This window comes from Lonchura striata, chromosome 8, assembly GCF_050655825.1.
Source record: "Lonchura striata isolate lonStrDom1 chromosome 8, ASM5065582v1, whole genome shotgun sequence".
Lineage (NCBI taxonomy): Eukaryota > Metazoa > Chordata > Aves > Passeriformes > Estrildidae > Lonchura > Lonchura striata.
In genome coordinates this window covers 31,397,886-31,890,233 of record NC_140710.1, presented here as the reverse complement: position 1 = coordinate 31,890,233, position 492,348 = coordinate 31,397,886, and the positions used below count along the sequence as shown (strand labels likewise).

Here is a 492,348-nt window from a genome sequence, read left to right as displayed (position 1 = left end):
CAAAAGGGGCTGGATGGCTCTCCCCCCACTCCCCTTCCATCACCTCCGGATTTGCACACGGCTAATCCCATTACCAGACAGACAGGAAAACAACGGCACGAAGGCGGCTGTCGGGGCAAATTACACCCGAAGGAAAACCTCTGGGATACATCTTCATAAGGCTGACAGGAGACTGCTGGCTGATGTAATTGTGAGCAAGACAGCAGCAGGAAAGGCCTTGCGGGGTGGGGGGCTTGGGGAAGGGGCTTGGAAAGGGGCACTCTGTGGGTTTGTGGCACACCCACCAGCACACTGCCACTGGTGCTGTAATACCCCAAATGGTTTGAGCCTGTCAAATATGCTCGCTGCCACGCCAAAATCTGTGCTCAGTGCCCTTGGGGACACAGGGCAGAGCTGTCCTGCCTCGGGCACGGGCAGTCACATGTCTGCTTCCAGCTGAAACTGTAAAAACGCTTCCAGGCCAGTTCAGGCGGCTGGCTGCCCCCACAGCCCCTTGTCAGGTCAGCTTTCACCCTCAGAGGCAGGGTGTGAGTTATCATCACAGGTTAATGTTACACTGCCCGAGCAATAACAAACACGGAGCCACGGGCCAGCTCCCCGCTCAGTGCGGATGGAGCACACACGGCTGCCCATGTGGGGACAACAGGGACATGGTGTGGCTTCCATCTGTGGGACAAGAGGGTGTGGCAAGCCTTGTCCACCTTTCCAACCCTGCCAAGATGTGGAAAATCTCCTCTAATTCCACCCAGGCTCCCCCAGTCTCCCTCAGTACAATCTGGCCAAAGTCTCCGCTGCCATCTGTTCTTTTCTGCAAGTTTCCATTAGTGGCAGCCCAAGGAAACCTCCTGGCTAAATCCTGCTGGGGGAGGATTTGGTACATTTTCCTGGCATGGCCTGGCTGTTTCTATTGTGGTTATCAAATGGGGCCAGGATTGTCAAGGAAGCAAAGTCTGTTGCTTTGGAAAGCTGCCCAGTGTCCAGGAGGGGTTGCCTCTGCCTGCACATGGGTGCTGGGGCTGGCAGGGACTGTGGACACTACTCAGGGGCTACTTGCAGGGGATCTGTGCCAGGGATCACCTCCCCAGCCTCCTTGGCAGCACTGTTTGCCCTGGGCTGGCTCCAGGCTGTTGATGCCACACCTTTTATTCCTGGTTAAAAATTCACTGGAGGTGAGGCAAAGGGGTGCAGAAAAGTTTGCTCTCTCTGTGAGCACACAGCTCAGCGTGGTCATGCCATGGCAGTGGAGCAGGAAAGTGAAAAGGATGTGACTACTGTGCTCTGACATCCCCAGGTAGGACAGAGGGCCAGGGCAGAGCAGGAGAGAGGAGGAGTCACAGGTTTGCACGGCCATTAGCAGCCTGCACTCCTCCATCCCTCAGCACAGCTATTCCTCCCACAGCAGTCTGCCCCAGGCCAATCCAGGAGCCCTTTGAGCTCCTGGGGATGGTTCCCAGCTGCTCACCCTTACCTGAAAACCTAAAGGCTGATGCAGAGCTCCTCCTGCATCCCAGCGTGTTCCCCACTGGTGAGGGGGAGCCAGCGCCATCCTCACCAGGGTCACAGCCAGAGCCTGCACCAGCAGCTCTCCCTGAGTGACACTTCAGGACACTGCACTGGCAGGGAGATTTACAGCCCAAGTGCTTCTCCTCTGCTTGGTTTTGTGCCATTCCTTCTTCTTCATCCCTGCCTGCCCTCCTACACCCTCTCCAGTATTTACACCCAGTTCTTTAACCTCCCACTGGGACCCGGCCAAAGCTCAGCCAGGCCAGGAGAGCCCCTCTGCTGACTCCAGGGAGCAGCTGAGCTGACTCTTGGCCCGTGTGGAAACCAGCTGTGCTTACTGGGTCACGTTCAATATCCCATCTTAAATCACATCTTCCAGCACTTCATCTCTTTTGGCTCCTGTTTATTGACTTCCCAGCAAATGCTTTAAATCTGTCTGGCTTCCCTGCCCAGCTGGCCCCCAGTGTCCCAGAGCCATCCTGTCCTGCCATCTCCCTGCATTTCAGGGCCCCTCCACACTGTGATGGGTGCAACCCCCTTCCCTGCATGGACTGGCTCAGATGTACCCAGGGCTGCCCTCATCATTCCTACCCCTACCAGCTCCTTTCCTGGTGTTTCCCATGTGGGCAGCGTGCTGTGCCTCTCTAGGAGCAGCCTTTGTGCACTCTCCATGCCTTTTCTGGGCCATGAAGGATGGCACAAGCTGTGCAGCCCCGTTTCTGCTGGCACAGGCACCCTCAGCCTTGTGCTGACAAGCACCACTAGGTGACAATCCTGGTCCTCCCACAGCCTGGGGACACTCAGGCTGGCACCCATCACCCAGACTGCACTTAGAATAGTTTGACCAGCTGGTGAGTTCTCTGCTGAGCTCTGTTGGCTCCCAGGAAACCTGGGAGCCAGCAAGTGAAATGTCCCAGGACAAATTTACAGGGCTTGGGGGATTTCCAAGCAAAGCTGCATCCACTTTGTTCTCTATTTTCATCTGTACCCTGGAGAGCTTGTCTGTAATCACCAGGGCCTTCCAACTTTTTTATCCCAACAGCAAGTCCAAGCTGAAAAAAAATTAAAATATTTGACATCCCTGAGGGGAAGGATGTTTTCCAAGCCTCAAGTAGAGGAGCACTTTCAGCTCACATAGGCCTCCCAAAAATAAATACAAAAATGCACCAAGGATTAGAGGCCAGAGCTGCTTTCCCTGCTTGAGCAAAGTGCCACTCTGCTGTGTCTGTGCCCTGGTCCCCACACTGGGCCATGAGCACAGGGACAGCCCCGGCCCCTCAGCACACACAGATAATCCCATATAAGACCCCAAAGCCCTGCTAGAGCCTTCAGGTTCCTGCTCTTAACACCGATCCTGTACGTGGGGACCTGGTCCCCAGCCTGCTGTACCTGGAGACACTTTGTGTGACAAGAGGCACCCAGTCCCTCCACCTACCTGGGGGTGGGGGGACATTGTCCCCCCAGAGCCTGAGCAGCCAGGTTGTGCCCCTTGGCGTAGCAGGACGCTGTGATATTTGCAGGCTTCCCAGCACTCCCTTGTGCAGCAGAGCTGAATTTTGCCTATTTTTGATTTCATTGCATTCCTTCGTCAAGACTCTCATGGGAAAATGAAAATGTAAGGATTAAAAAAAAAAAAAAGAGAAAGGAATCGGGGGGAAAGGCAGCCCATGGTGGGATCCTGCTGGCATGCTGAGCCTGGCTGGTAGGTGCTGGGGAGGAGAATCAGCCTGTGCAGGCCATCGGGGGAGCTCCCTGCTGCAGGGATTGCCACAGGCTAGCAGAGAGGCTGTACGAAGCTCATTAATTAATGATGGGAAATAAGAGCTGCAAGGGGAGATGGATTCGTGCCGAGGGCATTGCTGGCAGCTCTACTGGGCCCCGGGTGAGCAATGGGCACCCCCACCTCAGCACCGCTGCTGCCACATGGGGCAAACGTGGCAAATTCTGGCTGAGAGGGCCCAGCTGTGGGTCAGGGGAGGAGCTGCAGAGCAACACCGCTCTGATTTACACCGCAGCTCTGTCCCTAAAGCATCCGCGGGGTCAAGTCTCTATGGAAACCCCACCCAAACATAACACACTGAGCCTGTTCCCGAGCCGGGACTTGCGCTGCCGGGCCCTCTGTGCCTGGGAAAAGGCTTGGTGCCGCTGGGATGGCTGCCAGGAGGGAAAAGCCGCTGCTCCCTGCTCGCCCCTTCCCGCAGCTGTGCCCGCTGCATTTCCCAGCTGTGCCCGGGCTGTGGCTGGCAACCAACCCCATCTGCATGGCAATGGAGCAGCTCCGGGGCTGGGGCTGGGTTCGACCATCGCGGGGCCACCGGGGCTGTCTTCCCCAGCAGACAGGGCCACTGGGATGCCTGGATCCCGAGGGGGGCACAGCCAGCCGGCAGCCCAACGGGGTTCTCGCAAGAACGTGACAGAAGGGACGAGCCCGAGCAGCAGTTCCCAGAACCGGTGTTTGGCTTGGCAGCCCGAAGCTCCGTGCCTCACCCTCCAGACGCCCGGCTCCAAGGGCGAATAGCTGGATGTCTAAAAGCAGGCCTGGCAGCAGGGCTGCGATCTGCCTGGGCACAGGGCAGCCCCCAGGGGCCAGCCAATGCCCCCACACTGCATTCCTGCCCTGCTGCTGCCAGGCTGAGCTTTCCCAATGGCCGCCTCACTCGGGCACCCTGCTGCTCAAAGCCCGGGCTGGGGGGAACAATGGCAGCTGCTCTTTAACTTCTTTCCCCTGGTTTCCCACTCCCCAAAGCTGGGAAGGACCCATCCCACCCCACCCCATCCCATCTGCAGGGCCAGCACAGCTTCTACAAGCCTCTTGTGCTCACAGCGCAGGGAACAGCTCCTCAGGAGCTCGGGCTCTGCTGGAGCCGCTCAGGCCAGCCCCAGGAGGAGCCAGGTGGGACAGGGCGGCCGCAGCAGCAGGGTCCCACCTTGTCATGGGACCCGAGGGATGCTGTGTGGTGTGCACAGCTTCCCCCACCTCCACCCGGAGCTGAGCTGCACAGCACGTCTCTCAAAACCTTTATTGTCAGCAAATAACAAAAGTCAGCCCTGCCGCAGCGCAGGGAGCCTGGCGAGAGCGGGGTGCTGGCACCCACTGCCCCAGCCCCCTCCCTGCTCTCCTGGGCAGCAGCAGGGCTGAGTGTGCACGGGGGGACAGGTGAGAGGGGGGCACGTGTCATTCTCCAAAGCGAGGAGCACATTTACAACTGATTATAAATAAACAACAACAATGAGAAACCTCCAGCTCTGGGAAGCAGGGGTGGTCCTGCTGCCCAGACCACCAGCCCAATGCGCTCTGTCCTCCAAAGGTGGGGAGAGGAGAGCCCCCTCCACCAGGGCTGCAGCTGCCAGGTGCCCCCTGGCACAGGCTGTGCCTCCAGGGGGATCAGGCTGGGGGGCACCAACCTAAACCAGCCCGCAGAGCAGGCTGGGGCACCTGCCTGGGTGCACCTACAGGGATTCAAAGACAGGAATGTAGGGAGCTGCCAGACCTAACAGTGGACAGGGTCAGCTGTGGGACCCAGGGACAGTGAGAGCCAAGGCACAGAACCTGGGAAGGGCCAGGAGAAGGGCAGTGCTGCCAGGTGTCACACATCTCCAGCAGCTGGTGAGGAAGAGGGCTGGGCACTCTCACCCCAACCCCAAGCACTGAGGGACAGCCTGGAGCACCCTCCCACGGTGGGATTCCTGCCTCCATCCTCAGCCCTTTGGGTGCCACCTGCCATCCCTTGCCCACAGGGACATCCCCACGCCTGCTCTGCTGCCTCCCACACCCGGGGGGCTGGTGGGAGGGCTGGGGAGGGCAGAGCGCATTGGGAACCACCAGAGATACCTTCTACCTTAGCCTTAAAACACTGAAGCTTATATTAGAGACCATGATAATAACCCAGGGGCAGAGCTGTCCTGCCCGGAGTAGAGAAAGCAGAGAGGGCACAGCTCTGTGGCCAGCCTGGTGAGGGTCTGCTCGGGCTGGAGCAGGAGGTTAGTACAGGAGGGGCACAGAGCGGGCGGGCGGGCAGGAACGCTGCCTAGGGCTGGTTCTTCGCCTCAGGGTCTTTGTCGTAGATGTAGCTTCCCACAGCTCCGGTGTTGACACCTGCACAGGGTAAGAAACGGGAGGGTGAGGACACAGGCGGGAAGGTGGCATGCTCCAGGGAGGTGTCCCTCTGAGCATCGACAGTGGCAGCCCAGGCAGGGCACATGCCCTGCTCTGGGTCCCTCCCTTGTGCTCCCAGGCTCTCACTCACCCTTTGGGCCGAAGAGGATCCCGTAGCAGGGCTTGTGGCAGTACGGCTGTCCATCGTGCTGTGCGGAGCAGAGAGAAAAACCTGTCACCAGGCCTGGGGGCCAGGGAAAATCCAGTCCCCAGGGCGTGTCCACCTGGCTGGACACCTCTCTTGCTCTTCCCCTGCAGACACCTCAACAACCCCAGCACTTCCTCAGGCTGAGGGGCTGCTCCTCCCAGGCCTGCCCTCCAGCAAAGGCAGTGGGTGCCATCGGGATGGCCTGGGTCATCTCAGCCATGCCCCGCTGGCATCCCCAGGCAGGCCAGGGTTCTGAGGCTGGCGCCCCCTTACCTCGGCGTGTCCCCCCGGGGTCAGCGTCTTGCTGCAGCGCTCACAGCGTAGGCAGGGACGGTGCCAGTCCTTCCCCAGTGAAGTCACCTTCTCAGCTGGAGGACAAGGAGGAAGGGTCACACCAGCCCCCTTCAATACGCTGAGGGGAAGCATTCCCCATGGGGGTATCACAAAATCCCAGCAGAGCCCTCAGGATCTCCAGCCTCCCACATCCCTCCCACCCCTCTGGTGCCTCGAGGGTGACAGGGGATGGCTGAGGACAGCTATCACCACAAGGGAGGTGACACAGCAGGGGATACAATGCAGATAAAGCCCTTCGCCCAGGAGTATATCCAAGAGGACCCATCCCTGAAGGCCCTCTGTACCTACAATCCCTTCTCTGATCCAAACCCCACTCCCAGCCTCTCTGCATGCCCCAGGGTTCCTGCACAGAGCCCAGCCCCATGGGCTCATGCCACCCTGCAGGGCCATGCCTCCCTGAGGTAAGCACGCACTGCCCACTTGCCACCTTACCAAAGTAGACCCTCTTGCCACAGCGCGGGCACATGTTGGGCTCCCCGGTGAAGGTGGTGACACTGGAGGCTGGAAGAGAAGAGGACACATGCTGGGCAAGTGGGGGGACATCTCAGCCAGGACACACCGGGGTGGGGGGGACCCCACACACAAACCCTGCAGCCCACACCGTCACCAAACACAGTGGCTCTGCACTGGCTGCCCAGCATGGCAAAGGGCCAAGCTGCCTGTCCTGCCCTGCCCCTCACCTTTGCTGGGTCCCTTGGGAGGTGCAGCATTCACCTTCCTCTCCTCCACCTTCACTGGGTGCTCGATGGGTCCTGGAGCAGTCTGCCCCTCGATCTGTGGCTTGTCGTAGATGTAAGAGCCGGCCCCGCCGATGTTCACACCTGCAGAGGGGCACAGAGAGGCCTGGGAGCCCTTGGGGTCTCCATCGTCCCCCCAGCCCCCTGTCCCTCCTCCCCCAGCCCTGCTGAGTCAGGGGCCACTGCTGCACTCCAGCCCTGGCTTGCTTTATCCTGACCCAAGCTTTCTCCAGCCACATCTGGGATAGGAGACTAACTCCACCTTCTGTTTGAATGGGAATTTGTTTTTTTAAATGTTAAAAAAAAAAAAAGGGCAGCTGTCAGAATAGATTCCTTCCTCCCTCCTTCCTTCCCTCCAGCAGCTCTTCTCTCCCTCTGCATAAGCAGACAGCAGGCCTAGGACTGCAATTTCCTGGCTTGATGCTCAGCTCATGCTAGCCTGGCTTCTGGGATGTTGGGGGGCCACCAGTGAGGGGAGCCGGCCCCTCCTGCAGCCCCAAGCACAGCACCACAGGCAGCGGGGACACGGACATACCTTTGGGGCCGAACAGTGTGGCATAACAGGGCTTGTGGCAGAAGGGCTTCCCATCGTGCTGGGGAGAGAGGGCAGTGTTAGGATGCTGAGCGGTGGCCATGGTTCCCTCAGCAGCACCTTCATCCTCTGGCATTCAGAGACCACCGTGGCCGTGCCGGCACCCTAAAATGCACCCAGTTTTGGGTCTGCAGCACCAGCCTAACCCAGCCTGAGCACTCACTCGGGGGTTACGCCTGCATCAAGCACTCGGGCTGCTGGGCACAGGTCGTGCCCCGGGGCTGGAGCACCAGTGGCCACGGCCAGCAAGGCATGGCCTCAGCCCTCAGCACGCTGTGCACAGCCGGGCCACTCGCAGTGCTCAGAGCACCGTGGGAGCTCAGCTTCGCCTTTCCCTCACCTTGGCCCAAGATCAGAGGCCCTGCACGGGCTCTGGTCCAGCCCAGCTGCTATCGACCCCACTATCGTCTGGGGTGATTATCACAGGAAGGCAGGAGACAGGCGATAAGCCCCAGAACTCCCCGTTTCTCATGGGCCAGCTGGAACCCAGTCCAAGAGAAAAGAAAGAGTGTTTGTGGCTGGAGCAGGGGCCCAGCAGGGCTGCCAAACACACTGCCCTGGGTAGAAAACCCACTGGGAGCCCGTGCTCAGGCAGGATCCCACCCACCCCATTGTCTGCTCGGCCCCTCTCTGCACCTCAGCCCTGCTCCTGCCCTCCATCCCTCTGCTGCAAGGCAAGGACTCCTTGCCCACGAAGGGCAGGCAGGGTGGCAGATGAGCAGAGGTGCCGTGCCAAAAGCGAGGGCCAGCACAGCCGGAGGTAAGGCTGAGGGAGGGAGGGAGAAGATTCTGGGCTGGCCAAAGGCAGCTGCAAAATATTGCAAGGCATAATTATGAGCGTGCTCACAGTGTTGCCATGCCAGAGGGGAGAGTAAACATTTAACTGGTCTCCCCGCGACACCTTTCCAACCTAGCCTCCTCAAAAGGAGGGAGAAAAAGCAGGGAAGGGCCAAATCTGCTGTCGGCAGAGTCCGTGGGGCTTGGCTGCCATCCCCTATGGGAACAGAATCCAACCTTATATGGAGAAGCAGCAAATCTTCTGGGCTTAACCCGGTCTGTAGCACAGATCCACCTCACTGGCAGGACAGGCCCCACTTCCCCACGGGCTGGGGGCCACCAGCACGGCTGTCCCTGCTGGTGCCCAGCTGTGCTGCCTGCTAGAGCCAAGCTAAGGAGCTGGTGACACTGTGGAATGACAGGTGCTGTGCAACCCCCGGCGCCGCGTGTCATGCAGGGACACTGCACAGGAGAAATGCAGTTGCTCCTAAGCCTGAGCAGCTGCAACCAGCAGCACGGCGCCTTCACACTCCCAAGTGCAGGGAGGGGCAGTGGCACCACGCTCCAGCAAAAGCTCTGAGGCACGGAGAGCATCGGCGAGCTCTCGCTGCCGTGGCAAGCCCGGCATTCCCTGTTTGGGATGGTTTCAGCCACAGGTCAGTGCAGGCTCTCAGCACACACAAAGCCTGGGCATTGCCCAAACAAGTCTGCCCCGTGCATGGAGCTTCAAGTGCTTACCGGGGCATGCCAAGCCCCACCACAGCTGCCTGGGAGCCCAGGGTGACAGAGCAGGGTTACCACATGTGGTGCCAGCACCACTCTGTGGCTTGCCCAGGGCTGTGCACCAGAGCAGCCTGAGTTGCAGCAGCAGCGTTGGAAGCCACAGTGTGTTCTCCTGGGCTCAGCAGGGACAGCGCCTCCACATGGCGTCAGATATCTGCCCCAGCCCTGGCTTTGGGATTTTATCCCACCAGGCCCCCCCGAGTGCCAGCACAGCTCCCGCCCTGCCCGCCCTGGCAGCTCTTACCTCGGCATGCCCACCCGGGGTCAGGGTCTTGTTGCAGCGCTCACACTTCAGGCAGAACTTGTGCCAGTCCTTGCCCAGGGAAGACACCTTCTCAGCTGCAGGGGACACGAGAGAGGGGTGAGCCACTGCCCAGCACCCGCTGAAGCCCCGGGGGAAGCCAGGCTGTGGGAACCGGGGGGGGCTGTGCCGGAGAGGGGCTGCACTCACTCAAGAGGGGCTGCTCACACTGTGCACGTCAGCCACGCTGCAGGAAACAGGAGCCACTGTGCTGCAGGCCCCAGGACCCTGCAGCCCCGTGGGACGTGGGCACAACCCCCCCAGTCTCTGTATGAAGAAGATTAACCCTGTCCCAGCTGGAAGCAGGACACCACCCAGCTGCCGTCCCACAGCCGCGCTTTCCCACGCGCCAGTCCAGCAACAGTAGCTTTTTCTTTCCTACTCCCCGTGTCTATTTTTACCCACCACATTACCCGGGATGACTTCACTCCCATTCAAATATTTGGCGTTTCCATGCCCACCCCGCCCTTGCAGTCACAGTCCCCCCACGCACACTCAGCCTCTCCCCGGGGAGCCTCAGCCGCAGCTCCAGAGATGCTCCCAGGAGGAGAGGATGGCAGACGGCCTCCACTGCCACGCAGGATGGACTTGTGGCCTGGAAAACACCTGTCCCCATGCCCCCAGCCCGGGAACAGGCACCACATGCGGATGGGTGCACGGCCACCGTCCTTGCATGGCCACGAACCTGCCGAGCAACTCGCTGCCAGCGCTGAAAACAGTGTCAAAACACCAGCGGACAAATTCAGGGAAGGCAAATGCTTTGAGATTGGTTGTATGAATACAAATACAATCCTTCCATCTGGCCCTGAGCTGTAGATCTCCAGGAGCACCCTGGGAGGCAGCACAGGCTGCCAGCGCTCCTCTTGCATCCCCAGCCTTGCACCACCCCTTCTCCCTCCCAGCTCCTGGGCGGTCGCGGGCTGCCTTGTGCCCCCCACGGATTCCTGCTGGCCCTCCCTCTGCCCTGCACATGTGCAGAGACAGCTGGAAAACAATGTGAGCCCGTTAAAGCCACCGTAAAACTAAATCAGGAGAGCCAAATAAAATATTTAACAAGCAAATAAAGTGCAACCAGAGCTGGCTGCACTCCATGAGAAGAGCTCCTCCGCGATGTCGGGTTTCCCCCTGAGGACCTCAACAAATGTCACCTGTTTCCATCCAGTCGAGATGGGGGTCCAGAGCTCCCCAAAGGGCAGGTCCTGGCTTCTAGAGCCACCCTCCTCCCAAGGCAAACAGCTGCATCCGGGGCACGTCACAAGGCCAAGATAAGCTGAAACAATGCCATCATCACCCAGAAATTCCATCCCAGTGCAAAGCCGGTGGTGGGAGGGAGGGGCAGTGTGATGGGGCAGAGCCAGAGCCATTGTACCACAGGGAACTCCCAAAAGCACCCCTAAGCAAGCACACGGGAGATGGACTCTGGGGACTTGCATCAGTTGGAAGAAACTCCAAATCCACCTTCTGCTGATGACACGCAGGCTGTTGAACCAAACCCAGGCAGGAGCAGAGTGCATAGTGAAGGAATGGCCCACCAGAGCCTGGGATCCGGCCTGCCTGCCCAAAGTTGCCAGGGCTAATCCCTGCTGGCTCCAAGCCCAGGGGCTCAAGAGGGCCCGAGCCTCCCCAGCCCCACACAGAAGGTAGGACATGAGGAAGAGGCCAGAGCTGCCCTCCTTTTCCTCTGTAGCCTTCATCTGCCTCTGGGAGCGGAGAATCAGCTGCAGGGTGAATAGCCCCCAGGCCCCCCAGACCCAGGGATTCTCCAAAACTAAGGGAATACGGAGGTCCCAGCATCCCGCTGCCCTGGGGCCATTGCAGGAGCTCGGCATCCTCCCAGCCCTCCCTCCAGGAAGGTTCCTCCCCGGGGTGACCAGGGAGGGAAACCGAGCGTGATGGGCTGAAAGCCGAGCCAGGGGCTCGGGGCCAAAGAACCACTCGGCTTTGTCACAGTGGATGCACACACGGCCAGCCCGAGCTCCCCCCCTGCCCCGGCCCAGCGCCGCCACGGCCACGGCTACAAAGAAGGAGGAAGCTCCCGGCGGATGTTTTCCAGAGGCCATGGCAATTATAGCTGGCCACAGCCCCCACCAGCTCCTTCCTGCTCCCGCGATACAAAACGCTCCCCCAGTGAGTGACCCCACCCCAAAAATAATATTTCAGCAGATGGAATATTTCAGCCAGACCCTGGCTCCTCCCTGCCAGATGTACCCCCCCGCCGATGCATCCCTGAGCCACGCAGAGCAAGAGGGATCTCCGGGCACGCACAGCCCGTGGCAGGGGACGGGGCGGGAGGGAGCACTCGGAGCACCGGGACAGCCCGGGAACCACGGGAGCTCCCTCGCCTCCAGATGGAAATGCCGCCCAGAAGGCGGCCGGGCATCCTCTGCCTGCAAACAAGGATTCCCGGGGGATGCACCCGGGACCGGCACAGCCGGGATGGCTTTGCAGAAGGCATTGTTTGCAGCGAGCAGAGGAAGCCGCTTGGAGCCACCCCGGCCCATTTCCAGGGCAGCAGCCTGCGGCCACACCATCCCATAAATCAGTGCGGAGGGAAGGGACCAGCGCCCAGATTTCCTGTCACTCGGCCACAGCTGCTCTGCTGTTGCATCAGCTCCAGAGGAAAAGGCTCTGGCCACATCCTCCTGCCGCCGGGGGAGCCCCGGGGGTCACCCAGCATCGGCGTGCGGGAGCAGCCGGGGCCGGCAGCGCGGGCTCGCAGCGCGGCTCGGCACAGAGCAGACGTGTCACTGCCGCCAGCCCTGCCACCAAAGCCGAGCCCCGTGCAGACGTGTCACTGCCGCCAGCCCTGCCACCAAAGCCGAGCCCCGTGCAGACGTGTCACTGCCGCCAGCCCTGCCACCAAAGCCGAGCCCCGTGCAGACGTGTCACTGCCGCCAGCCCTGCCACCAAAGCCGAGCCCCGTGCCCTCCCGGCGGACATCGCCCGCACACATCCTGCTCTGGCCCCCGAATTCCTCCTCACACACTCGGCCCTGCAGCCAGCCCAACTTAAACCAGCTGGGCAGCACCCCCTGGAAGGGCAGGGTTAAGGGTGCTTCACTGCAGGAATTTGGGCTCTACCACATGTGTGTGGCTCAGGGGTTTCTCATCCCTGGGGTGCCCACGGATGAGAAACCTCTCCCCAGAGGAAACAGCCCCGAGGAAAGGTTGAGGCACAGCCGCAGGACATAGCTGTGGGGTGGGTTTGCTCCGTGCAGGGGATGCAGCCCACATTGCCGAGGGACGCCAGAGGCCAGGAGCAGGCAGGCAGCTGAGGCGGTGCCAAGGCAGATTGATCCCATGGCTCCACAGCAGCCCCGCCCCAGAGACAACGCAGCTCAGCCCTTAATTACCCGCCGTGCCCAGACAGAGCAGCTGGCACAGGCCAGAGGTGGGCGCATCTTCTCGGGATGGGAAGAGAGCATCCCTCCTCCCAGTTTCTGTGCTGCCGGCCGCACCGAGCCAGCCCCAGGCCCTCGTACAGGTATTTCCACCGCCTGACGTCAGTGCTGCTCCCAGGCGGAGGCTTATTCAGCAAAGGAGCCATAACTGCAGCTGCGTCTCTGCAAAGGGCTGTGCCCCATCCGTGCTACCAGAGCCCTGGCAGGGTACGGGGAAGGGCTGACAAAGCCCAGTCTGGCAGTAAGGATGCCAAATCCCCACAGGGATCCAGAGACAGGCATCCCTGGCAGAGAGGGATGCTGTCAGACTGATTGTAGATTCACTTCAGAGCAGTTGCAGACACAAAGGAATGAAGAAAGAAAAGTGCAAGGAGAAGGAGCCTGGTAAACGGCTGGAAACAAAGCCAAGAGCCATGAGCCAGCAGCCTCATCTCCTCCCCAGTTCCTCACAAAGTGGCCAAGAGATGGAAAAGGTGGAAGGACAGGTTGAGGATTTCCTGCCCTTGCCATGCCGGGCCATATCCCAGCACACTGCCCTGCCCAGTGTCTGCACTGCCTTCCCGTGCCCCTCAGCCCATCCCCAGCCCTGCCCTCCTCAGGCACAGCTCCTCTCCCCCATCCCACAGCCGCTGCTGATGCTTACACCGCACCCTGATTTGTGGCCAAACATATATTTAGCTCTCCTGCAGCAAGGCAAGGGAAGGCAGCCCTCCAGCTTGCTGGGCTCCCTCCAAGTGTGCAACAAAGCCAGCTCAGTACAGCCTTGCTGCAGAGTGCAGCCAGGGGGAAGAGGGAATATCCTGGGGGGGCTCCCACTTCCAGCCAAGGGGAGGAACAAGGTCTTCCCTGGGGTCCAAGCACCCAGGTGCAAGAGAAGGTTGTTCAGCTTCCAGCCACAGCACTGGAAATGCTCGAACCAAATGTTCAATTTGGTGCACAGCACTGCTCCCATCCAGCCTGCTGCTCCCTGCCTCTCCTCTGACAGAGCCTCACCTACTGCAGGCACTTCCCTGGCCAGGAGCATCCAGTCTCCCGCTCTGGTTGGCAGGGCAGCCTCCAGCAAGTCCCTCGCTGTTTTCCACAGAGCTTCATCAAGCAGCATGTGAATGGGACGCGTTTGAGGTTGGACAGCTTGGCTGTGTCTGTGCTGGGAGAGGATCAGCGGTGTTTCCAGCCAGGCACTGGGTCCAGCTAGGGCTGAGCCCAAGGAATCTGCTGCTTTCCATACAGCCCTGCATGTGAGGCATGGCAGGCAGGACCCCAGGGTGGGCAGGGGATGCAGCCCACACTGCCAAGGACATCACCATAAAAATTGGAGGCCCACCTGCAGCCCTCCCTTCGCTCACCACACAGCCAGGAGCAGAGCGGCCACTGAGAGCCAGGCACAGGCAAACACACACCAAACCATTCCCTGGTTGGTTCAGAGCACAGTGTTCCTTCCCTCTGCACATTGAGATGTCATTTCTGGCAGGCAGGGAGAATAAGACAGTTTCCTGGCCCGTTTCAGCAAGATCAGGATTCTGGGACATGCTGGAGCAGCCAAGCTTGTCAAAGCACCCTTCCTGTCTCATGGCTCCTCACCTCCCCACCCTGCTGGCCCTCCATAGCTCCAGGCAGGGCTTGGCCCAGGGCTGAGGATGCTCAGGGGCTGCAGCACTGGGGTACCCCATGGTGGGACAGCTCTCCCCATCCTCATTCCAGGACCCATCTCCCACCATCACCTCCCTGGTAGCATCAGGGCCCTTGGCAATGTGTACCACCAAACCAGAAGTGGCACCACAGCTCATGCTCCAGGCTCTGTGTTTGATTGCAACACTGCTGTGACAGATTTTCCATTATTCCATTACTTCTTGCTTGGGTGTTCCTGCTCCGCCTTTCCCTCCCTTTCTTTTCCAGTCCCATCACCTCACTTCTCCCCATCCCTGTGCTCTTGGCAGGGACCAGAGGGAGGATGGGAACATGAGGATCTCTGTCTGCCAAGAAGGTGGGACACGAGTGCCGGACTCTATAATCCAGACACCAAACTGAGTCAACCAGGACCGGCCCTGGGTTTGCAGAGGGCTGTCTGCCAGCTCCAAGCCTCCAGCACCCACGGCCCCAGGAGCAGCACTGCTCCCCACTGCTGGCAATGCCAGCACCACACTGCCAGGAGACCCAGCAAAGCCCAGGACACAAGAGCAAGGGGACCCAGCCCTCAAACCGCCCTGTTCTGCACTCCCACAAACTATTTTCTGCAGCCCGTGCTTTTTTCCTGAGGTAAAAACTGATGCTCATCAGCCCATTATTCTTCAGCTTCCCACAGAGGCGTCCCTCCCATCGGCAGGGCTCTGCGTGGGGAGCGGGGAAGTGGAGCATCCTTAGTTACCATTCTGCAAGGTCCACTCACCCTCCCAGACCGGGGAGGAGGCACTTCCCAAGGAGCCCAGCCCACCCCGTGCCGGAGGGCCACGGCTGTGCCACCACGGCTGTGCTGCCACTGCACCGGCTGCGCCTGAAGAGCCGCTTCCTTTGTTAGGGAGGGCTGTAATGGAAATCCAGCCCTCCTGCCCCACCGTCTCTGCCTGGAGCCCAGCACACCAGTTACTTATTAATTGCAGAGTGCCTTCTGCAGCTTGAATTTCGCCGGGCGGCCCCGGCGGTGCCGTGCCCTGCAGGGAGAGCACCCCACACCTGGCTGCACCCCGTGTCCCCCTGCGCCCCAGCCTCCTCACGGAGGAGGTCTTCTCATGCCCGTGGCTCAGGCATCTGCTGCAGGCCCCTGGCAGCAGCTGGGCTTGGGCCTTCCTCGCTTCCCAGCTGGATGTGTCCGTGTCCTCAGTCCCCCTCTGGAATTCCACCGGCAAACCAACGCTGAAGAGCAGCTTTAAGCCTGGGGGGTACTGAGTGACTCGCACCTGCTTTCGTGACACCCCTTTCCAAACAAAGAGAGCAGCAGCCTCTCGCCAGCCCTCACACTCCCCAGCACGTGCAACCAGCTCCCCAAAACCACGCGTGCTTGCTGCATCCCTGGGGCTTGTGCCTGCCTCGTGCTTGGGATGGGAAAACAGGAAATCCCCTGCTGCCGCAATCCCCCGCTGTTCTGGGAAGAAAGGATGGGAGGCGGAAAGGCTTGGCCAGGGCTCCCGGTGACCCTGCAAAACTCATTTAAGGCTTAGCAATGTGCAAGGGAGGTGGGGAAGTGCGTGACTCTTTGGCTGCGGGAGACTTTGGTCCCTCCGGAGCTTCCTGCCCGAAGTGATAGCCTAAAGCCAGCCCCGAGCCCAGCCCGCTGCCACCTGCCAGCGCGGGACGGGAGCTGGGCCCCCACCCGCCGGCTGCTCCTCCAGTCAAACATTTACTTCATCCAGCCAACCTCCCAAAGCAGGAAAGTTAGTCCCAACCGTTCCTGGAAACAATGTCACAGACTTCAACCACCTTTCAAAAAAAAAAAAAAAAAAAAAAAAAAAAGGAAAAAAGCCAAAAAACTATTTTTATATTTCCCTGTGCTTTTTAAAGGAAAAAAGCTCATTCTGTAGCTCAGGAAACGCCCACATCCTCCTGACTGCGCAGGGAGGAGCCCATTGGATTTTTCCAGGGAGCATGAAGCAACAGGCATGCTGGAAATGAGTTTTCCATCGGTGCCCAGGAGTGCCGGCGCTGGGCAGCCGCTCCTGGTTGCGCGGGGCCGGGAACGGGAGCCGGCGGCATTTCTCACACATGACCCGCGGCTGCAATCCCAGGCATTCGGGCAGCCCGAGCTGCCAGCGCTCATTCAGCACAGCCACGGAGGCTCCCGAACAAGCGGGGCTTTATGAATCACCTCCCCGCTAAGATTCGGACCGGCCCAGGAATTCAGGGGCGACACCAAACCCCGGACGTGGAGCTCCCATCGCCTTCCCACCGAACCACGCGGCCCACCGGGAGGAAAGCCCGGGATCCGCATCCCGGAAAGACGGCTCAGAATTTGCATGGAGCTGTTACGCATTGAATAAACGGACTCAGGTTTATTCTTCCAGAGCCTGGGCGGTTCCCCAAGGAAAAGCTCAAGGCATCAACAGGGACATGCTGCAGCCTATCTCAGCTCTAAGCACAGAGAAGTTTTTTGCTCCTGTTTCAGCTCACCACCACCTCCTCTCCCCAAGTCTCTCTCAGGGGCAGCAGTGGCAGTATTCCCTGCGGGAAGGTGCGGGAAGGGGGCTGGCACTGCCAGGCACCTGCCTCCAGGGCAGGGAGGGGGAGCCGCAGAGCAGCAGGGACCGGGACAGGGACCACTGCCCCTACAGAAAACCTCCCAGAGAGAGAGCAGCTGGGGCAGGGAGTACAGTCCTGTTCTCCCCCAGACCACATCCTCAGGAGACTCACAAGTCCCACAGGACATGGGGAGGAAAAAGAGCACGGAGACTGCTGTGTGTTGGTGCTTCTTCTCCTGGCACAGCCTGGCCTCCTCCGGCAAGGCAGGGGTCTCTGAGCCCAGCCCAGCCCGGACCCCCCACACAGGGCGGGCTCATCCCTGGAGCGAGAGGAACTCTGCCCCCGGGTCAGTGCCCAGCTGGCTGGGGAGGCACTATTTTCTGCTTAAAAAGGAAAAGATTCATACAAAGAAAGACGTCCAAGGGGCCAAGCCCTTCCCACCCACGCACAAATAGGTTTGTTTAAAGGAGGAAGACAGCAAATTTCTATTTTCCCGTGTTTACTTGGAGATGGCCGGAAAAGAATGAAAGCACCAATGCCTCCAATGTTCAAACATCATCAGGACCCTTTGGTATTTCTCCACCAAACAAACACGCTGAGGCAGCAGGGGCTGGACCCTGGAGCAGCGGGGGGAGATGGGCAGGGAGGGCTGTAGGGAGGCAGCACCAGGCCAGCTGGACCCTGTGGTCAGCAGGGCCCCGGGGGCCGCTCGGACTGAAGTTCTGGATCCATCCCTGAGCCATCCTGAGCTCGCAGTGCAGGCCCAAGGGTGCTCACCCAGGGGGTCAGGTCAGTGCCAGGAAGGCTGCGGGCTGGGCAGCTCCTCCGGGAGCATCACGGGGGCACCAAGGCCGAGGATCAGCCGCTGCTCCCAGCTCCCTGCGAGCCGGGCGGCGGCGCTCAGCCCGCGCTGCCTGACAGGAGACACGCCAGCGCCGCTTCCCAGAGATCCTGACCAGCCACAACCCCAAGCAGGGCCCTGGGAGACCTGCAGGGACTCGCCGCTGCCCTAACCCAGCCCAGGCGTGCTGAGTTCTGGATCTCCGAGCCCAGGAGCTGCCTTTGAAGAAGTCCCGTAGAAACCCCAAACCCTTAGTTAGCTCGCCCAGCTGGGAACAGCCCTCACGGGGCTGGCTGAGAGGCGAGACAGGGAGGGGTGAATGGCACACCTGAGGCCAGGTTTGCAGGGAATCAAAGAAACCGGCTTCGAGAAGGTTTTGTTTGCACCTGCCACTGCCAACTTCCCCACCCCAAGAGCTCCTCTGAATCACGGGAGCCCCATCCCAGTACCGGCCGTGTCGAGTGGGCTGCGTTCCCCTGACCCAAGCCAGCAGTACCGGGGACAGGAGCCACCCCACTTTCAGTACCCCAGGTGCGGGCACACACCCCAGCCAGGGCTCCCCACCGCCTGCTTCCCCCCTCAGCCCAGCAAGCCCGGGATCGCCCCCACCCTCTGTGCCGCCTGCCCCAGGGCCAGCCGGCAGCAGCCCTCAGCACAGCCCGGGGATGCAGAGCGGAGGGGCCGCGGGGAGAAGGAGCCGCTGCCGGGCGGGTCTCCGGGTGACCCCGCGGGAGCTGCGGCGGAGCGGACACCGGGGCGATGCATCCCGGCGGGACAAAAGGGGATGCGCCGGGGCTCGGGGAAGGGGAAGGCAGGGATGAGCGCCAGTTGTGGGCTGGGGGACCGGTTTGAGGTCCCGGGGATGCGTCTCGGCGCGGGAAGGGGATGCGGGGCCGGGCCCCGGGGATGCGCTCACCGAAGTACACGGTCTTGTCGCACTTGGGGCACTTGGATGCCATGGCGGGAGAGCGGAGCCGAGCCGAGCCGTGCAGTGTCGAGCCGTGCTGTGATGTGCCGCGCCGTGCGCCCCGCTCCGCCCGGCCCCCGCCCACCGCCGCCCGGGGGGAGCCGGGGCGGGGCTGCCGCCGAGCGGCGGCCGGCTCGGTACGGCCCGGTACGGCCCGGCTCCAGCCCGGCGCAGCAGGTGCCCGGTCCCTGCGGCGGAGAGAACGCTCCCTGCCCTGTCTCCCATCCCCAAACACCAAAGTCGGGACGCGAGCGCTCCCGACTTCCCTTGCCTGGGAAAAAACCTCTATAATAAACAGGTTGTAGTTGAGCGACGCGACTTGTGGGTTTTTACCCAAAGAACCCCCGGCCGGGAGCCTCCCCGGCTGAGTCCGTCCAGCAGGCGCCCCCGGGACATGAGTGGGGGGTGGCGGTCCCGGCCAGACGCCGCAGAGGGGCTCGGGCATCTCCCATCCCCCGCGGGAGCGCGCAGCCCGTCCCCGCCCCAGCCCCGCTCGCTGCCCCGCTCCAGCGCCCGCATCCCGCGGCTCCCGGCGCCATTCCGCTCCGTTGCCATGGAAACTCCCATCTCAAAAACCCCTCCGGCTGCAAAGGGATGCTCAGGGAGCCGTGAAGCCGCGGCGAGGATACCCGAGGAGCCAGGATGCCATGGCGGGGCAGGGGAGCCCCTCTGTGCCCCGCGGCCGGGCTGTGGTGGGCGCAGGGCGGGGGGTGGCAGGGGTGGTGACAGGGGCGCAGGGCCCGTGGCCGGGGAGCTGCCGTGTTGGTAAACAGGACATCTGCCGCGCCGCCAGCGCAGCCCTGCATTATTCATCAGCCGGCAGCCTGGCTCTGCTCCGCCGCCATTGTCACAGAATTCCTTTCTCTGCCGGCAGCTGGTGCAGCTGCCAAGGGCCCGCCCGGCCCCGGCGCACGGGCAGCCTTGGGAAGGGAACCCGGGGCTCCGGGATGGGACAGGGTGACCCTGCCGGCGAGTACGAGGGGCCGGGGATGCCCCACTGCGGGTTTCTCCGCAGCCCGTGCACCCTGCTGGGTTGGAAGGCCCAGGCATCCCCGTCACTCCTCGGCCAGCTGCTGTCACAACAATGTGTGGCTTTGTGGCCGGCGGGGTCCCTGCGCGGGGGCAGGTGGCAGCGCTGCCTCCGGGGCGCCCCGGCCCCGCACGGCCCCGGGAGGGGCTCAGCCCTGCGTGTCCCACCGTGGAGCCAGTGTGTCCCAGCCAGGCCTGCAGGCACCGGGGCAGGGCAGGAGCTGGGGCTCTGTGGAGCTTTTGATTCCCAGAAGAGCAGCTGCCCGCTCCAGCATAGTCCCACGGCACTCCCGTGGGTCCCTCTGTGGTACCTGGTGTGTCTGCAGCCCTAAAGCACCCCACGGCAGCAGGCAGGTTGCCAGCACAGCATCCCTGTGCCTGCAGCATTCTCACGCACTGAGGGGACAGTGTGAAAAAGGTCTCCTGTCTAAATCCTCCATATTTCACATTCTGAGGCAGCCTCAGCTGGTGTCCCAGCCCTGGGGGAGGAAGAAGGCTGCATTCACCCTGTGGCCTGTTTGGGGAGGCCACAGGAGAAAGCCTGAGCTCTGCCACGCTGCAGAACCAGCACCCAGAAGGTGCCGGCCAAAGGATTTTCACACATAGAGGCTGGGGGGAATTAAGACAAATCACCTAAAGGTGTGAATCCCTGCCTGCAAATGCGCTAAATCCCAAGCGGATATGCTGGTTCGGGAGCAAAGTGGCTTTAGCTGGTCGTCTCTTAATCTTCCCCGATTTAGGCTCGGCACGCTCCTGCACGGAGGGCAGGGATGCCCCGGCGCCTCGGGGACAGGTGACTCGGGCTGCACAGGCTGAGCGAGCAGGGCTGGCCGAGCTGCTGTGGGGACAGCAGGGCCAGCGCTGGGCAGGCGACAGCGTGCTGCAGGGGGACACAGGAGGCGGGCAGGGGGCTGGTGGCACGTGAGGGACACCCCTGACCCCGCTGTGCCTCTCCCCAGACCGCACACGAACAATTTTCACCGAAGGATAGATTTTCCGTCAGAAATTGGAGGGCCCCATCCCTGCCCGAGGGCTGAACTGGAGTTTCCCCGGCAGCGGCTGACAAAGCCGCCTTTCAGCGGCCAGGGGAGGTCTCTGGCACGGGCCGTGCCCCCTGCAGCAGTGCCCGGAGATGTCCCAGCCGAGGGATGTCCCAGCGCTGGCACCGGTGGCGGGCAGTGACCCATTTTCCCCCGGTGGCGCCGGCCCCGCAGGATCTCTGGGCTGCTGAGGGCAGCAGCTCCCCGGCGGGCACAGCCCCTGGGGCACTGCCCGTGCATCCGCGCTGCTCGGCCGTGCCCGCAATTCCCGTGCCCGCAATTCCCCGCTCCGGGGCTGTGAGGGGCCTTTCCTCCCCAGTTTCCTCCGCGATAAAGCAGGACTTTAACCCAGCCACTTCCCTCGGGGAGCTGCGGGGAGTGCAGCAGGAGCCGCATGCCTGCAGCACCCGCTGTGCGGCTGGAGCTGCCCCCGAGGCTGAGAGCGGAGCTGGTGCCTGCAGCCCTTCCCCTGCCCCGGCAGGGCTGCGGGCCGGGGGTGCGAGCCGGGCTGGCCCTGGCCCTGGCCCGGGGATCTTCCACCGGGAGCCTGCAAAAGGCGCGAGGCTGGGACCTCTGCCCAGCGCAGGACAACCAGAGAGCTGTGCGCGGAGATGAAGGGAAAGTGAGGAATAAATAAGGAATAACTCCCTCCAGGCTGCCTCTCCTTTGGCTCACCTCTCTCCCCATCCCCGTGCTGACTCCCCTCAGCTCTTTATTCTTCATTCAGATAAAAAATACCACAAAAACTCATGGACCCAGACAGAGGTGTTCCTAAGGGGAGCTGGGGCTGGAAAGCCTTCCTCTGCTCTCATGTTTTCTGGCACCTAGGACTCCTTGGATTTGTTACAGGGCAAGAAGAGGTTGCGGGGGAAAAGAATAAAAGAGGTTATGGGAAAAACCCCTGCTGCTGGCTTGGTGTGCCCAAAGATCAGTGATCCCTGTGTGGCCTGCAGACCCTTGGCTGGTGCACCATGTGCAGCCACATGCCCAGGGCCCTCTGTCCCTCATGACAAGGTCACCCCAGGGTGACACGCTGCAGCTTTCTCTTTTTTCCACCCCTGAAACTCCCATGTCCCAGACAGCCCACAACCAGGGGCTGGTGGTTAAGAGTGGCTGCTGCCCATGGCAAGTAACAGCCACTGCCCAAGGGCCACCCCAGCTATAACCAGTTTTGCCTCAGATCCTTGGGGTAGGCAGGAGTTTCATGGAAAAAAATAATTTGGCTCTTCTTCATGGGCTGGGAGCAGTTCCCTGTGATGGGATGCGACAGAAAGAGCCTTTCACAAAACCTGGCAAAACACTTCTTATTTCACTTATTCTCCACAGCCCTTCTGGATATGCAATGCTTGCCAGCGTGGATCTGGCTGCCCTACACAGTGAGCTGGGGCGGCATGGGAGGGCGAGCAGGGCAGCACCCTGCTGGAACAGGAGAAATCTGCCCCCAAAACGAGGAGCTTGGGGCTGGCTGGGGTGGGGGACAGCCCACACACCCAGCCTTGCTGCCGAAGGGTGGCCGCAGGGTCAGTGCACAGTTCGGGAAGGGAGCACGGGGACTTAGGAAGGATTAGCAAGAGATGGGGAAGCTGGAGGATCAGAGGACGGGCATGCCGAGGGCTGGCAGGGGCTGGGGCTCATCAGGCAGCACATGCCACCGACCAGGGCTCATCAGGCAGCACATGCCACCGACCAGGGCTCGGCACGTCAGCGCCCGGCCCCGGCGCCCCAGCCCCGCAGCTCCAGCCATCCACTTGTCGCTCCTCTCCTTTAAAAGGCATCCGAGCCCCTGCCGGTATCGGGCAGGGCTGATAGCGCTGTCACGCCGGCGATAAGCAGGTTTACAGGTTTTGTCCTTGCCATCTGGAATGGATGTCCCCATTGTCCCCGTGCCTGCTTCCCGAGGGGACCCCAGCAGGCTGCACGCAGATGCCGAGGATGCAGACGCTCGGTGTGAACCCCCGTGGGGCAGGCGTGATCCTTCCGTGCAGTGGGATCAAGCAAAGGCAGGAAAGCAGCTGGAGAGACCTGAGCACAGCTCTCAAACCCCGTCAGAGCCATGGTGGGACTGCAGAGAGCGGCCGGGGTGGGGATGGCTGGCACCGGTGGCTCTCCTTCAGGTTTTCCAGGGAAACAAAGGGTGTCCCAAGGAACGGGCTGTACTCAGACCCAGGCTGCAGTGGCAAAGTTCAGCTCAGGGCAATTGGTCATTAAGCCCTCCCAGTGCCACGGGGCCCCCCTGGACGTGCTATGGCCAAAGGTCGGGCTGGCCATGGCGCAATGTGGCTCTGAGGGCCAGCACAGCAGCAGGAGGAGTGTGCCCAGTGGCTGCTCAGGTTTCATGTGTCTGTGCCCCACATGCACACCACCTCCAGGACACTCTCAGCCCCTGGGGTAGGGAAGGGACTGGACACACATAATCCAGCACCTCATGAGTGCTGCAATGTCCCCACGGCACCATCTTCTCTTTCTCCATCAGCATCACCCACCCACTAGGATGCATTTGGCCTCGGTTCCCACCAGACATGGGCATCTTCCTGGCATCAAGGGAAACCCAGCTTGGCTCCTCACCCACAAGCTCCACACGTTCACCTCCCTCCTGTCCTGTTTGGGGGCAGCCAGAGCACAGGCAGGGGGAACAAACTAACTCCTGCTCAGATGGAAAATCTCTGAAGGAGCACAACTTGGCTAAAACCCTCCAGCCAGAACCTGTAAATCTGCTCCTTGTGACGCTGCCAGCATCCCACGAAGCACTGGATCCAGGTGGAGAGTCCCCTTGCAGGAGGGAAGGGAGGAAACTGTCTGCAGAAAGATGCTGAATTTATGTTATTCATTCTCATCCCAGGAATGCGGTGAATGAACTTGCAAAGCTCAGGGCAGGAATCAAGTGTGCTTCAACCCTGACCTGCCCTGACTTTCTTCCAGGTTGAAGAAGAGGTGGAGACAAGCCCCAGCCCCATAACCCATCTGAATTTACTGTGTGTCTTTTCTTGAGGCTGCTTTCCTCTCCTGCACGGGTGAAATGTAATTGCCAGAGACCAAGTCTTCCACCAGGTTTTGAAGTTGCTCAAGCAGAGCAAAACCCTTCTGTCAGTTCCCAGGGAGGGAAGCGAGGGCAGGGGGGACAGGGGGGCGTGGGACACCCCAGCCTCCTCCCTTGGGAAGGGCCATAAACATCACCCACACTCCAGACATGTTCATATTCTGAAGACAGGGATCACGGCAGATCCCATCACTGTTGGCTGTTGCAGGCTCACCTTGAAAGACACTGACTACATTAACAGGAAAAACCCCAAACAAACCCTCTCTCACCAGCTAGAGAGGGCTGTCATGCCTCAACTTGCTTTTCTGCAGTGATCTTTCCTTTCTCCCTCTAATGCTGCTGCCAAAGCTTATTTGGGTTAATGGTGTTTTCAAGTCTGTGCCCTCCTGATGGATTAAGGAAAATAGAAAAGATTCAAGGTCCAGTTTCTGTAAATGAGTCAAATTCTTTCCTTCTCCTCACAGTCAAAATCTGCCAGTTTTTATCTGTGCTCTTCCCACAAATCCCCCAGCATGCTGGCCACACCTCCTGTGCCACTACTCATCCCATGCCCCCTCCTCACGTGGCAGTGGACAGCAGCTCCACCACGATGCAATCCCACCATCCCAAAGAGCCTCTCCAGCTTCCCAAGGTCTGGCTTGTGTAACACTTGCACAGAGAACCAGAGCCCGCAGCAGAGCTGGCACCGGCTCCAAATTTCCATTTCAAAAGAAAATTTCAGCGTGTATTTTGTTTTATAACTCTCCAATAGTGTCCCAGTTACAGCCCTCCTCCCACAGCAGGAATGCCAGGTTCAGAATTGTTAGTTTTGGTCATACTTTGCCTTTTTTCATTTTGTTTCATCAGTGCTGTTATAGTCAGGACGCTACCTTCATGTTCCAGCAGCAAAAGCATACGTCACAGAGAGCTGCTACTGACAAGCTGGTAAAATGCAACGTAAAAAAGTGCCCCCAAAATACCAAAGTTAACTTTAAAAAAAAATTAAATCTGTAACAAAAGCATTCTGGCATAAAATATTGTAGGAATGTTTGGATTTCTGTTTTGTTTTTTAAATACTTTTCTGAGCAGCTTCCTGGTTCTTTTTAAGCCTGCAAAATTGCAAGCATGGCACTGAGTCTGGAGGTCAGCATGCTCCATCCATGTGAGCACAGCCCTCTCCCAGGGATCACAGCTGAGCCTGTGACATCTCTGCTCCCACGTCTGCATGGCAGAGAGGGGAGTGAAGGATTGGGATGTGAGGGACACACAGCTAAGGGAAAGTACCCAAATGCATGTGGCAAAACTTATTACATCCCAACAAACCTGGCCTGCTTTGGGTGGGCAAGCACTTCCCAGCTCCAGGCTCTCCTCCCCCTACAATCTCAGGGGCTCTTTAGGAGGTGGGAAGCAAGAGGAAGAAGAGACCTGGAAAATGGGGCATTGTCCCAGCTGTAGGAACATTGCTCTATTTTGACAAGGCTCTAGAACAGGAGGGCAAATAACCAAAGGCAATTCCAGCACAGGAATGTGAATACAAAGGAGAAGTCAGCACAGGAGACTGTGATGGCAGCAGCTTAAGGGAGTGACACCTGGGCTTGGACAGGTCAGTACCTGGACCAGCATTTTCCTTCAGTGGCTGAAGGGATATTCCAGCTTCTCCTCCCAAACTGCTACAAACATAAGCCAGTGAAACAAACACATGGCAGTGGAGACTGCTACTGCACGCCAGAAAACAGCATCTCTATTGGAGGACACGCAAGGGTCCTTCAAAGTTAGGGCAGCACAGGACGTGCTCTCTCTCCTTGCCTGGACTCGTTCCCGGAGCAATCTCTGGAGCCGCTCCAAGAAAGCTTTTAAGTTGTTGGAAACCGCAGGGCTGGCACCCCCAAGCGGTTCTCGTAGTCCCGGTGCAGCCGGAGCCGCCTCGAGAGCTCATCCCCATCGCTGGGATCCTCAGCACAGCAGCAGCCCCGGCACCCCCCAGCCCCAGGCACAGCAGGGACCAACTCACACACGGAGTTTTCCAACGCGACGTGTTCAGATTTCCTTTTGCTACAGGAAGGAATCCCCATGAGTCCTTGCCCCCAGAGAGACAGAAGTGTTACAAAACCCTCCTGCAGCCCGTCACGTAGAGAGGGTTAATCCTAAGGATTGATGGTGACAAAGTGAAACTGGCAATGGTCACCGGTGCTGCTCGAAGCCTGAAGGCTTTTGTACCCTTCCTGAGTAGCACATTCTTCAGGAATGGCTGTCCTGTCTCCTTTTTAAGTTGTGGACAGGAAACCCTGACCTGTAGCACAGGATACACTTAGACCTGCCAGGGTGCACAGCCCCTCACAGCCACAGAACAAATCTCACCACTCCTGAGCAGCAAATGAGAGCGAACACACAGCCCAGGCTGCTCATCTCGGAGGACAGAGCAACACAGAGCTCACAGCTGCCCACAGGTTGTGCTGCTGACCACCAGGGATGTCCCTCTGCCACATGCCACAGGCAGGCCCAGAGCAGCTGTGGACAAAGGGTTCATTCAGAAGCCCAGCCCCGCATCCGCTGCCAGTTGGAGGAGAAGGAGGAGGGAGGGAGACGCCTCTGAAACGTAAGGAAATACTTAAACTGCACAGGAGAGGAATCAAACCACGAGTGACTCGGACTCCTGCCCTGCATTGCTGGCACAGGGACCCTGGAGAGCAGAGCACAGCTCAGGGATGGGACGGAAGGCACAGAGCTGTGTGCCCCAGGCATGTGGAACCCGAGCGAGGGTGGCTGTTTCAGAAGAGACAAAAAGCAGATGTTTCACAAAAGCTCACTTTCCAGGTTTATTAAGTAAAGTTAACTGAATTGTTTTCATTTTGTGGGGATTCCTTTCCGTCTAACCCGGCGGGTTAAGAGAGTTGCACAGAATCACGGTTGGACTGTGATAACCCAAATACAACTTTGGCTCATCTCACCGCTGACACATATGGAATGACTTGGGGGTTATTACATGCTGTGTCTGCTTGAGGCAGGTACATGTACAGATCAGCACAAGTTGCAAATGATAGTTTACATCCTTTCAAAACCAAGCAGGGCATCCAGCAAATGCACTGCCGTGAGAAGACATATGAAAAAGAAATGATACAGACTTGCAAATACGTAAGAAGTTGAAGAGATTCAAGAAACCTCAAACACAAGAAATGCCAAGGGGGGGAAAAAACCACTTAAATTCAGACACAATGTGTTCAAATGAAAACTCAGCTGTAATTTAAAGTCCCTTCAAAATGGGAAACATACAGTAATGCAATTAAAGAGAAACCAGGTCTCATCCTGGGAAACGTGTCCAAAAGCACTGATGCACAAAACAGGTTCAGAGTTCTAAGCAAAATGTCCCTGGGCATTGGTGTACTTGACTCTTGGAGCCAGAGCAAAGCAATTCATTACACTTGCTGGGCCTACTGCTGGCTCTTGGTGGCCTAACAGCACATAGGATCCCAGATGTCACAGAGAAGGCAGCAAACTGCTGGTTACTGGGAGAAATGCAACGGGCCACATCTCCCAGAGAGCAACTAGAGTAAGGACACCTAATTCTGGCAGCCTGGCTCCACTGCACACAACATCAGTGTAATGTTCTGCAAGGTTCTTCAGTTCTTAGCTCACTCCTTTCTCAGCCTGAGTTGGTCTGTCTTGTGCATGAGCACAACTGGCTGTGCAAAATTATCCAAAAAACAGAAGGGACAGGACCAAAGAAAACTGGCTGAACCTGGGGCTGGCCTTCAGCTCCTATTCTCAAATATCAGTTAAAGATCGGAAATTTATCTACAAAAGAAATAATATAAATGAAATAAAAAAATGGCACCGTCCACAAAATTAAAAAAAAAGAGAAAAAAAAAGAAAAATCTTACAACACAGCCTCATAAAAATGGCTTTGCAACGAGAGCTCAGTCACAAAATGAAGGGTTCTAGCTCTTCGTACATCAGAAGAGGAAACAAAGCTAAAAAGTACTAGACCACATTCTCTTAATAAGTTAAACTTACTTTCCCTCCCCCTTCTACAAAAGGGGTAGAAGCCAAGGGAAAGGAGGCTACTACAAAAAAAAAAAAAAAGAAAAAAAAAGAAATAAAAATAAAAATAAAAATAAAAATAAAAATAAAAAAAGATAGGAGAGAAGGAGAGAGTGTGAGAGAGAGAGGGAGAGAGACAGAGAGAGAGGGAGAGAGCAGACTGTGGTCAGAGGCTCAGAGCAGGGCTGAGTTCCTTTTAAGGGTTTAAAAGATGCAAAACAGTTCCTCAAAAGTTCCCTCTCTTCAACAGTTAGCTCAATGCTGTAGCCATGGAAACTCAAGTAGATACTGGAGGAGAGATTGCAGGCAGATCCGCGGCGGGCGTTAATCCTCGATGATTATGGGCTCGTCATTCATGGGCTGGCGGAGCTGCACTGCCTGCATGGGCCGCAGGATAATCGGCTTGTAAGGGCGTCTGGCGGCTCGCTTGGCTTCCGAGGAGGAAAGCAGCTTGCGGATTTTCCTGCAGACAGCAAGGAAGAAAGGCACGGATTACAGAGGCACCACGGGCTGCTCTGCTTCTCCAAGGGAGAAGGGGCCCGCACACGCCTGGTGGGGTGGCTGACAATGCTTGCTTCTGCAATGTCTGCCCTGGAAAACTCAGATTTTCTGAAGAGGAAACTGCATTCTCTGCTCCAGAATCCTTCCCCTGCAGGGCAGAAGGCATTCTGGCCCAGCCTGGTAGGACCAGGGCCTCTTGCTGTGAATAGAACATGTGAAATAGTCAGGACAGCCGGTTTCCACACCACTCATTTATTCTGAATTAATTTTCATCAGTTGGATGTGCTGCAGGTAGCTCTGGGGAAGTTTACAAAGCCAAGTCAACACCAACAGGGTGTTTCCCCTTCTTGCTTCACCCACACTGTGTGTGCCCAACCCAGAGATAGGCAATATTCACATCTTGTATTTGGTTAACCTTGTATTTTGGGTTCACATCTTGTATTTGACTTCCCTATATGCACAAAACTGGCAACAAGTCCTATCAGATGCAGGAAGCTGTTTTCCATATGGAGAGAAAAACACACCAAAGCTTTAAAACTACCAAAATAAGAGACAAATACTGAATGATTGCTTGGTTCTTTTTGCTAATACTAGGCTCAGAGATAAAAAAAGGTATCACTATAAAACCCCATCCAAACCCAAAAATGCAGCAACAATGGAAAGTGTACTGTGTAATTAAAATGAGGAATTCTTTTATACAGAGGATGTTGTGGTAGTCAAAGGCACATAGAGATTAGAAAGAAAAGTAATAAATATTCACAAGAGCAGTCCACCAGTATCCACTATGAGTCTTCAGCTCAGGAACTGGGGAAACAGAAGGGTCTGATAAGGCAGCATCGCCTTCCCTCACAAGCTGCTGACAGAACAAGGTTTTGGCTGACCACAAGACAAGAAAGGAAGGGCTCTACAGCCCACATTTCAGCCACATATCCCCCAATTTCATTTAGAGAACATTGCTGGGGTCAAAACCCCCTTTTGTTGGTTGTGGTTCTGGTTGGTTTGGTTTATTTGTCAGTGGAAGAGAGCCCTTCTCACTGAGCTGATGCCTATCACTGTGCTATGATTTCTGCCTTTAAGATGTGATGGCTGCTGAAGAAAGTGGTCAAAATACCTCTCCTATCCTCAAACCCTTACCCTTAGCACCACCAGAACTGACAAACCATCAACTTCAGCTGCAGATTTTGAATCACTTCTTGTCAGATTTAGTCATCTCTTCATTTGTTTTTGTTCTCTTTTTTTTTTGCCCACCAAGCAGGACAAGCTGCTGCACTTACACAGACATGTTTTTTGTTTGCCCACTGTCCCCATTTCTCCAGCACCTTCTAAAACTAAAAGGCCACAGGGTGAGGAGAGGTGAAAACAAGCTGGCAAAGTGGTGGTGGGGGAGAGAAAAGAAAAATCTTGATATAATGACTTTTCCAAGATGTTTGACTGCAGTTGATCCACCTTCAGCCAGCAGAGCTCCTTGCAGCCAGCACCCGTGTGTGTTCCATTAGCCATGCTGCCAGCAGACACATCCTCCAGCACGCTAGATTCTGATCAGGTCACCCGCTGCCTCTGCTTGCATGAGTTCTAAATGCCAAGTTCCTTACTGGGAGCCTTCAATTCAAAAACTCCTTCCTTTCATTTGACCAACTTTTCAAACTGTACAGTTTTCCAGCACTGTTCTCAACAGAGCTACACAAAAAGGGGAGAGGGGGAGCGTGTAAAACTTCAGGGAAACCTACTTGCTGTGACTGCAAACACAGCCTGACCCTCAGCTGGAGGACGATATGCAGATATTGCAGCTAGATTGATTGCTACGGAGCCAACACAAAGCTCAAATTGTTTCAGAGCTCACAAACAAGTCTTACATTCCTGACACTGGAATGCAGCAGATGGTTCAGGGAAAAGTTAGAGGTGAAATGCCCGACAGAAAACCCGTGCCACTGACAATGCTCCATCGCTCAGGATTCCCTGCTCTTCACAGCCTGCCAAAAATCTCCTTTCACCACTCATCAGTCAGCTAAGCAGCATGGCTGTCAGACAAAGAAGCCTGGGTTGGTTTATTTTCCTTTTTTTTTCTCTCTCTAATTTTAAATGCAAGTGATAAGCTCTTACTGAGGTGATGTCTGTCACAGAATCACGATTTTCATTAGTTGTGCTGGCTGCTGCAGGACTAATCCTTCCTGCCTCTGTCAGTAGTTCTGTATGAGCAGAAGATTCTGTGTCTACAGTAAATTGTGGTCACAACCAACACCACACTGGATGAACATTGTTGTAGCTCTGTCCAGGTCAAAGGGCAAGACCTTGTACTGACACGCTGCCACCATACACCTGCTATATTTCATGTGCCTTGGATGGTGAAGATGTCAAGAAGAGCTCCCTAGATGAAGGATTATGAAGCAAGCCTTGAGCATCTAAGGAGTGCACATCCTGTATCTAAGGACTATATACTCTGAGTCCACAATGGCACATTAATCTGAGAGCTGCAACAGGATCCCAGTACCTCTTTACCAGAGTGACAAAAGTAAAAAGAAAACTGCTTCCCCTGAAAATTAAATCATTCTCTCACTTTATTTTCAATTTCATATGGAATTTCATATATAACTGCTTTCTTTCACAGCATCTTGCAGGCACAGAAAGGAGAAGGGAAAGACATAGTAAATACATGAGCTGGTGTGAAATGCACACAGTTGCATTAAAGGTATAATAGGAACAAGTCTGACCAGGAAATTCAGTTCACGTGTCTTCTGAGTTTCAACTAGGTGTTTCCTGCACTGAAAACTGATCATCCAATAGATCAGTAGTTACTAAGTTGAATGTTACTAGTATCACCTACTTTATAAAGCCTATCTTTGATACTAGGCCCACAGAATAGTTCCTTGACACTTGAAATGTTTTGCAGGTTAAGGAGAAGTTTGGAGATGCCAGGACTCTTGACTGTGACCTTTGTGCTGTACAAATGAAGACTCAGAGCAGTGCCAAATTTAGTAGTACAGAAAAGACCAAGCACTAAAACTCTCAACCTCCTCAGTTATTTGAACAGTTCAGACACCCAGTAATTCCCAGGTCCATCTCTGCAAGGGGAGGGAAAGGTAAGTGCTTCTCTGCTGTTGGGGCAGTGATAGTGCAAGTGTTGATAACGCCAGGCTTCAGACCAAGACAGAAGCCAGACAGCACCTCTGCTGTCAGAGGGCTGGAAAGCAGGGCTGCAGCTTTGCTCTGACCTTCCTCAAGGTTACCCAGGAGGGAGGCATCAAGTTCCTGGGAGGAAACCACACAAGCCAATTTCTCTGCCTTCTCATCACACCCAGAAGCAACACTCCCATCCAAGGAATACCAGTACTGGGAACTTTGCCTTAGGGATGGGATCACATAGCTTCTACCACTCTGTCAGCCGTTTGTAAACAGGCTGAAGTGAAACTCATACAAGGAAAGTTTCTTCTACTATTTTTATCCTGTGGGCAGACCAACAAGAAGAATTAGGACTAGCAGAAGCAGTATCACCAAAGGAGGAAGATGTACCACCAAAGGAGGACACTGTGGGGCTAAATCTCACTGCTACTGACGGCAAATTAAACCACTGAAAAATGAGTCAGCTCAGCCCATGGAAACCCTCTGTCACTCGCAGGTTTCAGGACCCAGACTCACGTGGAGATGTCTTGACGGGCAATGTGAGAGTTCAGCATGCAAGAGGACATGCAGAGCTCTCTGTGTAGGAGGCTCTGCTCCTCAGTGTCACCCATGAGCCAGGAGGGCCCTATCCTATCCCCGAGATGGGACCTCCGAGGGCAGTGATGGGTCTGAACCAGGTGAATTCCCACCTCAGTTTTCCTTCCCTTTACATCCTCTGGAGTAAGAACAAGCATCTGCTTTCTCTGGAATGTAAGTCCATTATTATTTCCCACCCTTTACCCACCTCAGCACTGGCTGTGGTCTCTGCACTCAGTTTGAAGCATCAGACCTGCTGACAAGATCCCCCTCTAGCCACACCACCAGCTGCAGCACCCACAAAACAACAGATATCCCCTTAAATCCTCCAAAACACCACGTTTCCTACCTGGTTTCTTCAGTGGCCATGTAAAAAACATCATCTGGTGCATCAATCCAGTTCATCCTCCTCCTTTTCACTGGAGGCATGGATCCACCACGAATTAATCGGACTTTTGTTGGGTATGATTTCCCATTGAGCAGCAAGTTTCGGCTTGGTCCCTAACGTGATACATAAAACAGCACAGTTATGGACTGCAACAAACCTGCAGCAACGTGTGCTAAGCACTCAAAGGAAAAGAGAATTAAAGTTTTTGTATGGCTTGCTGAGAGTTTAAGGTAAATACCTCCCCCTCTGGCCCAAGACTGAACACAGAATTCACACATAAGCAATTGTTCACAAGCAGTACAAGTCAGGCGCCTTCAATATGCAATAGGACAGCAATACCTCAGCGACAGGACAAATAATAAATGGAAGGCATTACCAATAATTTGTGGCTCATGTCTGAAAGATGACGTCAAGTTCAAAAGATTGAGCATCAAACTTAAGATTTCAGCCACTACCATAAATCTAGAGCAACTCTATTGATTTCAGAGAAGAAAGTCTAGCTACAGAGCAAATTGAATACAAAAATCAGAATTTACAGTTATTTTGGAGTACCAAACTTACCCGTATTCCTTTTGTTCTAGTGAGGTCAATATTTAACAAGGATAGTATAGAATTATATACATTGTTGAAAACAAATGTAGGACTACAAAGCTTAACAGCTTTCAGGATAAAACCCTTCTAGTATTGAACACCACAGATTTCCCGTAACAACACATTTGCTTTGCGAATCAACACAGGCATCATTTTCCAGACTCACAGTAAGCCCCTTACACTCAGCTGGAAAAATATGAGCTGTTATTAAGAGAGGTGCAGATGAAAGGGAGCAAAGTGTTAAGCTTCTCAAATGCAGCTGTCCTTGATCACTGAAGTCCAGTGCTGCTGCCCCTCTTCCTGCTGATCAGCACATTGAGAAATCCCACTGAAATCAGTAACACTGAACAGCTGGGAAAGATGCAAAATGAAGGCCCAGAAAATTTGATATGCATAAATTAAAGCTGGTCAGAAAACACCTTGGTATAGATTCAATTGTGGTATTTCACAGGCCATTGTCCAAGGCCAGACCAACTCCCCAGATGCACCAAGGCTTCCCCTTGTGCCCAAGGAATGGGAAACTGAGCATTTGTGTGAGAGATGTCTGCCCTGGGAGATGCACCTCAGAAAGAATGGTGGGGACATGGGGACTTCAAATCCTTTAGGGTCAGGTCATTGCAATAACTAACTGAATTTTAACATCTTGACTTAGGAAAGGAAGAATTCAGTCTAAAAACCAAGGGAAAAAACCCAACAAACCCCTGCATCTATCTCATTTTCCATCTGAGCAGAAAACAGAAAATGATAATTACTTATTTTTTGACCAGCCTTAATCAACTGCTCTAGCAAGATCTGCTTCCTGTAGAACATCAGGGCTTTAGAGCTAAGCAAACAAACCCCCACCTTCTAAAACCCTAAGGTTTTTAAAACTGCTGCATACAAGTGCAATAATTTCATTTCTTAGTTGCCCAGCTCTATGTTATACAAGACAGCTTCAGTACCACAGCAGACCACTGAAATACTTCAACAATTGCTTTCAGATTTGACATTTGTTAAGCAAAAGGTTTTCTGATGGCTTTTGTTTTTTTACCCCCTTCAGGTTTCTCCAAGAAAGTCCACTCATTAAGGTTACAGAGCATATTTTCTCCACATGATTCAAGATACACAGGAGAACAACTCCAGAAAAAGTTCTTGGAAATACCTAGAAAGGGCACTCTTGTGCTCCCAGGTTGCCTTTTCTCTACCTACATGGTGAAATCTATTTCAAATGATCCATCCTGAAATGAGAACCTTTAATTTTTCATTCACACGTGATTAGACAACCAGAAATCAATGCAGTTCTGGGAGTTTTACCCTAAAACACCTAAAAAGTAGTAAATCAGAGATTTCACCCTCTGCTCTGAGTTGGTTTATTCAGCAGACACAAACAAGTAGCCAGTCTTCTCAGTGACAGAGGATGACGCTGAATTCATGGAGGAATACAATTTACCACTTTGGATTGAGGAATAAACCAAAGGAATGATCTGTCATTCCAAGCAGCCTGGTACACCCAAGTTCTGGCCTCCCCTGAGGCCACTGCTCACTTCCCCAAACACTGTCAGGCTCAATAAAACCTGTGATCACTGTGCAGTGACCATCAGTCACACCTGCTGCTGGCTGACCTGTGTCACAGGGACCCTGCTGACACTAATGCATTGTGGCACTTAGCTAACAAAGCAAGCTCCACTTGATCAACATCAGAAGATCATTTTTTTGAGGGGGTGGGGAGGGGAATGCATGCTTGAAGTTGTTTCCCTTAAGCCATGTGCAAGGGGGAAAAGGGATGCACAGCCTTTGCACTGGCCCCTTCACAATTTAGTGAGAAAGCATTCTGCCAGAGACACATCCATCAGACTGGCTATTTGCTTCTGTCCTTTGATTAAACTCAGCACAATAGATGAAAGGCTACAAATAATTTTTACTCAAAAAAAAAAAAAAAAAAAAAAAAAGAATGTAAAATACAAGCATTCTCAGCAGGTAACTTGCACACCAACTTACTAAAAGAAAAAAAAAAAAAAGAAACTGTTTTCCAAAAAAACCCCTTCCATCATTTAAACCTTTCTCCTTCAGGGAAACACATTGCACCTAGAAACACATCCCAGAACTTTGCTGTAAGCAGCCACTCCGTTTCTGCATGAGCAGAAACAAAATGCTCTGTTCTCTGTTCAAAACAGGATCTCATTTACAGATATAAAGGTAGATAGATTTGAGGTTTAAATTGTATTTAACCACTAAGATGATTCAGATACCCCAAAATAATTTTTTTCCCTTTTCAATGATTTGGGAATTATGACCAGCTGCAAACAGCAAAGGTGGAAGTGAAGCACTATGGTTTAATGGGGTGTTCTATCTAGCGTGGGTTAATAATTCTTCTTTTCCCTGTTTTGGTTAAATGAACATTCTCTTACCATTTGTCTGGTTTGTCCGTGGTTAGGCAGACCTAACAAACAGGAAAGAGAATAGAGCTGGTAAGACCATTGCTTTTCCAAGACAGAAAAAAGTACAAAATCAAAACACACGCAGCTATGATTACAACTGTGTTGTTTTGCTAAGCCTGGAGTTGCCTACTGAACTGACTTCTGCCCTCCTAGAAAGGTGACTGAGAAAAGCTTCCTCGACAATGTGCTTTGGAGAGCAGAGGCCCCAAGTCACAAACACGTTCCACTCGCCCAGTCTCTTCTCCATTTACTCAAACCTTGCTTCACACTAGCACTAGAAGCACACCTCCTCTTTCATATCCCAGGCTTGCTGTGCATCTGGGAAAAATCTGACATTCTCTTTTTGTCTGAGGAATTTACTGACGTCAAGAAGGAGAAAGTGGAAGGCATTATTCACTGTCAAGGCAGCAACAAACAATCTTCCTTATCCTCCGTGGGTCCCCTGAGAACTCCTCAGCAGACATCAGCTACAAGCTGTTAGCAAACAGAGTGTATCTGCTGAACCTGCCACAAGTAAACACCTCTTCAGGCACAGAGCTCAGCCACAGCAGCCCTTTCCCAGGCACACACAGCACCAGGCACCACGGCTCGCTGCGACCAGGTGCTTTGCTGTGCTAGCAGGTACCCCCTCACACTGCCCTCAACTGTACTATGCACACACAGGAGCCTGCAGGACTCCCAAAGCTCCTGGGATCTGAGGGAAAAGAGTGTTGCTGCAAGGCAGCACGGCCTGGCACAGAATGGACTGGGACACCCAATAAAGCTGTTTGCTAGCACCGTTTGGTTTTACAAGATGCATGTTCACAGAAAACACCACTTCATTAGCATCTGTACACCAAACCAGCTTCCTCAGCCCCTTCTGGCTGAGAACCAAAATGTCAGTGCAGCAAATCAATGGGTTCTACAGGACAGGCATCAGCAAATGCTGTTGCTGTCTGCAAAAGGTCTCAGCATGAATTCTGCTTTCACAGTCATGGGATCTTTGAACATTCCTAGTGCTAGTGAGTTAGCTGGGATGAAAAGCTTTTTCAAGAAAGCAGCAAGAATGAACTTTCACAGCTCATGGTCTGTACACTCCAGCAGGTTCCTGGAGGTTCTCATTGGTAAAACCAAACACACTGTCCTTGCATCGAGTATAACGGGAAACACAGGGCACAATAGTGTCAGGAGTGAGGAGGGTGAAATGGGACATCTTCTGAGCATTGAGTATATCATGATATACCACATTAGAATCATCAGTTCATATCAAGGCTATTTTCCACCCTGTATAGATGTTAAGCTGTTAGCTACTTCAAATGGGAAGACACATGGCTTCAGTTCTTGCTGCATTTTTATGCCTAAGTATCCACAGAGATGAAGAAACAGCAGCCAAAAATATTTCCACCAAGACTGTAGGACAGATGTACCAAGCACCAGTAAAAAGGCCAGTAACAACCTCTGGATGTTGACAAACGCAGTGCAGACAACAGATAATAATTTGTTTTTACATGGGAGCTACCATGGCATCCAAAACACAGCTGTCAGCAGCTGTTTGGTATGGATGGACAAAGGGCTCCAAGGATGCTGGGAAACAGCACAGCCAGCAGGATGCAACCAGAATCTGTCAGCTTCAGAGCAAAGCTCCAGCACTTGTTACTTTCTTTTCCCTTCCATAACTGAAAGATTACGTTTTCTCCATTCACAGATACTCTGAGATGTAAATCAACTGATGCTAGTCCCTGGATTGAAGCCACATATTTTCTTTTAGCCACACTCCAGATCAGTTCTTTTCTTGTAGTAAGAACACCCTTGATGCCAGAAAAGACTGTCCTGATATGTGGCTGCTGCTGCAATGACTATTGCTGGATGTACAACAGAGAGTAAACAGTGCTATTTCCAAAAAACAGGATTAAACCAGAGTATTCCATGGTGAGAAGCTGAGGGATGCAGACTGAACAAAGGCTGAGCAGAACTGCTGCTTGCTCTGACCCCCAAAGCTTCTGAGCCCTCAAGCAGCACAGAAGCAGTGCTAACAACAGGAACACACCTCCCTCCCAAACTGCCAATTCTAGGATAAAGCTGCCCATGACAACTTTTTACTCCAGTAAAATAGGACACAAAACAAAGCTACAGCTTCAATGGAATTTATACCCTTGCTTTCACAGCAATAAGGTATCAATTAGCATATTAATATTGGTGAATTAATCCATGAATTTTCACTTTAGTCACACTTCAATAACTGAAGTCTGAAAGAATGAAACAGGCACTAAAATGACTTTATTCAGTTTGCAATTAAAAAAATATCACAATAAGAACATATGCAGCCAAAGCACTGATATTAAATGAGCAACCTCTATGCACCATCATCAGCAAAAAGTGGCAGAGAGTGGCAGCACATCTGTAACCCACTGAGGAACTGCTGACAAGTCAACAGGATCCATCTGGACAGGAGGAGACAATGGACTCTCACCCAAAAGGCTCTGTGTGAGAAAGGAAGCCTGTGAGACAGCACCTCTAAAAACTAAACCAATCCTGTGTCTGTGGGTGAGTGGTAGCACAGGCAGAGAACTCACCATGCCAGACTCACACCTGCTCCACGTGCCTGCTCCACTTCCACAGATGAAGATTTAAGAGATGTCTCCCCATGCACCCACAAGCAGGTTAAAAATAAGATAGCATAAGAATTTAAATAAGGAGCAAAATGCAACAGTTCTGGCAGCTCCTCTCCAGAGGGAAAAAAAAAAGCTCTGACTATATTTTATGGAGGAATATCTTGAGAAGACACAGGGTAGAAAATGTGATTATTCTTTCTGATGATATCTAAGGTCCAACTGCTTGAATTTGCACAGCTCCACATCAGCACCAACACTGACCTCCTCCAAATGACACAAAAATACACAATAAAAGCAAGTGTTTTCAGGACTGACCAAACTTTTAAAACCAGAAAGTGTAAAGGTGTACAGTGACAAATCTAAGCAGGTCTTCCACTCTTTTTCAGCCAAAGAAATTGAAATATACTCTGAAAACTCCTGACTAAATGTCAGGGTTTTTTTCCCCATAGCATTGAAAAGAACCCAAAGCTGTAGAAAACCTCTTGCCATCCAACTCCTCCTGCCAATCTCCTCTATACACTGAAATAAAGAGGAAGCCCCAGAGGATAAAATGAAGACAAAGTCAATTGAAGGTATAGCTGCAGAGAATCATAAATGTCCTTTGCCACAGACAATTCTACACCTTACTGAAATGGCAATAAAAAGCTGATCACTGCACAGAGATTAACTGGCACCCTCAGGGCATGTCTGCTCCCTACAGCTCAGTGCCAAGGACCTTGGAACTGCTCCTCAAGCTAAGCACAATCACAGAGATTTTGGATGAAAACCAGTGCAGCAGGTTACTATGCCCTAATGATCCCTGCATTCCTGAAGTACCAAAGCTGCAGGTGAGTATACTTTCTCCCAGAGAAATACAGGCGAGGAAGGACTGCAATCAAACAGCAACACAAGCCTGCTACTGCTGCTACTTTGCACCTTTGTGTTATCTTTCGAGAACGGGGAAGCCACCTCTCAGTCAAACAACCTTTTCCAACAATCTCATAATTTGTATCTCATGCTTTTGGATTTGTTAAAAAAAAAATAATTTGAACAAGAGAATGCCTAAACTTCCAGCAGCAACTACAGCACCACCCCAAGAGCACGCTGTGGGGGTAGGGGACAGCTGGCACCCAAAAACAGAGAGAAAGGGAGAATCTAATTTCCCAATGGAAAGCAAACCAGCACATCTGGTCCCACTGGATGCCTGACTCTAGATATGCTCTTTGCTGCTCCAGTCCCATCCCCTGCAACTCAGCACCTTGATGGCAGAATTCCAAAACTACTCCCACTGCTCACATTCTGCCTGCTGTTTTGCCAACACCACACAACAAACAGCTGTCACATGGAGAAGCAGGAGAGCCTAAACCCTCAGCAGTGAGCCCAGTGCAGGCTGGAGCATAGGGATATTCCCATGAAGTTACTACAGTAAGCTTCAAGAAGCAGCTGAAGCATGGAGAACTTTCTGCTTGGTCAGAAGCCACCCAGTGCTTTCCCACACCTGAACATACACCCTGCTGCTGTGCATTTACAGCCCATTTCACAGTCTACACAAGTCTGTACAGAACTGACCCTCATACCAAGGAGGAAGAGTATCCCAACTTCCAGCCTGGACACAACTCAGGGTTGGTAAACTTGTGTTTACTCAAAGTTACTAACTCCAATCTTCTGCCACCACACACAAAAATTGCTTCATCAAGCAATTAGTCACAGATGGCATTTGGTTTTACTTTGTTTACCCACAAGAAGTATCATGCAGAACATGTAATATGCACTAAGACTCAGAAGCACATCTTCAATCACAACAAATGCCGAGAATTTCACATACTTTTTCACAACAGTGACTTCACTATTCCTTTCTAAAATCCATATACTCTTCATGTGTGTTTTCCTGTTCCAAAAGTAATCCTCCTCCTGGGACTCCATCCTTCCCAACAGTAACAAAAACATCAACAGTACCACATTTGTGAGTAAGCTAAAAAAATATAAAAATCTATGCACGAATAAGGCTTGATGAACAAGGATTTCATTTCCAAGTTACTGGTTCACTCGAGGCAGTCTCAGTGTGTTGACATACACACACACACACTTTTTTGCCAGCTTGCAAGAACACTTTAGCACCCTTGCCTTTCTTATAACTACCTAGAGTGTTTTACCACTGTTTGTGTCCACCTTCAGAGGCTACAAACTTTCAGAAATGTAAGTGCAACAAGCGGAACAGAGCATAAATTTTGCCAAACACCACCTAGACGTAACATTTTCTTAAAATTCTCTTGTACATAAAAACAATGTTAAAATTGCAATTTACTTACCTAAGTAAGTTCCTACCAAGATTGGCAAAGGAAAAGGAAAGAAAAGATTTAAGGTTAAAAAAGGGAAAGATTCACATAGTTTAGAATACTGTAGCTCAGCCCCATGCAACAAATAGAGATACACAGACTGGTTTGGCTGTAATGAAACACAGAAGTGATCACAGCTCTCTGTTGGACAGATAAAACCAAGACAACATTAAACACACAGTAGCTCTGAATGAGAGATTTTGCAAAGAGCAGCTTTAATTTTGGCTGGGTAAGCCTGTACCCAGCTCCTTCCACCAAGCCCTGCATATTAACATCACTGGATTTCAACAGCACTTCCTAAAATGCTTGGTCCAGTAGGTCACCCTCACTTGCTGTAAAAGCAGCCCCTCCCAGATGATGTGTCTGTTCATGCTAGGCTGTACCTCCTGCTACAAGCACTTCAAGAACCTTGCTAATACTTTCTGAACAGTGACATCCACCACAGAGAGCCAGCAGCTCTCCTTGGATAAGCACATTGAGAAGGGAAAGCTGCTTTCTGTCTCGGGGCTGAGTCAATCAGTACTGTCCACTCATATTCCAAAAAGAGCATCATGGTGGATTCTGCCTGGCTGTAACACACCAAGTGGTCAAAAGAAAAGAGGAGACAAAACTATGCACCTCACTGCTTTAGGATATGCTGGTCCAAGCTATCTAAACTAGAAAGCACTGAATTACTCACTGTTCTTAGCATAAGCAGTATTACACATCATATCTATATATATATGTGTGTGTGTATGCAATAGATAAACAGATTAGATAGATAGATTATATGTGTCACACATTCCACTCAATTACAATTCAGCCTTTGTACTATCCAGGGCACTTGCAATTCTGCCTTTGCTCTGTTATACATTAATTTCCTCTCACATTAATTACACCTGCTCTCTTACCATTGCCTTGGGATATGCACTCTCCTTTCAATCAACATTTGCATCTTGCCATCACTCCTAAATGAAATAGTTTTCACTAGCTGATCCACAGAGCATGATGCCCATCTGCTGATTTTATTTTCAGATCTTTCTTCACAACACCAAAAGAACCTAATCAGAGTATCAAGGCTAAACTGAAGGCAAGTGGAAATTGTTTCACTTAGCATCTGAATACAAAATCCCGTATGAAATTCTCAAAAATAATCATTACTTTAGGCAAATAATCTTAAAGTGAGAAAGTTGCACAGGCACACGGTTCTTGGGGTCTCCAAAAAGCAGTTCAAGCAACTTGACATTCTTCCCAGCTGTGCTGCAGCTCAACATTTGCTCTCTTGCCACTGGTCAGCATTACTGGGGTCTGGATTTCAACACTTGAAAGCCAGGCCTTCTCCCCAGCACCCCACCATTTATTAAAGGACCAGCACTCCCTGCTGTTTCAAGTAAGTTCTGGATGAGCACATTTCCACTGGCTGGTTATCCCACAGTTTTTAGAAAGACAGCTGGGGTCACTGACGATAAAGGCAGAATTTTAATGCAATTTATGCATACAGGTAAGTCCACATTTTCTGCAAGTCTAAGTCAGCCAGAAAAAAACACATATATATATACACACACGTGTATGTGTGTGTGCATGCATGATTATACAAAATATTGAGATAATTTCGGTCCCCTACATAGCTGATGTTAGAGAACTTCCCTATCTTTCCACCTTGACAGCTGCTTTTGTTCAAGAACATTACTTCCACTGCCATGCTCATCTCTTGATAACTGAACTAAGGCCATGCCAGGCTGATGAATGCTTCCACTTTTGGATCATTCACGTTTCCCAAAAAGGATATGAGAAACAATGAACCAGAACATGTTAAATTAGATTGACATTCTATTTGGGTTTAGAAATCCTCAGCAGCAGAAGCAAGGTATTCCAACAGTTAATTAACCTCACTCAAAAATCTGTAGCTTGTTTCCAGCCAAAGTCCCCAACTGTACCTTCTGGCTACTGCAGCTTGTTATTCCACTCCCAGCTAGACTGAAAGTCCCCTATTATTAGACTTCTGCTGTTCCTGTCAGCAGAGACAAGCATCTACAACTCCACTTTGTCAGATGCATTTTCTATTATACAGTGTGTTTTCCAGTCCCTTCCCTGTTTTCATGGCTCTTCTATAAACCCTCTCCAATTTTCAGCATTCGCTCCACAACCATGTTATCAATGCAAGTTTGTTGCTGGGAAAAGCCTTCCCTTTATTGCAGCTACTCATTCACGCTCTCCCTCTTTCTGCCTATTTTAGGAGTGCATGTGATCACCCTGAAAAACAATTTTGATTAGATGAAAGCGAGCATGGTGTAAAAGAGAGGGGAGAAAAATAAAAATTTAACAATGCTCTTTCCCTTCCCCCAGCAGGAACTGGCATAGCCAAGTATCACACTGCATGGCTGGAAGGAATCAAGTAAACAGGTTCCTGCACAGAAAACATTCTCGCTCTCTCTCTCCATAGGAAAGATTGTTCATGGCAAAGATTGTCGGTCAGGCTCCAGAACACTACTGAAAAAGCAATAAACTACTAATTTTTTAACATCTCACTCTATTTGACAGCTTATGAGACTCTATGTACTTTTCATGTTCCAAAAATAGGTTTCTGCAGCAATTTGTCCATGATAAGTTAATGTTGAAGAAGAGCTGGGAAGTGTACTGTATGCCTAACAATGCCTCCAACATGATTTAAAGAGGAGGAAAACAAAACAGATGACAGAACTAAATTCTTTTTGTAAAATAAAGTGGAGGCAGTGAGAACATGAGATTAAAACTGTCTTCCTGTTCTTGGAATTTAGGCACTGGTCAAAACTCAAAATGCCTGGCCAGATAAATCATATTCAGAGCTTGAAAAGGTTCAGGTTTCAAGGGCTAAGCACAGATGAGTCAGAAAAACAAAAGTTAAAATTACTTAGTTGGAACTACAGTAGCAAGAAAAAAAAAAAAAAAACCCAACCAGAAACAAACAATTAGACAGAATTCCAAAGGAAAAATGTGCACTACTTCTTGAAGTTCAGCAACCATCATGTATAAAGATGTACCTTAATGTTTTACACCATACAGATATAAGCTGCTACCTGGCTCTTTCTTGCAAATAAACCTCTTGATTATATTCTGCTTTACAACCTGGCCTTGAGGAAAGCCTTACAAAACCATCACATGCCATAATTTCCAGTGTTCAGACTTTTCCCCTGTGTTTGGAGGTGATGGCCCAGCACCACAAGGCTTTTAGCACCAGCAGAGACTTCAGCTAAAACCCACCATAACAGTGTCCACTGTCCCGTCACAGACTTTGGCACAGTGACCTGTCCAAACCCTAAGATGTCTTCCAGGTGCCAACAACGCAGCACATCAGCAGGAAACAGAAAAACTCTTGGGTAACAGATACAATTTTGCACTAGGTTAACAGCTCTTTGGAAACTGTTTAAACTTAGGAGGACAAAGTGTCTTCCTGCACCTAAAGTTGTGCAGAAAGAATATTTTCAGCCTCTCTGTGCAGACATTTTCTTAACACCATCCTTTTTTTTTTGCACTACACTCCCCAACAGTGACCTAAACTAGTCAGTATGTCAAGAGGAGACGAGAAACGAAAATAACAAAGGAACACCCCCAGTTTCCAATTGTATCTATGTAAATGCAGAATCTAACCAATTGACAAGTCAGGCTTACTCTCAATCTTTTTTTACTAATTTAGGTCAACTATAATCCAAAAATCAGTTATTCTGGATAGACAGGTTTATTTCAATCCTTTTATACTCACTCACTGGCTCCTAAATTCTGGCCAAAAGCCTTCATCACTCTCACTGCCATTCACCTCTTCTTCACAGCAGTTCCAACTTGTGCCCTTCCTGCCAGCAGCCCCCCCAGACTACTAAGGCTGGATGACTCCATTCAAAACCAAGAAGACTTAGTGCTACAATCCCAGTCCTTTCATGGCACAAGAAACCAGTTGTATGCATGCCTATAGCCAGCAAGGTTTACCAGTTCACACACAAGGCAGCTGGGAACCTGTGCTAAGAGGCACCAACACACAAACTGGCACAAGGACAGAAAGAGATCCACCAAACTTCCACTATCTGCTTCCCTGTGCCCAGCAGATCTCAATCTAAATTCTTTAAATGTTGTTTCTTTGCAGGTGGTTGCCTTCCCCCTCAGTCCTGGCAAAGCTTCCAGCAACCCAGGCTCAGGAAATATTACAGATGCAAAATTGCAGCGTGGCAAACATTTTCCATTCACAAATCTCAACCAACAGGTTTAAGCTGAACTGCTCACAAGAATATCCAGTTAACACTCACTACCCCGGCAGGTAAACAGATTCTGGGAGTTAACTGGAGTCTGTTACCTAGCAGTTACAGGTACAAGTACTCCAGCAAGTATTTCAGTGGCTGGCTGAGAACAGACCAAACAGGTACAGCAGCAGGTGTTTGGGAAGATCCAGACCCTGCACAGCTACACACACCTGCTTCAGAGAAACACAAACTCTGAGGAATAGGTACTTTCCAAAATCATTTTTGCAGATAGCTCCAGCAACAGTTATAACCGAATGGAACACTAAAACAGGGATCCTCCATTTCCAGAAACTTGTGTCAGGTTATCAGTTCCAGTGCTCTACGCAGAGAGAGCCTTTCAGAGGGAAGGATCCATTCTTCTCCCCTCCTTTGGGCCACAGCATCTCTGAGCTTTCCAAGTGTATCATCTGCTGAGGAGGGCATTCACCAGGGAGCAGCAGGTCTGCCCATAAGCAGGTAGTCACCAGGAGCTGTGGAAATTCAGTGAACTACTCTGCACCTGCATCTTTCATTATTGGACAAAGCCAAACTGACCAATGTAGCAGGGTTTTGTTATTCTTCCCAAAAGACAAAGCACATACAAACTCAGCAACAGGGTATCAGGGAATAAATTCCCAAGGAGAGCAAGACAGTAGAACAACCACTGTCCTCACTGCTGTATTCTCCACATGCACTCATATTTGCATGCATGTAATTATGGGTAACAGGCATCCACTTTCTCAGCCATGAAACACAAAAATTATCATCAGGGCATGCAGTGCTGGCCAGTTCATGGCAACATGTAAGCTTTTGTGTTTGCCTGTTCACAGTGACATTTTGTGGTTGTCTGTCTCCTAAATATTCAAAATTGGTCCGTCCTACTAAATTTGGTGAAGTGACATCATATATAATTTTCCTCCATTATCATAAATGAAAGATTCTGACATCTCTTCAGTACTCAGAACAGATTAATTTTTAACCAGTGTAAATTCTGAAAATAATTTTCTACTGCCTGCAGAGAATGTGCAGACAGTCTCTCACCAGTGAGAACTGTCCTCTCTCACTGGAAAATACAGTTGGAACTTGGGACTTGATGTAAATATTGTCTTCCATTTCTTTCGGTCCAAGTGAATTCAGAGCAGTGCAAGACATGTGAAACTTTGCTTTCTTAGAAGTCAGTGAAACAATCCCTATTTACAAACCAACCATCACAGCTTCCTGCAGTTTCATGGAACTGCTGGAAGACTGTTCTGTCAACTTGAGGAATTAGGAATCAACACTCAACACAGGACTTCGTGTCTTCAGTACAGTTGCACAACTTACTGCCTGCATGTGAAAAGCCTGAAAAGTGAGCAGCAAAACCACGGGTGGAAGTGGTTACCCAAGGAACACTTAGACATCAACACAGAAGGTGCACACAGACTCATTAGCCACAAAGCACAGACAAGCCAGCAGATGAAACTAAAAATCACTCTCCTAGCATAAGCTGAGCGCAGCTTCAAGGTCTTACCCCTGCTAGGCATCAACAGGCGCTTCTTCATGTTGCCTGATAGAGCACAAGTGAACAGAAAAGAGAAAAACATCACATCAGCAACCTGAACAGCAGCAGTTTTAAAAGTTCTTAATGTTAAAACACAATCAGATACAATCAAATGTTTGTAATTATATTTCAGATAAGCTATTTTTAAAGTTAAAATTAAAGGTAAAAAATGAGAAAGACTCTCTGGATCTGGAACTCCTGGCTGGAGTCACCATTTCACCAACTGTTCCTTTCCCCTGTTAAAGAGCTACCCCTCTGTGTTCTCACTCCCATTACGACCATTTCAACAGACCCTTTTCTCCTCATCTGACATAGAGACTGCACTTTCTCTTCCCTGACACTCTTAAGCAAGAGCAATTCTTCAGAACAGAGACCTGGAGTCCACGCCAGGAACATCCTGCTTCTATCTCCCACTTCAAACACCTGTCCCTTGCCTCCTCTTCTTGAGGAGGTGAAGCCCAAGCACAGAGGTGGTCAGTAACAGGGCCAACAAGGGAAACATCACTCAAAAAGTCTAGTAGGGTGTTCTTCACACTACTAATTTAAAAACTGAAGGGAAGTTTCTGCTTCACTGTTCCATTTGCAAGGTTGGCCAGGCCAGGCAGAGTTCTACTAACACAGTGACTTTGAGTGCATACACTTCCTGGGCAGTACAGACCACATGCCTCACCCAAGAAGAGAAATGGGACAGGTGGCTTTTACAAAAGCTAAAAATAACCTCCCTCAAGAATAAGAAACTTGGAATTTACATAAAGGACTATGAGTTTAGGTAATCTCCTTGTGTACCGAAAGGATAGAAGAAAAAGCCTATAGACACAACATAAATTTTGTGGAAAAATATTTACCATCCATTCCATTGTGTTGTTCATAGCTTCTTTTTCCCAAGATAGTTGGGGACCCATTATTAATGACAGGTGTAAACTTAGCAGGAGTCAGATTGTTGAGAGAACTGGACAAGCTTTTTGCAGGATCTGGTTTTGGAGGACACGGATGAGACTCTGGTGGAAAACAGCAAAGTAGAATTTTTTTATTAGCAAAAATACTGGAATTATAAGTCTGAAAACAAAATGCAAACTTCCTAGGTGACCAAATACCCCTCCTCTTATATAGAAATTACCTCAGTCAATAGTTTTAAGTTTGCTATTGATATAAAGCATTTCCATATATTTAGCAATTCACCACTACTAAAGACATTAAAATCATTATCATAGTATTATCCTAAAATAAGATTTGATAGCAAAAGCACCTTGTATCTACTTCTGTAACACTGTTCTCCAATAATTTGGGTGATTTTTGGGGTGCTGTATGCTAAAACCCAACTTTGACCATGTTGGTCATGCAACACACCCCTAAACTCTGGGGAAATCACAACTCTGCCAGTTTGCCAGAAACATTTATAAAAAATACAATTTCTCCAACAGCAAAAAAAGTGAAGATTCAAAGATCCACTATAAAGAATGTAACATCTGAATTCAAGCTTTGAGCCAAGGCAGACATCAAGCCCACACTCTTCAACTGAAAAGAATTTGAGATAGTTACAAGAAACAGCAAATGGGAACGTCAACTGAGTCTTCCCTTGCAGGCCCAACAGCAGAGTAAGAGATCTATTCAATCCCACTAACACCACCAAAAAAACCTCCTTGCCAGTCCTCCTTCCACTTCCATCACTCTTATCTCGCAGCTCAGTAATCCAGTGGTGACCCTGACACAGTGCAAGGAAGACTCAAAATCTGATGCTACTTTCTGTACAATTATTAAAATAAAGATATTATCCAACTTCAAGAAAATTGTAATTAAAAAAACACAAAAACAAAACAAAACACCAAAAAAACCCCCCATCAATACCCAAGAGGAAAGTGAAAAACAGAAGTATGATCCCCTTGTCTAGATTCAGCACAGAACAGCCATCAACTGATTCACAAGTTGAGGGACACAGTGCTGTCCTAAACCCAAGATATTTCTTGGATGACCCAATTGTATTATTCCTTCCATACAACCCAAAACCAGAAGAAGCAAATAATCAAATGTTCCCAAAACATTATGTCAGTGCCTCCATTAGCAGATAGTAACTTGTATCCATATGCATCAGAAGCCACAGCAAACACATCCCTCCCCTCACTTGAAAAAGTTTCTAATACAGCTTTATGACCCCAGAGTGGATTGCAGAGACACTGGGTCTGTCAGATAAAGTAGGAAAAGTAAAAAGGACAAGTTAATGAAATGGGTTTCATGTTTTCTTTTGTTTGTGGGGTGGGGTTTTTTGTGCCTTGTTTCTTGTTTGTTTGTTTTGAATGCAGAATGAGCATCTAAATCTAGACCCAAGCGGAAAACCCAAATGGTCAGCAGAGTAGCTAGGAGGGTGTTTCCTGTGTTTGGGGACTTTGCATGTGATGATTTAGTTTTTTTAATACCTAAATACCGGAGTACTGCTTCTAAAGGCTTTCGAACCACTTGCTTTAATAGCAATGGGTTTTCTGATGCCTCAGGTAAACGTGCTGTGCCTGTAAAACATAGAAAAATAATTAGAGGGTGAAGACATTTAGCTATTATAGCAAAACCAAGTGAATAACTCCAGTGTCCTGAAAGAGCTTTGCCGTTAAAAAGGAATTTTACAGGTGGCAAGCAGATCCTGGCAACAGGACACAAACACAGAGAATGCCCCATGTAATAGGAAATGCAAATGTTTTAAAACAAACAACTCGTGAACTTTCTAAGTTATTTTGCCCAGCCTACTATCAGTTAGAAGGCTCTGCAAGTACAGCCAGGTTTTGTGAAAGCACTAGCTATGTGCAAGAGAGCATCTCAGCAAGCTGCAGCTCAAAACTTTACAGGACAGGAGTCTCAAAGGACTCCTTGGCAAGTAGGTCCCAGCTGCAGCATGCTCACATTCTGCTTTGATTGCTGCACTGTTGATAGGCAGATAGGGGTGTCTTGCAGCATGCCAAGGGCGCAAGATATCGCGACATAAACGTCTGGCAATTCTGGTCAGTTTTGTTGTGTGCAGATAGAAAGCTTGTCGTGTCTTCATAGCAAACTTGGGACTCCCACTGTTTCGTACTGGCACACCATGAGGACTCTAAAGGGAAAGGAAAATAAAAATGGTTTCTGAAAAAAGTAATTATTAGAAAGTACAGTTGTTAAGAAGAGAAAGCATTATGTAAAATCACTTTCAACTACCGATTCTCAGACACAAGAACAGAAATGGTATTACAGATGAAAATATTTTTAGCCCAGCTATTCCCCATTTCCCAAGGTCTTATCCCTAATATCTCGAAGGATAAAATGAAGGTAAACCTTTTCACTTTGCATGGAAACATTTATTTCTATGCTGTCACAAGCTTTAAGGTAGGGATCCAAAACCCAGACATGAAGAAGTTACCTGGAGCTATCACACGATTTAGAGCTTTATAAGCTCAACAGAAAGACTCTCCAGTTTTGGGTGCTCAGGTTTGCTTTGGAGGTACAATGCAAAGTCCTTATAACAAAACATTTATCAGAAGGAGGGGAAAATCAGGAAGAGCTGCATGACAAAAATATACACCAAAAACTCATTTTCCAAAGCAAATGTATGGCATGCAGAATGGTTTTGGCTCAAAGCAGCAAGAATTTCTTTTAATTTTTACTCTTAACTTGGCAAATGTACTGACAGATAGATTTCATATTCATTGCATATAATAAAGAATACTACTGGAAGACATTTATCAGCTACTGAGAACCAAAGTAGTTATTCTCTTCATGAAAAGCAAATAAATCAACCAATGAAATAATGCTAGTATCTTGTTATCTCAGACCCACCCACAGCTGGAAAACAGGAAGAAATTTCAGTTTGGGGAGAACAAGGCTTTCCCTTCTCTGACTATTTACATACTTTTAATTAACAAACAAGAGGCATAAAGCAGTTATCTCAGCAATTAGGAGGCTTCAGAGGGCAAAGAGAAGCCTGGATAGGATAAAGGTTAAACAAAAGAAATGTAAAGGGAATGACAGCAAAGAATAGGAGAGATGAAATAAATTATCCCAAGATAAAAGTTCAGTGTGTGCTATCCTTCTACCCATGTGATATAGTTACCTTTTCAATCAGCTTAATATCTAATGCTTCCAGATTAAACTCTCACCAAATTCAGAAAAAAAATCAGAGAATTTTGGTTTCCAAATAAGAGAGGAAAAATGAAACAGAAACAGCTCATACAATGCTTGCTCAAACCTATCCAAAAAAAAGGAGGATTATTTAAAAAAAAGGGATTAGGTAGAAAAACAAGATAAAGGATCTCTAAAAAGCCACTAGCTATTTGGGGCATATCTAATTTTGAATATGCCTTGGGAGAGTAAATAGGTTTCAGGAAATAATTAATTCTTTTGAAGAGAAACAAACAGTGCTGTTCCCCCTACAGCAAAAATCATGGAAACCAAATACCAGAAACACTGGCTGGCATTTCAGTTTCTCCCATCTCCACTGAGTAATTTCATGCATTTGAAGGCTGCTTTGCTAAACAAATGATGGGGGTTTTTTTTCTCAGGGCAGTACTTGGCAACAAATTACTTCTAGCTGAGGTTAATGCGCCAACTTCTGCTTGACATGAAATACCAAACCCAAGGACAACAATGAGGGCTGCAGGCATTCTTTTGGTGGTTAAATATTTAAGAACAGTTACAGGCAGTTAGGTAGCACGACACTCAGCTTGCCAGGCAGAGGCAGCAGTCTGCCTGGTGGATACCCACCAAATTATTGCGGTTTGGTCCGGGCCTCTCCCCATCTAACCGTGTTGGCATTTTCAAGCCACCGTATTTCTTCCAGTAGGTCCAACAGGATGCACAGAGGCGACACTGCATGTTAGGGGGACCCCAAGAATACCACTGGTAAGACTGGGTGGCTAGAGATAACAAAGGTGGAAATTATATATATCCTTACACAGGATCACTTTTCAGATCTTATTCTGTTTAGAAGCAGCACAAAAGAAAACACCCCCCACACACAGAGCAAAGCTCTAACAGACCTCCAAAACTGATGATGGCTTCACTGTCATCACCACTGTTAAACATACTTGTGATTTCAGCAGAATTGATTACATTATTTAATCTACATACCTTCTAAAATGCTAACAGAAAGAAACAATTACTAAGATGGGAAGATTTCCTGCCAATGGGTAAGATGGTTCTCTTTTTGCAAGAGAATTTCTGGAGAACATTAGAAAAAGTAAAGACTTCCTTCAGGAACTTCCCATATATTAATTTTACAACTCAAAAATGTACAGAGCCTGTGATTTGACTTCTCATACGCTCCTACATTCCACCATCTCTACAGGCTACCCATAAAGGAGCACAGTCATAAGAACCCGGTGTATTAATATCAGACAGCAGATCACAGTGGTGTCACATATTTTGAAATATAGTAAAAATGATGAAAAAATGTGTCAAATTCACATGTTGGTGATTTAAATATTCACTCAATAGTTACCTGCAATTATGTAGAACATTTACTAACTGCCCCTTTAGTATGTCATAATTCTATTTACAAATGTAATACTAGTAGTTAAAAAACAAAACAAAACAAACACTAAACAAAAACAACCTCAAAAAACCTCAAACTTTTAAATGCTGCTATATCCATTTCTGCCCCCCATCCCAGCACAAGACAGCTTTTACTTTAACATTTCCATCTCAGCTGCCATTCTGGCACTTACTGTAACAGCTCTCACAGGCCCGTCCTGCTCCCGCATTCTGTGCCTGGACTCCAGTACCATTTACCACTCCTGGTTTGACATTATTTACATTGATCTGGTTGGGGTTTGGCTTGTTGCTTAAGACACAAAGCAAAAAGAACAACAGTGTTAATTGAGGCATGCAATTTTTTTATTTGACTTTTGAAGGTATGGCCCAAAATGGTTTGAAGACTCAAATTTCATTCAGCATGTGGCTTCCAGAACTAGCAATCTGACTTTTATGAACACACCATCTCCAATACTATTTTAAAAATATTGATAATGAAAATAACTATAATGATAGTTGGAAACAATTTACAAGACTTCAAAACCTTTTAAGAAACAATAAACCAGTAAAGTAAGTATCTTATTCACTATCCCAAACATGTGAATTCCGGAAAAACAGATCTTACTCATAAGTCCTCAACAGGAGAGATATTTTACTTAAATCTCCAAAAAGAAGGCTGAGGGCAGGAGCAGCAGGCAATGAGAGGCAACATCTGCTTTATTGAGGGAAATACAACCCTAGACTGCAGTCACAAATATCTCCATGTTGTCTCACAGTAAGGGTTTGCATCATGTGGCCACAATTCCCACAAATACACCCAACATGCAAAAACATCTGGGTCACCTCAGCTCATCCCTATACTCTCTTTAAAATGATGATTCAGGAAAAGCCAAGAAATAAGAGCTAAAACAAAAGCTACTGGTGGGAGCTGAGAATGGAAGGGCACCAAAACCTTGGCATGGAGAACAGTATGGAACAGCACACAATCTCTGCAGAGGAAGAGGTGTCAGAGGGGGAAAATGAGGCCTTCAAAATCTGGCATGGGAGGGAAAAAGGAGGAGAGAGGATTGCTACTTGCAGGGACAGGACTTCTGAGGAATGGAGGAAGGTGGAAGAAGTCATACATGAAGTTTCACACAAGAGCACACAAGGAGTTTATCAAACATGCAAGGTCTCTGGAGTTCTGTTAGGAGTTCACATTCTAGAAGCAGCGAAGAGCAGGGAGGCTTTAGAGCCAACTGCTGAACATGAGCCTGAATTGCAACGCTGGTTACATTTCTATCGTATTCTCTTACCTGAAGACTCAAGGGAGTGGGCATATTCCTTTTATTTCCTACTAACAAACCCATGATTTGGAAGCAGAAATATCTTAAAATGGCTTTCTGCAACCCCCTCTTCCTACACATCAGCTGCACACCAATACAGGAGTAATAGTGATTTCAGTAACCCAGAATACTTGCTGTGTTTCACCCAGGCTAGTGCTACAGAAACAGCATTGTGGGAATAGAGTAAAATTAATTTCTTTCTAATGGGCACCAGCATCAGGTTTCATGTACTCAGCAATGAAAACAAAGAGGTTCCAACTGACATAATTCTGAAGACAACTGAAAAGCTGATGCTGCCCTAGAAGCCAGAAAACATCCTTTTTATCTGAAAATGTCCAAGCAGATCCTGAGATACAGAGCTCAGTAAAGCTCCATTTTGACAGAGACAAAATAGGTTCTGCCATAAATGAACTACAGGAACCACACACAGGTTGCATAAGGAGGCAAGAGTGTGTTTGTCCAGTCCAGGAAAAACTTCTGATAGTGTTCTCACTGTAAAATTCAGAGCCTTTTTGCAGCAGAGAAAGCTCAGGAGGCCAAGTGGCACAGGAGCACTGTAAGTAGTTTGCTCCTATAGTGCACTGAGCAGCATATACACAGCTCACAAGCAGCAGAGATAAAAAAAATATATACATTTAGAGGAATTCACAAGCCTGAATATGTTTTCATCTCCTTCTGCTTATTACTTTGCCCAGCTCCTACAAAGATTAAAGTGTTTTGGGGTGCTTATCAGAAAGGCACAAAGTGGTGACCCTGCAGATGGCAGGAGATCTGAGGGCAGTTTAACAAAGGGCAGTTGAAAGAGGGAACATTCACGCTCCTCTGCTCCGGGATGTCACTATAGTAACCTGCTGCAAAAGAACTTCTGCCAATGATTCACGAGCAAACCCCATATGCAAACATTGCCCCGATGCTGCAAAACAAACAGCCCTCCCAGATGCACTCTGCTACAGGCAGCATTGCTCCACAGAGGAAGAGACTGAAGTAAAAGAAAACTAAGGCCTTGTGCTTCAACATCAGGCCTGTTGCTTCCCTTCTATACCTTGGATTTATTCCTCAAAAATACAGCAAAATAGTCTGACATCCATCAGTAAAGCCCAACAAAGCATGTCCAAAGAACTAGGACCAGAAAGGAGGATGATGGACTGACTCCATTATTTTCTCCAAAACCATGATCAAGCTTGGATTAAAACATGAGTGGAAAGCATGCACTGGTGAAAGCTGGTCACCAAACCATGCTGATCAGAAGGACTAACATACTATAGTTGTAGGATTCTGCAGCACTACAATTAATGAAGCTGCAGCAAGCACTAGAGAGTATCCTGCTCCAAAGCTACAGTCAAGTTTATGAGTGGTAGTAACAATAAAATTCAGGCAGATAATGTTTTCATCATATGAGAAGCAAAAAGCTCTTAATTGTTGATGATATGTTAATTAAACTTGTTTGATATCACCAAGGCCTGCCACAGCTATTAACAAGAGAATCAGATGAGTAACTGGATGAATCATTAAGCAATTAACGAAGCTGAAGCTAAAGATGCAAATAAGGTAGTGAGAATACTGATGGTGTGGCAAACTGTCATTTCCAGTTCTTGTATCAGGAATTAAAGGGGTTTCAGTTGTGAAGGAGCAGTCAGTTATGCTAGAACAGGGACCATGAAGTGCAGATTTCTGGGCTGTATCCTTCAGCTCTGTCCCAAGGGAAGAGATAGAGGCAATAAAGCACATGCAGAGAGAAGCCTGTCAACAGGTACTGAGACCCCTGCACAAAAAATACCCAACCTGCAGATAATCTTGATCCCCAGAGAAAACTGATACCCCTCCAGCAGATGAGTAGAAAGCATTTGACCCACAGCATGGGGATAAAATTTTTGTTGTTAGAAATAATTATAAACTTAATACTGTCCTGTGAATATTTCCTGTTATTGAAGAATGTATGTGTGCTGGATGCAACCAAACAAGTAAGAAATAAAGCCTCAGAAACAAAAACAACTTTAAATCCCTTTTAAAGCACATTTGTGCCATTTGCCTCTAGGCATCTAACTGAAGTGTCTAGATCCAGGCAACACAGGTGAGTTTTCCTCACAGTTCTCCAACCTCCTGTAAATACCCACTTCTAAGAGCAGGTCTAAAGACCATTAAACAATGCTTTCCGAATAGGAACAACTTTCTCCAACAAAATTGGGGATTGCCACTTTAACTAGCACAGCTATAGAGGGAAGAGCAGCATTACACCTTTTAAGTTTTCCATGTTGTCATGGACCTTTGCACAATGAAACAGGGAAGAAAAATGATCTTGCTCCTCAAGCAGAGGACAACCAAGAAACAGACAAAGGAATTATCTTCAGCTTGTTAAGCAGTTGCCCCTTGTAGTGAACCAAAGCTTTGACCTATTCCTCCAGTTTCCCTATTGGATTCACAAAAGGGGCACAGTAGGGAGAACAGCATTTCCCTGCTTCACAGCCTTTGAGAGACCACATTTGCAGCTTGTCAGAGTGCTTTGAGATTCTCAGATAAAATACTGTAAATAGAATGTATTCATTAACACATACAGATGTAGAGTTAAAAATTACATTTTTCAACAGTACATTTTGGAGACTGGAAATCGTGTGGAGCAGTTAATTCTTCTCTTTTTGTTCTCACCCCTTCTGGTATCACCTAGATGAAAGCAAATGAGAGAAAAGCCACACAAAACTGGATGTCTCAGCCTTCACAACTGCAGATGTCCTAATCCCAAGAAGCACAAGCTACACAACCAGATCTTCATCAAAAAGAAGATGGTATATATGATGCCTGTAAGACTAGTAAAACCAGAGTACAGCTTCCACAACAACCTAAGGAGTATGTCTGGGTACACCCTAGAAGGAGAAAGTCTGAGATGACATCTGCATGAAGGTCTTCCAAGCACTGCACTCACTTTGGAGGATGGCAGGACAAGGATGTGAGAATGTGGAATCTTTGTGCGTTCAGGCTTCTGTTGCTGCTTCAACACCATTCACACTGACACAGACAGTTCTACAGAAAATAACTGAAACATTTGTTTTTCAGTATTTCCTGAGTTTAACTGATTTTACACTTTTTCCTTTCACCAGGAAAGCACATCAGTGCTTTTCAGCCAAAGGACTTCATTGCAAAGCCATATCGACAGACATTAAGTTCTGTAAAGTCAACTACAAATGTCTGCCCCAAACCCAGGCTTATTCTTGGAAGAGGTAGAGAAATGCTTATACAGTCTGAGTCAGAGGTGTTTTTCTAAGACATTGGTATAGGACTTGATAACCTCACATCAATTACCTGTATAACCCTACATGTTTCAGTTACTTGCATTAAAAAATTGGGGCACAGTTTCAAGTTAAAAAATATAAACTCTAAAGCTTTACACAGAGCTTTTATTTTTCATTGTGTAACATGCATGTGACCTTTGAAGACAGCTTATATTATTTTTCTTATTATCTTCCTCCTCTCTGCTAGATTTTCCTATTTACCATCAGAGGAACAAACAAGAGCCATATCAATGGAAGACAGCCAGCAGGGAAAAAAAAGATGAAATTGTTTGCGCTTGATATCCCCCAGGGTCTCTCACTGACAACAATTTTACAGCAGTTACTGTTAAAATGGGTTTCAGTCAATCAGGTATTACACTTCTGCATAGGTCTTGTGACAGCCTACATCAAGTAATTTACTTCTGAGGTGACAAGTGGATCATTATGGCTTAAGCCTAGAAACAGGAATGGGCTCAATAACATGATAAGGACAAATCAATAACATTGATATTTAGATCCCTATACCGTGCATTGCTATTACAAGCCAAGAATATAATCTTCTTCTAGGTCACAAGATAATGCAAATGCCATAAAATCTTTATATGCCAGACCTTATACTCAAGCTTGTTAGTAGTAATGCAAAAAGCCTAGAAATATTTAATTGTTTCCACCTTTAGAGGTATTAATAACAAGAAAACAGAAGAACCATTTGATTAAGTAAGTCATGAAATTGCTAGTTTCCCTGATACACATGAAAGGATATTGAAGGAGAAGGAAAATGTATCCCACATTTTATCAATTAAATAATATGTAAGTTAAGGTACAACACTCATAAAATGAACTGTGACTGGAAATCAAAGCCAGAGACAGAAGAGCAGCCACGTGGGCAGAGCCAGGTCTTTTCCTGAAGCAGGGAAGTAAGTTGCTGATCTGATTATGTGTTCTGTAGGTAGGAAAAATAATTGCCTTGCTGAGGGACAAGATGCCACTCCAGGCAGCCATTATCAAGTGAGCACCACAACCTTCCAAACACAAAGCCCTCCCTCCACACATTATAATCCAAGAGAACAGCAGGACTGCCAGGCTCTCTCGTCTGCAATATCCTTTTGCATCTTCAGTCTAAATTACACTGCCTTTTGCTTTATGAGCTTATCACATTGTGAATTCATGTTTAATTTGATGCTCAGTGTCCCCCTGCAGAGTAACACCGTCCACAAAAAGCAATACTATTGAACAATTGTGTGACAAGAAATCTATTTGGCTTCACTCTGAATATTACACCTCATTTTTAGTAAATTCACCTGAGAGGTACTGACATATAATCATGGATCCTCTATTTTCAGAAGAAATAAGGGGCTGTCTTGCAAGCTAAATATAGAAAAATTAGTTTTATCTAAAATATCAGAACAGTTGGTAAAAGTTCATAAATATTTAAAAGGAGACAGCACAAAAGAGCAAAGAAGTTATTGGGGATAATACACAGGGGAATATATCTGGGAGTGAAAGTTGAAAAGTGAAAGGAAAGGGTAGACTAGAAGTTCTGCATTATAACAGCTATTGACTAGGCTGTGCAGAGGAAATGAAATATAAAACACATTTTACTAAAAATGTTGTTTTTAAATATATGTACACATATAAATAATTATATATTATTTTTAATATATAATGATATATAGCAAACAAACATGCATTGGTGATCCACTGCTGAGAAAAATTAAGAAAAACAGATAGATTATTGAACAGTTAATTAGCTACCCTTTGGTTCACAACCATGCTGACCTGCCAGCAAGTCCCCAACTTCCACTCAAGACAAAATTAAAAATTAGAAGATAAGTAACAGTCACTTCAGGATGGGAATATTACAGAGGATGCACGAAATGAGCAACATTTAGTACAACATCCTAACCAGGAAATAATAATATTGGTAGGACATGGAAACTGCTACACCAGTCCCCCTACAAAATAGATAGAAAACAAAACAAGAGATACTTACTAGTTGGGTATATACACTTGTTTTAGCTTGCTTTCTGCTTCTGCTGCTTTCAATCGTTTCTTTGAAAATAAAAAAGAAAATGGTTAAAATAAAAATAAGATAAGAGCCATCTTACCCAAGTCAAGTAGTAAACCTATAAGGACTTCAGCGGTTATTTACTGAGCAGCTACCAGTAAATCTTCTTCCAACAAGAAAATATTCACTGAAGACAACTGTGGGCATCACATAACTGTAGCTTTTCAAAAAAGTCAAAGAGATGCAAAGCTAATATAAATGAGGACAAAATTTTAATTCCCATTCACTTCAAATCAAATTCCTTTTCAAAAAAGTTTTTATTTCCCCTGCAGAAGAAAATCTGACATGTCACTTTCAATTCTCCATAACATTCAACAGTTAGACACTAAGAGATAAGCGCAATGCAACCTATCCATCATAGTTCCTCAACAGCTGCACCAATTCAAAGTTTCAAGGAAGACTTCTGTGTGGATACCCCTAAATTTCTGAAGGCTCAGTGACACAGGATATTTTATCTTTCTTTCTTTTCTTTTAAGAAGATCAATAACTCCTTTTATAACTAATACCTTCACCATTTAAACAGTAAGAGACACTCTGAGATTCAAGTTTTCTCTTTATTACATTTGCCAAATAAATTTAGGGTGAACCTCTGTAAATCTCTAGTTGAACCTCTGCTCAAAGCTGATACCAGCTGTCTGAATAAAGCTGTGCCCTGTTTTCCAGACAAACCATCAGCATGGGGATATTCCAGACAAACAGGTTAGCTTAACATTTTCTATGCACCAGCCTCAAGGTACAGTGTAGGAAAATAATTGTAAAGCTGAAGTCAATATCTTCATAGAAGCAGGAAGCACCAGAAAACATAATAAAATTGAAGAGTGTGTCACTCAGAAGCCGGACAAACATAAAAATTGTTTTTACAGAGACACCACAGACACACAGAGAAACAACAAAGTAAATGTTTCCTGTAAGCATAAAGCTTTTACCAGCACAGTTTTAAACAATGATTTTCCATAGGACGCTCTTGACAGTTCCTCACCAAAGCTCTCTGGACTACTGAAGAATTTCCCTCTTCCCTTTTCCTGCAAATAACAGTCACCCTATCTAAGAAATCAAAGAATGAAGTTGTCAGACAAGAGAGCAAGGAATGAGAAAACAGAACCTCTGAAAGTTATCCCAAGACAATAGCTACAGCTACAGAGAGCTGCACTCCTGGCTGACTCCTTTCTGCTGGCATTGGCCAGTTTCCCAGATTGCCTCTGTTAAAATTAACCTAGGACAAGAACTCCTGCCTGAAAACTGGCCTCAAGAGAGCCCAACCAAAGGCATGCAGGAGACAATCCTTATCAATCCTACAGATGTGCAGCAATCAATAACACACATCTTGCTGCCAATCAGAGATGGAACTTAAAAGGTTCTCCTGAATATGAACTGCATGTTCAACTGAATATTTTCAAGAGACCATAACTGAGAACCTTGATGTTAGAAACAAAAGCATCCAAAGAGGAGCCCCAAGAAGTGCTGTCACCATGATTCTCCAAACAGCATCAGAAATCCTCCTCTACCTTCCAGAGACACTACACAAAAAAATCATCCTTTTAACAAAATGCATGCTCAGACACACTCCAGCTCAGGAACTGGAGCCTGTTCCACACACAACCTCAGCTGAAAAAGAGGACTTCATGCTCCAGGCACAGACTGCCATGGGCACTTATATCAGCAGATTAACAGCTCCAGAGCTCATAGTGCCCCCAGGAAATACATGGAAATCCAACACCAAGACACTGCCAAACAGCTTAAAATACCGCTTGATGACCAGTACCAGAATCCAATTTCCTTGAGACTGGAAATTCAGGAAACTTACACTGATAGAGGACTGTAGTGTTTTTTAAGTTTCTAGATTGTGAGAGGAAAAAGCTGCAGTCTTCTTAACACCTCCCAAGGGGACTGTCTGGCATCATTATGTTATGACAGTTTTGGAAATGTATGAATGCAAGAGCTTCATCCAAGCACAAAATATTACCAGTAACTACAACAACCCTTCTGTACACAACATAAAGCCATTTGCCTTGGGTTTGTGGCTAATTTAGGGTATTAAGCAGTATTTTAGTAAACAGGTGATGAATGTTAACATCATCCCACAGATTTCCTTTGTGACTGATGACTGTGGAGCAAGCCCTGAGCTAAGAACTGCCCTAAGTCACCTGGACCTCACAATACCCTCCTTTCCTACAGTTACCTGGGGAGCAGCACAGCACACAGCTAAAGGCACACACCCCTATGACAAACAGCATACCAGGAAAATTGAGGGTTTCCAGAAGGTACCACAACGTCCTGGGTAAGAAGAGGCTTTGCACCAAGTACCTGTGGCTGTGGGCAATCAATAGACCAGATATGATGTGTTTCCTATTTCCTGACAGTGACTGATCCCAGAAGGTACAAAAGAAAGGTGCCTGAAATGCAGTTGTGCACAATTTCAGAATAATCCCTTCCCTGAGAGAGTGCTTTGCTAGGTCCTTTGTCAGTTATTAATTGATCTGTGCCTGAAGCATATTTATGCTATAAATTCTTAATGCTATCTTATGTAATTATGAATGTCCTCCCTCCCAAGAAAAACCCAGAACATCTGTAACTTTTCCTAGTAGTTTGGCCTTAAAAAATCTTTTTCTGAGTTATTTATATACACAGATCTTAAGTATATCCTCTTATTTACATCATATTTTCCTCATCTATAAAAGGAAGATACTACCAACTTATCTATCCCACAGGACCAATGGATTAAAATACTAAGCACTGTACATTCAAGTTGGTGCAAACATCTGTCTTTTATATATCCTCTGTCAGATTTGATATCCTACCCATTGAGCTTGAAAGAGTTTGATAATAGGTGACATATCAGAGCAAATGTTTGTGGTCATTTTCTAACGAGTGAACACTTATAAAGAGGAAATAACAGAAGTAATCCAGGAACACTAGATATTTCAACATCCACAACACTAGAGTTAGGTTGGTGGATCGCATGGGGATGCCTAAGACATCCTCAAATATTAAGCTTTTATTAGTTTATGATAGGAAACACAAATTACACCTTCTGCGTTCAGAGGAGAACTTTCACATTGTTTATTCTTTTTTCAAACCTCGGAGCATACAAGTGTTGAGCACACAACAGAGGTCAGGGAGGTGGGACAGAATAGGGAATTAGTCTGTGATGCATTTGGGAGAAATGCTCCCAACTGCTTGTGCTCCAGCAACACAACTCAGAGTGGACGGGTTCTACCTATGGTCTCTGGCAGTTCTGGCAAGGAAGTGACTGAGTTCCATATTACCATACATTTAACAGGAGGTGTTTGGGGATAATACATCCCATAAACATGGAAAAATCTATCACTTATGTTATTTCTACACTTCAGCACACAGGACTTTATGAAGGCTGGTATATTAAGACATCACTCACAGCTCTGGACTATGTACAAAGCAGGCTTACCCCCGTTCAGAAAGATGTTTTCTAGCTGAACCCAGAGATCCCAACTTCATGGAGTCAAATGTAAGGGCATTTCCACTTTCCCCAGCATGTTCTCACCATAAAGACCTTAAAACCAACTTTCAGTGTTTATTCCTCCTATACTTCTCTAATGCCACTTCCATATAAAAAATAAAACAGTAGAAATTGATAGTATTTGATCTTCCCCTTGAAGTTACCTGCTCCTCAGAAACAAATAAAAATGTGAAAAGTACATTAAAGCCTTTAACTCTCAGAAGGAATGTGACTAATTTAAACAGTCATCTGCCACTGCCATGTCTCAAGCATGTCTAAACCTATGGAAAGTTTAATGTTTTAAAGTTTTCAGGACTTCCCCTAATGATAAGCACAACAGTAGAAGCATTTAGTCTTTAAAAAAAAATCACCCTGGAATTCACAACTATGTAAGAACTCAACCTCTAACCAGATGAAAATGTAGGTATAGCCAAACACCACATCAACCCTCAGAGCTCTCAAATCACTGAGAGAAGCCAACAAACAGCTGTCAATCAGTCAAAGCCATTTCAAACCTTCCTTAATCAGAAACAGACACTCTTGTGTACTGACACAGGAAATCTGTCCCAGGAAAAGAACATGTTCAAAGGAGACCCAGGATACTGAATTTGGAATGCATCACCCTCATTTTGTTCAGGAAGTTCTGAAAGGTTGTTATTGACAGGACAGATCCTGGAATCACTATGGACAGGATCCTGTACTAAAACACCAGTTCTGTGTTGTAGAATTAGTCCTTCTAGCAGTTCTGTTCTTGGAGGGTCAGTCCTTCTCCAGATGACTGAATTCCTACTTATGCTGGTAATCTTCAAAAGCATGGTTTAGCTAAAGCCAAATAAAAATTACTGGATAAGTGATCCAAGTGCATGCTGCAAAAGAAGCCAATTTGAAGACATCTCCATCTCAGTGTCCTACTCACAAGACAAGTCAGTGCTGCACTGAGACTTCTGATCTCAGGTACACCAAGCATGAGTACAAGCTACTGTTCAGTCCTCAGAACAGGCCTTCTGTCAAAGGCAACTCAAAATGTCCCTTCCTCAATGGCAAGAAACAGAGAGATTCTGATTCAGTATTATGGCAGTATTCCCTCATGCCAAGAAAACGTCAAGGGAAATACAGAAATCCAGAAGGATGCAAACAGCTCCCAACTAACTCTTGCTTCTTCATCCAAGCAGGCAATTGGTTGGTGACACAAATCTTCATTCCTATGTTTTGTCACTCACAGAAATAGACAATTTAAATGAACTTTTAATGTTCATTCAACCAAAGATTTTACAAAAATAAGCAAGTTATTAATACTTTTATTAAATCCTGTAAAATACAGACTTGGAATATAATTTAATCATGTTCTTGGAAAGAGGGAAGTGGAAGTGCAAAAACTCAAGGTACACGCTTTGCATATCCTTACTTGGTATACTTGCAATACCTTATGTACAAAAATGCTGTCAGCCCCAGAATAATTTTGTGGTATTAGACCAAGGGAAGAGTCTGCACAGAACAAACACTATGAAGAAACAGATGGAAAAATGGCAACAGATGTACTTTGTCAAAGACACCGCACTCATCAAGTAAAATATAAATGTAATACACCATTATTTGAACTACAATTTCCTATGCTTTCTCTTTGTGGTTACATATAGATAGCTCTCTCAAGCTTTTTATAAATATTTCATGGTATTATTTGCTTGTACAAGCTGGGAATTTGAAATGAGGTCTTCAGCTCAGTTCAGACCTAATTGATGTAGTATCTCTGCACTGCAACTTCTCCCTGTTCAGCTTACACTGTCCTCTAATTGCAGAATCTCCAAGTGAAAGTTTTCCTAAAATCCTACACCCTGGTAAAGTCCTGGGCAGCACATATAAGGTACAGCATAACCATGAGGAAAAAACCCAATGCACAGAACAGAACAAACCAGTGTAAGAAGCTTTAGGCTTAGTGTGTTTTTTAACTGCCGCAAGGACAAATAATTTAAGTCTTCACATAATTATCTCCTCTGCAATTCTGCCTATGCAAAAACAAACTTTAGGAAAATGGAGAAAGCAATGGGGAAGGAAAAATCATAAGCATTATTCTTCCCCACCACGCCAGCTTCCATTGCCATCACACATGTCTACCACCCACTTCCTAACTGGAATTAAAAGTTTCAGTCAAAGAATGAACTTGGGGAAATAGTAGAATGAGGATGCCACTAATACTTTTATTAAAAGTAAAATATAATTGATGCAAAAAAGAGTTCTCATTTGTCATGAGGGTGCCTCTATAATTTCAACAGAGCACCAACCAGAAAGAAAATGGTAAAAATAACATTACAGTACATGGCAAACATTGGTCAATGCTTCAGGCACCTAGTCTTTACCCCAGGCTGAATTTCCAAGGAAACAAGTTGAGGCAGGACATTGCCACAACTCCACTTTTTCTAATACTTCAGCTAGATGTCACATCTTAGGACTGATAATTATAATGAAAAACACATTTAAATTTCTCCCTTCTTTTACTCGGTTTTCCTGTTAAATATTGTGAGTAGTTTTCCGCAACTGATACTTTGCAAGAATTTGCATGCTGCTTGCATTGTGCTTGCTTTATTTCAGGGAACAGTCAGCCCTTGTATTTAAACAAGCAGAGATAAAAATTATTGTAAACACTACTCAAAAGTTGATTCTCAAGTATAACAAGTCTGGGAATTTGAGCCAGTGACACTTCCCAGGTAAACACTTCACTCACAGAGCTTACATGGTGCAGCCTTCTGCATCTGCCATCCAAGTCATGGGCAGCAGTGCTGGGGAATTAGGTGAGGCCTCCTGCACAGCAACTGTCCCCCCAAAAAGTCACTGAAGGGAACACTGACCTTGAACTCCATAGTCAAAAAGCAACTGCCCTGCCATCCTTCCTCTGCTGAACTCCAAACCAGACATTAGAAAGCTCTGAGCAAACAGGGTAGCAGCAAACATGAAAAGAATGCGCTCTTGCCAATGCTGTTTGTATCTACAGAAGGGCTGATGAGTTTAGGGACAAGAGATTGTTCTGATCACAACAGAACTCACCTACTGGCAAGGCTGAACCCCAAGAGGGAGAACAGAGACACAAAGCTTGGTTTCACAGGCAAGAAAAACAACTTCTGTTAAAATGAAGGAGATGATTCTGACTCTCTTACCTGCTGAACGTATCTGTCTGTAGTTTTCCACATATAGTAATATTCTATAATGCTTGTTAAGGACTTCCATGGGAGCTGGGGACACAAAGGAAAAGCAGCATTTATTGAAGGGAGCTGGCACACAGTCTCACTGAAATTCACAGGATTCTTCTGACTGATGGTTGCAGCAGTCTTGCAACTACTAGCCCTCCTCAAAAAAAAAGACAGTCTGAATCTACAAAGAGGATTAGATGCACATGGGACCTACATTAAATTAAACGTCCTTTCAAAATACTCTGAGCTTTCAATGTAAAAGTGGAACAGGCTGCAGGTAAATCTTCATGCTGCACTGGCTCACAGGAAAATATTCCAGAGAGGCACAATGTGGAAGGAAGCCCACAGGCTCAGACTCTGCTTCAGCAGCAGTAGAAGCAAGAGTCACAACTACAGTATCACACTTCTGATATGCCTGGCTTCAATGGAGCTGGCCCATTAAAATAAAAAAACAAACCAAAACAAACTACTAACACAATCGTGCCCTGTCAGCTCTGTTCTCTGTGTGAAAAGCATGAGGATTTCAGCAGGACCACAGAGAATTGTTGCTGTTTCCAAGTCCCTCTAAGAGATTAGAGTACAGGACAAACAACACTGAAACTACTTGTTTTGTTCCAGAGGATTTGAACAACAACACAGTGAAATTTGGCTCTCCTTACAGTGCTCCATTCAATCTGCATGCTCAGCACCTAGGGCAGTGCTTTGGCCAAACTACAGGACAATTCCCTTGGATGCCCAGGATTCCTTTTGAAAACTACCAAAAGGCCCTTTCTGAAACCACACTGTAAAGGTGACTACATTTTCATGCTTCAGAAGGCCAAATACTCATTCTCCTTCAAATACAAATTACTCTAGAGCAGCTTGGCTATCCCAACAGTTTCCTACATCCTCCCCCAGCTGTAGGGGAACAGATGATCCTAAATTAATGTTTCTACAGGAAAAACTATTGTCTGTGATTTGAAATTCTGACTGTACACCAGGTTGTCACCAGTATGAGGTCTGCCTTTCCCCACTTTACAGCAAGAAACACACTCCAGTTCAAAGTCTCCTTGCTCAACACAATGAAAAACACAGTTTAGACAAGCTGCAAGCCAGCTCTGTCACCAGAGCCCGTCATCACGGAGGCCCATTTTTATATACTTACAAAATCTTGCTGAATGTCAGTGAAATCTTTTCCATATTTTTCTAGTGCTTCCTCGAAGAGGTTTGCCTCTGAAGCAGACCACTCCTCCATCTCATCTCTGCACAAGACTGGCCCACCTTGTGGCACAAGTGCAGAGATTGCCTTGGAAATGTCATAGACATTTTTGTGCAAAGTGTCCATAGCATGGAACTAGAGGGTTGGAAAGGAGAAAGAAATGTAAGGACAAGTATCTGGGGGGAAAAATGTTCAATGGTGAAACAGCAATGACAAATTCTGCACTGAGATGGGAAGGTGTGGCATTCTTTACCTAAGGAAAAGTCAGTAAAAGCTGGTTCCAACCTCACCCTGACTGTAGCTGTCAGTGTACAAACCTAACATTCACTAATAGTGAGGTTTGTGGAACACAAGCTCTTGTGTGTCAATTATTCCTATCAGCTCCTCACCAGCACCACCCCTGCAGCACTGGTGGTAAAAAGATGCAGAGGATAGATCCACTTCCCCCAGGACTGAGCTACCATCCCCAGATGGGGCATGGAGATAAGAGGTCCAAGGGCGTTTCCTCACAGACATAGCCATGCATTTTCTTTGTCAAATAACCCACAAAAATTTAATATATGAAAAACAAGAGCAGCAACACATGTATACATTCCCCCTCAAAGGGCAGAAACCTCAACAAAGATTCAAGTTAAGTCACACATCACAGCTGAAAAGGAAAAAAGAATGACTCTCAGGGGCAAATACTCCTCAGAAAGCCAAGCTACAGCTGTCTGCAACTTGTGATTTATAAGGACTGAGGACATGCTGCGAGGGAGGAATTGCTATTAGTAAATGAAAGCTTGGCTTTATTACCCTGTTTCTGCAGTTTTAATCAGGATGTTATTTGCCTTTCATCATACCAGTTTTGTGCATGTGCATAATTAACCTACACTGTTCTAGACCAGAATTTGCTCTACATATAAGTTTACATTACTCCAGGAATGAGGTGAGTTTGATAACAGTTCTCTGGACACTTCATATATTTTACTCAAATTTTCATTAAACTTTCTGTAACATAGAAGTTCAAGGTTTTTCCCTTTCCTCGATTGACTCAGCAACATTTATGATTATGAAATGTTAACTCCTCAGGTAATCTAAACTGAAGTAATCAAAGAGAACAGCATCAACTGACATTTCTTATCTGACCAGAAGCTTTTCCCCCAGACATCCTTGGTCAATCTCGCCCAAGGATGCCTGGGACAGTCTGGTGTCGGGGAAGTGATGAAGAATGGCATTCTGGCATTGTAACATTACAGACAGGCAGACAGTAATTTGCCTTCTTCTCAAGACAGCTACTGAGCCCATGCAAGGGATGAGCTGTCAAGCATGTCATCAGAATATTTTAATAAAACTAAGGAGAAAAAAAAAAAAAAAAAAAAAAAAAAAAAAAAAAAAAAGCCTCATAGTATTATCCATGATGGATCATAAGAGGCACAAGGCCAGAAAAAGTTACTTCATCTGTAACTAAAGGATTCCTTTACAAAGGCAGGGTCTGCTTCACAGCAAGCCACAACTACAACCCATCTGTCTCTCTCTCTTTGCCAACTATTAATGCTGAGGTGAATATTTTGCATCTCTCACAAACTTAAGGTCTTCTAAAGATAAGGTCCTCTAAAGAAAATCTTACCAGTGTGATGTCCCTGGAGGCTGCTGCAGCACTCATGTGCAAACTTGGCTGTCTGACAGAACTACTGCAATCCAGGGCTCGGGCAAACGTACCAACAGACCTGAAAGAAATTAAACGCAGCGTTAACTTCGCATGCAAACCAGCATAAATATAAACACCCAGCCAACACTTTCTGAGATGAGCAGGCTCCATTTCCCAGTTACAGGATTACATGGTTTGGTGCTCATTCTGAGCCAGACACCATTCTCTTCAAATGTGGTTTGTCATTGTGAACAGTTTACTTAATTCATATGACTGAAGAGGTTTAGGCATAGCAGAAGATACAGAGAAAGACTCAGGTCACCAACAGGGAGTTTTGAGCTTTTCTCTTATCCCTTATCTCCCAACAGACTTGAGCTGCAACAGGAGCAGAGCACAAGTAAGCTTTATGAATGACAAAAGTCTCCACAATGGCAAAGAGCAGTGCAGAGGCAGATGCAAGATCAGGCACAAAAAATGCAGCAATGGAAGTATTTTTCTAAAAGTTTCAGAAAATTAGAAACTATTATTTTACAAATTAATGTACTACATATATACCATAAAGCCTCCACAACACAGTAATTGTCAAATACTTCACAACTCAATCTCTGCATCTGAGACCAGAAGCCCCGTGCTCTTCATCTTATTCCTACAGAAATTAGTTGGAGAAACCTATAACAAACATTGGATCTCAAATTTCCTCCTCCCCTGCCTGCCTGCTACACGACATGGGTGAAACACTTGTGCTCCTGCACATTGAACTGGAACTGAGCAACATCCTCTGAGCAACTACAACAACAAAATAGGCGGGTTGGGGTTTTTCCTCCTCCACTGAGGTCTCTTCCCCAAACTAGCTGAGAGCACAAAGGAACACACTAGTGCCAAGCAGTGCAGGACCAAGAAAAGTAGATGTTTGAGAAGTTGTCACCAAATATCTAATTTTGGCCAAAAACCGGCCTCTCCCATCAGAGTGTCTGTGGCAACTCACACCTCACCCTCTTCCCAGCCTCCCAGTCACTATGCCCATCCCTGCCCCACAACTCCCCTGTGCCCAGCTTTAGCTGAACTCATACTGTGTATGTGTGAACTAATTATAAATGCTGTGCTGATTCTGAACAGAAGCAATTCTTGCACTCATCTTTGCAGTGATTCTCATTACAGCCTGCACCTTGCAGCAGCAAACCCAGTGGGCAGCACTGAACTGCCAGAAAGAACCCCTAAAACCAGCTCTGCCACCAGAAGGTGGAAACTCCCAACACAAAGCAGCTCCATGGTCATTACAAACCAAACCACGTGAAAACCTAAGAGGGGAAAGGAAAAAAAAAAGGCAGACAGAGCCAGGATTCATCTATAAAAGTACTACCTAAAACACAGAGAATTTGGAGAGTGTTACTGTGTATTTTTTCCCCCTAAATTATTCAGTCATCCATTGCTATGAGAGTCTAAAATTCAATACAGGCTTCTGTTTATAGAAATGGATACCAACAAATTAGTTCAAGAACCTTTTATAAAGGAAGAGCTGATCAACAAAGATTGCTTTGGGCTTAAATAAAAACAACATCATTAGAGACCTGCAGGGTTTTTTTTTATTGTGCCTACCTCTTGGAATCTAGGCATTAGAAAGTATCCTCAGCCCATCATAAGCATTTACCAGAATTCTTAGCAAACCATTAATGGATGTTAAAGTGTCACTGGTTTTGAAAAAAACAGTAAATGGACAGAGCAAAGAACTGCCAAGTCTTCTGCATGTTGACCAAAGTATTCAAAAAACCCTATCAACTACAGGATCATTTTCACATGCAACTTGCTTTGCTTTTATGAAACCAAGTTGTAAATCTGAGGAGCTATTCCTGAAGTCATGCTATTCCCACAAAGGCATATAACATGTACGTCATCTTAAAATGGAGCAAGTAAATCAAGCAACCAGAATCAAGCAACTCCCATTAATAAAACAAAAAAGAATATGAGAAAGTGCTTGGAAGAGTTACAAACATTTACTTCTTCAAAGGAGAGGTGCTCTTACCTTGCTACCACAAGGAACTGGTCTATCTGCTTGTCTACTAGTGGGTTAAAGGCTTCCCAAACTTTTGTTTCAAGTTTTGACTGATCTCTTCCATCATCCTCACCTGGTTGAAAAAAAAAATCAGAAGTATTTAGTACAGATCTTTCAAAATATGAGTACTTTCTGGATTATTTTTTTTATCTCACAATAATGTTACTGTTAGCCCATCTCACTCACTCTGCCTAACAGGCCACTGTAGAAATTTCACTCACTTACTTGTATGTGACTATTTTAGCTTGACAGACACAGCAACACAGCTCATCCAAACTGGACAATCAGATTTTCACAAACTGATATCATAGGATATGTCATGGGAAACAGAGTGCATCTTTCTCCAAACTAGAAAGTTTCTTTTCAGCTTCTTTCCCCAGCTCATCGCTTTCATTCCTTATCTTGCAGCAGTTCCAGAAAACAGACACACTCCAAGCTGCTCTGAGCAGGCAAACAGTAGCTGGTTCAACCTATCCTCAGCTGCTTTCTAGTGGGGGGAACCATGGCATCAGACACTCTTCTTTTCTTGAATCTAGATAAGCCAGAATACCCTGGCAAAATACAGGAGCTACTGAGACTTCTTTTTTCTTTCAGCTTCCTTTAAAACATCTGGCAATTATCCTTCTCTGAAGCCCCATATTGGCCCACTGAGGGAACAGGATGCCTTTCAGATTAGTTCATCCTCACTTAGGAGACTTGCCTAGCTGTTGAATAAATACTGGTTTCACAGACAAATTAAACAAGAAATCTGACCCTTTCTTTTGCCTATTTTAACATGAAACTAACAGTGTCAGCAGAGCTTCTAAGCAAAGGCAGAAGCATCTCATTGCTTCCACATCTTGGCCCATCCAGACTGGATGTGGTCTTCCCAACACAGGTCACAACCCTCTCTCTCTTAGGGAAAGCTTATGGATAGGCCTTTCCCTCTGCATTATACAGGGCTCAGGAAAGAAGAATTAGATGCCAACAATCCTCATCTCTCTGTTTTTCCACCCGCTTTTGGATCTGCAGGGTAGTGCAGAGACAAATCTAAAGTTAGTTACTATCTGATAAACATTCCTGGCTCCTGCTACTTCTCCCTCGTCCTCAGGCCAGTGTCCTCATGGTCCCACTGCTCCATGACATGGTGGGGGCAGGCTGAAGTCTCAGCACACGCTCCAGCCAGCAAATTCTTCCTCCTGCCTTTCTGCAGGTGAGAAGTCTAGGCTGGCAGCCAACACTGGGATGGGGAGAGGGCTCCAAGGAAAAGGCACCCAGCAGTAATGGGCAAATTGATGAGGGCAGACAGCATTTAATTGGCAGTAATTTGGGAGGGGCTCTTATAGGGAAGTGAGACTTGATTAAAAACACAAAAGGCTTTACAGATGTGATGGAAATTTGTCTTTCCCATGGAAATTCTAAAATCTCTTAATAAAAAGAGTGCAAGCTCCAAGAGAGCCCATTAATTCAATTTATTTAAACAACTTTTATGGTTTGGACAAACACCCATTTAAAGACCCGTTTGCAAGAGAACTAATTGCCTTCAGTGGGCAAGAGCCTCAACAAACCCAGCCACTGCTGCACACATGGCCTGGCAGTGGACACCATCTCCCACACCTAGGCAGGCCTCACACAGAAAAGTGGCCACATTCATCATGAACTCTTGACAATTTAAATAAATTACAGAAATTACCCTCTTTTAGCAAGTCTGTTATATCTGCCTGGTATCTGTTTCCAACTCGAATCTCTCCTTTATCAGCAAGCAGAGTCTTTTGTTGAGGATCATACACTAATGAATAAAAGAAGAAATCCTAAAAATAAAACAAGAGCAAAAAGGTAAACAGTGTTACTAGCTTTTACTTTCATCTTTGTTGCCATACTACCAAGTTTTTACAGTTTAAGTGTGGTTTCATTACTTATATATAGATTTTAAATTTGGGTGAAAAAAAGAACCACCCATTTAAAAACTGCATTTAAGTGCTGCCACTTTCTTCTATTTTGCAAGTGTAAGCTCTCAACAGCAGCCTCTCTCAACATACAGCCTCTCAAACTGAAGCAAACAAAGCTCCTCTTGCACAGGCAAGGCTCAGAAGGACCAGGAGATAAGTTTTAGTCACATCAGCTGTTTTAGAACACAAAATTGCCACATCCCATGCAATTCCCATATTCCAAACCAGGAGGATTAGACATCAGTGACCCATCCACACAGAAATACCAGCACAAATTAAAGCATAACAGAGTGATACAGCCAGACCAATGCAACCCCACAGAGGTGTGAAGCCCTAGACAAAGCCTGCAGCCTCTGCTGGGCTTGCTCCAACCTGTCAATGTCTCTCATGCTGCAAGTCCCAAAGCTGGACAAAAACCTACACAAGTGGTCTCTCAAGGGATGAAGTGAGGGGATGAACCCCTTCCCTCCATCTGCTGCTTACACTCCTGCTAATACAGACCAGGATGCACACTGCTTTCCTTGTCACAGGGATGTGTTGCTGACCAATTTCTTGCCTGCTATCATCTAAGCTTAAACCACCACATTTCTTTCTGCTTGTTATTAGGAGAGGGGCAGCAGATTTGGCAGCAGCAGTAATTAGCTGCAGGTGGCAATCCATTAATTTGTTGCTTTTATTCAAGTAGATGTGGAAAAGGCTAAAATAGCTGCTTGGCTTCTGCTACCTTGGTGTGTAAAATTAAAGCAAGAAGGCATTCCAGAATGAGAATGTTCTGCCAGGGCAGAGAAAGGAAACAGCCAACATTTTTAACTACCTAAAACTTTAAGTAATTAAACTTTTCTGCATGGATAAGTACTTAGCTATAGCTATGGACCAGGTATGCTCCATCAAAGTATAGTGTGCAGTTCTGGGCAGGATTAACGCTCTGGAAGGACAGGGAACAACAGACCTTTTGTAACCTCTGTCCACAGCAACATGGTCACCAGAAGAATTGTCTGAACAGAAACAGGATGTACAGCATGCCATTTTCCACATCTCAGGTTTCTGGCTTGTTTTTTCACTCCCCTTATTTTTGTGGCATTAGCAGGCACCCTGTTTAAATACATCTCATTTCATGCTCACCTCATTTTTCCCTTTCCCTATATTTGTACATGTCAACAGCATGCAACAAAAATTAGGACAAAACCACCATGAGTTTCAAGCCCTGATCAGCTTTATGAAGAGGTGGCAAAGGAAAAGAGAGTAACCCAATCTGTCATGCAAAGCCCCAGAAAAAGAAGAATTACAGTAAGTTTCCACAGTAACATAGCAAAAATTCTGGAAGACAACTGAACTTCAACTGGAAGGGTTGCCTGTAGTTGGTTTTGGGGTCAGAGGATTTGACTGCATCCTAAGCAAATGATACTTTTGAAAAAATTCCTACTGCCACAGACACCAGGGTCAAGTTATATCAACTTACGGGCAGAAGGCAGCTTCAGAGCACATGAAAACTCATTTATATCACATCTATGTAAAGAAATCTGGGTCTCCTGCTTCCTGACACACTCAAAGCTCAAGATATTGCAATATTTTGAGAATGTATCACTGTGGAAATAAAACGTAGGGAAAGCTTTTGTCTCACAGGCTTCCAGGTTATAAATACAATGTTTAATTTGTTCCAGCTCCTAAATAGCTGAGTGCAGGACAATGTATATGCAGTGCAACATTAATGCTTTGCAGGCATGTTGCCCAGCAAATATGCAACACACTGCAGTGTAACAACACAGTGGGCCCCAAAGAAGACCAATTCCACAGACAATTTCTTTGGTCTTTTTTGGCCAGGGGAAGTCATACATTAAGGAGGAGGTTTCTCCCATGATATCTGACTGTTAGATGCCCTATTGCTTTTCTTTTATTGGTTATCATTATGAATTTTCTCTACAAAATCTCTATTAGTGTCAGGTCAATTTAAGTCTTGTCCAGGTTTGTCTCAAATCAATCAGGTTGAACAGAAGGATGAAAATCCTCTGGTCTCTTCTCCCCATCCAGAGCCTCCTCAACACAGGAGAGATGAAGTCTGGGGGACCAAGTGTGAATCCAACAGAGATTGCAACCCCTAGAGGTAATTCAATACCACTGCCATCTTCCCTCAAAGACATGAGATTCATTCTTGCAGACTGAGTGGGTCTGCTGAAAACATTAACACACGTCAGCTTAGTGCCAATGCAAACTAAGAAACAAACCAGATCCTTGTGTACTCTAAAGCACGTGTGAACTCCTGACCACCACTATGTGATGAGAACAATTTTTCACAAAGGTTTCACAAGAGTGATGCTCACAACAAAATAACACTGCTCTTCAGAATCCTCCACACTAATTTGTGCTGTCAAACTGTGTATGCTGGGTTTGCAGCAGTCAAAAAAGAGAAGGGTTTTCTCTTTTCATTTCAGATCCCAGAAGACACCCAACATATTCAGAAAAAATTAACATGACCTGCCAAGAGTTAAAATTGAATCATGACTTTCTGCTTCTCTCAACTGTTAGAGACATATCTGCTCAGAGCTCCCCTACTCAAGCCCCTAAACCACCCATAGCTATAGCCAAGAACCAAAGTCACCAAGAAACTGGAGAAAGAAAAATGAAATTACACTACATGTTACTCCACCAATGGTTATTTCGTTGCATCTTGCAAACCTACTTTCATGTATTTGATATATTTTAACTAGAGAACATTTTATTTTTAGGGGGCTACCAAAAGGAACAGATATTCCAGACATCTGCTCAGCAGGCAAATTCACACAAACCTCTGGATATAGCCAGGCAGAGCAGTAAAACAGACCTACATTCAAAACAGTTTCCTGCAGAATAGGGAAATCTAGTGCTTTTGCCATAATTGGCTATGATCTCCATGGGAATTAGGTGTCTATAGAAAATTCAGGTTTTCCAGTTGCTTTTTTCCCCCCTCTCTTTCCTGCTATTCCTCCCTCCTGCTACAAACCCAATTTTACAGGCACAGTTAAAGAGTCAGTGCTGGTCCCCTTCAGCCTGCTTTCCAAACATGCAAGGCAATCTTCCCGAGGAAGATGACAGAGAGAGGGTGGAGGAGAACAGAGATAGCAAAAATGTAATTTTGCTATGCTTACTATCTCCCTAAAAAATTCTGTCTGATGTTTAAACTGCTTCAAGGCAGACAGCCTTGAGCTGAAAGCTGACTTTTACTGGTCACAACATTTATGAAATCAAATACTAGGTTTCCTAGAACTGCTTAGGCTTTATTGACAGAAGTAATTTTAGAAAAAAAGGAACTACCCTGAAACATTTTGAAAGTAAAGGATGGATTAAGAACAGGAGGCATGGGAAAGAAGAAACAATTCAAAACAATACCAGCCAGTGTTAGGAAACCATGGGGCAAAAACTATCTCCTTTTCTTAATCTCTTTACCCTCCACCCAAGCATATTTGTGTTCCTGAGCTTTTAATTTCTTTACCATCTGTCCAAGTTAGTTTGCACCACAGCAAAATGCCATGCTAAGTGACAGGACACATTCAGGGAACTCTCTCATTCTGTGAAATCTCTAAGTGCCTGCTCAGTTCTAAAAATAACCCACATCACTCATCTTGCATTTTGAAAGTTCAAAAGGATGGGAAAAAAATCCTCTTTCTGTGCCTACATCTGCAACTGAGCATTGCATGATCAGAGGAAAGCATCTCCCTTCAGTCTCAGCACATCTACCTGTAACACCAATGATAATAAAAATATGTTGGGAGCAACTGAGAAAAAACACTACCTGAGAGCTGGGTACTAGAAAATCTGAAGTCATTTCAGTTTAACTGGTGCTTTTAAATTGGCATATCCTGGGCTGCTAGCTGGCTACAAGCACTGCTGAATACTACGTCCCTTGTTTAATGCTTTGCCATTTGGCAGCCTTCAGCAGAGCCGACATTTTTTGGTTTCACATTCCAAAGAAATTCTCAACTATTTAATCCCCATGCTTTGTTTAAAATTCTCTTAAACTAAAGTATCAGATGAAAACTAATCTTATGCTTAAATAAATACTGAAGAAAGCTACAAAAACATTTAAAAAGAAAGCCCAGCTATGAGAGAGACTGCAATATGCTCCTTGCAAAAATGGCCTGTTTTCTCATTTCTTAAGGGCCAGTAATGCCCATCATCCTACTGTTTTTAATTACAAGTTTTCCTCTCTTGTATAACATTTCAATGTCTTCAAATGCAAATTATTTGCTTGCAGATGTGTTAATATAATAATATCCTGAAGTTCTTTGCTGATCTCCACAGTAAATCTCTCAGATTGTCAGACTTCAAGACTGTCTAACCTAGATGGCAGCCAGAGGTCTAGCCACAATTAAAGGTATAGAAATACAACTTTAAAAAAATACAATAGCAATTTTTTTAAAATCACAAAATACCTGAAAAAGTAAAGCCCAATATTTTTATTCTGAATGGTGCTTAACTGTGCAAGACAATTCAGTTTCAAGTGTTTGGTCTGAGATACCTTTAAAGAGAGACACTGGGTAAATTTCTGTCACATGTCACCTGACAAGCAGTTTTTCAAGGATTTAAGTGTCAGTGGTGGCACATGAAGGACTCCAGATAAGTATTTTGACCAGTGAACTCAAAGAACAGGGAACTAAGCTCCTCGAAAATCTGAGGCAAGATCAAGCTTAAACCATATTAAGATAAAACTGTACGATTTCAGGATAAAGCAAATATAGAGAATCACAGCTTGCTGGCTTGCTGTCTCCTCTACAGTTACTGCATCTCCAAGGGCATCAGCCTCCAGGCTGGAACTCTCAGCCCTGCCACACTGATGAGGAAGCTGGGTTCCCTTTACAGAAGGAGAGGCAGCTCACTATGACACAGGAACATAAACACAAGGTGTGGCCCCAGACCCATAGTTTTATGCACAATGAAGATTGTACAGAGCCTAAAGCTTCCCACTGTCAATGCCCAGTACATGCAGAAATGAAAGAACTCTTAGAAAACTTGCAAATAGGCACCAAACCTAAATTGTGCCAGAATAAACTGTTCAAACTTTACAATGGACAAAATGGTTCCTACCTCCCGTTCCAGATACGATTTAAGGGATTCTGTCTCATTTAACAGAGTAACGCTGCATTTCCCTCTAAAAAAAGAGAAACATGTTTCATGAAAAAAAAAATCTTAAATACTCATGTGATTCACAAGATGGTATTACTAAAGTTTTACACAGAAGTTGATCTTAACACTGAAGTGTACTTGAAAAATAAGTGTTGTGTGATGTTTTAATAAAATGGAAGAAAACAGTCATTACCTGATGTGCGTGGCTGGCAGAGACTCCAGCTGTCGTGAGAGAAACAACTCACGATGTCGCAGCTGATGCTTCTGTTTCTCTGGTAAATCAACCATTTCTGGATTTTCCATCTCTTCTTCCATTTCTCCTAGTCATAAAGAGACAAAATTGATCAACAACAAGATTGACTTTAAGCCAGTCAGAATGACCTGCTCCAAAACCTTTGCTAAATTACAAACTTTAATCAGATTCAATGTAACATTTCAGCCAACTGAACAGTTAAATAATCGGTACAGACCCTTGAAGTTATGCCTGTGAAGAATTTTATTTATCCACCACCACCATCAAATCACCTCAGGCACACACAGGTCACACCAAGCTGAAAGTCACACAAATCTGCTACCAACAGAGAAGTTCTGGAGAGAAAGAGAGAGAGAGAGAGGGAGGGAGAGCTGCTTTTGGAGACCAGCAGTGCATCAGATTCATTTGAAAGAAGCTGACACATGATGAGTGAGGCAAAGTGAAGTCTTTCCTCTTTTTCCAGGTACCAGTTATCATAAGCCCTATTCCTCTTTCAGGACATCACACTGTCCCATGCCAGTTTTTAACAGGTTCTGCAGGAAATGCCCACTGGAAAGGGCAGTTTATTTACTTAGTGTAATTTTGTACTCTCCTCACCCCAACCACAGCCACAAGATGAACTGGAATGTAACCAAGTGCCTGAGGCCACTCCTGCTACCCTCATTACCCAACCCACACCACACACACCCAACTGCAGCAGCCAAGATTCCCCACCTCTGCCTTGGAGCTATCCAATCTCCATCCAACCAGATCCCAAACATACACCAAAGTAAATACATAAATCCCACCCACACTGACATGCAACTGATCCGAAACATCTACAAGCATCTTTCTTTTAGAAATAAATTGTATGTTTTGTGTTTGTTGGGAAGTATCCTGCCACTTACGCCAGCTAAATCTGTAAAAGGCAAAATACTCAAAGGAAATAACTCCAAAGATCCTCCATGACAAATGACTGAGAAAAAAGAGATCACACTTTTCCCTTCTCTGAGAAATTAATGCCGTTACTTGTGTTTTGCAAAACCACAGGCAAAGTTTCCCAGACTGTAGTAGAATGAGCTGTAAAGCCTCATGCATGAATTGTAAAATTCTTAATTTTACAGCAGCATTACTTTCAAACAGCAGACTTATGCCTCCAGCTTAATTCAACAGTTGTTGCCAAAAAACATTTCTAGTGAGAAACACATACAGGCACAGTTATGATTTATATACCCTTAAGATTAGTTAACTAAAATCCCCATAGTTATCCCAAAAATAAAGCAGAAAAAAAATCTCCATTTTATAAAACACTAAAATTCCATCTAGTTTTAAATAGGCCACCATTACACCAAAGGCAATTACAAAAAATTATGTACCCTTCAGGTTGCCCACAATTTATCACCATTTTACTGCCCTGAAAAAAAGACCTGCAGCTTATTTGCCCATCAGGTACTCAGCTCCAGCAAGGAAGGAAAAAAAAAGCAGCATAATTAAACCAGACTTCAACATACAATAGCTGCTACACCACATGAGCTGGTAACCATACAGCAGCATGCACTTAGGTTTTAGTATTTTCCTGGGAACTAGAACACCAAATTTACATTTGTTGCACACTCTCAAGGGTCTGCAATTTATTTACTAAAGTGGGTTCTGTTTTAGTTGAAAATTAATATTGTGACTGCTATCCTACACTGTAAATATACCAGCAGCAATACACGAACAATCCAGCAAGTTCTAAACTCATTTGCCTGAAAACTGAAGTATGCACAAAGGAAAAGGGAATTGATGCCTGCACTTACAGCCGCTTTTAGAAATTACTGTAGTGCACTGTGTAATGCAGGAAAAATACTACAAGGAGCAACCTAAAATAGTTTGTATCTTCAGTATATTTGATAGCCTACAGCTTTTAGAAATTACATTTTTCTAAAAAGTATGTCAACCCCTTTGTGCCAATGAAATCTACAGACAAAATGAAAGCACAACCAAACTAATCCCAGGGACTGCACTCCTTCAGGTAGGCTCACCTTCCAAGTAGTATTTTATTTATGTGTCTTGCTTTTGTAGTAAAATACAGAAGGTGGAGAGCACACGTGTTCTTATGGCAGCTCTGCTATGAACAGCCTCTCAAAACAAAAAAGCACAACACATTTCTTCTAAAAACCAGACATTTCTATTGGTTTTAAAAAGATAGAAACATGTATTTATAAAATATCCAAGAAATCTTTTCAGAAAGACTTGCCTGCACTTTTTACAGTACTGTGGAATAAGTGGTATGGGAATACAGGAGGTGCAGTACATTGGGTCTTCAGTGCTCTCATAAAGCCTTACTTCAAAATTAATCTTTCTGCTTGATAGATGTGCCTGTGCAGATTTGAAACTAAACATTTAACCTTAATACAAACAGTAATATATCAGCTATGCAGCAGTAGCCAGTGGAATGCTGCAAGAAGTGTATTAGATTAAGTATTTGATATTTAATGGCAGAATCATTAATAGCACATTAACAAAGCTTGAAGATTACTTATATTGGGAACAAGAGATAGGCAGATTAGGCACAAACAGCAAGATTTGTGTGAAAGATAACATGTATGGGGAAAATAATTAGAAAGAGTAAACTTTGAGTTGGCAGGAGAAACCCAAGAGGCAGTAATTGTAATTTAAAATGACTAGGTGTGTGAGATGTGAAATTAAACATCAATATTTGCTAGATACAAGAAAGAATAGCAATTTGCTATAGATCAGATCGGGCTCTCCAGAGCATCAAAAGCAGAAAGCAGCAGCCCTTCCTCTGCATTATGGGTGTCATACAAGTAGTTACATGACAGATTTCAGAAATGCACAAAGGTAAACAAGACACGGAAATCAGGTATAGAGAGCAGCCAAGGTTTACCAGCTTGAGAAACAGTTTGCAGTAACAGAAGAATTAGTTAGTATGGTTATAGCTAACAAAATAATGTAAGGAAAAAAGAAAAAGTGAGGTCAGATCATTGGGAAACACAGTAAAACCAGTGCTACTGACCTGCACAACAGCTCCTTCAGCAGCAAAGGAAGCTGCAACTCTGGCTGCTTTAACAGCTTAACTAAGGACCTTGGAGGAACATTCTAGAAATGTTGCATTTGAATAAATTAAAGAAAAATACAACACCAGGTTCCTTCCAGGTTGAGTTTCAAGTGGTTTTTATTAAGTGGTAGCCTTATTCCCGTTTTCTCTACCAAAAACCAGACATTGACTCATAACTGTAGAAAACACGGAGAATGTTTTAACAGGCAGGAATCCTTACACCTTGACACTTAAGAAGGAGTTTGCCACATTATCAGTGTGGATCCCCTGCCACAAAGTTCTGGTGGTCATCTCTTGCAGCCATGGCCACAGTTTCAGGTAGTAAACAGACACTATTTTGGACACCTATATCTTCCCTCTCTGCACCACTCCCAAAGGGAAAAAACACAGTTCCCTCCTCTCAGCCACAACTGAGCCAAGGTGTCATTAGTAGATATATGAATTGGACTCCTCTTAAATCTGCATGTGTGGGGCTAGGAGAAAAATAGAGAACGAGAATAAAATTGAAGAAATAAAAAGAGTTAATTCATTAAGCTATTGTCAAACTTCATTTAGATTGGTATTATTTAAAATGTAAAAAGAATTCTCAACAAATTTCCTACCTGTTTAGGCACAGAGGTATCATGCAAACATTTATTTTCAGAAGCTTTGGCACTTACAAAACCAAGCTGTCATGTGTGCCAGAGAGCACCTGCTGGAAACCAACCATAAATCTGCCAATCCAGACAGCACTATGTCAGTTCTCCAACCACTACCCACTGGTAGACATGCAGTCATGGCTGCAAATATTTAAATAATTATAAAAAAATGTGTTAAAACATTATATAAAGAAAATATATAGTGACAACACCCAGCAATAGAATGAGGAGTGAAGTATCTTTCACATTCTTCTTCCATCGAGTCCTGTCTGCAATCTTGTTTTCTAAGTCTCTCAGCAAGAACTTAAAATGGTGTCTTACTAGAAAAGCAAGTTCATTTCAGAAACAGTTGGAGAAATTCCCTAGAATTATCTGTGATGTGATTAAAGAGGCTTATGAATAAAAAGCACTAGCAATGCATGGAAGACATCATAAGGCTGAAAGGTTTATAGGACGGCCTAGACAAGCTTTACATCATATGATAAAAATAAGATGATCACAGATTAAATCCAAGAATCAGGTTACATACATCAGGTACCAATTTATAGTCCCCAACTACAGAATAAGGCACTTCCAACACATTTTCTGTATACAGACTTATGAGAACAGACAATATTTCAGACTTGTCTGTTTCAGGTATCTGATGGATCATCCAAGCTAAAGTGGATTTTTATTTATTTTTTTAAAAACTTCAAAACATTAATTTCACAATTACATCTTTTTCCTTCCTTTACAGGAAGAGTAAAAAAATAACAAAATATCCATACAATTTTTCCATTCATGCCCTGGCTGTATCTCCCCATTGCTTAGCTCTCTCACTGCACTGATCTCAACAGTAGGTCTAAAATAAAGGCATCTTAAACAGAAGACTGTGTGAATCCAGAAATGTCTGCAGTCAGAAAGCTCCATTAATCAGCTGAACAAAGGCAGTTAAAAGATCAGCGATGCAGACACGTACATCTACTGCAAATGCATCAAAATGAGGCAACAGGAGACTTTATGGAAATGAACTCAAAGTCAGTGACAGTATGCAATATCTGTACTACAGTCTTAACATCTACAAAATTTAATTTCATTATATCATGCAGGATGTTGATTTTTTTTTCAGAGTGAAGAACTAATGGCTGTCCAAAAAGCTTAATTTTGCTCTCTTCTCCCTTCATATGAAGAACAGAAACCACAGAGCAGCACATCTATCTAAATAAATAGAAGTCATTCAGTAGCAATTTTATTCTGCACCAGAAAATAGATACTGGAGAAAATACTAGTTACTAATGAAATTTACTCTAAGAGGCAGACTCAGTTGTCTCTGGTTGCTCTATTAATAGGATTTTGCTATAGAAGAATTTTCCCATCTTTCAAACAACACATATGAACAATGAATTATTTGTTTGTATTAAAAAACCAAACACTTAGATTTCTTATCACAAAGAGAAATCAGCATTTGCAGGTTCAAAGAGCATTTATGTAGGCTCAAATTATTTTTCGTTTTCAGTCTCGGATATGCGTTTCTGTGAATCCTTCCCACCTGCTTCCTTTACTAAACCTAGTGAAGTGAGACACAGATGAAGGAATCAATAGCCACGTTGTTTATGGTGAAACTCCTATTGAGCTTCAGGATCTTCAGATAAAATGAACACTGCTGCATTGAAGAGATTTCAAAAAGGCTTTGCCTGCCATCACAGTTCTATGACACAGCAAACTCTCCTGCAACACCACAACCTCCTTCCATGGTATGGCTGCAATGGAAGGATTATTTGGACACACTACAACAGAAAATACTCAAATTTATCAGTAAGGGACCCATTTTGCTGCATCTTTTCCCCAATGGCATTAAAGCAGTGAGAACACAGCAAGCCATTATACTTGTTGCTAAAACTGAGTATCTGATTTAATCAATCCCCAGATCACTCTATTGATACACACATCAAGAAGCACACTAAAAGATAGTGATGCTTGCCAGCTAAATCACAGTTCTGACATGCCCATATCTGATTGCTTCTCTCTCATTTATAGATGTGCCCTGAATTGCAAGGATTCATAAGGCTGTCCATATTTTTTGCTAAGTTTTAAGCAATCTGAACAGCTACACCTCACATAGTCTGTTGTTTACAAAAGAAAAAGTTTAGTTACTCCACTTGCTTCCCAACAAAAGGGCTTTAAGTACTCAAAATAGTGATAGGAGAGTCTCTGCTTTCAAAGTGTATTTATTGAGCATGTTCAGACAAAAGCTGTGTCACTGCAAGAAATATTATTAATATTGAAATTTAAAAGAAATCCTGTTAGTCAAGTTTCAAGCTGGTCATGTTTCAAGTTGCTTTCCCATAATCAGTCTACTTGATTCACTCAAATAATGTTTGAGGGTTTTTTTAATATACAAACCAAACCAAATAATTCATGAGAAGTTATATTAACAGAGAAAATACTTTCTCTCACCCTAAAAATTAAAAAATTAATTTCTGTGGAGCAAATAAGACATCTTTACTCAGCCCTAACTGAAAACTTCTGTCTTGTCCCCACCAAAATTCAGCCATACACAAATAAGGTATTAAAAGGTTTAAGGAAAGGGAAAACAAAACAAAACCCCCTACATTTAAGATACTGATACTTGAAGTATCAAAGTTGTCCCCAAGTCTGACAATTTTGTGCAGATACAATGTCGTTTGAACACAAAGCAACTTACTTGCATGTTTGTCTGCCAGCACAATGAGTGTGCTTGAGATGTCTCTCCTCCTGTAGAAACACACCACCTTTGCTTCCACATTTCCATTGGCAGTCTGAAACAGGGAACAGAAGAAAAAACTGACCCCTGTCCAAGAGCAGAACTGCACACTCTGAACTAGGAACTTGATAAATTACCAGGAATTTTGCACAAGAGCTACACAGCATCTGCTTTTAGCACTTCCAGCTGCACACATGATCTCACACAAACTCCAGCATGATCCATTCCAGGATCATGGCATGTTTGGCAGTTTGGCCCTGCCCTCCTAATGGTTTTCCCAAGGAATAGCCACTTTTAAGTTACAGATGTTTCAAGTGGAGAAAAACACACATGCCATTGCAACCTATAAACAAGCTACTTTGCTACTTTTGAGGTGATGCCTATATTAAATAGCACTCAAATTGATCTCTAAAAACCTAATAAAAAAAACCTGTGAAAAATAACAGAATTCAGATCTAGGGTGTTCCCCAAATGTTGCAGGGCAGTAGAAAGGCAAGAAAGAACACAGCAATTAATTACTTTTGCAAAAGACATTACATGAGATTCTCTGACAGCACTGGTGAGCTAAATAATGACCAACACACAAAAAAATCATTTCAGAAGGAGAACCAAAGAAGCTGCACCAGACAAACTCTATTTCAGTGATAACATACAAAAAGAGTCACAATTTTTGAAAGATTTACTTAAACTTCTTAAAATGAGATAGGTGATCAAATGTAAGATGGCACCTGTCAAACAGTGCAAGTGGCTTTTTACAAACTCTAGGGGAAATAAACCTACTGGTTGGAAACAGCCTCAGCCAATTTACTATCTCTAAAATAAATCAAATAATGCAAAAGTAGCCCAAGAGCTGTATCCTACTATTGAAGACTTTGAAAACCATAATGAAGGCACAGTTCCCAAAAGCAGACGATACAAATTTTCTGGGAGGGAGGCTCCAAAAAAGGGTAGTGAGCCAGCAAGGCGTCCACAAGGAAACAAAATAAAAACTAATGTACATGCTCATTTCTAAGATGTGAATGAAGGGAAAGTTTCAACTTTGATAATACCAGTTTTCCTAACATAAATTTAAAAAAAAAAGCACTAGACACCACATACATATACAGGTATTTCCCTTACAGACCAAAAGTTTTTGGTAGTGTCTCAGAACTTCTACCCTCTTCTGGTAAATAATTGAGAACTTTTAAATTTTGAGAAACTAAAATACAAAGGCAGGAACCATCTTGTTCAAACACAGATAGCTTCTATGTAAATTTATCTGATTTATTTAATTGCCAAAATTTCATCTACACTCAGAAAATAAAAGAGCTAGGATTCATTTCAACGTGAAAGGCCCATTTTTAAAGTGCAGGTTAGAGAAATCACAGCTCAAACAAGAGTTGCACCAAGATGGGGAATTCAGGTTGAAAGTTTATCTTTTTTTAAAGGTGAGGAGAAGAATGAAAATGAAGAGTAAGAGGTGAAAACAATTTCCAAGAAAGCAATCAACAAACCTGCATCCTGGAATGGAATACAGACAGTGATAGCTCATGGATAGGGAACCACTTAGGAACACTTTAAGAATTCACTCATGTTTCTTTAAGGCAAAAGAGACTTAAAGGTATTTCTGCAAAAGACCTTCATGGGGCTACTAAAGGTGCCCCAGCATTCAGATTTTTATTGGCCATGAAATTGATACATTTTCTCTTCCAAGTAAATGTTTGAGAACTACATGCTTTCCGATGACTGGTGGCTGAAGAATACCTGATACCAGTCAGTTAATGTATACCCAAATCCAAACCAGCAATGTGACATTCCTTCTGTATGAACATGTGGTATGTTTAGGATACAACCAGTGGCTTCAGAACCCTCTTCCCTCCTCAGCTGGGTCGAACTTCATTGCTGAGAATTTCAGCTGCCTTCCACACAGAAGCCATCATGCTTCCCTGTACCATCCACTGAAAGGAAATTTGGCAGATCAAGTTCACTGGCCCAAAAGAACAACCAGCAAAGACAAAGTCTGAGCCAGCAGATCACTGCTGCAAACCTTTCTCCTGAGCAAGAGACTCCCTTAAGAAAAACCAAATTAAAGCTCTCCATCCTCTAGGCAAATTCTTGTATTTTCTTCATATCCTGTGATCCTGGCATGGAAGTGAAGAACTGCAGAAACCTCCTTCCCTATAGGTGGGCATAATCACCTTGAGAATTACATGCCATTGATACTCAGTCCTTTCATACCAAAGGAGAACAAAAGGTCTTAAAGCATTCCAGAAAATTATCAGAGAACAAATGTGTTTTTAAGCTTCTAATTACCAGAGAACTGCTAAAGAATTGTTTTGATTTTAATCAAATCAAGCAGATCATAAATTCAATTAACTTCAAAGACTTGATGGAAAAAATGTTTACCTTATTGAGCTCTTCTATTCTTCGTATCAAATAGGGGTTACTTGAAGAATTTTCGAAGTAGACATAATCTGACAAAAAGAAAAAAAGACTCTTTAAAATATGAACTGCTAAAAATCGAATCAAAACCTTTATCAGCCTGGAAAGCAAAGCACATGATTTTCCTTCTCTCTCTGATCAGATTACTTCCACTTAGACCACACCTTTGTCTTTACTTGCTTCCTGTTCTTATCAAAATCCAGCCACTTCTCACCAGCAGTATGTGATCTCTCTCTTCCCCTCCAGTTTACAAGAATGGCTCATTTACTTAGAATACAAATAGTTTCTCTCTCTCATCTTTTTCTCTACTTTTTGATCGCTTACACTTATGTAATCCATAGCGCTGTCCAGACTTATCAGTAATACTTGTATTTTGAAGCAGGATAAACATCTGAAGTTATAGGAAAAAAACAAGTTCTTACCAAAGGCAGTGCCTTCAAAAAAAAAAAAAAAATCAAAAAAACAAGATAATCACAGAAACATGCATATAATTTATTTGGTATTAGGGAACTCCAAGCTTCAGCACTCCGTAAGAAAACAGATGCTCATGAGTTCAGAATGGACTGGCCTTTCTTTCCCAGTACTCCAGAAGCCAAACCCCAAGTCTGAACCGAGATAAAGAGGGAGCTGAATCCACTTCTCCGCTGACAAGGTGCTGACCTTGCACACAGATCTGACAACAATTCCTTCCAGGACTATCTAAGACGATTTCCCTCCAGACTTCCCAGCTCATTTGTGTTTGGAGGAAAACACCCGTAGCCCCCGGGCACACCTCAGGTGATCTTTCTGCAATGCCTACATTAGCATGGTGCTCCAGGATGAGCGGGTGCTCAGGATCTCGGTAAACAGGGACAGCTGCTGAGGGTTACACCCTCAATCTCCCTGAAATCCTTGTTAAAAGGGCTGTGGGAAGCACAGATAGTGTTCCCTCCTCCCCAGCCCAAAGGAAGGAAGACATCCCCCAAAGGTGTCTGCTCCTGGAAAAACTGCAGCAGGAGGGTTATCTCAGGGCTGACCAGAGACACACCAGGGCATTTACCCGGCAGCCCTTCCACCTGCCCCCTGTAACACCACTCGAGCTGCAGACACGTCTTTTTTCAGATTGCTGCTTACAGCCCATTATCCATAGGTCTCCCTGGATTTACAGACCCACCTACCTGCTGCATGGGACAGAAGAGCACAGTGCAGCACTGACCACTGTGCAAATGACCCCAAGGAAGCTGCTCTTGCACCACCTGCAAAAAACCCAAGTGCCCACTTGCCCCTTTAGTGGGGCTGGCTGCCTTAGGAGAGATTCACTAACCAGGAATCCGAGTGGTTACAATCCCAAAACTGACAATTCTTAACAAACCTATTTTCCAAGCTCTTGTCTTGTCAAAAAGTGTGTTGTTGTCAAGACACCTTGATAGTGAAGTCCCAACCTGGTCTTGGTTGGAGTGACAAGTGAAGAGTTTCAATGGTAATGCTCAGCACGAGTCTTGGGTTACCCAGCCAAAGAGTGTAACCAGGGCTAAAAGCACTGAAATAGCACACTCAATTTTTGATGTTTTTGTGCTCCAGGATTCTCAGACTGATCATGAGCCATCTTCATACACACCAAAAAGCACCTGAGTGACTCCAAAACTTTACTCCTAACTGCAAGAGTCAGTTCCTCTTAAATATCACATCCCTGCAGCCTTTAAACTGGTGGAAGATCTCAAGTGAGGAATAGTTTGTGGGTTCATACCCACAAAGAAATGGTTAAAACACCCAAGTAACGAGACCCCAAATTTCCATTCCCAAACACTGGCTCTGTGCAGCCATCAAACAGGGAACAAAAGGCTCAACATTGTTATGACCAACTCTACCAGAAGTCACAAAACCAAATAGATATATGGCAGCTTCAGCAATAACAACTGCTGACTGAAATAACAATGGTGGGCATTAAGCAATTTACTGATCAGCAGAGCAAAGAGAAATTATTTTTCCCATGACAGAACCACCCACAACCTGCAAGGGCACTGCAGCAGAGAATGCTGAAGCTTCAAGGTGCTCTCTGAGCTCACTGACCACTTCTCACTGGAAGGCTCCAACAAGTGAAGAAAGAATGAGTTCTTTCCCTCCAACCCTCCAATAATTCCTAAGACAACCAGCTCCAGGTACTTTGACTGAGGCAGATGCAAAAAATATTACTTTTGTAAGCACTGTGCCTGAAAATTATAAATTAAAACTAAAAATGTCAATTTATGTCTTGAAAATATAACCTTGTCTTTAACCCCATGGGTTTCAGTGGCTGTTACAAATGCTCATAGTTCACATCATTTTTAATCAGCTTTTTTGTGTACATGTACATGCATACATTCTTAGAGACACATTTTATACCTCAAGCGAACATTAACTTGATTTTTCACATAACTACAGTTCATTGATTGTAAAATCTAGCATGGATTTAAAGAAAGCTTATCACAGATGGTTTACCAAAGAACAGCTGACAGTGGTATCCAACAGTACTGAATAATAAACCCCCCCCACCACTGTCTTGGTCAGCAGCAGGAGCATCCCCAGACCCACACTACAAACCAAACTCACAGGAACCACCACGTGCTGCACACTGCTGGTACAAAGGCAGAAGAATCAAACCAGTCCCCCGGGATGCTCCAAGAGCTGACACATGACAGTGCAGAGGTGCATTCCTAGGCCAGTGCTGGATGACTTCACCATGTCAAATCCACAGCCCAGCACATCTCATCCATGTTTTAGACTAATTCCTCAACTATGCTAAGCATTTCATCAGTAGCTATGCAACTAATGGAGACCTATTTCCCATTGCTCAAATTACCTGGAAAAGGGCTTCTTCCTCTCTGCAAGTAATGCAGAGCACACTGCAAACCACATTACACAAAATAACACGTATCAGAGGAAAGTGTCTGCATTTTCATAGAGATTTTAAATACTAAAATTAAAATGCAATCCTGCACAGAAAATGGTCTGAATTCCTAGTCCACATGTACAACTTGGAAATTTTAAGTTCAACAAACCACTCTCCAAACTGATGCTTGGGCTGATGAGAACACTTCTGAAACTCCACAAGCAGCCAAGCCAAGCCAAGAAGACTACAAGACCTGCACAGGAGGTTCAAAGGAGGCACACCACTGGGCCCTACACTCCAAAACACTGCCTTTTTCCTTGAGCAGTTCTTCCACTTCACCTCCAACTTCCTCCCATGCCATGGAAGTGCACCCTTTCTCATACTGCCTACCCAATTAATATTCCAGTTTGCTTTCAGGGCAGTGCCTACAATTGCAGATGCCTGTGCATACACACACACAATAAACAGAAACCTTCCATGGACTCCCAACAATCCAGCTGTCCATAGGAGACATCCTGTATGTGCACAGCTGCCAGGGTCCTTACCCTGGGCTGAAAGAGGGGATGGGGAAGGAGACAAAATTAGCAAATCTCTAAACAACAGGAAGATACACATCTCAACTCCTACTAAGAACAGGATGAAACAAAAAATAAGGTCTAGGGACAGAAAGGTAGAGCCTGATAGCAAACAAAACAAGTCAGGCCCTTCAACACAAGTGACTATTTATCCTTGATGATTTATTTGCTTTCCTACTTACAAAATTGAAGACGAGGACTAGTGTAAAACTGCTCTGCATCCCACAAGCATGACATGCCCCCTAACCACCACAAAAAGCACATGAAGGCTGTCCCTCACCATCCAGCCACATGAAGAGAGTTTCAACCCCATACTTTCACAACATCTGTTGGCTTCAGCTCACCATCCCCAAATAATCAGCCGTGCCTCCATACCACGACCTTAATTAATGGCATCACTCATGCATGTTACAGTTATCTGTGATCAAGCTACAGCAATGACTGAGGAGTGTGAAATACCAAACGGCAGTAAGGACCATCACACAGATCATCACCTTCTGACAAACTAAAAATGTAGCTCTTCACCTGCCTGTGCTGTTATAGAGCAGAAGTACCCACATACAGAAATCTATCCAAAAAAAAGTCTTTATATCCAAAGACACTTTTTCTGAATCTGCACAACACAACTTGCCAGAAAGCAATGCTGTATTACACAGGTAATGACTTAACTGCTAGAACACACAGACACAAGTACAGCAGTTAAAACTAGAATGACATCCTACAGGGTACAGAAGATGAAAATTTTCCATAAAGGCAGTAAAATAACAGTTCTTAATTCACAATTAACGTAACAGAATTTCTTTTTGCTCTCATATGCTTTTAAGATATTATTGCAAAACAGCTTCCCCCTCTATCTTCTTCATGTCAGCTGTTGCTTATGTCTACATCAGTCCATGGAAAAGAAAATCAGGAGGGGGTACAGCAAAATAACACACACTGTCTAGAGGTCATATATTTATAAGATTAGACATGTCTGAGCTATCTAATAACCTTATAGGCTTTTAGGCGATCAAGTTGCAAAAATGCCCAAAAGTATTTTTATCCTTCCCAACACACACTTGCCTTTCAAGATACAAGCGCTTTCTGAGGACTGACTTTCTGAGGGCTGAGTATTCCCTACCTCACCCCCCAGAAGTCTTACACAGTGAGTACTGCACCAGCCTAGAGATGTACCCAAGACATGAGGGAGGCTGGAGCCTCCCACTTCCCACACTCACTGCCACTGCTGGGTACAATGTGCAATTCCAGACATCCAGAGATAAAGAAGTAACTCCACAGTAGTAACTATTTCCCCTCCCCAACCCACAAAGCTGCTGCCCTGAATTAGAGATGAACATTAAGAGAGTGTATAAACTTATGATGACTTGCTGATTTTATGACTTTTTACAGGAAATATCTGCCTTCTCATACTCTGGGCTCTCCAACTCAACTTTGGGCCAGTTTCCTTCAGTAAGTTCCAGTTTTCAAGTTATTCACCAGCTTTATCCCTAAACAGCCAATCGTTTTACATTCTGGATAACACAATCCCTCTTGGTGTGAGAGAGGAGGCTGGAGAGGTAACCCTACAAGTCCTGCAATCTCACCTGGCAGAGCCCAAGTCGACTACCTTCTGGCTCTTCACAAAGCAGCAACACTCCCAGCAGCAGTCACCCAATGAAATTTTTAGTTACAGACAAGACAGATTTTCAATAGAGAAAGCCTTACCAGCACAGTATTTTCATTACCACAAAGGCAAAACTGAAACAGTTTTTTCTATTGCTAAAGGAATTATGGGGTCTAATACATGTGGCAATACACACAAAGCAGGTATTTGCAAATTAATGTATTTCATGGATCAGCAAAGGTATTAAAGATATACTGTCAGCACGGTCTCAATTTGTATTTACAGGACAGCAGTATGTGGCTACTGCATGCACTGGATACATCAAGCTGAGGATGAGGCAGCACACGTTATAGGAAACACCACCACTACCACCTATCTCCTTGAAAGAGATGTGTAAACACCTATAACCAGCTAGTGAGGACATGGCAAAAGTAAAAACATCTCCCCTCCACACAGTTAAAAGCAAACCATCACTAAATTTAGCAAGGATAAGTTGAAGTACTCAGTTAAATCAAGCCAGCTTTGCACTGTTCCTTGAGCAAGGATTATCTACACATTCACATGGTAAACAAGATGTTCATGTTATATTTTCTTTCAAATGTGCAGAATGAGCCAAAGATACTTGGCTGTTTTGAGATGTAACCTATGGATCACGTTTTCTGACAGGTCTCCAAAAATGCAGATTCAGTATTACCCAAAACATAAGTCAAAGGAGAAGTAATTCATGGCAAGATCCATGTAAAATGACTACACATTATGCACAGGCCTATAAAAAAGTTGATACAGTTGCTTACCCATGCTTGGTCTTATATCAAGAGTTATTGCAACAACAAAAACAAAACCCCAAACAACAACCAAAAAAAAACCCACCAAAACATGAAACACTGAAGGACCTGTAATTAACAAACACTAAAGTACAAGCCATACAGAAATCTACCCCAGGTAAAATATCACCCGTCTTTTTGAAGTAAAAAGAAAAATAAATCAAAGTTAATGACATGCAACTTGCTTGGACAAACTGTTGATTGCTTGATCCATTTTAAACTCTGAAACATTATGATATTTGGAATTTGCCAGATGTCTTCTGTTCTTTGTTTTCTATCATGTTAAGGGAGGAGGCAAGAAAAAATTCTGTCCAGCCATCTTGTATCATTTTTTGCCTGATTCTTAGTGAAACAAGGTTTATGCAACTCCATTATCCAAGCATTCGTTCTTCCCTATTAACTCCTGAACCCTGTGTTCAGACATTGCACAGATGGACAGAAGTCTCAAAGATAATTAAGTTCTCATCATTGCTTCTTATATAAAAGACAAAAACTACAAGGAAAGTGAGAAAGGTAAGACAGAGATAAGAAATGGTTCCTGTTTCAGAAACATTTAATAGACTAGGTTTTAAAGCAAATCACTGGAGATTCCACAGTGTTTGGAGGAATTATTAGAAATCCTTACTTTCTGATGGACTTCTCAACTCCCCTATTGTCAGTGCTGCTCAAGGCAGGTCCTGGGCTCAATTAACTTCTAACCTGAGTCCCAATGGCCAGGTGTGCTCCCAAATGTTTCCCCTCTCTGCCAAGAAGAAGGCAGGTATTCTACCTCACAGCAATCACCTAGGGACTGAAGATCTCACTCTGCATGAGGCCCAAAGCTTATATAGACGGTACCTTTCCCAGTAAAAGTGTAAAATTCCCAAGCAGGGGGAACAGAAGAAAGGGAAGAACACCTCATGGAAGAAAATCCACAACTTCTAGATTGTCAATACCCTTATTTCTGTTCCTCAGAACACTGTTGGCTGTTTTCACTTGCAGACATCTATGGAAAAAAACCAAAGGACAGGAGTGTGCTGGTGCTTTTGACAAAGAGATTATAGGTGTCATCTGTACTTTAAGGGTCACTCATAGGTAAGAACAGTGCCATACTGGAGTAACTGCTATTACAGATGCCACCCCGAAGGAGACAAGAAGTCTATACAAAAAGACTAGAAAAGAAACTGTGCAAGAATCCTAAAAATAAAATTAAGCTTCCAAAGCACTACCCTGAGGACAAAGAAGCAATTTTACTGTTAGAAATCAATTATATGGCAGTTCAAGAAAACCAGTCTCAATTAATCCACTCCCAATATTCCAGCTATAACTAAGGCACATTTGCATGTGGCACTGACACTTCAGGTTCACTGAGTCAACTCCCTCCAGCTTCCTGCAGGACAAGCCTATGCTAAACATTCCTGGAGAACTGCTTCATTTATTCTGTGCTTTACAGGATATCAAAGCATGATTTGAAGGCCTCTGGACACAAAGCCTCTTCTGCACTGCCTCTTCTGCCACTTCAGTTCCCAAGAATGCAGCCATACAAACATTTTCTGCACTAGCAAAGTTGTGAGCCTATGTAATTTCAGCTGCATCCAGTGCCTTTCTTTGTGCATCAATACCATGGAAATAGTGCAGGCTTAAAAAAAGAAAAACCCTTCCCCAAAGGCATGTTGTAAGGGAAGACCAGGATGGTCTAATATACAGAAAAGTCACTTGAGCAGATACAGAAACTAGTGAGAGAGTTACTTAAATCATGGAGGAGTATTTGGAGGGGTTAGGGTGAATGGAAGAGGAGTATGCTCAAGCTACACCCTAACAACAATCACCATCTGTAGCAGCCAAGAAAACAGCCTGTTCCGTTGTAATTCTCATTGCTAAGGACAGATAAGAAAAGCATTATTTTCCAAAAGATATTTAGGCAGCAAAGATGACTAGAAACTAGCATCGTGTTCCCTACAAGAATCTCAAGAGTTGCAAAACAAGAACCCCTGTGGTACTCAAGACACCAAGTTTGGCATCACCCTCAAGAGGAAAGAAAAAAACAAACTAAAAAAAGTTGTGTTTCTTGTTGAGGTTTGCTTGCTTCTTTAAGGGCAGCATTGAACCTCAGTTTGTCAGTGTGAATTGACTGCTTAGGCCATGATATGACAATATATTAAGTCCAAAGGTAGGGGTTTCAGTGCCAGATCAGAAACATCACAGCTTCACAATGCAAATCATGGACAAAGTATAAACTCCTGCCAGCGTTTCTGCAGATGTTTCTACAAACAAGAGTGCCAGTGAAGCTGATTCATCCCCCGCCCTCTCATACCACCCCCTCAAGTTGTGACAGCCTCTCCTCAGATGGCAGGAGGCCTGAACATGGTGAACACAGTTAGGCACTCACTTGGGTCAAACACCTGTCTCCAACCAAACCAACCCCTGCCAGCTCCACCGCACAGGCAGGCCAAGCTGTGTTAAACCCAGCAGCGGAAGGAGAGGACAGCTACAATTGCTTCAATGGACACCCTACCAAAAGAAGTATCTTAAATCAAAACTATCGAAAGAAACATCCACAGAAACTGTCTCACTTGGCTGGTTCAAATTTGCTCAGATGTTGACAACTTAACTCTGTAAGGACAAGCCCTGTGCTAAATCAGGAATCATCTGCTCACGCCACACTAACTTTATGCTTGGTCAAGTGTCATCTGTCCTCTTACATCTTGCATGAAAGCATAAAATCCCCAAATTATCCAGAGCACATTGTGTGCAATTTAACAGAAACATTACCATGGGCCACATCTGACACATGATCTGGCAATGCACAGAAACACAACCAGAACCAGCAAGTAACACACGTGTAAAGGACTGGAAAAGCCCAAGTCTTTCCTCCACTTGCTTTAAAAACTCACTTTAAAACCACCAACTAACTTCTTTGCTCTACTTCACTGATCAATGCTAAGTAAAAATTATCTCACAAACACCTCTCCTTTCTAAAGGTGGTCTGGCCAAAGAGCTGGAAGAGAAGAACATGTGAATGGTTTCTTTGGGGCTGGGCTACAGCCCAAAAGCTTGACCAGTACTTTGCAGGTCCTTCCAGACTTGGTTTTACAAGTAAAGAGGGGACAAGGAACCATTCCAGACCTTCAAAGGCACTCTGAAGCAGGGCCTCTTTGTGTACTGGATTTATGGTGGTGAGCTCCAAAGACCTAGAACCACAGTATCTTACAAGAACACCTCTCCCAACAGTTCCAGTTACCCAAACGTGGAAAACTAAGGCAAAGCAGCTGCAGGGCTTGGTCACTTACCAGCCTGGGGATTAAAAAAAAAAATAATGTGCTTGGAAAGCAGCAAGATAGAGTGTAAAAAGCACCTTACTTGGTGCAGAACTAACACTGATTTCATAGGTTACTGTTTTTATTTTGATTTATAAACCACTCCTGAGCAGTTTGGGATCACTTGAAAGCAAATTATGAACTGTTGGAGGCTCGCTTCTGGTAGTTCTGGGCATCTGCTTGTAAAAAGTAACAGCAAGCACATCATTCTCTTCTCATCCTACTGGGGAGACTACACACCCTATTTCTTTAAAGAAGTCAGGATGCTTAAACATCAAAAGTTGCTTGAAAAACAACTAGATGCAAGTGAAAGGAACATTTTGACATTCTCCAAAATCTTACTAGTTCAACAAAACAAGTTTTAGGAGTCCTTTTTCCACAATTTTTATTGAGTGTCTTTTACTCATCACCACTGAAAGGCAAAACACCAAGGAGCACCTCAGCCACTCCCCAGAGCTCCAGCAGTGCCCCCAGCCCAGCCCCCCCAGAATGCTGCCCTGGCACAGCCTCCCACCCACCAGCCCAGGAACAGCCCCAACTCACCAACACAGCAGAAACAAGCTTAGTCTTTTCATTCCATTGTGCCAGCTGCAAATTGCTTGCAGCTATTACAAATCCAGAGATGTCACAGCTCTAGCCCCCAAACACACCTAAGCTGGCTGACAACACTCTCCCTCATGCAGCATTTCCCAATAGAAGGCTGATGAATGCCGAAGCAGTCTGATACAGGGGAGAGGGGAAAGAGCAGGGAAGGAAAGGAAGACTGCAAAACATGCAAGATAAACTTTCATAATTAGAAACAGTGGACAAAAAAGATGAAGAAATGCACTGCCTAGCTGAAAGGTGCTAAGCTAGAAGCTGTCCTAAATTTATTAGGGCCAGTGACCGCCGAAGCCTATTAGTAATTTTCAATAATAAACTCTCATTTTTTATCTTTACAGGTTATTTAATACCTCTTCACTAAACCCATTCTCAGCTCAGGTTACCTGCAAAGCTAGAAAACAAAAACCCAGCAAACATGACCAACACAAGGATATTGCACAGTAAGCCCTCCTGTCACCCAAAACACACACACACTGACAGCAAAGCAAGAAGACAGGAGGTTTACAAGTGATCCTGCAGTTAAATTATCTGAATTTGCCTGAGATTCAGACTCCAGCAACATGTTCTATGCAAGCTTCCTCAATAGCTCTCAGTTCTTTACCAGGAAAGCTCAAACGATTATTATTGGCATGATTGTCATGTCAAGAGGACTGATGCACCATCCCTGTGCTCACAGCTCTCCAGCAGCACTATGGAAGCCAAGAGCTGTAGGCTGCCACAAGAGCCTGGGTGCCAAGTGGGAGTGTGGAATGGGATAGGGGCAGGTCAAACCACAGTCCCCAGCCACGCATTAATAGCACCCTGTGGTAGCAGAAGGATGATGTCATATTGCCATTCTTAAGAACTGTGGGGCCTACACTGAAATAAGATGTGTGACTGCAGCACAGGCAGACAGACATACCACCACCAACTATAAAGTAATAGTCAGTAAGTTCTAGAGCTTCAACCTCCAGCACATTGCAATAAAGCTGCTGTGAACCTTGGGTGCCCACGTCAGGCACTGTGGGTCCTCACTTCCCTCACTTCAAAGGCGTTAGATGCAGCAAGTACTTTCTATGCTCAACTGACTTGTGATCAGATCTCCTAATGCCATTTAAACATACCTTAAATGTACCACAGACTCAAAACCAGATAAATTTGTAACTAAGTATGCTGCATGATCTCAAACAAGAAGGTAACCCATAAAAGTCAAAAACACATAAAAGACACCATGTGAAAGCATAAATTGACATTTATCTCAGCAAAAGTGTTGTCTTCAGTAGTTTTGCCTCCATCCTTCCTATCTGTTCTTTCCCCATCCCCTTGTTCCCTGCCCTCCCACTGAGCCCATTCAGCTGTTCACACAGTCCCACAGTGAACCAGATTGGGTAGCTGATGCAAGATTAAAAATAATCCAGGAAAAAACAAAAAGTGAGGAGGAGGGAGGTGAAAAAAATTAAGTTCCTCAAATCAGTGCAAGATGAAAATGCAAAAAATCATTGTTTCACTGCATCAAGGGAATGCCATAGGGGCATAAACCTGCAGAGGGGCTCAGCCAACTGCTACCACTAAAGGAATACTTGTCACACCAGAATTAAGCTCTTGTGGAGAAGATGGAGACGGAATACCTGCTGGAAAGGCTCCTGATACCAAGATGACCTGTTCCCTTCCAGGCAGCTGACACAGCACTCTCCTGAAAGCAGAGCCTGGCACTAGTAAGAATGAACATATCTCTCCCACGTGCATTTTTTCATCAGAGGCCCCAAATTCCAGCTCAGAGGTCCCAAGCTTCTCCGATCTGGTGTTTATCCAACATTCCCATACGGTCTGTGATTGTGCAGGCTGTCAGTCCTCTCCGTGAAGAGGCAAACCAGCCCACCATGACTCCTTCCAAGTGAAAGTAGTCCACTTTCTTCGTGCTGCCATTTGTTTCATGGCTGTACAGCAGCTGTTAAGAAAATCTTCGATTCTGCTTCACCAGAGGCAGGCGATTCCAGGGTTTCCTACTGGCCAACAACTAAGATCCCCCATTTCAATTTGGAGTTTGATACCCTGGCATTCTGCCCCACACATTTCCAAAGTTTTACATCCCCCCTGAACTATGCTAGTTTGTGACAGTCCCATTTGTATTGGAAACCAATTCCCTTCCCATCAGAAAACTACCAGGAGAAACTTGGCAGGATTCAGCAGATCCAGCTGCTCTGTCCAAACAACTGGATGCCACCAGCCAACAGAGCCTGACAACCATTCAAGGGGCAGCTCCTAAGCCCCCAGCACGGTCAGTCTGCTTCTCAACACAAAGGGGAAGACTCCAGCCCCCACAGTGCAGGCTTCTCAGTTCCTCTACACAGGAACACACGAAGAGGACAACACACTTCGTGCCCACTTGTTGCCAACCCACCACTGGCTTCTGAAAACAACAATCCATGGTGTTTCATGCCCAGGCCTAAAGCAGTGACCATCCCTTCAGAGTGAACATAGACTTCCAGGAGCAGTATTGAGCTGTAGCAAGCAAGCTGCTTTTGGCAGCTGTTAGGTCTGGAGTTCATGCAGCACATCCGGTAGTCACAAGTGTAATAAGAGATTATCTGCTGAGTGTTTGTCTTCCAGTGGGAAGTGTATGAAATGACTGTGCACAAATCTCATCCCAGATTTAATCCTGCCCTGGAGTTCACACACAACTTCAGTGCACAAAACCATTAGTGGGAGATAGCAGCACCAGAGGTCAGAAACAATTCGATAACACACACTCCTGGGCTCAGGCTGAACAGAGCTCTCACACAGAAACAGCTGCACCCATCCATATGTTGATCTTGCTAATACATCAAGACTTCATCCATATGGACCATAACGGAGCACTGCAACCTTGGCTACCAGCCAGCTGCCTTGCCCACGGCCCAGAAAGGCTAGGGAGCAAATCCTGGGCAACATTTCCAAGTGCAGGAAGGACAAAAAGGTAACTGAGACCAGCCAAAATGGATATTCCAAAGGCAAATCACAGCTGACCAACATGACTCCCCCATGTGGGACAAAGAGACTGGCTCTGTGGCTGAGGGGAGAGCAGGGGGTGTTGGACACCTTGACTTCATGTCAAAGGCCCTGCTAAGCCACCCACAGCATTCTTCAAACAAAAATGCTTAAAAAACTGGACAACAAAGGTAGGGGGAAAACTGTAACATCAGGTTTAAAGGATCACAGTCAGCAGTTACAACCTCCACTGGGCTGCTGGTTACTAATGGCGTCCCATTCTAATGGCAGCCAGCCCTGCTCAGAAGCAGGGATAGGATGAGGGATAATGGGAAAAGGGACCCCAGCTGGAACAAGAGAAAAGCCATCTAGGCACAGGGAAACAAATATTTTCTATAAGCACGGTCAAACACTGGACAGGGCCCAAAGTAAGGGTGACATCAACCATTCTTAGAGCTTGGGATGGATACAGCCCTGAGCACTCTGATCTACCAGGGCATTTTCTAGCAGGAGGTCAATCTAGGGACCTCCAGACCACAGTACAGATTAAGGCAAACAAAATGCCTAGAGATGACACTCCCCATAAGACTTGGCCATACAATGCTGAGCAAAAATTTCCAGGAAACTATTCCCTTCACAAGTCACACTAAGGTGAATTTCCACAACTCATCTTGCCTATCATCCTACTCTCAGCATCTCCAAACCAACATAATGCTACAGGCACACTATCAGCCTGGGGCAACCCAAGACACAAAGCTAGGACAGCCAAGAGTCAGCTCGTACACCTCTGTGAAACCAGGTGCAACCAGAAAAAAGTACAAGCATGACAAAAGCAGCTGCGTTTTTCAAAAAGTAAGGGTAGGCCAGAAGAGCAGAAAGAACAGAAAGTAGTTGTTGATGGAGAGCAGCCAGACAGGATGGCTTGGCCACCTTCGCTATATTTTTTCTCTTGTTTACTTTACTTTGGTTTTGCAGAACTCCACAAGAAACAGGGCATTTTGAAAAAGAAGGAATTCCACAAAAACACCCTCCTATACAGCCTATAGTCCTGGGGAGAAGGAAGCTCCAAGAACAGCTTTTAAGAAGGAAAATGGCTGAGCACAAATTCACGCCAGACCACCCTCAGTTTATGTTCCATAAAACACAGTCCCAAATCCCGTTGCCTCTCCTTTCTCTTCACGTGAGCCAAAACAAAGGACAATCAGACAGGAGCACAACCCTGAACAGAAGACTAATGGGAAAGCACTCAACAGAACAGCAAGAGTGAAAGGGGAGGCCAAGATCTGCAGGACGTGCCTCCTACCAGCCCCCCGGTCCACCAGCAGCCTCTGCCCATCTTTGTGCTCCTTATCGCAGCAACTCCTCCTGGGTCCCCACCCCAGCAACCTCGCGTGACCCCCATCCGAGCAGCCTCTCCCCTCGGGCCCCGTCCCGGGCCTGCCCCACGGCGGCTCCGCTCCAGCCCCGCTCACGGATCCACCGTGCCCCAGCCCCGAGCCCCCACCTCGAGCCCCACACGCCTCGTGTCCCGCACCCTCGTGCTCCGCGCGGCCCCGCGCGGCCGCTGCCCCGCACCTCGGCCAGCCCGCGGCGCCCACCGCCCCGGGCCCCTCACGCCGCGTAACCCCGCGGCCGGCTCCCTTCGCCGGGCGGCGCCGGGCCCTGCCCCGCGCCCGCGGCCCCGCCGGCCCGCGCCCGCCCGGCCTGCCCCGCCGGGCCCGGGAGGCCGCGCGGGGCGGCGGCGCTCGTACCTCCGACCCGGTACATGTTGGCGGCCATGCCCGCGACCGGGCCGGGTGCGGGGCGCGGGCCGCTCCCGCCGCCTCCCGGTGCCGGATCCGCTGGAAAATGGAGGCTGGAGCGGGCGGCGGGGGAGGGGAGCGGGGGAATTAAAGGGGCCGCGCCGGCCGACGGGGAGGGAGCGAGGCGGAGGGCGGGGCGGCGGCCCGGGCCCGGCGGCGGCGGGAGGGGAGGAAGGAAGGAAGGAGGGAAGGAGGGGAACGAGCGAGAGCCGCCCGCCCGCGGCGTGTGGGGGCGGCGCTCCGGCCGTGAGGGGAGGGACGGGACGGGAGCAGCGAGCGCGGCCGGGGCGGCGCGGCCTGCTCGCACACACACACACACACACACACACAGACAGACACAGTGACTGTACACAAACACAGAGAGCACCTCTGCTCACACACACACACCACCTACACACACACAGCTTCTCCTTGCACGCGCGCGCGGCCTGTCCTCACACACAGTCACACACTGACCGCCTGTGCACACCCGTGGCACACACACTGCCTGTGCACACCAGTGGCACACACACACTGACCGCCTGTGCACACCAGTGGCACACACACACTGACTGTGCACACCAGTGGCACACACACTGACCGCCTGTGCACATCAGTGTCACACACACACTGACTGCCTGTGCACACCAGTGTCACACACACACTGACCGCCTGTGCACATCAGTGTCACACACACACTGACTGCCTGTGCACATCAAAGTGTCACACACACACTGACCACCTGTGCACACCCGTGGCACACACACTGCCTGTGCACACCAGTGGCACGCACACACAGACTGCCTGTGCACATCACAGTGTCACACACACACTGACTGCCTGTACATGCACATGACACCCCTACCCTCACATAACCCTCCTCATGCAGCTCTCTGGGTCCCACAGAGGCTCTGCTCTCATGCACCAGCCCTGACGTGGCATGGGCAGCCCTACACACACAGAGCACACTGTCCTCAGGTGCAGACTGACACACACACACTACCTGTGCTCACATGTGTGCCTGTACTCACAGTCCTTATCACATGCCTGTTTTCACACACAGCCTCCATCATGTACAGGCACCACCGGTGGTTTTGGACAGCCCTCATGCTGCCTTGTCCTCACACACACACAGAGTCTTCCTCACACAGACCCAACTGCCACAGGCCATGCACACCCAGGGCAGGAAAAGCAGGTCCCTGCACGGACACAGCCCTCCTGGTGCACACCAACAGCCCACTCACACCTACACCCATCTGCTTCCCACACACATCCCTCCAGCCCTACACACACCTCCAGCTCACACTCCCCACTCCTGCACTGTCCCACTTGGGTCCCCTCTGCACTTGTGTCCCCCACTGCCACACTGGGGCTTTCCCCCCTCCTCAGGTGTCAGCCTGAGAGGTGAAATGATGGTTAGCTTTCCCTTGCCCACTGACCTGAGGGTGTCACTGGTCCTGGGCTGCACCATGCAGGTACACCCCTTCTTCAGCCCTGCACAGCTCCTGTCCAGGTGTCTCCTCAGCAGCCCTGCAGTTGAATAGCTGTCAGCTCCAGATCACTGCAAAACTTGCATGTTGCCACTGCCACTTCCTTTCCTACAGGAACTGGATGATGCCAAAAAACACCCTAAGAAACCACCATTCTGTGGTACATAACACCTTTACAGCAGGTCCCTCAGCAAGAGCTGACAAAGTGCAGCAGTGAAGGTGAAGGACCATGCCCCCGAGGACTTCTCCATGCATGTGGCCAAGGCTGGATGGTGAAGCTCAGTGAAACGCTACCCCTCTGAGGGTCAGCAGAAGCAGACCTGGAGCACTGCTGGCCTCTCAGGCAGGGCAGGATGACTACACTTGGCTCCAGCACAGAGCTGGAGAGTCACCTGGTGTTGCCAAGTGACACCCTAGGACTTCTCCACACAGTCACACAGGTCAGGATGGCCAAAAAATATCTGTCACGAAACTCTTTGCTGGAGTAAGTGGTTAACACTGCAGTCATACCCTTTACTGGGTATGGGCTGAGCAGAGCTGCTGCCTGCACTCCAAACACGCTTCTCAAAAAGAACTGAAACACCTACATAAGACTGCCCAAAATACTGACATCTGCTAAAATACATATATTTTTCAGAAAGAACAGGGGTCTTGTTAAAGTTTGCTTTGTGTGTTAGGAAAACAACCCTATAACACAAAATCTCTGACAGTCCTCAGATCCCAGGAGGGTACAGGGCTCTGCTTTTATGTTCCCAATATGTGCAAGGAGCATGGTTGAGTGAGGAAAACACTTCTGGGGGTGAAAATCGGTCAGCCAAAAAAGGTCAGTGCGCCAGGGAGCACCGCCGTGATATTTCCTCCTTCCTGAGCCATCCAGGGAAGCGTGTGCTGGCCCAGGCGCCGGGCACACCGCAGGACACAAGGGCTGGCCTCCCCAGGCTGCTGCTGCAGCCGCTCTGCTGAGCTGAAAATAATCCAGTAGGACACAGATAAATTAGCCAGAACAAATATTTACAAATCACATCCCAGCGCACTCGGTAGTTGCACATGGAGAAGTGGACAGTCGCATGGCGTTGATGATTTTTTCCAAATGCTAAATTGTGTTTTAAACGATAGCGAGAAAAACGTGTTGGATCTTCCCTGCTGCTCCTCTTCCAGGTTAAGCAACAGCTGTGGTGAGAGCCAGGGTGTTGTGCAGTTGGAGGGAGGCGAGCTGGAGCTGCTGGACTCAGCCTGGGAAGAAGTGAGTTCCTGCAATGCCCCATCTCCCACCACCAAACCCCCCTCCCATGGGCACCACCGACTCCCACCACGCAAAACCAGACCTCCCAGAGAGCTTTGGGTGCATCCTGGCAGGACAGCACTTGTGTTTGACACCTCTCCCATGACAGTGAGCGTCTGAGCACATGGTCTAAGAAAGGCCCAGACCTGCAAAAGAAAGATGCCAGTGCTTTGAGAGCCCAGTCCTAGGCTGCCTGGCAGAAATTCATCTGTCCCAGTGCATGTGAATGAGGGAGGCTCTCCAGGCCCATTGCATACAACCTGGTACACTCCAACCCAAAGTAGTTTTTGTTCCACCCAACCCTCGTTTCCTCCTCCTCTCTTCCAGACAACAGGAGAGTGTGCCAAGGGCACTTGGCTTGCTGCTCTCCCTGCTGCTGTGCTTCCCACACGAGCTTTCCCACCACCCCAGTCCTCTCCACTCACACCCTTATTCACTTGCTGAGACAAATTCCTCCATGGGCTCTAAAAGGTGATGCTCAGGATGTGCCTCTTGCATTCAGCCAGGCCATCAGTGCAAGTTTACAGCTGAACCTGTGCAGAAAATACACAGCCAGAACACAGCCTTGACATGTTTGTTTCCTCCGGCGCTCCCATGGTGCCCCCGTGCCCCCCTCCACTCCATCACCAGCCAGACAGACACCCTCTGTGGCTTTAGGTGCTGTTTGTGCACTCCTGAGTACTGAGCTTGCCCTGAGTTACCCCCATTCCTCCTGCCTGGAATGATCCAATGCCTGCTCTGTGCCACCAGGTGTGGGTTTTGTGTCCCTTCTTCCATCATAGGGCTTGGGCCATAAATGCATCCAGGCCACACAGAGCATCTGAGCTATCCACTGAGACCTGTGTCCTTTGAGAGCAGCCTGGTCTGCTCTGAGGGGCTCCCTTCACCCCAGCTCCTTGCCCCAGCTGTCACCCCTCCATTCCTCACCCTTGCGTCAGGACAGCATGAGGAAACAGGCTGCTCCAGCAGAGCATTCCCATTTCTGCCTCCAACATCCTGCATCCTAAGGACCGTGGCCATGGGTCCATTTCTCAAAATTTCTTCTTCACCTTCCTTCTTCAAAACAACAGCTTAGCTCTCCTCTTTCCTTTACCTCTTCACCATCTGACTCCCTAGCGCCAAGCCCAGGTTCTTGAAAACCCACACATCCCTGTTTCTGTCCTACAGTCCTCTCAGAAGCACACACAACTTCAGGTTCCCACAGCCTGTCTTCCTCCCTGAGATGCCCCTCTTGGTACCCCAACACTGCATCCACCCAACGCAGCCTCCAGATCAGAAACTGGCACCAGCCTGGTCCTTTCTTGCTGTGCAGAGGTGAGGACGGAGTGCTGGAGGTGAGCAGATCCTTCTGGGAGAAAGGGCTGCAAAAACTACAGGAAGGCTCGGTGCTGGGAAGGATGCACCAATCCACCAGCTCTGCCCTGGAAGTGGCAGCTGGATAAATAACACAAGAGAACCACCACGGCAGAAAGCCATGCTGCTGCTTCCTCCTGCAAACAACTGCCCCTCACATGCCAGGGCAACCCCTGCTGAGAGACGACTCGGGGGACGGGTGTGTGCTTTCATGTCCAGTTTTATTAGTGTTGCATTAGTACCATAAAATAGTTGACGAGGTCAAGCATGTTGCAGTTTGTTCCAAAAAAAAGGCTATTTACATTTAATCTGTCTTCATAAAAAACAACCCTAGAACCCAAACAATACAACAATGAAACAGATGGACAGCTCGGGAATCTACAAAGTGGTAACGTCCCCTCTCACACCGCGCTGCGGACAAGCCTGGTGGCACACAGCCCCAGAATTCAGGTGCTTCCCATGGCTGGGGCACGTCCGCAGCCAGGCAGGCCACGCTCCGGCCACTGTCCCGCCAAGGCTCCAACCAGCAGCTGACTGGATGTGGCCCCAAAACACTGTTCTTCCTTAAGGAAACCAGCGACCTGCTGCTTTACAAGTTGGCACATCCCCTTCTGCCCCAGTCTGTCCCAAAGCACCAGAGTGATCCTTCTTGCAGGAGCCAGCCTGCCAGGAACATCTCCCATGAGAATACCATTGAAGAGGCTCCAGGAAACCTCTGGGAGGTGCTGCTGCTCATTTCTGGCCTTCTCCTGCCAGGTTAAACCCAGAGGGACTGTCACAATAAAATGCCACCGCTCAAATATCTGCTGAGATCAAGACCTCCCAGATGATAGGGACAGACACTGCACCCAACCTAACTTCCAGAAAGCTCCAGGGCTCCAAGCCCTGCATGGCACAACTGTCCTAATCCCAGTTTCCCAATCCCTTAGCATGCCAAGCAGCAGAAAAAGACCACTGGTTCTGCCGACTCTTGACATGACTTTCCTCTTAACTTTGGAGATTCCAGGTGCATCATCCTCTGCCCTGGCTCTCCAGTGCTCCTGCCAGCACACGCTGCTGGTGAGAAACATGACAGGGCCTTTGCTGCAATCACAGGTTAAGCACAGGGCAGTGTGGTTCCTGGCTGAGTGTGATGATTGAAAGCAAACAGGCACATCTTCTCAGCCCCAAAAACCTGCCAGCCACCTGCCCCTGCCCTCTCTGCAGGATAAAGCCAGAAGCTTTATCTTTTGTTCTAACTAAAGCAGCAAAACATAGCCAGAGACCACGGTTCTCCCCAAACTCATGTGTAATTCAAGAGGACTCTGCAGTTACCACTGCGATGTGATGTGACAATGAACCGGATGGGATCTGCAGCACGGAGCTGCAACAGCCACACGAGATGTCCCCGGCACCGCCAGCGTCACAGCAGAGCCAGCCCTGACTGAGTGCTGGCAGGGCTGAAGCCCAGCCTTTGTCTCCAGGAAACTCAAGCCAGAGGACCAGGAAGCACTCAGGGTGCAACACGATGCCACAAACCCCTTCCATCTTTCAGCTGCTCTCCAGAGCTGCTAAACTAGGTCAGCGTGGTGCAGCTCAACGTGGAGCCAGCCGCTCCCAGAGCTCACCCCCGAGCCAGCCGGGAGCCTTGCCCACAGCAGCTGGAAAAGAAACCAGAGCTCTGAGAAGCCACGGCCAGAGGGGCAGGAAAGACTGGCCCAGTGGGGGGCTGGGGTGAGCTCTGGGACCCAGAGAAAGAGACACCACCTTCAAAGCACCTCCTGGCCAGAGATCCACCCAGGTGCTGCCCACCCCAGGCCCTACCTTTGCCGTCAGACCACACAGCTCCAAAGCAAGCCTGACTTGGAGATAGCTCCCCTGCGTTTCGTCATTTGAGATGTTCCTTCCTTGCCCAAGCTCTCCAGAGCTGAACACAGAGAGGTGCTGTCTCTGCTCTAAGCCATCCTTCTGCACTCGCTGACATGGCCACAACCACCCAAGCCCACAGGCTGGCACAGCTCTGCAGGCACGGGCCTTCTGCTGGCCCAGGAACTTTTCCTCATCCCACAGTGGTGATCCTTCAAGTCAGTGGAGCTCACTCCCGGCAAGAAACTTCCCCAGAAACTGTGGGTAAGTGGGGAAACCTGAGATCAGTCATTCGTTCATGGGACCAGATCTAAAGCTCCTTCCCAAAGTAGTCTGAGCCATGTACTTTGACACTCATTTTTCTTAAGAGACAGAAACCTGTTTCTACTCCACACAGGGAAAGAAACAGCTGCACAAAGTGGCTCCACAGGAGAAACAACAGAGGCACAACAACCTGATCAGAGCTGTGCCACCAAATTTGCATGTCAGCCCTTGCCTCCTGGGCCAGGAAACACCACAGCCACCCCTGGGCGCACAGCTGCCCACAGGCAGGCCCAGCCTGCCACTGCTGGACTCCCTTTGGGATAACAAGGCTGAGGAGTCAGGATGTTTTCTTGCATGGAAGACGCAGTTCAGAGCAACAACAGCTTTCCACATGGGGGAAATCAAGCCTCAGGTGTACAGTCTCCTGATGAATTCACTTGTATAAAGTTAGAACAAAATACAAACCAACATGAAATGCAATGAGCAGAAGTGTTTCTCACACACGTACACACATACACACAGAGTACAGCAGGGCAACACACATTTGAAAGGCAGGACTCTGGAAACCCTGTCCTAGCTACCAGATTTTTTTCTTTACAGTAGGTTGAAATACAAAGAGGAGCACAGTGAAGGTTCTCCCCTCACTCCCCAGTAAACAAAGTTATTGCAGTCGGTCAGTCCAACCCACCTCTGCAGCAGCACCACCAGAGCTGCCCAGGCTGCACACAGCTGGAACCCAGCCCAATCATCCCTGTCACACCAGTGTGAGATTCGAGGGAGAAATCACACACTGACGAAACTCCTTTACAAAGCTTTTTTTTTTTTTTTTGATACAACAGCCTCAATAAAGATGTGATGTGCTTATACACCCTCTGCCATGCTGCCCGCTGCTAGGCAACGCTGTACAGCCCCAGAGCATCAGCTCAGGTCACCCAAAAATGTCAGCTGAGGGACACGACAACATCCCCACTACAGCCCAGCTTCTTCCACAGCCAGGAGCCAGCCTACAGCAGGCAGTAAGAACTAAGTATTGCAGCTAGACAGCGTGTCCTGCCCAGCAGCATGCCACCAGGCTGGGGACAGCGTCCTCCTCCCCACATGGTTTGAAGGGAATACTCAATCCCTGGCCACAGAGGTTGCCCTTGTGCTGGGAAAGGTTTCACAACGTCAGCTGGTGAAGCAGCCCAAGCTGCAACAGGCACAAGATGCAGCTCTCACCTCAGAACCTCCCCACCAGCAGAGCACACCACCAGTACCTGCCCTGGGGACCCGGGTGGTCCCCACACAGCGCAGGACCTGCTGTGCAGCACAAAGCCCGTTCCCTAAGCCTTTGGAAACCCAAGGGTAAGGGATCAGGGGAAAAAAAATAAGAAAACAGTTGAAAATAATCACTGCCTTAAGAGAGTGCCTTCTGAAAATGTTCACAGAGTCTAGCCTGCCCACAAGGGGGGGGGAACCCAAAAGGGCCCAACAGAAATTCTGTCCCTTACCCTGAAATGCCAGAGATGTCTGTTCTTCCACATGGCAACAACACCCTGCTCCCCATATTCCACCCACCACCTGACAGAGAAGCCCATGCCACCTCAGGTGTGCAGTGTGACACACGGGCAGGAAGGCAGCTGGACATGCAGAGTGCCTGGCTAGCTCCCAGTCCAGCCACTAGTGGTGCACCACTCCACAGAAAACAGCTCATCTTCCTGGGTTTGTGGGTTTTTTTTTGGCAAATTATTTTTTTTCCTGTTATTTTTCGTTTTTATTTTATTTTATATTTTTTTAGAAAGCATTAAAAAAAATCTGCAGCTGTTGAAAAAAATCCTTTCCCTTTCGAGGCTGGACCAAGTTTTATTGAAGGTAAATAATCAGTGTGAGTATGTCAATAGCAGCGACCCCACTGATATGGTGCCCCTCAGCAGCACAGCCAGCTGGGGAACACAGAGACTGGCCTGGTTTGGTCATTGTGAAAGACCTGGGACATGGGAGTTTCCTTACACTTAGTGTTTCCCTAATTCCTGTTCCTGCCCAACCCTCCTCAGGCACCGCTTCAGCACTAACACCTGCCTGTCCCTGTGGCAGGCTCCATGCTCCAAAGAGGATCTCCTCTCCAGACCTCCCTAACTCTGCAAGTGGATTTTTTTTCCACACCAGACAGTTGAACTCCCTCCAGACTCTCTGTTCTCTCATCCTTTGGCAGCAGGAAGAAAGACTGGCGATACTTTGCTCCTAGAAATACAGAGCAGGGGCCGAACGCACCTTAACACACACAATCTCCTGCAAAATCTGTTTGAGCTGATCCACGGCTCCCCCAGCCCACTCACACCAATGAGGTCTCAGGTTAATAAGCAGTGCAGTTAACTCAGCTATCTGCTCGTAAGTGGTAGGTGTTCTTGGGCAGGTTGCCTGCTCCTGCCAACTCCCCCACGACTTCACGTTGTCAGCACATCTATATTTAAGACTGGTTTGTTGGTTGGGTTTTTTTGCCTTTGTTTAAAGGGGTTTCCTTCCTTTGTAGTAAACTTAAGAGTTAATAGAAAAAAGTAATTCAAAAGTAATCCAAGCACATCTGTAATTAATTCTGCAGGAGAGGGCAGAGCGACGCGAGTCAGAGTTGGCACGCAGTTCCTGGCTCCTGGTGTGCAGTCCTTGGGATGGGCAAAGGTCCCTGCGCCGAGCACAGCTAGAAGTTGGATTTGGAGTGTCCAAATATGCAGATGGGAAAGTGCTTGACATGAGAGGACCACTGTGCTGCCAGCTGAAAGAACTTGACGTCGTTCCACTCCACCCCATCAATCAGGACTGCAGGGGAGGGTAAAAAGAGAGGAGAGTTAGAAAATGCTGAGGGGAAGTGGCCAGCCTGAGGCAGCTTTGCCAGAAGTCCCCCTGCAGTCGGCAGAGGGAGGCCTGGCCACGCTCAGCTGCTCTACCCCACTCAGCTGCACACACAGGAAGAAAGGCTGAGGAGCACACCAGGTTTGGGGAGAACAGTTCAGGTTGTTCCAGCATCACTCACTGACACCAGAGCTCCCCACACTGCTGATTTCAGCATCACCTGATCCGGCTTCTCAGATTTCCTAAGCACACCTCATTTTCTTTTCTGGGCAAATGTGCTCTTACAGAGATGGACATCAGTCTCCTCACTGGCACTCTCACCAGGACATCCACGTCTCCCAAAGAGGTGACACGTCCTGTGAGCACCCCTCATGCCTGCCAGTCTCACAGGAACCAGGCCAGGATGAAGGAGGTGACCCAAGCAGGTCCCTCTGTTGGGGATTACTAACTGAACAGGATACAAGGGTATTTTTGCTCCTGGATGCCCAGCTCCACTGACAGACACTCCAGGTCTGTTACAAGATGCATATACAGCTCCTGCTGTTACACGAGCATGTGCCAGCGTCCTGCCCAGAGGAGCAGCCACAATGTCACCACCTGCCACCAACCAACACTTGCACCAGATGTGCAAAAGAAGCAGGGGATGACAGAGAGGGGAATGGAGCCCTGTCCAACCCTTGTCCTCATCCAGAGCATTGACTCAGAGTTAGCTAAAGGTGGATTTTCCCACATCCCAGACCTATTAAAGCCTTCCCTCATGCTGGACACGCCAAAGCCAATTCCCCAGGAATATCCCACCATGCTGGCTCCAAGGCACAGGACAGGACACCAGCTCAGCCCTTTGCCTGGAGGACAATCACAGCACATGAGCCTTGCCCCAGCACCCAAAGGGATGCACTCACCACGCAGCATGTTCTGCTGATGTTTCGCTGTGCAAATCAACCTGCTGATTCCTTCAATACACTGGCTCTTTGACTCAACCTCCTTGTCCTTTGTTTTCTTGGGCAAAAACATCACTGAAAGAAACACAAACCAGCATAAAGTCAATCTGTGCCACTCATCTGTGCTGCACCGATTCTTGTTTGAGCTTTTGCATTTTAACATTCGTGTCTGAAAATTCTTACTCCTAAGATCCTCCCTTTTTGGTTGGAGTCTGTCAGTGCTGAGCACCATCACTGATGCCTGTGAGTATCTTATTCCTAAATGTCTTTATGTGAAGCCTTCCCAGCTCATAATCCTGACCACAAAGGGTACCTTCAGTAATTCCTGCTCTGTTGGGACACCATGCAGGGAAAACATCTGCATCTGCAGTGCCAGGCCTGCTGCACTGACTATGGCCCAACACAGCCTGGGCTGCACAAACACCTGGAGAGCAGAAAGGATTACAAAATGGGGCAGCTGGTGGGCAGGGAAGGCATAAGGAGAACTAAAAAGGGGTCCAGAAACTGTCCAAATGCATGAGCAAAGATGTACAAACTGTTTTCACAAAAGCTGGTGGTGTTGAACACCTCTGCTGCAGGCTGAGCCACCCCCAGGAAGGTTTGGAGTGTCTCAGGACTGCCTCTCCCAACAGCACAACACTTACTAAGGGTGTCACCAGGGCTGGCAGCTCCAGCACCAGCAGGGCTACAGCTGTGCTGGCCTGGCAGTGACCTGCAGGGTTGTGCAGCCATGTCCTGCAGCCCAGGAGGCCCTGCCAGCCTTCTCTAAGAGTCTGCTAGGAGTGACTCCCAGGTCCACAGGCAGAGGATGTTGTGAAGGACAAAATGTTAGCAGGCAAAATGTAAATGCAGAAGTGCCTTGCTACTTCCTTGAAAATAATTTGTTGCAGAGTTGTTCTCAATCTCTAAAATGTTTCACATAACCAAGGCTAGGAACAAATGCAAAATCACCGACAATATTCAAAATGCCATTTGTTAGCTTGTTTTGAGAAAATAAAGTCACAAGTTTAAGAGCAGGAGAGTATTTATCTTCTATTTCCTTCTGACCCACAAAGCATTCTGTGCAAAAGCATAAGAATTATAAAATCATAGAATTGCTGAGGTTGGAAAATATCTCCAGGGTCATTGAACTAAACTGCTAATCTAACATGTCAACTGCATCATTAAACCATGTCCCCAAGTGCCACATCTATACATCTTTTAAATACCTCCAAGCATGTAGGGATGGTGACTTCGCCACTGCCCTGAGCAGCCCCTTTTAGGGCTTCACAACCCTCTTGGTGAAGAAATTTTTCCTAATAGCTAATCTAAATCTCCCCTGCCAACCTTGAGGCTACTTCCTCATGCCTTGTCTCTCATTACCTGGGAGAAGAGACTGACTCCCACCTTGCTCCAAACTCCTTTCAGGTAGTGGTAGAGAATGATAAGGTCACCTCCAGCTTCCTTTCCTCTGGGCTGAACACCCCCAGTTCAGCTGCTCCTCCCAGGACTTTGCTCCAGGTTCTGAATCACCCCACTGGCTCCTGGTGCAGGAGGAGAGTGGGAGGCCCTAGACTCCAGTTCAGGGGGTACTCCTGCTGTGTCACCTCACAGGGCTCTGTGATGTTTGCTGAACTTTTGTTTTCCCTTACGCGCCTTTTTCATTCTCTGTGTCTCCTCTGAGCTAAAGGCTCATAGGATGGGGATATCATCCCAGAAAGTAAAGCTATCCCAAATTTCCAGCACACTGTCAGAAAGGAGGGGCTCATTTACCCTCACTGGTGGTTGGGGCACAAGATGCCTTTTATCTAATCCAATATCCCAAAACAGTACCAGCAGGCTCCCAAGGAACACAGGGAAACTGTCCATGCATGGCCTTCTGCATGTCTTTGCTCTGCTCCCACCTTTGCTCTTTTGGGCTATACCATCTTAGCTTCAGCCATCAGGGCGAACACATCCCCTTTCTATCTCATGCACAGGAACCACCCTTTCAAACCCTATCACTTTAAGCAGTCACTTCTCATCAACTGATTAGGATTTTGGGGATAAAAATAGGACTGAGGTGCTGTAATCCAAGTCAGGCAGCTCTAGAGCAGCAGGACAGGGACAGAAGGACACCTTACCTTTCTTGTTCTTTTCTTTTGTCACAACAGTCATGGACATGGTTGGCGTGGTGGCAATCTCGCCGCTGGCAGGTAACCTGCTGACCTGCAGGGACCGGAAAGTGCATTTCAGTGTGTTTTTGGTAGTAGAGGGGTCCTTCTTCTCCGGGTCTCTCTTCCTGTCCACGGGTGGAGCTGCAATCCAGTAATCCACCTGCAGGCCCATCAACTCAGCACCGAGGCCCTGGCTGGGAAACAAGAGGAGGTGGTGATTTCTGTGTGCCTCTCAGCAGAGTTTTGTCAGAGTGGCTGCATTGCTGGTCAGAGGATAAACAGCTGGCTCTTTGGGCAATCAGGCAGTGACATTTCATAGTGAGACTCAGCAATTACAGAAGCCCAAGAAGTCACCCCTGAGAGATGCAGCCTGGGTTCCACTGCACAGAACCTCAGTGAGCTGACACAAGCTGACCTGCTGCAGTCACAAGGGTGAGCAGTGGGAAAAGGGAGCCCACAAGCATTTTCCTTAGACAATGCTGAGTTCTGTGACACAGCAGCAAAGGCAGCTCCTGAGGTGACCCAGACTACTTCATCTTTCAGTGGGGAAAAGAGGTTGGAAGCACCTTGCTGCTGCCTCCCAAGCACTGGTGAGTGACTCTGTCCAGGCACAGTACTGCCAAAACCAACTCTCAGCTAGGGTGAACAAAGATTTGGCAGGTCTCTGAACATCAGGCACTCAGTTCCCAGTCTCCCTGACTTGCTTTTTGCCACTTGCTGGGGAATTCTACTGTTGGAAAAAAAATGTTCTGCCAGCCTCGTGACTTTTGCGAAACAACAGCAGATTTCAGGATATGCTCTGTTGTTGAAAAATCCTGTGCATCATGTGGTAGCAGCTGTGCATCACCAAAACATGCTTCCAGCCCTTTCTTGAGCTAGCAAAGGTAAGATGAGCTCCAGCTTTCCTGCCCCTGCCTCTCACTGATAACCCTGAGGAGAGCAGGGCTTCACCATTCAGCAGACCTACAAGTGACAGCCTATACTTCTTCCTACAAAGTGACAATCAGCTTTGAATAATACACAAGTACTAGACAAAAACCTAAATTTATCTACCAGTCTGTGTCCCCAGTTTGAGTAATGGCAGTTGTTAAGGAAGATAAATCTGTGATCCTGAATATGCATCCCTCTACACCACCCATCTAATAAGGAACTCAAGGTAAAACAAGGACTCTCCATCCTTACAGTCCTCTCAACAAATAATTTCCTTTTCTTTGCCATTTATTCAGCTAAAAGTCAGACTGCAAAGCAGAGTTCATCTCTGATCACTAAAAACAGGTTTTTGGCTCTCAGGGCAATATTCAGAAGTGAGACTCTTTAAGGATGATGCTTTGGAGATGCTGCTTTGAGTTGTAAGGCTCCTTTGCATCACATTTCTCAACTCAGTCATAAAGACACAGCATCCCAATGTTCACCAGGCCCAGGCAAGATTTTGTGTTCCTTTCCCTGTTAAATACATAGCTTAATCATTCAGTTTGGGTCACCCTCCAGCCCCTTCGTCATTTCTTGATGATTTTACCACACAGTATGAAACCAAAAAATACCAGATTCCTAGAGCTGGGGTGTCAGTTTCAGATTTATCACATCCATGGCTCACAGCTTTAATACCTTTTACTCTCGGGGGCACCAGTTTCCAAACCACTTCCACCTTTGGAAAATCCACACACAAAGCTCACACACAAGAATTCAGCTCTGCTCTCCAGAGCCTGCCCAGCCCCCAGCTCTTTGCACTGCCAGCCAGCAGCTGCTGGGGCACACAGGGCTCTGCTGCCATCAACCCACAGGGACACACCAGGAGGAGCCTGGGGAAATGAACCCCTGGCACAGGTGAATGGGCACTAACACCTTCCAGTGCTGAGCACCTAAACTGTCACTTTCCCACCTCCATTGCCTCGTGTTAAAAGGGAACTCTTAAGCCACTTTAAGAAGTCAGAGGTTAAAGGTTGCTGCAGGGAACCCTGGGGTGGAAAGAAAGGTCCTCATTCTGTCTCCAACAGGGACAGCAGGAGATGCTACTTAGAGAGCACATAAGCCCAGCCTCAGAGCATGGCCTGGCACTTCCACAGCCTGACAATCACAGGACTGGGGATGCTCGAGGGGAGGTCCCTGAAACATCCTTTAGTAGCCATTAATGGATCTGCTGGCTGTGAATTTGCCTGACCCCTCTTTGATCTGCTGATGCTGCTGCCACAGAAGCAGCAGAGGCAGACGTGGTCCCTTCCTCTCTCCTTTTTAATAACTGAGCTCTTGCAGTGTCTCTGTGTGCCCCCAGCTCTCGTGCCACAGCTTCAGAGCACTCCAGAATGGCTGGGCTTGGAAGAGACCTCTAGAGGTGATCCAGTCCAACCTCCCTGCCAAGGCAGGGTCACCTGGAGCAGGTGATGCAGGGATGCATCTAGGTGGGTTTGGGATGTCTCCACAGAGGGAGACTCCACAACCTCCCTGGGCACCTGTCCCAGTGCTCTGCCACCCTCTGCAAACCCAAACTCCCCTGACTTTGCACACCTTGAGTGGCTTATTGCCTTCCTATCCTCTCCTCTCCTAAACTGCAGAGTCCAAATGCTTCTAGTTTCCCCTTCTCACAAGACTTCCATGTTCCATTACAGGCTCAGGGGAGTTAACAAAATCAAGGGGAACTTCACCAAGTACCTCTGAGTATTAGAGCTGCACACACAAAGGGTTAGACAGCTACACCAACATTGTACACCAACATTTGTTGTGCAGCAACAAAATGAAGAGTCCGGGCCAGGGCAAGTCTTACTGGCAGCTTTCTAGGGGTTTCCTCCCTTCACCCCTAAAAATTTCAGCTAAACCAGAACTTAGTATTACCTATAGGTACAGTCCCCTTGCTGCTCAGATGTATTTCAGGCAGATGCATAGGAGCTGCAGTTCCACCTTACAACTGCCAGCATTACCCTCACAGAGAAAGTCATCAGCTCCTTCAAAAGTCACTCTGACCTTCCACTCACTTGGCCATTACAAACATAAGAATCATGAAGGATTAGCCTGGCACCCATGTGTACTTAGAGTCAGTAAATTTTTTGAATACATATCTTCCCAAGAGAATCCTGCCCTTGAGACATGCAGCCTTCCTACTCAGTGCAAAATCCCCCTGCCCTCCCCAGCCAGGACACAGTCACTCCAGAGCAAAAGAGGTGACAACTCCAAACGTCTGCTAGGGATGAAGAAAGAACTACAGGTTTTCCTCTGGAGCTCTCTGCCACATGTATGCCAGACAATGGAGATATGAGACAAAACATGGTTTACCTTGGGGAGGAGAAGCTGCCTGTAACAGATGGTGAGGAAGGGGGTGTGGGGGAGGCTTCTTTCACAGCAGGAGACACGGAAGGCGGGGTGGAAGAAAGGACAACGGAACTTGAGGGAGCTGCGTCATCAGAGTCACCTTAAAAAAAAGGAAGTCAAACTGTTTGTCTGGGTTTGTCTCACAGCACAGAACACTGGGATAAAACTCAATTTCCTTGTCCATGCTCCTGCTGCACAGGTTTTGTTCAGATTCAACCCAGAGGACAGCTGGCCCATCAGTTCTGACTGGCTGCACACTTCTGAGGGGCTCTGTCTGGGTCCAAGGCAGGCACAGATATTGCCATTCCTCACCCTCCTCCTTAGGCATCTGCTCTCCTAAGGTTTGCTCCCAGCTGACTTGGAGCCTCCTGCACAGCCCCAGCCCAGCCCACTGATCTCCTTCCTACAGGGAATCTCCCCCTGCAACCACTGCAGGGCAGCACCACTCTTGGAATCCAGCACCTCTGGGGGACCACAGGGATCTCCCCATTCCAGCTGCCTCCACCCTCCACAACCAAGGTTGCATCCCCTTCCTGTTGGCCCTTTAGGATGGTGGGAGCACTGTGGCAGCAAGGAGTGACCCACAGAAGGGCTGCCACCATGCACAAACCTATGTGTCACCCAGGCCACAAGAATCTGGGTTTGACAGTGAAGCAATACAAGAAACAATCCCAATACAAGGAAAACAATATTCCTGTGCATATAAAGGGGAAAAAATAAGTTCACATTGACAAAACAGAACCACTCCATGTCTGTGCATGTAAGCAGACAGTATCCTCCTGTATATCAGCTTTGCACTCCCTCAATAAAAAATAAATGGGTCTAAATAAATGGGTCTAAAATAAACGGGTCTAAAATCTAAAACTTCGGGCCTACCCTGAAGTTCCCAGGCACTGAGATCAATTTCATTCAGCAATTGAGCCTGCTCCAGGGAGACAAGCATGAACTTCTGATGAACTGCCTCCTCAGGCTGAAGCAGGAACCTCAAACAACTCTAACAGTGAATCCACCCCACTGACAACATTAGAGAAATGGTGTTTGCACAAACGTGAACGGAGAGCTTCCCTGGATGTAGGTGTGGGAATTTCAGCTGGCCTGAAGCTCCATGCAAAGTAATGAAGGAAAAAGCACCTCTCCCAAGAGAGAGGGCTCTCTTTCTGCAGACAAAGCACTGGGAGCTAATAAAATCCGATTCCGCCTCCCAGCCTCCAAGGCATCAGTGCTGGACGAGTCTGCTCAGCCTGTGAGGGCAGGATCCCACTGCTGCAGGACACAGAACACACACAACAAGATGCTCCTTACCCGATGTTGCAGAAGATTGTTCCACTATTCCAACCTTCACCACCTGAAGGGAGCAAAACAGAAGAATTCTATCAAAGAAGAGCCCCTGAACTTCAGGAACCCAAACCCCAGCACTGAGCTCATCTCTGCACTCTCCATGGCACTACCCCTGCAGTCAGAGTAGTTAAGGAGTCCTCTAAGAGCCAGGCAGGTCCTGGCAATGTCCAGCCAAGCAGTGCCAGCTCACAGCCCTTACCTAACTCACACAAAGAACAGCACAGACCCTGCAGAGCTGTCACAGACCTGCCCAGCTCTGCACAGCCCATCAGCTCCAAGCTATGCCAGCTACAGGGAGGAGAAGGGTCAGAATTATCCCATCAGCACTGCTTTGATATATCTGCTAATTACAGACATGCTGCTTCCATTGCTCAGGAGCAGCCACTTCCAGGGTGCAGCGTAGCTGGGGTTTGTTAGGAAACCACAGAAGCAACAAAGTGAAGTTTCTGATCAGAGTTATCTATTTTCTAAACAAGGGAAGCATCCAACAAAGAAGATAAAGCCCCTACCAAAGCCTCTGGAGGCAGACAGGGACAAACCACCACATGGACAGGTCAGAACGATCCAGACCACACTGTAATAAGGGCAAAATGTGTGTGGCCAATCACCACCCGGTACATCAAGATTAATGATAAATGTCACTGGCAATAGCTTGTGGAACAGAACATGCTGCAAACAAACTCCCAAGAACACACTGCCTAGAAAGATAAACTGGCCCTTGGTGATGTAAAAGCAGAGACCTTCTGCAGTGATAATCTGCTGTGGTACACAGGGATCATCACTCTTAAAACTGCAGAGAAGAGAGCCTTTTTAAGGTCCTTAAGAAACTTGTCTCCAGAGCTAATGTCTACCCTACACAAATGCTGACAAATGGAAAAGAGCTGCCAAGGGAGCTCAGTTCAATAAAAACTGCTTTAAAATGAGCAGTGATGTCACACAGGCTGTGTGGTTTGAAAATAGAAGGTCATTAAGTTCAGACACGACTATGAATGGACCACATCTCTAGGGAACACAATTCTGTAATATGGGGTCCAAACAAAGGAAAAAAAAAAGTTAACTCTTAGAAGCAAAACACTTTGCAGAGTTGTTTGGAGGGCAGGGAGACATATGCTCAACAGTAGATCTTGCAGAGTTGTCAGATTCTCTGGTGGATTCTCATTTAGCTCCAGTCTTGAAAAAGTCATCATGAATTCAGCAGTGTGTACATAGGCTCCCTGAGGGCTCACTGGCTTGGGAGAAGAAGGCTGCAGCTCAGTTTGGCTAGTCTCCACCCAAAGGGCAACAAATCAGGCTCTGGAGTGCAGCACCGATTTGTGTTAAATGCCAAGAGGATGTTCCACAAAGTGTCACTGGCTGTGAACAAGAGGAGCAGAGTTAAGGGAGGGACAAGCAACACAGAAAGCCACCTGCAGCCACCTTGATCTGCAAGCCAGGCAGGAAATCTCTTCTGGCCTTTTCCTCCTTGTTGGCCGACTGAAGAGGCTCAAGTTCAGACACATGGGAGGAACACAAGGTTAAACACTTTCCCTTCCCTCACTTGAGGAGGTGCATGAGAACACTGCAGTTCCAACAGGCCTGCATCCAGGAAAGCTGCAGCAGCCAGCCCCCTGTCCCTCCAGGAAGAGGCACAGCCTGTTAACTCTCCTGGCAACTGGCTGTCAGCCCAAGGCAGCCTGAGCCTGGCGTTTGTGCCTGTCTGGCCCCTTGTAAGGCTCCACTCCCACCACTTTGACCCAGTGGGCAGCATGGTACTGCCCTGCCCATTTCTGGGTCAGAGACTGCACAGTCCACCTCCAAGACACCAAGTTTTGCACCCCAAAAGCCAAGAGTGCAGCCAATATCAGGAGCTGCAAACCCAGGAGTCATTGGCTGCCTCTCTTTGTCCAACAGCTCTGAGCAGGCTGCAGGCCAAGCAAAGAGCCTCAGTGCTCATGTCCAGCCTCAGACTTTGTGAGACACCTGCAATTGGCCTTTCACTCTCTCCAGATGTGTTCCACAGGGCATGACTGTGTCAGGAATGCTTCAGAATCAGGAGCAAGCAGCAATGATTTGACCCTCTTCACCAGTGACACAGGAAGTCAGTCTGTGCTTTCAAGGCAAGTTTTCTGGGGAGGTTGGCAGTGGTATGTACACAACAAAGCAATTCCACCACTTTCAGATCATCAAATCCAGACTGGAAAAGCAGTACTAATGTCAAGATGACAATCATTTTAGAGAAACTGGATAAACACTCTGGGCTCTATTTGCTTGCACAAAATACAGGACTAAGTCCTGAAAAAAGCTTGCAGAGCTCACCAACAGTCTGGGATGTTCCAAGTCGTCTCAGCTTTCCATGTTACTGAGAAAGGTGAAACAGCTGTTTTGTAAGAACAGTCCATCACTAGAAATTGCGGTTCCTGGGAGATACAAGTTCTCTGCAAAGCTCCTCAGCAGGGAACAAATTGGGGAGATGTGTCTCTCCACCTTTGAGGAAGGCATCTCTCCATCAACAAACAAAAGCAGACTGCCATCTCAGGAATACTGCAGAGAGACACTCTCACTATGAGGAGACACCAGAGTGAAAGCAGGGTCAGCCTGAGGGCAAGAAAGACTAAGCTCTTTAAATGCCTTGGGATTTCAGAGGAGCTCTGAGGCACCGTGGGGACAAGAGGGGACGTGCATGTGTCAGTGTCACGCAAGGCCAGCGGGCAAGACAGCAGCAGGAATGGGAAGAGGACATTCCAAGAGCTGAAGAGCAGCCAAGGGATTTCTTCTGGTTGCAGGCCAATGATTTTACACCTAAAACTAAGTGAATTGAAGAGCATGATCAAATAAGGGGAGGGAAGCTAGAAAAGGCAAATAGCACACAGTGCACAAAATTCAGTGACAGAAGAACAAACATGGCCCTGTCCAGGCACTCTGCACTTGGCACCTCAGATGGGAACACTTAAGGACAGGGGGGAGAACAAAGGACTACCCCAAATAAATAACAGTAATATAAATCACCTCCCTGCCAGGATGTGCTCTCTACTTCCCAGGAACAGATGGATGCTAACAGAGATGCTAAGGGAGACCATTAGTGACAAGCATGCAGGGATATGACACTGGAAGAGCAAATTTGGCCAAAACAATCAACCAGAGCAATGCTAGGTACAGCATCCCTATGGTCAGGTTTCCAGGGACACATCACATTCCTGTCTGAGAAGTAAAATACACCCTGTTTTTTGTTGAAGTGTCTTAGAGGTTTGCTTAAATATCAGGCAGCTGCATCCAACCATCAGAGAGATTGTCATGCTGATCATGCCTTAGAGCACCCAATGGCTTCTGCTCAACTCCAGAAACCTGGTAAGTTTAGCTTACACCTGAGAACGTATTCCAGCTTGCTTGAGACAGCAGCACCACGACAACACTCACCCCAACAAAGGGAATGAACTTCTGTGAAGATTCTTCGTCGGGGCTAAAGGCAAAGAGAAGAAAGATGTTAGCAGCTTGCCTCCATGCCGGGCACCATACTCACTCCATACATTCCAGCATGCAGCAGGGACGGACAGGATGCAAGCGCCAGTCCAACGCTCCTCTCGAGGCCCCTGGCCAGCACCAGGAGCCTGCAGGGCTGAGGAGGAGCACGCAGCCTACGGCAGTCTCTGGGGGGAAAGGCTCTTCCTCCCTCCCTCACGCTCCACAGAGAAACATGCTTGGATGGCATGGCAGTCACCACAGACACACGGCCTCCTACTGCGAGGAAATGGATCTGTGCCACCACAACACAGAGCACTGGGTGTTACTTACTAGGCCCCGAGGCGCTCTGCACGCGCGGCCTCCCGGCGTCCCCCCTTGGAGCCGTGTGCCACAGCTTGCACATCCCCAAAGCAGTGGCCCTGCCGCGGGTTACAAGCCGTGACACGCGGTTACTGGTGAAGCACCGGCAAGAACGCGCCCGCACGCCCTCCCTGCTGCTGGCAGCTTCCACGGGCACACCGGGGAGCTTGGGGCACACACCCACAGCTGAACCCAGCCCAGCAAAAGGCACACCAGTCCCAGAAACAGCTGCAGACAACACCACACGCATCTGGAAAGCTCCTCCGCTCTGGGCTCTGCCAGGAAGCAGAGGGTGGAGAAAGGCCAGCAATGAAGGCCACAGTCAAACCTAGCAGGAATTAGAGGGAGATTCAGCAAAGACAAGAGGAGAAAGAGATAAATGAAGAGGAAGGCAGGCCAGAATGGCCTGCAGAGCCATTGCTCCCTTCAGTGGCAACAGAGATCAGAGACAGACCCACAGGGTTAGAAGACCACAGGAACACATCCACATGTTTGGAGAAACTACAGTTCAGCAGAGGGAAGTCATTGCACAGGCAAGACACGCATTTCTCAGTGACTGAGCACAGGAAACAGGTAGGAAGCAGACGAACACTGAGACTTCTCATGTTTCTCTTCCTCTGCATCCCCCAGTGCTCAGAAAAATCCATCCAGCATTGGTTTCATCCAGAATTTAGCTGGGAGTAGCATAAATACTGCAGGTATTCCTGTGCTGTTTCCAGCACAGATCAGAAACGCACCAAATGCACAAAGGTTGTTAACCTGTGTGATCAGCATAGGTTGGACACTTTCCTCTAAGCCTCAAGGAAAGGATGCCATAAAACTGCAGTGAACATAACTCAGCCAGAGCTCCCTCTGGTCCAAAGCAGAACACCATTTTGCAAACAGCCTCTCTCTTCAGCTCAGCTCTGCTGATCCATCCTTAAGGCAAAGCCAGGGCCTTTGCTCCCTTCCTACCTCACACCCACAGGCACTGCACTCTTGTTGTTCTCCTAAAGCACAGGACAAACTGACCAAGTCCCTGATTCCATGCTGGAAGGCAGAAAGGTCCCATCTTTGCAAACACAACTGCAGGGCCCGGCAAACACATCTCCTACAAACATCACGTTTCCAGCTCCAGGTTTGCAAAGGGAAATGAGAAAACCACAGAGATGTTGGGAGAGGCACAGAACAGGGGCTCAGCTCTCTTTTCTTTCCTTCAGCTCCATGGGCTTGGAGGCCAGCAGAAAGTGAGTCCCACTCACCAAGCAAGGGAAGCACCACAGCCACCCAGTCATCTCTCAGCTACTGGATGGCTTTGCTCCGAGCTCTGAACAAACAAACCAATCCAGTTCCAGCAGAAAAGTCCTTCTCATTCCCCTGGGAGCTCTGATTCCCACTGCAGAGAGCTCAGGGACAATTCTGAAATAAATGGTGCTGAAGTAAATGATGTATCACGGCCCACACGATGCACAGGATGCTCCCGAAGCAATCCAGCTGGATTTCAGCTCAGCTAATCTAGTCCTGTCACATATCCTCCTGGGAACTCTGGTCTTGCACATGTGTCTCTGGAAATGCAACTTATCAAAACAGCTGCTCTTCTTGTGGATGAAAGCAAAGATGAGATGACCATGCTTGTTCTTCATTTCCTCTTTCATGCTCTTCCCAATTTTTGTTCTTCAGGATCTCAAGATCCCAAAACATGAATTCAGAATACTTTCACCTTGGTAACAGCTGCTTTGATTCCTCCTCCTACCACAGCCCAGCAACTAAAGTATCACCCATCTCTGGAAAGGCAGCTTCCCCTCATTACCTCAGCTGTGCAGATTCCCAGGCTGCAGAGGGTTAACCCCACGTGTCCAAGGCTTTTTTTTTTACCCACAGGGTTTCTGAAGGCCCTGGTACCTCAGCTGTAATTTAAAGCCAGACCTGGCCCAAGCTTGTGACTTTTAGCAGTTATCTCTCTAACCAGGAGGGTCTCAGGTACCACCTCTATTCCAGTCAAGTCCTGAAGGAGGCAACAGAAAAGAGAGGACTTTTATCACTGAAGGACTTTCAGGACTCTGGGCCATTTCAGGCCAGGCACCACCACCACCAGCTCTTCACTCACCTGTGACATGAGATCTGGCTGCCCACTGGGCAATTCCAGCTGTCTGCTGGCTAACACTGTCCTGCTTCCACCAGGGTCAAACCACATAAGGGACAAAGCAACACCAGGTCCTCATGACACATCAGATGAGTCTCCTCTCAGTCTTCCCAAATCCCTTCTTTCCAGCACTCTTCACTTTCCTGTGGTGGGCTGGACATAGCCAACAGGACATCCATAGTTTCTTGCGCCTTGACTCTCCTCTGCTGCACTCCTGTTGCATTTCCAGCAGCTGTCCAAGGAGTTTCCTGCAGTCACCTGCCAGATCAGATCTGCTGAGCCAGAGGAGGGCTCCCTCTTGGCTAGCTGTTTTCATGTCCAGCAGCTGCTGCAGGGTGTGTTTGAGGAGAAGCACTCAGAGCAATGACCTGGACTCTGCTCAGCCACTGCCCTGCAGGGCCTCTGAGACACACAGCAGGCAGGCAGGATGTAATCTGTGCCTCCTACTGCCCAGGAGTCCTCCAATCCAAGGGAACTGGGAGCAAGAGCTGGGAAGTGCTCCCAAAAGCTTTTGGTAAACACGTAACCAGGCAGGCAGTGATCCAGCCCTTGCCCTGACAAGTGAACAATGCTTCCATTTCCAACAGCCAGGCTGCTCCCCACATTCATGCAAGGGCTATCCAGAAGCCACATGGCATGAGCTGTGCTGGGCACTGAATTACAGTGGGTGACACCAGCCCAGCAATTCAGCTGCACTGGGAACATGTGAGCTCTGACTCTCAGACCTCAAATGCCACAGGGTTTCTTTCAAGAAAGCAATGCAGAGAGACATCAGTGACATGCCCCTCCTGGTGAGAGGCCCACCCCATCCCCACAGTCTCAGCTCCCCAGGTGCTGCCTGGATTGCACTGTTCCTTCAGAATTCAATAACCAGGATTTCTCCCAGAGCTCACAGACAGAGTCAGTCACCCAGTGTAACTCAGAGGAGCTGCAATGGCACTTAATTTCCTTCGTGAACCCCTTTCCTCACAGCCAGCCCCTCTGCTTTCAGGTAAGGTCAGCAGATGCTCCAGAAGACCAGGACAAAGCTTTGGCACCATTGCAGTCCATCACAGGCAGTTCATGCGCCAACCTTTGCCATGACAAACAGAACAAGGGCACGGGAGAGAGCGGGGTCAGTCAGAACAGGGACAGCTGGCAAGAGAGTTGTAAAGCAGCTCATCACATACAGCTACATCCTAGAGACTGGCTTGGCTTTCCTTGCACCACTAGGACTTGTTTAACAGAGCAAATGGCAGGATTCTGGGAGATTTTTTTTGCAATGAATTTGTAGGTAGTGCTGCTTGTTTCTACCTGGATCACTGCCTTGAAAGCTGGCCTTGGAGAAGCCATTCACCCCTGGCCTCAAGGGGGAGGGAGTTGCAGGAATTTTGTGTGCAGAGTATGAAATAAAAAATGCCCAATAATCATATGATTCAGAGCAGGAGACCCTGCAGAGCATGGGGGTTTTGGAGGCAGCTCATAGAGCACAGCTTCACTGCCAGCACACATCTGTCTTCTCTTTCTTAAGCTCAGAGAAGTCCCATACATTTGGGATACTCTGCCAGCAACAGACTAGTCTTCAAATTTTTGATTACAAGGAGGAGATTTGCTGGTCTGCACTCGGACACTGCACAGCTGATCCTTCCCTGAGCTACTGAGTGGCACCTACAGCACTTTGGTTCCAACAGATGGGAACAGAAAAGCCTTTTCTCAATTCTCATCCTTCTGGAGCTACTCTCTATCTTCTGATGGCTAAGGGAAAAGGCAAGGGAAAAACAAAAACACCTTCTCCATGTTGTACTGCTGTAAGCTATTCTCTCACCAACTCCTTAATTTCTACTCAATCTACATCCTGGGAGCCCAGATATGTGGTCCAAAGGCACAGCAGTCACTTTCAATGATGCATTCTGCCAGCAGATGCCATGGTTTCAAAGCAGTGAGCAGAATTCAACCCAAAGCACAAATTGTGCATCCCAGACCTGCAGGAGCTGTTAAACAAGGCACAAAATCACTGGGAAAAGAGAGAGGAGCTGGGAGAGGGAACCTAAAAGGAACTGATACCTTATGGTAAAATCAAAATGAAAGCTCTTTTTCCTTTTCAGCAAGCAACCAAAGAAAAAGACAAATGTGTTATTATACTTACAACAAAGTGATACATTTGTTTAGATAGTGCTAATGGAGACACAATTTCCGTGTTGTCTTTAAAAATACCCTCCCTAAGTTGCTGCCAGTGACAGAGACCCCTATTCCTAAAGGAATAGGGCACACAAGAGACAACTGCCCATGCTCTGCTAAGAGCCTCTAACTCACTTGCCTTTGCTCATGGGATACCGATCTGAAAGCAGAAGTTATTTTAAGGCAGACACACAGAAATATAGAGAGATTGCAGGTTATGGCAGAGTCTGATTGTGAGTTTCAGCAACCTCTCTTCCCAATAACCTCCTAAATGAAAACTATGAACAGCTTCAGGTGTGGCACCGGAGTCCAAAGGGTGTCAAACCCAAATGGATCAGACCAGCCTGGTAAAGTGGTCCTGCACACTGCTGGGAGAGATAAGGGAAGGGTTGCTCAAATACATTTCTGCTGTTTTCCAACAAAGTGCTGTATTGACCTTCTGGACCCATTAGAAACTCAAAACATTTAAATGTGTGTTAATGACAAAAATGAAGCTGTAACAGAATAGTGGAGGCAGTGGAAAGCAGTGCAGAACCCAGCACCTGAAGGGTGCAGAGGAAGAACCAGGCAGCCTCAGAAGGGACTTCCACTGCTCTGGGGTGTCTGAGCTCCCTGCTGGTAACCAAGGTAAGTCTTCACACCAAAAACTAAATGCAAAACTGAAGGCAAGAGCTTCAAGTGATCTGTAGCTCTCTAAATTTCATCCTTATTATCATGTTAACTTTACAGAAGTCCACAAATACATCAAGTGCCTAGCTAGTCTCTTTTACTTGATTAGTCAGTCTGGAAATACAGGAAAAACATGCAGAATGGGTGAAATTTCACTGAATCATTTCTGCACATGAATGTAATGTGACAGCAGACAGGAATTCCACAGGAATGGAAAAGCAATATACTATGAGAATTTCCAAAAAGAAGGGGAAAAAAATGACACTACCCACACTTTCAATTTCTCCCAATTCTTAGGCAAAGGAGACACCAGTAAGGGATGTTAATGGACCAAAAATGAAAAATCAAATAGAAATCATTAAAAATTAACAACATCTATGTCTCACAGGGAGTTGCTAGTCCCTAACTGAGAAAACTCACATCAGCTGAGTTCAAATCTATCATTCTCCTCTGCCCCTTAGTAACAGTGCATCTCTACCCTTAGTGACAGTTACTCTTCTTCCTGGACCATGGCCACAGGAGGCTCTACATACTCCTGAATCTTGTTTTCAGGCCCCAATTCTCCCACCTACATCCTGCTTATCTCTTAAGAAAAGTTGAAATTAAATCTGGTGAATGTTAGCCCTCTTCAGCAGGAGTCCTAGTAGCTTGCAATTGCCAATCAACAAGGATTTTGTCTCTCCTGCAAGAAGCTCTGCTATTTACACTCAAAAAAGAAAGGGGCTTAGTTCCCTAAACAGCAATATAAAAAAGGTCAGGTCTCACAGAAGATTCTTTGTGGGAGAATGCCAAGGTCCAGTCTTACACACCTAAGATTGCTGTGGTGAGACATCTCTGGAACCTAAGCACATAAAACCTGTCCATCCCCATCCTGCTTAGCCTTCACTTCTCCAAACCTCTTATATCTTCAAAAAAAAGAATCTCTGCGCTTAAAGTAACCCTGCTGCTGTAGATTCACTGACTGGGACACACCGCTGGGTGCAGGCTCCTAAGGGCTGTGCCGTTTGGTTTTCAGATTGCTGGCATGACATGAGAAAAACACTTTGCTTTCAAGCTGCTGCTTGTGCTGGGAGTCAGCAGGACAAGGGAGTCATACCTCTTCTGTTTGTAGGTCAGCATGGCTTCAGCAATGGGCAGCTGGTGAGCACAGTTTGCCCCTGCTATGTACTGCGTTATCCGGGACACGACGTCGGGCGCTTCCGAAACTGCAGAGAACAGAGGGAAAAGCATTCAAGTGACTGCTCAGACCCCTGCCAGCCCTGTCCCCCATCTGCTGGTGGTGCCCAGCCAGCTGCATTCGGACTGAACCTTGCACAAGAAGCTCTGCCTTACCCCAGAGCACAGTAAAGCTGAATCTGTACTCAGCATTTCTGACCGAATCTGGGATCCTTCAGATTTGTTAAAAGTTTTGTTTTGTACCTGCCTGGAGTCAGCTTTAGACTTCTTCACACCTTGACTGCAGGTATCTGCTGAAGAAAGTGCTTGGCCCTGTCTCTCAGGAGAGCTGCTCTGCTCACACCAGCACTGAGTTACCTGAGTTTCTAATGAACTCATGGCCTTGTTGAGTTGGTCAAAAATATTGAGGGGCACACAAGGGTAGGAAGAGCACAAAGATCTCACGATTTTGTGCTTCATTCAAGTTGACACAGAGACATTTCCTAAATGCCTTCCGTATTTCTTTGGTTTCAACCAAAAAACCTTAACTGTGAGATCCCAGGAACACAAGTGATCTTCAACAGGCACTTCCATACTTGAACATGGGCATTTTAACCCAGATTCTTTGTATTTGAACTGTGAACTGGTAAGAGTTATGGTTCTCTGCCAAATCATCTTGTGCCATTATGGAGTTACTGTGCAGTTGCCACCACACAGACCAAAATGCAGATTTGTACAAATTCTGCACTAATCAAAAATGAGGTGGATTTTTCCTCACTGCATACAACCAACTAAGGAACAGATATAGCTCTTTCTGGATTTCTATAGGTTATGAAGTATTCCTAATTCAGACACAAAAATCAAGCCTGTATTGACAATCTTCTGCATTTTCAAGTGCACCAAGCAATTAAAGGAAACCAGTTCCATGCACCAGTTCTTCCCTGAATTCAGGATTAAGGGAAAGTGTAGCTTGGATAACACACTAGGAGATTTCTAGTCCAGCCTCCTGCTTCAAAAAGGGCTGACTTCACCTTCAGAATAGGCTGCCCTAGGCCTTGTCCAGCCATGTCCCCAGCTGCTGCAAACAGCTCTGAACAATTACCCCTGAAGAGGTCTCTCTCCTCTCAAGACTGGAGGACTTCCAGGAGCATCCTGGGCATCTCAGGAACTCTGCAATTCCAGCAGGGAGAACCACATTGCACACTCGTGGTGCTACACAAACTCCAAGGCTTTTTCCTTATAATGAAATTTCTGTGTGGGCAATGCTGCCCACAACAGTATCAAATCTTAAGCCTTCGCGTAGCCCAGAACGTTGCAAATCCTCCTTTCTCCTGTTCCTTTCCATTCTTGAAGAGATGGAGCAAGAAACTGTAAACATTCATGTTTTAAACAAATTAGTACTTTAACTGAAGTAAGGCTTTGATCTGGTCTAGAACAAACTCAGATCAGAACAGGAACTTGTAGGGCTGACCCAGGGCAGCTCCCACTTGTTACCACACTGGTGAAGAACAAAATTCTTTTTTAATGAGAGTGTTTTCAAGTCTGCTGGCAGGATCTTTCTCACACACAACTAACAGAAGTTAATCCTCCCAGAGCTTCCAGTTTTCCAAATGTTTTAGGCTGCACAGTTCCTGAAGGAAAGCAATGTACTGAACTTAGTAGCGAGACCTCCACATCAAAGAACAAAGCTGAGAGCTAGGTAAGAGCAGCATGGCTCACAGGCAGCTGGGATTCCCAGTGCCCCTGGGAGCCAATAACTCTTTGCAAACCACCATGGGCAAGACTTAGAAAGGTCAGTATCTGAAATGGGAATGTGGTGAGGTGAGGAGAAAAGAGGGACAAAAACACTTTCTGCTTCCTCTCGTATTTACTTGACCTCTGCTGAAAGTACTCATTCAAGCTTTTCATCCTACACAGGCCAGACAGACACAGAGTCTTACCAGTGGTCTGTGCTTCAAGTTTGTTGAACAGATCTCTCCAGGCTAGATCTTGGAAGAAGTTGTTGTATCTATAATCCACAGACCCCAGATACTTGGCCACTGGGTGAGAGCCTAAGAAAGAAAGGAAAACATGACAGCTGTGCTCTCCAGCACTGAACACAGGCATAGGTTTGATCCGTAAGGAATTAAACTCCAAAATCAAAGCCACATTAGACACCTCAGAAATAAACTTCTTAAATTATAACTTATTCCAGCTTATCTCTATAAGAGCATGCAAATGGACTTCCCAGTGCAGACTACTTCAACACACTGCTGCCTTTCACCTGACACCTTCTCCCTAACAAATTACATTTTAAAAGGCCAAAGAAAACAGGACTGGGAAACTGCTGAGGAAATAAATGATGTGGAAGGCACAAAGGCTCTCCGTGTCTCCATGTTAGCCTCTCAGTTTCGCAAGCAGCTCTCCCAAACAGCCCTTCCTGCCCACAGGCTGCACCACAGCCAGGCCACCTCTGCAAAGAGGGACCAGACCCCTTTGTCCAAGCACCACTTGCACCCCACAGCTGTTCTGCAGCACTGAGAAGAGGCACTTGCACCCCGGCAGGAAAAAACAACCCATGGAGCCTTGTTTAATCTGTGGAGATGAGCTCTAAACTCAATAAATACATGGTAACTTGAGACAGAAAGCAGAGCCCCAGGATTACAGCACCCAGTGAACACTGGCACATGCAGCAGGTCCCTGCTTACTCTGGCTGAGCCTTGTGGCCCAGCTCCTCCATGAGCATGGAAATACCTCCTTGCAGAAGCTTTTTGTGTCCAGCCTCCAGTCCTGCATGGGGATCTGACTTCATACTTACACTGAGCAGGACAGGGAAAGTGTTCAAGTGGTAAAAAGCTGCCACCTTCATTTTAGGCCATCTGTGTCCCCAAAACAGACAACACCCCCTAGCAACTACCTCTACACAGGAGAAAAGGTGTGCCAGGATGACCCTGCCCAGTCACCACCTGGCAGTCATGTTCAGCACCAGCCCTGCACACTTACACTCAGCCATAAAGCAGCCTCAGAACTCCTCTTAATCACATTATTTCCATCCTTCCTGCACACCAAGCCACACTTGCAGACCGCTGAGTCACCAGCTGATAACTGGAAACCTGACAAATCTCTCCAAGATGACCCCAGCTGCTGAAGTGTACTCACCATGGTCCAGGAAAGCTCTGGTGGAAAAAAACCCCAAACAATAAACCCACTGTCTCAGTGCTCCAAACCTCCAAGCTGATTTCCAGCCTTCAAAGAGAGGTGAAAGCAGGAAGTCCCTCTGAGCTGCCCTCAGTGTCAGTAGAGACTGGGACCCATCATTTCCCCTACAGTGGAGTTTTTGAGCAGTGCACACAGCACAGCTCTGCACTGTGTACTGGAGAAGCTTTCCCACACACTGCACCTGGAAACAAGCAGTCAAAGCAAGGCTTCCAGGAAGTCCTACCCACAGGAGCTACATAAAATGTTAAAATACCTCAAACAGCCAAAATAACCCCTAACATTTTATTTTCCCCTTTTCAGCTGTTGATATAGTGGTTTAGACAGCAAGAGAGTCTTACAGCCATGGAATCAGTGGCATGGAGCAGGAGTGAATCTCTCAGGTCATGTGTTTGCAGGCACTGAGCATTTCTGATTGCTAATAAACCACTGAAGGTTGACCTTTCTGTCACTGGAGTGTGTACTTGTGGAATCAGAAGGTAAAACCGTCCATGGAAAAAGTCCACCAACCCCAGATCAAAGGTATTGCAAGCAGCAGAGAGGCTTTTCCTTTAAGACATTTATGGCATGGTCACCATTCTGTCTTTTTCAATTGTCAGAAATGAGAGGTGGCTCCTCAATCACTTTAATGAACTGCCAGAGAGCTGGCCAGAAATAAGCACTTGATCCAATCAGGAAATACTGCAGACTTCTATGGAAAAGATCCTGTTAGAGAAGTTTCTATATTTAAAATAGAATCTAAAAAGAATTCACAGTTCTAAAGCATTTAATTATCAAAGTGCCTGGTTAAATTTTTTCTTTTTTGATTACAAAACAAAGTTTTAAGATTAAAAAACCAACCTAAACCCAAACACTAGCTATATCTTATGCTTCACTTTCAAAGAGAGAGTATTTTCAGATCATTAAATACTGTAGGACACAAAACTCTTCTTCTGAGGCCAGGAGACAGTCAGCAAGTGAGCATCAAAGTCTCAGACACAGACTCTCATTCAAAGCACATTTAACCTTGCAGAAATTATTTTTTGTTGTTGTTTTTACTCCCTAAAGGGCTCTCTCTTCTCTTCCTGCCAAGCACTTTGGAAACTAAATGCCTTTTTTTACAGAAGGATCCAGTTCTTTTCCTCTGCCTTTTTTTTTTTTTTTTTTTAACTTTTGCAAATGCCACCACTGAATGGACAGCCTAACCCCAGTGCTCATGGTGCTGAGCAGCAGCTTCTGATTCCTACAGGAACTGCCATCAGCTGCCCCCAAATACAGAAAACTGGAAAACATGGGCAAAAACTGCTTTTCAAGTGTTCTGTTGCTTACATCACTTAAGTGCTCTGTCCACACAAGTCAAGCCCTGGAGCACACCAGCGGTGCCCAGATGTCCCTGCCCACAGCAGCAGTGACTCTCCTGCTTCCCAGGCTTTGCCACCACAACATTCCTCATGTTTCTAACTACACCAGGAGCCCTGGTGCTGCTATCAGTGCACTCTACTTCCCTCACCACAAGCAATCCAAGCTGGGGAACGTTCCAGCCAGGCAGGCTTGCTGAGCTGCTGGAAGGGCAGAAATAAAATGTTGGAAAACTGAGGAAAAACCTGCGCAGACCAGTACAAAAAGTAAAGGTCAAGAGATGCATGTAATTTGAATAATTCAAATTTATCAGCAGTTTGAGACTTTAAAAAATTTACTACCCCTCCTCTTAGTATTTTCTGAGTCAAGCCCAGGGAGGCCAGAACAGTTATTGCTTTGGGAAATGTGGTGCCCACTGAATTTAACATTTCAGCCCGGGAAAAGGGTTTCCAGAACAATATTCTGTACATAAGAGTCTCCCTGTATGGGGAGGAATTACTTAACTCCTTGCTTCAAACAAAAGGCTTACAAGCAGACTTGGCATCAGGAACTTACAGGTGAAATCCACTCACACAAGAGCAGCAACACCAGCACTACACAGTCATGTAACAATTTGCCTCATTTAACTTATAGCCAAAGCTCCAGAAAGGCTTCTCCTGAGGGAGCACAGCAGATTTCACCCATTCCCCTTCCTGTGAAGAAACACCATTCCTTATTTACCTAGAGGGATGATCAGAAATTTCATGTATCCGAGCCAGTCGGGGGTTTTGTGAGACAGCTGCTCTACAAAGAGCCTCAACACAGCACTGAGGTAATTCTGGGCTCCTGCCACTGCAATTTTAATTGGGTTTGGAGGCTGTGAATTGCAGTTACAGCTAGACAGAAAAAGAGAAAACATATTTGTAATTGTGCCTTCAACCACATACTTCAGAGCAAACAACTGGTTAATAACAATTATAGCAGAAAACAGAGAAGACAGTTTGTTCAATACACAAGGCAATATTGCAATGATTCTCAGCAGCTTAAAACATTATTAATAAAATACAACATCCTTCAGTAATTTCTTAATTGGTCTCCCTGCTCCTTCTTTTGCACATTTTGATATTCTAAAGGGCTGGGCTCAACTGTCTAGGTTAGGACATAGCTACTAACTGCTGGGTCAGAATACACTCAGGTACCCACAGCCCTCAGCAGGTAAGTAGGGAGTGCCTTTAGGAACTGAGGAATAAATCTGGGAATTGCTTGGGAGAGCAAGAACTATTTCAAACCCCCTGATTTGTTTTGCATGCCCCTGGCCCTCAGGCTGCCTCCAAGGCAGCTTCTGATGTTCAATGCTGTTGGTGACTTGCATGCCCCCACTCCAGGCAGAACAGCAGTCCCCTGAAGGGTGCAGGGTGCTAAAGAGCCATACAGTTCTTGAAGAGCCACACAATTCTGACTTCAGGAGAGCAGACTGGAAAGGTTTCATACAGTAGCTGAGAAATTAACTCCCTGAGTCCTGGGGCACAGGAGCTGAGATGCTTTTAGGACTGAGACAACACAAACAAGGTGAGAACTTACTATCTCTGTATCCTGGAGACAATTGTGCTGAAAGCTGCCTGAATATCAGCAGAGGAACATGTGCAGACTACTGGCAAGGTGTGCTTTTGCAAAACATCTGAAAGGTACTGAGGAGAGAACAGAAGACTTTTTAGTCCTATCTTTTGGTACAGTTTATCACAAGAAAATGTGCCTCCCGCAATCTCCTGGGTATTTTCACATCCACACCTGGGCACTCTCCCCATGTCTGAAAGTGATATGGCTATTTCACAAATGCCTCCTCCCTGCACAACAGCCAAAGGAAATTTCTCCTTTTAGAAAAACAGCAACATCTTGACAGACACACCACCATGTCCCAAACATGCAGCACACTTTTTACAGCCAGAGGGCAGGGCCAGCAGACCATTCACAGAGCAGACACTGTTTACCTGCCTGCTTCTGGAAGTGCAGCTGTATCTCTGATTTCCATTTTAAAGAAATGCAATGCTCTGCCCACCCTTAAACACTGAAGAAAGGGAAGGGTGCTACCACACACAGGTTCCTCATGAGGGACTGTTTCCCCTCCATGCAGGTGATGGGGACACCACAGACCTCAGGTACACATGGACATAATTATGGCACTCAGTAATTATCTCACACTTTCAATTTCTGCATGACTAATCTATACATCTCAGCCCATATCCTTCATGCCCTCTGATAGTGCAGGCACAAGCTGCCAGAACCCCTGGAAGATGATCTAGAACATCTTCTGTCCATCTCTAGAAGACATTTATCTGTCTTCCAAGTAAAGAGAAAGAGGAACCAGTAGCTCAGATGGTATTTTTGCTCTCTCACACATTTAGACCCTAGCTCTTCCAGAAGCAGGAAGCCAAATCAGACATTGTAACTCCACAAGCCTGGCACAAGTTCCCCAGGCAACGGCCACCCAGCACATGTTCATTGGCCTTTTCCATATATATTTTATTGCTTTCTTAAATAAGGTTCCAAAAGGAGCAAAATTTGTTCCAAACTCATAACAAACTGCTCCATGCTGTCAGCAAAAGAAAGTATTGTTCAGGGTTCTCCTTAAAACAAGCATCACTCAGCAAGGAGGGGGTGATTCCTGCAGTCAGCAGTCACAGGCACATAATACATGCTACAGAGCTGATCCAAAATATTTTCTCCTGCTCACCACCTGTGCTCAGAAATCTCAGCCTAAACCACCACAAAGTCAGACCTCTCTGGTTCATTTGTCCCAGTCTACCACAGCTGAGGAAGCTTTTGAGTGCAAGGGTTTTGCCATATTCCCAATGTGCTGCTAACCAGAAGGAATGGCACTGCTTGGAGGAGAAAACACCTCTGTGGAAAGGCTCAGGTGGCAAAGCTTTGTAAGATCCTAGCATCTCCTGGCCAGACGAAATCCAGCCTGTGGGCACTGAGCACTCTGCAGGCAGCAGAACTTGCTTGGTTAGTGCAGAGCTCAAGGCCTGTCCATTCCTGAGGAAGAACAGTGCAGGAGAACTGTGCTCCAGGTAATGTCTCCTGCCTTTACCTGGCCTTGCCAGTCAGATGTATTGACAAGAATAATGTTTTCTGGCAGCCGGTCGTCGGAAACCAGGATGTGATTCAGTTGATCATACACAGTTTTCCTGGGGATCTGGAAATAAAGACAGAGAAGGAACAGTAAGAGGTGTCAGCTCTAGCCATCAATCCACCAGCTCCAGCTCTTGCAATTGATATGCATGCTGGCCAGTCACCCCATCAGCAAAGGAACACTGGGCTGCTGGGCCTGACACTCTGCAGCTTCTTCAGAATTAGCCACCATGAATTTGCTGGCCATTACTCTTTCTGCCCTGCACTTTTACTTACCTCACTTTATACCAACTAACAGCAGCCCAGGAACTTAAGATTCATAAAAGCCAGGAACAATCTCTTTCAAGGAGGGAAATCAGTGAGTCCCAGAGCTTATAAAAGCATGGCACATATGCTGTGCACAAGTCAGTCCCTAGCAATCTGCCTAATTTCAAAGGAGTAATTCCTCAACATACCCCTATTCATTTCTCATTCTAACAATCTGTTCCAGTGTTTTGAGTTTATGGCTGGCTGACAAAGCTACAAGCTGGCAAACCCCAGACTGGATGGAAGATAAAATTTTAGCCAAGACATAAATTCCCTCCTTTCTGAAGCTGCAGGGCCCAGTTCCTTCCCAGCAGGGACAGAGCTTGAACCAGAAGGAAGAGGAGACAGTGGAGAAGAGGAAGGCTGAGTGGCTGGAGGGCCAGCAGTGTGGTGCACACCTGTAGGTGGTGCCGGGTGTCCGGGGAGCGCTCGTTGTCCAGGCTGTTGGCTCTCTCATTCTGCGGCCTCACCGGCTGCCTCTCCTTCAGGGATGTGCTCCTGCCCCGGCGCCCCGTCTGCTTCCCTTCTGACCTGCTGCAGACACAGGTCTTACATTGTCAGAATATGCTTACATTCCCAGGGCGGGCACACTTATGAGTGAGACACAGCCCCCAGATTCCCCTCACCCAGTCCAGCAGACAGTGATGCCAGCAGAAGCACTGGGGAATTCTGCACATAGATCTGAGCTAGCTTGAGCCCGGATGATTCTGCTTCTGACAGCACAGCTCACGGCTCAGCACATTTCCAGGAGTCCCAGGATGACTTCCACAGCCCATGCTAACACCCACACCACCTCTATTGCTATTGCTACACCAGCATCATAAGATCCAGCCAGGAAAACTCCAGTCACACACCCCAAAGCAGCACAGAATACCTCTGGGCATTCATTTATCAAGTACTCCAGACCCTTGGCTTAAGTGCCCAAACACAGGGAGGGTGTCCTTGTAGTTTACTGCCTTAAGGCCACCCTGACCAAACCCTAGCATGCCATCCATGACTTCCTGAGCAGCCTGCAGCAGACACAGCCCTGTCCCCTGTACCTGGTGGACGGGATGATGAGGGACTCTGTCTTCGTGATCTTCCCGCTGGGCGGGAGCTTCTCCACAAACACATCTGGAGTGGGGAGTTCAGCCTCCTGGACTTCAGCTTGCTGGTTAGACTCCTGCAAAAACACAGGGAACAGAGTTACCAGGGACAATCCTCCCCTCTGTCTCACCTTGGGAGCTCAGCTCTGGCTGGGGCACATTGAGCCTGCCTCTTCCAGACACACATCCTCCTCACTGCCAAAAGGGGGAAACCAGTAGTGGCTATCTGGGGCTACCTGTTCCCAGCTCTGCCTCACAAGGGAGATGGAGGTATGAAAGGTGTTTAGATATGTTGTTTGGAACAGGCACTCTCACAGCTCAAAGCCAGGGACGTGCCTCCGCATGCAATGCAGCTAAATGCATCTTATCCAAACAAACTAGCTAAGAGAGAAAGACATGAGAGAGATGTTACACACCCCACATTCCCAGCAGAACAACTTGAGCTTTGGGATTTTTACCCCAGGACCAGCTTGATTTCTACCAACTCAGCTTAAAGTAATACTTCTGTCTGATAAAATGCAACAGCCTTGAGCATCCTTTATGTGCTCGGTAGCAAACATTGGACCAGCCTTCCTTGGGCTGTTTGAACAAAAGGTCAGATAGAACATTTAATCTGCAAAAGGCTGAAAGACAAGAAGCTCCAAACTAAGGCCAGGAGGAGAACTCAGTGCTATCTTCACTGCAGCTGACGTTACCCGTGGAAGTTGTGCTGCATGTGCAGCTATATGGACAGACAGATGCAGCCCACAGGATGCAGCCCACAGCTGACCCCCAAACTGACAGAAGGAAAGTCAACAAGTGCATTTTCAACTTACATAAGGGACAATGTCAGAAACACTGTCGCCTGCATGTTTGCTTCCAAGACTCTTTGTCTTTTCAGGCACTTCTACCTGCTTGAGAGAAGAAAAATCCACAGGAGGTTTAGCACCAGCACCATTTCCAGCCACACTCTCTGGGTCAGGCTTTTCAGAAGAGAGGCTTTTTTCCATGTAAACATCACACAGCTCTGCAGTATGGCCAGCAGTGCTCCCTGCTCACAGCAAGACTGCACACATCAGGGTGGGATGTGGCAAAGCTGATGCACGACACACAGGAGAGTCACTGAAATTCTCTGGGATGGGACTGACACTTTATGCCCAATCACGAGTGAACAGAAAAGCAACTGAGCTGCCCCGACCATTCACTGTCAGCCATCAGGAAAGAAACCCCAACAACAGCAAAGAAAAGCTTCCTCCACAGAGTGCTAAGAACTCCTTAAAACTCCCAGGCAACATCTCCCATCCTGGCAGTCATTTCAGGCACAGGAATCTGAAGCTATTCACACCATCAGCAAGTATTCAAATGCATAACCTGAAGATGCGCCCTTGAGTTAATATGATATTTGCATTAAAAAACAAACAAACAAACAAAAAACACAACCCAACCAACAAAACAAAAACCTCAAACTGGCCAAAAAAATCCCCAATCCTCAAAAAGTGCAAACAGGTTTTCTTAGCAGGAAATTTGTATCTCTGCATCCAAATCTTTGGGGGGGTGGAGGGGTTCAGAAGAGAGGGTGTTTAATTTATACATGCACAAAGGTAACACTTGAAATGTGACTTACAGGACTTGGTGGCTCTCTCTGGCTCCTGAGGCTGTGGATGCTACCAATTTCTGTCTGAGAGCTGGAGTGTGAAAGTCCTTCAAAGTAAGGTCTGAATAAGAAAAGTAAAACCCATTTCTAATTACAAAAATCACTGACAGGGCAAGCCTACCACACTCAGAGCAAAGCATCATGACAGTTTCCAGAAGAGCTTACTGCTCCCCAATGGTTCCAGTAAAACAGGCTACTTTTGAAAGGAGAGGAGGGTGTCCAGGACAGCAAGAGAAGCCAGAAAGTCCAGGCATTCCTGATTCTAGCTTCTGACTGACATACAGCAACTAGAATTACTTTTTCCCCCACACCCCAACACTCTGCTCCTGGGTAAGTGATTCTTGAGCTAATATGCATTTTGTTTCCAGCTTGCATCTGGATTTGGCTGCCAGCCCTAGGCTCCAATTACACATTTGCTCAGTAAGATAAGGTACCACACACAATCAGATTGTGCTTCCACTCAAAAGGCAGCTCATCACATCAGGCTGCAAGACTCAATTACAACGTAAGGAACTGATTTTTTCTTGTCATGGGAAAAACCTGCCTCAAAGGCATCAACATTTATCACATCCTCTTCAAGATATGAACACCAGAACTGGACCTGGAAAACTATAGAGTGTCTCCCCAGGACCACACACAGTAAGCTCTTATTCCAGAATTACTCCAGTAATCACATATCCCAGCACAGTTTGCTCCTAAGCTCCAGAAAACAGGACATTAACTCCCAGTGTGCTAAGTGAACATTTTGGCTTGTTTCAAAGTAGCTGCTTATCACAACACATCTGTTTTCAAATCCCTTCAAGGTAGGGCCAACCAGCTGGCTGGTACCTTGGGTTAAGCACCAAGCAGCTTTACATGCCCACCAGCCCCACCATTTCCACTGCTGCCCCAGTCTATCCTTGACACCTTCTGGCTCACTGACAGGGAAAAGTTCTCTCCAGAGTCAGAATCTATTCTTAGTCCAACTAAGTTATTCAACATTAATGAGGATATAACAACATCTGGTAATTAGCAGATTTAGCAGATGCTGTGCTGACCAGCTGCAGTGGTCAGTGCCATAACTCTTTGTTTCAGAGCCATCGCACACTGAGGGCCTGAGCACGCAACCACGCACCAGCCAGAAGCATGAGTGCAGCTCAGTCTCACGTTTTCAGTCTTTATTGAGCAGAGTATGACATATGACACAGCTCTGCTAGCTCAGGGCTCTGCATCTGCTTGAGACCCCGACCCAGCAATCCCCAGCTCAACTCCACAGTGCTGGGACTGAGCTCTTTAAGAACAGGCTTGAGCACATCCACATGTGCTGCAGTCAGTGCCTTTGGGCCCTGAGGAATCCATTTGTTTCCTGCAGCTCTGCTTCCTTAACCCCTGCAAAGACTCTCTTTCCACACAGGGCGTTATTACAAGAAAGGTCTTTCCAGAAAGACAGTGTGCCTTGTTCATGCCTGTCTCTATTCCTGCCTTAGCACACATTTCCTTCCTGTTTCTACTACCTCTTCGAAACACTGTGTACAGTTCAGCTCTCTGCCTGCCTGCCACCAACTCCTTCCCTGTACTCAGGTGGCAGGGCAGCAGAACCTCTGCAAAGGGAACAAGGAAGAACTGGGACGGAAGGAAAGTCAGACCCCACACACCCTACACCTCTAGATCACAAGATGTCACTCCCATTCTAACACCACCACGTCAGGAGGGGAAAAAAGAACACAGAAGGGTGGGAATAAAACCAATATCTGGCACTGTACATGGTCTCTCTCTGGTCCAGCATAAGCTGCCTCACACTTACTTTAACTTTGGCTTTGGCGTGCTCAAGACACTGTCATCATCCTCCATTTCTGGCCCGCTGTCACTGGGATTCTCTATATCCAGCGTGTCATACAGAAGGTCCAAATCCTCCTCCACCTCTGGAACATGCTCTGCTGGGTCCTGCTCCGAATCCAGAACCTACACAGGACAAAAACAGGCATCACCAGCTTTGCTAGGAGCCAGACTGATCCCAAATCACCTGTGCTGCCCCCATGACTGCAGTACACCACTCTTGGGAGTCTATTGCTGGTGCTAGGATACTATATCCAAGGAACATTACTCCTATGAGAAACGCTTGTCTTGGATCAAGATTGTCAATACCTAGTTAAGTTACATACTGGAACTAGGCATCCATAGGCATGCCACTGGTTATGTCCAATATTCAACCCTATTCTATAAACAAAGCTTTAAAGCTCCAAAGGAATCTCAGTTTTCCTAGAACCAGAACAAAATTCCAGTATTCCCAACAGTATTGGGAATAGCATGTATTGGGTTTTACTGAAAAGGCAGCCCTGACACCTCCTGATATGATACCCAAAAATGTCCACAGGAGGCGCCTGAAACTCGGACGAGGGTCCGCTGCCACGGCCGAGGCCAGGAGAACAAATACCTCACTCTGAACTTGCTTTACACACACCCCGGAGCAAGCAGGGGCTGTGCCCTGTCCAGAGCTTGCTTTTGGAGTGGCAGCTCCAAAAAAAAAGCAGCAGCTCGGCTGCCTGAGCTCTCAGCTGTGGGTGCTGACTCTGCTGAGCTGACTTGGGAAGAACAGCAAAGCTAGCAGGACTGCTTGGAAGAGTAAGGAAGCATGAGGAGTTACTCTTTCCCACAGGCCACAGAATCAGCACACAGCCATGCAGCCAAAGGAGATGTTAACTGTTTTTGTATTAGATACTTAATGTAGCACGGGTTTCTTGGGGTTTGGATCAGTTCCATCCTTTTCTGCTGTGACCCAGCAGCTGACTCTTGTGGCTAGAGCTCCCTATCCAAGTTTTTCATGTCCTGCCTGGCTGTTCTAGTAAGATGATCAAACAGGCTGGGCTTTAACTTCGCAAGCAATACACACCATTTGGACTGCTTTCCTTTGAAAGGAAAGAAGATAATTTCAAAGTGATCTGCTAAACTAATGGGTATGCACACGGCTGCCAAAATCCACTTTTGATAAAACTTCATCTACAAAAATGCTTGTTGACATTCAGAAGTTGGCCCTCAAGCCTCCCTGAAAGGCCAGGGTGTAAGGAAAGGTCACATCCACTGTGGACCTGAAAACAAAATGAAGGGAACAGGATGAAACAGGGGAGTGTTCCTGAAGACTAAGCAAGATGCATCAAGCGGAGGGCAGGACACAAGGCAGGAAGGTTTACAGAAGGAATTACTCACCTCATCAGACACTTTAAACCTCTTCAGCAATGCCACAACCTTCTGTTTGAAGTTTTGTTGCTGCAAATTAAAGACAATTTTATATAAGTTAAGAATTAAGTGAGCTGTTTTCTCCCAGTCTGCAAAAAGCCAGACACATCCGACACTGGTGCTACACTGCTGTTTAAAATCAACACCTGCACCACAGACCACCTCTCTGCTGTTCTTACACTGAAATCAGCTTTTCCACACCTATGATAACTTAATTATCACCAATGGTAGGTCCCACTCCATTGAGCACTGTAAATCTAAAAGATGGCACTCCACTTTTGGTTGGACACACAATGGATAACAATTTTTCTCTGCCAGATCACCTCCCTGAGCCTTTTTGATATAGTCCTGGAAAACACCTGACAGTCAACCTTTCTGATTCTTAACAAGGGTGAGCCAACATAGACAACTACCCACTGACCCCAAGAACAAATGTGATTTTTATCACAAAACATGGGGTTTTTTTTTGCAGGAGTTTGCATGGCAGGTTAATTTATTTCACTAGCAGCACTGGTGAAAAGCTGTGGCACCTATCCTCAGCTCTTGCCCCATCACACAAAGGTTTCTCGAGTCATACCCCCAGATCCTGGACACAGCAGAAAGCAAGGCCAGAACAACACAAGGCAAACTGCTGCCCTCCCTTTGTGCTTGCTCACCTCCATGTGCTCCCCTTTTCAGGATCGAAGAGCTGAGGTTGGCTCAGCCCTTCTCTGCCTGTCACTGACAAACCTGATGTGCACAGTCTCAAGAAGGGTCCAGGTCTCAGTGCAAGTCCAACTGCCTCCTCCCAACTCTGGCCTCAGACACTTCACACAGACCCCAAACTGCACCCTTTATCTCTGCACTCCTATCCTGCAGCTGCAGCCACCTCCTAGACAGCTGAAGCTTAGGTGAAATAAATCCAGCACACTCTCCCAAGACAGCCCTGTTTCTGTCCCCAGTGCATCCCTGAGGCTGAGATGCTCTCACAATAGTGAAAGTTCTCCTCTGGCTCAGGGTGTGAAGCAAAGCCATCCATGAAAACACCTGGGGCCAGTTCAGCAGCCCAGGAACAGGGACACTCAGCATGCAGCAGCTAGGGTGACACGGCAAGAGCTGTTTGTTGGCCTGAATGGTTTCACAGACAGCAGATCTGGTTTGGAGCTGGGCTGATGGTAACTTAACTGGCATCACCAAACCCAGTTTTGCACCAGCTGAAACTTCAGCATCAGTTTCAAGGTCAGGGCTAGAATGATATTCCTCTTAAGTGTTCCTTGCTTAATACCAAGTGGTGGATTTTGTCCTGACTGGTCACTGTTCAAAACAATATGGACACCAAACAAACAAACAAACTAGAACACTCCTGGTCTCACAGAAAGGATCTTTATAGTGACAGATTCAGGTCAAAATAGAGTTTATTTCAGACCTCATCAAAACATGGATTTCAGAAACAGCCTTAGACCATGGTGTGGTGAAGCACAAGTCCCTGCTCCACAAAAGTGCAGCTTTGCAGGCACACCCATGCTTGTGCGGAAGGGTGGACAGCCACATGCATCTTTCTAAAGCTTCTACATATATCATATCCAGCTAATTTTTTTCTTCTTTTTTTGCCTCAGCACCACATGCACTACCTGAAGTTTACCCATCAAGCTCCAACCCCTGACTAAACCACTTCATTTTGAGAACCTCCCACTGGCATCTCCCACACAGAGCACAAATCGGAGAGCTTTCCTTCACTTAGAGCTACTTCCAGGACTTACATGAACGTGGATCCTGCACTGGTTTCTTCATCAGGGTGGAATTTCATAGACTTGCATGATTTTTGGAGCTCCTTACCCTTGCAGCCAAGGGACACTCAAGACATGCACACACCTTGGATGGTCCCACTGCCTGAACTGGCTGCTTTTTCTAGCTCTTCACTTGCTGTGACCATGCCCCCAAGCTCCATGCTGGGCCAGCATGTCTGGTCTCCCACGAGCCACATGCACTGCACATCCTGGCCAAACCCCATCAGTGTTAGTAAAACTAATTTCCACCGACCCTGGTTATGGACGTCGTTCTTACTATCGATCTCCGCTGCTTCTTGGGCTTCCCCATCTCGTACTCATCATCATCCAAATCCTGAACAGAAAGGGGATTCCCATGTTACCTTTGTGATTCTGCGACACATGAGCATTTAAAAATGTTCCTCCTAGCAAGATGAACTTGCTGCTGTGTCTTCCAGGAATCCAGCATTTTTGTCTTAATTGCAGTTACGATGGCAGAGGGAAAAGGAAGTGAGACAGGTCAGCAGGGACAGGAATAACAGCTTGGAGAAGCAAAACAGCCCTAGCCCTACATTCAAGGAACAAGGACAGTCTCAGCCCCACATTTTGGTGGGTCCCTCTCTCAGTACCCTCTGACAGGTGATGCCAGAGTCTGAAGGCAAGTAAGACCCAAACTCAAAAGCATCTCACATCTAGTCAGGGGATTCTCCATAAGGACCTATTGTACAAAAGGTATTAAAAGACTAAAGGCTGCCTCGGACCCCACTGGCCCTTTAATTACAGCTGGGAATCCATTTGGGTTCTTTGAATCCAACCAACACTATAGAAGCAATCAAATGATGCCCTGACCATTAAACAGAGAAGCACAAGGATGCCAATGTTTTTCCAGGGAGCTCAAGTCCAAACATGTGAACAGATAAATCACGGCATGGCAGAAGAAATGGGTTACTGTGCAGGCCTTCTCCACTGCAGCTGAACACTTGGTAACAGTCTCACACTGGTGTAGTTTAGATACAGAAATAGGCTTTTAGTTTCAGGCAGGAGCTGGGAGTGCACATGCTCCACTGAGCCCTCTCAGGGAGAAGCCATGCCCTGAACAGTACCTGGCCCTGTACGGCATCATCACTGGCCTCCTGCTCAGAAGAGAAGCTCTCGTACTCTTCCTCGGAATAGTTGTCTGAAAGGGAAGGAAAGAGGGGAAAGATCCTGTGAAACTCCTTCAAGGTGAGGGCACAGTCTCATCTCAGGAGCAGAAAAGGCCAGCTAAAGGCACAAATCAAGAAAGGAAGCACACAAGGAGAAGATAAAATAGCAGGCACCTATCCGTGCCAGAACCAGTGGGATGGGAATCATCTGGAGGGAAAGGAATGAGGAGAAGCACACCCAGTAAGAAGGAAGCACCAGGACACAGATAAGGCACCTCCTCCTTTTAGCAGGAGGAGGAAACTTCCTCCTGGAAAGTGCTAACCACCTGGCAGACAGCAGCAATTAAAGAGGTTCTCCAAATGGGAAATTACTTTTCCCCCTAACATGTGCATAACTGACTTAAAGAGGCAAGTGAAACATGACAAAATCTTTATGGGAATGACCCTTCAGGTGAGCTGCCCGGCCCCAGGCAACAGCACACAAACATCCACGTGCACTACCTGCAGCAGGTCACTCTTGCAGCAGTGAGCAAAGGGCTGGAACCACATAAAAACATCACCACAAATTTGAACCCAGTTCTCCTTATACAGAGCACAACATCATGGATTTACACTTGTTAAGACAGGCCATCATCCCCAGAAAAACATGCTGCAAGTCTGCAGGTCTCATCTAAAGTTCATGAAATTTATTGCAGAATACTCAAAGGAAAAAGAAGATGGAAGAGTAGCTTAAATGTGAATCTCCTGAATACAACACTGATAGCCAGGTGAGAAGCTACAGGCTCTCAAAACATCCACCAGTAATGCTGGGAGAGCACTGGTGAGGACACTGCCAACCCTCACTGGATGGCTCAGGTGTGCAGGAGAAGCTCTGACAATTCAGTCCCGTACTCCTGTCACACTCCCTGCTTGCACAGCAACACTCTTGCAGAGTGGATTTTCTTTGCACTGATCACTTATAGACACAGCAACTTGTGCAAACCAGTACTCATTTGTCCCAGGAAGCATCCAAGCCCAGGTGAGGTAATTTAACTCCAGCTAGCTGAGGAAGACACTGGCCGTCAGGGAATGTGGTTGGACTGTTACCTGTAGACTTGATTTTCTGGCTGGCCTGCATAGTGCTGTCTTCATGGTCGATTGGCTGACTTGACAAGGAGAAGATCCAGATTTCTGCCACCTTCACTGGAGCCTCTTTGATGTTGCTGAAAAGGCTCAGAACCTGGCCCCCTTCTGTAGGGTGCTGCATAACCTGGGACAGAAATTAAGCAGAACAAATCTGCATTTAAGTGTATTTAAACTTGCATCATTTGCATACTACAAGAGTTATTTATGTTAATGGAGTTATTCTACATTTCCAGGACCTTGTAACCACAGGAGCCACTTGCAGGCAATCCACAAGGCTAGCTAAGATTTTATCTGACTGCTAATGAAAGTGATGGAAGGAAACAAAAAACATTCTGAGCTTAACAGCTGATTAGCTCATCCTTGAAGCAGAGTACTTGACTACCTCATTGCTATGTATTTGCTTCCCCCCCTGATTTGAATTATTAAGTTACCTACCTTCTGAACACCTAACTAAGGAACTTGATTTTGTCTTAAAACCCAGCAAAAGAGCCCGTAAAAGCAAAAATTCTTGGTGAGATACAGATGTAAAGTGCCTCCTAAAGCAAAATATCCTTACTGTAGAGAGCTGACACATGAATCTCAGAGGAACCGGCCACCACCTCTGGACAATAAAGCAGCAGGTATGAAAAATAAGTCAGTGGTGGAGGCAGAGGGACATCTTGTTGCAGGTTTCTCCTTCCTTTGCCACTCACAGCTCAGAGCTTTCTCCCCAGAATCTTGTGATCTTCTGTTGCCCCACCGGAATGAGTGAGCACAATCCCTTCACCTGCACAGCAGCTTTCCAACACACACCAGGCTGCTCTGTCAGCTCCTCCCAGAGACCTAAACAGACCTGAGCTGATGAGGAACATATGTTCCCCTGCCCTGAAACTGCTCACTCTCAACTCCAATTCACTGCTTTGTTTCAACAGCTCAAGAGAACTTTTTTTTATTTTTAAAGAAATGAGTCAGTGGAGTTTAGGGGTCAACATCCTATAAACTTCAAAAGAGTGGGGAAGGGGGCTTGTAAAATCTATTTTCCTGAAGACTTCAATTTCATAAATATTCCAGATGAGCTGGAGAGCAACTATTTCCTAACATGGTGAACCTTTGAACATTTTTGACCTTCTAACCCCAGTCAGCTGACATTACAAACAGACATAAGAAAAACCACATGTAGCAGCAGCAAATGCCCAACACTTAGAAGTTCACCAATGACTCTAATTAATGGGCCCGCATGTTTTCTGCCTTACAGCAGTATTTACTTTCTGGTTTTCCAACAAATCAAACAGTACAGAAAAAATGTTAGCTGCAACACCATGCACTTGGCCAATTCAAACAAGGAGCTCACCATTCATTGCAAGGCTGAGGGAAGCTGCACTCGCATAAGAGAAGCAGTCTTTAGAGTGAATTATTTAATATAATAACAACTCACCACAGCATAACACTGGCTTATTTTGGATAAAAGTCATTTGTTGACAGAATGCAGTCTGATGAAAAATATTGGTGTGAAACTGAACTTGCTACTACTAAGCCCATTTCTGAACACTCAAACAGTGAAACAGCAGAGATTAAACAGGGCATGAAGTAACAAAGCATGGAGCTATGCCATTCAGAAAGCCTTTGTGAATAATTTATCCATATTTGACTCCAGCATTAATTTTATAATTTACTTCTCATGAATAGAGCTCCACCTAAATTACCAACAGCCATGAAATAGCAATGGCCAAGAGTTTTTCATGCAAAATGAGAGAAATTACTTAATCCTGAACTCATACTGTGGCACTGAGAAGCACAGCAAATCTTGGTTTAACTTTACCACTTCTCAGGCTTGGAAGGCTTGCCCAAGTGACTCTGTCTCATTCTGCAGTTTTTTTATCTGGACCCCCTAATCCTAATAAAGCCACAAAACAATAACAAAACCTCAAAAGGTCACAAGCGATCCTTGTGAAAGCTTTAGCTATTAAGATATGAGGCAGAAAACACTTGGTATTATTACTCAATAATAAAATCTGGTTAAAGCATTGCGCTGTGAATATTGATTGCAGCTATTAAGACAGCTATTTGAAATCCTGTCAGTTATTTCTCAATGAGGAAAGTGACAACAGTGGGTTTGGAGAGAAGGGAAGATGTCTCCGTGTGTAAGCAGACCATGTGAAGAGCAGCTCACCTCAGCCATGTTGATGCATCCCACAGCCAGGGTCTTGTAGCCTAAAATGGTTCGGTTCTTGTACCGCTTCCGCCGCTGCAGCATGATCTGGAGCTTGTTGCCTTCTCTCTTCAAGAAGTGAGGGTACTGAGGTGGGAAACACAGTGAAAAAGTTAATTTTCCTTCTTGACAGTATCTCCCAAGCTTCATGGATAACCTCCATTCCTAAGGAACAGCTCCAGGGCTTTCCTAAGTGCCTGCAGCTCACTCACACTCAGCGTGCCATTCTTCACTATCCGGGGGAAGACTCTGCCCAAACAGCTCAGACAGGCACCCCAAAACCACAATCCAGGCACACAGAGCAGCTGCTCAGTTTGGGAAGGGCTGGGCCCAGGGAGATGAGCAGCCTACAGGAGACACTTTCCCCAACAGCTAGAGGACGTCCAGAACTGGAGCCCTCAGAGCTGCCCTGCACAAGCAGTGGGCAGTGGCAGGGACAGCCACAGACCCCCACACTCTTGGCAGGACACACTGTCTTCCCTCCAGCGCAAGGACACTTCGCAATTGGTTGTATTTTAAGTAATTAAGTCAAGAGAAAAAAAACCTGTCCTACCGCCAGGTTATGTTGCAAAGACATAAATCCTCCCAAGGCATGTTCCATACAAGAAAATACATTTGTTTATACATCTCCTCCAGAAAGTCCCCAGGAAGAGAAAGCTGTGAAGTCAAGCAGGACTATTAGGGAATGAGTAAGACTAACCATAACCATGAAGAAGCTGTCCAAAGGAAGAAAATTCTTTAAGGAAAGATAAAGCAGCAACCTGACCAGTTCTCATCCCAAGAAAAGAGGAGACTGGGACATGTGCTCCAAATATACAACATAAATAGTACTAAATAACCAGCAGACAGGAGAACCTAATTGCTGGGATCTCAAAGAGGACATTCCCAAGCAAAGGATGCTTCTCTTGCAGGGAAAATCTACTTTCATTTTTCCTTGGGACATTTTGAAAATTAATTTCCTGCCCATCAAAACACTTGATAAAATCAAATAGCAAACACCACCAGAAAGCCCTGAGATATTAATTTGCAGTCCAGAGCAAGCCTGACTGCTCTTCAGGGAGCTGGGAGCAGTGGCCACCCAAACAAGAAGAATACTAATTAGCTGATTGTCCTGCAAGGGCAAGATCTACTGCTCATTGCCTGAGGTAGAGGCATTGCAGAAGAGAGGAACAAAGGTCCACATAACTAAAAGACAGTCTCAAAACACACAGAGCCTGTGACTCTATAGATGTGCAACATCCCTAAAGAAGAACAGAAGAAAGTTATTGGAGAGAAGGGGAAGGAGGGGCTCAAAAAGCCAGAGGCACCTTTCACACGCAAATTTACCATTTCCTTGCTTTTGGGGCACTTCTACATGTGGAAGGTTAGCAGAGAAGAGGGACTCCTTGCTCTCAGTTCACAGCATTTGAGCCACGCCAAGGCTGTTTAAGTACAAACCTAAAACTGAAGTCCCAAGTCACCCTTGTAAGGTCCCAGGCCAACTCAGTTTGAATGTGTCCAGTTTTCTGGGATTAAACCAAGTACCTCAAGTCCGCAGATGTACAAGTTTCTGTTTTTCTCAGGTGTACTGCCTGGCCACCTCTGATGAGCATTCACAGAGGTGGTAAAAGAAGGAACAGAGAGACTCAGGCCACTCAGCTCCTCCGTTAAAAGCAAGGCCTTCCAGAAGAAAAGACAAGCTATTTGCATAGCACAGTCTAGCTTTTTTAACACCAGCCATGACTTATCAACTCTCCAGAATTGCTTCAACACAAACTTTACAGTGACTGTCAATCCATGTCAGAGACTGGAGAGGAAAACAGTTTGGCTCAAAATGTTTGCAAGCTTTTAGAGGGAGTACCAAACACCTCAAGGCACCTTTGAGGGGTGAGAAAATGCACACACCAGAACAGTGAGAGTCAGGGCAAGAATTTTTCTGAAGCTCCAATGATGTCATCTCTCCCATCTGGAAAGGTTTATTAGATTAAAGACAGGAATTAAGTGCAGAACTCTTAATTAATGCCAGAGAGCTGTGATGTTGTGCTTGGAATATGTGGGGAATTTCCCAGGCTCTGTGAAACCCACAGAAGTGTGGGTCAGGAGAAGCAGACATTCCAGCAGGAAGGGTGATGGCAGCTCACCGGCCTGAAGGGCTGCTGCTGGTTTAGTTTAGCCCTAGCTAGGAGGGGAAGCAGGACTGGACACAAACCGAACTCCCATCTCAGCTGTGTAACAGAGCAGCAGGAAACTCCTCCCTTCAGTTTGAGCACAGGCCTGCCAGACACCAGGGGCTGCTTGCTGTTGTACCAGTCAGCAGAACATCCCTAGATCAGCTCTGGCAAGGGAACGCTCCATGCAAAGGACAGGAATGTCACCTAGGAGAAGGAACTGAGCAGGCAGGTAGCACAAAGCCAGGCATACAGCGTCAAAAGCTGACCATGCAATATGGAGATACTGACTGCTGCAAGACAACAAAAGCCTGCTCTGTGACACCCACATGCTTTTACTTTGTGGCCCATCACCCCTCTCAATTATATCCCAGGCACTAAATTCAGATTGTAGCCGAATTAAGCTGTGGTTGCTAGCTAGAAGTAGCCTTCAGCCATTGTCCAATTAAGCAGCAGTAAAAGTTGCCATAAAAATCCAGCTGTGCCATTTCAAGAATGCTTCCCAGGCATTACTGCATCCAAGACCACCAACCCTTCCTGCAGTCTGAGACCAGTAGCACATCTCTGCTTCAAGCTCACTCACCTCTGCTGAAGACCCAGTGTCACAGACCTCTCCCCTGCTCTGGCTCAATTCCCAGCCCCATCAGGGGAAACAGGGTTAAAGGCAGTGCTCTGCATCCTGCTACAGCATCGCTCTGTGCCCCAGGAAAAAACCCAAAACACCATAATCCAAATGAATTACAAAAAGATCAGCAGACTTGCTCCTTGCTGACACAGGACTGGCAGAGGGAGACCTGGCTTGTTTTATACCTTTGCTCCCAACCATGGGAAAACTGCAGCCACGGGATCTAGGTGTAGATGTTCCTGGCATGCAGCTTGGTTATTCCTGTTCACAAAGGAGGGGATGCAATGCTGCAGTTAACCCAGCCATCTGCTTGGGCAGCTGCAGGGTTATCATCTGTCTGCAATGAAAGCTTACCTGCTTCAGCTCTGCACAGGTCTGAGTAGCAACCAGCCTCACATCATCACCTGAGTCTTTCTCCTCACCAGATCAAAGTCCTGAAGTCAAGATCTAACCCACAGTCACAAAACAAATATAATCCGGGTGTGAATGCTCTTGAGGTCTGTCTGGCTCTGCTCTATGTGTGCAGGATCCTCTCCCTCACTTTCAGCAAGCCAGCCCTCATTTACCTTATTTCCCTACTCAGGAAGTAGCACCAGGGCAGCAGGCTTTGAAGAAAAGAGGAACCAAAAATGCAGTTGTTCCAATTCACAGCTATTCCTGTGACTCCAGAGCTAGGAGTAACTATAAACACACTGCTCCTGCTTCCCCAAATGGTGCCTCCCTCAGCAACTCCAAATCAGGGGCTCACCTGACTCATTCCTACTACAGCCTTCTGTCAGCCTGACACTCCATACCACCCTCGCGGCTGCCATCCTCCACTGCCTGCTCATTAAGAAGGAAACAAAAGCCAAAAAAGAGCCAACTTGCTCTGCTTCAGCTCTTGCCACAGCTGTGCCTTGAAGAGTTCAGCCTGCTAATCCTTCATGTTCCAGGATGCACTGTGGAAGAACACTGAACCAGCACCCTGCTCCAGCCCCTGACGCTGAGAGGCGATTCAGACAAGCTGTGCTGCTGCGCACGAGGCTCTGTGCCTCGGAGCCAGCACACAGCCCTGCTCCCTGCAAGCAGGCCCGAGGGAGCAGCTGTGCAAAGGCAGCCCAGGAGCAGCCGGTCCCAGCCTACCTGCAGCGAGAAGGTCAGTGCCAGCTCCGTCTCCACGTGTCCACTCGGGGGCAACACGATCTCGTGGGACCGCAGGATGCGCTTGGAGCCCTGCAAGGAAACAAAGTCCAGCACTGGGTGAGCTCCCCCGAACCTCTCACATCCCATCCCAGCCCTGTTTACTGCACACCAGGAAACGTTGTCAGGGACTACCACAGAGAAGTGAACGGATGGCTCTGACCTTGTACTTCTGTGAAATATTAATGAGATGAAAGGGAGATATTTGACTAATAAAGATTTGGGCATATTTATTGTCCCTTACTGCAACAATACAGCTTTTGTTCTGCCAAACCCCAGCATTGAAAAGCTGTGAGTCAACCCCCATCCCCGGAGTTGTAGTCTCCTATTTTCACTTCAGCCAATAGGTACAAGGCTCTTCATCTCTTGGGTCTGGAGGCTGCAGCATCATGCTTAAATCTCCGGCGTTAGCCATGACAGGCAGGGTTTTTGTTTTTGTGCACACACCCCTCCCTGGGGAAAATGGGGACTTTAATATGTTTAAACAATTGCCAGTAGCTAGGGATATTAAAGAAAAAATTCACTAAGCATCTCAGTGGAGTCTGGAGATTTAATGTATCACAAGGCAACTCCAAATCAACCCTGTGTGTGGGCTGCCTTATGCTAACAGAGTTACCAGGCTATTTACTGTGTGAGCATTTCATTTCAGGGAATGTTTGAAGGAAAACCAGCAGGAAAACATGACAGACTGCTGCCTAGCAAACCCTTCTGCATTGTTCAAACACAGTGGCAAGTTTCAGAGGTCTCTGGCTCAATGTTCTGCTGAGGCTGCAGATCTGGCTTTATCCAGATGGGCTGATCTCCCAGAAGCACAGAACTGCAGCTCTCAAAAAAGAAGCATCTGGGAAATCAGAGACAGACTACGGGGGGTTGAGGGCAAACACCTCCAAGCTACATCCAAGGGAAAATGTGGTCTGCCCCATCAGCCTCAAAGAGCATCAGGAGATGAGACGGCAGCAGAGCCCCATCTACATCCCCTCCCCCGCAAAGGCACAGCTCAGGCAGCCCCAGCAAAGGCCGTGATCTGCAGCGGTGCCTCAGCCCTGCACAGCTCCAGCTCCTCTCGGGGAAGGCCGAGGTGCCTGAGCTCCAGCAGATCTGACAGCACACAACAGAGCAGAGCCAGGCACCTACGGGCTGCCCCCAGGACAAGCAGCACACGTGCGAGTGAAGCACAGCCAGCCTGGCCAGCGGCAACAGCAGCAGCTGCTCCATTGGTGCAAAGCTCCTAATAGCAGCAATCTTGCTTTACTGGTTACGCAACCAAAATCTAATGAAAGACCAAATATAGTTGCTTTTAAAAGACCGCAGCAGATAAACAGAGCAACGGCTCGGGAAATACAGCTGACAACTCTTTGAACATCTCTGCTCTGGAGGCTGCAAAGAAACATGGGAGACCCAGGTAACATGCTCTCATTAGGTCTGAATTCAGTCATCCTCTCTGGAAGGGCTCTGGTGTCTGACAACTCGTGTGCAATTCCCCAACAAAGGCAGTCATTTGACAGAGACCATGTATTTGGTGATCCAGTACCACCAGCCTCAAACAACAGCCATGTCAGAAACCTGAGTGCTAGCAAATAAAGCATCCCTGGAAAAGCCTGTCAGCATCAACATCATAACCTGCAAGCTCTGAAGGGATTTTTAATAGCAGGGCCTGATGTGGAGAGGACTGCTCAGCTTCCAGTGTCTGAACCCTGCAGCAACACAGACCACAACAGATACACAAAATGGGACTTGAAACTCCCATGTGTTAAAATTCCCTTTGGATCTGTGGTTCTGGGGCAAGCTTTCACCTACAGGAAGTGTAAGCTGCAGTAATCTGGACAGGAAAAGAAGGTCTTGCTCTAATAAAAGCTCCTGAATTCTTCAACCCAAGTCTGGCACTCTCTGGGCATAAATCTGTCTCTGACAAGCCTCAGGTGCTTACAGTGATGCATTCATCATTTAGGAGTACAAACATATGGAAAGCTTTCAGCCTTGATAAGCAGTATCTGACAGCCTGGAAACCCACAGCAGTGCTTCTTCTGAGGTTCCACAAATCCAGGTGTGTGAAGATTTTCTGCTCTCTGCTGTGGGTGCATGAACCCCTTTCAACTTGGAGGGGCACATTTTTATCCCAGTTGGACTACTCAGAGATGAGAGATACCAATTAAATCCTCAGCTATGTGTTTTTCCCTCCTGATTGCACCTTCCAAACTAGATTTTGTGTGCTTTAACACAACCAGCTCTCTACAGGGGTTTGCTTATCTCTTCATTTGAAAAGCAGCAGCTTTTCAGCCCAGTTAATGTTCTACTTATAGGTCTGCTAGGCTTCTCCTCGTTAAGCACTTTAGGGTTTGCAGTGATGGGAGCAGGTGAGCCCAGCTGATGCTGTGATGCACAGTGGAACTGAGGCCCTTTCCTCCCCAGCCTGCCTCCAGGCAGAGTGACCTACATGGAGGCACCTAATTAAATGGCACAAACATCTGCTGTAAAGTGGCTTATTTACCTAGGATGACAACTGTATTTTATGAAAAGCAATTAGTCTGTACAGACACCCTACAAACCCACTGACAAGCTTGGCTACAGACTCGATAGCAGAGCTGCCCAGCAGCAGAGGAAGGCCCAGACTCCTCCAAACCAAGACCCAGTTACCAAGACGTTCAGCCCCAGACTGGTAAATAGAGAACCAGGCTTGGGATTTAGTGCCAGCTCAGGAAGAAAAGGGGACATGTGATCTGCGAAGAGCATTTTTACATGCAGATAAGCTCATGCTGAGACATCAGTGAACAATATTCTTTGCTTACAACTGTGAAATGAGGTAGGAATGTGGGAGAAGGGCCAGAAAAGAGTCTGGGTCAGAAAAGGTCAGAAAAGATCCTTCTCCGCACAGACCCAGAACACCCTGATGGACAGAAAGAAGTCTGTGGATGCAATGTGAAAGCTGAAGAAGTTGAAGAAGTCTGTGGATCCTTTCGTGGAGGTAAAGTGCGGTTTGGGCACCTGCCAGTATTTTTAGTCAAACAACACAATTCTTAGAACTGGGCAGTAATTACCTGCATTTTGACAGCAATGACCCCAGAAATAAGCTCCTTATCCAATTCCTTTAAGACTACCAGTTTCTTTAATGTCAAGCTGCACAACCTGCAAACAGGAACAGAAGAGAAACAGTTACAATCATATCCGAAAAAGAAAAAGCTCTGATCAGCTTTTACACACAGCAGTATCCCAGTTTGAGGGAGAACAGGCTCCAGACACAAGCCCCACAAGCCCTTGTATCAGACAAAGACAGCAGAAATATATGAGGCTTCCTTGGCTTCTCAAAACTGAATTTCCCCAACCTTTGATAAATACAAGGAGGTGGACAGGAGGTGCATCTGTCTCTGATACAGACCCATGGCCACACAAGAGCCTCAGACAGCACTGGCCTCCACTGACCACAGCCTGGGAATCCTTGCTTTGAGTCAGACCAAAAGCTTCAGGGTCAGAGGAATTAAATTCCAGCAATATGAAAGCATAGGGTCAATCTAATTTTAAACTTGACTACAAGGCTTTCCTAGATTGTTGGCTTTTTCAGTTTCAGACTCCTGGCTCCCAAAGATCTTGCTCCCACCTCTTCTTGTCAACCCACACATTCTTCTCTTCACCCCCAAACAAAAGTGCTATCAAGTGGCTCAAGGCAAGGGAGTGGGGGGGAGAGAAAAAGGAAAGAGAAAGGAGAGGACCCAAGTGGTGCCCTCTGGCCCTGGTGTTCACGTGCCACACATATGCAAGTAAATCACATTCTTCACCCAGGCAATGCTACATTGTTCTGGTTAAAGCTGTTTGCACTTCTGCCTCCCAGCACAGGGAGCTTGGGAGAAAATGGAATTCGGCCTCTGCAGCCCAGTTCAGGCTCTAAGTAATGGCACATGGCATTGGTGCTGTCACAGTTTCACAGAAGTTACCACCAGCTGGGGGACTTAAGAAGGCATACCCACAAACAAACTTCAGGCAAAGATAAACCTGAAGCCAAGACAGCTCAGTTTAATGATAGTAGAGGCCAGAGAAAGTTGCTGGGCAGGCTGTAGTGACTAGACATCATCTGTCACACTGGCCAGAAGCCAGCACTGCCTTTGTGACAGGTCCTTACTCCATGGCATGGGCATCTCTGGCCTCTGGCATGGAATGTTAGCAGGCATCAGCATTGCTCTTCTCAAACCCACTGCTGAGCTCTTTCTCCCAGATCAAGTGTAACATCAGGGCTGCTCACAGAGGCGTGAAGTCCAGCAGTAGATGGGAATCAAAGAAGAGCTGATGCTGGATTTTGGCACAAGTGCCACTGGCTGAAGCCTGCACTTGAACTACAGTACTTCACACTGGTGCCAGGTGCCTGACAATGCAGCACTGCAAGGCTGACTTGGACCTCCCAACACCTTTTCCACTCATTTGCTGCAATGCCTGAGGGTACACTGGATGAACTTGGGTCCAAAACAGCAGGAGAGATGCAGATAAAAGCTAAAGGGATTGGGGGCAGATGTTGAAGTAAGTACTGCTGGTCTCATCCTGAAGCACCCGGGGCTCTGCTGAACTCTGGTCTCTCACACAGGGCCAGCAGCAGGGAAGAGCCAGTCTTATGGTCTACACTCCAGCATCTCTCCAAACATGTCCACTCCAGCCCCTTCTCCACTTCAGCCCATGCCATCTGGTCTCCCTCCTCATTTGCAAAGCTCTTGTTCCTGCTAAAACCCCCCAAAAACAAGAGAAAGAGAGAACTACAACTCTCTCCTTTGCAGAGCTCTGCATTGCAAGACAGCACAACCAGACACGCTGCAGAAATTACAAAGAGGTAGAAAAACCAGGACAGCCTGGGCCTCTGTCCCCTCCTGTCCCCCTGTTAGCAGCTGTGTGCACTGGGACTCAGGTAAAGCTGCATCTCTCAGCCTGGAGCATGGGAGAGGGTGTTGGCTTTTCCTCTGCATCCCAAATGAAACAGCAGGCACAGACAGACACACGTGGCTGCTGCGGTAAAGCAGCAGCAGCAGGGCCAGGATCTAGAGGAAAGAGGCTGTGAAGCCATTTGTTTTCTTTGTAACGCTGTAACTGGAGGACAATTGTGCTCAGCTTGCCAAAACCCACAGAGCTCCGGCTAGTCAGGTGCTGAGAGCAGAGGTAGGACAACACACTGGCATTGTCTCAGCTGACAGGCAAGGAACAAAGGCCTTTTCTCTCCAGCTCCGAGCTCGAGGATGGAAAAGGTACGGGAAGAAACAATGGTGTTCTCAGCACACAGAGCAGAGCACAAGGAGGGCGTTCTGTTCTCCACTGGGCATTCCTTCAATTCATCATTTATGAGCTTTGATCAAACCCTGTGGAGCACTTGCTGCTTGGGAAAAAAAAATTAAAAAATTAAAAGCCTCCCTTACAGTGATCAGAAAAACAAAAGCAGTTTAAAAAGACATGGGACACATCTGCTTTCTTCATCCCTCATTGCTGGGCTGCTGGTACTAAAAGGCACTTCACACAAAAAACAATGGAATGTTTATCCTTTCCATCTGCGGGGGGCAGGGTGTGTGGGAGATGCATAAAACTCAGTTTAAATCCCATCAAATCACTCTTACCCTCAACACACTATTTCAGTCTAAATTGGCAGCTTACATATTAAAGCAATCTTCAGAACATGTAGCAGAAAGGGGCCATACCTTACTCAAACCACAAGGAAAAGGCACATGCCGAGTGTGCCCCTGCCAGCAGCATAAGGATTTTGAACTACTCACGGGCACAGCAAGGATCTGTGTGCCATAACTGCCTCTGATAACAGTGCACTTATCTTTCGCCAAGGTTTTACTGTACTCCCATCAAGTCTCACGGGTCAAAACAGGCATCAGCCTCACAAGCCACTTCTATCAACAAGCCTGTTAGGTTGAACACTGGTAAGTAAAACAGGACAGACAGAGGTGGAGCTGGAAAGACATGGAGAAAGAACAAGGCTACATTTGGAAGCGTCTGATACATATAGATATTATCTCTCTGAACACAGAGAAAATAACCTAGCACACACAAGAGGAACTGAGGGAGCCTCATGTCTGGAGCTGAAAGGACCTGAAGTATTTTGAAAGCCTGGGACTGCAATTCAGGAAGTGCAGAAAAATCCTGTCTTTGCATGTTTCAGCAGTGACCTACAGTTGCACAAGGAGAGTTCAGTTAGCAAAAGCACTGTTAGCTGAAGCAGACTTAAATAAGGACAATGGAAATTTGAGAGCCAGTATTTCCACCCTTCATTGAAGGGTCCTAGCTGATCTCCCTTCCAGGAGTTCAGCTGCATCCCAAACAGCAGCAGGAGCCACTGTCTCCAGTCACTCACATGCCCACATGGCAAGCAGGCACAAGGTACTTGCCTGGTCCTGTTCTCAGGTCAACAAATAATGAGACATCTTAATGCTACAATAAAACTCCATCTTTTTTACATCACTGCTGCAATAATGGAGTTTTGAAGAGAAACTTCGACCTGACCCAATGAGATCAACTTGCAAGTTGTGCTGAGCAGCTTCATCACAAGCCCTTTGCTTAAGGAGGCAGCTTTCTGCAAGGAACAGTTTGGTAACTGAGATGCAGTGAACTTGTCCAGAACAACCAAATAAAGTGTCACATTATTTACTCACTGGATGTTTTGCTTTTGCATCCCTCTGAGTAGGAAGATCAGGAAAATAAGTACCCTCCAAGAAAAAGTCTGCCTTGCTGAATTAAATGTCTGTTTCTCCACAGGGAGCACAGTAATTGCACCGAGACCTCGTTCACGCAGAGACAGTCGAATCAACAGGAAGGAAAAATTAAAAATTAAAGACCTGCATTTTAATTAAACCCCACAGAAGTAGAGAATAATAACAGGATGCACCCACATTTACAGGGGACTCCAAGTACAAGATGGGAGGTGGGGCAGGAAGATTGTAGTACACAGATACCCTTTGTCCAGGATAAGAGATGTGAAGAACTGTTCCTAGAGAAAGTGTTTCGTGCCAGGAGCAGTCTCCTCTGAGGTCTGAAAACCTCAATCAGCCGATGGCTATAAGGAAGGAATTGGTTTCCGTTTGGCCACTGGACAGATTCACCTCATTCAAGTTCTTTCAGCATTTCAGGACAGCAAGCAGCCTCCTAGCCCGGTGCTTTCAACGTTCATGTTGAGTGTTTTGCTTCAAGCCGACACTTTACACCCACATCAGTCCCAAAATAAACCACAAGCCACTCGAAGGAGAACTGGAGGGAGACACCCACCTACACATGCTTGCCCAGACAAACAGAGCCATTCTGCACATAGCTACGGGGGTGTCTGTACAGGAGAGGCCCAAGCCAAGAGCCCTGCACAGAATTTTGGGGAGACAGCTGCTTCAGGAAGGTATGGATGACTGCAGCACACCAAGAGCCAGCTGCACCAGCAGCTTCTCAGGAAGAAAAGAACAGCACATGGACAAACCTGTTGCTGCACTTACATGCCAAAGGCAGGGCTCTGTATTGGCATAGGAGCTAACTAGGAGAGAAAGCAGGGCAGAAGTACTGTCCTTTGATGACACTGACACATCAGATTTGGGCTCTGGGTAAGGTTACCAGTAGGAGCCTCAGGAAAATGCTTCCTCACTTTCCAAAGCTTATTGAGACAACTCCCTCAATGTGATTTAATCCTGGTCACATTGCCAGGGAAGCTCCCAGGCAAGGTGAAATCAAAAGAGGAGGCAGAGGTCAGGCATCCCAGTTCCTGTCATGACAGAAACATAACCTGAGTAACCTGCAAAGAAACCTAATATCCTTCATTCACATGTCCCACTAAGCTGACCTTTAATCAGCTGTTCTGCTATAGATCCATTTGAGTAAGGTTTAAGCAGCCAGGAAACAATGCAGAGCTAGTATTTTCATTGTTCTTGTTCTCAAGGATCTTGAAATCCTCTTCCCAGCATTCACACAGAGAATTAAGCTCTTAAGATTCTGGAGACTAAGATCTATAGAAATGCTGGAGCAAGCAGGTCTTGTTCAGCCAGGTAGGAGGATGGCAGCTTATTTTACACAACAGGTTCTACATAGGACCTCACAAGGACACACAGGTACAGCCAGACACTATCCTTTTATAGCTGAAATACTGTCCTGCTTACTTCAAATAAATTACATATATGCCTACTCCAAACTGAGCAAGCAAAAGGGGGTGGACGTGTTAAAATTTTGCAGATCTGCAAAATTTTTACAAGATCCTAGAACTCCGCATGGGCACATTTGCTACTTGAAGTTAACACGACCAAGTAGTAAAGCACATCTGAGCTTAGATACTCTAATCCAATGTAACAATTGGAAAATGCTGAGAGATGTCTTCCTTCAGTCGGTAAAGACACTGCTGGCTGGCTCTAGGGGACTCACCAAGGGCACAAAAGGATAAGGGTCCCTGCAAGCCAAATAACCCTGACTCAAAAATCAGAGTTAACATATTCCATTGACACATCTCATTTCTTAGTGTTTCAGTAATTTGGGAAGGAAAGGGCACTGCTGAGACACAGCAGTGCTGGTGGAACACACAGGTGTTACAGTCAAACCTCACAGCTCCACACACTCTTCAGGGAGCCAAGCAGAATTTCTTGTGGCAGTTGTGTCACACACAACTGTTCTGACTACCTGGCCAAGATGTGACATGTTCCAAGTCACACCTGCAGGAAATCAGCCTTTCTGACACCAACTGCTCACCTCCAGCTACATGCTCTGAACTGGGCTACTGAGCAGCAGCTTTCTCACCCTTAAGGAAATTGTCTCAGCAAGTGCAGGGGTAGCTCTTCACACATACAGGGGTAGCTCTTCACACATCTGCTGGCCTCAGTTGGATCTTAGTTCCTGCACACATTGTTATACATTGGTTTCTTACTCTTCAATTTGATGATTTCAAATCCTTTTACAGGGTGACTTAAAGGAAGGAAAAAACCCAACCACTGACAAAACAGGGATTAAACCTGTTTCTCACACAGGCTACAGAGCATAAAGGAGCCGGTCAAACTCATCTACATGTTCGCAACATGCTGCCCGCAAAGCCAGGCACACACACAAATGTAGTTAAATACATTTCTCCTGGTTTGCCTCTTCCAAACCAAGCATCCACAACAACAGGACTGCACACCATCCTGATACCAAAGTGAGCATCAGTGAAAGTGCCTGTGGTACTGGTGAATTAGGTTTGATCAATGTTTTCAAAGTTTTGAGGCAGCAGGAGGACACTTTATTAGCTTTAAATAATAAAGTCAGCAAATAACGAAAAGCTGATTCATGCTTAAGGCTCCTTTGACAGACATCAGGATGACATTTTCTATATTACAGATGACACAAACACATTTGGTATTTGTTGTATTCATTCAGTAGTAGCTGGAGCGGCCAGAGGCACCACCAAGAATGGAGATGGAGGCAGACCAGGCACAGCCACATCCATCAGACCAAAGGCTTGTGGCAGCTGTGGGTCTCACAAGCTTGCAGGAGACACCCACGGACTGCAGTAGAGCCCAGAAATGCCAATCTCCCATTTGAGAACCTACTGAGCTCTGCCAAAACACCACTGTCAGGGAGGGGGAGCCTTTAGAAATGGCTGGACAAGCCATTTCTGTAGCTAGGGCCTCATTTCTCAGCTAGTCAGCAACAAAGCAAAGGCACAACCCACAAAGTTTATGTGAGCCAGCCGGGGTGGAGAGCAGCTCCCACCAAACGCCTCACACACTGGCAAAAAAGCAGATACACAAATGAGCAAACGAATCACGCCCTAGACCGAAAGGAGATTCAAAAAACCAAATCAGGGGGTGGGGAATGAAGAGGAGAGACCTTGGCAGCCGGAACAAACCCAGCAGCCCTCCAATCCCTGGCTCGCACTTGAGTGCCTTCCTTACGAAACCTGCCCCAGCAGTGCCTGTCACACAGCAGGCTGACCACCGGGATTGCCTATTCCAGGCATGCTACAGAGCACTCCCTGCCTGCCCACAGCCCTTCCACTGGCTCTGAAGCCCTCCAGGACTAGCAGGAGCCACGTGAAGTCGCCAGCAGCTGAGAAGGACGGTCAGAGCTCAAGGCTTGCTGCTATGTCCCAAGTGCCTGACAGCGTGGAGCAGCACATCTGCCTGGGTGTGCAGCAGCATCCCAAGCTGCCAGTGCTGCAGGAACAAACCAACACCCAGCCTTCCAGCACACACAAGGACCTCATAAATCGGGAAAGCTGGACAGGACAGAATGCACATCCAACCAATATGATTAATGCAACGTTCTCCCCTTTATTAGTGAGAAGATGGCAGTTTTTATACACTTCTATATAGTTTACAGTTTAAAAAGGCACTCTGATTGGCACACTAACATTGTTTACCTTTGCCTTAAGGTGGTCAGGCTTTTCACACTGCAGCTCTACTCTAATTTACGCTCGGATAGCTCATTACTTTGTAGTTACCTTAACATAATTTCTAACTGCGCCACAACTGAATTCTCACTGCATCAAAGGCTTCTAGGCCCCATCAAGGCCGCTTATCAGAGCCTAGTCGAAGTGGGTAGCTCAATTCTCACTCCAGACATAAATCATGCTCTCTGTCTCTCAGAAATTCTGTAACACCCTGGGAATCCTCCCTATGGCAGCCAGGTCTGCTACGGGCACCGTCAGCGAGATGAAAGGGCTAAACAAAGTGCCTCAAGGCACAGGTCTTCTCCAGCATCTGCCTTGCCCGGATAACCCTCACTCTCCTCCCCTGTCCACACCTCAACCCTGAGCACAGCATCCCCAAGCATGGCAGCAGCAGAGGGCTTCGAGGGGGAACATCTCCACAGCAACTGCGGCTGTCACAGCCGCACGTCACCGACTTCTCCGCAGCCGTGAGGAGCAGAGCGGCTCCCCCGACACAGGCTCGCTCCCCCCGGACAGCCTGACGGCACAGCCTCCCTCAGCGCCGCGGCGAGAACGCTGCCCTCCGGACCAGCCCTGCCCCAGCAGCTCCGCTCCCCGGGCCGCAGGGGCGGCAGCGCAGCCAGATTCAGAGCGAAGCCCTGCATCAGCCAGGCTGGTTTAGTATTTAGGATTTTCCTTTCGACAGCAGGAAGCACAGGTCTCCAAGTATTCTTGCACTCAACTACTTTCAAAATGCCTGGTGTCATTCTGGTTTTTGTTCCCACTGCTGAGCAGCCCACAGCAAGGGCCCACTGTGCTCTGCGCGCTCCTGCTCCCCCCACCTGCTACCCTGGGCAGACGGCACAGTCCCAGTCACAGCACATCGTCCCCAAGGCCTACAAATCTTTAGAGAAAAAGGATTCTGCCTCAATCATTCTGATTTCCCCCTTTGTAAATCAGCCATCAAGAGGAAAAAATGATGCCAAGAGAAGCCTGGACTTCAGGCTCATGTCAGAAGAGCTTGTAAAGAAGGCTCAGTTCTGCTCGGGTTATCTGTCACTGTAATCTCTTCAGCAGAAGAAAGTAGGACTAGGAAGCCTCCAGCTAGGAAAGCAGTCAAGGAAAAACAGATGGCTTCTTGGTGTAGCCAAAGCTGATCCTGCTCTCAGGGCATGAACAGTGTGCCATCTCTCTGCCTGATTTCTCTCCACTTTGAACAGCTCCCACAACATCACCTGACACAGAGGTGAGCTGAACAACCTGTCACCCCAGAGACCAGACTGGCTCACACCATGGGTCACATCAAACTACTTCTCACTCAGTCATCCAAGAACAATTCCAAGCTCACTAGCAAGTCAGGCACATGGCCCTCCCACTCAAAGCCAAGATCCTGATGTCATGCAATTCTTAAGACTTGGTGCTTATTTGGAAGACAACCACATTACACTATTTCAAATAAACAGACTGTCTGAAAACTGGTGTAAGAATTTTTTTAAATGAAATTTTGGGGATGGATTTTATGGTTGGTTTTAAACTTGATTTTTCCTTTGCTGACCCATCTGAATCCAAGACAAGAAAGCCAGGACAGGTGGACCATTCCTAACTACTTTCTGTAACCTTGATTTAAACCAGCTGTATCAAGTACCAGTGAAGAGGCTTTTGTTTGTGAACTTTGCCATGTGGCCCAACATATACAAGCTGGGAGAACCACACAGCCAAAATTTAGACCCCAAAATTCTGTTTTTTTCTTTACTGAGAACTCAGTGTCCTGTAAGAGTAAAGACAGAGTAGCTAGCAGCAGTGAAAACCATTGTGAACGTTGATGGTACGTTTGGTATTAGCCAGCACAGCAATCAAATATGCAAAGCATGTTGCCGGCAGGCTTGCTTTCAGGCTAGGAGAACATTTCACAGGTCCCAATGCCATTCCCATTGCAGCGAGCCTGCCACGCTGGCCTTTTAGACAGGCTTGTGCAGCCAGCCACCCCAACACCTCTCAGAGTCAATGGTATACACTATTCCTTCAATTGCCTCAGGTTTAATGCTGCCTCCCTTCTCCCCTGACTCCAGAGATTAATGGTCTGACAATCAAAGAGGTATCAAAATTAGTCTGAAGTTTCAAACATAATTGTTTTGCACAATTCTCATTGTGCCTAAAATACAGGAGAACTATTTAGCACCCCAAAATATGATTTCTCTCCAGCGTGCAAAAATACAGAACTAGCAATCTGAACTACAGGGAAGGAGGCAGGAGAACTGAAACTCTAAACCCCAATGTCTTCAACAACAGATCAAGAAGGAAGGCTAGGAGAAACACCAGCTCCACAAAGAGCAATTTCTAAAATTGCTACAGCTGTACCAAACACCCTCTGTAATGCTCACAGCACTTCAGCTGTGCACTCTGACCTCTGAGCCTCACAGATCTGCCTCACCTGTGCACAGGTGCTTTCACTGTGGGACTGCAACACTAGCAACCCATTTGTTCTCTGGCCACACCTCAAAGGATATTCCCAAATCAAACATATTAAAACAGAAAAGAAAAGTGGTTCTTTCCCAGAAGCGTTTATGTGAACAGTGCTGGTTTTTACATGGCAACTACACACAGCTGACAAAGCAGCCTCCATCAGCACTAAATATAATTCACAAAGAACTCTAAATCCTGCCACTAAAGCTGGGACAATCAGCATTAAACTTGCTGAACAATGATGAACAGCCCTCAAACTGGAACAAAACACTGAGGGTAAAGGAGCTGAAAGGTACTGTCCCCTTGCAGATTTGTCTCCCCAGAAAGGAAAGGGCAAATTGAGAGGAGCTTTGCAATATTAACAGTCGTCAAAAAAGGTCTGAAAATGCCAAAGCATTCAGCACTCCTTGCAAGGAAATGCCTCTTATGGAAGCTACATTGTGCTCCAGCACATATCCCTTGCATTTTTTCCATCAAATATTCTGGGCAGCACTTGCTCATTTGCACACTGTCTGCTCAGAAGAGCACAGATAAGCTGGGAAGGAATTCACCAGAGAACAGAAATAAGGAATCTAGCGAGAGTCTAAAAGCCAAACAGCTGAACACATTACCCCAGCTGATGCAAGAATGAGATGGCTGAAGTGAAACTACCAGCACTGCTGTCAGGGATGGAACTTCAGCAGTAACCAGAAGCAGTAATTTAACTTCCAAAACCAGCTGTACTGGACTGAAAAGGCTCACAGAGGGTGCAGTGCCCAGCCTGCTGCCAAGCACAACATGAGCTCTCCAAATACAGCCCTGAAAGCTGCAGAACTCACCAAAAGTGCACAAATGAACAGAAACTGGGATCTCTTGTAGGCTTTAAAGCTGACCCGTGGGGGTGACCTTACACTGAAGCATCAGCAGATTTTGTACTGGCAAAGACTGCAAGAAACACCCTTCCCATCCCCTGAGTGGGGAGGCACCTGCAACACCAGGCCAACCTCATGGCCTGCAGGACAGCCAGGACATGCACTTCCAGCTGCTTTCCAGATAGCTCTGATTATCAGACCACTTCTGATCCCCTCTCAGTAAGAGCGGCTTCATTTAAGAAAAATCTCCTCTCCAGGTGATCTCAAAATGTCTCTCAACAAAACCTGAAAAATGCCTTCCCCCACAGTACAGCCCTTTATATCTAAATATACCCTGTGTGCTCTAGTTTAAAGAATCACTACTAAAAAAGAAAGCTTCTTTGGAAATAACTCAGCGAAAGGTTTTGTTTATTTTCTTGTCTATAGAAGCCGCTCATGACTGAGATTTCTCATGAAAAAGGGAGAAAACCTGTCAACTCAGACTTTGTTTACATTTTTTTCTGAAAGCTAACATCACCTTTAAATTTATCAGGGAAAGAAGCAACCGCAATTTTTACTAAAGAAGTACAGAAGAATCCCAGTGCCAAACACTTGCAGTGGCAGGCAGAATACAGTGGTTTACTCCAGAAAAATATTTGCATTTCCTTAATACTTTCAACCTCTACAGCAGCCATGGGAAGTTGAGCTGGCAAGCAGAGATTCAATATTATTTCGAGATTACAGTTCTTCAGCATTATTGCCAGTGATATTTCATTCCTGAAAGCAATAAGGGAGCAGCAAAGCAAACCAAGTGCCTGAACCTGCTTGTTCAATTTGCCAAGAATATTTATTAAAACATCAGTGTGACCGGTGTAAGCAGCAAAACAGCAGACATTGAAAGACACAGGGTGCTCCAAGATGCTCAGAGCTTGTTCCAGACTCCTGTAGGATTTTTTTACTGTTGAATGCAAGCAATAAAACAAAAAGCAATTTATAACAATCATAATCCATTCAGTCCCCAGAACCTTTCATCAGGCCTGCGAGTTCCCACTGAAACTGGATTTATCAAGATAAACTGGAGATGCTCTACAAAATAAGCAGACCGAGGTAAATGAGGCATGAACAAGCCAAGTTTGAATGAAAGGCTGCTCTTCTCCAGCAGGATATTAACGTTCACTGCAGGGAGGGATTACCAAGAAGCCCATGCAGGAAAAAGATAGTTACTCCATTTGTGAACAGGATCACACCATCAGATCATTCATGGAGACCGAACTCCACAGCCAGACCAGTCTCAGCCCCCTGAAAACATTCTCCTCTAATGCCTTTGCTGATGCAATCAGCTAATGCTAACATGACAGCGATGCTAAGAGCAAGGAATAGATATCACCATCATTTTGTGGTAGTGCTCGTGGATGAGGCACATCTGGAACTAGGCACACTTACTCAGGCTGTCAGAGAGCATTTCCATCATAGAAACAGCTGAGGATCATCAGCAGGGATGAGACAAGTCCAAGTACCACAACATCAGGATGGGATTTATCCTTGATTTTATGCTGTCCTCACTCAGAGGACCACTCAACATCTGATTTTCACCACGTGACTATAGGTAATACCAAGCACATCAACCTTTGTATCAGTCTATGCCTAATCATATAAAATAAATGTATTTATGTACATTATATGTTTACAGCACAATCCTGGTGAGCCCAGCCTCTCTAGAGCACCAGTGCAGATCTTCTACCACTTCCAGGGTATTTATTTTGAGCCTTTGATTTCCATCCCTATGAAGCAGAGCTCTGCTCACAGAAAAAAACCTTGAAACTGGCTGAAGGGAAATACTGGAACTGAAGTAGTAGTAGTGGTGGTACGACCATTTCACTAAGACATGGTGTGTTATGTATATAATTTGTCAAGTAATCACACATAAATGTTCATCTAATTACAAATCACCAAGCCATTATCTGTTTTCACACCTGAATCAGCAAGAACACTGCAGACACAGATGATGCCCCATGACTGATCCTCAGTGGAGTCCTGTTTGCAGATGTACCACCTCAAACACGGATTAGCTTCCACTTAGAACAGGTCCTCTTGGAGAGCTAATAGAGAGTGAATTCACTCACTGGAGAACAGCTCAAAGTTACTCATGCAATAGCTTGGAAAATGTGGTGATAATTTTGGAACCAAGATAGGCCCAGGAGACTTAGCAGGAGCAGCAGCAGTCTGCTGGCAGAGGATAGAACAGAGAAACAAAGGCTAGAGGAGCCTCAATTCACTGTTCAAGAGTCAGGAACTGTGGGAGACAAGATAAAAAGTTTAGTTCCAGAGATTAGAGAATTGTTTACATTAAACTACACCGAATTCTGCCACTAAACTGATTCAAGCCTTCTGAGCTGTCCTAGATACCGATAAATCATTTCACCTCATTGATAAACAGATGCTGGATCTTGGTATGTTTGAGATTCAGGCAGCCCCACACCAAATCCTGGCAGCACTGGGCCATTGTGACTGTAACAGGACACTGCATGCCTGCAGCTTCCACTCCCCGGGCTTTGTCACACTCCAGGAAAAGCAAGGAATCACAAAAGAATTTGAGGGACCCAAAGAGGGAAAGAGAGCTGCAAAAATTCTCCATTCAGTGGGATAGCAGAGGAAAGCTGCAGCATGTAGCATTTTTCTAACTTTTGTCTTTTATCATACTCCAGCTGTCATATGATTTCCACAATACAGTGTGGGGAGAGCAAAGGAAAACTCAGCTACATCCCCTTTTCTCAGGGACACATCTAACATATTTCCCCAGCAGAGATCTTCCCTGCTCCAGATACTTCCTATCTGCACTCAGAAGTAGCAAGTGGTCAACACATTCTCACAGATTGGTAAAAATCAAAGTCAAGTCAACAAAATCCTTTTTGTTACTGCGCTCTGATGGCTACTGAAGCTGCCAGCCTGGTCAGAGAGATGCTTTAACGATGAAGGATCAATTTTAAAATGTATTTTCAGCTGTGCATATTTCACTTCAATCGCTCAATTGTGAATTATACCTCAGCAAGCCCTTGAAGAAAAGAGGTGGGCTGTCAGGGCTATGCGAAGGGGGAGAGAAAAGAAAGGAATTCCTACCAAACAAAAGAGCTCCAAGAAACTGATACAACTTTGCTGGAAGCTATTCCCAGCCCACTCAACATTTTTTTCTGTATACAGACATTCCAGAATCCCAACAAGGGGCATTTTTCCCAGCTAAAATACGAACCATCAGCAAATCCGACCACCACCAGAGAGAAAGACAACCTGGTGGATGCAAAGCAAAGCACAGTGAAGTAATCTTAGAGTTGTGTAAATCCAAGAGCCAAGAGGCACCTTTGAGAGCTCACAGTGGTGGCAGCCTCACAAAAGCACCTGCCCAGGGCCCAGCACGCTGCTTGGCAAAGCAAGAGTCCTGTCTGCTCTCCTGACAAGAGCTGTTTACATAAGATAGGAGCACACAAAATACAAAGCACCTTTCCAGGCCGCCCCAGAAGGCTTGTGAAAAACAGTACAACTTCACTGATGTTCACCAGGCCATTTTACTGTCTGTTCTGCATTGCTTTTGGAACTGAAAGCCTCAGCAGGGGCCAGTGGCAATGCTGAGAGAGGCCAGGGCAGAAGGAAATACTAGAGAACACTGGAGGCAGCACATGGTTGGGACATGGGTAGGATTGGGCTAAACCTACCCACAACCCAGCTCTGGACCAGATCCTGTACTCCAGCACCTGGGTGCAACTGTTTTCTTAATCCAGAGATCCCCTGGATCCCAAGTGGTGTGCAAAGGCGGAAACACCAGCCATCAGGCTACTGGAACCTGCAGGAGAGCAGTGGTGCCAAGCACACCTAAGCATGCAAACCCAGACAAGGCAGATGCATGGTCCAAATGCATCAGCACGTGTGAGGAGAGCTGAGCACTTTGCTCTCCAACATGCACAGCAAGGAGCCAGCAGCAGAAAGCTGGCCCTGAATGCAGGTGCAGCAGAAACACAAACAGCCACTCGGACATTTAGGTTATGATCCTGGAACAAGGAAACAATTGAATGAACAATAAAAGCTTATTACAAATGTTTTTTAAAAGACACCCAGCAGGACGTCCCATTTAGGTGTCAGAAAAACAGGAGCATGCTGACTGAAGGCTGAACTGAGAAAATCCAGCTCTGAAATCTCTTCTCCCTGGAAAAAGCTCCATGTGTTTGCTTGTACTAAGCACTACCCAGGCTTCTGATCCTCAGGCACATCCCCGTGGGCCAAAGGTAAGGGGCCACCAAAATTTTGTCTTAGTGAGCAGCTTTACACTTCAGCTGCTGAATGCTACATGTTGGGAGGAAAAAATCCTCTGATTTGCTTTGGTATCTGAAAGTGGCTGCCTCAGATCCTCACTGGGACTGAACATGAACAGGCAAAGCTTATCCAAGTACCTGGAGACACTCAAAGTCTATTTGTGAAGCAAGGACAAAGTCTACACTAATGGTCTTCAGCGCTATTAAGCAAAATAAAGTAGAATCATGGCAGACAGAAAATACCAATCTCCCCAGCCTGAAAGAAATTGGAGCACCTTGAATTCTGGCACACTCTCAGGCACAGCATAGGGAAGAGGTAGAAGAGCAAATAAAAGGGAGTTCAGCCCCTAACAAGCCACTAGCAACATGAAATATATATGATCCAGTTCTTGCAGTTCTCAGCTTTCCTTGCAAATCCTTCATTTTGAGGCAGTGGGTGCAACTTGATCGGGAAAGCAGCATATCATCTTTCTACCACTGAGAAAGCACGCAGATATATTTTCATTAAAGAGGTGGTTTTGGAAGGATCCTTTTGATGCTGGAAACTGCCCATCTGAGAGGAAGAGATCACAGGGGAAAGGCTGCAGGACAGCCCCAAGAAACTCAGAGCAAACCTGCAAACTGTAAACCAGCAGGCAGACGGAAGAGCGGAAATGGGAGGAGAGCAGGATTAGAAGTGCTATAGATTTATGATAAGTGATGCTCTAACAATAGCTTTCTTTTAAAAAGGAAGCTCTTCCTGCTGTAGTTAATCTAGTTAAGCCTGCCCATACTTTCATGCACTGGGGAAGGACTGCATACAGACAGGCAACTCCTCAAGTCAAGTAAAACCACCCACTTCAAAACTCACAGGTTACCTACCCAGTAACATGGACTATGGCAGAGGGGAAAGAGTTGCTCCCCTCAGCAGCTGTCAGGGGCTGCTCCGGGGACCTGTTCCAGCCTTTACATGGGCTAGATGTGCAAGGAAGGTCTTTTTCTGCCATGTTTTCCATTTTCATAATTTCTCCCCACCCTGAAAGGTCATGCAGATGAAAACATCAATTTAACTAATGCCAGATGGAAGACAAGTTGAGCCATATGAATCTTTGCTGATTATATAATTACCTTCCTTTCTTGCAGAAACATGGAAATGCTTACAGTCACTGGCAGATTATTTTGTACATAAACAAACATTTCTAGGCTGTTTGTACTTTAAAGAAATTAAGTCCACATGGTTTTGACCAACTGCTCCATTACCACGTGGCACATGCATGAAAAAAAACAAGCCTGAATTTGAAACTACACTAGGAGGCTGCAGAGACACCCATCTTCCCCAAGAAATAATACTTTTTTAATGGGCTCATCAACTCACAGTTATAGATTTACTGGATAGAAACTTAAGATGATTTGCAGTCAGTGTTAAATACACCAAATTATTTTCTGCAAACCTCAAGGTCATTTAATTTACCTCTAATGAGCCCCAACACATCAGTGAGGAAAAGAGCATTGAAACGTTCAGGCTCATTTGCTCCCGAGTCAGAGCAGTGTGGCAATGGGCAGTATGAACAGCAAACACACCAAACCACCAGAACAGGTGACTTAGGCAAAATCTGCAGGGAAATTTCACGTGTACAGGTAAAAACAGCACTGAGAAAACCACCACAGATTCAGTTCTGCGAGTCTGACTATAAAGCCACAAGCAATTAAAGATCCAGTACAGAGATACCGATTTCTGAATGGAGCTGGTTGGTTGTATCTGTAGGTGTCCCATTAGAAGTCAGGAGCGCATGTTTAAATTTGCATAAGAATCGGTGTTAAAGATTCAGTTACATCGCCAGCAATCTCCGGTAGCTTTGGTTACACTGCCAATTACTCAAGTTAGAAGTGTCTATTTGACAATCTCACTGCAAAGAGCCCAGCTCCCAAAGCCAAAAACAGGGAAAGACCACCTCCACTTCGACCATCTCTTCACCCTGACCCGCTCTGCAGTTCTGACAGCAGCAGCCCTGAGCTGGAGAACACACACAAGCCCTTTGGACCACCCAGGGTTTATAGCACAGAGCTAAAACACCAGTCTCTAAACAAGGGGCTGGACTTCTCCTCCCACAGTTATTCAAAGTCATTTCCTTGGCCCGAAGAGAAACTCCCCTGAATTAGAAAGGCGGTGCAATGCTAGTGAAGTGAGTTACTTGCTCCATCCTCACCTGCAGACTCTACCTGCACAACCTTTTGGACCATCGTGCAAGGCACAGCAGAGAATTGATCCACCTGAGCACAGCCCACCTCCTCACCTCTGCCCCACAGTGAACCTCCACCCTGATGGTCCGCTTTACCACGTGAATTCTCCAAAGCTTGCACTGGCACGAGGTAGAAGGCGCTGGCAAGCAGCAGCCCAAGTGGGCAATTTACAAAAAGCCACCAGGAACACCAGCTTCGGAGGAGCAGGTAAAAGCCACCTCTAACCTTTGTCTGCATGGTGTCAGGACAGTACAACAGCTCTGCACACAACTGAGAGAGCTCTTCAGGGAGCAAGCTGCTGGAGCCTTGCTGTACCTGACAGAAGAGGTAAATGCTTGTGTCTTACACCCCAAGCGTGCACTGCACAGATGAAACAGTAGGAAGACAGTCCTGATGCTGGCTGTCCACAGCTGGGAGACAGGGACCAAAGCTGCTCTGCTGAGAACAGTAAGGACCTGTCTCTGTTACACACCACCACGGTCACACGGCTGAGGCAGCACTGAAATCGGGACATGCACGACAAGCTGAAGTGAACACTGCACACATAAGATCAGAGAGTCTGCAGGACTGCACTGAGATTAGACACCCATTTTCAGCTCCTCCAGAAGCATCAAATTGAGCTCCGGCACAGCCTGGAGCTGAAGTGTGCAATCCCTGAAGAAACTCAACACTGAGTGACCTCAAACGATCCTGCTATATTTGTAAAATCGTGTGAGGAGATATCCTTTAACAACCCTATGACTTTCATAGAAGCTACACCACCAGACCAGCTCCCTAAAAGAGAAAGAAATCCGTGTCTCCAGCACGGAAAATGGGTTTGCTTCCTGAAGACCTAGGCCCACAACCCCAAAGCCAAATGCATCCAAAGAGAAAGCCACGTCTCCAGCTGGTCCAACAGAACCTTGCGAGCCGTTCACTGACATTTCAAGCTGGTACAAAGCTTTCCATCCTCTCACTTCTGTGATTTCAGGGTGTACTGCAGAACTGCTAAGCGGCCAGCAAACTCTGCAGTAAAAGAAGGTTGTGCTCCTCAATGGCTGGCACTCAGCAGCTGCCAGGACAGCTACGAAATATGTGATGCACCAGCTCGAAAAAGTCATGTACTAAATGGAAAGGAAGGCTGCAAATGCCCTCAGACATCCTAATGGTGAAACTATACATAAATGAATAGGAGACCACACTGCTGTGTGAAAGGGCACCTTGTCCAGCTCACTGTGTGTTCCCGCTTCTGATCTAAGACACCTGCTCATGGTTTGTTTGAATTTTTTTGCAGGCAGGCTGAGCACTGCAAATTGCACCTCATTCCCAAAGCAGCAGAATGTCCGTGCAGGTCCCTCTGACAGAACATCCTGGTAAGCAGCTGCAAGAAAGGCAACTGCACTGGCATGAAAATCCTGCATGAGCTCTTTCATGACAAGTCACTGCCAAGCTCCGATCTCGTTGCTTTAATGACAGCACCCAGCAGAGCAGCGTGCCTGAAGGCATGGGCACCATCAGCCCCACACCAACCATGTGCCCCAGCCCCGCAGCTGTTCCCTCTGCCTGACGGCAGCTTCGTGTTCCCACACAGGACAAGCCCTGCTGGCCACAGGAGCATGCCACTAGCCTGCCACCACAGCACGGGACAGCACAGCTGGGGCTCTCAGCAGAGAACTCCCCGTGCCACCCAGCGCGGCGGGAGCCAGGACACGGCAGACGTGATCCCATGGATCTCCACCCGGCTCTCAGAAGCTGGGGCGTACCCGCATTAGCCACGCTCCCTGGGCAAGCTGTCCTCTCAGCAGAAAGGGGATACAGACTTATATGGACTATATATAGATAAGGCTTCCTAAGAATCTCCTGATGGGGGTTATTCTCTGCTCTATATCTAGATCTGGCCTAGTGCCTGTTGGGAAACACGTAGCAGACAAGCACATGTGCAAGCTGCAGCTCGTTTTGGCCATAAATGAGAGCCCTGCACTAAAAACCCCTGAAACACACACCAGAACCACTGCTGTTATGAGCTTCATGGTTTTCCCACATCTCGATTTACAGCCTGCCATGTATCTCCCCGCAGAGGTAAAGCTGCCTTTAGCAATCCCTCTCCTGCACATGATATTTACTTACCAGCAGTGAGGAGCACCTCCAAACCCTTGCACAGCAATAGCTTTGTAGAAAAATAAAAAAAGCAGGAAAAGATTTTGAACAATTGAGCTCAACAGAGCAGAGGCATCTGATGAAAGCAGACAGTGTCTTTTTCAGATTTTAAACAGCAAAATAAAGTACTTTGTTGAGCAGTGAACATGTTTCACCCCGCACATAGAGGCATACCCTTCATGCCCTGCTTCTTCACAGCCTCCCACCTTCAAACCTCCACTTCTCCCCAGCAAACTAAAAAAAAAAAAAAAAAACACAAAACAAAACAACAACAACAAAAAAAAAAGAAATCACCCTGGATCATCAGGTTTGTTCCCTTTTTTTTTTTTTTACTTTTTAGAACAAAACCAAGTTTTGGTTAAACACCATCATTCCCCCTTGGCTACTGCCTATTGCCTTTCACTTTCCTCCTACCGGCTCCAGAACACCTGACTGCCCAAAAAACAAACAAGCAGGAGAGAGGTGCGGGTTTATCATTACACCAAACTAGAGGTCAGGGAGGGAGGTCCCACATGTTAGAGTACTGGGGGAAAAGCGGCTAAACTGCCATTTCCCAGCAACAGCAGAGTGATCACACTTATTTGATTGTTTGGATGAGCCACAGCAAGAAACAGGATAAGTTAATCAAAAGCTTGCAGTGCCCAGGTGATGCTCCCTGCCCAAACGGCACAGCCCATTCAAACACTGAGGAGACAAACAGTTAACTCTCCAAACCAGTACAAAGGCTATAGATGAGGAGCACGCTTCACACTACATCAAAGCTGATATTTTATGCTAATCCATCTGCTTACAGGAGAACAAATGCAATTTTCCTTGACAACTCTTCTGCAATCACATCTGAGCAACTATGCACATTTCAAACCCTTTTGAAACATCAGTAAACCAAACATTGTTACTTTCAGAGCAAAATCTCCCAGGAACGGCAGCTTAGTCAGTGACTTCCATAAAGCACACAACCCTCAGGCACTACACCCAAAACACGGGTGCTGCCACACATACCCCGAGCCAGGTGAGCACCTGAACACCGTCTGGCCTGCAGACCCCAGCTTTGCTTTATACACACGAGAGCCTCCACCAAGCAAAATTCACAGCACACAAAAGCTGCTCTCAGTTCCACTTTTGCTGCCTACTTTAAAAATTAGATTGCTTTCCCACTGGAGCAGAGGAAGCGTTTGAGCTCCTGATCAAAAATAGTTATTGCCCTGCAAGTAAGTGTGCTGGAAGGCAGCCTGGCCTGCAGACTGGCAGCTGCTAGAGGAGAAGGAACAAGCAGGCCACCTCAAAAGAAAGCACAGCTTGTGACAAACGTCACAGCCACAAAGAGGATGCAGGAAAGGCTGAAGTGGTTCTAGAGGAGGAAACTCAAGCAAACAGAGCCTGTGCATATGTTTTCCCAATAAAAGGAGCTCGTCTCTTCCTCACCTCTCCATCACTGCTGCACTAGCCCAAGGACAGGGTCTACATGTGTGGTAGCCTCCAGATTTTTAGGGATCCCTTCTCCAGTGATACTGGCTGCAGCAAGCAGAGCACACCCATCAGAGCTCTCCAGGCAATTAATTATTTTAAACAAATGAGTGATTAGCAAGGATCCACTCTCTCCTAGTGAAGCTGGCTGCATGCCCTGCAAGCCTCCACATCACTGTACAGTATCATAATCCAATTAAATCTCACCATGAGAGAAGCTTCACGCTATCACATTCAATTAGCCAGTTAAGCCTCTTATCATCTGCGTGTTAGGATCCATTCGGACTGAAAACTCCCCCAGCACTGATTGGGCATCCTTCAGCCAGGCAAGGACACACAGATGTCACATCTGGAGCAGCAGGAGGACCGTACAGCTTAGGAAATCCATGTTGCTGGCTTATGTGGAGATAGAAACACAGGAAAAATAAACCACAGTGACCAGTTCCTGCCCACTCACAGTTATGTGCTGAGGTGACTTGCTCCCTGACTTCCCAAGGAAATGGGTCAGCTCTGAAGGAGCTCAAGGGGCCCAGAGGAATTTCAATGGAAAGGCAGAAGCTAATAGAGGACCTGGCAACACAGAGTTGTCTGGCAGCCAGCCACCAATTCCATAGGAAATACCCTCCCTAGAAGGTCACCATAACGGTGGCAAAATTTGGCCCAAAAGAATTGGAAAAAGCTGCCAAGATGTGACGCAAATAAAGCCAGTGAGCAGGCCAGCTTCCTGCGTGAGGCCAAAACACGGAGTGCTCTCGGAGAAAAGAAAGATTAAGGGTTGCAAGGAACATAATGGCCTCTTGTAACAGCTGAGTTGTTGCTTTTCTTTTCTTGGCAGAAAAGAGGGATGTTTGGTTGCTGGTTGATTAATCTATTATGCAAATCATTTCATAGCTAATTTGATACAGCCACAAGCTTGCCACAGAAATTGTCCGCTTGCTCAGAGCTGATGAAAGCTGGAGCATCAACAGCTCCATTTGACAAGAGCTTTTATTTCCTGGACAAGCAGCTGCAGGGTCACCTCCTGCCAAGCCAGGCTGCAGGAGCAAAGGCCAGACCTGCCTGGGACAGGAGGGGAAAATGCTTTGGGCACTCTCACTTGGTGGAAGGCAAGGAAAGAGGCCTTTCAAAAGAGCAGCCCATTCCTTCCACTCCCACCACACTTCTGCACTGGGCACACACAAAGCATCCAGGTGAAAACCATGTAAAATCCCATCCAGAGACTTTGGCTAGCAGCTCTGAGATTTTAAGATCTGTTTCAGAGCTGTTCTTGACATGCATAAGTTTCACCTTAAAAAATGATTCAAAATAGGTCTCACTGGAACTCTGAATCCAACAAACCACACAGCCTCTAGGCAGAACACTTCCACCGAATAATACAAGCATTCAAGTTACATTCAGCAGGATCATACAAAGTGATAGGATTTACGTGGGGAACACTTAGGGATCAGGTTTGATCTCTTCCCCAAAGACTAAGGAGGAGAAATAGAACATTCTAGCACCAAGAAGAAGAGTTGGTTCTGGCCACTGTGCTTTACTCCAATCAGTTTATCTCCATTGCTCAGTTATGGATGTTTTTCCTCATGCATCTCACACATTCAGCATCATCTCAGTGATATTTTTAAAGCCTGTCCTGTGCCCTCATTTGTATTCAATTTCCTTCCAAGGTAAAATGTTAGGCATTTCATGCTATTCAAACAAAGTCAAAACAAAGCCTCCAAATAAGCACTTCTGAAATGTACCTAGTCATCTGAGTAATTAGACATTTTCCTAGTTCCAAATGTACTGAAAATCTATTGTCAGCTCCCAATGAATGTGCCAGCAGTTATCCTAACCAGGAAGGGTTCTCTCCTAAATGTTAGCATACTGACAGAATAGAAGGTTAAGATACATTAACATCTCTCCCTACCTGAATTAATCAGTTTTTAATTACGTAGCATCCCCTGATCATAATTATTACTCTAGGAAGTTGTTCACCTTTCTCTGATGATATGAGGCACAGCTGGCATTGCTCAAGCCAGGTCAGAAGAAGCTCTCACTGGCCAGGAGAAGTTCCCATTCCCAGTGCAGGTATGCATCCTTCACACCAAAGGGCAAAGCACTCCACTTCCAAATTTGTGGGAAATCTTCACGGGGGAGAGTCAGCTATGGACTTCACACAGGTCACAAGCCCCTCAACACTACTAGCAGAGGGAATTACCATGTATGGGTGCAAACCTGCAGATTGCTGGACTGGCTCCATGCCCCAGCAGTCCTCACCGTGTCCCTCCTGTCACACATCTGCAGTGCTGTCGCCTTTCCACGCTCACAGAGCCTCTGCAACTCATTAGCCCACAGGAGCAGACAGCCAGACAGGCCAGTGGAAGAAGATGGGAGCTGGCAGAGAGAGAGGAGTACACAGCCTGGGGCATGAGCACACTGTTAGGATCTACTCACCTTCCTGAACCCGAAATCTCACCCAGTCATTTTCCATTGCCCCTGGGGATGTCCGTACAGGGCTGCTGTGAATGTCCAAGTGCTGCACGGCCATGCCACAGCACTGAGCAGTCACATCCCTACACCCCCAGCCTTCTGTGGGCCCAGGGGATGCGTGTGGAACCCCTTCCCTTTTCCTCACCCAGCAGGCAAGCTACAGAGGTGAACCAACACGGGAAATGCTCAGGCAGTGCCCAGTCAGCAACCCCAGCACTGCCTTTGCTCTGGTCTGTTCCACAGACTTCTTCCTTCAATCCCCTGGGGACACGGCGTCACACCTGCTCCACATCCAGTTTGCTCTCAATCCACTTTACAGTTCAAAGCTTAGCAGCAACTCTCACAAGTTTATGACAGTTAAGGCAGTAGCCTGAAACAAAATCCACTTCAAATGGCAATAGTGGCTACTGCTGCCTTCCCTTGCTTCAGCAGACCTTTCCAACAGACCTTCCTCCCAAGACCTCTCTTCCTCTGGACAACCTCCACATCTCCTCAGGAGACTACTTCAACATGGGACAGTACTGCATCCTGCCATTCACACCCACAGATTCATCAAGATTGGAACACCAAAATCCACAGAACAATTCTTACTTCCACTCTCACTGTGAGGAAAATGAAAGGAAAAGGTGTTGATTCTCTCGCAGCAAGAAGATCACTCTCAGTGTTTACAGGTGGTAGGGAGAACTTTATGTAATGCAACCTTCCTCACAGGAAAGTCTTTTCAGTGCACAGAAGAAAGAAACAGCATGAGAAGGGAGAAGGTAGGCATCTCTCCCTTCTGGTATGCAGTGGATACGCCCAGATAGTGAGACATTTTGAGTCACATTTCTGGGATGACTAAAAGAAAGTAGCTGCATTTCAGAAATGCTATGGTCAAACCTCCCAGGAGCTACGTGTGCCGAAGAATAAATCATAAAATCACTTCTGCAGATGGCAGAGGAGTAAGAGAAGCCCGAACAAATGAAAAACACCACCTCACCTCATGTTTCACACTAAGCACACAACTGCAGAACACCACCATGACTCTTCCCTACTGTTCTTCCTTAAGTTTAGACACAGCCTTCTCACACGTGGAAACTCCATGGATCCACCAAGGCAGCCTTCCAGATTCTGCTGACACCCCACCCAAGCTGAGCGCACTTTCAGTAATCACCCACCAGAGTGTGTTGAAGCACACACACATCCACACATTGCCCTCCACCTCAGCACCCACCCACACAACCTAGAGCAGTGCAGGCACAGACCACTCCAGAAACTGCTTCCACCCAGCCCCTCCTGCTCCAGGTCATCGTAGGAGAAATACCTTAGAAATGGGCTAAGATTTATTGAACCAAAAAGAAAAGGGAAGGAAGCAACATTCCCTCCACAAGCACATGCTCCTCTTCGTGAATCTTCTGACTTTGTGCCAAGTTCAAATCTCTTCTCTGCTTGGAAAGCCTGTCCTGCCAACAGAGACCCAGAAGGGAACTGGTGAAAATCTCAGAAGAGGCAGTTCCACAGTGTCTCATCACACAGCAAGGTCCACTCTCCTCCACATCCGCCTCTCACATCCCAACAGACATTTGCTGGGACAACAAGCTCACTTGGGATATGGCTTCCCACGCAGAAGAATTCATACTAATATCTCTTGCTTTAAGATAAAAGAATCTTAAATGTCATTGTGCCATAGTAAAAATCATTACATATGAATTTAAAAGGCAGAAGCAGTGGCATAACTTAAAGGTTTTCAAAGTCCTGCTTTTTCTGACAGAAAGGTCTGTTGCAAAGCCCATAATGAAATGCAAAGCATGATGATCAACGATCAGAAAGAGCAGCACTGACTGCTGCAGAATTTGGTGTTTGCCCAGCACACACCTCGCCATACCACAGGAGCAACATCCCCGCAGAACTTGCAACCTCAGCTGCTCCTGACTTCACTTTGGGTTAACAAACCCCTGGCACCCACAGCCACAACTGCAGCCTGAGCCCAGCGCCTGGGGACACTCCAGCAGAAAACTCTACATCTGGGGAAAGACAGGTTCACAGGGTTGGCAGCAGCAGATGCAGCAGGTGGGTGGCAGCTCATCCCCCTGGCTCGAGGGAAAAAGGGTACCCAGGAAGAGCAAGCAAAGGTAATGGCAACAGCAGGGCCAGAGCATAGGGACCCACTGCCACACCAAACTCCCTCAACCAGAAGGTTTGCTCCGACAAGGTCTCAAATACCCCAATTCTTCTATCAATGCCTCAGGGCAGGCAATTTGATCATTTTCATCATCCCCTGTTCACAGCTTGCTTCAGCAATTCCAGACTTACCCACTCAAACCCCAGTTCTGCCCCACCTGCCCAGATATCCACATGTGCTTTGCATTCCCCACATTCCTCCAGGAAGCTCAACCAGCTGCCTCCAATCTGCAGCCCACCATAATTCCAGCACCCAGGACCCACCCCCTACCACACCAAGGCAGGGTCAGCATCCTTACACTGCATTTTCTGGTCATCTACAGATTTGCAAACAAGCAGGCTGTGTTGTGAGCTCGTTTGCAGATCTGCAAGTATCAGCATAAATGATAACGCAGAATGAAAAGTCTTTGAGAGTGTCAGACATTTGGGCTTTTATTTGTTTAACAGCCACTGTTACAAGGTTGGATGTGATGGAAAGCCAACTGCCTTCCTATAGTAAAGGGAACAGTGGAGAGAATTGTTGTCAGAGCCCCCGTGTCCTCTGCACAGCAGGGACAGTGCCAATCATACTGGAACCACAGAATGCTTTGGGTTGGAAGGGACCTTTTAAAGCTCATTTAAGTCCAACGCTCTGCCAGGAACAGGCACACTTTCATGTCTAGAGCAAAAACGAAAAAGCACCAACTGCTCCTCCAGCTACTTCCATCCAGGTAACAACTTCCACAGCAAAGGGACTCCTTGAAGAGGGTCCAGACCCCTTCCAAGATCTCCCGATGAAGAAAAGAAAGGCTGAACGAGACACAAGCTGAAAAAGTTGCTGCCTGAGGCACTGCTAGCACAGATAAACTGCTACAGAAGTTTACCTGCAATAGCAGAACTCAAGTTTGCTTCTACCCCTCTATCTTCCTGCCCACAATGTCAGTTCACTACAACTGTGGGCAGTGTTTATGATAGTTACTCGTCCCTGCAATACAGGGGCATGGCCACCAAGTCCAACCTGCTATGTGGATGGCGCAGAAGACAGAGGGATTTGGGGGGGCTTGTAAAGCTTGCAGAGTTTTACGTTCCTGCCAGGTCAGCCTGATGACTCTGTTGCCTTTCTGCTCACTCGCTATGCCCTCGTTTAAAACAAAACCAAAAACAAGCAAACAAAGATAAAGAGAAGCGTTTCAAAGGTTTGTCTCCGCCACGTTTAAATCCTCAGAGGCATTCTGCTCTGAGCTAGGCTTGAAGAGGGCAAGATTTATAAAAACTAAGAGGAACGCCTGTCATGCGGGCTGACATCGGCGCAGGCAGGGACCACGGCCGCGTGTTTACACACAGCAGAGGCACGGAGACGGGCAGAGGGCGAAAAACCCTCACTGGAGAAAGGGATGCGCACCCGAGCCCATCCCTGCGGGGCACTGGCCGGGGAAAGGCGCCGCTAGCCCGGCACCCGCGGGGGACGTGCCACACCTGCCACCAGCGCACGGCCCGCGCCGGGGCGGGCGGGGGGACACTCGCTGTGAAGGTGACCCCCGCACGCCCCCGACACGGGCGGCAGCAGCCCCCACCCCCTGCAAGGCCGGGAGGGCTGCACCGACACCCATCCCAAAAGCCGCGGCAGGGACGGGAGGAGCCGTGCCCGTCACTGCGGTAGCGGCGCGGGGTGGGAAGGGACTGCGGGGAGGAGCGCACCGGTGATGGGAACGGGGCTCGAGGAGGCAGCCGCGAGGCTGGGGAGGAAGGGGGGTGCGGTCCGCGCCCTCGCCCGCGCGTTACCTGGGCACGCAGCTGGGGCTCGAGCCGTCGATCTCCCAGGTGGCGAAGAGGTTCATAGGCACGGGCCGCCCCAGGGCCCCGGCGCCCCCGGGGAAGCTGAGGCGGCTCCGCTCGGCCGCCGCCGCCATGGCTGCGCCCGCCGCCCTGGCGCGCGCCCACCGCGCCGGGCCGCCGCCGCCCCGCCCCGCCCGCGGCGGGTAGGGCCGGGGCCGGGGCGGGCGGGGCGATGGGCGGGGGCGGTGCTGCTGCGGGGGCGTGGCCATGCGGAGCTGGTGGGCGTGGTCGTGCGGAGGGGCCGCGCCTGCTCTAAGGGGGCGGGGCGGGGCGCGGCTACATCGGGGGCGTGGCCTGGCGTTGGCGCAGGCGCGCGGGGCGGCCGCGCTGCCCCCGGGCGGGCGGAAGTGGCGGCGGCGCGGGGCCGCGCACCGGAAGCGGCGGCGGGGGCTTCCGGGCAGCTCCGTGGCAGGGCGGGCGGCGGGCGCGACCATGGTGCTGCTCACGATGATCGCCCGCGTGGCGGACGGGCTCCCCCTCGCCGCCTCCATGCAAGAGGACGAGCAGGTGGGGCTGGCGGGGATCGGGCGGGGAGGAGCCCGTGTGTCGGTGAGGAGCGGGCGGAGGGCGACCCACCGGGAGCCGCGCAGCCCCTTCTCACAGCAGGGCGGCTTTGGCGCCGGCGTTTGCCTCCCGGTGGTGGCGGGTGGGGCGGGCAGAGCCAGCCGGTGCTGTCGGGCCGGTCCCGACCGCCCCGGAGCCGCCCCGGTGTGCCTCCGGTGCCGGCCCAGCAGCCCGCTCTCCTCCCTCCCTGCCTCCTCAGTCAGGCCGCGACCTGCAGCAGTACCAGAGCCAGGCGAAGCAGCTCTTCCGCAAGCTGAACGAGCAGTCCCCGACAAGATGCACCCTGGAGGCGGGAGCCATGGCTTTCCAGTGAGTACCGGGGGGCTGCGGGGATCGCGGCTTCTCTGCCGCGGAAACGGGCGAGCGCTCGGTGAGTCGGACTTGTTGGAAACACGGCTGCAAAGGGACACTGTGTGAGCTGTCACTGCTTGGCACAGGTGGCTGGCACTTGGTTTTCATCCAGGTTCATAGTTCTGCCTTTGCTGCAGACAATACAGGTTCTTCCCCCCCTCCCCCCCCCCTTTTTGTTTGTTTGCCTTCATTGGATCTTCTGGGCGGCCTGTATCTTGTCTTTAAAGAGTTCTTTCCTTGTACAGGCAATGTGCAATGCCGCTGTGAGCTCCTGCTGCACAGGATTGTCCCCTCTGTGCCATGTCAGAGCTCAGCTTTTCATGAATTAATGAATTACAAGCACATCGAGCATCTCAAAATACTTCTATTATTGTTGTCCTAGTATCTGACGGATTTCTTTCTTTCATCCAGGAAATTCAGTCTTACTGTTGCTAGATTTGTTGGGTGTCTTTAATTAATTTCCTTTGGGAGCTCTCAACTTAAAAGCACTTTCAGCATTCTCCACTAGTACTCCTGAAAGGGAGCATGGATATAGAATAGGGAGATGTGACAGAGGTCAGACGTTCTTACTCCTTAATAGCAGGGGAGGTGCAGAGTTGGGTGAACAGGGGGGAATTGACAGTCCCTGGAAGGCAGGAAAGCTTGTGTGTGAGGAGGGAAATGCTTCTTTCTTTGCCATGTCATTGCCCAGCAGAACAATGCTTGAGCACTTAGTCAAGATCCTGCCAGGAATCAGAGTTTTGGAAGTCTCAGAGCTCAGGTGCCAGGTGAGCTCTCCAGGCAGAGTTGTGCAGCTGTGGCAGGAGTGTGCCAGGATCCCCGGGGCACCAGCGCTGCCGTGCCCCCCTCAGCTGGATTCCTCTCAGTGCCGGGTGACTCCTGGGGACTGGGTGTGTGTTTATGGCTGGGAGAGGGGGAGGTGGCCTTTGAATGCAGGCCAAGGTTGGCTTCAGGCCTCTGCTCCAGCAACAGGAGCAAAATCTCCCACCCTGACCCTTTCTTCAGAGATTCAGCGGCGTCAAGAGATGGCAACAGTTTTTTGGATGGGCCATCTTTGGCAAAAGCTGTGAGGTTTTGGGGAATGCCATGTTTGTGGTTGTCTTTTGTCTGCTAACTGAGACAAGATTTTTTTTAAATCTTTTCTCTGGGCTTCTGGTTGCCTTTGATAGGGAGTTACAGTTGTCAAAGGGTGGCCCTGATTGGCCTGGCCATTCTTATCTCCTGTTGGATTTGGGTGTTGTTGCTGAAGTGCCAAGTGCTGCTCTTCCTCTTGCTTTTTCTACAAGTTAAGTCTTCACAGAATTTAAAAACTGCCTCATTTCTGAGTGTCTCTTTGGCACAACATAGGTGTAGCTCTGCCTGGGAGTGAAACCTTGGGAAAGAGCCTGTGTAGATCCCAGTAAATCCCTTCTTGAGTTACATCCATGATGCAAGCAGAGAGATGTCTGGGAAGGTGGCAATATTTGCCCAGGAAATCAAAGCCCTTAGTGGTGGCTGTAATGACAGCAGTTCTGATGAGGAGGGAGGGCTTGGGCAGGCCTGTTTTGCCAGCTGTCTCAAAGGAGCAGCTGGGTTACCTGGCTAGGACAGGAGTGTTCCTCCTTCTGGGTTGAGTTAGTCCATGGATAGGTTTTGCTGGCCACTGATAGCTGCTGCTGCAGAGCACTTGCTTCTGTCTCCTTTGAGGTGGGACATTACAGCAGGACCTGTATGAAAAGAACAATTTTAGGTCAGAACCTTTCCTCTACAGGAAGGGGAGGTGATGGGGGAATTTGAGATTTAGTGTACAGTAACACTGACCCACAGCCAGGCTGCTCAGTAACGCAGCACACCAATCTTCTTGTGCCAGATCAGAGCTCTGACTGCTGAGGGCAGCACAAAGCAGGACAGAGCATTCTGGGGGGGAGTTAGCAGCATGGCCAAGGGCATGGCTGAACTTGCTGATGTGCTGTTGAACATCTTCAGCTTCGTCAGTTCAAAGCAGAGCCAAGCCTTCCTGAAACTTGAAGTTGAAATTGTGAGCACTTGGGTGATTTCTGTCAAATGCTGTGCCAAGGATTCAGCTGCAGAAGCTGTATCACCCTTCCAGCAGCAGCACTGGGGCTGTGCAGTACAGGAACACTGACAACTCTGCTGTGCTGTCAGTAAGCAGGTGACCTTTGGCTGATGAATGGCTGAAGTGACTCCCACCTGTCATTTAAAAGCAACCCTTGGCCTTTGCCACTGTTAGCAGGATAAAGCTTTTCTCTCTGAAAATATCCAGTGTGATTACAAGAGACCTGCTGGCTGCACACTGTGCAGAGTTAACAGTGGCAAAGGGGCACATCTGCCCCATGTGTGAGGATATGCAGGCAGGTGCTGTGCTGAATCTTGGAGGTGCACACAAAGTATGAAACTGAGAGGCCCAGCTGTGCACAAACTCTGGTCTGAAGTTGACAAAATTGTCTGAATCTGGGGCAGAGTGAGGTGAGCTCGCTCTCTGTGGTGCTGACAGACCAACTTTAAATCCTTCACATTGAATAGCACACCAAGGAGCAGCAAGTGGGAAATGCAGCTGAAGAGCTGCAGGCAGGACCAGCTGGCCCAGGCAGAGATAAACAACTGTGCTGATGGGACATGTTCCTTAGAGTGCTCTCACCTGGAGAGTCCTGCTCCAGCAGTGCTGTCAGAATTCCTTTCTGACACTTGTTCTCCTCATTTCAATAGATTTGCTCAAGTCATGCTCGTCATGGCAGTGGCTAAGTCAAGCTCTGGGTGATGATCTTTACCAACCCCAATGTGGCAAACAGGTCTCCAGGGGTAAGGGAAGAACAGAGGCTTGATGATGTAGTGTAGGATTAGTCTGGGCACTGATGCAGTCCAAGCTGAGGAATGTCAAAAGGACCAGAGGCCACAGCAGGCATGTGGAACACGCTGTGGAATGGATGATGGCATCTGGAGTTTCTTGCTTCTGCTTGGGGTAAATCTGTTGTTGTTTGAAGGCTGCCAGGGTTCACACAAGGCAATATAGAGGCAAGAAAAATGGATACTCCTGAGCCCAGAAACAAGGTGAGGATGGCTAATTTAAAGGACATGCCCTACTGGGGTATCTGGAAAAACAGTGGGGAGTGGGTTAAAGTTGTTTTGTAAGCCTGATGTGTTTATTAACAAAATTTTAAGCTGCTTATTTAATATGGTACCCTCAGGACTGGATAATTTCTTTAATACACTGCTAATCTTTATGCTTACCAGACTAATGCTTAATGGCATTATGCAGAAAGTCAAAGCAAGGTAACCTAAAAGCAGCATTCACACTTCACCCTGAAGAATATAGATAAGCATTCAAAAGTGTTTACAGGGCTGTTTACTGTCTCCACCCCCTTGGTTCTGGTTGGGAGTATTGTAGCCTTTATTTTTATACTGGCTACGCAAGGAGGAAAATTCACTTGGGAATGTGGAGCAGCAGAGTGACATAGTGAAGACTAAATAATCTCAAGGTTGGTAGTGGGGTGAGAAGAGGACCCATGTCCCCTCAGCTGGGGGGCAAACAGAGCAGCTTTACACAGCAGCAGGTGTGTCACTGTGTGCCTTGAAGCTCCTCACCTTGCAGCTGGACAACTGATGGCATGGTCACACCCACCCATGGTGAGCCCATGAGGTCACCAGAACCCACCTCGCACCAGTACCCCTCCCCAGCTGCCCCTGTGGTGATGCATGTGCATAGCAGCACCCCTCCAGCAGGCTGGTGGTGGTGGGAGAAGGGGATACCCAGCCTTCTGAAATGCAGAGGGACAACTCGTAGTCATTGGGTGCCTTCCCAGCACGCTGAGACCAATTCCTGTGTGTGTCTCCTCATCTCAGTGCCTCAGCTTCCTATTTGTGGGCCTTAGGTACTTGGCTGTGCTGCCAACTAAAGAAATGTTGGCCACCTTCCCCTCTGCTCTGTTGGCAAACTTTCCTGTGCTCTCCTCCTCCTGACTGCAGGGTGTTCTCTCTTTTATACTCCAGAATTGCAACTCTTTTGTTGCTGGTATTTTGCTGAGCTAATGGTATTCACAGGCCAACTTTTGTTCAGCTGAAGTCAAAGCCCAAGATTGTTGGCATGGGTGTAGGGTCTGAGGCTACAAGAAAATTTATTTTGGCTAAAGAAAAGATAAAGCCATTGCTTTGCAGAAAGGTTTATACTTGCTCCAGACATAGAAAACCAGAAGTTCTTGTGCCCAGTTCTCATTGCCTCATAGGAATAAAGGCATGCAGGGTGATGTTTGACAGGATATATTTAAAATTGATTGATTAATGCTCTGTCTGCCATTCTCTTAGCTACATCATCGAGAAAGGAGTGTGTTACCTGGTCCTGTGTGAAGCTGGATTCCCCAAGAAACTGGCCTTTGCTTACCTGGAAGACTTGCACTCAGAGTTTGATGAGCAGCATGGCAAGAAGGTTCCGACAGTCTCCAGGCCCTATTCCTTCATTGAATTTGGTGAGGTCCCTCTCCCTGTGGCTAGTCAGGAAGCTTCTTGCTGGGAGGGAGCGGCAACCATGGGATTCTCTGCAGCTTGTCCCATGGATTTGACAGCTCAAATTCTCCTTGGCACTAGAGACATGGGTGTTCTGAGCAGGAGAATAGAGAAGTGGTGTAGAAATGGTGTATGTCCTTAGATTCAGATTTTCTGCTTTTAGCCTCTTGGCCTCATTCCAGTAAATATTTGCACGTAGTTTTCTGGCTGTCTCAGCATCTGCTCCCACTCCTGCAGCCAGGCAGCTCTGTGCTAGGTGACTGCCCCTGACTCAGCCTCATCTAATTCCAGACACCTACATCCAGAAAACCAAGAAGCTCTACATTGATAGCCGGGCGAGGAGGAACCTGGGCTCCATCAACACAGAGCTGCAAGATGTGCAGAGGATTATGGTGGCCAACATCGAGGAGGTCTTACAGCGAGGAGAGGCCCTGTCAGGTACTGGGAATGGCCAGTGTTTGACACACAATTCTGTCTCCTCAGGCAGCTGGGTGGGCAGAGTGTCCTGAGGGAAAGGCTTGATCTTCCTGAAGAAAGCAGTGAACCCGGTGGGTGTTGCAGCTGGATCAGCTGTATTCTGAAACAGCTGGCAGTTGCTGGTGCTGCTGTGGGGAGGGACCAGCACCTCACCAGCTCCAGTGGCTCTCGTGCCAGCAGGACAAGCCCTGGAGCACTGCAGGGGGCACAGGCCACACTGCCATGTGAAACTGCTGAGCTTCCAGGTTCTCCAGACAAACTTGTACACTTAATGTAACATTTGGGGAACATTCCGTTAATCCTAACTCCTCTCCCTTGAACAGCTCTTGATTCCAAGGCAAACAACTTGTCCAGTTTGTCCAAGAAGTACCGCCAGGACGCCAAGTACCTGAACATGCGCTCCACGTACGCCAAGCTGGCGGCTGTAGCTGTGTTCTTCATCATGCTGATCGTCTATGTGAGGTTCTGGTGGCTGTGAGCTGGCCCAGCTGTGGAAGAGGGAAAGCCAGTAGCCTGGCAGGTGGATGTGTGCAGGACACTGCTCATGGGGGATGTGCATTAGAATCCACACAGGACCATCACCTTCACAGGAGTGTCCTGGAGTTGTTAGGTGACACCTGACTACTGCATCCCTTAGTGGAGCCTAACAATAGGTGTAAAGGCTTGTTGACTACAGGCTTTTCCTCTGAGGCAGTTTGCACTGGGATACTGCAGAGTTTGGCCTCCCAAGAGTCTTCCCCCTTCCGGGGCACTCTGGGAACAGTCAATCAGTGGTGTTTAGCATAATCGTATTGTACATCCTCCTGTTGAGTAGCTCTAGTGGGAACTGGACTCTAATGAACATTCCTTGTGTTCGTAATGTTTGCTTTTTTAGAATCTGGGTCTGCAGTTCTTTTTCGTTGTTTCTTTTTCAAGACTCCCCATTTGCAGGCAAATTAATTTCACTGTACATAAACCAGCTTTCACCTCTGTCAGAATACCTGTTGAGTGTTTTGTGTCTGACATCCTGGCTTGTTACACTTTAAATTGCTTTAGGAAGAATGGATGTTAAACTATGCCTTAAAACACATTCTGTCCAGTTCTAGGAGGGGCAGCGGAAGGCTTCTGTATTAACTGGTTCCTACAAAATTAAACTCCAGGTTTCTAAGTGTCCACTCTCCCTCTCCTGACAGCTGTGTGTGACAGCGTGTTCCCACATGAACAGGGTGTGTAATTCAATGCTGTTGAAATGGGCACAGTGCAAACTATGTCAGTGCTCTCTATTTTTCCCTTCTAGCTGCAGATTCACTACATTATTTCCTTCCTTTTTATAACTGTGCTTTCCTTCTGAAATGTGTCAAAACTGCCAGCATTTCATCTCTGGGATCCTTGTTTTCTTTCTCCCTCTTTCCCTCACCCAAAACAACAAAAAACCAAAACTCTGAATGTTGTTGTGAAGAAAAGGCAGTGTTTCTGTAAAGAACACTGACTTTACATGAAGGATTAGGATAACTTCAAAACAGTGGAATCCTTTAGAAACACCACCTCTTTTACCCGTGGTCACCTTCTCCCTACCTCACTTGGGAAGTTGAAACTGTAGGTGAATAACAATTCATTATGGGGCAATAGTATAGAACTTCTTTCTTATGGGCCAATCTCTGTATCACCAGTGTAATAATATTTTTTTATAATTTTTTTTGGTCCACCTGTGCTGAGAATAACATTTTAGCAGTGAGGTTTTATTAAAAAAAAAAAATAAAAAAAAGGAGAGAGAGAAAAAAGGAAACCCCACAGCTCAGGCACTCTGCTGCACTCAAGTGTCTGCCACTTGGTAGAGGAAGCAGGTGGTGTCACAGAAGGAAGTGTCAGGACTTCCCAGCACCTTTTCCAAGCACATAACCTTGTGTAGTTCTGGATGTATAAGCTGTGACCTGGAAATGTTTCCTGCCACAGGATGGGAAACACAGCTGTTGTCCTGGCTGGGAATGCTCCCCAACTTGGCACCTTGTTGGACTGGCAGAATGCAGTCAGCACTTGTCCACCAATGAGCCCAGCAACTCTGAGCTGCCATATAGTCTAAAGTAATCCGGTTTCTGCATGATGCCTCTAAGTGTTACTTTGTAGGTTGCTTTATTATAATTATTATAATGATTTTAAGTTCTTTTAAGTGGTGTCCCTACCAGGTGAATGTCCCCATGATGTAGGTCTGTAACATCGGTGCTGGAAGGTCTCACCGTTCAGACACCGGGCATCTGTGGATTGTTGTGATTGAGGGGATGATGTTTCTGTAGCACGGGGCAGCTCAGGGAGCAGCTGCCTCCTGCAGCCCCAGTGTCAGCAGTGAAATAAATGCTTCTGAAAAATCCCCTCTGCAGCACGAAGTGTCTTGTGTCTTGTTCCTGTGACCTTGGGGGATGCTTTCCTTGCTTCCAGGGACACAGGAGGACGAAGACCCCATAGATGGAACCAGCTGGTATAATGGCTTCCTTTTGGAGGCAGAACTAGTTGAAAGATGTGACCTTGACCATTTTCTGCCAGAGAAGCTGTACTTTGGTTATAGCGGGGATCTCTCCCTGCTGGCACATCTCTGCCTGTTGGGCAGAATTTTATGGGGACAGTTTTGTGGCCGCGCTGTTCATAGGGGCAGCATGAGAAGCAGCACAAACTGGGAGTGAGTGGGGTGTGTGTCCCCTGTGGGCTGTGCCAGTGTGAGCGGGGCACGGAACTGCAAGTGCCGCTTGCCTAGAGGGAAGAAGAGGAGTCCTCCCCTCCCGCAGGCCAGCGTGGGGCTCCAGGGAACACCTTACGAGCAATTTCCTCGCTGCGTTCAAAACACGGAGCCCCCTTTAGTCCCTCGAAGGGGGTGGGGGCGTGGTGTGGATGCTCTGTGCGAGGCAGGTGTGGACAGGCTTTGCTGGGGTCTGTGCGCCTCCTGCGCAGCCCAGGTGTGAGCTCAGCTCCTGTCGGGCTGCTCGGCCAGAGGGGGGATGAAGCCGCTGCCCTTTTCTCCGCGTGTTTCGTGACGGCTGCTCTCGGCTGGGAGGGTCCCGTTGCAGCAGGGACTCCCTGCCGCGGTGTGCGGCGGCCGGTCCCTGCTGGGGGCGGTGGCCGGTCCCTGCTGGCCGGTCCCTGCTGGGCCGGTCCCTGCTGGGGGCGGTGGCCGGTCCCTGCTGGCCGGTTCCTGCTGGCCGGTCCCTGCTGGGGGCGGTGGCCGGTCCCTGCTGGCCGGTCCCTGCTGGGCCGGTCCCTGCTGGCCGGTCCCTGCTGGGGGCGGTGGTCCGTCCCTGCCGGCTCGGGGGTCGCGGCGCTGGCAGCGGCCGGAGCCGGCCCCGGCGCTCTGCCTGCAGATGGCAGTGCCTGCGCGGGGCTGTGGCGCGGTGCGGGGCTGCGGACACAAAGGGAGCTCATCCTCAGGGCACCCCCAGCGCCTTGCGATGCCCGGGCGTCCCCGAAGAGCCGCAGCCTCCCCGTGAAGCCGGGGATGTGCCTGCGAGGGCTCCCGGACCAGGCGGTGCTGCCTGGCCTCATCCCACCGTGCAGCCGGGGCGCTGCGGCGGGGACGGAGGGAGACACTTCCCGCAGGGCGTTTGCCTGTCACCCCCTACCCAGCACCTTTTCCATTTCTATTTCTGCTTCTGAGGTCCCTCTCTGCTTCCAGGGGCTCTGGAACAGCCTTTGTCCGCTGGGCATTCCCCCAGTTGCTGCACCTGCTTCCCCCCTCCTCAGCCGGGCAGACGAGAGGGGTTTTGTCCCATGTGCGGCACCGGCGGAGCAGAGGGGAGGTGGCACCTGGGAGCAGTGCAAACTCCTGGAGGCTCTGTAGCACCCGAGCCCTGCTTGGCTGGGTTTAGAGAGCAGAGCTGAGCTGAGCTCTCCCTTCTCCCACAGTGTGCCCAATGCCACTGAGGAAATACTGGCACAGGGTACAGACAGAGTGCAAAAGAAAAGATGCTCGTGTCCTGGGAGCTGCTCTGCTCATCGTGTGAGCACAGAGGTGAAAAGCTGTCACTTTTGGCTGCTGACACCCCTCAGCTCAGGTCGGGGCACCCCTGGGTGTCTTTGTGCCACAGAGACAGGGGTGCTGTTTGGGACAGTGCCTGCTGCAGGGAACAGGGGCTGCGTAGCAGGGAATGGCTGAGTACCCCACTGCCCACTGGGGGGTTTACACAGCTGGCATGCCGGGTTTGGATGACGGGGGTTTTCTCCCTGAGTGAAAGAGCAGACAGGCAGCAAGAGCAGACAGGCTGAGCTGGTTCCCAGATGTTACCAAACCTGCCATGGGTGGGGCACGATTGGAGAGGAAGAGTGCAGCAGGATGGCAAAATCTGGCTGGGTGCTCCAGCCACCATGCCAAATATAAACCAGGTCTCACCGGCAGAGCCTGTGGCAGCTCCCTGCACTGGCACCACTCTGGGAGCAGGAGGGTTTTGGGTTCTGTGTTGACTTGGGCACCAGCTGTTTCTTCTGCTTTGAAGCAGCTCCTCGTACTTGTAAACCCCTCTTCTGAGTAGGTTTTGAGAAAGATGCAGTTCCAGCATCTTTTTGTCTGGGATCCCAGGGCAGTCTGGCCATAGATGGTTTCTGGAAGCTGTTTTGCCGTGGGTGAATGTCCCAGTGGTGTGGAAGGCTGTGCCTGCCAGAGCGCTCAACACCAGAGAAGTGCTTGGACAGCAGTGGCCAGGGTGCAGGGCTTGAAGTTCAGCCTTTGAACACCGTGGTCCTTGTTCTCCTTCCCTGTGTGGCCAATGTGAGCTGCCGCAGCTCTGGAGGGCTCTGAATCCCTCCAGGGCCAGGGAAGGATGTCCCATAGAGCCAGGCTGAGGAGCTCGGGAGGTCCCCTCTGCCCCTCACACTTTACTGTGTTGCCTCAATGTGACCTTTTGGAAAGGAGGATGTCGATTTTCTGCCACCAGAAATGAAGGCTTTTCTGGGGGCGGGGTGCTGGGCTGGCTGGCCAGGGACAGCTGACTGTGGGACCAGCCCTCCTCCGCTGCCCTGAGTCAGTGCCACATCCTGCCCCAGAGCACGCCCCAGCTGTGCCATCTCCCCTGTCCCCGGTGGCGCAGCTGTGTTGGTCATGAGCACTCGACAAGCCCCAGGGCAGGATTTGGGTCACCTGCCGAGCTCCTGACCCCTTCGGCGCTCTGCTCCTGTTGGTCACCCCAGACCTGAGCTCTCTGAGGGTCGCTGAGCATCCTGCACTGGGGAGAGGTGGGGTTTGACTTCACCGCAGATTCCCTCCTGCACTTCCTGCACAGCCTCTGGCCCGTCTGCCTAGATGTATTTCTGGCTCTGCTTTCGCTGGAGCAGCCATGCCACCTCCCCTCCTCAGTGTGTCCCCTTCTCCCACGCCTTGTGTACCGTGTGGGTGCCCTGCAGGGCTGCCCCGGGGTTTGCCCACAGCTCTGAGCCCTGCATAGCATCACACGGCTGCTCCCAGCTGCTGCATTCATGTCTGAGCTCACAAACCCGCCGCAGGGGATACAGCAGAAGCTGGGGAGTCCCTGCTCCCCGTGCCCACCCCAGCGGGGCTGTTGGACCCGGCTGCGAGGTCTCAGAGCTCATTCATGTCTGCATGCAGCAGCCCAGTGCAACTTTGAATCATGCCACAGAAAATCCCTTGTGGCTGAGCCCCAGCACTCTGCAGAGAGATGATAAACCTGTTTCCCCTGTCACTGCTTCTCCTCTATTTTGTCTTTTCCTCCCCGCTTCACCCCTGCAGCCCTGTGGGTGCTCTCTGGCCACCCCAGCACCCACTGCTTCCCCTGCACGCTGCCCATGCTCACTGCAAACGGGATTCCCCAGCCCCACTGTGGCACAGCACCCAGAACAAAAGTGCACCCTCCTCATGGGCCACAGCTGGGGCACCCCCAAATTGGCAGCAGGGACAGGATTTGCATAGAAGAGCAGAACAAAATGTGCTTGCAGGAGCTACAGCGACCCCAAATCCTATGCATTGGGACCTCCGTGGGTCCCTGCGGTGGCCGAGCCTGGGAACTCTGAGGTGTGTATGGCTCCTCAGGACCTTTCCTGGAGTTTCCTGCTCCCCCCTTCGTAGCCTAGAGCTCCTCACAGCTGCGATGGCATCTTGCCCCAGACACCCTCCTCGGGAGGGGAGGGAGCTCCCGAGGCCAGCGGGGACTGGGTGGCCTCTGGCACAGTTTGGCTGCAGAGCAGCCCGAGGCTCCTGCCCGGTGACAGGAGGGACATAATAGCATGTGTGGGGACTGAGGCCAGGCTCTGGGTCCCACAGCAGCGGGAGGAAGCCCCTATGCTGCTTTCCTGTGCCCTTACGGGTACGGGGAGCACAGCTGGTGCGGGCAGCGCCGCAGCAGGGCACCGGAGGGGTGGCTGGGCTGTGCGTGCACTGGGACAGGAGCGGGATTTGCCTGCTGCCGATCTCTGCTGTAGCTACCTAGAGGCTGCTCAAGGTCAAGAGAGGAGAGTTACAGAATTACAGATTCCCGTTTCTTCAGCCGGTACTGGACACAGACCCAAAAAAGGGAACCAATGATTGTGGTGAGCAGCTGCCCCTTCCCTGAGCCACGGCCATGCCGCTGTGCCAGCCGTCATTACAGCGCTGGCTGTGACCCGGAGGGTGACCACAAATCCCTATTTTGTTCCATTGCGTGCCCAAAGCCAGGGGCGTTTCGGGAGCTTAATGGCCACTCTGTAGGTCAGACCAACTTTGGTAAAAGCTTCGGAACTCCATCTGCAATTTAAATACTCCAGGGGCTGCTGAGAGCAGGCAGCTAAGGCAGAGGGTACAAATTCCCCTGGTGATTAGCAGCAGAAATGGAACAGGGAGCCCAGAGCATTCCTGCAGGGCTTGATGCAGGAATGCCTTTGCACTTCTCTGTTTCTTTTTAAGACGAGGGTGGCTGGCAGGTAAGGTAATCATGGCATAAGCCAAGTCATGTGGATATTAAGAGTTTGCAGATGAGCCACAGTACAAGCTATTTGCGGCACAGGCACAAGGCTGCCAGGCCTGAGGATTTTGTTGGAAGCCTCTCTCCCTCCTGCTTTTCTTAAACCTCTTGGCTGCTGACATCTTGTAACTATGAAGCAACCTTGGCTACCATTTTAACGTAGCTCCAGCTTTTCTGATCACAGAAGAGAAAGCTGGAACATATGCTCAAGCACATTTGTCCTAAGGACACCCAGATCAGGGGGATATGTGGGATAAAGGCAATGTTTATCTGGGACAACAGTGAAAACCAGGGATGCAAGGCAGACATTGGGATGTGGGCTGAGCTGAGGTCTGAATGCCTGAACCACCATCAATGTCACTGAAAATTACTGCAAGAAAACACAATTCTGAGCAAGCCAATACAAAGCTGTTGAATTCAGCAGTTCCTCCAAGGTGACAGACAGAGGACTGCCATGGTCCTCACTGACCAGGTACAGACACACAAAATGCATCTCAGAATGTTCAAATGCATTTTGCCTTCTGCGAGAGGAGCAGGGGTGAGCACTGCAGAGCCCCCAGCACATCTGTCTGGCAGAATTCCCTGGCTGGAGAGAAGTGAGACATTTGGGATCTGGGGAGATGCTGCCCTTGGGAGCTTGGTTTGTGAAAAGTGCATGGATCCTCTGTGGAGCCAAAATCATGGCAGAGTGAGACTCTGAGTGGAGTCACAGGGAGGGCCTGATCTCCCAGTCTTTGTCAGACAAAGTGCCAGGATTTCCCTAATTGCTGGGGCCGTTTGACAAACTCTGCTGTGGATATCCTAATCCCTCATCTGGCATTGCTTTCTGTGCCAGAGTGCACCCAGCCCTGTGCCAGGCACCCTGCCCGACCAGCAGCTGGGGCTTGGGTCCCTCACATGGATGAGACACTCTGTGGGCAAAGAGGGGCAAGGCATGTTCAGAAACCAGACGAAGCTGCAGGACACCTTGCCAGAGCTCTCCAGTTCCAGCGTCATCCTCTCTGGGTGGGAAACTGGGGCTGAGGTGGTGTGTGGTAGGACTGCACAAAGACGAAGCAATGCTGAAACACATCTCTAACTCCTCCATAAAGGATTTATCACTTAACGACAGGATCATGAGGATAATGGGGAGCTAATTGAGGAACGTATGTGTGGGGACACATAAGTGGGGCACCTGTCCCTGTCTCCTTTCTGCTCTGCTCTGTGCATTCGCTGCTGGCACAGGCAATTCAGCTTGCCAGGGCAGCTGAGAGAAGCTTGGCCCTCACTCACCTTCCCAGCAGCAAAATCCACTCTGGCCATCCAGATTCAGTCACTCCCAGCCTCCATCATGTAGAGGACCCACTAATGGCTCTGCTCTCACCCCTTTTATCTCCCCAACAGAGCTGTCATGGGACACTCTCCCCCATGAGCAGCTGAGTCCATGTGCACCATGAGGGCAGGGTCAGAGCAGAGAGAGAAGAGCAATCAGTAGGTTCCCCAGAGCTGCAGGAGGGAAGCAATGCCTTCTCTCTTCCTGGATTCTTCCCTGGATTCTCCCACTGAGCCTCAGCTGCCAGCTGGAGCTGCTTGCTCCCAAGAGCTGTGCCAGAGAGGCCGTGGATCCTGCCCCTGCTCTGGGGCTCGGAGGCTTGTGCTCAGGCCAAGTGAAACAAAGTGGAGGATGAGCCACTTCAAGGTCAGGGGTGATAAGTAATGATCAGCGCTGAGGGGAGCTGGAAATGGCAACTCTTAGTGAAACACCAGATTTACTCCTGAATTTGCATTCAGGAGAGCATCCCCAAACCCTTGTTGCTGTAGTCACATTCCCTGTCTGCCCCTCCTCAAAATCCCAGCTTGCCTTTGTCATCATTTTAACTTAAGTGCTGGTCAATGCCACCCACAATTGGATATGTGGGAGGTTTTGGGGCATACTGGGGGTCTGGCCTCCACCTCAGCAGATGAGGAGCTGCAGGGAGGGCAGTGGGCCAGGAGCAATCCCATGGAATGGCCATCATGGCTGTGAGGCACAACCACCTGCCCACGAGCAGCTGTTGGAGCAGCAACGGGAGGCTCTGGCAGCTGTGCAGGATGGATGGGGACTTGTCAAAGGGTTGCACTGGAATACCTGCAAAAATCATCATGGGGTTAGGGCCATGACTGTCCAGCCCCACACTTGGGAGGGACTCTGGGATCTGGAGAACGACAGGGGGAAAACAGTGAGGTTTATTCATTGCCCCTTTTCTCCCCCAGACCCGGTACAATCCTGCCTTCACGGGCCAGGATGCCGTGTCAGCACTGCACACAAAGGGCTCTCAGTCCTCTGGAGCCTGAGCCAGGGCAGAAGGATTTTTAACGCTTTAAATGATAGCTGAGGATTGGGAGGGATCTTGAAGCTGAATCCAGCTGCTGTCCTCCTGAGACCTCTTCCGTGGGAACACAGGTCTCCTCCCGGGCTTTTGCAGCAGGAGCAGCTGTGGGGGTGAGCCGTGGGGCAGTGAGCTTGTCCGTCTGCTCCAGAAGCTCCCCTGCTCGCTGGGGTGAGCCTCAGTGCCGAGGCTGGTTTTGGGTTTCCCATCCCGATGGGCACACTCCAGATCTGCTGCCTGCACCCACACTGAGCAAGGGGCAGTGCAGCGTGGCGGGTGGAGAGCCCCACTGTCCTCTCCTGGGGGTACCTGCCACCGCCACCGCGCTGGGCACAACGTGTCCTGCTGCCCTCACTCTCCACTCCCCCACCCTTGCTGCCATCCACTGCCGTCCCCACTGCCTCCCATCTTCCGTGATCCCCACGGTGCAGCCCCGCAGTCTCCATCGCCCTCATCGCCCCCATCCCGGGGACCATCCCTGGGTTCAGCCCCGTTCCCCCATTCCCCCATCCCCGGGTGCATCCCCGGCCCTATCCCGGGGGCCAGCCCCGGCTCCATCCCCGGCTCCATCCCGGCTCCATCCCCGCTCCATCCCCGCTCCATCCCGGCTCCATCCCGGCTCCATCCCCGCTCCATCCCCGCTCCATCCCGGCTCCATCCCCGCTCCATCCCCGCTCCATCCCGGCTCCATCCCCGCTCCATCCCCGCTCCAGCCCCGCTCCATCCCCGCTCCATCCCCGCTCCATCCCGGCTCCATCCCCGCTCCATCCCCGCTCCATCCCCGCTCCATCCCGGCTCCATCCCGGCTCCATCCCCGCTCCATCTCGGCTCCATCCCCGCTACATCCCGGCTCCATCCCGGCTCCATCCCCGCTCCATCCCCGCTCCATCCCCGCTCCATCCCGGCTCCATCCCGGCTCCATCCCGGCTCCATCCCCGCTCCATCCCCGCTCCATCCCGGCTCCATCCCGGCTCCATCCCCGCTCCAGCCCCGCTCCATCCCCGCTCCCGCCCGCTCGCCCCCCTCAGTCCCCGCGGCGCGGGCGCCCCCTGGCGGCGGCCGGGCGGGGCGGGGCGCGGCGGAGGAAGCGGGGGCGGCGCGCGCGCCGTGTCCCTCCGCGCGGGGCGCGCGCCCAGATCCCTCCGCCGAGCCCGTGGCGGCGGGAGCGGCCGTGGCCATGGCCCGCGGAGCGGGGCCCGCGCTCGCCGCGCTCCTCGCCCTGGGGCTGGCCGTGCTCCGCCGCGCCGAGCCCGCCGCCGGTGAGTGCCGGGGGACGCGGGGGGGAGGCTGCGGCGCGGCGCCGAGCGCGGGGCGGCGCGGGGGGGACCGGCCGCTGTCTGCCGCCGGGGAAGGGCAGCCGCGGCCGGGTGACATCGCGCGGGGGGCCCGGGGCCGCCGGCGCTTTGTGCGAGCGGCCCCCGAGGCGGGCGGGGGCGGCGGGCTGAGCCCCGCGGGAGCGGCGCTGCCCGGGGAGCCGCGGGAGCCGCCCCGGGCTGCCCGAGCGAGGGATGCGCTCGTCCCGGGCCGGGGCGGCCGCAGCGGGAGAAAGGGGCTTGCGCGCCCGTCGCTTCGCATACCTGCGCAGCGAACCTTTGTTGGGGACATTCCTGCACACACGGAGGGAATCTGCGTCTCCTCCTCCTCCCGCTAATCAGTCCAGGCGCGATAAAGCCATGTGTGCGCATCTGAGGGAAGTGCCGCTTTTTGTCACTGTTCCCCCTTGCATTATGTGCGAAGCTTGTCTGGAGCGCTGGTTCACAGCCATCACCGGGGGCTTCTGGTGAAGATCTCGTGGCATTTCCAGCAGCTCCTGCTCCCGGAGTGAAGCTTGTGCGCTCCTGCACCGCGTTAAAGCTACGGAGGACCAGCAGTCATTGATTGATTGCGTGCCTTCTCATTCCTTCTTTTCACTCTTGAGAGGCTAGATTGGTCGTCTTCTTCTTCACAAGATGACTTGTGAAGAGTGCAGCTATGGGAGAAACTATTAGTGGAAGTTGTTTAGGGATGAGCAAGCAAGACACTGGTATTTTCAGTACTTTTCTTGTTCAGTATGGTTTTGGAGTGGAAATTGTTGACTGCGGAATTTTGACCACTTCTTGCTGGTTTGGATGCAGAGTAGTTGGGTCAGTCAATCGGTCTGTTTTGACTTTGAAATGGTCAAATTAAAAATGGTCAGTATTTGTCTCCTGGGAGAAATGTTGTTGGGGTTTTTTTCCGGTAATCCCCCCTGAAAGCCGATTTAGTTTTGCTAATATGTTGCAAGAAGGTAGTTGGGGTTTAAAAAAAAAAAGGTGTTTCACAATTGTGTTTTGGCTAGGTTTGTTCAAAAGGAGAATTAAAGGGTCTTTCAGGGTTCTTAGAAACATGCTTTTGTGGTAGCATGGACTTGTGGTGCACAGGAGCACTGTCATTTCTGGAAATGGCTTATACAGTTCAGTGAGATGACAAAATACTAATTTTGCAAAGCCTAAATGTCGTGTCCACTTAGTGAAACTGTACTTCCATGCGAACAATTTAGCAGCTTATTGCTGGCCCTTTCCCTGAGGGGCTGAGAGAAGTAGCTGTGGCATCACCTGTTGTCACTTGCCTGGGTACGCATGCCTGAGGTGGTTGAGGTCCTCCCATGCTGCCGAAATTTTTTGCCCTTGTGGTTGAAATCTCTTCCTGGTGCTGAACAAAGGCTGGTCGGCAGAGGTGACAAATCCAGGCTGAAAGCGACTCTTGTTGTTGCGAGATACTGACCCGCATCTGGTCAGCATCACTCCCTGGGAGTGGGAGCCGTGCCTTGAATTAATGGGAAAGGGAAAGATGAAGTCACCGAAAGGGTATTTTCGGGTGCGTGTTCAACTGGCTTGATGCTCTTTTGCAAGAGAGGGCAGGTACCTGCTGTCAGCCCTCTTGGTCAATAAACGGGAGGCTCCTGGATGCACGGAGCGCTATGGTTTGGACTACTCAGCCTTGTCTCATCATGCAGGCCCCATGGTGCAGCAACTCGCTTTTCCAGTTTAGTTTTGCAAAGGGCTGCAGTTGAAGGTGCAGTAAGCTGGGGTGGGGCAGCAACACCTGCGCTTTTGGTGAGGGATACTTACCTGATAATTGCTGAGAACCATTCCTTTCTCTGCCGGGAAGGCAGAGGGATCCCGGTTGTCAAGCCCACCCTCATTACCCGCTGTCCTTAACTCTGGTGCTCTCTCTCTCACCAGGCTGCTGCTGCTGCCTACCAGCCCGTGTTTCTAACAGGTTACAATCCATTTTCAATCGGTGCTCTGCTGCCGTGGACTGCAGTTTGAGGTCTTTAGTATTCACCCAGTGAAATTTGGAGGACTTCAGATAACGCTGACAGTGCTGGTCTGCTTGATATGGATTTTTATGGGAGAGCAAGTTTGACTTCATTTTTTGAAGGTGTTGCTACCTATCAGATTTGTTCTTATCAAAGATGCTGATTTAGACTTTCAAATGGGAGGGTTATGAAAATCTGGCTAACTCACATCAGTTTCTGCAGGGCATCACTTAGTCAGATGATAAATACGTGAAGATCCTCCTGCTCATGTTCTCAGGACTTGAATCCTTGGGAAAGGAGGACTCGCGCCTCTGGTGGCATTTGGCATTTGAATCTCTTTCAGTGGATGGGTTGGGTTTTTGTCAACTTCCACAGCTACTTCCCCCCCCTATTTTTTAAAAATTATTTTCTGTTGTTGCACTAAGTGGGTGATTACCTTCAGTAGATCCTGTTTGGGTTCTTTCCTTTCCAAAATTGGTGTCTGTGCCATGAGAGAGAATGAGTGTCTGGTCTTTGAACCCAGGACAAGGAGTAGGTGAAAAAACAGAAGCAGGACTCTGGCAGCCTGTTTCTTCTGGGAATCTATTTTAGCATCAAAACCAAGCAGTTGCAATAGTAGCTCCAGGTATACCATCTTTTCCTTTGAGTTTGTACTCTTGGCTAATGACTCTTCAGTGGAGCATCCATACCATGATTATTGTCACCCTTCCTTTGGGACACCTTAGGGTAACATCATCCACATTGGGGGAAAAAGAGCTTTCCTAAGCACATGTTAAAAAGTCACTTTGTGGATTTTTTTAGGTCTTCAGTTTCTCCAAATTCATTTTGAAATCATCTCTCCAACAGAAGTTGAAGGCCTGTCTAGTAGAAATAGTGCTTATATCATTCTAAGCAGGGTCCTCCGAGATCTGCAGAAATAATCGTTCGTTCTGTTTAGAAAATAGTCTGTTCCTAGGGCACATGTCCTTTTTTTAGCCTGCCATGGGGATGAAAAAAGAGCTTTGTATCTCAAAATGGCACGGGTGCCTGCTGTTTGTCCCATGCAGCAAGCCTTCCTCTCGCCTCCCTGACATCACCCTGGCCAGCTGCAGAAGCGCTGCCCAGAGCAGGCGCTGGGATAACATTTCTGCACGGGCAGACATGCTCAGCGTTCACATTAATAAAGATTTAGTGCTGCAGAATGGCAGCAGGAACACTTGGGAGAAGAGGCGAGCATGGCTCCTGCCTGCCAGATTGCCATGGAAACACCAATACCTCTTCAGCTCTTTAATTGCCCTCCCTACATTTTTTTGTTGAAAACTTTTTTTTTTTTTCCCTCCTAACCGAGTGCTTTATCTCGCAGTTCTGGATTTTAGGTATTTTGGCTTTGTTTAGAAAACTGCAAATGGCGGAAGGCAGAGGACAGTAGCTGTGTGGGGAGATGGAGAACATGGTGACTGATTGTCTTTCAAACTGTGTTACAAGCTCATCCTAAATTCAGTATCTATTACAATGCGAGTTTTATCGATAGTTTTTCAGTGGCAGCAGTGTCACATGAACTGTAGCTGCATCTGATATAGATATTAGTGTTCCTGCAGCTTCCTGGGCCTGACACCCCAATGATGAAAGACTTCAACTCTACCTGTGAATCTACAGGAGGGTTCCCAGCTCTGTTCTTAGGGGCGTTAATTAGTAGTTTTTGCTGGTCCTAGGTGTTTGGAAGAGATATTTGAACCAGATGATGACAGGACATGGGGTTCTGCATGTCCAAGAGCTTCGTGTAGTCAGATTTGCTCTTGGCATTTTCAAATGAAAAAAAAAAAAAAACCAACCAAAAAACTGATTAATTTCTTCATGTTTACAGGCTTGTTCTTCTGAAATCCACTTAATTATTTTCTTTTCAAAGTTGTTTGCACTTGTCTAGAGCATTAGTGAAGGAAACCGGTTTAAATATTAAAGTTTTCTCTCCCGAAAGGTATAGGGTATTGGTTGAGTGCCTTCACACTTCTCTGAGCTCTGCTTTGCTTCTCAGCTGAGTCTTGCATTATCCAATTGATTTCAGGCTTTTGTGTGTAAAAACAGTGGAGATGTCTTACTCTGATTAAAGCAATTCACTTTACAGACTGTTTCCATGCCCTGTAGACAAGTTTTGTCTTTAACTACTACCCTCAGTGTGTGAAGTGTAAACTGGTCAGTTTGTTTAAATTCCCCAAATGTTAATGGTTTCTAAATCTGAGCTGAGTATAAGGCTTTACTGCTTTTTCACAGTAGGGATTTTTGCCAGTTTTCTTCCTTCCCCCTCCATGTGCCTGCTGTAGGATGATCTGTTCTTCAGAAAAAAAAAAAAAAAATAAAAAGCTATTTTCCTATTTTCAACTAGCTGGTATTTACTAGTGGTTTCTTCCCTGCTATATAATCTCACTGGCACTGTAATCTCTTGAGGTTAGTGAACAGCATAATTAGTCCTTTGTGGTTTTCCTCCAAAATTTGGTTATCTTTGGGTATTCTCCCCATATGTACAGTGCTGCTTACTCCTTACCAGCTCTTCCAACAGTTGTGTGTTGTGCTGCTGTGGAAGCATTTTGTCCCTTTCTGCACATGGAGGACCTTCCTACAGAATGTACCTCATGTTTCAGCATTAACTGCTTTTTTCACGCTCTGTTTTTCCTGAAGGGAATCAGCAGCTGTCTTTCTCTCCCTTGGAATTTGAGACCCCCTTGATTTGTTGTGTAACTGGTGTTTCTGGCCATGCTGATGGTTGTCCTCTGCAGAGCTGATCCACCTCTGACAAGCAGCCCTGAGCATGGGATTTTCCATGCCTCGTCTTGTGTTGCTGTTGTTTGAGGGCTCCAAATCCTTTTTCCTCCTCTCCCTTAATACATAATGGGTAGCACAGTTGAACTGACAGGCTGATTCTCATGAATCTCAATCAAGACAGAAAATTCACTGGCTGCATAAAGGTTATAGAAACTTGTTTTGTCCTTTACTTTCTGTCTTGTCTTAAAGGCGATTTTAGCTTGACTTTTTTCCTACGTTCAAGTAAGTTGTTTTCCACCCACTCCCACAAGAAAGCTTTTGAACCTATGGGCGAGCTTTAACCACATAGGACAAAGGGCTTGGTTCTGAGTTTCTATGAATATAATGAAACTTACGGACAGAAAGAGGAGAGAGGCACATGTAGTGTCCTCCTGAGGAGAAAGCTGTACCAGCAGCTCAGCTGTGTTCTCTGCCAGGACATCGCTCTCCCCTTATTTAAAGTAAAACCTCTGGTCAGAGCCTGCACCTTCTGAAATGCAGCATAAACAACCACAAAGCTACGGGAAATCAGCTTTGTAATGTCTCTTTCTCACAGCATTAATTGTTTTGGTGTTTTTCATACCTATTTCTGCTTGACTTTCTCTGAATTTGTGGGCAAGGAGATTATTGGCATTACTTTCCTTTGGGTAGTTTGAACAAAGCCCTTTCAGACTTGCTCTGGTTATGGCTCGAGTTCCCTATAGCAAAGTTCTCTCAAAAGCTGAACTCTGACACAACTTCTGATCTTAATCCTACACTATTTCTTTTAAATTTATAGCCAAGAAAATATTTGAATTTATAGTAGGCAGATGACGTATGGAAACCAAATCACAACATCCAGATAATCTTGGCATCATAAAGAACACTGAGGCAGAAACAAAACTTTTCTTTCCCCCCTAGATTTTAACTGTCTCTTTAGCCAAAAAGAAAAATCAAATCTAGGCATAATTGTGCCCCAGTTGTGAGCTTCAGATTTGGATGTTGAAATTCGCAGCATTCCCTGTAGTGTATCTTGTGCTTGTTTTACAGCGGTGGTTATCTGGTTTTCCCTCTGGCTTTGGAAAATAGTCTTGGTAGGATGTTAAACATCAGGGTAGAGTTTGCATTTCAGTACAGGCAAGGGTTGGTATGGACTCCAGGCTGGGCAGTATCACTTCAAGTGTTCCTCTTGCCTGCACTCAGGAGCCCTTTTTGAGAAGTCCTTCAACCTTGGCTGCTGTGACAGCAGGGAATTGGGTACTCCTTTCTGGAATGGCCTGCTCTCTCCAGCCTTTTGCAAACCAGAGAGTGTCCTCCCAATATCCCTGTAATATGCCTAAAATTCACAAAGCTAACCTGCCTTCTGGCAGGCTATGGCAAGCCCAGAAAGCCACCCAACAAGTCACCATTTCTGTTTGTGTTAAACACAGAAGAAAACTGTCAAAAGCAGCTGTCAGAGCCTTGACAGTGTGCTGATGCTGTCTATATATGGCTTCTGGAAAAGTGGCTTTATCTTTTCAAGGCAAGGCTGCCTTCTCTCATGCTGTACACACCAGAGTATTTCCAGTTCACACAGTGCATGTAGCAAAACAAACTTTTAATGCTGGCTGAGGTAGAAGGTAGTTTCTGGCACTTTTGACTCTTGATCTCAACATGGTAGAGTAGCAGAGAAGTAGCTTTTGAAGTGATTTGTGTTGAAATGCCTTGGTTTTGCATGTGTTGTGAAATTTTTATGAAAGATATAATGAAATACAGGAAGACAGTGCTTTGTGCACAGAAATGCTAATTTTACTGTGAGAACTGTAGTCTTCTATTTCCCTTGTGATTTTTTTTTTTTCCCGAAAGAAGTCACGTGACTCTTTAATATTATTTTAATATAGAATATGGTTACATTTACATTCACTTCAGCTGTAGTTGCATTTCAAAGTATTTCTATTTAGTCTAAAGCTGAAAAAGAAGTATTTTTGTATTTGTTTTCTTAGCTTCTTTCACTACTGAATTACTATAGACAAATATATCCTATTGTCTCTGTGAAAGAACTCTAAAGGCTGGTAGTAGTTTAATGACCTGCTGAACAGCAGTTCAAGGTGGGAATAATTTGTCAAAAACCACAGGAAAATTAATCATTACTTTGCTAAAGCCTCTCTGCTGTGTCTGTATTTGCCCTAGCAAACCAAGCTGGAATCCTTGGTTGGGATCCTTACTGTGACCCCGTCAGTCTCTCGTTCCCCTCTGTGTGGCTGTGCTGGAAGGTGTTTTTGGCCAAGTGCTGGTTAAGCTTTTACTATGCGGGTTACAAAATCAACTGGCTGCTCAGTTCTCCCTGGGGACGCGGGTACTCGACGAGATTACAAAATTGCGTTTGAAAGCACGAGCACAATAGAAATAATCCTCTGAGTATTTGCTTCACTGGCTCGACTGGTGTGAAAAGAATGGAAATTCGAGGTGGTGAGATGAGAATACGGAGGCTGGTTCCCCTCCTGTCCCTCTGAAGCGTGGCACCGCTCGCTTTAAGCCTCCTGGAGCAGGCTGGGCGGTGGGAGTCACTGGGATCGCGACACTTTCCCTCGGACACAGAGCAGTTTCTCTTGGACACGGCGTAACCGAGCCCTGCTAACTGGAGCTAATCTTGGCTGTGAAAACAAGCTGCTGCCGTGTTAGACAGCAGCAGATGAAGTTTGGAGTCAAAGCCGTGTGGACGTTGCGGTTAAATGGGATAGAAATTGTCAGACAGGTGCGAGTCAGCCGGAGTGTTCCTGCCCGCTGTGGGGGAATGCCATGCAAAATCCCTGTTAATATTTCTGTCGCTTAGTAACCCTGACCTCGGGGGTTATCTGAAAGGGGCTCAGAGTGGAATTTTGTTCATTTCCTGAGAGCTCTGCAGAAGCAGCGCCATCCAAGTGCCCCTTTTGCAGAAATCAAGTTAACAGCAGCAAGCATACTTGTATTGTGGGAAGCACTGAGAATTTTCCCGGGGATCTGGGTTGAATTTAACTGTATCTATAGGGATTGTGAGCGTGAAACGTTCCTATAGTGCCTCATAGTGCGTGTGACCTGTTAATGTGCTCCAGGGTCATTGAGAAATAACACTTCAAGCCCTGGACTGCAGAACCAGAGGCTGTTCCAAGCTGTCCAGTTGCTGGACTGAATTTGGTTGGTTTGCAGGGAGAGCTTAGTGGGACTGCTGTGTTAACTCTTCCAAGTCCCATTCCTTAGTCACCAGCATATCAACCTCAGTGATGGTTTGCACCAGTTTTCCCTGATATCCCGTGCTGAGTTTGTACAGAAAATTTAGCACCACTCTAGGAAAGGAAATCCATCCTTAAAGAAAAAGTGTGTGTGTGGGGGGGGCAGTCAATCCTCCAACAGCTGGCTGACAAGTGGGCAGTTTAGGTGGTTGGATATTATTGGTGACTTTAATTAAGGTTGGTTAAACACTTTCCCAAATGCAATAAGGTTATGGAAAGAGGGTCTGTAAAGGCATGGAAAGATGCGAGTTTGGGAGAGAGACAGAACTGGAAGCTGGGAAGAGCTTGTGACTTCTTGGTCTGTGGATAAGTTCAAGACAGGATCCAGCTGATCTGGTTCTGCGAGCTTTATCTTGTAGTTTGGTGCAATTCAAATGGCAGGCTGCGCTCTAAGTGGAATGGCTCAAGTTTTGTGGTTCCGAAGTGCCCTCTGCTCCTGCAGAGTTTCCATCCTTCTGGTCACTTTGGAGTGCTGCTTCGTGTCCCTGTGAAGGGAAAAGCACTTGCCAGAGCTGGAGGTTCCATCAGGACAGGCCTCACTAGAGCTTCCTGTAGACTTGGATAAAAACTGGCTGGCCTTAAGCTGTGCCATACTTAATGCCTTTTTAAAAACAGTAGCAAAAACGTCAAGTGTGAGTTACAGAGGATCTTCTTAGAAATACCACATTCTTTGCTGAAAGTTGTCAACTGCTCTGGTGTTTTCCATTTATTTGCAAGCATGATCCTGTCTGAAATCAGAGGGCCACAACAGTACATGTTGCAGCAAATTCTGGATTGCTGGTGACAATCAGCAGGTCAGCTCATGAGGGACAGATGCCCCTGTTTCACTGCCTGCTATCCCTAGAGACAATAAAAAAGAAGGAAAGGATTTGAGACAAAATATTCTGGAAGAAGGCTTAGGAGTAGCTGCTTTGTATTTAAGAGAATTTCAGTCCAGAATTTTGATCAGAAAGCAGTAACTGAGGACGCTTAACCCAAAGTACGCAGGTGCTGACACGAATGTCTTTGGAGCTTACTGAAATTACTACACACTTTGCTTTGAAAACCTACCTTCAAGAAATTCTGGAAAGATTTGGTTGCCTGATGAACAAATCAGTATTTGATTTCTCTTTCAGTCTGGCTCTTTTGATGCTGCCAGAGATGAAATTAAACTATGTGATAGTGTCTTTGTTTTTGTTCCAGTCTATAAAATTTTCATTCCCCAGAATACGCTAATGAAGCTTTGACTTGACATGTATTGTAGCTATGGGTTTGATGGTTGTTTTCTTTTCTTTTCTTTCAGCTCTGCAGTGTATGGATGACTCCAAGCCGTGTGTTAATGAGGGAAAGTGCATTCCATATCAAAATGGTACAGGATATTGCAAGTAAGTTGGTTTCATTTCTAATCAATTTAATTACCTATTTTCTTTCCTTCAGGGCCTTAACCAGAAAGGAAGTGTGATTTTTTTGAGATTTTCTTACTGGCTTCTTTCAGCATAACAGTTTTAGCACATTTGATGTTTCTTTATAATGCATTAGTTCTTGTGTGCCAGCTTTTTGTAATGTCAGAAATCTTTATAATGCATTAGTTCTTGTGTGTTAGCTTTTTCTAATGTAAGAAATCTTTATAATGCATTAGTTCTTGTGTGCCAACTTTTTGTAACGTAAGAAATCTGGGATTCTTGTTCAGCATTTGGGTTTGGATCTTGTCAGTTGGATTTCTTTGCTCTAGGTTGGGAACTGAGGCCAAATCCATCATAGAGGTAAACTCTGTACCTTGTTTCCAGACCCACAAGCTAAGTTGAAACTTGCTCTCCATCTTAATAACTCACCTTGCTTTATAGAACTCCGGCCTCAATTTAAATATTTTTGAGGTTTTTCAGAGCTATTTTGCACTCTGAAGTGTTCTAATTCCCTTCTACTGCTTGAGAGCAAGTAATACATGTGAGTTGCTAAAACACACTAACAACCCTCCCAACCAAACATCCACATTTGTTTACATTTTGTAAATAGATTTTGGTAAATGATGACACCCATCTTCACTTTGTTGCTGCATGGCAAGCTCATCAGCAGGAGCTTTGGCAGGGTGTTTGGTTATCTGGAGAACATCACATCTATTTAAATGCAGTTCACCTTTCAAACTGCAGTATTTAGATTTTTTTTTTTTTTTTAAATAAAGTGCTGTTTTTCCAAAAGATAAATCCTCTTTGTTTGGGCTAATTTATTACATCAGCAATAGTCAGATTATTTTCTAGAGGTTGTTTACTTCATAAGTTCAAGTTGTATCATTTTCTAGCATGCTAAGACATTATCTTAGTGCCAGCATTCTTTAAATGCTAGTCAATTTTCTCCTGTTGATTTGGCTTGGCTAACACAGAGCTATGCTCCTCACACTTCTTTGCACTTCCATCTTCCTAACCACAACCTTTAGTTCTCTATTAATGTGGTACATAGAGCTCAGTGTACTGAAATTGCACCTGTGGCACACAAAGGGAAAATCATAATCTAATTGGAGGTTCAAATCGATACCTGATGTGCAGAAAGGCCACAGAAAAGCAAATATGTAACTTGTTATTCCCTGGAAGTCTCTTTTAAAATTTCTGGCTCTTGCCTGGTTCCTAATATTTTCCTGTCCATGCTTTTATATTGATGTCACCTTAAAGGAGCTGCCCTTCTGAAAAGAGAGCAGGAACATTTCTTGCTTTTCACTTGTATTTTAAGACTGAAACAAGAAACAGGTGTCTTCTGTAGGTCTTTCTGATGTGTACTTAAGCATGTTAATCTGGAGCCAAAGTATGTAGGTTGCAATAAAGGTAATAAACAAGACTGGTATTGATGTTGGTGCTGCTTTTACCTTCCTCAGGACATTTTCTCCAACTTGCATGTTCCTCTTAACCACGTTTTAGCAATTGTTTTTTACAGCCTCTGTTGGTTCATCTGATTAATTTCTGCACTGTTTGTAGTGCAGTTTGGATCTTGACGCATTTCCCTCATTACAATGGCAGCTTTGACCAGTGTTACATTTTTTTAGCACGCATTTACTATAATAACGTTGCCTTCCTCCTTGTCGTGCAAAGTGTTCTTGCAAGGTTTTAAACCGACCCCTCCTTCAAGAAACAGCTCAGCTCCTTTGCAGGTGCCCTATTAACTGGAAACGCTAACAAAAACCTGTGTACAGAGATTAGTAAGTGTCTTTTAGTTCTGGCTGAAGAACACTTTTTTGCAGAAAGGAAGGAACAAAGTAGCAAAACCCACCTCAGTTGTGGAGTCTCTACCTTTAGCAAGCTGATTCTTAGCATCCTGTTTTGGTTTTAACTTTTTTTTTTTTTTCCTTTCCTGCACTATGAGGAACTCTGAATAGGGGAACTTTCTCTCCGGTTTAGTGACCTACATGACTTTCTGAATTTTTGATGGTTGTGAGAGTAGAAATGTTTTGCTCAGGAAATTGAATTTATTACTAAAGCCAGTGCCTTGGCTTCTAAGTCTGCAGAATCTCTCACTGATTAGCAGCATCTCCACCCCTTCCACTTTCTTAAAGTTATCTGCAGTACTTCCTTTGCTGGGTAATAAGTTATTATAACTGGCTCTCTTCCTCTTTCTGTATCTCCTCTTGGCTGAGTTGTTTGTTGTAGTGTGTGGTCGGGTCCTGTCAGTCTGGCTGTCTCCTAGGTGAACTGCTGAGGGAGAGCCTGCCTCAGCAATAACCAAAAGTGATAAGATGTGAGTAAGCACTGATAACAAAGCACCTAGTCTTGATGTTTGGCCCAGCAGTGGATGGCAGCATATTGCTGAAGCAGCTTCCTGTGAAGCTCCTGTAGCATCTACTCCGTTGAAAGAGAAATGTGCTTTCCAGCTAAGAAACATCCATGGTGGTGTATCTGGCATCTGTTATGGGAACAGTGATTGTGACCCCTGTAAGGAAGCTGGGGTTGGAGCTTTATCAGATTGCTCCTGTGAGTGCCCTTTAAGCAGCTCTGTTCCCCTGGTGACGCTGCTGGCCCATGGCTGTCATTCTGTGGCACTGCTCAATAAAGTTATGACCTCCTCTGACCTTGATTTTTATATTTAGAAAATTACACATTCCTGTGTTTGCATCTTCCGAAGACAGATTTTTTTTGTGTGTGAGAGCTCTTTTCTACATTCATTCAGTGAGTGTCACAGTGAGGATGCAGGCCTTATTCCACAGAATACATCTGTATCTGCAGCAGCACTGAAGAGCATCTGTCCTTCCATGCTTTCTTAGTCCTGCTTTGACAAAAGGCAGGCTCCTTTTGGAGCTTGGCTTTGCTTTGCATTGTGATGGGTAGGGTTTTTTTTCCCCTCAAAGCATCTCTAGGTAGCCTTTTACACTCTGCAGTGTCAAACATGAAGGAGCTTTCTTGTGTCCTCTCATATCCAAGGGGAAGCAGGATAACAGTTCCTCGTTGCTTAATGCTGATTGTGACCATCACAGCAAGGCAATTTCTTGTCTCTCTCCTGCTGGATGACTGGGAAGCAGTAGTGGGAAGGGTCCATGGGGCAGTGCAGTGAACTTGCAGTGTTTCTGCAGTTGCAGCAGGCTGGGGAGGAAGGTGTGGGCACAGGGAGCTGTTCCAAGGACAAGCAGAGCAGAGATTTTGGCATCACTGCCTGCTGTTTTCCGAGCACGAGGATCTGCTCCGCTGCAGGTGGATGCAGGATGGGCAGCGCCTCTGCTTGGAATGGGGCAGGACCCTTGAGCAGGGAGACTCTTAACTGATATCCCCATGTTCCACCAGCTGTGGCCTCTCCCAGCTTCCCACCCCAGCGGCAGGGAGCAGAAGCAAGACTGCCCCAGGGAGAGAAGCAGAAGTGGGAAGGGACTTGACATAGGAGTGCTGCAAGGCTTAGGAAGGAAACTGGGCCTTGCTGCTTCTTGTGCTTGGCAGGCTTTGAGGACTGATTTTTTGACCTTAGGATTGTTGCAATTTGTGTATCAAAAGGGATAGCTGTAGCTCTGTGAAACCAAGTGCTGCTTTAACACTGAGGTCTTCTGTTACTCCTGATGGTGTCAAAAACCTCAGAGCTGTGCTTGGTCAAGTGGGGACACTGGAGTGCCAAGAGGACAGTCTCCTGCAGCACATCCTTTCCTGCCCCACGCTGCCAGGGTTTGTACAGCTTTGTGTGCCTTTGTCTCTTCAGTGAGCAGTGCTTCTCTCACTGTGTGCTGAAGTTTATGCACCTTTTCCATGGCATGATACAGTTTCTGTGTCTTATGTGTAGACAGGCAACAGGAGGACCTCCAGAAAATGCTAAACTCAAAGCAGCAATGGCATGGCCATTAGGGGCTGGTATCTTAATTCTAGCTGCCAGTAACTTCAACTCCCTTGCAAGGTTTTTGAACTACTTTTCCTTCAAGATGGACCTTCCTAAATGAATTTTAACTTGGATTTAAGAGGACTTCTGGGGCTGAAGGCAAGATCCAAGACCTCAGAACTGCTTCTGAGACTGCAGCTGATATCTGCTTAGGATCTGTCTCGAGAGACTAATCACTCCTAGACTAGTGAATGGGGAATACCCATAGGAGACCTTGTAGCAGGATGAGGTCTGAGAGTTTTCCAGAAGAGGCTAAATGCAGAAGATGAGAAGCTGTCCCTTTCTGAGAATGGTCTGCCCTTTTCTGTTTCCTTCTGTCTCCTTTCAGAAGTTAAAGGAGACCCTTGAGACCAGGGCAGAGGAAAAAGGGGAGAGTACACGCACTGCTAGCCTAGATTCTGGGAACAGAGTAGTGATTTTCAGTCATAATTTTTTATTGTGAGTTACCTGTGTGCACCAAAAGCTCTTCAGAGCTCTGATGGGCAAGAAAATCTGAACTAAAGCGTGTCTGTTGGGACTGTGGCTGCTGTTGCTGCGTGGGGCACTGTGGAGTGGCTCTCTGCAGAGGCACTTTCTGTGGGCTGGGAACAATAGCTGTGTGCTGCTTTAAAGGCAGGGCAGGGAGGCCGTCCCATCCCACCGCTCGCATTCAAAGTATGACGCATAAATGGGCGCCTTGAGACATGGGAAGGAGCGTTTGTAAAGCTAACCAGAGAATCCTGTTCTCCCTCCTGAGAGGAGGTGTAGGTGTGGGAGTCAGAACCCGGGAGCCAGAGGGAAGTCTGGTTAAAATCTGTAACAGAATAGCTGGGACCCTTCTCGCCTTAGTCATCAGAGGGAATTTTTTCCCCTTTTCGATGAAGCATCTTCCAATCAAAGTGGAGGGAGTGTTGGGTTGGAGGGGGGAGAGGCAGGACTATGAGGAAATGCTTCCCTTCGCTTTTTAAATTAAAACCATCTGCTTTCTTCTGTGCATCTCCAGATGATATCATGGACCTGAGCAGAAAACTCCCATGAAAATCAAACATCTGGAAGTCTGGTTAAAATTGTCTATAAGGTGCATTTGAAGAGACTGTCTTATGAATATGCCCAGGCAGACATAGTACAGCAGATGAGGAAGTTTTTCCAACAGACCAGACATATTTTCCAGAAGTCTATTGAAAGCAGGAGAGAACTAACTTTTGGAAGGTAACTTTGGTGTAGTTGTGTTGCAGAAGAGCCAAAAGTACAGCTTTTGTAAGACTTCTACTTTGATTTGCAGCATGAGGTTGTTAGAATGAATGAAGCTCTCTGGATTTGTGGATACTTCAAATTTGGATAAATACCTTTGTTTTGTTTCTACGTCTCTTGTTTAGCTCCATGAGAGCCTGAGCTAAGGCAAACGCAGTCTGGGGCTGAAAAGCAGGAGGGGAAAAAAAAAAAAGAGGCTGAGCTCTAAAGTATTTGTGCTGGAAAGTAGCCCAGAGAGAGTAAAGGAGAAGCTTTAATTAGAAGCAGCTGCATAGCTGATGCAGCCCACAGGACATTTTCCCATTTCAAACTCTAGCTTTCAGAAATCATGATTTGAATTAAGTTGTATGTGAAATTTGTTCTTAAAAGATTAAATTCCTGTTGAAGTAGGCTAAGAGATCTCATGTGCTTCCAGAAAGTGCCAGAACAAACTTCATCTTCCTGTTTCTTTTTCTGAGTGTTAAATGGAAAACTGAGGAGAAACAGTGGCTTTTATTTGGAAAAGATTTGGTTTCCTGTTCTGATCATGTCATTTGGAGCTGACACAAGCTGCTACAATTTTAAGCTGCTCTGTAGACAAGTGGGGTTTTTTTCCTCTCCTAAAGAGAACTTAAAAGAGTGGGTTGGGATGAGAGCAGAGCAGGGGTGGTGGGAAGCTGGAGCTGCTGTTGAGTTTGATCATATCCTTTAAAAAAGTCTGGACTTAGATTGCGTATTTTCAGTGTTTGCCTCTGTTCTTAGAGAAACGATGTGGTGCCCAACATGAATCTGGAGCAAATATTTGCAGTTTTGTCTACACCAACGTTTAGAACTAATTTACTAGTATTTTGCCTAGAAATGTTTTTGACAGGAGACATGGTTGAAAATCTGGACTGTAGGTTTTTTGTTCTTTAACATTCAAAAAGGATTGCACTGAATTGCTGGAGGGCAAAATTGCATCACTCTGTGACCAAGCACTTCTCTGGGAGGAGAACAAAATGGTGGGTACAAGGGCCATGGATACCTGACCTACCATCTTTCCACAGGCAGGCATGTTCCTCTTGTCAAATAAAAAGAGCTCAAGTTAAAGAGGTTTTGCTGTTCCCTGTTGGGAGCGCTCCCCCATGTTTTTCTGATTAGCCTCAGAAGATAGCAGAACAAGCCCGGTCTTGGAGTGCTCTTCAACTTTGTACCAGAACATTTGTGTACAAAATGCTGTTTGTTTGTGGGTGATGGTTGTCTCAGAGCACATAGCTCAACTTTCCTTTTAATTCATACCAGCAATACTCTTAATCAGTGTTTAGGCTCCCTTCTCCCTTTTGTCTAGGGGCAACAGCCAAGTGCACCTTCCAGCATCCCCGAGTGTTAGGGATTGGAGAGAAGACATATTTGGGGGTTTATTTACTTGTGGACAAAACATGAGATGTTCCTCCAGGCTTTCTGGTTTGCTTTACAGCCATTCATTGAAAAAGCACTGTAGACTCTAGGACTGAAGTTTCAGCCACAACCATGGGCTGCACACTGGTGTCCAGAGACATGAGTTGGCAGTGGCTGCCCAGCAGAGGCAGAGCTCTGTGAGAGGCAGAGCTCTGTGAGAGGCAGAGCTCTCAGAGCTCCGTGCCGTGGGAGTGGAGCCGTGCTCCAGCTCCTGGCACAGCCATCCCTGCTGCCTGCCAGATCTCAGTGTGATCCAGCTCCTGCACAGCCCTGCTGTAGCCCGCTGGCGTTTGGCCTGCTTTCCAACCCAAAGCAAGGAGAGATTTTTGGATGTTAAAGGAAGCCTATAGCCCATGTGGTTTAGGCCCAGAATAGCCCAGGACTGCCTCTTGTGTGATGTGGCTGTGGCTGGCACTGACCCACAGCCTTGGGATGTTGCACTAAGGAGGAGGCACAGGAGGCAGAGGATATTCTGCATTGCTATTGTCTCAGGATTTGCTTTCTGTGACTTTATTAATTCTGCCTTGTCCTGCAAAATCTCTCCTTTCATGTCTGCTCTTGGGTATGAAGTTGAAAGTATTGAGGTATGGTGAAAGGAGCTTAATTTGGGTGCGGGCAATGGTAAATTACAATTATGCACGTATGACTTTCCTGCTTTAGACGGATGGCTAAAGCTAGTTAATAAATTTTAACATGAGAAAAAACAGTTGTGGTCATCTAGTAATGACCCCTTGCATAACTTGGATAATAACCTCTCTGAATAGCTTTGTTTGAACGAGCGTGCATACTCTCCCTGAAACAGCCAATCCTGGTGTTCTTTTAAACAAGCATGAATGATGGAGAAATTCCACTACAACCTTAAATGCGTTCTTCCAGTTGTTTCTCTCCACTGCTGAGAGACTGTGTACAAGTCTGTGTCTGAAAATAAAGATACTACCCTATTTCTAATTTTAGTTCATCTAGGTTAAAGTTTTAAATGTTCAGTTCTGTTATCCCAGATCTTGTAGATTGGGAATTATTGTTAAATCCATATTTCATAGTGGACACTTTGAGATTTTGATTAACTGTTTGTTCCCTTTTCCCTTTGCTAAATAAACTGAACCACCTGAGCTTTTCATTGTGGCCAGAGTTTTCTATTAACCATTACTGTTGGCTTCTTAGAATTAATTTGAGGTCTCCCCTCTTAAAGAGCAAAAACCAGAGTTGATATAGTGGCTGTACCAAACATTTGTCAGATGTAGCATAATCTCATTTATTCCTTCTTGATATTTGTCATTTGTACATGTAAAGTATCCCTGGCCAAACTGTCATGGTAGGAATTCACATTTATATGGCTGTTAGGAATCTCCAGGGCAAGTGTATTATTCCCAGCTCAGTTTCCTGTTTTGGAGGCTGTGGGATGCACTATATGTTTTGTTTCTAGATGTATGACATTGCAGTGCTAACGTGCATTTTGGGTGCTGACTGCTTTGTTAAGCAAGTTGCTACTCTATCATGAACTTGTCTTCTCTCCTACCTACATATTTGACCAGCATTGATGTTTTGCATTGTTAATAATCAATAGATGTGTTGAATAACATAGGAACAAAGGCAGATTCTTGTAGGATTCTGTTTACCACAACTTTACATTCATTCTTTGATTTTTGATTTTTGATTTTTCAACTAATTTTTAGAGCCTGTCTGGTTAGTTGTGGGGTTTTGTTGTGATGTTTTTTGGGGCTTTTTTTCGTGATGATGGTTGTTGCTGTTGATGTGGTTTTGCTTTTTTCTTCCTCCAATCTACCATACGCTTTTAAGTGCATAAGGAAAAAAGCTGTCTCTTTGCTGTTACATTCCTGCTTGAGGACTAGAGACTTTGTGTATTTCTAGTTGTTGGAATCTCCTCCCTTCAGATATGAGTAACTCACTGATTTAATAATTACCCCTTTCCTGATCTGGAACACAACCTATCTAATGTTCATCTCTGTTTATTTTTGGGTTTTTTGGGTTTTTTTTTACAGTGAAATATGTGTTCTCGTGGTCTGTCTCTTGTGTTAGAGCAGGCAGCTGTGCACTACAGAAAGAGCTGCAAGGGCACAGTCCTGTGTGTTAGGTGTTATTTTTGTCCAGCATGTACCCTTGCAGCTTTCTGCTACCTGATAGAAGCAAATGAGCCTGGGGGCCACAGAGGTGGGCTTTGCAGGCTTGCTTGCCTGGATCCTCTGTTTCTGGAAGTTAAATGGTAAATCTGTAGTACAAAGGCCAGTTAAAAGATGGATTACAGCTGACAAGCGTAGTCAGACTGTATTGACATAAGTTTAGGTTAGAGAGAAGTAACTGCAATTATTCTGCAGTTGGAGATCTTTGTATAAAACACTGCCCTGGCTGTAGATAGTGTGTGTGTACTCGTTTTTCTGTGGGAGACAGAGGAACAATGACCTTGTCGTTAGGGTGCTCGCCAGGGGCGTGGGAGACCTGACTGCAGTGCTTGTGTTGCTATTTGAGTGCAGGCTGCAGGCAGTCCCAGTCCCAGATGCACTTATCAGCATGAGGATAACAGTGTACTCCTGTCTCACGGGAGCCTTGTGGAGAAAGGCTGCTGCAGATCTCCAGGTCCCCAGACACTGCATTTGCACAAGGTTTATAAATATTCTTGGAAGATGGATAGTACCTGCTGTTAATGCCTTATTAAACTGCTTGATTTTCTTCTAGAAAAGGGTGCTTGTTAGTATGGAAGTAGGTGCAAGAAATTGTTACTCAGCAGTTCTTTAACACTTAGGCTTTTACTGAAGTTTTGAAGGAAGTGCAAAAATGAGGTTCTGCATTTGATACAGCCCTGATTGAATGTGGTATTTATTTTGCAATGAGCGATTTCACCATTTGCACTTAAGTTTTCAGTGGTCTCGTTTCAGACAGTGCCACAGGAAGTCCCTGTTACACGTGTGACATCAGCCTTTAGGTTCGTTAGTGTCACCATCAATTAGGGCAAACTTCGAGACTTGGTGGTCATGGGATGTCATTCCTGGAATCTTCCCAGAACAGCAGGGCTTCAGGTGGGACTGCTGCACTTCATTTCTCCTCTCTTGCAGGTGTCGAGAAGGCTTTCTTGGAGACTACTGTCAGTACAGAAACCCCTGTGAGAGCAATACCTGTAAGAACGGGGGAACCTGTGAAGCTGCATCCCTGATAGGAAAACCAACCTGCAAGTGTGCTCCAGGCTTCACAGGGGAGGAATGTCAGTACTCAGAATCTCACCTCTGCTACGTGTCCCAGCCCTGCCTGAACGGAGGCACTTGTCACCCCCATGGCCAGGACACGTACGAGTGTGTCTGTCTCCCAGGTTTCACAGGTGGGTTTCTGCATCTCTGCCTCCAGACCCCCTCCTTTGGGAACAGCTTCACCCTGGAATGTTCTGGGGCAGTTGTAATATGCTTTCAAATTTTCTAGCTCCAGCACAGGAAATGAGAGGAAGTCTAAATGACTTCATGACCAAAAAAAGCAAAGGGGAATAGGGAATCAGACTCCCTACCCTTTACACGTAAGCAGAAAAATATTTGGATCTTGTGGGGTTGTCCACATGGGAAAACTGAATGCAGAAACTACTCTGGAGTGGCTGTTGCACTTTGAATTCAGAGTCTAGTTTCCAGAAAAAAAAAAAAAGGCGAATTTGGCCAGCAAAATCTTTCTATGGGAAAACAATATTTTGATGCTGGAGGGGAAGCATGGAAATTTATTCCTTTCACTGTTGAAGGGGAGGTTGAAGAAGAATGACTGTCAGTGTGTGTAGTATGACTTCAGGTCATTTTTATATGTCACAACATTCTATATCTTGCTGCAACCTGGTAAACGACTTTGTACTGTAACCACAAATTCATTTCCATTTCAGGTATAATATGGTAAAATGCAGACATCAGTTTTCTTGTAGTAATGTAAAGATTTAATTCAGTAAAAATTTTGAGGCACTGTAAAAGAGATACTGTTTTCTACAGAAATAACCTTTTGTTAATTTGCCTTGATTTCCTAAAGGAAAGGAATGCCAGTGGATTGATGCCTGCACATCTCAACCTTGTGCCAATGGAAGTACATGCACTGTGTCTGGAAATAAGTTCTCCTGCACCTGCCTGGCGGGCTACACTGGCCAGAGGTGCGAGACGGACGTGAACGAATGTGCCACGCCAGGCCTGTGCCAGCACGGTGGCACCTGCGTCAACCTGCCCGGCTCCTACCGCTGCCAGTGCGGGCTGGGCTACACGGGCCACCGCTGCGAGAGCCCCTACGTGCCCTGCTCGCCGTCCCCCTGCATGAACGGGGGCACCTGCCACCAGACCAGCGACTTCGCCTTCGAGTGCAACTGCCTGCCCGGTAAGGCTCCGAGGAGCTCGGGGCTGTGCTGGTTCCTGCACGCCTGTCTGCTCTTCCACAGAGCTTCCCTCGGGGTTTCTGTGGGGTGTGTGGGCCGTGTCAGGTGCAGGGGAGACATCTCAGCAAGGTGGGGAGCTTTGTGGGATGTTAATTTCTGAGTGCCAGGATTTCAGGACACAGAAAGGAAGGAAGGGGAAAGCGGTTACAAATTACAAATTTCTTTGGAGCCCAGTTAGAGTCAGAGAATCAAACAGGTAAAGACTATGAGGTAGATTCAAGGAGATTAGGGTGGTATCTCATAACTCCCATTTGGAATGTGAAATTCCACAAACGTAAGCTTCTACAAGTATATTGTTTTGTGTCAGTAAAGGTCTCGGTGAACTTCGGTGTGTGAAGATTGCACATGTGTCTTCTTCCTTCTCCATCTGGAGCCCTAAGACACACTAAGTTCTGTTCTCTTATTTTTTTCTTTCTCCGGTTCCTCCAAATCTAACAAGATACCAGTTCCAACTCACCACACCCTTTTTGTCTCCAGATGAATTTTGATTGCTTGTTTTCTGATGCTGTTAGCTGCCCTGAGTTCATACACTGTAGGGGTGACATGCTAGCTCAGGATCGGGGGCTGCAATGGTTTTGTGTCACCTCTACAAGTGGCCATGTGCCACCTGGTTGGGATGCTGATCTCATCCTGTCCTCTTCGCTGTCCACTTGTCAGCCTTGACCACATGGCCCTACTAGTTGTCTTTGCATATCCAGGGTATTTTTAGGCTGATATTTTTTTTACTGAGTAATTCAACTCCATGGGAAACTGACTGTTTGGAAATGCTTTTGACTAGACTTCCTACTTGAGTGTATTGCAGTTTGGCACACGCAGACTCAGTGTGTGGTAATCTAGAACAGTAAACTCTCTTCCCTTAATCATGTCTCTATTGTTATTTATGTGAAAGATCCAGCTACCCTATACTGTTTGGGATGAATATAGAGTGGCTGTGTTCTCATGAGGATCATCTGGATTCACATGTCTTTGTGGAAAGGGCATTTAGGACTTGTGAAAACTGTTCTCTTTTTGGAAGCCCTTGTCTTGAGGTGTTGGCTTAAATGACCTTAAACATACATTGCCAACCTTAGTGTCTGCACAATGACTTTTTGGGTTGTCTGAGCAAGCATGTGACTTTGAAGAATTTAGTAAAGTCAGTCTAAAAGTAGAAAGATGGATCATTATTTTTGAAAGTGATTATTCTCATTATGCTTGGAGGGAGAGTGCTTTGAAAGAGTCTTTGAAAATGCAGTATCTTAACTAGCCATTGCCCTGGAGGAATTTATTGTTTTTTTGCTTTGCATCTTTTTAAAATGAAATTATAAACCAAGTATCTCCGGATTAACAGTCTTGTCCAGAAATTCAGAATTTCATCTTGTACAGAAATTCAGAATTTCATTTAAAGGCAGATCTGTTTATCCAGTTCAAGGACTTAAGGGCCTCATGCAGGTGCAGTATGGTGGGAGGAAAAAGAGAGATGAAGTTGGAAGGACTTGATCTTGTCAAGCTGATGATTTTGCTTTAGAAATTCTCTTATAGGGGCACGAGACTGAGTAGGAGCAGATTTTCCCTTAGACAAGTGTGTGGGCTGGCTGAAATATGGTCAGGAAATGGAAATGAGATTACTATAGTAACAGTTACACACCTACACTCCTCACACGTTTTGGATTATTAGCTGTCTTTTTTGACTTGTTAAACAGTGTGTATTGTGGGGGTGAGTCAATGTGGCTCTGAGAGCCTTTACTTTTCTATTTCCTGTATTTGTTTAAGTTCGCCATGCTGTTTTTCTAGCTTGATTTTTTTTTTTAAACCAGTCATTTGAAAAACATCAAAAAAGGGAGCTGGTGGAGAGGCCCAAATGCTTATATTAAACTCTCTGATAAAGGCAGGGCATCCAGCCATTTCTTTCCCCCTTTAGTGCAGCGCATGCAGAGCAGAATTTCTGAAGTGTTGGAAAAGGTTCTGTCTGGGAAGGAAAGGTCAACAGAAAGAGAAGAGAAATGGTGGCCTGTCACGCCTGGGGAGGATGTGAACAAGGCCTGCTCCTCTAGAAGACAGTGCCAAGATTATGGACGAGAAATTCCACTTGAGACTCCCTCTCTGAATTGGAGCAGTGCCGATGATACTGTGACTATAAATGGAATTGCTCTGGCGCTTCTGGACTGCCTTAAGATGCTGCCATCACTGAGTGTTCTGGCACAGAGGCAGGAGGCAGTTACATCTCAAACTGCTGGAGTGGTTTTTGATAGGATTTTGCATCTCGTGACCTGTAAAAGTACTTTGAAGAAACTGTGCCCAAGCAACAGTTTAGGCATAATTAGGCTATTACTGCACTGGCCTTGAAATGGGCTCTTGTTTCCTGTAGATGTTTCCTTCTTAGCTTTTCAGTGAGTTTAATCTATTTGTAAATACAGATAGGTGAGAATGAGAGCTTGAAAAAGTAGGAAAAACCTAGAACCTGGAGCTGTGTGTCACAGCAGCTTTTTCTACTGTCACACAAGTACTGTTTATGTACAGTGTAGTCCAGCTGCTATTTAAAATTCCCAGGTTCCCATGTCACTTGTGGATGTACACAAACAAATCCTGCATTAGGTAATCCATGAAGTCATGTGTGTTAAGTCAGCATTTGGTGGCAAGCATCAAGTGAAGTTACATATATACACTACTGGTATTGCATCTGTCTGGAAGGTAACCTCATTTTTTATCCGTTTGGCTTAATAATTTTTCCTCTGGGCTTCGTTGGTTTAGGTAGGAACAAGATTGTAGGCAACTAAGCATGTTAGGTCAGTCATAACAGTGTAGTAGTGAAAAAAAAATTCCTTGTAGGAGGTGTAACCTGAAGCATTAGCAACTCCTTTGAATATAAGAATGAGCTAGTAGTTATAAATATTTGACAAAAAAGGACTTCATTTGGCAACTAACCTTTAATGGAATGTTAAACAAGTCAATAGAGGAAGTTCTTAGCTGGGAAAGTGATTATTCATTGTTATCCATCAAAATAATTACCCATTAACTAAGATAAGGACCCTAGGGAATTCCAAGGGCTTGTTCAGGAAGCGATCTGTCAGGCTGGAGCAGCTGTTTGTGAGAGCTGCAGCACTTCCTGGGAAGAGGAAGTAACCTCGCTGGGTTCCTGGCCGAGTGTCACACTGTGCCACCTCTGGAGACTGGCACACACGGAACTCCCCGTGCTGGGCAGCTGGGCTTTGGGGATCAGCACCTTCCCCTGAGCGCTGAGCTCCTCCTCGGCTGCAGCCCTGGGGTGCCAGCTGAGCTGGGTGCCCCTCTGCTCCAGATGAGCAGCCCAGATGCTACCTGGAGTTGTCCAGCTTAGTTGTAGCTCTCTGCATCCCTGATTTCCTGTCAGCAGGCCCTAAGTCTTGGAATAACATGACATTTTTCAGACATAATTTCCTGTCCCCAGTATTAACTGGCCCCAAAACCAGCCTAGAAAGTCTGAGGTGTAATTTATAGGTTGAAATAAGGCAAAAGGACTAAGAATTGGATCAGATGCTCTGCAACAGGGTGGAGATTTCAGATGACATAGGAATAAAGTTATCTGCTTGTGTCAGTCTGTGTACTAGGGGAAGAACAACATGCTGTTAGCAGTGGGAATGCTTTTCCCCCTGAGGTTCTCATTCCTTAGTTTGATGTGCTTTGAGATATGGAGCAAAAGTCAGGACATGGATTGCAAACTGCTCTCATGCAGGGAGAAAACACAGGACAACATGTGGGTCCCAGCACAGGGGGGAGCAGGAAACAGAGTCAGGTGTCCAAATACATTAAAACAGTGAACTCTGTGGCTTTCTGGAAGAGAGTCAGGTTATATAACTGCAGAATTAGATCCTGGGATCCAACTAGAGAAAAGCTCACATATCTCAGAGCAGCTTTTTGGTAGTATAACTCATTAAAATGCGAAAATATACAGCGGCTTGGTGAGATTTTAGTAGTGGGGTGACTTCCATGCTTTATTCTGCAAATAACTGAGCCTTTTAAAATTTGTGTGAAGTACAGTGAGAGAGTTTAAATGCCTGCTGTCAGAAATTTGCTTACTAGAAAGTGGGGCTGGTCTTCATATTAGACAAACCGAAGAAATAAGAACTTAAACCTTTTGTCTTTGTGGTTGTGGGTGTATTTCCATGCTGATCACGTGCTGGCATGAGTGCAATATGTGGTCAGTGGGATGATTCCTCCCAAGTTGAAACACAAGCTGATAGGACACCCCTGTGTTTTACAGCTGAGCCTTTGCTAAAGCTTGGTAGCTTTATACACTTTTAAACATGGGGATCTAAAGCTGATTGTTTAATTGTTTTCCCTGGTGGTTGTTCCTCAGCAGCTTTTGCCAGGAATGTGCTGCTGTAATGATTTGGACTCTGGGAAAGCATGTTATGTTTCATCTTTGTTTTAAGCTTCCCTACTCAATTCACAGAATTTCTGGGATCTTGGGTGGAGGTTGGAAGGGCTTTGAAGGGATGGAGTAATATTGATGGTCTTGTAGTTTTTGGGGTTTTTTTGTTTTGTTTTGTTTGCTTGGTTGTTTTGTAATGTTGAGTCTGTCGTTCCTTGCTGATGCTAATGCACTTGTGACAGCTTGGAACTTCCCAGCTCTTCTGTAGAGCTGGAGAAGTTCAAGAGATGGAAATGCACATGAATCACCTCCAGTCTCTTGAGAGCAGCAGTAGTCTGGAGAAGCTGGCTCAGAGCTTTATAGTCTCCATCTCATCTGCCACACAGCACGATCTGTGTTGGACCAGATGCTACTGAGAGGGTCTGTGTGACTTGACACAGATGTTATGGAAGCGTCTGGAGCAGGGCATCAAAAGTAGAGGGGTTGAAGCATGATTTTGGATGAGAGAACTGTGTCATGTTAATATTGCATTCCAAAGCAGTGAAGAGGCAGAGCTGGTGTTTTAAATTAACATGTGTGCTCTGGAATCATTTACTTCATCCACATTAGCATGCATTCCACTTGTGCTTTGATAAATAGCTCTCTCATCCAGCAGAGATGGCAGGTTTATTTAATGAAGCATGAAATAAATCAGCAGGGGAAATCAATGGGAAGACACATCACTGACAGCTCCCTTCCCTAATGTCCCCACTTCTCCTTTTTTCAAAAGGAGAGGAGCTCTAGCAAGACTATTTTGTCAGTGTGTTCATTAGGAGCCTGGATTTTCACTGGGGAAGGGTATCTGATTTCTTCTGCTTTTCAGGCAGGGCTTAGTAAGTAAGCATCACTTGGGTGGTGTCTGATTTGTTGCTTGACTGACTTGTCAGTCACTGAAGAGAGCCAGATCAGGACTTTACAAACTCCTTTTCAAAGGAAGGACTTTTCTTTGAGGTATCCAAGGCAGACTGTGCTGAGGTATCCATGAAATGAATGCCAGCACATTTTTTGCCATGGGAAAAACTTGTCCTGGCTGATGCTTGGTGGGCAGTGTAAAGTTATCTCATGGTAATCGAAATGTCTTGGTCTTCACTTTGTTTGCTTTGAATGGCAGTGCTCCTCAGTCACTTAAAGAGAAACTCCTCAAGTCCTTGGGGTTGTGAAAGCACAGTTGGCCATCTACCCATGGTGGAAGTGTTTTAACCGTGTCACCTGACCCGCATGCTATTAGCAGAGGCATTCAACAAAGTCGTGCTAGGTGGGGATTCATCAGGATTAGGTGAACAGAGCAAATGTTTAAGAAAAAGAAAAGGAGGGGAAGCTGCGTGAGGGGTGAATTCTCTTCAAAAGAGATTGGAAGCCCTTTTCAGCCTGCTGTTGTTTCTGCTTTGTCCAGGTTTCGAGGGGAGCGTCTGCGGACACAACGTGGACGACTGCCCGAACCACAAGTGCCTGAACGGGGGTGTTTGCGTGGACGGGGTGAACACCTACAACTGCCGCTGCCCGCCCCAGTGGACAGGTACGTCCTGGGGGACCAGCCAGGGGTGGTGGCCCTGACCCCCTGCCCGCAGGCAGGGGCAGGTGCCAGTGCAACCCTTAAAAGAAAAGCTGTCGGCATCGGAACCACCACAGCAAGAGATAATTTCCCCACGAGTTGCACTTCTCGTGTGGATTTACTTTGCAAATGCTTTTTCCAAAAGCACAAAATGTGACTTTGCTGTTACAGCTGTGGGCATTTGCTGATACATGGAGGGGTATTTCTAAGTTGGGATGATGATCATGTTGATTATAGTAATGCTGCTGAGAAACAGGGCAAATCTGAAAGGTAGGGGAAAAAGGAGGGAAGAGTAATGTATATATGGGAAGTTTATGGTTTTGGTACTGTTATTTTCCTGCTTGAGTTATTTTTATCTAGAGTTCTCTGACTAGCAAAGCTACTTTTGCTTCATAAATGAGTCTGACTTTACTCAGAGTCTGAAGGGGAAAAAAGTGTGAATTTCAAGAAAGTGTTATGCACAATATAAGGAAGCAGCTTACAGGAAATTCAGTGTCGTATTTAGTTGCAAAATGTCTCCATACCTCAAAAATAAACAAACACTTCTGGTTATGGGCTGAGTTTTTTTGAGTCATACTAGTCTTTCTTAGCTGACGCATTTTTTCAGCTGAGTATGTTTTTACCCTTATTAGAAAATCATAGGAAAAGAAAACAACCTAAAACCAGTTTTTAAAATGCTTTTTGCCTCAGAGAACATTAATTTTGGTTGTAAAAAGTTTGTCATTAAATGCAAAGGAGGCTGCCAGTTAAGAACCCCCATTAACTGAAAAGAATTATGTATTATTAAATGAAGTGAAAACCACATAAGAGTGAAGTGCACCACATGGCTCTTTGAAACTATGTGCAAATAGGAGAAAATGAGTCCCTCCCTCAATGAGCAAGTGTCCTTGCTTCTGTACTACTTCTCCATGTCCTGAAAGCCTGCAGAAAGTGAAACCTGTAAAGGAAAATATGAGAGCTTGGGTGTGGAGACAACAAACCCTTAGTGACCCCTGTAGCCTTGCTCCATCCCACAGAAATTATAACTCTTGTTATGATTTCTGGCGCCTGTCAGTAGCAAATTAACCTGTCTTGCTTCCAAGCACAGAGGGTATAATGATCATGAGTATACAATCTCCAAGGGATTATGTAGCATCATAAATTTAGCTTGGCTCACAGGATTTAGGTGGATGTCTGTTGTCAGCTAGGGATGACTTCTGCAACTCCCCTGGAAGAGACTTTGGTCACTCTACCACAAGCCATGGGATGTGATTCTGTTAGGTTTTGTGGTAGACTGTTTCCCCAATCAACTCTTTGCAATGCAGTTGTGGTGGTTCCCTTTCTGAACCTCTTATGGGCTCTGAGTAGCATTGGGAAAAGTGGTGAGCAGTGTTGTGGCCTTTCTTGTGCCATCTTTCTCCTGTGTGGATGGCACTTTCAGAAAACCTTGTGTGTGTGAAGGATGCTTCCTTCCTGGGAAACCCCGGAAAGAGAGAATGCATTTGGCTCCCGTGCCTCTAGCACAGTGTAATGGAATGGCTTTCTGAGAATTCCCTTGGTGATGGTGCAGCTGAAGCTATCCATGCAGCAGTGGATTTAGGTGATGGCTTCTCAAGGCCGTTGTCTTTCTAGGATTAGGTCAGTGTGGAAATAAAAATGATCTCATTATTTAGGAAGCAGCAGCTTGGCAGTTTGGACAATGAAGGTTAGAACCTTTATGGAACTCAACTGTCCTGTCTGAAATGTGCAGTTCAAGTTTCTATGACTCCTCTCTGTCATCTCAGTAGCAATTTTTGTGAAAGAAGCTTTTTTTTTTTTCTTGAATGGATTACAATCCCTTCCCTGCATCTTCAATTAGAGACCAAGAGGGTGAGGAAAGCACTAAAACACTACACATCCAGTGTGGAGACATGAGAGGTGACACTGAGGCAGGACTCAAACCAGGGGGGGATGGATAGAGGATTTCTGCAATAGTTTGGAGAGAAAGATGATATTTTTTCAAGGTTAAACTGCAGTTGGTGCTGACAGAAGTAAACAATAAAACATCAGTTATTTAGCAGTAAGGAAATTAATGAGTGCAGGTCCATCCTTTACACACAGGGGCTTGTAACATTCTAAATCATCTCTAAGGTAAGTAAAGAGGGGACAGCTGAGCAGGCAGCTCTTTTGGAATCTGTCCTGATAAATGTTATAGCTCAACAGGGCTAAACTGTGAGAATAAACACTTCAGGAAAACAAAAGCTTCCAATGAGATCATGAGGTTAGAGGGCATCATGTACTGCTTAAAAAAACCAAAAGCCCAAATACCCATACCTGTAAGGAAACATCAACCAAACATGAAAGGATGTTAAGTTTTCTAAGAATACCTGACACTGCTGTCTTTGTAACAGTCTCTGCTTTCAAAAACTCGTCAACTATTCTTGGGGAAGATTGGGTTTGTCTGCAGTTTTAGTCTTTATTTAATCTTTGTTCTGTGGGTAATGCTCACTAGTTTTTGTTAGTATGGTTTGTGCTTCATGGCACAGAGAAAGCAGACCCATTCCTTGCTAGAAAAATTAAGATGTTGTACTGCACCTGATCAAGATAAGTTTTGTGTAAAGTAATATTGAAGCAACCTTTACTGAAACAGAATTTGTCCCAGTTCCTTTTGGTAGCCATCTGCCTCTTGTAATTCCCTGACAGGTGGTAGGCTGGACTACACTTTAAAAAAAAAATACTCTTTTTGCTGCTTGCTCCTACCTTTTGTGATGCTGTTTGCCTTCAGTCTTATTTCCTGCTCCTCAAACAGAGCTCACTGCTCCTTTACTGTTGAAGTGCCTGCCTTCTCATTCTCATTTTGCTGTTTTTTCCAGAAAGATAAAATCTTGCCTTTCAAAAACAATGATGTGAAATTCCTGCTGTCACCAGTGTTTTTGTCACCTTCAAAGTTCTTGTATTTCATATGTTTACAGTGATTATCAATCTCATAAATTTGTGACTGGCAAGGCAGTCTCGGGTGTGTTGGGGTGAAACTGCCCCAGATCTTTCCTGTTGATGAATGTTAACTGATTGTTGGTTTGTTTGAAGATGACTTTATCTTGTCCCAGGATACTGCCTTTGTTAGAAGCAGTGTTTGTTAGGTCTTTTCAAAGCACAGTGGTGCAGATGTGTAACAAAGCTCCACCTTTCCTTGGAAACAGTCCTGGGTGCTTTTGTGAAAATGTGAAGTCTGTTCCTCTGTGCATGACGTGACAGAGAATTTGGTGTAAGTGTGGTTTGAGTCAAAGTTAGCCAAAAATCTTGGCTAATATCAGGATAAAGTGCCACGTGAGGACTGTTAATGCTGCTGTTCTTCAGCCTCATTGTGGAGGAGAAAAGTCATTACCTTCTCTCCCTGCCCACAGACACTCTTCCTTTTCTCTTGAGCTGGCTCTGGGATTTGTTGGACTGTGCCACTTTAACTCACTAATCTAATCTAGTAAAAAATCCTGTCCAGCTGCCTTTTTTTTTCCCATTTCTTGCCTTTTTTTTGTTTTCCTCGAGGAATGAAAAGTCACAGAGCAGTCTCACGATGACTGGAGGCAGAGGGAGGAGATGGCAGTCCAGGGCTGAAAGTCATATGGAAGATTAGGGTGTCCTTCCACACACATGGGGAAACATCTGAGAATTTAAAGGCTACTCAGTCATTCTAGCTACAATTAATCTGAAGAAACAAAGCTTGGTTTAAAATGCACCTGTTGATTCTGTTGACCTAACCTGTGCAGCTTTGAGTCTAGAAAGATGTCTTGGGTGCCTAAGTGATTACCAATACTAAATGCTGTAAATGCTTAGGTTTTTCTTGCATGTCTGTGAAAGACTCCTGCTCCCCTGGAAAGTCTGCAGTGTTTTAGAGGCTCACCATGAATTTGTTTTTGGCCCAAATCATGTTTCAGGAGCAGTGCACAGCCCAGATAAAAATTTGTGCCCTCCATGGAGTTAAGTCTTTTGCACAGTTTGCTGCATCAGAAGCTGTGGGATGAATCTCTGGGTTTGGGGGACCCTGTGCCACTCTCGAGTGGGTTCTGGAAGATCTGCATTATCACACTTCAGTTGCAGGCTTGGTCTGCTCGCTCCCTTTCATTATTTCTACCCCTGTGGCTGGGAAGGCGAGACTCCCATGGCAGTTATATTTATTTAGGCTTTGTTTTCCCCTGAAAAGAGGGCTCCAGTGAACTGTATATTTTAAAATCTAGGTGACCTTTGTCTCTAAGGGAAGCACAGTGTGCTAACAGCTGACTCCACCAAAGAACTCCAGCACTGGGAGCTAGCTTAAGCAGCGAATGTTTGTCTCGAGCAGAAAAGCTCTTCAGGCAGCAGGGCTGTGCTTTTTAATTAAAATAGCTGTTAGCTTGGTCATATGCTCTTGAACACTAGCACAAGGGTTACTTTTTCTGCAGAGCTTTAGGCAGGAATTTTCAAAGTGGGGCATTAAGGGTTCAATTCCTATTTAATTAGAGTAATATTTGCTCCCTGCCTTGGTTTTCTTTGAAAGTCCCAGTCTTAAACTCTGGGCAGATGTGACTTTTCTAAGAAGGAGGATAAACATCAAAAGGCTAATATGTAACATTTTAATGTAAGATCATGTGCTCCAGCATTTTGTATCTTAAAACTTCCTTTGCCAAATATCAATTTCCTCAGGTTTTGTGTCACCACAGTACACAGTGACAAGTCATGTTAGTTTAGTGTTCCAAAAAATGCTGCCTTCTGGGAATACTTAGAGGGTCAAAATGTAGAGCAATTAACTCTGACAATAGGTGACAGGGATGATAAATATTGAACATGCCAGTCTCCTAAATAATTAAATATACATCCTTGCTATTTTACGGAGAGTGTTGATGATTATGTGACAGAGAGCCTTGTCAGGGCTGTTCTCTTTCCCCTCCTGGTGATCGTAGGTGACACCCCAAGACCTTTGTGTGAGCTCAGGGAGGCTGGGTCAGGCTCCCATGAGAAGTGCAGTCATCTTCCCCAGCAGTGCAGCAATGATTGGCTTCCTGGTGCTTTTCCAGGCTTTATTGAAAAGCAGAGTGGCCTCTTTGGTACTGGCTGGGATCTGTCCATGCCAAGCTTGATCAGTTGGCTGGTGTCACTGCAGTGGTGTCTCCAAGAGACAGCTCTGACAGAGGCCAAGAGGGATCATGATTTGTTTTCTTCCGTCATGTTTGAACTGGCAGATGCAAAGGGAGCAGGGAGCACGTGGCAGCCTCCAGAGCTGGCAGCTCCAAGTTGGAGTGTACAAATGATTCAAAGTGCTGGACACAAACAGACTTTATCCTGTATGTTGTTTGTTTCTCTTGTGGCCCTTGATCACGGTGTCGTGCAGAGGGGATGGATTCCAGAGGCATTAAAAGTTACACCCTTAGTCCTTTATCCGGCATGGATTCTGGAACACCTACTACAACCTCCTGTTTGCTTGGTGCTGCTTTTTATTTCCAGGCCTTGGGTGGGAGGCAGCAGTAATAAAACACCTGAGGTGTTAACAGCTGAGCTGATGTGATGACAGAATGGCAGCATCCAACGCTGCCGCCTCTTCCCTTACGCCGCTGGTGGCTTTCCAGCTCGGGAAATGCTCTTAGCAGTCAGATGTGCCAAATGATCTCTTATGGAGATGTCCCTGGGTTTCCAGTACCTCTTTATGTGCTTGGCACTACAACAAGATGGGTCAGACCCCTCTGGTGAGGCTGGGTTGGTGAGGCTGGATGTCTGCTGTGAGACCAGACTAATAGGTAACAGTTGTTACATCTCCAGCTGATTTGTTTCTGGCAGGTTCTGTCCCTTCCCTTGTACTTAAAATGAGGTGATTTGTCTTTGGGTAATTACTGAAGATGCGTTGCTGAGATAGCTTGAGAATATGGAGCTTTCACTGTAAATTTTGGCTCCAGCTGTTGAATTTTTTTGCCTTACAGATCTTTTCACTTGTTTGGTATTTCTCTGATTCACTTGATTTTCCAGAGTAGGTAAAGAGAAGGACAGAGCAGAGAGTGGCTTGGTGATATGTATTTCCTGTGGCTTACTTCTCTTTCTGTCATGGTTTGACACTGGCACAATGCCAGTGCCCCCATGAAAATGTGATCCCTACCTTGAATGCTGTGAAGTGGAATCTAGAATAGAGCAAAGCAGGCCCAAGCTTAATAACAGGAAAAAAACTTTATTAAACTACCACTACAAAAGAAAAGAGAAAACTAAAGAAGGGAAAAAAAACCACACAAAGATCCAAATGAAAACCTTGCAAAACATTCCTCCCCCCCACCACCCAACTCCAACAAACCACTGTGAGACACAATCTGGACCCCAATCAGGTTTCCACCCCCCAAACAATCAATACTCAGTCCATCGAGGGAACAGAGTCTCTCCTGTGCCACAGACCCCCCAAGAAAACACAGCTTCACATCCTGTGTTTCCATGTCACACATGGCACCGCCCGGAGAAAAAGTTTGCCATGGTGACCCTTCTCCTTTCCATGCACAGTGCTCTCACCACCAATGCATGGATGGACAGACTGCCTTTAGGATTTTCCCTTTCAAGGATGCCCTGCCAAGAGGGGAGAAAACAACAGTTCAGTTTTTCATTGTTTGGGACCACAGTCCCCCCCCATTTTCCCCTGGGGCCGAGGGCTCAAGAACAGAGATCTTCTTCTCTTCTCTTTCCTTTCCAGGGCAAGGGGGGCGCCACCACAAACCCCCCAACCTTTTCTCTGTTCACTCCACTTTTGTCTTTTTTCCCAGCTGAAGCAGGTCTCTTGACTCACTGGCATCCTCCCAAAACACAGTCCCTCTTGATGGAGAAGATTTGGTTCAGGTTGTGGCTAACACGGAAAAGTCCAGCCAAAAGCCACTCCTTGTCCCCCTCCCATCCAGAATTCCTCCTTCCAACATCCCAGGGTCCAAGGTGTCCCTCTTCCTCTCTTTCAAACCGAGGAGGGGGAAGGAAAATTCACAAAGCTTTCATTTCTCAAGGAAGGGTTAAAAGTCCGAACTCCCAGGATGGCTCGATGCCCGGACATCCAGCAACTCCCACACAACTGGGCACCTTGCAGCAGCTCCCCCCGCTCCTCCTTCCTTGCGGCTTTCTCTCTCCCTCTTGGGAGAGGAACTCTGGGGGGGCGAAATGGAGACATCCCAGATTTCTTCCACCCTTCCATCTGCAGGGGCCAGCCCGATTTCAGTCCTTTCACCACCCTTGGGGCTTTCGGCCTACCTTTCTCAGGCCATGGGCTTCTCCTCCCCCACCCAGCTCGTGGCTGGGCAGGGGAGGTTTGCACTGCACGCTGACCGGAACCAAAAAGAGCGAGTTCCCCTTGGAATTCTGCTTTCAACCCCTCTGTGTTCTCAGAGGCGTGTCTACTTTCAATTGGTCAATATCTAAATTGACCTCTTCCTTCCGGGAAAAATTATCTTTCCGTGTCAAACCACGACACTGTCCTGCTGCTGTCCCCAGTCATTTCACCTGCCACCACCATATTCAACCAGCCCATCATTATTGCATCACTTTTAATTAATTTTTAATGAATTGTGTTCTGATCATTTGTATTACTGCCTCTGAAGAGCTTGGTCAGGACTGCTGCCTGTACTCAATAGTCTGTGGGGAGTGATTTAGGGCAGTATTTAATGGATCAGGCCGTGCATAAGTCTCTTAAAGCCCAGAGTTTTGTATTTGGGGCTTGTAAAATCCCTTGTAAAAGCCCATTAGTTCCACTGCATGCTTCCCAGTGCGGTTATGAAATTAAACTCTTTTCTCTACCATATTAGCCTAAAATAAACACAGATACTCACTCTGCTCATTACAATTATAGATTTGTCTTCAAATGTTCAAATTCTGTATTAAGCTATTAAATTTTATGATTTCTTTGATGGTATTTGACATCTATTTGAGATCTAATAAAAGCAAAACCAAAACTCTAGCACCTGAGGTTTGGGAATGGCAGCGGCTGCTGCTCTGGAAGAAAGATGTTGTGAGATCCTGGGAAAGGAGCATATATTTGAGAGCTGTGATGCTTGTTGTTTAGAAAACTCCTGCAAGGGGAAATTAGTTGGCTTCAGTCCTTTTTTGCTGGGGGAACTACTGTAAAACTTAAGCAGGGAAGACCTTTACTAAACACACCACTCTGGCAGGTGCAAACAGTGCAGTCCATGGAATTTGGTGTGCCCCTGAAGCCATCCTTGGTGATGAGAGTATCAGTCTCATTTGCTGGATTGCCTGCAGGGAGCTGTGGAGGTGGCTTTATTGAAGGGTCTAGAATTTGCATGTGGTCTGGGCATTACACTTGAGATCCCTTTTGGTATTGCAGGTTTATTGCTCGGGACATTTTGGTCTGGATAGACTCGCTCCTTCAGAGAAGTTTGCAGTTGTTTGCTTTGAGATACCTAATGCCAATAAAGCAAATTACATGAAAAATCAAATATTTTCTTTTGTAGACTTTGCCTTGTGCTGTATCTTCTCTGCAATAACTGATGTATTATATTCTTTATTAGCTCTCTTTCTCCCTTTGTGAGTAGCATTTCCTTTGTAAGTCTCCTAGGAAGTTCTTCTCTCCAGTAGTCTGTCAGGCTATGAACTCTACCTCTTTTTTATTCAGAGATGGTGGCTTCAGTACTGCAAAATGTATTTCTGACAGAGGCTGTGCCATCACCATTGCACAACGAGTGTTTGCATTAGCTATTGTTCCTTGCAGTCAAATGTCTGCTCAGAGGTGTTTATTTTGCTGATTAAAGCTGTGATTGAGCAGAGGTCCCTGCTGAGCTCTTTTAGGGAAGCTGGTGTTTCCTCAAGGAGTGCCTAACCCAAACCTTCTGCAGCAAGTCTGTTTGCCTTTGTGTTTTGCTTGGCATTTGTGCCTCGAGCCTCGCCTGCTGTTGCACTGCCCAGCAGCTTCACTTGGTTGAATCTGTCTGCAATCCCTGGCTTCCTCTTGGAAAATATAAATGTTATTTTGTTAAAGCACCACTGCCTACTGTTTCATCACCTTCTAGGTCATTAATTAGATACTCCAGTGCCTCTATGTGTTAAATGTTGCTGAATATATTTCAAGGAGTATGAATAGTTCTGTGGGTTAAAGATTGAATGGAATGATTTCATGAATACACATTTCAAAAACATGAGAGCTAAAGTATTTTTCATAGATACTGTTTTCCTGGAAAGCTCAATGGTTCCATGCAGTTTTTCCCTTTCTGTTTGCCGAGGATGCTCACCCCGGAGCATGAGGAAACTGAGCTTTGGGCTGCTGGATGCATGTTGGGTTATGCTGTCAATGCAGACATTTTTCTTGCATTGCAAGAACTGGACAGAGGAGTGTCCTTCTCCAGCCAGCTGTGGCCTGCCAGCTGGCATCCTGAATATACACATGTGAGGTTAGAGGGGAGGAGAAACTTCATGGTCCTTTGGAGCGTGGCACTGATGACCTTCTGCCACTATTAGATTTGGTCATTTATACCAATACTGTTCCTTATCTCTTAGCCCCTTCTTGAGTCTTGATAAGATGCTGTTCACCTTCTCACTTAGTAGTCCTTTGAAACTTGGATTAAAAATGCAAACAGTTCTAATGAGCTATGCTTTTTTGAGCTACCCTGGTTGTATTCAAAACCCATACAGCAATCCTTGGAATACTTTGTGAATTAAACTACTCTTTCAAAGAGTTTTTGTCTAGATCTGGTTTATAGTTCCCAGGTAGACCTTTCAGGAGGGCTAATGACCTCTTCCCTGTCTGCTGTGTCTAAGGTAAGTGACAAACTTCTTGAGCTACTGAGTGGATGATGGCATAAAAGCTTCTTGACACCTGATGCTCCCCTTCCAGTGAGTCTCTGAAGACCCTGAGCACAGTGTGTGATTCTCACCAAGTTACCTTTCCAGTATCACTAAACTTGTAAGATATTCTGACTTCCAGTTCAGTCTGAGCCCAGTACTGGGGTGGTTGTGATTTTGAGAGAAATGGAATATTATCATCTCCTCCCAGCTCAGTTTTCAAGGAACTGACTTTTCTTTTTCAAGGCACAGGAAAATATTTGCACCCTTTGCCCTACAAAATGTTTTTAGTGATTAAAATGTATTAGATCTGCTGTCAGGAGCTTTAGCCTCTGATACTCCAGCTGTGCATTAGCAGACTTTCCTGCTGTTAAGAGGCCAAGAAAATGTTCTCCTTTTTGGAAAGTCTGTTCTGCCAGAGATGAAGTCCTCTGCTGGAACTGTCTGAAGGTCCTGCATTCAGCTGCAGGATCAATGCAGCTGGAATTGAGGTTAATGCAAGCCCTCTAAGGTTTGGTAGGATCAGCTTTTTGGTGACGTCTGGTGCTGCTTTCCAGGGTGACTGTTTCAGTGACTGCTTTGTTCAAGCTAATGCTCCTCACTTTTGGTGTAGCATTGTTCTGATTTTGTGTGCCTCTTTACTTGTATAAATCAGGTTTTATTTCCTTTCTAACATAAAGAAGGAGAAGGGCTGGCTGTTTCTCATCAATGAGATCTGGTACAACTACTCGAGGGAGGCCTTGAACCCTGGGTGTGGCAAAGGACAGGCTCCTGGAGTTCCTTGCAGTTCCTGAGGCTCTCAAAGTGGGAGCAATCAAAGCAGCAAACATGTCTGACTTACTCCATATGGCTCTTCTGAGGGGAAATATGCAGGAAGTAACTTAGTTTCATAGTGGGCAAAAAGTGCTAAGAGTTGAATGCTGTTCCCTTTTTCTACTTCTAGTTTTCAATTTTGAAATACCACATGGACTAGCTGTTTACTTTGTACAAGGTCACTTAGGGCCTGAGTTGGCATTTTACTGATTTCCCAGGGTCTGCAAATATCAAGGTCAGGCTAGGCTTTCATTACCTTCTTGGAGTAAGCTGTGTTTCCTTTCTTGTTGTCTTTTGTGTGTATGTTTCCACATTTCCATCAAAATATTGTGCTGTGTATTCCCATTTCACTAGTTCAGCCTATGTTTACTATGTGTCTTTTAGAAATGTAATTGAAACTAGTGAGAGCACAAGGAAAGAAATACCTACACGGAGGTTCAGCTAGATGAATTAACATTCAGTAGCTGTAGGATTCAGAAGTGACTTGGGTTATGGACATGTGTATTACACTGTGCAGTTTGTACAATCCATAATGGACTTTGCCCTTGGAAGTTGAATTTCTGTTCTGTGAATCACTTGATTCTTCCTAAAACTCTTAACAAGCAGTAAACAAGCTTGCCAAGTACATGGCTAGAAATAAATGTATTTCTTTTGTTACAGTTAAGTCAAAGCAGCATCCCATAAGCAAATTGTTTCAGAGAACACATCTCATTTGATTTTAAATCTAACTAACCTGGCAGAGAGAAGTCTTCAGTTAGGAACAAGGTCTTTTCATTAAAATACTCAACAGTAAAATACAATAGTTATTTTCTCAGTTATACCTCTTAGTATATTGAATTGGATTTCCTTTTTTTAAAAACAAACTACATTAAGCTGGAGCTCTGATTCATATTCATAATTAAACAGAAATACAATTGTATTGCAAAAGTGGAATTAGAAATTGGAGAAGCCAAGTGAAAACCAGATTCAAGGAGCTCAAATGTGGTATGTCTTCAAAATACAGTTCAAGTGCTTGAAGAAGTTTAAGCTCTTTATTCTTCTTGTCTTATGGAGGCATTGATAGACCTTTTAAAAGTTTGGTTTAGTTTAGGGCTGCAGAAAAATGGAATAGCTGAGGACATAGGGTTGTTGCAAGGACATAAATGATGACACTTGGTACTGTCCTTTCTAGAAATGGAGAGTGAGTACTAGGAAAAAATACTAAAAAAAGCCTAAGTGTTGATATTGCCAGTGACACTTGAAATGGGAAGTCAGAACCAAGCCCTGATTGTTTATATGGGCGATTAGTTAGCCCATCTTTGCTAAAAAAAAATCGCAACAATAAAAAATATCCCCCAAAAGCAAAAAAAGGTGCAAATTAAAAGCATGTACTCACATGCTCAATCAGCCTGGCCAAAAGCCCAGAGAACGTCGCATTTCACGCGCGGAGTTCTGTTCAGCCAGTCAAAAGGCAAATGATTTTTTTGAGAGGCACCACACTGTGGGGTGGTGTGGCTGAAAACCTCTTCACACTTTGGTGGCAGCAGCTCAGCCTGGCTGAGCCCAAAGGATGCTGTGAGGGTTCCTCAGAGAGGGAGTCCTTTGATCTGGGCTGGGCCCCCTCCAAGAACAGAAGGAAAATCACTTTTATAATAAGCAAATAACGTCTTGATTATGTTTTCCTGAAGGGAGCTGATTGTGTTGAGCTGTGAGATACGCGTGACTGCTCAGAACCAGCCCCAGCTCTGACTTTCCAGAGTGGCCACTGATAAGCCACCACTGAAAGCTCCTGAACGGACCACTTCTAGTGTGGCAAATTCATGGTTTGTTTGTTCATAATGCACAGAGGTATTTTACAGATAACAATAGAAAGGGATCGAGTTCGCCCCTACTCTTTCACTAAGCAAACCAGGAATTGGAGATTAATTCTCAGAACTCTACTGTAATTGTCATTACTGTCAAAATTTTGTAATGGTTTTCTAAATGATAAACTTATTGTTGTGAAGTAGTCCTACCAAAGAATGGAACATATGAACAGAACACAGTTGTGCAACTTATTATTTTAATAATAATTTTATTTCCTTGCACTGAAGTGGAAAAAAAAATTCCAGGTCTCATGGGATCAAAGGCTAGGATTTATCTAAGTACTTTTAAAACAGAAAGAGTAATGAGGGTAGTAGATGTAGATGGTTAAGTTTGGACATTTTTAGATTCCTGCTCAGGATAAGTGTTTCAGTTTGGTGTATTGGAGGGGGGTGTGTCTGTGCTCTCGCTTCATTAGTTCTGTGCCATTAATAAACAATGTGACTTATCAACATCTAGTAAGTATTTTTTATTTGGCAAGCCTGAATAAACTGGAGCCCAGGTGCACTGGCAGAGAAGACCTGTGGCCTGCTCTTGTATTTCTTATTCTTGGAATACCAGGGGAACTCCATGCAAATGTAAATGTGCAGCAGATAGAGTAGCTGAGGAAGAGAAATCTTGTGGTAGAAGCACATTTACTGGAGAGTCTTGACCCAAATAACAGAAAGCTGCTGGAAGCCAGTGAGAGGAGATGGTGTCAGCTGGGGAAGAGGGGAAGGTCACATCAAACAAATCAAATCTCACTCTCTGATAAAGGGCCATCTTCTGATGCTGCGTGCACCCTATCAATATTTTAGGAAGGGTGGTAAAAGCAAGTTACCAAGAAGTGTAAAAAAAAAAAAAAAAAGGGCAGGCTTTCAGTGCTTAGAGTTTTTAATGTAACTGAAAGGAGAGAAATAGTTTATCAAGAAGAAGATTGTGGACTGTGACCAGTACTCTGTGGTCGCACATGTGTACCCATATGCCAGCCTGGGAAGAAATGAGCTGGTGCTTGTGAGGTTTTATCTGTTCAGGAAACTCAAAATTACTTGAAACTTCAGCTAAACAATTTTGGCTAAAAGTAAACTATACAGCTTTAATGGGGAAGATGAATAACTGTTGAAACAAAATATTATTGCAAGTGGTTGGTTCTCCAGATTTTGATGTCAAAGCAAGATGGATTTCAGCAAAAAAATACTTCAGTAAATGTGAATTGCAAAGCTTTCCATAGATGTGACTGTAAAGTTCAGCATCCTCTGAAAATTATTTCATACTTACTGGTCTTTTGGTCCTTTTCCTTAAATTTCCCTGAGAGTGTACATTTGTTTTCCTCTGTCTAATATCTCTGGTCATAAGAACATTTTTAGATTACTTATTTTGTTACTGAAAAAAAAAAAAAAAGAGAGAAAACTTCTCAACAACCAAGAAACCCCCAAGTATTTGTGGTTGTCTGTACAATACCTGGGGAAAGGAAAATTAGTATTTCAGGTGGAAGTGTTTTAAGAATTCTCTTCTTCCTCACTGAGTAATCATCATTGAATAATTATACAGGAAAGAATTAAGTTCTCCTGACAAGTGTGACCTTGCTGCTGACCTGTTGATACTCCTTTGGCCAAGATTTTCTTGTCATGCCATTTTTTCTCTTAGTCCCTCTGTCTGCCCTGCAGGCACCCCTTCGTTCTTTTTGCTTCTCACCTTCTCACAGGTGTATCTCCAATGTGCTGCAGGCCGCCTGCTGGCTCTCAGACTGCGCCTTTTTAAAGTCATTCTTTTTAAAGTCATTCTTTTAAAGTCATTTGCAGCCCAGCTCCTGCTTTGGAGTTGTTTAGGGGTGCTGGTTGTCTTTGCCTGATTTGATGACAGTGTTGTGGAAGCTCTGGCTCTGGAGCGTGCTGGAATTGAGGAGCAGCAGTCAAGGGACGACAGCGTTCCCTTTGGTCACGTTGTCTGTGCAAGAACCTCCTTGAGTCCGAGCAACTGAGGTGCCATGAAACCTGCTTGTTTCTGTGCCCCAGGCCAGTTTTGCACCGAGGATGTGGATGAATGCCAGCTCCAGCCCAATGCCTGCCAGAACGGGGGCACCTGCACCAACCACAACGGGGGCTACGCCTGCGTCTGCGTCAACGGCTGGAGCGGGGACGACTGCAGCAAGAACATCGATGACTGCTTCACTGCCTCCTGTGCCAACGGCTCCACCTGCATCGACAGGGTGGCTTCCTTCTCCTGCATCTGCCCAGAGGGAAAGGCAGGTGAGGGCACACAACCTGCACAAGCCTGGCACTTCCGTGGAAGGTGCTACTTGGGGTTTATGCACTCATTTAAAGGGTTTATTTTACTCACTTCACCACCAAAAGGAAAAGCACCGTTCTTGAGCAAAGAGCTGTTAAACCTCTCTAGCCTGAGACAAAGAAATATTTGTGCCAGGATAGAAGAAAACCTTAATACAGTTTAGGTTGCAAGGAAAGATCTTTTCCTAGCCCTTAGCAGAACCTGTATTTACTTGAGAAGTTGCATGAGTGTGACTTGCTCTATGCCTTTATAATAATTGTATGAATCCAGAAAGCAAATCTAGATATTTTTCTGTGATTGTGTTAGGATCTGGGCATCCTCGCTAGTATAGTGGAAAATTTTCTGGTTTAGGTTAAGTGAAAGGGTATCTCCTAACTATATGGAAATAAAAGTGATCTGAATTAAAGTGAGCTTCATATGCACCTTTTCAAATGTCAGAAGAATTATCATGCTGGTTTGAGAGAATAGTTAACTGCTCCAAGGATGAGATTTTGATAATGGTCAGCCATTTTCCTGCTTCAGAAGTGCTGGAGACACCTCTAAAGTAACAGAATTTGTATTTAAATATGATGTTCTATAAGCACGTGATTAATTCCTTATGGTAGTTCATGGGCTCAAGCCTGTAAGATAATGTTCGAGTTTCTCGCTGTGGAAATCTCCATATGAAATACCAGGACATAGAATTTTTGTAAAATAGAGTCTGACTGCTTCATCTTTCTATTTTAATAAGCTCTTGGGTGCTTCTTTAGGTCTTCTGTGCCACTTGGATGATGCCTGTGTTAGCAATCCATGCCAGAAAGGTGCTCTTTGTGACACCAACCCTGTGAATGGAAACTACATCTGCACCTGTCCCCAAGGCCATAAGGGAGCAGACTGCACTGAGGATGTGGATGAATGTGCAATGGGTGAGTTCCTGTTTGCTCTCTGTGAGTGCAAGAAATACACATTTTGTCATAACTTCTCCACATACACTGGACTCCTTTTGTGCCTTCCCCCTTCCATTTCAATGTCTTTAGATGCATTTTAAACCTTGTGTGAGACCTGGGGCAAAGGGCTAAGCTGCAATAGTTGTCCATGTTTGAGCTGGAATGTGAAAAGCAGGGGATTCTTAACCATTCTTCCTTGAGCAAGAGTGCTTTAATGCTGTGTGGGGAGTGCCTGCAAACAGCTGTGATAATTAAGCTGTTCCTTAGAACTGCAGGGTACAGTGAAAGCACCACAGTTCATGTGGGAGCTGTTGCAGCTACGGCCTGGGTAGAAATATATCAAGGCTGTGTGACAGCCAGAATATGGCTGGATCTTTTGAGAGCCCTCCAAGACTGGTGACCACGTGGGCTTTTAAAGCTGTAGTTCTCTGATAGCATGCTGTTGTGTTGTTTTGGGGATTAACTGGACTCTTACAGACACTTACTTACAGTTTTGTGAGTGCTCAGTCATGCTTCTAGAGTGTGATGCGTGAAGGTAATGCCTAACCAGCACATGGAAGGGTTGGAAAGAAGCACTTCTTTGAATTTCATTCCTCAGTTTGCCTGGGACAAGAATGCTGTTCCTTTTTGAAAACACAAGAAGGACAAGTTTGGCTGTTTTGTGGCTGTGGCAGCGTCTTATTGGCCTCAGGAATGAAGTAAATGTAAAATGTGATCTGGCAATAAAGCCTTGAAAACATTATTAGTTCTCTAATCCCTGCTAGCTGATACTTTTCTTTTAAGAACTGTCGTTAATAATATAAAGCAGAGTTATTCCTCTGGTCCCTGATGGTGACAGCAATCCTTCTTTTTGCCCCTGACAGGCAAGAAACTGCCACTGTTTTCTTCAGTGGCCTTTCCCCAGAAGGATGAACAATCTTTCCCCAATATTACTTGCCAGAAAGGAATGTCCATGAAAAGAGCAGGACTAATAAAGAATGCTGTGGCTTTCCTGCTCTGGGGAGAGGTTTTGACACACGCCTGTCTATACTTTTCTTGCAGCAAACAGCAATCCGTGTGAGCACGCTGGGAAGTGCGTCAACACCGAGGGCTCTTTCCACTGTGAGTGTCTGAAGGGCTACACAGGACCTCGCTGTGAGATGGACATCAATGAGTGCCACTCCAACCCGTGCCAGAACGATGCCACCTGCCTGGATAAAATTGGAGGATTCACGTGTCTCTGTATGCCAGGTGAGGGGAGTTTCTGACAAAGACGGGACTTGCAGCAGAGGAGGAGACCAGGAGGCAGAGCTCAGGGAGGGCTGCCAGCTCTGCCGGGGCGGAGCACAAAGCTGCAAAGGGCTGAGGCTAAATGGTGAGAGGGAGTCTGCTGTGGTGGCACCAGCCAGGAGGACCTGGCATTTGTGTGTGGGAGGGAGAAAGCAATTAGAGGGCTGAGAAAGAAACCAATCTCTGCATCACTGAAGGAAGTTAGCCTCCTGAGCTGAGTATGTGTGAAAGTATTTGTTACTATACCTGGTGAAGTGCATGTGCAGAGTCTTCTCTTTGTGAAAGCAAAGCAGGTGCAACCTTTAAAAGAGTGACTGTGTTTTGAGTTGTGCATATGATGACTTTGGAAAATAGTGTTTGGGCTTTTCTTTGCTTAAAATACCCCAAATAATGCGAGCTCCCACTGAACTGAGGAAGTCACTGTAAAAAAAGCTACTTGAATGAAATTGTGCTTGTAAAATAACCAATGTTAGTCTTGTATTTTGCGCTCTGATAGAAAGTGGTAAAAAAAGAAAAGCATGCAAGTTGCCAGTTGCACAGACTTATAAAGTACTACAATTCATAAATATAAATAAATAATTGTGACCTGTGCAGGAGATCAGATGACACTCTGATAATTACAATGAGGTTTTATAAGTATAGTATTTATTAATATATAATATGTTTTCAAAGGTGGAACAGGAAAGATTAGTTCCAAGTGTTTCACCCTTTTTAATGTTTTTCTTGTACTCTGCCAATAGCTAAAAGCCCTTGAGTTAAAACTGTTGTGTTTCTTTATATATCTTTTACAAATTAATTAACATAGCCCCTTCTCAAGTGGAAGAAAATACTAGATGTGAATTCAGCATGGACTTCTGTTGTTGCTGGTTAGGTGAACATCTTCAGCAACAGTGAAACCTACACAGTCAACATCCCTCTTTAACTTCTGGTGTATATTCTTACCTCATAGTTTCTGTCCAGACTGCAAAATTGTAATGAACTCTGCTTAGACTTTCAGCACTGGTATAAGAGGCAGTTACACTCTCAAGGGCACTTTCTACAGCCTTCAGTCACCTCTTCTTATTTATTTTTATTTTTAACAGGTTTTAAAGGAGTTCACTGTGAACAAGATATTGATGAATGCCTAAGTAATCCCTGTGTGAACAATGGAGTGTGTCTTGATAAAGTCAACCGCTTCCTTTGTGTCTGTCCTCCTGGTGAGTTCTTATTTCTGGAAGCTTTTCCTGCTTCACCCTACCAAGAACTTCACAGATGTTGTGGGTTATACATTTCTTGAGTTTCTGTTTTTCTTAGGGCAGCACCTGTTTGAGTGAGTTGCAATCACTATTAAATCAGAATAGTTTCATATTGGTTGCAATAATATTGTGTCTGTAACTGGATAAGCGTTGACAAACACACAGTTGGGGACCTCATCTAAAAGGGTAGCTGGCAACACAAGCTTCTGTTGTTGTGGAAACTATAGTGAGATTCTCAGAACGTTTTAAAGATCAGAGCCTCTGCACACTTTTTGTCTTTTTCTGAGGATTTTAGGCAGAAGCTGGTTTTTCATCAGTATAGTTTATGGTGCTTGCATGACGAGTGAGATGAATTGAGCTCCATTAGAAAAGAAAAAGTGCTGAGCTGAGGGATCAATGTTAGCTGTAGAGTGAACATCTTAGAAAAATTTTGAGTTCAGAATTTACATGACAAAAGCCTGCATCCCCTTCTTATTGACTAATGATGTTCAGGCTCTTGCTTTGGTTCCTTCCTCCTAGAAGAATTCCTCATGTTTGTTTTTTTTTCTCAAACTGCCCAAGGATCTGCATCACCTGACATCACCTGTCACTACTTTAACTGTTTCAAAAACTGTATTGAAAGTTCCAGTGCTATGTTGTAGTACATTCCATACTGCTGTAATTCTAGTCTGAAGGCTCTAGTGATGTATGCGCTGTTATTTTATTTTTAGCTACTTGCTTTGATTGCCTTAAAGATTTTTGTTAATGGGCTCTCAGTTTTACAGGCAGGCACACTGTCCATAACACTTGAGCTCCATCTGCTTCATTTCTCTTTGGCTTGGCCATCTCAGTTTTCAGGGTGGACAAGGAGCCAGTCCACACAGGGCATGGTGTGTGCTTCATGATGCCATGAATGTAGATTTGCTGAGCTTGAGTGGGCTGTGTTTGGGTGGACTTGAGGATCTGTTAGAGGTAATTCCTGACAGTGCAGCTGTCTGGATGAACTCCTTCCCGTGACTTCTGGGTTTCCATGTGTTTCTGTGCCTTTCAGGATTCAGTGGGGCTGTGTGCCAGATTGACATAGACGACTGTTCCAGCACGCCGTGTCTCAATGGAGCCAAATGCATTGACCACCCCAATGGCTACGAGTGCCAGTGTGCCACAGGTCAGTCTGGTGTTCAGAGGCCCTGGGTGGGGATAACATACATGAAAGGCTGGTCACAAAGATGTCACTGTTTTTTCTTTCTTTCTCTGAAATGCTGCTTGTTTGCTGCAGAACTTTGTCCGCTCCTTTGTGCAGGGAATAGTATTTAAGTAGAGAAAGTCTTTCACTTGTGGCAGTTAAGTTCACAGTTGATGGGAATCCTGGCTTCCCTCTTTCAGCACCATCTTTTACTTCCCAGAAGATGACAGCTATGACATCCACATATGGGAAAACATCAGTGTGAAGGCTCCTACCTGTGATTTACCCCCCTCTCTTCCAAGTCAGATTATATTGTGTGCACTTGAAAAACAAGACATGGGCAGAGCAGTGCTACTGTGCATTCTGATTTCTGTTCCATCAGGCAATTCTATGTCAAAAGGCTAAGACTGAAATGCAGTAACAGTCATAGAAGAAATTCCACTCAAAATTTGAGTAGAAGTTATTTGAAATGATTTGTCAGGTACCACACAAATTTTGGCAGAGCTGTGGCCAGAACTCAGGTGGATTTATTAATGCCTGGTGAATTACATATTCAGATGCAAGTTATTTGAAATGATTTGTCAGGTACCACACAAATTTTGGCAGAGCTGTGGCCAGAACTCAGGTGGATTTATTAATGCCTGGTGAATTACATATTCAGATGCGTCAGGTTTAATTATAGGATTTTCTTATCTTCAGACCTCCAGGGGTGATGTAGATATGTTTTTATCTTCATTTTTACATCTGGTCAGAGTTCAGAGCTGTTGCATTCTAATTCTCAGTAAGGAGCTACACTTGGTTGCTTTCAGTTAATGGTGGCTGATACACTGCTCATGATACAGATTCATGCCTTGGCTTTAGCTCTTCCATTAGGGAAGAAGCTGAACAATTCCTGGAGCTGTCTTAGTCCCAGTAATGTGCAGTGAGGTTGGTTAGATTTCTGTGCAACTTTTGTTTTGAATCATTCCAATGATCAAATTATTAAGGCAGATTTGGCTTCACTGCACAGAATGTAGCAGTGATTAGCCTAAAAATAGCTTGGTTGTCCTCACACATGGTCTCCACCATTCTCAAAGTTCCTGAAGAGGCTTTGAATTTGTTGGAAGAAGGAGAATTCAGTAGTTCTGACCAGGAGAGGAATAATTACTGTGGTCAGAATTTTCTTTTTGACTACTTCATGTGACAAACTAAGCAGGCACTTGCAAAAAGAAGGAAAAGCTCAAATCGTCTCCAAACTTGGAAACTATTTTAGTCTTTCTGAAGCTGGTGTGTGTTCTGGTTGCTTTCATTCTCTGAGACTGCAGAGCTTATCACAGGCCTGGCCTGAGATGGGTTTGGGTAGTGTAGAGGAGGACAAGGTGGAGAGCTGTGCCTTGAAAAGCAAGTTCTGAATTTGGCACTAAAACTGCATAAAACCATCTCATTACAGAAATTCCAGGTATCCCACCTGAGGAGGGAAGGCAATTGCTTCCATGAAGGCAAATGATATAATGAAGCATTTTCAGGCTGAAAGCAACCAAATGCATGTTACTGAAGCAGCAGTTCTTAGTAAAATCCTTGGTTAAATATTTGACTGAAAATGGAAGAGGGACTCTGTATTAGGGCTGTTTGCCACCCTGTCTGAAGGATTTTCATATTCTATATTCAGATGTTTTTTTCCTAGTCTAACTCTTGTTGGCAAAGAGAGAAATTATGTTTTGGTGAGGTATGTTCAGTTAAGAGATCCAGAAATATTCCTGATCTCTAAGTGGCTCAGCTGAGCTGCAGCAGCAGGCAACGTAATGACTGTTGAATGAACGTGTGCTAAATATTGTATTTAATATTGACAACCTTCTGTAAGACTGAAATGTGGAATTATTCCTGGGGGCAGGTCAGTTACTGGGCAGTAATGTTTGAGTTTGTTCTTGCTCTGCTAATCTCATGGTCTGAGTGATGTGTTGTTCCCTGAATGGTAATCGCCGGCTGCCCACGTGATTGAAAACTGCAAAATATTTGGCCAAATGCTGTACAGATAGCTCTATTTACTGCTTGCTTTTTGTCTTTTCTTTCCCTTCTGGCATTATTCCACTTCTCCTTCCCAGTGGTAGATCATGGCTTTTCTTTTCTTGGGTTGTTTCAGGTCTTTCCTCTTTTGTTTGTCTCTGCCCTCTTTTTTTTCTCCCCTCTGCCACCATTTATCCCCTTATCAGTTTGTTTTCCCTCCTTCCCTAACATCTTTTTATATCCATCTCTCTAACTAGCTTCCCTTCCCTCTCCCCACCCACTTCCACACCCATTCATCCAAGCATACGTTCGCAGAACTTGGAAATGTTAGCCGTCACCTGGTATGTTTGACCACAGAAATAACCACAAACCTGTAAGAAAAATGGGGAGCCTCTTATCCACTTATAATACTCAGGTGAGAACCACTCTTCAGCTGTTGAAATTCCCTGCAGCTCGGTTTGTATCAGTCTCCAGTTGGTGTCTTGAAATTTCAAGTTCTGCCTTCCTGATCTTCAGCTGCTGGAAGGCAGCGTGAGCTGTTGCTCCAAAACCTCAGCTCTGAAAACCATTTATTTGAAATTGTCCCAGTCTTATAAAGCTCTGCTCCAGGGACTTGTTTGCTGCTCTTAGTTTCCTGAGCCCTCTAGCCCTTTTTCCCTCTCAGTTGCTCAGGATGTTTCCCAGCTGAAGCAGAATGAAACAGGCCAAATTGCTGCTTGTTTCATTGCTCCTAACCAAGAGGTTGCATGCAGCCTTCAATAAGTTTGCAGTTGGTGCTTGATTGCAGTTACCGAAAAGTTTCCCAGTGAAGGAGGCAAGAAATTTTCTAATAAGCAGAGCTGCAGAAGCTTTGACATGAGCCAAGGGAGTTCCCTTGGGAAGGTTTCAGCAACGTCTTTGCAGTAATCTCTTATTCTAACAAGGTCAGCCCAACTCTGTCCCCCTGTTACTGTGTAGAGGAAATGATGGCAGGACTGTGCCTCCAGACAGTTTATACTGATGCAAGTAAATATTTCTGATGGAGATTTACATGTTTCCTCTCATGGCTACTATTCCAAATAACCTGAAGGTGACCACTTCCAGTGCCAGGGTTCTCCATGCATGATGCTGTTCTGTAATGCTGTGAACAGTGGGGAGTGTTGTGTTCCAGGGCTGGAAATACAGCTGAGGTGCCCAGTTACCCTTTGTGTTCTCTGCCACTTCACTGATTCTTGATACAATTCTTTCTATACCTGCATTATATTCGCTGCAGCATCCTACCAGTGAACTCCTTCCTTACTCATGGTTTTTCCTCAGGTTTTACTGGCCTTCTGTGCGAGGAGAACATCAACAACTGTGATCCCGATCCCTGCCACCATGGGGAATGCCAGGATGGCATTGATTCATACACATGCATCTGCAACCCTGGCTACATGGGTGCCATATGCAGCGAGCAGATCGACGAGTGCCACAGCAACCCTTGCCTACATCAAGGGCGCTGCATCGACCTGGTCAATGGCTACCAGTGCAACTGCTTGCTGGGCACCTCAGGTATGGAAAACACAAGTGGAAGGCTTGGATTCGAGCAGAATTCAAGCATGGAATTATTTCTTAAGTGTGCTCTGGTGTGTGCTAAGTTGAGAGTATCATTTTCACATTGTTTTTCCATGCTGAACTTTGGTGTGTTTGTGTGGCTTGCCTAACCCTCACTGGTGCTGCAACTGATCTTGGGAGAATTTGCATCCTCTTTACTCCAAAAAAAATCAGGCCTGCAGAAAAATTAGGCATAGTGTTCAAAATGTTTATTCTTTGGTTTAAATTAACACAAGTTCAGGGTCATGTTCAGTCAGCATAAAGTGACTTGGGTGACATTCCTTGGTGTTGCAGTTCTTCTGCATAATCACTTGTTTAGGTTGTCCCCAGTGTGACTTCAAAGCAGGTGGGATTCTTAATTTGGCTATTTTGGGAGAATAGTTTTGTTGCCTTCTTTGTAAGATTTACCCTCCATATTCCTCTAACTCCTTTTTTTTTTCTTTTTTTTTTTTTAATCCAGGAGTAAACTGTGAGAATAACTTTGACGACTGTGCCAGTAACCCGTGCATTCATGGGGACTGTATTGATGGCATTAATCGCTACAACTGCGCCTGCAAACCTGGATTCACAGGTAAAGTCAGCTACCCAAGGGCTCTGAATTGTTTTGAAGATAGTTATCTGAGTAGCCAGGGAAGTGTTCCTTGCATACTGACTGCGAGGGATTCAGCTGGTGTCTCAGTAAATCCTTCTAATCTTTGGATCTTAGCATTTTACACTGCAGCCAGTTCTACCAAACAGAAGAATGGCCCAATCTGTGCTGTGAAATGCCATTCTTGTTAGGTAATTAAGTCCAATTCATGGTTCTTAAGTTTATAACAAATAAGCCCACGTGACTTTCGTTTATTATTTACAGCCTCTTTCCAGGGACAGAGAGACTGTGGACAGTATGGAGAGGTGTTTGATCAGACACTGCCTTGAGCTTTGACCATGAACAGTATTTCTATTTCTGTGAAATCAGAGCATTAACTTGGTGTTCTCTTGAGTTGCTTCCCACTCTGAAGTCTTCAGACAAATCTGATTTTTTCAGTACTTCTCTGTCATAGCATGGTCTGTTCTGTTTTCTTTTTAAGCTACAAAATTTTTCTGGCACAGTCAAAGTAGGGCTGAAAAAAGAAGTGGTTAGACACCTCTGGATCCATGTTTAGAATTCTGAGCCAACATCAGACTATTTCTGATGACTAAAGCACATCTCACCACTGTTTACAAGGGCATTTATGTTTTGAGCCACGTAGGGTAATACAAAATAATCATTGTGAGGCAGTTGGTACTGTTTATTATGGCTTTTTCATCATGTTTGTTACTGTTTATTACTGAATTATTCTAGTTAGAGTAGATCTGAAATGCTTTAGAGTATCAGAATGTTTCATGTGTCGTGTGCTTTTCTCTTGGTGTCTTTCTAAACTCCTGATGCTCCTGCCTTCCTTCCTATGGGTCTGGCATGGTGGTACTCTCTAGTCCCCAGAATAAGATGAGGGATGATGCCGATCACTCGTGCCTACCACTCTCCTAGGTTGCTGGCATTCCATATTTGTTATCCTGCTGGATCTCCTACTGTTACACTGTTAAAATAATTCAGTATTGTGATGAATTGGCATATTCCAGTCTTTAAGGAGCTGGCTTGCATGGGGTCTTGTTACTTTGTCATTTCCTTCTGTTAAAAATGCTTTCAGCTTACTGCATCATTCACTCTGTTTAGCTTTCCAGCCTCACAAGTCCTTTTGGTCACTACTTCAAGGATCTTGCAGTCGTAATCAGAGGCAGGCAAAACAGGAAACGGTGTTTTTAGAGCCCCTTTTGCGCAATAAACCACAAGAACTGTATTTACTGCAGACATTTGGGCACTATTGGTTGTTCAAAGGGTAGGTACTTCAAAGCAGAGGAGCAGGGCTACGGCAAGTGGAACTCAAGAGGTTTGTTGCAAGCATGATACAGCTGAGTGGTTTTTGTTTTCCTAATCAATATTAACCGGTGATTTTAGTGGAGATTCTGGAATGGTTTGTAAATACTTGCCGAGTGTAAGTGCTGTTTTCCAGGCACAGTAAAGTGCTGCATCTCTCAGAAACGCTTCTCTTGGCTTGAGTTAAAGCACGGAGGCATGTGAGCTCCATGCTGCTGCCTTGGCTTCCCTGAGCTGTGTCTCAGTGTGTGCTCTTGCAGACGTGCAAAGCAAGCACTTTTTTAAGAAATGCTGCTCAGGAAGTGTTGATTTTTCCCTCTAGGCCCCCGCTGTAATGCGGACATCGACGAGTGCACGTCCAGCCCCTGCCACAACGGCGGCACGTGTATCAACGAGGTGAACGGCTTTCGGTGTGTGTGCCCCGAGGGTTTCCACCACCCCCACTGCCAGTCCCAGGCTGATGGCTGCCTCAGCAGCCCCTGTGTGCATGGCAACTGCACACACATTGCCACTGGGTAAGGACTCTGTAAACCTACCTGCTGCCTTCTGCATTATTGTCTTGCTCTGTCCAGACTTCCAGCTCCCGATTTTTCTCTAGTTTCTCAGACTGGGATCCCGATTTATCTGATGCCTCTGACATAATCACAGTAAGGTGCAGACCTTCATTCACCAGCTGGTGTTTCAACACAGGTTTTTCTTTCCTGTCTTGTGTTGTTGGCTGGTTTTGCACGGGCAAGTAGTGCAGGGTGTACTGTCACCATCTAGAGGGAGGGTTTGGTGATTCTAATGAGTTGAGTGAATGCAGTTAAAATAAGTAAATGGTTCCAAATTAAATCTTTGGGGAGCAGCAGTAATCTATTCCATCGAAACCTGAAGCATTGAGCGTGAGGACTGTCTTTATTGGCTAGTGCTGTTTTTCCTAACCAAGCACCGGATCAAGGAACAAGCTGACAACTTTTGCTCCAGGGATGGATATTTCACCTGGGACACTTTGTCCACTGCTGAGATTTTGTCAGCTTTATTCATATTGTTGCATGTCTGAGAAAAGAAAGGAAAATTCTTTCTGGGTCTTTTGATGGCAGTAGTTGCTTCTGAATCTTCCCATCCAGGAAGATCAAGTGCTGATTTCAGGAGCTCTAAATTAGACTTCTTTTTGGTAATGGTAAGTCTAGGGATGTTTTGTGTGTGAAAGTTCTCAATTATACAGCCTCCCAAATATGTGCTGCATCCTGGGAAGTGTTGTCAGCATTTGGGTAGGGAAGTGATTTTTTGCTGCAGGTAGCTCTGTAGGGCAGGATGCAGCACTTTCCCTGGAGCTGGCTGGAAAGCTGTCTATAATGCTAACTCAGCCTCCTTGAAAGCTTGGAGAACAGATTTTTGTTCATCTTGTCTGTCATCTGTCACTTTGCATTTACACCCAGGTACACCTCACGCTGTGCCAGGTAAAAGAAGCAGTGTTTGCAGGGCAGGGACAGAGGCCTGTGTGTGCTGTGTGACCTGAGTCCAGGCTGATTCCCCAAGTCCTTACTTCTACGTCATGTGGGTGGGGTGTTGCTCTACTTCAGATTTTGAAACATGATGGAGAAGATTGCTCCTGCTCCCAGCCAGCTGTTTTCATTTGAAACCACTATTCAGTATTAAATCAGTCTGGTTATCTTTGGAACCTATTGTTCTGCTCCACTTCTTTTTTTTCTAATTTTTTTTTTTTTGTTTTGTTTCTGTCTTTGTTTGAATATGTTGAGATGGTCTTATCAAAGCAGAAACATTGCTGGTTGACTGAACACTTTGTGAAAACTGTAATGAGGGAAGTGTGGTTTTAAGGGAGGGTTTATTTTCAGTATTTTCAAAACTATACAGCTGTGGTAAGCAATCTAAAGTAACTTAGGGCTCTTCTCAAGAGATTTCTTCTGGTTTTCTCTACAAAACTAATCGACAGGAAAAACTGGTGGAGGAGTTACTTCAAAATGTCCTAAAATTACTGCTGTTTTGCCTTTCAAGGTACAAGTGTGTCTGCGACCCAGGCTGGATAGGAGATTACTGTTCAACAGAAGGGAATGAATGTAAATCAAACCCATGCCAGAATGGAGGAACTTGTGAGGATCTGTTGAATGGATACAGATGTACCTGTAGAAAGGGATTCAAAGGTGAGAATTCAGAAAAAAATTGTTATCTTTTCCCTTTTTACTTCGTTCCACCTTTAGAGTAATTTCTTTTGATTAAACTTTGTGGAAATAGTAATCAAGATGGGAAATGCCATGGCTGTATGAGATTAAATTAGCCAGTTCCTGTAGACATGATACAGTAATAGAATATTTGGCAAAGGCTTGTCTAAGCCTTGATTGGAATCATTAAAAAATGTCCTATTGGAAGGTTAGCTTAATTTTCTTTGTAAATGATGAAATTTACATAAATGCCCTGGAAATTGGAGGGGCATTAAACTCAAAATGACCATGGCTGCTTCTACCCTGAGCCCATGAGGAGTGCTCTGCTCTCCTTTTCCTTCTGCTGAGATTTTTCAAAATGTGGCAGTGCTGTCCACTGCAGTGTGGGATAATCATGTGAGTTACAACCTCTTTGTTCATTCTTCCAAGAAGCAGCAAGCTCTTAGCAGCACATTCTTCTGCTTTTTCCCATTCTGTTCTCCAGGTGTGAACTGCCAGGTGGTGGTTTCTCCTTGTTCCCCTAATCCTTGTGAGAACTCGGGAATCTGCCAAGAATCTCCTGACTCTGAAGGCTACACCTGCCAATGTGCCCCTGGCTGGGAAGGTAAGGTGGATGGAGACCGTGTTGTGCTTTCAGTGCTGAGCAGAGCTGGCACTCAGCCTCCTGGCCATTGCTTTGGGAGGGGTCTCACCCTTGGACTCTGCACCTTTCAGGGGAAAGATGCACGGTGGATATTGATGAGTGTCTCTCCAAGCCCTGCAAGAACCATGCCCTGTGCCACAACATCCAGGGCAGTTACCTGTGCGAGTGCCGGCCTGGCTTCACCGGAGGGGACTGTGACAGCAACATTGATGACTGCCTGTCAAGTGGGTATCAGCACTTTGCTCAGTGTTTTCCAGTCTTTCCCAAAAATAAATTTGCTGACTGCTGATTGACAGATTCCTAAAGGTCTTTTATGATCCCTTGCCAAAAGGAAAAAAAATCCCAAACTTCAATTTTTTAATGTTTGAGGCAGTCAAAATCCATTGTGTTCAGCTGCTAGAAATGGACCATCGTGTCCTAACTGATGGCAGCTGTTGTTCCCAGATGCTTAACTTGAAAAGGCCATTAGAGTTTACATACTTTAATAAGAAGCACTGTTAAATGCAAAATTGTATTTGCCTGAAATTTTAATCCATCAAGTTAAAGTGCCACTGCAGGGCTTACCTGTATTTCAACACTGAGTTTGATTGAGGTGTGGTGGGAATCTGGGGTATAGCAGTCCTTCTTGAAATGTCTGTCTGACATTAATATTCTGGGAAGAGTGGGTCCTGTTGCAGTTCCAGTTAATCCATATTTGAAAACAAATTAAGCAGCAGGAAGGCCCTCTTTTCTGGAATAGGTATCAGTTGCAGGAGGGTAGCCCATACACTGATGAGTACTGGAACAGCTCAAATTACAAGAAAACAAGTATTAATTTCCTGTCTTTGACACTGCTGTTTATAAGGGAAACCAAATGCATAGTAGCTTCTTTTTCTTACTGGGAATATTCTATATCATCATCAGATAAAATCAGAGTCTCCTGAGAAATGTCTCATGTTTAAAAGTTCATCTGTTACTATTTGAAAAGTGCCTTATCAAATCTTGGAGGAGTTCACAAAGCTGTAATTCTTAAATTGGCCAGGTCTTTAAAAAAACCCAACCAGATGAACAGAAAAACCCAAACCAACCACCCCCCCCGCAAAAAAAAAAAAACAAAACCAACAAAAACAAAAGAAAACAAAACAAAAAAACCCAATCCCCTGTTTTTTGCTATCAGCTTAAAACCAAAATGGAGTTTTGAAGACTTTAGGCATGAACTTAGCAGATTCTGTTTTGCATTGGAAAAAAAAAAGTAAATTCATGACTGCTGTAGAGAAGGATCCAAAGAAGTCTGTTAGGAAAAGTTACTGTGGGAGCCCTCAAAGCAGCACTCAAAGAACTTCTGAGGTGTCTGACTCAGCCTGAGCTTTTAATTCTTTCTTTCTGAGCAGACAGGTACAGTACAAAAAGTGTCACGGTGCTGTGACCCAGAGCTTTGCATACTGAAGCCAAGAAAATCATTGCCCGTCCTGTTAGTTTTTGTGTGGGTGCCTGAAGATAAAAAAGTTCTCCAAGTGTTCATCTTTCCCTCTGGAACAGCTGGGACATCTCTCTCCCTCCTCCTAAGTGTTCTGAGAGCTGTGGGATTCACCCTGTGTTGTGTTAGGCAGCACACCCATGAGGCTGAAGAAGCATTTCACATTACTGCCACAGCTGATTTCATTTAGCATAACAAAAACCTTCCATGCCTTGAGCCAAATGTCTTTAATCTATGAAGCAAACAAACCCTCCAACAACAGGAACTTATTGAAAAGTTGATACCCGAGTCTCCTTCTGTCAGTAAATGTGTGGCACAGAGAATTAATGCACAGCTTTTGGCTTCACTCATACATGGCTGACTGCCACAGACACAACATTTCATAGCTGCCAGGGGTCTTGCTTTGAATGTGCTTTTTCTCTGCAGTAGTCAAATGACCTTTAAATGGATGCAGGTGTGTCTCATAATACAAATTCTTTACATGTGAGCATATTTCTCAGTCAATAAATGAGTTTTAATTACCTTTCACATTTCTTTTCTTCATTTCCCAGTAAAAAGAATTAGCTTAGGATAAACTGCAAATTTTTGGTGGAGTCTATTTGCATTTTCAAGTTCATATTTTAGTAGTACTTAAAGGTAGTCCTAAATCCAAAAAAAGGCTTGGTAACCGATTTTTCAACCCTCTTGCTTTCTCCCTTTTTCCTCCCCCCTCCCAGTTTCCCTCTCTGCCTTCATATATTAGGCTTTTGCTCTGTGGAATGCAGAGTAGAAAAGGAATCTGGCTTCAGGAATGTGGGTCTTAAATCCAAATGTGGAAGGAGAAAAGCAGGAAGAAATTAGTGAACGGCAGAAATCTTTCAGGCAGATTGGTACTTGTGGAAGCAGAAGGAATACAGTAGTAGGAGGTGACTTAGACCAAAAAACAGTGGTATGCAAGTAGCAAGAGCATGGCAAGGACAAAGAAAATATCAAGAAATGCAGTGATTGAGGAGAATCCATGGTGGTGTAGGAGTTTTTGAGCTTCTCTGCCAGCCTTTCCCTAACCAGTCTGTGATGTTGGGAAAAATGTCGAGTGCTCAGTAATGCATAAGTGCTCATATATGTGCTAATGTACACATACACATTTGATTTGACTGGACTGCTTTCATGCTGAAATTAAGCACACAAGTTCTCTCTTGTGTTCAGCAGAATCTGGAAAAGGGAGAATGTGCCGAGTTCTCTAATGAATAAAACTTGGTAAGGAAGAAGAAACAGTTGCTGCTCTGTTCTTCTTGTATCAGTAGGCATCTGTCACAAAAGCAGTATTTGAATTTTAAACCGAGAGGCTTTGGTTTTGGTTGAGCAAATTCCAGCAGAGAAACCTTTAGGCCCTGAAGGTTGGCCTTGATCCACACCTCCCTGTAAGTTTCTAATTGATAATGCTTTGCAACTACCTGTTCCATAAGGAGGCTGAGAAAAACCTGTCAGTGCTCTGTCCCACTCTGGGCTGTGTGATGCCTTTTTTTTCTGTAGAAATGGCTGCTCTAGGCCTGGCCCTTCACTGTCACCCATTTTAACACTGGCTGTGGTGCTTCTGCTTCCTAGATCCCTGCCAGAACGGAGCCTCGTGCGTGGATGGGATCGACTCCTTCTCGTGCATCTGCCTGCCCGGCTTTCACGGGGATAAATGTCAGACAGACACCAACGAGTGTCTGAGCGAGCCCTGCAGGAACGGGGGCACCTGCACCCACTACGTCAACAGCTACACCTGCAAGTGCCCGCCGGGCTTCCAGGGAACCAACTGCGAGAGCAACGTCGACGAGTGCACCGACAGGTGAGGCACCTTCACTCGCTGCTCTCCTGCCCTCCAGCCAGGAGCAGCTTCTAACCAGGCCAGTTCTCCTTTCCTGCCATTTGTCACAGGCGTACTTGTGGCTCTTGCATGGAAAGCTGGCTTAGCTGAAACGCAGTTGCCTGGTCCTCGGTTTCTTCTAACATTCTTCCAGCAGTTCCATTACAGGATGTTATAAATGAAAATTTGTCCAGCCAAATTAATATGAAAAAATAAGATATTTATTTTGCAATCAAATTCTATCTAGCCAGCCACAAGGAAAGAACAGAGCTGAGCCCGGGGTCGGCACTGGGTGTGCAACAAGGAGTCAGCCTCAGCAGAGGTTTTCCTCTGTGCCCACACACCTCCATCCTGGCACAAGCAGTTTTTATAGGGAAAATTCCACCTGAGGCCAAGACTTCAGCAATCAGTCTTTTCTTCTATTCAGAGTCCATATGTTAATAAGATTCTCTTTTTTTGGTGATGAGGGAGAACAATTCAGTGTCCGGAGTTTGTTGAATCCCTTGATGAAATTTACAGGAATTTGGGAACGCTGCATTCACATGGATCTGCCTGAGGATTTCCATGAGATCCATCTCGGGTCGTTCAGGCGATGATCAGCGCCTGGGGTTCCGTATCTCCCCAGACATGGCCCATCCCCATCTCCTGGGGAGCCGCACCTTCTTACTTGTAAATCAGTTTCCAATATTCCTGCGAGGGTGGGGAGAATCCTAATACAAACGTGTATACTCCAACAAATATTCATTATCACATAAATCATATTAGAAATGGCGTGAATTATATCTACTACACATAACAAGGATGAATATGACAGTGTTTAACAAAAGTTAAAACAGGGATGCTAGCTTATTGAAATATAAATAATTCATAGAATAATTCACTGTCACATAGGGGAGGGGGATATAATTGGTTATGAATGATTACTCTGTTGAGAAATACAAAAGCTGCAAAAAATTGAAACAATGGCCAACTTAGAAAAGCAGCAAAAATAAATGAATCCTGAATTGTTGACAACAAATAGTATGAAGAAGAAACCAGGAGAAACACTAAATCCACTAAATTCTGCATTGGAAAGATTTAATCATCAGAGATGATTTTAATGCGCACAGAAAAAAATTGGATGTGGTTTAGCAGTGTCGAGATAAAACCTGAGATCGTTCTAAAGAGGGAGGTGTGGAACTGAGTTAAAATGCTCAACAGCTGGTCCTAATATAAATGGTTCATGTGGTAGTTTTAAGAGCTCTTTGAGAGTTAAACATATGATTCCATCATCTGCCTGCATATTTATTTTAAGCTTTGTTAGGATTTATGTAACTTTAGATTCTCAAATGGGAAAAAATTCTAACAATTTCTTTAAAACTTGCAATGGTTAAAAAATAATTAAGTACTTTGTTCTAGTTGAGTTACCAGAGACAAGTTATGCAAAGCTCTTGGTTTTCTCAAGTATTTTCTGCACAAATAGAAAAGATCTTTCCTACCTTTTATAAAATTGCATTTGAGGAGGAGGTATTTCAATATCTTTTTCTTAAGAGCAGGATTGTGTCACTGATGAGGGTGTGTTTAATTTGCACAACAGTTGTTGAATCGAGTGAAGTATGCTGGGTGTTTTAGCAGAACTCCTGGCTCTTCCTTGAGGTTCATCCTGTTTTTGTTTTTGTTATCAGTCAGGACAGGAACCAGTCTTGCAGGTATGAATTAAGGATGTAGCAATTTTCAACGCTCTGCCAAGCTAAACCAGTCACACCTTCTCAACCAAAATTACCGAGCTGTGCTTAAGAGCACTGTGGTGGTTGGCTAATTTGAATTTGGGTCAAATGGTTCTTCCGTGTGTTGTGTGAGAAGCTGCCTGTGAGAGAGTGCCCTCTCCTTTTGGTACCTGGTTTCAGTGAAACACACCAGGTGATTGGCAGTTCCTCTGTCTTCCCTGCCTTGCCATAAGTGGAAATGGCAGTTTGCTCTCCCTCTAAAACAGAATTCAGCCCCCAAGACAGAGGAACTTCCCCGATGAGCAGTTTAATGTTTGATAAGTAGGTTAATGTTGACATCTCTACCGTAATCGCAGTCGGAATTTCGATATTTCAAACTTGCTTCCCTGCATTGTGACTTCAGGGAGGTGAGTCAGGGGCTCCTCTCATGGAAATACCCTTGACAGGCACAAAGCAGAGAGCAGGCATGAATTTGGTTTGTGTACTTTATCAAACTGATTATCTCAAGTCTGATCTAGCATTATTCTCAGAGGGGCAGGAGTTCCTTTACAAGGAAAACTGAGTCAATTTTGCATGACACATCAATTCTCCAAATTTTCCCAGTGCCTTCTCCCTAGGACACCTAATCTGGCAGAATTTCTTATGATCAGAAGACTGGGGGGGAGGGGGATAATTCCTTTGATCTGAATTCTGCCAGGGCATGTATGAGTAATTTTACAAATCAGGACTTAAGATTCTCATGAGAAGAAAAGGAAGGGATTTAGCAATACCAATACTTTCACTTAATTTCAGTGAAGAATGTGCTTGTGTTTTGCATGTTGTATGAACTTTTTCCTTGAGAAACCATACCCCTGATTCCTTTGAAGATTAAAAAAAAAAAGGCAAATTGTTTTGTTTCTCATAATTTGTAATACAGTTGTAATTTGTAATAAAATGTATCAGTTTGAGCAAGCCACAGGAGGTAGTGTTTGTGGTCACATTGGATCTGGACATGTTTCATTAAATTAGTTGCATCCATCATAATGACTTGTTAAAACCCTGCTTTACTTTCTTCTTCTGCTGAGGTAAAAGTGAGCCGGAGGGTGAGCTGGAATTCCCTAGGATTGATGTTTTCTGATTGATATTTCTTCAGCCAGAAGTTAGCAGTGGTCAAAGGATCCTGTTATCTGCTTTTCTCTCTTATTTCATGTTTATGTTCCCTTTTGTCCGTGAGCTAATTGCATTTTGTCTCAGCTTACCGTTCTTCCTCCTCCCTTGCAGCTCCTGTTTCAATGGAGGCACTTGTGTGGATGGAATCAATTCCTTCACCTGCCAGTGCCCCCTGGGCTTCACGGGACCCTTCTGCCTGACAGAAATCAACGAGTGTGACTCCCATCCCTGCCTCAACAGGGGCACCTGCGTGGACAGCCTGGGCACATACAGGTGTATATGTCCCTTGGGCTACACTGGCAAGAACTGCAAGGTTGGTGACTTGTTGTGGCGTTGTTGTTTGAGCTGTCCAGCAGCAGAGTGACACAGGAGAGGTGTGAGGTGCCAAACATGGCTGAGCTCTTCTTCCTTCAGTCCTGGTGAGGGCTGGTTGGCCCATTAGGTGCCCCTGTTCAAAACTGGAAAACATAGCAGGGCTGGAAGACACCTTAGAGATGGTCTAGTTCTATCCCCTGTCTATATGCAAGGAGGAGCAAAGTACTTATTTATGAGCGCAGGTGTCACTGGAACTTTCTAGATTAGTTTTCTAAAATGAAAACCAGCTGTTACCCTGGAAAATGGCTCCATTTAATTCAAAGCATAAAATTGTCCTGATTGAAGACAGTCCTGTATTAAAAAAAAAAAAAAAAAGAAACTACAAACAAACCAGCAAACAAGCACAAAACAAAACCAGAATATCAGTCTGATTAGTAGGAGTTAGATTTAACTGGTTCATTTTTTACAGGAAAGTAAATTTTAATCAGGGTTGATAGTAAATTTTTTTTTTTTGAAAAGCCAGAAAATGTTTTGAGGCAGTAAATGACGTGCTTGTCATATTCACAACCCCAATAAAAATCTCCAGTCTACTTGCTCACTTAAATTCAGGCAGTTTCCAGTTTTCCACAGGAGCTGCAAACCCTGTATACTGTAAATGACTGACTAGTGCCTATTAAAAGCTCTGACTTGGCATGGCACAGTGGAAACAGAACGATGTTTTTCAGATCAGAATTCTTTTTGATTCTGTTCTTATCAAAACAGCAAGAATGATATGAGACTATTTTTGCTTTTGAAATTATAAACTCTGTATTGGCTTCCTTTACCAGCAGTCTTGAGTGCTGCCATTTAAAAAAAAAAAAAAAAAAAAAGAGGTGGAATTGCTGGAAAACAGTACAATTTTATAAGAATTTTGCAGCTCTCTTTCATGCCAGCATGTCTTTGTAAAGCAGTGAGTGTTCGAAAGAAGCATTTCAATGGCAGTGGTGGAGGTGCTTTATCAGAAGTATGTTGCTAGACATTAAATTGTCAGGTCTGCTTCTAGGTATTGCTAATGGAGGAAGTGAATGCAAAGTAATGAAGTGATAGAAAAAAGCACCCCTCTGCTGCCCTGATTATGCATGCTGGGCACACCACTTAAACCTTATTGGGAGAATTAGCATTGAGAGTGATCGTGAAGTACTGTGAAGTTCAGTAGTTCCTCTTCTGTTATGTTTGCTTTGTTTTTACTGGAGAAAAGGATTAATGTTCCTTTCCCCAAATTAAATGCTGTGCATTCTCAGAAGGTCTGCTTTATGTTCAGAGAAGCTTGATTGTAATGTATTACCCATTTTATACAAGGAACCAGAACTTTCTAAATTTAGATAAGTACTACTCAAAGCTGTTTTGGGGAGATTTATAGATTACAGCTACACTGTAGTTCTTGTCTTAGTGGTAAACTGGCTTGACCTAATTAGCAAAGCTAAATAAGCAGCACAAAATCAGACAACGATTCATAAGTTTTAGAATTTGCATGTAAAACAGTCAGCTACTCATTACAAATGCAGAGGCAAGAGGCTTGGTGTTTTTTCTTCACGCTCAACTACATGTGATAAAACTTAATTCCAAGTTTCCTTTTGGTTGCCTGTGAAAGCACAGATTTTTTTTTTACTTTAATCTTTGTGAGGAGAGTTTGCATCTGAAAAGCAGAACTTTCTGCAATTGAAATTGCATTTTACAGCCAAAATTCAGTGCTACTCACTTTAAAAACCTCACCCTTCCTCAAGCCAGCTTGAAATCAATCAAATAGCTGTATTAATTTGAAGATTAAATGCTTAAAAAGGAAATTATGGTTAGTGGCTGGTTTATATTACATCAGTTATTTTGTGTCTTCACTTTCGTATGATGATTGACTGAGTTTTAGACTCTTTGTTTCTATATGAGGAATCAAGAAAAGCAATATACTTTGGCCCATCCTCAGTTCATAAAACTGTTGTGGGGTTTCAGTTGAATCTTGGAAGACACAAAAAGGCAGACGGACCACAGTGCAGCAAGTGGGGCCAAAAGGAGGTATGGTGAGGTAATGATAAAAAAGATCAAAATATGGAACACATCTGTCATCCTCAGAAAGCAGTGAAGATGGGGGGAATTGGGGAGAATAGCTGGAAGCCTCCTGCTAACATGGAACTAGAAAGCTAATCTGAGATAAAACTCAATTTTCTCCAACTGAGCCAGTCAAAGATCCAACTTCATGGTGAGCTGTGAGGATTTTGAAATATCCTGCTGCTATCTGAGGTTTATTGCTCTGTACACTTACACTTTCCCCAGGCATGTGACAGAGACTGTCAGTAAAGTACCTGGCTTAGCTTGGGCAGGACTGTCCTGCTCTTTCAAGTGCCACAGGGAACCTGTATCACAGAGCTTCTATTCCTTGAGTCTTGAACTTGTTCTCTGAGTGCTGTTTCTCCTGCATTTGCCATGTTTCATGTGGGCTGTTTGCTCTGCAGTCTCTCGTGGATCTGTGCAGCAAGTCTCCCTGTAAGAACAGAGGCACGTGTGTGCAGACTCTGGCCCAGACTCGGTGTGTGTGCCCGCCCGGCTGGACCGGCGCCTACTGCGACGTGCCCAACGTCTCCTGCCAGGTGGCAGCTTCACAGAGAGGTAAATCAGCATCCTCTGTGCTTCAGCATCGCTGTGCTCAGGCATCTCCTTCCCCCCTGCACCTGTGCACAGCCCCGAGAGCTTTGCCTCTAGGCGGTCGCTTCTCAAGTAAAAATACTCTCTGCCGAGGGTGTCTTTGGGAGTCAAGACTTCCTCGATTCTCCCCATCACAAAAATATCAGAAAGGAAAAATGAAATATTATATGAGGCCTCAGGGGTTCAGTAGTACTGTTTTACATGGACTGCCCTTTTGGAAAATGCATCAGCTCTTTATGCTAAACCCCAGGCAGGCTAAACCTCAGGATTCTGCTAAACCCCAGGCAGGCCAGGTTTAAAACATGTCCTTCTACAAGAAAGGCATCTTGGAACTCATGATAAGTATTTTTGCAGAGAATACTGTTATCTGTGAGCATTATTTAGCCTTATAGGTTGTACCATGGCCCCTTAAAGTAGTAATTTTCTACTTCAGATGATGTATATGTAAAAAATTTGTTTTTTAAGTGAATTTTGTTTGGCAATATGGCTTGTAGCTCAGGCGGATGGACACTGTCATGCCTCTTTTGTCCCGGAAATCCAGACAAGCAGATTCAGCATCAAAGGAGAAAGGTGTCAAGCTCCCATACTTTTTGGGGACATTCTAGTTACAAACACTGATCCTTTGTAGAGCAGCAGTAGTATTTCAGAAACTTATTCACCAGCCAGTGCTAAAGTAACACAGCAGTACAAATACTTTGTACAAATACAGTGATCCAAAGAGGACAGAGCAGTGACTTTGTTTGGCAGCCAATTTTGGTTTTGATCCGTCATAATTTAAGGAGTAACTTCTCAATTTTCAAGTTGCAACTTTTCAACTTGTTGAGCCTACCCATATCCATTCCTGTGTGAGCTACCAGCACTGGCAGCAAGCGCGTTGTACGTGTTTGCTCACTTGATTTAACTCTGCTGCAGGAGTCCCTGTGGACCAGCTGTGCCAGCACTCGGGTCACTGCCTCAACGTGGGCAACACCCACCACTGCCAGTGCCAGGTGGGTTACACGGGCAGCTACTGCGAGGTGCAGCTGGATGAGTGCGACTCCAGCCCCTGCCAGAACGGAGCCACCTGCCGGGACCACCTGGGCGGATACCAGTGCGAGGTAGGCCGGGCATTTGCTGGGGAGAGGGGTGAATACTCAGGGCACAGTGAAACAAAGGCACCGGAGGAAGTCAGAAACACCTGCAAGTGGCAAAGTACCTTCACATAGGGGATAAAAGCAGCCTGCACCTGGAAGGAATTTTTAATTTGGCTGTAGCAAAAAAAAGTGCTCCTGAAAGGTTTTAAGAATGAATTAAGAGGTGTGGATGGAAGGAGCTGTGGTTGATGAGCATTGGATTCTTTGTGTCATTGGAGAGGGCGTTCTTATCTGGAAAGGCTTTTTGCCTGAGGTGTGGTTTATATTAAAATATCTGTAAATTGTGTTAAAGGAATATTGTATTTTCCCTGTTGGATGGGCAAAGTATCCCTTGCCTCCCAGGGTGGGAAATGCCTTCCACTGCTTTCTGTTTCCTAATGCTGATGCAGAGAGCAGTGTAGGCCATGAGATTGTTGCATAACAGCCTCCCTAAGCTTTTTGGAATGGTAGAACACCTTGGAAGCCTATGTCCAGAGGGAAAGGATGAGTTTTATCTAAACCTTAAGCCAAAACGTCTAAGCCAGTTTCAGTGCTGGAGGGTATCAGGATTTGATCGTCTCTGTTTTGCAGCAATCTGATCACTTGAATTCAAATTTTCAGTGCCCTGTTATGTGTCACAGGTTGAGGTGTGTGATTAAGCTGCTGTTTGTGCAGCCCTTGAAATCACTTGCAGTTGTTCAGCTACAAAGGCTGTCCTAAGCTGCCCTGCTGAGAGCTCCTCTGTGGGTGATAGCTTTCTGAGATGTCTTCTGATGTATCTGCTGGAAGACCACTGACACTTCTTTCTGTGCTGGCAGTGTGTGGCTGGATACCAGGGTGTCAACTGTGAGTACGAGGTGGATGAGTGCCAGTTCCAGCCCTGCCAGAATGGAGGCACCTGCATCGACCTGGTCAATCACTTCAAGTGCTCCTGCCCACCAGGAACTCGGGGTAGGAAGCTCAGCAATTAAGTGAATGTTACAAGAGGGAATTTTCCTCTCTGACTGCTGGTTTCACGAGACAGTTTAAAGGGAATGCATTCTGTTCTTTGAAGAATGTTCCCAAAGTACACAGAATCCCTTGGGACACATAGTTTCTCTTTAAAAATAAATGCTGCTTTTTTTCCTCCCTTTTAATTTTTTTTCTTTTAAAGGAATAGGTCGTGGCAGTGTCCCTTGAGAATGTATGAGCCATCTTTGGCAATGTGGATGCATGAGACTGCTGTTAAGGTCTCTCCCAAACCTATCTGTTTTGATACAGTAAATCCAAGGTTTCTTTTTGGCTGAGGTGCTATGAAATAAGTAAGAAGTTTTCTTAGTTCTTGCATAACTTCCAATGTCCTATACTTGCTTAAATTATGGCCCTTCCTTGTCCTCTGTCCTGGAGTCTTTCATGGAAAAGAAGTTGAGTGACTCTAGGCTACCCTAAACTATTTCAACATATTTGAGCTCTTTGATTAAAAGCTCCTTAGGGAAAAAAAAGTTGAAAAAGAAAAAGAAAAGTAGTCCACAGTTTATATCACTAGTTTTCAGTAGGCATGATTCCACAGCCTGTTTATTGTCAGGTTTCTTAAAACCTAGCCTTCCCTTTTATATCTTACCTATGAACCTGGCTTCTACCTTTGAAAATATTCAGAATTTAACATTTTAATGCATCAGTAAATGCTTTCTCACTTTATGTTCTTTTTTAAGGTGATTTCTCAAGTCAGTTAAAAAATTTACATTGCTCTGAACTTTTTCTTTCTGAAGTGTGTCATCTCAATGTTTGCAAAATATTCAGATGTCAGATATAACTAAATTCTTGTTTCATAAAGTAAATTTAAATTATAAAATAATATATTTTCCTCTTGCCTATGCATATCACCAGTTCATTCACTCTAATGTGGCTCTCAGCACATCTCCCCACCCTGGATAAGTGTTTACTTCATTTTAAATCATTTCACTGCCAATTCTTCATGTATTGTTCTTAATATTATTTTTAAATTAAAATAAAAAGGAAAAAAAGTGCAATAAAACAAAAGCAGAAACAAACCTGCTTTTTAGGTCTGTACATCGAAGAGTGTATTTAGTTACCAGTTATCTGCATTGCCAGAATTTCTGTATTCCACTAAATCCCCCACCATCCTTTGAGAGGTTCTGGGTGTACTGCTTTTAATCCTTCAGTCTTTCTTTGTTGAGATGAATTACTTTCTGGATGGGACTGGGTTTTTTTTTTTTGGTTTTTGTTTTTTTTTTTTTTTTTTTAATGAAAGGAATTGGAGGAGACTTGATACAATTATTTAGGATGGTAAAACATAGCTTTTGTCCCTGGCCCAGTTTGTAATTAGTACTTTAGTGATGCCAGTATAAGCATCCTTCATATTTGTGTGAAGGATTTTACTTGCTCTGGTTGGAACAACAGCAATAAACTTGCTCAGCTTCCCCTCTCTGTCCTTGTGCAGTGAAAGCAGAACCACCACCAGACCCTGTCCCTTGAAAAGAAATCTCACAGGCAGGAGAAGAAATTGCCCTCCCTGGCTGCTGGTGGGGGTTTGCTGTAAGTCCCCAGAAGCCAGACTGGAGGAATCAGTGTTTTAGCACAGCTGCTTTTTTTGTTGGTTTGCTGTTGCTTATTTTAATGCTCTTTGCCCAGTTCCAGGGTAGCCTGGTGGCAGCTTGTGGCCTGTCAAGGCCAGTGCAGGGCTCCCAGGCTCTGCGTAGTCTCAGGGCTAAATCAAGTGCATCTTTTCTGGGCTTAGTTTGGTTTTGTGTTTTTAATTATGCCCTTAAATTAAGTCAAGTATGAAAGCTGCCAAATACCAGGACAGCCTAGCGTTGAGGACAGCCTGGATGTAAAACACATGTACCCTAAGCCTGCTCTGAAGCTGGCTGTCTGCAGAGGGTGTGGAATGTGTTAAACTGGGATCTTTATCTGCTTATTTCAGGGACTGTGTGTGACATGGCCCTAAAACTTGATGAGCAGTGCAGGTGATGCCTTGAGAGGCTCCCTGGAACAGAGGCTGGGCAGAGTTAAAGGAATAAAGTAGGGATTTATTAAAAGGATACACCTTGGGCGGTACAAGAGCCTGGCCATGGCTACACCCAAGATGGACCCCGAGTCACAAGTTTTCACTCTTTTATAAGTTTTGGTCCATTTCCATGTTGGGGTTAATTGTCCTATTCCAGCTCTACATTATGCAGTCCCATCCTCTCAGTCTGCTCTCCTCAGTTCTCTGCACTTTTTGGGCCTGAAGCTGCAATGTGTCCTTGGTTCTGGGGCTGGAAAAAGGATTGTTTTGTGTGACTGAGCTGTGAGGAGAACTTGCTACCACTTTATATGAAGTTCAGAGTTACGCAGTAATGCGGTACAGAATCTGGAAAATATGAAAGCTCAAAGTTAAGGCAAAGTTAAGGAAAGGCAGCCACAGCACTGTGTCCCCAAGCTGTCCCTGTTTGCTGTGCTGCAGGCCGCTTCTGTGAGGAGAACGTGGATGACTGCGCCTCGGAGTCGGGAGCTCCGCGCTGCTTCAACGGGGGCCAGTGCATTGACCAGATCGGGGGCTACAGCTGCCTCTGCCCCCAGGGCTTCGCAGGAGAGCGCTGCGAGGGGGACATCAACGAGTGCCTCTCCAACCCCTGCAACCCTCGAGGGAGCCTGGACTGTGTCCAGCTGACAAATGATTACAGGTGCATCTGCCGTAGTGCTTTCACTGGTGAGTAGTCATAAACATGCTTCCAATTTCATGGCAGTATCTTGAGAATTGGTGGTTCTGTCCCTTCCTGGCAGTGCTGTTATCTACCCGCTTCTCTTCACAACGTCTGATTGTTTCTCTACAATATGTTTCAATTTTTTTAACCAGTCTTTCTTTCTAAACTTCTAAGAAATTTGGCTTCCAGAGCTGTCTCAGATGAAGGAATCTCCTGAGACATTTGGTTTCCAGGACTTCTCTTTCCTTGTGGTACTTTTTTTGCCTTCATAATTTCACATTTCTAATACTGAAAGTGTAACAGTTCATGTGTCAGCTTATCTGTGACTTCTCCTTTTGCAAAGCAGCCATGTGTATTTTCTTTATAAATCAGTGTCATGGTATCATAATTCGCTTTTGGCCTATTTTTCTATTCCTTGCTGCCTTTCCTCCTTGAATTAGTTACATGGTCAGGATGGAGTATTCTATGCATAGACAGGCTCTACATTCCTAGCTTGGTGATCCTTCCACAATCCAACTTTGAATCACAACTTTGCAAGAAATCACACTGTGCAGACTTATGTCTCACTCTCTCTAGACCTCCTCTTTGTTAGTATTGCTGCTATTCTGCTTTCTGCCTCCCACTGGGCTTAAGTTTGGTCTAATAGTCTCCAGATGTGTCTGAACTTTCAGCTTTCCATTTTCCCTGTCAGTTTAACTTTTTATGCATTCAGTTTTCCTCCATGAAAACATTTCACTTTTCCTGCATGCTTTACCAGCAGTTTTTACTCCTCTTCTTAAAATTTAAAGATGCTATGATTTTCCACTAAATTTGTGAGTTTCAGATGCAAAGAAATGACAAAGATATATGTTTGAAGAATTCATGTAGTAGCTTTTGAACGCATTACTTACCCTGCCAAAAGAAGTTCCTGAAAGAGTGATGTATGAGGGAAGTGGAGCTGGTGGGACACTGGTGCAGGCCACCAGATGGGTTCATTTTAAGCCTGTCTGTTAAGGTTGCTTTTATGAATTATGCCTCATGTGGATTCTGACCCTCATGGAAGGGTTGCTGGATCTTGTGCTGTGGGGAGTGCAGGCCTGCTGCACCCCAGGAGGAGCAGAGAGAGTTGCTGTGTCTCAGACATGAAGTCTGTCTGGAAATGTTAGGCACACAGGGGGAACATGCTTCCTCCTCTAGCTGTCTGTCTTCTGCACATTCCCCACTGACCCTTCTGCCTGGGAGGAGACAGGGTGGCTTTGCTGTGGTCTGTGGCTGGTGGGATGCCAGAACTCTGTGGGCCATCCTGCCCTGTCTGCTCCTGTCTGCAAAGTCTCGGCTGCACATGTCTGGAGACTTCTATTAATATTTTCCTAGGGGGTCCAAGTCATGCTGAGATCATCCCCAACTTTTAGAAGTTTGGTCAGCTTGACTCTGGGAGTTGCTGCAAAGCATGTGAGTGCAGTAAGATCTCTGTCTGGCTGATCAGTGTGAGGAGACTCTCCTGTTCACTCTGGTCCTGAGGGTTGTTCCTTCATGTTAAAGTGTGATTTGCCATTGGACTCATTGAGCATCTTCCAAAAATTAAAGAAGTCTTAGGAACCCCCAAACTGGTGTGGTACATCACTTTTAGCCTGTGTGCCTGGCTGACTTGCTGATGACAACAACACATTCTGTCTTTGTGCTGTGTTGAGTGTGTTCTTGAGGAGGTAGACATGGTCAGCTGTATCCAAATGCACCTCGTGGATTCTGGGGCTGTGCCTTCCTCTTTACTGCTTAGGCAGCTGTGTGGACACCACCCCTTTTCCAAAGGGATGCTCCCTCCAAAAGGAGTGCTCAGCTGGCTGGTTATTCACAGGAGTGCTTTGTGTGCTGATGGTTTTTGGAGTGATCACACACACGTTTCTCTGCTCTCTCTCGCTGTGCTCCGTCCCAGGCCGGCACTGTGAGAGTGTCATCGACGTGTGTCCCCGGAGGCCGTGCCAGAACGGCGGCACCTGCGCTGTGGCCAGCAACATGCCCGATGGCTTCATCTGCCAGTGCCCCCCGGTAAGCACCCTGTGCTCACTGCACTCCTGCCCAGCTCCAGAGCCCTCTGCTAGGCTCTCACTGCTTCACTGCAGGTGAAGGCTGGACACTCTTTGCCAACATCCCTTAGTTTACCTGCTCAGCGGGGAAACCCAGGGCTTCCAGCTGCCCCAGGAGAGTGATGCTGCCTGATGCTACCCCAAACAAGTACAGTCTTCTAGTATCACAGCTGGCTTTAGTCTTAAATCTACCATTAAATTACATTAACTTAATTAAATTAACTTTTTTTTTTTTCAGTCTGGTGTTTTCTGTGCTTGTTGCATGCTGCCCCTTGTTTGGGGCTCTTCTAGGCTGTTTTCAAAATGTAACAGAGCCTTGTGATTTCCTAGTTTATCCATGAGGTTAGGTCTGGAAAGTCATGGCTCCTACAGTGAGGCTAGAAGAGTTACAGGGGAGAAAGGATTTGCACATGTCACCTTGCCTCCAACCCTCAGAGTGTTGAAGATTATGTTTGCAACACTGATTGTGTTGCCTTCTTTTCCATCCCACAGGGTTATTCTGGAGCAAAATGTGAGTTCAGCAGCCACAGCACTTGTGGACAAGTGAAATGCAAGAAGGGGGAGCAGTGCATCCAAACGTCTTCTGGTCCACGGTGCTATTGCCCCAAGCTGTCTGTGGGAGAGGAATGCCAGACACACCCAGGCTGTGCTAGTGCCCCCTGCCAGAATGGGGGCAGCTGCCACCCTCATTCTCAGCCTCCTTACTATTACTGCCAGTGCCCTGTTCACACCCAGGGCAGCCACTGTGAGCAGCCCGTAACTTTCAGCCCGGAGCCTCGAAGATGCCTGCATTCCCAGTGTGCAGAAAAAGCCAGGGATGGCTATTGTGATGAAGACTGTAACACCCATGCGTGCCAGTGGGATGGAGGCGACTGCTCCCTGACAGTGGAGGATCCTTGGGCCAACTGCTCCTCCTCCCTGCCCTGCTGGATGCTTTTCAATGGACAGTGTGACGAGTTCTGCAACACACCCGAGTGCCTGTTCGACAACTTTGAGTGTCAGCAAAATAGCAGGACATGCAAGTAAGGCTCGACGCTGAGAACATTTTCTCTGTGTGACTAACATAGCTCCTGCCTGTTGCTCCCTTCTCTCCCATTGTTTCTCTTGCTATCCTTGCTGAAAGTTCGGCATCCAGCAGTTTCTGCTGCTTTGTGTACTTCTTGTCTATATTTGGAATTTGAGTGCTGTGCGCTAAGTCAATAACCTGAGCAATGGTAATGTGTTAATCTGCTTGACGGATGTGCCCTGCTTTCCCTGGAAATGTAAATAGGAGGCATTTTGCCTTGTACTAGGTTTTAAGTGTGCTGCCTGCTATCCTGAATTTTGTTCCATACCAGAAATACTTGTATTTTAATCCCAGCTGTTTGCTGCCTCTGAACATGTTTTCTAGCTTTTTTGTAGTGGCACTTCTTTCTCTTCAGTTTTTTTTGACAAATGCTACAGCTGTGCAGTGATGATTCTGCCTCGGTGAGGCAAGAGGTGTTAGTATCTTAGTCAACAGAATAAGCAGTTCTCTTACGCTGTTACCAGAATTAAATAATGGGTTCTTGGGGTGTGCTGTACTTCCTATTTTCACCCTCTCAGGCTGCAAGCTTACAGGATAAGCTGGGTTGTATTTCTTCTCCTGATATGCTGATTGTGGGTGTTGTCTTACTTCAAATGATGCTGAGGAGTGTAAGACCCGGGCCCCTAGAGTGCAGGTGTGCTGTGCAGAGCATGCCGGTGCCGTGTGCTGCCCACAAGCCTCTCCCTGCTCCAGGTATGACAAGTACTGTGCAGATCACTACGCAGACGGGCGCTGCGACCAGGGCTGCAACAGCGAGGAGTGCGGCTGGGACGGCCTGGACTGCGCCGGCGACAAGGCCGAGAAGCTGGCAGAGGGCACCCTGATCATCGTGGTCCTGATGCCCCCCGACGAGCTGCTGGGGGACGTCCGCAGCTTCCTGCGCACCCTGGGAACGCTCCTGCACACCAATCTGAGGATTAAGCTGGACTCCCAGGGAAACCCCATGGTGTTCCCCTACTATGGGGAGAAATCGGCAGCGCGGAGCCGTCGGTCGCTCGTGGTGGTTCGCAAGCACAGAGAGCTGGAGCAAGAGGTCATTGGGTGAGTGGATCCTTCTGTCTCCCTCTGGCCTGGTTGTGCTGGTACCTCTTGCTTGTAGTTGTGTGGGGCTTTCTAAACTTCCTAGGGCTGTAGGCTGTTTTTTAAAATGGGAAAATGCAACGCTATTGCAACTGCCCAGTTCAGCATTGGAGTAGAAAGATTAATGTAAAATGCTGCTGCAGTTTGACCTACTGCTTTGGCATAAGTTTCTGTCACTGACTGCTGTGCCCCCTTACGGTGTCTCTGCAGCACCAAGGTGTTCCTGGAGATCGACAACCGCCAGTGTGCAGAGGACTCGGAGCAATGCTTTTACAACACAGAAGCTGCTGCAGCTCTCTTAGCTGCTCAGGCCATCAAGGGCATGTTGCCCTATCCGTTTGTGTCTGTCCAAAGTGAGTAATTGAAGAGGAAAAATTGGTTATTGAGGGAGGCAGTCATCAAACTTGCGCCTGCAAAATACTCAGATTCTTGATCATCATCCTCTTGTGTCTTACTGTTCAGTATGGTTTTTGGGAGGCAACTTGTTTGTCCCCAGTTATAGGAGTATGTTTGTGCGAAGTTCATAGAGGGGATGTCTGGTTAGTAAGGCAGGACATTTATTTAGTCACTTTAATACTTGTAGAATCAGTAATCTCTCATGCTACAGCACTGCAGTGGTGATCTCCACGCTAAAACCATTCATGTGCTTTAAGCCATGAACTCAATGGAAAAGGTTCCATTTAGAGAGAAAGGCTGGAAGGCATTCCTCACTCCAGACTACCAGATGTTTTCTCCTCTAGCAATATGTCATCTCTTTGTTTTCTGCTCCATCTCCCTCAGTCTGAGGCTCAGCTGCAAACCTGTTACAGGCTGGCATTATTGCTTTTCCTAGTTGGGTCATTCTTGTACCTTCATGTAGATCAGCTCTCTCTATGCCAAGTGAGTGTGGCTAGAGGAAGGAGCAAGAACTTTGATTCAGGAGCCATGTACTCTAAAAAATACTTGGAGAAACCAGACCAAGGCTAGTCAAAAAGAAGTGATACGTACTTACAGCAGTCTCAGTGGAGCCTAAACTCTGTAGAAACAATATGTTCCCTGTGGGAAGGACTGTGCTGAGAAAAGAGAGTCTAGGTTGAAGATTGTTGTCTCCACTTTGTTAATCACACTGTGTTTTAACTGGAATTTTTAGGTGAGCCCTTGTTACCACCAAAGACCCAGCTGCTTTACCTGCTTGCCGTGGCAGCTTTGATCATCCTGCTGATCCTTCTCCTGGGTGTGATGATGGCCAAGCGCAAGCGCAAGCACGGCTCTCTGTGGCTCCCAGAGGGCTTCATCCTGCGCAGGGATCCCAGTAACCACAAACGCAGAGAGCCCGTAGGGGAGGATGCTGTTGGACTCAAGTAAGTTTGCATTTAGGCCACTGACATTGTGTCTATTAGTGGCTTGAGGATTTTGAGAATGTGGCTGAAATATATTTCATCAAAGGCACTTAACTCCTTAGAGAAAGCTTCCTTTTAAACTAGAACTTCTTAGGCTATTCCTATAGTTCAAAAACATCTGGTTTGGACAGAAGAATCTTAATTAACTGTAATGTATAAAATGCCAGCAAGGAATCTGATCTCCTGGTTTTGTTTGGCTTTCTATCACTGAGCAGTATAGATCAGCAGCCAGGCACTGTTTGCTTAATTTTCTCATGGAATAGGCAAGACATTTTTAGGTTGATAGATGACAACAAACTTCTAATATCTCTAGCTCAGGGCATCAAAAATGTGACTCATAAGTAATGGAAAGTTTCAAAAGTTTTATGCAGTTTTGGCTTTCCACTGAATTAAACAACTTTGCAGTTCTAGGTGCATTTGATGCCACTACTGACTGCCTGAAATTTGTGATTTCTTGGTTCCTGTGTTTGCAAGCTACCAAACTTACAAGCACCCCTTTTTTAGTCTCTGCTGAATAGTGTAAATAGCAGCAGTAGCACCTGCTCAGGCTGCAAAGTGTTATCTTCTCCTTGTTTGTCAGAAATCTGTCAGTCCAGATACCAGAGGGTAACCTGGCCGACCCTGGGACGACTGAGCACTGGGCAGGTGATGGTGGACCTCAGCCAAAGAGAGCTAAGGTAAGGAGCTCCAAGACTTAAATACCATCTGAAACTGTTGGTGAGACAAGCATCTGCATTACCTTCCCTTGCTCAAAACTCCCTTGGCCTAGGGATTGGTTATATATTATTAATGGTATCTGAAGAGCAAGTCCTCAGGTTAACACTGCCACCACAGGCTGGTGGAGAAAGTCATTACCTTCTGTTTCAGTGTCCCCTCCCTTCAGCAGCAAAAGGGACAAGAAGGTTAATGTCATGCCTTGCAGTTCAGGCCTGACAATGTATGGTGAGAATATGAAAGCTGAGAATGCCAAGCAGAAGTAAATGGAGACCACCATTAACTTGAAAGAAAACAAGCCCCCTATAAACAATAAGAGAGCAAACAAACAAAAAAAAACCAAAAACCAAACAAACAACAAAACGCAACAAAAATCCCCACCCAAACCCTGAGAAGCCCCACCAAAACTAAAACACCCCAAGAACTTCGAGTGTCTTTGGCCACTTGATGGGTGTTTTGAAGCAGCTGCTTGTGTGCTGTGCTCAGGCTGAGGACCAGGCCTTGCTGCCAGAAGGAGATGAGCAGATTGACCAGCGCCAGTGGACCCAGCAGCACCTGGAGGCAGCAGATGTCTGTGGCAGCACCTCCCTGGCCCTCACACCCCCCCAGGCAGATCAAGAAGTGGATGTTCTGGATGTCAACGTCAGAGGGCCAGGTCAGTACTCTGTGTCTCTGTGTCCTACCAGCCTCCTCTGTCGCCTGGGGTTGCTCATGTTATAAATTAAATGGAGTATGCAGGAACACCAGCAGGAATTTTATGGCGCTCAAGGAAAGCACAGTGTATGCTCCTGAAGAGAAAAGCTGGAAAGGTTAAACCATGGTCTGTAGCAAATGGAATATCATGGAGCCAGGATGAAAAGTTCAATTAGCAAGCACCTGTAGAATCTCATTTCTAGTAGTATGTGCCTAAGTGATATTGTCAGCAATTTTGAATGCTTAATTGTGCTGGAAATAACCAACAGTTTCTCCAGTTGGTTCACTGCAGATATCTATGCCAGACTTTTCTAAGAACCAACTTAGCAGATTTTATACCTGAGGTGTCTGTTACCAGTTGAGGAAGCAAGGATGGCCTTTTCCTGAATAAGATGACTTTTTGGCAGACAGTGTATCCTCATAAGCAGTGTGTGAAGTGTCTGTCCTGAACAGAGCAACGAGGCAGCAAGACTGTTCATGATTTTTTTTTAAATTCTCTGATTTATATCTTCAGCTTATGATGATCAAGTAATTGAATTTATAGCAGAACTGTGGACTTTGAAGGTTTCTTTAACATGCAGGCAGGTTTGCTCTCTCTCAGTCTCAAATGACTAGGTGCCCTGGGAACCCTCTCCTGCTTTTTATGAGTCTAGTACTAAAGCTGTAAAAGCTGGTAAGGGGCTGGGTGGGTCGTCTGGTCTCTGAGAGGAGACAGTTGACCAAGAACTTTATTCTGGTTGGAAGAGCTGCAAACATGGCTCTTGTTCATATGCAGAGAGGTGATGCTGATAATATTGCTGCAATTCCTTTTTCTACTGCGTTTTGTGGGAATATTTCCATGCAATTTAAGGATGACTGGACCCATTCTCTCAGTTCCTTTCTATTGTCTTTTCAGATCATTGACCCATTAGCTCTCCTAAATGCAAAGGGAAGGAGAGATTTTTGTGTAATGAGTGTGAGAACATAAACCATTGGTTTCTGCCAAATTTAAGCTTTTCTTTATTTCCCCTATTGAAACTTCTAGTTGTGTGGCAGGGTAAAAGCTTTCCAAGTGCAGGCAGTAATGTTCTTAGGACTCCAGACTGCTTATTTTCATGTTCACCCAAAGCTTTGTCCAACAACAGCAATGAAATTATACTGACCTGTGGGTTGTTTTCCTGCCATCTAGATACAATTGTGAAGCTTGCAGCAAGCTGCTCTAAGTTATTTCTCTATGTGGCATCAGAAGCAAGCAGCTGTCAGGGGCAGAAATAATTTTAAAAGTCTGAGAGATATTGGAATAATGGGTTAGCAAGGAGGGGTGGGATTCCTCACAGTTAGTGTGGCTGTTTCTCTGCCCTGGCCACCCTCACTTTTTCAGGCAGATGGAAAAAATGGGCCCTTCTGAGAGGTAGTTCCCCTCTGTCCCAAGAAGTCTGAAAACTGGATGGTTCACAGCCCAGTAATGCTTTACTGCCCCTAATTAATTAGGAAGGGTGTTCAGGCTGGCTGATTTGAGTGCAGGTGTCTGGGCTGCAGCCACCTGAAGCTGGGAGAGTTAGATCCTGGCTGCAGGTGCAGGTTGAACAGCAGAGATCTCTTCTTCAGAGGGGTGAAACATCTCGGTGTACCAAGGGTTTGTTCCCTCTCTTAATCCACCACCTTCTGCAGTCTCTCAAATTTAGGGGGGTCTAAGATCTCTAGTGTCCTCCAAAAGAATTGCCTAGAGATTTTTCCTGTGGGTTCCTTATATCCCAGTTTTCAGTACTTTGTGCCGACCTTCAGGAGTACCTGTCTGGTGAACTCCTGACTTTACTACCTCACTCTGCATTTTACATGTACTCAGGAACTGTTTTACTGAAAGACAGCAAACCAAAGAGGTTTTATAAAATGCTGCCACCACCTTTGTCTCCCCATACTATTTTTTTGCTGTGTCCCCCAGAGCAGTGAGGACATTCTTTTCACTGGAGTTATTGTGAGTGTGTAACCAGGGTAATGCAATTACAGGCATAACTGGTAACACCACCTATAATTAAAATTGATGAACTGTCTCTATTATATGCCCCTCTTTTTTTTCAGTTACTGAAACTTCAGTGGTTTAGACTGGAATTTTCCATGCTGGGCGTCTGCCTCCAGCTGGATGCTTTTGGGTTCTTTTCCAGCTCTTTGAGAGAATGAGCTGGGAGGAGGAAAAAAGACATTGTGTCCACAGCTTTTTTTTCCTCTAGTAGTCCATCAAGCACTTAATTTTGACTGTCTAGCTGGATGTGCTTTTGCTAGCCTCATAAAACCAGCCATGTGTGGCCAACTTGCAAGGCTCTGAAAAGAGCTGCACGTACCTGAGAAACTCTGTGGAGGGTGGCAGTTAATTATTCCAGGGATTTAATGCTGTGCTGTCCCTGTGGAGAATTTAGGCATGAAGATCCAGGATAACTGCAGTGATTGAGCAAGCCAGACCTATCCTGCGAGTGGTTTTTCCCAGAGCTGTGGTGCTGGAGGAAAGGAAAGCTCCTTTCTGTGCTCTGTCACTCTGCTCTTTGTGTTGTGGCAGTACGGAGGAGACCACAGCCTGACTGGAATACTGAGGAGTGTTCATTTGGGACAAGGGAACAGAGCCAGCAGTGGGAGGGAGAAGCACAAAGGGAGCTATAGCTTTGGAGAGCAGCAGAGAGGGTCTGCAGACAGAGCTGGATCTTGGAACTGAACCTGTGCCTGTACATTAACTCTTTGTTGCTCTCCGTCCAAATCCTGGGAGAGGAGCGGGGTGGAAGGGAGGCTGTGGTTCCTCTGGTGGGGAGCCACTAGGAGGAGCATGCAGGCTGCAGAGCCTGCTCCTCCAGTGCCCCTGCTGGAACCCTAGATTTCTAGAAAGTTTTGGGACTGTCCTAAAGCAGAGAGCCAGGAAGACTCAGTGATCAGAAGCTGGGAATGGGAGCAGGGCATTAGAGCTGTGTGTGTTCCTTCCAGTAGGAGGTTTCGCCTTGTTTATGTGCACAGAACCCCAGTGGGGCTTTGTGCTCTGTGACAGAGAGCTGTGCAAGTAGAGAAGCTTGTTGTTTGTCCCCTGCTTGCCCACAGGACCATCAGGTACTTGCCAAAAAAATTGTCTTGTATTTCTGCTGGTGGGCTCCAGCAGAAATAGCGATTAGTAGAGTGAGGTTCCCTTCTGCCATCTCAGTCCCTCTTGCTTTCCAGGTGCCTCTGAAGGATGTGCAGGAAAGCAGTAAAATCAGCAAGGAAGCATCACTGTCTATAGCTGCAGTTTTGGGGTTTTAGGGAATGTCACGTAACGTTCAGAGCCTGCTGGAACTGAAGCACCCATCAATTTTATGCTTTGCTGAAAATATATGGATATGTTTTAAATCTTAATTATCCTACATCAAGGAGGGTATAATAAGGGTGAAGAATCAGCAGCATGAGGTGGTCTTCCTGCACTGTCCTCTCTGATTGGCAGAGAGGGCGATTCATCAGAGAGAACTAAGTTAAATTAGAGGTTTGTAGGAGCCTTTCTCCTTCCACTGACAATGCAGGGATCCTGGATGGATGAGGGTGACTCTAGCCTTTGTGGACATCCCATCACTGGAAGCTTGAGAAGAGTAAGACCAGTATCTCCCAAAGTACTCAGACCGTGTGAGAGTATTCATCCTGGGGCATTTGTCAGCGTTGAGTGCTCGACTGTCACAACTTCAGGATCCTTCTCGTGATAACCATGCTATAGATTTGAAGGCTTTTGTCTGCATTTCACTTTAGGTTAATATCTGAAGCAAACATCACCTATGACACCAATAATCAGTGGCTAGTTGTTGAATAATTTTTCCTTCAGCTGTTTCTTTTCCCCAGGGATGTGATTAGAACATCCGTATGAACAGTCACACTGCGTGGTCTAGTTACTTTGATTTTTCTAGCCTTTGCTTCTCTCAGCTAGCCTTTACTTTCTGTGGAAGTTTTATACTTCAGCAGCAAAGTTTTTTTTGTTTTATGATGATCTTAGTCTTTAGAGGAACAGCCAAAGTTCTGTTGGGTTTGCAGTAGGCTACTCATGCTTGGAAGGAAGACAGCTTCCTAACTCTGGGGCTTTAAGAAGAGGTCTGAGTTAAAGCAACTGGAGGGATTGTCTGTAGCTTGTGGGGGGAAGGGTTGTAGGAAGGTTTCCATGCCTTTTCCAGGTTTTACTGTATCCCCATCTCCCCCTCTGCAGATGGCTGCACTCCTCTGATGTTGGCATCTCTGCGTGCCGGCGGCTCCGACATCAGCGAGGATGACGAGGATGGGGAAGACTCCTCAGCAAACATCATCACGGATCTGATCTACCAGGGGGCCAACCTGCAGGCGCAGACAGACCGCACCGGGGAGATGGCTCTGCACCTGGCAGCCCGATACTCCAGAGCCGACGCTGCCAAGCGGCTCCTGGACGCCGGGGCGGATGCCAATGCTCGGGACAACATGGGACGGACCCCTCTGCACGCAGCCGTGGCTGCTGACGCCCAGGGGGTCTTCCAGGTATGGCCACTGGAGAGCTCTGGGTTTATACGAGCCTGTCCAAGCTGAGCTCTGTTCACTCACAGCCCTGCTCTCGTGCTTTCCACAGTGTGGTGGTGAGGCAGAGCTATTTTACATCCAGTTTCCTCGGGTATTCACAGCTTGAAGAACTCGGCATGCATGAATCATCTGGCATGTATTTATTTGATCTGTTTGTCCCCGTCACCTGCTTTCTGAGTCCTTGCATTTCAGTGCTCAGGCTGCTTTGTCATTGAAAAATTTCTCTTGAGATTCTGCCAGATCCTCGGTTTTGGTCTGTAGTGGCATTGAAAATAATCCATCTTCCCCTGTTGTCCAGATCCTGATTCGTAACAGAGTGACAGACTTGGATGCTCGGATGAATGATGGGACGACCCCGTTAATTCTGGCTGCACGTCTGGCTGTGGAAGGGATGGTGGCCGAGCTCATTAATTGCCAGGCTGATGTGAACGCCGTGGATGACCACGGTAATGTGAACACCATGTGCCAGGCTGAGCAAATATTTGCCATTGTGTGAGCAGGGAGGGGTGGGTTCTGCTCTCCCAAAGTGGAAGCTCCTCATGAATTCTGTAGCTAAATCACACACCGGGCTCTCCTGCAAAGTCCTCTAGTGGTAATAAACTACAGGCTGCTGCACAGTGGTTTGCTTAAACAATCCTGGAGAAGTAAAATAGCTCCTTGGTTTGTTACTGACATTGTTGTGTTTCCCTGCAGGTAAATCTGCTCTTCACTGGGCTGCTGCTGTTAACAATGTGGAAGCAACACTAGTACTGCTGAAAAATGGAGCCAACAGAGACATGCAGGATAACAAGGTACAGTGTGACAGTGCTCAGCAAGCCTGTGCTTCCTATCTCAAAGCATCTCCTCACTATTGCTAATGAACTAAATTCAGATTTTCTTAACTGGGTGCTCAGTGCAGGTCTTCCAAACCCAGACTGTGACTGGAGCTCTCCCCAAGTGCTGAGTGTCTTACAGGGTTTCTGATACGGGAGAGCAGTTCTCTTCCCTGTTTGGCCAAGTGCTGGGTATCAGTGCTGTACTGCTTTCCTTGCAGGGAAGGAATGCAAGACACAGTCAATGGTGTGTGAGAGCAGCAGGTGAAGTGCTGCTGCTGTCAAACAGCTGGATTCCAGTTAGCAGACAGAAAAATACCTGATGGCACAGCAGCAGTGGTGTCCTGTGACATTTCCAGGGATCTCAGTGCAGGGTGGAGATGGGGGACAAGCCCCTCTGTTTGACAGACTGTCAGCACTGTGCAGATGTTCTGTAGCTTCACTGTTAGTTTTTGCTGTGTCTTAGTCGTTGATTTATCTCCTCTGCCTAAAGCATCTTTTTCTGGATTATTATGTATGACTCAGTGGATTTTTAGAGCTACCAACAAGCTGTAGTTCCTTACTGAGCTGTTTTAGGCTTTTGTGCCTTTCCCTCATAGGAGGCAATAGGAGAAAGGCACCAGGTGCTTTCATGGTTCCTCCAAGGATCTAGGACAGAATAGTGCCCTTCCTGGTGGGAAAATTCAGCCTGCGCTCTGCTGCTGTGTATGAAATTATCTGTAATCTGCCTTTTTTAGTAGGCAGCTCTCAGGGTGGGTGGCTCTTGGAGACTGTTAATGTGACACTGCATTATACAGTGCTTGCCAGTCTGCCACACCATAAGGGATTATGAGTTGTAAGTCAGTCCGCCTACACCGAAGCTGCTAAAATATTTACTCTCTGTGTTTCCAGGAGGAGACTCCACTCTTCCTTGCTGCTCGGGAAGGCAGCTTTGAAGCAGCAAAAATCTTGCTGGATCATTTTGCCAACCGAGATATCACGGACCACATGGACCGGCTGCCCCGGGACGTGGCCCAGGACCGGATGCACCACGACATCGTGCAGCTCCTCAATGAGTACAATGTGGCCCACAGCCCTGCCGGGCACCCCGGGGCCATGCTGAACTCTGCCCTCTCCCCGGTCATCTGCGGCCCCAACAGGTCTTTCCTCAACCTGAAACACGCGTCACTAAGCAAGAAGTCACGAAAACCGAATGCCAAAGGCATGCCCACCAGCCTCACCAAAGATGCAAAGAGGAGAAGGAAGAAGTCCCTCAGTGAGGGCAAAGGGCAATTTTCAGAGAGCTCCGTGACCCTGTCACCGGTGGATTCCCTGGAGTCTCCCCATGCTTTTGTATCTGAACCAACCTCTTCTCCTGTGATGCCATCACCGGGGGTGCTGCACTCTTCGCCCAGCTCGCTGCTGACGGCTCCGTCGGTGCAGGCTGCGCACACCATGTCCTTCTCCAACCTCCACGAGATGCAGCCCCTGGGGCGTGGGTCCAGCACGGTGCTCCCATCCGTCAGCCAGCTGCTCTCGCAGCACAGAACCACCCCTCCCAACAGCGGGCTGGGCAGGCTGCGGCCAGGCAACGTCTCCAGCGAGTGGATGAACCGCATGGAGGTGAATGAGTCCCAGTACAACGAGATGTTTGGCATGGTGCCCCAGGTGATGCATTCCCACCCCAGCGTTTCTCAGCAGAGTGGCTTGGTTCAAGCAGATGCGAAGCACCTGGGGGTGTCCAGGGAGTCTTTGCCCCCCATCATGACCTTCCAGCTGGTTCCCAAGGGCAGCATAAGCCAGCAAGCACTGCCGCAGCAGGCCCAGTCAAACTGCGCTCAGAACATGGCTGGCCCTCTTAGCTCCATGTACCAGATCCCAGATCTAGCCCAGCTGCCCAGCGCCTCGTTCTCCATGGCTGCCATCCCTCAGCAGGACGGCCAGGTGGCTCAGACGGTCCTCCCGGCCTACCACCAGTTCCAGAGCTCGATGGGGAAGTACCCCACGCCTCCCTCCCAGCACAGCTGCTACTCCTCGGCCACAGAACGGACTCCTAGCCACAACCGGCACTTACAAGGGGAGCACCCGTACCTGACTCCGTCGCCCGAATCTCCGGACCAGTGGTCGAGCTCTTCCCCACACTCTGCCTCTGACTGGTCTGACGTGGCAGCCAGTCCCAGTAACAACCAGCGCGGGCCAGCAGCCGCCCACATGACGGAGCAGCAGCGGAACAACATGCAGGTGTACGCCTGAAGGCTGCCCACAGTGCAGCCCGACTAAAGCGGACTCCAGAACTCATGAAGGTCTTCCAGGATGGAAATGAAGAACCATTTTAGTATCCAAGAGTCTTAATGAGCCCGGGATGTTCTTTCGTTGGAGGGACTGTGGTCGCTGTAGACTTGTATGCTTTCATGCTAAATGGAGAACTGTAGAAGCTGGTGATGGAGAAGACCAGCTGGGTCACTTCTGACCAACTGGACATGACTGCTGTCTCTACTGGATTCTCCAGTCTGCTTTTAAACACGTTCCACCGTTGCTTTGGGGAGACAGCTCTTCAGCTTAATATATTTTGTCATTTCTCCAGAAATTTAGCCAAAACCAGCTTTGTATCCTTATTTTGTTACTCCTCCTGTTACCCACGTAACCTCTCTCTGAAGCACCTTCTACTAGTTCTCCTCGAGTTCAAGTTGCCTTGTCTTGACACAGCTCAGAGCTGCACCCACGTTCCTAGCCCTGCTCCTTCCCTTGTCCACTCTTGCTCAGCAAGCGAGCTGGACCTCCCAAAACACCTGCAGGTCAAGTGACTTCTCCTGTCACGCAGCTTCACCCTTTCCTCTTTGGGAGTCTTTGCCTTGTAGAGACCCACTAACACCTCTTAGTGTTCTCACTGCCTGCTCCCCAGGTATTATGAGATTATATATGCATATAGTCTTTTTAGGTTGGTTGTTTTGTTATTTTCCCTTCCCAAAAATGCTGGTCTGACCTGGTCTTCCAACCACGGTGACCCGTGGACCCATCTCTTCCCCGAGACACCCCTGACCATTTTGACACACTACCCTCCCCGTGCCCCTATCCTGCCAGGAGTGTCCGTGACTGCCTCCATGGGCTCCCATGCCAGAAGAGATGCACTGCAACTGATACAGGCCTTTTGGGATGAGCAGGAGTTTCAAAACCTGGTAACACGAGCTCCCAGCGTTCTTGCACAGTAGTCCCTTCCCCTCCATCCAAGGGTGGCTGTGTGTCCTGTCCTCCAGATACCATATGCTGCCTCTTTATGGTGTTATCAGTAAGTGTCAAAAGTGGTTACATGTTTGCGGTGTGTGTCCTTCTGCGTCAGGAACGACATCCAGCCCTTTGAAGAGTGTCCCTTTTGCTGCAGCGCCAAGTCAGAGCTGCCTCGTCTTCCCCCCCAGCGCACGGAGGCCGCAGCACTGCCTGCCCAGCCGGCCTCCAGCAGCACGGGCGGCGTGCCAGGAGCTGGGCTGTGGCAGCAGACCAAACAGCTCAGAAACCATTGCCTCCTGCGGCTTGGTGCACAGGTTTGGGGCTGTCCCCTGCTCTCAGCTCCAGCCTGAGTGGGACCTCCCAGCCGAGGTGGCCGCGCGCTCTGTGGGACAGTGCGGCCGCTCGCGGTGCGGCTGCCCCGATAGTTTTGGAGCTGTGGAAGCCAGCTGTCATGACCTTAGGCAAACAGCCGCTCCTTCTGCTTTGTCCGCAAGAGCAGCGCTTCTGCCAAGGGCTCCAGACCTCCAGCAGCCCAAGTGAACACCTGTGGGGATGGTTTGCTCCTGCCTCTCCAGGGGAGTGCTGCAGACACGTCTTCCAAAGAGCTCGGGGTGCCGGCTGCTGCCAAAGGACTGAAGGCCGCTCCCCTGCGAGCAGGCCGTCCAACACCCTACCGTGTACAGTATTGTCTCTGCTGTTCCTGTCCATTCTAATCAAGAGTCAAAGTTGCTTTTCTTTTTTTTTTTTTTTTTTCCCAATTCCACTCAATGGTACATGAAGGCAGGGCCTCAGGAGGAGCTGGTTCCCGGGGCTGTCACTTTGGGCTGAAGTTTTTAGTTCTGTGTGAAGTTGGTGCTTTTCACGGCGCACACGGCGTTCCCCGGCACGCTCGCTGCAGCGCGGCCGCGGGAGCTCAGCTGTAGCTGACTCAGACCTCGGGGGGTCTGGGCTCTGTCCAGGTACATGTTTCACTGCAGATAATGAAGTGTTGCTACATGGATGCTCAAGAAACAAAGGGCTTTTGCTCATTAGCTCCAAATAACCAAGTGCCTTTCTATATATGTGGCTACCTTTTACAAGATGAGTGTTTTCTGTGGAATGAAGCCAGTTCCGTGCCTGGCTTGTTAATACGATGGCCCTCTGCCTTTCTTTTCTTTTTTTTTTTTTAACTACTTGTAAAGATAATATCTCCTTAAGGTGGTATTTTATCTCGTAAGTTGTAGAGTAACCATTCACAAGCGCATTTTCCTATATTAATAATGGAAAATATTTGCTTATTTTTACATTTTTTATAAAAGTCTTTTATGAAAATAGTTGCTGCCAAATGTATAAGCAATTTTTATCCCCAGAATAAAAAGTATGTGCCCAGTGTCTGTGTGCTGCTGTTTTCATTTTGTTTTCCTGGCTGCCTGTGACACAGCCACTGGCTTATAAATGAATCAGGGGTGCTCTGTCTCAGCACCACGTGAACCCCACCTCTTAGCTCCACCCAAGGGAGCTGGAAGAAGCCTGGTGTGGGTGTAGCAGATGGATTTTGGATCTCTTTGTTAGCTGAGAAGGGGGCAGAAACCAGCAGGCAAGCAGCTGGGCATACTGGGAATGATGGGGAGGGACTGGGGTGGGTCCTTTCCTGGGCACTTTGGGTGAGAGCTCTTGCTTGCCTGGGGGAGCCAGGGAAGGCTTTTAGGCAGGTGGTGAGTGAGTGTGGGAGAGGCAGTGCGCAGTGGGGCTGAGGAATCACTCTCAGGTCCTGCTTGCTTCCCTTGGCTGTTTCCTGTCCTTCCACTAGGGAAGAGGACCCTCATCCACCCTGGAGCTGGGGCTGCCTCCCTGGCTTTGTCTTAGCAGTTGATGCATGGAATCCTTAAGGTTGGAACAGCCCCCTAAAATCATCGAGTCCAACCTTTAACCTGGCACTGCTGTGTTCATCCCTTAACCACATCCCCAAATGGCACATACAGATGTTTTTGTAACATTCCAGGGATGGTGATTCCACATCCTTCTGAGCAGCCTTGATCCAATGCCTAACTGCCCTTTCATTGACAAAATTTTCCCTCGTGTCCTATCTAAACCTCCCCTGGTGCAATTTGAATTTCATCTCATCCTGTTGCTTCTTACCTGGGAGAAGAGACCAACCCCCACCTGTCTACTGCCTCCCTTCAGGTTGTTGTAGAGAGTCACAGAGTCCCCCCTGAGCCTCCATTTCTCCAGACTAAGAAGATGTGTGATTCTCCAGCCTCTGAAACAGGGAACCACCACTCCTCTGGGCTGGTCTCAGGCTTGAAGAGTTTGACTTGGGCAATCAGAAAACAAGCTGTCAGCAGCTGCTGAGCTGTGTTTGGAGCACAGAGGTGCCACTGAAGCCTTGGGCTCCACCGGTGCTCACCTGGCTGTTCTCCAGCTCTTGCTGTGGACTCAGATGGAGCCAGTAGCTGAATTACGATGCTGAGCTGGGGGTAAAGTTGCTGGGGGTATTTTAAGGGTTTAATATTCAAACAGTGCAGCTCCTTTATCTCCTGGTAGAGCCAGCTGGGTGAGTCCAAACCTCCGGGAAGCATTCACCCATGTTCTCCCACAGCTTGCACATCTGTGCCAAAGTTTAGTAAGCTCTGTTGAGCCCCGGGCACAGCAGCATGGAGCTCACTGGTGCTCAGGCTGAGACTTGAAGCTGTGTCTCCTCGGGGCTGCTCCTCCCCAGCCTGGGATGGCCAGGGGCTTGTGGAAACTTGCTGTGTTGTATCCAAACTGAACCATCCAGGCAGGGAGCTGCTCCATTCCTTATCTAACAGAGGAGTACTGGAGGAGCCTCAGGTTCTTTGGGGGAGCTTTTTCATTCTTTTTTCGCAAATCAAGGGTGGAGTCCTGTTTTCTGGGGAGTTGCTATGTTTGCAGGGTTTTGCCATTGATCAGCTGATGTCTGGCAGGTTGTTTCTTTCAGAACTGATAGGAGGCAGCAGCTGTGTTTGAACACGAGGTTTCACCCCTTGGATCCCAGAGGATGCCTAGCAAGCAGCAGCAGCTCTGTCCCACCGTGTGAGTGAAGGAGAGAGGTCTGATCCTCCTCCCTGCCCAGGGCAGAAGCCAGACCTGCCTCTGCACGCCGGCAGCGAGCTGCTCCCTGTGGGTGTAGCAGCGTTCACCGGCTGCACGTTTCAGCAAATGCTGCTGCAGAGAGCCCACGGCAGATCCCATGGCTTGAGCCTAACAGCAAGCTCTCCATGTGGGGGGAAGCTGGGATCCTCTGCAGGTAGCTGGATCCTCTGCAGGTAGCTGCCTCCGGGGTCACACTAATGCTGGCGAGCACCAGGCCCTCAAGGGCCGCTCCTTTCCTTCCCACCAGCCTCCACCAAGAGTTTTGGGGAGGGAGAGCCAGGCGTAGGCTGGAGCTGGTGGAAGCAGGATGATCTTTCAAAGCTGCTCTGGTCCATCAGGAGCCAGTGAAGTGACGCTGCAGAGCAGCGTGGTGGCAGCAGGAGCGTGGAGCATGGAGAACTCCAGCTGCCTCCCCCAGGTGCAGAGGGGCGAGGAGCAAGGACCATGGCAGAGAAGGCTGTGCCAGACCTTGCCAAAGGGCTCCAGCTGCTGGGACCGGGAGCTCAGCCCTGTGGCAGCAACCTCCCCGGGCTGGGGCTGCAGGGAGCCGCCTGGGGCAGGGGCAGAGGGGGGCTGCTGCTGCGGGAGCTGCCCCTTCCTCCCGGAGGGACAGAGTGACGAAGGCTTGTGTCACGGCCGGGCCCCAGGGCCGGGCATCCTCCCCGCTATCTGGCGGCATCGCCAGCCCCCGGCTGCAGGCTGTTTGCACATCCCGGCGTCCCGCATCCTGCTCGCAGACATCACCGGCAGTTCAAACAAGGGCGGTGTGTGGTGACGCATGGCACAGCCGGGTCCATCCCTTGGCTGGGGACAGGGGCAGTGCCAGGCGGGTCGGACCCATGGCCCGGCCGCTGGTCGCAGGGATGTCCTGGCCGGGATCGGGGACTCACCCCCGGGGCTCACCCGCGCCAACCCCCGGGCAATCCAGGGCTGGCCCAGCGGGCATCCTTGCCAGGTGCCAGGCTGCTCTGGATTGGAAGATTATATCTGTATCGCGGGAGCAATTAATGATGATTGCAGGGGGTTTATTGACCAACTAGGACAGGTTCTTCCTGTCTGTTTATGGAGACATGCAAACTGAAGATCTGGGCAATTTTCCAGCAAAGTGAGGGGGGTGGAGGGGGGTCAGCAGTAAGACTTTTATGGTGAGAATCACCTGAGGAGGGCAAACAGATGCTGGTGAGCACCAGGCTATAAAGGGCAGCTCCTCTCCTCTTCTGTCCCGGTGACCGCGACCAGCCACTATTTCTCACCATCTCCAGACAACAGGTGAGGAAGAGGACTCTGACAAAGCAGCTGGGGCCTCGGGATGCTCAGAGCTGGCCCACGGGCAAACAGGAGCTGGTCCCTCTCCTCGGCAGCCCCGGGGCTGAGCTCTGCCCTCGCTGGATGGGGCAGGCTGTGATGCTGCATTTTTCAGCCCTGCATTGACTTCTGTCGCTGCTTCTTTGATGGGAAGATGAGCTGAATTTGCAAATCGGCTCCAGTGCCCAGGGATTAGCCCAGATAAAAGGGAACTGCGCTGATGTGGCGGATTTGCCTCCCCAGCCTGGGCAGCGCTACGAGCTCGGGGTGTGAAAACGCCGCCGTGCACGCAGTGCCTGCAGCCCCACCTGTGCCATTGCCTCGCTGGGGTCCTCCGACCTGTGTCCCCAGAGAGCAGCTTGGCTCTCCCGAATGCCTCCTGCCGAGTCTGGGACTGGTGAGGCCAGGACAATCTGCTGCCAGTGTGGGCTGGAGACTCCAAGCCATGCCTGTGGCACGGGGTGCAGGCCTGGGGCAGTGACCTGTGCCGGGGGGCAGACAGGGAGCCACAGCCTGTCACCTCCTCCAGGCGGCTCAGAGGGGCCAGGCTCAGCCCACAGCCGGGCAGGCTTGCACTTTCTGGGCACAGATAGTAGGGACTTCCTCTGTCCCCAAGGGACCTTGTGTGACCCTCCCGAACCTTTATAGGAAGCAAGGAGGATGGCGGCATCAGCCAGACTCGCCCTCCTGCTGCTGGGCTGTGTGGGGCTCCTGCGGCCAGTCGGTGAGTGCCACGGCTCGCAGGGCAACTGCTTTTGTAGCTGGGCCAGGAGGGAGCCACGCTCTTCTCCAGGCAGTGATGCCGCCTGTCCTCATGCCTGCCCACCGCTCTCCCCAAACAGACGGCAGGTTCATAAACTACTGCCCCGATGGCTGGTCCTACTACAAGCTCAGCTGCTTCAACTATTTCCCCGTGCCCCGGACCTGGGACGAGGCTGAGGTAAGCCCACAGAGGTATACAGGGGAACAGAGACCCCTCGTCTCCCTGAGGCGCCCTGGCACTGACACCTCTCCCTGCAGAGTTGGTGCCAGGACGTCCAGAAAGGCGCCCACCTGGCCTGGGTGGAGGATGCCCGCGAGGCAGCCACCCTGCAGAGAACCATCTCCTACTACCAGCGTGTGCAGCCCGTCTGGATTGGACTCCGAAAGAGTAAAGAGGTGAGGTGTGGGTAGCAGGGGTGATGGGGGGCTGGGGGACAGCAGGGCCATGCCTCTGACCCCCCCTCGCCCTGCACAGAGCCAGGCCTGGCAGTGGACGAGTGGGACGGACTACAGTGCCACCAGCGAGATGCCTGGGAACGGTGCCCACGGGGGGAGCTGCGCCGTGCTGACCCATCAGAGCGGTGAGTGCCCGCTCCCCGCACCACCTCCCGCGCCCGGGCTCGGCCGGCACTGCCCTGCCTCCGTCCTCCTGCAGGTCCCGTCCCCTTGCAGGGTTGCGGTGGGCACAGCTGGTGCCCGTCCTCGCCGTGCCCCCGCCAGCCCCCTGCCTGTCTCTCCCGCAGGCTTCTCCGCGTGGTCCGATGCCGACTGCTCCGGGAAGCATCACTACATCTGCAAGTTCTACCCCTTGCACTGAGCACGGCCCTGGCCCGTGGGGGACCCCGCGCCGGCGGCGTTCCTCCCGTGCCACCTCCGCGTCTCTCCCCGCAACTCCTATAAATACATCTTATAAAAGAAGAAGCCTGCAAGTGCTGTGTGAGCTTGGTGCTGGTACAAAGCCTTGGGCTGGTCCGTGAGAGATACAGGCTCTGCCTCGTCTCCCCGAGCTTCCCGGCTTCCAAAGGCCTCTGTGCTGCCGGTGCGGGCAGAGCTGTTTGGGGATGAGTCCCCAGGAACTGCGGGGACTGTCGCTCTCCTGGCTGAGCACTTGGGTTTGCTCATACCAGCCCTCGGGTGCCAAACACCACAGGCGTCCCTGGGGAGCAGGCGGGGGGACAGGAGTGTCCCCAGAGTGCAGACAGGGAGACCTGGGACACAGGTGTGGGTGGGGACGGGATCTGCCGCGGGTGGGTGTGCAGGACTGGGGACAGCTGGTCCCCCAGGTGCAGACAGAGCCACAGGGATCCGCGGGCTGCAACACAGACCCATGGCCATGCTGACAGCAGCACCGGGACCAAAGGTCCCTTTAGTGTCACTGTAATCTGTTAAGCCACAAACATCACGTGGCTGTTTGCTCTGCTGCTTTGAAGATGTCTCTGCCCCCACCCAGCCCATGGGGTTCTCACCCCCCGGAGCTGCGGCACGTGTCAGGCGCGGACTGCGCCCGGCAGCGCGGCTGCTGCCGGCCCTGCGCCCCGCCCGGGCCCGGGGCAGCCGCGCGGTGACCGCGGCCGTGCCGGCGAGCCTGGCCCCGGAGCTGCCGGGGCTGCGGGACAGCCCGTCCCGCTGCTCAGCCCCGGCTCCGGCTCCGTCTGCCCGGGTTTTGGGGCACACAAGACGAAGACACCTCGCAAGCTCCCCCCTCCGAAGCCGCTCTTCCCCTGCTGTGTTGGCTGGCGCTCCGTGACCTTTGAGCGCCAGGGTCCGGCAGGCTGATAAAGGCCGGGAGGGCTGTGCCGAGCTGCCCACGCAGTTTATAAAAGCACTACGCAAGGCCCATCCCGCTGTCCGTCTGTCCGGCCGGCCGTCCCTTCGTCCGCACAGTGGCCGGGGTGAAGATGCTGCGCTTGGTCGGGCGCGCCGCGCGCTGCTGGGGCGCAAGGTGGGCACTGCCGGGGCCGGAGCGAGCACCCCGGGGTGCCCAGCACCCCGCGGCTTGGCAGAGGGCATGGTGAGCACCCACATGGAGCGGGGGGGCTGGAGACATAACCAGGGTAGGGCTGGGGAGCTGGCTGAGCTCTGAAACCTTGCTGGGGAAGGGGAGCCTCTCCCTCCTCCCTGCAGCACTGCCAGGCACAAGGAGCTACCAGGGATTTGGGGTGCTCCCAGCCTGGGCTGCTCGCTGGTGGCATCTCCACGGGGCCACCCTCTGTGCCCAAGGCTGCCATGGGATTGTTGCCGCTCGCTCTGTCCCACAGCCTCTCCAGTGCTGCTGGGACTGGCACCTGGCCCAAGGACGTGGGCATCCTGGCCCTGGAGGTGTACTTCCCTGCCCAGTATGTGGATCAGGAGGAGCTGGAGCGGTTTGATGGCGTGGAGGCGGGCAAGTACACACGGGGCCTGGGCCAGAAGCAGATGGGCTTCTGTGCCGCCCACGAGGACATCAACTCCCTGTGCCTGACCGTGGTGCAGCGGCTGGTGGAGCGCGGGCGCCTCTCCTGGGATGCCATCGGCCGCCTGGAGGTGGGCACCGAGACAGTCATCGACAAATCCAAGGCCGTCAAGACCGTCCTCATGCAACTTTTCCATGACTCTGGCAACACTGATGTGGAGGGCATCGACACCACCAATGCCTGCTATGGGGGCACGGCCTCGCTCTTCAACGCAGCCGCCTGGGTGGAGTCCAGTGCCTGGGATGGTGAGTACAGGCAGGGACCATGCTGTGGGGCTGGATAATGGGTGGGTGCTGCTGGGACAGGGGAAGGAGGCAGGAGGTGGCCTGAAACCCAAAGATGCTCCAACTGCAAATGGAGCCATTGTGCCTCCAGGCTCTCTGTCACCCCTGGTTCTTGCCCATTTTGGTGCAACACCTGGCAGCATGGAGATGGGAACACACGAGGGCCGTGGGATGGAGGCTTCCACCCATTGGTGGCCCTGCCACTGCCTCTGTCCTCCCCCAGGTCGCTACGCCGTGGTGGTGTGTGGGGACATCGCTGTCTACGCCACGGGGAACGCGCGGCCCACGGGCGGTGCCGGTGCCATCGCCATGCTGGTGGGACCCAACGCCCCGCTGGTGCTGGAGAGAGGTCGGTGCCGTGAGGCCCTGGGGGTGGCGAGCTGATGGGTGCCGTCCCTGGGGGCCATGCATCCATGCCCCAGCCCTGGGCAGAGCTGCTCAGCCAGACCCTGCTGGCTACTCCAGCATGCTGGATAGCCACATCCCTGTGGGCACTGTGGAGGGCTCAGGGAGGCTGCTGGATTCCAAGGGTGGCACGGCAGGCAGCACCCCTGGGTGTTTGCCACCGGGTGGGACCTCCCAGTGCCGTCTGACAGCTGGCTCTCCCTGTGCCCCCAGGCCTGCGTGGGACCCACATGGAGCACGCCTATGACTTCTACAAGCCGAATCTGTCCTCTGAATACCCGGTGGTGGACGGGCAGCTCTCCATCCAGTGCTACCTGCGGGCACTGGACCGCTGCTACGCTGTGTACCGACGGAAGGCGCAGGCCCAGTGGCAGCAGGGTGAGTGGCAGCACCTCTGAGGTGCCCAGCACAGCCCCTTGGATACTGATGGCCCCGTGTTGCCTCCCAGCTGGCATCCAGAGGCCCTTCACCCTCGATGACTTCAAGTACATCATCTTCCACTCGCCCTTCTGCAAGCTGGTGCAGAAGTCGGTGGGACGGCTGCTGCTGAATGACTTCTTGGCCTCCCCCAACCCCGACACAGCCTCCGGTCTCTACAAGGGGCTGCAGTCCTTCCGGTGGGTGCTTGTGCTGTGTCCTCATCCCGCAGCCCAGCCACGGATGTGCTGGTCTGGGGTTCCAGCTGGTCTCTCTCTGGGCAGCGGTGTGAAGCTGGAGGACACCTACACCAGCAAGGAGGTGGAGAAGGCATTCCAGGCAGCCAGCCAGGACATCTTCAACCAGAAGACCAAGCCCTCCCTGCTCCTCTCTTCCCGCAATGGCAACATGTACACGCCATCCATGTATGGCTGCCTGGCCTCCCTCCTGTCCCAGTGAGTCCCCCAAAACACTGACTTGGGGAGAGGGAAGAGCTAATTTTGGGGAGGGCACTCCCTTGGCTGGATAGAGGGGCAGAACTCATCTCCCAGTCCTCATCTCCCTGTGCCTCAACAGGACCTGATCATTTCATTGCACACAACCCTCAGTGTGGATGCATCCTGCTCCAGACCATCTCCCTGCCAGACTTTTCATCCCAGCTTGCTGGAGTTGGGCCAGTACATAAAGCCCTTCTCTCATCACCAGGAGGATGAAAACCCTTGTTGTCATGCCCAGTAGAATGAGTGACCCCATGGGAAAGGAGTCATGGGAACAGACAGGCTCTGAGAGGAACAAAAGCCTTGTCCTGGGGCTCCCTGGCACCACTGCACTCCAGGGCTACACTCCCTCAGAAATATGGCCCCAAGGCTCTGCCTGCCTACAAAGGCGGCAGCCCCCTACACTGCCCCCACAGCCCTGCATCCCCATCCCCCCTCAGCCCAAATGTCCTGTAACCCCCTCACCTCTCTCTTCAGGTGCTCAGCACGGGACCTGGCCGGCTCCCGGATCGGTGCCTTCTCCTACGGCTCGGGGCTGGCTGCCAGCATGTTCTCCTTCCGCGTCTCGCAGGATGCGGCCCCAGGTGGGCCCCAGGGGAGAGAGGGACTGGGAAGGGAGGGCAGCGCGGGGCTGTCAGTGCTGCCCTCTCACGTGTGGGGTGCCCCTTGCCAGGCTCACCCCTGGACAAGCTGGTCTCCAGCCTGGCTGACCTGCCCGCTCGCCTGGACGCCCGCAAGCGCGTGGCCCCACAGGACTTCGCCGAGATCATGAAGCGACGGGAGGAAACCCATCACTTGGGTGAGTGGGGCTGGGGGGAACTGAGCCTCCCCTCTTGGGACCCCACAGCACCCCGGAGCATCACTGCCCTCTCCCCGCAGCCGACCACGCTCCCCACGGCTCCCAGGCGGATCTCTTCCCCGGAACCTGGTACCTGACCCGGGTGGATTCCAAGTACCGCCGCGAATATGCCAGGAAGCCCATCTAGAGTGGGATCACCAGAGTGGTGAGCCCTGGGGAGGGGGATGCTCTCTTTCCTGCTGTCATCCCTGTTCATTCCCCACATCCGGGGCTGGCCTGTGTGGGAAAGTTTCCTTTGTACGGGTGGGGAATGGCCAGCAATGGCTCAGGCCCCAGAGCTGTTGGAGATGGCAGCGTCTTCTGCAAACACCTGGGCAGTGCAGGGGAATAAATGGGAGGGGGCAGCAGCCCGGCTCTGGCTCCTGGTCTTGAACGGTCTCCTCCAGCCCCAGGTCCCTCCCAGTTAACAACTACCAATCTGGATCACAGCTGCTTATGGGATTTATTCCATGGCCACTTGCCCTGCTAGACATGGGAGTAGGCCCTGACAGTCTGGGGGACTCAAGTAAGCCTCAGCCTCCAGTCGCCAGTTTACTGGGGCAAGATGGCATTTTCCCCATGATGTCATTAAATTGAAATATCCTCATGGTAAAACCTGTGGGCAGGAGGGCACAGGCAACACGATGGCTCATGGGGGTTCTCGTGCCCCTTGCAGTGCTGCTCTCTGGTCCATGTCCTGTTGTGGGACTGTGGCCAGACAGGACCTCAGCAGCACAGGAACCTTTGCACCCTTCAGCAAACAGCAGCAGGGCCAGGGAGCAGCAGGGGCAGGAGGGAGCGGGTTTGGGGTTGAGGACAAAGGACCACACAGACAAGGCACCACATGCTCTCTCCTTCTAGACCCTTTATTGAACGTGGGCCACCCCAAACCTAGTGTGGGGGTCAGGGATGACCATGTGCAATGATTCCCCAGCTGGGGGAGGGTCCAGATACTGTGGCCGTGGGGAGAGTCCTTGTCAGCAGTTGGGGTCTATGGCAGGTGGAGCTGGAAGATTTCTGTGACGCTTGGCTTTAGCTCGCTGAGGTTGGACAGGGGGGCTGAGAGCCCCACGACACTCCACTGCTCCCCTGCCACCGTGCTGGAGCTGTGGTAGGACAGGAGCTGGGCCCCTGCCTTGCTCAGCAGCCCTGGAGAGGAGCACAGGAATTAGGGACCACATGCTGCCCACTGGCCCATCGCCCAGCAGGGAGCTGAGCCTCTGCTTGCCCCAACCCCCCACTCAGAGGTCCATTTCTTCTTCCACCTCAAGTCCTTTGCTCAGCATCACTCAACCCCCTACCCAAACCCCCCATCCATCCATCCATCCATCCATCCATCCATCCATCCATCCATCCATCCAGGCAGCATCTGCTGCAGCAGGGGCTCAGCCCTAGCTCGGGTGCAGGGGTTCCCCAGGCTGTCCCTGCAGCTCAGGGCTGACACAGGGCCTCACCGGTCAGCGTGGCCAGAGCACTGGTGTCAGAGGCTTTGGCTCTGTAGATAAGGAGAGGGCCAGACAGAGGGGCTGGCAGCTTGAAGGTGGCCCCGTTGATCTGCCGCAGGACCGGGGTGCTGCCCTGCACCGTCCCCGTCACCTGGTGTGGGGTGCCCTGCAGGGACACTTGCACCAGGCCGGTGCTGCTGTCGGGCTCGGGGGTCACATCGCTGTGGGTGGTTGTGACCTGCAGAGAGACACGGACACTCAGTGCCCAGGTCCTGCGTGGGGCTGGGGCGGGGCAGGGATGTCCTCGGAAGCACTCCAGGGAACACCCAGCATCAATGCTGCATTAGCAGCAGGGTAGGCTGTCTCCAGGCTCATGCTTTTTGGTGGGGAAGGCACACCAGGCTGGGGTGCAGAGCCTGGGTGTCCACGCACCTTCAGCCCAGCCTCCTGGGCCAGCAGTGTGGCGTTAACCAGGGTCACTTCCTTCTGTGTCCCTCCAGCCAGCATGCCCGCAGCCACAGCAGGCGTCAGGTAGCTCCCAGCCTCCTTCAGGGGTGTCCCTGGGGTGCAGGGAGGAGGTGTGCATGAGCCAGCAGCAGAGAGGTCAGGCCCGCAGTGGAGTGGCCAGCCTGGGGCTGGTCCTTCCACCCACCCAATCCATCCATCCATCCTTCCCTGCACACTCTAGGACTCCAATCCCACTGCTAACCACCCTCCTGTCTGTCTGTTCTCCTGCCTGCCCATTGGGGTCCCACACCCAGGCTCACCTAGGGTGCAGACCTGCACGCTGCCCTGCACTTGCTTGCCCGCTGTGCACAGCACTGTGCCCAGGGCCTTGCCCAGGTTGATCCAGGGCTTGGTCTGGGGTGCAAAAGCCTTGCTGAGAGCCTGCCCATTAACCTGCAGGAGAGAGTGAGTGGTGAGAGCCTGCCAGGATCCCCCATGGAGCATTGCTCCCAGTGCACCCATGGGTCACAGCTGGGGTAACTGAGGAGGTCAGGTGCGGCAGGGGACTCACTACGCCGGTCAGCCCCTTCCCCGTGGCCATGTCCACAATCTGCATGGCGATTTCCTTGCCACAGCGGCTCTGTGCCTCCCGTGTGCTGGCACCCAGATGTGGGCAGGAGATGACATTGGGATGGTTCACCAGGTCACGGTCTTTTGGGGGCTCCTGCAGACACAGTTCCATCCTGCCATTAGCTTCCAGCACCTACCTGGGAGCTCGGAGGGAGCAGGGGGCATTTACCCCACCTCCTTTGCAAGGAGAGAAGCTGAGGGCTGCTCCTGGTCCCAGCCCCACAGGGTTTGCAAGGCTGCCCTGCCCTGGTTTGGGCAAAATTAAGGCAGTGCTGAGAGAAAGCCAAGTTCGGGGGGTCCCCACAGCCCCACTCACCTGTGTGAAGACATCAAGGGCAGCCCCACCACACTGCCCCGACTGCAGCGCCCGCAGCAGCGCGCCCTCATCCACGATGCCACCACGGGCACAGTTCACCACCTGCACGCCACGGCGGCACTTGGCAAAGGTGCTGTCATTCAGGAGCCCTGCGAAAGGAGGGCTGTGAGCACGAGGGGGCTGCCCCAGCTCCCCCCAAACCTCCCTGTGACCGTGCCCGCTCCATACCCGTGGTGGAGGGCAGCAGCGGCGTGTGCACCGTGATGAAGTCGCAGCGGGGCCAGATCTGCTCCAGCGGCAGCTGCTCCACACCAAAGGTGGCTGAGACATCAGGGGTGATGATGGGATCGTAGCCGATGGTCTGAGGCAGAGCGGGCGCTCACTCGTACAGCCTGGCACAGTGGCTCTGGCCAGGTCAGGAAGGTCTATGCTCCCCATCGCTCCTCCCTGCCCTGTCTCCTCACCTTCATGCCAAAAGCCTGCATACGAATGGCCACCTCCCTGCCGATGCGTCCCAGCCCCAGCACGCCCAGCGTCTTCCCGTTCAGCTCCATGCCCATGTACTGGGGAGTACAGGGAGAGTGAGTGAGCACGCCCCACACAGACACCCCACCCAGAGGTGCTTCACTGCCTCCTACCTTCTTACGGTCCCACTTGCCCTCCTTCATGGAGGCAGCTGCCTGCGGGATCTGCCTGAAAAGGAGGCTGTGGTCAGTGCGGGGCAGGGCGCTGTAGGGCACACCTGCCTGCATCCTGCCTTGTGCTCACCTGGCCAGGCACAGGATCATCCCGCAGGTGAGCTCGGCGGCGCTGAGGCTGTTCCCAGTGGGTGTGCTGGGGATGGAGAGTGGTGTCACTGGTGTGTGTCCCCCGGGCTGACAGGAATCTGTGCCTCATAAGGACGGAGGCACACAAGGTGGTGCCAGGGGCACCATGGGTGGGGAGGGCACCCTATTGAAGTCTCCCCGGCCTCCCCAGGAACACGGGCACGGATGTCCCCACACTCCTGCTCTTACTTCATCACCAAGACGCCTTTCCTGGTGGCTGCCTCCACGTCCACATTGTCCACACCGGTGCCGGCTCTGCCCACCACCTGCAGCCTCTCTGCCGCCTCCAGAACCTCGGCCGTGACTTTGGTGGCCGAGCGGACGATGAGCCCATCGCAGTCCTAAGGGGTGACAGACACCGCGAATGGGACCAGGATCGGGGTCGGTGGCCCCGGATGAGTGACGGGACGGGGACAGCCGCTGCCGGGGTCCGGGACCTGCCGTGCGAAACCGGCCGGGCTCTTGCATCAGACGGGAGGCGGGGACCGGTCGAAGGGGTCCGCTGCCACCCGGGACCGCCGGGCTGCAGCTCTGCCCACCCACCCATGCGCTCACCCACCCACCCACGCGTGGGTGCAGCCCTGCCTCACCCGGATCTCCCGCAGCAGCTCCTCCTTGCTCAGCCCGGGCTTCTCTGTCACCCGGAGCCCGCCGGCCTGCAGGATCTCCCGGCAGCAGGGGTCCAGGCTTTCGCTGATCAGCACTTTGTGCAGCTTGCCCAGTGCCATGGCGGGAGCGGGCCCGGCGGGACGGGGACGGACGGGACGGGACGGGGGTGGCGGCTCCCTCCGCACGCCGCCGAGAGGCTGCTGCTGCCCCTCCGCCGCGCTAAAAGGGCTGCGAGCGGTGCACGTTTTTCGGGCTCATTGGGTCTCCATAATCCCACCTCCTTCCCCTCCCCGCCCCAGCCCCCCCTCATCGCCCCCGCCCCCGGGGGGAGGGAGGGAGGAGGCGAGAGGTGCGGGGCCAGGTCTGGGCCGGGCCCCCCAGCAGCCCCAGAGAAAAGAAAGGAGGTGCCCTGCCAGGACCCCGTGGGTCGGGGAGCCACGAAAACCGGGGCCAGCCTGTCCCGAGCCTGCGCACCACGTCCGTGCCTCAGTTTCTTCGTCCCGCATATGACAGCTCAGTAGGGCAGGAGGGGGGCGGCAGTGGCAGCCACGATGGCGCGGGTGGCTCCCCACAAAGCTGGGGGTACCGCTGGCAGGGAGCAGCCCAGTCCATGGCGAACCCAGACATGCCGTCTCCAGCTCGCCCAGGAATGGGGATTCCCCAGACGCTCAAAGAGAGGCAGTGTCGCGGCCCCTGCCCACCCCCGACTTTGTGTCTGTTGTTGAGCAATGCCCCTGATAAGGTGCCGGGGACGCAGGCCCAGCCCTGGCCCCTGGCTCCCAATGCCGTGGGGTGCATGGGAGCCACCCAGCAAACGCCCTCCATGCGGCAAGAGCCAGGTGACTGCGTCCAGTGACCTCGCAGTGGGAAGTGCTGGCCCTGAGACACGATGGTGAGGGGTCCGGGACACAGGACATGAGGATGGCAAGGGATGCGGCCAGATCTTCACAGGCCACCTGGACCAGACACACCCCAGATCCTGCCCATGGGGAGCAGGCCCTGCCTTCCACCACTTTCCACGCATGGGGGGTGGGCAAAACCCACCCTGTGCTCCCAAGCCAGGTCCTAATGGGATTGGGCCCGTCCGCAGGCTCTGCGTACCCGGGCAGCAGGTCTGGACCAAAGCGCCCTGTGTGAGACCTGGGTGGCCCTGGGGGCTGTTAAACCAAGCAGAGCCCAAGTTGCGGACCTGCCCTAGCAGACAGGAGGTGGCCAGAATAAGAGGGCTGTCCTCGCCACAGGCAGCGCCGCCGAGGTGGGGGAGCCCAGCGCGATGTACAGGCTGGAGCTGTGCACAGCCCGGCACCGCCCACCGCCGCTGCTGCCCCGCGGCCGCGCCAGGGAACAACCGTGACGCCAGAGCGGGGAAAGTCCAGGGCGGCCGGCGCGGGGTGAGAGGTGCGGTCAAGGGCAGCGGCTGGTGAAATCTGCAGCGACCCCGAAAGGCCCCTCGGCAGGGAACTGTGACCCGGGCACCGCCACAGGGCAGCCTCGCCACCGCCTCCCGCGTGGCGTGGGCTGGGGACACCCGTCCTGCGGGACCTGCTGGGGCTGGGACCGGCCCGCGGCCCCGCAGCCCTTGGCACAGCCGGGCGCCAGCCTCTGCTCGAGCCATCGGGACCTTGCTCCAGGTGCCCGGAGGACACACCAGGACCTGCCATCCCGGCGCCCTGCTCCCCGTGCGAGCACCGCCCGGGCTTGCCCTGGGCCTCGGTGGCTGCTCTCCCACGCCCGTGGCACGTTTGTGCGGAGGACACGCGTGGCCGAGCCACCGCTGCCCGCGGCAGCGCATCTGCCGGCTTTTCCCGGCCAGCTGGTGCCCTCTCCTGGGGATCGCGGCCGGAGGCACGGCCCCGCGGCACCCGGGCCTCGCCGCGGGCCTGCCGGGACACGGGCAGTGCTGGCGGGGTGGCTGTGCCGTGTCCCCCAATGCCTGGTCCCCAGGAGAGCCAGATGGAGGGCACCCAAAGGCTGGAGGGGACCCAAAGGTGGCAGGGCCAGCGGGATGGGTGCCGGGGGACTGGGGCTGTGGTGGCTGATGAGTCACAATGGGGATGAAGTGGGGAGGACAGGGGGGCCCAACACCCCTCTGCTGACCCCATTTGTACCAGGTGTTGTGTTTAGAATAAGAAATTTGGCAGAAAATAAACCCACCCGTGTTCCAACTGCTCTTCACAGATCAGAGGGCTGGGGACAGCTGAGCTGAATTTCTGAGTATAACCAATTTGGCACTATAGGTCTGGCCGTGTTCAGCAGGAAATTCCATGAGTGCAGCTTCACAAATAGTGCAGCTTATTAATTCAACACCATAGGTTTGGTCACATTCCATAAAAACCTTCTTAATCACAGATTCATGAATAGAGCAGTATATGGGAGCAGCAGAAATACTGATTCAGAATTGCTGGTGATAAACTCACCAACTGCAATAGAATTTTAACTGTAACAATAAAGTCCTGTGATGATAATAACAATTGTATGCAGAAACTTACCACGAAGGTGTCACCACTAGGGAGGAGGGAGAGGAAAGTAGCCCGTTCTGTCTCCTAGGTATTTTTGGGTCTTCCTCCTAATCAGGTAAAATTCCTACCCTCCTTATATCCAGCCCAAACTTCTTTCCTTACTCCTCTGCTATGTAGAGCACAATGAAGTGGTGAGTATGAAGCTACAGACATGGCACCATGTACTAAGTACATGTACATGTATTAAGCTTATAAGCATATGCAGAGGGTGTGTGTTAATATTCAAATGGCCCTTAATCAGACAAAAGTTACTTTTTTTTGTGTCCTCCAAATTTCTGGTCATATGACTTTGATCCATTTGTCAGAGCCAAAGCAGAATCACCCCATCACAACAGGACCTCCTTCTTCTTTCTTGCCACTCTCCATCCACACAGGTAACACAGAGGGTATGAGAGGAGCCCTGGGCCCTCGCCTGGCTCCTTGGTCATCATTCCACACAAGGGCAGACTCTGCTTGGTGGCAGGTGGGTGGCCATGGGGGACAGCTGGTTGAAGGGCTGTGGCAGTGCAGGACAGAGGAGAATGGGGCCAAACAACAGGGAATTAGGGGGAGAGTCCCTGCAGAGAGAATGGGGCCAGGGGAGGAGTCAGGGGCAGTGCTGGAATTGGGATGTCCAGCAGGTAAAGGAGTTGCGGCTGCCAAAGGGGACTGGGGTTACTGGAGCTGCATGGGGAATGGCAAAGAAGAGGAAAGGGGTGGGGGAGATTGGGGGTGTTTGGTTGGGATGGTGGGTGTTCAAGGGGATTTATGAGGATCAAGGGCTCTAGGAACGTCCCAGTGGAGGACTGGGAAGTCATGGAAATTTAGAAAGCAAGTGAGGGTGTTGAGGGACTGGAACAGTACCCGGGGACTCATGGGGCTCTGGGGTGGCAAAGGGAATTGGGGATGTCATATTTGGATGACTGGGCAGGAAACTGGGGCGTCAGGATGGATGTTTGAGGGTGCCATGGGGTATCTTGGCTAATCGGGTGTCTTTTGGGGAGACCATGAATTTGGAAGAAGGATTGAGAGGGAAGAGGAAGGGATCATGGATTGTTCCTGGGAGACTGAACTGTGAGGAAGGATTTGGGCTCAGTCCAGAGGGACTGGGTGGAGTGGGGAATTGGGGTGAGGGGGTGCATGTGTCAGCGGGGACAGGATGGTGCCTGGGTGAGGGGTGGCTGGAGAGGTTAAGGGTGGATGGACAGAGGGATCAGGGAGAAGGCAGAGGGAGACAGGGCGAGGCAGAGGGAAGATGCAGGGTCAGAGGAATGGATGGAGGGAGGGAAGGAAGGATGCGGGGTCAGAAGGAGGAAGGGAGGAGGAGGAGCAGGAGGGGGAGCAGAAGCGGGCGGAGCCGGCCGGTGCCGCAGAACCGCCTCCCCGGCGCACGCTGGGCCGGCTCGGCAGCGCCTGCGAGGAGCTGGCAGCCCGGCCCGGTGTCCCGGTGGCCGGCCCGGTGCTGGCCGGCCCGGTGCCGCCGGTGCGTGGGCCGGTGCCGCCCGGCCCGGTGCGGCGGAGCCCGGCGGGGCAGGATGCGAGCCCCGAGGCGGAGGTGAGGAGCGTGTCCGTGGCATCCGCGGGTGAGCGTGTCCGGGGTGATGCGGGTCGGGATGTCCGCGTGTCCCGAGCATGCGGGGGCTGCGTCGGCCCACGCGGGGCTCTGGTGATGCCGCGACAGGTTGCGGCCCAGGAGCCCCCCGGCATCGCTGCCGCCGGGATGCGGGCGGGATCAGAGCGTGCCCCCTCGGCGCTGTGCAGGGCCGGACGCCCCCTGCCCCAAGCCCCATTCCCTCGGGTTGTGGATGTCCCTTCCCGCTGCTGGGGTCCCGCGGGTTGGGACTAGTGGCGGGGCTTTGGGACCCCGGGTTGGTGGCGCTCTGGGCCCTGCACCAGGCAAGCCCAAGAGAACTCGGGAGCCGCTGGTGTGCCGAAATGGACCAGGAGTCCCTTGTCCAGCACTGGGGACTGGTGTTCGCTGCCCTGTGCCATGGGGACCTCTGGGTGTCGGGGCAATGTGTGTGTGCGCCAGATGAGAGGACAGGAGTTGTAGGGTGCTGTAGGATCCTGGGCTGATGCCTGCACCATCACTAAGCTCTCCTCGGTGTGCTGGGCATGCGAGGTTTGCTGGGAGATGCTGGGCCAAGCACAGCTCTGAAGGAAAGGCTTCAGGGTGCTGGTACTGGTGCGAGGAGCTTGGCTTGCCCCATCTCCCCAGCCCCGTTTTCACGGCTCTTGGCCCGGTTGTGGCCGTGGCCGATTCCGCATTTGTGCCGGCGGCTCTGCAGGGCTGCTGGGCCCCGGGGGCTGTGCCGGTGCCACGCCGGGGCCGCCCGGCCGGAGCCGCAGCTCCCCCGCCGGCCGTGCTCAGCGCAGACCTTGTGCCGTGCCCCGGGCGCAGCTCGGCGGGTCCCGGCCGTGCCGTGCGCTCCGTGCTGCGCCCGCACGCTCAGGCAGCCGCCGTGTTCGGGGACGGCTGTCCCCGCTCCACCTCCTCCGTGGTGGCACTCCGCCCCTGCTGAGACATTTGTGCCAACGAGTCAGCAGGGAGCTGGATGTGCCGCGCTCGGCATCTGAGCCGCCACGCTCTCCCTGGCCTTTCCCGGCCCTTGCCACAGCCCCTCTGCCAGCCTGGAGCTACTGGCAGGCAGTGGCTGCTGCTGAGCCCGGGGCTGGGGCCTGCCTCCATCCCTCCATCCATCCCTCTGTCCATCTGTCTGCCCGCAGGAGGTGATCCAGCAGCAGCAGGAGGTGAGTTGCTGTTGCTGTCTTCTAGTGCTTTGGGAATGCTTTATCCCAGGATGGGCAGCAGCCACTCTCACACAACCCATGTGCCCCCAGCCTGGCTGCCAGCCCTTCGTCGTCCCCTCTTCCCGATCCCGATGGCACCCCGGGGTGCCAGTGCTGAGGAGTGGCTGCAGTGGCCCTGGTGTGATGCCGTGGAGATGCTGTGAGTCAGTGAGTGCTCTGAGTCAGGGCCGCGTGGTGCCCCTTGTGCCAGGGCTCGGAGGTACCTGGGGGTGGGTGGGCAGTGCTGCCCAGTGAGTGGGGGGCCCCAGGGCTGAGCCCTCCTCGTTCTCTGCTGTGCCGGCAGCTCTGCTCCGTGCTCCAGGCTGGCATGAAAGGGCTCTTGTCCTCCTGCAGCCCCAGCAGCACAGCAGTGGCCTCCCCTTCACAGCAAACAAATTCCCAGTGTTGGGCACAGAGGCAGGGAGGGGGAAGCCCCCCAGCCAGCCAGGGCTGTGGCAGAGCCCTGGGCTCCTGCTGGCCCAGCATTCCCATGGCAGGCATGGGGCTGCCATTCTGGCTGTGTGGGGGTGGGCTTTGGGAAAGGGAGCACTTGGCTCATTCACCCCAGAGCCCACAGGCGGCCACTGCCCTGGGATGGCCCTGTCTCAAGGGTAGCCCTGAGCAGTAGCATTTTTTTTTCCCAGGCATAATGTTATTTTTGGGTTGTTAAGACAACTGCCAGCGTCCCAGTCTGAAGCATTGTAACCAGCACAGGATGGCCTGGTATCAGTCAGTTGGGTATTCCCCCGAATATTCTCACTCTGTCCTTTCCTTTGTTCTTTCCTTATCTGTTCTGCTTGTGTCACTGCCCCACCAGGGACAGCAAGCCCTTGTCTAGATAGCAATATCTTGTTCCAGTGTCATTGAAAGAGTGGCAGCTAATGTCTAGTGTTGTCTCTGTCTCTTCCAGCCTGTTTTGACACAGATTAAAAAGGGAACTGTGTACACTGAACCCCTATTCTCCATCAATATATGTAGTATATATTTATGGTATGTGGTACCATAGGTATATGGGATCCAGATGATGGCACAACCTCAGTTCTCTTAATAATAATTCTGAAGTTCCCAGAACTTGCTGTCACTCCTTTATGTTAGGTAGCTTCTGTCCATGTTCTGTTTTTTCTGGGTTTGCAGGAGTACAGAGGTGGCTTCTTTAATCTAATAGACTCACAGAAACTTAACCTCCTGCTTGGGCCCCTGATGCTGGGATGTAGGACTGCTCAAGGCTCCCATTTTCCCTTGTGGGCAAAACCACAAAGGGCACCCAAAAGGGTATTCTCCAATCAAATTGATTACAGGGATGGAGCACCTCCATAAGGGAATTTGAGAGAATTCTCTTTATGAGACAATTTGGCTTCTTCAGCCTGGAAAAGAGAAGGCTTCAGGAGCACCTAATTGTGGCTTTCCAGTACCTGAAGGGAGATCACAAGAAAGATGGAGACTTTTTACAAGAGCGTGTAGTGACAGGATGAGGGGGATGGCTTCAAACTGACAGGGGTTAGGTTTGAATTGGATAGTAGGAAAAAAAATCTTTACTGTGAGGGTGATGAGACCTGGCCCAGGTTGCCCAGAGAAGCTGTGGATGTCCCACTGCCAGAAGTGTTCAAGGTCGGGCTTGATGGGGCCCTGAGAAGCATTGGCTAGTGAAGATGTTCCTGCCCAGGGGTTTGGAAGGAGATGATATTTGAAATTCCATCCAAACCAGGCCATTGGGATGATTCAATGATGATGATGATATCATTGATCTACTAATAAATTGTAACCTTTGTTGGGTCACAGCTGTGGCTAAGACTTTTTCCAGGGCTTTATGAGCAATAGTGGGACAGTGTTTATACCCCTGGAGCAACCTATTAAAAATATGCTTCACTCCCTTTCAGGTGAAGGTGAATGAAGCCTTGTTGTGTTCCTGGAGTAGAATCACAAAACACATATCTTTTACATCCAGGGTTGCCATCCATGAGTGGGGCACTCCCTGAAGTTGAGTTACCAGTTCCTTGATATTTGGCACAGCAGTAGTTAAAGGCTTGGCATTAGCATTGGCATCTCTCTTTTCTCCAAATCTGGTCCCACTCTGTGCCAGTAATCAACAGGTAACTGCCATCTCCGTTCCAGGTTTTGGCCAAACTGGTGAATTACACGGGGTGAAAGTTTGGCAAATTATCAGTCGGTGAATTACATGGGGAGTGGGCTCTGGAGCAGATTTGTGTATTTCCAAGCCAGGTGTAACTTCAGGAGATCAATTTTTTGCTGCAGAAGAGAATTGTGTCATGGTACATTGGCAGCTTTTGAATGAGGGAGGGTAAGCACCCTGTGGGGTGAATGTGGGATCTGGATTTCTTTTAGGAGCAGGGTTAACAGGAGGACTAAACGTTGCTCTGCATCAGCTGCCAGGTTTGGCTGCTCAGAACATTGAAACCCAAAATGTTTTCATTGTGATCTTTTGCTACAAAGTGAGGGGAGGACATGTGCTTATCCCCTGGGAGCCATAAATTAGCCTTGGTGGTTTGGCATGTAGCATTTGCTCTGTTCACTCCAGTGATTTCAACTCTGTCCAGTTTTTCAGTGTCCTGCTCTGTTAATACTAGAATCTGTGCTCCCTTATCTATTAGAAATGTCATTAATAGTTGAGGAGGCCCACCTGGAATCAGAATGTATGGGCTATTATTATGGGTGCACTGATAGGATCCCACCTGCTGAATTTCAGTCCAGGCTGGCTTATGGCCACAGCACGTTTCAGACTGAATCAGATTAAATGGCATTGTTTTTCAGCTATGAGTTCCCACAACTCACCAGGGTTCAGTTGTCTCTTCCATTTCTATAATGCATCTGCCTTCATACTCAGGGGGATTTGAGGGAGACAAAGAACCATCATCTCCCAGTTTTCTGTCATTTGGGTCACCCCATATGTCTCCATCCTGTTCCTCAGGGAATATGATTAGTTCTCTAATCTGTATGATGTCAGGGGGATCAGGAGCTCACACAAGCATCATCTCTGCCTTTTCTTCCTTTTTTTTTCTCCTTCTCTTCCTCTAAATGTTTCTGCAGTTGCTTTTCCCTATTTTCAGCTGTGGCCAAGTACATTTTAAGTTGCTCCTTTTCTGATTTCAAAGCAGTATATTCTACATCTGCCATTTTTTAGGAGAGCGTGTGCTCTGATTTCCTTTTGTACACAAGATCAGCGAGCCTGCAATACTGCACCAACAATTACTTTATTGCTGTTTCTCCAGCATTTTTGGGCCCATTCTATTCCCTCTCAGGATGGTGCACACTTATGTTAAGCCAAGTAATAATAATATGCAGAAACTTAGCAAGGTGTCCCTGGCTTGGGACAAGGGAGAGAAGAGTAGCCTATTGATGGTATCCAAGGTATTTTTGGGTCTTCCTCCTAACCAGGTGAAATTTTTATCCTCCTTATGTATAGCCCAATCTTATCCCCCTCCTCCTATGTTATGTGACATGATCTAGGTGGAGAGTTGAGTAATAGTAATATATGTGGCAGCATGTATTTCATTAAGCTTATTTGCCTGTGCAGTGTTGTGTGTTTCATTATTTAAAGAATCCTTAATCATGAAAAAGTTACTTTTTTGGCCATGGTGTCCTTCAAAGTCCCAGTCACAGGGCTTTGTTCCACTCTGTGCAGTTTTTCAGAGCCAGGGCAGGATGATATTATCTCACAGGACCTCCTCCTTTGCCCAGCTCATCCTTTCTTCTGCCAACTATTTTCTCCATCTGCAAAGTTAACAGTGTAGGCTGTAGGTGGTAAGCCTTAGCCCTTGGCTCCTCAGTCATCACCCCGCAGCATCCCCAGAATTTGGGGTGTTGTACTGTCTCTGTGGGTATTCTGCCTCTGGGCATTGTGTCTCTGTGCATCAAGTATTTGGCTGTGATCCCTCCTTGCTTGTTGTGCCTCTGGGTATTGCCCTTCTGGGCATCAGGCCTTGCATATCATGTCACTGGTTAATGTGCCTTTTTGGGTATTTTGCCTCCAGGGATATCATGCTCCTGAGCACTCTGCTTTCTTAAGAGCTGTGTATCCTTGTGCATCTTGAATGTTGGATGTTTTGCCTCTGGGTGTCACACCCAGGGCACTGCTACTACTAGGGTGTCATGCCTCCAGAGGTCACACCCCCTGGATATTGCACCTCTTGATCTCCTCAGGCGTCAGGCTTCTGGATATTGAAATTTGGGTGCCTCTGGCTTTCACATTTCTGGGTAAGATGCCCTAAAGGTGCAATGCCTGCAGGTACAACACCTCTGGGTATCACACTGGTTATGGTGTCTGGCAGGGCACACAGCCATGCCTGACCAGTGCTGGTGTGTTTAAAGTCATCGTGCCTCAGTGTCCCTCCATGACAGGTTGTTGCTGCAGGGTGTGTGGCACCCTGTGCCTGCCTCTCCTGCTCCCTGCCAGGCTGGCAGTGCTGTGCCTTGCTTCAAGGTGCTGGTGTGGTGTGCAAGGCTGTGGGGACATGGTCCCAGAGCCCCTGCCATGACTGTGCCACAGGAACATGCTGGCCCTCCTTGGCTGTTAGGGCTCAGGCTCATGCATGTGGGCAGGGCACTGTGCCCACACTGATGCCGGGACAAGTGCCCACCTCCCTGGGACCCCACCAAAAACCTGTCAGGCTGAAATTAGAAAATAAATATTCTGATTTCTTTAAAAGGAGAAAAAAACCCAACAATACAGGGTTGGGTTTTTTATTTGTCATGTTTCTCTTTCTTTCTTTTAAATCATGAAATGACTCACACTTCTGAGCTGAAAATAAACCTGACTATGAGCTGGTGAGCCATGACAGCACGGAGGCACAGGGTGCCTCCAAGAGCAGCAAGGGCCAGCCGTGCCCCCAGATCCTCCCTGGGGCTGTGGGGGCCTGCTCTGGGGGCTCAGGTGGCCCTGACAGGGCTGCTAATGGAGCTGAAGTGCTGCTGAGGGGACGCTGCCATCTGCACAGCCCCCAGGGCCTCGTGTCTGTGCACTCAGAGCCTCTGCCCAGCGGCTGTGGGGACACACACGTGTGTCCCCACGTGTGCGCGGACACCAGTGGCAGCCCCGTCACCTCCCCGGTCCCTCCGGCACAGCGCGGGTGGCACGGGGGGCCCGGCCTGGACCCCCGGTGCTGTGCGTGACATGACCGTGTGCTGCTCCCCGCAGGGACCCCTGCAGCAGTGACACTGTGCCAGCCCTGCTCCCCGGAGCCAGACGCATGGCGGGTAAGGCACCCCAAGAGAGCTGGTACCCTGCATGCCCCGTTCCCCTGCTCTGCATCACCCTGGGATGGCCAAGGGCTTTCTGTGCCCCAGCGTCCCCTTGTCTCTCCTCTCCTCGGAGGCACGCGAGGTGTGGAGCGGCCACTTCGCTGGTCTGACTGCTGCTCGCCCTTGCTCCCTGCCAGCTTCCCAAGAAGGGCTATGGGGTGAAGGTGATGAGGATGCTGTGTCAGTCGAGCCGAGGGGATCCAGCGGCTCCCCGGGTGTCCAGCCCCAGCCTGGCCCCTTGGTGCAGACATGTCTCCTGCGGGATCTGGAGATGGGGCCCCTCGCCCACACACAGACCCTGCGGGACTTTGAGCAGGTGAGTCTGCGGGGACCCCGCATGGCACCGCCATGGCCCTCCTGGCACTGACGGGCGCTTGCAGGGCCCATGGCGGCTCCACAGGGTGTGGAGGGCAGCAGGGTGGCGGGTGTGGAGGGCAGCAGGGCAGTGGGGTGTGGAGGGCAGTAGGGTGGCGGGTGTGGAGGGCAGTAGGGTGGTGGGTGTGGAGGGCAGCAGGGGTAGTGGGTGTGGAGGGCAGTAGGGTGGTGGGTGTGGAGGGCAGCAGGGTAGTGGGTGTGGAGGGCAGCAGGGCAGTGGGGTGCGGAGGGCAGCAGGGTGGCGGGTGTGGAGGGCAGCAAGGCGGCGGGTGCGGAGGGCAGCAGGGCAGTGGGTGTGGAGGGCAGCAGGGTGGCGGGTGTGGAGGGCAGTAGGGTGGTGGGTGTGGAGGGCAGCAGGGCAGTGGGTGTGGAGGGTAGCAGGGCAGTGGAGGGCAGCAGGATGGCAGGTGCGGAGGGCAGCAGGGGTAGTGGGTTGTGGAGGGCAGCAGGGTGGTGGGTGTGGAGGGCAGCAGGGCGGTGGGTGTGGAGGGCAGCAGGGTGGCGGGTTTGAAGGGCAGCAGGGTAGCGGGTGTGGAGTGCAGCAGGGCAGTGGAGTGTGGAGGGCAGCAGGGTAGCGGGTGCGGAGGGCAGCAGGTGTGGAGGGCAGCAGGTGCGGAGGGCAGCAGGGCAGTGGGGTATGGAGGGCAGCAGGGTGGCGGGTGTGGAGGGCAGCAGGGCAGTGGGGTGTGGAGGGCAGCAGGGTGGCAGGTGTGGAGGGCAGCAGGGCGGCGGGTGCGGAGGGCAGCAGGGCAGTGGAGTGTGGAGGGCAGCAGGGTGGTGGGTTTGGAGGGCAGCAGGGTGGTGGGGTGTGGAGGGCAGCAGGGTGGCAGGTGCGGAGGGCAGCAGGGTGGCGGGTGCGGAGGGCAGCAGGGTGGCGGGGCAGGTGCTGGGGGCAGAGGGGCCGGGCCCGCCCGGCGCCACGCTCCCCACACCGCCCTCACGGCTGCGGCGCGTGGGGGCCTGCGGGGCTCGGGTTTCACCAGTCCGCTGTCCCCGCTCCAGCGATTCCTCAAATAGCTCTGGGAGGCGGAAAAAAAAGAGGGAAGGGAGAGCAGCAGCGGGGCCAGCGACGGGAGCTGCGGGCGGGCAGGGAGCCTAGGCTGTGTCCCGGCGGCGCCATGTGAAGGGTGCCGGGATGCCCGCCTCATGGAGCGCCGGCCATGGCTCACGGGTACCGCACGCTCTCGCAGCACCTCAATGACCTCAAAAAGGAGAATTTCAGCCTCAAGCTCCGCATCTACTTTCTGGAGGAGCGCGTCCAGCAGAAGGGCGAGGACAGCCGGGACGATGTCTACCGACGGGTGAGTGCCTGTAGGGGACGGGGCGAGGGGGGTTCCTCTCTTTTCTGGGAAGGAATAGGGTGAGCGGAGTGTACACGGGGGGCATGCTAGGGAGGGCTTTGGGCACTGGGCTTGGAGGAGCTGCTGTATGGGAGTTTGCCCCTCGTTTCCTTTGACAGGAGAGGGTTGGGGACAGCGTCCCCAGCCCAGCTGGGGAGTGCTGTCACCCATCCTGCCTGGGATGGGTGACATTGCAAGTTTGGGGGCACACAGATGGCGTGGGTACACCCCATCCCAGCGCCAGCGGGCTAAAATACCACCTGTGCCACTCACCGACAGGAGCACCCAAAGCCCTGCCATGGCATGGGGGTCCCCCACGCAACTTCTTCATTCCTGTGGGCAGTGGGGCTGGGGTGTCCAGGCAAGTGTGAGGGCATCCTACCCACCTCTTTCCTGCTCCATAGAACATTGAGCTGAAGGTGGAGGTGGAGAGCCTGAAGCGGGAGCTGCAGGAGAAGCAACAAGCCCTGGACAACACATGGTGAGTGCGGCTGGCCAAGCCCCTCACCCCAGGGCAGAAATGGTGCCCATGCCCCACCTGTGGTGGGTTTGTGGGCATGGACATGAGGGATGTCTGCCTGCACCCTGCCTGTAGCAGGCAGTAGAGGGGCCTGCAATGGGGCTGGAGGGGTTTGCAATGGGGCTGGGCACCCACAGGGCTCCTCTTACAGCCCAGGCGCCAGCCAGGAATAAAGGACAGCACCTGTTTGGTGGGGGAGGGCAGTGCTGTGCCCAGGGGCCATGGCATGGGTGTCTCACCGCGGGGCACCGATGGCAGGGGGCCAGTGGCACAGCAACTGGCGAGGCCTTGGTTTTGGGAGTGTGTGGATAGTGCTCTGGTGGGTCAGAGCCTAAACATGGCCGGGTGCTGCCAGAGGAGCAGTGTCCCCAGGGCAGAATGTGGGGGGAGCCAGGTTAAGGGCACCTGGAGTGGTACAGATCACCCAGCCCAGCTGGTTTGGGATGGAGGCTTTCACAAAGGCTGTGCTATGCCACACCATGTCATGCTGCACACTGCCAAGCTATGCCGTGCTGTGCCATGCTGTGCCATGGGAGATGCCATGCCGTAGCAGGCCGTGGCACACCGTGCTGTGCCATGCTGTGCCATGGGAGATGCCATGCATAGCAGGCCGTGACACACCATGCTGTGCCCGGCAGGGTGGCTGCGGAGAACCAGACAAGCCGCAGCCAGGCCGCACTCCGGCAGCAGTATGAGGAGCGACAGCGGGAGTCGGAGCACGTCTACGAGCTCCTGGAGAACAAGATCCAGCTCCTGCAGGAGGTGAGCCTCAAGGGATGGTGGGCACGGGGGAGGAGCCAGGGGCTGCTGCCTGGGGTCTCACCCTGCTGCCGTGCAGGAGGCCAGGCTGGCACGGACTGAGGCCGAGCAGGCCACGGCACTGGCCCGAGCTGAGGCAGAGAGATGCCGGGAGCTGACAGGGAAGCTGAAGGAAGCGGCAAGGACAAAGCAGGAGGACAGCAGTGACAATGGCTGTGGCTCCATGGCGCAGAGGTGGGTGTCCCTGACATATCTCCTCTATGCTGCCAGCCTGTGTGCTGTGCCAGTTCCTGGGGACCACCAAGGGGCTCGTGATGTGCGTGATTGAGGGGCTGAGCATATCTGGTGGGATGCAGGGATCACCCCAGTGTGGGAGAGCTGGGCTGTGGGGAAGGGAGAGTAGTCCTGAGGTTGCTCTGCTCTGCCCCAGAGATTGATCTCTGTCCCCAGTGTCATCCCATGGCCATCCCAGTCCTGAGCATCGCATGCCCTTTGTCACTTTCAGGAGGATTGAAGAGCTGACCCAAGAGCTGGCCGCCAGCAACCAGCTCGTGGAAATGCTGTCAGCAGAGAAGCGTGACCTGCAGCAGTGCCTGGAGGCGTCTCCGGTCATGGAGGGGCAGGTAAGTGGGCAAGGCTGGGGGGACCCCAAGGAGGAGCACAGCCATCCAGGGCCTGACTGGTTGTTGTCACCCCTGTCCCCTTCTGGGGCTGTGGCCAGGGCTGTGCAGTGTTCAGCCTGGCAGGGTTGGGTGATTGCCAGGAGCCGGGAGGAGCTGCGAGGCTCAGAGGACATGGTGTGAGCTGTCAGGGGACAGGCCACCAGCCTGCGCAGTCTTTCTGAGGGTGTTGGTGCCGCTTGCTCCTGTCTGCCATTTAAATCCCAAGTCTTAAAATACTCCTGGCAGCCTGGCATGGTGCCAGGCAGGATTTCGGGGCTGTGAGAGATCAGAGCGGCATGTTCCTGGCAGCTGCACAGCTCTGGCCACGCTGGATGTTGGTGGCACGGCGCTGTCCCCAGCAGCCAGGGGCTGTCAGTGCGTGAGCTGCCTGTGCCATGCTCCTGCAGGGACCCTGCTGTTTGCCCAGCCGGTGGCATGGGCTGTTGCTGGTGACACTGTGCTGCAGGGACTTGCCCGCCCACACTGCCTGCTGGGGCTAGGCACGGGGGGCATGGGGGCCTGGTGTTGGGACAGGCACTGGGATGAGGATCCAGCACTGGAACAAGATCCGGCACTGGGACAGGTGCCACACTGGGACGGGGATGCGGCACAGGCACTATGGTGGTGCCTGGCACTGGGACAGGCACTGGCATTGGAACGGGGACGTGGCACAGGCACTGGGGTAGAGACGTGGCACTGGGACAGGCACTTGCGTTGGAGCCAAGCACGTGTGTGTGTGTGTGTCCTGGCACTGAGACTTGATCCCTGCGCTGTCGCGATCGATCACTGTCGTTGTCTGTGTCGCGACCCCCGGTGCCGCCCGTGTGCCCGGGCGTGGCGCGAGCCGCCACTGCGCATGCGTAAACGGGCGTGGCAACTACATATCCCGGCAGGCGTTGCGGGCCATGCGCGTGCGCGGGAGGCTGGGCTTGGCCGCCATCTTGAAATCTGAGCCAGAAGCCGGGCGCCGCCGTGGCAGGAGCATCCTCGGCTCGGGCGGTGGGGCCGGGCCGGGGCGGGACGGGCTGGGGCAGCCCGCAGTGAGGGGCAGCCCCGGGTTCGGGGGTTGAGGAGAGAGGGGCAGCATCGGGGGCTCGAGCTGTGAGGAGAGGGAGCAGCATCGGAGGGGCGGGGGGGCCAGCCTGGACAAGGGGGCAGCCCAGGTGTGTCTGTGAAGATGTGAAGGAGGTGGCGCAGGGTGGGATCTTTCTGTTGCATCAAGAGTCCCGGCGTGTCACCGCCCTAAAAAGAGGGGATTGGTGCGGTGAGACGTGCCGCCAGGCTCAGGGATTGAGGGAGATGTGCTGACCTCGGGAAGGTCTCCTGAGTAGGAGTAGGTTTGGGTGCCGGGAGGGAGGGAGGATGAAGGATAACTGCCGGATCTGCGGCCGGGAGCTGTGCGGCAACCAGCGGCGATGGATCTTTCACACGGCAGCCAAGCTGAATCTCCAGGTGCTGCTCTCCCACGTCCTGGGCAGGGAGCTGTGCCGGGACGGCAGGTCCGAGTTCGCCTGCAGCAAGTGTGCCTTCATGCTGGACCGCATCTACAGGTTCGACACGGTCATCGCCCGCATCGAGGCCCTCTCCATCGAGCGCCTGCAGAAGCTGCTGCTGGAGAAGGACCGTCTCAAGTTCTGCATCGCAAGCATGTACCGCAGGAACAACGACGACTCCAGCACAGAGGACAGGGCTGGGGAGGGAACGGTGGACCTTTCCAACCTGCCTGATGCACGGTACGCTGCCCTCCTCCAGGAGGACTTCGCTTACTCTGGATTTGAATATTGGATGGATCAGGAAGAGCATGGCCTGGAGCCGCACAGCTGCCACGGCTCTGAGGGGGCAGGGAGCCGCCCGCGGCGCTGCCGGGGCTGCGCTGCCCTGCGTGTGGCCGACGCAGACTATGAAGCCATCTGCAAAGTGCCCCGAAAGGTGGCCAGGAGCATCTCCTGTGGGCTGTCCAGCCGCTGGTCAGCCAGCATGGGCAACGAGGAGTCGTCTGTGTGTGATGTGGCCGAGTCCACCAGCTCCAGGGTGGCTGTGGATGGGGACAGCATGGAGGAAGGCACACCTGCATCCTCTCTCGAATCTCTGGACACCACCGTGGAGGCCAGCCCTCCGCAGCAGAAGGATGAAGATGCAGATAAGGGGGTGAAAGGGAACGGGAAATGTGACGATTTGTCGGATGATCGCATGACCCCGAGCTCTTCACTGAGTGGGAACAGGCTGGAGCTGGCCCTCAATTTGATCAAGACTTTAGACTACAAACCCCTTCAGAGCCCCCGAGGCAGCCGACTACCTATTCCTGTGAAGTCCAGCTTGCCACCTCCCAAGCTCTGCCGCGACTTGGCAGATGGCAGTGCTTCTGCTGGCTTAGCATGTGCTAGTTCTGCCTTCCTCAATGCAGACAGAAAATCATTTTCCAGAGCTCCTTTGGGCCTTCCCCTGGAAATTTCTGAGCTGCAGGAGCTGTGGGATGACCTCTGTGAGGATTATATGCCGCTGCGGGTACAGGTAGAGGTCACAGTGCCGCCCTTCCATTGAGCATTGTCCTCGTGGTCCAGGGCTGAGCCCACTGGGGATTCTTCTGTGCTGAGATAATGCAGACAGCCACGTGTGGCTGATCGGGGGCTAAGAATAGGCAACTCGGTCCTTTTTAGGTGTGCTGCCTCTCTCCTCAGTCATTCTCTTGTCTCCTGTTTCCTCCCGGTGTGGTGTTCTGGGAAATGAACCTTCCCCGCCCCCCCCATCAGCCCTCCCTGGCAATGCAGCCTGCTAGGTGTGTCTAAGCTCTTTGTCATTTTCCTACTGAGAAAACACCAGTTTCACTTCATCTTTAGGCTTAAAGTCGGTGTGGCTTTTATCCACAACTAAAGGGAGTATTTTAAGCTTCTGGGCATGTGTTTTCCAGCAGATGTATTTTCTTTGTGCCTGAGTAATGTTTGGGAGTGTGGGGAATGCCTGCTTCTAGCCCTGCCTCTGCAGGTCGGGCAGAGCCACCCAGGAATCTGTGGCGTGTGCCCTGAGGAAAAGGTGTTTTCCTTGCAGGTGGATTTGTGCCAGAGGATGACTTTAGGGTTGGTATTCAAGATAATTGGTTTATTTTCTGATCCTTTGAAAAGATCTATCAATTAGTGGCAGGTGTTGCTGAGAGGGGATGAAAGCTCCTGCTTTTGGGATGCTGTTATCTCTCTTGATAGCAGTCCTAGCTCCAGGTTGCCTCTTCTTTGCTTGCTTTAATGAAATGTTCTTTAGTATGCAGTCAAAAAGCCGAACTCCTATTTTCTTTACTACTTCCAGTAATGAATAGAAGGCTTCAGTCAGGTTCAATTCTGGAATATCCGTGTCAGCCTAATTGCATTCCGGTTAGCAGCCTTAACGCTGCCTAATGCTGTAGGTAGCCCGGGGGATTAGGAAAATGCTCGTTTATTACTATGGCAACTGTGCAGTGCTGAATTGCTCTTGCTCTTTAGCTGCCGGCTTGCTGACCATCTGCTCAGGCGTTTCCCGGAGCTGTGTGCTTTTTTCCTAAAAGCCTGCTCGAGAAACGATGCTAGGGAAAAACGCAGGAAAACTAGTTTTCATCTTGGAGCACAAAGGCATGGCGCTGGCAGCCGGCAACTGAGGATGTAAACCAGGGCATCGTGTCGTTTGCTGATGGTTCTCACTGCTAGGCGTGTGTTTGCAGGATAAGAATGGGCTTTCTCTGAGCAGCGTGGCATGTTTGCAGGTTGGCTTTGTGTCACACATGACCATCCTCTTCTAGGAACTGTATTTTGAGGAGTTTCTCCATCCTCTCCCATCCGACCGGCCCTGCCAGGAATTTATCCTGCAGGATATTTTACTGCTGGTTTCTTGCCGTGACAGCAGCAACTCTTCAGCGCAGGGTCTGGCTGAAGGGGGAAGGGCTTAATCCCTTCGGGTGGCTTTAAGAGCAAAAGTGGCAAGGCAGATGCAGCTAGTAGACTGAATAGTTCTTGCACAAATGATTTTTCTTTCGTTTTGTAAAAGCAACACCCTTCCTGTAAGTCAGGTGCTGCTGCTGTCCAGTGATTCCTGTGCATAAATGTGAAAGGAATATCTAGAACATACCGGACCGAAGTTCTCTTAAAGCTTTTGCAGTTCTTTATATTTATGGAGCATTCTGGTGTCAGGACATGTGACCTTGTAGGTACTGCCTTCCTGGGGGTTTTCTTGAACCAACAATTCCTCCCCTTCCCCACCACAGCCCCAGGGAGGTGGCACCAAACGGAGCCTTTGTGAGACACTCCCGCAGCTGCCTGCGGTGCCCTCCTGACAGCCGGGCTCTTTCTCACTGTGCTGGGCAGTCTGAGCTTGGCAGGCTCTGAGAGTGTCATGAGAATTGTTTTTAAAGAAGTGTTCTGTTTGGGTCAGTGTGTGATGGGGCTGCTGCTGCTGTGCTGAGGAGAGATTGGCAGTAAAATGCTGATGTTGGAGAAGTCGACATGGCTTCAGGGAGGCAGCTTGGGCTTTGGAACTTTGGACTCTGGAGCTGGCTCTGCATTCCCCTCCCTGCTCTCAGCTCTTTCCGGGTTTTCTGCCTTTTTTCTTTTCCTTTTTATTTTTTTTAATGTGAAAATTGAGGAAATATATTTTCCCTTCCCCCCCCCTCTGTTTTAATCAAAATAGCTTATTTCAAAATAGCTGCTGTGACAGAATCCAGCAGCTCTCCCTGTCTCATCCATAGCCTCCTGGCAGAGAAAATTTGTAATCACCATGGCTGGAAGTTTTCACTGAAATCCTAACAAAACATCAGTGTAAAGGGAGATGTTATTTCTGTCTGTGAGAGGCAGTGCTCTCACAACTGAGGGAGCTCCCCCGTGCTGCATGAATTCCCCACAGACAGCGTTTCTGTGGCCACTGAGGATGAGGATTCATTAGCCTGACAGGGCTAATTGGAACTGACTGTTCTGGCTGTGCTGCAGTGCCTGGAGCTGGTGCCTGTGTGTGTGTGTGTGCAGCAAAATTGTAAGGAGGGATGACAAGGGATTAGTGTTGTGCTCAGCCAGCCGGCTCTGGCAGGCCACGTGTCACAAAGTAGGCTGTTTACATTCCCAATAAATGGGTATGTGTCATGAAAAAAATCTCAGCTGTGGCACTGAATTTGCTCCTGTTTTGAGGAGCTGCAAGGAATTGTACACAGTGTGGGTGCTGGAACACGGGAAGTGGTGAAGGAGAGCCCAGAAAATCATAAGTGGAGGGGTTCAGAGCAGGATTACTGCTAGGTCATGGCAGGAGGGGCGCTGGTGGGAAGGATTTAAGGTTGTAAGCTTGACAAAGACACAGAAGCTCAGCAGAACATGGGAACCATTTCAGTGTGGGTTTGGAAGCTTTTTTAAAATGCCAGCAAGGCACATGGGAAGGAGAGCAGGTTTCAGGGATATGACTTGGGTGTAGGGAAAAGATCCATCATTATCCCACAGACAGTGGTTAGAGCTAAACAAGCTGCTGGGCTTGTGGTGAGGCAGTGGGGAGAGACACGGAGCCCAGTCAGAGCCTTGGGGCACCAGGGCACTTGTGGCAGATAAGGCAGAGAGCTGCCAGGTGCCAGCCTGGTGAAGGGAGACACGAGCAGAATGATGTCTCAGAGCCAGTTAGAAAAGCACACGGGGCATGTTTAAACCCATGCTGCAGGGTCTGTGACTGCTGATAGCTGAAGAGAAGAAGCCAGTGCAATAGTTGAGCCATTCTCTCATATTTTACTGTTTTTCTCCTTTCAGAATTTGCAGGATGAACAGCAGCAGCCAGCTCCAGGTAGTGCTGCAGCAGGGGAGCACGTGTCCAATGTGCATGCAGGAGAGCTGCAGGGCAAAATCCAGCATTTTGAAGCTGCCAACAAGGTATTTCTTCATGAAGAGCACATCCAGTACTAGTGAGTCTGATGTGGTTAGTGTCAGAGGGTGCCTCCTGGCCTGGCTGGAGGCAGGTACCTGCACCTCTCTCCCAGCAAGGTTGTGTGATTCTCATGATTCTCAGTGCTGTTGTCTGTCAGCTTCAATTAAAAGCATTTGCTTTTTTTTTTTTTTTTTTCTGCAGCTGGGCTGCTGGGAAAAAAAATTCCAGATTTAATGTTGCAAATCATTATTTTGAAAGAACTTTCCACTTGCCTGATGAGTCTTCCAGGAGCTGGTGAAGGAGATGCACAAGGCTGTTTCCTTTTCTCTTGAATTTGCATGGGCTGAGCTTGGTGTAGGAGAGAGGGAGTCCTGGTTTAATTTCTGTTTAAATACTTGGGAAATAAACATGTATTTGAGTTCTCTTGAGGCAGACCATGTTGAGAAGGGTATGTGTTCTTAATTATGCACTTGAACTCTTAAGTTAAATTATATCCTCTGGAAAAATGCTCAGGTTAAATGTGAAAAAAAATTGGGATGGAATATTTATTTAAATCTGGGGATGGCCATAAGGTGCTGCACCTGCCTGGACTGCAGAGCTTGACAGAAATAGAAACCCAGGGCCCAGTAAATACAGTTAGAAATGTTGAAACAAGTTAGAGGGAGTGTCTCAGAGAAGAGATAAGAGGACAGGTGTATCAACGGAAGAACAACAGGAGGAAATTATGTGGCAGCTCCAGCTCCAGAAGTTGAGTCCTGAGTAAGTTCATAGGAAGAAGTGTGTCATCCAACTTTGAGAATGCCAGCAGGCAGCATGTTTAAAAATGCTAATAAGCACATGTTTAACTGCACAACATGTCCTGTGTCATGGGCTTTATGGTGAAAGCAGCAAACTCTCCTGAAACGGAGTGGGAAGTGTTCTCTTAGGGTGAAAGTGTCAAAGGCAAAGGTTTCTGAGGTTATAAACCAGCCATGGAGACTGGTGAGAGGCTCCCCTTTGATTTGCTGGCAGTGGCCAGGCTCTTTTGTGCTGAAGCCAGAACTTAATGCTAAATAAGCCACTGATTTGGTCAGTGAGTGTGTAGCTTCTTCATGCTGATATTTTTCTTTCAGATTTTTGGGAGGATTTTGGGCTGAGGCAGCCCCTTTCCTTTGGAGTAAAGAGAAACAAATGATAGAAACTGGGAGGGAGGGCTGTGGGGCAGCCTGAGTGAGACTCTCCTGGAGTATATGGGAGGCAGTATGGTGTGTGAACCCAAGCCTGGAACTTCTGCCCTGCACCTGAGGGAGCAGAAGCACTGCAATAAGTCCCGTGAAGGGCCTTTGTCTTTACTCACCAGTCTCCACCCAGCTCCAACCGTGTTTACAGACTCTAGACGTTGATCTCGATGTGGTCAGCACCAGGGCTGTATGGAGTAAGGAGTGGAGGGAGTCTTAAGGGTGTTTACATAGAGCATTAAACAGGATTAAATAAACCCAACCTATTTGTGTCTTCAGTTGTTACAGGAAAAGCTGAATGAATTGAATTTCGAATTAAAATCTGTTCAAGAAACATCACAAAGGCAAGATCGTACGATCCAGAGTCTGAATGAGGCCCTGAAGAGCAAAGAGAGTAAGGTAATAGGTTAGGGTGGACAGGGTGGTGCTCACAAAAACGCTGTGAACTGTGCTCTAGGCCTGTGGGCAGTGGCTGAAAAAGAATGCTTGAGCCACTGCTTGGCATCCTGCATCTCAGTACATTATTTCTTGCAAAGCCTCTTTCATGTGGTGCTGAGGTGTCATAATCCAGGCTGGAGGCTTGGGATGGGAGAGTTTGTGCTTGGTTTGCCACTGACTGGGCTTCCTGTGCTTGGACTCAGACAGAGGAGCTGTACCACATCATCGAAGGGCAGAATGAGACCATGGCCAAGCTGCGGGACATGTTACAGAGAAAACATCTGGGACAGCTGCAGGTATGTCCTGGAAAGCCTCAGATATATCAGGTTTTATTCTGCAGGGATCCTGGTTGTTAATCCCTCACATGAAGAGGATCTCTTGAGTTTCTCTGAACCCTGCTTTTTGCTAGGTGCCAGAGAGCCCACTGTCACCCCAGGAGCAGCAAATGTCACCGCTCGATCTTCAGAACGTACTTTTCTGCACCAAACTGGAGGTGCAGAGACTGAAGAGAGCTCAGCGCCAGAAGGAGCATCAGCTGGCTGAAGCCAAGAGAGCAACCCAGCACCTAGAGACCACGGTCCATGAGGAAGAGCAGCAGAAAGAGGCAACCTGGAAACACAATCAGGTATGACAGGCACTTAGCCTGGAAGTTTCTGGGTTTACATGACTAAGAAGCACTGATGTGGTCAATACTCTGCTCTCATTCATAATTTCTGCTGATAGCAGACTGGGTACACTTGCCTAACCCTCGTCATATGTGGCAGGGAAAATTCTCCAGCCTCCTTAGTGTCATAGCTGAGGACTAAGAACCAACAAAGACCCTTGATAGTGGCTATGTTGTCCCTTGAACATCACTGGCGGGTGCAAATGTCCCATCTCTTTTTGTGATGTTCATGTCCCCTGCTGCACAGCTTTGCTGTGATTGATTAAAGCTCTGCCTGTGGCCACAGCATGGGATTTAGATGGATGGGTACCCTGGACAATGAAATAAATTCAAACACCATGGCAGTGTGATCTGAGATGTGCAAGTTGTAGTATTGCAGATAGCTGCTCCCACAGCCTACCTTTCTACCCTTCCTCAGACTGGCCTACTGTTTATGGTTTTGTTGAGGACTGAATTCCAAGGTATGTACCTTCTCCTTGCAGGAGCTGCGTGCTGTGGTACAACAGCTGCAGGCAGAGCTGCAGGAGAAGGCTCAGCAGCTCCAGACTTTGGAGTGGGAGAAAAGCTGTGAGCTGCAGGCCCAGGAGCAGAGAGTTCAGCGTTTGACTCAGCAGCTGGCTCACAAGGAGCAGCTTCTGCAGGTGAGATGCAGAAAGACCTGAGTTGAGCATAATAAATGGAGTTCCTGATCCTGCTTTGGTATTTGGCCATGCAAAAGTCTGTCTGTAGCTTTCATGCATGTCCTTTGAAGAAATGAAGGAAGGAGAGGCTTCTGGGCCCCCAAGGTAAGAAATAAGGCACAGGTATCTGTGTACCTCAGCCCACAGCAATGCCTGGTGAGCCCTGGCAGGGGCTAGTCAGCCAGGCCCAGGTGCTGGAACTCCCACCCTTTAATGTGAAGGCTAGAGTAAGCACCGGGTGGAGGTAGTTATCCCTGTGTGCTGCTCTTGGGGATGGGGGAGATTTCTGTACTGTCACTTGTACTAGGGGATGTGTGTGTGATCTCTAGGAGTCCAGGGAGCTTCTGCAATGCCAGCAAAGCTTGGAGAAGAGCCCTGCAGCCATGAATGCCATGTTGGAGAAGCTGCAGCAGCGTGTCAGTGACAGGGATGCTGCTCTGGAGGTGAGCACATATTGTATATAATGTTTCAGCTGTCCCTGAGGCTCAGCCTTTGGCTTACCTTCAGCTCCAGGCTGATCCCAGGGGTTACCATATCTTCTGCATGCTCTTCATGGCTCATCCTTTGAGAGGGGTCCCCCTGGCAAGGCGAGCTGAAGTCTGTGGAATCCAGCCTACAGAGAGTGTTGGCTGCAGAGCCCCATCAGCCCATTCTGATGATCCCCTCTGTCACACAGCGAGCAGTAGATGAGAAGTTCTGTGCCCTGGAGAAGAAGGAGCAGGAGCTGCAACAGCTGCGCGTGTGCATGCGGGAGCGCGGCAGTGACCTGGAGAGGCTGCGCAGTGTCCTCTGCAGCAACGAGGCCACCATCCACGTGAGTGCTGGGACCTGGGCCTGCACAGCCAGCCTGGCTGTGGGGATGTGGTGTTAAACACACCTCCCTGTGAATGCTCTGGGGACAGTGTCTGCAGCTGCTTGGCTTCCTCTGGCCTTGTGTGTGGGGCAGGTTCCTGGGGCACTCTTGTTTCTGGGCTGGGCGTAGAGGACACCTGGAGCAGATGGGTGAATCTGTGTGACTCTGCTAGCAGTAGAGAGAGTATTTCCAGTTTTGCTTAATTCAGGATTAAGTTTCTATCCTTGAGCTGCTTCTGTTGTGGTACTCAGAGCCTGGAGAGCCTCCTGAAAGCCAAAACCCTGGAACTGGAGCAGGTCTCAGCAACCTGCCAAAACCTTCGCTGGCTCAAAGAGGAGATTGAGGCCAAATCTGGCAGCAGGCAGAAGGAGCAGGAGGGGATCATCCAACAGCTGCAGACCTGCCTGCATGACAGGAACAAGGAAGTGGAGGTAAGGCCTTAGCTTGGCTTCCTGAGCCTTCAGGCAGTTTGTCCGTATGGAGAGTGGTCCCAAACGAGAGGCTGCTGCCTGCCTCATCTGAAGCTGTGCTCAGCATTTGGAGGCTGGCTGCTTCTGGCACTTGAACATGCCTGTGCCTGCTGACACTGCTTGCTTAGCTACACCCAGGCTGGAGGGTCCCTGAACAACTTCCAGGCTCACTCCTTTCCTCCCCCTTGCTCAGGAGCTTACAGCAACTCTGCTGTGCAAGCTGGACCCCGGGCAGAGTGAGGTAGCAGAGGAGCTGTGCCTGCGCCTCCAGCACAAGGAGAAGATGCTGCAGGATCTCCTCAGTGACCGGAACCATCAAACCATGGAGCATGATGCTGAAATTCGGGAGCTGCTGCAGGCTCTGAGCACCAAGGAACAGCAGAGCAGAGTGAGTTTTGTGCAGTGCCACAGTAAGAGGCTGAGGTGGGTGGCACTGACTTTTGTTAAGCAAAGAGAAGCCCTGGAGTGGACTGAGAGAAATGGAGGAGTTTATTCCTCTGTACATGAGAGGTTGGTGAGCAGAGATGGGAGGGCTGCACTGGAGTGGGTGTGAGGGGCCAGGAGGAGTGACTACCAGGCTGGTTTGCAGAGCACTTGGAGTCTCCAGTGACAGATAAATACTGAGATAGTTTCCCTTAGTCTCTAAGGAAAAAGAGATCAAGACCCTATCCCTGGTCATGGCCCTATCCCTTATTTTCCCCCTCAATCAGGTGGCTGCAGAGAAGATGGCTCAGGCTTTGGCTGAAAGGAGCCATGAGGTACAACTGCTGCGCCAGCACGTGTTGGGGAAGGACCCTGTTGAGACCCAGTCAGCTGGTGCCAGGCCATTGAAGCAGGACAAACAACCCATACAAGTAAGAATCATGCACTGGGTTTCTCTGCCTCTGGGCTTGTGGCTTCAGAAGGAGCTGATTGCCACAGAAAGAAATAGGAGAGAGAAGAGCACCACAGACAATGATAGAAATGAAAGTGGGATTACTGAAAAGACTTCCTATAGGAGGAGAAGAAACTGAGGAGCAGGAATGCTGCCTGAATGTTCTGATCTTGATTTCACCAGCCTTTGTCACTCAGTGTCTCTTTTTGTTTTGATGGAGAAGTAATTTAATCCCTGGGGCATGTGAGAGTATGAAAGATATCCACCCTTTGACCTTCTAGCATTGACCTACTCCTTCCTTGGGTTGGGCTGCCTTGCTGTATTGTAATCCCCTCCCTGACACTGTCACATTCTGGAGGGGACAAGAGAGCTAAATTTAGGTGCCACTAATTCTTGGCAGAGCCTGCTGGCTGTTTGCTGTCTCTTCCACAATTGGAGTTGGTATTTTTAAAGCAGCTTTGCTAAACCCCCCTTTGAGGCTGACCACAGCTCCAAGGCTGCATATGCCATGGCTCCTACTTGAGCAGCTGTTAATGGTTTATTGGTGAGCTGACATGTTGAATGTTTTTAAGCAGCTGTAAACAGGTTTCTATTCCCAGTTCTAGAGACTTCCAGGGATGTGTTTTCCTTCCTGCATGGTCTCTTTGGGCTACATCTGAGATAAAGATGAGTGTCAGCTGAAAGATGGTCTTGTGGCAATTGAGAGAAATCTTTAATCTTTACTGTGAAGACACCTGCTGCCGGCAGCCTCCCAGTGTCAAATAAAACAAGGCCCTCTTCCCCACACATACAATTTCTGGGTGCAATTCATTTGTTCCTGCTGCCTGGCTATATCCCTTTCATTGTTTTTTCACATTTTAGAGGTATCAGCAGAACAGCCAGCAGCTTTGCTGCAGTCCTGGGGAAGCTGTGTGTTCCCCATGAAAATGCAAACCTGCAGACTTTTATGTTTTCAGGAGATAATCCAAAGAGCTTGTGGAGCTACAGCCATTGCTGGATCCCTGCAGGAAGACAGCAGCTGCAGGACAGAGGGAGGTGAGTGTGGGACAACTTCTTCTGAGGTCCCCAAATAGGACCAGGGCTTTCTGCTGTGGGGGAAACATGATTACATAAAACTGTGGAAGAGTAGAGAACTTTGAACAAGAGAATTTTGAAATAAAGCTCTGCTCTTCTGTGTGATGTCTGAGAATGGGGGTAAGGGAAAGAAAAAGGCTGCTGTTGGGTTTGAGGTGAGGTGTTCTCAAGATCTGATGCTGTCCACTGGAGAGTTTTTGACTTTGTTTCAGGCTGAGCTGAGACAAGTGTGTAACTGTTTTGGGTTTTACCTTGGGACCAGGACACGTGAACTTTGCCATGAGCAGGACAGCAGGCCTGTGATGTTGCTGCTGCTTTTGGCTGCTGTTGAAAGATCGAGTGAGGAAGAAGAGCAGTTACTGAGAAACAGTGTGATAGGAAGCACAAGCATCAGGGCCTTGTCTTGCCAGAGAGGCATTGTGTGTGATCCTGGAGTCTGAACTGGCACACGGTGTTCCTGCAGTAACCAAGGTGTGTCTTTGCAGTTACAATGTCAGCAGCAGAACTGGAGAAGGATCTTGTCAATGCCAAAGAGGAGCTGGTGCTGATGGTGAAGAAGGAAAGGGAAAGCAGGGTGAGCTTGTGATGGAGCCTGTGCTGATCTTTGCTTTTGGGAGACCTTAGTGCTGCCACTCACTGGAGGTTTTGGACCCTACTCTAGTGAGGGTACCCCCAGTGAGAAATGGGGGCAGCGTCCTGCAGGGGGTGTTGGCTTTCAGAAGTCTCTGATGGGCTTCTCTTCCCTCTGCAGCGGGAGCTCACTGCTCTCCAGTCTGTCGTGGCCACACAGGAGGAGGAGCTGCAGGTGCAGGCCTCAGATATCGAGTCCTTGACCAGAACCATCCAGATGAAAGAGGACCTCATCAAGGTGAGTTGCTGTGCTAGGCTGGGAGAGTTCCACCTGGGAAGACTGCAGAGGAGTCTCTGTCCCCTGCATCCTCAGAACAGTGTGGCTGGCTAAACCAGATGCTATTGCTGCTGGTTTGCCTACAGCTCTCTGGGTCCCTTTGGCCTGAAGGCAAAGGTCCTAAACTCCCAGACTGTTCTTATTTGGTGTTTTGCACTTTCTGTACCAAACACCCTCCTTCAAGTTCTTTAATGACAATGCACCCTTCTTGTGTCCCTTGGTTCTTACTGAGCACTCTGGTCTGTGCCTAATCCACTCTCGGTGCTTTGGCATTTTTTTCTTAGAAGACCTGGATCTTTCCAAACCATGGAAACTTCTGGCAGTTGCATTCCAGGGAGGTTTGTGAAGGCCCAGCTGTCTTTGCTACTGATCCCTTCCTCACTGAGCTCTCCTGCTGTTTGTTGGGTTTCAGGATCTGCAGATGCAGCTGGTGGATCCTGAAGAAATTCCAGCCATGGAAAGACTGACACAAGAAGTGCTGGTGCTTCGGGAGAAAGTGGCCGTAGCAGAGTCCCAAGGACAGGAGGCTACTGGAAACAGAAGGCAACAGGTAGTGTGCCAGTGGGGCAAGTGTGGGTGTGTTTGTATTTCTGCTGGCACTCAGTTATGAAGCTTTGTTTTCAGCCTTTGGATAGGCCAGGATGTGCTTGTTCTTGGAAGCTGGCTGTGTGTGGTTGTGGGAATACAGAGAAGATCAGCTTTCTTTAGTACTTATCCAAAGAGCAGAAGCTCTTGGGAGTCCAGGGATGACATGGACCACTTGGACACCAGCAAGAGAGGAAAGGGAACCCTTAGTTTGCCAGGGACAGCTAGATAACCTCGTTTGATTTTTGTCTGTGTTTAAGAGCTGCACCTTGTCTCTTATCTCCAAGCAGTTGTTACTGATGCTGGAAGGGCTGGTGGCGGAGAGGAATCGGTTAAATGAGGCTCTCCAGGCAGAGAGGCAGCTCTATGGCAGCCTGGTGAAGTTTCACACACACCCAGACAGGTAAGTGGGGCTGCCTTGGCTCTGTGCTGCCCTGCTCTGCCAGGGCAGGTGTGCCTGGTCCAGTGGGGCAATCCCTGAAGCAAGGATCATTCTGCAAGTCCTCAGAGTTTTCAGTGGGGGAAGAGGGAGTCTAGGCAAAGGATCAGCCAAATGCCTCTTTGAGAGTCCAAGTTTTAGGCTGCCTTTTTCCCTTGAAGAGGCTGCAGCAGCCAGCTTTAATGGCTCCCTAAACTTGCCCAATTGCCATGGAATTTCCACCTCTGTTCCTTGGCTTATCTTTTCCCAACTCAGTTTCTCACCCATACTTGGCCACCTTTCAGAGACTGCTTCAAATTCTCAACCAACTGTTGGGTTGATAAGGATCCCTCTAGGTGCTTATCCAGGCAGTTGCCTGTCCCCTGATTTAATCCCCTGCCCTTCACAGGGCTGCAGCCTCTGAGATATTTGAGCTACCTGATAGCAAGGGAGCACATACGTGGAGTGCTTGGGAAAGTATTGCAGAACAGCTGCCACTCTGAGGCCCCTACCACGGGCTGGGGCCTTTTTTGGGGGTGGCTGTGCTCGGGGAAGGTCGAGGTGAGGCAGGAGGTGGCTGAGCTGCCTGGGGAGCCCCGGCGCTGTGGCGGGGCCGGCAGGGGCTGCTCTGGCTGCAGCCGGTCTAACCCTCTTCCCTCCTGTGCTGCGCCGCTCAGCGCTGCGAGAGACCACGCCCTGCAGGTGGAGCTGGAAGGGGTCCACGAGCTCCGGGGACAGCTGGAAGAAGCTCTTGGAAGAAGCTTGGAGTGTTTGAGCAGGCTGGAGACACAGGGCGCCATAGGAGGTGGGGAACAGGAGCGTGTGAGAGTCCTACCCCAGCATGCCTTCTGAGCACTGGCGCTCGCCCGCCTGCCACGGAAACGGTTCACTAACCTGTCTCACTGACTGAGCTTTGGTACTTAGTGATGGTACGATAGCACTGGTGCAAGGCTTCTTTTTTTTGTTTTATTTTTGAGCTGCTTTGGAAACGGCGATCAGTGCAATCCACCTGTGTCTCGTGTATGTTCCCGTCTGACCCACCCTGGTGGCCACTGATGTATTTGCACATTCAGATCATTCCATTTTAGTTATTCCCCTCTATCTCCCTTCTCTTCCCACCACCATGGGCCAAATAAAGATTCCCTATCTCTGAAGGAAACACCAGATGTTTTCTATCATCTCCCAAGTGCATGAGTGTGAGTTTTTGTGTTCCCTCACCATTTTTCTTACCCAGTGAACCCACCCCTTGAGTTGATGGTGGCTGGCCCAAAGAGAGACAGTGTATGTGGAAAAGTGTGTTCCAGAGATGGAGAATTCAAGACCTGGGGAACACTTGCTTGGGCCTTTTACACAACACTTGAGTGTAGAACCAGCAATTCAGTTTTTGCTTAAACCAAATCCTACTCCAGGGTTGATGGTTTTACTGACTGGCATTTTTTTTCCTAATTTTAAGTTGTTTCAATCTAACTTGCGAGTGCCTTCATGGGAGAGTTTCCTCTTCTATTTGACAGATGGTCTGGGGAGACTGAGACCTGTCTCTGCTCCCAGGGTTTGGGCTGGGTCTGCTCCCTTACTTGAATGGGTACATATCCCTTACATGCTCTACATGCCACTTGGGCCATGGACAGGACCCTGTTTCTGAGATGCTGGGTCTGTCCCACTCTGTGCCACTGCATATCTTTTCCAGGCCCTCTTCCACCTTCTCTGGGAATGAGGGAGCTCGTGTGAAAGCTGAAAAACACTAGGAACAACACTCCAATGACCAGGGCTTCACATGCACAGTGGGCTGTGGATTTGCTGTCTTGTACTCAATCACTTCCCAAAATGGCAGGAGCAAATTTTGCACCTCTGAGCATCTGTTTGTGCTTGCTGGGGAGGCCGAGCTAGGGGCAGGTGGAGCAGAAGAGCTCTGTGGTGCTGGGCTGCACACCTGGACTGAGACTGCTCTTCTGCGTGGCTCCTTGCAACTGCTTCAGCTGGCACCGCCTGTGCCGTGCCTTGTGCTGCCCTGAGGGCTTCTCCTCCCTGTGCCCCGCGGGTGGGAGGCAGCAGAGCTCCCCTTTGCACGCAGCAGGTCAGCACTGCCCCTCTGCTGTGGCCCCAGCAGTTCCCCTGTGGCTTGAAGGGACACAGCTGGGAGCTGCTGGGCAGCTCTGGACTTCGTTAGCTTTTCCTTTCTTGTGTTTCATCTCATTCCCTTCTCACTTCTCCGTGTAGCACCATCTTCTCTTCATCCTTTTGCTTCTCACTTTGTAGAAGCCTTTGTGTCCCTGTTCTTACCTTTCCATTTTCCCTCTGCCATCGTGGCACTGATGCCCAGCTTGCTCCTGGTCCCTTGGGTACCATGGAGCCCAGGACCCAGCCCAGACTCATTGGCATGGCCTGAGAGGAATCTTGGCTGGTGCATCTCCCTTCTCCACCTGTGTCTGTTTTGCTGTAGATGTGTCTCTGTTTGCATCACTGCTGTGAGGTGCCCCTTAAGGGGTGGTGTTACCCTAGGCTCAGGTGCCCCAGCTTTTCTGGCCTGTTCTTTAAAGCCTCCTCTTATCCCTGATGGTCCTGAGCATTCCTTGCCTGAGCTCACACTCTGTCCAGCTGTGCAGTGCTTTGTGCTGTCTCCTAGCTCTTTGTGGACTCTCTGAACTTCCCCAAGAACCTTGCTTCCTGTCCCTTGTTCCCAGCAATGTGAAGGCTCCTGTGCAACCCGAGTGTCCCGTGCTCCTGGGCTGGGCACAATTTGCAAGCATGTAACTAATTCTCTGTGCCTTCGGGCTGGGCTGAAAGCAGGAGGAGTCTGTGGAAAAGCAGAGCTTGGCTGCTCCTCTTGTCTCCTGTGCTGGTGGCACACACGGAGCCGAGCAGCCTGGTGTGCTCCTGCTGTGGTGGGGGGTTCAGGCACGCAGTGACCACCAGCCTGGGCACAGCTGCCCTGTGTGCACACATCTCTGCTCCGCAGCCGCTTCCATGTTCTGCCCCTTGGTTTTAGTTGGTTTGGGGGTCTGTTTTCCGTGAGAATTGTGCTCCCTTTTACTCCCCAGCCCCAGAGCACTGGGAGCCTTGTGGAGCTGTGGGCAGTGGTGGGAAGTGGGATGCTGTGCCCTGGCACAAGAGCTGCTTCTCCCATGTTCCCAGAGCAGCTGTGTGTCACCCTGCTGTGGTGCCTCAGCCACGGTGACCCACCTTGAGAGCCTTGTGGCCCTCAGCCCCCAGCAAAGTCTGCGGCCGATGGTTTGCATGCCCTCACCCTTCCGGGCCCCGCAGGCACTGCTGTCGCCCTGGCTGCTTCAACAACCAGCAGGTTCTGTCCCTGGGGCTGTGCTTTGTGCTCCTGTGCCACCTACAGGAGCTGCTTCCCTGCGCTGCTGCTGTCGCCGAGCGATGCACATTCACAAGGAACAGCATTTCTCCTTGTGTGACAGTGATGGTTGGCCTTGCTCCCTGGGGCAGTGATGGCTCTGTGCTCCCTGGGACACGGCTGCTTCCGTGGCCAGGCTCCACCGTGCACGGTGATGTCTGCCCAGGTTCAGCAGTGAGGTGCCCCACATTTTTGATGCCTCATGGCACATGTGGGTCTCACGGGTGTGTCCCCATCTATGAGCACAATGCAAATGCCCGCCCTGCTCAAGGTGCATTCCTGATGGTCCTTGGCCGTTCTTCCTGGGACCCAGATGCATCCCTGATGGCTTCCCCTTCAGCAGTGATGCTTGGCATCTTTCCTGACAGCATCTCTCTGTGTTTCCCTGCTCTGTATTCTGCCTTGCCTGGCAGTTCCACTGTAGATAGTGATGGATTTGGCCGCAGGCAAAGCATTTACCTCTCCTTTGGTGCACAGGCAGCTGTGCAACCTGGCCCTTCACAGCCCTAGGGATAGTCTTGGGCCCTAAGCATCTCTCCCCCTGGGGAGAGGAGAGACTGGGGATACAGCCATCTCCCAGCTGCAGACATGGGGTTCGAGTCCTCACCCAGGGTTTGGCACCAAAGGAACAGGAGCAGAGCTGTGTGCAAGCACAAGAGCATGACCCCAGCTGCACCCAAGCTCCCCATACAGATGCAGGGATACAAGTGTCCCTTCAGCTCTGCAAAGGCAGCACAGGGCTTGCAGGGAGCCCAGGCCATGCTGACAGCACGGCTTGGGCGCTGTGGGGAGGGTGGCTGCTCCTGAGCTGCCCCTGCCTGGGCAGGTGATGGTGGGGTGTGCACCCCAATCGTCCCACTGGCTTGGGGCAGTCCAGCGGGGCTGCCCAAGTCCCCTGCCCAAGCTTGTGCTGCTGCTGCCAGCTGTGGCTTGTGAAGCAGCTGCAGGGTGGGTGCTGTGTGTGCCTGTCAGGGCAGCAAGCAAAGGTGTGGATGGGGCAGGAGCCATTGCTGTGCTCCCATCCCCGGGGCTGTCCCCTCCCTCAGTGATGGGCCAGCACGGGGTCCAGTGTGCAGGGAGGGGGTGGCAGCACCCAGGGGCAGCAGGGAGAGCTCGGGCTAGCCGGGAGTATCCCAGTACCAGGTGTGTAGGAGAGCAGCCACCTGCCCTGGAGCTGCCCGCAGTGACCATGGGGACCAGCAGGCAGAAGGGGACAGGCAGTGCTGCCAGTGCTGCTGCTCTGAGCGCCTTGTGTGCTGTGCTGTCCCCTAGGTCAGGCCGCAGGTCCGCACAGCGATGCCAGCACCAACTTCACCGACAGCATGAAGGAGCAGGCAGCCCGTGGCTTGGCAACCCAGCAGGTGAGTCGGCGCAGCGCCGCGCCGGGAGCAGGGGTGGCGGAGCTGGGCATTGCGCCAGCGCCAAACGGCGTCCTTGGGAAACGTCCCTGTCACCCTCTGTCTTTGTGCCTCTAGAGCAACCCCCGGGCCCGCAGGGAGAACGGGGGCACCGAAAGGAGCACGGCAGCCCCCGTGCGCGAACGGGAGCTGCGGGCCGAGCAGGAGCTGCGGGAGCTGAAGGCGCAGCTGGAGGAAGCCGGCTTCTCCTCTGTCTCCCACATCAGGCAAGAGCTCCGGGGCTCTGGAGCCAGGGGTGGCAGTGGCCGCAGGGGACACCCTGTATCCCGGCCTCTGCCTGTCCTTTACTGTGCCTTGTGCCCCCAGGAAGGCGATGCTGAGCCTGTGCCTGGAAAACGCGGAGCTGAAAGAGCGGATGGGTGAAGCCACATCGCTGCTGGAGAGCGGGGAGCAGGAGGAGCCTGGGCTGGGCAGCCCTCTGGCCCCTGAGCCCCGGAGGCTGCAGCGGAAGAGCCGCGGGTCCCTTGGGGACCGCCCGGCCGGAGGCAGCGGGGATGGCCAAGGGCTCCCAGCAGAGAGGGGGACCGTGCCCACCAAACGCCCAGCGCTGGAGGCTCGGGCCCAGGATGACATGCCCAAGAGACCCTGCCCTGGCAGCCCGGGTGGAGGGGACGGGAGCCATGTAAGTGCACAGGGAGCCAGGATGGAGATGAAAATAGAGGTGGGGACGAGGGTGGAAATGGGGAGCTGACAGCCCATCTTCCCTCCGGCAGGTGGAGGGCTCGGTTCCCGGCGGGGGCTGGCCAGGGCTGGGTGCAGAGCTGCGCTCCCAGGTGGCACAGGGCCAAAGGCAGTGCCAGGAGCTGCAGGACAAGCTTGCTGCCTCCGAGGCCACAGTGCGGGCACAAGCTGAGCAGCTGGAGAAATACCACGTCCTGCTCCGTGAGTTAAAAGTCAGGGTGGGGTGGGGGTGTGGGTGTGTTGTGAGCCATGTGCACGGCGCAGGGGTGGTGAATCCTGCCTGGGGGGCCCTGAGCTGATGGTGCTGCCCAGCAGGTGAACCTCAGACACAGCAGCTCAGCAAGCAAGTGCAGGTGGACTTCCAGGACCTGGGCTATGAGACCTGTGGGCGCAGTGAGACCGAGGCTGACCGTGACGAGACCACCAGCCCTGGTAAGGAGGGCCAGGGTTCCAGGGATCCCTGTGCTCTGCCCCCCTGGTGTAGAGAAGCGACACACTGTGCTCTCTGCAGAGTGCGAGGAGCCAGATGTGTTCAGTGAGACCAGCCTGGGTGAGGAGCTGGGGTCCCTGTGCCAGCCAGGGATGTCCAGAGTGGGCAAAACTGCCCGGAAAACCATGGCCCTGGAGGATGTGGAGGCCCTGCACCAGCACATCCAGGACCTCAAGGCCCAGCTGCTCAATGCCAACAAGGTGATCCAGAGCCTGCAGCGCCGTGCCCGCTCCATCTCTGTCACCAGTGGCTACACCTCGGGTGCTGAGCGGCCCCTGCCGGCTCCCAAGGTCCTCGCGTCCCCAGCCCACAGCCTGACGGACGAGGACGAGGGCTGGCAGTCGGATGGCCGCGGCACGCTGTGCCCACCCGCCCTGCGGGCACACCGCGACCTGCAGAGCCTGGTGCACCGCGTCGCCCTGCTGGAGGCACAGCTGCCCCTGGCCAAGCATGGAGCCACCTTGCCCAAGGAGCTGCACTCTGCCACTTGGCCGGGGTATGGCCCTGGGGGCTGGGGGCAGATGGAGAGATACAGGGATTTCCAGGAGTTGCCCGAGGCTGGTGGCTCTTTGCTGCATGGTTTCCCTGCAGGCAGGCTCCTGGGGTGTTGGTGCGGCGGGGCAGAGTCCCAGCAGTGGATGATGCAAAGGCTCCCTGCACAGCACTTCATAAGCACTTCATACCTGCTGTGTTCTCAGCGAGTCTGGCTGCCCTGTGAACACCCTGCTTGCCCATCTCTCCTAGGAAATACAACTCTTTGATCCAGGCCCAGGCTCGGGAGCTGTCCCACTTGCGGCAGATGCTGCGGGAGGGCCGCGGGGTGAGCCACAGCCTGGCCCAGCACCTGCGGGACGCCCTGCGCTCCTTCGAGGACCTCCTTCGGGGCACTGACATCGACTACTACCTGGGCCAGGGCTTTCGGGAGCAGCTGGCCCAGGGCAGGAACCTGGCTGAGAAGCTCAGCGACAAGCTGGGCATCAGTAAGCACCTCTAGGGGGGTCGTGGGGCTGAATGTCATAGGTGTGCGATGGGTCAGGAGGGGATGCTTTGATGGGTGAAAAGCAGGAGATACTCTGACATCATGTGCTGTGTGGGATACCTGCATCGGTTTGTCCTGTCCTGCTGTGGCTCTGTGTAGGACCAGGTGTCCGGGGGCACGGAGGCACTGACTGGCTCTTCTCTGGCTTGCTTTTTCAGATCAACAAGACAGGGAGGATAAAACCAGTCATGAACTCCTGGCACAGAGGTACCCATTCCCAAGGAAGGGTTTGTGGGAGTGTTTGGCACGGGCATCTTGAGGCCTATCACTGCTCTTGGGGTGGGGGCCCAGGGTGGCCTTGGGGTCTCTGCCTCAGGTGGATATCATGGGGCTGCCTCTACTCTGGGGATGGCAAGCCCCATGGGCACTCCGTATCTCTGAGCAGCCTTGCATCACTAGTGGGAGATGGCATGTGGGGCATCATGTAGGAAAGAGCTGTGGGATGGAGGTCAGACCTGGTGATGGGCCACCTCTGCAGGCTCAGCAGGAAGCTCCAGGAGAAGGAGAAGGTGATTGAGAGCCTGGAGGTGAAGCTGCAGGAGCGCTCTGAGTCCCCAGGTAGCAGCTGCCCGCCCTCGGAGTCATCCCACTCCACCAGCAGCTCATCCTTCACCTCCGAGGGGCTGGAGCCCTGCTCCGATGGGGATGCGGCCAGCGAGTACAGCCAGTGCCAGGAGGAGCCCGCCCAACATGCAGGTACTGCAGGCTGACCAGGAGCCACAACTGCAGTGCCTCTGCTCACAGGGACTTGGCTTCTCGGGGTGTGCCATGGTCCCCAGAGCACCAGGAGAAGGGGTCTCTGCCAGCCTGAGTCAGAGCCACTGTAACACCTCTCTCCATCTCCCTCCTGTCTCTAGGCCTTCACTTTGACTCCTTGTCCAAACCCGTTAGTGCCCCCCTGCCTGCCCTGGCCCCCGGGCTGTCCCCCTTCCTCCCTGCCGGGCCCCCTCCTCCTGCGGCCCCGCCACTCCTGGGCTGCTGCGGGAATTCTGTCTGCTCCCTGGCTGAGGCACAGCAGGAACTGCAGGTGCTCCGGAGGCAACTGGGAGAAAGTGAGCACACTGCCTCTTGGCTTGGGTTTGGTCCTGCCTGCCCTGCATGCTGTGCTGTGACACATCATCCCCCACCCTCTCTCACCTGCATGTCCTGCCCTTGATCTTCTCCTTCTCAGGGCTGTGGCTTTGAGGTTGGATCCCACTGCTCTGGCTGGGGAACATGTGTCTTTCATGTAGAGAGGACCTGGTGGGTTGGAGGGACCCATCCAGAGACAGCATTAGCCCTAGATGTAGACACTGGCATATTCTGGGTCTTCTAGGAAAAGGCTGATTTAGTAAGGTGTTGTGTAGGAGTGGGGCTGAGACCCTCCACCTTGTGTCATGTAGTCATCAAATCCTGGGAGATCCCCTGCTCCTCAGGGAGAATAGGCTTGACTGGGGCAGGAGGTCAGTGATAGGGGACACTGGATCGCACTGTTGAGCAGAGCAAGAAGGGGGGAAAAAGCAGATGGAGGGAGTGTGTTGCCCCATTCTTCCTACCTGCTCATTGTCCTTCTCCTCCTCCCCACTTTGTCCTGTGTGTGCAGGTGTGACGCTGCCCATGGCACCAGCAAAGCCCACAGTCCCGCTGGGCCCCTTTGGAGAGGGCAGCAAAGCCCCAGCATCGTTCTGCCACCACGGAGCCCTGCAGGGCCCGGCCGAGCTGCCCGGGGCCTCCGGCACCCGCAGCCTCTGGGACGTGCCCCCGCCCGGCCAGCCGCTCTATGGGGCCCTGCCACCAGGGCACCTCTCTGGCCAGAAGCTGACAGGTATGGTCCACGCTGGAGAGCACAGGGGCATCCATCCCACCCACCTGTGGGGCACCACGACAGCTGTGGGACAGGGCTCTGCTATGGAGAGAGGCAGGTGCAGCCTTTCCTGCCCTGAGCTGTGTCCCTGGCTGTGGCAGGGGCAGACCTGCTGGAGGAACACCTGCTGGAGATCCGTAGCCTGCGCCAGCGCCTGGAGGAGTCCATCTGCACCAACGACCGGCTCCGGGAGCAGCTGGAGCGCCGCCTGGCCTCCACCGGCAAGGCCAGCGGTACGGCGTGTACGGCGTAGGGGCCGGGCCTCTGCACATCCCTCTGCTCACCCCGAGCACAGCCGGGCACTGGGGAGAGACTCAGCACTGTCCCCTCCACAGGATTGCCCAGTGATGTCTATGGCCAGACACCGGAGCTGGGGCTGCAGCTGAGCAGGGAGAACCAGGCTCTGCATGAGGAAAACCAGACCCTGCGACTCCAACGTGACCACCTCTCCCAAGGTAGGGCTGGGCTGGCGTCCTGGGGCTGAGTCCCAGAGAGCACTGGCTGAGTGGGGTGGTGGTGACACCTCCGTGCTCTCTGTCCCCAGAGCTGGCACGGGTGCAGGAGGCACTCATGGCTGCCTGCTCCCGGGCACGGGAGGCTGAAGCAGAGCTGGGCCAGAGGCGTGGGAAGCAGCGGAGGCTGGCGGAGGAGCTCTCCGAGTGCCAAGAGAGTGTCCGGCAGCTCCGGGATGAGCGGCGCTCTCTGCAGGAGGACAAGAACAGGTAAGGTTAGGGGTGTGGTAGCCTTGGGGCCACAGGACTGGGAGGGCTAGCTGGCACCCATGTGTCACCTCTGCAGGCTGCAGCACTCAGTGACACTCCTGCAGCAGCAGAGTGAGGAGCAGCGCCTGCTCCTGCAGACCCTACGCGCAGAGCTGCACGTCTACGAGAGCCTCCCTGGCCCCTCTGCTGAGACACGAGCAGGTATGGCACCCATGCACGGCATCCCTGCCCCACTCCTGCCCTTGGGGTGCCTGGCCTCTCTGCAACCCTTGGGTGGTCCCAGACACTCCTCTGGGGCAGCAGATGGCACACAGTGGCCCTGCTGGCAGGACCCCAGCAGCCCCAGGCACGGAGCCACATCTGTGTAGGGGCTCAGACGTTTCTTGTTCCAGGCTGCTTCCCATCTCCTCCAGTGCGCGATGTGGGCACTAACTCAGCAGCTCCCCTTCTCTCCCCACTGCCCTCCAGCATGTCAGTGCTCCGACGGATGGACGGTGGGTTCTGCTGAACTTGTGGCAGCACCCTTGCTGAGCAAGACTGGAGAGCTCAGAGCAGAGTCAAGTGCCCGGGATGGGACAGGGTGGGTCACGAGGGGAGTGGGCAGTGGTCCTCACCTAACCCACCTTGCTCCACAGAGCCACGTGGGGCAGACGCGCTGCTGAGGAAGAGTGAGGGACTGACAGGGGCTCACGTTGTTGGCCGTCTGGACACGTACCGAGCCCTGGAGCAGCACATCGTGGAGGGAAAGGCCTTGGCCCGGGAGCTGATGTGTCTCACACGCCCAGCACTCGGGCTGCCCAACTGCCCGCTCCCGGGAAAGGAGGTAAAGCGTGGGCAGGACGGGGCAGGCAGCAGCTGGGGGCCAGGCCCTCAGCACACCGTGCATTACGTGGCTCCCGAGCCCAGAACCGGCCCCGAGGGCTGCAGAGGCAGCTGGAGGCAGGGAGCCTCCAGCCCAGAGCACGGTGACTCCGCGGGTGCAGCGGGATGGGGGTGCCCCAGCAGCACCTGCTCCCGCACCCTTCTCCCGCAGGCCCTGGGACGGACAGGCACGGGGCGGGGGCATCTGTGGGGCAGCGCCAGCACCCTGCACGGCATCCTGGAGGAGTGCGTGTCTCTCCTCGCTGCCTTCTGGAGCACCGTGCTGCCCGTGAGCCCTGCCCAGCACCAGGGCAAGGTGAGCAGGGGCTGGGGGCCGGCAGGGCACTGGTCTGGGTGCTCACTGCTCATCACCCTCCTCTGTCCCAGGAGCAGGTGCTCCAGGGCGAGATCGTGGCGCTGCGGGCCCGGCTCTCCGAGAGGGAGGACGCTCTGCAGAGCACGGCCAGGCGGCTGCGCAGCACAGCCCAGCTCAAGGACAGCATGGAGCAGTTCATTGTCAGCCATCGTACGTGCTCTGGTGGCACAGCCAAGCTGGCCTGCTCCTCACATGCCCGACGTGGTGCCGCAGCACAGGGACCTCACTGACCCCATCTCTCTCTCTCCTGCAGTGACCAGGACCCACAGTGTTCTGCGCAAGGCCAGGACAAACCTGGAGGTGAGTTTGCCTTGATGGCCAGGGTGGGTGTCCTGGTCCGATGCCCTGGGGATGGACATGGATGGCACACGATGGCTGTCGTGGAGTGCTGAGGGCTAGCTGGGTGAAGTGTGTGTGGGACACAGGGATCCATTTTCCTTTTCTGTCCTCAGCTAGCATGCGCATGTCCCCAGGGTACAGTAGTGCTCTTCCTTATTGCCCCATGTCATCTCTTGCCAGGTGAAGGCCCAGCAGGCCCTGCCTGTTGCGTGAGCCCGTGCAGGGCAAGGAGCAACGGTCAGCATGGAAGAGCCCACTGGCTGCTGAGCCGTGCTGTGCCAGAGGGCTGGAGTGGACCCTGTCCCTGCTGCTCTGAGGGCCAGGGTGAAAGGACTCTGGGGTGTCCTGTGCTACACAGTTAGTGGGTTTGGGCTGCTGTGGTGGTTGCATGTCCTCCACCAGCCTTTGCTTGGCATGGCAGCAGCAGCTGCTGGTTTGGCCTTTGTCTGGCCCATGCTTCAGCACTTGCTCCCTTCCATCCTCAGTGCTCAGAGTGGGGTGACACAGCCCCCCATGCTGAGCACACTTTGCCCTGGGACCTGGTCCCCTCTGTAACCCTGATGAGTCCCTGTCCCTGCTTGTGGATGTATGTATATGTATATGTATATAGACAGAGGTAACAGGAATGCGTTTTGGGGACTCCACATGTGTCGGAGCCCCGGCGCAGGAGGAAGATGTAAGAAATGCCATATTCTGTTCAGTGGCTGAAGAGACTCCAATAAAGGTTTCCTTTGGGTTGTGTTGTCTCTGGCATGCCTGTCTCTGCAGCTGTGCTCCCCCTCCCCAAACCACCTGCAGCACAGGATGCCAAAGGCCCTGGCTGTGCCCAGGGGTGGCTCTGTGCCCTACACTAACAACACAAGGGCAGCTCTGTGCTGCACTGGGTGCTCCCTTTCCTCCTCTTCTAGACCCCCTCTCCAACACCAGGCAAGCAGCACCGAGAACAATAAATACTGTAATAAATAGAGAACCCCCTGTCCCATTGCACTGCTGCGGCAGCAGGCGGTGCAGCCGGGGTCCTGGAGTGCCTGCCCGGCTCTGCTCTTCCCAGGCTCCTCCAGCATGGGCATGTGCTGGTGGCCTGTGGCTGTGACAAAGTGAGCCCTATCCCACAGAAGCAGCTGATATTGGGAACAGGGTGCTGCAGTCCTTGATGGTGCTCTCACAGCAGCAGGTAAGAGTGGCTGTGTCCAGCTGTACTGTCCATCATGCTGGCTCGATGCTGAACCTCGCAGAGGTTCAAAAAAGCTGGGGGGCAGCCCCACAGCCAGGGCTGTGGAACAGGGGGGAGGTGTCAGGCTGGAGTGTCACAGAGCCCCTAGCAGACAACATGGCCTTGGAGATTCAGCACCAGGACAGCAGCACAACCTTCAGAACAGGATGTGTTCCTGGAGCCTGGACTGGGTGCAGTGCCAGGACCACCTTGAGGCCCTCAAAGGCTGGAGAAGACAGGCAGGGTGAAACCCTTTTCATGTTGGGCATGAGAAAGGGCTGTTCTGGTGAGCAGCAAAGTGGTCCCAGAGACTCACAGAAGCCAAGGGAAGCTGCAGGTGGGTGGAAACCAAGAGCTGAACCACGCCGGTAGGATGGGACAGCGTCACAGGCCCCAGTGGCCCTGAGCTTGTTGCTGGGGCCCGTGTCCCTGCCAGGCTGGAGGCCGGAGCCAGTGGCTAGTTGTCACACAGTCCCGTGGCCCAGTGTGTGCAGACAAGCGGCATTTCGTGTCCTGCGTGGGGAGCGCGTGAGGCCCCAGCTCAGATGGGCTTGTACAGCAGCGTGGTGACGTACTTCTTCTTGTAGCGGTGCGTGGCACTGAGCACCATCACGCCATCCTGAGGGAGACAGAGTCAGCATGTGGGGCTCAGGGAGCTGCCCCTGCTGTCCCCAGTGCCACAGCCAGTCCAATACACCACAGGGCAGCGGGGCAGAGCAAGGGCAGGGTCTGATACATGCTTAGCTCCCTCATGCTGCAGTGAAGAGCTAGCTGAAGGGAATTGTCAGGAAGTCACACCCTCTGCCCCTCTACGTGCCACCCCTCAGCAGGCAGCCAGCTCCCATCTGCACCCCCAAGCTGAGCAGGTTCTGCTCCCTGCAGGTGCTGCAGGCTCCTGGGAGCCACAGCAGCTCCTCACCTGCAGCCTTGCAGGACCCACGCTTACCTTGATGGAGAGCGCATAGAGGTGATTGAGCATGACGTGGTTGGGCTCGGGCAGCAGTGCTGGGTCACACTAGGAGGAGAGGAGTGTCACAGGGGAACAGCAGAGCCCTGATCCCCCAGCCCCTGCCAGCACAGGGAGCTGCTGTCTCAGGCAGCTTAAGCTGTCACCGCCTCTGGCTGTTCTGATCAGGAATAGCTATGCTAAGCAGGAGGAGCTAAGCACCAGAAGGCCAAATCAGTGTGCTAAGTGGGAAAAGTGATGCCTTTCCTTAGAAATGCCAAGAGCTAGACCCCAGTCAAGGGGAGCGCAGGCTCCCTGCAGACAGGACTCCCTTTCCAACCCCAGTGTGGCTCTCTCAGTGGGCAGTGTGCTGGTACACACCGAGATATTGGTGTCCTTGTTGAGGATGACCTGGAGGAGGTGAGGTGGGAGGATGGGTGGGGATTTGAAGCGCTCCTCGGGCCGGTATACGTACATCTCCTGGCCATAAGGCCCTGGTGGGGAGCTGGATAAATCTAGAGAGACAACAAAGGCAGAGACATGAAATGACTGAAGCAGGATGGGCGAGCACAGAGCAGCTCCTAAGAAGGACTCATCAAGGTCTTTCAAGCACAAACATTCTCCACAAGCCATGCGCAGGGATCTATTCTATAGCAACAGGTCAGCCTTTTCACATCAGAAAAAGCAGCTGGGTGAGCCCATGGCAATCCCAAGCAGGGCTGTAAGCTGGTACACGCACTGACACAACACAGGCACCCCATGATACCCAACACAAGAACCTCAAGCACAGCTCTCAGCTCAGCCAGGTCCCTGCCCTTGCAGGAAGCAGCTGGCTTGCTCCAGAGCTGTGCCTGCAGCAGCAGGAGCACAGGGAGCAGGTTGCTCTAGGTGCTGCCTGATGAGGAGGTCCAGGGAAGGCAAATAGGAACTCTACACTGATCAACTGTTCCAAACATGGGAGGGACCTGGAGAGCTCGTGGTCACTGAAAGCTGGACTGGCTGCATCTCCCAGCCACATCTGATCTGAACCTTTGGGAACAGCCAGCCCCCAGAAGGGCTCTATCTCCTTGGGCTGCTGCTGCTAGCTGGCTTCTCTCCAGCAGAGCATCTCTTGCCCAGGCTGGGAAAGGACATGGAGCTGAGCTGTACCTGAGATGGGGCTGTACCAGGGACACACGACTGAGCTTCCTGCCAGCATTTCACACTGAGCCAGCACCACTGCTCCCTGTGTGGTAACCTAACCTGCTGCTGTAACACAAGCAGACAGGGAGGTCTGCAATGTGCTAGCACTGGTACAAATTACCTTGGCATGAAAACCAGGAGTAGATGCTGAAAATAAACTGGATCCTGCTATCACCTAGCTTGTACCCTGGATCAAATTACTTACAGTTGACCAGACAGAAAGGACCGATGTTCCTGGCATTTCCCAGTATGAAATGGCTCCCTTGGCTACACACTGCAGCAGCTCTGCTCTGGGATGGTGCTAGCACAGAACAAGTTACACCAACACAGCCCCTCCAGAGAAACAAGGCCTCAGCTGTGGGCTGAGGAGGACATGCCCAACACCTTCACCCCCAGTGAAGGCCCAGGGGGTCTGTGCACCCAGAGTACTGAGTTTCACAGCAGAGAAGGTGGGAAATAGCACATGCAAAGCTGTAATGCCACAAAACTCACCCCGACCTGAGGTTTCTGAGCTTTCCAGGGAATCCACCTTCAACGCATCAAACACCTCAAAGTCAGACTTCTTGACGTGGATGAGGTTGTTTATTGTCCCCATCTGGCTGGTAACCACAGGCTGGAAAGAACTGGAGTGAGAATCTTACTGTGTTCACCTCCAACTGAGGCACATTCAGTGCCTCCTAGATCCTCCCAGCCCAAGCTGTCTTTGCTGCAACACTACCTCCGAGCACAGGTGGCTGATGTCCCTCCCTGCCCTATGCTCGCAGACCTCTACTGTTCACCTGGGAGGATTTTCCTTTATCACAGGCTCCTACACCACCTCCTGTTTCCATTCTTCATCCTGCTACATGCCCATGGGTAGGTGTGTTGTCCTTCCCATGCTGCTCCCCCACGATTCAGTTTGGAGAACCTGTAAGTGCTGCCTTCATGGTCCATCTTCCCATTGCCAAATCTCAGTGGGACCTGAGGGCCTTCTGGCATTTCCCTGTCCTTTCCCAATGCTTCCCCATAAATCATGACTAAGTCCAGAGGAACTGGCCTCTAAAATGAGTCAAAAGATAGAGGTGTGCCTTTTGTTTCAGGAGATAGTCTCTGCTCCTCCCGTTCCCCCTCTGCTGCAGTTACATCCTGTCTAGTTCCCTGAAGAAGACAAGATCTGCAAGGATAAAGCTTGGACATTACCTCAGATGGATCATGGACCCACTGGCCATCCACAAAAAATTTGTATTGGTGCTCTCCTTCTGGAAGGTCCAGGATAGCAACAAAGTCATTGTGGCTGTGCAGAGAGAACAGATGTGCAACAGCATCAGCCTGTAGATGCTCTGAATGCTGCTCTTCCATAGGGCCCCAGGAACCAGCACTGCCCAGCCCCTCCACCCCAACCTTCATGCAGGGTTAGGCTTGCTCATCATTAGTGACCCAAGGCATGGCCACGACAGGCACGAGCATTCCAATGCTCATTTGAGCATTCCATGGCTCAAACCCCTGGCAGCCCAGCTGCAAGTGGCAGTCCAGCCCTCCGTGCCCTCCGTGCAAAAGTGGACGTGACAGACACCCTGTGCAAGCCAGGCTAAGAAGAACACGTAGGCAAAGCTCCTGCCCTGTGCTGGCACAGCAGGACAGGAGCAAGTGGGACAGCTCTGTTTGTCAAGTCTGAAAATTGAGATAAACTCATTCCAGATTAATTGCTAGAGTCCTACATGAGCTTCCATGTAAGTCACAGATGTACTGCAGAACAGTGAGAACATCATTAGGGCAGGAAGATATGTGAGGGACAAACAACTAACACTCACTGGCAGCCATACAATTAGGCATGGGGTAATGCTGCAGCCAAGGGAAGAACTGACAGCTTCCAGAGGACTGCTGCATACCTGGGCAGGGCTCTGCTGCCAGCACTGGCTGCTGCATGACATCCAGCTGGGCAAGCAAAGTGGCCTGTCCTGTCCTGTCCCTGTTTCACAACTTCCTACTGTCCCTGCAGCACCAGGCAGGGAAGAAGCTGACTGTGTATCTGCCTCAGACCCACAGCTTGAGAGAACATAGAAAAGCCAAGAGAGCAAAGGAAAACGTTCTCTGCACTGGAGCAGACAAGAACATAGAGTAAATGACTTGAGAGACTGGCTACCTCTTTATGAGTGGGATCTTGGTGCTCCAGTTGTTGAAGGATCCAGAGATGAAGACCTCCTTGCCTCCATCAGCCCAGCGTATGACAGTCGGACGAGCCTGTTGGGATGGTTTCACTGACTCCTCCAGATCTGGCTGCCACGACACAAACTCCTTGTCCCCAGGAATCTGGGCAAAGAAGACCAGAGAGATGTGACTGAGACAGAGAGACAACTGTGAACACATTCACACAGCTGGCCTCTACAGCTGGCCTCTACCAGCCCACCTGCACATCACACACAGGAGCACCACAGAGCTCCTCCAGGCTCCCAGCTCCCCAGAGACCCCCTGCATAGCCCTACACAGGCAGTGTGCTGAGGTGCTGGAGGCCAGGCAGGGAAGGGAGCAGCCAGCCCCTACCTTGGAGTCATGGGAGCTGAAAACGCTGGGGTCGTCAGTGCTGCCCACCATGATCTTGTGCGGGTGCTCCTTGGCGGGGTGGGAGGCACCGGAGCCGTCCGAGCGGTGGGACTTGGAGCCATGGCGCTCCCCGGACACCCGCTCGCTGGTGGTGTTCCCCATGACAGCTCAGCAGCCCCTGGGAGGGAGACACAGCAACACCCTGCCTTTGCCCTCGGGCTCTGGCAGCAAGCAAAAGAGCTGTCTCCCAAATGTTCTTTGCCAGTGGAGATGAACAGCAATCCTAAAAAAGGCCCCAAATTCATTTCCACTCCCAAGTTTGGAAGCTGAATGGGAAATCAACAAACAAGAAAGCTTGACCTAATTATAGCCACATCCTTAAGAACCATCATTCTAGTTAAGCTCGTAATTGTTAAGATTCCAAAACCAGTATGACTTCACCTGCGTCCCACATCAGCCCTCGGCAGCCAACAGAGTAGAGCTGACGGGAAAAAGAAAGCAAACCATTATTGGTAAACCAACCGCCTGGCGTTAACAGAGCCTCTTTCAGAGTCCTGCAGTCAGGCTCTAGAGACAGCCCAGCAAGAAAACAGCCACAGAGTGAAAGTAGCAGCTGTTTTACAGTCCCCAACGCGTCTCCAAGAGCTCGCAGGCAGAAGAGCAGAGCCTTGTGCCTGCAAAGGCGGCAGGGAGCATTTAAAGCGTCCGAATGGAATTGCCCAAGCTGGAGCTTGTCCAAGGAGCAGGGCTAATGCTGTGGTGTCTGCGAAAAGCTCAGCTCTCAGCAGCATTCACTTATGATTCACCAGGCAAGTCACTGTGTCAGCTGCAGCACAGCACACCAAGGAGGACCGTTTGTTGGGACTTAGCCAGCACCTGCCCAGCTGTCTGGAGTGACACGGTGAGGGAAGGGCAGCTCTGGCCACCTCAGTGTCCCTCTGCAGCTGAAGCTGGGTCTCCATCCCCAGTCTCACCCAGCTCAGAGAAAGCAAAACAGGAGAATTGACCAAGCCATGAACAACTACACACCTTTTAGGATAAACAACAAAGCCACTACAAGCTACACAGGACTCTTCAGGCCTTACCCTCTTTCCAGGAGCCAAGATGGACTGGAGTTTTTGCCCACTTCCAGGCTTATTTTGCAGCTTACAGCTTACCTTGGGCTCTGCAGAGCAAGCAAGGAGACAGCCAGCCTTGCTTCATGTGCTTGCTTGTGACATTTGGAGGTTTGTTTAAAAGATCAAGTTATATGAAGAGTGCCAAGCGAGGCTGCCAGCCAAATCCAGGCTTTAGAACATTATGGAGCAATTACTATGGTATTTCTTAAATCCTGAGGGCTAAAAGGCAGCTCAAGTGGGCAGCTAAGCCATACCCCCACCCCTCTCAGGGCAGATCAAGTATACCTGAAGATCCAGGTCAAATGAGCTACACCTCTTGCTCTGACACCTTCCCCCTCTGCTCTGCAGAGGCTCAGACAGCTCCTCACAAAAACTGCCCCTGTGCCACCAGATCTGCTGTTGAGGAGTTTCCTCTCCAGTATCTTCACTAAGGCTCCCTTACTTCTCATCTACAGGGAGGAAGGTGGGAAAGGCTGAACTTCCCTTGTAGCAGGACAGACCTGGGAGATATGTGCAGGTGTTAACAGGTGTGAAGCTTCCCTTTCTCTTCTCTAAAAAACCCCAGTCCCCCTGTCCCTTACAGGTCACGCTCTCCAAGCACTCCCTGAGGTTTATCCCAGGCGGTGGCTCCTGTCTGCCGTGTGCCACCTGAATCCCCGACATCACACACACAGGTACCTGGTCTGTGCCCAGACAGGTCTTTGTGCATAGTCTGCAATACCTGGCTTTGCTGAATTAACTTTTACAGCTCAAACCCTCCTGCATCCAGGCCAGCCCTTGGAGCATTAGGAGATGGTGTGACACAGGTACACTCAAGTAATGGATGGAAATGCTGCCCACACCACAGCTCCACCAAACCTCCACGGTATCTTGGCACATCCGCTCCCAGTCTGGCAGCAAGCCCCTGCCAGCCACAGCCCACAGCAAGGTGGCTGCCTGCCCCATCACCAGGGCCCTTCGGTTCCAGCCAGCCCCAGCTTCTCATGTGGAAGATGACTTGTGAATTATGCCCGTTCCCCTCCCCGGGAAGCGGCCAGTGACCGCGCTGGGAAGCACGGGCAGGCAGCCCGAAGCAGGTGCGCAGAGGGATGGGCTGTGTCCAGCGGCACCGGCAGTGCATTCCCGGGGCTCTGAGGGTCCAGCACCTCGCCGGGCTGACACCGCCCAGGGAAGCCCGATCCGCCCGGATCTCCCTCTTTCGGAGACGGGAAGCAGAGCTGAGCCCTGAGGTCGCCGTGAGGGGGATGAGCTGGGAAAGCGGGGGCGGAAAATCTCCCTCCGAGCAGGCAGGGCTGGGGCTGGGGCTGGGGCTGGGGCTCTGCCCGGCGGGGGCGGCAGCGGGGCTCTCACGGCGGGCTCGGCCCACGGGCACCCGCGGGTCTGCCGCGGCCGGGGGAGGAGCGGGACACACCGGCAGGGGCCGGGCCCTCCCGGGAGGCTGCCGGGCGGGGTCTGCACCGCTACACCGTGGGGACGCGCAGCCACGCCTCACCCACCGCCTCCCTTAGCGGCGCCCGGGGAGCCGCCACCCTCACACCCACCCTCACACCCGCCCGCCGTCCCCGGGCCCGGGCCCTGCCCGACCCCACCTGCCTCCGCCGCCGCCGCCGCCGCCGCCGCCGCCGCCCCGCTCTCCGCCTCCGTCCAAGATGGCGCCACCCCCCGCCGGCCGCTGCGGGGCGCTCTGACCCGCCCCCGCCGCGCCCCGCGGCCGCGCCCCGCCCCCGCCCCGCGGCCCGCGCCGGGCGGCCGCCATGTTCGCTGCGGGCAGGGCCGCGGCCGCCATGTTCGCCGAGGGCAGGGCCGCGGCCGCCATGTTCGCTGCGGGCAGGGCCGCGGCCGCCATGTTCGCTGCGGGCAGGGCCGCGGCCGCCATGTTCGCTGAGGGCAGGGCCGCGGCCGCCATGTTCGCTGAGGGCAGGGCCCCGGCCGGTGCCCGCGGCCGGGCGCTGCCCGGGACGGAGCGCGGAGTGCCGCGGCCCGGCACTGCGCTCCCGCGGCCTGTTCCCAGTTCCTGGCCACCTCCGTGACCTGACCCATAGAGCTCCTGGGGCTGCCGGGCCGGGGCTTGGGGAGCTGCTCCCAGAGCAGCCCATGACCACACTTGGTGGTATCGCAGCGGGAAAGCTCAACAGACCAGGCTGTGGAACAGGGATTTTTGGAATTCACTTAAGTTAGCAAAATGAATTAAGCATTTATATTCGAGCTTGTAGAGTTATGTGTTGAATTTTAACCTTTTACTTAAGAAACCTCTGCCAAGGTACAAAAGGGCATAAGAAAATGCAAATTATGAAGCTTCTTGCATAAAGAACAATAACAAAAAGGACTGAAAATACAAAGAATCTAGATAAAGAGGCTCCTGTCTCCAAACTTATCAAGAGTGACAGATGGTACTCAGATAAGCACCAAAAGACTGAAAGCACATATGCAGAGAAGAGTTCAAAAGTTCAGCCTTGAGGAAGACCTCGATCTTCAGCCTCAGAGACCACCAGAGACCTGGCAGGACCACCACAGCAAACCACACATGCATAGAAGGGCGTGGACCTATATTGCACGAGAGGCAAGGACAGGCGAAAGCAGGGGTTGACTATGCATAAAAAAAGTTTTTAATGTACTATATATGGAACACCTTTGTGAATAAAGGTTTGGGTCACACCAAGGCTCAGTGCACAAGTCTTGGAGAGCAATCTCACTTGTGCCAAGCACTGGCAATACATACCCACTTCATAACTACCCCAGGTTGTGGAGTCTATTTATTTATTCCACGTATCGCTTCGGCTGCACCTTCAAGGAATGGCTCCCTCCATGCTCTGGCATAGCTAGCGAGACACAACAGACAGAAGCCCAAGGGGAACGGAGAAGGCTGCCAGCAGGACCTGCTGTCTCCTTCCCTTTAGGCTAAGGACAGAGCGAGACGTAGACGAGGGTGGCCACAATCATGCCGATGCTGAAGAGCACCGTGAGGACGTGTGGCGCGGCGCTGGGGCGGGCAGGGCGGCGGCTGGCCCGCGGCTGCAGGGCCCGGACCACGCGCTGCTGCTGGCTGAGGATGGCGGCCCTGGCTCCTGCCCACGCGCCCGGGCCCCGCAGCCGGTACTGGTACGGCGTGCAGGGACCGAAGGCCACCTCCACGGCCAGCCTGGGGTCCGTGAGGAACAGGGAGAGCAGGTTGGGCTTGACCCCCAGCTGGCAGGCGAGCTCGTCCATGTAAGGGATGTAATCCACCTGGATGGTGTGCCGCTGGCTCTTCACGTACCTGTGGGCAGGGAGGGAGGGAGGGCAGGAGGGTGTGACAGGGGGAGCGCCGGGGGTAAGGGTGGCAGGGCCCTGCTGCGCGGGGGCCTTACCGCTCAGCCATTCTCTGCTTGGTTTGTGTGATTTCGGCCAGCATGTCAGTGGGCGGCGGCAGGCCCTGCAGCCCTGGGCAAAAGGAGGCTGGAGCTGGAGGGTGGGCTGTGCTCCTGCCATAGTCTGGATGGCTCTGCAGCCCAGCCTGGCCTCTGTTTGCACGTGGGGCTTTTGGGATGTGTCACCGTGTCAGGGGCAAAGTGGGAGACATGGGCAAAGAAAGTAACAGCAGGAAAGGAAAGGGAGAATGTGGTTGGAGGCAACAGCACCAGTTAGTGACCCCCACAAGAGAAGAACAGTGCAAGAGTTGTAGCAAAGTGCAAAGTAGGGTTTTGTCCTCATGAAGAAGTAAAAGGAAAATAAAAAGATGAGTGTGGAGAGGCAGCATGTGAGGGGATGCCACCAGCAATAACTCAGTCTTGGCGTGGCTGGGGGGAGCCCAGTTGCATGCCTCAAACTGCCCTGACTTACCTTTGAAGACACGGGTGGCCCAGCGACACTGGAGCTCTGAGATGGGCATGATGGCTCCTAGGGGCTGGATGAGGCCAATGAAAGCCAGTGTTGGCTTTTCCAAGTCAGGGGGGAACATGAACTTGTAGAGGGGAATCTGGTTCTCCACCACCTTCACACAGCCCTCGAGGAATGGGAAGGAGAAGCTGTATCCTGTGGCAAAAACTACGGCATCGACATCTTCCCTGGTGCCATCCTCAAAGATGGCAGATGTCTCTGTGAACTCCTGGATGTTCGGCTTCACCTGCACCCTGCCCGAAATGATGCGGTTGGGCAGGTCGTCGTTGACGGTTGGGTGCTGGTGAAAGATCCTGGAAGGCACACACAGACCTCGTTCAGGCCCTGGCAGGGGGATGGGCATTGCTGGAGCAGGTACCCAGGGTGCTGCTGGGGTGCTCACCTGTGCTTGGGCTTTAGGCCATAGAGCGTGTGGTCAAAGCGGGCATTCAGCTTCCGCTCCAGGAAGAAACTGATGATACTTGGCAGCAGGTTCTGGAGGAGCTGCGTGAAGCGGTTGATGTAGCTGAAATCAAAGGGGTACCCGCTGTCTCCCACCCGGTGCAGCACCCAGGACCCACGCCTGGTGCTGAGGAAAACCTGGAAGGAAGGAGAACGGAGGTGGTGGCACGGCAGCATGCTCAAACCGGGCTGGGCCCCTGCTGTGCTCCAGAGACAGAGAAGCCAGCACAGCTGCTGGGACCACCATAGCCACCCCCACAGAGAGGGGACAGGGTGCTTGTGCCAGGTGCTGGAGGTTAGGGAGCCCACAGGGGATGGAAGGTGATGCTCAGTGCCCTCTGGGGTCCCATTCCTGTGAGCTCTCCCAGCACACCTGCTTGGCTGTGTGGCTCAGCTCCACTGCGATATCGATGCCTGAATTCCCAATGCCAACCACAATCACCCGTTTTCCCAAAAAGGGCTGAGGGTTCTTGTAGTCGCGGCTGTGCAGGTACCAGCCCTCAAACTTTTCCAGCCCTGGAAGAGACAGGGAAGCCATGCTGGGCTGGCTTGTGGAGCAGAGGGCGGCTGCCCCTTGTTCAGACTGGTGGTGTGTTTTGGGAACAAGCTAGAAGCAGTGTGACCAACTGGAGTTATGCAGCCCTGGGGTGGCTGCCCAGAGAGGTGGTGGCATCACCAAAATGGAGGATTCTCAGTGTAGCCCTGAGCATCCTGATCTGGCTTTGGGACTAGCCTGGCTTGGAACAGAGCTTGGACTGGAGAATTCCATGCTTCCATCCCAAAATTCTGCTGCAGATCCTGTCTGGTGCCATGCATTGCCAGTAGAGCAATAACCAGGGTTTGTGCCACCTTGCCAGACCCTGGTGACAGTGTGCTTCAGCTTGTTCCCTAGCCAAAGAGGGTCTCCACAGCTGAAAGCTCTTCAGGCATTTTCTCCTGGATCCCAGAGGCATGACCACCACCAGTGCTGAGCCCTCCAGCCTTGGTGAGGAGCTGGAGGGCCCAGCAGCTGCTTGGCCAGCAGCATGGAGAGGGAGCCTGTCTCAGGTGGGAGAGGCACGCTGGCAGCGGTGGTATCTGCCAGCAGGATGCTTGGGACACTCATGCAATCCCCCCTGGTGTGGTAAAACTGCAGAGGCATTTAGGGGTGTCAGGGAGCAGGCGAGCAGCCCACAGGCAGTACCTGGGAAGGAACTGAGCGGGAGATGAGCGTCGGTGTGGTGCCCACTGCACACCAGCACGGCGTCGAAGACGGCCGCCTCCTGCTGCCCCTCGCTCTCCGTCACCACCTCCCACTGCCCGCTGCTGGCGAAGTCGGGGCGCTTGGACACGCGGCACACGCTGGTCTGGGCGCAGGGGAGCGGTGTCAGGCACCCTGTGCCCCCGTTCCCGCTGCCACCTCCCCCTTGCCCCAGCCCTCACCCTGAAGTGGATGTGGCGGAGCAGGTCGAAGTGCTGGGCGTACATGCGGAAGTACTCCATGATCTTGGAGTTGTGCATGTAGTTGGGGAAGTCCTCAGGGATGGGGAAGTCGCTGAAGCACATCATTTCCTTGGAGGTGTTGATGATGACGGAGCGGTAGATGCTGGCACGGCCGTCCTCGGGGTGCTCCTGTGGGAGCGGGGCACAGCTCAGCGCTGCTCAGGGGATGATGGGCCACCTGCCTGCCCTGCCTGGCACCTCCTCTGTGGGTGCAGGATTAAGCCACAGGTTGTTGTAGCACCGATCCCTGCACCCAGCAACTCTCCTGTGATTGAGAACCCCCCCCCCCACCCCCTCAAAAAAAACAGGGATGTGTCTCTGGACTGGCGGGAGCCAGGCAGTGGTGACAGCGGGCCATGGTGGTCTTGTGCCTCAGTTTCCCCACTTTCACTCCTTGCCCCTGTGAGGCAGTGCATTCCCAAAGCTCCTGTGGTGCCATTGCCCTGGCTGTCACATTAGGTCTCACCAGTTGTGGAGCCAATTCCAGTGCTTCCTGCTGAGTGGTTGCTCCTGTTTACCAGGTCTGTGTCTTGACAACTGGATGCTGCTGCTGTGGTTCTGCTCCACCAACCCTGTCCCCGACCCATCACAGGTAGAAGTAGTGGACTGTGACAGATCCACACCAGACCCCACTCTGGCATGATGCCACCTGTGTCCCCCAGAGCTCTCCAACACGCATATCAGGGCATGGTGGGAACACTGGTCATTTTGTTGGTGGTCCATGGGATTAAAGTCAGCAGCTTCATTAGGTGGGGGAGAGATGAGCTCCAGGATTGCTCCAAGGCAGGGACAGGGCCAAGGGACAGAGAAGGCAGGACACGGTGTCTCTGTGTGGGCGAGTGGCACAGAAAGAGGAGCAACCATGACTCCCAGAAAGTGCTGGGCAAGACAGGGACAGACAGTAGGGGCAGGTAAGATAGGTAGGCAAGGGCTAGGAGTGACCAAGAGCAAAACAGCAGAGGAAGGTGTGGATTAGACTGGGAAGGGAGGAATGGGAAAGGGGAAAACTGCACTGGGGGAGCAAGCCACGGAGTGAAGTCCTTGGGGAGGCTTCATCCTGCTGCTGGTGAGCAGGGGCTGGGTCCTATGTGCCTGGCACACCAGCTGGCACCACGCTGCCAAATCAGTTTTACTTGCCTTAATTTTCTTTTGAAACTTGCCTGCTGCACAGATGCAAAGCAGGGGAGCGGTGTGTCATTATCTGCCAAGGACCGATCCCCAGCCCGTCCGTGCTGCTGCCGAGGAACAGGCTGGCTGTGCAGGGCTTACCTCGAAGCGCCAGAGCCCCCCGATGTCCTTGCTCCTCTCAAAGCAGGTGGGCTCCAGCCCCTCATCCAGGCAGCATTTCAGGGCGCAGAGGCCGGAGGCACCGGCGCCGATGATGGCTACTCTGCGAGCAGCCATGTCCCACGGTGTGCTGGGGCGGGGATGCTGGAGAAGCTATGGCCGGGAGTTGCAGAGCCAGGCGCGTCCCTCAAGGGAGGCTGCCCAGTGCTGCTCCTTTTGAGGGTGACTGTCCCTGTACTTCCTGTGGATGGCCAGGGTGTCACAAGATGTGCTTCTTCCAAACATGATCTACAGGTTTCTCTCACCTCCTTGCCACACCTCCTGGCCCGCCCCGCCCTTTAAGCGCTTAATGATACCAACATTGCCCCAGGTCTTCCTGGGCAGGGCAGAGATGTGGCTGTGCTTCAGATTTCAGCAAGCTGTGGCATGGAAAACAAACTTAGGGGATGGGGAGGGGACTGGCATGACCAGCCCAGGCATCTGATGGACAGGACCCCCATCCTTTACCCCCTCTGGGTCCCCAGCCCACCCAGCCACCTTCTGGAGATGTGTGCAGGTGAGGAGGGTGGCTCTGAGCCGTGCCATGGTGAGCACCAGGACCCGCTGTGGTGGGACACACCTTGGGAGAGGCTGTCTTGCCATGCAGTGTATCTGTACCTGTACGTCAGCCAGTGCTACAAGGCCGAACTCAAACCTCTGAGCATTCCCATGGCACACAGGTGGTCATGATGGTGTCAGTAACAGGAGAGACACTTGGCTGTTTAATGCATTTATCCACTCAGAAAGTGTGCTGTGCCTTTGCTGCTTAGCTCTGGTGTGCATGTGGCAAAATTGGCATGGCTGGGTTACAGGGGACAGAAAAGCCTGGAGCGCTGGCTGAGAGGGACTGGAGTTTAGCCTGCAGTGAGCAGGTTTCCTCCTCTGTCCATGACAGCATTCCCCAAGGGGAGGTGCAGAGCAGGAGCCCAAGTATTACTTTGGCAGCTGGGGAGGTTCTGTGCATCCCTAGTTCATGGTATGGTCACAGCTGGGCCGTGCAAGGCAGGAGGAAGGTTTCTGCTACCACTGGGGTGCACAGGCTGCCAAGGGGCAGTGGTGGCCAGCCAGTCCCACAACACATTGCAAAGCTGTCCTGGTTTAAGGAGTCACCCAGGCCAAAAGCCCTCCTTCCTACGCTTGCAGGGCACCTACAAGTAAGCAAAAACAGCTGCCAGGATGGCCACGGCCCCAATTAGCTTGAAGATGAGGGGCATGGCAGGGGCTGAGGTGCTCTCTTCCACATGTCGTGTCTGCAGGGGCTTGAGGATGCGCTGCCGCTGGCTGAGGATGGCGGCCCTGGCTCCTGCCCACGCGCCCGGGCCCCGCAGCCGGTACTGGTACGGCGTGCAGGGACCGAAGGCCACCTCCATGGCCAGCCTGGGGTCCGTGAGGAACAGGGAGAGCAGGTTGGGCTTGACCCCCAGCTGGCAGGCGAGCTCGTCCATGTAAGGGATGTAATCCACCTGGATGGTGTGCCGCTGGCTCTTCACGTACCTGCGGGCAGGGAGGGAGGGCAGGTAGGTGCTGGAAGCAGAGCTGGCAGATGCCCTGCACACCAGGAAGGACTGTGGGTAGTGTGGCCAACCACATCCCTGCCCTCTGTTGGCACACACAAATGTGCCAGGACAGATCCATGGGACAGGATGGATGCCCATGAGCAGCTGTGCCGAAGGCAGCCCCTTGGTGCTCCTGTAGGGATCTTACCGTTTTGCCATCACTTCTTTCTTCTGCTCAATGTCAGCCTCCATGTCGTGCTGCAGGGGCAGCTTGTTCAGCCCTGGGGAGGATGAGACACAGTGGCCACTGTAGTTCTGGCCTTGCCTGCATGCTGTGCCTCTGCCAGCACCACCCTGCTGTGTGGTTTCGCACCCAGGGGATGTCCAAGTGCCGCAGGATGGGAAGGAGCAGCCCGTAGACCTCAGGGTAGGGATGTACCTGTGCCTCTCAAGGAAGAGGCCATCCCACCATGACAGCCACAAGGCAGCCATGCCATCACCATGGCCAAGATGGCACAACCAGCTGCTGCCTTCTCAACATAGCTTGGCACCATCTGCCCTCACTCCAGGACTGCATCCACAGGACAGGTTTGCCTGACTTACCTTTGAAGACACGGGTGGCCCAGCGACACTGGAGCTCTGAGATGGGCATGATGGCTCCTAGGGGCTGGATGAGGCCAATGAAAGCCAGTGTTGGCTTTTCCAGGTCTGGGGGAAACATGAACTTGTAGAGGGGAATCTGGTTCTCCACCACCTTCACGCAGCCCTCAAGGAATGGGAAGGAGAAGCTGTATCCCGTGGCAAAAACTACGGCATCGACGTCTTCCCTGGTGCCATCCTCAAAGATGGCAGATGTCTCTGTGAACTCCTGGATGTTCGGCTTCACCTGCACCCTGCCCGAAATGATGCGGTTGGGCAGGTCGTCGTTGACGGTTGGGTGCTGGTGAAAGACCCTGGAAGGTGCAAAAAGCCATTAGGGCACAGGGAAGGGAGTATCTGCTCTGTGTCCTGCTCCCTGCTCTGGGGCAGCTGCCCCTACGCTGCTGTCTCCAAGAGACCTTGGAAGGGGCAGTGGTGGCTCCCTCAAGCATTGCCTGGGCACAACAAAATAATAACCCAGTCCAAAGCACAGGGAGAAGGGAATGGTGTCCCAGATTGAAAGGCAAGATGTATTCCATTTGCCATCTGTTTGGCAGTTGTCTTCTGTTAGGTGGGCAGTTTTCCTTATCTCTTTCATAACCAATCCTCTCTCAGGGGAGGCAGCTGCTGCTCATGGGCTATTGAATGTCACTGCATGACTGATAAGAACTATAACACCACTGTGAGATGCTCTGCCCAGAGGGAAGAGCCAAGCATTTCTACCTGGATATAATGTTGAGTTTCTAGAAGACCAGCATGGCTTTTTCTGCACTAGATTTCCCAGAGGAACAGCTGCCTCTTCCACTACAGGAAGACTATACCCTTTTCTACAGGATCATTGCTCCAACAGAACCACACCTGCCACTACAGGAGTACTGCAGCCACAATTCTCAATTAAACTGCTGCCAACACCCTGACCAACAGGGCATCAGGTTGTGTTCTGACTCTGTCAGTGTTGTTTTGGTTCACTGCATTGTTTATTTTATATTTTTATTTTCTTCCCTAATAAGGAAATGTTATTTTTGCTCCCATATTTTTGCCCGAGAGCCCCCCTTAATTTAAAATTTATAACAATTTGGAGGGAGGGAGCCTACTTTTTTTTATTTTTTTCTTCCCCATTTCAGGAAAGGCTCCTGCCTTCCTTAGCAGACACCTGTCTTTCCAAACCAACACAAATGGCCAAACTGGGCAGGACACAGAAGCAAGCAGATCATCCCTTGTGGGCAGGAGGAATGTTTGGTGATACCTGTGCTTTGGCTTCAGGCCGTAGTGTGAATGATCAAACCTGGCATTCAGCTTCTTCTCCATGTAGTCACATGCCACGGACGAGCTGAGCAGCCCCTGCAGGAATGTCTTCAGGCGGGTGGTTAAGATGGTGTCGATGGGGTAGCCCCCATCTCCAACGCGGTTGAAGATCCACGCACCCCGGCGGGTACTGAGGAAGACCTAGACAAGAAAGAAGCATCACTGGCTGAAGGCAGTGGTGACCCTGGGAGGGCTGTCCTGCGGGGGATGTTCTCTTGCCCTGGGATCACTCTGCTTTTTGCTGCCCAAGCATTGGGTAAAGACCCAAAGAGCAGAGGGAGCTGGTGACTGGCATCTCGCAGGGGAGTGGGACCAAGTCTCAATTGCCTGGCAGCTGGGATTGGCAGGAGCCAGCATTGCCAAACACAAGTGCTGGCATGGAGCACCAGCTGTGCAAGTGCCTTGGTCCTGGTGTCCCTGCAGAGCTGACAGGGGCAATCCTCCCCGCCGGGACCCTACTCTTGCTTACCTGCTGGGCTGTTTGGCTGATCTCGACAGCCAGGTCTGACCCCGAGTTGCCAATCCCAATGACAACAACCCTTTTGGCTGTGAAAGCCTGAGCATCCTTGTAGTCTCGGCTGTGGAGGTAGCGGCCCTTGAACTTCTCAATTCCTGTGAGCAGGAGGAGAAGGGATGCTTGGCTTCCTGCTGCCAGGTTGGAGGATCACCCCCTAAAGACTGGAGATGCTCCCGTGCCCCACCAAACCACTCCTGGGGAGGACAGGAACACTCCTGGAGTCAAAGCAAGGCAGGGAAATGTTGGGGCCAGGAAGGAAAGCAGCAGACAGAATAGGGACTGGCATGGACTACCTTTCTAGGGTTTCTGGTGTCTCCTCACACCAGGGGACAGGGCAGTACCTGGGAAGGAACTGAGCGGGAGATGAGCGTCGGTGTGGTGCCCACTGCACACCAGCACGGCGTCGAAGACGGCCGCCTCCTGCTGCCCCTCGCTCTCCGTCACCACCTCCCACTGCCCGCTGCTGGCGAAGTCGGGGCGCTTGGACACGCGGCACACGCTGGTCTGGGCACAGGGGAGCGGTGTCAGGCACCCTGTGCCCCCGTTCCCGCTGCCACCTCCCCCTTGCCCCAGCCCTCACCCTGAAGCGGATGTGGCGGAGCAGGTCGAAGTGCTGGGCGTACATGCGGAAGTACTCCATGATCTTGGAGTTGTGCATGTAGTTGGGGAAGTCCTCAGGGATGGGGAAGTCGCTGAAGCACATCATTTCCTTGGAGGTGTTGATGATGACGGAGCGGTAGATGCTGGCACGGCCGTCCTCGGGGTGCTCCTGTGGGAGCGGGGCACAGCTCAGCGCTGCTCAGGGAACGATGGGGAAGGATGGCTGGGGCTGATGAGGTGCTTCTTTTCACGGAGTCCCTGCCCTCAGTTTCACCCAGAAGATCTACTATGGCCGGCTGCCACCCCACCAGCCACCACTGACCCCTGGGGGTCACCGCGCTGACCCCAAGCAGGACAGGTGTCCAGCAGGGTTTACCTCAAACCTCCAGAGGCCTCCGATGTCGGCAGTCCTCTCGAAGCAGACGGGCTCCAGCCCCTCCTGGAGGCAGGCTTTGACGGCGCACAGCCCGCTGCTGCCCCCGCCGATGATGGCCACCTTCTTTGCCATGCTGCGCTCCACCGCCGGCTCTCTGCCTGGGGACAGCGTCGGACAGCGGGGCTGAGCTGCCAGGCTGCGACTGTGCAAGGCTTTGACCCTGGTCAAAGAGGTCCCGAGCAAGAGAGGCAGCCCCTCAAACCTTTGTTTGGGGTTGCAGAGCCACTGCTGTCCCCCGCCAGGCGTGGACCTGGCCAGTGCTGGGTTTTGCACTACTGCGGTGCTGCCTCTGGATGCCTTGAGGAGAAATCCCACCGAGTGTCAGTGAGCCTCAACATCTCCCCGCCCATGCCAAGTCCCGGCGACAGAGGTGCCCTGAAGCGCTGTGGGGACCGACGGCTCCCTCCCGGGTGGGTGACACCCCTCTGCCTGCCCTCTGCCCTCTCCCTTCCCCGGGGCATTCCTGCTGCGCTGTCCCGGTGCCCGCTGCGTGTGGGCAGCGCGGGGCCTCCCGTCACCGACCTGCGGCCGTGGGACGAGCAGCCCAGGGGACGCTCGGCAGGCCGGGGCCGTGCGGGGGCCGCTGCCGGGCTGCCCGGCCCGCGGCCCGGCTCCGCGGCGCACGGCGTCGGGAGCGGGGCCCGCGCTCCGCCCCTCCCGGGCCGCGGGAAGGGCAGCGGGAGCGGCCGGCCCGCCGCCTGCGCGGCTGCTCCGGCGCCGCAGGAGCCGGCCTGGCGCTGCGCGGGGACAGGACACGCAGCACATCCCGCTGGTTGCGTGCTTTGCTGGGGAAACACACGCTGCCCTGCACTTTGATCCCAGGATGATCAGGATCGGCCCGCGCCTGCTTATTCTGGTACCCGGGGTGACACTGCTCCAGTGGCAGCTGGCACTGACCACATCCCCTGTGCCCCTGGGCTGGGCATGTCGGCACAGTGTCCCTACAGCCACGGCTCACCCCTGGGCTAGCAGAGTCCTTGTGGGCAGTGGGACCCCGGTGAGAGTTGCACCATGCTGTTGGGGTGTCCCTGAGGTGAGGGTGGTGGGACCAGCAGGGAAAGGGTTGTCCCACACAGCAGGAGCCACAGACCAGGTGGATCCAAACTTGCTGCTGGCTCCTGGCATACTCGCAGCCAGACAGCCCCTGAGGCTGCAGGGGAAATTTGCTCTTCCATATGCAGAGAACTTTGCAGTAGAGCTGAGGAAGGCAGAGGGGCCAAGCTCTGCAGCTGAAATGGTTTTAACCTTCTAAGACTCGCAAGATGTTTGCAGTAAGCTTAATAAAGCTCTTTCTGTCCTTTGCTGTTGGCAAGGGCTGATCTCTATGCGGGGCAGAGATGCTGAGCTGCCAACCCACACTCTGTGCCTGTCAAAAAGCATCAAAAGCATCTTACCAAGCATGGGATCAGCACAGGATTGGAGAGGTGACAGCACTGGCAGTGCTACTCTTCCTGCTCTGCTGTCAGCTGGCTTCTGGCTTTTGCAAGCTCTCTGCAACAGGTACAGAGGGTCTCTCTGAGCTCTCCACTGCTCTGCCGTTGCTATGAAACCTCTGTGCAGGTTGCCTCTGAATTTGTCCTTCCTGCAGGAGGCTGCATAGCCCTGAACTTTACCCCCCTGTGGCTGGACTCAGTACAAACTGTGCTGTTGGGCACCAGGGTCATGCCATGACATTTTGGTTTAGGTTGGTATTTGGTTGGTTGATATCTGTGGAAATTCACAGTTCCCCATACCTGGCAAGCACCCAGGATGTGCACAGCAGTGTCTGCTGTGCGGTGTCTGCTCTCAGCTTCCGCAGCGGGCAGAAATGCCATGTGACAAGTGGAGCAGAAAGCTCCTCTGTCCTATCAGTGGGCTGCACACATGCTTGGAGGTGACAAGCACAGAAGAGCAAAGGTCTCTCTGGTGGAGCTGCAGAGAAGCATAGAAGAGGGTGGCCAGGCAGCCTGTGACCCAGCAGGGCTGTGCAGTGGTGATGGTGGGTGCTACCAGGACCTCATGGCGTGTTATGCAAGTGAGTCAAGAGCAACTTTCTGGCACACACACGTGTGGGAGCAACAGATGCACAGGTGGCTGCTGTACCCTCCATGAAGTAGAGAGGAAGACCTCCAACAACTCTAAGAACAGACTCTCAAGTGCAGACAAAAAACACTGTGTTTTGGAAAAGGTAGAGCAAAGATGTTTCGGCACAGCACAAGCCCTGCCCACCCAGAGTGTGCCACCTGCCTGTGCTCCCACAGCCATCACAGGGCTGCTCTCTGCCTTGGGGCAGCAGGGCTGGCCAGAGTGTCCTGGTGCTGTTGTGCAAATGCCAGACTGGCCCAGCTGGCTGCCAAGCACACAGTGCATCCCAAGGGATTATTTTTTGGTCACTGCAGCACCAACCCAGACCTGGAAGCTTCACTGGTTCGCTCTGTCACTGGGTCAGGGCTCAGCTTCAGGGGAACCTTGTCAAGCACTTTGATTTCAGCCCCTGTACAAGTGACAGTGACAGGATGCTCATACCAGCAGCCGTCAGGCTGCTCCTGCACATTCTACCCAGGAGAACAGCACTTAAAACACTGTCTGGTTTTAATATTACTTAATTGGTGGATTCCAGGACCTGAGTGCACTAATAGACCTCAATGACCACAAAGAGCCTCACCTGGGCCCAATCCCTCTACCCATGTGCCAGCAGCACTGCTGAAGCTGATTATTTGAGCTCAGTCTAGAGCCCTCACTCCCTGCCTGGCTGTGGTCCCTGATGAAGTGTGTTCTAAGATTTTCTGGCTCAGTCTCAGCCCCAGCTCTTTATAGAGGCTCCTTGTGGTCCTCTCCTGCCAAAGACCAGCAGTCCCCTGTGAAAAACAGGCTGCCAGTGGTGCCAGGGGAGGAAAGCCAGCCTGCCTGGAACACAGGGAGCCATGGCCATGGTTGGCAGAGGCAAGGCCTCTTGCTGCAGGAGGTGCAAGCAAGGCTCAGGCCTGTGGCTGGGTGTATTTCTGGGCTGCGGGAAGGGGCTGGCTCTGCAGGACTCTCTCTGCAGCTTGAATATGCTATAGATCGGGAATTGCTGTGAATGTGTTTTACCCACTGAGAAACTGAAAATCCTGTGGAGGGAAAAAGGAGTTGGGAAGCTCTGGACAAGAGCTTCAGGAGCAGGCTGCTGCCAGGAGCTGCTCACCCTGTTACCCACTGAATGATTGACTCTTCAGTGCCACCATCCTTTCCCAATGACTCTAGGAGCCATGTGCTCGACATCTAGCCTTAGTGCAGCACATAAATTGAGAGCAAGGGAAGAGATTGCTTAGGGAGGCAAAACTCTTGTCTAACCCTGAGGAGAGATCCCTGTGGGTTCCCTCCAGGCAGGTGTTGTAGAGCAGGCTGTGCAAGGTATGCTTATGACAGCAGCATGATCAGTGTATTTATAGGATACAGACACAGAGGTGATTGCAGAGAAACCTCTGCAGAGTCACAGCTACCACATACACCATGGGCTATTGCAGGTGCCCAGCGAGAGCATGCAGATTCACAGTATTAGCAGTGAGCTGCCGGATGGGTGTGCTGAGCCCTCCCCAGGCTCTGCAGAGACTGCTTTTGGTCACCAGAGAACAGTCAGCGCAGACCGTGCCTGACAGCCGGCAGGAGGGCAGGACAGCACCAGACATCTGAGTGCAGGCCCTGGAGCCTGCAGCACCGCTCGTGTGGAAGTCTTGGGCGGACTGATGGGGTTTAGGATGCCAGTTCAGTGCCAGAATCCCCTCCCCGTGCGCGCTCAGAACCCCAGCACACAGCCCCTGCTTTGTGCCGAGGCCGGCGGCCGGTCAGTGGCTCCAGAGCGCGAAGAGGGCTGGTGCAGTGGCCGGGGACAGCCAGCAGTGCTCCACCACGCCGTAGAGAGCGTAGCCCAGCAGCAGCCCGAAGAGCACGTCCGTCATGTTGTGCCTGCCCAGCATGACCCGGGAGATGCTGACGATGAGAGCCCAGAGCACCACGAGCACCCGCAGCGGGACGGCCAGGACCAGGTGGCGCAGGACAAAGCGGCAGACGAGAGCGGCCCTGGTGGCGTGGCCCGAGGGGAAGGAGTACTTGTCCACCGAGATGGTGACGAACATGTCCATCTTGTTGTGCGTGGGCCGCGGCCGCCTGACGAGCCCCTTCACCACCGCCACCATCACCAGGTCCAGCAGCAACGCTGGGAGAGACGGAACAGGAGTTACTGAAAGCAGAACCATCAGCTGAGGGCCGTCACTGTCAAAGCTGCCTGAAGAGGATGATTTTCCCCACAGCTGCAAGACCCAGGCAGGGAGAGCATAGCACACAGCTGGCCTTGGCCTTCTGCAGCAGAATGAGCACACCCTCAACCCCTCCTGCACCACCAGCCCCTTGGCCTGCCCAGCCTGCACTGCAGGGCTTTTCTCTCTGCGCAGTCTGATCTTGCCATGACTCGGGTCCCAATCTGCTCCTCAGTCTGAAAGCAGCAGAGGCATTAATTCTCCACAGCTCCCTTCCAGGCAGTGCTGACTCCGCATTGCTGTCTGCCCTGGTGATGGGGTCAAACCAACTGGGTGAATGATCAACCCACTCCACTCTGGCACAGGTCAGCAGGAAATGCTCAGAGCTGGTGTGCTGCCAGGGCTCCTGGGGTCTGCCTTCTCCCTGCTGCTGGGGGAAAAGTTAACCCTGCTTTGGTTCTCAGGAGATAAATCAAGGCTAATTTATGGTGGCTTGCCCCATGGGAGCTAAAGGCTATTGTCATGGAAGAGGCAAAGTCCCTGTGATAAATGTTCAGCCAGTATTTGGCAAGAGCATCTTCTCATTTAGGGCAGAGGTTGCTTTCTCCATCCCTGTCAGCTTAGCTTAGCACAGCACTCACAGCCAGGGTTACTTCTTGTTGTGTAAGAGACCAACTTCTGTTTGTCCTAAGACACATTTCTAGACACTAATCTTTTGGTCACTTCAGTTCATTTCCTTTGGTTAATCATTTAAGACCAAATTTTCTTTTTCTTTTCCACATGTAAAACTAGATCAATTGCTTTTCTCTTTCTACACAGGATCTGGGAGATTCAAGTTGGACACGAGGGAATCCTTCTTCCCCATATGGGTGCTGCAGCCCAGGCACAGATCCCCAAGGAGGTGGGTGGCTCTTGCCCAGAGCACTGAGGGCTGGACAAGGCCCTGGAGCTGGGACAGATCTCCTTGGAGCAAAGGTTAGGCTGGAGTTCTGCTGTGGGGATCCAATTTAATCATGTGCTGCTAGATGAGAAAGATGCACAAACCTACGTTTCCCACCAAGAAAATGTCAATTCAAAATTGAAATGTGAGATGCTAATTATTTGCAACTTAATACAAGAGTAACAGCAGGGAATCTGATATTGTCTGGTGCCCTGGAGCTGTTACAGTTTCTAAATAAGCAAAACTGAATCCCCTTAAATACACCTAGGCTGCTCTGTGTGTGTGTGTGTATGAAATACTACAGCACGCAGGATTAAAATTCGTGCTTTAAACCAGGTTTTCCTCACCGGCTGGTACAGAACAATCCACGAAGGCCCTGCCTGCAGGGAGCCAAGGGTGATGTCTGTGTGGCAGAGCAGCTTTTCAGGGAAAGGGCTGCTGTCTCAACAGGGCCAGCTGCACCTGGAAGGTGCCAAGCTTGCCGAGCTGAGAGGCTTCAGCCCCGAGCGTGTTTTGTAGCTGCAGGAGCAGTTTAGCTCTCGGGAGTGTGCCAGTGCGTGCTCGAAGCTGTGATAGGTGACTCGTGTCGGTGCCACCACGCCCTTAAGCTGCGGGGTCACTCCTGTGCCACCAGCATCCCAGATGAGCCCGCACAGGTGGCTCAAAACCAGCCGGGGCTCTCGGGGCTTCGGCTGACCCGGCTGTGCCCACCCCCGGTCCCCGCTCCGCCCGCACATCCCGGGGCGAGCCCCGCCTCACCGAAGAGCAGGTTGAGCAGCACCTCCCTGCCCGCCGAGCTGTCACTCTGGCAGAGCCCGTAGAAGGTGCCGAGCAGCCAGGGGATGCCGTGTCCCGACACCTCGATGACCTTCATGAGGGGGCGGGCGCTGCCCCAGGCCGAGCCCTCTCCAGCGCACACCCCCAGGCGCTTGGAGGCCCAGAGGTCGATGGCGAGCAGGGAGCTGAGGGCGATGCCCACGAAGGACGGGTTCAGCTTCATGCAGTCCTCCTCGGGCAGCGGGGCGGCCGCGGCGCCGGCGGGCTCCCTGCGGCGGGACGGGCTGTCGGGGGCGGCGGGCCCGCGCTGGCTCAGCGACAGGAACTCCAGGCGGCCGCCGCTGCCGCCGCGCCGCTCGCGGCTGCTCCGGGGGCTGGGCATGGCGGCGGGGGGCGGCCTGCGGGAGGCGGGCGTGGGTCACCCGCTGCCAGGCCCGCTCGGGACCCGGCATGTCACCCTGCCCGGGGCCGCCTCCCTCTCCCGTCGCCGCGCGCTGCCCGGTATCCCCGCCCCGCGGCGCCGCCGCTCTCGGCGCGTCCCCGAGGGCGCGGCGGGCGCGCGCTGCCGCCGGTACCGGCCGGCCCCGGCCCCGCCGCCGCTTCCGGTTCCGCCCGTGACGCGGCGGTGCTCCCGGCGCGCCCCGCCCACCGGCGCGCACGTGCCCGCCGCGGCCGGCGTACGGCGGCCGGCGAGGGCCGGAAGAGACGCGGCGGCGCCTTCGCCCTGCCGGCGCCGGTGCGGGCGCCGCGCGGCGGGCGGCGATGCGCGGCGGGCGGGCGGCGGCGGGACCGGCCGCCCCCCCGGGCCCGCGGTGACGGCGGCTCGGCCGCGGCCATGGGGTGCCTGCAGAGCGTGGCCTGCAAGGCGCGGGTGCGCCGCGAGCAGATCGTGGTGTCGGACGTGTCGGCCACCATCGAGCCGGCGGCCACGGCCATCGAGGAGAGCTCGCCGGTGGTGCTGCGGTACCGCACGCCGTACTTCCGCGCCTCCGCCCGCGTCCTCATGCCGCCCATCGCCCGCCGGCACACCTGGGTGGTGGGCTGGATCCAGGCCTGCAACCACATGGAGTTCTACAACACCTACAGCGACCTCGGCGTGTGAGCACCGCGGGGCGCGGGGCACGGCTCTGGGGGCACGGGGGGCCGGCCGGGACCGGCGGGGGCTCCGCGGTGCGGGCACCGGCCCTGCTCCGCCCGCAGGCACCGGGAGCTGCAGCCCGGCACCGGGAGCCGCACCCCGGCATTGGGAGCTGCACCCTGGAACTGGGATCTGCACCCTGGAACTGGGATCTGCACCCCCGGCATTGGGAGCTGCAACCCCGGCATTGGGTGCTGCACCCCCGGCATTGGGAGCTGCACCCGGGCACTGGGAGCTGCACCCTGGAACTGGGATCTGCACCCCCGGCATTGGGTGCTGCACCCCCGGCATTGGGTGCTGCAACCCCGGCATTGGGAGCTGCACCCGGGCACTGGGAGCTGCACCCTGGAACTGGGATTTGCATCCCCGGCATTGGGAGCTGCACCCGGGCACTGGGAGCTGCACCCCCGGAACTGGGATTTGCATCCCCGGCATTGGGAGCTGCACCTACGGCACCGGGAGCTGCACCCCCGGCATTGGGTGCTGCACCCCGGGCATTGACAGCTGCACCCCCAGCACTGGGTGCTGCATCCCGGCATTGGGAGCTGCACCCTGGCATTGGGAGCTGCACCCCTGGCACTGGGTTCTGCACCCCGGCATTGGGAGCTGCACCCCGGCACCCTGTGCCACCCCTCTACCCCACCTCTGCAGCCACAGGCACACACGGGCAACACCTTCACCCCAGCCCTGCTCCCTGACACCCCAGTTCCTGCTCCTCGTGCCACACCGCTGCTCCCACACCGTCCCGCTGGCCCTGGAGCATGGGCAGTGCTGGGGGAGTTACCCCTTGGCTAGTGTTAGAAGAGGGAAAGGTTGGGTGCTGGGCAGAGTGGCTGCCAGAAAACAGCCTTTCCCAAGGCTGAGCGTGACTTGCAGGGATGCTGAGGGGCAAAGCTCTCTGTCTGTGTCTTCTGTCTTTGGAAAGGGGTGATGCAAGAGGGGAGATGTCTGGAGGGGTCTGTTCTGCAGCTCACTGGTGGACTCCTGCTGCTGCTGCCACAGGTCTGTGGGTGCTGGGGGAGCAGCAGGTCCCTGTGCTGCCTGCCTGCGTCCTTGTATCATGACAGACTGGTGTGTGTGGGGCACTGGAGCCCTTGGGCACGTTGGAGTGAGTGGAGGTGATCACTTGGAGGGACGGCAGAAGTGTGGCCCCATCCCCTCTGCTGCAAAGCTGCTCCCGAGTTGTTGCTGTGCAGGCCTCGCCGTAGCCGCACGGTGTTGGTAGCATGGCCAGAGATTTGGGCTGAATTCCCCCCTACCCCAGCCATATTGCAGGGATTCCATCGTGCTGGTGGCAGGCCTTAATCGTGGGATTCAGTTGTTGTAGGTGTCTCGTATTTGAGGCAGACCTCCTCCTGCAGGAGGGGGCTGCTGCTGGGCTGGGCCCGTGCCCTGGTCACGGTGCTGCAGCTGGGGGACAGGGAAGGCTGTTCTCCAGCACAGGAGCTGATTATGGAGAGAGTGACTCCAAAGAGACTCAGCAGTGGGTTTTGGCCCAGTCAGTTTAATTGCAGGTTAATTAAAATGGCATTGTGTTGGCAGAGCAAAGGCTCGAGCTGGACGTGCTCAAGGAACCAAAGCTGAATTTGTTCTTCAGGGTTGTCCCTGAGAGTTTGCTGCAGGCAGGCAGAGGGTCCCTGTGCTGCTGTCTTCCCCATCCCTCGCCAGGCACTGTTGCTGCCATTTCCCTGCTCATCTTCCTCTTCCTCTTCACTAGGTCAAGCTGGGAGCTGCCTGACTTGCGAGAAGGACGAGTAAAAGCCATCAGCGATTCGGATGGGGTGAGCTACCCCTGGTATGGAAACACCACAGAAACCGTGACCTTGGTGGGGCCCACTAACAAGATCTCCAGGTTCTCGGTGAGCATGAACGACAATTTCTACCCCAGCGTGACGTGGGCCGTGCCCGTGAGCAACAGTAACGTGCCACTGCTGACCAGGATTAAAAGAGACCAGAGCTTTACCACGTGGCTCGTGGCCATGAACACGACCACCAAGGAGAAGATCATCTTGCAGACTATCAAGTGGAGGATGCGAGTGGACATTGAGGTGGACCCCATGCAGCTGCTGGGGCAGCGGGCACGGCTGGTGGGCAGGACTCAGCAGGAGCAGCCGCGGATCCTCAGCAGGATGGAGCCCATCCCACCAAACGCACTAGTGAAGCCCAACGCCAACGACGCCCAGGTGCTCATGTGGAGACCCAAGCGAGGGCAGCCCATCGTGGTGATACCTCCCAAGTAGGGCAGGTGAGGACCTGGGTGCCCCCAGCCTGCTGCAGGGTTGCCGAGCCAAAGCAGACCTCTCGTGGTTTCTTGCCTTTGTTGTTGTGGTTGGAAACGTGGCTCCTCCTCGGTCAGAAATAGAGCCTGGCTGGCACAAGGGCGCAGAAGAGGGTTTGCTGAGCTGGAGGATTTCCCAGGAAGCAGAATGGAGTACTTGCAGCTGGCACAGAGGCTGTCTGACATAAAGGACTCGACTTTCCTTGCAGGGCAGCACGAGGAGCATGAGTGTGGTTGAACCGTGCCCGTGGCAAATGCTGCTTCCCCCCAGCAGCAGGGAGAAGCGGAGGCTGTTCCTGCTGGCAGCGGGGGCTGCTGCGGTCCCGTGTCCCTGCCGTGTCCGTACCTATGCATTTCAGATCCATGATCCACCCCTCACCTGCCTGCTGGGACCGGGCGGGAGGGCCGGCAGTGGGATGGGACCGGGCTGGGGCGGGGCAGAGCCCGGTGCTGGCCGGTGCCTCTGCAGCCCGGTGGGAGCGGGACACGTTTTGCATGCGTCTGGGTGTGTTTGGAGTAGTTGTGAGTGTAGGAGATGCCATAGCTCTTTTCTGTCTTGGAGTGAGGTCTAAGGGCAGGTTAGATGTCCTTTTGTTTTAAGGTGCACTAAGTCTTTTCATTCCTCAGCCTCCTCTCCTGGGTCCTGCTGGCTCTTCTACGGGAGCAGAATGGAATCTCAGCCCAGTAGGAGATGGGCAGCGGTGCCATTCTCCCAGCCTGGGTGCTCTGTGTGTGTGTGGTACCAAACCAGCCCAGAGGTGCCCCTGGACTCGCTTTGCTTCACTGCAGACACCACTCCCTTGCTAGAGCTTGGGTGCTTGTTTATTTTCCACGCAAATGCTGGCTCACGTGGAGGCCTCTTCCCCAGCCACCCATGGAGCAGGGTGGCTATGGGCTGGGCCACCAGTGGAGGGGCCAGCATGCTTTGTGATACCTCCCCAAGCTCTGTGGAAGGCAGGGATGCGAGTGGAGGCTGTTCAGGGCAGGCCTGGGTTTGCCTGGGAAGGAGGAGTTGAATGTGCTGCCTGGGGGCTGCCTCCTGCTTCTGCTGTGCTTGGGAGGGGTCACAGGGGGATTTACTTGCCTTTCTGCTCACTCCTTGCTGCCTGGATGGCTGGCATCGGCTGGCCCATGGGGCAGCACGTGCTGTGGGATGCAGCTGGCAGTTCCCAGGATCTCACCCTGGAGTTGCAGTAGAGGCATAAACCATAGCTGTGCTGCTGCTGCTCTGGGTGCTCCATCACTTCTGGGCAGGTGGTTACAGCTTTTGCTGCTTTCTCTGCTCTGTCCTCCCCAGCAGCAGCCCTGCAGCTCCTTGAGCTCGCAGCCCTGCCTTCTTCACGCCGTGGGGAGGTTGTGCTGCCCTGGGAATGCAGGTCATTCCTGCTGGGAAGGTCCATGTGCTATCCCACTGGCAGGACAGCGTGGGGAGGAGCGCTGGGTGACAATTCTGTGCACCCCAGGCCCTGCCAGCACAGGGGCTTCCGAGGCATCTTAGACCAAAAATCCCTGTGAAATTCCCATGCTATTTATTGCCCTCAGTAGTGTTTGCTGCTGATCCAGTTCTTTATTTTTCCTCTGGGAGCGTTTTATTTGGATGCCTTGGTGCAACATTCCTGCTCCTCCTGCCCAGCCTCCCGCTAGGCTGGGAACCTGCTGCTTTCCGTGCCTATGTCAGGGTTCTGCAGGGGCTACAGCCTCACTGTGGGGCAGGTTTGGAGGGAGAGAGGGCTTTGAGCTTTGGTTTGCTGTGTTTTCTGCAGCAGAGCTCCCACAGGGAACTTGCTGGTATGGGAAGATGTCCTGCTCTTGTGAGACTGTGGTTTTGTCCTGGTGTGGGACCGATGGCAGCTGTTGCCATTGCTGATGTTTTGTTTCTCAAAAAGTGTGTGTGGAGAGGGGCTAGAAACTTGAAATATAATTTTCCTTAAGGACTGGGGGAGGAGGGATAAGTACCTTTTGGTTTGAAGTGAGGCAGGTGTATATTTTTGACCCAGGGGGACAGAAACATCTCTGGCAGCATCAGAGCTAAAATGCCGGAGGAAGAGGTTCCCCAACAAACAGGTAGCTCCAAGGTGGGCTTCCTGCTGGGAGAGGATGCTGTGTCCACAGGCTGTGTGTGCCAGCTCCCCAAAACCCATGGGAAGTGGCTGCATGCTGCTGTCAGCCCAGGGAGCTGCTGTGGCACTGCCGTGGCTCTGGTGTCTGGGAGAGTGGGGACACTGCTGCATGGATGCTGTTGAATTCAGCATCGCCACCTTTTGGGATTTGCTGGCCAGTCTGAGCCTTGGCACATGGCTGATGCCATGACACTGAGAGAGCAGTAGCTGAATTTCTGTCCATGAATGTCTGCAGCATCCTGGTGCCAGGGTCAGGCTCTGTGCCTGGCTGTAGCTGTGTGCCTGATGCCCCAGGGCTGCCCCAGCCTGCAGGCAGGTGTTGGCTGAGCCCTAGGGCCGTGCCTGTGTTCACCTCTCCAGGCTTCTGCCAGGCTCCCACTCCTCTGACAGCTGGATTTGATGCACTTAACTGGGTTTGGTGCATGGGCTGTCTTTGTGGGCATTTCCCCGTTAAAAAAGAAGGGAAAAAAAAAAGTTTGCAAAAATTGTTTGCAAAGAAACACATGCAAACAGCGTTTACAGAAACATGCAGGCATTTTGCATTTGGAAAAGGTGGGTGTTCACACCTGGGTGGAGATGGAGCTCTGGGGCTGTTGGTGCTCAGAGGAAGGAGGGAAGGTGTTGGGGGAGAGTTCCCATGTAGGAGTCTGAGTTTGGCTCGTTCCCTGCAGCTGGATGAACACTCAGACCCCTGGGCTTCACCCCATGGGATGCTTTCCCTGTGCCCCCCTTCCCCAGCAGCACCCTGTAATCTCAGGGAGGGGCAGCTCAAGAAATGCCCACCCTCACGCTCCCTGTGCCCTGAGCCTTGGGGTGCCCCTTCCCATCCTCGAGTCACTTATTTATTTACCTATTTATCTATTTATTTATTTATTTATTGGTATTTATTGACAACTGGAAATGGGGGGGGGGCTCATTTCTGCTGCACAGTGGGGCAGCTGGGTCTCCCCCACACCCCGCCCCCTGCATTTTGGGGTGCTGCTGGGAGCACCTCTGGGGAGGGATGCTTGTGGGTCCCCACGGTCCCATCCCCTTTTGGAGAGGGAGGGGAAGCAAGGGAACCACATCGGTGCCTGCAGGGAGGGCACCCGGTGCTCGCCCCCTCCCTGCAGAAGCTTGGAGTTGTCGTGCTCCCTCCCCTGCCCGTCCCTGTTTACTGAGCCGGCCTCCTGGTGCTTCTCCCGCTGGATTTGCCCTTTCCAGCTCCTGGAGAGGGCGGGAGGAGCCAGGATGGACGAATGTCACTATGGAGAACAGACCAAACCAGGTATTCTGCTGCCGCGTGGGGAAAATCAGAGAGAGAGGAAAGCTGGTTTTGCAGAGTGCCTTAAACACAAATGACTTTACCGAGTAGGGGGCTTGGACTTCTGTCTCTGGATGTTATTACCAACTCGAAAAATGTTGCATTTCACTTCTCTGGGATTAAAACTACTCAAGCTGTACTGGAGCCAAACTTTGTGTTTGCTTGAGTGTCTCTGACTGGTTTGGGGGCCATGGCAGTACTGGGAAGCAGGCAAAATCCATGGAATTTCAATCAGCCTGCCTCAGCAGTGGCACCAGTGGCTGTCCCTGCTGGCTTTAAGCCCTTGGGTCTGGTGACAGGATTTGCTCTACTTTGTCCTGATTTGCAGGTGGCTTTTGTGGTGTCCCAGAGAAGTTGTGCTGGCCCCACAGTGCCCTTCCCCAGGGGATGCTCTGAGCAGGCTGTTGGCACAAAAGCTGCTGTGGGGCTGTGTCCTCACACTTCCAGAAAACTGGGGAGTTGGCTGGAAATCCTGGAGGGGGCAGACATTCCTTTTTCCCTTAGGAAACCAGATCAAAGTGAGGGAGCAGCAAGAAGCCCAAGAGTTCATGCAGCCCAGGCATGGGAACTACAAAAGCTGTCCAGCTTGATAAAGCTGAAAAGCTACACTGAAAAAAGATGTTTTCCTTTTGAAAATGTAGATTCCCTCTCCCCTTTCTTGCAGAGTGGAAGAGTGAGGACAGAAGTCAGCCCAGAGACCAATTGTTCCTATCTTCCAGTCAAAATAATACATGGGAATAATACGGAGTTTCATAATGAAGGTTCATTTAAAAGCCATTTGGGGAAATACACCAATATTCACTGCATAGTTCCTGAAGGCAATTAAAAATTAATAAACCCCTTTTCGGGGGTGGGGGGGGGAGCGGGTAGTGAAAGAGGGTTGTGGGTGCTGGCTGAGGTTTAGTCTAGAGTGGGATCTCATTGCATTCAGTGTTTTGCTCACCTTGAACATCAAACCCACCAGTCCCACTTGCTGGTGGGGGGTTACATTTGTGCCCCAAGTTAGCTGATTTCTTTAACAGCTGCTCCTTTTGAGTGTTGCTGGCTGTGCTGGGCACTGAGGGATGCTGGCAGCCACCCTATGAGCTATTATTCAGTGAGCAGCTTTCTTTCCTACTGTTATATTAAAACATTGCTCATCTCTTGACAAATCCCCGAGATGGAGGAGTGGGAGAGCAGGCAGGAGTTTGCACGGCTCCTGTCGTGCCTGCTCATGCCCTAAGAGCAGGGAAGGACCCTCTGCCCTGCAGCCAAGGGCAGGCCAGGCTGAGGCACATCTTCCTTCCCAGCAGGGAAAGCACAACTGCCTTGTCCAAGACCATGTGCCCTGGGACAAGCTGTCTTTCCAAAATGCCTTCTTTGCAGAGCAAGAACAAGGGCAGTCTGTGCTGCTGCCACCCCCTCCAGAGCCTGGGCACAAATCCCAGCTGCGTGGCCACAGGGATCACAGCAAATGCTGCCGTGGGGGCCAGCAGAGACAGACAAGGGACACTGCAGGTAGTACTGAAGGTCAGTTTATTTGCTCGATTCCCTCTTCCACAAAACCTGGAAACCATCACCTTCCAGCATGAGACAAGAAAGCAGTTAAGAGGCGAGAGATTCGGCTCTGCAGCTCCTCCCCTACACATGAGACCAAAGGTTAGATGGCTACTCTGAAAGGCACGCAGCAGCTTGGAGCCCCCAGAGCTCCCTGTCCCAGCAGGACACCCCTTCCCACCAGGCTGAGGCTGGGACCAAACGGGGAGACACCACAGCAGGAGCCCGGAGTCCCCTCTGGCCTGCTCACGCCGTCCTGGCAGGAGAACACGCAGGGTTTGGATGGAGGGGTGAGGGCTGGATCAGTGCTGCCATGCAGCAGTGTGGCTGGACGAGGCCGTGGATCGGGCGGTGTCGGAGGGGCAGGAGCTGGGCTCGGGAAGGCTCTGGCATCCCAGCAGGACAGACAGACAGACAGACAGACCCCTCACTCTGGCTGTGGGGTGTAGCGCAGGTACTTCTTGCCCGACGGCAGCTCCTTGGTGAAGACTCCTTTGGGGAAGAGCTTCTTGGCTTCCTCGTCAGGTAAGGTGGGCACCACCATGACGCTGTCACCGGGCTGCGGAGCAGATGGGGACAAATGGGGACTGTCAGGAGCTGGCAGGGCTGGACACGGGTGGCACTGCCTCCCTGTGAGTGCTCAGCCCTTGTGCCATGGGCATGGGCCGTGCCTGGAGCCAGCAGTGAGGGCAGAGTGGGAGCTATATGTACCAAGAGACATGGGAGATATCCAAAGGGGGAGCTGTGCCATCTGCCAGCCCTGCCAATGGCATCCCACAGCCATGGCACTCCCATGGGAACAGGGAGCAAGGAGGGGGGAGTTTGAGCCTCTCTGCGATGCTGGACAGAGCAGAGCTTGCCCATGTCTGCTCATCCATTCCTATAGGCACCCCTGGACAGGTGGTGCTGGCTCCTCGATTCCAAGCCCTGGGGAAAGATCTGCTGTCCTGGGAGGTGGGTGAGCTGGCCCAACCCACTGGGAGCTTATGCTGCAGGAAACAGGAGCCTTCAGAGGCAAGGCTGCCTCCAGCTGCTGCTTCCCCCAGCCTGTGGGTGCCCCTCCAAGGGAGGCTGGCTGCCCTTTCAGTGCGTGTTTCCAGTGCCTGGCTGTGAGCTTTACCCTGCTCCTCACCTTCCAGTCCACAGGGGTAGCGACCTTCTTGTATGCTGTGAGCTGCAGGGAGTCCAGCACTCTCAGGATCTCATCAAAGTTTCTCCCAGTGGTGGCTGGGTACAGGATAGAGAGTTTCAGCTTCTTATCCGGGCCAAAAATGAACACCTGAGTACAGAGAGACAGTGTCAGTGTCAGGCACATTTGTCTGCCTGTTCTGCTGGATCTGCTCAGCCCTCATGCTCCTTCCTTTCCTGGGAGCTGCTTGACCACAGGTGTTGGGACAGGGGAGGGACATGGAGGGGATCTAGAGAACAACTGATGCCCAGAAAATGTGCTTTTGCTCTGGGAGCTCCTGTGTCCAATGCCAGCTTGTTTTGCTACTTGTGCCCTTCTAGTGCGAGCACGTGACGGGAAAGGAAAAGTCCAGCAGATTCAAGCACTGACAAAAACTAGTTTGGGACAGGCACGACCAGGATCGGTGGGTCACTGTGACAGAACCCATGGTTCCAGCCCAAGGAAGCCATCCCAGCTCCTGAGGATGGCCATGCCCATCCAGGCATGCTGCCCCACAGGCACAGGGCAGGGTGGCAGGCCAGGCACTCACCACACGAGCCGTCAGGGGCATCCCATCCTTGTCCAGCTCGTCCGGGTCCAGCATGCCCAGCTTGACTGCCAGCTCCCGGTTCTTGTCAGCAATGATGGGGAAGGGCAGCGTCTCTGCAGGCTGCTCCCCGTTGTAGGCATTGACATCCTGCAGGGACAAAGCCATGGGATGTTCCTGTGGCACCAGCACAGAGACAGAGGCCAGGCAGAACCAGGAGCTCCCAACTCGCTTGGCCCCAAGGCCTCAGGCCAGGACAGCACAACCAGGGGCTCATGGCCTTCCATGGAGTTTCCAGAAACCAGGTGACAAACCAGAAACCTTTGTGCCAGGCTGGGCTTGTTCTTGTGCCTTGTTCTTGAGGTCAGTTCTTGGGCTGTCTGTGCTTGCAGCCCGTGCAGCAACTCCTTTGCCCAGGCAGTGGGTATGGAGCATCAGGGAATTCCTGCCCGTGCTAGTGACACAGAGAGATTTAACCACCTTCCATGAGAACTGAGTGCCTCTCCCAGCTCTCTCCCAGCACTGCTGACAGGTGTCACAGCTGAACTGGACTGTGCTCCTGAGGAGTTGTTTCTCTAGTGGCAGAGCAAACCAGCAACGCTGCAGCTGACAAAGAAAGGTCCAACACTGCACAGGTCTTGTGCAAGGGACCAGTTCCATTCAGTGAGTCACTCACAGCTTACTTAACTTAAGGCTCTCAAAAAACTATAGTGGAAGCCTGAGTGCAGGTGCTGGGACACTGCTCACTCCTTTCTGAACCTCGCCAGGGACAGAAGAGAAAACCATCCCCCTCCACAGCCCTGGAGGCTCTGCCTCGTGACCATGGTTTAGGAGGTTGTACTAATCCAAACTAGACCCGCTTCACAAATACACACAAAAAATGTATTTTGAGCATCTCCAAACTTGGTCTGGACTCAACTAGAGCATTTAAGTTATCCCTGGAGTCTGCAGTACCACCCTCACAGGTCACACGGAGCCCCAGCAGCGCTGGGAGGAGCCTGCTCAAGGCAGCACAGGCAGAGCAGCTGCCAGCATCAAAGCAAGCAGAATTCAAGGCTCCTGCCCCAGATCAGGGTAGCCTGTTCCTTCCACCCTTTTCATGCTGCAAGGAGACAAAAGTCGCTGCAATGCTGCTGTGAGCCTCCCTCACAGCGCCATGCTGCATTATCAGCTCAGCTGATAACTCAGTGTACAAACCTCTCTGCCTTCTCAGGGAGGGCAGGGTTGGAAGTGCTGGCCCTTGGCTCTGCTCAGAGCACACCAACAACAGCAAGAGCAGGCAGGCCCTGCACCCCTCCTCAGCCCCCATGGCTGATAAAAGGGGCTGTAGCCCTGCCCCTGCTGCTCAGGATGCTGCAAGCAGGTCAAGTGGTGCACACACAGCCACATGTTTCCTTTCCAGCTTTGCTCTTTGCTTGTTTTCTCCCCAGGTCTTTCTGTGTCACCACAGCTCTGCATAAAGGGGCCACTGATCTCAGCTGCCTTGTGGTCAGGCCTGCCTTGGAAGGAAGCAGGGAAACAGTTCTGCTGTCCTGCAAACCTGCCTTGGCAGAGCAGAGCAGGGAAGGAAAGCAGAGCTGGAGAGTTCAGCTGAGGAGAAATGCAGCTGAATGCTCCACAGAATCACAGGAAGCTGCAGATGGACATCAGCAAATGAGACTCACCCCCCACCTCTCTTTAGAGCAGGGCTGGAGGATGAGGAGAGTTTCTGAGAAGTATTATCTGAACCCTATGGAGTGTAACATGTTCCAAAATGCACATAATTTCCTGGCCTGGGGAGCTCTAGAAAACAGCCTCACAAACCACACTCTGTGTTGCAATAAAACACCCATGACTCCCTTCCCTAGTCACTAATTTTCTTTCCGGAGTCCAAGCTGAAACCACACATCACTGGAAGGATTGATTCACCACCAACTCACCAAGGGGCAGGTACCAGTGGCCAAAGAGAGCCCTGAAACCTCCGACAGGCACAGCAGGTGCCAGCCAGCCCTTGGAGAAGCAGCAACCTCCTGCCTGGGGACGTGGGAGGGTGGGATCAATCCCTGGCTGAGCTAGAGTTCCCAGACCTGGAGCAAGGCTCTGTGTTGTGGCTAGGGATGGCTAAGAATAGCTCTGACATCTCTGGTTGGAAAGCACAGCTGCACAAAGTGACACCAGGATTATTGGCTGCACTCTGGCCCCATCTCTCCAGGCAGATCTCATCTGCCCACTGAAATTGGGCAGCAGGGCAAGCAGAAGTTTCTTTATTGTTTCATGCAGGAATTCAGCACCCCTCTTGCCCACTTCTTCCTTGCAGGCTGTGCTCCAGGTAAAAGCAGCTTCACCCAGGCAGAAAGCAGAGGTGTGTTTGGGAATGCTGCACAGAGGCTTCTGCCCAAAATTTTGCTCACTCCTGCGTCTTCTCAGTTCAACCCAGTGACACACAGGCTGCATGAACACTCCAGCCTTCTGTGGATTTGTCATCACCAACTGGATCTTTAGCTCTGGAGGATTTTCACCTGCTTCTTTCTGACAGGTGCTGAGCTGACACTTCCAAACTTCTGTCTCCATGGCTTCTCCCAGCCTCACAGAAAGCTCACCGCAGCTTCAAAGCCTCTCTGTGGTTTTTCTGGAAGGCTTTCCTGCTCTGCCTCCCCTCAGCCAGCATCAAGGCTGCTCTGTAACTGGTCTCACCTGAGGTTGTGCTGTGTGGATAATTCCATAGGATCAGCAGAGTCAGCTCGTTGTTCATGTCTTTTTCAGTTCACCTGAGTCTGCTGAACCCCACACATCCCTGCAGGCCTGAGAGCTCAGCCCTTCCCTCCCTTTACACAAGTTCCTGCTTTCCTGCAAGAAAGAGCCTGCCCGTCACAGAGCTGACTTCATGGAAAAGCTGCTTGCAAATTCAAAGCCTTTGCAGAAGTCAGCAACACCCTAACGTTTCAGCTTTAGCCAACCAGCAGATGAGTCTCCCTTACAAAAGCACAACACAAACTTTCTGTTCTAATGACATGTTATTTGCTAATTTGACTGCTGGTTTCAGCCAGTTTGAGCAGCACAGAAATCTCATTTACTGGGATTTGTACATTGCTTTTCCCAGGCCCTTCTGAGGCTTGCTGGGACATTGGCCATGCATCACTCAGGTACAAAGGTCAATTTAAGCAATAAGGCAATTAGCGAATTTCTAAAGCCAGTCAGTCTGGCTTTAGAAAGCAATGTCCAACTGAACATAGAAAATTCTCACCTTTAATGCCTCTTATTGCATGCACCTCTCACCCCGGAAAATATGTGAGAACATTCATAATTCTCAAAGTTAAAGAGAATGGGAGGTAATTCACCCAAGGATTTTTATACTCTGGCCATTTCTGTCTGAAATATTCATTTTAGATCCCTATCACCTCTAGTCCAGGAACCACTCTCCCTGGTAGCAAACACAGGCTGCCTTTGTAGTTTTTCCTCTAGTTCCTTGCAAGTTCCCTCACCGAGTTATTCCATTTCCATAACTTTTAATGCTCCCTCATGTTCTCCTATTTGTGGTTTTATATTTAAAATGTCTCTGTTTGTCCTCTGTTTTCTCCTCCCTGCCTGAGCATGAACTGCAATTTTCTCCTCACTTCTGATGCCTCTTTTCCTTTCCTGTTTTATTACAGAACTTCCTGAGGGTCTGTGGGTAGGCTGCCTTCCTCTGAGGTTCTGGCATCACCTCTACACATTTTAACCCTTTCAGCTAGTGGTGGGACAGCAGTAATGTTGTTTTCCTCTTGTGTTGATGCATCAGGTTTTAGCTTTTATATTTTTCAAAATCTGTACTGCTTTAGTGTTGGGTCTGGGCTTCATATTAGGAGATGGTGGCTCTCTGCACAGAGCAGGCAGACAAAACAATTCCTTCTCTAAGTGGGGACCAAGGACAAATGATCCAGATCTCAGGCCCAAGAGCACAAACAATGTGGGCTGAAGAGAGAAAAACAAGCAGGATGGGACTGCCTGGGCTAAAGCTGGAATCAGACAATTAACTCCAATGTGCAAATGGAGCAGAACTTACAAAAGTGAGAGACCCCATGACCAGTTGTGAATTTTGTGACCATTTTGGTTCATCTTGGATGTAACCCTGGCTGGCCTCTGGTGCTGCCCAAGGTGCATCCATTGAGGCCTCCTAATAAATCCCTACTTTATTCTTTAGCTCCTCTGTTCTAGGTCAGCCTTCACAAGACATCAGCATCAAAGTACAAAGAGCACCCTGGACTTCGTGGGGTGCTCCACGAAGATGGAGAAGACCTTCCCCATTCCCGCTCTGAATTTCAGCACCGCCTCGCTCTGGGATGCGACACTTGTACCTCCAAGCCTGCTTGGGCATCTCCTGCAGCCTTTGGAGCGAGGCAGCAGCACAGGCTGCCCTGAGGCCTCCCCAGAGCCGTACCTTGCACCAGGAGAGGTGGTCCTGGACGCTGTCGATGGAGAGCGCGATCATCTTCACGTTGCGCTTGCTGAACTCGGGGGCGAGCTGTGCTGCCCGGCCCAGCTCCGTGGTGCACACCGGGGTGAAGTCCCGCGGGTGGGAGAACAGGATGCCCCACCTGCAAGGGGAGGGAAGCAGCTGCTGTGAAGGCCAGGTGTCGTTCTGGTTTGTGCTGCAGACACAAAGCTGTGCAGATTGCATGGCGTGGAACGCAGCAACAGCTTGTCTGTCTGGTAAGGAATTCCTGCTCCAGCAACTCTTCCTTCCCTATCACTAGAAACTTCCATGAGATAAGCCCTGCTCTGAGAAACTTCCTGCGCCTCGCTCCCCACTCTCCCTCCAAGATCCTACAGCAGATGCTGGAAATGCCCATGGTTCTTCACATGGACGTGGACACCGTGCCGTGTGAGGAAGTTTGGGAGAGCCACGGGTACAGTGCAGCCGAGAGACCCCACGTGTGGGGGGAGGCCTGGCCAGCCTGCCAGCTGGGTTATTGCAGAGGTGGTCACTGATTCATGAGCCTGGCCACTAGCCCTGCACCTCATCTCCACGAGGAGACACACACAAATGTGCATTATGCAACTCAAAAGAATGGGACAGGACCAAGCCCTTAACCCAGCTGCTGCTGTGAGCTGCACTTCATTAAAAGATAAGAATTATTCAACTAGCAGGGGAGGCCAGAAGTTTACATCACATTGTGGCTCATGTTACAAGGACACAGCCACCTCGCTGTTGCCCTCAGCTAGGCAGCCATGGATTTTGAGTCTTTTAGAGCAGGCAAACACTAATCCTACACCTCCCAGATAAGGTAAGCAGTGCACAGAGAAAGGCAGCAATGCAGGATGAGCTGGAGCAAAAAGGCTCTCAGGACTTCCCAGGGGCAACAGCAAAACCACCCCCAGCACTTCAAATTCCCTGCCAGAGACTCGTTCCACCATTTCTCAGCTCAAATCACACCTATCTTGCTGCACCGATCTTCATCCGGCCCCCCAGCACCACAGCAGGGGGAAAGTCCTGTCCGAAAATCTTGGGAATGCAGTTGGAGGGACCAAGTGAGGGTCCCTGCATCTCTGCCAGAGCCATGTGAGTGCCACGGGTCACCAGGAAATTATGGGGCAGCTACCCGGCCACTGGCGCTACGAGGCTCGTCAGACAATAGCTGCACTCCTTGAGCAAACAGCAGCGAACCGGCGAGCAGGAAGGTGAGCAGGCTGGAACAGCCAGTTTCGGGAGGCATGAAGCTCAAGGGTTCTGTTTTCCGCTCCCTGCTCAAGCTCACAATGCCGACAGAAGGGGCCGATTCAAGCCTGCCAACGCTGCCGGGAGCGAGTCCCGAGGGCGCCGTGCCCGTGTCGGGAATGGCGCAGCCGGTCCTGCGGGAGCGGCGCCCGGCCGCACCGAGCCCGGTGTCACCGCGCACCTTCGCACCGTGCGTGGCACCGAGCTGGCCGCCGGCTCCGCCCGGGGCTGGGCGCCGCTCTGAGCCGGCCTCTGCCGTGCCGCGGGGCGGCCCTTCTCTCTGCCCGGGAGCTCGGCTCGCCCTCCGGGGATGACGGGGACGGGCGGCTCTGCCCCCCGCGCTGCCCGGGAATCCGGCCCCGCTTCCAGAGAAAAACCCACACTTGGAGCAAGCCCCCGGCACCGTGCACGCGACTCACCGGGGCGGAAGGGAGGAAGGAACGCGGTGCGCGGTCCCGCTCCGACCCGGCTCCCCGGGATCCCCGGCGGCGCGGACATCCCACCCTGCCCCGCGCCCGCTCCCGCCGCATCCCCAAGCGCTCACGAGTCTCCCAGGAAATCGTGGAAGCGGATGCGGCCCTGCGTGGTGTCCGCCTCGAAGTCGGGCGCCTCATCCCCCAGTAGCAGCCCCGGCATGACTGCGGCTCCCGGTGCGATTCCCGGTGCGGCTCCCGGCGCGGTCCCCGGTGCCGCCTCTGCGCCTGCGCGCCGCCGCCACCGCCCCCTCCGCGGGCACGTGAGCGGCGGGCACGTGACGGCGCGAGGCGGCGGCGGCCGTGATGGCGACCTACGTGAGCGAGCTGGAGGCGGCCAAGAAGAGCCTCAGCGAGGCGCTGGGCGAGAACGTGAAGCAGTGAGTGCCCTCGGGGAGCGGGGGGTGCGGGGCTGGGCCGGCCCCTCGCGTTCCTGCCGAGCCCCGGTGTCCGCGCCTCAGCGGAGGTGCTCGAGCAGAGAGCCGCGCGCTGCTTGACGCCGTGGCGCTGAGAGGTTGGACTCGATGATCTCGGAGGTCTTTTCCAAGCGCATTGATTCTGTGGTTCCCTGCTCTTCCTGAGGTACTGGGCCAACCTGAAGCTCTGGTTCAAGCAGAAGATCAGTAAGGAGGAGTTTGACCTGGAAGCGCGCAGGCTTCTCACGCAAGACAATGGTAAAATCAAATAACACCTGCCGTTCGTTTCCCTGCCTTACCCTGCCAGGCCAGGGAAGCTCGTCCAGGTTCCGCGGTGCTTCCCGAGCGGGGAGAGTGCTTGTGAGGAAATAGCAGTGGCCAGGGCTCCGGCAGCAATGGGGTTAACGTGGGAGATGCCCTGGCTGCATGGGGAAGTCCCCGTGTAACGCCGGCACTGACGGACAATTTGTCTAAATGTGGTACAAATGTAAAACATGCTGTTCGAGCAACCAAAAAGCCATTTTTTGATGTCACTCTGGAGGCACAGTCCTTTCTGCACTTTCCCTTTGGCTGTAGCTGGAGTAGGGCAGGGAGCCCTGCATTCACCAGGGTGCATTTGCAGCAGGCAGGTCCTTCCTGGCCTTTGGGACTGGCAGGTGGGGGTGCTGAAGGGTGAGGATCCTCTGTCTTTGCTTCTCTGTGTGTCTGCACACATGGGTGAGCATTGCTGAGCTCATTCTGGGGGCTCCTGGCTTCCACGTTTGTGATCCCTGTAGGGAAAGGCAGGGAGTTTTTTGGTGCTCAGACTCCAAAGAGGATCCTGTAGCCCTCTGATCCTGCCTCTGAAGTTGTTTTCACTTTCTCTTGTGCACATTTACTCATACATTCCCAAAAGCCTCTGCAATGAAGTTCTGTTTTGTTAGAACCTATTTGAGTTGACTTCTTCTTTGTGGTTCTCATTTTGGTGTATTTTGTAGCAAGACCAAAAGCGCTGCAGTGGGGTGCCTGCATGGCAAGAGGGACAGCTGCTCCTCTGACTGGCTGAATACACCAGACTTGTCAAGCAGCTCTGTGTGTGTGTGTAACACTGAGAAGTGACCTCGTTATTTCTGTGCCGTGTGTATTATCGTCTGTGTTGTTCTCACCTTTGCAGATTCTCAGCCCAGTAGAAGAAAACTAAAAAAAAACCTTAAACTGAAAATTGACTGAGCAGGTGGGGAGAACACAAGAGTGGGAAAGCTTAGGGAGCTAATGTAGGATGGCTTTGAGGGTGTGCCTCTGGGCACTGATGTGCTGCTAATGAGCTCTGTCTCTTTACAGTCCACTCTCACAACGATTTCCTCCTGGCTATTCTCACCCGATGCCAGATCTTGGTTTCTGCCCCAGGTAAGTCCTGAGAAGCCTCATTGGTGTAACACTGTGCCTGCCACTTGTGTGTTTGGGGTGTGTGTGCACAAGTACCCCAGTGTTCTCAGCCTTAATATTAATGGGTTTTTTTTTGCCACACAGGTAAAAATACAGCAAAATAATGTTTCAGCAGAAATGCTTCTATGACTAAGCTGTGTGTGCTTGGTTAGAGGCTGATGCTGGATTGCTGCCTGTGATAATCTGATTAGATTTCTGGGTTGGTGTCTGCTGCCAGCTGAAGGGTCAAGGCAAATGCAGCCTTCTCTTTGATGTGCTTTGCTCTCCTCTGGTCGTTGTGGAGAGCTGAGCATTCCTGACTCCTCTTCATTTCAAGCACATATCTCATAGAAAAGTGCTTACAGGGAAGCCTTGGTTGAGCTTTGACCTATTAACCCAGTCATCTGCAGATAGTTAACATTTTAATTTTGTGAGTATGTAGAATTACATTTTACCTTTGTCAGTGTCTAGAATGGCTGTCCTCAGGGTTGCAGGTGTGTTTTGTTTGGTCTTCAAAAGAGCTCTCAATCCAGAGATGTGGTAGCAAGAGCAACTGAGCTGCAATTCAAGATGTGGAAATGCTGTGTAGGAAGGGAGAGAAAATTGTTACAGCTCACATGGGCTGAGACCTGAGAGATGAGTTTTTTGAGAGAATACCTGTTACTGAGGTGCCTATTGTAGCTAGAGAAAATAATGCCAGCAAAATCCATGGCTGCCAGTGTGTTTTTGTGTTGGAGCTGGTCCTGAACTGTTCTAATTAGCTGTGCTAATTAAATGGTAATTGCCCCCACCTCCAAACTTGCTTTGTTTGCTCTTGATTAAACTGCAAAAACACCTTGTGTTTTTGCCCTAAACTTGTTCCCTTTAGGGGTCTCGACTCACGTAAACCAGTAGGTTTATGTCTGAATCTGCTGCTCTTTGCTTTTAGCTTGGAGTAATTAATTACAGCTGGATTATAAAAAGAACGCACAGGAACAGTCATTCCTCTGATGATCACCTGGAGCATCTGAGTCTAAATGAGGAGGGGAGGGAGGCAGTGCCTGTTCTCTGAGCTCAGCAGTGAGCTGCTGTGAGTGTTGGAGTGCAGCTCACAGCCCAGAGGTCTTGCTTCTCGGAGGCAGTGGTAGGCTAGAGCCTCTTGCCATGTGGCTGAGGTTGGGCTTTGTTATTCCTGTGTGCATGATCTGAGCCCAGCTGTTCTGAATGTCACTATATAGTCTCCTTATGCCATTTAGTCATGGCATGCAGCTGCCTGGTCAGGATTCCTCAGCAAACTCTCCCAGGTGACCCTTTCCAAGGCTGTTTAGGATTGTGTTGAAGGTAGGAGCCCCAGCACAGAGAAGGGTGCTGTTCCACAGGTGCTTTCCATATGCTCCTTATTTCCTGCCTGACCTTCTTTAATTTCAAGTCCCTGGAGGTAATTTTCTCTTGTCCCATTGCAGCTGCTCCCCTCAGAGCCCTCGAAGAAGCCTGGTTGTAGTGGTTCAGCAGGTCATGGCAGCATGTGGTGGTGAGCCAGCTGGCCAGGGTCCTTTCCCAGTGCTGGTCACCTCCAGGGCTGTCAGGCAAGCTTTGGCTGGCTGTGTCCACAGATTGCATAAGCCAGCTTGAAAAAAGTCAGTTTATTCATGGTTGTGTGGTCTTAAACGTGTGGTTTGGTGCTCTGGAGCTAACAGTGCATTTAGCTAGTCCCTTCCAGCAGCTCAGCTGTGCTGTCCACAGATCAGTGCAGAGTCTCCCAATGATCTGGGAGCTGATCTGTGCTGAAGTGCCTCTTTCTGGGCTATTGGTAGATTTCTTACAGGCAAGATCTCCCTATCAGCTGTGTGTGGTGTACAGTTGTACATGCAAGCCTAGGAAAATATAGTATCAGTGGAATACTAGCTTTTAATGTCTAGATTTCTTTTTCTTCCCCTAGATGCCAGTCTGACACCTGCTAGTATTTTTGTGTGTTGTTGTTTGGTTTTTTTTATCTTTTTTTTCCCCTCTCCATGTAAGAATGGAAAGCTAACAGGCTTTTGTGTCTGCCACTGTCTTTTGGGTAGAAGGTGTTTGCTTCATGATTCATGGAAATAAGTAACTTTAAAGAAGTGTTTTTGAGGCACTTGGCACAACATCAAAAGGGTTACTGATGCATGTACTTTCCACCTTGGTGTGAGAGATAAGGGGAAAGAGCCATTCTTAAAATGTTATTTTGTATTAAAAAAGTAAACATGTGGTCAGTGGTAAAATTGTACTTGATACTGTACTGTGTTGGAATAAGAACCCTTGGGGAAGGTATTTTTCAGGAGTGATTGTAATATATGTTGAACCATGCAAACAAACCCATCTGATCCCAACTTTGCTGCCTCTTGTAGTAGTGGTTCCACCTGGGATTTAGAGGAGCACTTGGTGAATGTCACCCTTTTTGAGGATGCTTTGCATTTCCCCCTCTCATCTGCTCAGGCTGTTGGTCACCCAAACAACTTGAAGTGCCAGTTGCACAGCCTTTCTGCCGTGGGACATTTAGGGCTTGGTGGTGCAGAGGCAGGGAGGTATGTTGTCTATCCTGATGTGAAGGGTGACCATTTGGGGTCAGCTCTCCTGGCTGGGTCCTCTCCCAGGTCCTTCTGCACTGCCAGGCTCCTAGCTGATGGGATGGGGTGAGGAGCAAAAAATCCCTTATCTCTGTGCCCTGCAGGAATGAAAACATCCCTGTGTTACCAACATTGTTCTGGGCACACATCCAATACACAGCTACCATGGAAAAAATTAACCATCTTCCGCTCCAAACCAGCACACTGGCATTTTTTCTTCCCCCAGAAATTCCATCAAGAGGGACTCTGGTTTACATCCTTTCTTAACCTTGCACGGACTTGCTTACTAAGCTGACCTTGTTTGTTGGACAGTTGCAAGCACTCAGGGTAGCAAGGTTTCTTGAGTTAATATGTATCTTGCTTGAACTGTTCCCTCCTTTCTTAGCTAAATGTTAGCAATAAAACCGAGACAATTGCCAGCACCTGAGTTAGTGATGTACGGATTTATTTAGTGGTAGTGTGAGGCCAATTAAATGATGGCTCAGTGAATTAGAACTCATATGGAGTAACAGGAGCATTTTATTTCATCAGGTTTGTCCACAGGCTTTGCTTAGAGGGCTTGCAGCTGGGAGGTTGGCTCAGGTTGCTTGTGTTTGCTTCTCTCCAGAGTACTGAGAGGGGAGGAAAAGTAAGAAAATGGGAGTGTGAGTTTTTGGCAGAGGAGATTCAGCAGAATATCAACCAAATGTCAGCAGAATACCTGACCAAAACCTTCTTCCTGCAAGAAGATTAAAACAAGCAACCCCCTCCAAACTGAAGATCAAGTAAACAGGCGTGGGAAATGTGTGTTTTCTCTCTGTCTGCTTTTTTCTATGGTGACTTTCTCTGAATCTTTGTCCTTTCCTCATGTAGCATGTCGGGAAAACCTGACAGGTTCTGTCTGGACTGGTTGGTGCCATCATGTTGGTGCTATGCAGAGATGTGGCAGCTTCTAGAAAAATGTTTTTATCTCTTCCTGATCTTTGAAGACAGAGCAGCAGTGGTTTCTTAAGGTCTGATTCCTTTGCTATCAATATTGAATAAAAGCTGCATTCATCTCTGAAGTTTCATGTCTGAGCCAACCCAGCCTTGTCATTTGTGGCCAGGAAGACAAGTACTGGTTTCTTAGAATGCTAGAGGGAAATTTTGCTTTCTTCATCTAGTGCAAGTCAGGCTTGGTAATATGAAAACCTGGAAAAGGAACCAAAAATTGTGCTATGGGCTTGTTATAGTGGGGAATAGGAGATTGTATCTCACCTTTTCCTTGTTTTAAGATGAGTTTGGTTAAGTTCTTGTTAAATGTGCACGTTGAGATTCAATTAAGTTGCATCTTTCGGATCTGTCAAAGCCTATAAATTTAGTTGCCATTTAATTTAAAATCTACTGTATTATTTTTCTTAAGAAAGGTATTTTAAAAATTCAGACTTAGCTATAACCTATTATCAGGGAAAAGAGTGTTTGCAATTTCCATCTCCATCCATTGCATTTTCTCTGGTCACAAATGAGGCTGTGAAGGAGCTGTGTGAGACTTGATGTGGTGCTCCACAGTGGTTTCCTATGCTCCATTATTAGGGCCTCTCCTGTGATGTATTGATGAACAGTGACACCAGCCTTACAATTTTTGGGGCCATTTTATTTATTATCTTTTAATTTCTTAAATTGAACAGTGGATTTTGACAACAGGGTTTGTAGGCTATGGGTTTCCACCTCTCTAATAGGATGTAACTAAACTTCTTGGTCAACTTTTTTTTTTTTTTAATATAGGGAGAATGTGCTGTCTCTGTGTGTGTAGGTTGTTTCTAAGCCCTTCTTAGCAGCTGACCATTCAAAAATTTCAAAATCCTCTATCTGAGCCTGACCCTGTTGGAATTTTTTTTTTTCCATAGCAGGGAACACCGTGCTCGTGCTCCAGCTGGGAGTGTGGGAAGCTCCCCATAGCCAAGGACTTCTAGCCAGTCTCATTCCTTACAAACAGGACTGTGGTATAATTGTGTTTGAGTTCCTGTCTACAGCAAATTAAACATATTTAATTCTTGATTAGAGTACATGAAGCATAATTGGGACAGCCAGAGATAAACTCAGAGATTGGCGTGAAGCTGGTGAGAACTGTGGGAGCAGGAGAGAACCACAGCTGGGTGTTGGTCAGTGCTCAGTGAGGCTAGCCAGGCTGTGGGTGGTGAGATGTGGAAAGGCTGCTGTCACTTCTTGTCCCTGTCTAGAGGAAATGGCAAATTCTGGCTGAGGTGTGGCCAGGGAATGTCCAACACACTGCTGTGCTGTCAGAGCTGCCTGGCTGCACAGCTCTAGCTCTGCTTTGGGGGCAGCTGAAGTGTCCAGAGCCGAGCTGTCCAAGCTCCCTGAGGTGTTCATGCTCAGGGCACGCTGTGCTCCAAAGGAAGAGGATGCTCGCTTGCAGGGCAGGAGGGTGCTGGAGGCACACAGCACAGGCTGCTCTGTAGCCACGAGAGGGCTGCCGAGTATCTGAGTTGTGCTTCTTCCCTGCCAACAAGCACACACACATCCAGTGCAGTGCAGCCAATTTTCCTCAAGGAATTAATTGCTCACAGATACTGTAAGCCTGTCAGCAGGAAATTTGCTAGGCTGTCCTTGCCAAGCCTGTGATTATCAGGATGTGGTTTGGCCTGCTGTAGGGGTAGCTGTCAGACAGTGTTCGGTGGACTTTTGAGCTGATTATATGACCAAATGTATTTATTTATTGGTACTAAACAAGAACCTCTTTTTCCACTGTTTTCTCACTGGTCACATTAGTGACATCGTGCTCCTGGGCTCAGTGGCCTCTGCAGTTCTTCCCTCTTCTCCTTCTCTTCAGTGTAATGGAACAATCAGCTGTGATATTTAATAAGGATCCATGACAAATCTTGCTGAAGGAGAACTGGGGAGTCAGGCTGCTCAATTCAGATGGTTTAGCATCTGATCTGATCCAGGAGTGGGTGAGAGGAGAGCCTACTCCATGTAAGAGCTCCAGGCAAGCTCTTACCTTTCTGATGGAACAAATAGCTTGTTCCTTCCTTTTGGATTTTCTTACAGGCTGTGTTTATCTCTCTCCTTCCACTGTGGGTTTTGTGTGGTGTGTGGACAATAAATCATGGGTGTTGTAAGTGAGTCAAAGTAGCAAGGGGGTGACAAAGGAAGGGAGGGGCTGCCAAAAGTGTTCTCCCCTCAAAAGACCTTCCTCTTTGCTATGGCTGTTGATTTTGGGTTGAGGCTTAACAGGTGGCCAAATGTTAAGGGTTTCATCCTGGCCCTAAATCAGCAACACCAGTTGAGTGGGTGTTTTGTGGGTTTTTTGTTTGTTTGTTTGTTTGGTTTGGTTTCTTTTTCCTTTCAATTTGTAGAAGGTGCTGGATCTCTGCCATGGCCAGGTGGCTCTGCAACTAAACCTGGAAAACCCAAAGGGAAGAAAAAGATTTCTTCAGTTCGCCAAAAGTTTGATGTAAGTGCCTGTGGTTCACTTTATATTTACCAAATTCTTAAAACAAGCGATTTACTGTTTATTCAGGCAGTCAGATAGAATTCTCTAACTCTCAAAGTGTTAGAAGCAAGATCCTGGGTGTAATGTTTTCAGAAGGTCAAGTTGTTTCAGATCCGAGAATGCCTTTTAAAGGTGCTATCTTCTGGTAAGTGGCACAGAAATGTGCGAGATCCGGTTCACTTTGCAGCAGAGGCTCTGTACATCCACCCAGTACTGTCTCACCCCTGTTCTGCACTTGTTTCTGTGCTTACAGAGCAGTGTGGAGGGGACTTGGTGTGACAGAGATTTGGGATGAGGCACTTTCTTCAGCAGGCTGGATTTGATAAGGTGCATACTGCCCTTCTGAGGAGTGTGATTAGACACTCTGTGTGTGCTTCAGAGACTAGTGTCCCAAAGGAATGCAAGTCCAGCTGAAGGCTTCTTGTATTTAGGAACTGTCAAATTACAGTGCTCACAGCTGCGACCTGTATTGTGATGTTCTGAATTCAGACTGTGTTACCTTGCTTGTCTTAAAACTTCACTGTAACTTTTAGTTCAGCAGCAAGTAGATGAGAGTTTGAAAAGCAAGTTGTGGTGTAGTGGAAGTCTTAGAATTTCATTTACTCACTACCACTAGGATACACCAGATTTCTAGTGTGTGTTTGTACACATGTTCAGGAATGCTTGGCAGTAAGCACTGTATGAAGTGCATGTTATGATGAATGGGTTTTCTGGTACTAGTGGAATTCCTGAGTAGTTTGAACTTGGAAGTGCCTTGGTATTTCATAGTGTTTCCCTCACTGCTCAGGGTAACAGCTGTGAATGACCACAGGTCCATTCCAGTTGGCTTCTGCTCTCCCAAACCACATTCCTCTTGAGAGTTGCTTACGTTTTGAAGGTCTTTTTTGCCAGGCATGTGACTTTCCTGTAATGAAAGCATGAATATTTAGAATTATGGGGAGGGAAACCTGCTTTCACACACAGTGGGTGGACTGGTTTTTCACTCTGAGTTAAATGCCACACTGTCCTTTGACTAAAGCAGCCCCTGTTTCTCCCCTGAAACTAAGATGTGAGAAATCCACTTTGCTGCATATTCATTGTTCATGTTTAAAGAGTGTTTGTCCTGGTGCCCCATAAAAGCCTTGCAGCAATCTCCATTATGGAGATTGGAAAGTAGAGGGAGTGTGATGAGTCTGTTTCCTTGTGGGTTAGAGCTGGGCACATGGCTGCGCTCAATGATCAATAATTTACATTTGCTTTGTTCCCCCCTTTATCTGGGGACTGAGGAGCCATCACAGGCACTCAGAGCTTGAGAGACAGTGCGGCCAAGGATTTGTGCTGGAAGACATATGGCCTGGGAAATGCCCCTTCTAGTATGAATTCCTGTTCTGTGATGAGTTTTTTGTCTAAATAACTAAGTCAGTTCTGAAAAACATAGTCTATCTCAGTGGCTGTTCTGTAACACAGCTCTGCTTGGAGTAGTGAAAGTACACAGGGAGACTGGAGAATGAAATTGGTGCTGGAATTGGGCTAAGTTTAAGGCATTAGAAAAATGTAAGAATCAATCACACAAGTTTGGGTTTTAATCTGGAGGGTAACTGTACAGATAGTAAGTAAAAATATACCATTCTGTACAAGAAATTACTAAATAGATGAGAACTCTTCAACATAGAAGGTGTCTGAGAGATGTGAAAGTCCAATCACTGGTCTGAGTAGTGTGAAAGGAGATAAAAAGGACAGTAACTGACCACATTTGAGGCTCCTGGGAGAATCAAACAAATCTAGCAGGTGGGGAGGTACAGAGCAGACCAGAGCAGGTGAGTCTTCATGTGGTGTGTAGAATTTCTTGCTGCAGTGTGTTGTGTATACCCAAAGTTCAGGTGGTTTGGGGGTGCTACTGGACAAGTCCTGTGAAAGGATGCCAACACTGACTAACCAATTTCTTCAGTCACAAGTAATTGGGGAGGATTTTTTAAGGACTTCTTATAGGTGTAAGCTTTCTGAGTGGAGAAGGGATGTCCCCTTGATGAACCAAAGGGTCTGAATGAATATTGTGTTATGCTTTAATGTTGTGTTCCTGACAGCACCGGTTCCAGCCTCAGAACCCGCTGTCGGGAGCCCAGCAGTTTGTGGCAAAGGATCCTCAGGAGGATGATGATTTGAAGCTGTGTTCTCACACCATGATGCTCCCAACACGTGGCCAGCTGGAAGGAAGGATGATTGTCACTGCCTATGAGCACGGGCTGGACAATGTCACCGAGGAGGCAGTGACAGCTGTTGTTTATGCTGTGGAGGTGAGGCTGGGCTGGGGGGCTGCAGTAGTTTCATAACACCAGCAGCAAAAGGCTCTGTGTGCAGTGTGGGGTGTTGTCCCCCAGCATGGGATGGAAACCTGCTGCTCTGATGGTTCTCCAGTTGCCCTTTTGTCCCCTGAGTAATGTGAGAATGGAGAATCTCATGCCCTGGGTGTAAAGTCTTGGGCTTCTGCCTGCAAGTGTTAGTTTTGATGTACTTGTACAGTACCCTGGCATGCTGACATAGCTGTTGTGGAAAATGCTATTCCTGTCACTTAAAAGGAGGGACAGAATGGGAATGCCAGTTTGACCAGTTCTATAAAAAGCAATCTATTACAGGCACAGTGTCTGGCCTGGCCCATGAAGGAACAGGATCAGGTGATACTTGATCCAGGTGAAGTCCTGGTTTGGCTTTGGCCATTGGTCACGGTGCATCACTGTACACATCCCAGGAATAACACAGCCACTGCTTGGAGCATTGATGTGTGGATGGTTTTCTGCACTCAGCATGTGGAGGCCAACATGAGTTCCCCAGCTGGAGTGAGGCCAAATGAAGAAGTTGTCTGCTTGTTTTTTTCCCACCATTCTTTCTCCAGCACTGTTCAGGCAAATGAAAAAGGATCAGTGAGTGGCTTTTCACTGTCATTTCAGGGCGTGTATTTCAGTTCAAGTGTAACATCTAGTGTCAGTTATAAAATCTTAATCAGAGGTTGGGAATTTCCTAGCATCGAAGACACCCCTTTGACATTTGAAGCAGGACATCACATATTAAACTATAGTTCACAGGCTGATGTTTATGGTACTCACAAAATGCCATATTCTCTGTATCAAAATGTTGGATAATGAAAACATCCTGTCCAGATATTGGTTCCCTTCCGCCTTTAGGTCCCTGTGGTCAGAGCAGCACTGCTTCTGTCTTGCCATTTGTTGAGGCCCTCCTATCCATGAGTGAATGTATCAGCACATGTCACAAGATTTGTTTTCCTTGCAGAACCACCTTAAGGACATTCTGACCTCTGTGATATCCAGGAGGAAAGCCTATCGTCTGAGGGATGGCCATTTCAAGTATGCCTTTGGAAGCAATGTCAACCCTCAGCCATATCTGAAGAACAGTGTTGTTGCTTATAACAACTTAATTGAGTGGTAAGGAGCTGGCAGCACACTGATAATGTACATGGGTTTTTCTAGTCTTGGAATTACTCCATGGCTCAGCTGCTTCTTTTATTTGTGTTGATGGCGTCTTGTTTTCACACACTAGGAAGGCATTGGTATGGAGGGCTGTACAACTAAACAGGGAGTTGAGGATATGGGGATTTCCCAGTACAGGACTGTAGGGACAGTGTTACATCTCTCTCCCTTACCTCTGCTTGCCCAGCAGTTTATTTCTGCTTTTTGGAAATGTCAGTAACACAGCAATTCTCTGCCTTTGTGGAGGCACGGCTGTTGTGCCATAGGATTAAAATGTCAATGAGGACCTGCAGGACATTGCCATCCTGTCATTTCCTGCATGCAAATGTGTTTATGGTTCTGTGGCACATCTTTATAGTTAGCAGGGCTTTGAGGTCCTTCAATTTGGAGTCTCAGTGTCAAAGAGTTTGTGCAGTGCTTCATGGCAGCTTTTGTGTATGAGAAGGCAGTTTTGTTTGTCTGTGGCAGCTTCTAGCAGTTGACAGGAGGTCGTGGGTGTTCGAAGATTTTATTGTAGCATTACAAACAACTCTCCCTAACGGCCAGTGTTTCAGCTCAATGTTGTGTGTGCCTTAGTTTTTATGCTGGGTAGAAACTATTGTCTGCAAGTAAGAAAAAATTGCACAACTGAGACCATTTAAGCAAAGCTGGAGCATGTTGAGGGTCAGTCCACACTCCTTGTTAAACTGAAATTTAAGAAAATTTTATTAAAGCTGAAATAATTTTATGTGCATATGGCCCACACCAGGTGGGGCAGTACAGCAAGGCTCCTGCTGTATGACAGCCACAGCTGGTGCTGGTTTTGTGACTGGGATGTTTTCTGCCTGCTCTGCCCCCAGCCCCCTGAGCAGTGCGACGCCCTCAGCGGGTCAGAGCCTGGCCCCCCCGCCCGCTCCTGATGATGCTGAGCAGCAGGCAGCCCTGCTCCTGGCCTGCTCTGGGGACACTGTACCAGCATCCCTGCCTCCAGTCAACATGTACGACCTCTTTGAGGCACTGCAGGTAAGCTGGTCATGGCACACCTTCGTGTCACAGACAGTGCTGCCCTAGCTGCCAGTCTTAGGCATGATTTATGTGCACGGAGGGGGATTTGTTTTCCCATAGTCTCTTTCCTTCTTTGACTTTGATTTGTTCCCACTGTTAACTCCTGGTTTAATGCCTGTTCTGATCCCCTTGGTCACAGAGCTGATGAGGAGATCCCTATCTCACAGCTGTGCAAGATGGGTGAGCTCTTCCTCTGCAGCAAGGCTGCAGTGATTATATCAGAACTGAGCTGGACAGATTTTGACAGTGCTGCAGCAAAATACCTTACCTGTCATGTGCCTTCTTACTCCTCATGTTCCACCTGGGTACTTAGAGGAATACTTGGTCCTGGCATGCAGGCCACTGCAGTGGGCTGGCTGTGATCACCCCAGCCCTGGGGAGGCATTTAAGGTCAGCTGGGTGAATTTTTATTGGTGATGTATAGCTGTGGGGGCATTGCCTACTTTGAATTATTTGTTAGAATTTCCCCCTTGATGATCTCTGCTGTTGTGAACAGGCCTTGGGATTTTGTCTCACAGGTGTGGATACTGACCACAGAGCTGTAATCATTCATCTCGTGTTTAGTCAGAATTGTTTTTTCTGTGGTTTTGATGATCAGTTATTGATTGCCACCACATTACTATTTCCTTACCATGAGATCAGCTTGTTGGGACCCCAACAGTGTAAAGGTCCGTTTCCTAGCCCATCGCAGCCAGAGAAGGAATCTGGAATGCTTTGGATCACATTGTTGTTTATTTTTTCTTGCCTATAACATTCTTTCTCTGACCTGCTGAGCTCTGCCCAGCAAGGAGGCCATGGCATTCTGACATGCCCTGTCGGGCGGTGTTTGCCTTTTGTATCAAAAGTTACGTACAGTTTGTTTACAATAACATTCCAATATCTATCATCTATGTTGGACAGTGTGTCTCTACCTTAAACTAATAGAAAAGTGTCACCATCACACCAAGACATGGAGGACAAGAAGAAGGCTAGGACTTGCCCAAGTTCCTCCATCTTGACCCCTGAGTCACATTCTAAAAATCCCAAAATTCTACTTTTCCACCCTGTGTTAATTCAAATATCACACTACTCAAACCCTTGTGGCTTGTAATTCCTCATACAAAATTGACAGTCTTCCACAGGCCAAAATTGAAGCCACAGATGTTTTTGACTTCATGCCAAGGTCTCTGAGCCCCCTGCTAGCGTCTCGAGACAGCCAGGGCAGGCAGAGGGATGTCCTGGACTCCAACAGGCACTCCCTTAGCAAGTGGTGTAAGAGGTGTTTGTGCTGTGCTGGCAGGGAGCAGCTCTCCCTGTGAGAGTCCCTTTGTCCCCACTCTGCAGAGCTGGCCCCTGTGGTAGAGGCAGGTTATTCCCTGGTAACACAGGCAAATGTGTGTGCAAGTGTGCAGCTTGTTTCCCACCATGCATTTCCAGGTGCACAAAGAAGTGATCCCTGCACACACGGTCTATGCTCTCAACATTGAGAGGATTGTCATGAAACTCTGGCACCCGAACCACGAGGAGCTGCAGCAGGACAAGATCCATCGGCAGCGCCTGGCCATGAAGGAGGGCCTCCTGCTCTGCTAGAGCTGGGCAGCCCTGCCAGCCCTCAGGTGGCTCCAGCCTGCTCCTGGGACTTATCATTCGGATGCTCCTTACCAACCTGTGTCAGCATCTCCAGGATGATGTGATTTATGAGTCAGCTTTTCCTATGGAAATGGGACTGAGTTGTGGGACACTTCCTCTGCTTCCCCAGAGTCACGTGCTGTGGAGTACTTGCAGCAATGCCACTGAGTTGGGAAAGAGAAACAAGACACATTTGCTAGGACTGTTTTTAGGAAAAATAAATGTGAGAGGGGAAATAGTTGATTTTAAATAAGGTCTGCTCTTGTCTTCTTTTGTGAGCATGGAGAATCTGCCTCCTTACCCTCACCTCTCAGGTAGTTTTCCTCCTGAGCTCAGACTCCAGAGGCTTTGTCCAACTTCTGTTGCAGTTGATGGGGTCCTTTTCGTTAACTGATTAAGGGGTGGGCTCTTGTGAAGATGAGCAGTTCTGTTAGCTGACCTTGTTCCTCTTCTACCAGAGGAACTTCTGATTAGAAGCTGTGACAAAACAAGGCAAAAAGGGAATTGTCTTGGTGTTGAAGACTCCTTGGATTTGCAGCATGAGCAAATCTCTATCACTTCCTTGTAAAAATATGCAGTCTTGTATTGCTTCATATGAAATGATGCAGCTACACTTCTTCACATGGGAGAGGTGTAAAAGGAGAAATTCTCTTGTGTAAAAGGAGAAATTCCACCTGGGTTTCAGGTGCTCTGACTCAGCTCTGGGAACTAGTTTTATTATAACAAGAGAATTCCATTAAAGTGTCTTAATTACTGCATGACCTGGGTTTGACCTCAAACACGAAGGTACCCGCTGAAGTGTGACTCAGTGTGTAATTGAATTGAAACAGCTTCTTCTGGGGGAATATGAAAGGGGAAGCTCATGTCTCCATTCTGATCCTCCTATTTGGAAGGTATTTGGATGGGAGACTTGTTATATTTCTTTTGGAGTTTTCTTCTCTGCTGTACCCTGGGGACTGAGGAGGGTGCCGTTCCCTGATGTTTCTTCCCAGTTACTGTTTTTATAACTTCCTTTCCTGGCCCCTGTGACTGTTCATGTTGCACCAGCATTGTAACAAGGGGCAGTGCAGCTGTCCCTGTGTTCCTGGCTTTCCTGTGTCTCCTTTGGGATGTGCTGTGGAGTCAGGCATAGCAACAGGCAGTGTCCGGACAGGAATTGGTGGCTCTCTTCATGAGAAGATCACTTTAGGATTATGAAGAAACTGGGAAAAGCAACAACACAGAACTGCAGCAGGGCCTGGCAGGATGGGAGGGGTTGTAGGTAGGTCTGGCAGTGTGTGGTTAACACGGGAATGGGGCAGAAAAGATGGACAATTCCTTTTGGTCCTCTTCTTTTGACTGTTTTGTTTTTCTGTTGTTAAGCTGGTCAGAGCGAGCCTGAACTTAAAAGTTGACTCAGTGGCTCTTACATGACAGTTTTTAAAAGCAGTGTTTAACCTGAGTAACTGTGTGGTGGTGAGATCATCAAGCCACCCAAAATACAGCCCATGGGGTGTGGGAGGGAGATTTCCCAGATAGTTGTGATGCTTCTGGTGTAAAATGAAAGTACTAAGTTGGTTTGATAGAAACTCTGGGGTAGGTCTGAGGATCTTAGATGTGAAGAAAGCACCCAGCCTCTGACAGCATCACAGGCGGGTTCTGAAACAAATTGCTAAGTGTGGCACTAGAAGGTCCCTGCTGTTTGCCTGAGCTGTGTTCTGAAGAGCCAAGTCATCTATTCCACCCTGACAAAGTGGGGTGTTTGATATGCCTGCTGCACATCAAAGGTTCCAACAAGGAACTCGTGTCAGCTGCATTGCAGAGATCTGAAAAGTGAAAGGCACATGTTCTCAAAGCACTTTGCCATGGAGTGTGAGTTTTTGTGATAAACAATGATTTACAGGCTTCTTGGGTCATGGAGCTGCAAGGGATCATGGAATATTCTGAACTGGAAGGAAGCCACAAGTATCAGGAGCCCAACACTTAAGGGAATGGCCCATATGGGGATCAGAACCATTATGCGCACCTTGCTCTAACCAACTGAGCTAACCCTGTGGCTAACTGGAGGCTGCCTTTCCACCCTCTGCTGAAGGAAGAGCCAAGCTCAAAATTAGAGCAGGTTGTTTATTTCCAGAGATGAGACCAGAGAAGCAGTGCCATCTCCAGTTCTGGTGTGTGAACATGTGGACAGTAAAGGTTTTCCTTGGACCCCTGCCCTGAGAGCAGGATACTGATAGGTATCACTGTTAGGCTGTGACATGACATGTCTGTCTTCACTACAGTAGCTAGCCCTCTAAAATGAGTAACAATGCTGAACTTCAAAGCAGCACAGAAAATAGTTTGGCAGGGTCTAGCTTTTGCCCCAATACCCACCCAGAACCTGCCAGCTCTGTGGCAAGCTAAGCTTGAGCAAAATTGTTCCTGACAGATGTTAGCTCAAAAACCTTTAGTGGAACTTAAAAGTTACCTTGGTAACTTGGTGTTCTTTTAGTGGCCTTCACCATTGAAGGCTTTTTCTTCTGACCCCTGCCTCTTGCTTCAGACCTGGGATTTGTTACAGTCATGCCAGAATATGGAAAGACAAAAGGGAAGGGATAACACCTCACTTGCCATGTCCTCAAGAGTGAGAATTGCATCTTATGCTCTTAACCCTGTAGGAGCTATGCAGTGTACTGAAAGTTGCCACTTTTGGAGTTTCTATTGCTTCTGCTTCCACTTCTAGATCTGTACTGAAAAACCACTTGCCAGCTCATGAACAGGGGGGAAAGAGTGCTTGAGATCTTCACTGGGCTTGCTTCATGGCCTGGGTTGGGGTGAAGTTGTTCATCTCGTCCCAGAAATGATCAATGTGACCTGCATCCCTGTGAGTGTATCAGTCAGAAAGAAAATCTGTTACTTTTCAGTTTCAGCTGCCAGACCTGGCTTAAGTTTGACCAAACCTCTGCAGTTGCGTGCCAAGCAGGATGCCAAGGATGTGAATGTAGCACTCATCAACACCCCCAAACAGCCAAATCCTTGCTCCCCAGACTTTGGCCTTGCCTCACTGGGGCTGTGTTGGTTATAATTAAAAAACCACTGTTTCCATTTGAATTTCTGAAACCAGTTTCCCAGTGGTAGGCTGGGTTATAGTTAATTAAAGGCTTCCACAATCAGATATCTTGTTCTGTGCAACAACAGCCACTTCTGAAATGTCACTGTGGTGAGAGCAACGAGCAGGAGCTGGGGCCACTTTCATCTCACAGGAAGGGCTTCTGGCCTTTCCATGGAGCGCCCTGTAACCTCTGAGTCCTTTAAAGGCTTTTAAACCCTGTTTTGGAATGTGTCAGCAGGGCTCCTGCCCAGCTCCTGTGGCCATGCATGTTCTTCCCTGCTGCTGTCTCCCTGTGCACAGCTGGCCAGCTCTGCATCTCAGGAGGTGATTTGGTCCTGGCTGAGCCATCTGCCCTGTACTTCTATTTATAGCTCATATAGATGCTTCAGATGGATTTGGCAGAGGAGCAGCAGGTCATTGTCTGTGCAGTGTAGTCTTTCTGTGGAATGTAGGCTTGATTTTCAGATATTTATAGTTTGTTAGTGTATTGTTGATGGGAGCAACCACTCTGTTTTTCCCTAGAGCAACATAAATATTTAAGACTTCCTTTTTGCACTGAAACTTTAATTTCTCGCTAAAATGCTGTTTTCCCACCACAAAGAAAGCACAAGGCAGCTCAGCTTGCTTTATTTTCACCTGTGTCTCTAGCCTCTCCAAAATACTCACGAGAAGTTTGTTCCAAGGTGTCAAATGTGAGTTTTAGCTCTATAATAAATAGAGTATTGAATAACTCCATAATGAAAGGCTTCAGAGTATTCTTATCCACTCTCTGCATTCCCTAAATACAGGAAAGTGGGGAGCAAGAGCCTGGCTCTGCTCCTGTGCTCTGGGAGTCCCTGGTGCAGGTGCAGCCCTGCTCTTTCTCGATGGCTCACTAAAGGATTGATGCTGCAGGGTCATTCTCCTTTCTCATGTGTTGGAGATTCATCTCTGAATTCCTCCTGCTTTGCAGAATGTCTCAGCTGGGCTCCATGGTTTCCTCTGGAACCTGTGAGAGGGGGTGTGTGAGAGCAGGGCTGGACCTTCACTGTAGGCAGCAGATGCCACAGTGTGTGATTCCCTCATTCTGCCAGTACAGCCACCAGCAGTGGAGGGAGCAAGGCAGAGGTGTCTTTGTCTTGGTGTCCCTTCTGGAGCTGGCACAGGCTTTGCACAGAGCCCTGGAGAACAGCAGCAGCTGCATCTCACAACTCTTTGTGTTGATAGTGCTAAAAAATGGGGTTGCAAAGCCCTTGGAGCAAAAACAAATAAAGTATTTACTCTTTGCCCCAAACCAGCTGGTACACACTGGTGCAGCAAGTCCTAAATCCTGTCAGAAAAGAGTCAAACCATGTGTCGTTGCCCCTGGGTCAGCAGGGCCCTGAGCAGCACATCTCAGTGTGGTGAGGCTTCTTTTTTTTTTCGTTAGAAATGTTGGAAACTAACACAGGAAGGAAGGCTAGAATCTGGTCTCCAAAGCCCAGGAAGCACTGAGGGCAGCCTTTGCTCAGCCAGCTGGGTGCAGGGAGCAGCACGGGGCTGTGCAGCAGCTCCTGAGGTTTGCTGACCCTGGCACCTGCCCTGCCAGGGATGTGGGGAAGGCTGGGAAGCCCATCACCATTACCAAAACAGTTCTCTTGCAATTTCCTGGAGCTTCCCAGCAAAACACAGCAAGCAAGGCTCGATTTCAGGTGTTCTCTCAGAGGAGACCCCTCGAGCCATGGGTGCAGTCTGCCAGAGGGACATGTCAGTGTCTGTCAGGGTAGTTGCTCCTCTGACCTCATGGCTTTGTGGGCTCCAGCTCCCCTCACCCTGCTCAGACACTGATGGGGGTTTGTGTCATTTGAGTCTTCAGCATGCCCATGAGTGGGAAAAACAAGAGAGGCAAAGACAGAAACCCAGCAGCACACAACAGACACGTTGAGAAACCACCTGAGCACAGCCCAGCCATGGCTGTCAGCAGCAGTGGCTGACACACACCACTGTGTTTGTGCTGTTGGAAAGCTCAGCCTGGCTGTTCCCTGGGGGCTGTTACAGCTCATCCCACTCTCCTGGTCCCAGCTCCCAAGGACTTGGTATGGATGTATTTACAGCTTTGGCATTGTAGAAAGCAATCCATACTCTGGATCCCTGTAAACTGGCCTCCTCCCCACCAGTGCTCAAGGGAGGAGCTGCCCCCGCACGCTGCTGATCTCATTAAAGCTTAACTTACACATCCACAGCCAAAAAATAAAGGAGTAAAGCACACAAAGTCTGAAGTGCATCATTAATAAAGAGCAGCCCCAGCTATTTGGAAATCACGCCTTGAAATACTAATATTGAGTCCCTCAGGACTTGAACCAACTTTGCTATTTCGTTTTTTTAGTCATTAATCAGTGGCTATAGCTACATAGTTATGATTAAACAATTGCACTGTGAACCTTTTAGGCTTGGCTGATCTTTTGTTTTGAGGAAAAGACAATCCCAAGATGAATGGGCTGTCTGGATGAGTGACACCAGGAGTGAGCTCAGCAGGACTGAGCAGTAACTTGGGGAAGAGTAATTCTGACCACCAACCTGTGCCCTATCTTGCAGAAATGACACGGAAGTGTGAGCAGAGGAAGGAGCAGTGCCCTTCCAACGTGTGGTCTCCACCCAAACCCTCACTGGCTCCTGGGAAGGTGGTGATGAACAAGTTGGCCCATGCCCCCAGTGTGTCACACTGCTGCTGGCTCAGCTGGCACAGGGGAGCAGGGCTGTGCCTGGATGGCAGTGATCAGCTCACCAGAGCATGGGCTGGGCACAGCTGTGCTCCTGCACTAAAGGGCAGCTCCAGGCACCCCAGGCAGGACCACACTGTGACATCAAAGCACCGAGGAAGGCACAAGGAATACAAATGTGCTGCACCTCAGAGCTGGTGCCTAAGCACAGCTGGGTCTCTGCTTGGGCTGTGGCAATGATCTGATGGGTCCCCTTCTGAAGCTTCTTGCTTAACCCCAGAGATGCTCAAGGTCCACTGGGCAGAGGTGCCAGGCCAGGCGTAGAGGCAGCACGGTGGAAACACATCCTGCATGTCCTGAGGTGCTGATGGAGCCTGGGAGAGGAGCAGGCAGAGCACAGCTCCCATGGATGTCTTTGTTGACATTGTGGTGAGGACACACATCTGCTTCCCCAAGCACTTACTGGCTCTTGCTTTTGCTACTACTAAAAGGGAATATGTGACAAATAAAAGTATGGGCCTGACTGCCTAAACGCTAGATTGTCCAGGCCATGGAGGAGCATCTTGACTCTCTCAGCAGCCCTTCACTCACTGTCTGGTCTCATTCCTGTAATTGTTTTTTATCCTGATATAAACTTGGAGGAAACTTGAAGACCATTAGTCACAGCTTCTGCTTTCTGTGGCTTTAATTGTTTATTTGTTAATGCTTTCTGAAAATGGTAACCACAGGGGAAAATGTGGTCCTTAGCCAGAGACTGGACTGAACTGACTGCAATGATTTTAACTATTACAGTTTTTTATGAGAACAAGATTTCCAATTCCCGCAGAAATTGGCCTCATGCTCCCCTCTCTGCTGGGCTGATATCAGTGCTCTGTGTCCCACACCTGTGATCCCAGCATCCTGCAGCATGAGAATGCCCTGGGCATGGGTCTGTGCTCCCTGTCAGTGTCACGGGTGAGACGGAGGAGCTGGAGCTGCTCTCCAAACTGAACCTGAGGAGGAAGAGCAGCAGGAGGGATTTCTGTCAAAGAGCAGAGCATGAAGGCACGTGTGGACCTTGTTTGGGCCATGCCTGAGGCACATTTGCTCCCTGGGAGGGCAGGGTAACAGCACTGCTGCCTTGTGCTGCTCCAGTGGAGCAGGTGAAGTTTGCCCCAGCTTGTTTAAAGCCTGGAGACGTGCAGAGGCTGAGGGAGCAGCAGGAAGTGCTCCTGCTGGCAGCATGCAGGAAAAGGCTGTGGGCAGTGCCCATGCCTCCTGGGAGGTTCAGAGGGAGCTGGGGATCAGGGAGGCTGCAGCTGCTCTCCTGTGGCACAGAAGGGGGTTCCAAAAGGCCCCTTTTGCTGCAGTGCCCAGGTGAGAGGTGGGGCTCAGCCTGTCCCTCTGGAGCAGCTGTGTTCCCCGAGCCACTGGTGTCCTTGCTCACAGCAGCAGTCCCAGGGCTTGTGCCTGGCAGCTGCATTGACCCAAAAACCCCAGGGGCAGGTGTGGCAGCCCCACTTGGCATCACTGCCAAATTCAGAACTGCCATTCCAGAGACCCCAGTGCATTCCAGGGGCCAGAGAAGCGGTGGGCACACGGGACAGCCAGGTACAGAGGCAGAGGGAGGGAGCAGCCACCATCACTGAACAGCTGTGGAAGCTCTGGGCTCCAAACCCGAGCATGAGTGCCCAGAAGCAGCTGTCTTGGATACTGGTGCCACATCACATCTCCTCCCAGCCCCTCGGGGTGCCAGGGTATGGCAAATGTCTCCTCCCAATGGTGCACAGCTCGCTGAGTGGGCACTGTGGGGCCATCATGGAGTGTGGAAAGGAAAGCCCGCAGCGCTGTGGGACCAGCCCATGCTGTGCTGCTGCTGGAGGCTCCTGTGTGTGCTTGGGTCTTCTGGAAATCCCCTGGCACTGTGGTGGCTGTGTGAGTCTGGCAGAGGCTGAGGTGGGGGGATAAGGGAGATTGGGGAGGGCTGTGGCTGCCACCACATCTCACTCTGTTGGGGAAATTCCTTGGTGGTTTAATATCTTTACATCATCCTTATCTATGGTTTTCTGCTCACTTCAGGAGTGAGTTTTCTATTTAAGGCACATCATCTAAAGTCTAATTCCTTCCCAGGATCACCAGGCAAAAGCCCAACACCCTTCCAGCACAAAGGCTGATGTGTGTCCTTGGTCCCAGTTCTCCAGTTAAGAGCTTGCCTGGGGAGGGGGTCTGGCATCTCACATGGCATGAGGATGCTGCTTTTCCCCTTGCTGGGCTGGGCACAGTCAATTACACGTCCATGGAATAACAGAGAAGATTCAGTAGTATCTGGGTAAATAAGATCTGTGTGTGCCTCCTCCTGCAGTGTTTGTCACCGAGCCGCAGCTTCAGTTCGCTTGGAGAAGAGCTCTGAGACCTGCGAGTCCAGCCCGTGGCCCAGCACCACCTTGTCACCCAGAACATGGCACCGAGGGCCGTGTCCAGTCCTCAAACACCTCCAGGGCCGGTGACTCCACCACCTCCCAGGGCAGCCCATTCCAGTGTCCAGTCACCCCTTCTGTGTAGAAATACCTGTGAGTGTCCATCGTGAACCTCCCCTGGCTGGACCTTAAGACAAGGTGTCCTCTCATCCTCTCCAAACTAACCTGGGAGAACTCGCCAAACCCCAGCTGGTTACAATCTCCTTTCAGGTGCTTGTAGAGGGTGATGAGGTCACCCCGAGCCTCCTCCAGGCTAGAAAACACTGATCCCTGGGGACACTCCTGATGTCTGGATGCCAAGTGGATGTGGCACCAGTCACCACCACTCTCTGGGCCTGGCATCCAGCCAGCTCCTAACCCAGCCAAGAGTGCTCCTGTCCAAGCTGCAGCTGTGCCAGGGAATGCTGTGGGAGACAGTGTCAAAGACTTTGCTGAAATCCAGGTAGACACATCCACAGCCTTTCCTGCATCCACCAGATGGGTCAGCTGGTCATAAAAGGTTGGTGGGGCAGGAGCTGCATTTCCTAAGCCTGTGCTGGCTGGCTCTGCCCCCTTGGCTGTTCAGTGTGTGCCATGTGGCTGCACTCAAGGTGATCTGCTCCAGAACCCTCCAAGGCCAGCTTGATGGGTCTGTCATTCCACACATCCTTCTTGTGGATAGTCTCCAGTCATCTGGGACCATCCCAGTTATGCAGAATTGATTGTAAATGAGGGAGAGCTCATTTCCTCCTGCTCCCTCATGACTGCAGGATGGAACTGATGCCTTGAGAGGCTGACCCAGAACAGAGACTAAACAGAGCTAAAGAATAAAGTAGGGCTTTATTGAAAGGCATCAGTGGATGCATCTTGGGCAGCACAAAAGCCCAGCCAGGGATACACCCAAGATAAACCAAAATGGTCACAAAATAGACAGGCGGTCATGAGGTTTCACACTTTTGTAAGTTCTGTTCCATTTGCATATTGGGGTTAATTGTGCAATTACATCTTCAGGTTATGAAGTCCCATTTTCCTTGTTTTCTCTCTTCAGTTCCCTGTTGTTCATGCTCTTGGGCCTGCAGCTCATAATGGTTGGCCTTGGTCTCAAGCTGGAAAAGGATTATTTTGTCTATCTACCCTGTGAAGAGAACTTACTAACTCTTAATATGAAGCTAAGAGCTTCACACCTAGGCAGCACAAAATCTGAAAAATATGAAAGCTGAAACTTAAGGCATCAAACCCACGCAGTCCCCTGAGCACTTGAGCTCAGTTCATCTCGGTGGGTCACGAAACCACAGGAGTACAGGAGAGGCACCCCTGAACGGGCCCTGCTGAGGCTGCCCCAGGCCAGGTGCTCTCACAGCCCCTGGTCAGTCCCACTCGGTGGGAATTGCTCCTCCAAAGCCTGAGGAAATGCAAATCCCTCCCTGGGGAATCCCCCCTGGCCCACTCTCACAGCCCATCTCTGGCCATGTGCAGCCCACCAGGACTTTGCTCTGTGTGTGTGGAGAGCTGGAAGTGACCGTGGGGAGGCCTGGGGAGACAAGGGCTGGAAAGGGGGAGCTGCAGTCAGTTCTCTGAGGGCTCTGCACCCATGAACAGGGTCCACAGCAAGCCTCATGTGGTAGATGCATGACAGAGCAGTTGCTCTCCCAGCACTGCCTCTCTGTGAGCTCATTTCCTGCAGTTTATCTCCTCTTGGGCAAGTTGTGTGCTGTAAATCATAGAATCATTCAGCTTGGAAAAGAGCTTTAAGGTCAGATGTTAGCTTGGCACTGCCTCGGAGAAATGTCACATCCAGTAATTCTAAAGAGTTAATTTTGTGGGAAGGCACAGGAAATCTGAGAAATGCAGAATTATTTCTCCTGGAGTTAGCAGCAGCTGGGCCATGTGAGCAGATGCTGGCTGCTGGCATGTGTAAAGCCCAGAGAGCAGATTAAATGCTGCTCCCACAGGGGGTTAAGCCATTACTGACTGCAGAGCTCTGCTGTCAGTAACCTGGCTCTCCAAACAGGCAGCTCTAACCCTAACCCTGGCACGCTGGCTTTCCGACTCTCAGTAGCTGGAAATCCACTTTATTACTTTATTCCCTCCATTCCTCCCACACAACCTCTCAAAGCAAATCATGCTTCATTCACCAGGCACCAAATGGTGAGGGAAGCTGGTAAAATGGTCCCAAGATTTCTCAGCTTGTGCTGATACTGAGCCAGGGGAGGGGACAGGCAGCCAGCCCAGCAAAGCCACCCAGCCCCGCCAGGGTTCTGCAACCACGGGTGATGCCATGTGGCACTTAGCAGTCATTAAATTTGTTTAAGCTGATTATTTGCTGGATTAACAGGCAGACAGCAGATTGCCAAGAGACTTTTTGAGCCCAGGAGGCATCAGCTTGAGAAGAGGTGTAAAAGAAAACCACAAAGATCTGGACTGGTGAGGAGGAGAGGGGAGACAGGGGGGGTCAGTTTGTGGTGACGTGGACAGAACACAGCTCACAGGGCTCGCTCCAGTGGTTCCCCTGCCACTCTGTTTTGCTGGGAGCATCACTGGGTTATGGCTCCAGGGAGCCATGTGCTATGCAGGGAGCTCTCCCTGCTCCCTGCATAGCAAAGCTGCTGGTTGTGGAAACCAGCTAGTTATTCTTCCTTCAGCTCTCGTGAAAACCAGCAAGCACAGAGACAGAGGGACTGGTATTACTGCAGAGGCAAGAATTGCTCAAAAATAAAAACTGCCCAAGCAATTTGTGGTTTGAGACAGCAAGGTGCCTGTGGCACCAGAGAGCTGCAGCTCAGATGCTCTGGGCTCCCTGATCCTCCAAGGCAGCTGTGGCTGGGCACGGACACACAGTTCCCGCAGCTGCCTGACTCCTTTCTGAGGCTTCAGAGCAGTGTTGGGATTCCTCCAGGCTTTGAAGCTGACCTGGGGCAGCCCCTGCAGAGAGGGCAGGGTGGAGGACAGCACTGGGATGAGGCTGTGTCCCAGCTCTGCAGGCAGTGCTCCTCTCCAGGAGCTGGTGTCCAGCACAGAGAAACCCTCCACCCCACAGGACTGTCAGCATCTGACAGGTTGGGGTTTGCTTTTCATCTTGAAAGATTTCAAAAGCCTTGAGGATGCCAGCACTGGGTTGCTTGGACTTTGGGAAAATCACAGCCTTAAGCAGCACATTTTTACCCCAGATTTGACTATACGCACGCTCTGTTATTGAAAGTCTACAAATATCTCTGCTGTGGAGAAGAAAGGACACCAACCCACAACTCCCAGCACCAAACCCTCCTGCTCAGCTTGAGGGACACTATGCTGGGACAGCAGGGACCAGTTGGAACGCACTGTCTCTGGGGTGTCTGCCTGAGAATCCTGTAATGGTTTGGTTTGGGACCTTAAAGCCCATTCAGTTCCAACCTTCTGCTATAGGCAGGGACACCTACTAGACCAGGTTCTCCAAGCCTAGGATGGGACATTCATATTTCTGCTTTGCCACTGCCTCTTTGCCCTCACAGTAAACAATTTTTTCCTAATATTTAGTCAAAATTTACTTTCTTTCAGTTAGAAGTTATTCCCCCCCTTATCCTTGTAAAAAGTCTCTCTCCATCTTCCTTGTGGGCTCGTTTCAGGACTCTCTTCAGGTAGAACGATCCCAATTCCCTCAGCCTTAGGAGAGCAGTGCTGCCCAGGGCTGTCAGATGAAGGCTCTGTGTCTGTGCCTCAGTCAGCACTTCCAGTGCAAGGGCACAGGAGCTCTGCTCAGGAGTGCACATTTCTGTGCCCACAACCAGAGTTACCAGAGACTGGCAGAGCTCCTGGCCTGCATCTGCCTCTCTGGCAGCCCCACAAGCACCTGGCTTTCATTTCAGCTGAAGGAAAACCAGCCATCTCCATTTCAGAGGCTGGAATCTTTCCTCTACCTCTGCTCTCTCCATCCCAGGCTCTCTGTTGGGGTTGGGCTCTCTCTGGCTGCTGGGGTGTTTGTGCACTCGGGTGGCTCTCAGGCAGGGGTGGTTCTGCAGCTGGGGCTGCCCACTCTGGTGGGCTCCTGGGAGGCAGCAGACACACACTCCACCTAAAAATTTCCAGTTGACTTGAGCAGTTTCAGTTTTTCCATCCTATCTGCTGCCCAACTCAAAGCAATATTGATGATATCGCAGGGTGGGGAGACATGACTGCACTGCTCCTGGCACTGTGCAGATGGGTCTCCTTCATATTATCAGATTAACTCCTCTGGGATTTTTTTTTCTTTTATCTTTTTCTTTTTTTGCCTTTTTTAGCCACGCAGTACCAGAAGAGTTTTTCCAGGAAAAAAAAAAACAAACAAAACTGATTTTTTTGCAGTTAAGCCTAAATATAACCCTAAACCCATATCAAGCTGATGCTAGAAAGCAAAGGGACCAAAAGGAAGCTCTTCAGAAACTCCTCCTGGCATGGTAAGATCCCAGAGAGACAGGGGAGACTTTTAAAAGTCTCTCCTTCATTCCAGTGTCCCCGTGGGAGGCAGGGTGGGCCATCAGACAGTGCTAAGAGCATCACAACCTTGGGGCAAGGGTGAGTGCCACGGAAAGCCACGGGGGCTTTATTTTCCAGCATTAACCAACATTTCTTTCCAGATCTGCAAGGGCTTTGTAGATGGCAAGTGTGCAACTACCAACGAGTCATAACCACGAATACTTCTATCCATTAGCAGAATTAGCCTGCCAGGATTAACGTAACCACACAAAAATCAGTGGAGGGAGTAGAAAATTGGCTGGGAGAATCTTTGCCTGAAAGATGGGCATGAAACCTGGCAAAGCAGAGCCAAAATCCTTTGGGATGTGATGGCAGCTGGGTCTCCTGCTGCAATCCACCATCACTGCAGGATGGGGCACCAGCCTGGAGGCAGTGGCCTGCCTTCCCCCGTGTCCCAGAGCCAGTGGGCTCACTCCCAGCAGGGCTCACACGGTTTTCAGTGCCAAGGGGATGTGCATGAGCCAACCTGAGCGAGGACAGATTTCCCACCACCTCTGCCTTCAAGCAGGCCTGGAAAAGGTCAGAGATGGGCAGAGCCTGCGGGCTCAGAGCAGAGAAAGCCCCGCTGCAGCACGGCTGCTCCTGCCCCGTCACCGCCGCCTCGGTGACCCAGTTGAGTCATGGGGGGATGGCAGCCAGAGACATCCTGCACTGTGGGCGGCCCTGACACTCTGGGGACAGCCAGGGGCTCCTCCACAGCCCCACCGAGGTGGGGAGCAGGGCAAGGGGGCAGCCCGAGGCAGGCTGATCCTACCTGCACCCATGGCACGCCAGCCTGCTCCCCATGCTGCAGTCCAGGAGCTTTTTGTGATTGATCTTCCTCTGCCCAGAGTGAAGGATGCAGCTGATGTGTGGGAGAGATGGCCATGATGCCTTGTGAAGGCTGAGCTGGAGCAGAGGCTGGGCAGAGTTAAAAAATAAAGCAGGGATTTATTAAAGGGCCTCAATGGATCTACCTCGGGCAGCACAAGAGCCCAGCCAGTGCTGCACCCAAGATGAACCAAAATGGTCAAAAAATTCACAACTGGTCATGGGGTCTCTCACTTTTATAAGTTCCATTCCATTTGCACATTGGAGTTAATTGTCCAATTCCAGCTCCAGCCCATGAAATCCCACCCTTCTTGTTTTTCTTTCAGCCCACATAGTTTGTGCTCTTGGGCCTGAGATCTGGATCATTTGTCCTTGGTCCCCAGCTAGGGAAGGAATTATTTTGTCTCCCTGCTCTGTGCAGAGAGCTCACCATCCCCTAATGTGAAGCCCAGACCCACACACTAAAGCATCACAGAATCTGAAAAATAGAAAAGCCAAAACCTGAGGTATCATTTTCCCCCCTTTAGAGGTTCAACAAGACCTTTACCTTGTTGACTCTCTAATATTTACTAATAATAGGTATTTAATAACAGATGAGTATCTAACAATAATAAACAACTATCAACACAAACATCTAATAACAGATAAATGTCTAACAGTAAATGTCTAACAAGAAGAGCAATGTCTTGTACAGTCTGGTATCCTGCAAAGAAGAATAATGATTATTGTGAACAGTTCTTTGAGCACAGAGGAGGAATCATTTAAAACAGGTTTTCATCTGCATTAGTCTCTGTTTCGCAGTTGTGTTGGGCACAGCACAGGCTGAAGGCACAGGCTGGGGGTGAGGACAGGGGCCAGGCTCTGGGTGAGCTCCTGCAGGGCCTGCCTGGTGTGTGTTCACTGCTTGCAAGTGCTTTACGTGCTCGAGTTTTAAAGAAAATATATCCACGTGCTGAGTTGTTGAGTCATGGCTTGGTGTTTTATCACTGTCAGCCCATGGAAGCCATCCCATTCCCATATGGATGGGGGCAGGACACGTTTGGCCTCCTCTGGAGGCTGCTTGGTCCTGGGTCAGCACAGGGCAGCACCCCCCACGCACAGAAAGCATTTCCTGGGAAAAAAGCACAGATTTACTGCTGCTCTTGGCAACTAAAGGTTGCTCAGAATTGCGAAAGAAAGGCTGAGACAGATCTTTTTATGTTCTTTAAATTATTTTTCCTTGAAATGTCTTTTTCTTTACGTGCGCAAACTTCTTTTTTCTTGCAGGCTGAAGGCCTCTCCAGCTCTAAAGGGAGCTGGGCTGGGGCTCTTTCTGCCTGGGGGTTTCTCTGAGGCACAGGCAGGACAGCGAGGTGTCACCTCACCTCTGAGCTGCCACAGGTGGGCTGCAGGTGACCCCGCAGCCGTGCCCCGGTGCTGAGCTGCTCCCATGGGAGCTGCTGGCTCTGGCAGCACTGCTCCCTCCCTGCCTGCCACAGACACCACCAAAGGAGAGGAGATGCTGTGAAAAACAAGGTAACCCGGGGCTCTTTCTCCCACGCCCAGCCTTGAAGGGGACTGAGAACACTGGTAAGGAAAAGTTGTCTTAGGAGAAGAAGCAGTTTTTCTCAGATCTGGGCAAATCTGTACTGAAGATGAAACTTGAAAGAATTATTTTTTCTAGGCTCTATGAAGCTGCAGACACTGTAAAAGCAAAGAATCCCTAAAAACAAGATGAGGAACAGATAAATTATCAAGATAGAAATGTTGTCAAATTCATGAGTTAGGATTTTGCAGTCATGCAGTGAAAACATTTAAGAGCTGTTTGATACCAGCGTGGGAATGTGTCTAAAGGACCTATCAGAAGGAAAATGAGAAGCATCAAATCCCCCAAGATTATGTTCCATGTGTGAGCTCTGGTGGCCTGATGGGGAGAGGACACTGCCTGGGTCAGTGCATCTGCTGTGGTGAGGAGCTGGGAAACCCTTCCCAGCTGCCAAGCAAACAGGATGATCAGCGCATGGAGCTCATTGCAGGGTGCTGGCAAGAGCCCTCAGGACTTGTGGGGTGTGTGGGGAAAGGGGTGAACCAAGGTGGGAGGAATCAGTGGGGGGAAACAGAGAGAAAGGGGACAAAAGGGACTGCTCAAGTGCCTGTCTGGCCTGTGCTTGGTGGGTATAGCATGTCCTATCTGCTTTCCAAGCTCTCTTTAGCTGTTTCCCTGCTGAGGGTCTCTGTTTGGTGTGGAGGTTGGAGTACCTGTGATGGGAGGGACACCATGGGCAAAGCACCCTGTGTGCCAGGATGGCAGCATTCAGAGAAAGGGCTGTGGGTGGCTGTGTGGGCCAGCAATTGGTGAGCCAGACCAGCTGGAAACCAGGCTAAAAGGCTCAGGAGTCAGAAGGATAGAGTGCAGAGACTGTGCATCTAAGGCTAGCAGCTGGAGGAATTTATATTTTGTGTATATATCTTCTGGGCTTTCATCGTGACAAGCCAGGGAGGGGAAGAGGATGGGGCCACTGGTGTTGCTTGGGTGAGGACTGTGCATTTTCTGCCTGTGGCACATTGCTGTGAGCTCCTGCCTGAGCGCCTGCCTGCAGAGAAGTGTCCCCTCTCATGCTGCCCCGGGGGATGCAGGCAGGGGAGCCCCAGCCATGCCCCTGAAGCCCAGACATGTCTGAGCCCAGGGGAGAAACTGGGCTGGGCTATTTTCCCCTTAAGGACTAGTGCAAGTGGCAGGTGGAGAAGAGAACAAACGCCGACCAGGCTGCAAACAGCCCTGGGGATGCTCAGCCTGCCCGGGTTTCACACCGCGGGCACCCCCGGCGCTCCTGCCCGTGTCCCTGGGGGCTGGCAGCGTGCCACGGGCCGGCAGCAGAGCCTCAGAGCCTCGGCCCCGCTGGAAAGGCTGCTGAGCACGGGTGCTGCCGTGTGTAAAACAGAGAAACCGCGGCTGCGTTACTCAGCCGGGGCTCTCGGTGCCGGGAGCGGGCGCACTCATCCCTGGAGCGCGGGCACGGGCAGGGCTCGCAGCGCCGCCGCTGCTGCAGCCCGCAGGGCACACGGGGCTCCGTGTGCAGCTGTGCAGCCGGGCCAGAGCCGCACAGCAGCTGGGAAATGCTCTGCAGCTGCACAGCTGAAATTGCCTCTCACAGCCCTCTGAACCTGGCCAGCTTAGTTCGCTAAAGAACAGAGATCAATGAGGCTGTGGGTAAGACAATGATAAGTTAGATTCAAACTCAAACAGGGGACCCCAGCCAATCTTATTAAATCTTGAATGCAGATATCTAGTTAGTTAGTGAGCTGGGCAGGGTTGAGACTTTCACTAATTTCGTGTTCAAGTGTGGGAATTTTGAACCCCCCCTATAAAAGGAGGCATCAATGAATGAGCATTGGCTGCTGTGGCATGATCTTGGCATGTTCAGTCGTGTGCCCAAAACTGCAACTAAGTGTAACAAAGGGCAAAAACACCCAGAGGAAAACAGGATAATTTGAGTTTGCAACACTCCCTTGCAGCCTCTGGTTTGCACTTCTCCAGGCCAGAGGCTGGCAGCGATGGGCTCCCTTCTCCAGGGAGGAACTGGCAGCAGAAAATCAACAGGAGTTGTTCTGGTATTGAGAATATAACTGTGCTGCTGGGTAATGTGCAGACAGTGAAGATTGAAAGCCTCAAGGACTGATGTGTCAGGGACATCCTTGGGTAAGGGGCCAAGGACTGCCTGATTTTTGGAGATTATGGGCACCTCATCTCACCCAAAAGTAAAAGTTTAAGCCCACAGAAACCTGTTGTGATGGTAACTGTTCAATCATTCATTAAAGCTGCACCTAGGTAATTCAGTGTTTTGCAAATAAAAGGATTAAAAAGAGAAAACTGAGCCCTTTTTTTTCTGTGTGCTGTGTTAAAACAGAGATTGGCACCAGCAACCCAGCAATCCTCCCCCTGCAGGGTGCAGAGAAGGGAAAATCTCCATCAGGACTTGTGTGAAACCAAGGAGAATGTCGGGAGAGTTTACAGTGGCTTCAGATGGACATTTCCTAATATTGAAATAGTTACAGTGGAACTGTTATCCTGGATTCAGGAGCTACATTTGGTGAGTTTATAAGTGCTGAAGTTTTTTAATTGCTGAAGAAGTGGTCAGGGCTTAAGGATTAGTGACCATGATCTGACTGTAGTCAGTCTGAGCAAAAGGAGGGCAGCCCCAGCCAGTAATACAGCTACTAGAAATTGCAAAAGAACTAATATAAGCTAGAGGAAATTATGAGCCAAACTGACCAGGTGGAAAGAACAATAGCTAAATGACTGTGAATGGAAAGTTAATGACCTCTTTAACATGTATTTGAGAGACAGAGAAGAAAACAATTTAGCCAGAAGCTTAACCTGACAGCTGTTAGAAACGAGAAAGCAATGTTAGAAAACAGAAAAGGAAAAAGTTCACAGTGTTCGTGAAGGTGAAGCATCACTCTAATCAGTGTGGTTTTATTGACACCAGATCCTGACTCAGTCTCTGAAATTCCACAGCGAGTGGATTAGCCTTTGCTGCTGAAGCTGTTGCTGAGAGGCAGCTGAAGTGGTATTGCATGCATCCTGATCAGCAAAGGATGCTAAAATATCATCCCAACAAAACACTGGCAAAGGCGTGAAGTGTCTTAGGCAGGAAATGGCATGTGGATCTCTCTTGCTGGGCTTGGCTGGGGCAGGGATAACATCTAACTCTTCTCCACCTCTGCAATGCAACAGTTTGAAGTAAATGCAGGGCCATCACCACTGATTAAAAAACACAAGTCACCCCAAAACAGAGGCTGGGATTTGCAGACTGAGCTGTTGCAGTCTCCAACATGTCTCTGGCCTAGAAAAGGCCACCAGCTCTTAACTCCCTTTCTTCCTACTGCAGTCTCTAGCTGCCCACCACACAACTGCTCATGCTTCAACTATTTAAGGGAATTAATAAGGCTAATAAAAGGAAGTACCTCTGCCTGAAAATCCTTCCCCAAAATCTGCTTGCAATTGTTTTCAAGTTAAAAAGAAGTGAACAGGTTAGAAACACACAGGAAGACTCAAGAGCTGCAATAAAACCTCATTTTCTGAAGGAATGGCTTTGAGACCATCTTTGCTGGCCAAAAAACTCCCACGGGGGTGATTAGGGGAAGCATTCAGGTGAATGATGTCAAGGCCAGATAGGAAGAGAAACCACTTCCTTAACCCAGAGCACAATTGTATCTGGGGCATCAGGGTCTTCATGTCCCTCTTGGGGATTTCTGACACCACAGGAATGAGTGGGAATGGACCTGGGCTACCCAAATACCTCTGCAAAAGCTCCATTTCTGAATGTCAGCTGTAGAATTCTTTCTCTTCTTGTCATAGATTGTTTATTCTCTGTACCAGAAAAATGTCAAAAGATTTATTTGTTTTTTCTCTGCTGATACCTTACAGCAGGACGGTGAGTTATGGTGGGATTTCTGCCTGAAGCAGCTGTAAGGCAAAGGAAGGAAGATGTGTGTGACCTTGTTGTGTGTGTAAGTTGACCTTGTGTAAGATGTGTGTGTAAGTTGACATTGACCTTTCAGAGATGCCACACTGAATGATTATGATTGGGCTTTCATAATTGGCCTTAAGTTTGGGCTTTCATCTTTTCCAGATTCTGTACTGCATTACTGTGTAACTGAGCTTCAGGTAACGTGTTGGCAAGTTCTCCTCACAGCTCAGTCACACAAAACAATCCTTTTCCAGCCCCAGAACCAAGGACACGTTGCAGCTTCAGGCCCAAAAAGTGCAAACAGCAAATTGAGGAGAGCAGTCTGGGAGGACAGGACTGCATAACCTGGAGCTGGAATTGGACAATTCACCCAAATATGGAAATGGACCAAAACTTATAAAAGTGTGAAAACTCGTGACTCGGGGTCCATCTTGGGTGTAGCCATGGCCAGGCTCTTGTACTGGCCAAGGTGTATCCTTTGAATGTCTTTTAATAAATCCCTACTTTATTCCTTTAACTCTGCCCAGCCTCTGTTCCAGGGAGCCTCTCAAGGCATCCCTTAGCCCTGACCCACTCAGCTGCTGGCTGATAAGGGGAGTCCACCCCCAGGAGCAGAAGAGCCCAGAGAGAGACAGAGCTCAGGGCAAAGACCACCAGCAGCAGTGGGAAATCTCCTGTCACATCCAAAAAGAGCCAGCAGCTGAGCTTTGGACCCCAACAAGTCTGCTGTGGCTGGTGGTGGCTGCCAGCTGAGGCAGTGCTGGGGGGGCTGCACTGCTGCCCCTCGGGGCTGTGCTTCTCATCCTGCCTGGCTTTGCTGTGCCCAATGCACCTCAGCATTGTGTCCTCTTGTCCCTTCTCTTGGCCCAGGGACTCTGACAACCAGGAAAAAGGACTGTGCTCACAGCAGCTGCTGCCAGTGTGCCCTGGGGAACCCAGCCACTGCTCATCTCCCTGCTCCCATAGAGCAGCTTCTGAGGAAAAACACCAGGGCAGCACTGTGGGATGGGCACTGTGGGATTTACCCCAGAAAACCCATTTGGGGATATCTCCACACAATCTTGGCTCTGCCTAAATGTCAATATTTTTATTTGTGATTTCACAGCATTTTCACATTTTCTATCTCTAATTTACACTGCCAAAATTAGCCTGACTAACAGGAATTCCTTCTTGCTGGCTCAGTGCCTTTGCTGTCAGAAACCCTTGACAAACATGCACATCACCCAAAAGGTGGCTGTACACAAGGAGCAAGGAAAAGCCACGTGGCAGTGTAATAGAATATCATGAGTTGGAAGGGATCCACAAGGATAATTTAGTCCACCTCCTGAATTTTTAGAGGGACCTCTCTATCTGCCATCTCCAAGAATAACTTTTCATGTCAGATTCATAATCTATTTTAGCAAAGGAAACATATATAATATTTTTTTTCCAGTTTAGCAACTAAAATCATCAGATTCTTAGTGTGCTGAATGTGAGACATTGGTGTCTTTTGTTCTGTTGATCAAGGGAGACAAATAGTTAATGTGGTTCAGGAGCAGGACTCCGCAAACCTTTTAGGCAGAAGTCCTTGACTTTGACAAATAAATCTGTCTTAATTATAAAATACTTTATTTCTGGAGTGGACAGAGATCTTAAACAGCAGTTGCCAGGGCACACAAAAACCTTGACTTCATAACAGTTTGCTTTCTCCCCCTCAAAGGCTTCCTTTGCTATTCTAAATCAAACCATGACAGCAGTTATTCCTTGCTGGCAGACAGGCATCCACACACAAGAGGACAACCCAGCATCCAGTGTAAGTTGCATTGCTTGACTGCAGCTGAAATTATAGGTAAAAGGTAAATTATAGATAAAAGCTACCAGCAGGGGCTGAGAGGCCAGACCCCACCTGTGAGCACACCCCCCTTCCTGCTTGGCCTGCCAGAGGATCCCCAAGGAAAAGGACATCCTGCAGAAGGGCAGGTCCAGGGGGACAAGGTCCTTCCTTCCATTTTGTTAAAAATAATTTTTGGTTAAAAAATTCCTTGTACACAGTTAAAAATCACTCCATCACCTCCCCACCTGCTGAGTAGCAGTTTCACACAGACCATGCTTCACAGGTATTATGACAAAGAGAAACAAGGCTATTGCTGAAGGTGCAGTGCATTCCCACAGCTGCTCCTCTGCCCAAGAGTTTTCCTTGCCCCACAGGCAGCGCCTGGTTTTGTTCTTAGAAGTCCACACTGCTTGCTATTCACTTTCTTTTTCCTTGTAGCTGTTTGCAAACAGTTTAATTGGTTCTTCCACTGTTCTTCTGAGAAATTAAATTCTCCTATATTGTCTCACAATACCCTTTATCCTGACTCAGAGATGGGGCAACTGAGAGGCATTTCTTATTTCAAAGTTTGCATACAAATACATACTGTGCAAACCTTCTATCAAGCCCTAAAAGCTCTCTACAAATCTATTTCCTACACTGTGTAACTCCCCAGTTCCTCCTTTTGAGCACTTTCCCTTGAGAAATGGGGGTTAAATGAAGGTGGGTGCCAGTAAGGGCTGCCAGTCCTGGTTAAAGGCTTCTGCTCTGTGACTGTCACACACAGAGTGTCCCTGTGGGCCAGTGTGGGAATCCAGAGCTTCCCTCTGGCTGCCCTGGCAGGTCTGGGACCCTGGCAGGGGTCAGGAGCCCCCCTGGACAGAGCCCCCAGAGACACTGGCTGTGATCTCTGGCCATGGAAAAGAGTTTTCAATCTTACAGGATAAATTAACAGCTCTGAGTGTTGGATATAAGTAATAATTAAGTGTGGCACAAGTACAAAAGTAAAATTTTAGGATTCTAGATGAGGGGTCCAAAGGAGACAAGATGGAGGAAATTGGGTGTGCCTTGTCCTTTTTCTCCTTCTTCATGCCCTCCATGTCTCACTGTGGTGTTGACATTTTCCTGTTGGTTCAGGCTGGGGACACACTGTCCAACGTAGGTGACAGATATTGGCACGTTATTGTAAATGCAGCCCAGGGAGTTTCTGGTATTTAATGTTTGTCACATCCCACTGAGGGCAGAGCCCCACACGCTGCCCTGCAGGACAGAGCTGGGCAGGGCAGCAGAACATGGTAGAGATAAACAGAATAAACAACCTTGAAACCAGCACAGACCAATGATGGCTTCTTCTTTGGCAGTGGGGCAGAAAGACAGAGACTTTCTACAATCTGGGAATCATCAATAACACAGATTCCGACAGGCCAGGGGCTCTGCTCTGTGCCCCTTCCCAGTGATTTGGGCACTGCCAGGCTGGAGTTCCAGCTGAGTCCTGGTACAACCATGACACTGCAGGATTTAGCCTTGACTGTAACCAACACCTTTCAGCCAAAGTTTCAAATCACTCAGCTCCCCAGTCTGGGAAAGCCCAGAAATGACAGACTGATGTAGGAGATGTTTGTAGGAGATTGTTGTCAAAACCAAACAGACCAGCATGCCTGGTTACCAGCTTGCCCTGGTTTCCTTCAGTCCTTGCTGGAAAGAAGCTCCTGCGTGTGTCACCGAGAGACATTTCTTTGGAAAACTGACAAGGTGACCACAGCACCAGCATGCCCACAGCCATCCCAGCCTGCCTGCTCACCAGAATGACCAGCTGACTGCAAAACCCCAAGTGACTCCAACCTTAGTGCCCCTGTGGAAGAAGAACCAAAATAATTCTGACTAATTACTCTGTTCTGATGAACACAGCAGATTTTGGGAAATGCTGAGTGTGTGCAGCAGGTCTGGGGTGTGTTGGGATTCCAAAGGCCTGGGAGGTTTCAGAGGCCTCTGAAAGCCACCAGGTAGCATGCAAGCAACCAAATCCACGGAAGAGTCTGTGCAAGGGTGTTTGTCCCTGGAGGTGTTGTCCTCTGTCCTGTTTTGGATACTGTGCCAAGGACAAAATTACTTGAAATGCAGCTTTCCTGCTGCCAGTGCTGCTAAGTCAGGCTGAAAGACATTTGCTCTGGGGGAGTACAGAAATGACAAGACAATTCCAGAAATACATATGCACAACCTTCACACAGAGGGTTTTTTAGGGTTTTTGAAAGAAAAACAGTACAAAATCCAGGGTCAGGGAGAGGGGAGATGGAGACTGGGAAGAGCTCACATCTGGTTCCAAGGCATGTGTATAAAATGTGAGAATTACAGCCTTGAAAGGGTTTGGGTGTTTTAGCTCAGCATCCTGGCATTTTTGCAGAAGCTGAGCAGTGAGCAGTGAGCCCAAGTTTCTTTTCTTGGAAAGAGCAGGTTGGGACCACTCAGAGCAGCTTTCCTGAGCACCTCATCATCCCTAGACATGACATTTCAGATCCAATGAAGCAAACAATCCTCTTCACATCCCTCCAGCCCCAGCAGCCCTCTGCAGCACCTCGGGGCATCACTTCATTCCTCTGCAGGGCTTGGCCAAGCCTGGGTCCCATCCCAGTCGGGGTTCCCAGGTGCTGTGTGACACAAATGCCAAACTCACTCTGCATCCCAGGGAGCTGCCCTGGGGCAGCCCCAGCCCTCCTTGCTGTGTGCAGTCGTATTTCTGGTGCAGGAAGGAGGGTGAGGGCTGCTCCTGGGTTGGGGCTCAGGCAGGAGCTCCAGCACAGCCAGGCAGTGAGCAGAGGTGGGAAGGGAGCAAGAACTTCCACACCAGTGGAAGATGTGGAAGTGGAACTGTCTTCACTAAGCTTCCATGGTGTGTCCTGCAGCAAGCACCGGGGTGCATCCTCGACTCAACCCACCCTCAGCTCAGCGTGGGGTGTCCTCACAGCAGGTCCCACCCAGCTGCTGCACTCCCCTCTTCATCTGGCTTATGCTCACAGGAACTATCCTTGCCTAGGTGGGAGAACACATCAAAGAACATTGCTCCTGCTTCCTCTGCATGCAGGTTACATGTCAGGACATGTGCCTTGTGACAGGTTAAGAGGGCACATTTTGGGGAAGGGAAACTTTCTGACAACTCATCCCTAGAAGGCAGGCAGGTAATTATATTCCCAGTGGGCTCCATCCTCACCAGGAAAAGGCAGCACCTGACTTTGGTCATGATTTGGTAATTTACAGCAGAAAAAAGTCCAGCAAAAAGAGCAGCGGAAAGAGCACTGCTGGACTGCCCCCAAAGAGTGATGCAAAATCTGCTACCCAAAATAAGCACAGGAGATGGTCCCTGCTTCAACCAACTGATATTTGGCAGCTTTGGGTGTCACAAGCAAAAGTCACAGAGACCAACCAAAGGCATCCCAAGGGACAGGCTTCCCTCTGCCAGGAGAGAAGCCTGCATGGCCAGGAAATGCCCCTTTGGAGACATTTTCTGGACTACAGGTTTCCAAGTGTGCAAAAGGGGAATTTGTTCTCAAAGAGTTCTCAATTTTCTCCTTCCGATGCTTTGCACAGTATCCCAAGGCTTTAAAACTGGAAAAGAAACATGAAAAGGGAAATGCCTGTTTTCTCTCCAATCCCTTATTCTATCCACGCGTCCCACATCCTTTCTTATTCATTGCTTCTGTGCAGAAAAGAGATTTTGGGAGCATTATAAGATGCTAGAAGGGGAGAGAGCCAGCCCTGTAAACTCTCAGCCCTGTAGACCTGAGGGTGAACAGAGTGGTGAGAGTTTTTACTGACAAAAGATTCAGTCATGACAAGCACTGTCCACCCAACTCTTCGCTGTTATTGGGAAGGACACACATCCACAGTTAAAGCTATGAAAGACATAAACACCTCTCCTTTGAGAGGCCCTTACTCAAAACTGAACTGGGATGCCATAAATCAGCCCCCACATTCACACAGAAAACAAAAAAAAAAAATTAAAAAAAAATAAAGAAAAGAAAGAAAGAAAGGAAGGAAGGGGAAATTTAGATTAGTCACAAAGAAGTTCCCCCGCCTGCCTCTCTGTGCATAAAGGCACTGGCTTCACTTCACTGCTGCTCCTGGGACAGAGCTCCCAGCCCTGCACCCTGCGGCCCCTGCCCTGCTCCCAGCCCTTCCCGGGGCTGGGATGGAACGAGGGGCTGGGATGGAACGAAGGGCTGGGATGGAAGGAGAGCAGGACACCGAGGCAGGGGCTGGGGAAAAGCTGGAGTGCCACAGGGAAGGGGCAGAGCACGAGTGGAAGCTCTGGCAGGGAGGACAGGTCAGGAACACGCTGCACCTCGTCTCTGCCGTGGCTCAGTGGATTTTACTGCTTGCCTGCCTGATTTACCTGGGTGTACATTTTCTGCAGCCCTCAAAGGTAAGAACTCAGTTCAGCCCGCTGTCTGCTGGCCTGTAAAGCCAGCAATATGGGCTTATTCTCTTTTTTTTTTTTTTTAAGAAGAGAAAAAAGCTTTTAAGTTTATCCCTATCCCTATCCAAGTTTTTAATTCCTTCTGTATGATAGTGTATTTTAAAATTTTATTTTATTTTTATTTTAATTGCCTGTCCTCAAAATGAAATTCAGTGTTGCTCAGTTCAGCATTTGGGCACAAGTTCCCAGCCGAGAGACTGTTCCAAGAATGCTCTTTTCACTGATCCCTGGGGAAGGGAGGTCTGACTCCCTCCCACTCTTGCCCCTCCCTGCAGTGACTTGTGCATATTTCCATTTAATTGAATAAGATCAAGTGCGTGAATGACAACCCAATGTGCTCATAAACACCTCCTGAACTTTCAGAGTGTACTAAATGGCAAAAGATGTGTGACAGAAAGCAATTCACCCTTGTGACAGCTCTAGCAAGACCTCCTGACACCTTTGGGTGCTCTCAGCCTGCCCATAAAGCAGGCTTAGGGGAAGTCATCTCCTTGTGTGCCTGCCTGAGGAAGGCTGCTGTGTCCAGAGAGGGTTTTGTGTGCCCACAACACCACAGCAAACAGGACAAATAACAAAAATGCTTTGGGGCTCACAATGTTCCAGCACAAGCCGCAGCAAATACACGTTTGCCTCTCTCGTGTGCTTGCAGGCTGCTGGATTGTCAACAACCTTTCACTGCTGCTTCAGAGCTGCTGTGCAGCAGCGATTCCTCCTCCCACTCCTTCTCCAGGAGCTTTGCACCACTTTAAAGCTTGTTGTGCTTCGTTTTACCCGAGTTCATTCTTTCCTCCCACCCAGGCTCGGCACAGAAGCAAGCCAGGCATGTGACTGTGGCCTCGTGCTCCAGGTCCTGTGCTGCTTACTGAAACTTTGGTGCTCTGCACAGCTTTCACTGACTTGAGGCTCACTGTGGCTATTAAACTGCAGGATAACAATCCTGACAACACTGAAAGAGAGCACTTGTCAGTCAGGTCAATCCTCTTCTCCTTCCCCTACTCTGGGAGAGAGAAGTTGCCCTGTAAGGCAGCAGAGTGCAAGAAATCAGAGTGCTCAAGGTGCAGAAACCTCTTCCAGGTCACACTCTGGCTGTGCAGCCTCATCTCTCAGCATCTGGTTCTTCTGTAAAAATGCTCCTCCTGCGGAGGAAGATAGCAGGGCCTGGCATTCCAGCCTGGGAGCCTTACAAACCCAAGGGAGCAGCAGCAGGTGGGGGGACACAGTACATGTCTGGAGCCTCCCTTCCTCAACAGAAATAACTGAAACAGAGTGCTCGAGGGGCAGCAGTGGCAACAGATGAGAAGTCCAGGTCCTGAGAATCACCAAAGGACCTTTTCAGTTTTAAACACTTGGTAACTACAGGGTTAGGACTATTATTTCTATTCTTTTAACAGATAACCCTGGTGTCCTGTTTGAAGTGCCCTGCTCTGTACATGGGGAGATTTCATTGCAGTGCAATCACAGGGCTCAGCTGGATAACCCTGAACTGGCCATTTAAATGTCTCCTGGAGGGGCAGCAGCACGGATCTGACTTGACTTTTGGGGCAGTTTGGGGATATTTATGGAAGTAGGGGAACAGCAGCGTGAGAGTGGCAGCCTTGGGAGTGCTGGCCCATGGGAGTGAATGAGTGGCTCTCCCTATCCTTGGGAAGAGCCTCCTGCTCTCCAAGGTGCAGAGTGTCATGCTAACTTTATTTGCAAGGGAATAACTGTGTTTTTTCACAGAGAGATCATATTTGATTCCTTTCCATTGTCTTTGTGGAAACATTGCTCTTAAAAAAAATCCCTCCTGGACTGTTCTGTGAAAACAGAGCATAAATAATATCATGGCACATCCTGAGTAGTGAGCATCTGCAGCCTAGATTGTGCTAACAAAAAGGGACAATGATCTCATTTCTGTCATGATACCGCTTGGAGAACAAACCTCAGCTGAGATTTCCAAATGAGGAAGTTAAAAGAAAGGTCAGTGATAGTCTGCTTTTGCATCTGCAATTCCCACCTCTGCTGGAATTGCCTTCTCTTGCCACACCTTTCCTCTTGCTGGAGATGTAAAATCCCTGATTCTGGTGAGGAGAAGGTATAACCCACTTCCAGAGGACGGTCACCTGCCACCTGTGGGACAGCTCCACGTGTGACACAGGCAGTGCCCTCAATCAGCCCCCTGAGGTTTGCTTTCTGTGGTCCAAACTTATTCCTGAAACTGGTGCCAGGTGGCACGGCCATGGTCAGTGTCCCAGCCGGGGGGAAGTCCCCTGTTCAGGGATCCAGAACAGGCAGAAAGGAAGAGTCTGTGTGTAAATGGCATGGGGAAACCTGAGGCTGGCAGTAAGAAGCACCTCCGTGTCCTCAGCCCTCCTGGCACACTTTCCCACGTTGCATGTGGAGGCAGAGCAGAGAAGGAGAGGTCACTCACTTGGCTGGGAGCTCCCAGAGTCCTTCCAGTACCATGGGCACACGGAGGCTCAGCAGGATGTACCAGCAGGTGCCTGTGGGAACCCCCGCCGGGTTCAGGGGCTCCGTGTGGTGGAAAAGTCTCTCCTCCAACCCGAGCTTCCAAAGAAAGACTCTGCAGCCTCTTGTTTGGTCTCAAGGCAGTTTATTGTGAGTTATCTAAAAGATTTTCTTCTCGGGCTGCGGCTGTTTGGTCAGCGGCCCGGGCAGAGACACACACACACCCTGACATCCTCTCTGACTGCTGTCTTCTTCTTCTCTCCCCCTGCCCAGGGCTGCTGCTGTCTTTTATAGGGTACATTATGTGTTCCATGTTTACAGTTTTCCCCCAATACCTACTACCTATGTTACAAGGTGCTTTTCTACTCTAAACCAATCCATAAGTGCCAGCATCACCAAGAACATGGAGGTAAGGAAGAAGAAGGAGGAAGAACAGGATCAGCCCACTTTCCTCCATATTAAAACTTCTGACCCCCATATACAAAATAAAACCCCCCCTGTACAGGTGCTAAACCCCCCCTGTACAATACTAAAAAATTTCCCCTTCTACTTTGTAACTACTTCTACTATCCTATCTAAACCTTTGTGACTGCTTGTTCCACCTTCAAAGTTGGTAACTCATTCCATGGCTCAAACCCAAAATCACAGCTGTTTGCAGCTGCCTGCCAGGGTCTAAAATGCTTCTGACCAAGGCCTGGAACCTCCAAAAATGTCTGAGGGACATTTTGAGTTCCAACAGTTACCTGCACAGTGCTTTTGAGATCGCACGCCTGCAAGAGAATCGTGAAACAGGCAATTTGCATTAGTGGCAGTGGGGTTGAGAGAAGTGCCTGACCCAGGCTGTCAGGGTTGAATGCACCCTGCCCATCAGTGGCCAGATCACACCAGACGTGTGCTAAGTGCTTTGCTCTTGTCTCTTTTGAGAAACTACCTGGAAATCCCGGCTGTGTGAGCCAGGAGGGGAATGCTGGTGCACTCAGGAATAAGGTCAAGCCTGAGATTCGAGCCGAGGCAATGGATAGGGACGGCGGTGCCAAGGTGGTGCCAGTTCCACCTGCTCACAGGGGTTGAATTTGCGCTTGCCGGGGTCTCAGCGCCGCGGGCGCCGAGCATCAGCCGCGGCAGCACTAGAGGGTGCCAGAGCAGATCTCTTCCAGCTCCAGCTCCCACCTCAGCCCGGTCCCCGCCTCACGGGCTCTCCCTGTCCCTCGGGGAGCCTTTGGCACAGGTAGCGAGAAGAGCACGGAGCGCTGAGCCCAAGATTCACTCTTTAATCAGGCAAAAGGCTGCGGTTGTGTAGAGACTGCAGATTTGGGTCTGCTGTGGTTATGATGAGAGACAAGTTTGAGATGCCAAGTTCAGATTTAAAAATCCAACGCAGAAGCTTGGTGTTTTGCATATCTGGCCAGTAAGATACACGCTTCTATATTTGCATTCACTTTCTCTGTTGCATTCATAAATACAAATCACAGTCATAGAATGATTTAGGCTGGAAGGGACCGTGAAGAAAATCTCTTTCCAACCCCTTTGCCGTAAGCAGAGAGGGACACCTTGCACTGTCACAGGCTGCTCCAAGCCCCTTCCAACCTGGCCTTGAGCACTTCCAGGGATGGAGCACCCACAGCTTCTCTGGGCAACCGGTGCCTGTGCCTCACCACCAAAATTAGGAAGAATTTCTTCATAATAACTAACCTAAACCTGCCCTCTGTCATTTTAAAACCATTTCCCCCTCTCTCATCACTCCAAGCCCTTGTCACAAGTCTCTCTCCAACTCTCCCGTAGCCCCTTTAGGTACTCAAAGGTGCTCCTCTCCCCACTGAACAGCCCCAGCTCTCTCAGCCTGCCTTCACAGCAGAGGTGCTCCAGTCCATTGTAAACCCATCCCAGTGCACTGAAGAGCCTCTGAGAGACCCACACCTCTGGGGAGAGCCTGACCCAAAGTGCACAAGTGCAAGGAGCCATAAAGGCAGAGCCACCTCCTGGTGCCCTGCAGGAGGGTGGGACAGCACGCCCGGCTCCTTGCCCTGCCTGTCTGCCAGCTGCTCCCTGCCAGGCTCATGCAGGAAAGGCTCTGCACCCCAAGGGCCCGATGAAATTGCTTTTGGTGGGGCAGTTTTTAAAAAGTTTTGTGTTAGGAATGAGAGATGGATGGAAATTTTTTTTTTTTGCTTGTTTTTAGATTATGATTTATTTTTATTAGAAGTTTCATATGTTGTTTATATTTTATATTTAGTGTATAAAGAGAAGGCATTAACATTTATAAGATATATATATATATATTTAAGGCTTTAAAAAGTTATTTTGTTTAATTAATTTTTATACATTTTTAATAATAATTAATGATTTACTGTTTAGAAAATATTTATATTGTGGTTTTTTTAATTAATTATTTTGTGGTTTTAATACTGTAGAAAATGGAGTAGATGAAGAATAAGAAGGAGATTAGATAATGTTTAAATTTTTTTATTTAGCTTTTATATTAAAATCTTTAAAGTTTTAAATTTTTGATAAATTATATTATTATTTATTTTATATATTTGTAGGTGTTAATTTATTTTAAAGTTCTGGAAGTTTTTGTTTTAGTGGATGAAGGTTAAAAGTAGTGGGTTTTAGAGGACTCAGCTATTTTAGGATATGTAGAGAAATGTTTTTTGTGTTTTCCTTGCTGCCTGCTCTGGCTCGATGCACACACCAGCGTGGTTTTCGAAAGCAAACCAGCCCTGGGGCTGGCAGCCAGGCTGCAGCAATACCCGTGGCCGTGCTGTACCTGGAGCCCAGCTGCGAGGCTGCAGCCCTGCGGTCCTGGCTGGGAAATAAAAGCAGCAGCCGGGGGCTGCCAGCCCTGCCTTAACCAGGATTTACCCGCTTTGTCTTCCAGACCCAGAGTGACAAGGTGCTGTGGACCCACATCCGCTACACAGGTGGGTGTGGGGTGTTGGGTGGGGTCCCCCAGGGTCCCTTGACCACCCCCCAGCGCAGCAGCCACCACTGTGCCACATCCCACATTTATATTTATATTATAACTTATCACAACTTATATAACTCCCCACCCTAGCACAGTCCCCAGGGACCTCCGTGGCATCCTGTGGCCCCTAAAATACCCAAATGGCTCTTACGGGCTCGGTGCCACAGTGATGGCTTCTTCTTCTTCAGGTGCCAGGAGATCTGTCAGGGGAGAGGGGCCAAGCCTGCCCCAGTGCTGCAAGGGGACAAAACGAAACAATTGGGTTTTCCCAGAGCAGAACAAATAACCTGAAAATCTGCGTGGATCCCTGCAGCCCTCACCTATCTCCTTAAAACACTCTTTCACTCTGTGAATGAACAAGAAAGGTGCTTTTTGACAATTTACTAAATGCACACGGCACGCTCTTGGCTTTTTCTGAAACAAGTCAATGGTTTCCTGATTTATGAAAAATGTATATGATTTCCTCAGGAGGAGTGGGTGAGAGCACACACCATATCAGATGTGCTGCTCTGCATGGCAGCAACACTGGAGGTTTGTCTGACGTCACACCTCAGAGATAAAACCAATCAATAAAACTATTAAAGTAATACTGAAATATTATTGACAGTTTTACTTTCAGTTAGAAGTGTGAGGCAGCAGGGAGTCCAACCTAATAGAAGCCCATCTTCTTCAGAGGAAAAGCTTGAGAAATTTGGCCCCAGCCCAGAGGGGCTGTGCTCCCTGCCTGGAGCCCTTCTGGCTGCCCTGCCCCGGGGGTTCAGCTGGTGAGCTGAGAACCCAGGGGCACAGCACAGAAACATGGCCAGCACAGCCTGGGAACTGTTACTCTTCATTCCACCAGAATATCTTGCCAAGTTCCAGTTTAATTTCTCCTTTTTCTGCTCTGTATTAATTAATTCCTTCTGCTTCTGTCTCTTTGCTGCTCTTTCATCATGTCTTCTGGAAAAAAAAAACAAACCAAAAAACACAACCAAACCCTAAGACAAGGGATTATGTTACCAGTATCTCCACAGAAAGCACTTTCTGTCTTCCAGCTCTGGATGCTTTTTCTTCATCTTATTTACTGTCTTAATTTTCCTGTTCTTTTTGTGAACCTTTTCTTTCTAAACTCACAGTGATGCTTTACTTGCTGAATTTTTCTGTATTTTAAGATACAGAGTAAGTAAATAGTGCATAAATAAAAATCAGGAGGAGCAATCTCTATAAACCATGCGCCAAAAGGCACGGTGTACTCAAGAGTGGTAATCTGTAAATTTCCATGGGAGATGATGGCTGGCTAGGGTAGATAATATTCTAGCTCTGGCCTCTTGGATTAAGCTTTTTTTTTCTTTTTTTCCTTTTTTCCTTTTTTTAGAGATGGGGTAACTGAGAAATGTTTTAAAAACTTTTATTTTATTTTTAGTCTAATATGAAGGGTAAGATAATACAGATGTTATAATTTACATTATAATTAAAAGTTAATTATTTCTTAATTACAACATATTATAAGTGTTTTTTGGTTTATTAGTTTTTGTTACACTATGTTGTAAATGTTTTAAAGTTAATAATCTAAAATTACTCTGTGGGTTTTACTAAAATGTATTTTTCATAGTTTTATTTCTCTTAAGTATTTAGTCATATTTGTAAGGCTATCTTTTGAAACTTGTTTCTAGTTCTATTTCTCAACGTTTGTCTTATTCTACGGTATTTCTAAGTATTTTTTATTTCAGAGTTTGTATACAGATGTATACTATGTGAGTCGCTTGTTAGGCTTTGAGAATTCTCTACAAATCTATTTCTCACATTGGTCTGCCCTGTTCTCTGGTTTACTTTCCCCTTTTTTTATATTTTTCAATCTTCCCTGCGGTCAGGTGGTGCAAGCCAAGCCGTTCCCTAGAAGACATTTGTCAGCATGGGATCATCTTTGCTCCCTTGCATTGCAGGTGAAAGCACGGAAGGAGCAGCCGTGAACCTGACCGCGGAGTTCGGGCCCATCCAGGTCAGGAACGGCTCCGTCGTGGTGCCCTGCGACGGCCTGTACCTCGTGTCCCTGAGGAGCTTCATCTACCAGCCCAGGGACGGGGCCGAGCTGAAGCTGACCCTGCAGGTCACACAGAAGACGACCAGAAGTGTCCCGTGGGAGGAGACTGTGCAGGGCAGTGAGAGCAGGGTGAACCTCAGCACAGTGCTCTACCTGTTCGAGCAGGACAGCATCACGCTGTGGACCAGCTCCCACGCCAACATCTCGGACCTGACCTTCAGCCTGGTGTTAGTAGGTGAGAACAAGTCCTAGCTGCAGGAGCTGGAGTACGAAGAGCAGCACGGAAAGCACAGCCTTCCCCACCGAGCTGTAGGCTTTGTACTTGTCCAGGCAGACTGCTCTAGAAGCCCTCGTGGGGCTGTGGAGGGCCTGGCTGGGAGTGCAGATGAACCACAGGTTTTATGTAGTGCATGCAGGATTCGCCTCTTTGGAGCTCTCTGCAGCTGATTTGCTACCCAGGATGGATCTTTCCAACCCTGGGGAAAGGGATGCGTGAAGTTCTTGAGAAGAACAGAAATGAAAGCCAAAGAAAGTCACCCAAGCTTAGCTCATATTCAGAGAAACCCCGGGTTTCCCTATTTACTTGACAGTATCTGTATATAGTAGAAATGTGTTGTGTTTTTTCTCAAATAAAAGTCTGGTGACTCAGGAAGATACCTCAAGTGTCTTGAAGCCACTTGGAGCAAGAGGAGCACAAATCTGCCCAGCAAGATGGAAAACAGGGAAGAGGCAGCCTGAAATGCCTTTGGAGGGAGCCAGATAAAGGCTGTCTGAGAGAGAAGGGCCGTGAGAGAAGGTGCTGCTTGGAAATGAGCTGACAGGACTGCACTGGGCAGCAGGAGCACTGACTGGAGTTCTGGGGAGAGCCTTTGAGAGTGGAGCCCCACTGGCTGTTCCAGCTGTCTGCAGATCACTGATGCCTGCACCCATCTGCTGGGACATTCAGGGCCTCAGAGGAAAACCTCCTTCAAGCACACACACACCGGCTTGACCCAAAAGTCATCCAGGCACATAAAAAGTTGGGCAAACTTGTGGTGAGCTCTCTAATGGACCAAGGGGAGGCTGCAGGTCTGTGCAGCCTCTGCTCAGGGAGGACTCGGATGGTTCTCATGCCTGCCCTTGGCTTTGTCCCACGGGGGTGACCAGAGCTTCCAGGCACAGCTGCCTGCTGCTGCTGCAGTCAGACCTGTCTCAGTGACTCTCCTGCCTGCTCCGACTGCAGCTGCTGGAGACAGGTCCTGCCCATGCTGCAGGCAGCCCCTGACCCCAGCAGCTGGGGTGTTTTTGCTTGCAGCAAGGCAGATTTTAACTACCTGTCAGTTTTTGACTTTGTGTCTCCCAAGGAACTCATCGACATTTCAGCATGTCACTGCTGGCTGCACGCTCCAAAGTCTTGTGCTAGAAGTATTTATGTATTTAAGTGATGGGCATAAGAATGTTACATCAGATTGCTTAGGAACACTGGGAAGGGTTCAGAGCAGATTGTCAGCACCAAACTCCTCTTTGAAGATGCTTCCAATGCTCTGGGCTGTTCCTGCTTTGTAGACACCCAGACCTGGACTGATGCACTCCTGGCTGAGCACTCCAGCAGGCTCAGGTGCTGCAGGCAACTAAGGACATCCTCCAGGCCTTGGAGAGTTCTCCTGGGCTTTAGGCTAAGGAGCTTCCCTACCTGGCCAGGCTGGAGCCTCAGGGGAAACTGGCTGAAGCTTTTCTCTCCTCAGCTGAGGAGCTGTGGCTGACTTGCCCCTACAGGATGCTCATCATTAAGGGATATTTTGGGCTTTTAACTCTGGCCATGCTCACCACCAGTGGACTGAAGGCAGCAGCACCCTGCCCCGAGGCTGGGGATTGTCACTCCCCAGCAGAAGCGAATGTGTTTCTCTTCCTAAAAAACAATACATTTTTCCTTTGTAGTATTTGGGCTTGTAGTGTCCCTTGGAGGCGGGGCCGTGGGAGAAGGAGGTTGGAAGTGGCTGGTGAATGATACATTCAGTGTTTGAGCAGACATTTCCAATGGTATGGAAACTGTATGACATTTTCACATACTTCCTTTTTTTTACAGTTCAGCTTCTGTTTCAGCTCTCCATGAGGGTGTGCAGGGTTGGGGCTCCCCAGCGTGTGCTAACACTGGGCAGGCCATGCCCAGTGTGCAGGGCTGCACAGGACAGCAAGAAAGATGAAGCCTTTCTCTGAAGAGGGCACAAATGGATTTGTTCTTTGGAAGGCTGCACCCTTTCTTCTTGTTTAGAGTAGGAGAGGACATTTCACTCACTGATCCCACTGCACTTCCAGGCTGAACTGGACTGATCTGCATCTATACATATACCTGCACTTGTCTTGAAATAAAGGTTGAAACAATTCAACTCCTGCCACTGATTACTTGATGGACTGACTGCCCTCATCAGAAAGTTCCCATGCCCTCAGCTTTTATTTGAGACCCCTTTCTTCCACCAGGTTAAAAGTCTCTGTGATATGAGAAACATCAATTTTTGTTGCTGGGGTTGTAGAGGCCTTGTAGGAGCTCACGGATGGTGCTAGAATCCCACCTGACAGCTCTGTTCAGCCAGGCCAGTGCACCCAGGGCTTAGGCCACCCCTTGAAGCTGGGCATGTGGAAGTGCAAGGCTGGACCAGGCAGTTTCTGGAGACTACAGAGGGGCAGCACATTCTTTTTCCCATGCTTACAGTCACAGAAAGGAGACCTCGTGGTGTGTCCTCTGTGATGGATGGGTAGTGCGAGGATTGACTCTCACAATTATCATGTATATTGACAAATATCATGTATATATGGTAAGAAAAAATTTATAGATTTATAGTTATGTTTTACCCTCCCGCATTACCAGGGGACATCTAGGGTTGGGACATTTGGGAGGGTTGGCTTGTCACTATGGGACATTTGGGAGGGTTGGCTTGTCACTATGGTGACATCTGACCTCCAATCAGGGTTTAAGGAAGCAAAACTCCACCACTGGACAGAGGAGAAGGAGATGGACAGAACTTTGGGAGGGGCAAAAGGGTTAAAAGGCAAAACCTCCATTGTGTGATTGAGCACATGGTGGGAAAATCCTCTGCTCCCAACACTGTAACATTTTCTCTATTCAGTCTTCTGTTGTATTTTTGATGAGGCTTAATAAACCTTTCTAAATTTCTGGAAGTGAGTAGCACTTTCTCACACCTCTCTTTCCACAAGGCCATTTCACAGGACGCAGCCATCAGCTGGGTCATCACTGACCCCTGGGTGTCCAGGCAGCCTCTCCCACTGCTGTGGTTTTGTCTAAGCCATGCTGCTGCACAGGCTCCAGAGGTGGCCACGGTGTTCTCATTCTCCTTCTCCTTTCCCATCTCTCCTGGCTCACCTTAAGGATGACAGAGCTGCTGTGAGAGCCATGGCCACCCCTGGGGAGGAGCTGGCCTCGATGTTCCCAGCAGAGGAGCCATGCAGAGCAGAATGGGATGGAGGCTGCTTCTCCTTACACAAATCATGTTGGGAAACAGTCACAGGCCATTCACACCCGTGTGAAGATGACCTCATTTTCTACCACATATGGTTATCAGTAATAATGGTTGAGCCTGTGGTTTTTCAGACACCATTTACATTTCATCAGCCAGCCTGAGTCACAGCTATTGCCCGTCAGCTTCACCAGAGAGGAGAAAGCCAAAGTGCAAAGTGCAGCTGGCTGGTGCTGCTGTAGAGCCAGCCCTGTCCAGCTCAGGCAGCAGAAAACACAGAAATTTTATTTCCTTATTCAACAATCAAAATACAAAAGTATGACACAGACTCAAGCAGCCTCCTGCAGTACCTAGTTGGGAAGGTTTGACTTAAGAGACTTTTCTCAGCAACATCTCTAACTTCAGAGCTGTTTTTGAGCTGGCAGTTGGTTTCTATTTTCCAAGGGATTCAGACCAGCCCCAGAGATGCTTGCTTCCAGCTATGGGATAATAATCCACCAAAATAAAGCAAATTGAGCAACACACTCACTGAGGACTGGGAGGAGCTGGTGCCAGGCCAGAAAAGGACAGTGGTGAGCAGAAGGATTCATCTGCAGCATTAAATGCCCTAAGGCCAGGCAGGATCAGGAGGTTGTTTACTCATTCTCCAAGTGGATGAGGAAGGCACTTAGGGGCTCCATTCTCCAAGTGGATGAGGAAGGCTGCTGAGGGCTCAGTTCTCCAAGCAGATGAGTGAAGCTCTTAAGGACTGCAGAGCTGAGCAAGCAGAGTGGAGGCTGGGGCACATCTCCCCATGGAGGTGCCAGCAGGCCAATTTTCTGAGAGCTGTTCAGCATCCCAGGGCAGAACACACCCCACAGGCTGTTCTGGGAGAGCCTCCCTGCCCCACTGCACCAGGAAGGAGGAGTCTGAGAACAAGAAAAGCCCCAGGCCAGGGCAGGAGGGGACAGTGGCTGACCTGTCCCAGGGGAGCAAGGACACAGGGAAGGAGAGCTCAGCAGAGATGTGAAGCTGGTAGGGGTCCATGGACTGACTGTCCTTAGGACTTTAGGACTGTAGGACAGTTGGAGGGCAGGACTAAAGGAGTTTTTCTCCTGTGAGCTCACTCTCAGTGAGTGAACCAAACCTCTGCAAATGCCCCAGCACAGCCACTGCCTCATCAAAGAGCTGATTCCTCCTCCTGCACAATTACCTTTCCAGCAGGACAGCTCTGAGCTCCTGCTCACCTGGTGCCCCAAGAGGGTTACGAGCTCCACCTGCTCAGAGCACAAGAGCACTCAAGACCCATTCCTGGGCCTGCACTTTCTGCTGCCTCTGCATTTTGCAGGGGTGGGTAGTCCATGCTGCTCCTTGGTGGCCAGCCAAGGCACAGGACAAAGTTTGGGGCATGTGGAAAACACCAATTGCTTGTTTTTTAAAATCTTAGAAGTTTATTAATAATAAAATAGTTATAAAAAAAAAGTAATAAAATTAGAGTAATAAAAATTTGGACAATGAGGATTAGGATACTACAAGACAATAAAAAGCAAAGAATTAGAGATGTCCGGATGTTTTTGGACACTAAGCTGCCAAAAACATGCCCGGTGAACAAAGGGAACACCCTTAAAAGCACCAGCCTGCTGCATATTCATAAATCTCATACACAATGCATAAATTCCTTGCAAATTAAAAACTTTTCTGGTTTTTGTCAACTTCGTCCCCTTAATCCTGGTGGTTCTATAAGGATGGAGAGAAGGTGGAAGAATGTTTGTTTGTTCTGATAAGGAGGCTGTAACTCTTCAGGGTTTGTGTTGCTGTTATCTCTGTGTGAAGAGATTCTTGATTATCTTATCCCTTTCTTGAGCTAGTAAAAAATATCTTACATCGCAGAGTCTCTATTTTAACATTATGTTGTAAGCTAAAACTATATTTAACACACTACTTTAAAAAGATTAAGACAGTATTACAAAATAACCCTCCATAATACATATAGTATTCAATTTAATATTTGTGAAAAGCCATTCATAAAATATATAATTTTCACAGGGCAGGACAAAACTTGATGTGGGCACAGATGTACTTTTCTAATAATTGCTTTCATTGTTTGCTTTGAGGAAAAATTCACACCTGTTTCCTGGCAATCCAGAGACCTGTTTCATTTCTTTATATAGAAATGCACTGCAAGGACAAACATTTAACCCAGCATAGGATCTGATCCATAAAGGATACAGCATCCCCATGGTTTCATCACCAAGTACATGCCTGAGACAAGACATCATGGGTGTTATCTCATGGAGTTAAAAGGACTCACTTTCTTGTTTTGTTGATTTAAGGTTTCCATTACTGTCAGTGTCCACTTATTTGGCTTACTGTAACCAGCACAGAAAGTGAGCAAAATGATGCACCCAATGAGGACAAACAGATGAGATTGGTTTCTGACTTTTTTAGGGGTTGTTTGCAGCATTTTGAATCATTGGTTGATCTGCTTCTCCCTTTGTCACTTCCCCATAGGAACCGGAGACATTGACACATCCACCCGCAGGAAACTTCTTTAATATCTCCCGTGTGCTAAAAATACAGCTGGACTTGATGGTCTGAAAGTCTTTTCCAGCCTAAAGAATTCTATTGTTCCATGTGTTCTGCCCCGGAAAATGTGAAGAAGTAACTCTGGTAGCTGCTCACCCACCCTGAAAAGACTCAGATTATCCACAGTCCCAAGCAGCACCCATACTTTCCAAGAAAATGTTTGCTCCAGCTCACAGGAGAAAAATCTCACTGCCTTTCCAGTTAGTTTCAATAACTCAAATCATCTCCTAGTGTTATGCTTGATCCTTTCCCCAAAAATGTCCTTTCTAGAGGCAGGGTTAGGTGCTGCCTTCCCGAGCCAGTGCTTCATGGCCCACGTGCCAAATCCTGATGTTTGCACTGACTCTGCTGCCATGGATGCAACCAGAAACCTCACGTGGCCCATTCCAGAAAAGCCAGGGCTCCTCCTTGCTGTTGTGGGTACAGTCACACACGCCTTTGTCCTGTGAAAAATGCCAATCACTTGCTTTTTAAAATTTTAAAAGTTTAATAGTAATAAAATGGTTATAAAAACAATAATACAATTAGAGTAATAAAATTTAGAGTTAGGACAATTACAAGACAATAAAAAGCAAAGAATTACAGACGTCCAGATGCTCTCTGACACTAAGTCACAACAAGCATGACTTGTGAACAAAGGAATCACCCTTAAACCAATACACTTGTTGCATATTCATACATCCTTCATGGTTATGCATACATTCTATTCTAAACAAGAAACTCTGTCTGTTGTATGTCAGCTGTTTCCTTTAATCCCCATGGTGTCTTGGAGTCTGAGCAAGGCCTGAAGAAATTCACTTCTGATAAGAAAACCATAAATTCCTCTCCTTTGGAATATTTAGGTGTTCCTCAAACCTAAAAAGAAAACTCTCATTCCTAAAAAGCAAACTCCCCCCATATACATAGTCTCTATTTTAACATTATGTTGGAACCTGAAACTACACTTAACACACGACTTAAGAGCATTAATACAGCATAACTTTCTAACATTACACATATAATATTCATTGTAACATTTGTGAACAGCCAATCATAAAATATGCATTTTTCACAGTCCCATGCCTGGGTTTGCAAAAACACCTGCAAAGAAACCGATGGAGGGACAGAACCCTGTACTGGCCTGCAGCCTCCCATAGGGACCTGCACAGAGTTTGGACCAGAGAAGCTCCAGCTGTGCTGCAGCTGGTTTTGGGCTGAGCTGACCACCAGCCACACCATTAACACCCCAAAAATTTGAGGTCAGCACAACAATGCTGAGTAAAGAAAGCTGCCTTAGACCAGAGAGGAGGCTGAATCAGTGATCAAAACCCAAACTGTGTGGAAGCAGAGGGTGCTGCATAATTAACACCTGCCATGCTTCACATTGTAAATACAGCTTGTGAAAAATGCATATTTTGTGATTGGCTCTTTGCCAATATTATATGTGTAATGGTAGAAAGTTGTGCTGTATTAATTCTCTTAAGTAGTGTGTTAACATAATGTTAAAATAGAAACTATGTGATTTAAGATATTTTTTACTAGCTCAAGAAAGGGATAAGATAATCAAGAATCTCTTCACACAGAGATAACAGCAACACAAACCCTGAAGAGTTACAGCCTCCTTATCAGAAAAAAAAAAACATTCTTCCACCTTCTCTCCATCCTTATAGAACCACCAGGATTAAGGGGATGAAGTTGACAAAAACCAGAAAAGTTTTTAATTTGCAAGAAATTTATGCGTCGTGTATGAGATTTATGAATATGCAGCAGGCTGGCGTTTTTAAGGGTGTTCCCTTTGTTCACCGGGCATGTTTTTGGCAGCTTAGTGTCCAAAAACATCCGGACATCTCTAATTCTTTGCTTTTTATTGTCTTGTAGTATCCTAATCCTCATTGTCCAAATTTTTATTACTCTAATTTTATTACTATTTTTTATTTTACTATTAAACTTCTAAGATTTTAAAAAACAAGTGATTGGTGTTTTTCACACAGCTGATCAAAAAAGCAGAGACAGACAAAATCACCAAAGGGTGAGAGGAAAAGAGAGAGCAAGGAAAGCTCTGAGGGGTTTTCCAAGCAGATTGTGAAGATGGTTTTGCTGAGAGACAAGTGGCTCCTCCACATGTGTTGGGGGCAAGCTCTCAACCTGCAGGCGAGCTGGGAGCAGCTCCTGCACACAAACTCCCCAGAACTGTTTGTTTGGGATCCTGGAAAGCCTCACTCACAGACCACATCCATAAAGAGCACTGTGCTTAGCCCTGGAAGGCTTCTGGAAGGACACCCAGGGTGGGACAGCTCTTGGCTTAGCAGCTCCCCAGGGCAAAGGGCTAAATCATCCAGCACCAGGCGTCTGTAACACAACTCACCACATCAAATGCATGGAAAGTCATGTTGTTTCAAACAAGAATTGTGATTGAAAATCAAGCTAGCTTAGTCAGAGAACAGTCCTAAGTCATACGGGAAGAGCTTCTCTCAAGTAGTGGAAAATTACTTTATCTGTTGAGAGTCACCAGCCCATTAATTAAAGTGTTTTGTTCAGCACTGATGCCTATCAGATGTCTCACTTCTGGTGTTATTTTCCTTGGGCCTGAGGCTGTACTATAACCCCACCCTGAGGGAAACATTTTCTGGCCTTGCACTTCTGGAGCACAGCTCTGAACGAGTGGCTTTGTCTAACCAGTTCTATGCTGGAGAAGCAGCACTATCTGGTCACTGTGGCCCCAAGGGCGTGTGAGAGCAGCTTGGCTTTTTCACTTTGTCATGTTTTGCACCCTTTGTCCCCAGCTGAGCACAGTGAGTCAGACCTTGAGGTCTGAAACTTTTTCTTCTTGTCCTCCTGACCACGATCATCAAAAGCATGAGTATGTTAAAAGACTTCAAATGAAAGTACATTTGTCTCATTCTTGCAACACTTTTACACTTGCACTTTCTCCAAACCCAGGAAACTGCAACGACAAATTAAGAGATTGAGCAGGGATTGCGGTTAGGGGTATTGTGTCACAAATATCTGAGGATTGCCCATCTCAGTTTAGCTATTTCTGAGTCTGTTCTGCAATGCTTGCACACCCTTCACACAGGTGAAGATATGCCAGGTGTGCCACGTTTTCCTCCCAGCTCCTGTGAGACCAACTTCAGCAAATAGCAGGGCATGAATTCAGCAATGTGCTGGGAAAATGAACTTCAGGCCTGGGCTCACAGTTTCATTTGAAATGGTCCTGAATTGCTGGAGTGGCTTTCTACAGCTTGAAATACCAACCATGGGGGGTTGCAGGAATTGCTGTGGCACAGTGCAGAGGATGGATGGAGAGTTTTCCTCCCTGCTGATGTGGTCACAGCTGCGAGGGATGAACACAGCAGGAGGTGACACAAGGAGGCAATGGGCAGGAGGCAGCCTCAGACAGGGGCTAGGGCTGGTCCCCATCTACCACAGAGCTCAGAGAGCAGCCAGCACAGCCATGACTTCACACACACACACACACACACACACAGCCTGCAGCCCCTAAGCCAAGGAGAGAAAGGACAGCTCAGGACTGGAGCTCTGGTCTCTACTCCTGCACCTGGTTTTGACAAAAACAGGCCCTAAAGCAAAATCCACGAAGGATGTGCCACCCATCACAGCCTTGAAACTGGAGTTGGGGTCTCTCTGGCTCGCTCTGCCTGCCCCATCCCTTTGCAGGGTGACACAAGCTCAGCAGGAGGGTTGAGGTGGCTGCCACGGAGCAGTGGGAGAGGTCTCATCGTGGGGCCAAGTCTCACCTGAACGATGCCTCTTGCTCGTCTTTCATGTGGGATGTTTTCCCCATGCAAAAGCAGGCCAACATCACCAGCAGAATTCAGTCTTTGCCTGATTTTTCAAGTGTCCCTGGTAATGAAGGTTTAGGTTGTTTCCCATCTCCATCCACATTGTCCCAGAACTTGGGCAGGGTGAGAAGAAGCCTCACTGCTGGGAGCAGGCACAGAGTCACGTCAGGGTGACAAAATTAGCTGCCCAGGGAGCTTCAGGCTCAACAGAGAGACTTCTATCTACAGTGCATGCCAGTGAGCTTGGGCAGCCTCGGGGGGAAAAGATGCCTGGGATATCCCTCCACTTCTGAGGTCTGGATGTCTCCTGATGTGCTGGCAGGTGATGCACACACGGGCAGTGGGAGCTCGGATGCGTGGAGGAAACATCTGAATCTTGGCCAACAAAAGCAGCACTGTGTGGGTGTGGAGCTCCCAAGGCATTGCTGCACAGCAGGAGTGAGAGGGAATGTCACAGCCCTGCCACCACAAGACCTTCCTGGCAGCAATCTCCCGGATGCCCTGAGGTGAGAATTTCTGCAAACACAAAAATAAAAATAAAAATACCCCTCCTTTCCGGCTGCACCTTCCCTGCCTGCTCCTCCTCTGGTGGGAGAGGTGCAGCTCCCTGCAGCACATGAGATCATCCTGCCAGGTGCTGTGTGGGCAGTGAGATCTGTCAGCAGCCTGTCCATAAATGCCATCTTGTTTCACCAAAAAAAAACAGGGAAGAAGTTTCATGTATTTTGCCTGGGGATGCTGATGGGAGGGAGGTTGATAATTAAACGAATGCAACAGCTTCCAGCTAGAAATGCCAGCTCACCAGTTTCTGGGCTGGGCAAAAAAAGAAAAACACAACTCACTATGGCTGCAAAACTGACTTCAATCTTAAATTTTTCTTCTGCCCGAGTCTCAACCAGCTTTTCTGTTCTGATAGTAAATAGACAAGGCAGCTGAAGGAACAGAGAGGGTTGGCTTTCACTTTCCAGCCTGCAGGCACCATCAGGTAGACTTCTGTCCAACTGCTTGGCTGTGCTCCAGCCCCCTGAGCTGTGCTGGGGGATTGCCCCGTCTCCCTGCTAAAACCAACTCCTGAACTGCTGCCTGCGTCCTGGTAAGGGCGTGCAGCAGCCAGGCACAGGTTGCTGTGAAACCTCCCAAATAAAGCGTGATCCCAGAGGTGAGACGAGGTCAGTGGGCAGGGGTTGGAGTCCACAAAGTACTCAAGTGGCAGCTCTTGACACAATCTCTCGAGTATCTTGCCTTTGAAAGGTCAGATTTTAGGATAAGGTTGGTGACTGTCCCTTATGGGAGGAAACATACCTGATTTGGGTGAAAATACCTTAATTTCTGCCAAATCCTCCAAGGAATGTAAATCAGTAGTTGGATAAAATCAGTTGAAGGGTTGAACTCAATTCTATTAACTTTATTTTGAAACAAATGAAGGCACATTCCCAGTACAGGCAGTAATTTTCTCTTGATTCCTTTCAAGATCATTTCCATGTTTTCTGTTAAAAAAGGCTTCAAAAATAACACTGTTTTTTTCCAAAGACAAACAAATAAAAGCCTTAAAAGCAAAAATAAATGTTTTGCTTATATGTGAACTTGTAACATTTTTGTCTGCAAGAGCAGATGTTTCTCCTTCTTGATCTTTACAAATTTTCAGTTCATAAACCAGACAGTCACATTCTTCCAGGGAAACATTTCATACAAGCCATGGGATCTGTCCAGGACATCTCCCAGATGTTGGGAAATGTGTGCAAGGAAACACAAATCTGGGGAAGCTGGCAGTGCTAATGCACAGAGGTGTCTGAAGGGATGGGGTTTTCTTTTTCCTTGCTTCTGGTCTGGGCTGAGGATGACTCTGTTTTTCTAAGCCATGCTGGAGACAGCAGCGGCAGGAGCTACAAAAGCAGAGGTGCAGAGAGGTGGGCAGTGACCCAGCTGGGGAGGAGGATGCTGGCTGAGCTCAGGGATGTGTGGATGTCTCTTCCCTGCCTTTGGGCAAGCAAGAGGGAGAAGGGGCTGCCTTGGGGGGCTGTGGGGGTCCCCAGCCCGATTTCCTCCTGGCATTTCCACCCTGCTCTGCGCAGAGCTCGGAGCCATCGGCGAGCACGGGAAGGAGACTCCTGCTGAGGGGCTGTGACAGGAGCCAGGGGTGTGTGACAGCACAGGGGGGTCCCAGCAGAGCAGGAGAAGCTGCTGAGGGTGGCAGCCCAGCAGCAGGGGCTGGTCACGGTGTTGTGAAAAATGCATATTTATGATTGGCTTTTGGCAAATGATACAATGAATATTATATGTTGCTGTATTAATTCTCTTACGTATTGTGTTAAGTGTAGTTTTAGGTTACAAAATAATGTTAAAATAGAGACTATGTATGTGGGGGGAGTTTTCTTTTTAGGAATGAGATACTCGATTTGAGGAACACCTAAATCTTCCAAAGGAGAGGAATTTATGTTTTTTTATCAGAAGAAGCGAATTTCTTCAGGCCTTGCTCAGACTCAGCGCCATGGGGATTAAAGGAAACAGCTGACATACAACAGACAGAGTTTCTTGTTTAGAATAGAATGTATGCATAACCAGAAAGGATGTATGAATATGCAACAAGTGTATTGGTTTAAGGGTGATTCCTTTGTTCACAAGTCATGCTTGTCGTGACTTAGTGTCAGAGAGCATCTGGATGTCTGTAATTCTTTGCTTTTTATTGTCTTGTAATTGTCCTAACTCTAAACTTTATTACTCTAATTGTATTATTGTTTTTATAACCATTTTATTACTATTAAACTTTTAAAATTTTAAAAAGCAAGTGATTGGCGTTTTTTACAGTGTCCCAGCACGCGCGTGTGCTGCTGTCCCCAGGGAGGATGGGGGAGGATGAGGGACAGGCCACTGGCACGTGCCTGCTGGAGCCTGTGGTCCTTTTGGAGCACATTTGTGAGGGTGTGGGCCGCAGCACAGCATGGCTGCTGAATTAATGACATGGTTTTTGCTCACCACAAACTGCACAGAAGGTCTTTTTGGTCTTCTGGCTGGCGCAATGCTGCGCATTCCAAAAAACCCTGCACTGGGGTTATCCTAGCTCCTTATTCCAGAGATTTTTCTCCACCAGATCCCTGCCTCTGCCCCAGGATCATGGATGGGCAGAGGAGAAAGGAGCAGCCTGAGCTGCCTCGAGGACCCTGCAGCTGCAGGACCCTACATGGACCCTTGGACCCACAAGCATCAGGAGGGTGACACGGGATCTGTGCTGGCTGCTCCTTACAGCGTGAGCTCACACAGAAGGGAGCATCCCACTAAATGAACAGATAGCAGGATTAAACGGAAAACAAGGACTTCTAAAAGTTTTTCCATGCATCTAGGCCATATAAAATAACTTGCTGAAGTGATTGCTATAAGAGGAAGCTGAAAGGTTGGACAGGTTCAGAAAGCAGCCCCTTCACACACAGGGAATCCCTCAGAAACTGCTGAAAGGAAAGAAACAGAATACACATCAGACCTGGTGTCTAAGGCAGGACACCACTCTGGATGGGCTCTGAGCCCACTCAGCTCAACCACCGTTGTACAAGGCTGAATGGGAAGGGCAACACTCCAAAAAATGGGTCCTCAGAGCTGAGCAGCCCAACCACAGCAGTGGAGGCCAGGCTGTCTGTGCCCAGTGTGGGCAGCTCCCTGCCATGTGCCAGGCCTGGGTGTCCCTGTGGCAGTGCTTGTCATCTGCTGCCCTGCCAGGGCAAAAAATCCCCTCTTGCAAAGCTCACGTAACAAAGGCAGGGAGTTGTGCAAGGCAGCACTGGAGGTGCTGATGACACAGCCCAGCTGTCAGGGCTTCTTCAAATGCATGGAGGAAATAAAAGCAGCATCTGACGATGCAATGGGAAGAAGTCAGGAGGGGGAAACGCTAAAGACATCCATGCCCAAGGATAAGAGTGTTTAATTAGCACGGCCACCCTCGAGCAATGCTGGGGAGAGCAGGGACAGCCCAGGCCAGGGGCTGGGTGCTCACCCCACAGCTGGGCTGTGCCCCTTGGGGGCCACTAGGGAAGGCAAGAGGTGCCTGGCTCCCACTGCACAGCACCCTGGCAATGCTGAACTAAAAAGCAACCCAGGTTTTCAGCCAGCATTTTCAGAGCTGGGTTTCCTGGCAGGCTGGCCCAGAATGGACACGCAGCTCCGAGCTCAGGGACAGCAAGGGCAGGGCAGCTTCATTTTACCAGGCAGGGCAGAAGCAGAGAGAGGCAGGCTGCCAGATGCTGATGCAGAAGCTCTAAGTTTTTCTGACAGGTTAAAACAAAAATTTCAGTGTCTGGGTGGGTGACGCAAGCCCTGGGCTGGGAAAGAACCATGCCAAGGCTTCATAGCTTTCAGAAGGATTTCTTTTTCCCATCTCAGCAATCTGGGATCTCTGCCAGAGGAGGAGCAGGATGGGTGAATAAACAAACAGTAAGTCACTTTCCTAAAGCAATTTGTAAGGCAAGTGAAAGAGCAAAATGAGGCAACAACTGCTCTTTTTCCTCCATTCTTCCCTCTGGGCTCCTTGCCACAACATGCCCCGGGTATGCCAGGCACCCCTGCACTCCACAGCATACCCAAGAGCTCAGAAATGTCACACAAAAACCGAGTCCCATCCTTCTGTACACAACCTCCCACACTGGAAAAGACATTGCTACATACTTGTTCCATGCCAGAGCATCACCACCCTCATGGTAAAAAATTTCTTCCATACATCTCATCTGAACTGACCTTCTTTTAAAACCATTTAAAATAATGGTTTAAAATTATTGCCCCTTGTCCTGTCTCTCTGAAATGTCAGTCCTCAACTTTCTTATTAGCCCCCAATAAGTACTGAAGTGTGTGAGTCCAGGGCTTTCCTCTGGCTGCCCTGGCAGGTCTGGGACCCTGGCAGGGGTCAGGAACCCCCCTGGACAGAGCCCCCAGAGACACTGGCTGTGATCTCTGGCCATGGAAGAGAGTTTTCAATCTTACAAAATAAATTACAAGCTCTAAGTATTTAATATAAATAATAATTAAGTATAACACAAATACAAAAATAAAATTTTAAAATTCTAAATTATAAGTCCAAAAAAGACAAAATAGAAAAAATTAAGTATGTCTTGTCCTTTTTCTCCTTCTTCATACCCTCCATATTTCGCTATAATGTTAACGTTTTTCTATTAACTTAAATTAAAAACACACTATTCAACATAAATAATAAATATTAACACATTATTATAAATATAGCATACATAATTTCTAATATATACACTAAAGAGCAAAACCCCACACACTACCCTACAAAACAAACCTACAACAAAACAACAAAACATATTATAAATAAACAAAAATAAACAACCTTAAAAACCAGCACAAACAAATTATAACTTCTTCTTTAACAACAAAACAAAAAACCAAAAACTTTTTACAATCTCAAAATCATCAATGCCTCAAATTCCAACACTGAAAGTGCTCATTGAGGTCTCCCTGGACCCTTCTGTTTTTCAGGCTGAGCAACCCCAACTCTCATATTTCTCCACTGGAGAGGTGCTCCATCTACATGATCATTTTTGTGGCCTTCTTCTCGACTCACTTCAACAAATCCATGTTTTTCCTGGGCTGAGGGCCCCAGAGCTGGATGCAGACTCCAGAGGGGGTCTCACCCCAGCAGGGTAAAGGGGCAGAACCCCCTCCCCAGACCTGCTGGTCCCATCTCCTTTCCTGCAGCCCACATTTTCCTACAATCCATATGCATGAATGTGCTATGTGCAGGGCTGGGTATGGAGGTACACGTCTCAGACCTGGGCATGACAGCAAGAGTGTCACAGAAGGGCAGGGTGGAATTCAAATGGCCTGGACAGAGTGCCTGAAAAAACGAGACACAAGTGAGGAAGAAGGTGCAAGCTCCTACTCTTCAGGAGCAGGAATGATCTGCAGTAGAACTGCACTAAGGAGTGAATAGCTTGTGAGGAAAGCACCTGGGGACTGCAGAGTCCTGGGACCACTGGCTGGAAAAGGCAGAAATCATTCTGTACGAGGAAGCTGGAAGGTGTGTGTGGGAGGGCTGAGTCTAGAACCAAGTACCCCACTTCCTGTAAGGGCATGAATCAGTCATGACCAGAAGGAAAACTGGGGTGTTTGGAGATGTGGGAAACATCTCCCAAGAGTCCCATTGTCCTCTGGAAAGTTTTGTCCATAAATGACTGATGCAGAGAGAAAGGAAGAGCCTGACCACGCTGCATAGGAAAGGGGCCAAGGCTTAACCTGGAAGCCCATGGGAGACTGAGGACAAACCCCACATTGTTAAGGAGAATGAAGACCTGGAGCAGAGGACCTCTCTGGGGTCCTTAGCTGGACAATTTCCATTCAGGTACCATGCCAGGAGCAGATGGTGCTCCTGCCATGGGACGGGGTGGGGTGAGTGGGCAGAGGACCTCCCTGGCCACGTGGTGCTTGCAGCTGAAGGAGAGAACAAACATCAAGTTTCTGCAACAGCTCTACTGAGAGCTGGAAAATGAACTCACCCATCCATCTACAAATATCAAACATTTGCTGAGACTGGTGCAGAACCACTGTGATTTTCCAGATTAACCATGACCACTGGTACTCTCTGGGTGAGGAAAGTGCAAATATGCCAGCAACCACTTCCCTATTTGGTGTCTTTGGAAGACCATAATTAGCACTTTTTCACCCGTCCCATTCACACTGTTTCCACCTAAACTCTCACGCCACAACTCCCCCACTTTTGCAGTGAGAGGCTGCAGAGAAGAGGCTGCACTGCTTCCTCCAACCCCAGTGACAAAGGCTAAGAAATATTTAGAGTTTTGAACTCGGCAAATCACTCTTTTCCTCCAAGGTGCCAGACAGAGGACTAGGTCTCTCTCTGAAGTCCTCTGCCCCTGTTTTGGTTTCAATGCAGGACTTGGGCAATTGGAATGAGACTCTCAAGATCTTTGACAAATCTGCATTTGCAACAGGATACCCAAAGTGTTGTCCCTGCAGCTCTGACAGCTTAGGTGTCTCTGACATCCTTCACTCAAGCAAGAACTGCCAAGAGCCTGGAGCAGGTCTCCCTCCACTGTCATGCCTGGCCCAAAGGGCAGCTCTCAGCTGTCACTAACCCCAGCACATGCTGAAAACACAGCCAAAGACAATATTGCTCCACAATTGCTCTGGGTTTCACTTTTTCATTAGGCTGATGAAGACACTCAGCCCTTGTGGCAAATTTCCAGGATCCCATTTAACACGAGACTGTGCCTTCACCCAGCCCTGATTTCAGCCACAATTCAGATCACAGCCCCCCTAGCTCAACCTAGCAGCCAGGGGCTGAGTGAGATACAAACAGAGAAAGCAAGGGCAGACAATGCATGAGAAACAAGCCAGGACAGGGTGCCAGAGAACTCCAAACACTTCCTTCACTCCCAACACCTGGGACTCCCACCGGGGCACTCACCACTGTGGTCCCCCCTCTAGCACTGTGCCAGCTGCACAGCCTGTGGCCCTGAGACGGGCTCAGAGTGCCCAGGGGCTGCCCCAAAAGGCATCCTGCTGTGGCTTCCTACTGGCATTTCCCCCACGGAGCCCCAGGTTGGTTTTTTTTCCCATTTTTGCCCATTGATATTGTTGCGACCCCAGAACACTCAGTCTGGGAGAAACAAGGGCAGCAGGAGTGCCCAGACACAGGGTGCAACAGAGAGACCTGAAATTCAAATTAATCAATCCTTCTCTTTCTCCTTCTCTTCTCTTTCTCTTTCTCTGCTCCTGTAGACTAAGGCTGAACCTCCTCAAGGATCTTCCTATGCTCCTTAAGCCTCTCTCATATTCCTGGAAAGCTGTGATAGCTGGAAACATGCCAGCCTTCCCACAAACACACAGAAATGCAGGCTGCACCACAAAGTAAAGACAGGGCAATCTTTGTTTTGACAGAGAACAAGCTGGTCAGGATTTGAGACACCTACGTCAGGGTTAAAGCAAACTCCATGCTCACACCAGTGGTGCCTTATTTGGTGATGAAAAATGTAGATATTTATGGGGCTTTGGAAAGCAGCTGCCCAGAGGACAGGCTGCAAAGCCCAGAGTGCATCTGAGGCAGAGGGGCTGGGACAAACCTGCTAACGGGGGTTGGCACAGTGCCACACAGAGTCACGGAAAGTTCCTGCCCGAAAACGCGTGTGGTAAATTTGCTGCTTCCAGTTTATGCCTGAGCCATTAGCACAAGTCCCCAGGGCTGGGCTTAGGCAGAGCAAATGAGGTCCCCAGTAAAGCATGATAGTCCCTGTAATCATTTGAACAGATACTTTGGATTAAGAAACTGGCAGGGAGTAGAACACGTGCACCTACGCACTCCAACACAATGGACATTCAAAGGCAGAAATTAACTTTGTGTATTTTGAGCTGTGGCATTGCCAGTGTGAAGCCTGCCAAATACTCGTGTTAAAGATACCAGAGAAGGGAAGTAAGGGCAAAAAGGCAAGGAAGAGTCACACCCTGTTCCTTAGAATCATTTAGTTTGGAAAAGAGCACTAATATCCTGGACTCCAACCATGAACCTAACACTGCCATGTTCACCACTAAATCATGTCCCTGTGTCCCTCCATGCAGAGCACAACTGCTCCTACACTAAATTTGTTTCCATACCTCCCAACGGACTGTGAGGAGGGAGAAAAATAAAAGAAAAGTAAGGATGATAACAACATACAATGGGCATCCTGTCAATTTACACACTGGTTGCAAAATCCCATTCCGAGAGCTGAGGCTGCTTTTGAGAAGTGTGAGAAATGAGGAAGAGAAGGAGAGAAGGAGCCCAAATCTGGTTGTCATTGAATATTCTGCTCTTCTTGGCTTGAGACCTTTTTTTTTTTTTTTAAAGCAACAAGGTTAAACACTGGCTGAAAAAAACTGCTGGAGTCTGTAGGCAAAATACAGTTGAGATGAGCCTTAAATATTCTTGCAAGTAGAGGGAGAGAGAGCCTTAATTTAAACAGGGATTTCACTGCTCCCAAGCCTGGCTGAGGCTGGTGGGACCTGCAGAATGAAATTCTGCTTGCTGCCTCCTGCCCTGCACAGGGCTTGTGGCATCGCTGGCATGGTGGCACAGGGCTGCAGTGCCAGGGCTCTCTCCCTGGCATTGTATTTTACAAATAACACCATGGAAAGGCAGATTTACAGCCCCTGGCCACTTCCTTCCAGTGCTGCCCCTTAACACAGCGGGCCACATCGGGATCCATGCTTAATGTAACATGACATCATGGATATAAAATAAATATAATATTAGCTGGATTCAAGGTAGAGCCCAACCTGTCCAATATTCAGAAGCATTTAACCCCAGACCCTTTTTGGTCCTGTATGATCCCACCCTTGTGTGATCATTCTCATTTAAACCCTGCATTTATTGAAGTAACTGGCAAATTTTGCATCCCAGGACTGACATTTTCTGCCCCGAGCTCTATCTCTGGTAGCAATAATAGCCCTGTAGAGCTAAAAGCTATAGATCGAAAGGTCTCCCCACACAGGCCAAGTCCTTAAATGATTTCCTTTGGAAGGAGTTTGTGGAAAGTACCTTGTTTCCTTGCCATCAATCGTGTGAAATCACTGCCGAGCCAGGCAGGAAACCTCCGCAGGCTGCGGGGGTGACACAGGAAAGTCACCCCGAGGCTCCCCTTTTCTACAGATTGCCCTAAAGCTGCCCCCAAAGGGGGCTGCCAGGGGCCAGCCCCCAGCAGGCAGCTCCACACAGATATTTAATTTTGGTTGTATGCAGCCAGAAGAGCTGAGGTTTCACCCACAGGATGGGAAGAGGCAGAGAGGAACCAAGAGTAAAGTTTATAAAGTTCAGTTTTCATGCATTCCATCCCCAGAAAGGGAGTGCAGAAGAGCTGGCAGAGATCTCTCAGTGACATCTTTGTGACATCAGAATTTCTTTTCTAAATAAACGCCAATGAAGATCGCTTTTTCGTATTAAAAGAAACTCAAAAGAATGTGCAGAATGTAAAAATCGAAACTACTTTCAAGGTTGACAGTTAAAATATTTCTTTTAGTTGGTGGGTTTTTTTTAGTTTACATTTGTTTTTTATTTCTCAAGCCGATTTGTTTTTATTAAACTTTTTTTTTTGCCTTTTCCACACAACACTTTAATCACAGTTTTGTTCCCACAATACAGAACTCAAACAAGCAGGTAAGAAAAACATATAGAACAGGAAAAACTAAAATTTATTTCAGGAAGACCTTGAAAAAAGCAGGTAAGAAAAAAATATAGAACACGAAAAGCTAAAATTTATTTCAGGAAGACCTTGAAACCTAGCTCATTTCAAACTACAAATTGAAAGCCATCCACAAAACCCCAACCCTTTTCCTACTCTTCCTTGTCCTGTAGTGGCATTAGGGGGAAGTGGAGGTTGGCAGTTGGATTTCATTTGCTGTTCCCTTTTGCTGCCAAGACTGCTGAGTGGCGTCACAGTTTGGAGTGAGTGTGGTTTCACTTTTACTGCATGAAGCATGTTCCCAGGGAGCTGGAAAATGCCCGCCTGTCATCGCCTCTGTGGTCACAATGAGAACCAGATCCCATCTCTGACAGCTCCTCAGCCAGGGCAAAGCCAGGGCTGGCACCTCCAGAAGCTGCAGCAGGTAGGGTGAGGTTCCTGTGCTTGGCACCTCACCCCTTCATCCCCCATCCAGTGAACTCTGTGCCCCCTGGAGGGTTTTTAGCCTCGACCCCTTGTGCTGATATTCCGAGGTGATTTTTGGAGCCCGTTGCAGGTTTCGTTTCAGGCCTCCTGGGCCAGGAGCCAGCTGAAAGCTCCCTGCCTCAGTTTGGTGAGGAAGTGCAAACTCGCTGCTTTTTAGCCTGGGCTGATGATGAAACCTGGTGGCTCCTCCTCTTGGCCTTATTAGCATGGGGAAATCACCAGCATAAAATGCTGTCCAGTTCCTTCCTCAGCACTGGTGCTGTTCGCATGCTCATCCTCCCCTCCAGCTGTACCGATGTCGAGCATCATGGAGGCACCAGCCATGCTGGAAAATGGGAAGGATGCTCCAGAGAAGAGGAGATCCACATGTTTGCCCGTGGCTTTTCATCCTCTCATTTTTGTGTTGATTATTATCTCAGCCTTGGTTCCCATCGTCTTCTGTTTGCTCCATCATCAGCAGGTAAGGACAAAGCAAAATTCTTAACTCTGGAGTGTAGTATTCCTAATTATTTACAGTACTGTGTTGATGCTATCAGCTAACTCCAAACTAGTATTTCTCTCCTTTTTGAGGAGTGCTAATGCTTTAGGTTTCCAAGATTTCAGCTGATAATGTTTTCACCAATCCCTTAATTTCTCACCAATTCCTCAATGTCTTCAGTGTTTTCCTGTCCTTTCCTTAAGCTTAAAAAAACAGTCAGGTTTTATTTCTCTGGCTTTTCTTCTCCTGCACCAATGATGTGCACTGTTCCAATCTGATATCAAGTGATGATGCTGTGTAGGGACCAGAGAGGCTGGGAAGTTGTGGTAATTCACCAGGCACAAAGCCTTTTCACACTTGGTTTTTACAATCTAGCACAAAAACCAGTTATTGAACCAAGTTTTGCTCTGCATTTCATGAGTTAATCGCAATGAGCTTTTTCTAACTGTACACAGGCTACTGGACAGAAATACAGGGTGAGCCAAGTGACTCATGGGCTGCAGATCAGCTTCTTATTTTCTGTTTTCCAAAATGTGAATCTGTGTCCTGGAGGAGACAAGAACTAATTTTGGATGCCAGGTTGATCCCGCTGTAATGTACCTCCCTCCAGTTCCAGTTCTTCAGGGGAAGCCATGAGGAAAAAGTCCGCTTCTGTTAAGGGGAAGGGTAGTTTGTTCTCATGGTCTGGGAGCTGCTTGGGGCATAATGATGCCAGAAACCCCTCTGAGGACTGATCCTACAAGGTGCAGAATTTTTAAAAATAAAATATGAAGTCTGCTAAATTCCTGCAAGAGAGAAATGTTATCTGCACCTTATAGCAGGAAAATATAAAAAACCCAAAATAAATGATTTGCTTTTAATCCACTTCTAGCCCCAAACCCACAGCTTCCATCACCCATTTGGGAGCTGTGAAGGACCAGCTCTGTGGCTGCAGTTACAACTGAGTCCCCCTGATGGCAATGAGCACACAGATGTTCACACATATTCCACTCCTTCCCTTCCTATTTTTTTCGGGAAAGTTTTTCTGTTTACTAACTTTCTGTTAGTAAACAGAAAGTTTCTTTAGTAAGTGAAAGGACTGTTGATTCCTATTAACTGGGGAAAGCAGGACAGGGCAGTGAAAGCCTTTCCCTGCAAGGCAGCCACCAGCCTCCCCAGCACTCAGGACAGCAACCTCCTAAGGAAGGAACGACGTTGTGCTCCAAGAGCAAATCCAAGCATTTCTGAGCTTGCATTCATGAAGATGCGAGAGGTGTGAGGCAGGACCAGGTCCCTGTATCTTAAGCTGATCCCAAATCTGCTTTTTACGGGCTCTGGCAGAGGGAGAGCAGAGCTGCTGTGTAGGAAGAGCTCCATGAACAAAGCCCAAGCCGTGAGTCACGGAGACAGACTGAGATCTCCTGCCATGGACAGTTTGCCAGCAGGGCACCCGTGGAGACACCTCCTTGCCTGGGCTGGAAAGGCACTGCAGAACTGACTGCAGGAGTGCCTGTCTCCCTGAGCTCAGCACGTGCAGCACTGAGAGGGAAGAAGGCTTCAAAGCCAGCAGCTGTCCTCCCTGCTCTGCCTGGCTGGTGTGCTAGTGCTGATTTGATGTGTCTGAGTCATTCCAAGCTGCACAGAAGGAAAGGTTCATGGGTTTAATGAGGGTGAATTAGCACAGTGCCGTGCAGCTTCCCACGTTTATGCACTGGCTTTAAGTCAAGTCCTTGTTCACAGAGCCATCGCTTGTGAGCATCCATAAGAGCTGAGTCCAGGCATGGAATGAAATCCTGTCACCCAAGATGAATATAGAACTTTTACCAGGTCTACTGCAGGTCACTGCTGGTTGGTTGTCTTTATTTCTGTAATTATTATTATTTTTTAAAAATTTTGTGAAAATACCACCAAAATGGATATGAAAAAATTGACCTATTTTAAGTATTTCAAAACTTTGTTGGAAAACATCTGTTTGTGTTTCTAATGGTGGGTAGAAAAACAACTTTTCTTCCTGGGAGAATGCTTTTGTGCTCTTGTAATGGTAATGCTCCTCTACTGAGTTCACTGATAAATGGAAAATTACAGGAGAAAACACTGACCAAGCCCTGCTTCTCTCCACAGGCACCAGGGTCATGCTGGGCACATGGATCTTGTAAGTATGGAGATTCTAGACCTGCTTTCTGGTTTGTGCTGTGACATAAGATGACAGAGTCACAGGCCTGGTGCTGTTTAAGGACAGGGGTCAGCACTGACAGAGTCCCCAGGGCACTGTGAAAGCGGAGCTGCCCAGCTCTGCACTCAGGGCTGGCAGCTAGCAGCTGCCTCTCTCTGTGTGAGTCAGCTGCACCTCCCCAAAAATAGCCTGTGAAACCCACAGTGATGCCTTAAGTTTGGGCTTTTATTTCCAGATTCTGTACTGCATTAGTGTGTAACTCTGAACTTCATATAAAGTGTTGGTGAGTTCTCCTCACAGCTCAGTCACACAAAACAATCATTTTCCAGCCCCAGAACCAAGGACACATTGCAGCTTCAGGCCCAAAAAGTGCAGAGAACTGAGGAGAGCAGACTGAGAGGATGGGACTGCATAATGTAGAGCTGGAATTGGACAATTAACCCCAATATGGAAATGGACCAAAACTTATAAAAGTGTGAAAACTTGTGACTCGGGGTCCATCTTGGGTGTAGCCATGGCCAGGCTCTTGTACCGCCCAAGGTGCATCCTTTTAATAAATCCCTACTTTATTCCTTTAACTCTGCCCAGCCCCTGTTGCAGGGAACCTCTCAAGGCACCAACAGGGCTCATCACTTTTACTGCTGCTGGGTGTTAATCACCAGCTCTCCAAGCAAACCCCAGGGCAGTTCTAAAGTAGCACCCTGCAGAGTAGCTGAGACCTTCAGAGAAGTTTAATTAATTCAATGAAAAACTTCTGTACACATAGAATTTCACCTAATGACTGTTCCCCTCCTGAAGTGCTATAACCACAGCAGCCAGCAATATTGCTGTCATCCTCATCATTCTCAGATCCAGCTGAAATTCCACCCAGGAATTTTTTGGTATTAGAGATCAGCTCAGACCCAACCCTCAGTCTTGAAGATCCCCCCTCTCCATGGTGCCTTCCACAGCTCAGCTGTCCTGGCAGCAAGCACCTCCAAGCACCCATAGCCACAGAGATCCTTCACAGCCTCTCCTGGCAGATTGAGACCCCTTTCTAGCACTTCTTAAAAGACAGTAAACTCAAAAACAATGATCAATAATAATTTTAATAACATCATGTAGAATAACAAGAAAATATTAATTGTTAGAAAGTCAAGAGTTGCCTGGGGGAGTGAGAGAATGGGAAACAGTGATAAAACAGGCTCATGTACTGAACAAGGTTATCATTGGACATAATTACTCACCACACCATTTTGTCTGTGCTTTCCTCAGTAAACGAGTCCTCGACAAAAGACCCAGATGTTTTGATCTGGAACTGGAAATTGGAGCAGTGCAATGGGATTGTGCAGGGCCAAGGGCAGTACCTCATCATCCAGCAGAGTGGCAAATACTTCATCTATGCTCAGCTCTTCCGCAAGGAGACACTCAAAGAGCCTTTTACAATGATGCTCTTCAAAAACCAAACAATTGCCCTCAACAATGCTGTGGGATATGTGAATGGCACAATAAACTTTGCGAGACCCTTTTTCCTGCAGAAGGGAGATAAGCTGTCCTGTAAGAAAAACGACAAGTCAGATGACAGCCTGCTAGAGAATCAGACTTATTGGGGCCTGTTTAAAATGTAGCAGGACTGCTCAGAGTCAGCTCCTCCCTTATTTCCTCCAGGAAACCTTAGGTCGTGGATGAAGAATCTGGAGTGTCTCTTTGGGTGAAATTTAGCTTGCTGGAAGACGTGCCATAGGAAGCTTGTGTCCTGCAGTGACAGTGAACAGCAAACTTTGGTAATGATGAATGGCTGCTGATGGACACAAAGTATGAGCAAAGGATGGAGGAAAAAGAATCTCAATGCATTGTGGGGTTGACTCTGAGTTCCTGGAAATACAAGTCCCTATGTTCAGCCCGTTCTGAGCTGGGGAGGAGCTCTACTCTGCAGCTGGGTGCATTTCAGAGCTGGGTCCCTTCTAACAAGAGGTGCTACATAAAGACAAGATATTTTATATCCTTCCCGCACAACCTGCCAGTGAAGCAACTTGTCCACAACAGAGGCACAAAATGGCTCAGAAACAACACAAGAAAAGCTTCTCAGGCCCCTCCACGGCCTTGCCACTAGCAAGGGAAACATGCCAGGGAAGCTCCATCTCCACGGGTAGTTCAGAGCACAAGGAGCTTTCCAGGGAAGCTCAAGCAGTGCAAATCCAAGGCAGCTCCATGCCACGGTGCAGACAGCCCCAGCACAGGGAGCCTGGGATGCAGCCCAGGCAGATACCAAAGGGATGGATCACTGCACAAAGCCGAGGCTGCTGCATGCCACAGAGGCTGTGGAGGAGACCTAATGGTAGAAGAGAGTGAGCACAGAGGGGAGACAAGAGGATGGAGACTTGGAGAGCTGTTCCCAGAATTTTTTTTCTATGCTGGGCAGTGGGTGTTGCAAGCAGGGCAGGGCAGACACGGTCCTGCCATGAAATGAGGAAGGGCTGAGCACCCCCCCGTTCCCCCAGACACAGCTCTGGCATCAGAGCACTGCCAGCACCACAGCAGGGAGGGCGTGAGCCAGCGGGGAAGCAGGGCATCCTTCACCTGCTCACTCCAGGCTCTGTCTGCTGTGCTTCCCAAAATGAGCTTCGGATCACCTGCAGATCACAGAACGCCTCAGGACCTCAGCAAAGGCCAAGTGCTCTCCAAGGAGCGGGTGGCTGTGGCTGCAGAGCAGCCCAGCTGCTCACAGCCTGGCTCTCCTCTCCCTTGCCTGGGCAGGCTCTCCCAGGGGCTCTGGTTTTTGCTTTCCTGCCTCCTGGACCTCCGTGGATGACTACTCCTACCATTCCTCACAGCTTGTCACAGCCCTGGGGATGGACTTTCATGGGAAAGCAAAGCAACTGAGAAGTTGGATGGAAAGAAATGATTACTTGGGGTGGACTGAGGCAGTTAGGAGTGCTATTTGCTCTTACAATTTTATATTCTATGTATTGTAACTTCAGAGAACATAGAGTCAAGTTTTGCAGATATGTCTGTAGTCCTGTGTTCAGTTTCATACAAGCTATTACCAATTAAAATGATACTTTAGTTCTTACATTGTTTTGTCGATTCCTTAATTTAAATATATTAAAAAAAAAAAGAACCAAAAAACACCCTTACAAACCGCAAGTGTATCTCAGTTCTTTGATACAGGCTGAAAAAATAACTGACTGATACATTTCTCTACCCTTTATCTGCTTTCACTAAAGGGCCTCTTCTTCTCTGAGAGGCTGGCAATGTCAGCACAGAGTGAGATCAGTCCCAGGGCAGAACTCAGGCATCTTCCACGGGGAGCTCCATGCACCACCCACCCTCCCCAATTACTTCTGAGGCAAAGCAAGCCCAAAAGGGTCTGCTGGGGATGAAGAACTTCTTGTTCTGCACATCAGACCAGCAAAATCCCAGACCCTGCAACAGCTGGCCTGAAGATCTGGCTCCAAGACCCCAAAGATCAGCTAAGCTCAAGGAGAGGAAAATCATCACAGTGCTCCAGTTCCTCCTCTCTTTCACTTAGTGAATCAAAAATCACGCAGGCAGCAGAGCTGAGTCCTTCCTTGGGGTGAGAACAGCCTTGAGCATCCCAGGGCCCACAGCCAAACCAAGGAGCTCCAGGCTCTGCAGGGACACGGTTCAGAGTCCCCTTGGAGGACTCTGCTAGGGACAGGACAGTCCAGCTGCTGGACCACCAACCTGGTGGGTCTGGGCCACAGCCCGTGGCTGCTGTGCCAGGATGTTAATGGTTAAATGCTCCAGAAACTGCCTTGGTGCAGAGCACGCAGCTTTATCCAAGTGCTCTTCCAGCAGGATCTGAAGCCACCAGAGCTCGTCTCCCCAGCCACCCAGTCCCAGGCTCTGTCTCCTGCATTTATTCTCTTGCTGGACCCCTATTTCTTTTTCCCCCTCCTTCTCAAAAGGCAGGCAACCCCCTCCCTTTGTGCCTCCCTGGAGCAGCATCAGCCTGCTTTTGTGGGGTCCATCAGCTGCAGAGCTCTCCTGGGGATAACCAGGAACCCACCAGTGCTGCTGACACAGCAGCACATCTCCAGCTCCTTTCAGCAGGCGACATTTGAATGTGCTAAATGGGTTTAGCATAATGGGGGCACTGTTAAAACAAATATTCCCAAGCTAAATTAATGAAGTACTGCAAAGGGACAGGTGTGGGAATGCTGCAGCATCCAGAGCCTCTCTGGTCACTGGCAGCTGCAGCATCAGGTGCCAGAGCACCAGCTCCAAAACTGGAATCAGCACACACGGAGAGTTCCTGCTTGTCCCTGTCCATTCTGAACAGTCCAGCCTGGCACTGCTGGACAGTAGCACGAGGTCCTTTGGCTTGAGATTGATCTTGACCTTAAAAGAAATCCAGAGACTACAGCACATCCACTCCATGGAGCGGCTGTATTGTCAGACTCAAAAGTTATTGTTGTCCCACAGCCCCAGATTCCTGCTGCAGCCTGGAGTGGGATCTCTGAGCTCACAGCTGATTTGGCCCATGAACAGCTGCAGCCCCAGGGTTTGCAGCCTGCCAGCCATGCTACAACACCCCCAGAGCTGGGCACTGCAGAGCAGCAGCAGGTTTGGAGGACAGAGGTGCCATCCCTCACTCACACTCTCATTCTCCAGCCTGGCCAGAGAAAAAGCCAAATGGACATTGGCAGATTGTGGCTGATGACCAGCAATTGAATGCCAGTTCTAATTGCTTATCCTTCTTTACGAGTAATCAATGCCAGCTGAACCAAATGCCAGTGTCTGGATTCCTTCAAGGTTTAAATGTTCCTCCTTGCCTCGCCCCTGGCATCTGGGAATGCACAGCAGATCCAAAAGACTTGTTACCCCATATGCCTCAGTATGGAAACGCTGCCTCCCTGAAAAAAAAATCTCTATGCAGAACTGTCAAATAGATAATTTACATTAAAACTCCCTTTTTTAAAACATTTTGAAATTCAGATTTGCCTCTTGGAAAGCCTTTTCACTAAAGTGCAGGGTTGTGAAAAAGCGGTGTATTTCTTTATGTCACCATGCATTTTAATTAAATGTGCTTTCAAATCTATAGGAAGTATAATTTCAAAGAAAATGAATACATCATGAGATCGACTGTATAAATAGATAGTCATGTGCCTTCAACCATGGAAAAAAAATTGTGGTTGTTTTTTCAACAGGACGAGGGGATTTCTCTGCTTTGTCAGAAGCTTACTACACTGCACAGCCTCCCCAGGACCAGAGATGCAAATTGCCCTTGAAGGAGACATTTCAGTCCCTTTAGAAGTTAGCCAAAATGTAGTCCTAAAAAAGAAATAATCCGATTTTTAAACAAATAAACACGATAATACAAGTAGCCACAATATAATCAGCAGTTTTTTGTTCAACAAACAGCCACAGCCACCTGTCACCCCCACATCTTGGTACTTCGCACTCTCCAGAGTCAATTGTTCATCTGAAAGGAGAGGAAAATCATCACATGTTGGAATCTGTGGTATTGAGATTGTAGAAAGTCTCTGTCTTTCAGTCCCGCTGCCAAAGTAGAAGCCATAATTGGTCTGTGCTGGTTTCCAGGTTGTTTATTCTGTTTATCTCTACCATGTTCTGCTGCCCTGCCCAGCTCTGTCCTGCAGGGCAGCGTGTGGGGCTCTGCCCTCAGTGGGATGTTACAAACATTAAATACCAGAAACTCCCTGGGCTGCATTTACAAGAACGTGCCAATATCTGTCACCTACGTTGGACAGTGTGTCCCCAGCCTGAACCAACAGAAAAATGCCAACACCACAGTGAGACATGGAGGGCATGAAGAAGGAGAAAAAGGACAAGACACACCCAATTTCCTCCATCTTGTCCCCTTTGAACCCCTCATCTAGAATCCTAAAATTTTACTTTTGCACCCGTGCCACACTTAATTATTACTTATATCCAACACTCAGAGCTGGTAATTTATCCTGTAAGATTGAAAACTCTTTTGCATGGCCAGAGATCACAGCCAGTGTCTCTGGGGGCTCTGTCCAGGGGGGTTCCTGACCCCTGCCAGGGTCCCAGGGCAGCCAGGGCAGCCAGAGGGAAGCTCTGGATTCCCACAATCACAGTGCACAGTGTTCTTCTGAAAGTTCATCCATCCAGAAAGTGCCACAAAGCACATCAAAAACAGCACAGTAGGCAGAGATATAACAATGTACTTAGACAGCTTAAACCACAGAGTGCTCCAGCCAAGCTGCTTTTAGTTATTCTTACCACAGCCCTCTAGAATTCATCAAGGTGTCTTGGTTGGAAGAGACAGGTGTCTGTTAAGGAAGGCAGGAGCCTCCCTTGAAATGGAAAATGTAAACCCCCTGTCTCTGAATTATTATAATTTTGAAATTAAGGGGCTCTCAGGCAAAGATGCGGGAGCAGGAATAACAGATCTTAATAGGGAAGAAAATAATAATAAAAAAACCCAACCAAATAAACAATACAGTAATACAAAACCCCACTGCCAGAACAGGCCCTGGCAGCCTGTGGGTCAGGGAGGTGGCACAGTCCCATCCCAGGGGGGCTCAGCCCTCCTGCAGTGCCAGCTGTGCTTCTGCTGGAGCAGGATCCTGCACAAGGGGGGAGTTTTCCTCTGGAGCTCCAGGGTTGGCGGAGATGGGCCTGGGCTCCTCTGGGAATGCAGGGGGAAGGAAGCTGCTCCTCTGGGAATGCAGTGGGAAGAAAGCTGCTCCTCTGGGAATGCAGGGGGAAGAAAGCTGCTCCTCTGGGAATGCAGGGGGAAGGAAGCTGCTCCTCTGGGAATGCAGGGGGAAGAAAGCTGCTCCTCTGGGAATGCAGGGGGAAGAAAGCTGCTCCTCTGGGAATGCAGGGGGAAGAAAGCTGCTCCTCTGGGAATGCAGGGGGCAGAGGCTGCTGTGCTGTTCCCAGGTCAGATTGGATCCAGGTAGGAATGCTTGGCTCCTCTCCTGGGCAGAGCATCTCCCCATGGATGATGGAATTTTCTCAGCCATGCAGAGACACTCAGTTTCCCATGAACAGAAGAGATCTCCTGGAGGGAGGATGGGCTGTGGAAGAGATAAAAAAACCTGCCCAATTAACAGGTGATAACTGCCCCACCTCTGACAGATGGCAAATAGAAGACACACATTTTACAATCCAGAACACAAGGTTACTAAGACATAATTTGTACTAAATTAAGATAAAACAAACTAAAAAACAAAATTCCAAGAACTAAATAAAAGAGAACAGTGAAACACCTGAAGTGTAACCAATCACGTACCCTGAGAAATACATATAAACCACGTGAACAAGATAGAAACACCAATCAAGAAATGCATGATCAGTGTGTACAATAGTGTTAGAAAATACAAATAAAAATAATGTAAACAACAAAGTAGCTTCTGCTTAATCACATTAGTTAGTTGTCCAAGAGTCCTAATCTCCCACAGAGAGACGTTTCTGATGATGCTGTGCAGAATCCCCATTGTTGGGGACACTTCACCTGCAGGGGCTTCTCAGGCTGCTCTCAGAGAAGCAGTCCCAGTTCTGAACTGCCCAAAGTCACAGTGGTTTCTGCCTGTGTCTCAAAAACAAGGGAGACTTCACTGGCTCAGTGAAATGACTGGATGATACTGTCCCTCTGCTCACATACCATGAGCCCAGCCACAGAGGAAAAGTAAATGAAAACCTTTAATTTGGGTTGCTTCAAGCAAACTGCTGAAGACTCAGTTTTACAGGATAGCTTCTATTGTGTAAGCAGAACTATCTTCAATTTTGGTTCTAATTTCCAGTGCTCAAGACTTCTGCAGCTCAGTGCAATAAAATGAGGCAGATAAGGACATTGAAACTAAGAAATCTGGCTTTGGTCCTGGAGGGATGATGGCTGCTCTGAAAAGCCTTTCCTCTGGACGACAAAGCCCGTGCTTCCAGGGCAAAAATAAATTGTCCCAATGGATTTTTCCAGGGACTAAATTCAGTCTGGCACCACAAATTATGGACTGTTAATTTCAGCTCTAAAGACAAGTGCTTGGAAAGCTCAAAACTGCTGAAACAGCCTACCAAGAGAGCCAGTGGAGATGTAACTTTGTTATTCCTATCCCTGCAGAGTGACAATACCCTAAATTCTCTTTAGGTGATTGCAGCAGGTCTTTGTTTCACAGCTGAGTGGAGGTTTAATAGTGCTACCCAAAAGGTGACAAGTCACACACCCCAGCTGAGGCACAGCACTTTGGATTTCTGCTCTCTCATCCCAGATTAGAGAAGGGTTTGAATCATATACAGCTCCTCCACCTCCCAGGCACACCAAAAGCTGCCTCACCATGGGAGGTGACATGAGCAGATGCTTTGTGAGGAACCAGCCACATCCAGGTATCTCTGTGCTCTGGGGATTTATTGTGCTGGGCACTGCACCTTTGCTTGCATTACAAGAGAGCCTGTGTCATCATAGATTTTGGTCTAAAAGGCAGAACACCACTGAGAGAGGATGAAAGTATCACCAGCACTTTAGAGATAGGGAAGGAAGTTACAGCAAGATGCTGTGATTTTCTGAGGGTCACCAGAAGTGCAAATAAGCAGAGATGAAACCCAGCCATGGGACCTGGAGGAAGGCATCCTCGCCTGTTACCAGGAACAGTGTGGCCAGCAGGACCAGGGACATGATTCCTCCCCTGTGCTCAGCACTGCTGAGGCCACATCTCCAGTTCTGGGTCCAGTTCTGGGTCCAGTTTTGGGCCCCTCAATTGAGGATGGAAGTTGAGATGCTGGAGCATGTCCAGGGAAAGACAACAAGGCCGGTGAAGGAGCTGGGCGCGTCTGATGAGGAGCGGCTGAGGGAACTGGGGTTGTTTAGCCCGGAGAAAAGGAGGCTCAGGGGTGACCTCATCACTGCCTGAAAGGAGATTGTAACCAGCTGGGGTTTGGCGAGTTCTCCCAGGTTAGTTTGGAGAGGATGAGAGGACACCTTGTCTTAAGGTCCAGCCAGGGGAGGTTCATGATGGACACTCAGAGGTATTTCTACACAGAAGGGGTGACTGGACACTGGAATGGGCTGCCCTGGGAGGTGGTGGAGTCACCGGCCCTGGAGGTGTTTGAGGACTGGACACGGCCCTCGGTGCCATGTTCTGGGTGACAAGGTGGTGCTGGGCCACGGGCTGGACTCGCAGGTCTCAGAGCTCTTCTCCAAGCAAACTGAAGCTGCGGCTCTGAGGTTCTGTAACCAAACATCCTCTTTGTGGACCATAAACAATGATAAGAGCACTGAGGAAATAACCCAGACTCGATTATCCATTTTTTTCCCTCTTTTGAAGAAAACTGTCTATTCAGGATATCCCAGGAATGGACCAAAGTGCCAGGAACACAACTGTGGTGCAGCCCTGGCTGGTGTTACCAGGCTGGTCATCACAGGGCTCACCCACCACTTCTGGCCTCCTTGGACACCTGTCTCTGCTATGGATCCCTGGGCTTTCTCAAGCTCAAGAGCAAAATCCACTTCTGTTTCAGGTCTCTTGAAGTAGGATTTCACGCTGAATGACTCTCTCAGCACAAATTTGGCAAATCCCACATTTCATCTCAATTGAGATGGAAACACACAAAAGGATTTCTTTCCTCTGCCATACAACTTCAACCTGTGAAGAAGAAATTCTGATTTCATGCCATTCCTCCCCAGAGCACCTCATCTGCCAGTGCCTCCCAACCAGAATCACTGGATACTGCTGCCACAGCCTTTGCTGCACAATGGAGGAAACACATCTGCTTTGGGACTTTTTGATAAACACTACAAGGGGTCCAGACTGGTTTTGGGAGAAACTACTTCATGGTGTGGCCCTGCTGCTGCAGAAGACATCTGCTGACATGGCCAGCAAGCTGCCTCCTCTTCTGGCAAACCTCTGAAGAAGTAGAAAGGACTTGGAAGCAACACATCCTGTCCTTGCAAAGTAAACAATTCACAGAAGAGCCACAGAAGGGAAGTCACAGGGGTATGACTCACTCCCAGTATAAAAATCAGACCAAGAATTCCATTACACCATCCTGCCAGAGGGGTCAGCTGGATGCTCCTGCATCCTGCACCCCCCAGCTCACTTCTTGCTATCACAGGTAACACCTTCCCCCCAGCTCCATCCTCGTAGGTTCCCTGGAGGGAACTGGGTTCCCTCCCACCTGGAGGGCTTTGGGCCCTTCCAGCCCTTCAAACACTTTCAGGAGAGGAATGGTGGATGCCCTCTCCTCTGTGAACAAGACTTCTGCTCCCAGTACTCCTTAACCCTCCTGGAATGGTGACAGTTCACTGCCACCTCTCTTCAAACAGTGCCACAATATTTTAAACAGGAGCCTTGCCACAGACGTCTCACAGTGCCAGCAATGCAGGCTTCAGGTAAAGGGTTTGCTCTTTTCCTGAGAGGCTTTGGAGGAAATTGAAAAAAATATCAAGAAAACAAGGTATGAAGAGGTTCCAAGATAGCAGAAACTAAGTATTCTGCTTCTGATGGTCTCCAGATTTTATACCTGCTTTCACAGTATTTCACAGAGGCCTTTATCAAAATTTTTGAATATTTGAGATTAGCAATAAGAGAAGATCAAGTAAACCATATAAAAATACTAGCAATATTAAGTAAACAATTAAGTATTCCCTGGTATGGACCCCATTATGAGATTTAACTTTGAAAAACCTATACAAACTTTGGAGATGCATGGAAGGTGCTGCAAGATGTGGTGAAGAGAGGAATTCAAGAAGAAACTCCAATTTTAGGTATTTTTGTGCTGATCTCAGCAGCCCAGGAACTTACAGAGGGGTGTCTTGAAAAGAATGCCAGTCAGGAAAAAAACCCAAATTCCTTCAAATGTGTATCATAACTGCATAGCTGGAGCTGCATTATGAGAAGATCTTTCAAATTCCAGATCTAAAGCTAATCCAGGAACTTGTATTTTAGGCCAGAGTGAGTAATACCACTGGCTTTTGATCGTCATCAGATGAAATTTTCTAAAATCATTTGCAGATCAAGTTAATTGTATCTGCAGCCATTCTCCTAAAAGGTCATGCAAATCCTTCTAATTCTTCCCTCCTGAATATTCCCTTCATATACAGCAAGCCTGCACCCATGACAAAAGAGGTGAAGCAGGGACAGGTCATTTCTCACATGAGGGAGAGGTAACACCTGAACAGCCTCATGATCTGGTCAGTCATTTAAACACCTGCCTGAGCAGCAGTGCTGAAATTGTGTTTAAATGCTTTTAAGAAAAGGGACTACAGAAAAGCTAGTGGGAGTGGAAACCAGGGATGAATCTGTAGCAGTTAAATCTTGTTTGGCACAACTTTTTTGAGAAAAAGCTGGAAAATCTTGCAGTGCACAATGAAAAATTAGAGATGGCTTAATCCTTTACCCCTTGGGCATGGGGGAGAAGCTTTGGACTGTGGCAAGCTGGGATCTAGTGCTGAAAATACATACAGCTCTGACAGAAGCCTTTCCAGAACTTGGAGCTTACCCTGTCCTATGCAGTGGATTTCAACTGAGCTCTGTCTTGTACTCATCAGCCCTGCTGTGCCAAAACCACAGCAATTTGGGATGCTTCCCCTTTCCAGCTGGGCTGGTACCAGCTGTACAAAACAGGTGGATTATGGTAAGTGCAGAGGGTACAGAGACACATGCAGAGAAACAGCTTCATGCCAGACTCTTTCTACCCCTAAGGAACATACAGCTCTTTCATGTCACTGATGTTGAAATCGTCTCTGGAAATTTGACACTTTTATAAGCTCTCTATTCTCAGCCTTTTGATCTGATGTTCCCCTTTATGTGGAGAAGATGATAATTTATAGTAGCTTAGTTTACTGTGAAGAAACACATCACAGGATCCAATATTTGGGGATTTAAAACAACATGCACCAAAATCTGCTGTTCAGCCACATCCTGATCACCTGACAGAGGAAACAGGAATTTCTTTCTGAGTTGTTAAACACACTATTCTATAAAACCTGCATTACAGGCTGAAGAGTGATGAATGTTAATAGCAACGTTCACATTGATTTCAGAATGATTCCTTTGGTTTTCCTGTGTCTGCCCCTATACCCCTGCAGGGAATCATCACCTTACCCCTCTGGAGAAGCTCTGTGTGACTGGGAAGACTTCAAATGACTTGCAGTCACTCTGTCCCAGCCCTGCCACTTACAATGATATTTATACGCCCTCATATTTATGCTCCCTTTGTATTCTTCATGCATATGTGTATTTTTTTACCCTAACAATAGAGCTGCTTATTGCTATCCTCGTTTGTGCCAGAGCCACTGAAGAGCTGCTCAGTTTGCTGATGAAGACACCACAGCCAGACCCAGAGAAGCCAGCTCAGAGCCAGCTTCCCTTCCCTCTCACTGCAGACAATTGTCTGGACAAGCCAGAAGTCAGACTGGGGCAAAGAACAGAAAGCCCTGTGCCATAAGCTCTTCCTGGCACTGGGCAAAGAACAGACCTTGTTTCTCTGCCACCTGGAGGCTCTCAGTGCTGCCCAGGGCATGTTCTGGTGTTGCCTGGCAGCTGCAGCAGGTACCCAGTGAAAGGCTCCCATCCTTGCTGAAGGACACCACCCGTGTTCAGAGATAAGAATTTTTTCAGAGATAAGAATTTTTTATTCTCACCTCCTCTTTGAGGGGTTCCACAAAGAATGTGCTCAGATGGAGCTGCTACCTCAGACAACAGAGGTACAAGCCCTCAGATGAGCCTCAGAAGGAATTCAGTCCTGCTCATCCCCTCCCTGGGACAGAGCCCCTACCAACAAGACAGGCACAGGAACAGCAGAGGCAACAAGGACATTTTGAGAAAGCACTGAAAAAAAAAAAACATCCTAGGGACCACACCTACATCAGATTCTGATCCAAACCACCCTGGATTTTGTTCATTCTGAACATGAAAATGCATGACGTGCTTTAGGCTTCCAAGATTTTCAGGCTCCAACCACAGGGAGGACGTCCAAACCCTGCTGGGCTGGAGCCAGCCAAGTGCAGACCTCAGCCCGAAACACAGCTGGGCTACTGCCAAGGAAAGGGCAGATATCAAGGATTCAAAACATATAAAGGGCATATACTGCAGGCTGGCTTATAAAATCATTTATCACCACTCTAAGTGAAACAATTTGTTTTCACTGTCAATGAAGATCTATTAGGAAATACTTTCCTGGCTATCAACATGTTTATATGTATGTTTTAAAAAATTATATTTGTTTATGTGCTGAAATTCAGATGGTTTCACAACAGTCCTGACACTGAAAACACAAGCTGGATTATATACTAATATAATTTGATGGGGAAATCCATATAAACAATTTATCTCTAACTGTTTATAGTAATTCTTACGTAAATGGGGGGAGACAGAGAACATCAATCCAGTTCAGTAACATTATCTTAACCATGTAGCCTTTTAATATGGAGGGGCTGAGACACTACCCTGCCCTCAGCAGTGTTCATCCTTAGCTTTGTGTTGACAGCTTGTCTGGGTAGCTTTAAAAGGAGCAGGAATTTAAGCATGCCTTCAAGGGCAGAGACAAGATGAATTTTTTACTAGTAGCTATTAAATAATTGCTCAGTTGTTACTCTTAATTAGATGTGCAAAGACATGCAATAAAGATATGGTTCTTCTCGTTACCTCAGTGATTTTTCCCTGGAATCCCATTGGAGTACCACAGTCCAAAAAGGAGCTGTCCTGACTCTCCTGTGATGAACTTGGACCAGTGCTATGAACATAACACCAGAACTGAGAGCAGGAAACATTTCTACAAAGAGTGCTCAGAAATTGGAACTGTGTTGCTATGTTATTTTAAAAGTTTTAAAGTTCTTTTAAAGTTTTCTATACCTTCTGATGTTTACATCTACTAGAGTTTCTCATGCACTGTCATGCAAATAATGATCGTTTACATTCTTCTTTGTGAGAAGAGAGAATTAATAGACTGTTAATTTAACCAGCGTGGTTGGAGAGGTAACAATTTCATCCTCCAATCCACTGCCACTTTTAGAATTCTATATATTGCAAGGTCAGAAATAAAGTTCCTTCTTTTTGCTTCGTTTTACTCTTTTGATCTTAGTGTGCGTGCCTGAGTTATTTTGTGTCGTAGTGCAAGAGAATTGAATTCCAGAACTGCTGGAATTCACCTGCAGACTTCATCTGAGCTCTGCTTGTGGGACTAAGCAGGTAACTCAAGTCTCAGCTGGCCAGGTTTGCTTATGTCAGTGGTGGGACAGTTCCTGATGTGCCTGGAGGGGTCCCTTCCTTGTGGGAGCCTTATCCCTACTCTGCCACTAGTTCTTCACTGATGCAGGTTCAGTGACATAGGACTGCACAGTCATGAGCTCCCCGCCCAAAATGCCTTCCAAGTACAGAAAATGGGAATTCACATTCCAGCTCGTAGAGAAACAAAAGTGCTTAAGTGATGAGCATGAAGTCAGACGAGCTGAAACAGATCTGGAATTATGGCACATCTGCCTTGATTCCTGAACCAGGACTTCAGTGACAAGGTGATGGCAATTTACCCACTGTCCCCCTTCCTCTCAGGGAGCCTCATCTCTCTTGTTTGGAGGCAGAGGAAAAAAAACGGGGACAGGCAAAGAAGATGAATGTTTAATTTTCAGGTGCAGCCAGGAATCTGCAGAAGATGTGATCCTTGCAGCACCCTGCATCTAGCCTAGCCATTAATCCCTTTCAAGTAATACTCAGCAACACAGACCACATTCTCTACAGAGCATGACCTTGTCACTGGCTGTGCCACTCAAAACCAGGAATTTCAAGCTGCTTTGAGAAGACCCAAGTGCCTTGCAGTGAAGACATTCACATGATTTTCCCCTTCAAGGCAGTGCTTAGGTCTCCTTTCTCTCTCATTCAATATATTATTTCCCTTTGTGCATGATCTCCTGGGGCTGTGTGCATGGAAGGACTCAAAGCTTCCCAGTTTTTTTCTCCTGTACTCTTCAGTGTGTCTGTTTCCACTTGGATGAACTATGTGAGCAAAGCACACAAACAGGGAATTCTGTAAGTCTACCTCCTACAATTTCCTAGGAAAGCAGTTTAAAGCAGACAATTTCATCTGAATGCCTGCAGCTGTTCCACATCAGCAAGAGATGCTCACAGGTGAGGAAAAGGCCCTGGACTGGAGATGTGCTTTCCTGGAGCTTTCCTGCTCACCTTCTGCCCTTTCCAGAGTGGAGGTGAGAGCCAAAGAGAGTCTCTACTCCCTTTAATCACAAGCAGTTAGCTTCTGGCTCTTCACTTGGCCAAAAAGTTCTCCTCTTAACATCCTGAGAATGTCTGCTGGATAAAGGCCCCTGGAAACACTGCAAGGCAGCTCCTGCTCCACCCAGCACTGCCAGTCCTGCTTGCTTCTCTCAGTGTGCGTTGGGTTTGCTCAGCCTGCTTTTTGTTGCAGGGTGGCCACAGAGGTGGCTTCTGTGAGGAGCTGCTGGGAGCTCCCACCAGGTCCAGCAGAGCCAGACCCTGATGGTGTGAAGATGGACATGGTGCTGGCCAAAACTGGGCCAGTTAGAAAGGTTGGTAACACTTCTTTGGGAACAGATTTAAGAAGAAAATCAAAACGAAGTGGAGACAGTTTTTCCTAGCCAGAGAAGAGGAGGAGGTGAGAACCTGTGAGGGAAACAACATGGAGACACCAAGGTCAGTGGAGAAGGAGAGGCAGGAGCTGCTCCAGGGGCCAGAGCTGAGATTCCTCTGCAGCCATGGTGAGACCATGGTGAGGCAGCTGTGCCCCTACAGCCCCTGGGGATCCACGGAGGATGTAGAGATCTACCCCCAACCCCTGGGGATCCACGGGGGATGCAGAGATCCACCCCCAGCCCCTGGGGATCCACGGGGGATGCAGAGATCCACCCCCAGCCCCTGGGGATCCACGGGGGATGCAGAGATCCACCCCCAGCCCCTGGAGATCCACAGGGGATGCAGAGATCTTCCCACAGCCCATGGCAGAGGTGCCCACACCGGAGTGGGTGGATGCCTGGAGGAGGCTGTGCTCCAGTGGAAGACTCGGTGGACAGAGGGGGCCCCGCTCCCAGGCTGGGGCAGCCTGTCCTTGGAGGATGGCACCCATGGTAAGAGCAGTTTTGGGAGCTCTGCTGCTCGTGAGAGCGAACCCACGCTGGAGAAGTTCACAGAGATTCTTCTTGTGCACAAAGACCTGCTTAGTCAGCATGTACAAACAAGAGGAGAGCGGTCTCTGGTTTAGAGCAACCACACCTGTGCTCTGCCAGCTCAGCTCTAAATGCAGACATCAATTCACACATCCAAAGCAAAGACACAGCCTTAGAGCCTGCCTTCCGCTCGGCTGATTCTCGGGCACCTAAAATTAGACAAAGTAAATCAAAGTACTCAATGCCACCTCCGCATCCCACTCAAACCCCAAACCGCAGCGTCACACCCGAACACTGATGACACCTTTCTAGATGTGAAGTGGCAGCTACCTGTTTCACTTGTAGTTTGAATGGAGTCTGGCCTATTGGCATAGGTGTCCTCCTGCCCAAAAATACCACCAGTCCCTGATCAAGCAGAATCCTTCCTCCTCAAGCCATTTGTAGTGCCAGATATCAAAATTTCATCTCCCTTCTTTCCTGATCCAGCTCTACAGGGATAATTTCTAAGAATAAAAAAAAAAAAAAAAAAAAAAGACAAACCCCTGCTAGTTATTTACACTAGGACAAGCTGTGACTCAATGTCTTTTGACCTCAATAAACAAAGCCCACAGCAGATTGAAACAATTACTTGTGGGTGTACTACCCAAAAGCAGGACTGACATGAATCACAGACATGGTACCGCAGTGCCAACAGGGATAACTTTGGGATGACAGCTGCTAATGACAGCAGGGATGGGTTTGGGATCCCTGCAGGGTCTCACCTAGAATGGAAACAGTGCAAAGGGCAGGAAGAGTTACTCCTGTGGGGGCATTTGCTCACAGCTCACCATTTGCATCCAAGTTAGCATAGGTGTCCTTTGAGTTGGCTACATTTTATTTACACAAAGTTCTTGTTCCAAGAAGAGATTTACTGCTTAGGGCACAAAAAAATCAGCAAATTCAGCAAGATACCCTATGTGGTTCCCCTTTCAGATCCAGATGAGATTCCTTATGTTCCTCCCTTCACCATCAGATGGCTTCTCTGAACTACACGTAAGAATCAGGGACCAGCAAAACTCCATAAATTATTGGCTCCCTTGGCTTGTGAAAGTTTGTGACCAAAATAGATAACAGCATCAAACAGCACAAGTGATGGTGAGACTCCTAAACAGTACTGAAAGAGAAAAACACACCACACTTCAAACACAGAAGCTTTCTGTGTTTAAATCTCAGGTCTTGGGTTTATTCAACATGAAAACGTGAAATACTTCACACCCTGTAATGTGATGACTAAGGTGAGGATTGCAGGACAGCACACAAAAGAGGTGGAATAAAAAAAGCCAACTGAAATTGGAAATCACCTTGTACTTTTAAGCCTTTTTGCAGCATTCATTGGAGTTTATTTTTAAAAAGGCTGGTGGCTCTGGAACAATACCAGACATAACCAAATTCTCTGTTTCACCTTGACTTTTATGGCTCTAATCCATCACATACAAATTACTACTGTTATATTTTACATGTATTTATCTAAGATTTTAACCACTTTTAGGCATGGAGTATTTGAAATAGTGGCAAGGCATTGTCCTAAAATTCTATTTTGGCTAGCAGCAATGGGATTATCAAGGAAATTACGGCAGATCCTGGCAAAACAGTAACTGTTTTATCCATCCCAGCAACTGGACTTCCCCCAGGCCTAGAGCTGCCCTGTGAATCAGCAAAGAATCTGTGCCAGGAGACATTTATTCAGCCTCTGCCTTGTGCGTGTCTCACAGCTTTCTTCCCAGTCCTGTTGGCTGCAGAGAAATTATTTGATATGGAGCCATCAGTCAGATGGTGCAAAAAACCCTCATTTCCTTTGAGAACAACGCTTCTCAAGACAGAAAAATAGCATTCAAAGACCCCACAGTTTTTAACCTACAAGGCCAGGTCCTCCTGCAGAAGTCTCAGCAGAGCTGTGATCACTTCCAGAGGATGTCAACAGCTTCCTCTAGAAAGCTGTCAGGGAATGCAGGGAAGCATCCTGCCCTGCAGCTGAAGCTGCTCAGGGACATTCTGCTTGCAGACTTTTCTATTTCTGGCTCATTTCCAGCACCATTCCTGGCCTTCTCTGCAAGGAGCAAACGTGTGACACCTTCAGAGGTGTTCCCCATCAGAGAAGGGAAAGCTTAGCTCTGGTGCAGTTTGGAAGGGCCCTTAAGGACACAGCTCATCAGATTTTAAAGTTTTTAGGTTTTTAGAAATGAAGGTTAAGGAATTGCCTGTCTTCCAGAGTGGTTAGCAGTCTTTACAGCTGCAACACAGCATGTCCCAGAAACGTTTGTGCAGATCAAAACTAGCAGCAGCTCAGATCAGGGCCTTGCCATTGCCAAAGGGATCTAAACTTAATGTCTCTTGCTGCAGGCACTGTGATTGGCTTTAGGGACAGATTCAGGAGTGAGAGAGCTTCTGAGAGAAGAGATCAGGAGCTGTTCCTGTCCTGGGCAGGGAAGAGCCAAGAGTGAAGCTGAGCCTGGGAAAAGTAGGGTGGGATGAAGAGTTTTTAAAATTATATTTTTATTTCTCACTATCTCATTCTGTAATCAACTGGCAATAAAATTAATGAAATTAAATTTATTAACCAAACAATTCTGATGTCAAATCTGGTTTTTATGTGATGGTAATGGGTGAGTGATCTCCCTGTTCTTATCTTGACCCATAAGCACTTCCATCATATTTATTCCTCATGTCCTGTTGAGAAGAGAGACAGAGCATGCCAGGGTGGGAAACTGGCAGGCTGGCAAGTTTGACCCACCAGAACCAGCAAAATGCACACAAATCACTAAAAAGAACAACAATGTTCTCCCTCCTCTGAACATCATCTGAATATAATCATCATCTGACATAATTCGAGTCACATGGAAATCATGTTGTCTCCATTTTTGTTTCATTTCTGTAAGATACTTCTCTTTGATTTCAGGGTATGAAAAGGTCACACCCAATGGGGATGAGAGAATAAAAAAAAACATGTTTAGAAGTCTCAGCAGCATCTCAATAAAGGCCTAGAGAAGAGCTGAAATTGCCTGTGGCCATCCATGTCTTTGTGCATTATTGCACAACTGTCCTGCACAGTTTATGGTTACTTGGATCCTGTGCCAACTCTTTCACACAGTGCAGCAAGGCCATCAGTCATAGGAAGGCACGTGGAAGTCAGGCTGCCTCATAATTATGTGCAATAAACCACGAGGACACTAATTAAATCCTAATTTCATCATCTGATTAAATACGTGAGGCTGAGGAGCCCTTCTTACTTCTTGAAATTGTGTTTTTGTCTTGAAGCCTATATTTGACAGGGCAGCAAGGGAGAAGCACTGAGTACAAAGTAAACCCTCCAGGATAGTGAAAATATTCCTCAGGGTATAATTTAATTCCTTATTTTCTGTGTTGGAAGCGAAAGGAAGTAACTCACACAGAGGTTTACAAAGCAGGAATACATAATATGTTTCAGTATTGCTTCTCATGCTTTCTTTTCCTCAGAAAATAGAGAATAAGAAAGGAAAGGTAAGAACTCTTTCAAATGGGAAGACTGCATGTGACAAAGCCACAGGCTGATTGTGCTTCTTATGTAAATTTTTAACAGACTGAAGTCCTCCTTTTTCCCACCATTTCCAGATGATGAGTTTCCAAGAAACAGCCCCCATTCTAAGTATTAGCCAAAAGAGAGGCCTCCAGTCACCAGGTTAAGAGATGCTTAGAGACAAAAAATGTTCTCTATTTGCTTGGCAAGAGAAGGAAATTTTTCAGGTGGAGCTCCCTGCTTGTGGCTGGGATGTGTCTGTGCTCCACACTGCAGTCGGCGCCAGTCTCAGACAAAAATATTCCTTTTTTTCTGCAATATGGCCATCTGCCAAGTCAGAAGGACATGAGTAAGGCAGATCCCTGAGCACCAGAGGCTCGGATTGCAGCAGAAGAACCAGAACACTGCTGAGTGACTCCAGTGGTCACCCGAGTCCCACAGTGGCACCAGACACAGAAATCGGCTTGCACCAGTGAGGAAAGCAGGAGCCCCCTGACTTCATGGGTGACTGACAGAATCCCAGAGCAGAATATCAGTATTAGCAAAGATTAACAACTGTGAAGCACCCTGCATCTCTTTCTTACCAGCTCTCCTGGTAATCCAAGGATTGGTGTTATTAAAATTACCACCCCTTATTCTAATATTTATCTTGTCTTTTAAGGAGCAACCTCACAAGTCTCCCAGAAATATATTCAGAATGGTTAAAAAATTTTGGCAATTTTCAGCTCCATCTATTAATGAGCTATTAGTTTTGGTCTCAGAATTAATCTTAAACTGAAGGAAGCACCCTCTTTATGTGTTTATAGAGGAACTTGGCATGCTTTGTAAATATACCATCTGGCTAAGCTTAAATAACAAAAGCTCCCCACTCTTATTTATTTATTGGAAATGAACCTCTAAAGGCTGACTTGGACATCCTAGGAATCTTTCTGCACCATTAAAGGTAATTTAGTTATTTAATTTCTTTTAAATATCAGGGATCAAAACTGCACACAGTACTTCAAATAGGGTCTTCAAACAGCTTCTACAATGATACTAATATTTGAGATTTGTCTTTACTAAGAATTTAAAGTGTTATAAGGTCTTCTTACATTTGAGTCACAAAGGCAATGCATCCTTTTCTCTCTTACTCCACCCTCTCTCAGGAACAACTTCCCACAATATTTCAAAAGTTCTTTCTCCTTTAATCCTAAAAAAGCAACTCAGACACTTGATGTTGTTGCAATCAATCCTCAGATCAAACATAACTGAATTTTCTAAAAAACTCTCTCCACAGTAATGACATTAACCCCAGCGGTGTCGTCTGCAAACTTCATAGCCAAATTTCTAATTTGGCTTAATTCATAACCAAGGAATATAATAAATAATGTCAGTCCTCCTTCAATCCTAACTTGGTCCTTCTTTCTCTTGTAATTTCCATTATTATTTCTGCCACTGAATAGGAAATATTTATGGAGGTTACAGATCAGTGTTTTGTTTGACTCTTGGTTATGTCCCTAGCATTGCCCTTTAAGAAGTTAGTAATCTTTTTTGCAAAATGTAATAAATTAGTTCTGAAACTACTGCCCTTTTGTGTCCCTGTGTGAAGGTTTTTTTTTTTATCCCCTTCCATTGCCTCCCCACCCTCAGTCATCCTTCCTCTTCCATGTCAAGAGTTGATGCATTTAGCAGAAAATTAGGAAATGTATAAATTTCAGGGCAGGAGAGTTTCCCATTTTTGAAGATAGGCACTGTATCTGCTACTTCTCTGTTCCCAAATTTACAGATTAATAAAACAAAAAAATCTCTTCAAATCCATCTGCAGTTTCAAGTGCCATTTTTTTTCAGTAGTCAAGACAAGAGCGCTCACTCAGTGACCATCATATTTTCAAAGCAATTAGCCTAAATTTTGCTTCCATTCCAGATGTTAAATTTACCTTACCACACTTACATTTTCACTACAGACTCCACCATTAACTTTATATATCAGCCTTACTGAAAACGGAGTAAAGGCATTAATTCAGGATTTGGGCCATACCTCAACCTACACAACCTCCTTCAAATATATCACTTGTACATCCACTTCCTCCACAGTCGTTCTCCTTCACTTTATGACGCCAAATTTTTTTCCTTCCACTACTCATATTTCTTCTTTCATGTTTCATTTCAATTTATTATGCATGACTAGTCTGAATCCTGTGTGGTCCTTAGACCTTCATTCTGTCCTTGCACCCTGTGGGAATTCTGGATTTCCCCTTGCTTGGAGTGTTTGCTCAGCTGGGGAGGTCCATCACGTTCTTCATGGCAGCTTCTTACTTCATGGAAATGAAGCAGAAGCTTTGTGATTTTGGCTGAAATTCTATACCCAGAGTCTGATACTTCCACTTCAGTTTAAGCTCAGCCAGATGTTTCTGTGTGCTATCCCAACCTACCTTTAGAAGTGACAAAGACCTGGATTTTCCCCTCCACCTGCCATCTCCATCTAAGGGCCAGGGCACCCAGAGTCTTTTTGGTTAAATTAATATAGTTGTGATGGACCAAAGCAGTATTAACCTCACCATGGCTATTCCCAGCAAGCAATTGTCTCACTAAGGCAAACAGCTCTTTCTCATGAGTGTAAAACAGCATCAATCCCTTCTGAAGGAGCACGGCTGATTTTCATTTTAATGCATCCAAAAGAAACCATGCTGCTCATACTCTAGAGTCTAAAGACATATTTGGATACAGAACCAGTTTGGGCTCAGCACTTCATAGTTCCTTGTTGAAATTAATTTCTCTAATCAGGACTCATCTTGACTTTCTTGAATTCTTGATTGTGAGCCCTTCAGGAGCAGGAGGTGGAGCTTCCTTCATTCCTGAGTGACTCACTGTAAGAAGCCTCTGGGGAGCGTGGCAAACAGGAGTGGGCAAGCAGGGTCACAGCAGTTTGGGCAGCAGTTCACACAGGCAGGGCACGCAGCCAGGGTTGCAGGTTCTTGCTAGTCAGCTGAGGTGTTTTTATTGGTTGCTTGATTTTAGGCTTCCTCCTAGTAATGGTTTTATCCCAGTCAAGATGTTGGTACAAGTGTATGTGACCAAGTGAAGCCCTGCAAAAAGGATGTGTCCTTACAGACCCATTCCTGCCTGGAGTGTTTGCACTTATCCATGGTTTCAGGGGGTGCTGTGGAGGAGGCCTGCCTATGGTGTGAACAGGTGAACAATCTCATTTCACTGGTGGCCAGGTTTAGGGAGGAAGTTGAAAGATTAAGGAGTATCAGGGATAGTGAAAGGGAAACAGACTGGTGGAATTCAGCCCTTACATCTTTAAGGGAGCCCACCAAGAGTGAGAGGACTCCTGTGCCTCTCACTCCCAGGCAACAGAGGGGCACCTGGTAGATGAAGGGGAGTGGAAATGCGTCCCTGCTCGGGGAAGTAATGACAAAAATCCCTTCTGCCCCCATCCCCTAGCCAGGTGCCAATTCAGAATAGGTATGAGGCCCTGGATCTAGAGAGCCAGCCAGATGATTTAGAAGAAAATTATCTGCCCAGTGAGGCTCCCAATTATGACTCATCAGAAAAACAGATTGGCACCACTAAGTCAAGAAGAAAAGAAGGGTAATCATGGTGGGTGATACCCTTCTGAGGGGAATAATGAAAGAAATAGGAGAACTCACATCATTAACAAGTGGCTCAAGGGTTGGTGTCATCAGCAAAATTTTGGATTCTTTGATCATAGGGCAACCTTTATGGCACCTGCTCTACTGGAACCAGATGGGATACATCTCTCTGTTAAGGGCAGGAGGTTTTTAGCTCATGACCTGGCAGACCTTGTTGAGAGAACTTTAAACTAGGTCTGAAGGGGGAAGGGGATGCAGCTGGGCTGTCTGGAAGCAGGCCCAAGGGTGGTAAGCCTGAGTTAGGGGTGAAATCAGCAGCCCAGCTGGGGTGCATGTACACCAAAGCACACAGCATGGGTAACAAACAAGAAGAGCTGGAGGCCATGGAGAAGCAGCAGAGCCATGATGTAATTGCCATCACAGAAATAACGTGGGATGATTCACATAGTTGGAGCACTGCACTGGATGGCTACAAGCTCTTCAGGAGAGACACGAAAGGGAGAAAAGGTGGAGGGGTGGCCCTTTATATTAGGGGGGTTTTGGATGTCATAGGTATTGAAACTAACGATGATGAAGTTGAGTCCCTATGGGTAAAAATTAAGGGGAGGGCCAACAAGGCTGACATCCTACTGGGAGTCTGCTATCGTCCACCCAAGCAGGATGAAGAGGTGGACAACTCATTCTATAAGCAACTGAACAATGTTTCAGGATCATCAGCCCTTGTTCTTGTAGGTGAGTTCGACCTACCAGACATCTGCTGGGAACATAATACAGTAGAAAAACATCAGTCTAGAAAGTTTTTAGAGTGTGTGGAGGATAACTTGTTGTCACAACTGGCGGACCAGGGGAGGGACTATATTAGACTTGTTTTTCACAAATAGAGATGGGCTGGTGGATGATGTGGAGGTTGGAGGCTGCTTGGGGCACAGTGATCATGAAATTATAGAATTCTCAATAATTGGTGAAATAAGGAGGAATATCATTAAGATCTCTACACTGGACTTCTGGAGGGCAGACTTTGGCCTATTTAAGAGACTTATTCAGGGAGTCCTTGGGAAACAGCCCTTGAAAACAAGGAGTCCAGGAGAGATGGGTGTGCTTCAAAGCAGAGATCTTAAGGGCACAAGAGCAGACTGTCCCTGTGTGCTGAAAGATGAGTCAATGAGGCAAATATCCAGTCTGGATGAGCAATGAGGTTTTGAAAGAACTTAGAAATAAATAAAAAAAGATGTATCATCTTTTCAAGGAGGGTCTGATTTCTTAGGAAGTAGCTTTAAAGGAGCTGCTAGGGTATATAGAAAAAATTAGGGAGGCCAAAGCTCAGTTTGAACTTAACTTGGCAACTTCTATTAAAAATAATAAAAAACCTAGTAACTAAAGATGAGGAAAATGCTTAATGCCTTCTCTGCCTCAGTCTTTAGTGGTAAGGCAGCTTGTCCTCAAGACAACTGTCCTCAGGGGTTGGTAGGTGGTGTGAGGGAGCAGAATGGTCCTCCTGTTATCCAAGAGGAGGCAGTCAGAGAACTACTGGGACACTTGGATATTTATAAATCAATGGGACCAGATGGGATCCACCCTAGGGTGATGAGGGAGCTGGCAGATGAGCTTGCGAAGTCGTTCTCCATCATTTATCAGGAGTTGTGGCTCACTGATGAGGTTCCAGATGATTGGAAGATGGCCAATGTAATACCCATTCAGAAAAAAGGTAGAAAGGAGGATCCTGGTAATTACAGGTCAGTTAGCCTGACCTCAGTACCAGGTAAGAGAATGGAACAGTTCATACTTAGTGCTATCACACAGCACTTAGAGGATGGCCAGGGTATCAGTCAGCATGGGTTTACAAAGGGTAGGTCATGTCTGACCAACCTGGTCTCCTTCTATGACCAGGTGACCCTCCTGGTGGATGCAGGAAAGGCTGTGGATATTGTCTATTTGGACTCCAGCAAGGCCTTTGGCTCTTCTCCCACAGCTCACTCCTGGAAAAGCTGCAGCCCACGGCTGGGACAGGAGCACTCTGTGCTGGGCTCAGAACTGGCTGCATGGCCGGCCCAGAGAGTGGTGGTGAGCGGTGCTGCATCCAGCTGGGGACAGTCACCAGTGGTGACCCTCAGGGCTCTGTGCTGGGACCAGTTCTATTTAATATTTTTATAGATGACAGGGATGAGGGCATTGAGTCCTTCATTAGTAAATGTGCAGACAACACTAAGCTGGGAGCTTGTGTTGATCTGTTGGAAGGAAGGAGGGCTCTGCAGAGAGATTTGGATTGATTGGATGGATGGGCAGAGTCCAACAGCATGAAGTTTAATAAGTCTAAGTGCCAAGTTCTGCATTTTGGCCACAAAAATCCCCTACAACATTACAAGCTGGGACAGGGTGGCTGGACAGTGTTCAGGCAGAAAGGGACCAGGGGCTGCTGGTCGACAGCTGGCTGCACATGAGCCAGCAATGTGCCTTGGTGGCCAAGAAGGCCAATGGCTCCTGGCCTGGATCAGGAATGGTGTGGCCAGCAGGAGTAGGGAGGTCATTCTTCCCCTGTACTCGGTGCTGGTGAGGTCACACCTTGAATGCTGTGTCCAGTTCTGGGCCCTCAGTTTGGGATGGATGTTGAGATGCTTGAGTGCATCCAGAGGAGGCAACAAGGCTGAAGAGGAGCTGAGAGCACAAGCCCTATCAGGAACGTTTGAAGGAACTGGTGTTGTTTAGCCTGGAGAAGAGGAGGCTCAGAGGTGACCTTGTTGCTCTCTCCAGCTCCTGAAGGGAGGTTGCAGACAGGTGGGGTCGGTCTCTTCCACCAGGCAGCAACTGGCAGAACAAGAGAACACAGCCTCAGCTATGTCAGGGAAGGTTCAGGTTGGATATTAGGAAAAAATTTTTCACTGAAAGAATAATAAAGTACTGGAATTGTCTTCCCAGAGAGGTGGTCGAATCACCATCTCTGGATATGTTTAAAAAAAGACTTGGTGCTATAGTCTAGTGGAGGTGTTAGGGCATAGGTTGGACTTGATGATCTTAAAGGTCTCTTCCAACCTCATAATTCTGTGATTCTGTGAATTGTATTTTTCTTTAATTTGTGATTCCCCCTAACACTATTCCAAAATAATTGATGAGAAGGTAGGATATGACACAACAAAAAAATCTAGATAGTTTTGCAGCCCTGGTATTTTTTAGCAAACATGATGATAAACCACAAAGCACTTAGGTCTCCTTTACACTCTTCAAAGCTTTCTGGGCTTGGTGGTCTTGCAAACAGATCCGAGCTGCACAACTCACCCAGCTCTCCCTGCCTCACCCGGAAGGACAAACTGATGAAACACTCACTTTTCCAATACAACTTCATGAAGTTTAGCTGCATTTTTTTCCCCAGTTACAGCCCAAATCCCAGCAGAGAGGATCAAAGACCTCAGGCTGATCAGCCCAGGCTGTGTGTGGCACAGAATTGCACACCTCCAAGGGCATCCAAGCCCAGATGGTGTCTGCTGACATAGTTCCAGAAGCCATGGGACTCTGCAATGCTCAGATACTAGAAAGGTACAAAAATGCTTCATGGTGACACAAAACCATGAGAGCAGAGCATTAGAAGTACCTCTGCTGTGGAAAAGAAAGCATTGGATGTTTTCTCCTTCCCTGAAGGCTGCTGCCAAAAAAAGGGATGTAAGAAACACTGATGTCCTTCCTGCTCTGGGAAAGATGATCTTGGGTGGAAAGATTTAAGTCACATCCATAGCATTCCAGTTAAGAACACTCAAAGTGAAGAATTTTGTCAGCAGCTTCAGAGGGAAGAATAAACCCACAGGAAGGCAATAGTTTTGAGACTCTCTCATTCTGGCTTTGGCAATCAGGAAGGTTGGAGAGAGGAAGTTTCTAGACAGAATCCCTGAAGCTGGCTCTTTCACAAAGAGGGTCAGGCAGAAACCACAAGGCCCTGAGATCTTTCCACCCCAAAGAAGACCAAGACCTTTCTCTTTTCCTTCATTCGCCTTGCTGATTTCTGCACACGTGCCTTTCACACATCACAACAGCTCTGTGCTCCATCACAGCCCTTTCCAATGACATATTGTCTCTGCTGACACCCTCAGCCTGGCCACATCGCAGCTGCTCATCTTCAACTGCTCCATGCCAGTTGTGCCCCACCCATGGGGAGTCAGATCTGTACACAACTTCTGTGCACTTTACACCTGGAACACATCTCACACAGGGTCCCAGCCTCAGCCAAGGCATCCTGGCATCACTGTAGCTCGAGTGTTGCTGGTAAAATCGTCCTTAGCACTACCCCTTTTTTAGCTTTGGCCAGACAGTGAGGGCCAGCAATGGAGTTCAAGTCCCAAGTGCTTTCAGAGAAGTGTTAATAAAGTGCCAGGGTACCCCAGATTCCATCAGCTCAGACCTAGATGATCTTCTCTTTTGCTGTATTGCCCCTGACTTTCACTGCACTTGTTCCTTGGACTACAGCCACTGCTTTCCTTCCCTAGCTTCTCTTACCTCCTTTGAGATATTCACACTTGCCATTTCACTTGTCTCCTTTGCATCCCTTTTGATCCCCACCTAATGACAAAGCACCATGGAGGCACCAACTCATTCTCATTCTCCTGCCACCCTCTTTTCAAAGGGCAACTGTGATGTCTCCAGATTCACTGACCTAACCAGAGATAAATACTGCCATTCAAACCAGGAGAGTGAACAATTGAGCATGTGAGTGCAGGCAGCACGGAGAAGCTAGACACAGATAAATCCTTTTGGAAAGGAAGGGTCATTCTCTAGTAAGTTTTGTCCCTGATGTCAGTGCAGCTGTGCTTTGTCACCCCAGGCTGCAAGCACAGCATTGATCAGGGGAAAAGGTCCCTTGTTCCCTGGCAATTCTTAGCATCAACCCAACAGTACAGGTTTCTGCTGTTACTCAGTCCTAGGAAACATCTCAGGGAAAAGGGAAGGCTGGAACAGCAAGAATTCAGTCTAGAATTTTTTGCTTAGAAAAGTGATTTGGGATGACGTCACCAACTGTAACCCCAAAGCTCGCTGTTCTTACTACATCTGAGGGAAATCCCTTGGCAGAATGCTGTAAAACAAAGGCAACTTCTCCAGTCTCCTGACTCCCTTCTATTCACTTGGCTTCCACTGCCTGCATTGCTAATGCACAGCTACACTCCCAAAAGCAGAAGGAATGTGGTCCTCAGATGGGAAGTTAAGTAATGCTTTCCTCAGCTTCTGCAGTGTAAGGACTTGAAGTCTTTATGAATTGAAGATAGATATTGGGGAAGAAAAAGCATCCAAGCTGAAGGAATGTAGGACATAAATTCTCTGCTAGCCCACTGCAAGATGATCATGGCAGATATCAGATACTTGGCACAACCAGCTTGGCTCGGTGTCTGTGACTGAAGCTCTAAATACCCATCCTGTTGACTCATGGATCTGAGCCCAGCTGGTGTGATGAACCACCAGCCTTCCCTGGCTGCAGACTCTCTTTCAGCCCAGAGGAGATGGTTGGAAAAGCAAAAGGAAGGGTTAGGCAGAACAGCTCCATCTTGTCATTTCCCACACCAGGTATTTGTGACTGAAAAGCCCAGGACAAACCTTACCTTTCCTCAGCACCAGCAGTGCTTGGCTGCGTGTGAGTTTGGGACAGGACTGGTGTCCCCAGGGCCACAACGTGTCCCCGTTTACCTGCATTTCTGCTCAGGGTTGTACCTGGAGAGTGTGGTCCACCCTCTGAACATGGCAGCACAGAGCTGCTGCTGGGCCCAACTTAACAGCCAAGGCACAGATAGGAAGAAATGGCAGAAAACAGAAGTACTCCCACTTCTTACTGCCAGACCTCCTTCCTTGTCGCACAGGAACAGGAATGCCCACTCTGGCAGAGTGGGCATTTGGAGAAATGCAGTATTAGGAACCACCCACCCACACATTGATGCAGTTTGACCACCAACACAAAAACCTCTTTATGTTGACTTCAGCATTTTCAACCCTCACTTCTCTCATGAGACCAAAACTTGATGGGCGCAGAAAAATCTGTGGGATGGGCACCAAGATGCTTGGAAACCACCAACCTGTCAAGGGGTCACTGCACGGAACTGGGAAGATTTGCAATCAGTTTCTTACCAGTTACTGGGTCCTTTGGTGGCAATCACAACCTTGTGTTTTGGAAAAAAATTTAAACTCCTGGAACAGCTTACTGGGGAAGGTGACGAATAGTCCACTTGGTGCTTTTTCATTCAAGACTGGTGTACTCAGCAAATACTTGATTAATGAAAGCATAAACTATGTGTTTCCAGCAATCTCATTTAATACCAAAATACTCTGGTTTTCATCATAGGCCTCCTCTCCAGTTGGGCAACATTTTGTCATGAGGTGCATTTTAAATCCCCACTCAAGCTGTTACAGAGCAAACTGCTAATTATACTCAAAATCCCGAGATTCATTCAGATCCTTTTTTTTTAGATCCAAAGGATTCTGAATGCTAAAGACCAAGGGACATTTGTGCCAACATCGACTGCAAACAACAAACCCAGAGATTTGCTATGACTCATGGGTGAATTTCTGCATGGACGCGTCATATTTGCAGCTACCCCTTTCTGCAGTCATTGCAAAAAGTTCTAAGATGCATCAAATCCAGAAACTGAATAAAAAAAGAAACTGAAACACCAGGCATGCAGAAAACTGAAGAGGGCCTATTATGTAATTACTGTTACTGGCATGGAAAAAGAGGAATGTTATTCTTTCCATCAGTGGCAAAGAGGACACGCAGAGTGCACCATCCAACATGGGCAGTGGTAAGGAAATATTACCAGGATGAAATAAGCAGCTGATGTAGCACACAGCAGAAAGGACAATTCAGCAGGATTTGAAACATAATGCCAAATTTTAACAAGAACATCTTACAATCTATTCCAAAACAAAAACAATTACACCAAGGAAAATTAATTCTTTTCCGGCAATGCTGGAAATCAAATTTTTGCTCTGTAGCCCATCCTCACACAGTAACAGTTGACTTAACAATTCTCAAGATAATTTGCAGAGATAAAATCATTAATGTTGAAGTGAGGGCAGGGTAAAATGAGTTAGGAGTTTGTTAAAGAAATAAAAAGCCACATCAAACACTGAAGAGTGGCACTGGTCCGATTTCAGCCTGGCTTGGCAGAGGGTTCCCTGTGTGGATACTCTCAGTTCAGTCAGAAAGAAAAAGAGAAAGATTTCTGCCAGGCTAAGCCTGGGAAAAAGTCCAAGAGGAATGTAAACAATCTTGCTTTCCATTCATACTGTTTATGAATGAAAATGAAATTAAAATTAAATTAAAACAATGAAAACAGTAGTACAGATATGTTCTACGACACTGACCTAAGTCCAGTGTACCAATCAGGTGAAATGTTTTTTACTTTAAGACCAATGGAATTAATGTTCACAATGTTCTCTATAAAAGAGAGAAGTGCTTTTGAACAAACGCTCATTTTGCCTTCTGAAATCGTGCGAGTCATTTTGCCTGTCCCTGGGTCAACAGCGTCATCCCTGGAGGGTGTCCTCTACAACTCTGCCTCTTTCTGTGCTGTACGTGGGGAGCCTCCTGCTTTGGCTCAAGTCCCCCTTGTCCTTCCACTCAGGCAGTTCTGCCTGCCTGAGTGCTCTTAGAGTGAGACCATCCCAAGCCTTCCCCAAACGCCAGAAAGAAAAAGGATTCACGATGAATTGGATGTTATACACTGTGAGAACCCCAGCCTTGCTCTGGGGTCTCATATGGTGGTGAAATTCCTCCTCCAACCCGTGCTTCCAAAGAAAAACTCTGCAGGCTTTAGCTGTTCAGTCTCAAGGCAGTTTATTGCTAGTTATCTAACAGATTATGTTCTTGGACTGCAGCTATTTGATCAGCGGCCTGGGTAGAGGCACACACACACCCTGACATCCTCTCTATCTGCTGTCTTCTTCGTCTCTCTCCCCGCCCAGGGTTGCTGCTATCTTTTATATGATATATTACGTATAACATGTTTACAATTATGCCCCAATACCTACTACCTACGTTGCCAAGTGTTCTTCTATTCTAAACCAATCCATAAGTGCCAGCAGCACCAAGAACATGGAGGTAAGGAAAAAGAAGGAGGAAGAACAGGATCAGCCCACTTTCCTCCATCTTAGAACTTCTGACCCCCATGTACAAAGTGAAAACCCTCCTGTACATGTGCTAAAACCCCCCTGTATAATACTAAAAAAAATTTCCCCTCTACTTTGTAACTACTTTTACTATACTATCTAACCTTTTGTGACTGCTTGTTCCACCTCCAAAGTGGGTAATTCATTCCATGGCTCAAACTCAAAATCACAGCTGTTTTTCAGTTGTCTGCCAGGGTCTAAAATGCTTCCGACCAAGGCCTAGAACCTCTAAAAATGTCTGAGAGACATTTTGAGTTCCCACAATACACTAGAAAGTGATGGCATTACTATAAAAGTCAAGAATGCAGGCATAGTCAGCAGCAGGACACTCAATAAAATAGATAGAAATCAAAAAAGGCAACCAAAACAAGGAATTAATAGGAGAAGCCACCCCCAAGCACTGCTCAGCTCTTGTCTGCAAAGCATTGCCGTCAATGAAAACAGCAGAACACAGGAACCCTCTCCCACTCAGTTCACTGCCAAATTACAACTCTGAAACTGAAAAACATTTCTTTTTTTCACAAATGTCAGACGACACCTGAGATTAGTACATTACCTAGCTAATAAAAAACCTCCTACAAATAAAACACACTCTTAGGGTTTTTTTTAGCTGAGCACACCAAAACCTTGTTTTCACTAACTCTTTTGATGTGTGGACCACTTTGTCCATATCTCTGAAGAACAGGCCTCCCTCAGAGGTATTCCCAAGTAGCTCAGGACTTGCTGTGTTAGTGGCTGTGTCAGTACACAGTGTTTGTGACCTCCAGAACATCTCATCCACATGACATTATCACACAATGCTTGAAATGTCAGGGCCGAATTTGACCACTGATCACCTGGAAAAACTGGATCCACCTTCAAAATTGCAGTCCTTACTATTGTGTGGCCAATACAGCCTCAGATATGCTGTTAAAATCCTGGCAATCCCCAGTGCTTTATCCTTGGAGCTGAGATGCACTGGCTGCACTGTGGCTCTGTGTGATAATCAGTTCAAAGATCATCAGCCATCAAGCTCAGCTGGCAGTCAGATAACCAGGGGTGGGAAAGCTGTAGGGAAAGCTGGGCTCCACTATGGTTTGGATGAATGGAGACGAGAGATCTCTGAATGCTGCTCTTAGGATATCAGGTTTATTAGGGATGGTGAAAGGTCTTGCTTGGAGCTGCCAGACACAGCACGTGGCAAGGCCTGAGGGGATGGGGGGGGGGGAGACAGGCGGTAGAGAGGATGCTCCAGGAGAGGGTGGAAGTTCCAAGAGAGCGTCTGGCCCCTCAGAGACCCCTTATCAGGGGGCTTCAAGGTGGGCTGGAACAAGACTTAGGCCAATGGGGTCACAGACACCTGATGTTTCAGGGGAGGGTTACAGGTGTGGGAAGAACCATACATTGGGGTGAGATCAAACAGTCCATTTGACTTTTGGAACTATCTGTAGGTAAGAGCATTGTCCAGCCATAGGGGGGATTGTTTTCATCCTGGCTGTACTATTGTGAATCTTTTGCCAGGCAGTTATATTTATTCATCCTTCCCAATAAAAAGCCTCCAGAGCAATTCCACATTTACCAACTGGAGCATTACCTGGCCCTTGTGACAATGAAATGTTAAGCATTTGATGGGTGGAAGCCTGGGTTAATTCCTGATGTGGTAGAAGGGCTAAGGAGAGCAAATCTGAGAAGAAACCTGTTCAGGAGTTGTGGAGATTCACAGCCACACTTGTGGTCCTTGCTGCAGTTGTGGTTGCAGGAGCCAGTGGATGATTAGACAAAGGAGGAAGTGGCCCTTTCCCACGGATTTTTCAGACCTTTCTTTCAGCACTCTGGCAAAGCCCTGAAAGAATTCTTGAGCTCACAGACAGCTCATTCCATCCTGCAGCCTACGTATAAAAGCAGCACCATGCAGCCTCACACATATTGCAAAGAATTTGTCTTTCCAAAGAGGCTGAGCGCCTATCCCTGGTGGCTCAGAACACCTCATTTCCAGGTCACTGCTTGGCTTGCACTGGGGCGGTTCCTGTGCACAGGGATATTTTCATTATCTCTTTCCCTTACATTCTGTGTTCCCCACATGATGAAATACTTGATAACACCAAGGCACCGGAAAAGCAGGACAGGCTGGCAAAGGACACGGGAGCTGTTCTGGCACTCTCACTCATGCCAGGATCTTTCGCTGCACTGTCACTTCTCTATTTGGAAATCTCCCAGCTCAAACACAGGGAGTGCATGTATGCACACCTGCACAGGCTTAGCCCAGCAGCTGGAGGGGAAGTGTTCTGTTGACACAGTGCCTCTCCTCTGTGCTGAAATAGCAACAAAAGCTGAAACAGCAAAAAGAGCAGCAGCACAGTTTCACATAAGCACGCACCAAGATACCAGGACACAGGAAATCCAGGGGAGTTTGTTACAAAGGAGAAAGTCTTGCACAAGAGAAACCAAGCAACTCAGAACTTCCTAATGGAGTGAAACTAGTGCAAAAAAGGCATTCTGCCTTTGAGAGGGTGAAAGGGATAAGACAGCAGCTGCACTTTTATGTGCTAATGAGAACATCTACCTACAGCTACATCTACAAGCACCTGCACTTGTCCAGAAAAGCTGTGACTTTGCAGCCTCAGCAGCTGCCATGGATGACTGATGAAGTGCCTCATCATCCTTACTACTGGGAGACATCTCCTCCAGCTCATTACCTTTTTTCCCACTCACAAAGGATCTGGAGAATAATTTACTTTCCTTCATGTGGTTATTTGCTTGTTTGAATACTGTTCTACCCCTACTCATCCTTCTTTTCTCACATGGAGTAATTCCAGGTAATTTGAGCTACAAATATTTAAGACCCCAATGGAAGAACAAGCAAGCTCCTGTTCCACATCAGAATCAAGAATTGTCAGGCTGAGTTTCTAAGGTACAGCCTTTATTTGTAGTGATAACATGCGCTGTGACAGGAGCTCAGGCTCCACATCTTAAAATAAGTTAGCCGCTAAGTTCTTCCATTAAAATTAAATACCTTTGATCTGAAGATAAAGATAGACTAAACATGGAAACCCAAACTCATTCCTCTCTGCAGGATCTACGTCAGGCAGGTACGTCTGTGGAAATGGAAACATTGTGTTGTTGACAGATAGAAAAAAAAAGCCACTAGAAGGAATTTATTTATGCTTCTTGCTGCTATTTCTGGGTCCTGAATGGCTAACAACGCTCAGAAAAAAATGCAGGTGGGCTATTCCTGGAAGTTTAACTCAAACAGCTGCTCAGGAGACATTTGTAAGCAAAGGAATGTCTTCTGATCAGACAGATGAGAAAATTCTCCCACTACACTGTCTGTGTATCCCAAAGGTTGGACAGGTTTTTATTGCTGCAACTCCCAGCCAGCTCTTCCTGACTCCTGGGCTTGCTCCTGCACAGCCCTGACACCCTTCACACCCCACAGTGGGACCACTGCTCCTCAGAAACCCCACTGGCAGCACCAGCTGCCTCTCCCAGATCCACACACACCCCAGCTCTTCCACATCCCCACACTTCCCCTGTACTCTGCATCTTATCCTACTTGCCTCTGTAGGATTTCTCCCTCTTTAGGGGGGAAAAGCTGGCAGCATTGAGAGTCCAAGGCAACTTCTTTGCCTTGAGCCCATCAAAAGGAAAATTGCTTGATGCAGAAGATAAATGACATGGCAAAACCACAGTCCAGGCGTGGAGACAGACTCCCGCCAGACACAAACACTTGGCTGCCCAAGAGGAACTGCTGAGGAGATGCAGACAAATCCTCTCAATCCTCCTGCCTTTGGATTAGTTTCTGCTTTACTTACAAAGCCTGTACAGGGTTATTCTACCAAATTCCTATGGGCATTTGAGGGGCAGAAGGAAAACCCTGGTCAGCACAGGAGCTGCAGGGGGAGCAGATTGTTCTCCCCTGGGCAGAGCTGGACAGTGGCAGCTTGTGTCCATAAGTCTGGCAGACTGACAACTGTAAGTGAACACAGCATTTAATTGGAAAGTATTCCCATTTCACACTGCTTCCCAGCAGGACATGAAATTCCAGGAAAAAGTGTAGTAATTGCTAATCACCTACTAATACTGGAAACTTGATGTGTGCGTACACAGTTCTCAAGCTAGGAAAAACTCTCAAAAGTATTTTCAACTGTAAGAGGAGGGATTTGTGAATGCTTGAGATACATCTACCCCTACCAAAAATTAATTTGAGACTTCATTGTGGATAGCTCTGAAAAGACACTGACAACAAAATAAGACGTTAGGGGCTGAAGGTTAAAAATGTTGCTTTCCCCAGAGGTTTTCAAATAGTTTCAAGTTTTGAATATTCTAATTTCAACAGGTGAAATGTGTGCTCCTCCCATTGCAGATCAATGATATTCAGGGTGATGGGTGAGATGATAAATCTTGCTCAAATATTCATCATAGTGAAACCTGAAGGTGAATTTGAATAGTCACAGAGGGCTCTTGTGGGCCAGGGTAAGTGAGCAGAAAACTAGCAGACAAAAGTCAGAGTCAGCAAATGCTGTGTAATACAACTGGGGGAGAAAACCTGACAATGTACATGCATGCCAATTGTTACTGAATTAATTTGGATGGAGAACCCCATGTCCCCATACAGAGCACTGAGGGCAAACTCATGACTCACGAGAGGTAACAGAGCCTTAGGAATTACCCTTATGGAAAATACACTGGAGTTAGGCAATGAGAGGGGCAAGTGGAAAAAAAAATTCTTAGAAGCTGAATAAGGATTAGGTAGAAAAGGATTTTTCAGTTTGGAAAACCTTGGGAAGAAGAGACAGTAGATAGATATGCAACTATAAGTGACAAGAAGATTCCTCATTGCACAAAATCCAAGGGTAGACAATGATTTTTAAGGGAATAAATTTATAAGAAATAAAATGAAATTTTTTGCTTTACTGCATACTACTACACAGACTGTGTGAGCTCCATGGGAAACTGCAGGGGCTAAAAATAAAGGCTGGTTTGCAAACAATTTACATCATCATGCAGTCTCCTAAAATCCATAAACATCATGCTGATAAAAATGATGCAATGTACTGTGAGCCAGAAAGTGAGAAAGTGCATATGCTGCTGTCCTCAGAGAGCATCCCCACATGCAGAAGGGCAGGATGCTGGGATGCTGCGTGGGTTGGAGGCTTGCAGGAGAGCCTTCTTCCTCAGCACTGGACATTTCCATATTTTTCCAGATTTGGTAAATAAATTCTCTTTCCCTTATTAAGCACAGTTATTCACCCAGCTTGAATTTTCACTTCCTTGTGATTCTATTATGGCAAGATAAAGCACCTCTCTCCCAGGAAAGGAAGTGACTCTTTTTATATGCATGCCAATATAAACCTATTTCCCTAAAAAGAGCTACTTCCACTAGAAAATGCCTTTGGGATTTTTGAAAGTTCTGGCTGATACCTGAACACCAATTTCCATGGTTCCTAGTGGAAAGTTAACACCATCTCTTACCTGGGAGGGGAGCAGGGACTGTGGGGCTGTTCTAATGGCCTGTATTTCACAAAGGCCACCAGTTCTCAAAGAGATAAAAACAAGGAGACGGAGAAGAGCAGGTACAGGGAGACACCAGGAGCAGAACAATCACAAGGATGTGAAGCACCAGAAAGCTAATTTTCTGTGAATGAAGCTGAAATATTTTTCAGGGCATGGGTTTGTTGGAGTCCTGGCTGCTGAGAATTTCAGACTTTCTGTGCTGACAGACACTGACCCCCAGGAGAGCACTGCATTTGACATGAGGCCATGGAGAAGGCTTCCAAAATGGAACGATAGAACTGGGATTATGGGTGTGGAGTTTGAAAAGAAGTGTGTAATATCATAGGGTGGAAAATTTAGAGTTTAAAGTTTTAGAATATAGCCACATCTATAAAGCTAAGATGGAGGTTTTAGGGTGGAGGCTGGTCCTTCTTCTCCATGGGTTTGGGTGGTGTTTTGTAATTGGACAGAAAAGTCCGCATTGCGGGACATGAGTGATCAGTTATTGGGGTAAAAGTGAAAATAATTTAGGTGTCATTTCTTAATTGGATAGTTTAGCCTTAAAAGACCTTGTAGAGAGATAATTAGCCATTTTTGTAGCTTGTTAGCAGAATGCTGTAGAACTCATGACTTGTAAGACTGTAATATAGCTAAGAGATAATAAACACCGGAGTCCAAACAAGAAATACCGTTTCAAGTGCTTCAATCCTGACATTGACATAGGCACAAAAAGAACTTATAGAACATGGGTTTTGCAAAATTATTCAATCTCAAGCAGAATTTCAGCCTCAAAACAGCTCCCAAATAACAGAAATTTGGAGGAAACTTCAACTGTTAGGAAGGGGGACTAACAACAAATGTGCCTTGCTGCCCATGCCGCAGAGGCTGTGTTGTTCCTCAGGCTACCCCAATTTCAGTACCCTGGGAGCCTCTGCAGGCAAGACTTTGTGTTTTGGTTACTCTAGAGGTCTTAAAGAGCCCAAAAGAATTGACAGGTTATTTGTGTTCTCCTAACAATGTGCAGATATTCTTTGTGGTTTGGAGAGGGATTGATGTGTCTGGCTTTTACAGCTCAAGGATTTAAGCAAAGTCTCAAATTACAGAACAGGATTTGTGTGGAAGTAGATTCCAAAAAACTGCCTGTTAGTAAAATAAATGAGCAGAATAGTGCAAATCTCACCTGGGCCCTCCCTTCATGCACAATATCACATCCCCACTGCCAGGCCTATGACCAGGTTAAGCTTAGCTCATGCAGCTGGGGATCTGTCTGACTTTAGGACATTAAATTGTCAAACCCACAGCAATTCCTTAACACAAAATCTCCAGAACACCTACCAGCAATGCTAAAGCAGAACAAAAATTTCCCTATGAATAGGGTAGTCCCCCATTAGATAAGGAGTTCCTCAACACGACTCCAATAGGAGAAGTTAGAATTTACTGTATAAAATACAGAACAAGTCTCAGATTTACTTTTAGGATTTCGTAGAGACTTTCTCTCTCAGAAACAGTAAAATGTGGCAGGACTGAAATCAGAGTTAGAAGGAACCGAAAAGCACTGCAGAGAAGTTTTTTGATGCCTAAGATGCATTCTACCCACCACTACTGAAACAGAGAGCAGGTGAAGTCCCTTCTCTCAAAGGAAATTAGTGAAAGCTTTGGCATTGACGTGAGTAGTGTCAGGATTAATGCCTATAAAATTACAGGGACAGAAGAAGACAGCAGAAAAGCAGGTAATAGGCAGATATTCAGATGATGCATGAGTTGTAGCAATCCAAAACTGCCCGAAGCATTTAAAATTTGTGGTTTGCTTTGCATAGCTTTCGTCAAAGGAGAACTGATAGGTTAGGTTCCCTCTTAAGGTTGGATTGAACATTATGGCAACACAGTTTTCTCACAGGAAAACTGAAGTTTCCACAAAAATCACATTGCCCTTCCCCTTTTTTATTTTATTTAAATTTTGAATTTCTGGGAAGAAAATTATAAAGCGAAGTTTTGGTCAGATCACTCCTTTCTAATTAAATATAACACTTTGCTGACCTGTGCTGCAGCTATTCCATTTCCAAGCAACATTAGAAAATGCAGGGCTACACCTTCCTTGCATTCTGGGAAAAAATAATCTTCCTAGGTTCTTTAGAGGACTGTATTTCTTGTACAATTTTTAATTGACTCAAGCTGTGTATACTGAAGGAACCAAAACCCCCATAGACAAAACTGTATTCAAGGTTACAATGGCAGCAGCCTAAGCACAGCCTGTAACTCATGAGTAAGAGGCTCCCAGGAAGATTGTACTTAATACTGAACTACGAGAAAACACACAAGCTTGACTTGGTTTTTTTTTAACTAAAACTATTTTCATCTGGAGAAATGCCAAAAATAGCTTAGCAATTTAAAATGCACCAGTTTTTCCTGACACACTTCAGTCTAACATTCCAGAGTTTTTTGACTTGATGTGGAAATTTAGAATTTTGATCAGCTTCTTTGGTGATTTTGCAATGGGCAACAGACATAACCCAAACAAGGCATGACCCTCTTCAAACCCACCTGGACCTCTCTGACCTTTCTCTTGGGAAGAGGAACAAGAAGTCTCTCCTGAGGCCAATATAGTTACTAGATCAAGGCAATCAACAGATTTTCTTTCTCAACAGAATCATTTTTGGGACATATTTACTCCAGCCACGGCAGGAAGTGTAAGAATTGCTTGTGGAGAGAGGAATGCTATGCTTAATAGAAGCTGCATGTGATGGCTGAGAAGAAAACAACTTTCTGCTCTGCAAATTCACCTGACCAGCAGCTTCCCACTCCTCTTCTGATAAATCACTGGCAATTCATCCCAAACCACCATGCAGCCCTGCAGCCTTATTTGGACTAAAACCCACAGGAATGCTAAGTTGTATAACTAACAACTAACTGACACTTTTTACTGTCAGTATTTCCATTTTTAATTTTAGAGAAAATAATGGAATCTTTAAAGCCAACATCCACCTGACAGTGGCCTTGCTGTGGGCAAAGGCACAATAATCAAAGACTAACAGGAGAACAGAATAGCAACAGTGCCCATCCTCTGTGGGACACCTTGGGGGTAGATCACTGGCTAGATCACCAAAGTGACAAATCTCATGCCTAATCCCAGGGAAAGCCCTCACTGCCCTCAGGGAATGAGAGAGGAATATGTGACAGCAGAAGAGCCAACAAGTGAAATTAGTCATGAGTTATTTTCCTTACTTCCTCAGCTCTTCCAGATAAGTGGAAATATCACTGGAAATTGTTTTCTTACAAAGGAAAATCCCTGAGTCAGAAGAATTAAATAGTTTCACTCTAGTTAAAGACATTTATACGAGATGGGCAACAACTGAATCAAAGTAGGTCTTGTACATACAGCCATTAGGACAGTTCACTGCAAAACAGAAATCAGCAACTTCCAGGCTATTTCCAGTGCTTCTAGTTGTGCAAACTGGAAGATAAAGTCTCTTGTCCCTGCGCCACTCATGCCATTTTCCATGGTGCTGGGGCTGAACACAGGAAACAAGTGATAAGCTGTGATGTGAGATGATGTGTCCCTCTCCCAGAACCAGGAGGCTGTGGGTGGCAAAGCTCTGGCTCATCTTGGCTAAGAACAACAACTCAACAGGGGTACAAGAGGGGAAGAGAAAAATCAAAACCCTTCTGATGTTAAGAAAATTGCTTCCTATCAAAAGGCAGAGTTATCCAGCTTGGGACATGGGTCCTGCAGGCACCCCCGGCACCACAGGCAGCTCCTGCAGCACGAGGGCTGCTGGCTCACTGCAGCTCCTTGCTCTGCAAAACCAGGCTGGAAGGAGACAATGCCAGCTGCAACAGGGAGTTTGAGGCTTCCCTTGATGATTTGGGATGCTGGGCTTCACAGAAAGAGTTCTCAGAATACGTCAGTACAGTCCCTTGATCTGCCACACACACTAATGAGAAGGCGAGGCAGGTTTCAGGCCTATCCTGCCTTACGTCTTCTGAAAAACCTCAACTGAATCAGAATGAGTCACTGTGCCTCTGCCTGATCACTTGTTAATAAAAAAAATATATATAAAAGCCTGTACTGCTCTATGTCAAAATAAAACATAGTTCATTATTTTCATGTTCTGAAGAAATGGAATAAAAAACCCCAACTAGCAACAGAATATAAACACTGGTATAAGAGCACAGAGGTGAAGAGCAGGTTGTACAATCCAACAGGTTGTACAATCCAACAGGTTGTACAATCCAATCCAGAGATCTTTCTGCCAATACTGTCCAGACTGGTGAACTCCAGCTCTCTTTTGGAGACAACCTGGAACCCACATGCAGGACCAGAATAAGGATACTCCTAGGGAAATCATCCTGCCCAAGAAAATCCTCTCAAATCCTTGTGTCATACAATAGTAGCCCTAAAGAATCTAAAGGATGAGCAGCTGTAATTTCAAGTGTCAAGAGCATAGCTGGGTTTAACTGAGCAGAGCACGGCAGAAAGAGGCAGCTCCAGCACATCCCCCAGAGACAAGCACAATTAACCCAACAGTCTGTTTACTACTATCTGTCCTTAAGACTGGTGGTTAGCAGAAACAGTTATAAACCAGAGAACAAGTCATCAAGAAATATCCTCAAAAGCCACTTTTCATCAGAGCAACCACAAAATGGTATTTAAATATGATTTCACCCATATACTTCTAGTCAAACCTCATAGAAAAATAAAACCACAGATTTTGCTCCTAATTGTTGAAATATGCAGGAAGCTGCTAATTTAATTGTCCTAAGGCCTGTGTCAGTGCAGCTTTACCACTGCAGAGAAAGGAAGGACTGGACAGAGATTTGCACAGAAAAAACTTCTTGGACAAGAAGACAATAAAGAAAAAAAAGTTTCCTAACAGCAATATAACTTGTCATGGGAACCTTGAGAAAAGAGGAGAGGTAGATGAGGAGAACAGAGGGTTGTCTAATTAACAGGAAGTAGCCTACAGTTTGTCTGGAAACATTTAGAAAACGAAACAATTAGAATAACAAACAAGCAGTGTGAGAACCCAAAACAAGTTTGTCACGGAAGCCTCATCCACCACGTGGAATCAAATCCATAAGGGTGGAAGGGATCAGGACAGAGCTGTGCTTCCTCCTGGAGACAAGTGTCAGGGAGAAGGGTTTGTTTGGAAATGTCCCTTGAGCAAGGGGGAGAGAGAGAGAAAGAGAGAGAGAGAGAGACAGACAGACATACAGACAGACAGATATACAGACAGACAGACAGACAGACATCAGGGCCTGCAGCACAGGCCTGGGGCTCTCTGTGTTGTTCCTGCCAGAAGAGTACACACACATGAATGAGCAGATGTGCATCTCCTGCTTTATGCTACTTTTTCTGTTTTGCTGCCTTCCCTGTTTCTTGACCTGTTTACATCCTAGGGGAAGGCAGATGAATTTCTGTGGGGAGGTGGTGCCATGTTTCTTTTTTGCTGCACGCTTCTTGTGTTCCACAAGATTAATTAAAGTCAGGAAAAAAACTGCACGGTGTGAGCTTAATTCCAGACAAGATCCAGGATAATAATAATCAACCTCTGATAGCAGCCAAAGGGTGTACTCAGTAATTAACACAGCTTGAGTGGAAAGGGTAACAGGCAATTGTTTTTCCAAGACCATCCCACCACATCTTGCATTCTCCAGAGCAACTGCAGCACATTCAGCAACTGTGTGAGCTAAGGGTGACTCAATTCCTTGCTGCTCCTAAAAATAGTCCTATAAATCCAAGACCAGGAGGGGATAGCACCGAGGAGGCCACAGATGGACCTGGAGCCTGCCCTTATGAGGCAAAGTTTGAGGACAAGAGTTTTGCTCAGCTCTGCCTGGGCTGAGCCCCACAGAGCCCACCCAGGGCCATCCTTCTGGTCCTGTCAGTCCTTCAGGTCTGACTGTCCTGGGGGGATGGATCAGGTAGACAGAATTCTGGCAGGCAACACGAGGAAGTGACATCACAGCCAGAGCTCCCAGTACAAGCAAGGTTCAGGCAAATCACAGATTTATGCATTTGTCCTGCACCTAGAGCAGGGCCCTGGTGCCACAACCCAGCACTGCTGGCTTCTGCTGGGGTCAGGCAGCTTCCAGCAGGGCTGAGAAGGAATGTGTGAGCCAAAGGCATTACTGTCTCCTCATGAGTGAGAGACTGGAGCCAGGCCAGGCACTGAGCAGAATTCACACCCTGCTCCCTGGGGAAGCACTTCACGAAAGGGCACCACAGAGGTGCATGTCAGTATATGTCAGCAACAGTGTCTGGGTCAGGCTTTGCTGGAAAGGCTTCGTAAGACAGAGATCTAGAAACTCCTGACCCCAGGAAAAAAGGGACACGAAGCATGACTTCAGCCACTCCTTTCAGATGCTGGGCCTGGCTTAGGGACAAGCGGCCTGGGCAAGTAAAACTAGACTACAAAAAACAAGCAAGACATCTTGTCTGTGGAGCTTCCCAGCAAGGCAGCAAGGTCACCCTCTATGACTCCTCACATTTCTCATTAGCTCAGATCACAAGAAGGCAAAAGGCTGGATGTTTCCAGGCACCCAGAAGGAAGCCAGGAGCACGTTCCTTCTGTGCTGTGCATGCACAGCTGATGAGTAGCGGAAGTAAACAAGTCCAACTTCAGTGATTGGGAATTATGCTATATCAGAATATGCCCAAATTTGGGTTATGGAACAAGACCATAGATGACACCGCACTCCTCATTAGCTGAGAAACTCCGTTCCAATCCTCTCACATGCCATGGGCAGAACTGAGTGGGATATTCTCAACACAGCCACACCCCAGAGTGCAGACATCTCCTCAGCTGCAGGAGGTCTCCTGAGGTTTGCATTATTGAGTAAGTCTGAAATCATGGCTTTACTCACTTGGCTTGGCGATGTATTAGGGTCTATTAGTACATCACTACTCACCTGAGAAGCAAAACCTCCAGGTCTGCTGATGTCTTAGTAAGAAACTTTCATCTTTTCCATTAATAGTTAGGGTCTTTTAGTTTTCTTTGTAAAGTTCCAGAATATATATATAAATGAATCTATCTCTCTCTCTCTCTGTGTATATATATATCTGACCACTGTAGGAGTCCAGGGCATCCCTCTGGCTGCCCTGGAAGGCCTGGGACCCTGGCAGGGGTCAGGAACCCCCCTGGACAGAGCCCCCAGAGACACTGGCTGTGATCTCTGGCCATGGAAAAGAGTTTTCAATCTTACAGCATGAATTACAAGCTCTGAGTTGTTCATATAAGTAATAATTAAGTGTGGCACGGGTGCAAAAGTAAAATTTTAGGATTCTGGATTAGAGGTTCAAAGGGGACAAGATGGAGGAAATTGGGTGTGTCTTGTCCTTTTTCTCCTTCTTCATGCCCTCCATGTCTCACTGTGGTGTTGGCATTTTCCTGTTGGTTCAGGCTGGGGACACACTGTCCAACGTAGGTGACAGATATTGGCACGTTATTGTAAATCCAGCCCAGGGAGTTTCTGGTATTTAATGTTTGTCACATCCCACTGAGAGCAGAGCCCCACACGCTGCCCTGCAGGACAGAGCTGGGCAGGGCAGCAGAACATGTGAGAGATAAACAGAATAAACAACCTTGGAACCAGCACAGACCAATTATGGCTTCTGCTTTGGCAGCGGGGCAGAAAGACAGAGACTTTCTACAATCTCAGGATCATCAGTACCTCAGATTCTGACAACTACTACATTCAAATTCCATTATACGAATCTGCTCTGTCTTCACTTTCAGCAGCTCCACGAGGAGCTGTGTGCCTGCTCTCAGTGCAGAACACACCCCTCAGCCACACTCATTTCCATGTGCCTGTGACACACCTGCTGCATGCTTCCCCCAAAACCTGTGCCTTGATACCTCCTTTAGCTCGAGTAGTGTATTTCCAAATCAGTGGCTTTATCGTTCATTAGCCACTCGGTGGCTGCTGGACTAATTAAATGTTAATCACGGCTTTCATCTGAATTTCTGCCGGCCTTAAAAGCTGTGTGCAGTGGGATCAGCACCCTCTGGCAGGGCAGGCATGATAAAACTGCCCTCTAGTGGGAAAGCCCCATCGCATCCACAAAATATCTGGAGGAGAATTTGGGGATCCAGAGCACAGCACTGAGCCCCAGGGACTGGGGTACACAGCAGCCCCAGACTGTGACACTGTTCCTGTGACACTGTCCCTGTGTGTCAGAATGTGAGGTATTGATGATTCTGAGATTGTAGAAAGTCTCTGTCTTTCTGCCCCGCTGCCAAAGCAGAAGCCATCATTGGTCTGTGCTGGTTCCAAGGTTGTTTATTCTGTTTATCTCTAACATGTTCTGCTGCCCTGCCCAGCTCTGTCCTGCAGGGCAGCGTGTGGGGCTCTGCCCTCAGTGGGATGTGACAAACATTAAATACCAGAAACTCCCTGGGCTGGATTTACAATAACGTGCCAATATCTGTCACCTACGTTGGACAGTGTGTCCCCAGCCTGAACCAACAGAAAAATGTCAACACTACAGTGAAACATTGAGAAGAAGGACAAGACACACCCAATTTCCTCCATCTTGTCCCCTTTAGACCCCTTATCTAGAATCCTAAAATTTTACTTTTGCACCCGTGCCACACTTAATTATTACTTATATCAACAACTCAGAGCTTGTAATTCATGCTGTAAGATTGAAAACTCTTTTCCATGGCCAGAGATCACAGCCAGTGTCTCTGGGGGCTCTGTCCAGGGGGGTTCCTGACCCCTGCCAGGGTCCCAGAGCAGCCAGGGCAGCCAGAGGGAAGCTCTGGATTCCCACACCTGTGCCTGCCTGCTGCACTCCCAGCACACCAGTGTGACCAGAGGTGACACTGCTGTGGCTTTTCCCTACACTGCCATTCATCAGGGCCTGCAGAGGACACGACCCATCAGCTGGACCACCTACTAGCTGGGGGAAAATAACAGTGGAAGCAAGCTGAAAAAAAACCAAAGATGGGTAAGGTAACCATCAACAGGGAGGCAGCTCAGCATTGTTAAAAGCTTTGCACTCTTGTGGTGCCAGCACCAGGGCTCAATGCACATCAACAGTGACAGCTGGAGATGGAGAAGTGTCCCCAGGGCCCCCTCCAGAGAGATGCCGTCATGCTGGACCAAAGTGCTGAGCACGCCCAAAAGCCCCACTCTCCTGCCACCTGCACCAGACAGACCAGAGCCTTAAAGATGTTCTGTGTTTTCCCTTTTTTGCAGAACTGTGGGGTGAGGCAAAACCTAAGGCTGGAGATGTGTCTTCACCACCAGCCCAACACTGTTTTACAGAGCAGCACCTCATCTACTGGAGGAATTATACAGCAGCCAGGCTTCAGGAAGCCTGTGTGGAAAAAAAAAAAAATTAAGTCCAGATAACTGTATGGCTCAATGGTGAGAGCTCTTACCAGAAGGTGGAAATAGTGAAAGAGAAATGACAGCACCGAAACAGATTGTGCAATGGTTATGTCGGCCCTCTGCTTCTAAATGGGCCTTACCCATCTTTAATTTTCAGAGCAGAAGTTTTGGAGTTTGGAGGGGTCACACACTGCATTTACAAGGGTGCACTGTCTCTTTCTGCCCAGAAATGCTGTCTGGCTGGTTGAACGCCTAACAGGCTCAAATCAACCTTCCTGGGCTCCTGCAGGCACACACCGAGGAGTTCCTGCACCCCCCAGATGTACCCAAGCAGACACACCCCACTTGTGCCTCAGCCATGCAGCAGCACTGGGGTCCTGCTCAGCCCATGGAGGAGCTGTGCTCAGCTTGTAGAAGGCTTTTCATCAACAAAACCTCACACAAGGCATCTGCCGTGGGTTACTCTTCTGGAAAGCTGGGTGATGAGCTTCAGGGCCCTCACTGGTGTGACCTTCTGAGACTCCTAGGGAAAGGATTGATTCCAGAAGTTAACCAGTTAGTCCCTCTTCAACCATCTCACCCAGCCTCTCCTATAGCCAAAAGTTATTTAAACTGCCACGGGCTTGGAATCCTTGTTTTCAGCACTCAGACCACCACAAG

General features: G+C 49.0%; 18 protein-coding genes and 1 long non-coding RNA gene across 59 annotated transcripts; 9 read left to right on the top strand and 10 right to left on the bottom strand.

The window, feature by feature from the left end:
* Positions 1 to 4,504: 4,504 nt before the first annotated feature.
* On the bottom strand, positions 4,505 to 18,770 carry CRIP2 (cysteine rich protein 2). The gene is made up of 8 exons (XM_085586903.1): positions 18,679 to 18,770; positions 9,295 to 9,389; positions 7,434 to 7,491; positions 6,842 to 6,982; positions 6,594 to 6,662; positions 6,081 to 6,175; positions 5,751 to 5,808; positions 4,505 to 5,599 (listed from the first exon to the last, which is right to left on the bottom strand). Exons 1-8 carry the CDS (start codon positions 18,719 to 18,721, stop codon positions 5,532 to 5,534), a joined length of 627 nt encoding a protein of 208 aa, XP_085443029.1. The 5' UTR covers positions 18,722 to 18,770; the 3' UTR covers positions 4,505 to 5,531.
* Positions 18,771 to 26,617: 7,847 nt separating this feature from the next.
* On the bottom strand, positions 26,618 to 100,452 carry MTA1 (metastasis associated 1). Of its 3 annotated transcripts, XM_085586892.1 has the most exons (21): positions 100,338 to 100,452; positions 85,856 to 85,923; positions 83,432 to 83,525; positions 77,011 to 77,137; positions 76,779 to 76,842; positions 71,465 to 71,582; positions 69,763 to 69,865; positions 67,722 to 67,821; positions 66,059 to 66,247; positions 64,882 to 64,956; positions 58,183 to 58,241; positions 51,796 to 51,911; positions 50,834 to 50,985; positions 49,001 to 49,190; positions 48,526 to 48,615; positions 46,960 to 47,112; positions 46,085 to 46,120; positions 40,322 to 40,333; positions 35,413 to 35,444; positions 32,396 to 32,547; positions 26,618 to 28,315 (listed from the first exon to the last, which is right to left on the bottom strand). In XM_085586892.1, exons 1-21 carry the CDS (start codon positions 100,363 to 100,365, stop codon positions 28,177 to 28,179), a joined length of 2,097 nt encoding a protein of 698 aa, XP_085443018.1. In that variant the 5' UTR covers positions 100,366 to 100,452; the 3' UTR covers positions 26,618 to 28,176. The 3 variants fall into 3 exon arrangements, with proteins under 3 accessions (XP_085443018.1, XP_085443019.1, XP_085443020.1); XM_085586893.1 differs by lacking the exon at positions 40,322 to 40,333; XM_085586894.1 differs by lacking the exons at positions 35,413 to 35,444; positions 40,322 to 40,333.
* A 4,242-nt stretch (positions 100,453 to 104,694) lies between these two features.
* PACS2 (phosphofurin acidic cluster sorting protein 2) lies at positions 104,695 to 181,378 on the bottom strand. 12 transcript variants are annotated; one of them, XM_085586880.1, is made up of 25 exons: positions 181,215 to 181,371; positions 154,113 to 154,200; positions 151,021 to 151,110; positions 147,088 to 147,213; positions 144,900 to 145,062; positions 143,772 to 143,845; positions 142,943 to 143,023; positions 140,894 to 140,953; positions 139,494 to 139,651; positions 137,681 to 137,771; positions 136,893 to 136,970; positions 136,033 to 136,154; positions 135,391 to 135,526; positions 134,646 to 134,750; positions 133,136 to 133,242; positions 132,296 to 132,450; positions 128,983 to 129,093; positions 126,984 to 127,092; positions 125,105 to 125,137; positions 120,535 to 120,577; positions 117,106 to 117,148; positions 115,768 to 115,903; positions 112,471 to 112,697; positions 110,330 to 110,443; positions 104,695 to 109,394 (listed from the first exon to the last, which is right to left on the bottom strand). In XM_085586880.1, exons 1-25 carry the CDS (start codon positions 181,340 to 181,342, stop codon positions 109,276 to 109,278), a joined length of 2,697 nt encoding a protein of 898 aa, XP_085443006.1. In that variant the 5' UTR covers positions 181,343 to 181,371; the 3' UTR covers positions 104,695 to 109,275. The 12 variants fall into 12 exon arrangements, with proteins under 12 accessions (XP_085443006.1, XP_085443007.1, XP_085443008.1 ...); XM_085586881.1 differs by having other exon boundaries at positions 135,391 to 135,523; XM_085586882.1 differs by having other exon boundaries at positions 136,893 to 136,967.
* LOC146766813 (uncharacterized) lies at positions 178,598 to 181,190 on the bottom strand. The gene is made up of 2 exons (XR_014957140.1): positions 179,148 to 181,190; positions 178,598 to 178,735 (listed from the first exon to the last, which is right to left on the bottom strand). It is a non-coding gene; the product is annotated as an uncharacterized LOC146766813 (long non-coding RNA).
* A 285-nt stretch (positions 181,379 to 181,663) lies between the features above and the next one.
* SEC22B (SEC22 homolog B, vesicle trafficking protein) lies at positions 181,664 to 189,510 on the top strand. Its single transcript, XM_085586879.1, has 5 exons — positions 181,664 to 181,775; positions 182,032 to 182,141; positions 186,483 to 186,643; positions 186,972 to 187,118; positions 187,481 to 189,510. Exons 1-5 carry the CDS (start codon positions 181,701 to 181,703, stop codon positions 187,633 to 187,635), a joined length of 648 nt encoding a protein of 215 aa, XP_085443005.1. The 5' UTR covers positions 181,664 to 181,700; the 3' UTR covers positions 187,636 to 189,510.
* Positions 189,511 to 197,537: 8,027 nt separating this feature from the next.
* NOTCH2 (notch receptor 2) lies at positions 197,538 to 282,304 on the top strand. Of its 2 annotated transcripts, none has more exons than XM_085586859.1 (33): positions 197,538 to 197,561; positions 206,978 to 207,059; positions 216,723 to 216,982; positions 217,660 to 217,995; positions 223,813 to 223,935; positions 238,356 to 238,589; positions 239,379 to 239,534; positions 240,597 to 240,785; positions 241,907 to 242,020; positions 243,090 to 243,203; positions 246,501 to 246,734; positions 247,237 to 247,347; positions 248,996 to 249,188; positions 250,672 to 250,817; positions 251,320 to 251,439; positions 251,550 to 251,702; positions 254,519 to 254,747; positions 257,732 to 257,933; positions 260,419 to 260,572; positions 261,521 to 261,705; positions 262,539 to 262,671; positions 265,166 to 265,411; positions 267,319 to 267,431; positions 267,962 to 268,491; positions 269,229 to 269,576; positions 269,826 to 269,968; positions 270,745 to 270,955; positions 271,575 to 271,671; positions 272,195 to 272,363; positions 276,579 to 276,880; positions 277,218 to 277,365; positions 277,613 to 277,710; positions 278,623 to 282,304. In XM_085586859.1, exons 2-33 carry the CDS (start codon positions 206,989 to 206,991, stop codon positions 279,961 to 279,963), a joined length of 7,203 nt encoding a protein of 2,400 aa, XP_085442985.1. In that variant the 5' UTR covers positions 197,538 to 197,561; positions 206,978 to 206,988; the 3' UTR covers positions 279,964 to 282,304. The 2 variants fall into 2 exon arrangements, with proteins under 2 accessions (XP_085442985.1, XP_021401646.3); XM_021545971.4 differs by having other exon boundaries at positions 197,539 to 197,672.
* A 2,875-nt stretch (positions 282,305 to 285,179) lies between these two features.
* Positions 285,180 to 287,019, top strand: REG4 (regenerating family member 4). Its single transcript, XM_021545979.4, has 6 exons — positions 285,180 to 285,297; positions 285,982 to 286,057; positions 286,176 to 286,273; positions 286,354 to 286,491; positions 286,571 to 286,676; positions 286,839 to 287,019. The coding sequence occupies exons 2-6, from the start codon at positions 285,994 to 285,996 to the stop codon at positions 286,910 to 286,912; spliced, it is 480 nt and encodes a 159-aa protein (XP_021401654.3). The 5' UTR covers positions 285,180 to 285,297; positions 285,982 to 285,993; the 3' UTR covers positions 286,913 to 287,019.
* An 855-nt stretch (positions 287,020 to 287,874) lies between these two features.
* On the top strand, positions 287,875 to 291,370 carry HMGCS2 (3-hydroxy-3-methylglutaryl-CoA synthase 2). 2 transcript variants are annotated; one of them, XM_021545863.3, is made up of 9 exons: positions 287,875 to 288,106; positions 288,354 to 288,793; positions 289,056 to 289,181; positions 289,451 to 289,615; positions 289,686 to 289,854; positions 289,939 to 290,109; positions 290,629 to 290,735; positions 290,825 to 290,950; positions 291,031 to 291,370. In XM_021545863.3, exons 1-9 carry the CDS (start codon positions 287,994 to 287,996, stop codon positions 291,135 to 291,137), a joined length of 1,524 nt encoding a protein of 507 aa, XP_021401538.1. In that variant the 5' UTR covers positions 287,875 to 287,993; the 3' UTR covers positions 291,138 to 291,370. The 2 variants fall into 2 exon arrangements, with proteins under 2 accessions (XP_021401538.1, XP_021401539.1); XM_021545864.3 differs by having other exon boundaries at positions 287,879 to 288,037.
* A 469-nt stretch (positions 291,371 to 291,839) lies between these two features.
* On the bottom strand, positions 291,840 to 295,459 carry PHGDH (phosphoglycerate dehydrogenase). The gene is made up of 12 exons (XM_021545865.4): positions 295,245 to 295,459; positions 294,844 to 294,995; positions 294,596 to 294,661; positions 294,466 to 294,520; positions 294,292 to 294,390; positions 294,056 to 294,188; positions 293,828 to 293,976; positions 293,453 to 293,605; positions 293,202 to 293,334; positions 292,867 to 292,994; positions 292,444 to 292,672; positions 291,840 to 292,138 (listed from the first exon to the last, which is right to left on the bottom strand). Exons 1-12 carry the CDS (start codon positions 295,380 to 295,382, stop codon positions 291,981 to 291,983), a joined length of 1,593 nt encoding a protein of 530 aa, XP_021401540.3. The 5' UTR covers positions 295,383 to 295,459; the 3' UTR covers positions 291,840 to 291,980.
* A 3,688-nt stretch (positions 295,460 to 299,147) lies between these two features.
* PDE4DIP (phosphodiesterase 4D interacting protein) lies at positions 299,148 to 335,373 on the top strand. Of its 14 annotated transcripts, none has more exons than XM_085586866.1 (44): positions 299,148 to 299,316; positions 305,704 to 305,762; positions 305,945 to 306,123; positions 307,373 to 307,483; positions 307,927 to 308,003; positions 308,681 to 308,804; positions 308,881 to 309,035; positions 309,307 to 309,424; positions 315,202 to 315,321; positions 316,813 to 316,932; positions 317,175 to 317,267; positions 317,381 to 317,596; positions 318,118 to 318,276; positions 318,645 to 318,758; positions 318,992 to 319,129; positions 319,420 to 319,599; positions 319,832 to 320,026; positions 320,349 to 320,492; positions 321,469 to 321,547; positions 322,072 to 322,160; positions 322,338 to 322,454; positions 322,906 to 323,043; positions 323,369 to 323,481; positions 324,174 to 324,301; positions 328,124 to 328,212; positions 328,327 to 328,475; positions 328,576 to 328,891; positions 328,983 to 329,151; positions 329,266 to 329,382; positions 329,462 to 329,936; positions 330,185 to 330,421; positions 330,636 to 330,686; positions 330,958 to 331,175; positions 331,337 to 331,531; positions 332,062 to 332,283; positions 332,424 to 332,555; positions 332,658 to 332,777; positions 332,867 to 333,044; positions 333,121 to 333,245; positions 333,437 to 333,538; positions 333,680 to 334,221; positions 334,293 to 334,431; positions 334,535 to 334,581; positions 334,801 to 335,373. In XM_085586866.1, exons 1-44 carry the CDS (start codon positions 299,297 to 299,299, stop codon positions 334,831 to 334,833), a joined length of 6,642 nt encoding a protein of 2,213 aa, XP_085442992.1. In that variant the 5' UTR covers positions 299,148 to 299,296; the 3' UTR covers positions 334,834 to 335,373. The 14 variants fall into 14 exon arrangements, with proteins under 14 accessions (XP_085442992.1, XP_085442994.1, XP_085442998.1 ...); XM_085586872.1 differs by having other exon boundaries at positions 299,172 to 299,316; positions 323,366 to 323,481; XM_085586868.1 differs by lacking the exon at positions 331,337 to 331,531 and having other exon boundaries at positions 330,185 to 330,420; positions 330,638 to 330,686.
* Positions 335,374 to 335,556: 183 nt separating this feature from the next.
* Positions 335,557 to 343,270, bottom strand: PRKAB2 (protein kinase AMP-activated non-catalytic subunit beta 2). 9 transcript variants are annotated; one of them, XM_077785246.2, is made up of 8 exons: positions 343,189 to 343,270; positions 340,482 to 340,659; positions 340,084 to 340,250; positions 339,141 to 339,234; positions 338,454 to 338,574; positions 337,161 to 337,294; positions 336,780 to 336,848; positions 335,557 to 336,452 (listed from the first exon to the last, which is right to left on the bottom strand). In XM_077785246.2, exons 2-8 carry the CDS (start codon positions 340,641 to 340,643, stop codon positions 336,375 to 336,377), a joined length of 825 nt encoding a protein of 274 aa, XP_077641372.1. In that variant the 5' UTR covers positions 340,644 to 340,659; positions 343,189 to 343,270; the 3' UTR covers positions 335,557 to 336,374. The 9 variants fall into 9 exon arrangements, with proteins under 9 accessions (XP_077641372.1, XP_085443001.1, XP_085443004.1 ...); XM_085586875.1 differs by having other exon boundaries at positions 343,202 to 343,270; XM_085586878.1 differs by having other exon boundaries at positions 338,460 to 338,574; positions 343,202 to 343,270.
* Positions 343,271 to 343,814: 544 nt separating this feature from the next.
* On the bottom strand, positions 343,815 to 349,301 carry LOC110478977 (flavin-containing monooxygenase 5-like). 2 transcript variants are annotated; one of them, XM_077785249.2, is made up of 8 exons: positions 348,668 to 349,301; positions 347,339 to 347,527; positions 347,100 to 347,262; positions 346,290 to 346,432; positions 345,858 to 346,054; positions 345,419 to 345,768; positions 344,947 to 345,019; positions 343,815 to 344,855 (listed from the first exon to the last, which is right to left on the bottom strand). In XM_077785249.2, exons 1-8 carry the CDS (start codon positions 348,800 to 348,802, stop codon positions 344,498 to 344,500), a joined length of 1,608 nt encoding a protein of 535 aa, XP_077641375.2. In that variant the 5' UTR covers positions 348,803 to 349,301; the 3' UTR covers positions 343,815 to 344,497. The 2 variants fall into 2 exon arrangements, with proteins under 2 accessions (XP_077641375.2, XP_085442981.1); XM_085586855.1 differs by having other exon boundaries at positions 347,865 to 348,811.
* Positions 349,302 to 349,438: 137 nt separating this feature from the next.
* Positions 349,439 to 356,940, bottom strand: LOC110478978 (flavin-containing monooxygenase 5-like). 2 transcript variants are annotated; one of them, XM_077785247.2, is made up of 9 exons: positions 355,112 to 356,940; positions 353,658 to 353,815; positions 353,262 to 353,450; positions 353,023 to 353,185; positions 352,634 to 352,776; positions 352,106 to 352,305; positions 350,824 to 351,173; positions 350,429 to 350,501; positions 349,439 to 350,218 (listed from the first exon to the last, which is right to left on the bottom strand). In XM_077785247.2, exons 1-9 carry the CDS (start codon positions 355,116 to 355,118, stop codon positions 349,873 to 349,875), a joined length of 1,629 nt encoding a protein of 542 aa, XP_077641373.2. In that variant the 5' UTR covers positions 355,119 to 356,940; the 3' UTR covers positions 349,439 to 349,872. The 2 variants fall into 2 exon arrangements, with proteins under 2 accessions (XP_077641373.2, XP_077641374.2); XM_077785248.2 differs by lacking the exon at positions 355,112 to 356,940 and adding an exon at positions 354,240 to 354,390.
* A 152-nt stretch (positions 356,941 to 357,092) lies between these two features.
* PLPP6 (phospholipid phosphatase 6) lies at positions 357,093 to 360,226 on the bottom strand. The gene is made up of 2 exons (XM_021545982.3): positions 359,631 to 360,226; positions 357,093 to 357,891 (listed from the first exon to the last, which is right to left on the bottom strand). Exons 1-2 carry the CDS (start codon positions 360,028 to 360,030, stop codon positions 357,521 to 357,523), a joined length of 771 nt encoding a protein of 256 aa, XP_021401657.1. The 5' UTR covers positions 360,031 to 360,226; the 3' UTR covers positions 357,093 to 357,520.
* A 200-nt stretch (positions 360,227 to 360,426) lies between these two features.
* FAM78B (family with sequence similarity 78 member B) lies at positions 360,427 to 367,234 on the top strand. The gene is made up of 3 exons (XM_021546004.4): positions 360,427 to 360,746; positions 362,504 to 363,031; positions 367,152 to 367,234. Exons 1-2 carry the CDS (start codon positions 360,484 to 360,486, stop codon positions 363,024 to 363,026), a joined length of 786 nt encoding a protein of 261 aa, XP_021401679.1. The 5' UTR covers positions 360,427 to 360,483; the 3' UTR covers positions 363,027 to 363,031; positions 367,152 to 367,234.
* A 751-nt stretch (positions 367,235 to 367,985) lies between these two features.
* PRDX6 (peroxiredoxin 6) lies at positions 367,986 to 376,115 on the bottom strand. The gene is made up of 5 exons (XM_021546007.4): positions 375,957 to 376,115; positions 374,135 to 374,291; positions 369,742 to 369,888; positions 369,156 to 369,302; positions 367,986 to 368,582 (listed from the first exon to the last, which is right to left on the bottom strand). The coding sequence occupies exons 1-5, from the start codon at positions 376,046 to 376,048 to the stop codon at positions 368,451 to 368,453; spliced, it is 675 nt and encodes a 224-aa protein (XP_021401682.1). The 5' UTR covers positions 376,049 to 376,115; the 3' UTR covers positions 367,986 to 368,450.
* Positions 376,116 to 376,165: 50 nt separating this feature from the next.
* On the top strand, positions 376,166 to 395,334 carry TADA1 (transcriptional adaptor 1). Of its 3 annotated transcripts, none has more exons than XR_014957139.1 (8): positions 376,166 to 376,265; positions 376,468 to 376,559; positions 377,622 to 377,687; positions 383,617 to 383,714; positions 385,817 to 386,026; positions 387,018 to 387,169; positions 388,054 to 388,648; positions 389,675 to 389,811. XR_014957139.1 is itself a non-coding variant. In XM_021546005.4 (8 exons), exons 1-8 carry the CDS (start codon positions 376,192 to 376,194, stop codon positions 389,825 to 389,827), a joined length of 1,008 nt encoding a protein of 335 aa, XP_021401680.1. In that variant the 5' UTR covers positions 376,166 to 376,191; the 3' UTR covers positions 389,828 to 395,334. The 3 variants fall into 3 exon arrangements, 2 of the variants coding, with proteins under 2 accessions (XP_021401680.1, XP_085442982.1); XM_021546005.4 differs by having other exon boundaries at positions 388,054 to 388,216; positions 389,675 to 395,334; XM_085586856.1 differs by lacking the exon at positions 389,675 to 389,811 and having other exon boundaries at positions 388,054 to 388,216; positions 388,398 to 389,668.
* Positions 395,335 to 403,063: 7,729 nt separating this feature from the next.
* Positions 403,064 to 424,862, top strand: LOC110479003 (uncharacterized). The gene is made up of 4 exons (XM_085585618.1): positions 403,064 to 403,141; positions 407,235 to 407,417; positions 420,390 to 420,432; positions 422,399 to 424,862. Exons 1-4 carry the CDS (start codon positions 403,064 to 403,066, stop codon positions 422,746 to 422,748), a joined length of 654 nt encoding a protein of 217 aa, XP_085441744.1. The 3' UTR covers positions 422,749 to 424,862.
* An 18,037-nt stretch (positions 424,863 to 442,899) lies between these two features.
* Positions 442,900 to 451,045, top strand: LOC146766810 (uncharacterized). Its single transcript, XM_085586857.1, has 3 exons — positions 442,900 to 443,407; positions 445,526 to 445,556; positions 446,832 to 451,045. Exons 1-3 carry the CDS (start codon positions 443,243 to 443,245, stop codon positions 447,182 to 447,184), a joined length of 549 nt encoding a protein of 182 aa, XP_085442983.1. The 5' UTR covers positions 442,900 to 443,242; the 3' UTR covers positions 447,185 to 451,045.
* Positions 451,046 to 492,348: the final 41,303 nt, after the last annotated feature.

Coding starts and splice junctions, on each gene's coding strand:
- CRIP2 (XM_085586903.1), bottom strand. CDS start 18,721: ATGGCATCCAAGTGCCCCAAGTGCGACAAGACCGTGTACTTCG. Junction 6,983..7,433: donor CACACTGTTCGGCCCCAAAG/GTATGTCCGTGT, acceptor GCCCCTCTGCAG/GTGTGAACATCGGCGGGGCC. Junction 6,176..6,593: donor TGGCAAGAGGGTCTACTTTG/GTAAGGTGGCAA, acceptor CTTGTCCTCCAG/CTGAGAAGGTGACTTCACTG.
- MTA1 (XM_085586892.1), bottom strand. CDS start 100,365: ATGGCCGCCAACATGTACCGGGTCGGAG. Junction 77,138..83,431: donor GCTGGCAGACAAACATGCAA/GTAAGTTGCTTT, acceptor CTTTATGACTAG/GAGAAATGGAAGAAGAGATG. Junction 58,242..64,881: donor CAGACAGATACGTTCAGCAG/GTAAGAGAGTCA, acceptor TTATTTTCAAAG/AAACGATTGAAAGCAGCAGA.
- PACS2 (XM_085586880.1), bottom strand. CDS start 181,342: ATGGCGGCGGCGGCCGAGCGGAGCCGCCTCAGCTTCCCCGGGGGCGCC. Junction 147,214..151,020: donor CACTGACCTTCTCGCTGCAG/GTAGGCTGGGAC, acceptor TTCCCACCTCAG/TACCCTCACTTCTTGAAGAG. Junction 140,954..142,942: donor GAACGACGTCCATAACCAGG/GTCGGTGGAAAT, acceptor TTTAATTTGCAG/CAACAAAACTTCAAACAGAA.
- SEC22B (XM_085586879.1), top strand. CDS start 181,701: ATGGTGCTGCTCACGATGATCGCCCGCGTGGCGGACGGGCTCCCCCTC. Junction 186,644..186,971: donor CTATTCCTTCATTGAATTTG/GTGAGGTCCCTC, acceptor ATCTAATTCCAG/ACACCTACATCCAGAAAACC. Junction 187,119..187,480: donor GCGAGGAGAGGCCCTGTCAG/GTACTGGGAATG, acceptor TCCCTTGAACAG/CTCTTGATTCCAAGGCAAAC.
- NOTCH2 (XM_021545971.4), top strand. CDS start 197,591: ATGGCCCGCGGAGCGGGGCCCGCGCTCGCCGCGCTCCTCGCCCTGGGG. Junction 217,996..223,812: donor CGAGTGCAACTGCCTGCCCG/GTAAGGCTCCGA, acceptor TGCTTTGTCCAG/GTTTCGAGGGGAGCGTCTGC. Junction 269,969..270,744: donor TCCGTTTGTGTCTGTCCAAA/GTGAGTAATTGA, acceptor TGGAATTTTTAG/GTGAGCCCTTGTTACCACCA.
- REG4 (XM_021545979.4), top strand. CDS start 285,994: ATGGCGGCATCAGCCAGACTCGCCCTCCTGCTGCTGGGCTGTGTGGGG. Junction 286,058..286,175: donor GGGGCTCCTGCGGCCAGTCG/GTGAGTGCCACG, acceptor CTCCCCAAACAG/ACGGCAGGTTCATAAACTAC. Junction 286,677..286,838: donor CGTGCTGACCCATCAGAGCG/GTGAGTGCCCGC, acceptor TCTCTCCCGCAG/GCTTCTCCGCGTGGTCCGAT.
- HMGCS2 (XM_021545863.3), top strand. CDS start 287,994: ATGCTGCGCTTGGTCGGGCGCGCCGCGCGCTGCTGGGGCGCAAGGTGG. Junction 289,616..289,685: donor GCAGGCCCAGTGGCAGCAGG/GTGAGTGGCAGC, acceptor GTTGCCTCCCAG/CTGGCATCCAGAGGCCCTTC. Junction 290,951..291,030: donor GGAGGAAACCCATCACTTGG/GTGAGTGGGGCT, acceptor CTCTCCCCGCAG/CCGACCACGCTCCCCACGGC.
- PHGDH (XM_021545865.4), bottom strand. CDS start 295,382: ATGGCACTGGGCAAGCTGCACAAAGTGCTGATCAGCGAAAGCCTGGAC. Junction 294,521..294,595: donor ATGATCCTGTGCCTGGCCAG/GTGAGCACAAGG, acceptor CCTCCTTTTCAG/GCAGATCCCGCAGGCAGCTG. Junction 292,673..292,866: donor CCCAGGAGGCTGGGCTGAAG/GTGCGTGGACAC, acceptor GTCTCTCTGCAG/GTCACAACCACCCACAGCGA.
- PDE4DIP (XM_085586860.1), top strand. CDS start 310,826: ATGAAGGATAACTGCCGGATCTGCGGCCGGGAGCTGTGCGGCAACCAG. Junction 329,152..329,265: donor GAAATACCACGTCCTGCTCC/GTGAGTTAAAAG, acceptor GCTGCCCAGCAG/GTGAACCTCAGACACAGCAG. Junction 329,937..330,184: donor CACTCTGCCACTTGGCCGGG/GTATGGCCCTGG, acceptor CATCTCTCCTAG/GAAATACAACTCTTTGATCC.
- PRKAB2 (XM_077785246.2), bottom strand. CDS start 340,643: ATGGGGAACACCACCAGCGAGCGGGTGTCCGGGGAGCGCCATGGCTCC. Junction 339,235..340,083: donor AAGATCCCACTCATAAAGAG/GTAGCCAGTCTC, acceptor CTCTCTGCACAG/CCACAATGACTTTGTTGCTA. Junction 336,453..336,779: donor TCTATGCGCTCTCCATCAAG/GTAAGCGTGGGT, acceptor TGTCTCCCTCAG/GATGGCGTGATGGTGCTCAG.
- LOC110478977 (XM_077785249.2), bottom strand. CDS start 348,802: ATGGCTGCTCGCAGAGTAGCCATCATCGGCGCCGGTGCCTCCGGCCTC. Junction 346,433..347,099: donor CCCGCTCAGTTCCTTCCCAG/GTACTGCCTGTG, acceptor TGTCTCTTCCAG/GGCTGGAAAAGTTTGAGGGC. Junction 345,769..345,857: donor GGCCTAAAGCCCAAGCACAG/GTGAGCACCCCA, acceptor TGTGCCTTCCAG/GATCTTTCACCAGCACCCAA.
- LOC110478978 (XM_077785247.2), bottom strand. Junction 352,777..353,022: donor CCCGCTCAGTTCCTTCCCAG/GTACTGCCCTGT, acceptor TCCTGCTCACAG/GAATTGAGAAGTTCAAGGGC. Junction 352,306..352,633: donor TCAGCCAAACAGCCCAGCAG/GTAAGCAAGAGT, acceptor TTTCTTGTCTAG/GTCTTCCTCAGTACCCGCCG.
- PLPP6 (XM_021545982.3), bottom strand. CDS start 360,030: ATGCCCAGCCCCCGGAGCAGCCGCGAGCGGCGCGGCGGCAGCGGCGGC. Junction 357,892..359,630: donor GCTGCTCAACCTGCTCTTCG/GTGAGGCGGGGC, acceptor CGTCTCTCCCAG/CGTTGCTGCTGGACCTGGTG.
- FAM78B (XM_021546004.4), top strand. CDS start 360,484: ATGGGGTGCCTGCAGAGCGTGGCCTGCAAGGCGCGGGTGCGCCGCGAG. Junction 360,747..362,503: donor ACCTACAGCGACCTCGGCGT/GTGAGCACCGCG, acceptor CCTCTTCACTAG/GTCAAGCTGGGAGCTGCCTG.
- PRDX6 (XM_021546007.4), bottom strand. CDS start 376,048: ATGCCGGGGCTGCTACTGGGGGATGAGGCGCCCGACTTCGAGGCGGAC. Junction 369,889..374,134: donor ACCACCTCTCCTGGTGCAAG/GTACGGCTCTGG, acceptor TTGTCCCTGCAG/GATGTCAATGCCTACAACGG. Junction 369,303..369,741: donor TGCCCCTGACGGCTCGTGTG/GTGAGTGCCTGG, acceptor CTCTGTACTCAG/GTGTTCATTTTTGGCCCGGA.
- TADA1 (XM_021546005.4), top strand. CDS start 376,192: ATGGCGACCTACGTGAGCGAGCTGGAGGCGGCCAAGAAGAGCCTCAGC. Junction 377,688..383,616: donor GATCTTGGTTTCTGCCCCAG/GTAAGTCCTGAG, acceptor TTCAATTTGTAG/AAGGTGCTGGATCTCTGCCA. Junction 383,715..385,816: donor CAGTTCGCCAAAAGTTTGAT/GTAAGTGCCTGT, acceptor TGTTCCTGACAG/CACCGGTTCCAGCCTCAGAA.
- LOC110479003 (XM_085585618.1), top strand. CDS start 403,064: ATGGGCAGAGCCTGCGGGCTCAGAGCAGAGAAAGCCCCGCTGCAGCAC. Junction 407,418..420,389: donor GGATTCAGGAGCTACATTTG/GTGAGTTTATAA, acceptor TTTGTCTTCCAG/ACCCAGAGTGACAAGGTGCT. Junction 420,433..422,398: donor GACCCACATCCGCTACACAG/GTGGGTGTGGGG, acceptor CTTGCATTGCAG/GTGAAAGCACGGAAGGAGCA.
- LOC146766810 (XM_085586857.1), top strand. CDS start 443,243: ATGTCGAGCATCATGGAGGCACCAGCCATGCTGGAAAATGGGAAGGAT. Junction 443,408..445,525: donor GTTTGCTCCATCATCAGCAG/GTAAGGACAAAG, acceptor TTCTCTCCACAG/GCACCAGGGTCATGCTGGGC. Junction 445,557..446,831: donor ATGCTGGGCACATGGATCTT/GTAAGTATGGAG, acceptor TGCTTTCCTCAG/TAAACGAGTCCTCGACAAAA.